Source organism: Lichenostomus cassidix, chromosome 4, assembly GCF_008360975.1.
Source record: "Lichenostomus cassidix isolate B80296 chromosome 4, HeHo_3.0, whole genome shotgun sequence".
NCBI classification, from domain to species: Eukaryota; Metazoa; Chordata; class Aves; order Passeriformes; family Meliphagidae; genus Lichenostomus; species Lichenostomus cassidix.
The window spans coordinates 13,064,002-13,640,717 of record NC_139484.1 but is presented as its reverse complement, the minus strand read 5'-3'; the positions used below and the strand labels follow the sequence as shown (position 1 = coordinate 13,640,717).

General features: G+C 38.3%; 3 protein-coding genes and 3 long non-coding RNA genes across 13 annotated transcripts; 2 read left to right on the top strand and 4 right to left on the bottom strand.

Moving 5' to 3' along the window:
- Window positions 1-118,641: 118,641 nt before the first annotated feature.
- LOC146437921 (uncharacterized) lies at window positions 118,642-140,400 on the bottom strand. Its single transcript, XR_014851994.1, has 3 exons — window positions 140,347-140,400; window positions 120,285-120,342; window positions 118,642-119,659 (listed from the first exon to the last, which is right to left on the bottom strand). It is a non-coding gene; the product is annotated as an uncharacterized LOC146437921 (long non-coding RNA).
- A 43,310-nt stretch (window positions 140,401-183,710) lies between these two features.
- LOC146437920 (uncharacterized) lies at window positions 183,711-369,614 on the bottom strand. The gene is made up of 4 exons (XR_014851993.1): window positions 369,407-369,614; window positions 277,181-277,237; window positions 222,210-222,461; window positions 183,711-184,508 (listed from the first exon to the last, which is right to left on the bottom strand). It is a non-coding gene; the product is annotated as an uncharacterized LOC146437920 (long non-coding RNA).
- A 4,422-nt stretch (window positions 369,615-374,036) lies between these two features.
- Window positions 374,037-462,359, top strand: RAP1GDS1 (Rap1 GTPase-GDP dissociation stimulator 1). Of its 6 annotated transcripts, none has more exons than XM_085057966.1 (15): window positions 374,037-374,192; window positions 404,701-404,808; window positions 418,990-419,112; window positions 424,100-424,225; window positions 436,107-436,253; window positions 444,195-444,323; window positions 446,616-446,741; window positions 449,305-449,448; window positions 449,710-449,841; window positions 450,248-450,382; window positions 451,944-452,069; window positions 453,085-453,224; window positions 456,087-456,213; window positions 457,492-457,620; window positions 461,693-462,359. In XM_085057966.1, exons 1-15 carry the CDS (start codon window positions 374,189-374,191, stop codon window positions 461,818-461,820), a joined length of 1,824 nt encoding a protein of 607 aa, XP_084914092.1. In that variant the 5' UTR covers window positions 374,037-374,188; the 3' UTR covers window positions 461,821-462,359. The 6 variants fall into 6 exon arrangements, with proteins under 6 accessions (XP_084914092.1, XP_084914091.1, XP_084914093.1 ...); XM_085057965.1 differs by having other exon boundaries at window positions 404,698-404,808; XM_085057967.1 differs by lacking the exon at window positions 436,107-436,253 and having other exon boundaries at window positions 374,039-374,192; window positions 404,698-404,808.
- Window positions 374,607-451,576, bottom strand: LOC146437919 (uncharacterized). Of its 2 annotated transcripts, XR_014851591.1 has the most exons (18): window positions 451,159-451,576; window positions 443,955-444,050; window positions 442,466-442,751; window positions 438,785-440,471; window positions 431,383-431,416; window positions 426,822-426,912; window positions 415,960-416,068; window positions 415,546-415,625; window positions 406,057-406,146; window positions 394,711-396,764; window positions 392,930-393,199; window positions 391,552-391,643; window positions 389,241-389,356; window positions 386,804-386,908; window positions 381,733-381,838; window positions 381,455-381,633; window positions 381,160-381,251; window positions 374,607-375,232 (listed from the first exon to the last, which is right to left on the bottom strand). It is a non-coding gene; the product is annotated as an uncharacterized LOC146437919 (long non-coding RNA). The 2 variants fall into 2 exon arrangements; XR_014851592.1 differs by lacking the exons at window positions 443,955-444,050; window positions 451,159-451,576 and having other exon boundaries at window positions 442,466-442,537; window positions 442,659-443,041.
- Window positions 462,360-465,521: 3,162 nt separating the features above from the next.
- On the bottom strand, window positions 465,522-550,638 carry TSPAN5 (tetraspanin 5). 2 transcript variants are annotated; one of them, XM_085057971.1, is made up of 8 exons: window positions 550,058-550,638; window positions 489,915-489,965; window positions 478,681-478,827; window positions 476,687-476,857; window positions 474,690-474,815; window positions 471,604-471,651; window positions 471,357-471,473; window positions 465,522-470,801 (listed from the first exon to the last, which is right to left on the bottom strand). In XM_085057971.1, exons 1-8 carry the CDS (start codon window positions 550,136-550,138, stop codon window positions 470,736-470,738), a joined length of 807 nt encoding a protein of 268 aa, XP_084914097.1. In that variant the 5' UTR covers window positions 550,139-550,638; the 3' UTR covers window positions 465,522-470,735. The 2 variants fall into 2 exon arrangements, with proteins under 2 accessions (XP_084914097.1, XP_084914098.1); XM_085057972.1 differs by lacking the exon at window positions 550,058-550,638 and adding an exon at window positions 495,147-495,215.
- Window positions 550,639-556,684: 6,046 nt separating this feature from the next.
- LOC146437916 (endogenous retroviral envelope protein HEMO-like) lies at window positions 556,685-559,830 on the top strand. Its single transcript, XM_085057964.1, has 2 exons — window positions 556,685-557,003; window positions 558,006-559,830. Exon 2 carries the CDS (start codon window positions 558,215-558,217, stop codon window positions 559,334-559,336), a length of 1,122 nt encoding a protein of 373 aa, XP_084914090.1. The 5' UTR covers window positions 556,685-557,003; window positions 558,006-558,214; the 3' UTR covers window positions 559,337-559,830.
- The last annotated feature ends 16,886 nt before the right edge of the window (window positions 559,831-576,716 follow it).

Genomic DNA, 576,716 nt, shown 5'->3' with positions numbered 1-576,716 from the left:
CCTGTCTGTTCTGCTTCCTACCCAAGAACCTGCTTCCCATTTCTTTACAAAGCTACAACATGTTGTTGTCAAAAATCATCATTTTCCTGTTATCCAAAATGTATAATATTTTAGGATCTGATACTTAATTTTGTCTATACTGGTGTTTCAAGCTGTTTTTTCTCTGTTTTATTTCTTGGCATCCATTGGTGTTTGTAATCCATGGTGGTTACAGATAGCTGTGTATTCCTTATGGTGCTGCTACTGATGCTGGAGAGGTGACCTAACATGCAGTTCTCCATCCTTATCCCAGCACGTGCTGAGTTTGTCTCCCATCCAGTGGCTGTCATTTGCCTCACAGTGCTTGGCATTTGCCTTGCAATCTCTAAATGAGCCAGTGAGGTCTTCTTTGGTCTCCTTTCTGATAAGCAAGTTTTTGACAGGTAAAATTGTTGTCTTTGTCCTGTGAGTGCTTCACTGACCCAAATGAGAGCCTTTCCATGCACACTTCTGGGTTGTGGTTGTTGAATGATGCAAGAACTGTCAGGACAAATGCTGGGCAGAAATGAGGCAGACATTTCTAGTGAGTCCAACAGTTTGAAAATTTCGCATTAGTTTTATACTTCAGTTTGTGTTGCCATGGTCACACACACACTCTGGATGTATTTAATGCTACCTTCATCTTAAACTGGTCCTTGCCAATGGCAGCATAGAAATACACATGGTTCAAATTTTGCATGGCTGGTGATCTTGGTATCCTAAACATTTACAAACACTTCAAAGGAATGTTTGGGCTTTAAGAAGGGCTGCCCACAACATTTTTCTGTACAGCTTTTGTATTGTTGACTGTTGTAGCACTGATTTTGTTGTAAGAGTATGATGTCACTCAAGATTATGCAATTTTTTAGAAACTATCCCATTTCCAGACAAACCAAGTCACTGTTCAGTGCAGCTGGACTGCTGCAGGTTGAGGAGTCTTTAAAACCCAGGTCAAATGTGCATCTCAAGCAAAGCAAAGTGGCTTTAGTTGCAGTTGAGGAGACCCAATACCAGCTTGCTAGTAGGGGGTTGGGCTATGATCTGAGACCTGCTAATGCAGTTCCACTGAGATACTTGAGAGGTAAATGAAGTGATACTCAGATATGTAAATGCAATTGAGATTATTTGTAAATGAGACTTTATGTATCATGGGGGGGTCAGGGGCTGAATACATGGGCTGGGTGATGGAATCGGGTGTTTGGGCACAGTCCTTCAAAGAAACAATCCTGGTGCATGCACTCTGTATATAGCATCCAGTTACTTGTGCCTAAATATTTGGAAGTGAATTGTCCTTGAGTGTCTGATTTGTGCCCAGCAGAAAGCCAGAAGTGACAGGGAAAACATTGCAATAGGAAGGGAAAGATGATGGAGCTGCTAAGCCAGTAGGCTCCTGGGCTCTTACATTCTTCCTGAAAGCTTTTTAGGATTTGTGAGTTACAGAGAAGGAGCTAATTAAAGGTCTTTTTAAAGTTTCCTGAAAGTCAAATAAGTCCTTTCAAAGTACAGCTAGTCTATCTTTAGGGCCAGTGATACACTTCTTCCCACATTTCTTTGCAGATGTATGAAACACTGAGGTGAAAAGCATATTTTGTAAAAGGCTGTCTATCCCACTTCTTTCATATACCTTGACTGGATTCTTGGCTGAGCCGGTGTGGAGTAATTTTCTAAATGACTTCTCAAAAATATATACAACGTGATTCAAAATGTGTGTAGAAGGGGAAAAAAATCTTATTTTGTTTCCTTTATCTGTCCACAGAACTCTGTTAAAAATATTAAATGAATGCAGTACAGACTTTTTACTGTCTGACAAGAAGTCAGCTGTGAATTCACTTCAGTAAAGTTTTAGTGATGAATTGCACTGTTTGAAAAAACAATATTTAAAATCAAAAAAACACGTGTGTATTATTTGAATGTGAAAACTACTTCTTTTGATGTGCAAGTTACTACCACCTGGAACTTCTGCCCAATTTTTTAAAATAAGACATATTATTAAAATTGCTAAATATCTTTAAAACCTGGTCACATGCTTAGAAATTGAATATGGGTTTAGCATTTTCTTCCAATAATTTAGATTTGTTAGTGCATAATATAAAGTTGTTGTTCTTCAGAGAGCAGTTTTTAACTTGTCTTGCTTGCGTGAAGAGAGAAACACTTTTCCCACCTAGTCTTCTGAAATCAATTTCACATTTCTAAAACAAACTGATGTGCTTTTTATTCCTTGAGCATACGCAGACACTAGAAATTCAACAATGTCTTTTCTGGCAAGACAGGAGCATATTAGTCAGAACAAGAGTTTAAAACCTTCAACCTTCAGCTTTCAACCTGCAACTTAACAGCTCTCTTTTGGTGCGAGACCAGGGTATTTGATTCCCTCCCAGTGACCACAAGAGTTGAAAGGTTGGCCCTGCTTCCTTTGTGTGATTTCAGATCCATGTCACACTTCAAATCAAGCTTCACAGCCAGTACAGCCAAAAAGGCTTTTCATCACGACACTGGAGGGAAAAATAGTGCTCCAATGAGATCAAAACTTTAAAAGGCCTCCCTGTGTGGTCTGGGCACAGCAGCCAAGCAATCCTGGCCAGATCTCCAGCATCACAGTCCATTATTCTCAGCAAATGGTTTCCTGCTGACAAGATGCCCCTTTGCTTCTCTGCGTGTTGTAAACAATTGCTAGTTAATATAGAGATTAATTACCTCCTCTTTATTTTTGGGCACCCATGAGCATAAAAGACCAACTGCATACTTGCAGAAGATACTCTCATTAGTGTCACCTTAGTATTGATCATTCTGCCTTCACTCTTCTGTAACCTTTGATCCCACATGTCTGGGCTATAACAGGTTGATAAACTTAAATCAAGAGCACCACCAGCACAGTCTTATTTTTCCAGATAGGATTTTAAAAAACTTGTGAGTGAAAAGTTCTTCATCCTCCCTAGCTTTCTGCGAGACTGGGTCCCAAGAGTCTTGCTTTACTTTCACAAATGCAGTAGATTCCCATATTCAGTCATAACCTGAGCATTGCTAAAGGTGACTAAGTATTGGAAATAATTAAAAATTTCTTATGCAGTACTGGCATCATTACCTTTTATTTCCATGGAAACTTTCTAATGGATAGTAATCGAGATTGGCTGGCTGACAGAGACAGCAAGCAGTCTGTTACTGCAATACATCAGCAGGCTCACTCTTGACACCTGCATGCATTATTTAAGTATTTACAGTAGAATTACTTTGCAAAACTGTAATCTGAGGCTGATGGGTATAGCACATTTGGGTGGCTGTGGACTACAATTTTTTCCAAGGTTAAGGGTGCTAAGCTTATAGTTCACCTGATTGCTTTCTGGTTATTCAGCATGGACTTTGTTTAAAAAAGAAGAAATATTAAAAAAAACCAGGTAGTCCAGTGGCCAGTCCCTGTTTGTTTGCAGAAAGATAGAAGGATCTGCAAGGAAAAAGAAACTGTGGCCTCATAAAAACAGCAGGTCCATTACATGAACCACATGTGTTCTCTGGCTTACATATTCTATGAAAACTCAACTGCTGCTAGTGGCACTAGAGGGACTCTAAGTTTCGTTTCTCTGAAAAAATTTAAATCCGAAATTTGGACTTGTGTCCCATAGTTTACATTAGACTTTTCTGTACTTTATTGCAGGGAGGTGATCCTGCCCCTCTACTCAGCCCTGGTGAGGCACATCTGGAGTGTTGTGTCAGTTCTGGGCTCCTCAGGACAAGAGGCACAGAGCCCCTGGAGCAGCTCCAGTGGAGAGTAACAACGATGATTAAGGGATGGAGCATTTTTCTGGTGAGGACAGGCTAAGGGAGCTCTTCAGCCTCAAGAAGAGATGACTCACAGGAGACCTTACCAATGTCTCTGTAAAATGAAATATAACAATGTAAGTGCATATTGTTGATAATGCATTAGTTTTATGACCTTGTAAACATTTCTTAAAAAGTCAAAGAACAAACTACCTATTGGGCAATTGTTTCTTCTGACTGAAAAACTTTCTAACATATAGACAACATTCTGCTGACACTTTGTAAGGACTGGGTTTAGGATTACTCTGCCCTGGACATGTGCTGTTGCACCTGGAAAGTGTCATCATCCCATTCTAAGGCTGTGTGAGATTCCCAGCAGGAGCAAAGCTCTTTGCTGTAGGGACTGCTCTTTTCTTCATCAGCATCTGACTTAATGAACAGCAGGTGGGGTTTTATGGAATTCCTAATTTGAAAGGCAAAAAACATTTTGAAAAGGCATCTAAACCACAGGCTGGATCATTTTTACCCTGGTTTCCTCAGAACTTTGAATCTCTGGATGACCCCACTCTGCTTTTGATCTGCTCCTCTGCCTCCCCAGTGCAGTGCCTCTGCTTCCTCAGAAGCAGATCCCTGGCTGAAAGCATCTACAAAATATGTGACAAAATAAACCAGGTGGAGAATTCCCCAGCAGTGAAATCTGCCTCAAACACCTCCTTCCTCCTGCATAGCTTTAGGGGACTCATGATGCCCCAGGTAGCTATGCAAGCATACAGATGGATTCTAGTTATGGAACCAATTAACAATTATATATATGTGGTGTTTCCCTTTTTATAGGCACTACCATTTGGATGACTGCCTGTTTATGTATTGTATCTTTGCAGTAAGCAGGAAAAAAACTAAATGAAGGGAAAGATGAATGAGGGACTCAAGGGTCCATTGTATTGAATATTGCACTACTAGTAAAGTAACATCACTGAGTGGTGTGTTCTCTGGCAGTTCCCCAATATCCACTGCAGTACAGATTTCATTGTTTGTAAGTTATTAATTAATTTCTTAGCATTTTCTAACTTGCAAATTCTTATTGGTGATTTTGAATTCAAAGTATTGTAATAGTCATTATCTAATCCTTTTTTCTTCATAGAGTTTATCTGCTTGAAGCAGGTTTTTATATTTTTCTAGTTACAATATCAATATAGGTATGGCAAAGCAAGCTGTATTCCTTTGTTTAGTGCATAATAGAGCTGGCTGAAGGACTACAGTCTGTTTTCAAAATAGTCTTTGAGATTTCAAAATTTGTTTTCTTTTTTTTTCTCATTTTTTAAACTAAGATTACTTCTGAAGTTTTAGAGAAAAAAAAAGTTACTTTAAAGGTCAGTTTGTATGCTTTCCTAACAGTTATGGAAGTTATATGAAAAAAAAAGAAAAAATTAGGAAAAAAGTCAACCCACAATTGATCTACCTCTGCAATATGTAGCCAGTAGTAAGCAGCTCCTCTTAGATTGTAGGCTATAGTTCATCCAGTATAATGTGTGACTCAAAGGTCTCAAATGACTCTGTAAGGATTCTAATAGATTTAATCTGTAAACCTATTCTACAACATGCCTTATTTTTCCTTCTTTGCACTTCCATTTGGTTTCTCTTCTTTAAATTATTGTATTCTCAAATATGTCAAGTGGTTCTCTTGAAGACCAAAGCATTTTGACATTTTAAAAATTTGTTTATAGACCTTCAAATAGATTTTTTTGCAAGGGAGAAAATAGTAACTCTATCCTATCACCTCTCACCTGAGCCATTGTGTGTCTCAGCAACTGTGATTTTCTGTATGAGTTTCTAAGTCACTTATTTGCAGTAGCTGCACAGTGACAGCAATACTGCCTGTTCCTGGACACAAGAAAAGAGCCCAATTGAGCTTCTGCTTCTCCTTGCCTTGTCACCTCCACCAGCACATATTATCGGAGGAAATGAAGGACACGAGTCTTGTATGTTTAATATTAGAGAAGAAAAGAGCCTCTCTGATTGCTACCTCAGCCTTCAGGCTTTATATGTGAGCTGTTGAATGCTGTACATTATTTGATCCCCTGAGCCTTTATCAGTCTGATGCTGTAGAACGCAGGGAGGAAATTTGGATTTCTTTGTAAAAATTATGTTCTTAATGCTCAATTGGAAGAGCACAGTATAAAGAAACATGTCTAAACACCTTACAGAACCACAGAATCATAGAATCAATTGGGTTGGAAGACACTTTAAAGACTCTCTGGTTTCAACCCCCCTGCCACAGGCAGGCACCCTTTTCACTGATTGCTGAAAGCTCATCCAACCTGGCCTTGAACACCTCCAGGGATGGGAAATCCACGGTGATTCTGGAAAACCTGAGTGTCTCACCACACTCACAGTAAAGAATTTCTTCCTAATAGCTAGCCTAAATCTACCCTCTTTCAGTTTGAAGCCATCACTTGTTATAGGATGTTTTGTCTCTTCTCAGAGGGAAAAGTATAGGCAGTGGAGTGTCTAGTCTACCGGAAGGCTTAAGGGCTTTTTTTTTTTTTAAATACTTTGTGGGAGCTATATGTATGTAATGTTATTATATATTGATTTTAGATAAAGATCAAGATATAATGACTCACGATTTTACAGCCTGCCATAAGCAGAAGAAAAGCTTGATGTGCTTGAAGTAGTTGTTTTGCTGAGATATATTGTATGGTTCTAATCCAGCTGAGTGATAATCAAGGAAGTAATAACCTGTTATTATCCATCAGATAGAAGTCCCTTGCCAACTAGAGATAGAAATCATAATTCAAAAAGGTTGCCATGTGAGAATTTAGTTTCTGGAATCTAAGTAGGCACAAACCAAAGTAATAAGTTGTTGGTGTTCACTGTCTATGAAGAGCCACCTTGAATGCAAATTCTTTGAATATTTTGCTATGCCCAGCAATAAGATCTTTCTCTTTGGGGCCAATTTTATGTGCTGTCCACCTTTCAACTGAGTTGAAATGATTATGGATTTGAAGATTTTAGTGGAAAATAATGGAAACTTGTGTTCTACAGCAAAAGCTAAAATTAAAGTAGTCAAATGAGAAACTAATTTATTTGAAGTGTAGAAAGCTTTATATGAGTGACTTCCATCCTTCTTGCTATTAGACACCAAAGCAGTACCCTAGCTGGGATTTGATTAGTTGGACTCTGATCAGGGGGTAGAGAGGGGAGAGAGAGGGGTGAGGGAGCTACCACCACAAAGTCCCTGAGAGCTTGGATATGGCAAATGGTCATTAAGGTCTCTCATAATACTGTGTGTTACTGTTTCTTAACAAAATGCCATGTTCTGCTTTCAGGTCAAATAAATCCTTTCATATTTTTTTCTACACTGCTGTCTGGTGACTTAGGATAAAGAGAGGAATCTGCTACTAGCTGTAGGTATGTCGTGGGTAAAGTTGTATTTGTAGGAGCTCCTGGAGTGCAAAGGCCAAAGGCTGAGGGAAGTAGAGTGGGCACAACTCAAAATGTCCAGGAAAATGAAATGGCAGAACATGCATATTGTAAGATTTGTCTTTTCTAACAAGCACGCTTATCTGTGTGGACTAAACAAGGTTAGTCTGGTAAGATTGTTTGGTGCTTTAAAGAAGCTAATCAGGTGAAGTTTATCCACAGACAAGTGATGAGTTTAGCTCATTTTGTGGTTTTAACTTGGTTGTCAGAATGCCAATAAGGAAGAAAACCACAAAACCCAAGCACTGTAAGGCAGTTCTGCATCACTGTAGGAGCACATCTTTGCAGCAGTCTAGTGTAGATATTGCACCAGGGTTACTTCCTGAGCACCTGCCATTCCTGCCAGCCTTGTGCTGGAGACAGCAAGAACACCTGGAGGACCAGGGATGTGTCCTCCTCCCCTCAAGCTGTTGTACTGATTCCTAAACCAGTTAAACCATCCTCTGCTGCTGGGTCTGATGCCTCATGGTTGTGTATATTTTGTATACCCTACTGTGACTGTTAGCTGTGAATGCCAACATTCCTATTTATTAGGTGGGTCTAAGGAACTTTTAAATAAGAAGCATCCTCTCTTTTAATCTTTGCTCAAGTACAGGGTCTCCTTTTCTCTTGAACTTTACCTTCTGTTGACCAGGACTAAGGAAAGATGTAGGGGTTTTGGTTGAAAGCCTCTACCTCACTTGCTCTAATGCTGTACCAAACATTCAGAGTGTCCCTGGGACAAGTTATGCTTTGTATTTACTATTTCTGTGACTTTACTGAATCCAAAGTGTATGTGGCATTGAAAAGCAGCTGCTTCTGTTTAGTTTAGTAATTCTCTCTCAAAGTGCAAACAGATTGTGGAGTTCTATTCTCCAGATCATCCCAAATACTGTATTGTTTCTTCTTGCCACTGTGGCTGTTTAGACAATGATAACCTGTAAGAGAGTTACAGAAGATCTCTATTTTAGACTGTGGGATTTTTCCCTATTCACCTGAATGAACTTGCCAAAGGTGGATAAGCCCCTTTTACTTGTGTGCGTCTATTATGGCACTAATGTTTTGAAGTAAGCAGCCTTCCATCGAGGATGGAAACCATCCTGCTGGTTTCCTTCCCTGTGTGAATGTGTCTGTGAGAGAGAGTATTTGTATATAATTATGCTTGTATCTGTAATGAAAACACTTGTTAAGATGAGGGGAAGGGGAATGAGTGACAGTAGGAGTTCATCCCACGGGGTGAGTGCCCAGACACAGGCGAGTGTGTCAGCAGCCCTGCTGAGCCAGCGCCTGCAGAGTGCTTGCTGCCAGCCAGGGCTGCCCGCGGCTGCTTGCTGCGGGCCACTGATCCATTGGATGAACAAGGCTCGAATCACAGACCAGGAGACAAGCCATGTCCTTTCCCTTTCCACTCCTCTGCTACCCATTAACCCCCCCACACTTTCCTCTAACAAAAATGCAGACATACACACATGCAACCATCTGTCCTTCTCGCTGTGTTTCATTTTCAAGATGACTGATGATGGAAAGAAACCTCTTCCGAGATGTCCGCTGATAATGTACCAGATCAGACACAAAAATAAGCTCACTGTATATATTTCAGGATTTGCTTTTTCTGTAATAGGTGGTCTTTCCTATCGTGAAACACACCAACAAAGAAAGAGGCAGGTACCTCTTTAGCTGCAATGCTAATTGCGAGTGACTTTCAGTGCAAGAACATTATGGAACTTGAAGCAGTAAATGTTTCTTCAGAGGAAGCTAACTCTGATGGATTATGGCATAACAGAGCTATATAACACTTTGAACACAGGTCTAAGTGAGTTTAGGCCCTTATATTGGCCTCTATTTGCTCAATGATAAAGAAAATGTACTGCTCATACTTAATGTTCTTTTCAGCCATGCATCTGAAAGTGTTAACAAAGAAAACCATTTCCTAAATGATCTAATGGCATCTCTGTTTAGGTTTTGAGCTGCATGGCACTGCTGGTGAGGGATATTAGCTTTAGTGCTGTGCACAAGAAAGAATGCCTAAATCAAATGCAGCTCCATTTTACCTCAAATTTTCAGAGATGTTTGAACCTGGAAGTGTCTTTTAAAATCAATTTTAAATGCTAAAAGTTTTTTCTGATCAATATATTCAAAACTGTGACAGATACATCACTAACATAAAACACAGGAGTGAGGATAAAGAACTTGATTTTGCTATAATCATGTCAATTGGAGTGGACTGTTCTACAGAGCTAGTATTCCTGTAGCCTCTATACCCATTTCAAAAAAAACCTAATGAAGTGGATTTTTAAAAAAATTTACTCATAAGGCAGAAATTCAGCACATCAAAGGGTGGGATAAGATTGCACTGGCTGCTTACATTGTGAAGGAAAACAATGAAAATTAGTACAGGCAAGCAGTTAAATTAGGGTTAATGATTACTCAGAATATGCTATGCTGGTTTTTGTTGCTTGAATTTCACATGACATGAATCTGGTGAAGGTTAGGTTTCAGGGTCAGAGGCAATAACTTTTCTCCAGAGAGTTTTGTCATATTCAGACAGTGACTCAAAGCCAGACTCCTCTTTACACAGACCTGATTTAGAAATCCCAGGCTGAAATTGTGAGCACGTGAAAGAGACTTGCATCTGCACTTCTGCTCTGCAGTGCTCAACCTTTCATGGAGAAAAAGGGGGGGAAACCTTAAGTTATCAGCAGAAATGTGAGTGCTGTGTAACATATGGTTCTGTGGGAGCCAGTCCCTTAGTAACAATCCAGATTTCAAAATTGATATTTGCTTCTGGCAAGAAGTTCAAAAACTGCACTCTAGTGTCTCTAGGTTACTTGTAACACTGGCTTTGGCCATGACTTTCAAGGGCTTTGAAGGACTTTCTAAGCTGTGTCAGGTTCCCAAAAAATGAAAAAAAATCGTTTATAAGTTTCAAACTAAGCCACTTCCCTACATTCCAAGATTTCTTTCAACTTGGAAGTGTGATCATGGGGAAGTTGCTATCTTTAGGTTTCTCAGGGATTTCCTAACTAGAGGAAAGGATCTTTGCCTTCCATGTTAAAGTGCTTTGAAGTAGTTGAATGAAAATAACAGGAAATTACTGTTTGGCTAAACATCTACAGTTTTCAGAAAATTTGAATCAGTGACTGAATTGATAGCAGGACATATCTTAAGAGAAATGCAAATTCTATTTCACTTGTAATATGATGCTTAATTGTAGTGCTTATCTTCCTTGAAACATTTTACAGCAATGTATAGCATGCAAGGTCCAGTAGAAAGGAAACTTGATCCAGGGCATACTGATTGTATCCACTTTAGTCAAATGTTGAATACTGCTGTAATGTACCACATCAAGGAGACACTCACTCAGTGTGTCTGATCCCAGCACAGACTGCTCCTAATTTTCTGGCATGACCTTGGAAACACTGGAAATGATTTGTCTTCTCATATTCCCATCATCACTAAGAACAGAAAGGTAATTGTACCTTGCTCTGCAAAGGGTTTGCATCCACCTCTAGCAGCACAGCTGGGGAGGAGCAAGTCACTTCTGGCTGGTTTCTGAAGTGACACTGGAGTAGCAGGATGCATTTTTATTTTTAAGACATTGTTACTAAAGTATTATTTGGATAACAAATTGACTTAATTGCCGTTAATGAGTTCCTGTGCATGTAAGTCATATGTGCATGGAAAAAAAAGAACATTAAACCAATTAGCTCTCTAGCTGTGAGAGCTGAAAAGGGATTGATTTCTTTGTGCAGTGGCCTTTGGCCTCTTACTTTTCTCTTCCTGGAGAACATTTCTTGGCTGGGGGAGCTGTGATGGAGCAGCCAATACAGCAGCCTGGGAGGGAAGGAGCACCTCCTCCTCTCTGAGGTTCAGCCCATGGTTAGCTGATGAGGCTGAACAAATCACATAACCTGCTGCAGCCCCACAACTTCTCCCTACAAATTAGAGGCAATAATGCTTTTCTACACTGACTGGGAAACAACAAATCCATATTTCATTACCAAGGAGTGCTTAAGGGCTTTGTTTTATGCAGTAAGGGAGGCGCATCTGCATGCAGAGGAGAGTATTCTCCTTTCATTTTCCTTCTCCATTCATGGCTGCTTCTCTGTCTCATTTTTTCCCCAGAACTGGGCAGACAATTATACAATGGTTTAGACTGAGAAAAATAAAATTTGTAGCAACTTTATGGTTCAGTTAAAGGTGCATCCTTGTACCTGTCTCAGAGAAGAGAGGCAGTCCTTTATGTCACTCATGTCTCTTTAATATGTCTACAAATTATGCTACAGATTTTACTTTTTCATTTCGTCCTTGTGCTTCAGAAGTGAGTTTGAAATGCTTTTCTCCTCTGAGAAAAACGTGAGCCCATTTCACTAGATGGCCATGCATATTGCTGACAGGTGTCAAAAGTGTAATTCACCTGTCAAATAGTCTCCTACGTATCTCTAGGGAAGACTTTTCCCTGTTCTCTGGCTTATATCGTTTTGTCCACTGCACTGGGACAAAGACAACCATAGATTTAGTGTGCAAAGCCTTGGTTTTCCACCTCTGGGATAATGGCTCACACCAAACTTGACCCTCTTAAGTGCAGTCACTGGAACAGATGGAGATGAGGTTTGGGTGGGCATAAATCTGACCAGTTATGGGGATGGTTTGTAGCAATTTGAACTCACCAGACAGAGAAGGCAAAATACACATGAGCAAAGGGAACCACGTTGAGCACATTCTTCTGAGGAACGCCAGTGCATGCACAAGGAAGAAGAAGGAATAAAAAGGTTTTCAGAAAACTCACTAATTGGGCTGGCACAGGTTTTCAGAGGAGCATGGAGTGGTGGGCAGGGAACAGGGCTCCTTGTTCTGCACTGCAGCATCTGAAGTCAAAGGGGGTTGTACTGAGCCTACATAATCTTCTCTGTGTGTCACTTCTGGGGATCACAGGGTGGAGTTCTGATTAGTTTAACTTAAAGGTGCTTGAAAAAGAGAAAAAGGAATTCAGAACTGAGATAAAGGGAGCAAAAAGGAGATATTTGGTATACTAGGGGTTCTGGAGACAGCTGCTGGTTTTCACCCTGAAAATTTGTAGGGAATATTCAAAGCTGGAACACTAATGGCTTTCATAACATGGTTCTCCTTGGATATGTAGAATTATTGCTATTTACTCCACAACTTATCTAGCAGTTCCTCATGACCTTTCACAGGTTTTAGTTGAAAGTATAGTTGTCCAATCTGAGTAGTTTAGGAGTTTTTCTAGGATTTTTGTATAGGCCTGGTAGAGACACCTCTGCAGTTTATCTTTAAAATTGCAAGTTCTTGTTCTGTGGTCTTTAAGAAGTGCAGCTGAGCTTATAAAGGGAGTGGGGGTAATTTTTTTTTTTAAATTTAAATACCTTCAAATTCATACTCCCTGCCTCAGGTAGCATTTTAGCTTTTGTTTGTGGGTGGGGGAGAGGTTTGTTTGTTTGTTTGTTTTTTGCCACAGAAAGTTTTTATTTCCCACCCCACCACCCTGAATTACCACAATTAACGTAATTGGGTTTGCAGCCTTTAATTGCTGGTGTTACCAATTCTATTTGTTTTTCTTTTTTCTTTTTTGATCGCACATCTGCACTTTTCTCCTAATCTTTAAATTGTGTTTCCAATGCTGGTGTATTTAGATCAGTAGCTACCAGGTGAGGAAAGCTGAAACAGCCATTTAGTCAAGCTGAAAAAATCCTAGCTTGGGGGAGTTATGTGGTGTGCTGGGTTTTTTCTTTCCCTTTTTTTTTTCCTCACAGATATTTTTTAGAGGGACCCTAAGGCCCTAAGGATAATATTTTGTTTTTTTAATGGTAGAAAAAAAAATTTATTCTCATTATTTGCATACAGACATATTTTTGTCTGTCGTTTTATAAAACTTTACATCTCTAGGCCCACTTTTAGAAATTTATATGCACTATCCCAAAGAGCACTTGTTGGATGATTAAAATTAATAATCTAAAATTTGAAGTCTTTTAAAATAGAGTTTGTTTCCCTCTGACCCCATTAAAATTAATTATCCACAATTTGAAGTCTTTTAAGATAGTGTTTGTTTCCTTCTTACCCCACTTGTATGTGCAAGGAAGTAAAGTTTTCTGAAAGTCGTTCTTAGTTAAGAGTAAACAAACAAATGAACACACTGCAGGCAATCTGTTGCAATTAATATGAGAGCTGTCAGGGGGGTATATTATAATAAGATGAACTGACAGTGCTGTTCAAAGGCTGAACCTAAAGTTTCTACTCCAAGGAGAAAATTGTATTTATGCTGATTATAACTTGCTTTTCAATGACAGGCTTCTTTAATGAAAGATAAATTTGTTTTGTTTCGTGGGTAGATGAGGAAAAAAACTGTTCCTTTCCTTGAAGGAACTGGCTTAGAACTTTAAATTACAGTGGCTGAAACATTAGGGAAAAATAGAAAGCTCAAAACAAACACCAAACAGCTGCTTCTGCTGTATATTTAATATGTACAGCTCTATTAGATTGGTTTATTAATCCATCTGCAGGTATCCTGCAACAGGGGCCAGATGGCTCAGGAGATGAATAACAGCATCAAAAGGGTTGCAAGTGGCAATCTAGTGCAGGTCAGGAGAAGCCAAACGATGTTGCCTTCTGACGTCTGCTCAGCCACCAGCAGGGATGGCTCTGGACAGAGGGTCTCACTCCTTCTCCTTCTCACCAAAACTGCTCCAAGTATTTCTCCAGAAACAGAAAAACAGAAACTCCCAGAAGCGGTGACAGGCAGTCAGGCAAGTGCTGTCTACACGTTAGTGATGCTGCTCCCTGGTGGGATGCTGCAGGATGTTTATTTTGGGATAAAGTCACCCAGCAGGTGACTCCGTAGGTGGCAGTGGATCTGTGTCCACAGCTGTCTCCTGGGCTCTGAAAGATGCACACAGCAGGCTTCCAAAAAGTGACATCAAGGTCTCTGCTGGAAACCTGCCAAGGGATTGCATGTTTTGTACACACCGTAATACATAGATTTGTAATATAATAGACTCCATTTTTAAACTCATGTGATCAAGTCTGGTCTTGAATTGTAAATTGAAGTGCATTCTGTTAGCTGGGTTTTCTGAAAACCTAGGCAACAAATATTAGGGAAAAAATGAGTGCCAGGCTTTGAGGCTGCTTCTTTGCATTTGTCTTCTAAAAGTTTAGAAGTAGTTTGCTGTTTTGAATTTCTGATTATGGAAACAGGTATTATTAGGTAACAGGCAAAAAAAAAAAAAGAGAATATATGGAACCACAGTAATAACAAAACTGCTATAAATGAGTTATACAGATGCAATACAAACATGGTCCTGCTTTCTGTATCTGATGGGACCATAAAGAATCATGGTAAGATTCAGCACATGACCAAACCTGCAAAACTCAATTTCATGGTCAGAGCATGCTGCAGGTGTATTTCTCCAGAAACCCTACCTGTGTGTGGATATTACCTTGTCACTCAGAGTAATATGAGAGAGTCATAATACAATATATGAATTGCATCAGACCCCTTGTGTCAGTTCTGGTTTCAGACACCAAAAGTAAAATGAACTGGTCCTGCCTCCTGGGCCCAAGGAAGGCAATCCTTTGCCTTTAATCCTTTGAACTGCTATTTTGAAACTTAAATTCCTCATCCCCAAATGCTAATGGATATGGCTGCCAAAAAAAAACAGGATCCCTTAAAATTAATTATTATTTTGGGATTTGTGTAATGCTGGTTCCTTGTCTGTTTATTGGTTGTTGGGTTTTTTTTTCCATTATTATTTATTTGTTAGTCTCTTCCTCATGCTTTGTTCATGCTAGTCCAGTAGATTATACCAAAGAAAATCCTGAGATTTTCAAACAGAAGCAGGGACAGGGATGGATTCAAAGCCACAGCTATGTGTTTAATTCTTGAGAACGATTCTGTTGAAGCACATCAGCCTTGTGTTTGTGTTTTCTCATGTGTTCCTCAGCTCATTAGTAAAGTCAAAGATGTTAAAATGCAGAAATAAAGGCCAGATAGTTAAGTGGTTTAAACAGATTCAATTTCATAGCTTCCCTGGACGCGTAGTATTTACATTTACTGAGGATTTGACTCGGTATAATATGTCCAAATATCTGTAAAAATAAAACCTGTAGAAACAATAAAAAATTAAGACCCATGTTACATAATTAATTGTACATCTTAATTCTTCAATGAAATGAGATAATCTGACATGAAAATACAATTTTAATACTATAGATGAAAAGGATGGTTATTAATATTATTGTTAATATGACCAGACGGTAAGAACTATTCAGTGAAACATGAGCTGAAGGACTTGGGGATGTAAAAGCAGTTTAGTTCAAGTCCAAAATTACATCCTGTATGAATTCAGGTGGAAGAATCAGATTTGAAGTGTTAATTCTGAACCCAACAAGAATTTGTTTCTACTGTCTAGTGACTTCTAACTTGATCTGCTCTAGCAGATAAGTAATTACCATATCTAAAACCAAACCCCTATATTTTATTTGTTTAGCATGCTTTCAGGCTGTCATCTACCTCAGATAAAATAAGAGAAAGGAGAGTAAGAAGGTTCTTGGCTAAAATTGAGTATATTTGCCTTTACAAGGCAAGAATCTAATCAAGTGCTTTGCTAGAAGCTTCATAAATGCAATATCATAAATCAATAATTAATCTTATAATTGCTGCTTCTATCCTTCATTCATCCTAGGTGTCCTACCTACAGGGAGTTCTGAAGCTGTTCCCTGGATGGCTGCAGATGGTCACTTTTCTCATCTGTTAGCTTCTTTTAGTTTCCAGTGAGTGGTTTTTTATGGAGACTTTACCATGTCCTTAAACTTTCCTCCTCTGTTCTCTCTTGGCACTACTTATCTTCATCACACATCTCTTTCAATTTGTCCCAAAATTCACTCTTGCTTTTTGCTGTATATCTCCTCACTGTTCACACATAGGCAATGCTTCATTCTTCCAATCATGTGTTACTCAGTCACTTTTAATGCATCGGGATAAAAAAGGCTTTTCACAGTGCCTGCTGTCAAGTGCATCCAAGGGACTGTATTCATGGCAGAGAGTAAAAACTATGTCTGGGGGCAATTAAATGCACTAGTGGAGCAGGGGAGTTTCCTGACTGCAGGGTCCACATGAGCATAATCCATCCAAGAGCTGAGAAAGTCTTATCCTTCACTGAGGCCATGGGGAGCTGAAAGGCCCTGAATGCTTTGCAGGATCAAGTAATGAAATTTATGGAGAAGCCAAGGAATATCTCATAAGGATGACTTTATGAAACGTTACTCTTGCCTTGTAGGGGCCTGCAGGTTTTATGGTGCTGCCTTGTTCAAGGCAACACCATTGTCAACATAGTAAGAGCCTTGGCAGCACATCAGTTCAGAGATGAAAATGGAAAATGCTCTAGTGACACCTAGATTTTGCTGGTTTCTCTGCTGCCTTGCTACAGCAATGGCACTGCTCTGCTCTTCAGTCATGAATAAAAGCAAATGCCACATAACCATGGCAGTAGGAGTGTTATAAATATACACAGCTGTGCTGATAATCCTGGCCCTTTTTTTGGTACATGGGCTGAGGTGATTAGTTGTTGTGCAAATAGCTGGAATAGCATCTCAAAGTATGATTCTCTAGTCTTTTAATAAGCTAATTGGTGTGCATATTAAAAAAGATTCTTCAGGTATTTACACATGTACAATACAAGGTTTTCAATCTTTTATCTACTTGGCTGCAATAAAGAAAATCAATTAAATGAAATAAAATGCCATCTACTAAGGATTAGCACTTGCAGAGATTTCATTGCAGTAAAGATTTTTCAAGAAGAAAAGCTTAAACTGGTAGACTTGGCAGATTTTGGGGTTTTTTTGTTGTTGTTGTTTTGTTTTATCTGGCTTAAATATTTTCAGATATGTTTCAGTTAAGTGTTCCACTTGTGTGTTCCTCTCCCCATCTACTTCTGTGTTCACCAAACAAAAACTTCTTGTGCTAACCCAGAAGAATGTTGTAATCCTTTAAATTACACTGAAATCTTGAAAATGTAGAGAAGCAAATATAAGAGGTTTATAACCTCAAGGATATGCAGCATGTGTCTAGTAAGTGTGGATCAAATGCAATAGAATTGTTTAAAATTAACTAGCTCCAAAATAGCAAATCCTGCTCTATCTTCCTTCCAAAAGCCTGCTTAGATTATGTCCTGTGAATCAAATGAAACTGAAACACCACCTCCATCCAAAAATTATGCTTTTCTGCTTTCTTCATCTCTCTCTATTTCCCTTGCTGACCAACACTGGGCAGATATAGTGTCCACTGTATTTCTGTGCTCAAAATGTTAAATCCCATGATACACTCAATATCCAAAGGCACTGCACCACTGGATTTTTTCTGGTGGTCAGAACAACGGTTTCTAACATAATTTCTAACATAATTGATTCCTCAATCCCCACTCACCTGGCCATCCCCACCAATGAGAAAGGTGCCCCACACTGGTATCCTCTCCTGCATACAGGGAGAGTTTGAACCTGTTGTGCACAGACACAGATTCTAGAGTTGCCTTCTGACTTAAACACACAAGAGTGAATTTGATCTCTGACTGCAAAAAGTGTTTGAACAAGATGGTCCTCAAAAAACAATTAATATGATACTTCAGAAGGATAAATATGCTGCTGTGATGATTTAACAAATGACTGCAAAATTTTGCTAAATGGAAAGGCAGCTGATATTCATACAGGAAGTGTTGGTACTTAAATTTGCTGCTGAATGTTCCCAGATGGCCTTATATACTGATTTAGTTCCCTAGTCCAGCCTACCTGACCCTTCAGTATTTCTGTTGCCTTTCCATAAGTGTGTATGTGTTTGTGTGCTTGGAGCTGCCATGGCCACACTCAGTGAATGTGATTTTTCCTTTAGAGAAATGGGGCAGGGCTTGATGGAATATTCAGGTGTAGATCCATGCTGGAGCAGCCTTCTCATTTGCCTCAACAGTTTCAAACTGCTTCACTGACTTGTCCTGCAAAATCTTGTCAGTGTTAAAATATTCCACCCAGGTAGGCTAAGAGCAATATTCAGCTCTCAAGAGTCAGCATCTTTCATTCTCATAAAATGTCTTGGGGGCATAAGAGCCAAAATCCACTGAAGGCAATAGGAGTTTTACTGCTGTTTTCTCCGGACTGGGGATTAAAATATGTTATTGGATTATATTAAATTATATTAAACCACACACACACACACATATATGTACATATACACACACATGATCTTCAAAATTAGGTTGGATTAACCATCCCAACTAAAGAGCTGCATTTCTAAGAAATGATTCTATGTCTGACGGATTCCTATTCAGTGCATCTTATAACATATATATATATATCATATATATATTATAAGTATGTAAGTATATAATATTATAATTCTATAATGTTCAGGCTAGAATTATACAGGGGAAAGAATATTGAAACATCAGGATTGTATTGAGATGGAACAATTATAATACAACTAACTACACTCCTTAAATATTAATTTTTATGATAGACATTCATTATGCTCTTCATCTGGTAAGTTGCTCTCACTTAAGGCTCATTCCAGTGTTCAATCTCTGATAGAACATTGGGAAAAATCATAAAATATTTAAATGCCCTCATTATGTTTTGGGCAGCTCATATTGACAGTGAATCCCACACTTCATTCGCAACCAAGCTTACAATTTTTGCCACTTAGGCATAGCTGCAGATCCTCTGAGTCTTTGCTACTAAGAGTTAAAATGAGAATTGCTATGAGACTGAAAACTAAAAGGCCCTTGACTAGCCCTTTTTTTCTGGGACCAGTTCTGAACCCTTCTCTTAATTGATAGGGCAGACAACAACAGCTAGATGCACTGCCTGGCATCCAGCATTACATACAAGACCATCCAGTATAACATGTAACACCAAATAAAAATGGCATGAAATGGGATCCTTGTGCATTACAACATTTTAATCTCTTCTCTTGTGCTTTGCTCTATCTTGTTCAGTGCAACTTCTGCCAATTCATAGTAAAAAAGCCATCAGTACATCTGTAATTTCATGCACTTATTAAACCACCTATTGTTGAATGTGTGCCTGCCTTAAGAGTGAATTGCAGTGCTAGCAGTGTTTTTGCCAGGTACCTGTCTTAGATGTCCACCTCCTGAGCAAAAAAAATCTTTCATTTGGCAGGGAGAGTCTCAGAGATACCTTGATCAATTTTGTCTTCATGCTGAAATCCTCTGTAAGAAGAACACACTCTTGGAAGACAAACTGAAAAAGATTTGTGTATATTACTGGATAGAGGCTAGCCACAGCAACTCTGAGGCTGCCTTTCAGACAACCTTTTCAAAACTGAATCCCTTTCTAAATATTTTGAGAAAGGCTGAGTTTTTCTAGCTACATCTGCCCCTGCATTCTCTGTAAAGTCTTCCAGGAATATTCTAAATGCAGAGGACAAATAACAGGAATACTCTGCTGTGAACTTCACTGTGAGGTGATTTTGACAAGCATTTCCCAGAAAAAGGTGTTGCAGATAATCTTGCATGGTGGAAGATAAGCAGAGTAAAATATGATGGAACCCTACTATCCGAAATACCTATAGCAGGATGAGTGAACAGATTAGGACCTCCAGGATGGCAGATGCCTTCACTGTGGAATCATGCTGTCCACTGAAACTGAAACATGGCAGGATTCTCTGGAAGGGATGAAGGAGGAAGGATCAGCACAGTTGTGATGGAACATTAGGAACATTTGCACTAGTGGTGAACAAATATAACTCATTAATTTGTCCTGAAACAGAGGGTTGCTTTTTCCCTTTCACAGATTTATTGTCATGTGTTTTTACAAGCTGCCATTGTGAATTTTCTTCTCCTCCACTATGGGTTTTTTCTTTCTTTATACTCATCATTTATAAATGGGAGTGCATTGCTTATTAAGAGTACGTTACATGCTAATTAGTTAACCCCCAAATTCTAGATTGATGAACCTCATATCATTTTAACAGAGAGTCTTAATAGTTTCTACCCAGCCTTTGTAACAGCAACTGCATCTAACGAAATGGTTATAATAATAAAGCATTCCCTGCTTGATGCTTTTGCAACTTTGAGTTATTCAGGAGCAATCATGAAGGATTATTCAAAGCACAGACCAATGGGCAGCATCAAGAACAATGCCTTCACAAATGCAGGATAATCAATGATGTCTATTTTCTGAACAAGAATATTTTCAGCGGTACTGCAGACAGAATTCCCTCTGGTTGAATAAGCTGCTGAAGTGGAAAATTTTATTTAACAGCATTTGGTAAGAGTCTTGCAAGTCTCTAGTGAGTCATTAGGAGTGCTACAAAGAGTCCACTTTAGCTGAGAGTTGATTTTTGAGTCTTTCCTGGGTGAATATTGTTGTGAGAGGTTGCAGTGACCCTGCTGTGTTCTCTAACACCCTTCCTGCCCATCCACACAGAGCAGCAATGTGAGTATCAGTCAAGGACTCCTGGGTAAAATTGCCCAGCTTTCTAAAATTCACCAACTGTATCTAGAAGTTAAATACCAGGATATTTAAATATGACGGAATTTGGGTTTATTCTGTTAAATCTGTGTTTACCAGAAGCCCCTAGCCTGCACTGATTTTCCGCAAGATCAAATGTTTCAGCCAGACGAAACACTGTTTGGTAAAAGGGCCATGTTGACCAGGGATCCAGGAAGCTGCCGAGGGCTAATGTCAATTTTTACCTATCATTTATATCTATCATTAATTTTTACCATCATTTATTTCTCCAGTACCATGAGCATTATATGTGTACTTCAGGAGCTTCACTAAGGTATGTCCAGACATGTCAGGTATCATCAGAAAATTCCAGCTGATCAAAGTTGACCTCACCCAGCCCAACCACATGCACAGGACAAGCATTTCCCTAGAAATGGGAAACAAATTTTCAAATTCTCCTACTTCTCAATTGAGCCTAAGTTTTCAAGACCAGATGCCTGTGAATGACTGTGAAGGCAGCAGGTCTCTCCTCTTGTGGATCTCCCACCCTGTATAAAGAAGCTGTTATTTGTCTGCCTTGGTGCAAAGTTTTGCTGATCCAAACCACTGGCTGAATGCACTGAAGTTCTAGACAGTCTGCCCTTCTCCCTGATTCTTCTTTCACTCATATTTGAGGGGGGGGGAGTGGAGGGAGAAAAAGATATAACTGTGAATATTTTGATTGTATCTTGATACTAGAAGTGAGAAAATAGAAAATAAAGTACAGGTGGGAAGGGAAAATAATTTCTGAGAAACTGTATTTCACTTGGGTGTCTGGGTGAATTAATATATACACTGTCTAGTCAAATTAGAAATCTGTGGCTAACCTGTTTCTAACACTTTTATAACATTTGTGGCGATACAAAATCACTGAAAAGATGAGCAAAAGCATCCTACAGCTTTTACATCAACTCGACTTGATGGCCCCTCTCTGGCTCCAGCTGTAGCCTGGCACAGGAAGAGAGAGCAGCAGGACAGCTCTGTCCTTTCTTCTCTCCCCTCAATGTCAGGCTCTGCATTAGCTGACACAGGCTGTGGCCAGAGCCCCCAGCCTGAGCCCCATGAGACACCACTGCACTCACACAGCCCCCAGGGCCAGAAGACAAATGAGAGCTCCTCAGGAGGCACCTGGGTGAGTAATAGCAGAGCCAGCTGGAAAGGTTAAAGGCCACCCACCATTTGCACTGCAGTATGTTAGCGTCCTTGGTCTCCCTTAGAGCACAGCCACCAAGAGAAGCAAAACTTGTGACTTTTAGCCTGTTACTTTGAGTTGCCAGAATGCTTTAACTGCAGCAGAGCAGGCAAAGTCAATTCAAAATGTTATAATCTGTTTGTCTGCACGGGAGACATGCGGACAGCAGGCTCTCCTCTCCTGAAGGGACACCCGAGCTAGCTCTCACAGCCAGTTCAGCTACTGCGAGTAATAGAACCAGACTAGCGTGGCACTCTGCCCAGACTAATTTATCTGTCTTTCTGAAGGCAGCAAGTCTGACAGGTCTGCTTTATTCAGTGCCTTAGTTGTCACTAATGAGCGCTGTGTAACCAGAGCCTCTGAACAGCGCAGTAATCAATTTAGAGCAGCTCTCACAAGAGCTCCTTGAAGCCGAGTTCTCAGCCCTGTTAATGATGCGAGATGGGAGTCCATCTATGCAGACTGGCTGTCTGGAGCAAGCTTGCCCGAAAGCTACAGAAGCACAACACGAGGTAGAGGCCAGGTCTCTGGCTGCAAGCAGGCACACCAGCTTCATGAAGGTCTGAAATACCAGGGTTGGCCCACCTGTGCACCTGCTAAAAACCAAAGCTAAAACATCAAGGACTTGACAGAGTGCTCAACTTGTGTTTGAAAAATCCCACCCGCTGCCTGTAATGACTCTGTTCCAGCTATTACTGCATTTTAAATTCCTCAGCGTGCTGTTAAGTCAAGTCATCAGTGAGAGGGCAGAAGAGATGTTAAGCCTCATGGTCTGGCCCTGGCTCTATGCTTTGACATTTTTATCAGTTTCTCACTTCTTTTGTCTGTTTAATCTATTTCATTTTCCAAAGCCATCATCTGTCTACCAACCTTATTTTCTTTCCAGGTGTTATTACTTTTTTTTTTTTTTGAGGTGTTATTGACAGGTATGATGCAGGCAAACTGATATCTAATACAATAATAAATCACCTACAGCTGAATCCCAGTTTCCTGATATAATCATGTTGGAAGAAAGTATTGTGTTATACACATGAGACCCTAATGAAGTCGACACAGCTCCTCATGTGTAAAACCAGCAGAATTTGATCCACTGAGTTCAGCTGGATCTGGCAGCTCTCCAGATTTTCTGAGCTGAACTATTCTAGTTTCAGACTTCACAGTTGCCTGTAGGAGCCAGTAACATTCAACATCAGAGCAGAACTTCCCAGAGATAATCCTCTCTAGAGGTGATTAAAATAACATAACCTCCAGACATATGATATCAACAACTGTATTTACATTTATTGCTTGAGGGGATATTAATTCACTATGCATTATATTGTAACATTCAGAATAATATTTATCGTAACTTGAAGCAATTCTTTGCTCAGAGCCATTTGTAAAAGTCAATGAAAGCATGAATTGATCTCCTAACTCTATTCTAATGGTTCAGAAACCTCTATCTCCTTTCTTGAGCAGTCTTTCCTCTAAACTGCTATTTTAGTTTGTGCTGCTGACCCTACTTTTTTCCACTTTTCATATAAAACTCAGAAAGAACAAATTGGATTATCTAATCTTCCTCTTCAAACTCTGCTAGGCCCTTTCCAGAAGATGGTGACTCATAACTCACTACTTCCTTTCATGCTTTTTTCCACTCTGGGATCATCTTGCATGGCATCCAGGCAATGTCTGCGTCAGAGAAGAGTTTAGGATTATTTTTTTTGTCCCTAAATCACAATAGCAACTCGAAGATAAGATGTTTTTAGCGTCTCTAAATGCCTAATGAGCTCATCTGCACTGATCACTTCCTATCTCAAGTGCTACAACATCATTTTCAGTGGTTTTGATAAAGGCTAAATCTTCCTGAAAATGACATTTCCCTTATCAATGGCTACTTCATTAAATTCTTTCACATCTATTCTCAGATTTGAAAATATACACTTAATTTTCCATGATGCCACAAAATTTAGTCTCTTAAAGTGATATGATTCTCATCATAATTTTGGCCATGCATTCTTTGCAGGTCCCTACCTGTTCATATTATTTATACAATGTATCTCAAAATTTATTTTGACTCAATTCAATAGGATAGCAAGATAGATCCACACAGTCCCTGGCCTGAAGGTTTTCTAACAACAAGGATTTACAAGCAGTCCACATGTATAAATTACAATGTCAACAGTATCTTTAATTTATACAGAAGGAATAGCAACTATCTTTTCAGTGGCTTTTTTACTGCATATGTATTCTCATGCTTGCCCCTGCTAAAATAGGTATTGAGAATGTGGAGCTTCTAAATAGTGTGAGATACTGGAAATACAGAAAGTTATTTTGAAATAAACAAGCAAATAAAACCAAAGCAAAGAATAATCAATATACTAAGACATAAGCAAAAGCAATGAGAAAGAAATTGCTAGTGATGTTAAATGCTTCCACTATTTTCTTCCCCATTTTCATACTACTTGAATGAATGAAACCAAAGAAAATTCCACTGAATTTAGATATTTTGTCTTGTAACATACCAGGGAATGTGGGAAAGTGGTTTGGTCCAAGGTTTGTATTGAGTTCTTGATTATACAGTAAATCCAACACTAGTAGGAGATGGAAAAGTGCATCAGCACTACTCCTACTTGCTGAAACACATGTGGGCTCAGTGCTTCAGAATGTGTAACCCAGCAGCTCTGAAGGACATGCCACCAGAGAGCTGCTTTTGGAACTAAAACCATCTAAAAGCCTCGCAGAAGAGCAGACTAACAGATACTTTATTTTGTAGGTCTTTCTCAGAATCCTTTTCCTGCCAATATGTAAATAAGATGCTAATCAAGAGGTGTGCAGGGAAAACATATTCTGACATGTTGGTGCACGGCATTTTCAAGCAATACACAGCACATTTATCATTATGTTAATGTGAGATCCCAAAGGCAGAATTGCCTTTAAGGCATACTTGAGCATGCCAAAGTTTTCCCTTTCGTAGGAGGCAAAGTAGAAGATAGATTTTTCATTCATGAGAATGTGAAGATTCCCCAAGTTATGCATAGGAGTCAGAAACCCTAAAATAAAAGAATATTTTGCATTTGTGCAGAGATGGTTTTTTTTTCCTTTTCAAAACATGAGCAGTTTACTATCCACATTATCTTCCCCCTTTTAGAGATGGCATAACTGAGGCAGAGTTTAATGAACCATTTTTTCAATAATGCTGCCCAGAGTCCCATGCATTTTGGCTGCTGGTGGTGTTACACACCAGTGGTTTCCTTGTCCTTTCCTTTTGTAACTTACACCTGAGAAGAAGATTGTCTAGATAAAGCAAAGAGTCAAGCAACACAAAATCAGAGAGAACTCCCAAAGTGTTTGCCCAAGCCACTTGCTCAAGGTCACACAGCAAGTCAGCACAAGGGCTGGGAAAATATTCATGACTCCTATTTCTCAGCTCATTCCAACCTCATGTCAGATAATACTCCAAAAGCTTAAAAGGTATTCCAAATGTCATGTGAATTTTCTTTGAGAAGAGATACAAATCTGAAGGATGTGGCTTATGGTAAGGAGCAGCTTTTTCCTGTGAGTTTTAGGTGGTGTTTAGTTATATTCCTGTATCAGTAAATGCCCTCAAACTTTCACGTCTCCCAAGTTTAATTTGAAAATATAATTGATAATGACTTAGGCTTAATCTTCTTATGCTTCTCCTATTTCTTAACAAAAAAGGCACAGAAATAACAATAAGAATATACAAATTTATGGTAAAGTAAACCATTTCAATTCAGAAACTCAGTGATTTGGTGGTTGAACCCATGTCCCTCCTGCCAAAATTAAATATACATAACATGCATAAATGCACCAAGAATCATGTTAACACCAGTTACATGTCTTAGCTTTCTTCTCTCTTTACTCAAACACTGCTCCAGAAAATTAGTTGTCGCTCATAAAACCTTCATCCCACATATCTGCAAATTATTAGCTATCCTCAAACCATACAGCAAAAGGCAAACAAATCCCCTCCAACAAAGAAAAAGTGCTTTGCTCCTTCACCGCAAGCGAGAAATTGCACATGACAGGTTCAGAGGACATACTAGGAAAAGTCTGTGTTCTGTTTCTAACCAAAGACCCTGAACCTCATCAAGATGCAGGTTGCTACTGTTTTGAGTCACTGCTCTGCCTTCTCTAAATGCTTTTTAGTGATACTGGGCTCAGATATCACAAATATGTTCTGGATTGTCATGGATGATTACTTATCCATCTGGACCTACTTACACATTTATGTCATTTTGCTGAGAATATAAATAGTGGCAAAGACATGCTCACTAAGGGTGTCAGGTGCCCTAAAAGACAATTAAATTCAGTCAATAAAAACATACAAACTATAGGAGAAGCCATACCTTTTTGGTTCTTGATTCCTTTAACACCTTAACCTCCATGTGAATGGTTTAGGTAGGCTTTATCATGGATCATTTATATGTACAGGGTTTGATTAGGCAGTTTTCCCCACAGGAGAGTAAAACTGCACAAAACCAAAATGCTTCTGGTCAGCAGTGAATTTTTAAATGTTCCTTATTTTCATATGATCATGAAAACTTTTTTGCCTCATCCTACTTTACTTTACTTTGTTTTAATCTTGTCTATGTGCATTCAAGTAGACAGCAGTGGCTTAGGATGGCAAACTTGTCACAGTTAACCAAACAAGCAAAATCTGCATCTAAGGAATGCAACATTCACCAACAACTTTGGCTTGGCTTTTTCTTAGTTGCCAGGAGCCTTCAATAAAATGGGATGCATTTACAAAACTGAGGAAAAGCTGAATTGACATTCAACTCTTCTAAAAGCAAACTGAAAAGGCCACTCTTTTTTAAGAGCTTTGTGAGGAATAATGTAAGTATTTCAGCATTGAGAGACTCTAAAACAGTACAAATATAGGAGTATCTATGAAAAAAAAAAAAGAAAGCACAATTTAACAAAGTAATTGAAAGAAGAAAATAAATGGAGAATTGTTACTTGGATAGAAAGGTCACTAACAAAACAACACAGCAACTGTGAATCACTTTCATTAGTTGTGTTCTTTACTAAAATGAGGTAATTTGTATCAGCACTGCTGCCCCAGATCAAGTTTTGATCCTTCACTAACTCTCGGCATTAATGGGCTCAAGCTGAAAACCCTGAGTTTGTATTCCAGGTGTTTCATAGTCTGCCTTCAATTTATTTACCTTCGTGGCAATCAGGTGAAAAAAGCTTTTTTTCCCCCATTTTCCATAATCCTCTTATTTGCCAGCCTTTAAGTCAGTGAATTTTGTAAAATTAATTTTAAAATAATATAAAATCTAACTATCATTTAATAAAGCAAAGCAAGGTTGCTGGGAAGGAAAAACACATGCTGTCCTAGACACTACTTTGTTTGTAAGCCCTGCAGCAGGCATTTTACAGGACTGAATGAGGCTCTGCCATCACACCAGCAGAGAAGGCTGAACATCTGCTGCTGGCTCTGATGGTACCCAGGTTGCTGTTGTGACAACAGAAAAACCTCACCTTGTTGTACCCAGACCTTGCCACAATGCTCAAACTGAACTTGAGTAGTTTAGAGTACATGTTGTCCTCCACCAATGTTTGATTGGAAATCCTTTAAATGCCTGCTTCCCGAGTTGTAAAACTCCCAAGCAGCCAGTTTTCCTGAATGGATGAACAATAAGCCTCTCCTTTGATACCTGTACAGGTAAGTGCCCAGATTCACCAGCACCTGCTGGAAGGTATCACCTGCCCAGCCCAAGGGAGCAAAGAACAATGGAGCTTCAGGCACCAATAAAAATTCACACTGCTTTCTTCTTTATTGCATTGTGTTGTAGATTTCCCCCTATTTATGGATGCATAACTAAATCTGAATAATTCAGAAAATGAAAGTTGAGCTCAGAAAAGGGTGTCATGAGTTCTCGCATTGCCAGCTGCAGGCCCTGGCAAGGGAGGAGGAGGGTGAGACAGCTGCTGGCACAGCAGCATGAGCATGCCTGTGAGCAAACCCTGCCCAAGGGGACAAGGGAGATGTGGGGGGAAAGGAGAGCCCAGCACAGGGAGCAGAGCTGCAGGTGACCAGCAGAGCCAGGATCCCAAGCCCTGCCTGCCAGGATGCTGGGGCTGGGGCACAGCACTGCCAAAGCCTTGGCACAAGCAGCTTGAGGGCTGCCGGTGGTGTCCCTGTCACCCGCTGTGACACTTTGTCTCAGGGCACAGGGGTTAGTTGCTGGGAATGCCAAATGAGAAGGGTTAATGATGAGCTGAAAGGAATTCCACTATTGCTACTGAACCCTCTGATTACTTGGGCAACACTGTGGGAGTGAAAAATGCTAATGCTATCGTCATTTCCTCCCAGGCGGTTAATTCTTTTATATATATTTATATATTTTTCTGTATAAATACATACACACAGATACATTTTCTCATTCCAACAATGCTGGGACATGAAATAAGAAGCCTAGTACTCCTTGTCAGTGCTAACCTGCCAAGATGCCACATAGCAGCACTAGGAGGAGTGAAGAGTACCCTGAATGTGTTTTACCTCTTTGTTAGGGCTGCCTCGATATTCAATCTCCCATCCTATTATCCAAAACATACACATTTATAACACGGCTGATACTTCTAGGTCATGTATGTCTAGAAGTTTTCTGAATGTTCAGCGCTTTTAAGGATTATTTTGTGACATGTTCGTATAAATAATAGTTTTTGTTCTTATTGCAGCTCCAGTGCCTCCTCTGCATCTGGAACTGTTATTTGGCTGCTAGTGAGATAACTGGGTGTATCAGCTATTCCTAGAGACATTTTTATGCAAGTAGTGATTCACTCTCAACATTATTGCTCTAAATGCAGCTGAAGAAATAAAACATATTTCAAGGAAATTTCTAGAACTATGAATAATATCACTGTGTCTTTCTGTGTCCAGCACAAATAGCCAAGTGTAGATACTAATAATCTACTTCAAAATCCATGTGTTTTTCTCTCACATTAAATACCACTAATTGTTTGCTAGAGTGCAAAAATCCCCTTTTGCTTTAGCTATTCTACTGCAATTAGAAAACTGTACTTTTTTTTTCATTTTAGCATTACTGCATTTCTCCTATTTCACTTATTGCTATGTAATTGCCCAACATTTAAAAATAGAATGTCATTCAATCCCAGAACATATCACAGAGGAGTCTTAGCCAGCAGCAGATATCTATTTAATCACTACTTTGCATTGTTACAGTGACAGCAGGAGAACTATAGAAAGAATTGCCTTAAAAATTAAACCATGGAGAATGTTAGGACTGCCAAAGAATGTATTTCTAAGGAAAAAAAGAAAGTTCTGACATTCACAAACAAATCTATTCTGTTTGTTTGTAATGATGATACTTTCCCATAATCACACAAAGGACATTTAGATATTTCATTAAAATCAGGATACCCTGATCATGGAAACTCAGATAATTTTCTAGCTCCTTAAGACAGGTGTTAAACTCACCTGCAGTGTCCTCAGGATGCAGCCCAGTGTTGTGACACCCTGAACACACACTGTCCTCACAGCCACCATCCACCTCACACCAGCCCTAATGTGGCATCCCCAGTCCAGCAGCAGTTCTAAATACAAGGCCAGAGAACAGGCTCACAGGAGAAAAACACCAGTATTTTAAAACAGAATTAATATTATTCACTAGCCTGCAGTGGCTACCCTGTCTTAAGTACTATGTATTCTTAAAGCTGCTCAAAGCATCTGCTCAAGGGGCCCCAATGACTCTGAAAAACGTGCAAATAATGTACTTGCTGCCAGACTTTATTTTCAGTGAATTTTACAAAGATTTTGCATCTGAAAGACCTTAGGTACAGCAGACTCTTCTGTGTTATAGCCATATTAGGACTATTGGCTTCTTTATCAGAGAAAGAGACCTGAAAGCCTAAGTAAGCTTGTCAGGATTTACCAGGAATGCTTTGTATTTTCTAAAGGATCCAGCAGAGCACACAGAATAAAGCTCATTTTTCTGGTGTAGGTAGGAAATACCTTCATGCTTCGCTCTGCATGCTAGTTTTGTTGGTTTTTTCTTTGTTAAAGTGGAATTAATTTTGTTACTAGAAAGACATCAAGTAACATATTTATCATTTGCACTATTTATTAGGAGATGAGTGTTATCCCTGGGTGAACCTCTGTGTGGCTGTAACAGCTACTACTCCATATCTTGGGAAAATTAGGCTTTTATTTTTCATGTGGGAAAACTCTATGTTTTATGATTTAGTCCTAAAACTGGTATTGCATTTCCTTCACACACACCCCCCCCACACACACACCTCCCATCCCCTTCACCTATAAGGAAACTTTGCCAGAAAAAGGTACTGTGGTTTGTAGTTAATGATCTTTTGCTCTGACAGTGTTATTTAAACAAAGGTTTTGTTGCTTTAGCTGTAATTCCACTGGTTAATTGGAGGACTTGTCCTTTTTTTTAATTATTTAAGCATTCACCTACTCTTTGAAGTGGCTGGCAACTTTTTGTTGAAACAATTTCTGTGTGAGAAATGCCACTGAACTAAAACCATTTTCCTAAATATATAATACCCTTTTTTACAGCATTGCTTTACGGAGAAAAAAAACTATTTTCAACACTTCCAGACATTCATTTGTTCAGCTTCTTTGGAGTATGGATTTTTACCAATTAGGAGTAGTGCTCCATTATGTAAATTGTAAGGATAGAGTGGAGGAAAAAGGTTTACCAGAAATGTTAGCACTGTCAGTAAATGGACTGTGGCTGTGACACTTCACTTCAGATGTTCTTGCCTTTATGAGGAAATAATAAATCCATGTGCTCCCTTTGTTTTTAGGAAATGTAATTTAAGGATTTATAAGAGGTGAAAAAGTACTCAACGATGCACAGATTTAATTCTTTTCTACTTGTATTCAGGAGAGTTTTCTGCAGCATGTGTTGCTTCTTTGAAACCTCCTGTAGCACATCCATGCATTCAAGTCACCAAAGGCTTGGATCTCGGTTTTGCTCTAAAATCCCCATTGTACACCACGACTTCTAAGGCTTTGAGGCTGTGCCTGCAAAACAGCTGGGCAGTCTTAAGGAGGTTTAAGGGCTTTAGATTTAATACTGGACTGTGTGCCCCAGTGGACTTGGGAATGACAAATGCTGAGCACAGGCAGTTCCACGGAGCATTCTGCTGGCCCCATTTACTCTGAAGCCCCACACTCCAGGATTTCTCTTATCTCCCGCCCTATGGCCAGTAAGGTGCTTGAGAGAGGGAATTTTTGGCATTGAAAAGAACTTGGAAATATCATTTTACCTCCTCTGATACCCTCTGAAAAAAAGGATAAGTCTTCCCTAAATTTGACACAAAGCCAAAGCCTTAGCCTTCTGGATGCTGTCAGTGAGTGGAGAGGCAGGGAGAAAGCTTCTATTGATTACAGAAGGTTAAACCCAAAGGGACTGTGAAAATGCAGGTTTTCACACAGCTTTAAGAAAAATTGTTGGTGCTTCAGAGATGCTAAAATGTTGGTTTGAAGTTGTAAGCCGTGTCTAATGGCTTTAGTAACATTGCTGTGTAAATTTGGAGCTGCAGAAGTTACTCAATGTGTACAATCTAGATGTGCACAGGAAAGTATATTCTCAGTGTATGAAGTGTGCCCTACCCTATCCATAAGACTCCCTCCTTTTTTCAGTTGATTAGATACAAGAGATAAAAGAAAAAATCCTCTTATAAAAGCCTGGACAGCCTTTCTCCTTGTGGAAATGGTTTGATATATTGTGTTTGTTTACAGACACACACCTTTTATCTATTATATTGCTGCAGTATATATTTTGCCACTCAAAGTTTGTGCACACAACTTTTTATCTAGTAGTGTCTGGAAAAACTACATTAAAAGTACTACAGGCTTCTGAAGTTCTTTTCCATGTTTTCCAGTAGCAGGTGTAAAAAATGTTCTTGTCTGATACTGGAAGTGATCCCTATCAGTTCTACTTCATAAAATTCCTAGAGCTTTCATTTTCATGCACCTTCACATTCTTCACAGCCAGCAGTATTGATATGCCATATAACAGCCTCTCTCTAGGATGACTGCCACAAATAAGTACTACTAAAAGTATCACAAAGATTGATCCTTTTTCTCCTGCCCAGTTATCAATGTTCAAATGATTAGATAGTCCCCCTGGGCATAAATATGAATAACAAAAAGAGGCTTTTGAGAAGCAGCATAGAACACTCGGGACAAGCATCAAATTTTGCAGAGTGTTGGACAAATCTTAACCAAAATTTATACATATTAAATCACTCTCTCCTATGTGAAAACAGTGCAAGATCATAACATCATGTGGTCATCTAGTGGTTTTCCCTGGCCAGTTTGTAATGAAATTGGTTTATTGCTACATGAGCAAACAAGAGGGGGATTCTGACACAGACTCCGCTGGCATCACTGCGAATGTGTTTGCAAGCTTATCCTTCAAGGCTACACAGTTTCATTACACTTTAGATGAGCTGGTCTAACCTGTAATAACAGATCAATAAGTCTATGTGCATTAGCCTTGACGTAGCAGTTTATGTGACCTGGTGTACCTACATGCACCAGTGTGCTCTGTGTGTCTCTGGCAACCTCTTCTCCCTGCACATGCATGCAAATAATTCCAAGAAGCACCTAGATTTTTTTTTAATTGCAGTTTACAAGCCTCCAGTGCCCAGAAAGCTAAGAAGAATACCTTCTGCAGCAATCCCATTACTCCTGTTGAGTATAGTCTGCTGTGTGGAAGAAAAAGAAACATTCGGTCTTGGTGTATAGATTTCAAGGGTCTGCATGAACATGTGACAGCACTTAGCAGACACACATATTTATGTTGTCATAGAATCACAGAATGGTTTGGATTGGAAGGGAAATAAAAGGTCATCTAGTTCCAGCTCCCTGCTCCCACAGGCAGGGACACCTTCCAGTAGACCAGGCTGCTCAGGCTCCCATCCAGTCAGGCCTTGAACACTTCCAGAGCTGGATTATTCACAGCTCTTCTCAGCAACAGTTTCCAGAATCTCACCACCTGCACATTAAGGAATTTCATCCCAATATCCAATCTAAACTTGCCCTCTTTCAGTTTAAAGCCATTCCACAGTTGTTCTATCACTGCACACCCTTGTGAGAAGTCCTTCTCCAGCTCTCTTGGAGCCCCCTTTAGGCACTGAAAGGCTGTGAGAAGGTCACCCCAGACTTTTCTTCTCCAGTCTGAATAACCTCAACTCTCTAAGACCTTCCTCACAGAAAACATGTTCTAATCCCCATAATTATCTTCAACTAAGAAATGTATTCCATCCTTATTAATCATCTTCCTCTACATTTATACATATAAACATAAGCAGGAACAGAAAACAGATAGAATACATGCAGCCCTGGTGGCTAATCTGATGACTTTTAAAGGTTTGGACTGAACCAAGAGAATTATGAGCATTTTTATTTCATCCTCTTGACTGGGCTTTTCAGATGTGTGGAGAAGTCAACTGAACTACATTATGTCTAAAAAATGGCAGAGAAGAAGAGAAAGAAGAGAAAAAAGCCTGGAGAGCAGCTCAGAGGTCAGTTACTTCAAACAATCCTTTGGCAATGTTAAATACCAGTTTTTTCTAACAGCAGTTTTACTCAACCCATGCACCAACAACAGATTCCACCTCCTCAAAACACCACACTGGGTACATGACTTCTACCCTCTGAGAAAAGGACTTGCCCTTTCCATTCAACCAAATGCCCCAAGGCCAAGGCAGCCTAATGCCTTTCTTCCTGTTGCAGAGGCAACAGATAGCTTGCCATGCCCTTCAAGAAGGGGACGAATTTCCACCAAAAACTTGAGTTGGAGGCACACTGGGTTTGGAGGATCTTCAGATCTAGAGGATCAGGGTGCAGAGGCTGGGAGAACAGAGTGGGGAGAAGCATCCCAGGGAGAAATGGGGCTTCTGGTTTCTATTCTCTGATGAGGGGGAATACAGCAGCAATGCTTTGAGGAAAGCAGAGTATAGGATTAGTGAATTTAGAGTAAACCAACAGAAGCAGAAGCCATGGAGATGTGCCTTTGCTAAAAATATTGGCAGGACCTTGCTTTGGCTTACACTTCCTTTATAAAGTTTGTCTTTTACAAAGGAGATGCAGCAGTTTGATAACTTTGGTTAGTGATAGGTCATAGAGCACCAATACAAAGGTAGTGGTAGGGGAAGCCCGTTCGTCCCAAATTCCTAGTAGCTAATGAAAACTCTGACAGGTCATTACCACCGTAGGGGCTCTGGTTACATCTGTTGATACAGGACTAATTTTTCTCAGCCTGCAGTCAAATGCCATCTCTGCAAACACACGTGGCAATACTGCCTGTGGGGGTTACTTTGGAGCTGCTGACTTAGGTGGCACTCTTTGGTTTACTGGTTTCTCATGAATGTTCCCAGACATTTTGGTGCCTGCCTAAGTACAGGGCTCGCCAAGAGCAGCCAGTACCGGTCATAAAACTCTGTAAATAGAGAATTTCCATTTCAGCTGTGCCTCTGTCCTGAATTCAGGACGGCTGCCTCTGAGGCATTATACTTAAGGGTGCTTATGATTCAGAAGAAGTTTCCAGCCCATACAGTAGTTGCAGCTTTTATCTCTTTGGCTTTGATCTCCTCTCTAGTCTCTTAAATATAATTAAACCTGTCACATCATTTCCTGTCTTCTGGCTTTCTCTCTGAAACAAAACATTTATGCGCAAATTAGGAATTTTAAACAAAGACGGTTCCAAAGAGTAATAAAATATATTTGGGACATTTCAGCTCCACCTCATATATCATTTACTGACAAATGTGGTGCATTCCATTCTGACTAACTCCTGAAGCAGAACATTTTATTTCATTTTTTCTAGCACAGTATATTTTACTGCAATTTTTCATCATGTCTGCCATTGCTAACCTGGAATCTTCTTGTGACATGAATTTGACAACGCTGGCATAAAACAAAGCACAAGTTTCACTGACAAACTGTATAAACTTCATCTTGTGGTTTGACACATTGATTTAACTAATGCAAAAGATTTGTAAGGAAACAAATTCTTTGAAACTTTCAACAAATCTGTGCATTGTTCAGAGTTTTAACACAGGCCAAAGCTGTGTTTACCCCCTTAAACAACTGCATCTAAGCTCAGGGTCTAAGCAGATATGAAAAGCACAATATTGCTATGGACCCTATTTTTAAATTCCTTGCTGTGTACCCAGTAGGGAAAGAGCAAAAAGCACAGTAGCAGAAAGAGACAAAAACCAATTTTTCAAAGCTGCTTTGCACTGTCCTGTTAAAATCTGAATTCAGTCCTCCAAACTGTTTTATCTTCAGCAAGAATTCTCCACTTTTTATTGGAAAGATCTCTGCTAGCATCTCTAATTGCAATATCCCTTTACATTCCAAGTAGTTAGGGGTTTATCCTCACAATGCTCCCTCCCATCCCACGGCAGCAAAATTATTACCATCTTACAGATGAAGACCTGAAGCACAAAGTGATTACATGATTACCCACTGTAGCAATAGAATTTTGAATCATAGCAAATTGTTATCTCATGTTGAAAGAATGCTTTAACACTGATACTAGAGTCCTTTTCAATAAGAAGAAAAATTAAAAATAGCATGTTGGGAGGGACACCTGATCTGATTAACTCAACTGAGCATAATGGATTACATGACAAACTGATGATTACATGAAAGACTAGAGAAACTACTGAATGAGTGCTGAGTTTCACTAAAAATAATTGCTGTCCTTGAGTGACAGCAAATGATGGTTCCCTGGGAAAGGCAGGAGCTTGTGGTTAACACCCATAGCAGATGAATCACAAAATGGGTTCTGCTTTATCTTGCCAGATCGTGCAAAGAGTTTCTCTAAACTCTGTCTAAACAGGGTGTTGGCAAGTCACCAGCCCTGTCCAGGTGACCTGAGCCAGGTGAGGCAGCCAGGATGAGGCAGAGTTGCTGTGCCCATGCCCTTTGGGTGTGATTGCAGCAGTTCTTGTGTTTCCCAGGACTGCTGGGGCAATCACACCCCTGCAAGAGCTTTGCACAGATTCTGAATGCAGCTATGGCTTAATACCAGCTAAGTGACAAGTCTAGAAACCAGAGATCCTGGATTTAGTTAGTTTATCCATAAGAAGATTTTAAAATTATCCATTTTAAGAATGATTAGAGGGGGAAAAGAATAAATAGCAGGTATTTCCTCAAAATAGAAATAACAAGACACTGCAAGGTGTTGCCAGTCAGAAACTACATAAATTTCAGTGGCTTTAATTGATGTGATTCTTTTCACCTGTAATGCAAGTCTCATGATATAGGGATTTTTCATAAAGCCTTCAACTACTGTAATTATTTCATTCCTAGTATCAATGTTTCCACTAAAAAAATATAAAATTGATTTCAATCCCTCAGTGGCTTCACGCAAAATAGATTAAAACTATGAACACTGAAGTCTAAAGTACAGAACCAGAATGAAAGAAAATCCACACATTTTTTATGTAGGATGTTGGCAGTGGGGATATTAAGCTGGGAATTAAATGCACAACAGTTTTATGTGAACATGAGAGCTACTTAGCAACAGAATGTACAGATGTGTTGCCCCATTACATGGAGTCTTTAATTTGCAAGAATATCTGGAATGAAAAAGAAGTTTATTCAGACTTTTTGATATGAAAATATTAAAGGTACTTTGGTTTGTGTTGTGCAAAAAGTGAAATTAGATGTCTGTCATGGTTCTTTCCCAACTTTAAAAGATGCCCACAGAATATGATTCCCAACCCTGTGTTCTGTTTACAGTGCATCCTGGAGAGATGCTCTGTCAGCCTCATGCTGCAAATACCCTGCAAGAGCTGTCTCATATCTTCTCAGAGGATTTGTCATCTTTCAGCCACAGATCTTTGATACTGCTACTTAATAAAAGCCTTAAAAAGAAAAAAGCAAAAAAAAAAAAGAGTAGGTGCTCAGAATGAAAGGACAAATAAACAAAACAGAAGCCCAGCACATTGAGAATGTGTGACTACTCTGAGTCTGTGTTTTACAGATAAATGAAGGCTAGACAAGTGAGCACACAGCAGTCTTGAAGACAGCACATTCTCTTTGGGGGGGGGGAAAAATAAATAGAAAAAAGACACATAATGCAGTTCTGTTAGCATATGTCGTATAAGGGGTTTTTGGTCATATCAGACACTATCTGATGTAACAAGTTTTGTCAGCAGCTTGATGTGACAGCACAACATGGCTCAAGAGAACCTCAAAGGAACTGATTGTTTCAGGTTTGTTTTGTTTAGAAACACAGTGTTTTCCCAGGTTCCAGTCTTCAAAATTGTACCAGGCTGGAGCAGACTCATATTGCTGGAAGACACAGGTACTTTTGCTGAGCTGACAAGAAGATATTCCTTCCAGACCTGCTCTGTAAAGCGTGTGGGGCTGTCACATATGTCTCATTAAATGAACTGAAATGCTGAGCCAGCAGCATAGGTTCTTATTTATAGACCCCTACTCTTTTAGATATATACAGAAGGTAGTGCCAAATATGTAGGACTATCCATACTTTTCAATTTGAGCACTGAACATATTCATTTTGGAGAGAGAACGGAAAAGGCAAAGTATAATGAATGGAGAAAAAAAAAGGAGCTGAACAAGTTGTGAATGCCAACTTAAGGCTCTAGTTTGAGAGCACTGTCCATTCATTACATCAATAAATTGTCTCATTTATCCCATCCAAACTGAAATTTCCTTTCCCTGTGTCCTTGTTCTGCAGTTGGCCCATTGCTGACACTTTGCACTATGCCAGCAAAACTAACACAGTAATTACCAAAAGAAAAAGCATGAGCAACACATCAGTCCTCAATCTCACAGAAAAGCCTTCAGGGCTGCTGCAGAAATAGAGAAGAAAGTTAAAAGGATACAGAGAAATATTATCAATGATTGCCTGTGGTTTATTTGGGTAAAAGATAATACTAATTCTTCAGTTGTCCTAAGTGGGCCACTGTATTTCTAATTATTGTACAAAAAAGGGGAGATATCACATAGGAGGGAGAATATGATTGTCAACTTGCCGTGATATAGTTAGGGAAGGTTTATTGTCATTTACTAGGGAAGTAAGAATTAAAACGATTGACATTTATCTCTTCAAACAAATAAGATCTACACATAGCCCTCTTTCTTCAGCAGCTCAGCATGACTAAGGGAGGGCAAGAGCTTTCTGCAGTGGCTGAGGTATGATGGGGACCTACACAGTGACAAAAATGTCAAAGAAACTTCACAACCTACTTCAGATCACACACACAAAAAAATGAGGTGAAATGCTATCTTCAGAGAAATAGGTTCAAAACTTTTATCGTTTGACCATCTTCTACTTGACTTATAGCTACAAAACACCTTGAAAAGATTGTGAGCAACATTGTCACAAATAAACAGTGAGAGACATACAGTAAGGGAAAGAAAAAATGGAATAAATGTTGCAAAATTGAGAACATAATATAATTGAATAATCATGGCAGTCAATAACATTTACAATTGTGGCATTCCCTGAGAGCTGTGCAGGCTTAAGGGACATAATTGAAAAAAAAAAAATTTAAAAGCCCTACAATTAGGAGAGCCAAATTTTGTTTAAAAACTTCCCCCATCTCTCTCTACCACCTCTAGAGCTGGCTGAAGAAGTCTGGTATTTTTATAGCAGGCCAAAAGTTGTCAGGAAAGCTTCATTCAATTCACTTGGATATTTTTAACTTTACGGCCTTTGGAAGAGTTTGTGGGACTTCTCCACTTCTAATGAATCAGCACAGTTGGGATAATAACAGTCAGTGTGTTCCACTGAAGTTCTAAAAATAAAACAACACAAAAATGGGTGTGACAAAAAGGGTCTTGGAAAGCCACAGAGACATGTACAATGTGACTGCTCAAAAATAGATAAGCAAGAAGAGCAGCCACCTAAACCAGTCCAAGTGCTACATGCTTCAGCTGGTTCTGCTAGCTTTGTATGCTTGTCTCTTGACTGGATCCAGGTATGACTCATTCTGTGTCCTTATTTCTAAATAAAGAAATATCAATCAAACAACTCTTCTGTTTCCTGTTGCCCTCAATACCTGAGCATCCACCCCCTGGAGATGAGAAGCCTTTCAAGAACCCCTCTGTGCACTGACATCACTTACATTGATAACACACAGAAAATACTCTTTGTGCAGCCAGCACCACCTCACATCCAGTGTAAAGGCAGCTGTGCCTAATTACATTAGATGTCTTTTTCTCAAAGGCCTTCAGAACAAACTGTGTGTCTTATTTGTCAGGAGAGCTCCAAAAGTTAGCAAGGCAGACCCATAATTTTTTATGGGCTTGTTATGTTGTTTCTGCTTTCACTGATTAATGAAATAGTGGCCTTTACAGCAGGTCACAAATCCAATTCTGTAAAAGAGGGCATTAGAGGTTTACAACTTTTTTGGGAAAAGAAAGAAAAAAAAAGCAAGCAAGTGCATGACACAATGGGCACTAAGAAGCTCTTTTGGAACTTTGCCATTACAGCACCAGGGAACAAATGGTCATTCCTCGAAGACTACTGATATTCTGATCTACAAGGCAGACACATTCAAGGTGTTTTCATCCTTGAGAATTTATTCTCACTGAATCTTGTGTGTAAACCTAGTAAGCTCTCGGTGAATATCGCACTCTATGTAATATCCTTGGGAAACATGAAGAGCTTCGCAGCAGCAGGCTGACTTCAGGTGCCCCTTCATCACTTCTGGGAAAGGACCACTTCAGTGCATTGGTAGCAGCAGAACAAGATTGAGAACCTCTTGAAACCACCTGCATTGCACAGTACATCACAGCCACTGACAAGGCACATTACCTGGGTGATATCCATCTGATCTCTCACGGCAGTGATGGCACTTTGGTGAGCTGTTAAGGTAGGAATTGCTCCTTTCAACTGCCATAGTCCAGCAGTTCTACAGAAATATTTGGTCTTAACTAAATTATATGATGGGCAAATATGCTTTATTTTTAATCACTGTTTGGATGATTTATTTTGTGTACATTCAATCTAATGGGCAAGTACTTCCAAGAGTAAACATATTAAGCAGCTCTTGAAAAACCTATACAAAACAAGATTCTAAATGTGCTTGCAGTGCATTAATCAAATGGCAGAGTAAGCAAATATTGATATGTAATTTAATCTTACAAACTGTCCACAAATAAAGACATATAGATCCAGACAGAGGGTTTCCATATCTGTCCCTTGGTCCATAAACAAGCATAAACCCCACTGTGTTATAAGGCAGGGAACATGAGCTTAGGAATGTGCTGCTTAATCATCCTAACTAGAGAGTGCAAAAATGTATCAATTATAGCTTTTAATTAAAAGTGGTATCACTGAGATGGAGCAAAGCAGACACTAATGCCAAGAGTAGCCTCTTGATCAGCACAATGGATTTGTGCATCATGGCTGAGCACATTTTTCGACAGGTTGGTAAGGTTTGCAGTGGGCTTTGGGGCACAACTGTTAATGGCAGGCTGTTGCCAATCTGCAAACAGGGCTCAGCAGTGTTCACAATAATAACTGCAATAAGTAACTGCAAGGAATGAGCTGTACTGTAGGCAGAGACACATCAGCCTCTACTGAGACAGGAAGAAAAAGCTGAAAGATATCCTTCTCTTGCCTAAAGTGAGCCATGGCTTTAGTGATACAGCCTGGCTCTGAGCAACCCTTGAATAGAGCTGTCCCTTCCACATCTGAGCTCCCACAGCTCTGCCATGCCAAACCCTGCAGAGGTACAAGAACTCCTCCATATGGATCATGTGAAACCCTGTTTGAAAGTGCAGCGCCTGACAACAGGAATCTCTGCAGCAGAGATTCCCCTGCAACCCCTGCAGAGACCACACTGGAGTGAATACCCACATTGCTGATCAAGCTGGAGCAGGTGAATATTCCCTGAGGAGAAAAGCCCCATGTTGGAGTAGGTTTATACTGAAGGACTGCTGATCATGGAGGACTCACACCAGAACAGGGGAACAGTGTGAGAAGGAAGGAGAAGGCAAAAAAGAGCTATCAGGGTGCTGATCACAACTGCCTATTCCCATGTGCTGTTGGGTAGGGGAAGGTAGAAGAGTGGTATCAGAGGAGTGAAACTGAGCCAAAAAGAAGCTATGATTTGTGAAGAATCCTACTTTTTGGTTTGCTTGAACTCATACCTTGAACTGGAACACAGAGGAGAGGCATGCTCTTCTCCTGCCTGGTCAGGGCATTTGTCTGATGCTTACATAGGTGAACCACTAATATATACAATTTACAAGCCTCTGAACTCCTGCCTTTTCTGGCTCACCATTGATAAATGGCACACAGTGACTTCTGATGTTTACTTAAAATAATTTGATTTAAATACCCATTAAACTATTGTGAAGGTCAAGACCAAGGTTCATAAATCTAGGGACAGAGAGTGTATGTGCAGAACAATAAAAAAGAAATGGAGCTATAGGAAATAAATTCACAATGCAATAATGAGAGATTAAACAGTTGATACCAGTATGATTGATGAGCTTTATCACAGAAAAATTGCAAAAGCTCTGTGATTTCTTCTAGAAAAGGATTATGGGTATCAAAACCTCAGAATTTATTATTCTGATAGATATCACATGTGAATTACTTCAAGCATCTTTTAGCATAGTGACAAGAGCCTTCCTATCAGGACAACATGCATTTCAAAGACTCTGTATGCATTTAGTTTCCTTCATTAGAAGAAAAGCATATAAACACAAATATAAAATATTGAAACAGCAGAACTGGATACAGGCTCAAATAAAACACATTCTTCATAGGCCACATCCAGATGAGGACAAAAATCTTTCAAACTGGTTTTGATATTTTTATACTAGGAAGTCCCAAACCTAATAATGTTCTTTTCATAGAACTCCTAGTTTCTGCAGGAAACACTAGATATGGTTGTCTAGCTAGAAAATGCATTTTCCATCAAGTGTGTCCACCAGGCCATAAGAGAATTGTCTCTGTAATCCATGTCACAAGAATGCTTTCTCTACCAGACTCCACTGCAAACTCACAGCTTCCTGTGTCAAACTTCTGAGCTGTTGCATTCCCTCACTGCTGTGAGTTTTGCTGGCCCATGCTCTGTCCCATGGAGCTGCTTTGCCAATTCTGTGCAGGTGTGAGGCCAAAGAGTCACCTTCCACACACAAAGACTTAAATCATTTCAGGAACTGTTGGTTTCTGAGTGTGTGGAAGGGGCACAAGAAGGCAAAGCTGGCTGCATAGACCCTTGAATAAATCAGAAGAGCCTTAGGGCACCCAGAGGCATTTCAAGCAGAAGGAGCTACCCACACTTTGCCCCTTGCACTGATGCCCTGTAAAAGTCAGAGCTTGGAATGCTGCACTCTTTGGGAAGCAAAGTCCTGAAGTGTCACTGCTCACAATGCAAGACACGTTTAAAACTCTTCTCTAGTTGCACCATGTCTGTCTCCTGTCTCCCTTCCTCACGCTTCCCAGTGCAGCAGTGATTTCCTGTGAAGAAGCAAGATTTCCTGTGCACCAGGCCTGCTTCATTAGAGGCTCAGCTCTGCGGGGTGCTCGGGCACTCACTGGCTCAGAGAGGGTGCATGGCCACCTGTGAGTGACACCCTGCGGTGCCACACTCTGCCCAAAGCTGGCAGTGTCACCACACATTGTGCAGAGCATGTGTCTGCTGTGATGCAACATGAACCAAGGCTCTGTGCTCAGAAATGGTAACTCATTTACCTGCAGATTGGAAACACAGGCTCTGCAAACTGTGAGCCACAGGTGAAGGCTTCCTAAGTCCTTCAGGGAAAACACAATTCCTTGTGCCTAAGATGACAGAAGATACAAAGCAGCTCTGGGCAAAAGGGAAATTGGGTTCCTGAGAATGTCAAAGCATCTTTCCCATCAGTTCTGAATTGATATGTTTTTACAGTGTTGCAATTCACAGAGAATAGCTAAATTTCCTGATTCTCCTTCATAGTGTAAGGCATTTTTATAAGGATTTCTGATCAGTTTGCCCTGTTGCTTTCACTCAAAATTAATAAAGTATGTGGTGTGGGAGCTGTACCTTTCCAATCTACCATGATTCTTTAGGCTGTGAGATAAACAAACACACTGAATTATTGCCCATTGAAAGGTTTCACCATGCAGTGGCAGAGGAAATGGCAAGGCAGCAGAAATCAAGGAAAGATTTAAAGTAGGTAGATCTGAAGGGTGAAAGGTTGCACCTGGCCTCTGGTGTTTCCAGACTGCTGTTTTAAAATGTGTGTAGTTTGCTCATAATTGGAAGTTTGAGATGTCAGTTTTGGTTCTTGCTTGTTTTGATGATTGCCAACTATACCGAACACGTTTTTTAGAAGGAAAACAAAAAAAAGAATGATCATTAGTGGCTCATGCACTGGCACTGGATGTCATTAAACAATCAGCATTTTCCAGTCTGCAGAGCTGCAGCATTGACATCTCTGTCATTCTAGGCACAGTAAGGGAATCTCAGTAATTTATGGATTGTATCATATGCAATGAGTTTGTAGCAAAGCATTTTCTAGAGTCACTCCACTGATAAAACACACCTGAGATGATATAACTGCATCAGTTCATTAACTGGCAGTACCTTCCACACACATCAAGTCTGCTTTTACAGATTGTTATGGTCTTTTGTGACAAAGGGTTATAAGCTCAAATGAAATAAAAATTGAGGTACATTTTTGTTCCAGGTCTTAATTGATGTTCTTCTTCGTTTTTAAAGAAAGATCTTAATGAAATTTCTAATTTCTGATATTACTTATCATTCAAGGATGATATAATAATATATTCATAATTTAGGCCCCTATTCTTCAAGAATTTCTGTCTAAAGTGGATTTAACCTGATTCCTAATGAACTTTGTTATTTTTACCAAGCAAGAAATGAAATGGAAGTTTCTAAAAGAAAATTAGCTCCAGTTAATTGGGATCCAGGCTATGTTAGTTTTTTTGGTAGGCCTTTTTTTATCTCACCATCTAGGATGTAAAGGTAAGGTTGTTAACTGCCTTAATTAGAAAATTGACATTACATTCTCTGACATTTGCCTCACACTTTTTCCACACTTAACTCTGTGGAAATTAATTTGGAAATGATGCAAGGTAAGGCGTCACTTTCCAGTTGCATCTGACTGTGACTCTTCCGTTTTTAAAGAAGGAAATATTAACTGCCTGTCTCTGAAGATGCACCTCTTATCCTGTCCTGTGCAGGGAACCCCACAGCAGCACTCACCAGCTGACAAACAGCATAAGCATTAATTGCTGCCTGCATCCATTTGTGTGCCAAATCTGGCTGCTTTCCGTCTCTGAAGAAAATTGCATACAAAATCAATAAGCTCAGGGAAAATGGCTATAAAAATACAATTCTTTAAGTGGAAGGAAAGTAAATTGCCTATACTGCTCAGGTAGTTTTGGATTTGTTGCCTGTTTCCATATGAGAGATTTCCTTCCCAATAACTTAAGTCTCAGAAATTATTGTTAGTCAGTGTAGGCTTAAAAGTCTGATGCATTAATCTTTATATATGTTCCTTTCTATTGCCTCTTGCTTTATTTATGGAAATCATTTTGCTGGAGTAATACCATAAGCTATACAACTTGTTTTCATGAGGAACTGAAGTTGTAAAAAATAACTCAAAATAAAACTAGACATGAAATATCATTTGAAAAGCACCACATAACAATTACAAATATTTATTACTTGCAGTAAATATTGCTCCAGTTTCTATGTAGGTGAAGCTTTTTAATACTGCTACAAGCCACTATTTATACCTCTTCTTTATCATCCAGGAGTTTAAAACCTCTCAAGTGCCTCCTCCTTACTTTGAGGATTCACAGGCCACCCAGTATCTTTTAACACACACCATCTAAACAATAGATTTACAACTCTGAAAATAAACTTGGACTACATGCAAGAGCTTTGCCCACAACATAGATAGCAACGTCGGTTTTGGATAGAAAAGAAAAACTCAGTTTGTTGCAAAAGTAAAGTAACTAAATCTTGCCTGAATGGCAGTAAAATAGAACATGAAAGATTATTATTTACCTTCAGTATCTCCTCAGCAGTTCTCAAACTGGTTTGATTCTTTTATACTCTCAGTGTGCTCCAAGCTCATATATATATCCAGGAGCCAGAGCCTCAGCTGGGAAGGAGCCACCTGAGGAGTAAGTACCGTAGATGTCATAGTGTTTGCAGAGCCTGGTCTGTGGACTAAAGGAGAATAATGAAATAAGTGAGATAATTGAACGTGTGCAAATAAACTGAGCTTGATTTGCATCTGTATCTCTGGAGCTGCGAATGCAAACAGCAATCTTTATGCACTAATGGTGCACCTGCAGGAATAATCAGATACACTGTTTCAGGTGTGCAAGACCTTTGCCTATGTATGAATGTGAAACTTTAATTAAAAAAAAATAAAATAATCAGCAACACCAAACTGAAACAGAACAAACTCATCTCTAAAACCTGTGAAGACCTTGATGCTGGAGTACTGATGAGATGGGAAGGGAGTAAAAAATTGTGACTTGGCGTCTGAAAACCTCCATCTAAATTTTTCTCATTATCTGTATTCTCATCCTGGGCAGTATCCAAAGCCTGTTATTCTGTTCCCACTGGTGCTGCTGCAATCCTACAAGGTAATTTACTGCAATTTATTGAAATACTCTCATAGTAAGAGAATACTTTGATCCATTAGATTTACAGATGTTGAAGGATTTGTACACCTGCTTGATTTAGGCACACTGACATCACCATCAGCCATCTTTCATGCTCACAGTAAGGACTGTATGTGAACTCTGTGGTATAAACAGAGTTCATCCCTCATCCCTGCCTATCCACACTAAAAGGGCAGATGCTATTCCCAGAATCTGTTCACAAGACTGATAATTAAAATACCATTTCCACCAGTGCAACTCTGCAAAACTGGTGTTTTCCAATTTTCTTTTGAAAATAATGCACAAAAATGCAGAATGAATAAGGTACATAAGTTGTTGTAAAAGTGACTCAAATCTGATCCTTACCCAGCATTTATGAATAGGATTATAAACAACTTCATTTTGTATTTTTCACAAACGTGTTTAAGCTTTGTTGTGATTGATCAGAGCCATGTTTCACTGGCCCAAATCCCTATCTAAACATGATTCTTTCAGTGGTAGAAAGCAGCATCAAAATTCAAATTAATTAGTTTACAAAACTCCATGTAAACAGCTCAGAATACTTCTCAACCTCTTTTCAAATTGGTTTATAATTTCAGTACTGATAAAATAATTGTGCTTTTTACTCTTCAGTAACCTTGCCAAATATTTTCCTAGAATCAGAGAATATCCTGAGTTGGAAAGGACTGACAAGGATCACCAAAGTCCAACTCCTGGCCTGGACAGGACACCACAAGAATCACCCCATGTGCCTGAGAGTGGTGTCCACATACTTGGTCTCTGCCAGGTTTGGTGCAGTGACCACTGCCCTGGGGAGCTGTTCTGTGCCTGGTGGTTGGGTTAGTCTTCAGGTAAAAGTTTAGCCTTTACATAAGCCTCAGCTTATATCATGAAATGGTAACTAAATACCTGGCATGTCCCGCAGAGAAGATGTGGAATGTACTTTATTTTGTAGGATTTTAAGAACAGGTTAAACAAAGATGAAGCAATGACAGCCAACGTGCTGCCCTTGCAGGAGTTGAACTGAACTTGGTATTGCTCCTTTCCTAGCTTGCAGTCTGGTAATGGCCTGTGATTATTAGAGGTTGTTTAAAAACTAATCAGAATACAAAAAGCACATAAAAAACAGAATATGCCTACTTCCACAAGCAACAAATACTTTAAATGAAGGAAAATGCCAGTAAGAAATGCATGCTCCCAGGCCAGTTATCTTTCCAAGTAAGCCTTTAGAAAATCTCCAGGTGAAAGTGTGGCAAGTCTGAGGTTAAAACAGCAGTTCCAATAGTCCCACATGAGATCTAGAAGCATTAAGCACACCAGTCCAGCTGGTCTGAAGAAACATCCTTCAAAGAATAATCCTGAAATATACACAGGAGCTGTAGGGGTAGGAGTCTGCATTTTAGTGAGTCATAAATGGAAAGAATACTAAGTATTTCCCAGTGCATGTGGCTGCTCACAGATCCTCACCTTGCCAGAGGCACCTGACAAAACTCAACAGAAAGAGCACTTGGGCTGGACAAATGGATATCTTCTAATGCAACACACTTGAGTGTAAAACTCCCAACAAGGAACACAATCCTGAAGCTGAGTTAATCCACTGCAAACTATGACACATTCTCTCTCCAGACCCACCACCTCTGCTCCCTTTCTCTGTGCCCAGTATTCAGCAGATGCTGTCTACAGCTTTGATGTCCAGTGAAGAAAACCAGCCTGTTTTCTCCAATGCTTTGTGCCCAGGCCCAGGAATACAATATACAACATTTTGGAAATAGCTGGCAGTCACTGAGTGCATTCATGTCTTCATATGATTCTGAACAGGCAGCATTTTAACACGATCCCATAAAAATACAAATAAGAGGATTTGATGTTTAAAATTCTCTACTGAATATCCATTTTGTTCATTACTCAGTATTGCCTGCTATCAAACTTGCAACAATTTTGGTCTGGTTTGTACAGCTTCTTGCATGACAGGGCTCTGTTGCCTTGTGAGGATCAATGCCTACATGTTCTATTCGTGTAAATGGTAATTAATGACTTGAAGAGTTTGTGCTCATCTTTGCAGTGCAGTTGGGCTACACAAACATTTTTACAAATGCTGGCAGCTGGCAAAATACTGGTAAATAATGAATAATACAACTTAGTAAATAAGAGAAAACCAAACACATTGATTTTATTACAAATCAGCGGTTGGTACTTGCAGAGAGCAGTATCTTTCTCCATACTGCTAATTACTTCAAAACATCAAAAGCTTTGAGCACTCTAAATTTCATAGCTTAATTACTCAAATGGAGAGAGATTTGCATTTCAGGTAGACAGACCCATTGGAATTAGACTGCTATTATCACTTTATTTTGACATCTAATTACAAATAAGTACTGCAGGTCAGATGACTGATTGCATCCAAGACCTGCTGACACAGCAGAAGGGCAGTAAAATAAGGAAAAAGTCAGCTTAAAGTAATCTTTAAGAGCTCCCACACCTCAGCATAATTTAAAGTTTTAGATATGTCTGCAATAGCCTTCAGAAAACAATTATTCTATGCAAAGACTTTGGCATTTCAGCACTTAAGCCACTACATCTTCTCAGCATGTACTTCTACACTCTGAATTAGGGCTTTTTACTTGGTTTGTGTGGCAGCACAAAACTACTGGTGGTAAGGGTGCTACAGGGCCAACCTCTCTGAGAAGCTGCCAGAAGCTTCTGCTTGTCCAGCAGAGCCAATGCCAGCTGATTCCAAGATGGATCTGCCACTGGCCAAGGCCAAGCCCATCAGTAATGGTGGCAGTGCCTTGGGGATAAGGTATTTAAGAAGAAATAAGAAAAGTTATTGCACAGGAGCAAGCTGCAGGTGGAGAAAGGAAGAGTGAGAATATGTGAGAGGAAAAACAATACAGACATCTAGGTCAGTGCAGACTGAGGGGGGAAGAGGTGCTCAATGTACTGGAGATGAGATTCCCCTGCAGCCTGGAGGACTCCATGCCAGAGCAGGGGCATGCCTGAGGGAAGCAGTGACCATGTGGGAAGCCCACACTGAAGCAGGTAGGACCCATGGACCCATGGAGAGAAGTTTGATGGAGCAGTTTGATGGCAGGATGTGCTGAACTGACTATAAACCCCATTCCCCATCTCCCTGCACCACTAGGGGAGAGGAGGTAGAGAATTGGGACCAAAGGTAGGCCCAGGATGGAGGGAGAAATGAGAGAAGACGTTTTTAAGGTTTGGATTTACTTCTCATTATCCTACCTGATTTGATTGACAATAAATTCATTTAATTTTCTACAAGTTGAGTTTGTTTTGCCCATGCTGATAACTGTTAAGTGATCTCTTTCTGTCCTTAGCTCAACCCGACGTCATCACACCACAGGCTTGTCCCACTGCCAAACTGCCCTGCACAGTGCAGGCATGCGATGTGATAAGAAAGAAGCATGTATGGGGCAAGAAATGCATCGTTTCTGGGGCAGTTATATCTGGTAACCACAGTACAACAGTGTTAAAGCATATATCCCACCTTATGTTTTTGTTTTCCACATGGGGAGTTGGCATAATGTCCTATGCAGCCAAATTGCATCTAAAAATCGAGCCCACCCATCGTGTTTAGAGGCACTGCCTTTTAAGGATTAGCTACAATTTCATTTGCATGCTGAAAATTTACAGCCACATCCACAGCATGCAAAGTTGCTTCATTGCTCTCTTTAGATGGCAATAACTAGAGCCAGTGGTTGAGCAATGGAAGTTCATTCAAAAGTAACATCTGTTTGTACTTCAGATTTCAAATCACATTGTTGCGTTTGCTTTTCATCAACACTTCAGCTAAGACAAGCAGTGGCATTTTGCATACTATTCAAGAATTTGCTTATGCAAAATACAGAATAATTACTTGTAAGATTTTGAAGAAAAATCTCACAAGAGCTCCCATTTTCTACATTCTTATCTAGATGTAAAATGTGTAAATCTAATATTCTTCCACTCCTTGTCTCTGTCTGAGCTTTTGTTAGATGACATGTGCTGCTTTGCACATGAAAAACATTATTTCTGCAAAACTAGCCTTCTTCAGTTCTTTTGGTTTGTTCTGCTCTGTGGCACACTGGTTTCATTGACTTTTACACAGTGCCATTGATCAAATCATCTGTTCTCGTGGGATAATTAGATCCTACAGACTGCTGACTGAAAGACAACTTTTGAGAGTTTGACTGGATAACTCACTCACAAGTCCTTATGGCCCAAACAACATAGGCTGATATAATGGCAGAGAGTTTAAAGGAGTTGTGAAAATTATATCAGCTGGGGGTCAGGATAGCTATTTCTCATATTCACCAAAATACTGAGATTAGAATAGTGGAGATGCCCAAAGTACAGTGCAGGTGAAGGTGGTTCAGAGGAAATTTATACCTGTAACCTGCCATGGTGACCTGCATGATCCCCCATGCATCTTTGTTCATGTGCTTTGGAATCATTCTTAAGGGAAATGCTAACACAAGGAAGGGCAAATCTATAAAGGTAGAAAATAAATTTTAAATTATAACAATTCTTAAAAGTTCTTCAGGCTTCAAGCAAGATTTCCAAAGGTGACCAGTGAATTTATGTTTCTCATCAGCAACACAGCACAAGGCCCTGATCTTCAGAAAAGTGCTGAACCACCTAGAATATTTAATATACTACTGAACAGCCTTGAAAAGCTGGGCTGCTCTTTGCACAAAGGTGAAAAACTTAAAATATTGACTTCATTTGAGTTATACACTCTTCTTTTCTAGTCGATATTTTTTGTTTCTTTGTTTTATGGAACAGTGAGAGGCTGAGGAGAAGGTGGGTGGTGTGGAGCTTTCCCTGTTCACAGCTGTGGGGACATTCCAGCTGTCTGCAGGACTATGGCATGGTGCAGACTGGGAATATGTGTTTTTTCTTATCCTTAGGTCAATGTCCCTGTAGAAAGCTGCAAGACGCTCTGGCTGAATGGTGGAGGAGGGTTAGGACAGGAACATGCCATGATTCAGGTAGAAAAATGCTTTTTGCATTGACTGAAAATAGTATTTCACATCTTTGGGGTGTGAGAAATGTCCTGTGCTGAACTCTGCATCCACAAGTGGCTGAGAGTGCTGAAGATGTTTGAGCACTGATGTTGGAGCACTGCTGGACTCACATCTGGTTTTCTCAGAACTGAACCAAAAATATTTCCAGGAGTGATCTTGTGCTACAGACTTCTGTTTGTCACTAAAACAAAAGAGATAAACTAGTTTTCCTTCTCCTTGGTTCATTGCAGACTATTACACCCCCTTGAATTGACAGGACAAGGGGCAATGGGCACAGGATGTTTCAATGTTTCCTGGGATGGAGCATCTACCTCTTTTCACAGGTTTGCTCTGAACAGGAGGAAACTTTGCTTTCAGGATGGCCTGACACAGGTGGAAACTCCACTTTTGGAGCTCTTCAAAGTCTGCATAGAAATGGCCCTGTAAAAGTTGTGTGTTTTGTTTTGCCCACGATTAGAGTGATCTACAGAGTGCACATATTCTCTTCCCTAATTTTTTTTTTCTTATACTGGGATGTGGTTTTGAGCTATTAGGGATTTTTTCATTTTCTTTACCAGACGGAATCATCAAGAACTGGCTAATGAGAGCTCAGGAACTGTGGAAAACATCTCTTCCCACTCAGAATTATGTAAGGTTCATGAAATTGTCCTATCAATTTGAAAATCTTGGGTCAAACCCTGCTCTGCTCAGAAGAATTTGGGGCACAAACTGGCTAGATAAACCACTGTGCCTTTTTCTCTTTTTATGTGGGAAAAAAAAGTATATATATTTTTTAAAAAAACTAAAAATCAATATTACATTCATATTTACTGAAATTTAAAACAAAACCCGAAGCAGTCTTTATGCTGTTGAGTGACAGCCTGCTAGGGAAACAAACAAAACCCAGAGAAGGGTCTGTGGACACACAAAAAAAATTCAAATAATTTGCTTATCATGTCCCCTTCTCTTCTGCCTGTCCCACAGTGCCTTTTCAGAGGAAGAGATCAGCACACTGGCGCTTAACCAGGTTTAATTTTTGCTTTGCTCTTTCAGCTCACCTTTAAAAGCTGAGAGCCATGGCTTTTCCTCAGGAATGCCAGCAGCTGCTGGAAGCAGCGCCCTGTGCAGTCTGTGGCAGATCCTTCCTCACAGTCAGCAACTGCACAGCTCTCTCCTCACTGCCACAGCCCCGGGGATTCCTCAAGGACAGGAGGTCTAGTCGTCTCTTCACGGTGTCCATATCCATCCTAATTAGTCTGAACCAGGCTGTAAGGATTAACGAGATCCCCTCAGTAAGAGGCTTTGCAGGAAGGGTGACCTCCCACCCTCCCAGGTTGTATGTGTGTGAGCTCAGTTGCAGATATTTGGAGCACTGTACGTAGAATTACATTCAGAAATGGCATGGGAGACTACTAGAGTATTTTTCCTTTAATCTCGAGAAACCAGACGCTGAATTTTTCCCTTACTCAATTTTATGCCAATATAAATGCCACCAAAGTTGACAAAAAAAAATTCTGATCTCTACAGGCCTGACAGGAGATAACAGGTCCCTGAATGTACCTTCTCTGGACTTCAAGTTGTTGATCTGCTGCTTCTAATTCTCAAATTATCTGGCCTTCTCATTTCCCTATCTAGGTTGCCATATTTCACATGGTGTTATTAATCATATAAACACTATTGACTTTTTTCTGTTGTAAGCATTGATTTTGACCTATCTTCTGGAACTTTTGACTGCTTTTATAAAATTGCTATGTTATGGGACAGAAACTAGATTTGTTTTAATAGCAGAACAAAGCATGAAGGCAGAGAACTTGGAAGCTGGTTGGTCTGCAAAGATTTCCAGTGACAACGTTTTGGGAAAATTGATAAAGCCAAACGTGAAGCAGTGTGGTTGGAAGCTGATAAGGATTAAATGCAAAGACAAAAAAAGCACAAAGTGGGTTTGTTAAACAGAACATAGGCAAAGTTCACAAAAAGGTGAGGTTAGAGAGGACATCAAAACCAGGCATGAAGTGACTTCAGATTTTTCTATCCCACCATGATTTCTCCTCAGTGCTAAGATCAATGGGATTTTACCTTGGCTGTTTTAGAAGTTTCCCATGACAAAACTGCTGAGTTCTCACTATGCAGGTGATATCCTGGCTATTCTGCAGAATAAATCTCCTGAGGACAGATTTTGCTTTCCATTATCAGTCAGGATAACTCAGCTTCAGCAAAATGAGCCTGGATTGACACCAGTGCCCATCAGAACATGGAATTCTGCCTGAAGGCAGCTGCCTTCAGGAAAAGTTCTTATGTTTGTAACAATTTCTATTTTGGATTGCCATTCTGTTCTACCAATTATTAAAGGAAACAAAAGTTATCCTTCTTATTCCTTTTATTGTTCTTGGAGCTTCTACCCCTAATTGTCACCATTATTAAACAAGTCCTCCTTGTGCTCTTTAGTAAAGGTACTTATGTTACAGGGAGATGCTTCCTACCTACTTTTGATTAAAGAATGCTCAAGTCGAAGCCCGTTGGAGACAGAAAATATCTCTCTGACAGTGTATAAAAGTTTAATTACTACAAAGTACTGCACATATTGTGCAAGTTTCCACTGCATTTCCCAACGCTCTTCTTTCACCCCAACACAGTGGGCTGTAACCACATTTGTCTCTAATACCAGACATAATTGCATGTTAGTTTATCTGCATTTTAGCTGTCCTCCCCTGAATCTCATCTAATCTTTTAATTTCAGTTCCGTGATGAGAAGCCCTAAACTGTGCACATTTGTGATTGCATTCTTACCACGGCTGCCAGAAAGTTGTTACTCAGAAAGAACCAGAGTTATTTATTTCAGTCACTCATTCTTATCCTTAGCAGGTCAGGCTAAGCTGCACTAGGGACATTTACTTCTGTAGAAGGCTTAGCTAAATGTGGAAACTCATATACCATATTACATCTGTATCACAGATATTAGAACCCAGTACACTAAGGATGGCAGAGCTAGAGAAATGTTATTTCTTTATAAGACAGCTCATTCTTTTTTTATATCTATCTTTGTGTTATTTTTGCAACATAGCTGTAGAGTCTTTTAACCCTTTCACTCAGTATATCTCCCACTAAATACACCACATTGCCATCATCCACTAGCATTCCTTCTAAACTCACAAACCTGAAGGAATGAGCGACACAGATAACTCAGTTTTTAATTCTCTAAACCCATTCTAAACCAGCCAGTCATCCCTGGTCACTTCTAAAAGGTTACACTAATCTAATGCTGTACTCTACTTGCAACCTCGCTCACAGCATTGTGCCAGCTTAAAAGTGATGAAGCTATATTTGTCTTATTTTACAGAGACAGTGTTAAGAAACACACTGTTTTTCCTTATTCAGAAATACCATCCATTTCAGAAGAACCCAGAAAAAAAAAAAAAGCCTTCTTGAAATAATGCTTAAGTCACAGAATGTCATAGGAACCATGTCTGGAGTGTAAAAGGGATGGTATTAAAGAATATATGCTCTTGTTTTCACATTATACAGACAAGCAAAACCCCCACTGAGGGCTCTGGCATAAGTGCAGGACAGCAGGAGAATTCTGCTACTTAAAACCATTGAGTTATGTCCTGGCAACCTCTTACATACAGTAAGAAACTTTTACATGTTGTAGCTTTCACATGCAGGAGGTTTGCACTTACATCTGTCCTGATATGATACTGCTTGTAATAATAATCATAGAGACAAGATAACAATGAAAGACTCTATGAAGGTCTGTCAAATTCTGGTGAAAATGGGCCATGCTGTCCCTGAGGAAAAGCCACCCTGGAGTTAATAACCCTGGATTTCACCTTCAGCTAAAAGAAAAAAAAAAATCATAACTCTACCTTTCATTCCCATTGCTTGATTTTATGGGTTTTTTTATTTTACATGTATGGTTATAATTTGTAGTTTAACTGTAAGCTGCCATATTGCATATATACTTATTTGTAATAGAGCTGTGGTGTGACACAGCTGATTGAAATCAAATGCACCATAAATTTAAAATGTCTGCATTTACTCTGACAGTTAAGGTGTCTGAATTATGCAGAAGAAATAACAGAAATCATAAGCTGCATTTTAAATGCCGTGATAGCCTTAACCACAGAAAGTGACTGATCCATAAATGAATAAAACTCCACTATTTAAATATGAATTTCAAATGGTTTTATTTCTCAAAAATCTAGTGCTGATTTCAGTGAAGTCAAATATCTGTTGGCTTTAATGTCTCTGATTAGAGACTTCCTTGGGTAGTTCAAAATTTAAAATATATATACACAAGCTCTTCCAAGGCTGAAAACCAGGCCAAGTCTCCACACTTATCTTCTGCTGTATGCCACATCCACATAATTTTTTCCATTAATATGAAAAAGCTTTCAAATATGTATGCAACAATTTTGAGATACACACATTTTGCAATGCAAACTGTATTCCTTCCTATGTCAGACTTAATGCTAAATTAATATCAGCCTATCAGTGAGTACATTATTGATCTGAGTTTGAGACCAGAGCCCTTACAGGTGAGAAATCACATGGGGGATCTTATTCTCACCGTTGAATGAAATAAATGAAGTATCAAATTTAGAAACTATTGTGTGTTTCCTATCTGAAAGCCTACCTCTCCTTCACCCATAAAACTGCACATTAACCAAAATACCATTCCAAACTCAAGTGAGAGAGACTCACATCCCAGTAGAAGTCTTCTCTATGTAACATGTCCAGAAATCAACCTTAATAGCACCAGGCATTTTCAGCTGAAAGACACATTAAATTGAAAGAATTAAACAAGATCAGCAGCCAACCACAGTCCAAATTGTTCATGCAGGCTTGTGAGAATTAGTGAAAAGTGAAGCCGTGGGAAGAAGCACCTATTCTTTTTTAATTAGATGAAAACAAAAGATGTAAAACAACCTACTGCATTTCCAGATCTTTGGGGGTTTGATTGGAAGGCCACCCACTCCTGCTCTAATTGCTCAAAAAAGGAGTTTCCTCCTTATTCATTTGCATCTCTTTCTTGTCCCATTTTTTTCAGTGAGATGATTTAGCACCAGTGTCCACTGGATAAAAAAAAAAGCCTGATTAATGTGCAGCAGCTGACATTATAGCGTATACATTCACGTTAGTGATGGAAGAGCCTCATGTAATTGGATCAGAAATTGGATAAAATAATGAAAAATTTAACACAGCCTTTGTCTTTATACATTACAGTGGGATGGCTGGGAGGTCAGGCAGTGGGAAACAACTAGGGGACTTTTATATGCTTTTCTGGTAAAAATTTGTTTAACGCATGCCCATGATTAAAAAGAATGTGGCATCCCACTGCGACACAGAGGTACAAGAGAGGGAATAATAAATTGGTGGCATTGACAAGGTGTCATTTGTTATCTGCTTTAAAATGTCAGGTCATGTCATTGCACTGAAATATTTTCTCTCTTGATGTATGTCTTACAAAGCAAGTTCAATGTTTGGCACTTTTCGATTTCAATAAAAGAAAACAGCTTTTATTCTGGAAAGCATAGTAACCATCAGGAAAATAAGGTCAATTCAAGGCTTCTATTTGAACACTTTTTCACAAACCTCTCAAAAAAGCCTGCACTAAGTGGCCTGGTTCATCATGGAGCCCTAGTCTTGCCCCCAGAGCCCTGGCTGGCTTTCTGCCCAATTTTTTTTTAGGTATGTTTCTGTGATTTCAGTACAAAAAAGTAAAAAAGACAGAAATTTTAATTTCTTTAGAATTTGAGTCTTGTGATAAATAGATAAACTTTTGGATCATGGAAACTATGAAAGAAATGTTTCCTAGGCTGACATTAACTACATGCTGGAAATACAGATGGGGAATTAAAATAAGTTATCACATAATCTTAATGACAAAATCCATGAAATAAACCAGACATCTTGTAGGAGAAAAAAGCAGTTATTATGTTTATATTCTTTTGCATTAATGGAGAATAAACCTTTTTCTTTTCCCATAAATCTATCAGAAACATGAAAAATGAAAAAGTGAGCGAATGGATTGATAATGATAGAACACAATGCAACTTCAAATTGAGTCACAAATTTAACTCACAGGATGCATTTGCTCTGGTGAAGGGTTATGGAAAAACCTGAAGCTTTCTTCTACAAAGTGTTCACGAGCACAATTCTTAATGAACCTGACCATTCATTACTTCTTGAACCTGCTCTAAAATATTTTTGACTTTTTTTGTCTCCATCTATGTGATACATTCAGCTCATCAGTTCTCAGGTGAATTCTAAAACCAGTTTCTTTCAAATGAAGCTATTTAATATCTCTGGCCCACTTTATCTTCATCAGTTATTTTGTATTAATCCAGAGGAAAATTTGGAAATACAGCACAAAGTGCCATAGAAATGAAGATCCTAGCATTGTGACTGAGCTTTATTCTGCCTCCTCTGTACATCAGTAGCAGCACAGCATTGCTCCACTGAAATCAGCAGCTGCTCTTTTTTTTTCCTGTCATACTAATGAAGATCAGATCCTGGTGCAGAACCTCTGTTTCTCCAGTTCAACCATATCCCAACATCAGTAATATTCAGACAATCAGTAATATTCAGGCAATATTGCCACAATTCCTCTGGATTTATCCCCAGAATTTCAGGAGGACTATTATACATAGTTGCAGGAGAGCTGAGGAGGACTGGCTGAAATTCCATGCTGAAAAAAAGAGCTGTACCAGGTGTGTATTAAAATGTAATATCGATCAATTTGGCCTTGATTTTTGGGCACTGATTTCTCCCAGTGTTAATGTCTCGTTTGCACAACTTGATACTGCAAGGTCAAACTTTGCTCAGCACCTCACAGAGCCCACAGCAAGTTCCCTGACATTTTTCCCATTTCTGCAGTCCACCTAGGAAGTTTTACCTCACCTTGAGCTGAATGCCTTGAAGACACTAGAAAAAGCAAGTTATGAGGCAATGTTTCAATCCAGCTATTACAGTGCAATTGTTTAGACTAGTGGAGTAATAAATGGCCCAATTGTCCACAGGGGACCAGGGATTGTCAGGCAGGGAGGATTATTGCTGCTGTCTGTGGTTTATTAGCTAGCATTTTGATTCAATGCCTGATACAGATTCATAATTAAAATTTCATTTGTGTGTGAGCTTGTAAGAGAGAGACAGAAAATATATTCATGCATTGCACAGGTGATAGGGAGAGATATGTTTTTCTCTGCAAACAGACTGATACCAGTGAGAGATTCAGGAAGTTTCTAGGGGGTTAGCACAGCAGAGAAACTTGAAACTGAAAAATACCCTGATCTCTAAGGTTAACAATCTATTCCAGTGCATGAAAAATCATTGAAAATATGTGCATAGTTACCTGGAACTAGATACTAGGAAACACTAAATTTACAGGTTCTTGAGAAATCTCTCTTCTCCAGCGCTTAGGAACCTCCCTTTCAGATGTCAGAGAAATGCCTTCATTCCCTTTAGGATACCAATCTGATAATCCATTCCTAAAAGTATTAATATAGTCTTTGAACAATTCTGCTCCTGGAGGAAAAGGAGTTTCTTCTGTCCCTCAGTTATTATTGTAATAACCTAGAAACTGAGGTACATAATTTTTGGCTTGGTTTTGTTTTGGGGTTTTTTTATGCATCATCATATTTATATCAAACCTCTGTCATTGAAGTGATGGCATGCTAACACTAAGTTTGGCTACAGGATGTATTTCAACAGTCTTATCCCACTTACTGAAATAAGTGCAAGTTTTACCATATGCAGTGTTAGCAAGCTCTTCTCCTAAACACAGCGCACCAGGAAACATCTTTTACACTGAGTAAACCAACATTAGGCTAGTTTATTTTATATTTCAGTCTGGGAACCTTTTACATTATTATCATTGAGAGACAATGTCACATCCTTACAGCCTGATCTCATTTTAGCAGCAGGAAATAAGTGTTTGGCTTCTACTGCCTGCAAGAAAGCTGTGGTGGATGGAGCTGCCTCCATGGATGTCCCACATGTACCACAACTTCCAAAACACACAGACAAGCTCAGACTGTCCTTTCCAATAAGCCCTTTGACATTAGAGGGTGTAAGGCACAGCTTCTCCACTGCTGTAATCATTTGTCACATGCCTATAAACTCTTTGCTTAGTAAGAGTCCACTTGTAAATTAGAGATCATTCAGACTTTCCTGGAGCGTTTTTCTGACACACGAAGCATAAAAACTAAACCAATTACAATTTACTGATGTGCAGCTATAGCAGTGGACATTATTACCTTCCTTCAGATTTATTAGGAGACAAATAGCAGGAATGCTGGGCTGCAGACTGAGCTGCCCAGGCTTCACAGCATACATGTTTATCTGTTTCCCCATCACTGACCAGATCATGTCCTAGGGCATCTCCTCAGTCCTTCTTCAGGCTCGCTAAAAGATACATGATTGATGGATAAACAGGCTTGGGTCTGGTTTTAAAGATTAGGGTGATACACAAAACTTTTTCCCCCTCAACTGATTTCAGCAGAATAATGTCATTTTGTAACATTTAAAACACCTTCCCCCGTTTTTTTTTTTTTCATTTTAACAATTTTTCTAGGACTGAAAATTAACAAGTGGTCTATGCATCTCTGGTGGTAGCCAATTACTATTTCCTAGATTTTTTTTTAATAATAAGAATGCAAATATCTATGAAAATTGGCAATAAGGAATAAAAATTATTTGGAAAGAGAATTTTTGAAAAGTGGCTGAAATAAAAAACTATCAGTTTTTTATTTTTCAAAGGAAACACTTTTTTTATACAGAATTCAATTAAATACTTTGTTGGGTCCAAACCCAAGTATTCAATTATATATTTGGGTCCTTAACACTCCTGAACTTATATTTTAGTACATAAAGAGGGATTTTGAAACATCTTAGACATTCCATTTGAATTTGGTCAAAATTAAGCACTTTGCCCTTTCCCAAATTTGTGTTTTCTGAAGAAGTCATTTGCAAATCTAGGTGAAATTCCCCACAAAATTCTAACTTCCTGGATTTCTAAACTAAACATATAAAACTGTGCCTGACAGGTTGCAAATAATTTTTTTCAGCTTTTCTTTAGTTGTAACAATAAGTTATTTAAATATTGGAAATATTAGATATATTTAGATATTGAAAAACTGGGAGGAAAACATGAATTTGAAAACAGATGCATCTAATGCCATGATCTTACTACCATAGTCCCCCAAAGTAATAGAAAAGAATTGTATTTGAACAAAAGTGAGATATGTTTTTTTAAAAATCCTACTGTAAAAAATCTGAAAAAATTAAATAATCTTACCTCAATATGCTATTAGAAACTGGCTCTAAAACAATAACACTGACAAGTGGAAGTGAACAGAGAATTTTTGTACTCTTTCTCTTTTATTCTGGATTTCACAGACAGTAGTCTATATTCTGGTCATTAAAACACAAATTCTTGTTCAAGAAGACACCAAAGATTTGATGATTATAATCACAGACACAGCATTCTAATTGCTCTAAGAAGCCTTTTTATGTAAATAGTTATTGACATTGATAGAAAAGCATCGAGCCACAACACACACAAGGGAAAAGTTTTGTAATAGACTTCTAGCATCATACATGAAAGTTTCAGTCTTGAAGTATACAAAAAGTAAATTATTTGTATTGACAATACTTAATTACCTTTGTATTTTGAAGCACCACTCCTTTGATAAAACAAATCCTCTTAATATACAGCAGTGTTTACCAAGACACTGAATTTGACACAGAAAAAAATCTGCACATTTTATTATTATTACTCTCTGTGTCCAGTATGTGGACACCACCCCCTGCCATTCCCATGTTTGCAGCTATTTCAAATTGAGAACTTGGATGTGGGGGGTGATGATCCTCTCTCCCCTAATTTCCCTCCTGACAGAGCTCACTGCAGAGGAGGTGACAGGCTGCTGACCCCTCTGGACCAAATTGCCACACGACAGTGACATGAGAGCACTCCAGGGAGCATTCACAGGCAAAGGGAGGCAACCCTCAGTGAGCAAAACTCACCATGTTGGGAGTGTGAGGTCTTAATAAAGAACAGAGATCTTGCCACAATGAAATGCCATAGAAAGAGGTCCTCTTTTTAGGAGACCAAAAAAAGGTCTTCTCTTATTAGTTCCAAAACAAGTACTCTTGAGCTGTACAGCATAGGAAATCTCTTCTTTGTTACATGTTAATTTTTAAAATTTTTTTGTAAATAAAACTTTTCCTTAAAGTAAACTATAGGCCTTGGGTTTAGGCTTTGTCTTTTTTTTTCTTATGCTATGAGAAATTACAGAGCTGCCTCCAACCAAGGCAGCATCTCACCAACTGCCTAAAGATCACAGCCTAAATTAAAAAGAAAAAGAAATCGCATTTTTGGAATGGATCCAGAAGTGAAGTGAATGCCTCTGACTTTCATTAGAGCCTGACTGAAGGGCACAGATTATACCTGTCCATAAATTCCCCAAACTTCTTATAAGAATGTGAAGGACTAACTTTTTTCTTAAAATAAATATTCCCAATTAATAGTACTAAATCAAGCAAAGAGTAACTTGGTCCCAGTGACACTCTTGGAAATCCAGAACTGCTCTATTAATTTCAATAACATTTTTGCAGTTGAACATTAACACCAAAAAGGTGAGAATAGGGACCACTGGAGCATATCTGCTTAAGAGGTGTCTCACAGGTGATTAAAGTTTCACAAACACTGGTTTTCCCCCAGAACAATTCCACAGGGAGATATTAGAAAGTCCTATTTTGCACCAGTCTTTGTATTAAAGTCTGATGGCAGCCAGCAGATCACAGCAGGGGGATGGTAATTTGTAGGGAAATGCAGAGACTGCCAGCAGAAGTGGTTGCACTTCAGAGGATCTCCAAGTGGCCATTGCTGCATAAATTGCACAAAAAGGCAACACAGAGCAAATTTGCTGGGGAGGAACACCCTCCAGACTCCAGAAACTTCAGAACAAAATGGGAGCAGGAACTTCTTCCCTACACAGCACACAGTCACCTGTAACCAAACATGCTGAGTTCCAGCAGAACCCTCAGCCCACGAGCTCAACAAAAGCTAGCAAAAAAAGCAAAGAAAAAGCAACAAAAACCCAAGCAACATTCACTTGTGCTGAACTGGGTAACAAATACAAGCAGCTGCTAAGGAGGGTGGATGAGATGGAAACCCATGCACCCAGAACTGGGGCAGGCTGCAAAGTGCCTATAAAGATCTGAAGCAGCAAACAGCCATCCCAAAAAGAACAACACAGGGCATGAAAGCCATTCCAGGTGGTATTGAAAGGCTGGAGAACAATATCCAAGGGTGATAATCATTAATGAATTTTTACAGGTGGAGAAGTCCAAGCAAAAGCTAACTGAATTAATGCTCCCTGCTGGCAGCAATATCCTGCATACCCCAACGTCATGATGAAAACTGGTAACCAAAAAAACCCAAACAAAAACAACACCCAACCCAAAAAAAACCAAACCAAACCACCCCAAACACTAGGGACCTTTTCATGCTGCTGAACTGGTGATACACCATGCAGGATCACCATTCATCTGGTTAGGAATATCCTTACTCCTTGCCTTTTAACGACATGGATAAAAACACACGTAAATGCCACAAAGTCAAACGACCTTACGACCCAGCACTTTACATAAAAGCTAACAAACATCCTGGGGCAAATTTGTACTTCTGGTGAACATAAATACAAAAGAATGGTACTTCAGAGGTCCACAGCTCCTCCAGACATCATTCCAAGACACACCAGTGGTCATGTTCATAGAGCTCAAATCCCAGGGTAAGAAGAAAGGAACTGAACTGATTCTTGTGCAAAGGGACAGATGCAACACCACTGTGTCCTATTGCCTTAGCACTTGTACTGGTCTGACATAGGCAGGTACAATTTAAGCTGAATGCTGATATCTACAGCCCATTCACATGGACACCACATGATTTCATTATCCAGATATTTGTAACATGAGAAATCCAGAAACTGGTTTGCACATACAGCACATGGCAGATGGCACATTGTATTGGTTTGAAAACAAACCAGTGGGAGATCACAAGTTAAGATTGAAATTAAAAATAAGTGAAATAATACAAGGAAAAGCACTGACAAAGTCAGATACAACCTAACACCCTGTTAGGGTGGTAGTAGCAGTCTAACTGAAGTAGTCTAGTTGAAGCGGTGATCCTGTGAAGGTCTAGTTTCCAGCTGAAGATCCAGTAGTAGCTCTGGTCCTCTGGAAACCCAGTAGACAGGGCTAGCTCAGGCAGTTCTAGGGCCAGGTTATATCCAGGTGGGAACACCTGGCTCCTCTCTCCTGGGCAGAGCATCTCACAATGGGATGAGATAAGTCCATGAGTCACACGGTGGGTCCCTGATAACCCATTGCCTGTCATGCGGGGTGGGTCGTTAGCAAGTGATAATAGCTAACGGATGGCCCATTGCCTGTCATCCGGAGTGGGTGATAGCAGCTAATGGCCCACAGCTGGTGGTAATAGAATACTTAACTACATCAATATTGCAACCTAGGACATTATCCACCCCTTATTCTATTACCATCTACACAGTTCTCACTTAAGATAAGGTCTCTTTGTGGGACACAACGGGTTTCCCCATCTGCCTGCATCACTCACCAAGTATAACCAGGTCCTTGGGCAAAAACCACTCCACGGATGGGTTTGCCTTTGCCTGAGGTGGGACTAATCTAAACAGTCTTTCCTAAAAAACCTCTTATGTGTACCACAGGGACTTTATTTCCATCCACTGTGTGCAAAGGTTTGGACTCGGCAGGACCGGCTCGATTGATAGAACTTCTTGTGTTAACCATCCAGGTGGCCTTTGCTAAGTTTAGTTTTTAATTTTTGAAGGTTCCCCCGCCAAGTGCCTTCAAAGTGGTTTTAAGTAGTCCGTTGCACTGTTCAATTTTCTCGGCAGCTGGTGCATGATAGGGGATGTGGTATATCTATTCAATTCCGTGTTCTCTAGCCTAGGTGCTTATGAGGTTATTCTTGAAATGGGTTTCATTGTCAGACTCGATTTTCTCAGGGGTACCATGTCTCCACAGGACTTGCTTTTCCAGACTTAAGATGGTGTTCTGGGCAGTAGCATGAGGCACAGGGTAGGTCTCTAACCATCCCGTGGTTGCTTCCACCATGGTCAACACGTAGCGCTTTCCTTGGCGGGTTTGGGGAAGTGTGATGTAGTCAACTTGCCATACTTCCCCATACCTGTACTTTGACCATCGTCTACCATACCACAGAGGCTTCACCCGCTTGGCCTGTTTGATTGCAGCACAAGTCTCACAGCTGTGGATGACCTGTGAGATGTTGTCCATGGTCAAGTCCACCCCTCGGTCACGAGCCCACCTGTATGTCGCATCTCTCCCTTGATGACCAGAGGCATCATGGGCCCAACGAGCTAGAAATAATTCTCCTTTGTGCTGCCAGTCCAGATCTACCTGTGACACTTCCACCTTGGCAGCTCGGTTCACCTGCTCGTTGTTACGATGCTCTTCATTAGCCCGACTCTTAGGTACATGTGCATCCACGTGTCGAACTTTCACGGTTAGCTTTTCTGCCCGGGCGGCGATGTCCTGCCAAATCTCAGCGGCCCAGATGGGCTTTCCTCTGCGCTGCCAGTTGGCCTTTCTCCAGCGATCTAACCATCCCCATAGCGCGTTGGCTACTATCCAGGAGTTAGTGTAGAGATAAAGCTTTGGCCATTTCTCTCGTTCGGCAATATCTAAAGCTAGTTGGATGGCTTTAAGCTCTGCGATCTGGCTCGATTTACTTTGTCCCTCGGTAGCCTGTACAGCTTGTTGTGTGGGGCTCTATACTGCAGCTTTTTATCTCCGATCTGCGCCTACAATTCGGCAGGAACCATCGGTGAAGAGGGCATAGCATCTTTTACTCTCTGGCAGTTTATTATATGGGGGTGCTTTCTCGGCATGTGCTACTTGCTCTTTTGCATCTTTTGAAGATAATTTAAAAGTTTCACCTTTAGGCTAGTTTGTTATAATTTCTAGAATCTCAGGGCGATTTGGGTTTCCAATACGGGCGCGCTGTGTGATGAGGGCAATCTATTTGCTCCACGTGGCATCAGTGGCATGGTGGGTAGAGGGAACCGTTCTTTTGAACATCCACCCCAGCACTGGCAGTCGGGGTGTAAGGAGAAGTTGTGTTTTTGTGCTCATCACCTCTGAGGCGGCTTGGACTCTTTCGTAAGCTGCTAAGATTTCTTTCTCGGTGGGAGTGTAGTTGACTTTAGACTTCTTGTAACTTCGATTCTAGAATCTCAGTGGTCGACTTCGGGTCTCACTAGGCACCTTCTGCCAAAGGCTCTAGGATAGACCATGGTTCTTAGCTGTAGAGTAAAGCACATTCTTTACTTCTGGTCTTGTCTTGACTGGGCTAAGGGCTACCGCATGAGCGATTTCTTGTTTGATCTGGGTGAAGGCTTGTTGCTGTTCAGGGCTCCAGTGGAAATCGTTCTTCTTGCGGGTTATGAGGTAGAGAGGACTCACGATCTGGTTGTACTCAGGGATGTGCATTTTCCAAAAGCCTATGGCGCTTAGGAAAGCTTGCGTTTCCTTTTTGTTGGTTGGTGGAGACATCGCGATGATCTTTTTGATGACTTCAGAAGGAATTTGACGCTGTCTGTCTTGCTACTTTACTCTCAGGAACTGGATCTCTCGGGCAGGTCTCTTGACTTTACTCTTTTTGATGGCGAAACTAGCTTCTAGGAGAATTCTGATGATTTTCTCTCCTTTCTCAAATACTTCCGTTGCTGTGTCCCCCCACACAATGATGTCATCAATATACTGCAGATGTTTTGGAGCTTCACCCTTTTCCAGTGCAGCCTGGATCAGTTCATGGCAGATGGTGGGACTGTGCTTTTACCCTTGGGGCAGTCGGTTCCACGTGTACTGCACACCTCTCTAGGTGAAAGCAAACTGAGGCCTGCACTCTGCTGCCAGAGGAATGGAGAAAAAGGCATTGGCAATGTCGATGGTCGCATATTACTTTGCTGCCTTGGATTCTAGCTCATACTGAAGTTCCAACATGTCCGGTACAGCAGCACTCAGTGGTGGTGTGACTTTATTCAGGCTACGGTAATCTACTGTCAGTCTCCATTCTTCACTGGACTTACGCACCGGCCATATAGGGCTGTTAAAGGGTGAGTGAGCTTTGCTGACTACCCCTTGGCTCTCCAGTTTTCGAATTATCTTATGGATGGGGGCTACAGAGTCTCTGTCAGTGCGGTATTGCCGGCGGTGCACTGTTGCTGTAGCAATTGGTACACGCTGTTCTTCAATTTTCAGTAGTCTTACAGCAGACGGGTTATTTGAGAGATCAGGCAGGCTATTCAGTTGTCTTATGTCTTCTGTCTCTACGGCTGCTATCCCAAAAGCCCAGCGATGTCCCTTCGGGTCCTTGAAATATCTACTCTTGAGATAATCTATGCCGAGGATGCATGGGGCGTCTGGACCAGTTACAATGGGGTGTTTCTGCCACTCATTCTCAGTTAAACTCACTTCAGCTTTTAGTACAGTTAGCTGCTGGGATTTTCTTGTTACCCTAGAAATAGAAATGGATTTGGTCTCCACATACTTGGATGGCATCAGGGTGCACTGAGCGCCGGTGTCAACCAAAGCCGTGTATCTTTGTGGGTCAGACGTGCCAGGCCATCGGATCTACACAGTCCAATAGATCCGATTATCCCTTTCTTCTACCTGGCTAGAGGCAGGGCTCCTCTAATCTTGTTTTTGGTGCACGATGTTCTTTTCCTGTAAATGTGTTCTTGAGGTCCCTTCAAGAGGATCAGTCATATTATCACTTCCATTCTGTCGGGGGTTCTGTCTACAAGAGACTGGGGCAGTGTTGTACTTAGATGAGCCTCCTGAAGTGGATGTTTCCTTTTTCAATTCACGTACCCGGGCTGCTAAGGAGGAGGTGGGTTTTCTATCCCACTTTCTCATGTCTTCCCCATGCTCTTGAAGGAAAAACCAGAGGTTACGTCGTGGAGTTTGTTTTCTTTCCCTGGCTGGAGTACGTCTGCTCTTGATGGCAGAGACTCTGGTTGGTTTCGGTGTGGCATGAAAAAATCCTTCTTTGAGCTCTTTCTTTAGTTTTTGGAGGCTCTCTTCAATTAAGCTCCGGACTTGCGCGGCCAGGTTTGTTTCTACCGATGAGACCTGAGTGCGTAGTGGAGCGGTGACAGTGTCTTCGTAAATTCTCAGTTTGTTTGTTAACACGCCCACCTGGTCTTCGCCTTCCCTCCACTGCAATGTTGCCAGGTAACGAGAGTATATCTCTGGTCCGAGCCGCGCGAATCTTAGCCACATTTGTGAAGTGCACCGGACATTATCTGGGCTCTTGGGGAATCTCTCGTTGTCCGAGAAAATGATCTCTAGCACGGCCAATTCCCTCAGGCATCGGATACCTTGTTCTATTGTGTTCCATTTTCTTTGGTGCATCTGGAGGTCTTCTTTGCAGAGGTATCTGTCCCGTACACTCGCCAGCAATCTCCGCCAGAGGCTGAGAGTTTCCTGGGTTTTCCCAATCCCCTGGTCAATGACCACATCCTGAGACAGGGATCCCAGTTGCCTGGCCTCACTTCCATCCAGAATGGTGTCATTAGCGGCGGCATCCCAGATGCGGAGCAGCCAGGTTAAGATGGACTCGTTTGCCTGCCGGGTGAATTCCCTCCGTAGGTCACGCAGCTCCCCCAGGGATAGAGAGCGAGTGATGATCTCTGGCTCTGTGTCTTCTGCTGGGTGAGACGGTCCTGCCGCATCCTCATCAGTCGCTGTGCGGACTGATTTGCTCTTTGATTTCTTTTTCTGGACGGGGGCAACCGCTACTGGCTTTGGCTGCTCTGATTCAGCAATGGTCTGTGTTGAGACATTGACTGCTTGTTTGGTTCCTTTCCTCTTGGTAGCAGTTTGCGTGGACGTGGTGCCTGCTGACTTGTTTCTTTTCTCCTCCTCTTCGAGAAGATGCTGTACAACACCAAGTATTGTTCTGTTTCTCAGCATGAGGTACACAGTGCTGGTCAAAGAAAACAGAACTGACAAAAACATTATGCCATCCCTAGCATCCAGAGAGAACTCAATGTTGTCAAAGATGGCTGTGCCTGGCCTGAAATGCTGGAAGAAACCACTCTCTCCTCCTAGCCCCAGAGGGTGGGTGCGATTGCTGAGGAGGTCCCAGACGAAGCAGCTCAGGTTAGGCCAGGCAGACAAAGTCGAGTATATATTCCGAATGGTATTCATCGCCTCACAGGTTACCATGCAATAGGCATAATAAACCAATACAGCAATTCTCATGCCATTCCCTGGTCGCAACAGGAGCAATGCAACGGGTAGATAGTTTCCCATTTGAGGGAAAATATAAAGGGTAAGATACATTACCCACATAGACAGGCTGAGCATGGTGATAGGATTTTCTGAGTTTCCCCAGGTCGAGCCCCACGTTGGGCGCCAAAATATGTATTGGTTTGAAAACAAACCAGTGGGAGATCACAAGTTAAGATTAAAATTAAAAATAAGTGAAATAATACAAGGAAAAGCACTGACAAAGTCAGATACAACCTAACACCCTGTTAGGGTGGTAGTAGCAGTCTAACTAAAGTAGTCTAGTTAAAGCGGTAATCCTGTGAAAGTCTAGTTTCCAGCTGAAAATCCAGTAGTAGCTCTAGTCCTCTGAAAACCCAGTAGACAGAGCTAGCTCAGGCAGTTCTAGGGCCAGGTTATATCCAGGTGGGAACACCTGGCTCCTCCCTCCTCGGCAGAGCATCTCACAATGGGATGAGATAAGTCCATGAGTCACACGGTGGGTCCCTGATGGCCCATTGCCTGTCATGCGGGGTGGGTCGTTAGCAAGTGATAATAGCTAACGGATGGCTCATTGCCTGTCATCCGGAATAAGTGATAGCAGCTAATGGCCCACAGCTAGTAGTAATAGAATACTTAACTACATCAATATTGCAACCTAAAACACACATCTATGAGTTTCCTGAGCAAGGCGTCATGAAAAATTACAAACTGAAAAACCTCAGGAGATGCTATCAATCAGATCACAGTACCCTGAAGTTTGGAATGACATCTTAAATTTGGCCCTAACATTACTGCAAGAAGTGTCACTCAAAAATACTTCTAAAATTCAAGTCAGTTGGCAAGCAAAGTGCCTATTTATTCAAGAAAGTTTTTTTCTTATATGGACACACGAAAACTCTTCTCAATTTTGCAAGCTTGTCTTGTAAGACTCCATGTTTCTGTTTATAAACGCCAAACTATCTTGGATTAGAAATAAAAGTGTGACAGGAAGAGGATCTCCATGAATGTTCCCTATTAGAGAAGTGTGCCCTCTGAAAAATGTAAGAAATTATTCAACTGCAATGTCAATCCTATATTTTCAGTTTGCTTCACAAAGGTACTCAGCAAGGCAAGCTGTAGCAGCTACAGCAGTATCTTCCTATTTTCTGACAACCATCTGTATATGTCTTTCCATTCCAGTACTATAATATTTTGATTTTAGATATCTGTACATAAAATCGTTTACTGACTATGTGAAATATCACTTTAGAATGGTTTGGGCAACACCAGCTTCCCACACACAGTCTCTCTTCAACAGTTTCTGAGTTTCTGATTTATTTTTTTTCGTTCCATATTGGAATGAAAACTAAACCTTTAAAATATTCAGAAATCAGAACCACAGTTTATCTTATCTGTTTCTAGTGAATGTCAGAGACCTTTGGTTCAGGGCTTCCCTCTCCCAGTTTTTGTCGTTTATATAAGTGACCAGAAGTCAGCAAAGAGAAAACTAAAGCGCACAGAGGCTAAAATATCTTCAGATATTACTGGGAAAGTCAAGTGTGCAGCCAGAAGAAAGAATGAATTTCTTAACTAACATTTTCTTCTCTTCAGTCACTAAGCAGTGATGTTCATCCCAAGATCCACACAAAGGAAAAATATGTGACAATGAAGTCAAGCTGAGATATTGCCCATATTTCCATGACAAAGCACTAAATAATGCCTGCAAAGTGCACAGGCAAACAAACTGCAACTGTTTTCATGCAGGGATATGCACTGTTTGATTTATCCTTACCTAACATCTGTTTCTGAGACAAAAGTTAGACTTCATGAGGTGTTTACTTTCGTAAGTAACTTAAAGCAAAACAAATGACAAAAGTAATGTTAATAGCAGTGCAGTCTTAACTGCTAGAACAAACTAAAGGGTACTAAAGGGAGAGAATGACAATGAAACTTTCATGCAATTTTACCAATGGATAACAACTATGGCAATTCCTACTTAAATATTTTCTTTTGGAAGAAAAATTGTGCAATCCAAGCCTAGCTTTTTCTGCCTATGTATCCTTAATTTCAACATCTGCCAAAGAAAATAGTTTTATTTAGACTGCAGCCTAGTTTTGCCAGTCTGTTCATGCTTTTCTCTACTGAAAATTTTATTAGGAAAATATTTAGCATTTACAGGTTGTGGCTATACATCAAATCCGTGGCTCCAACTAGGCAGGACATATCCTGGTAAACACCAGCAGTTCTGTATTATGCCAGACTTTTTTGTCATTTTGTCAAAAAAACCATTAAATCAGAGAGAAGCTCTAGTGCCTGCATATAGTGAAATTTGTCAGCTAGAGATTTATTTCATTTCAGTGGAAGGGGTGGGGCAGGAAAAATTTATTTGAAACTAGAATTCAGAGTAAAAATTGCAAATTAGCTCCTGGCTGTCAAAATGCTGCACCCTTTAAAGATGAAATAAGTAAACAGTTTCAGAGGAAAAAAAGAAAGATCACAAGAAAATCTGCCATTTTACTTTCTTATTTTTTCCCCTGTTCAGTCATTCATATACAGTTCTGCTTATAATCTTCCTTTTCAGCAAGGACAGATTGTCCTTTTAAAAAGAATACTTCCTCCTACACTACCACCAGGAAGATAATATTCTGTGGACTCATCCTGAAAAGGAAGGTTTTTTTAGGAGCTCAAAATAAACCAGAGCTGAAAAAGATTAGGTTTCATTCAGCTTTTCTTTGCTTTTTCTTTTTCAATTAATTTTCTAATTTTCATTTTATTTTTATTTTTCACTGTAAGCAGAAACTCAAAAATAAAGGAAAGCCAAGCAGATTTCTCTAACATCAAGAGAGGGTCAAATAAAGGACACAGTGCACCTTGTCAAAGGCACCTGTGCTCAGCAGCCTGAACAGAAAATGAGCCAATATCACTTGGCAAATGGTTCCTTTACAGGATTTAGCAAAAATCCTTTGGCTTTTGCTGCTGTCCTGGCTGTTGTGAATCAGCAATAATGCTGTACTTCTTTTTCCTGCAGGTTTCTGTTGTTTGTATTTTCTTCCTTCACTGTAAATGAGGAGGTTTTGAAGCAAAAGACAAAATCTCTCCCTGCTGCAGCACTATGGAAAAGGTTAACCAATTCCAAGCAAAATGGTTACCCTTTCAAAGGGTTTTTCAAACAGAGATTTTTTTTTTTTTTGTTAAATCTGAAAAACCTAAGGAAAACACAGGGAAAAAAAAGACCCCCACATTTGAACAGGGCAAACCCTAAAACTAGGAATTTGTTATCAACATCTCAATCTCACAATCACCTGAACCAAATCAAAGAATACCAGACGAGATTTGTTTTCCTTGGATGAACCCACCTGTGCACTTCTAAAAACACTTCAAATGGCAGAAAACAACAGTTCCACTACATCCTCGTGTTCACTGATGACTCTGCACACTTAGGCACAGTAGCACACATATCCTACAAACCCTTCCCTTGTTCCTCCTCGGTATAAACTAGTGAAATTTGAGCAGTGTCATCCAACAAGCTGCAGGCCAGCACAAGAGCTGGCTGCACTCACACAATTCCATTTGGCACCTCAGGCACACAGCAGGCTGTAGAGGCTCTCTGCATCAATAATGCAGCACTCTTGCAATGACTGGACTGGATTTTTTTCCTCCTCATTGTTTTTAGCCTCTCAAATTCTCCTGCTTGTTTCAGGTGTCTCTAGTGCTTATACTCGACCTTCACTCAAGTTTTTTCCTTGGGCACCATCAGAAGGTACCTCCAAAACAGCTGAAGCATAAAGCTTTCTTTAATATATACAAGGATGATTTCTTTCCCTCCAGAGAAAATTGACTTGTCCAACCTACAATTCCTTATATTGGTTCTGCAAAATGGGAAATATTTGTAAAACCAAACAAAAATAGTATTTTCCTTCTCTATCGACAACACCAGAAATCTGATGCCTTAAGTACTACCATTTGCTCAGGCTACTTTGTCACATCTTTTCAAGGTGCTTGGGAAGTTACTGCAATCAAAAAAGAGCAAATCAGAGCAGCTCCCACTCTGCTCAAGCATCCCAAGGTGCTCTCAGGTCCCATCTTGCAGAGATAATACAAAGAGAGAATACTTCTGCAGAGAGCAGAGGAAGCAGCCCTTGTCCAAGGTCCTAATGCCCATTAAGAAGCTTTAATTTGGGAGAGGAAATGGCAGAATCCATTAAATTCCCTCCATACATTCTCATATGACACAGTAATTCTCACTTCATCTACATAAACTCACCAGCACTGCAACTGAATTCTTATAAAACAAGGAGAAAGTGAGGTCTCCAGATATAAGAAAAGGATCAAATTCCTTCCCAGCTGGCAGGTGATTACTGGAAAAAGGAAATTTTTAAAGTAGCTGCAAACCTAAGCAGGATTTACCTGGTAATACCAATGTATCAGGGCTTATTCAGAAAACCAAAGGTAAGTACTGTCTGCTAAGAACATGATCACCTCCACAATGTGCCAGCACTATTTGCTATCCACAGAGCAGCTGTTTCTTTCCTCTTTTTTTCTCAGCACTCTTTTTTAAAAATCCCATACCAAGTAACACACACATTTTTTCATCCAAGTACGAGGATGAAGTTTACTAATAGCTGCACAACAAGCTCTTGAATTAGGATATGCTTCTCAGGGAGGAGAACTCCTGAAGATTATTTCATCATTTGTAGCAGGTGCAGCTATGCACCAGAGAAGAATTTTTTTTCTCTTTTTAAAACTTTTCATTAGCCTACTTTATAGCAAAACACTAACCATTGACACACCAAAGATCATCCTAGGCAGAGTTATTTCAACCAGGCCTGTAAGAAGGACTGTAAGAGTGGCAAAAGGCAGGCAGCCACCCACTGATCAAAAAATGCATCATGACCTAAAAGCAGAAAGGTCATTGTTTTTAGCTCTCCTCTCCCCATATAAAACTTCAATTCCCAGCTTCCCAGCTAGATGCCTGCTTTTCTACTCTGGTTAGGTTTCTTCTATTATAAAATTCAATTGAACTGAGTCAGCTTCCATCATTGTCAAGGCATAATTCAGACAGCCTCCTCCTGTTCTGACACTGAGACCCATAGAACTTCATTTCCAGTGTGCAGGCTTTTCTGACTGAGAACCCAAGAAACAAAGTTTTGTGACAGTTCAAAATATTTTTATTACTGTGGACTATGTCATAAGTGCTTGAAAGAAAACTTATGACATTTTCTATCACTTCATATTTACCACTACATTTTTTTCAGTCAAAATTATTAAATTCTGTACTGAAATACATAAAATTTCTTCACAGGCATTCCCCAGATAAAAATAATTTCATGAGGAAAATGCCATTGCTCACTTTTCCAACTTTATAGAAGATTCTGAAGGAGCAAGTCACCAAATATTTTCAGTAATACTTTTTCATTTAGACTGAGAAACATAGCAATACAGGGGAAAACCAGAAAAATAGAATACCAATATTTGCATTCAATGTTTTCTGCTCCAACTGAACAAATAATTTGGTGTTGTCTCTGATACTTTGTGCAGCATCCAAATTAGACAACTCTGTTTATTGACCACTTGACTATTTGAATGAAGCCAGAGAACAATCTGCATGCTATAATACTCCTCTTCCTGCATGTGTGGTTTAATCAGCACTGAAATATCTGAATTATTTTAGCATTATGTTTGCTTAGCAAATTTATCTACTGAAAAGATCATTTTCATCCATTATATATCTCATTCATTGCAAATCAGGAATACTCATGTGTTTTCTCCTGATGTCATTTCAATTTACACTGGTAAAACAGCAGAATTTAGCTAACTAATGGCTGAACAGGTCTGCTACTGCATTTGGTGTTACTGCAAGCTTGATAGTGAAGTGTCTCCCTAGAGAAATTGATATGAGCTGTGATTTGGAAGTGTCTTTCACACAGGAATGCTGACTCTTCCCCAGGACTACTTCCAGTGGGAATTGTCTGCTCTGTGTGCCTGTTGGACAACCACAGGTCATGAGCAGAGACCATTTACTGGACACAACCTTACTCAGCATAACAGATAGCTTGAAAGGTCTTCAGATATGCTCTGTGGGACAATTTCATTAGCTTCATGCATAAAGCCTTAGAAATTTAATTATTGCTCTGAAAAGATATAAATACAAATTGCAAAACTCAGGGGGTTTACACATTCAAGCAGGTAATTTAACTAACCATATACTAACATGGTTTCATTTTTAGAAACATTTTATCTCTTATTTCCCAGAACTTTCACTATTCCTTGTATTGAGAGGGCAGCTACTCACTGTTGTTATCTACTAATTAAGACTGAACGTCTGATATTATAAGGGTTCAACTGAAACAAGTTGAAATAAGCTCTCTGGGCTGCCAAACCCTCTTGAGACCACAAATTAGTGAGATGCACATTGCAAGAAGCTCTCCAGTAGGTCAGCTTTTAAGTAAATAAAAGCAAACACATTAGCTGTGGAAGAAATAATAATAAAAGAGACAAAGAGGTTTTCTCTTAAAGAGACTGCTATTTTCCTACTGACATAAAGTCTTGCATAATCTCTTCAGGACATCTCCATAATGTTTTTTAGGATTCTGCTTTTTAAAAGGTCACCAATGATAAATACATGTGCACACACACATATATATAAGTATTTAGATGCATAGTTTTAGATTATGTACGTCTGTAAAACCCACTTTTACAGTGTGGCATAAAACTTCCCAGTTTGCTAATGGGAATAAAAAACTAGCCAAAAAACCTCAATGTATTTCCTTCTCCTCTCCAGCAAACTGAAGGTAGGAAGAAATTCTATAAATTCAGATATTCTCAATCAGATTTTTTGTCTTTAATTTAGGAGAAAGCAAGTATCATAGGCACCCCCTGGAAACTTGAAGCATCCAGGTTAAATCATGATTCTTCTTGGTGTGCATTACAAGGAAGAACTGGCACAATTTTAACCAGCCCATCCATTTTGCAGGACTCTCCACCTACCACCTGTAATCTACATAATAGAGCACGTAATTTGAGATGTGCATTGCTCCTCCCCGCATTCATCATTTCCAGAGTGTCACAGTTCACCTGCTCAGGAATAGCCATTCATCACCCTCTGACAAACAGCACAATAAAACTGCTCGCTGTGTCTTGGGATGGCAGCCAAACCAAACCAAAAGGAAAAGTCCTGCTCTCCCATTTTGGACTAGGTACAGAGCCATGTAATACCATCACAAATTCAATTACTTTGCACTGTGATTATTAATGACTGAACAACGTAATGAGTCTGATTGAAGATAAAATTCCTGTGGTTAAGTGAGTCCTTGATGCTGAAATTTCTTTACCAAATTAAAGCACTTTTTCCCCAGGCATTTGGGAGTCTCATTAAAAGCCAATTTAAGCCAATGAGAATCTTCCCACTGACAGACAGAAGTTTGAATTAGGTCCTCACTGCATTAAAACTGAAACATGTAGGGGTCAATTTTTATAAAAAAACAATTTCCTAGTACAGGCTTGGTATTGTTCTGTATCTGCTCAAGGATCCAGCACAGATTTGTGAGTTCATATCAAATAACTATACACAAATGCATACAGGGAAATCTCACTGCACATATACATGTTACAATCCCATCGGAAGATATAATTTGTGACAGTAGATACTTTTAAAAAAGGCCACAGAGTTCTTTCAAAGCTTCTTAGCTCATAGATATACCATGAAGCATATTCCTTATTCCTTCCTCTCTTATTATTAAGAATCACAGGAATTTCACACCTAAATTCCCCACCCACAGCTGTGTATCCAGAGTCTACAGCTACATAAAGGACACGGTTGCCTAAATCCAACCTAATTCCCACTGTGATGTCCTAATAAGAACTCTGCTTTTCAAATTCCACTGTCAGGTATCATCTAGACCTGTATAATCCTAGACATCTTTGGCTTTGATATTGGAACTTTACAGGTACCAGAGTACTTGTGGCTTCCCAATGACTATTTCTCATTTCCTAGGAAGCTAGAGAGGATACAGCCAATCCTCTTCATGCAACCACTGAACCTTTCCTTAAAACCATACATGTGTATTTATGTATATATCATATGTATGTATATACTTACATATATATATATATATATATATATGTAAAATAAAATGGAATTTTTAGACAGTGTGCAAGACTGCATAGGAATATTTAGCCTAAATTAAACCCTAATTTGGAGGCTCCTTGATTCAAGACTCCCCTCTGTTGCTGCATATAAAAAAAATAAAAATCACTCCGACATCAAAATGGGAATAACAGTCTTTTTCTCACATGCCTCAATGGTTACAGATCAGGATTATCCAATAGATTGTAGATGTTGTCTTCCTTTGTCTTATTTACATTGAACTGAAGAGAGCAGATTCAAACCAAAATTGGAGTTATTCCCATTCCTACTCCCATCCCAATATCCTACTGGAAATTATGCAAAGGCTCGCAATGAGACAAGATCAAATAATGCAACAAATGACCTGAGGAAATGATGATAAAAGGATAAATTCAGATCAAGATCCAATATCTTTCTGTAAGACAATCTTCAGCAAAATATCCCAATATATTTTAGACAGACTCAAGTTAGCTGCATGAGAAACAACTGACTTCTTTCAAGAAGTCAAACTGACCTACACAGCTCCAGGAGTGCCTTTTGCTCCTAAGTTCTATGACCTTTAGCAGGTAGCACATGCACTTACCTAGATGCAGTCAAATCTGTGTTCTTTCTAAGATCACTTTCTATCTTCATTGCAAAACTCTTTCAAAAATCCTAATAACTAGATGTTTTTCTGGACTTCATCATGCAGATAGTCAAAGCAGATGATCTCATAGGTCCCCTTTGGTTTAAAATTTCATGCACTGGCTCTTACTTTTATCTGCCAAAGGCATCTTTATGCTCTGAGGATTTTTCTAAAGATAGATGAAAGCTGAGCATTTGTAATCTAGCTGTTTCCTTACAAATGGCATGGCCAACTTCTCGCTTCCATGCATGACATTACAAATGGAAATATCAACTGATCAGAGAAAGGCATCTGAAAAGAGTGACACATTTTCAATATTCTCAGATCATTTTCAGAAGTTCGTTTAAACTGGAGGTGCTTCTGGTTTAGCTATATATCTCCTCCTAATGGCAAGCAAAGAGCTCAAAGCTCTTCCCTCAAGCTGACAATATGCTCTTGCTTCCCCAGATATGAGATAACTGCTTGACTGAGGCCAGCAGACTGTAGTCTGCTATTGAAGTTGCAGTCAAAGACAGATCGACACCAGCTTTGTCTCATAAAAGAGGTTTTTACAGCTCCCTTGGAGCCAAGTCCATTACATATATTTCACATTTGCACTAGAATTCATAGCCCTTGGAAGAGTTTGGATTCACTCGTTGTCCTAAGCATTTGGATCTGACTTGGAATAGCTGAAAGAGGATATGCTGGCAATTTGGTGCTGCAAATAAAAATTCAAGAGTAAAAGAACCTCCTAATCTTTCCTTTCTTTCTAAAACTATTCTCTAACCTTACAGTAAAATGCACATCTGACTTGAAAATTGTTATATATTATAACTGAAACATTAAAAATGTTGGTAAATTCTATTCAAGGCATGTATAAATCTTTGGCAAAATTAGGGGGAAAACCCCATGGAAGTAACTACTTTATTTATTTTGTCTACCAGCTACAGAAAGTAGTGAATCTGGAGAAGCTTGCTAGAAACGTCAGTCTGCCAAATTACACTTGCTGGGTTACTTGAAAATAACATAATGCTCATAACACTCCCAATACAAAGTTTCTGACACTCCAGTCTTAAGATGAGAAATACAACAAATAGGCAAAAAACCAAAAAACAAACAAACAAAAAAAGCCCCACCAAACTCATTTCAACCAAGAACCAAGAGACTAAGGTGATCCAAAGTTCTGTTCCAAGGCTGATAACAGTTAGATTTTGCCTGCTAGAAGAGTTAGCAGCAAAAAGTGCTCTCTGACAGATCCTGCAAGCCCCAAAAGAGTGAAAAAGACATATCCACATTCTGAATATATTTTCATACTTCACCTTTTTCTCATTCCACTTGCATTGTGATTGAAAATCAAATGTAATCTAATAAATAACTGGTTAAAATCTTGCCCTAAACAAGATCCACTTGGATCAGAAATTTTTCCACAGATACCACATGGGTTCAACAATTTTCCTATCACCAGTGTTCAGTCAGTATTTCTGCATGAGTAAATGCACAACTTTCTGGTTTGGGTTAAGGCTACAGAAACACCATAAATCCAGAACCTTTTGCATCTAAATGCTACAGTTTAAAGCATAGCTTTGGAAGTCAAAGCTTTATTATTTTACCTCAGGGGTTGTTGCCACATTAGCTTTCTTTATCTGAACAGAAACAGAAAAGCTTCAGACTTATAAAAAGCTTCCAGCCTGTTCTATGAAGATTTCTAACCCAATTTTGCAGCTCTAACACATCAGAAGATTATACTCAACCCTGCATAGCAGCTAAGAGGAAACCTGTAGTCTCTTTAAGACCTTGAATGACTGGGAATGGAGAGGGGTGTCCTGATAACACTAAAATATATATTTTCTGGCTCCCAAAAGTATTTGAAAGGCTAGGAAAAGGCTCCTAAACCTAGCTAAATATTGGATAACTTCCCAAACACTTAAATACTTATCTAAAAACAAACTGGCATGATGGCCATTAAAAGCTATTTGTTTTCTTCTTGTGAGGATTTAGATACTAATGCAGTCTAGACTAATTAACCATTTAAGAATGAACAAGTTGAACTCCACACTGCAAGGCTGTGTTGCTTTAATTGTGATTTTTCAAACAAACAAGTTCTAAACCAGCAAATACATCACACATAGAAAAGTGGTTTGAGTCAGTTGCTGCTCACCCTCTATAATGTGCACCTATGCCAAAAAAACCCCAAAAATTTACTAGTAAAAGCAAAATGGCAGTGCTAGCAGGCAAATAAGTGTCAGAAGTGTGAGATGTACTTTACTGGCATTGATGAGACAGAGCAACACAGAAAGTGAGTGACCAGAACCAAACCCAAACCAGAGCCATCAGAGACAGGAGAGCTTTTTGTTTGCATTTCTGTTTATTTCTGTTTTCAACTGTCTGCCAGGTACCTCTCCTCTCCCAAAACTCCCTGGTTCAGTGTTGCCCTTCTCCTCTGGCCCTTGGACACCCCATGTGAAAATATTGTGATAGAACACTCTGAACATCTCTCCCTTTCAGTATTTCTCTGTCTGTTGGGACTCACAGTAAATTTAAAGGTTTGATTTCCAAACATCTTCTAAACCAAGAAATGCAGCCTGCCTTTAGCCAGGCAAGTAAACTAGAAAAAGCACCCACAGTGCTGTAAAAAAAAAGTGGACCTTTTCAAATTATTCCTTATTAAATAATTAACAAATATTTTAATATTTAATTGCACTTCTTTTTTTAAAAAAGAATTTAAGAGAAAGTTACAGAAATTATAATGGTCTACCTAGCAGCAAGAATGTGTTAATTTTCTTAGCAGGTATATACTACTAATGGAATATTTTCACAGCACTAGCATATCAGCATGTTAATACCATTTGCAGAATTCAATAAGAGTTAATGAGAACAATAATTATTTGAGAGTGAATGTTGCTTTGGGCTTTATTATTCCTTTCCTGTAATGTCGAGATCTTTGTTTTGGACTGTGTGTAATGGTAAACTGACTACCTCACCAAGTAATTGAATTTCTCTTATTACACACAAACACACACAACCCCCATAAAGCAGAACTTCAACAATGCTTTTCTCCTCCTTGCTGGATCATTCAAACTCTCTGTGGGAATAAGTCAGATCCTGCTTACAAGAGCATTATTGAATCTCGGTGCAATGTCCACAAATACTGGCAGATATTTTTCATTTTCAAGGGGGTTCTGTAATCAAGATTATTTGCCCCATTGACTGCATATTCAAGCAGACTAAAGGCTTACAGAATTAATTAGCAAAAATAATCACAGTAAGTCTTGAACTTAATAATAAACTGGTACAACATTAACATTTTGGTCATTAAATTTATTTAATTAAATTTAATCGAGCTCTCACATTATCATGGCTACAGCAAACTAACTACCCACACTGCCTTGTCTCTCCTTCCATCACCCACCAGGAGAAAAGATGAGAAAGAATAAAAGAGAATAAAGAAGGAAAAAAAAGAAAGAAAAGAGGGGGGAAAATCAGACTTTGTCAGAGGTAGACTGATTCAAAAAGTGGTTCAAAAGCACCTCATATCAGAGGGTGGGCTTCACAAAATCAGAGAATGAAATCTTTACAGACGAAAAGGAAAACATCTTAGGACAATTTCCCTAACCACCCAAACTCCCTGGGAGTGCTAGATCCTGGGAGTGCTAGATCCGAACTTCTGTTATATGCTGTTTTGTCACTAACATGGAATTATTTGTGTTTAGGACATCTTCACACTCCTAGTGACAAACAAACATTTTAACATTAAACTAGTAAAGAAACTAGTAAAGAAATGCTTTTTGAACAAATGTATAAAGTTTGAACCAGCTGCCTTTTTTTTAAGAGTTTCCTCTCTTTGTGTTTGAAATGCACCTAATTTCACCTTTTGGAAAATCTGCAACACACCAAGCTATAAATTAGAATTAAAAATGCAAATGTCTGTTCATTCTGAAATAAAATTTCATTATAAAGCATCACTAAGTCAGTGTTCACTTTTGCCAAAACTGTGCCTATTCCCTCACAAAACTACATTTTTTTTGTGAGGGAATATCACAAAGGGAGGGAGTTTATGTATCAGCGCTGAGTTATGACTTTCAATTTTAATTAAGTAGAAAGGGAAAAGTCTGTGTGTTTGCAGCTTCACCTCTACTCTGCCAGAAAGACAACCCATGCTTCATTTTCTTCCTGGGCTAATTCTTCACAAGCAAAAGATTATTTTCTAACACTAGTTATACAGTCTGAGCCTTGCCCATTCCAACCAGGAGTTTGGCAGGAATGTCGCCAGTAGCAACACCTATAAACTTTGCCATAAAAACAAGCTCCTTCCCAGGAAAGTGCCAGTTCAACTAAATTCAAGTGCCTACACATTTTCTACACATTTTCCATCAAAAAATATCTGAGAAATAAAAGTATTTTGATTTAGACATGTCACTGCAGTGTTTCACAGCAGTTACAGACAAATTACCCTGTGCCTTCAGTCTTCTAAGGAAAGACAGAGTTGTCTTCTGGAACATGTAAATTGGGGAGCATGAATGACACAGATAATTAGGGTCATGAGGCACTAAAATCAGAATCCTCTGAGATTCCATGACAGCAATACCAAATTCAAATACTAAAGATTAATGCCAAAACACTGGGGTTTGATTTTTCACCAGAAGTTCAGAGATTTCCAAGGAGAAGAGAAAAACCCATCTTTCAAAGAGTTCAAATCATCAAGATTTATTATGTTTAGAATGGATCTCACCAGGTCTTTGTAAAAGAAGCTCCACTTGAATTTTCACCTTGCCCAAGTGTCTTAAGGATCATTGGAGACGTCTGTCAAAGGCTTTGTAGTAAAATGTTCATTGAATCTTCAGATTTTTTTGTTATGATTCATTTGAAGCCCATAAATATCATAACTTCTGCTATATCAAACTTCAGAGTCACTTCAGTGTTTCTAAAGAAGTTTAAGATTTAGACTAAAAGTTTTCCAATAGTAAATTCTTAATATAAAATAAGGACATGGCTGCAATTTCTATCAGAAGCTTAATATTTTCTCTCAGTTTCAAGATATTATGCAATACCAGAGCCTAAATAGTAACATATACTTAGCAACTAAGAAAGATTTAAAATTGGGAGAATTAAAGCTTGAATTTCCCTATTAGACTGGAGAAGTTATCATAACATCTTGTTGGGTGCTAAGTATGGTTGTCAAAAATGTCAGAGAGGTGTGGATGCAAAGGCTGTCACCCTAATGAAAATAACTTGACTGAGTGAGTAAAAGCCTTGTCACATTCTAGTGAAAAGGCAAAGAAAGGCTACAATTTTTGCAATCAGTAAATCAAATTTATACAGAAAAGAGAAAAAAGACTTGTTGTTAATATACTTCACCCCTTGAAAAACCCAGAATCCTTAATAGTCAACAACTAATGCAAACATTTCAATTACCTGAAGAAAACTGCACCATCACAAAACAGTTTGGAATCTATACATACATGTCATCAGATTTAATGAAGCTCACTAATTCCTCTCATAACAGCAGCAGAAAACTTGCATTACAAGTAAAAAGTAAAAATACCCTGTTGTACTACAGAAGCAAGTGTAAGTCTTTTCCTAAGTGAAATCTAACTTCTATATTAGATATTTATGTGAATAACTTGTTTCCACTCTTCCGTTTTCTTTAGGGTACCAGTGTGACTAAGATGTGAAAAAATGGTGGAGAATCGCCAAAGTGCTGCTGGAAATCAACATATAGAGTGAATCAAAATGTCACACTTATAAATATTTATAAGATAGGATTTCACATTATATGTTCAGCATTGAATGGTGCATGTTATTCTTATTAATGTTTCATAAACATTTGTACAGAAAACAATATGCTTTACTTTTCTTCTAAGTATTAAGTAGAATTATAGCAGCATCTGCTTTCAACAGTTGAGTGCACAAGCTATTCATGCCCTGTCGTAAATTCCATGATGCATTAAGATGCCATTAAATGTACCTTCTGTGGTTGTCTGCTCATTTACATACCTTGTAAATCATCGTGTAAAAATCAAGTGAACTAGGGAGTAATCACCTGCACTCTTCCCTTCTGCCACGGAATCCAGTGCCATCCACATCTCCCTCCGTCAGGATCATCACCATCAAACATGAAGTCAATTATGTCAGTGATAAGACACTTAATTGCTAAAGGCAATTTGAGTTTTAACAAGTCTGTTTTCTATTAAAAAAAAAAATTGAAAGCCAGGCAGTATAGGCAAGCCAGAAGAGATAAGCATAGTGGGTGAGCCCTTTCTTCTGAAGGATCCTCAACTGGGAGTCTTACTTGAAATAAATAAACAACCAAATAAATAAATAAAGAACCCTTGAGGGATGAAAATAAATTAATACAAAATCCTGTCTCTTTGTGGTCTTTCCTCCTCACACACAGTCTTTAGCATGTTTCCTATACTGCCTCTGTACATGAGCAAAATAGCGAAGATGAATATCTCAGCTTTTGCAGAACTCAGAACTAGAACATACAGGAAGAGAACATCTCCTTTATTCTTAATAATTTTTATTTCATTAGTGTTCCATGTACTGTTTTTTCACTGTGCTTACTGATTTAGTTTCTCCAAGCCAGTGTTTAAGGAGATACCCAGAAAAGGTTTACTTTCATGACAACATCCCAGCAGTTTCCTGCATTGGCTGGCAGGATAGCTTTGTCAGTGTTGCAGCTGCAGCTCCACTGACTGCAGACTCTCCCTCTCCCCACTCTGGTGATTCAGCCTCTAATGGTCAGGAGCTTGGAAAGAGGCATCTGCACCTGGGTACCAGAGCTGACAAAGCAATGTGCTGCTGGCAGGATATCCACTAGCTTTCATTGTTTCCCCTCCAACATTTAAACATTCCAGTCCCTGTGAATTAGTCCAATCAGCTTTTTCTGAATTTGACAATTACTTCCACAGATTTCTTATGAGCTTTGCTCTTTCTAAGAAGCCAGACAAAAATGGTCACCCTACAGAAACATTTCCCAATATCTCTATTGTGTCAGAGTGCCCTTGAAAGGGAACAAGCCTGGTGAGCTGCAAGACCTGAAGTCAGCAACAAAGGAAGGCTGGAGAGGAGCTTTGGAGGGAGGGAGGCAGGGAAGGAGAGAGGGTGGCAAACACTACTGAGTGTACATATGCATCCAAGGTGAACTGCAAGACTGCCAGAGGTAACTCATTTATTTCGTTTTGAGTCTGTCGACTTACACTGGAAAAATATTTTTTAAACTTAAGAAAATGAAATAACCCTTGATTTTAGTGTCAGGCTTTCACCTAGCACACACAACTCCCTTGCTGTAAGAATGCAGCCCATGGGACTTCTTATTATCCTTTCAAAAGCAACAGCTTCTGAAAATAATCAGATCACAGTTTTTTCCCTCAGAAGGAGAATAAAAAAAGGGAGGAGGGAAGCTAATAAATAATATGAAGTTTCTTGCATTTAGTGACAAACGTTATGAAAAAAAGCACAGCCCTTTGTAACTGATGCTTTCTCCTTGCCTGTCATCTGTGTTTATGCCATATCTATCAGTCTCTGCAACCCTCAGTCCTTGAACTCCTTCTACAAGCAATAAAGAGAAGCATCTACCATGTGCTTCATTACCAAGCACCAAGACTCTTCTCTTTCTTTAGCCTTCAAGAAGCAATGGGGGAGGAGGAATTGTCTTTTGACAATTAGAGGAAACAGATGCTGAATTTGGTGAAGTTGGGTACGGAGATGAGACGTCACAGATGAAAGAGGAACAGTTCTGCAAACTGAGCACACCAATGTCTAACCATTTTTGATGGAGAGCCCCTCTCAAGCCAGCTCTTCCAACAGGAGGAGGTCAGGTTTGAGTGGATCAGGCACCCTGAAAAGCCCAGGCAGACAAAGGAAACCCCACTTTTACAGATATCTCTTGCCATATCAGTAATTCATAGATTACAATTTTTCAGTTCTACTAGTAAAATATGAATGATGTAAACTTTGTCAGCCTTGCCCTTAAACAATGGGATCACAGGTAGCAGTGACAAAGCCAACAGCCCTGGGTGCCACCTCAGTCCCAGCAGTAGCAATTGTTGTTCCCTCTGAGCTGCCACATGGCTCTAGGTGGACTAGCTGGGTGGAGAAGCTTATTCTCCCACAGATTATGGTGGGTCACTGTCTCTGTCAGGGAAAACCTTGACTTGGCCAGCTGGCTGCCTCTGCTGCTCTTCATGCTCATCCCCCATACACTTAGCACCCACAAACAGAGGCCATCATTGTGCTACTCAGAATGTAGCTTGGGAAAAGCTGTTGTCATTATAAATACTTAAACCCTTTTCACATCCTCTTATTCCATCTTTACCAGCCTCTCTAAACAGTTTATGGATCAGCCAGCACTGTCAGAGCTTTCTTGCTATTTTTTTTCAGTGATTGCTGCTACTGAATCACTTTATTTTCCCATTTAGGAAACCATTGAGGTTGCCTATTGACCCACTTGCTTTTTAACTCTAGAACCAGTGTTTGCATTGGGAGAAACTTCTTGTGATGCTGAGTGAAAGCAGAGAACAGAAGGCACTGAAAATTAGAGCATACATTCGTTATTTAGAGGCTGTGTGGTCAGTTCAGCCCCTCCTGCCATTAGAGCATCTCCATGCACTCAGCATTGCAGGCTCTTACTGCAGTCACACAGCTCAGAATGTTTAAAAATAGATTTGCATCCTAATCTAAAGTCCAGGAACTAGCCTATCTCCATTGAGAAAGTTTTTACCTTTCTATGAAGAAATTCTCTCTTTCTAGTGCTGTAAGCATCTCCAAATATTTGTTCATAAAAAGATTAATAATAATCTCAGCATCAGTCAGCCTAGTTGTGGTAAGTCCTAGCTGAAAAGCTACACCCTGCCATTGCTTACACCTGCCCAGTTCAGTCCTTTTCAGTCAAAGGCTACAAAGACAGAGAAATCTGCCCATGTGGCTTTGTTTCCAGCAAGCTGATCCCAGAAATTATCACATTACATTTCCAGCTCTCTACAAAAACCTGCTAATGTGCATAAATAATTTTAACATCTAAGAACAATGCTCAAGTCATCTTGTTTTTCCACCCACAATTCATCCAGCACAGTCTGATCATGGTCCATGACTGATGCTCCCGTGCACTACCACTGCATAAATAAGTGATGATTCCTCTAAGCAGTTGGAAAATGTAATTGAATGAAGAAGCACAGCCTAATATTTAACATCTAAAAATGTATGACTTCATAAATGCAAATTTTTATACATATCTACATATACACAACTCTGTCTCTCTTGGTCTTTCTAAGTTCAGAGATTCTTTTTGGTACTGCGTGGGTAATCTGGCCTGCGTACATGATTAAAAATATAATTGTTCCTTACTTTTGGTTTTTTCCCTCCAAGAACACTAATATATGTTTTGCAGCAGGCATACTATCTCAGTAAGAAAAAGCTTTGTGATCACCCTTTTTTTTTTCTAGATGAGGAAGCTGAAAAAAAATTACTCAAAGGAGGACTGAAACAAACAAATCTTAAACCAAACCAAAACTTTTTAACTAAACCAAAACTTAATTTCACTCATACCTTTTCCTAGGAGGATTTTGTGTAAACAAAGAAATTCTATTGCTTTTGTATTTTTAAAGATTTTTCCTACTCCCCGTCAGCTTGATTTTCAAATAGGAAAGGGAAAATACTCCCAGAAACAAGAGAGATTCTGTGTGCTTTTAAAGTTATATTCTTGAGGGAAATGGAACTTTCTCATGAACATTTTCACCTCTTCAAAAGGAATAATGTTTTGTCAAGAAAAAAAAGAGGCAGACAAGTGTTATAAAAGGTACTTTAAGCATATCTCAGTCATATTTATGACTCTGAAATGTGTGCTATTTCAGTACTTCCTGCTCTGTTACATTATTCAGCTGCCAACTGTCCTGCATTTCATATCCTTTACAGACATTTAACATAAAGTACACTTCATTCTGGCATTGAATATTCCTTTTTTACTTTTGGAGTCACATATCATCTCTATTTCTTCCCAATTCATCATGATATTTGACTAATGCAAGTTACTACAGTGTATAGGAGAGGAGCTTTATGTATCTACTAATTTACTTTGCCCATCCCTGGATTCACTCAATACCATGGCTTTGCTATGCATTTTCCATGGGAATTCCCCACTAAACATTATGAAAAATCAGTAGATATTCCATGTAATGCCTCTCTTCCGTTGTTTCATGTTCTTATTTTTTAAATTGTGATTCCTTTCTTTCCCTCTGTTCCATTCAAGGCTCTTCCTACCATTTCCAGCTCTCTCCTTCATCTACAGGCAGCCAAAACCAAGGAGGTTGCCTTAAAAGAAAGGAAAAAAAATTAAAATATCTCTCTCAGCATCCTAGAGTGGCTTCTTCTTCCTTTTTCCTTTCCTTTCATGCCATCAGTCTGTAACCAAAACCAGAATCTATCCTTGTTACTGGATATGCAGCAATATTCTGACCATAAGTTAAGGTACAGAGAAGCTGTCTTGGGTTTGACTAGACAAACACTATTTTTCATCTCAGACTTGCTTTGTTTATGACATAAACACAGAGGGTCAAATCTGTCATTTTAATGTGGAGAGCCATTTTGCACAGCACACAGACACACAAAGACTTATGGTACAAAATAGATGCCGTAGCCATACGCAGCTTCACCCTCAAAGCACACACATCTCTCCAGAGATTATATTCTCAATACTGCTGTGTTGTGATCTGAAATAAAACAGTGTACATCTTCTGTAAGACCAGCGTGGTAGCATTCACTTCAGAAGTAACTAATGTTGGAATAATAATAACAATAATTTGCAAAGTGCTGGCTGCCATTCAGAACTCTCCTGAAACCACTCAAACTGCTTGATTGAATAAACAAACTGCTTGTTTCTTCCCTCTGCTTCCCTCTCTCTGCCAAAAACACAAACCAGACAAACACATTTCTAATTGAAGTAATTCTGATTCAGCTATTTGAATTTTACCAATTCCAGAGATTATTTCAGAAAATCTAAATGTTCTATTAAAGAAATACTATTTATTCTGGTGTGGCTTATGCTAAACTCTTCCCCTACTAGAACCTGAGCCAAATATTAATATCAGATTCTTATTTTAGTCTGGATATGAGTGATATTTATTATTCCTCCAGAGAGTCAAAGTGGATAAAACCTCATTTCAAATTATACTTTTCATTGATTTCAAATATAATTTTTGAACCTGACAACTGTGTAACCTGCCTTTCTGCACCTGCTCCAGAATATTTTAGGAAAATTCTGTTGTTAAACTCTGTATTGCTGCCTTGTTACTGAGATGTAATGAAAATAAACCTTGAAAAGTGCAGGAGAGATAATTTGAAAATAATGAATGGACCAAAAGAAAGTTCATATATCATTCAATTAGAGTACAAACCTTGCATTGGTGGTTACTGAAATAGAAAGCAACCACAGCATAGTCTGGAATCTACCAGGAAAATGCCTTTCACTATACCTAGTCATAAATCCTGTAGGAAGAAAAAAAACATAGGAGAGATGAAAACCAGCTACAAAACCTACTGGGAATGAATGCATCTGCTACTTTGAAATACACATTTTTCTATTTTTCAAATTATGTCTTTAACACAGAGCAGGCTTCCGCCTCCTGTCAGCAAATGTTTTCTTTATTTTAAATGGAGAGGCAGTCTGTGTGAGAGAGAATGACATTTTACTGGAGAATCAAGTTTATACAGCTCTAATTAAATTTAGATCCTCTCTATTATTTTCAGTCCTAACTGGCCAGATAACCCAAAGAGAAAGCTGTTAGAATGCTGATGTCTTGGCCACCAAGTTCATTGTGGCTTTGTATACCCACACAGAAAGAAAGCTTCAGTATATTAGAAAATTCTATGTTAAATCCAATGTTTTCAGAAGTCCTCTTTAGGATAACTCACCTGGATTAAGATTCTGCTTTTTAACCAGTGGATTCTCAATTTACATCAACGTGCAATGATTTCCCAGAGTACTGATGTGCAATATGAACAGGTACAGCAGTGCCAGTTTGATGCATTCAGCACAAATATTCCTGGAAGCATTCACGTCTGGAGATGTGAACCACCAAGCCCCACTCAGCTGCCACCTGCTGTGAGTGACACTTGAGTCCATGAGATGTCTCCAACAATCTTACTCCCCTCTATGGCCCACACAGCTTCAAGAGATTCAAAGAGGTTTAAAAGTTCTTAAGAAGTTCTGAAGGGGACTTAAAAGTTCTGGTTTTATCTTCACAAACTTTTTAAAAATTATCTGTCATCTGGCTTTAGCAATAACAGAAATAGTCCATGGGTAAGGGAACAAAATGTTGGTGGCCTAGGGCTTATGTTTGTTTTGTGTGTAGATGTTCAGAGTTTTCCCAATTAACTGCCGGCTTTAATTATGCCATCCATCCTCAGCTGGCAGACACTAGTAATTTATCAAGATATTTCAATAGATGATGTATTCTGCAGGATATCATAGTCACCTCCATATCCAACAGGTGCAATTTGAAGACACTGATGGTTTCAAAAATAATTTTATGCACATTTAATATTTGAAAATCCCTATTTTTGAAAATGTAGAAACTAAGCTGCATCTTAGGTTTATTACATTAAACCATATTCTCCCCCTGTTTCAACTTGGAGGAATTTGAAAAGAAATCAAAATTCCTCACCTACATACTGGGGATTGAGGGGAATTCATTATTTTCCAATATTTGCCAAAAGTCCAGCAAAAGACCACATTGTTTAGAAGGAAAAAAGCAAAACATCCCAGTCACAATAAGAGTTTGTGAGTAATTATATAGGCTATCCTGTAAAGCAATCAGAACAAAGAAGGGTTTCTTTAAATGAGTATTCAGACAGAGCAATTAAGGATACAATTATATACCCCAAACAAAACAGAAATATTGCATTTTTTTTACAGATTCCTGCACTCCAGAGTCCTGACTGTCAATTATTCACATTCTGGTTGAAGTTTATAACAGCTCTGGAGATGGATTTCATTAGTGTGATCTTCATTACTTCACTTCTCCTTCTAAGTCCTCCCTGTTCATTAGGTCTGAGAGAGCCAGAGCTTATTAATGGTCCAGCAGTTATATGGTAGATCAATAACCTAATAGAGGCAAAACTTTATGTGCAGGGGGAGAGCAGAGAAAGAAGGAGAAAAACATGTCAAAATTTACATTTGTTCCTCCCCTGGTAACAGATGTGAATCAAATTCTACCAGTGTGAACTGTGAGTTCTGGATCAGGTCCTAAAGCCCATGCAAAAATCCAGTTGGATTAGATGGTTATTTCAGTTCTAAAACCTGATGTTCATTTTAACCCTGCTCAGCAGCTGGCAGCAATCCTGGTGGTTTCCAAGGTTGGATAAACTCTAGCTCCTGTAAAAATCTGGTTTAAGGCCATGATCAATCACAAAGTGTTGTATACTGCAAGACCCTTGTTTAGTAGCAACAGTTTTCACTGAGTCGCTTCTGCTGAGGAACTTGGATGAAAGGTCCTTTTTTTGTGATTTCAGTGGGAATTAGAGGTGCCAAATGATCTGACAGCCTGCATCCCAGTGTCTGCTAAGCTGCATGATGATAATACTACAGATATGATGATAATGGTCCACAACAGTGTGCATTAGCATATTTTTCTGATCTGATAGGTATCCAACATGCAGTTAGCAGCCAGGAAAACAGTGCAGGGTTAAATCCTTAAACATCTCCTAGGTCAAGAATCTCTGTCTTTCCTGCCACACAGAATACTTTGATTGCATGCAACTAGCCTCATGAAAATGAATGCAGCTGTGGCACATTTATGGTATCTTTCACCTCCCTGGGTTAGACAACCTATGTGTGATTTGGGCACATTTGTTATATTTGTTGTCCTGTTCAGCCACAAAAATCAGAAGCCATATCAGAAGAAACCCCGTGAGCCTCTAAGTAAATGCAGGGAACTCTCCTGCAGCAGCCAGCTTTAATGAGGTATTGCAACACCAGCCTGTGTATTTTAAAGGCAAAAATCCAGCAGCTTTCTGAAAAACAACACCCTCATCCCATTCTCTACAGTGTTACAGCCTGACATGTATCATCTGGCTTTTAAGTTTTTCTGGAAGGATACCGTTTGACCTAACCCACTGGAGGTAAATCATTATATGATTTAATAGGCACAAGTGCTTGTTAAAAGCTTTGCCCAAGCAGCCAGTTTTACATCCACAGCAAACACATCCTGTGCTATTCTAAATATTCATTTTTCCACATCTTGCTTACTGTAAGTTCCCTGTTGTTTTTGACTCAATTACCTTTCTGTGAGCATCATGCCATTTAGGGAAAAAAAAAATAAAAATACATTAGACTTATATCACCCTCCTGGTGTGAGCTTTTTCCCCATCATATGGTTTGCTCCAGCTTGCTGTATCCAGCACCCAGGGTGGTGTGTTGCTCATTGGCCCTGTGCACAGAGGCTGCTCCTGTCAAAGGGAACTTTTCTTCCTTAATCCACATAATTCTATCCTCTTCAGCTTCCTCCTCTGAACTTCTCTCTGAATGCTTATGGATTCACCTCAGGGCAGTAGCTTGTGCTCTGCTTAAGTGATTTATTTTGCTTCCAACAGATCTAGATTTTCAAGGGATTGTTAAAGCCAGCTTAATTTTAATCAGGACTAGTAACCTGCAAAAATTATTTTCCAAAAAACTCACTTACTGACTCTTTAGAACCATGTATAATTAGAAATATATCTGCTTTCAATATATGTAGGATTTTTTATTATTGTCTTATTTCTGGAGGAAATGTACATGAATTAATAAATCTTTTTTTTTTTTTTAATTGGGATTTCTCTGCTATAAAGAACTGCAAATAACTGTTGGGTCCTGGTTTATGAAATGTGGTTTTAGTATTAAAATTGTATTCATTTTCCTGGCTTGGTGGCAGCTGGATGCATGCAGATGATAAAAATGCATTCCATTTTTATTATCCACATAATTTTGTACTTTATTTTGAATTTATTACCCACTAATGAACCCAAGTATATAAAGTAAATAAAGCATTTCATAAAACAAGACAAAATCTAATTGCAAAAAATAGGAAGTGGTAATGTAAGACAATAAGAAATCATTCAAATTATAATAATTCTACCAATGATTTAAAAGAATTAATACCACAGGGCTATTCTACACTGTGTTTCCATTCAAAGAAATTACATGCCACAGAAGAGAGTAACATTTCAATGAATGAACACCTCTGTGTTTTGGGACAAAGAAACTGACTTTGTGCTTTGTTTTGAAGAGCCTTCAGAAATCTACTTGTTAAAATTCACATCCTCTGCAATTCCCAGTGAGAATGGTTAATCTCCCATATCGAGTTCAGGCTTGCAAAAAAAAAAAAAATTATACACAAAAGAACTTAATTTGCTTTGCTTTATTCCTCTAAATTCAAATCAGTGCTGAATAGTTGCACATTATGTGGATCAGACCATTTAAAGATAATGCTGGGCTTTTCCTTGGACTGATACAGAGTTTTCCAAGACTCATGTCTCATCAAGCCCATAACATCTTTCATCCATAAAACTGGAATGTTAAAAATTGAAAGACATCCTGAAATCTGGAATGAGCAAAGACTGTAAATTGGCAAGCAGAATTGTCATATGAAACAGAGAAGGTCATTTATTATCTCTCTGCCACAGATGACCTATCTGCGCAACGAGGACACCAAACCACCTCAGCACAGCTCAGCAAGGCTTTCCATTTATAAGCTTTTTCAAGGTCCCTAAGCATAAGCTGACAAAGAAAACCTCCTTACTAGGTCTTTAAGAGGCCAGCCTCTGAACAAACTAAGCAATAACAGAGCAGTTTTGAATATTGCTATGTTTCTTAATAAAGAAGGAAAGCTTTCTTCGAAGTATGACTGTTTATGATTTATCACTGATATTTAGAAGCTCCTTGCGTGTCCAGGAATTCAATTTACGAAGCAATACTTTAAAAGGTAGCCATGGGAGCACAAGGGGGCTTTAAACTGACAAAACATCTATTTTCTTGGAAGTCATTACAGTTAGATGTTTATCTACCTTTCACATGTCTATCCAAAGATTCCTTTCATTATTTTCCATCAAGCATTGTTCAGTTGTAGTGTTTTCAGGAGAACTGGGTTCTCCTGTGGGTGGGGAGTGGGTGGGGAATTGCAGGATGTGTCTGCCCTGTTGGCCCAGGAGAAAACTGCTTTGGGCTGCCTGGCACAGACTAGCTTTGAGGAAAGCAGTGGTTGAAGTAAAAGGGAATAAGATCAGGTTATGAAAGGCTCCTCTGTAGCTGTGCGCCTCTCAGAAAAGGAGGCCATTCAAAAGCTGGAGGATTCACAGCAGTGCCACAGTTGGCCAAATAAATTTAAAATTTTTCCAAAATTTTATGCAGATTTAAGGAGCTGTTAGTGCTCATCTTAAGTCACCTTTCACCCTTTAAATCTGACCCTTTGCTCAGGTTAAGCATATTTAAATTGCCACCTTCTGAGATCCATCCTCAAAAGTATTCTAATAACTCTCAGGATAACCTCTGCTGGTACACACTGTAGTAGACAGTGTACGATTCACCCATGAACTACAGGTAGGCACTTCTCTGTGCACTGCAAAACAGAAGGAGCAAGGGAAGACTTAAAAAAAAAAAAAAGTTCATTCTCTTCTCTCATCTGGTCTTACCAAATGAAAATTTGAAGAAAAGGGCTTCATCCTGATCTTCTATAAATACCTTTATCCCTCCAGAGAGGGCATCTGAAAGCTCTTTAATGACAGAGCTGTGTTATCCAAAATTACTGTCTCTTTACAAAAAAAACACCTAAATAGCAGTTGTTTGTGGTTTTTTTTTAAATACATTCTTCTTAGTGTAAAAAAAACCCTGAATGAAAACATCCAAACAAACAAAAATAAACAAGCGACTAAAACCTCAAACAAATACTCCACTAAATACATATAATTTGCTTAATTGTGGAGACAAAGGGGATGGTAACAGAAGATGAAATAAGAAGGGAAAGGAAAATATGAGAGATGAGTTAACTTTCAGAAACCAAGCTGATTAAAACCCTGGACAAAACACTGTATTTAGAATTTGCTATTTTTGCCCTTATTCAGGGGCAGCGGAGTTACGCCCGCACTTCAAGAAGCTTCAGAAGATCATTTTGTTTAATAAGCTCAAAGATCCGAGAAAAACATTTGCTGGGAAAAACACCAGAGGAGCTTGGCTTTCAAAGTGATTCAAACACAGCTTTTTACTACAAAGTGTCTTTTCAATTAGGATGCTGGGAATCAGAGGATAAGATGTAAGGTAATGAGGGCAGGCATGACACGGCAGCCTTAGGGCTCCGTGGGATTTTCCTTCAACATTTGATTCAGCCCCTTGGAGAAACCTGCAGTGAATCTGATAGCTTCCTTCTCTTTCCCCATGCCTCAGCTTTCAGGTCTTGCTTGCTCTGCCACGTCTTTGCATCTATTGTGCACACACCAGCACAATTATAAAGCTTTTGTTTCCAGGAGTTCCCCATTTTATTATTTTACAAAACAAAGTAACTTTACTAACTTGAGGCCAGGCCTGCTTCTAGTCGCTAGGAGACTAAATGAGGAAGGGAGAGATCATCTGAAAGTCTGTGTGTTGGAAACATCAAGTAATGACCTTTATTACTAATGACCTAGGCCCTCCAGCAATGAACCTAGACAACACTGATTAAGAGAGAAGCCTGCTGCTTTTTACAAGCATATAAAATAAAAGGAGTCTTTGTGTTAATAGAAAGGAGTATGACACAGAAGGAAATGTAAAAATGAATGAGCTATAAAAAGAAGGGATTTTTCCTCCTCTCTGGAAGACAATAAGAAATTAATCCAGAGATATAAAAGCTTGAATCATAGTTTCATAAACCATTGCAGAAGCAGATCTTTACAAGCTAATGTTAACTAAATCCTTTGCTGCAGAGCTGTAGAAAATAGACAGTAACTTCTTTCCAGGTGTAGTATAGAATAGCAACTTGCTCTTTAAAAAAATATCAACTCCCTCCCTTACAGTAAATAACTTATCCTAAGGGGGTTTTTGCATCATTTGCCCATTTAAAAAAAAAAAAAGTTATGGAAGTCTTGCCTATTTTTACTAACAATGTAGCTAAACTTCCAAAAGACTCATCTTGTTTAGTTATGTGAATACCAAGTCCTTAGACTGGAAGAAAGTTTTGAAGAGTGACAGGACATCACTGATTGTCACAAGACGACTGTTCTGGGAATATCACTTCAATGGAAAATGTCCTCATCTATGCCATTCCCAGCTCCACACCATAGGAGCACTAATAACACATAAAGCTTTTTATTATTAAACAGTTACAGCTCAATGCCGTCATTAAGAGCCTGAGCATTCATGTTCACCTTTCTGAGAGGCACTAGATGCAGCAAGGGAAGCTGGAAGATCACATTAGAAAAAAAAGAAAATGTGGGAAAAAGTAAAGAAGAAAATAAAAGCTGCAAAAGATAAAGTGGATAACAAGTGACAGCTAACATCAGAAGGCAAGAGTACTTGCTTGTCCAAGACAATCTGGGGTTTAGCAGCTGATAAGGAAGAACATAAATTCCCCAGTAGAATCTTCTGGCTACTTCTAAGGCTATGGCTCTGTGAAACCTGGTAAAGCCAAGGTGATGGTAAATTATGAAAACCATCTTTGTTTTATTTGCAATGCAATCAAAATATTTGCTGTTCTTGTTGGGCAAAGAGGGGATCCCCACTCCTACCACAAGCAAATGGATTTCAGCCTGGAAGTTCAGCTTAAATTATTTCAAACCAGTTTGGTTCTATAACTAGTCTGACATCTTCCACGAATAACTATTTTTCACTCTGAAATTGCTACTCATGAAAACTAAATGAGTTCATGAGTGTGGGATGACTTGCATTATATACTATGCTTGGCTTAAAAGGTTCATTTTAATTTTTTTTTTATTCAACACAACTTTTTATTTGGATATTTAAGCTATCTACTATCTACTATCTATTATCAGTCTATAAAAGGTTGATAACTCAAAAAAAAAAGATTTCACTTCAATTTCAAAATGATAATTTTACATGTATCTATCCCGAATAATTTATGTAGTCTGCTACTCCAAAACCTTCAGCACTTGTTAGCTTTCCTATCCATTATGCCACAGCCTTCAGGATAGAATGTAGAGCAGCCAAGTGTCAGCCTGAGTGCAGAGCTCTGATAAAAGGGGCCAGGAAATCTCAAGGAACTCACAGCTGCAGTGGCAGAAAACACCAAAGTGCCAAAGGGAGAAATGAATTCAAGCACAAAGTCGCTGCAAGTTTAAACTCCCAGGAGAGGATATAAAGTAATCAGAGCAGAGCAAGTTGTCTGCTGAAAGACTCAACCTTTCCTTGTCAGACTGCTACTCTGAACAAGCACCACCCAGGTTAGAAAACAGGGTTATCACTCAGCTCTTATCACCATCCCAAGCACAGCTGTGCCTCTGAATTTCCTGATTGGGATCATCTTTTTTCCAATACAGCAGTGCTACTTGACAGATGGGCAACACATCTGTATCCACACTGACTGGAAAACTTTGGGCATTTTTGTGGCTAGTTTGCTTTTCATCTGGGATAATTCTAACAAGCTGGAAAGTAACTTCTAAAGAAAAATATATAGATCTTAAACATTTCATTTCCATTGAAACCAATTATTTGGACTGATGGCCTATTGAAATCGATGTCTTTTGCTGATAATCACTAGTACTTACAGTTGTAAAAGTCTAATTATACAGTTATTTCAAATGATTGTTTTTCAAGCTATTAAGACAGATGGATCTACATGAACCACAAATTTGATTGTAAAAACCTTTATTTCAAGCAATGGCAACCAACACTGCATTAAAATGCAGAAATTCCTAGAGCAATAAAATATTATAACTCAATTTATATAAGGTTTCTACTCAGCTTTTGCTCATGCCCTAAAAAATGCTGGAACAGCACACATTTTGTTTCTCATTTTGCAGCTGCAAGTTCAATGTATGCCTGAGTTGTGTTAATATCTATCTCTCCAAAAGCATTAGGACTGGGAACAAATCTATTTTTTGTATACATTAAGAAACTAGAAGTATGCGTGGCTGGTTACACAGATGTATTTGTAAGAGAAAAACAGAGAAAAATGTAAACATATGCCAAGAATCAAAGAGATGAAACTCCTAAAAATCTCATCTTCCATCTTAGATGGTTTAATTGTACTGAAGAAATACCCTTGGACATGACAATTTCTAACAAAAATGCAAGAGTTCCAGTACAGGGCAGCATCTTGGCTGGGCTAATAAAATTAGTTTAGAAACACCTAATCTAATAGCATTATATTAGAAACTCTTAACATCTGCCTCACAAAACTGCCCCAAAAACAGAGGATGTGATTCGGTCTCCCTACACTTCTGTGCCATTTCACAGGCGTGTGTCTCTTTCAAGATATTTTGCTAATAAGAAAGAAAAAATACACAATTCCTTTCTTAAATTGACAAAGAATTTAAAAAGCACTATTGGAAAAGTCATATCATCGAGAAATTACTTCTGCTATTGTATCCTAATGAATATTTCTCATAAAACCAAAAGGGCCCTGTTAATCTCCCCTGGGGCAAATCATAAGATCCACATCCACTCTTTTGGCAAAATTCACCAATTTTTTCCTATCCTTACTGCAGCAATGCTATTGGATGCAGCTCCCAGTAATAATTTGAAATCTGCTGGTGTGTGATGTATGCAACTTTAAATGAACTACTACATATTCTTCTGTAGCTGTGTGCTGTATACTGTAAGACTATTACTGACTAGCAACCTGACTAGAAAACTTTTGTTAAGTTTTAAAATTCATTTTAACCTAGCTTTTACTACAGGTAGGAGTGAAACACGTTGCACAAAAGCTGTTGCTTTAGAAATGTCAAAACTCAGTAATACTAAGTATTGTTATGTAACTGTTCTAACAGTGGTAACACCACTCAAATTATAGATTATAACCAAAAGACTACAACACTGCACCAGGACCCCTGTCAGAAATGTCACAGGTGCACAGAAATTATGGTGCTTGTCCCAAGCAGTTGACAATGCAACTGCAAGAAATTAAACCCACACAGATAATAACAGGGAAGAGAGCATGAGAGAACAGCTCACAGCAACAGAGACCACAGAATAACACTTACCTAATCTCAGTTTAACTAAATTGCAATTCCTATTCAATGGGCAAAGCTCTTCAAATAAAAATAAAATGAAAAAATTAAATCATGTCCTAGGGACAGCTCTCATAAGGAATGTTTTGTTGATTCTCAGCATTGCAGTATCTAAGCATATTATTCATTTTGCTTTGTTTCTTGCAAACTGTAGCAATTTTTCATAACTTATCATAGCTGCACATATATCAGTATATAAGCACATAGAAAGAAAGTGTCCTTTTATAACTGAGAAAGTTATTTTCTCTTTGTTGTCTTTGTTACATTCCACAATCACTAACAAACCCCAAAATTAGTGATATGCAGCTAGTCTAGATGCTGGCAGGATTTTTCTTCCCCAGTCAAATGGAGGTTCATGTTTCCTCTTTATAAAAACACAAACTTCACTAGATGGGTGAAAACAGTAGTAACAGATTTGGCCATGTTTTGATAAGAAATCACAATTTCATTCCTTTTACACTAATCTGAGTAATCTCTTACTGACACCCATCAATGCCAATCAACCTTCTGAAGACAGTTTGGAAAATGCATTGAAATTGAGGTCAATAGCTGACTAAGTGAGCTCCTGCAAACCTGCTGCAAGCACAGGCATTTGGTCACACATCAGCTTCCCAGCTGTGCCACCAGCTTTCCAGGGAGGCTACAACCTTCCTCAACAGGTAACACAATATTTCACAACCCTCTCTCAGCTTCATCTAGGCACCAGTATGGCTTTGGGAAGGAAGATGTTTTGTTCGTTGTGGGGTCAGTGATGGTAATGATTTTCAAGGCAAATCCTCTGCCTGAGCTGGAGGAGCAGGCAGGAGACCCTGGCAGTTTCATAATTAATGTGAAAGCATGAACAGGCTTCCAGGAGAGCAGTCCAGGAGAAGCCTGGTAGCATTGAGAAAAGGTCATTTTGCAACAGAAAAATCTTCAGAGTTGAAAAATTCCCTTCTCCCACACACCATAACCTTATCCAAGGTGGGCAGTCTGCAAACCACACTAATCAAATCTGCTGTTTCTCTCCTGAGTGTAGATTAGCAAGGCTCTGCTCTGCCATATTATTCATTTATTTGGGAGATGTAACTGTGCCTAGGAAGCAAGAACTACTTGATTCTTTTTCTATAGACTGTACTGTATTCTGTATACAATACTGCATAAATCCTCCAAGGAAAACAATAAAACAATACAAAAATTCAGTTTCTTTCTCAGTAAAACCAAGATTAACCAAGAATATAGAGAAAGAAGCAAAAACTGAAAGTCCTGTAAGAATCAGAGCATGCAGGTAACAGTTTGTGAATTCTTACAGTGCAAATGATTCAGGGTTCAGACCTAGTGAAATTTATTCAAATACCACACTCCTTTAATTAAAGATCTTCAAGAATGCAAGTAGTTTTTATTTAAATTTATGGTTTTACATACCAGAACAGATGATTTCAGAATAAGTTCTTTTCTCTGTAGTAGAAATTCATATCCCCTTCACCAACTCAGAGGCTACACTTTAAGTTACACCCCTCCTCTCTTGTATGGGAACTTGACTCTGTGCCCTGCCTCACAGTAATGTCAGATTCTTAGTCAAGTCAATAAGAGCAGATGGAGGCAAAAGTACTGTTTATTGGGCAGAGGACTCAAAAATATTTGGGTTCTCTTCTCTCAGTTGAAAATGTTCCTCTCTCCCTCTCATATCCCCATCAGGCATCTCACCAGACATTAATTCCCTGCAAAGAATTTACCACTGCTTAGAGCTGCATACCTGGATAGGGTTGTAAGGCAAAGCAGCACATGCTGCTGTATTATTAACACCTCTGACTCAAATCCCAGTAGAAACCACAAGCATAACATCAACTACAAAATTTTGAGTCTGTTTTCAGTGGAGAGTCAGGAACAGCCTGTCCTTAGGACTTCCAGTTATTTTCAAGTTCCTCACACATTGTTATCCAGATGTCTTATTTGAGCTGCTTGGTAATTTTCTTCTGAAGCATTTATATTTTCATGAGATTGATAAGCCAAATGCTACCAGTAAAAGTCTGCTTTGCTTTTTTAGTTTGCTCATTAGAAAAATGAAACACAACACTTCCATTTTTTTAGACTTTTTTCACATTTTATGCAAATAGTTGGCTTTTCATTACCAAAAGTGCAAATATAACTTGACTTTCTCTTTTCTGATGCTTTGCCATAAGTATCTCAGAAAAATAAACAATGTTATTACTTTCTAGTACAGTTCATTTCTTGTTCTTCAGAAAGAACTGATCTATTTCCACAGACAATCTTGAATAACTGACAGAGATGCCTTGTCAGTCCACTTTTGTTATCAATTTTTTCAGGGAAAATAGACCTAGCACAACTATATCCTCAGTACATTTTACTAATAATATTCCCTCATAGACTTCATTTGTATTAAACACAAGTGCTGCTACAGGGACAGTTTCCATTTCTGCTCTGTTGAACAAATAAAGAAACAATGAATATTCCTGTTTCTTTCAGCTAATGAACAATCCAAACATGGACTGAATCTCTGTGCCAAGCTGAAACACAGAGAATCACTATGTGGTTGAAGAGTAGCAAGGAATGGGAATGGGCAAAGGATGTTGTATCTATTCCATGCCCTGGATTCAAGAGCATATATATCATAATACAGCCCATTAATAACAACACTATAGTTTTAGATTCAGGTTTTGCAGATTCCATGTCACAGATTCATATCAGTCTCACTTCCAAGTACTAATATTATTTTATGGAGATGAAACAATACAATGCCAAACTTGCATATGAGAGGTGGCCAAGATGTTTTAAAATGTTTCAAATTATGTAAAGAAAGAAACAGAAAAATTACATCTTAGAAGGACATGTAAGAAAGGCTGAACACTAGCAAAAAAATGCAGCCAAAAACAATTGAGCAGCTTCCTGTTAAGAGACTTTCAAGTGAAACAAGCTTACAGCTAAGAGTCTCACTAAAAGCTCTTTAAAAAAATGACCACGCAATGATACACCCAGAATATGCCTTCATGATGGAAGAGATGTTGGCACAACATACCAACTAAAGCACAAAGGCAGGTATCATTTACCAGGAGCACTGAATTTGAAGGTACTAAAAAGCCATGGACAAGGTGTTCTCAGGTACATGGAACAAGGATGCTGACTAATCTCCTCTTCACAGAAGTAAAGAAAATCTGATTACAGGAGAGCATTGCTTCCAAAGATGTCTATCCCTGAGTTCCACACCTTTGCTTTGTCCCATTGCCCCACTTGCAAAAAATTTTTCAGCTGTCCTACAACTCTTTTGCTCAAGTTAATTTTGCAGCATCTTCTCTATGAAAAGATTGCAGATAATTGACCAGCCTTCATAAATTGCCTTTTGTCTCCTCACCACATATGTCTTCTAATCCCAGCACAAGAATCTGAAATGGGGCTGAGTCAGCATTTCTAATCTCTCAAAGATATTTTGTCTTTTTATTTTTCTCTTCTCTGTAGTACTAATATCTGAAGTGATTTTATCCTGTAAGAGACTTTACCCAGTGTCATTCAGGCAGAGGAAACAGACTCAAGCCTTCTAATTCATGCTTCTGTACTCTGCCTTATCTCTTCACAGGTGGAATTTTGGCATCAGAAGTAAGCTGCCTTGCTGGATGCTTATGTAATATGTAGTCAAAGCCAGCAAAGTGCAACAAGGTTGAATTAACTTAAAGAAGAAAGAAACACTCACAAGTTTATCTTGCACCCTGCAACCTGAAACAAAAATATCAATGAAAATTTTGAGCTAGGAGATTATAATTTACATTTTGCCCATGTGTATAGCACTTCTGTCTAAATCCCCAAAACCCTATGACAGCAGACTCAAAATTTCACATGGAAAAACCAAGGGAAAAAAATATTCTAAAGTTCAACAGCCAAGGGTGTAGCTTTATTCTATTCTATATGTTCCATATCAGAGCATGCTTTAAATGAATAGCCATAAAGCAGCACTGTTTTCTGTGGAAGCATTTTAGTATTAGCAATAAATACAGTACATGGTACTTTAAATGCAGAAATACTGCCAATGTGCAAAGAATTTTTCTCTAATATAAACATGGCCACCTGTTTACTGTCTCTAAGTCTAAACTATGAGTCAGTTGGAAAAGTGGAATTAATTGGCAGGAATGTTCTGAGATGTCAAATATTTGGCTTGTATGAAGCCAGTGCTATCTAAGCTGGAGAGAATCCCCCTTTCTCCTCCTGTTGCAGTGGAAATAATCACATACATTTACTGTCTTGACACAGTTACTTATTGTAACAATTATCATAGAAGAAATTAGGCCACAAAATGCAGTAACTCATGTGAAACAAGACACTTCTTTAGAATCACAGAATGGTTTGTATTGGAAAAGATCTTAAAGATCATCTAGTTCTACCCCGTGTCTTGGGCAGGGACACTTCACTGGACCCATCCTCAGGGTCCCATCCAGCCTGGCCTTGAACAATTCCAGGGTGGGGTATCCACAAGTATCCTGAACAACCTCTTCCAGTGTCTCACCACCCTCAAAACCAAAAAAACCCCACACCCCACACCCCCCACACACACTCACCAAAACAAAAAATGTCAAGGTTTGACACTAGAATTAGATTTGCTGATTTCTCTGGGACTAGTCACAGCACAGGAGATTAAATTCTCATAAGCCTGTTTCACAGCTATCAGGAACACTGGAACACTGGAGAGTTCATAATAATTACCTTATAGTGTTCCATTAAACACATATTTGTAACACACAAATGCAAATAAGCATATCTGCCTGCAGAGTGACCAATCTGTTATGTTGATATTAGTCCCATCTTTCCCCCTTGTTTTGATAGACTGCATAAAAAGAGGATTTCCTGCACTTTGTAATTTTTAGACATTCTGCTCAGAACCTCGCAGGAGAAATGACCAAATTCGTGAGGCCTCATCAAGTACTGTAAACAAATTTTGCATTGTTGAATCTACATGAACCACAAAAGAAACAGGCAGTACAATGGCAAAGATTATGGTGGATTTAGATGCTACATCCTGAGGCTGCTTATTACAACACATGAGAGAAGGAGTGGGAAAAAGAAGAAATACCTGAGAGCAGGGTTCAAGTGTTTGGTGAGTTGTTTTAAACCAGCACTAGAAGGTACTAAGGAGAGGGATGATGCCTCATCTGGATTTGAGGTTGACTTCCATGAGGAATTTCCAGCTATGTGCTTCTTGCAGAGTTTGGCCCTTTGCATCAAAAAGTAATTTCCTGAAGTCAAAAAGTGTTAGTGAGTCTTCCTACACATCCTTGTAGGGAATACTTCCACATTCACTGGAAAGGAGGGCTCCTGTTTTCTTCCAGATGAGTTCTCTAAACAACAGCACTACGGGGTGATTCCCTCTCTTTCCCTCTGGCCTAATTAATACACAGTCAGCTGACCCTTACCATGGCATCTCCCTCCAGGTTATTGAGCAGGTGACGAAGGCAGAGAGGCTAGGCACAGCCCCACCACAACCAGCCCACATCTGAGATTTATCAGCTCCTGCAGGCTGAGCTGCTCACAGGCATTGACCCAAGCCAGTCAGAGCTCTGCACCTCACTCGAGGCACAGCATAAGCAGCTCCTCTACATTCACATTGCCTTCCAGAAAACAGATCATCATCATACACAGGATGAGGCAGAGAAATTGTACATAGAGCAAGGCCAGGTCTGGGTTGTTTGCCCTTCAAATGAAGCTAAAAATTCTTGCTGGACCTGTGCCAAACAATGCAGAGTCAGCTTGGCAGAATAAAGCACCAGCACCCTCAGGTGTGCCTGAATTACCTATGACTCTCTAGGCTATTTTCACCCTCCATTTTTCAGATAGTAACAATATTTGCCTTTTTCAGATCTCATATACAGAGAAAGAGCTTCTCCATCAGAAATATATAAACCCTTCCTAAAAATTCCTTTTCTTGTAGGAGCTAGGACTTTCTTATGGTTGGGAAAGCTTGGTTCAAACCACCTCTGTAAGACTGGGTGACCAATAATTTTATAGCCAGTCTTTCACACCCCAAATGAGTTCCCTAGCTGAGTCTCAGCAGGAGACAGCAGTTATCCCAGTGGTTAGATAGTCCATACTCCTCAACACAAAACTATGCCTCTTGACAGGCACAGCTGGAAAATGTCTCCCAGACTACACTATGGATGATGAAGTAAAAAGAAAAACTGGTTTTTGAGACCCTTCAGATATAAGCACACATCTGTTTGTCACCATGAGAACAGGAGCAAATGGCTAGGAAACTGCATGCCTTCAGGATCTACTGGCAACGTAGTAAATGCAAAAAATTCAAAGTATCAGAATTATGGGTACGACACCTCTGGCCCCTGTGGTTCTTTAGACATGAAATTCTACCATACAGTTAGGCTTTGGCAATTAAGACTGCTGTGAATATGTAACTAACTTTGAAGAGAAAGAAGTCTATAACTCTGGTCACAGCAGTAGGGTTACTGAATGGCCAAGCTCTTGCTCCAGCTCTGATTCACACTGCCTCTCCAGATACTCCTGATTTATCATTTATCTGCCTCCAGTTTCTTCATCTGTAAAGGGATGGTAGTACTTGTTTCATGAAGGTGCAGGGAAACCAGTACTCAGTTAGTACCTGCAAAGTTTTTGGTGCAAAGGAACCATTTGCTTTTTTCCCAAGGTATACATCGCTGTGGGTCTGATCTAAAGCTGTGCCAACAATGCATGCCCAAAAACTAAGGAGCTGTGAAGAGCTGGCATGGCTTTATTTACATGATGACCACCTGAGGTCAGATCTGCACAGCTAACCCAGGTCACTGCACACAGGAGAACATGTTGTGGACACCTTCACCAGATTTCCAGAAGACAGAGAACTAACAACTGGAGCAGAACTCCAGTGAGATGGTTCCAGGTGTGAGGAAAGGCTGAGGAAGGCAGACACATCCAGGATGGAGAAGCAAGGCCTTTGGCAGAATGTAACAGCAGCCTTCCAATACCTGAATTGCATTGTGACATCTTCCAACAGCCTTTCTAACCCTGTCAGCTGAGACTCACTGCTTACCTGATGCCCAGAGGCAACACTTCCCAGAGGAGCAGTGGGGCACTGGTCCCCATGAGCCTCCCCACTGCTTCACGAGAAAAGATACCACACCTTCAGGTGTGATGGGGCAGCTGCAGGTGCCTGTCTGGATCAGTGGCTTCACAATATCCAAGAGAAGATTCAGCAGAGAACAAAACAACGTTTCTGGCCAAACTTCAGGCTCATACCCATAACATCAAGCAGCAAAGACAGACCCTTCTTAAGGAGCTCCGAGTGTGTGTGTGTGCCTTGTCATATTCCTGCTTGTATCATACAGACATGAAAAGAAACAAATTCTTATGATTTCATACAGAGATTTCACTTCATAGGCTCCTGGCAAATGTCTCCAAAGTTGGAGGGGAAAAAAGGAAGAAGAAAAAATCTTCAAGTCATCAGCTTTGCACACATCTTATTATAGCAGCCTCTGCAGCGAAATTCATGCATGCTGATGACAACGCTGCTACACACACATGTCATCGGAGCTGTTTATAGCCATTCTTTCATTTAATGCAACTCATCTGCCAGCTTTTCTTGCAGGTTTTGTCTGCTTTACCATGTTACCATTTAAGCCTTTATCTATAAATCAAACTGAGCTATAAACCACTTTGTCATCTTTTGTTTTGCAACAGATGTACAGCAGCAGAGAGTGCTCCTGAATAGGAAAAAATGTGAACACAAACACAGGCTGGGATACACACAGGAACTCAAGAAAATCAGTGTGGGTTTTCTAGCTGATAGTCAGTGGTACAGAAGGATGCTTATTAAAATAATGAGAGGTAAAATAAACCAAGATGATAACACTCTTTAGATCGTCTCTATAAATAGGCCAAGGATAGCAATCTGAAGGAGTGAAATGGAGAAGATTTAGAGTGGAACTGTTTTCAGAAGGCTCCTAGAGTTTGGACACTGAAGTGTCAATTCAGCTGCATAAAAGGATAACCTGATATAGATTCCTGCTATGTCAGTAAGCTTTCATGGGCAAGCTCTGGTATTCAGCAACGTATTTTGACCATTCCAGCACCCTTTCATGACCCTTGTGACACCATTACAACCAAGAAGGTTGTAAACCATAGCTTTTATTTTCCAACCAGTAACAAAAAAATACACAATTTAACCACTGTCCAGTTCAAAAGGCTTCAGAACATCTGACTTAGTGCTGATGGAAAAGCTTTTCTCTACAGTACAGGAGGCCATTTTTTTAGGTTTTCTTGCATTCTTAACATTACTAATTGCATTTATTGCTAGCACTCCTCCTCTGAACGAGTTGAGTTGATCCAAAACACAAACCACAGATTTTTCCCAGCAAATGGGCAGATGCTAAGGTGCACTGCTGTAGACAAAGAGCAGTCTGGCTGGCTTTGGCACAGACAAAATTCAAACCAAAGGCATGGCACACAAGGTCAGATGTCTCAGCAGATGGCTTTAATGACCCAATGTATCCCATGCATAGGTAGGTAGGTAGGTAGGTAGGTAGTTAGGAAGGAAGGAAGGGAATAAAAGATATCTCTATTAAAAAATATATATTACAAAAGTGAATAGAAGCTGTACTTTGCAGTTTTCAGCAAAATCCCTGATGACAGGAATAATCATTAGGGATAGTATAGTCAGCAAAATTCAGAAGTGCTAATTAATTTATCATCTTTCTTTACTCAACAAATTACTTTAAATATAAATAGCAAATACATTTTTATTTGCACTTTCATGCCTCATCCAAGTTTTAGTCTTCTCAAAGACTATGTGCCAACCATTGGAAATTTCCAGCAGACTCAGAAAAAGTCATCCTGACAGAAGGCTTGGGCCAGACAAGAAAATCCTGACAAATACACAGGACATCCATACAGTCAGATTTCCATTACTCACAAAGCTATAAATTGTTATTCCCACATGCATAAATTTGTACTAAGACCATTAGATTTCAAGTAAAAATGCCTAATTTCTCATCTCCCATCTCCATTTGATATTTACCACTGTAACTGTTTAAACCTAACTTAGATACTTAATTCAGCTGCTGACATCTTTTCGTCCTCCAGACAGGAAACAACTTAGCTACAGATTTTTGAAAGAATGTAGGACACTTTGAAGTTTTCCAGAAAGCAAATCAAAACAAAAGCCCACACCTCCTTCTGTAGGCAAGGATCTGTAACCTCCTCCAGCTTCAGATGTAAGACACTTGACTTGCCTATGGGAAATATATCCACATTCATGTTTCCTTTCAGCCCAGGAGCTGTATATGTGCTATACATTTTACTCATAAAATAAAATCCAGTTATCAACTGTAAAAATTCAGAGAGGTGGGGGGAGGCATGTTTCCAACTGATGAAAATTAATCTTGGATCTAAAAATGCCATTCCCAAGTAAAATTTATTCAATTGAAATTGTTCCACCAGAAGTCTGAGCTTTGACAGTATTCCCCAGCAAAAACTTGTATTCTCTAAAAATCCTCACCATCATTGTCTTCTCCCAAGCTGCCCTGGAAATCTGATTGTACCCTTGGATTTTGATAGCAAACTGGTGCTGGAAAAACTTGGTTTAGAGATGCACTAATTCAAATGTTTTTTACTAAATATTTAAGAATCCAAAATCTAATCTAGATTAGATTACATCTAGATTAGATTAAATCTAATCTTATCTAGAATACAAAGCAGATTTAGAATTCAACCTTAAGATGGTTCACCAGCCAAATTTGCCTGTGCATTTCTTTCTTTCCCTTGAATTGGATTTCTTTCAGAGTCTAATGCAGTGTTCTGGTTATCTTCAAAACCCACAGTCTGAGCAGCCAAATCATTCTTGCCCTACGTGGGCAAGTGAAGAATTCATTCAATTATCTTAATTTCCTTGCTTTTACAAGCACAGTCTTATGACTGTGTGACTACAATTTGGTATACTTTTTCTCCAAAATTAGTTTAAATACCTTCATATTTCATTTAAATTAAGTAAATGTGGTTTTGATAGATAGAGCATTCCGAGATATTTCAGGTCTCACACTGTATCAGTCTAATCAGAAGCAGAAGCATTTATTTCAGGCATTTTGCCTCTTCTCTAATTAATTTTAACATTAATGTGCAAGGAGGAAAGAAAAATCTATATAAGATATTTTTAAAGATTAATACTTCTGAAGTTGTGTTTAGTTTTGCTTGCTTAGCACACCATACCAAAAGCAAAATATACTCCAGTGCTGAGCACTGAGAATTTTATTTTTTGATTTATTTAAATTTATTTGCAGACAATTATGACCACAGAAGAAAGAAGTTAATTTTGCTACAGGGTGCTACTATTGGGGATTTAAATCTGATTCTGGCATAAGCAATATTTCATACTGGTGAGTTTTAACATCAATAATATTATAGACAAAACAGTACTTATTGTAAATTAATTTCTCTGACCAAAGTATTATTTATGCTAAAATAACCATGAAAAATTCTATAGTCCAGCCAATGATTGTAATTTTACAGAACAAAAAGCTAACAATCCTAGCCTTACAGTCAGACCAATTTTTGAACAGTTTTCCACACTTTTGGGGTCTTGCATGTGTTAGTATGGCTACAACAATTCTAACATTTGGTGCTTGCCTCCTATAATCAAGCTCTTAGGCAATATTTACAGACAATCTAAACATGATTCAGATTTTGAATAAAAGCATCTCTGAGTGTCCAAGTGAACCAATGCTTATAATTTTACCCCAGGTATTCAACTGTGTGCTCCTGAGTGCTCTAAGCACGAAACTCTGCTTTCTAAAATGAAGGTCAAGTCAAATATTCAGGGCCTGGGACATGATTTAGGTCTTGCTAGGGAGCTAGCTGTGAGCACAAGGCAAGAAGGCACAGATGGGAGGAATAGCCAGCCTGGTAGGAAATCAGAGCTCCAGTGCCTGGAGCCATCCAAGCCAGGCGTGCAGCAGCAGCCATTGCCATACCAGCCACCAGCATTGAGCTGAACGAGACAATGGAGCATCAGGAACAAGGGGGGATTGAGAGAGAGACAACAACTAGTCTAATACTCACTTGATTACAGAATGGAAAAATATCACTTAAGAAAGAAGATATTTTCACTGAACTGAGAAAGAGAAGCTGCTGGTCTCTGTGGGATTCAATTAAAACACTTTGCTTTCAGGCGCTGTGAGATGCCTGCTGGTAACAGGCAGTTGGACTTCACTACATCTGGAAATTCTGCAACCAAGCCATGGCAAGACAGGATACTGCTTCTGAAGAGAATGTTTTATTTTATTTTCTCAAAGATCCAGAGCACAAGTAATTAAGACACAACAGAAGTTTCTCAAACTGAGAGGTCATCCTGAAGGGCAGCTTACACCACAGTAGAACAGATAATCATCTTAAGTACTTTGCAAAGCCTCAAAACAGGCTTCTCTGGCTATTCAAAGATCAATACTAATGTGCCAGCCCTCCAGCCAAACCAAGCACAATTCACTGGAATGTTATTACTGTGCAAAAAGGAAAAGAAAACTATTAGGCTGAAGAGTTTCATTTAGGAATGCAGCTTTCACAACAGTACAGAGTGCAGAAATACCACCCTGTTTCCTGGTTTCATCTGGGATAAATTTCATTTTCTTCCCAATAGTGGCTTAGATACTGTTGTGGTTTGGATTTGGGATGAGGGAGAATGATGTTTGTTACACACTGATGCTGTGGTTGTTGTTAAGCAGTGATTGAGGACTCTTCAGCTTCTCACTCTGTCCCACCAGAAAATAGCCTGGGAGAACACAAGAAACTGGGAGGAAACACAGCCTGTATAACTGGCCCAAACTTATATCAAAAGGATAATAAACAATATCATACCATGCTCAGTATCTAAACCAGGGAGAAAGCTGACTGGGAGGTGAGAGGAATGAGCAAAGAGCTGTGGTGTGCAGCTGCCTGAAGCATAAACTTGTATACACCTCATTCTATGCCGTTAACATTGTTGGAAGCTATATAATGTTGGTGGTTTTAGTAAAAGACTCACAGAAGAACATCAGCCTGAGGTTTCGAATTCCCACACCCCTCCAGTCTGTCTTACTTCTATAGGTTTTGTAGCCAGTTTTGCCCTTGATAACTTATGCATAACTATCACTGAAATCAGTCAACAGATTTTGCATCTATATATTTGGCCAAAGGCAAGAGGAAAGGCATTAGTGTTGAATTTTTACAAGTATACAGTACAGACTCCTTTTGCCCCATTGAAGCCAAAGCGAATTTTAGCATTGACTTTTGGCAAGGAGCACAGACAAATAAATCAATTGTGAATGCTTAGAAAAATCTCATCCCTAATTTGCATGTATTGCTGGTAGCATAATATCAATAGCACAACAAGGTAAACAGAGCAAATTTAGGCCTGTTGCCTGTCCAGGATACAACTTCTGCAGAATGAAGTATCAGCACCAGTAAAGAAAGCAAAGTAAAGAAAGCCAGCAGGTTGAACATTAGCATCCAGTGTGCAAAAAAACCTTGTTTCACACAGCTTTTCCAACGCTTCATAGCTGACAACACATGTAATCTTTTAGAGGAATACTACTCTGCACCATATTTTTCAATATCCTTTATTTTTCTCAAACAAGGGGTACAATGCTAACCCATGCAGACAGAAACACTTCATACCTTCCCAAGAGCACACAGCAGTGTCCAAAAACAAGTGTAATTGCTGTGCCTCCATGCACCCTAAGGGAATCTCAAAATAAAGCAATGACCCAGTTTCACACTTCATGTTTTTCGGTTATTCAGTGTATCCTGGAGCTCAGGAATCCGTATGTTGTGAAACCTTTTAAATCTGCTCTTAATATTTCAAGGTGCATAATCATTAACACCTATTGTGCATTGGGCCTGAAAACCTCTAATATTCCAGTGACTCTGTTATCTTCTTTCAACACAACTTTCAGATGTAGCATGACTTGTAGTTTGAAGTAATTTAAATAAAATTACTTTTATTTTTCCGTTCTTTTCTTTTTCAATATAAATTTCCATTAGGTTATATTTCAATATGTTAGCAAAGGAAACCACCTTTTAATTAACGTCTAATCTAGCCAGGTTCTTTTATCTCACTGATGAGAATTGTCTAAGCCGAGATTATTGCTTACTTCAAGTGTTAATGCTTCACTGTCTGCTCTGCCTACAGTTCTCCCTTGTGCTGAAATCTGCCCCAGTCTGGACACCTGTTCTGCAGAGGTTCATTCATCAGCTCTTGCTAACCATGAACAGCAGTTTGCTGCTCATTGTGACCCAAGCTCCAAGCCCTTTTCTATCCAATGACTAATTCCACCATCAATCCCATACAGGCTAATGAAATGTACTTGCCTTTTTGGTGGTGCTGTGTCACAAAGCCTTCCTGAAGCCGTAACATTTTATACCTTTTTCTTTACCCCTGTCAAGTCTCATTGACCATTTCTCCTTCTTGGAGAATTAATTGGATATGTGAAGCATGACCTTCCTTTCATTAACCTGCACTGACTCCCTGTATCTGTCCAGCTTTTCCCTAACTTTATTTTAATTAGTGGCTTGAATCTTTCCTAATTCAAAGGTTACATGTGTGCATATGCCATTTTCTCATTTATCCTGCAACTCTTTGCTAGAAATAAGCTTTACATCACGGTGAATTCACAACTGATAACTGATCAAGATGTGAGGAATCTCGCTTTTCCTATTCCTGTGCATAAACACACACTCTCTGAAAAAAATAAATAGGGGGGAAAGAAAGAGCCACTTTTCCTTTAAACTCTGATATCACCATTTAAGCTAAAAAAAAAATCTTATTTTTCTTGAATTAGGAGATAATCAATCTATTATTCTCAGCAGGTCAACATTGTGTTACAATGCTGGCAGTTAAATTACCTGCTTGGCCAATATCTCTCCAAGGTTTTCAAGAGTTCAGATTCTCTAGCAAATCAGCAGTGTGTCACAGAGGAGGGTCAAAGCTTCAGGGATTAAAGAGAAAACTGTTAGAACCAAGTGAGCATATTTTGATTAAACCACACTCTACAGAAGTCTGTTATTACATTTGCCTAGAAGTTGACTTCTGTATCTATATTAAGGTGCTTTAATAATGTAGCTTCATTTACTGGAATGCTATAAAACCAGCAAGTCTAATTAGCTTCTGGATATTGTACTTATGGAACATAAATCTGAAATTTAGTGGACTTCAGTGTTGAAATCACCAACTTAGATATTTAATTTTAAGTTTCTACCTTCATTTTCCTGTATGGAAATGTATGTAGGCTTGTATCATATATAAAACTCAACTCTTCAATTTCATCTATTTTCTACTGTCTTTTCATATCTTGAGATCCTGTTGACATTTTCACAATATTTACAAAGGTTTAATCTATCCTATAGAATCAATAGGAAGAATTCTGTAGTTCTGGGCTGCTATGGCTGTAGTTGAAACTTTGCAAGTACTGAAAGTTTTGGTCTAAGGACTGGATAAAATCTCTATTTTCAAAGCCAGTACTCCACAGATCCAGCATTCCTCAAGCCCAGCTCCAAAACGGTTACTAAAATAAAAATAAAAATAAAATTAAAAAAAAAAAAAACAACTTGTCCTAAATTTTGCATTTGAACTCAAATTATAATATCCTTACCCTGCTCTGTGCCGGGCTTCTAAATCCTCCTGAAGTAAAGAGGTTTCACAAAACAGAAGTTTTGCTCATTACTGTTTCTACTCAGAAGCAAGATGAAACCAAAAGTTTTTCAGTAGGTTTCATGATGTCCTCTGTTTTCACCAATTGATACCTGAAAGCCTAAGGCTGTTTGGAAGAAGTCATTTTCCCAACTACACAGCAAGTCACATAAAATATATTATAGAGTCGTAGAATAGTTTGGGTTGGAAAGGACCTTAAAGATCATGCAGTTCCAACCACACTGCCAAAAGCAGGGATGACTTTCACTAGACCAAGCTGCTCAGGGCTCCATCCAGCATGGCCTTGAGCACCTCCAGGGAGGAGATATATATCATGTTAAAACTAAAACCATATTTCTGATTCTAACCACCGAGCCTCCAAGTCTCCTTGCTAATCAGCCTAGTGAACACTGAGTTTAAGAAGTCATTGTTTCATAAAAATATTCTGTGATAAGTTTCCTTATGGCCTTATGGCCCTACAGTGCCTGCAGTCTCTCTCACCAACCTCTTGCTCCTTATAATTTGCATTTCTGTAGACATTTATTACTCATATTTACATCCTACATAATTTTCCTTTCCTTTTTTTGATCTCAGCTTTCTTGATCATTTCCTTATATTTTTTCTTTTGCTTCACATACCTTCTCTTTCAGAGCTAACACTTCTTACTTATCCTAAGGGATTTCTTGGAAATGAGATGTTAGCTCTCAGTGGGATTTTTTGGCAATTTTTTTAAAATTATAAACACCTTGACTGCATTTTTCCTGATCTTTGTTTCCATCCATATTGATAACTTCTGCCACTTCCTGAATATTTATGCCTTGACTAGATACATAATGCATTTGTTGAGCTCACAGTAATCTGCCTTTGGTACTTTGTGCTCGCTTTGCTCCCCACTGTGTTTTGCTCAGGGCTCTGCATGGCTACATTGCTGCAGGAAACGCATCACTGTGTTTGCCCACATAAGGAGAAGGACTACAGCTTATCTGTCACACAGCAAATGGAAGCACTAAATTTTGTGCCTGGAATGTCTCATTCCCTCGGACAAGATAGCAAGGGACCAAATTCTCTAATTCCTTGACACGGAACTGTGTCAAAATATCAAGTTTCCATTCGCCAGCCTGTTCTAGTAAGTGGTAGCAATGTGTATTGCAGTAGATAATGCACTTTGCACTCTCCCCCTCTGTGCAGTACCAAATTTTACCAACCTATATGGTGAGTTTTTACCATAGTCACACTATTTAAAGAATTATTTTCTCCAGAAAAAAAAGAGAGAACTAAAAAGAAAAAATCTCCCTAGTGTGCTTCATCTGACTACCACACAGTAGTTTTACATTACATATTTATATTCTTACTTTGTGGGAGAGCTATTATTTGACCTTCACCTCCTCAGAGGGAGGAAATGCCACTGTAATTTTACATTTCTCAATTCTTCCATGTATTAAACTGGTGTGAAGAACCTCTTTGGCATTTCAGGGGTGGAATATGATATCATTGCTATACAGGCTGAGCATTTCACTGTGTTACATTCAACTCTCTCATCTAGAAAAAGAGTATCAAGATCTCTTTTGAATTTAAGTTTTCTTCAATCTAAGAAAACAACACAGATTGTTAACCAGAGCTCCTCACCTACCACTCCCCCAGCTACAGCATTTGCATCAGGGCAGCAAGGAGTACTACAAACCCACATAACTTATCTTGACAGCTGAGAAGAAAACTTTGAAAATTAATGAAAAATTCATATACTCCGAGGTAGTACAGGGTATTGAAAGTGCTTCTGCTCTACATATGTTTTTTTTATACTTTTCTTATTAGCTGTGTGATGGGTTAAAGTAGAGCACAGAATGAACTGAATTATGTGTAAATGGGAGAGGTGGGTACACAGGAGCCATGTGTATGTGGATGGATGAATGTTGAGTCAGGAGGTGGGGAGAAACACTTGAGTTTGTAGAGAATGGAGACAAAATTGATGCTGGGGTTTTCTTCAATACTTTGAGCACTAAAAGAGTGAAACTAGCATTTTGACATTTCCCAGAGAGATAAAAAAGCTTCTGTATTGCACTCACTTGTATTATTTAGGTTCTCTTATTACTTCACTGCTTTGAAAGCCTGCCATTTGTTCTTTCTTTGGCTTCTGACCAACACAGGGGATTTCTTTACAGAGGGCAGACAGACAGCAGAGTCTGCAGCCTTGTCCCTGTCACATGAAGCCATCAAATTCTCATTTTAGACAGCAGCAAACATACCCACATTTGCTGCCTGATGCTGTAAAATTATGAGTACAGTGGAGAAGGCACTGCAGGTTTTGCAGGAAGTTGCCAGGGTTCAGTCTCACTTAAGCTTAGACTTTTTGGTCCTAGCGTGCATTTTGGCCACCCCTGGCTTTCTCCCAAATGACACAATCCAACCAACAGGAAGGGAAGTAAGTCACAGAACTTCAGGTTCCACAGTCTCAAGGACAAGTCAAGGATGGTTGACTCTGCAATTTGGGTTTGCAATTTTGGATCCTTTCAGCAGATCCTGGTGAAGCAGCCATTACAGACAACCAATATAACCACAGCCAGTTAAAATTTGAAGTGTGCTCATGCCCATTCCCAAAGTAGAATCACTGAAAAGGAATGCTGGACGTTGGGGGTGTTTTGTTTGGATTTTCCCCCTCTTTTTTTCCCCCACATTTGCAGTCACATTACCCAAAGGGGAGGTTTCTCTGCTCCTCATGGAAGTAAGCAGAGTAGCCAGTGGTTTCCACAGAAGTGATAACATCACATTATGAAACTCAGGGTATTCATAATGCAATAATATATCCTTCAGTTAAATTGCCAATTTTACATCAGAAATGTTCATCACTATCAAACCATGTAGTGTTTAACATCTCTTGAACTGGATAATTTGTAAAAATACAATGTGAATAACGTAACACTTATATGGATTTTCCTGTTTAAATACTGTAATGGCAACTAAACCAGAGCTCTCATTTTGACTCAGTGCTGTACTGTATCATCACCACTTCCAGTGAAATGTTTCACTGCGCAAATTACTTATTCAAAGCCTGCTCTGTAGTTAAGTTACCCAAACAGGACTTCAGCACACTATAACTGCATTTGGTCTTTTTGCCAAAAGAAGAATTTGTTTTCATATTCCTCCTTCCAAGGCTGTTCATTTTTACAGGTTGAGAGAAAAAACACCTCATTTGAAATGCAGTAAGTGGTAGTAGACAGAAAAAATATATTTACAAAGAAAGCAAGAATGTTTCAGGAGCACAAAGTGATTCAAATATACATTTATTTTTATCCTAATCAGGAATTACTTGTTTTTAATAACTGTGGCCATGTTGCAGTTCCACTAGGGTCAAGAGCTAAATTGGTGTTTTTAATTTTTTTTTAATGACTAGTAAGTGGCTTCTGTTTTCATGTTATAGAACATAAAAAAAAAATCTTTAAAAAAATGTATAGCAAAGGAAGTTGGATTTTCAGAAGTTTTCTCTTGGGGAATAGCCCATCATACTTTATCTCATGCAATTTCCGAACAAGAGTTTATGCTAAAAAATTATCATTCCTCTAACTGTACACTACATAAGTGAGAAATTGCAAGATCATTGAATAAAAAATCATTTTAAATGAACACTATAAATTCTGTCAAACATTAACTGAGTATTGAAGAATTGTCTCTTCATGGACATTTATTTTATGTCATTTTCCAGGTACTGAACTGCTTTTTAAAATGCTTCCAAAATGTTTTCCTTTGTAGGTATCAACCTAATAGGATGACAATCAAAGCTAAGAGTATTCTAAAATAAGGTAAAGACAATGAAATATGCACATTTGATAGGCAGATACTACAATGCTTAGTTTTACCAAAGCTGTTAATATTGACAAGTTATTGGCACAGATTAGACATCCTGAAATATAATCTAAGTCTCACTTTCCAGCTCTAGTAATAAATTGCAGTGTGCTCGTTTTTCCTTTCCAACAGTGACCACAGATACATTAATAAATCACCAAATATGAAAAAAAAAAAAAGCACAGCACATCTCTCTTTATTCATGGAAATGGCCCTGTTCTTTATGTTAAATTCATAAAGCAATGTTTTTTGTTTTGTTTTTACATTTTTGGGAGTTTTTGGTGTTTTTCTTGTTTGGATTGTTTTGAGGGTTTTGTTGTTTTTTGGGGGTTTTTTGGGTGTTTTTCAGTAGTTTTGAAAAAGAAAACTTTCCAAGCAAGATTTTCCTGAGCTTAAGCCAATGAATCTGCCATGTAACAGTAATAGATGTAGTGACACTCATGCCAGTCAACCTGATAGCTTGAGGTATAGCCAAAAATTTACATATTAACCCAATTTTCAGCTCTTTAAAGCTTAAGAAACTTCTTCTTATCAAAAACTCTGTGAAATCTAGCTATCAGTTTTTTCCTTTCTTTCACTCCTTATGAAAACTTTTAAAGAAATACTCATGTGTCGTCTATCGCTGTGAATTTCAGTTGGTTGACAAACTAATTTCTAAAATAACTGTCATGTTCACCCCATCTAAGACATCATAACTGCCCCTAAGCTGACATGATGCTAACCATTCACTTTCAAATTTTCTACCCCAAAAAATTAATTAAATTGATTAAAAAATTAATCAGAGGAGAGAGCTCAGCTCAGCAGTGCTAGACCAGTGTGTGTATCAGCAGGAGGCATTTTGGCTCATGTGGCCACTTTCTGAGATGAGTTTTGAATAAGAAGCATCTAATTGGCCAGGGCAAAAAAAAAAAGGGCAACAAAATTAAACAAACAGATCAAAGACAAGAAATTAGAAACAATAAACAGAAAAGTCGGATGTTTCATGCCCTGCATGTTCACAGGTACACCATCCCCAGCACGTGTTTTACTGCAGAAGAACCCCTTCCAGATGAGTCCTCAGGCTGCTGCCCTGCTCCTAAAGCCATGCCTGGCTGTGCAGCAGCACTGGGTGTCTGTCACACGCTGTGACCAGCAGCGTGGAAAATGACATCTGTGCGCCCATGGGAGCTCACCACCACCCCAGCCACACCCGGGCCTGACCCCCACGCTCTGGCCACCTGCCAGCCCCACCAGGGCCACCCCTGGCTGCCATCCGCCGCCCTGGCACAGAGATCACCCTGCTGAGGGATGGGCAATGGCCTGGGCCACCTGGCAGCAGGGCTGGGCCTGCTCTGCGCTGAGTGATGAGATCAGACAGGGCTCCGCAGGCCCCTCAGCGCCTCAGCTGCCTCCTGCTAATTCAGTGTGGCACCAAAGAGGGACCTGCACTTGTGCCGCAGTGTTTGGGCTGAGAGATACAATAATTTTACAATAATTGCTGTGGCAGAGGGCTTGTGGCCTCTGAGGGTACATTGCCATGTGCCATGTGAGAGGGAGGCAGGAAACACTTCACCCTCTGCACCTCTGGCACCAGCTTCACCAAGAGCAAACACTGCTGTGCAGCTCTAGCTTGCTTTTCCCGTTACATTGGATGATTCTAAGGATGATTTTTGCAGTGCTCTACATTTAGTGAGGCACCTTTTTTGTTCTAAAAGAGCTTTTGAAATTAAGCCCAGGTGGGTCATAATTAGATGAAGTACAAGTGTGAAACTCCGGGCTACATCCCCAGTGTTTGTCCACTGAAGTGGCTACAGGCGAGCGCAGGCACACCATAAAATTTTCCAGCTTCTCCAGACTTCCACCAGACTGCCGTATTTGCTTTCTCCTCCTGAACTTTTGAAAAGATCAGACCACACGGGACATCCTTGCCAGTGCCACAGAAAAGTCAACAGTGCTCGTGTCCAAGGAGTTGCTCCATCACAACAAGCTGCTTCCAAAAGCAAGGAACAAATGTGGCTCACAGCACAAAATGGACAAGATTGTCAGGAACTCAAAGATTAATGTTAGAGACTGGCAAGGAGTAATTAATACAAGGGGGAAAGAGTCCCTTCTGCAAGTTTGGAAAATTAAAATGGATACACAAGTATGTATGTGTATGCACATCTATATAATCCTACAGAGTTTGACTGTGAGACACAAGTCATCTGAGAGGTGGCACCCTTACTGAAGGAAGCTGATAAAGAGCCAAGAGAAGATGCTCCCAAGCAGTGGGATCTTGACGAGAAACACTGGATGCTCCCTTACAGGAAAGGATCCATCTTGCCAGAGTACAAGAGCATAGACTGCCACACCTCCTGCCTCCCCTCTCTCTGTGTGGTTCTGCATCCCCCCTGCCATGATCTGCAGGACTCCGAAACTGTGGTTCTAATTTTTTTGCCTTTTCTTTAGCACTGATTTTTTCTAAATAATGCATATAATGCATGCACTTTTAAAGGAGGAAGCTGACCCTGCAACAGACATGTTTTCAAGCCCTAGGGCCATTCTCTCAAATTTACTTCACATGTTTTTTTCAGAAAAGATATGGTGCTAATCAACACAGAAGTGTATCTGTATTTTTTTCATGAGTTCCCATCAATAAATTAAGTTTTATTATTGTTGCCGTTATTTGACTTTCCTTGTTTCAATTACTCTCCACTGTAGTATGTTTTAAGCAGCTCAAATTATTTTTGCCTAGTGCCAAGGCTCAAAGCAAAATAAGGGCATCACTTAAAAATATCGTAACTACCAAAATGACATATTTTATTTTGAAAAAGAGCTTAGTTGCTAGAAACTTTCTTTATACCATATTACATCCATTTCTTGGTGCACCAGAACATCTGATTTGGCCAGGTTTTTTTAAATTATTTTAGTTCAACAAGCTCCCAATAATGTAACTGTTCATGTACCTAACCTGGAACAGAACCAATTACCCTAACCAGAAACGACAGACAACACTCACCAGTAATTGATGAAGCAGAGCTCCTATTTAAGTAAGTTATGTTCATTTTACAGACACAAAACTTGATCCTGGGCCAACATAACAAACAATGAAGCACAAGCTTTTGAATCAACAGGCAAACACATTTCGGTGAACAGGATATGAGCTGCAGCACTTTGCAGTGCAGAGCATTTGATAAAGTGATTATATTCACACAGAGTACCCACAGACATAGCTCTTTGCTGAAGATATTAGTTTACACTGTGTGGAAGCAGAAGATGGCAAAATTGCTTTTCTTTGTTCTTGTGTGGTTTCTGACCAAGTGATGTGCATCAGGAGAGATGCAAACTCACACAAAACAGAACAGAAGAAAATCTGTTCTGAATTCAGGTTTGACTCACCAGTTGGATTTTGGGTCTCATCTGTTAGTCGGCTGAACAGACCAGAAAAGAGAAAGAAGGCAGAAGTCACAAGTCACTTGTTGGCTTAGGCATGGGAATAGAAACAATGGAAAAAAACTCTGAAAAATTTTCTCACAGCCTTCTGACAAGATCAGGTTGGGCTTAGCTCCCTAGTCCTTGCAGTGTGGGACTCATCCCCAGAGTTTTCTCTGTGCAGATTTGAAATAACATATGCAGTTGCTGCTTACATCCCAAAGCCCTGTCTGTGCACTAAAGACCATCAGAGCCCATAAGTGATTACACAGAGTGTTGTTTTGTGGGCTGATGGCTGTGATTTCACAAGGAGGTTTTAACTCAAGCCTTTGCATCAGTATTTTGTGTATCCCTTTGCACAGTTGCCCATGACATTCAAGTTTTAACAGGAGATTTCACAGAGAAATCCAACAGCAGCCCTTTTCTGCCTCCTCTTCAATGGGACCACTGCACTCATTCTCTGCCTTTCCCCAGCTCCTCATCAGAGGCCCCTGTACTGACCACAGAAAACACTGCAGTGCTGCAGTATCAAAAAAAAAAGAACATCTAGAACAAAAAACATTTTAAACTGATTTAAAACTGTCAGCTAGTCAGAAGGAAATAGGAAGATATACAAATAATTACCTTGCCTTCCTTTCATATTATTTTTTTCCTAGACCCTTTTCTTTGACATCTGGTCAGCCTGTCATGACACAGTGCAATTAAAATTATATATTATCACAGGTATCCTTTCACTAATGCCAATGTTCCCACTGGACAGAAGATTCTTCTGATAGCATTTTGATGCCCTCTATTCAATGTTTTAATTTCCTGACAAATTTATCACATGCAATTTATCATCGGGGTGTTCAGTCTCACTACAATAAAAGGCAGAGCTTGGTGTTTTCTACACCTTTTAATGTATAGACTCTTCTATTTTTATTTAAACTTGTAATAAAACTGCAGATTCCTCTAATATATTCCTTCTTTGAAATGCCATATTTTGGCATTTTGTGGTGTTCAGAAGATGTTATTGGTCTGTTTAACTAAACAAATCTAAGCAAATATTTCATTACCGTTTCTGTGCCAAAAATCCAACTTGCATCTATTCCACAAGGACCACATCAACAAATTGAAGGAAAATGCCCATTACAAAAGTTTGCACCTCAAAAGAGATGTGCAAGTGTCATAGAAGTAACATTTCCCCCATTTTACAATGTGATAACAGAAGCAAGCAGAGATTAATAAAGGAGGAAAATAATAGATTAAAGCCACTTATAAAGTTCCATTGGAAGTTCGTAGGAGAGCCTAAAACTTGATAACAGTTCTCTACTTTCTTGACAAAGCTCATTTGTCCTTTCATAAATGTTAAATAGTGTTAAAAAAAGCAGGTGACTTTCATAGCACTTTTATTTCCTCCTGATAATCATCTACAGCCCAAATCCTAAATTCTATCTCAATGAATATTTTAGACAATTTAAAGAATTTCCATTCTCCAGAACTCCTTCAGAACCATTACAGGAAGCTTAAAATACGTTTTCTTGAGGTCTGTCTTTTGGCAGCAATTCTTCTCTTTTAACCAAGAAGGATGCTTAGTATGTGGGATAATGTACATTTTGAAACTAGACAGAGGCAAAAGACAATAATGAATCCAAAAGAATCACTATGCACTGCTGGGATGGTGATTCACAAAGGAAGATGAGAGACAGCCACTACAATTCTGGGTATTATTCATTTCCCAGCATGCTTAATTTAAAGGCTCTTCAGCAGGAATTTTACAAACTTACACAAAGTACCTGTGGTCTAAGTGAATCTTCCCTTATGGCTTCTGAGCAGCAAACCCCATGTAAAACAAAAAGTCAATATGGCCAAGATCAACTCAAAAAAAGCCCTGAAGGTGGATTTTGCTTGTCTACACAGAAATATACTGAGACAGGCCTGTACAAACCCTTATATTAACAGCAAGAAACATCTGCATAATAAGTGTGTTCTAAGAAATTCAACTAAACATGTCAGCACATTATATTGGTGCATTTCATTCACCATTACAGATTTTACAGTCTGATTTGAGAACCACATTTGTTCCACAGTACTTGGTCTTCTACTATTTAAGAAGCTATTTAAAACTACAGTGTCCCTAACTGTGTGCAACTGCCCCCAATTTTTTTTTAATTAGAGCATAAATAATACATAAACCTTTTACCAAACTTTTCAGTCAGTATTCACTTCTCAATTATCCTGATCTGATCCTACAGATATATGAGAGATCTTCACGCCTACCAAAGCCCCACAGAACCATGTTTTCTCTCTTTTATGGAAAAAATTTGCAAACAAGGTGAAAAACAGTTCTAAGTAGTATTTTTACTGATTTTCCATTATAATTTTATGATGCTTATGAATTTATAATTCCATAAACAAGCTTATTAAGGTTGAAGGCCCATAGGAGATTCTTTTTACAAAGAACTATTTTTTTCCATGCCTTGACTGGAATGATTATGAAAGATCCCAAGATATCTAATTCCTACATGGTAGCAGCTGAGGCTATCAGCATATATCCTTGTTTGGACAGCATTCTAATGACGAAAACAGTATTTCTGGGGGCACCCATCACTGGGTGCTGACAAGAGAAATGTTCTTTTACACACATGTTAACAAAAATAGTAATTTCCAGACCTCACAGAAGATGCTGGAGATGTACTCAAAGTGAAGGCAGCTGTTAATCCCAGTTGGGAAGTGTTTTGAATAGGAAAAACCATAGTGGTCAAGAGATCTCCAAGACCTAGGGCAGAACAAGAACTGCTGATGGGGAAGGGGGGAAGTTGGAGAAAAATGATGGCACAAGTATTTAAAAACAAACAAACAAACAAAGACTTTTACAAGCTCGGAATTACTATTTCTTTTCCTTCCCACTATTAGCTCTTCCCCAAACACCTACTGAGACACTTTGATCCTTTTAATTTTGTTTACAAATACCTTGACAGTATGTAGATTTTCTTATCCACATTTTGTTTCTACCATTGCACACATCTCTTCTACTGTAATTCGTTCTTTCCAGTCAGTCATGAGAGAAATAAATGCAAATGAAAGCAGAGTAACAACATTCCTTTCCTAATTCATTACCTTCATCCAATTTGTTCTATTCCTCTCCCTTTCTCTCTTCTTTGTTCCCCATATAGATTAACATATTCTTTCCCTCCCTCTCTGTATTTTTCTTTATTAGCTACTACTTTAATTCTAATGCCTATTTCTTGCCACCTTCCTAGCCAGAGGCTGTCTCCTGATTTTTGTTCGCCCACCCCTGTTTCTCTCAGTTTGTGCAATACAAACACAAGCACACACTGCCTTCTCTCTTTCCCATATATTGCTGTCTCTCCACCAGATACAGGCACACTCTCCACTATCACTGCCTCATCTCATCCAGTTCTCCTTCTCATGCAAATTCAGGCATCCCTCCACTAAAGAGCCATGTCCCTTTTCTCTGGCTTGAGCATCTCCTCCAGTTGCCCTTAAGTTACACTGCCCAAAACAGACAAGTTGAGAGAGGAATCAGTAGTTGGAAACTCACTGGCCTCTCCTGTGTCTTGATCCCTTTCAAATATGGAATAAATGGAAGGAATAACAAATAACTGGCGATGGGGTTTGTGTTTTCAGAAAGCAAGAATAGCTAAATTGTAAACATGACTTTAGCTCAGAGGAAAAAATTGTTTTGATTTTGTTACAAGTAAGGGGAGAAGAAACAATGCAGCCTAGACTCACTCACATCATTATCAATCTAGATAAGTTGTAGTGTGTTCTCTTACTGCAAATGGAGCACAATTCCATCAGGTATCCAAAATATTCCTTTTTGTTAATGTACACAGCACTGTAGGGGCTGGGTGATACGTTAGGTGTACTGAAGACAACTACACATGCATTGAGATCCAAACTTTTGAATGTGCAAGCTGGCAACAGCTGGCAACAGCAACTTAATATTCACAGGCTGACTTTCGAAACACGGGAGAAAAAAGAGGCAATGAAAGAAACAGCACAATTTTCTCTTGACAGCATCCTGACAGACTTCTTCAGCTATGGACAGTCTCATTTATAGAAGAAAAATATGTAGCAATTAGCGTTTAACTTTGCTTCAGCATTGTGGGAAATTTAAATATACACAATATCAACATAATAACGAGAAGCAGCTAATTCCTCTATTACAGGTAATTTTCCAGAGACTCACACAAGTAATTTATTGCCTACTGTGAAAAATATATGGGTGGTGAAAGCTAGTTGCTTTCACACCTTCTTCTTCATCTGCACACAATTTTCCTTCTACTTGCAGTTTGCTGTTGCACATAATTCATGTGGCATTCACATCAGTCATGTACGAAAAAAGGGTGTAATAAGCCCAGCCAGCTAGACCTCCTGTGAGATTTCCCCAGTACTGCTCCAGTTCCCTCAAAACAGACACTCTCCCTCCCTTCCCACTGTGCCAGACCTTGCATCAGTGCCTGATTTGTAGCAGGAGTTACTGGCAGAGTAAAGATTTCATATTAATGGAGCTGGCTTGAACAGATTTTGTCTTCCTTTTCGACATAAGGTTTCAGCCCCTCTGAATTTCTAGCTGCTAAAATGTCATGTTATTAATTTATTCTTTCGCAATTTTGGAATACAAAATATTTAATGGGACAGAAAACAAATATGAGACCAGAGCCACGATGTCCTTACTCTACTATGACATATTGTTATATTTTCTTCTGCCCTGGCCCTTCTTAAAACTGCTTGCATTGGGCAGAATCTACTTGTGAGAGTAGGAAAGAAAATGACCCTTCTGCTTGGAGAAAGCTTTACTAAAATTCAGCCTGCATACCAGGTGGGAGGCACAGAGTGGAAAGATGGGGAGATTACTTAGGAATGAATTTATTTTCCTAAGAGAGTACTTATATTTTTAATGTCAACATTTAAAAATCTTACTTTTCCTCCTCTTTTTATCTTTCTAATATTTCTTCCAGTTATAATATACTGGTTGTGTTTAATTAAACAACATAATGCATTGAATTCCTGATTCTCACATGCTCCTTTTATGGGACCATGCTACTTCTTAGGTCATCTGCAAGCACACCCTATTAATCATATTGCATAGCACTAGAAACTATGAGATTGCCAAACAAATATGATTTACTTGTGCCAGTGTATGCCCAAGTCTTCTACAACATTCTGAAAATATCTGCAAACCATTCTAAAGCCCAGCTTTAACTTAAACATGTAAACTGCTACATATATTTATATATATTTAGATATATTTAGATATATGTAGATGTTTCTATTTACTTAGGTGGGATGTGAATCAAGCACTAAGCAAAGTAATGGAGCAGAATGGCTTGTAGCTCCATCAGGAGCTGCCCAGGAACAAGAAGCACTTAGGACTGGTGCTAGACAGAGACTAGATGAATTTTTTCTATTTAGCACCAGCATCCCTCACCTGGATCAGGCAGCAAAAATGTGCAAATAACAAAAGACATCAGAATAACAAATAACTGCAGACAGTCACTCTGGACCTATTCTGAAACAACAGAATACACTTTAAAAAGCAGTAAAACCAATAAAAATCCAGTCATCTTGAAAAAGGAGAGTCTTCGCTGCAATAAAGGCAGTCAATAAAGAAGCTCTCTCATTTAAACATCAAATGCACATTGTTTTGCAACACCTGTTATTCAGCCATAATAGCTTTCTTAACCTGTCAAAGTGTTTAAGCTGAGGAAAAGAAATGGGCCTCCGGCTGTGCACTTCGGTGGAGAAAGTCTGCGCGAAGTGATATTAGTTTAATGAAATGTGTACAGATTGTAATTGTGGTAATAAGAGGGCAATTCCCAGAGGGGCAGTAGGAAGGCAGTGAGTGCAGCCAAGCAGAAAACAGAAGCTGCAGACTGGAGAGAGACTGATATGCTGTATATGGGCCCTCACTCTCCAGCCTGCTCGCCTACTGCACAGCCCTACCAGATCTGCTGCCTGACGAGCCTCAGAACTGCTTCCCAGAGCAGAAAGCAGAGGCAATCCAGCTCTCAACGGTGGAGCCTGCCAGTATCTTTAACACAGGCTCATGAATATGTGAGGATATGGAAAAGCAGGGCAAAAAAAACAAAATTAGCACTGGAGAATGGTATGTCTTCCACTGTTCCATTCTGCAAGCCCTGAGATTCTGCAATGTCCAGGAAGCCACAAAGCATGTTTTCCCAGAAAAACAAACTGTCAAATCCTGGAAAAATGAGAAACAACATTTAGGGAGAAGACGAGGAAAGAGTAACATCAAAAACTTATGGACCTTTCCTTTCATTTTCTTAAAAGAAGGATAAACACCCTTGTTCCAGCTTGCTTGCCCATGCAAGTAGAGCAAACCCATTTATATCAGGTAGATTCTAACATGAAAGCTGCCAATGCCAAAGTGTATCCCAGGGTTAGTATAAGAGAAAACATCAAGACCAGCAACATTCATCACAGCAAGCACTGTTTAGAAGAGCTTCTGAAGCCTTTGTCAGCTGAGCCTGTTGTAGTAATTCAGCAGTGTAATTCAACAAATCCATCCTTGCAGTAGTTTAGCCACCCTAGTGGGTGTCACACAGATCTACCAGCTTCAGTGAGTGTTTCCATAAGGAAACCCCTCTCTCTGTCTCTCCAGACTGTGGATAGCCAGTAAGAGCTTAGGCAGAGAGGCAGAAGTGAAGACTAATTTTCTTTTCATAAATGGGAAGGTATTTGGAAAAAAAATGGGCAAGACAAAGACAGCTTGACTCTTCCCACAGTACAGAGACAAACTGCAACTAGTGAGGGTGGAAGAAAGGGGGTGGGGGGAGAGTTGAAGGAGCAGAATTTCAGACAGAAAAAGCCAGCAATGAATTTAAGGAAGGATACAATGGTCATAAGAGGAGAAGAACCTATTCCAAGATGGTTAAACAAAAAGGTAGGTGAAAAGTGGAAAAAAAATTTAAGACATTTTAGACTAAAAAAAACATAAGCCCGAAATCCAAAATCATGGTCTAAAAAAAAATCAAAACAAAGAAAGAGGAAGAAAAATGGGAAGTATTTTATTTTATAAGCATAAATGAATGAGCTGAAAAGAGAAGGAAAAATAGATGTCAAGCTGAAGCAAAGTCCAAGTTAAAAGCTGTGTTTGGAGTTGAGTGGTGAGAATTTTCAGCCAGGGTCCTGATTCAGGAATAGATAAATAATCATTCATCCAGTTTCTACTAGCAGTAACAAGCACTATGCTGCCTTCCCTTTCTCAAAATGGTCTTATTTACCAGTCACATACTAGGGAGAAAAAATCCACAGCTTTATTAGGTGATTTGCAGAATAATGTTTTTTACAACACATGCAGCTCACCAGTGAGCACTGTTCTGCTGTCAATCAGCAAAGCAGCTGAAAAACATAGTTTGAAAAGCCACTACTCACCAGAGAAAGAGAAACTCATCTAAGCAGAGAAACCCATCCTGCCCAGCCTTGTTTAGAGCCCTACTGACACTCTTATGGAAAATATCTGTGTGAGAGGAGGAGCATTTCCTACAACTGCTGCAGGTGAGCACAAAGAGACGTTGCAGACAGGGAGGGAAGCTCAGCTATTTGTTTGAGATATAATTGGAAGGTTAACGAGGGCTATCATTGTTTCAGACATTCACTTTTCCAGCTTTGCAACATATACTTCTGCTCCTTTTACACAGGAACAAGCCGGAGCTGCCTGTTGTTATTTAGCAACCTTAGTGAGCTGCAGATCTCCAACAGTGCCTGAGGGAAGCTTGTGAGCTTTTTAATTCATTTCCCTGATTGCAAGGAATAGCTCCCAACATGATGGCTGTGATCAGTCAGGACAGTACTGAGGACATGCTGACAAGGTTCATCACACACAGAGCAGCTACAGTTGCCCACGGATAAATTTATGCCACCAGTACAGATGTCATAGAGCTCCTTTCTACATGCCTTCAAAACTTCTTCAGTAAAAACAACTCTCGATCCAAGATAAACTTGGGGGACACAGCAAAACATGGAGTGTGAAAGGGACTGGAGAGTGGAGAAGGGATGTAAGGCAGAGCTGTTCTTCTCCATCCTATGCCCCTTTTAATGATGGATGAGAAAATTGCTCAGACTGCTCCAGCTGAGGCCTCAGTTGTGATGTGACACTATCACCTCTCATCAGTCACATCTCCTTCCAAGCCAGAATGTCACAGAAGACAACATGACTGATGCAACCTGACACAACATGTCACCATGCCAGGTCTGCCAGCTGGGAAACTGGGAGGAGGGAAAAAGGAGGGAGAGAGAGAGAACAGTCTTTGGAAAAGGCATTCCTCATCAGAGTTCCCATGTTGAAGGGGGCTGTTTTGTTTTTCAGAAAGGTCCTATTGTTGCAAAACCAAAACACCAAAGATACACGAAAAAAAACCCCAACAGACTGGAAACAAATCAGTGACTAAATTGTCCACTGAATGTCTACTAAAGGTTTAAGCAGACTTTCTACAGTGAAGGAAGGGACACAGCAAGGCCAATAGGTCTCTGTGGTGCTTTAGAAATCACCTCTCTTTTACCCCTACTGCAAAACAATGCAAGCAAACTGACCCTTTCCTCAAAGGGAAGATTCAGGTCCCTAAAGACTATTCCAAGACATTTGCATCAGATGTCTTCCCACTTTCCAAAGTGGGAAAGCACAGGAAGAGACATTTGTTTATCTTTTCCTTAAAACAATACAATAATTTTAGTTCAAGCCTGGGCATAATTAGGAAAATAAGTATACACTCATCCATTTCTGTATTACATTACATTAATACTGTCAGACTCTGTAACTACAGATCTTAGGAGTCACAGGAGATTCACTACATGGTATCTCAGCCACTGTCACTTCTGCCTAAACTGCATCACTTGCATCAGTCATGATTTAAATCTGAGATGTCCATATAGACAATTTAGCAAAGAAAAGGCACAAACAATTAGAGCTAACAGTGCCAAGTCAATTTAGAACAACTTACTGCTTTTATTTTCTTCTTCATATTTCCAGCTATCCCACAACCCTAAAAGTAACAACCGGCCACATATAAAATGTTGTGGCACCACACAACCACACAAATGAAAAGTCAAATAGCGGAACATTCACATCAATTTCTGCTCCAACTTTAGCTTCGCTATACTTTACATGTTGACACAGATTTTACTAAATTTAGTCGATGTTTTTTGAACAAGAAGCTTTTTGACACAGAAAATGCTGTCACTGAGATGCCAGGGTAATTGTCTGCAGACACAATGTGGTGCATATATTTACAATTTAAAAAGCATCTCACCTGCCAATAATACAAAAAGTTTTAGTTACATAATATCATCCTGAAGTTCTGGCATATTACATGTTGTAATATTTGCTGCTATTTTCATAGCTGAATGCAAATTTGAATTTGCAAATCTGAACTTGCAAGAAATACAATTTGTGTGTCATTATCCTTCAAATTCATAATATTTCAAGTACCAATCCTAACAATGGGAGTTTCCTGATCTTCTAATGCCTTAATTACTTTTTTTTTTTCATAAAAAATAGGTGAAATTTAAACATTAGTGTCAGCACATCCCTCTTCATTTTTCCTGCCTACACAGAGCTGAAACATGCAGTCAATCTGAATTGCCCTGACCAGGCAGCTCTGCACTGGCAGATGGACATTGCTATCTAGTCCTTCTCACTTATCAGTTGGCTTTGAGCAGTTTAGCTGCTAAAGTCAATCACTGAGTGAGAGGTTTTATAGTGACATCTGCCTGTCACTGAGTCTGACTGTTTGTGTCTACCTTCCAGGGCAATTTTTCTTCTCCTTGAATGTCAGTTTATTTAACCACTGTCCGGTCACAGCTGCCAACTATGCACTGTGGCAACATTTCTAGTGGAAAACAAGAAAAGAGAAAAATCTATTAAACATGAAAACACTTAATTCTGGCTTAGCCTCAGGCTGCACCATCCTCAGGGACTGACCCAAGCTCAGTGCTGACATCAACAAATTCTTTTTATTGCCTTGTTGCTCATTTGCTTTAATTGATTTTTTGTTAAAATCACACTGACCGTAGTTTGCAGATGACTCACAGCCAGCCAGGGTGGGCTACTTCAGTTATGGTGCAGTTCCTTTCTCCTCACTAATGCCCAGGAAACATTCACTAGCCTGCATCAAAAGCAAGGCCTTGATTCCATTTCATGGAAGTTACCCAGCTCTCTTTTTAGGTAGACTAAAAATCTATTTAATTTGTTTTACTTCCTACCACAGTTGGAGTACTTCAAAGTCCTTTCCCGGTGCACCAGAAGTCATCCCTGCCACGGAGAGCCGGGTGGCCACCCAGCTGTCCTCACTCCAAGGAGACATGCTCTGCCACCCTTAGTGACAGCACCATGTGTTGTGACACAGAGCAAAAGTCACTCGCAGGCACTGCTATGCTCGTGTCTCTGATGCAGGTGACTGAGGGATCACACGCAGCCACAGCTTTCCCTCAGAGGCTGAACAGCATGATGAAGACACAAACGCTCAGCAGGATTTTAAGGGAAGTACAAATGCAAGTTTGCATGCTCATTTTCAGATCTACACTTATTTAAAGCTATTTTTGAGCTAGAATTTTTGCAAATGAATTTATTAACAAGATCAATCGCCAAAACTCAGTCTGTAATGGCGATATTTTAAAAGATCTGACAAATCATATTTACAAGCCAATGGTAAAACACATTCACCATTTGGAGAGAAAATATAACCAATCAGGATAGAGCTCATTAAAAATACCAAATTTTCACAGTAATAACAAAAAGAGGGAAAACAGTTAAAATGCAGAGACTAAAGGAAAAATCTTGCTCATGTATATTTAGACTAAATATCACCAATTCCCTTGGTCCTATGCATGGGATAATGAGACATACCAGAAATACATGACAGAGACAAAATTTCTAAGCCATCTGCTTAAAAGAAGCTGAAATTCAGATCAGGTCCAAAAGTCCAGATATCAGGTCCATCAACACTCTCATCTTACTCCTTTATCTTTGCCACTGGCTTTGAAGGAGACTGAAGTCAGCAGCCTGGATATGAGATGCTGCCTCTACACAGTCACACTGATTTGTGCTTCAGATTCATTTTCTGCTCTTTCTTTTCTGTTTATGCTTCTCTTATTTTTAATTTCCTTCCTTGTAAAACCCTACACTTTATCTCAAGCTTCTAGCCAGTCAGATAATTTTTCTATTTTTCTGTATATTTGGCACTGGACTGAAATGAAAATTAATAATCCCTTCAGAAAATGTGCATGTATATCTATATACTACTGGGGCCAGGAGATCCTGAAGGCAGAGCAGTTTATTAATATTATGCATTACAAAACTATTTCCCTCAAGAAGCACTACTCCATTTTAGCCCAATTCTTTAGAAGACCCACCCTGTGCAAGCCACAGTCCTGAACTAGTACCTAGGACTGAATGAGAAGTGAAGCCCTAAAGGGAGAGCTGACTGCCAACAGACCTGACTCTTTACCTTCTCTCTCATTAATCTACCTTCTCTTCTTTCAATCCACTATTTTTGTCACTTCCCAGATTTACTTCACTTTTTTCTTCTGGGACTTGGCTGTCTCAGTCTTCCTTCCCTCATGCTCCACTTTTTTTTTTTTTTCCATTCCCTCTCTTATTCCAACAAATGCTCCACAGCAGACAGATTCATTCATCTCTAGCACCTTATCTGGTGGAGCATATGTTTCTTTTCTTTGAGGTCAGATTAACCATTCCTTATAAATGTTACAAAGAAAAAATATGTGTTGGCAGCAAGTTCTGCTACTCTTAGCCATCATTTTTGTCCACTGCATTAAGCCCATTTAACATGCTTAAACATGCCTTTTGTCAACAGCAACAAAAGCAAAAAGCAGCTGAACTCTAGTTAATAAATCATTTTCTGGAAGTAGAAACCGTCTGAGAAATATGATGCCAAGCAGTTAATGCATGTTATTCTTACAGGGAGGAAAATTGAGGAGAAAAAGTTTAACCAGCTTTTGTCATTATAAAAGGTGTTTTCTGTGTATATCTGTGTGTACACCCACTGTACTATCTTAAAACAAAGAGATCACACTGAAATGCAGTATGTTATTTTAGATACAGATTCACCCAGACCCTGTGGATCTTATTTCCTAATTAGAGAAATAAGTCACTGGTGTCTAAATTTGAAACATAATTCTCTATCCCATTAGGCCAGCTCCTATAACTTGTATATATATACACACGTTTGTGTGTATACCTTAAAACAATAAGCAAAACCATATACAGTATGAAACCCTGGAATCACATAACAGGGAACCAGAGCATTTTCCACTAGCTTATAGTTTTCCCTGTTCACAGGAAAGATCCAAGAACCACAACAATCAAGAAGCATTTAAAAACAAGTAAAGATGTTTAAGAAATTAGTATTTTAAACTTAGGCAAATTGTTATTTAAAGTACTGGGATGGACCAAATTTAAGTGTAAAACAAATGAAAATAATGAAAGCTGATTAAGCATTACATTATGGTCTGTCATTAATCTGCACTGTTTATCAAAAAAATCAGGAAGACTACACAGGGAGGATGAAAGACACATTTTTTCCTTTCTTCATCTTTTCTAGTTACTCTATCCTTGTTTCAGATGGTCATTTTTAAGCAATACTGTACAAAATGTAGATTTCATACCAGGACTACTGTGTAGTCTTTGTACACCTGTACAAGCAAATATTGTAGGAATAAATTAGCACCTTAGCAAGCCTGGCCAGACAGACTTTACAAACTCCTGCAAGCTAGGACCATAGAAAGGCCCTTAAACATAGCAAGCAAACAGAATTTTTGATCAGTTTGTCTGCCTTATCTACCTCCTGCCAAAAACACTTCCCAGCTCTCCTGCCTTCAGAGATGGCTCCTGTCTCTCCTTCTATCTCTAAAGTGCATCTCACACACTGAGGAAGAGTAAGCAGGTTGTTCCTGAACACACAAGACTCTGTTCCATTCCTCAAAACCAGCACCTCATCTCCTCACTGAAGAGACTGAAATAACTTGCAAATTTGTTATTGTATGTACTGAGCAAAGGACATGAGGAAATTAGCCCAAAACCCCAAGATACCATTAATTTAGTGACAAGTCTATGTCTGCTAGAGACTGGTATCACGAAGTGGATAATATTGGGAAAGAGAAGAAATCCCCAGTTGTTATGGTGCTGCTGAATTTCTAGCACAGGAAGCTTTGCTGGTTCCCAGGAAACTTTGACAGACTGGAATGTTCATACCCAAGGCTGTGACAGCATCATCTATACTACATGCAGCTACACCATTGAAATACTTTTATGTTACTATAGCTCTTCTGAGGAATTTTTTTCACTTATTTTCTTCCTGTGCTAAACTTTTTTTCCTTCTGATATTACAACGGACTTAATCTTCCAAAAGCAATTAGAAGGGAAATTGGAAGCTTGTGTATATCCACTGTTTGACTTCTATAAAAACACTGAAGTAGGGACCATCATGAAGTTTTTATAAGTACTGAATTGAATATATATTAAAAAAGGTAATAGCTTATGAAGTCACATGAGAAAGTCTATATAAGAACTTGTACTGGAAAATTGAGAAAAAAAAAAGTCATCAATGAAAAACAAGAATGTGGCTTTTTCCCTGTGCAAAGCAATTTGGTTTCAACTACATTTCCTTACATGCATTGTGGCTGGTCTCTTTAGAGTTTGAAACAAAGTTAATGCAAAAAAAGTAACCATCGATTTTTTTTAAAAAGGATATATTAGACTGTTAACAAATTTCAAGCACAAAGCTTTTTCATTAACCATGTCTCCTCTAATATCTCCAGCGCTCTTACCTGTTTTTACCAAGGGAGAAGAACAGGGAGAGTTACTCCCACAGTTTAACATGTCTTTTCTAAAACATGACACAGCTGCAACCAGGAGTGTGTTGCAGCTTCCAAGCAAAGCCATTATTTTTTGCCTGTCTTCTGAACCTGAAGGAATATCAATCCACTCCCAGGAAATAAAACCCATAAACAAACAAACAAACCTCTCGTATTTCCATAGGTTGAGAAAGTTCTGCCACCAAAGAATTTTGATCTATAGTGGGGATTTCCCTTGACATCTGAAAGAAGTTATGTTTGCATATACGAAAAATGAGAGTAACTAGATCTGGAAAAGACAGCTTGACCCAGATCACAAGAAGTGTTCAGTGTATTTGGTATAACTCTGAAATAAAAAGTGGTATGAAAGCAATCTCAGAATATCTGGCTACTTCTCCCACCTCTGAAATCCCTCAGCACCAGGCAGGTCAAGTTATGAATTAGAGAAGTACTTTCTTTGCAGAGGAAGACCTAATACAGAACTGTAAGGGTGACAGCATAAAGCTGTCCTCTCTTCCCTCTTCCATAGCCAGAAGCAGAAGATGGGGCTATATGTGCTGTTTCCGTCCTCCAAAACAAAGTTTAAAATATTTTGAGTCTCTGAAACACTAACTGTAAATATGATATAATCCCAGACACCTCAAGTTTGCACACACACCCTCACATCCCCATAAATTCATTATTAGGCTTACAAAGACAGTGAAGTTGAGTCTCTCTCCCTTCTTCCCCCACAGGACCTGAACACCTCCTTACACTGTTATGAAATTTGGGCTTTATTTTCTCTACTAACCTAAGCCTAAATCAAAAGAAAATGGCTATTTTATCCAGCACAACCTTCTCTGCACAATGAAAGAGAATAAACACTTTGCTGTTCTCATGTCCAAGTGCAGCATTTTTGTGCCCACTGTTAATAGGATCCCTCGAACCAGCAAGCCACCCTAGAATAAAGGTAATTTATTGGAATTGCAGGCTTCTGAGTTTTCCCACCTTTTCTCTACAGAGGAGACAGTTTTAGACCAGACACCACTAAATTTATTGACATTTTTCTTGCAGGTAGTTGTCTCAGTAATACAAAGCACTGACACAGCAGTTTCTCCTCTGATTTCCCTGTACCTCTGAGTGAATGAAGGCAAGAGTGAAACTGCCCCAAGCCTTTTCTTCTGCCAGCTGCAGCAACTGCAGGAAGAAGAAGGCAAGCCCAGCTCTATGTCACACCATTGACAGGGGAAAGCACTGAATGCAGTCACGACAGACTGGTTTGTTTGAAAATGGGGTTTCATTCAAAGAGCAGTTGTAAGTTTGGGGAGACCCATGGCACTTAATTCAAGGCTGATCCCTGCATGTGCTGTCAACAGGAGGGAAAGAGTGAGGAATGTCAAATACTCCCTCCCTCCATGCTGTCACACTTCCAGAAAGTTGAGCAAAGGTCACAGGAAGAAGTGCTTTCCCCTTGAGCCACAGGCAAGCAAGAAATGCAAGTTTATCAGCATCATGTCACAACCCCTGTGATTCAGACACTCTTCATGGAGCTCTGGGAGGCATCCACTGAAAACTGCTGTAAAGACTGATGGACTGCAATGAAGTTGCTGGTCTCCTCTGCTGAGGCAGACTTTTGTTTCTCATGGAGTGCACCCCAAAAGCACATTAACAACCCGCCGGAAGAAGCACAGGAAAATCCAACATCAAGCCACCTCAGAATGGGTTTTACAGTAGTATTGCCCCCAAATACATTTACTTTTTGAGTGACATCATTACCCTCATGATTGAAAATATCAGAAGACCAACAGGATGCTGTCTGGATCCACAGAGTGGTGACCTTATTTCTACTTAACCTGTCTCTCACTCTCTTTCTCCACACCCCCAGCCCCCCTCTTTTATATTCCTTTCTATGCCTCTCTACCTCACATTCAGCATTAAATAAAATCCTTACCATTGACTTTGGCATTTGGTCTCATTTGCACCTTAATTCAGGTAGAGGTATCTCCACATGTTGTAACAATTGGATCCTAACATTATTTGGACATAGTCTTCGCAGGATACTGTTCTCTGACCAGAAGTGCCTTTCACAATTTTTTGGGTCCTTCTGATACAGGACCCTCTGAGAGAAGCTTTGAAATTTTGCCTCAGCTTCCCTCTGAGGGAGACTATGTAGTTCCTTCTGTGGCAACTTTTGGAACCTTCGCCACTGGTGTTCTCTGTGGAAGCTCTTGGATAAAATGGCTGTCCAGGGTGGCCAGTGTAAAAAAATACTTTGTTGTCCTTCCTTGAAGGACTTGTTCATTTTCCCTCTACCCCAGGAATGGAGTTGACGCAAGAAAATTGCGACAATGAGCAATCAGTTACTCAAAAAATCTGAAGATTAAGTAACACTGTCTTTACAAGATTTGGTGAAGGAATTGTACTTTCAGTTAAATGAGGAAAAGAAGAGCTACACTGTTTGCTGCCAAGCTCACAAAGAAGTATTGCATTGTTTGCAGCTAAGCATAATTATGTCTAAAATCTTGAGGTGGAGTTTTGGGATGCACATGAGAGAGAGTCTTATGGGAATAATTGCAGAACAGAACATTCTCTGAAACAAGGTCTTGTAACTCAGACTCTTCATGTTCAGTGGAGGAGTTGAGAGATGGTGAATGAGTCTGTTCTAACAAAGAGCAAAATGTAACATTTGCAGTGACATGTGATGATGAGGAGGTAGCATGTTGACCCTTAATTAAAACTGAAACCACAAATGATTGCCAGGGTCAGCAACCTGCTGCTAAACCAGCTATCAAGATATCCCAGTCTGTCCATAAATCAGGTGAGATTGAAATCCAGTCAATATTCATGCAGTGGGATGCCAAGAAGCTTGGTGCACTTCCCGGACAGCAGAGTTAAAATCACTGGAGTAAGCAGAGCCAGTGTTATTTGCCAAGCTGATAAAGTTAATTCATGGCTCCTGGGTGAGGAGCAGAAGAATGGTAATCTTAGCACTAAAAGAAATCCAGTCCAAGCAGTTAAAGCACTCCCTAATTCACAAGCAAAGGTGTTTGTCAACTTTTCACAAGCAGCTTTGCTTCTTCCAGACATGAAATAATTGGAGGAGACCTCCCTGTAAAATGGGGGAAGCAACAGGGGCAGTGCAGCAAGCACTTAATGAGATAGAAATTAAAATTCCACCTGACTGATATGAAGTCGAAGCAGTTAAACAACTTGAATCACTAAGGGGTAATTTGCAGGGAAGTTTGTGTTTTCCTTCTCTAGGAACAGCAGCAACCCTCCACTGAAGATTAAAGGAACCAGTTCCAAGTGGGGGAACTCTAACAGCCAGTTTTTCATGGTTTATGGACTACCCAGCATGGCAGGAGCATTACCTATGAAATCCTTCCAACCATAAGAGGATGTGGTCATGAGAGAACCCTATTTTAAAGCCTTTGAAGTAGGTGAGCACACCTCCTCAACAAACCCATCCACACTTGTTCCAGTGTGCAAAGAATATCAGTTGTACTCCAGGACCTGAGGATCCCCTCAAGACTTGGAGCAGACACATTGATGTGTTTTAATTAGTGATGTGTTGGGATACCCCTCTGTGGGATTTAAAATCATGACCTGCTGTGTAATTCTAAGGCTAATTTCAAGACATGTTGGGCCCACATCCAACAGACGCAGTACTGAGGAATCCCTCACACCCACTGCTCTTTAAAGAACTCTCCAATCCTTGGGACTCAGGGAATGAGGGCAGTGGCTAACCAGAATTGGGCTGGTGATTGCAATTGGATTGGCAATTTGAAGACTGGGACTGTCATAGCTCACTGTAGGATTACTTGTGTTATTGCTTCTGCTCTTTCTGTCTTTTTGCCTACTATCTTCATCACCCCCATGGACAACTTGTGAACTGAGGAAATGTTCCTGGAAAACAGTGCTTGAGCCAAGTGGTCATGTAAGAAAACATTGTAGACTGCAATTTGCTTTTCATTTTTTCATGTTAATGTTTTCTTTTGTGGTTAGTTTGGGGTGGGGTTATCTAATGGAGCAGTCAATATTAATAATCTTACTCCCCTTGTACAAATCATAATCAACATGAAGCATCTTCCCAGGATAGCACTCTGATCTGAGCATAAATCAGCAAAGGCACCAAATATCAGAACAGCATTTTTTGATCACTTCCACTCACTAAAGGAGTATATTTATAAGTAATATTCATGCCAAGTAGCTCATTTTTGCAAATAACAAGCTTGCAAATACTCTATTTGCATTAATTCTCAAAATATAACTAAAGCAATAAGGCACATCTTGCCATATTTTTTCACATGCTGATCTGTGATATGTTACAGTCTGAGGATTATTTTCCTTGACATGTGCTCTGCTATGAAGGGACAATGCCAAATGCTGTACAAAACAAACTAGCACACAACCTTCCACACCAGGTTTACCAAACTGTTTAAAAAGATGAAATGCAGTTCTAAGCCCAAAACCAGAGTTCACAACAGGCAGTTTTGCCTCCCATTTTGAATAAAACTATTGACAGTGACTCTCAAAAGGAAGTCAGAGAGGCTTCAAGCACCAGGATGTGTGATTAGACTGTGTGAGTCGCCTTTTCATCTCAAATGTTTTCCTTTTTTTACAACAGCTCCAACATAATTTCCAATATCAGATTTGAAATTCTCTCTTTACCAGTCACACCAATGTGTCTGTAAACTCAGTCCCACTCTCTGCACAAGTATTGAAACAGATGGTCACACCTCATTTAATTTAGCACTTCTTGCTTTATCTTTCCTTCTGATGACCCTCTGTGAATCATAGCTGTTAAGCTAAATCACAGTATTTAAACTGCTTTTGCGCCATAAACAACACTCCCTTGAGCTTTCTCTGGCTCTGACCTTTACCAGACATCATAATTTTAATTTATATACCTGACCACAAACTCTGGTCTCATCTCTATGAAACCTAATTGGTAAAGGATTACTGCCTCTGGACAGACTCAGGACTACCAGCAAAGCAGAGCAGTTGACATGCAGCCAGTGTGCTTCCAAAAATGATGGGACATCGGAGTTCTATTCTCTACTGCTCCCCATTACTGTTGTGGAAATATTCAGCAGCCATAAAAGAGAAATACAGAGAATTCCATTGAATAAAAGTAAAATTTTGAAGGGAAAAACAAACAGAAAAACCCAACCACTCACTTAATTGATTGGTAGACAATACTTAGATGCTGAAAATGCCTTTGAAGTAACAGGCACTCAAATTCCTATAATGACATTCCACAGAAATTTTCCACGGGGATCTGGAGAAAGAAAACTTGGGTTTTGCAGTGGAGTCTAGAAAAGCTTTCTGCTGCAGAAGGAAGTGTTGCCAGCACACCAAAATGATTAGAGAAATCACTCCATTACTAAATGCTAGTGCAGCATACAGGATTGGAATGAACACAGCTATGTTTGGAGATGAAACATCACACTAAATCTCTGGACAGACCAGTTCATCAGAGCACGGGAAAAACAAACTTCTGAGAGTTTCAGCAAGGTTCCATAGATACTGCTTGCCTTCAAAACACCAGAAACTTTTCTAAGATATTTTCATGACATTTTCTTCCCTTTTTAGTATTAAAGGAAAATATCTGAAAAACCAGTTATAAATAAGATTGCTATCCCATACTGGACCAAGCCTTCTGTAGTTTTTCACATATGTAAACCATTCCATCCTGAACTTTTAATGTAGAGCTCTGTACAGCATTTGATTAAATGCAAGTATCAGATGTGAATATACAGGGATGAAAAAATATAATATAAAAATTTTCTGTGTGTGAAGTTTATTTTTTAATCAAGACGTAAAGAGTTCCTTAAAATATTTCTTACATAATTGCTAGATAATAATAAAAAAATCTATTGTAGACTCAACATATTTCCATTGACACCATGTACAGTGTTTCAAAGCCTACAACAAATAATTTCCCTCCAGAGCATTCAAGTACTTCTAAAACATTAGCAAGGGAAAAGTGAGTAAGGCAAATATAGAAATGCCATTAAAAAAACTAACTTCCATACAGATAGAAAAAATAACATAAATTTATCCAGACTGACAAAAAATTCAGAGCACACACTCACAGAGATATATACAGAGGTTTCTATACACATGCAAACAGTTGTAAAAGTCTCTATCCAAATGTATCCATGTATCTAGTTACCTGACCCTGGTAAAGTGTCATATTTCAGGACACAAATGACTCAATACAAGTTCAGAAATCCTACTTATATGGGTGGAAAATCATGGAATGATTTTCCCAGCTGTATCAACAAAGTTACAAGAATTATCCACAGACATATCAAAAAGTCAATTTTAAGACAATTAGTCTAATAAGCATACTTTAAAGTCACACTGTTTTAGCACATGTGATGCATTTGGACTTGCTCTTTAAATCTCATTTCTCTTGCTAGTGATGCATCTTCATAATCATGTTGAAATAAAACACATGTGGTGGTATTTATGTGACTAAATAGCTGTACAGCAGCAGAATTTCATAGCCACAAGCATAGTGCTAGCACTCACATCCTCAGAAAATCCTGACTAGGTTAGTTTAAATTCTACTATTTATAGCTACACGTGTTGCAAATGAAGTTCTCCCAACAAGCCAGAAATAAAAGCCATTAGACAAAGAGAGCATTTTATAAGCTAACACCACTCAGAGCAACTCTATTCTGACAGGACTTGCTGGAGCACAACATACATTTACATTCTTTAAAAATCCTACATAAACTTGAAACACTGCAAAAGAAATACCACTGGCTGCAGGATTCCTCATGCAACCCTTGCAGTCTTCTCAGAGTTCTGCAGGACATGTCCTGGCCAAGACCACTGTTCATGCCATGGTACTCACCCAGCCAGCCCCTCTGGTATGAAATCCTGCATTCTGTGGTGCTCAGCTCACATGGCCTCAATTCCTGCATCCTCCCAGGTATCTCTAGGGAAACATGTGCTCAGGTGATGCAGATCACCACTCCTCCAATCAAGGTCAGCAGTACTGCCTGCCATCAAGGCTTCTTTCTACAAATTTTGCTATGTAACTTAAGGTACCATTTAAGATTAGAAAATTTTAGCTGCTCTCAATTCAAACCAAGAAGCCAAAGGTGCACTTTCCCACACCACACTCCTGAGACCTTCAGGCTCTGTGATTTTGAAAACTCATCCACGGACCAGCATAAATAATTTTTCCTGGAACTTCATGTTCCCAAAAGGCTTCTAATACTAATGAGAAGCTGCTAATGTTTAATTTTGATTGTAAAGCACAGGTAAACAGGTGCACTTTAAAGCATAAAATGAAACATTAGAGGCAAAGTATTTTTTGTCTATTATCATAAAGTTTACCATACTTTAAAGATGTGAAAGAGTCCAGCTCAACGTGAATGGGAATCTTTGTCACTCTCCCTAAAGACCTGGTAACATTTAGCCAGGCTCTAGGAGTAACCTTTAAGATGCTTCTCACAAAGGTGCCACAAGGGATATTTAAGGTACACAGTCTGCAAATTTTCCTTACTAATGGGGGATGAAGGAGAGGGGAAAGGAGAACAGAGCATCCAAAAATACTGCTCTTCATTTGTGAAGTACTACATGCAAAAGACTTGTTAATCTAAACCAAGGCATACTGTAGATAAACATTTTAATTATGTCTCTTAGGTATGTTCAGGCTCTCAGAACACAATATTAAAAAAAAAAAAGCAAGCATCACCTTTTGAAATAATCATTAACTTCATTAACTGAAGTTAGACAGACAGGACAAAGATTTTCCTCGAAGAATTTACAGCCTAGCAAGAAACATGGGAGGTTATAGAGATGAACCATCTGTATCTCTACATCAGATGTGCACAGGAGGGAAAGATCCATCAATCAACTTTCACATGGGGTATAAATGTATTTGTTGTTGCATTTTAGTAGTGGAATCACTATTAGAAAATCCAGCCATTTTACACAGCTACACATGAAGAAAAATCTGCCCCTGCAAATGTAATTTTAAAGGCTAAGTTTCACCTAGAAATTGTATGCTTTCCCACGTGAAAAGGTTTGGTTGCTGATGAGGATGTGACACAATCATGTCAGAATTTACATGGTCAGCATTTTAAAATGGCCTGGAGCAGCCCATTTTAAAGGGAATAAAAAGTTAAGCCTCTAACTCCTACTGGGAAAAAAAAAACCAAACATGTTTACATGTTATTAATTGCCTGATAATCATTAGGCAATTGTTGATCTTGAGGTTTCAACAGTAAGGCATTTCCTCTCACCAAATGTCACTTATCAAGGAAAATTTAAAAAAAAAATCCAATACAAATAACATCCTGAAAGTCTTGTTTAAAAAAAAAAAATAGGACAGGGTTTAAGATACAATACTGCAGAAATGTTCTGAATAGCATAATCACAGGACAATATGAATCATAAGTTACAACTGATGGACCAAACTCAGTTGCGTGCCAATTTTTTTTTTTCAAGTCTACCTTAGGATGTCTGTACTTGGTATTAATGTGTTGCATTTAAAATGTCAAAATAAAATCTGGCTAATTTTGGATAAGCCAATTCACTTGCTATCTTTGCTGCCAATGCCTGCAGATCCTTCATGAAGATAAATTTGTCCTCTAAAAGTCTATAACAGTTTTATTGACACTGAAAACTGCAGAAAGAGCATTAAAATATTCAAACTATTCCACAAGTTCCAAAAATCACAGATGCTTTTTAAACTTTGAAACTGCACCAGAGTTCAGATATCTGGGTGAGAGGCAGAAAACAAATGAACAAGTTGGAAACCTTGGGAATGATGCAGATACAGCACAGCAAAGAGTAGCAGAACTGCTACAGGGATGCAAGTTGTTTTCTGTCACTTTGATGGCATTTATGAAACTCCTAAAATCAACAAATTTTATTTGAGAGTTAGGGCTAGAGTTGCTCAAAATGTCTGAGTGAACATCATGTCTTGGACATGAGCACCCATTGTAGTTACCATAAATGCAGTTATAGGCTTTCCTGGAGTATTCTCACAAAGTGTCTTTCCAGGAATAAGGGAATAAATGAGGGATCCTCTTCAGAACAAACCACAGATGTCCTTCTGCCCCAAATTCTTCCATGTAGCTCAGTTTTTCTGCAATTGATGTCACCTGCTTCAGACTGAGAAAAATTACATCTTACTTGTGCCATTTATTAGTGCTCTGTGATTATCACTCTGCATAGATCATCAAATGCCTTATTATTGACTTCTGGCAGAAGAGCACAGGTTGTAGTTAAAGGAAATATTTCCTAAAAGATCTTTACAAATAGATGTGGAAGAGATCAAATATGTAATCAGAAGAATTTATGCCTTACAGTAGTCCTTAGACAAACATTTGTTCATATGGCACTGTTGTCAAACGTCATCCTGCCTACAGATACTGCAGTATTCCAAGTACAAAGGAGTTACTTTCATAATCACTGTCCCTTTTTTAACAATGATTAGTGATCCTAATATTACACGTGTTTCTCCTGAACAGAGTTATCCACACCAATTTATAAAGTCCTCAAATATTTTCTATTGAGCTCCAGTACTGTTCTTTCCAAGACCCAGCCAGGTTTTATAAAAGCTGATGCTGTTGGAAGACCTTCATCAACCAGGCACTTAAAAAAAAAGAAAAAGAAAAGAAAACCAACATGCAGTGATGTGATATGTTAGTGGTGCAAGAGTTAGTTCCTGCTTAGAGCTACAGAAATGGTCTTACACTTCCCCCTTTCCTTGGCTCTTGGTAAAAGGGCAGGTCAGTCTCAGCATTCCTACTTAGTATCAGCGGGTGGCAGTTGTCCAAAAAGGCAGACTAGTGCATAAAAAGGAGCACACAGTCATAACTACAGACAAGCAGAGCAGAATCTGGGCACAAGTTATGGCAGCAGTCCTGTGCAGATAAGTCATTATTCAATGTCACTCTATTTTTTAAAAGCAAAGGAAACATCCAAGATAATTTGAGTACACAGAACAGAGCAAAATACGAAGACGATGACTATATATTATTCATGAAAAGATCAAATCTTAGAAAACAAACAGGGACAATGTCTGCACCCTTTCATTGTACTGGTGTCTAAAAATCTCACTATCATCCAGATTACTTCACAAAACCAGTTTGAAGCACCTGGGCTGTTCATGTGCAGCTTCTTAGTGTTGCTCCTTTTGTAAAACACTCTCACATGCTGCTGTGGCTGGTGTGACCCAGAGCCACTGACATGCCCACACCAGCTACTGCTGCAGCTGGAATGGAACAGAGCTGTCACACACTCTGCCTGTGTTTTTGCAACTGCATGGGTCAGCCTGTCTGATATTCCCCCATGATGCAGGCAAGATGTGCAGCATATCTGTCTCCTGGCAGTGAGACTCTAGCATGTTCTCCACTACACAGAGACAGCCTTTGTACTCTGTGTAAATCCAAACCCACCCCCTGGTGTGGGGAATTTGTTTCACACCAAGGTCAATCATGCCTGCTCTTCTCTGTAAAGGTTAATTTCTCAGGCTGCTTTCTTCTGAAGGATATAACCTTAATCCTCTAGATTTTTTCCTCTAAATGCAAAATTATTCTTAGTCCTTCCTGGTGAGGATTGCAGATAGCTTGCATCTGGGAATCGTTCCTTTTTTCCGTGGACTACTTGCTGGATGCTGTCTCAATAGGTATTATGAAATACACAATTGAAACACCAGTAGGGTGCCTTGAGCTACAGCAGCCACTGCAAGAGCCAGCAAAGGACAGGCTGGTGACATGGGAAGCAGCAGTTTTGGAAGGCCAGCCAAAGAGCTGCAAGCAGAGGTTCACACCATTTCCACATTGGGTCTTCTGGATCACGTAGGCTGAGAAAGCCCAGAGAAACAACATGGACCTCAACACCACATCCCAGCCACAGAAATCCTACCCTGAAGCAGATTAGGGTGTGGAAGTTGGCTGAGGACTCCAAACAGAGACTGGAGGGTGTTCAGTTTCTTACCACAGACCCTGTAAAGTGGCCCTGAGCAGTGTCAGTAATTTTGTGTGCCCCTTGCACAAGAATCTGTCAAGGCTCCACCTTATACTGATGCATGGTTTGCTCTGCAGTAATATCTAATCAATTTTCAAGTCACATTTGGAAAAAAAAAAAAGAGACAGGCAGTCCCATGCTTTCAGCCTCCACAGGGAATAGAAATTGTCTGAGTGCAGAAAAGAAAGCTGACAACACCATTTAGGAAATTAAGAGTTCTGAACGTGTTTCTCAAACTGCTTTTAAGCATCTTTAATGTTCAAGAAAGTCAATATAGACTAGACAGACAGAAAACAAAAAAAGCAAGCATAACCCTAGAGAATATAATAGAAAATAAATGGTCAAAAAACAGCAGGGAAGAAAACAAAAGATGTTTTCATGAAGGAACTTTGCCCACTCAGGGAACAATGGGGAAGAAGCCAGAACATATGGGAACAGGACACAGAACAGGGTAAGAGCACATTTATGTGGAAAGCTTTATGAAAAGATAAGTTGCCATGACTGGAGAAGCAATCAAATGGCTGCATGTTAATACAACAAAGCTCAAACACACTTGGTCTGAGCAGGACTTGGCACACACAGAACACGATGGACTGGATGTAAAATAGCCCATGGAGGTGAACAGTGAAATGGGTCCTAGTCCAAACTGGGATGAGCCACCGCTTCAGAGATGTGCTCCACACAGGAACAAGAGATAAATAATAAATAGGTATATTATTATCAGAACCATGCGATGCAGATCAGTTACTTGGCAGCAATGAAGAGAAACATGCAGCTTTTTTAAGGTAGGCAACGGGCATTCTTCCATTCTATAAGGTGTTGCACACCACCAGTGTGAAATTTAGCATAAAAGACAGCAGCACAGAAGATAATGAAAACCAAACATACTAAGTCCTATGCCCCAGTCTGTTTGACCTAAGGTACTAAACAAGGATTCCTGTCACTCTCTGTTTAATGCTTTCATACAATGAAATATCACAATGCATCTGTATATTTTAGATTAGACCCTCAGTTGGCATAAATAGCTGCAGCCTCGCTGAAACCTGCAATTTTTAAGTATTCCCCCTTCACCTCACTTCCTTGGGAAGGAGGCAGCTGAATTTCTGTTTGTTTGTTTGGCACCTCCTTCAAAACTTCATGGTCAGCTTGGCCTAGAGATATGCTCTCTTTTTCTTTTTCTTTTAGCATGCTAAGTGTCCTGTTTTACAGACAATTTACTTCATCTATAGCTGATTCCAAACCTGGTCAGCCAATTATATTCAAAATCTTGTCACTCCCCCCCACACATGCACTCTGTAATGACTGAATGTTATAAAATAGCAGCGGTTTTAAAAGTGATAAAGCAAACAAACTGACTTTATTATTAAGACAATTACGTGCTTGAGTCAAATTTCTTCATATTTTTCAAAGGCTTGAAGTGACAAGGTTTATCACCAAAACACTGCAGAATGATTAAGTGTTTATTATTGCTCCCTGAACCCAAATCAACTCTTCCACCACGTCTCCAACCCACTCTGCTATGATTCTTGCTGGGCTGAGGCTACACTATGCCTTTGCATCATAGCAACCACATTATCGCTTAGAGTTATCAGACAAGAGCGACACACAAAGGCACAGTGGCTTTAAAGCATCAACAAAGTATCAGCAAAGAAAAACTCCAAATTTTTTTCCATAAGCAGCTGACAGTAGCTTCTGCAAAACGAATGACAACTTTGTGTCTCTTCAACCAGTTAATTTTGGACTGAGCTGGAATAGCTTTTATTTTCCTTAGTTCAGTGGTTCATCACACCAGTTAGAAACAAAAATGAGCCACAGAAATGGGATAGAATCTTTACAGAAAGTTTTCAAGCTGGTTTGTACATGCATTGTGAATACTGAGGGCCTATGAAAAATGAAGGGGAAAAAATAAATGGAGTATTTCACCATGAAATACATCAATTCATTATCAAGCAATTAGCTTTGTAATAAATTCCTGTTTCTCATTTTGGGAAATTTCCATGAATATTGGTAATATAATTATGATAAAGGTTGAAGACATACTACAGTACTGAACTTTTAACAGTCCACAAACAATTTGTCTTCTCATGACAGACAGGAGAAGGTCTAATTACACTGAACATTTCAAGGAAAGATTGAATGTTTGCCAGACAACTCTCCATTGATTGCTTTTAAAGCATAGTACTGGACTGCTGAAGGGAAAATACAGATTCTTGGCTCCAGGTAATTAACTTTCACACTGTTCTCTTCTTAAACCCTAATAAAGCTCCCTTGAAGTCTTCATTACCAAAGGGTGTTTGTTAATAAAAAAGCAGAGAGCCAGACAAAGGTCCTATTTCCCTCTCCTTCTCTATAAATTTCTGACTATTATACATTTCTCAGGACTCACTAATGTCTTTGAAGTGAGTAATGATGGCCTGAAAAATGTAAAGGGTGAGGGATACCTAATGAGAGAAGGCAAAGAAGAAATATGGACAAAGCTGGGACCTGAAGGTAGTCTTAAAAGAGAAAATGAGGGTGCTGGACAGGGAAAAGAGCAGAAGGAGAAGGAAAAGGAAGGCAGAGCTATATCAGTATTTGGTGAAATGGCATGACCCTGAAGTTAAACTGATGAAGGTAAAAAGCAAAACTTTAGGAAATTCAACAACACAACAGCTTAATATCAGGGAGAAGAGTTTCTCAAAAAATGTAAATAAACTAAGTCTGGATTTCATAAGGTAAGAAATTTGCTTACTGACTCTGGTGGCAATGATTTCTTCCAGGAAGCATCTGCTCAGTTATTTAAAGTGCTTAGTGTATCTGGCAGGGCTCTCCACAACAAAGATTCCAGTCCAAGGACAGTGAATCCCCTTGCTCCAACCACAAATAAATACTGTTGAGCCAGCTGAGGTATATTGGCTACCAAAGGGAATGTGATCCCTTCTGTTGGCACTGCTGAAGATAAAGTCTGGTTTGCACAGGCTAGGTGGTGATATTTCAATGTGTCCTAATGTTGTCCAGCAAAGCACCAAAGTGCTTTAATGCAAGCTCACTGTGAAGTCACTGAAAAACATATTTTGGATTACTCTTAATTCCCAAAACAAACATAAAAGTATTTGCATAAATACTGTCCACAATATTACAGTCAGAGATTTTGTTGACTCAGTACCTGAGTGTTGGAGGAAAGTCAAGATGTGCAGTCTGTTTCCTCTTTCATTGTCCAGTGGCCTGATTCCAAGCCAGGACCCACTAGGAGAAAGGAATAAATGTTTTTTGTGATTTCATTTTCGTCTGTTTTGTATGTCAATATGTGTTTTCACTGTATTAATCCACATCCTTCCAAGTGTCTAAAACGTATATTAAAAACAGGAGCTAATCTTTATCCCTTCTTTATGCATTGGCAAGAGAATTTGGCATATGAAGAACCTCAGCACCATTTGTTAGATGTCTCTGCCTACACAGATGATTTTCCTGGACTTTACAAATTTACACAATACATTTTGGAGGAGCAGTTATCACATTACAAGCAGATCAGATAGATTGTAAATAGAACATACAAAAGCACGTCCTAGCAATTTATAAAAGGATTAAGACAATAATAACCACTAGTCACTATTTGCAGTTATTGAAATAACCTTTTTGGAACACTAAGCATCTGAAGATGGGATAATGGTTCCAAGTCCATGAATAATTTCAATCTCCCAAAACAGAAAGTGTTGCTGATAAAATATTTACGGGTTTTTTTTTAAATTAAAACAAACAAACAAACAAACAAGACTACAATAACAACATACAGAAACCCCTGCACTTTTGATGACCTAAAAATGGTTCTTACTCAAGCAATATATTCAGCTCTTGGAAGCATATCTGAGTTTTATAGAGCTAAGTGTCTTACACTTCCTGCAGTTCCACATACAACTTAGATATAGTAAAGAATGCTATTAGTGATTTCCTTTGTGAAGCTTATGGCTGTGGTTTCTATAGCTTGCCGTACTCGTTAAGACTCTCTAAAGCTAGGATTTATCTTTCTAATTTCAGGATTACTTTTATTCAGCTGAGGCTGTAACTGTCATTAATCAGTAGCTGCAAGAGGTGTTCATTTACAAGAAAGGGTATTTTGGAGCAGGTAGAGACTAGTATAATCTCCTGCTTTTAGAGGTACATATTAAAAATACAGTCAGAATGTTGCATTAAACAGCATAGAACCTAAAGCTGCATGAGGGATACCTTAGCTGAAATGTGATAACAGAAGTGCAAGTAAGTCCAAACAATTAATGTTGGCATACACATTAAAAACATTTCCCCAAAAATATCAAACATGAGTGAATACCTTATCAATGCAGGCAAAGAGCTTGCACTTAGATTTTTCAGTTCAGGAGTATTTTTAACAACTTATATAAATTATGAAATATCACAGAACTAGCCTTTGCATCCAAAGTCTGTTATTATTTTGCACCACTTCATTTGGCAGAGGAAACTGAGTTCTGTTTAGAACTGCCTAGCCACCAGTGATAAGCCAAAGTATCCATTCCAGGTCTTTGACATTACAGGTAAGGGAGAAGAAACCGACCTTCTGATTGTAGCCTAAGGAGCAAAATATTCTGTACTTCCCTGCTAAAATAAACAGGATTAAGTCACTGATTCAGGAGCAAACAAGTGATTTTGGATCAGCCAGAAACTACATTATTTAAAGCTTTTGCTTGGAGAAAAATTCTAGAAGTTCTACATTTTTATTCACTTGTTACGAGATCCAAGATAATGCTACACAGCAATGTCATGATAATGCTGATCACCCATGCCACAGGGCATCACAACTGCTTCTGTGTTCAATTGGTCTCTTTCTCCTCAATCTTTTACAACAAAGACACAAGACAGTGCTACTAGCAACTAATGAAAAATCCTCCCTAGCAGCAGAGACCTTTGCATTCCTGCATTTACAAGTCCCAGGCCTTAATACCCTTCCTCACATTGCAGTCTAAATGCAGGCTGTTATGGCCTTAGGGGATTCAGGTGTGAAAATGAACTAGCTTCACATGCATCCTGGTGGGGCACATCAACAAGATTATACAAGCTGATAGGAGACATGTTACCCTCATAATCACACTTCCCAGTGGATGCATCTACGCCAAAACTCATTGCAGCAGGGACAGTGACAAGCAAATGTTCAGTCCTAGAAAGAGAGTGGAAAAAGCTGTTTTGTTATGCTGTTGGAAGATGGTTTGTGCACTTCTTCAGGAGTGTACTATCATGGGTTATATATATTTTAGGTGCAGGAATAATGGGAATGGCTTTCAGTTTTCTATTCCATTCTCTTCCATTAAGGTATTATGTCCACTTCATCACTGGAGCAACTGAGTTCCTTCCAACAGTTTGTGAAGTGACATGACTAACATCAGTCATGTGTTCATGCACTCATCCCCTCCTCAGGCGTAGGAGTATGTGCAGTAGTGTTTTGGGGGTTTTTGCCCTTTCTTTTCTCTTTTTTTTTTTTTTAATTAGACATATACACAGAATGGTATGTGTTGTGTTAGGAAAAACAAGGTACAACATGCACTTTTAACTCAGCACAGAAATTGCTTCAGTTTGTACTGGTCCTTGTGGGAGCTCAATCCACTGTCTTAAACCATGTCCAAGAAATTCTTTATGGTGCTTCATGTCTTGCTGGTCACGGTAGCCACGTGCAGGTCTATCATCAAATCCTGTCTTTTCTTGTAGTGAAGGGACTACGGCTTCTGGTGTTATGTTACCATAGGAAAATATGGAGGGAAAACAGGCAAGAGAGAACTGGAATGAGAAAAGATCATGATCTTCCTACAAACTTCAGCAACTGGCCACACTAAGCCAAAACAAACCAGTCAAACTCTCCAGAATAGATCTTTAATTTTTAATATATCGGTGCAGGACTTGATCCTATCACACTTCATTACAAAACAAGGACAAAATCCAGCCTTTTCCTAAGGGTTTATTATCAACACCAAAAACACGGTGAGATTTAAAAACAAAGGCAAGTGAAGCTGACCCATTTTTAGATGTTAAAATAAAGCACCAGCACCCTCTATCAGGATATTTCAAACACTGGCAACAGAACAGTGATTTACCCTGCATAGAAAATATGCCTTTAGTAGATATTTGGTATGTACCGCACTCTTCGTAAGTGTGCTTTAATTAAAAGTTCTATTTCTGTTTTAAAATTGACATGAACTACTACCATCCAGAGCTCTGCTTTGCACAGATATTTTTCAGAGCTGTAGAGCAAATTGTTATGCAGTATCACTCAGATAAAGGCCTGCAATAAGAGAAGTGATAATGAAGACAGCAGCTGTTACTAAATTACAAAAACAAGACAGATTTGTTGGTAAACACTAACAATCTGGGAAACTTTTTTGCAAGTTCAACACTTCTGCAAACAGTCCCTTTTTGGGTTCCCTCAATTGAGTGTGATGACACCAGAAAAATTGCTTCACAGGAGACTTATGACCTTTCTAACACAACCTGCTGCTCCTCACACTGATCTCCTTCACAGGGAAGGTAATCACATTCGTCTTGAGCCCTTCAACCCCTTTTTTATGGAAAGGACTCTAGCATACAGAAGAGGTTCAGCAAGCAAACTTGGATGTTCAACATCCACCCTTTCCTAACAGGTTCCACAGAGTCAACAGCAGAACATACTTCCCTATCATCCTCACCAAAATCCTCAGCCACTAGAAACAAATCTTCTTCAGTGCAGTGTTTCACCATTCCTTGCATCTAAACAATTAAATAACATTAGCTTACAGTCACTACATAATGATGCCAGGTGTCAAGAGGAAATCTCAAGGACAAAGATTTTACAGCCATTCTTCCAGCTTGTGGCAACTGTGCAAATGCCACTGGCTTTCTTAGAGCATTGACAATCTAAACAACTGGACAGATTCATGAGTTTTCCAGCCCCCTCTGGAAAAGACTTTGCACAGCCAGAGAATTCCCACCTGAAAATTATTAACTCGTGTTTCTCCCGATGCACTAAATGAAAGGGCATAGTGTAGCACAACTCCTCACCCATGAGGATTACCAATCACTTCAGGCTTCTGTGTGTGTGCAGGTGTACAACATGGATTTTGGATATAATTTTATTTCCTTCTTCCCCCCTCTGGTCTCCCCGGTAGGTGGCCAAGTACATCCTTCTCTTCTGAAAGGAGCCTCAAGAGCGGCACAATTTTCTTTCATTTTTATCATGATTAAATTTCTCAAAACTCTATTTGGTATCATGCAAGTTCAAGAATCCTTGCTGGAAAAAAAATTACAGTTGCATCTTCAGTGAAACATTGGAGGCAAAGCTACCAGGGCTACTGAAAGCAAGAGTGCTGCAGCATGCTTTGAGTAAAGAGGCCAGAAAAAATTCACCCCAAAAATCTTATTACTGTTCTGTTTTGTCTCAGTTGAGACTCAGTAAAAAATTAAATAAAATAAAGAAGTTAAGGAGAACTTTGTCATGTGTGTTTTCAAATATGCAGATCGGTTAGGATGCAAACTCTGTAAAAAATGCATTCTGCACTGAAGCATGCAAGCTGGAGTTTTGTCCCGCACTTAAATAAAGCCATACTTCCTCTAAATTTCTAGCCCACGAGAGAGTGAAAAATTTGTGTATCTACAAAGGAGAACCAGTTTTTAATTAGGAAAAGTGGTCAATCACTTTGGAGAAGAATTAAACAATGATTTCAGAAGAAAAGTTTTAATCTGTTTTCAGTTCTAAAGATGTTTCATCGGGGAGGCTGCTCTAACAGCTGTCATAATTACCTATAAGTGTTCTTTGCCTTTTTGCAGTACTTTTGAAGGCTTTGATATGCAAAATAGCACTACATGGAAACAATTTGCTTTGCCTCAGTTGCTTTGTAAGGTAACTTCCCAAATGTATACTACCACCTCATGCCTCCTGTCAAAGGCAGTTTAGCCCTTTCTCATCAAGGGAACCCAAATCTTCCATGGCGCACTAAACAACACAAACACAATTTGTGCAAGGCGTGGTAACACTTTCCTCTCAAAATCTCTCACCTGTGTGACTGCCAAAGCAACTCAGGTCTTCTAATACTAGTGCACACACTGAACCTCAAAAGCAAAGTGCATGGTTCTCTAGCAACAGCATCAGTTTGAGAGACAACCACCTATCTTAAAACAAGAGGTTCAGTGGGAAGTCTTTGTGTATTCTTCTGCATAAAATCACAAGGGAAAAAATAAAAAGGAAAAGAGTAAACCAGGACAGGTCACAGATTCAACTGATGGTCACACTGATGAAGAAGATATGTTTGTTATTGGTTTCTTCACAGAGATTACAAAGAGCAGCTACTCAGGGGTAGAAAAGAGATTTTTGCATGTTACAGTTTACAGCCTAGTTACCCACCTCCATTGTAACCAAAAAAGGGGCTGTTGCTGAGGAAGGTGTTCTGTTCTATGTTACATTTTATATCAAGTGGCATTTCTTGAACAGGAAAGTAGTTTTTCAGAAACAAAAACTTTAGAAAAAATAGTTTTGTGACAAAAAAGAGAGAAGTACAGAGCAGGAAAGGACAGATAATACATTTAAGCACAGCAAGTATAAAAAATGTAGAAGATAAAGAAACTTTCCCAGCTGTTTTCAGGGTGGTAATAGGACTAAATTGATGAGACATATATGGATCAGTCAACACTGATAACATTTGATTTTTTCAAATATTAGCTTCAATACATTTTTTTAAATATACATCAACTCCAAACCAATCATACTCAATAAACAGATGATTACCTGAGGTCTGACAATATGGAAATGATCTCTGCCTCTGATAAAACTTTTGATATAAAACACACACTTATTTTCTTCCATGTCAACTTCATTTAGCAGTTGCTTCCTATCCAAAATGAAGTCAGACAAGTAAAAATTAGCACAGCATACACTGCAAGCTTCTCCACCAGACCTCTTTTAATCAATACAGGGCCCACACAATCTGGACCTGAACAGCTTCAATGGAAAGATTGTTTTCTGATGAGGATACAACACAAACTTGCCCAGCCATGTAATTTCCTGATGAACTTCTAATTTCTTGGGAAGGTAAGTTTTTTACTAATAGCCACAAAGAACCACTGTCTGCCATCACATACATTCATTCAGTCCTAACAAAGTGGAGAAGATCAAAGTTGTGCAGTCCAGTGAGAAGAATGGTGAAGAAGGTTCTGATCCTCCAAACATGGACAGTGTACAGATTAAGTAAATGCATGTTTTTCTAAATGCCTTACCCAAATAAAGCACAAAGGAGTTAATCAGCTGTAGCAACCATCTGAAGAGTAAAGGTGATAGATTCTGATCCTGGTACCTCTAGAGACCCTGTGTCAGTTGAGATTTGCTCCATGAACATTTAGAATTCAGTTTCCCCAAAAGCAACACCAAGTGTGATGAAATATTCAGCACTGGCTTCACAGGGGAGATGCACATATTTGGATATCAGGGTCCCTAAAACTGTAATCAGAGCTGACTCTTGTGATCATGTGACACTCAGTTAATTTCAGTGGAACTCTTGACTAGGATCTTCCCAAATAAATTCTATAGTTGCAATGAATACATATCAAATTAGTGGAAGTTTGCTAAGTGCTTAGATTTTCTGGGATGACAAGTGCTATATAAATATAAATACAAACAATTACTGCTACATAATCTCTATCCTGAGAGAACACAGTGATATTCCTGGAGCTATTCTGAGAGCTGAGGTGAATAATAGACTTTTCATATTTTACCATAAGATACTCATTTATCTTTGAAGAACAGTAAGAAGAAAATGCAATGCTGAAAGAAAAACAAAAAAGGAAATAAAAGAAAAGCACACTGTATTTTTCTGTGAATGGAGGAAACTGTTGGAAACCAAATTAGTCCCAACCAAATCAGCCATCAGTCATGAACAGCAGGATTTGATGAAGTAACCAATACTGATAATAGGGGAGTAGGCAGAACTAGCATTTAAAAGAAGAATTCAGGATAATCATACAAACATTGTTAAAGACAGGTACAGCTGCATATTGCAGGAATAAATAGCTTTCACTCAGTCCTTTGGGGATCCACAAGGTGGTTTGTGGTTTCTCAAAGCAAGCAGTAACCTCAGCAAACACTGCAGGGAGTCTGCCTTTGAGGAAGTCACAATCTCCTGCCTCTGAGTTTCCCCTGAGCTGGAATATCCTGGCACTTATATAAGCAAGAGCTTGTGTTTTGTGAGACTTCCAGTTCCAACCCTACAACCCTTCACCTGCCCAGGTCTTCCAGCACAGTCCTCCTGCTGAGGCAGCAGGATGGCTTAGTGTCTGAGGGGCAGGGAGCCCAACTCTCAGGTATTTGCTTTGTGAGAGAAAACTGGCAAATTTTCAGTTTTAAAAACTGAAAACAGCGCTAATTCTAGCACTGGCTAGAATTAAACTTCACAAACCCCAACCTCAGGGGATCTCTGACCAGCTGACAAGCTGCTTTGTCAATTTTTGTGAGATGCAGTTTCCTGGCTGTAGCTAAAAGAAGTGCTATCCTCCCTAAACCCTTTTCCCCTCACTGCAGACATTGAAATCAGCTATGCTAACTACCTATCTACCTGGTCACAGAGGCCTTTTCTTTCTGTGTGTTTGGCAGGGGCAGGGATTTATTCATTTACCTCAAACAGCTCCTAAAGGTCTGTAAGAATCATGCTCTGGAGAGGGCAGGTGAAAGACTTCTTTCTCACCCTTGGATGGTCTTTATGATTAACCAGCTTAGGTGTTCAGCCAGAGAAAAGTATTATTTCAGGCATTTCCAGCTGAAACAGAGCAATGGAGATGCTGCCAGGGGCTTTCATGGGCAGCATCTGCATCGGTTCTTGCTACAGTGCCCTTATGTGTTCCACCCAGAGCTGACTTGCTAACATTTTCTATTGCCCATGTGAGACTTCTCTGGTTTTTGATGTGTGTGAACATGTCACAGTCCTGCTCCAACCCCCCAAACACACACACATACAGCTCCCTGCATCAACCCATTTGGAAACAAGCCTTGATCCTATACATCACAAAAATGACCAGACCAGTCTCCTGAAGCTGCAGACTGAATTTTGCCCCACGAGCTGCCAGCAGAGCTGCTGCCCTCTGGGACAAGGCAGATGACAGTGCTGCAGTGGCAGCAGAGCAGGGAGCCAAGTGCTGCCAGCTGCAGGAATGCTTCAGCCCCAGCCCCAGAGGAGACTTGCTGCACATCAACTCTGCCTTCAGAAAACCCTGCAAAACCTCTTTCTGTCAAACTGCCTTCCCAGCATAACGAGGATGACATTCACCCTCTGCTATCCCAGTGGTATAAACCACAGGAAAAAACACTCACTGAAGTAAATGAATGCCTAGAAAAGTAAACTGATCTCCCGAAGTATTGTACTAGAGACCCAAACACTGCTGTAGCCCAAGGCCAGGATTTTTAACCTTTGCAAAGTCCAGGGGGTTTATGAAGTTCAATGGTGTTTTATGCTGGGTACTGAACTCATTATAAAACTTATTAATATACTGCAGTAACAAGTTTCTCGGATGCTGAAAGACACATTGCTTCAAATATTATGGTCTGAGAGAGCAAGCAACTGTGCTACCAGGTAGCAGAGTTTCTTCTCACTGTATGAAAAGTGTGCACACAACTACTCTGAAAACCAGAGGGATTACCTTTCCCTCCCACCCACCACAGTGTCAGTGAAAGGCTAAATCCTAAGGCTTTTCACTGAATATTCATTCTGTAAGAGTGCCTGACAATAGTAGGGGAATGCTGGCTCCTGTGGTTATGGACATAATACAGTGATGGGATTCTTGCTTTGGGAAAAGGGGGGGAAGTTGTCATTCCTTTCCAAGCTCCTTTTAAGACACCATTTTCCATCTGGGATCATTTTCATCAGCGTTTCTTTTCCCTCCATTTTCCCATTAGAAGGAACCGAGAACAAACAAGAAATTTGTTTAATCGTCTTCTGTGAGATCAGCTGAATTCTAATGCTGTTTGATTACAGCTAGTCACAAAAATGTCAAGTGCATTTCCATTTAGAGTGCTTGCTTAAACAGCCGTGCAAATGGGGACCACCCGAAAATCAGCATACATCATGAGAGATTTGATCTTCCTTATGGTGTATACTTGTTTCAATCCACTCTCTTGCTCTTTAAAATTATGCATTTCCACAGCACATCATTTCCCTAAATGAGGATGATACATCACTGCTGCAGATTGACTCATGAGGCCCATTAATAAAGGCCAGGGTTTGTCAGCAGCTTTTCTCATTGGGAAGGTGTTATCTTACCATCTAAATTTGTAATGAATATGATGCTCTTAGCCTATGCCCAGCCCTCAGTTCCAGCTCCCCTTGTCAATTTGGCTGGAGGTTTTCATTGCACAGGCAGTGGCATCGTGTTAGAGAATAAATAATGTATTGTTCCTTGCCCTAAGTAAGTAGCTATTCATTTCAAAAGCACCAAAAATGCTTTAAGTGAAATGGTTACCCTTGTCATATGGGATTCGCCTCTTATAAAACATCCCTGCCCTCAGTTTCAAATCTATTATACAATTTCTAGTACTTTGCTACTGCATGATGCACTATCAGTGTAAGACAAGAAGTACTAATATCCAGAAAGTCTTTGATTTTATGTTCATAGTTTTCCCACTTTGTTTTCCTTTACAAAATAAGTAGGGCTGATCAGAAAATTGGACTGGACACTACAATAAGATAAGGGGAAAAAAGAAACCTTTGATGAAATGTTGACTTGATGATAAAAAGGCTTTAGGGTATCATTTTCTCCATGAAAAAACAAATCTAAAATTTATAATGTTTTCTTTAAAAAGCTAGGGATTGTAGCATCTTTTAGAGGAACAAAATATTTCTGATGCAGTCTGGAAGAGTAATGTGTTAACTATTAATTATCTGATTGGGACTGAGAATTTCAGAAGTTCCTATAGGGATTAAAAACCCACACAGACATTCTCTGAGTACTGGACACCTGATTCCCTGATTGTTTAAACTGAATTATTGAATGCTAAGCATACTCACTTGAACTTATCAGGCTCTCACAACAAAAGATCTTGCAAAGGGCATCAAATTATTAGCTTTTGTGATCTCCTCCAATTATTAGTTTCTTCTCTTTTTCAGTTTGTGTCTCTGTATTAATGAAAATTATACATAATAAGTTATCCCTGCTTTGGAGCCTTGAAAAGCTCTCTACACAAAGCTTTGTTAAATTTTGGGGATGTAGAGTTGCACAGCAATCTGTATTGTACTCTCAGTCAGCTGAAAGCTGTTGTAGGAATGGTATTTCACATGATGGTACTTCCACTTCCTCTTCTGGTCAAAATTAGGAAGTGCACAGATATTTTCCCATCCTTTCAAGTTTAACATAGTGCTTTTCAATCCTCTAACAATTCAATGAGCTGGAGCTGTGTTCACTCACCACAGGCTCTTCAGCATGCAAACTAATTGTTGTTAGTACATGAAGTACATATCACCTGTTGGACCTGCACAGCACACCCCTTCCCATACAAAATAATAATCAGCCTCCAAGAAATTCACTGTCCAAATATAAACTGGAGAGATATTTGGGAACATCACTTCCCTATTTTTTTTTTATTCAGTATAGAGTGCTGCATGTCAAACCTAATCTGAACAGGCTTAGGCTCCTCTTAGGGTCTGCTGCATTTTTAGCAGTCTTAGCAGTTGTAAATACAGCTACTCTATTTATCACTGAGAGAAAGTAAATAGGGACAGTGCAGAGCTGCTCTTTTAAGAGCACATTTTTTGTGTGTTTGTTTGCTTTTAAAGAAAACTCTAAAAGAACAAGGTAATAAAAGCCAAACATACTATGAGACTCCTCACAGGTATACAACATTGCTACAACACGAGTAATAAAACAATATATTCTCTTTCCTGCACTGCATCCACAGAATCAATTAAAACAGGTAATTCAGAGTCAGGTTGCCCAGATATTTTGAAAAAAGTGCAAAACCTTAAGGTTTACCTACTTAATTGGACATACTCTAGGTCTACATAAGATTCTCTAGCCTTACTCTCACAATTCCCTGTAGTCTGCTAAAGTTTCGGATCCAGCCTTGCCTGATGAAGTTCAAATTAATAATAGTGTCTTGGAGACACGAGAGGTTTGGCCAACTTTGCAAAAGGCCAGTCTAATAACTGGAAGGTGCTAGGTCAGTCAGACTTGCTATCCACATTACTGTGCACACCTGCAGGCTATATTGGACCCAGGAGAGGAGGAACCACATAATTAGGTAGACTGACATTTTACTGCAGGTTGAAGTAATTAGAGAACTGGCAAAACAGGAGAATGACTTTCTAAAGCTTACATTGTTGCATATATTGCCTAAGGTTTAAAATTAATAGCATAAAGGAGAAAACTTGATACCCTCTGATGCAGGCAAAATTACCAGATACAGACAGGCCCAATATGTAGCATTTCAATGCAGCTCTGAAATGCTTTAAAGTTGTAAGGGCCTGAGTTGGTGTCCTGGTTTGAACTCGCATACAAAAGAGTGGCAAAAATGTTCACAATAACCAGCAAAAACCCCTGAATATATTGTATAGTATATATGCATTATGGCAGCTCTCAGTGTATCACCTGAGCTGTAAGACACACCTGGCAACAGCCACATGTTGCTTCAAAAGTCATTCTATGTGCTTTGTTCATGCAGGAAAAGGAAAACAGGACAAAAACCCAATTTGGTCTTTTATCAGTATGCCTCCTAGCCTTTCTCTATAATGTTTTATAACCATGCATCAACCACAAGTGGTGAGCATATTTCCCATCTGCTGGGGCTAAATGTGCTGCCATCAGTACCAGCAAGGAGAGACAGAGAGACACTGAGACTGTGTCCAGCTAGATTAAAATCTGGAAAGCTATGTTATCCAAGGGATGTATTGATTCTGACGATATCAGCAACATTTCATGTTGCAGTGCTGCAGTCATGAGCTGAACCATGACACATTGGTTCCAAACCTGAACCTTGTCTCTTTAACTTTAATCAAATATCCAGTTGGGAAAAAAAAAAAAAAAAGCAAATGCAATAAAATGGAGTAAAACAGACTCTATGAAAGATCATTAATTGTTTGCTAAGTACTGCCATCCATGGAAATGGTGTTTGCTAAACAGCATTCCACATATCTTCACATAAATCCCCTCTTGTAGAAATGGAATAAAATACAATTGCCCCAAAATACAGTATATTGTGATAAAGCCCCTCTCTTTGTTAGAAAGTACAGAAAACAACTCTTCTCCTGATTAAATTACTGCTGAGAATTGATCAAACTCAGCATGGATGGACAGATGTGGAGTTTTTGCTCTCTCAGAGGTTTTCTTTGCTTCATTTTCCTTTAAAATTCTTCAGGATAAGCTACTATCCTGTGCTCATAACCAAAATACTGAGCCAGACAGCATCACAGACACTTCAAATGGGCAGCTCATTTCCTATAACTTTTCTGTGCTTTTGGCTGTGGAAAGAGCCTGCAATCCCACCTTCACACGAAGGACACCTGCCTGGAAGGAGAAAGCGAGAGCAAGACCCCCTGTCATGTGATTGGTTACCCTCGATTTGTAATGCAAAGATCTGTAATAAGAGCCATCTGTCTTGCACAAAGCCTCCCTACACTGAACACTTCTACCAGGGCCCCCAAACCACAACCGAGACTTATCCTGAGGCACTTTGTAGATGAAAAGAAAAGACTTGGATTAAAGAGGCACTTCCCAGGGATGCCTGCTGAATGGTTTTAGGAAGCCAGCCAAGGCGCTGAAGCCATTACTCACCAAAAAGTCAACCCAGCTGACAAATTTTTAAAAGAACCAAAGCTCACTGGCCAAGATATGTCCATTTCTCCTCTGCATCAGTCATCCTCTCTTTACACTCACACCACCATTTTCTGCAATAACAGGAGGAATCCCTCTGTGGCAGTGTGCATTAAGCAATCCTGTTTTCCTGTATATATCTGTCATAACAAAATTTCACCTGAATTCCTGAGATTCTACACTTAAAACACAATAATTGCAAGGAATAAGAAGAGTGTTTTGTTTTTTAATAATATCCCTTTAAAGTGTCCTTACATGAAGAGGTCATTAACGAGTCTGGTCAGTGCTATGGGCTTTCCTCTAAAGAAAATACAGTGTCTTAAAGAGGTTTAGATCAGACACAGATAAGCAAAGTAGACTTCACTTCAGCTGAATGATCAAAGTTTATATTAGCTCAGGATTTCACCTGGAATTCTATAAAGTTAATTAAGTTTTTGTTAGTTAATCAATGGTATTACACAGATTTAATGGAAAACACAAGAAAAGGAAGGTGTACTTTAGCAAGATGGGGGTCAGCCTCTTTTCCCAGGTATCTAATGACAGGATGAGAAGACATAGTTGAAAGCTGCACCAGGGGAGGTTCACGCTGGACATCAGGAAGAATTTTTTCATAGAAATGGTGGTTAAACATTGGAAAAGCCTGCCCAGAGAGGTGGTGGAGTTACCATCCCTGGAAGTGTTTAAGAAATGATTGGATGTGTCACTTAGTGCCATGCTTTAGCTGGCATAGTGGTGTTCACTCAAAGGTTGCACTTGCTGACCTTGCAGGCCTTTTCCAACCTTGATGGTTGCATGTTTCTATCATTCTGTGATTAATACAGGACATGAGCAATGCTAGGTTACTTTTTGGTTGCAAATGAAGCAGGTTTACATAATCCCATGGGACATGCTGTTAAAGTTACATGTTCTACTGCACTTCATCTCTCCATCCATTTAGCCAGCACAACAAGTGATGCTGGACCAAGGGGATATACATAGGCAGCTCATTGGCAGCAATGTTTATGGAGCAGCCTTCTATGGTCAGCAACAGCTTTTATGAAACTTCAGAACCCCACCTACAGCAGCACAGGAACAGTATTTCTGTTTTGGTACCACAGGGATTGTCTGTCTCTCGTCTCCGTGTGCTCCTGTGTGTACCAACCTCCTGACTTGTGAGCAAACTGCACTAAACAGCAGCATAGGCTGGGGCCTGGCTGAGGTCCCACAAGTAAGAATGCAGCTGCATATTTTTCCTGAAGTGGAAAACTTGTTTCCTGTTTTTCCCAGAGCAGTGGGATATGCCTCCAAAAAGCAGGGAAGGAGCTATAGCTTTCTGCAGCTGGTGCTGTTGCTAGTTATCATCTGTAATGACAAAGATGTCAAGGTTTAGGGTCCTGCTGTGACAGCAGCAATGACTGGTGGCAGCAAGTCAAAGAGAGAGGAAATGCCTAGAGAGGGCAAATTTCAAGGGAGTGGGGATAGTGGCAGTGGTCACTTTGATAAACTGTTTGGTGAGGAAGATGATGGCTGTATCTCTACCACTGTGCCTTAAGAGGCCAGAAGATTCCATGTTCATGTGCCTGTGTATCCCTGGAAAGAAGGCAAACCTGTGACTGGGGGTGGCTGGCCCATCCTCCAGTGCTGGGGAACAAGAAAAGGGTAAAGAGAAAGGAGGCAGAGGGATGATTAGAGCAGAGGATCAGCGAAATGGTGGCCAACCACTCCAGCCCTTATGTACACACACCCACAAACCAAAAAAAAAAAAAACACCCAAACACACACCCCAACACCAAACCACACCAACACAAACCAAAAAAACAAAACAAAAAACACCCCCACAAACCCAACCCACCCAACACACATAGGACGGTGTGTTTCTGATTCACATCACGCCCTGTCAGTAAAAGCATTTCTTCAGAGTGGCCAAGTGAAGCCATGCCAAGGGTGCCCTGATGCCATCACTGCAGGAGACACACTCACAGCACAGGCAGGAAGAGCAATCTGTGCAAGTCTGGCCGGGAGGCCTGCCAAGCTGGTAGATGACAGAGGATTGCTATTTTTATCTGAGAGATACAGTTCAATATTTCAGGCCCTAATCCATAAGCTGAGGATCAGTGGTAGAGGATATCTTGGGACTGGAGTGGGGGGAAGAAAGGAGCGAGGGAATAACTGCCTGGATGTACTTTGTGACATTAATTCATTTCAAGATAAAAACTCACCAGCAGAAAATTGCTCAACATTTCTGAAGATGACACAATCATGTCCAACATGATCTGGTTTCCTCTCTGGCAGTTTGTCCAGAAAAGACCACTCAACCAAATTACAAATAATCTGAGCCCCCACAGAAGTCTTCCTTATGCGACAGCCCAGTTATTCTCTGCATTATGAGCATCCTCTTCAACACTGGCTGTAACCTGGGATTCATTCAGTTTTGTGCTCATTCCCCAGGGCCCAGTTCAGTTCAGACCCACTGCCTAGCCCACCTTTACTGTGAGAAGCTGTAGACCTGTTGTTCTTCCATCAACACGGGGGAAGATGTCTAGGCAACACACATTGGTTGCAAGAGTAACTAAAGAGAAAACTAGCATCATGAAAAAATATAAAACCCCGAGGAAAAAGAAGAGAAGTCAGAAGGCAGCAACTCAACACATGGGAGGATCAACCAGTACATTTCCCATGCTGCCATCTTATTAATCAGAGCTGTGATCAGAATCCATTATGCTTACTTGCTGTGGGAATTCATATGGGACAAAAATGTCACCTTCACTCCATGTTTTAAAACTCAGCTACCTTTTATGTAGAGGAAAAGAATTCCCAGCTACTACTGTATTTTGTGGAGTTTGCAAATAGTAATACAGATCTATCCCTTTATGACACCTAGGTATCCCCAGGAACTGAAACAAAATTGACACATAGGGATTCAGGGAAAAAAATCATAACTGATTGCACATTCTTGCAATTCCCAAAAAACAAGTGATCACTGACATTTGGCTTCAGGATATTCTGTTATTTTCACAAAATATTATTACACCATGTTTTATCAAATTCATGTGTTCATGATACCATAAACACAAACAAGTATAAATATAATATGACCTTTTATTTCCAAGGCACAAATGATAGTGATTAACTTTTGCCATAGTCTGTCTTTACATCACAGGTAATTATGTACTATATTTGTATGAAAACTAGTCCATGAATCTTTGAATATTTAAACACATTAACCAAGTTTCAGGAACGGACAACTGGATAGAATTCTAATGATATATAATGCAGGAGCATAAAAATTGAAGCCTTACACTTGCCTAGTAAATTTTTTCAATTTTATATTTATATTCTCATCTATAATTTTTCTTATATACATTACTTCCTTTGGCACTAAGTTTCTTTCTTTTTAAGTATACCTATATACAATAGGATATCGAGAGATACCTATATACAGAGGATATCAATATCCACAAGCATGGTAAGTCTCAATTGATTTGTAGACACAAAAGATGCTCATTTTCTTACACACTTTATAAAAAAGCAAAAGGAGCACTTTAGGGCACAGAATCTCAAGCTCTGGCACCTCACAGAGGTTAAGATCATGCAGACCCAATGGTCTTCTTTCAGCAGCAGCCTTAGGGGCTCAGCTAGGCTGGAGAATTTGTCCACCAGCCCAGCTCTCACTCCAGTCACCTGAGCATGACTCAATTATACTTCACAGAAGGCATTTGGGCAAAATTGATCTCAGCCAAATTCTGACACTCAGAGAGGCACATCTGAGACATGGTTTGTCTCATTCAAGGATAACCTGTCAGGTGAATCACTGCTGGAAGTGCCCGTTTCTGCCCATTGACTACAAAGGCAATTAACTAGAGGGAGGATGTTTGTTATTTAGACACATAAAGATATTTGAGACATATTGCACCCTGAGCCTTCACCTAAAAACCAAGGACAGGGAATGCCTTGTTTATGCAAACTGCCACTCTTGCTACAAGAGATAGGTGCTGCCTCTCAATCAGACTGGCTCACCTGCCAGTCTATTATGAATTATTTCCAATTTATTATGAATTTTCTCTAGCAAATGGAACACCAATAATTTTCACAATGAAAACACTTTTATATCTGTCAATCATATTGTCAGTCCATCTTCTTTCAATCTTTCACTCAATTTAAATGTTGATTTCATATTTACCTGTGCAGATGAAGTTCCCTTAGAAAACACACATCAACTATAGACTGATGTGCCCAGAAGTGTAGTTATCCCACTGAAAAGTTGGCAGCTGGGTTTCTTTGTCCTGCTGAAAGATATTGATAAAACTTACTAATTACAGGAAGGTCTTCTGCAGCAGAAGTGTATGAGTATGATGCAACAAGGAGAAAACTACATTACGAGCAAATTAATCAGATTTGAAATAGAAACAAAAATTCATCTTAGATGTCAAATGGTATTTATAAGTGTAATTGTAAAATTGTACAGTAATTTTTTTTCCAGTTTATTTATGTAAGTAAAAAAAATGAAAGATTTATTTCTGAAAAGCTAGATTTTGCAAGGAGATGTCCTATAACCCTCTGTAATTATGTTAGTGTGAAACATGTGAAACAGTTACTCATGTTTTCTGCTCTGAGCTTAACGGCATTGTTTTGGGCATAATGCACACTTTACTGAGGACAGCAAAGTGAAAAGAGATATCCTCTTCCCATTCTAATAACAAATATAAAATTTACTATGACAAGTGTCTTCCTTGCAGAAGTTTAATAACCAGGAGTAAGACAATAAGTATAGAGCATAGCATCAGAAAACTCCTTCTAAAAAATACAAAACTCATTCTAAAACACTTGTGGTTCTATCTGTTAAAATTTTTTGTTCAAAATTTATAAAAAGTCCTTTAAAAAAGGAATTTATTATTTCATCATTCACAAGAACCTCAGAACAAAACTCATTATCCTGAGAGGCAGGAATTCATAAATTTCAGTGGACTTTGGATTAGGCAGTGAAATAAGAAGGACCAAAACAGTGGAGAAGAAAATCTCTTAATGATATGCTCAATTTAACTATGAAATACAGTTACCAAAAATATTCTGAAAAAGCCTATTACCTGAGAGCATTTGACATTATTAAAAGATTGGGCTTATTTAGGAAAAGCTTATAAAATGTATTTAGGCTTTAATACCTGAACTAAGAGCAACATCCTAACTTTTTCGGAGGTCACTGATCATACAAATTGTACCATATAAAAATTTATGTTGAAAGGACTACTGATTATTATGCTTTTGTCTAATTTCAAATGGATCTCAAACCACTGTGTACAACACAAATAATTTATCATCTAGGTCTAGATGTTCACAACAAATATCTGTCTCTATATTGTACCAAACCATTTCACTAACTGTTACGACCAACGTCTTCAAATCAGTTCAGACTTGAACCGAAGTTTAAGTTAATTTCTCTCTGAACCTAATGACAAAGCAAATATTGCCAGTGAGAGTTTATGAGTATGAAAAATTTTGAATGTTATCTCTGATTTTGCAAAGCAGACCAGCATAACATATGTTACTAAATACACATAACATTTTTTCTTAAGTCTTACTAGAAATTTTCTTTGAAAAGGGAAAGATTTTGATAGATATTAAGTAGGTGGATTTTGATTCAAATTTGGTAACATTATTGAATTCATTTTTCATTCTCTTCCTGTGTAAAAGAAGTAATCCTGCAATTCTAGAAGTTGTGAGATTTTTTTTTAAAAAAACATAAGAGGCAAATTATCTTCATGCAGCTTCATCCTGGTTTCAGCTGGGATAGAGTTAATTTTATTCCTAGTAGCTGGTACCGTGTTGTGCTTTAGGTTTGGAAGGAGCATAATGATGATAACAGGCTGATATTTCAGCTGTTGCTTTAGTAGTGCTTATTCAAAATCAAGGACTTTTCACTTCCCCACACAATGGCAGTGAGGAGGTGCACAGGGAGCTGGGAGGGAGCACAGCCAGGACAGCAGATCCAAACTGGCCAAAGGGATATTCCATATCATAGCAAAGCACGTTCAGTACATAAACTGTGGGGAGCTGGCTGGGAGCTGCTGATCGCTGCTTGGGGATGAGCTAGGCATCAGTCACAGTGTGTGGTGAGTAATTACATTGTACATCACTTCTTTTTCTTGTGTTTTATTCATCTCTCTCCTTCTTTTTCAGTATTATTTTAATTTACTTCAGTTATTAAACTGTTCTTATCTCAAGCCACGGGTTTTACCTTTTTCTAATTCTCCTCCCCATCACATCAGAGGCAGGAGGGAGGTAGGGGAGTAATCAGTGAGTAACTGGTACTTAGTTGCCAGCTGGGGTTAAACCACAAGTTGTTTAGATCCAGGCTATGCACATGTACCTGCCTTTTATCTTGAGAAATGACAATTTCATGAAATGGGATTAATATTTCTTCTTAAGCAGACAGACACATCTATGACTCCAGGCAGGTACCATCTCATCCACAGATTCCATTCATGTTTTTGCAGCTGAGGGAAGGTTTTAAATAACACTGTTCCCTAATTCAGCAAAATTTGTTTTAGACATTCACTGACAAGGAAGACTTTTAACCAGATGAGATTGTTTTGCCTGGGAAAACAAGGATCTCATAATCTTGAATCCTTTGGAATTGAGTTTCCTTTTTTTCAGACCATAATGGAAAGCAAAGTACAAAACAATGAGCTGGGAGCATGTAGTAACCATAGGAAGAACTGGGGTGTGTAAAACAATGCAAAAATGTTCTTCTAATTTTTCATCCAGCTACCTGTGCATTATTGGGTTGATGATATGCCTTGTCAAAAAGAATTGCTCTTTCATACTTTTCTGAACACTTCTTTCTAAGCTCTCCACTCCAAGGGGACTGTCTGATGACAGCCCAGTCGAAGCTCTTTAAGCCCTCAGTCTCACTGACAAGTTGGAAATCCCTTCACATATTCACTTCCCCAAAAGATTTAGCACAGGTTCAGAAACTCACAAGAAAAAACTATTTTAAGTCCTTATATTATACATACAAGCTGTATAATGCTTTTTTACATTTGTTGCTCCTTCTTTCCAACCTTCCCAGTCGCACCATCCATCTCTTCTTTCCAAGAAATGTGCCCACAGTTTATTCCTAGTGGTTAAGGTTTTAATAAGTCCAATTAAGGTAGTAAACTTCTTGCTACAGTTATTCTTGAGAAAAAAAAATGTGACTTTATTAACATCTCATGTACACTTACATAAAAATTAGAAAAAATCTAACACAGATGTCTGTGTCTGAAACTAGTAATCCTTTCATTCTATTAATTTGAAGACCAAGAATACTGCCTGTTTTAATAAATTCACTTTAGGTCAGGAAACATCATTCCTTGAATTTGTATTTTGGCATTTAGATCAGAGATGCTTGCTGGAAGTAGCTGTATGTCTTTCTATAACTATTTTTGTTTTCGACATCTTTTAATGAACAATGACTGGGAAAAAGACACAAGAAAGGGAATAAAATGAAACAGATGGAAGAGTCTCTACTGGAATGACACCAGTATAGTCTTGCAGCAGGTAATTTAGTTTAGGCACACTTGCATGGTTTGCTTAGCTGAGCAGAACAAACAATCAGATAAGCTGGCTGGAGCATATTCACAGGCTTTCATTGGAACAATATAAAAAAGTGCCAGTTCCATTGAGTGTGCTGAACACTGACCCCCAGACATGGAACAAACAGAAACTATGATTTATTATAGCATTTATATTACAGAGAATAGTACATCAAGGAGCAGCAGTGGAAAAATGCTTTTTGATCATCTTGTAGTTCATCTTTTTCTCTCTTCCATCATTGGAAAAGAAATAAAACAGTGTCACTGACCTACAGGCTCCAGGTTTCCAGAAGCACAACATAAGCTGTAAAACATGCTCTAATCTGCTGGTTCTGTTTGTGTGCATACTCAAGTCAAGCAGTTTTTCACATTCACTGGGCTAAAGCACTGAAACAAGAGAACAAGAGAAAGCAGTGCCTGGCAGGCAATTGGTCCAAATGGATCACATACACTTTTACTGGATATGCTGATATAATAACACAGAAATATAAATTATGTATGAACAAAGTTCAGCAATATCTGGAGTGATGTCTGTTTCTCAGAAAGTACATAAACACTTTTTTTTACTGGCATGTATGTATATACCAAGTATCCAAAGGCAACTTAATATCATTTCCTATGGTGGAACAGGTGCAACACAGGGCTAGAGAATGAATTATTACCCCAAGTTATGCATCCTGCCTGACAGACACATGCATACAAGAAGCATGTGGATATCTATACCATGGAGTTTTTCAGTCATGAAAAGTTTTAGGACTTAGTTGTTGTAGAAGAGTTCAGCAGCTCTGGAAGTGATTTTTTTGTTTTGACAGGTCCCATAGCTATTCCTTCTCAGTACTGATGAGAAGATCCACCCACAGCATTTATAGCCAACATGAAACATTAGCCAATGAGAGATGCTACAAATTAGGCTAAAATACAACACTAATCAACAGTGCTTTCAATAACCCAAGACACTGTATCTGCAACAAAATTATTTCCTTATTAAAATCTATTTTTGGAATTTGTATGATAGATACCAAGCCCTTCTGAATATGAGACATGTGTCATATTCAGTATAACCACAGCCTAGCAGGTATCTCTAAAATCTCTACCTTTTCCTGTTTTTCCAAGTGTACTCAGCAATTGTCCTTTCATCTTCACCTTTCAAACAATGTTTCTTCCACAGTCAAAGTATTTTTGTACAACAGAACTGATATTTTTTCTCATGATTAAAGAAATACAGACTCCAACTAATTCATTTAATACAAATCATCTACTACAAATTTTCCTTTTATTTTCCAGTATTAGAGCAACCCTATACAAATCCCTCAGAAATGCAAGGGAACAGAGCTATCTCTAGGCAAAGTCTGCCCTCGAAAAACAAAATTTCATCCAGACTCCAGCTATCCTCCAAAGTCATCTATGGCTGACATTTATTTTAAGTGGTTTGTCTAAGATGGAAGGCCAATGATTGTTAAACACATTCCACACTGTATGATTAACCTTACAAAAATTATTCATGGGTGAATAGTTCTAACAGTTTCTAATAGCTAACAAAGGCCTAAAGAAAATCCAAATCCACTCTCTTAAATCTCAAGTTTTCCTTTGGTCTCCATGACATGGTGTAAAAAGTATAAAAGTATTGTTTTATCCATCCTAGTCCTGCCTCCTGTTTCCTCACCTTGATTCAGTTGTTGTCATTCTATGCCATTAAAAAAAAAGTTGATTGTAGAAAGGACCAGAGGGCTTCATAGAAGAACACTCACACATGGTGTGTGTGAAAGAGTCAGACACAGTACATGCTCACACATGCACATACATATGTGTATAAATATATATATCTTTATATACACACACACACTTGTATTGACAGTAGGTGCTGAAGACAGAAAATGTTGAGTTTAGCAGGTTCAATTCAATCAATGCATTCACTGGGCAAAACCATAGCTCAGGAAACTTTTCAGGGAAAATGCCAGGCCAGGTCAGATATGGTTCTGTTCAGTCTCTCCTGCCTTCATTACCTGCCAGACGCCAGACTTTTGATTAACTCCACTGTCAAAATTGTCTTCTTTTTCAACCTATCTGACCTTATCACTGGCCACGATGAGCTGCTCCTTCCTTGACTTCTTTTTGTCCAGTTTAGCAATTAATGCCTTTGCCATCACAGCCCCTGCTCCCAACTCCATTTCAATATACATTTCTCAATCTTTCATCACTCATCCCAATTACCATAAAAGTACCAGCATTCACATTCCCTTTTTTTCTTTTTGTCTTTCACCACTTACTGTATATTTGATGAGCAACACAAAGACTTTCCAAAGCATTCATTCACACTTACTTTACAGTGAAAGACAGTACTGAATCAACTTTATAAGGGAAATTAATGCTGAGTACACTGAAATACCTACAGCTAGTATTCTGTACAGTTCCTTTGGCATCTCTGATTTTTCATGGGTAAAAAAGTCATGTATGCCATTAAAGAAAATCCAAAAAGCATTTTTCTTCCACAGTTTTGTCCCTTTAAATACCCTAATAACTTTGCCTGATACCAATTATTTTAGAGCCCTTAACATTCATTTTCCATTTGTTCAAATAAATATTTTTATACCATCAAGTTTTTTTGTTTTGCATCACAGAGTACTGGTTTGCTACTCTTTCCCCTGTAACTTTAATTCTGGTCAATGCTGGCCTGCTCTGGAAAATCCCTTCATTCTCTCCCTCAGCAGACATGGGAGCACCACCTTTTACTGTTCTATTTAGTAGTGACAAGTGCTGCTTATGTTATATCCAGCAATACCATCAAAGGGCTTGTGCTAGGTACCACACAAGTGGACACCTGATACTCCTGTGGGAAGCAGTTGTACAGTTACTAAGCCAACTTGAATACCTCAGCAAAGTGCTGCTAGGTGGGAGGAATTCTTATTTATCAAGGGTAAATCTGAAGGACAGATCTGAACAGCTTTACAACAGGGAAGGCTTTCTAGGAATGTACATGGCAGCTGGTGGCATTTCTAGCACATGTCTAGGGCTGAGATCTCCTTTCTAGGAAAAAAATGCATCACTGCAGTTACTATCATTATGTCCTGACAAAAAGCTACAATAAATTTTCCTTCCAAGTTCTTATTTGGTGTGACATTGTTGACTACTGCTTAATTATATATGTAAATAAAGTAGTGGCCATCACCTTTCTATGATGATGTTGCTCTGACTTAATGATGAAGAGGGACATGGAGAGGCTATGGGACGTGTCAGTGTTAATGAAGATTTATTCAGTAGTGACATTTGATCAGATCTACTTGGCGAAGTCTTAGGTTTCATTAGTTAAAGACGGAAAGCAGTCTGTCTGATTAAAGGGAGGAAAAGCAGTGGGGAGCTCACATAAATTACTACAGCTCAATTAGGTGCAGACAGTTTAGTGAGTGTTTATTACCAGTAGAAAGGAAGATTTTCCAATTAGATTAAAAGGTTTTGAAAACAACTCTTATAGTGCACAGTGATTTAGACCCATTGCTGGAATAATACATTGTGAGAAGCTGCATTGATTAAAAGTAAGCTGGTAAGTTATCTGCATTGCTTCATTGTTTATCAAAGGATCCCCTGCTGCCTAGGTACAATTTACCTCACAAGATCAATGTCTGGACTTGGCTAATTTCCTCCTGGCTGAAGATTTATACGGATGTAAAGGGCATCTACATCATGTCTGAAAATACTGAGGAGATTTATTCAGGATGATCATCAAGGAAGTGGAGTTGTATCAATCACCAGAAGTGTACCCTGGCCATGCTGTGCCCTTCAGCCTGGCATCCCTGCTGCAAAGCTGGATTTCAAGACAAGACATTTTAATCAGAAAGGAACTTCATTCCAGTGAGGTTCCCCAGGCTCATTGTGAAAACTGAAAAGGCATTAAAACAAAAGTGGAAGTATATAGTGCTCAGACAGCGATCAGCCAATGTTTCTGACAAATGATTGAAGGTACTCGGTGTACAGTGCAAGCCTGTGATTCATGAATCCCAATGCCCAGCAGTGCAAAATGTGACTTCCAGCAGTGCTGAGCTAGCTGGAGTCCAGGTCTGCTTTGCCAAAGGATTTTTGGATATGAGCTGTGAAAGGTAGGGGGTCATTGTCCGTGGCTCTGAATGACTGATTGATTCCCATGCGGAATGGCATGGGGAAGGCGGAGGAAAAAGGAGCAAAGGAAAAGAAAATGAATGATATTTAAATTCTTTATACTCCTACTGTGCCCTTCAGATCACATGAAGGCCTGCAGCTGCTTCTAATCCCTGTCTCCCAGAATTGTCTATTGTGACGACTGGAGGAACCGAGACGAACAAATGGAGAAAGAAATAAAATAGTTCTAGTTTTACAAGTTTAATTCAATAATTACAGTGTTCCACACAGAAATCTTTCTTCTACCTTTTATGTAAATAGCACTCAAAAGAATCCAAAAGTTATAATACCAAACTTTCAAATCTTTCTTTTTTTTTCCCTGCACACTTGCACATGCAGCATTTCTCCTCTGTTAATGCAAGTCCACAAAGTTTAAATCAATGCCATCAGAGATGCTGACACTGTTCTGACCAACTGCCATGAAAACAGAGCTGAGCCTCTCCCTTTGGCTCTAACAGTAAGCTATTTGGGATTCAGAAAAGTGCCTAGGAATGGTGGTGAGGGGGAAGGAACTATGGCATAGTGTCTTCCACAGAAAAAATGAAAATGTGGTATGCAGGAGCCATTGCCCTTCATTGCACTAATATGCTACATGTTCTCCAAATACACAGAGAAGTTCATTCTCCCCTTAAAAGCTTCTTGATATTTACAGGCAGGACAGGCACTTCTGTATATTTTTTTGTGTACAAAACCCTAATTTAAATGCAGATGTGGGAGCACAAACTGTCACACAAACAGCCCACAGTGAAATATTCCTTTTTAAAATAGTGGTTCAATGAAGCTACAACAGTCTTAGTTCTTAACTCATAATGAGCAGAGTTCACGTTGTCCATACCCAAACAGCTTTACAGTTAAGCCACAAAGCTTTCTTTGGGGATTCTTCTCTACATTTCAGCAGATGTAGTTCACCACAACTGCACTTCACCAAAACAAGCAGCAAATCAGCAACCATATTTCAAAAAAATCTGCACATTCAAATCTCTCCAGGCACCCCAGACATTACCAAGTAGTAAATTTACCATATTAAACAACTGTTCATGAATAAAACACTGATATTCTTTGTAATGTAAACATTACATTGCTGTTGGTTAGCAAAACTGAGCTTTTGCTTCATTTTCTTTATAATTGGAAGGGCTTGTCATTTAAGGAAACAATTAACATTTTTTACAAGCAACAAGACTGTGAATGACACTTTCTATTACACTAAATACATTTAATTATGATTTATTGGCACATAGCAACCTCTTGTAACATTGCAGGCCAACATCCATTTTCGCTTAATTAAACTCATTATAACAACACTTTGCTACACAGAGGGGAAAAAACCCAAAATAAACAAACAAAAAAAGCCCATATTTCATAATTAACTGTTCAAAATTAAGGTCATAGGGTAATTACGAAGCAGATTTCCTAGTATTAAACTGCTGCTGTTACTAATAGGAAAAATATCTGGCAAATATGTAGATATCAGAAGGGGACTCAGGCTTTTGGTCTTAGCAAAAACTAAAAAAAAAAAAAAAAAAAAAAATAGAAAACCAAACAGAAGAAAATAATTCTTTTTTTTATTAGAGGTTAAATAACTTGCAATGGTAGAAACTGCATTTGCTCTCACATTGGTGACAGGGCATTTTACTACATTTTTTTACAAGTTCAGTGGTAAAGAAGGTTAAATATAGGAGAGAAGGATTTGAATTATTAATCCCCAATATACCTAGATCCTACTAAAATTATATCTAAGCAATTTCAAAGTAAAATAAAATCTCTGAACCCATTTTTTTTCTGAAATGTAGTGTGACACCTTATTTTGTTTTAAATTTACCAGCCTTGTGGTTTGACGTAATTCACACGCAGTATTTAATAGAGACATGGTCGAAATCACGTGTGAAACCCATGAGCTCAGATCCTCTTCTTTCTAATAGGATTTACTTAGTCAACTCCTGGGTGGAGATTAAAACTTCACCCTGCACACAAACCCTTTCCATTCTGCCGTTAATCACGAGGTCAGAGCTGAACTGCAGCCTGCCAGAGCTCCTAATGAATGTGGTTTACACATCGTAGCTGGTTGCTTGCTCAGCAGCAGCCTGTGCTATCTGGAGGCCAAAGATAAGTGCTCAGGGATTACCTTTAAAACAATCCACTCGGTTCTTTTGTCACTAAGAGCGGAAAGTCGGGGGGGAGCGGGGGGAATGGAACTGTAATCCTTGCTTTTGTGGACTGACCAATTTTTAGCAATTGAAGACTCAGAAAAAAGCCCTTGAAAATCAGTATCAAAGCTCAGCCAAAGTGCTGTGGCTGTTGCAAGCTCAGGATGTCTAGTTCACCTCTCCCTGTGCATTTTTGGCTATTTTACTCCTGTTCAGACTATAAGAGTTTCTACGGTGGGTGTAGGTTTTGTTTGTTTGTTAAAATAAAAAAAATCCCTAACACCTTCAGTCCTGACTTTTGCCATGATGTGCAGGTAGAATCATGGAATCAAAGAATCATTATGGTTGGAAAAGACGTCTAAGACCATTGAGTCCAATGATTAACCCAGCACTGCCAAATTCTGCACTAAACTATTCATAAGCACCGCATCTACACATCTTTCAAATACTCACAGGGACAGTGACTGTACCATTTCCCTGTACAGCCTGTTCCAATGCTTGGTCAGCCTTTCTGTGAAGGAGCTTTTTCCTACCGATCTAAGCCTCCCCTGGAGCAATCTGAGGTCATTTTGTCCAATTGCTTTCCAACTGGGAGAAGAGACCGACCCCCACCTGGCTACAGCCTCCTTTCAGGTAGCTGTAGAGAGAAATGAGGTCTCCCCAAACTTCCTGTTGTCCTGTACCTTCCATGGGGCAATGGACAGCAGAGAGCTGAGAATGGAAACTGCTCTGCATGACCCTCCAGACTCCCTGGTTATTCCTTCAGCCACATCCACAGAGGTGCACAGTGTTGAGCTTCAGACTCCTGAGCCCTTGTGACCCACAGCTCCTGTATCTGCCCCAAATTTAAGGATCATCACTGAACAAAAACTGCTTTAAAGGCAGTATTTTAGCTTCTCAAAGGCGAAGACTCTCAGAAATGGTCTGACTTGGTTTTACCCCTTCAAAAAATGGAGCATTGCCATTTGTAACTGTGAGCATTTGTTTTTTTAAAGGAATTAATAAGATACACAGGTGGATACAGTTATGACTGTAGATTCTGTAGAATCATCACATCCACTAGTCAGAGTTGTTTTCCATAAAACCTGATAATTTTTTCACAGTGTGCCAGTATCTCTCAAGGGCCATAAAATACAGTGCAGTTCTACACACTCTTCAGTGTTTTTAAAATACAGAAGCAGAGGAATATGTTTCTCTCCCCACTCAACAGACCAGGAATTTAGTTTCTCAAGCAGATTCTTATTTTACCCTGCAATTTCTTCCAAAGTATTAGCAAATATTAGCTGTAACTTGCACTCGCTTTCCATTTTAAGCCTTTGAAAAAGAAAAAAAAAATGCTTCTGCGTTAAGTCCAGATGAAAGAAATACAGAATTAATAAATTTTTTTCCTTCTGTTGGATTACCTGAAAAATCCTCAAACAAATTCACATTCATGCTAGAAACCCAGCCAGCTTCTCAAATCATCACAGAGGAAGTGAGAAGAACCAAAACAAACAAAAAACTAAACAAAAAACCCCAAACAACAAACAAACAAAAAACGCAACCACAGAGGAGTTAAAAGGATTGCATCCGGTCAAATACACACTATCTAGCATACCACCATGGAGTGAGAAACTCTTTGGGATCTTTTGATGACACAACGAGTTACACTTGCTTACAAACTTCACTGAAAAGAGCTGCATCTGCTGAGGCTGCAAGCAGCACACCCGGGCTGCAACTCTGAACCCACACATGCTAAATTCAAAGCTCTGCCTCCAGCATGCTTTGTATACTCTGGTGTCTCGTTCATATGTACAACTGTGCCTTGCACTTATTTCCCCTGCAGACTTAAAATTGCAGGGAGAAGGCACAGACCAACCACATACCAGCTCTGCAAAGAAAATCAAACCTCGATTTACCCTGTTGAAGGGCTGCAAGGTCTGCTGGATGCCCTGGTGTATTTCTCACCCTGGATGAACTCTCTAGGTTATTGAGCAAAGACCAGCCCAGCCTAAATATCACCTCCAAACCAGGAAGTGTTTAGTGCTTACTCAGTTCTGTCCCCAGGGAACAAGTTTGCTGTGGGCCAAGGCACACTGTGATCCTTGCAGGTGTCATGGCTGTATCTGCCGTGCATGGGTGAAAGTGTCACAGGCTGCTCTCTCCTGCCACTGCTGCACATCCACCATCAGCACTGATGGGGGTTTTAATGACTTTAGTCACAAAAGACAAATGTGCAAGCAAATGAGCAATTGCAAATGTAATCATTATATATTTTTTTTTTACCTGAGCTTGTGCAATGTGTGTCCTGAACAGCTCCATTCGCAAGTTTGAAACACAGTTACTGAAGAAAGAACAAGGACTGTCAGTGACAGCAAACACACCAGCAGCTTGTTTTGAGTATTACAAGTAAAGACGCTTTTCAGGAAGCAAAAACAGAAGAAATATCTCAGATATTTAAATTGTATAAGGAGTTATTAATTCCTTTTATTTTTTTGGGCTTAAAATAACAGAAGCCTTTACAATCGAGTCAGGTATGCTCAGAACTTCAAAGAAACATGTTCCAGATTAGTGAAGCAGGACAAACCCAAAATGAGCTATTCCAAACCAATGCCTGACTAGAATACTTTTCACCTAAGAGCTGTGCTGTGCTGGGTGTTATTTAATTAACTTATAAATACCTTAGAAATTACCTGCACTGATCTTCATACAGATTTGTTTTTTCTTTTAGAAACAAAAGATCAGTGGTTTTCATCAGTGTTCTGTTCTCAAAAATGTTTCAAAACATGTTTTCACGGCTGCAGATCTTTGTACCCAATTTGAGTGTGCTGATTAAATTGACTTTACAAATATTTTTGTGCTATGAATTTTGCAGAGCTGTGATTGTTGAGAATGATTTTGTAGTAGGAAGAGCCATAGTAGCTAAGCACTGACCTTATTAGGTTGCAATAAAAAGAAGTCACCAATGACTATAGTGAATTTAAGACATTTTATTGCTGAACAATGCAATGACACATTGCAGAATGCTTTTTAATTGGAAGTTAGCTTTCAGTGTATTGCTAAGACTTGTAGCTTACATCTATTCAGCACATACAGAAAATAAATTTTACATCTGCTCTCAAAATCAGTAGTCAGAATTGAAAAATATTTTTTCCATTTTCAAAAGTTCTTACTTATTAAAGGTTCCCTTTTTTTATCTTAGCTATATTCCACATCAAATATCAATATGAAAAGTTATGGAACAACAGCATTTTAGAGCTTACCATCTGTCTTGTGGGTGCCTCATTCCAGAAGACTCAGGGGCTTTTGTTTTCATGGTTAGGTGGTTAAGCTTTTTTCTTCTACTTTTCAATTGTTCATGCAAATATCTCGAGCACTTCTAAAGAGTGGCACCAGTGATGATAAAGATGGTGAAAAGCTACTCTAGCTACATTGCTGCAAGCTATATTATGTAGGTCGATATATTGACCTCAGCGTATTCCATGAAAAATATTCGCTATTATTTTTACTAGGTGTGGGATATAGTTTTCAGTGTAAATAGTTAGTATGACAAGAGTCAGAGATATGTGTAATGGAGCTTTGGCAATCTGAGAACTCTCTTATTACAGAAATACCATTTGGAAATTATGTGAGATAATACATCCTGAAAAGACACTGCTTGGATTTCCAAATTATTGTGGTTTGTTTGCTTATTTTTAATTATTTAAATTCCAATATTTGAACTGCCAGTATCCTGAGGATTGCATAAATGCAACCCATCTAAAGCCTGATGCATTTTTTTTCCTGGTACAGTAACATAATGCTGTATTTTGTAAAACACAAGGGAAACTCTGACGAAAGTAAAGAGGGGAGCAAAACCATGCCATTATTTGGCATTTTACAATAGCACAGGCTGTCCCTGTCGGTATCCACCAACAAAATCAATAATTTTTTTACTCTTTCTACTTTCTTTAGGAAACACAGTGAAAAAGATTATTAGTGGTAAGTAATGACTACACTATCCTCCCCTGTGTCTAGGTTTGCCGTTTGCCTGGTTCAGAAAGATGATGCCCATGGATCTCTTTGGAAATACCCTTCCTTCACCAGGGCTGTATTTGTCACCAGGGATAAACCTGTTTCTAATAGGAAGGAAGTCTCACCTTCCAACCATAGTGCTGTAGGCCCTGCTTCCCACAACAGCAGGAGCTCCCTCAGCTGGCTGGGGGCTCTTCTTGGTGGTGTGGGGGAACAGAACATGTGAGAGTTGCTGGATTCACCAGGGGGATGGGAGATGTCATTATTTAGCAGAGTAAAACCTACTTAAGAGTGTGGTTACCAACATCATTCCAATGAAAGGTGAACAGGGGGTGGCTGAATAAACTACAGAACCAGATATGGGAAACTCTGTACCTCATTCTGCTGTATTCATTATTCCCCATGCCTGGAGCTGTGCAAGTCCAGGTTAGAGGGAGCTCTGACCAACCTGATGCAGGGAATTGCATCCCTGCCCATGGCAGGGGGGTTGGAACTAGATGATGGTTAAGGTCCCTCCCAACCCAAACCATTCCACACTTCTGTGATTCTGCTCTCGAAGATGCAAGTACCTCCCAAAGGCTCTCAGGGTGCTGGAACACCCTCAGAAGGAAGGGACAAAGGAAGTGTTTCCTCTGCTTAAAATTTGCAGAGATTTCAACACGGAAAGGACAATAGAGGTGGTCCTTTATTTTTTCCATGTCTGTGACAGACCTTTCAGCTCTGTTGGGTCAGTCTGGTTGTAAATTGATTCCCCATACTGAAGAAAGAGAGCAAATGCTTCCACATGGTGCAGAATTCTAAAGTTATGCAATTTCTTGGTTACATGGAAAAGAATCACAAGAAAAATCCCATGCTTGTTCTTCTGTTTGTACTGTGAGAAGAGAGGAGTGTGGCACCCAGTAAGGAAGAACAGATGTCTGCTAGGAAGGAGAACGTTTCAGAGACAAATTCTTGCAAGAGCAGTCTTCCTTTATCAGGAAATTATAAGAAAAGCTATTTTGAACCACTGGGGAAGATCACCGTGAAAGGACTTTCTCCTTTGGAAGGAGCTTTAAGCTTGTCTATGCCAGTAATGTACTAATGCTGGATTAAATTCTGTGTGAAAAAAGAAAATTATTTGCTAAATATAACTTAACCTAAAGTGAAGAAATTATTTCAAATCCTCTCTAGTGCATTATAAAGAAAATTCTTTAATGTCAAATTGCATCCAAGAGATTTACCCAGCTACTCTAGGTAATTAGTGAACCATATCAAGATCTCTATATATCGGGCTTGGCTGTACATCTTCCTTTGCAATTACTAGCCACCCCAAAATTAGCAGAATGTACCTGGCAGACCACAAAATAGAGATGTTAATTTGAACATGTGTGTAGTCAGCAGTTTTGAGAAGAACTACTACTGCTGAAGCGACACTGAAAATTCAAAGAAGAAATTCAAAACAAAATCTCTATGGTGGTTTAAAAGGTTAAAGGTTAATTGGTTCATTTGCATGTTTTAACAACCTTTATATTCAGAACCTTAAATTCCAAGTCATCCTTTCCAGTTCACACCCCATTTAACATCCTTTAACAAATATTAAGTGCTCACTGTGTTTCCTTGTGGTTCCTCAACATGCAGAGTGGCATAAGTTTGGTGCCAGGAAAATAAGTGACATCAATCTGAGGTTCAGCTGACAGGCCAATGATGCTGAATGTATCTCATAACCACTGAAATTTGCAAACATTAGGTTAAAAACTACAGGAGCAACTCAAATCTTCTCTTAGTTAGAATGCAATAGGGATTTTTACCAATAATAAAGACAGGATGGCATAATCATGCTACCTTAAATAAGAAAAAAAGTTTGTAAATTGGTATGGAAATATTTTCAATTAATATGAGTGGAGAAGAGACATAACCAGTATCAATATATACAAACCTTTCACCAAAAAAAAAAAAAAAAGTGTACAAAACCTTCTAACAGGATTCTAATAGAACAGAAGTCTAAAACAGTTCAAGGAACTTAAGAGTATCCTGCATAACACAATTCTAAGAGAAATATTTATTGTTTTGGAAGCAAGTATTAAAGTCAACATGGAGATGCCTGTCTTCTCTATTTTATTTGTATATTACTTTTCAGCTCTAACATACATCCACAGAAAGAAAATACTTATCTGATATTAAATAGATGTTTTTACCCATCTCTGTAACAACTACGATTTTTTATGTAAAAGCCAAGAATTCTGATTTGAAAACAATTCTAAAATGTATTTAACCAAATATCATCCCTTCTGTGTGCAGATATGAAAACACAGGTGGAAAATTGTGAGAACATTACTTGCTTCTGCACCATGCAGAATAAAGGCATTCACTGCCTAGTCAGACAACTGAAATCAGAGTGACTATATTTCTATTTTTGGACAGCATGCCAGTGAACACAATAATCTATTTTGAAATTCTACAGTTTGTAGTAATATAGTAGTACTCACAGTAGAGACAGAGAGGATCATGACAGACTGCCTCATTCTTTTGAAAAAAAAACTTGCTCTTGCTCTGAGTGGCATCAAGATTCTGTAAATTAACATTACATGTTCTCTTGAGGCTGTTGTCATTGAACAATGAGCTGCCAATATACAAATGTAAAAGTCCATGTTATAAATACAGCAGATGGATTGGGATGTGGCACACACAATAGAAAACTCTACAATAATTTTGATTTTATCATTTCTTGGCAAACTGCTGTGCAGAAGGGAACATATATAACCATTTCATACACACATTCCCAATGCTTCTGTAAGGAGAAACATTAAAAATTTCTCACTATAGTTATTACTTACTTACTCTGATGCTCTGGATTTTAAATAGTCAGTTTTTAAACAGTGCTGGGAAATGCAGAAGCTTGGTATTTCTGAAATTCAAATACTATTTATTTATGTACCTAAATAAGTATTCACTACCCTATCACAGAGATCCTCTTTGAAAACCCTGAACCCTAGAGGTGATGCTTCAGGCATGACTTGGTGGACATGGGCTAGAGTGAATGATAAAGAGGCATCATAGTTTTCTCAAAGGAAAAGTCAAAAAGAGACAGAAAAAATAGCACTTTACCACAAACACTGTAACCTACCTTCCAGAAAGGTGCTAGCCTCAGGGTGATTTTCCCCCTGAATGCAAATATAGTCTGCTGGCAAAATTCTGGGGAATAGTAAAAAATCGTGTGTAATACTTTCCTACCCAGCAGAGAAAAGTCCACTGCTTTTGCAGCATGCTTAAAGCCTCCCACAGTCCTCCCATATCCAGCCTTGCCTGTGAAACTCAGACCTGAGTATTCCAGTGGTCCTTGCTGCGTCCATGCAGTTTCTCAGCTTTTCCCTACCCTGGCTGTTTCTCTATGAACATTGCTGTAATTGAACGTGGGAATATGAAATTCAGCTATAAATGGCTTCAGTAAATCACCCTAAAATTTTGCAGCTGGGAAGAGAAAGAGGAAGAAGAATAGGAAAGGGCTCCCACTAAAGAAGCTTTAGGAGAATACTCAAAATGGTAAATGTTTCTGAAGAAAATATGAGAAAACACGAAGAAAGTGAGAAGAAGATTTGTGTAGCCGTTGGAGGATTCCGAAGGAGTGCAAAGGATGTGGAAAATATGAAGTGGCAAAGTACTGCAGGATTAGGCCCTAAGCATCTTCCTACCTCCATAAGGAATTTCCTCCCTAAGGAATTAAAGGCTGTAAGTGCACATTCACATTTTTCTCTAATATTCAAGTAGCTGAGACAGTAATAGCACTGGGGTCAGACACGACACTGAAACACTAAATCCAGGGGTTTCTTTATTTGCTGTGAAATGGAAACACCTCCAGTATTAAGGAGAAACAAGGAACCTTTAGAGCATGCTAGGAACAAAGCCTCATCTCTCTGACAATGGAGTGCTTGGCCCCATAAAAGGGTTATCAATCAGGAGAGATGCCAGGTACGGTATTTCTTGTGATACAAACACCTTTCCAATAGGAAGCTGACTAAGAGCAGCAACTCATTTTACATAGGTCACTGACCAAGCTTTAGATAGCAATGAATTTTAGTCACTACCAACCTGAGACAGACACGACCCAGTGACCTGGGGGCAGAAAGACCTGGATTACATTACTAGTCCTCTGATCCACCCTGCCCTGTGAATATCTAGTTCCATTTCTACATTCACCTGCTGTGCAATTTGGTGTTCTACCTATATACAACTTGTTTAGCCTTAGTGTTAGCAGCTATGTTTGCTGAAGCCTTAGTCTGCAGGCTGGGAACCTTCACCTAGATCTGTTGAACCAAGTGAAGTAAAAGTTCCAGCCACAGAAACCACTCAGCAGCAGCTACACCCTGAGACTTAAGAAAAGAAACAGCCCACTTAGGGAAAATGAAAGAACTCAATGAGGAAGCACCCAAGCCTTATATTACTACTGGTCTGAACTCTTGAATGAGGGGTGGGAAATTCAGATTGCAAGGGTATAATTGCCCAGGGTTTTCTTTGTTCAAGGTCCCAGCTTGAGCTATGGGGCTATTAGTAAAAAGGACTTTCTAGAAGAATCTCTTTTTGGTTTATGGATTCAGCAGAAACCTACAGTCAGACCCTGCCACTGTGCCTGGCCTGCATAATTTTCATAACATAGAGAGGACCAACCACTACAGACACACAATATGAAACAGCATTCAATGGGAAATCACCATGTATTTGGGTCAGGTTTACTTAGCTCTTGCCATTGATTATATTAAATGCAATAATTCTCTGAAGAAATTGAACCCCCTTGTACACTAAAATATTGTTAGAATTCTTTATTTCCTGCTATAAAACAATTCGTCTGTGGGCAAAATGCTTATGACAAAAAGAATTTACAATAAAGAAAAATGTGTATATTAAATAAAAAATAGAGGAAAAAATAAAACAATCTTATGTCTTTGAATCTCGAAAGGTAAGAGCTGAAAATAACCTTCAGGAATATTTAGTTAATGTTTTGCTTCAGACTCCTGTTAAAAAAACATTCTTTTTCCTGGGCAAATGAAAACAGCATTTTTTCTTGTATTTCTCAGCCACAGATAGCTATAGCACTGTCTGAGAGTTTTTAATTTATTTGAATATATTTTCCTTAATAACACTCCCTTTAAAGATATTTCACTGCTTTGGCTGATACCATTTTGCCATATTCAAGCCTCATTTTTAGCAACCAGTTTTATAGATTAACTTCTTCACATTCAAGCATATGTCTTTAATCACACCTCCATTTTCCTGACTAGGGCTCTGGAAAAAAAAAAAAAAAACCACAAAAAAAACCCCAGGAAACAGCTTTTCCTCTACCTGTTACTGATAGAAAAATACAGTACCTGGTAGTATCAACAACCACCCATGGCACAGTCTACACAGATGTAACCCCAGGAAAAAGACAGTTTTCCAGAGAGTACATCCACTGAATTATCAATCTTTTAATACAAATGCATAATTCATGGCACATACCAACTTACTACACACTCACATCTTTATGGATAAGTAAATAGAGGCATATATAAATATAGTTACTAAACACACACAGCTCTCAGCCCTGTAAGCAGACACTCTCTGCATCACTCAAGATGTATTTGGTCTACAAAATACAGTACCTATGGGCTTTGAAAACATTGCTCACAATATAATTTATTTTAAATTTCTAAGCTGAGTGTAAATTCTCCCACTTTTATAAGTACATGTACTCTAATCAACTACATAACTAACATCTTCATCAGCTGCTGAGATTATTTCCTGAGTGGATACAATAAAAGGATTACACACATTACATTAATACAGAATTGACAATGGCTTTATATATGAAACCACTTAAGGGCTCAGTTCTTCAGAATTTACACCTAAGTATACCTTTCATTTCCACAAGTGCCTAAAGAAACAATGTGTAATGAATACTTATGCCAATACACATTTACATTAGGAGTTCTCACTTTTGTGAAGTTAAATTAAAATCTCTATCAATATTTCAAAGGTCTATCTCTACTATTAATGGGTTATTTATATTTTTTATCACAAAGGCATCACAATCTATAATAATAATTAACTACTTATCAGCATATGTAAGTGTCTGAAGGGAGGGTGCCAAGAGGATGGAGCCAGGCTCCTCTTGGTGATACCAAGCAATAGATGAGAGGCAGGAGAGAAACAAAGTTCTGTCTGAACACGAGGAAGAGCTTTACTGTGAGGGTAACAGAGCACTGGAACAGACTGACTGGAGAAGTTGGAGATTCTCCTTCTCTAGGGATATCCAGAAGTCATCTGGATGCAATCCTGTGCCATGTGCTCTAGGATGACCCTGCTTGGGCAGGGAGGTTGGACCAGATGGCCCACTGTGATCCCTTCCAACCTGATCCATTCTGTGATTCTGTGATTTCAGGGAAAGACTCCTAAAGAGTAAAACCACAGTTAAAATAGGTTCAGTAGGAGTTCTGAATTTGACATTGGGAATTACTGTCATGTTCTTTAAAAAAACTAGAGGAATTGTCTGAGTGAAAAAGGGGTTGGTTGTAGTGAGCTTGGGGAGGTACTGTAGGACATTCTGGAGGTCATTAGGGCAAATTTGTGCTTAAACAGTCAGTTCAATGGCCAGGTAAGAGGGGCACTAAAGAAGATAAATACATGACTACAGGTAAGTCAAATGGCACTATGTGTAAGATATCCAGAGGACAGAGAGGAGAAACCTTGGTTCTTTTTAACTCTTACATGCTTTAACTCTATATTTTACTTTTAAACCACTCAACATTACTTTGGCAGAAGAAAGTCCTTTGAAAACTCTCAAGAAAACAGACACAAATTCTAAACTGTGGCAGACACATCCTTACAGATTACTTACTATTTTTTAAGATTTGGAGAAAGATAAAATAGCTTGCAAACCACAAGCTGGAAAGGGAGTCTGGAGAATGTATTTTTGAATAATTCTTAACATTTTCAGGTCTTCTTTCTGTCAATAAATTGTCCACAATGTCACTCACTGTTATTTGTATTGACAATTTTCACAAATTAACCCATTTGTGAAAACACATTTCAGCATCAGTGTAATTTGCAAATGTTTCTTTATACTGATGATTTCAGACATTTGGTGTTCATTATACAATGACTGCATTCTTAAATGAGGTTTTAAGGAACTGTCCGTTTCCTATATGAATACTGAAGAAAGGGAGAGAGAGAAAACATGAGCACTGCAATGAAAGTAAATGAGGGACACAAGGTGCACCTCATCTTGGAGAAGCATCAGGAAATCATGGTACAGTCAGGGGCTGATAGTCTGTATTTTTGATTATGCCATTAAAAGATGGCTAGGAAGAGGCAAGAAGTGAGATGAGAAAGTGGAAAAAAGTGGAAAAAAGTAACAACAAAAAAAGGAAAAGAAAGTAAGTGGGAAAGAAGGAAACTTAAAAGCAGGAGAAGTTCTGCACTGATGGTCATTTTTCCCCAGGAAGGAATCTGGAAAGCTGTATGAAAAGCCATGGGACTTGGAATATAAGAGGAATAAGTGGAAAAGGAGAGCTCATCAGTGGTGATATCCAAAAAGACAGAACCAATGAAATATTAAAACATAAAGAACACATTAAAAAAACTGAAAAAAATCCAAACAAACCCTCAAGTATAATTAATTAAACATCTAGTGGGAAAGATTCCTTCACATAAAGTAGCCAGTAATTAATGCATTAATAACTTAGTGTTCATATGACCATCTCTGAATATTAATTGAACAGCAAGAGGGAATCAGAATTATACTATAATCTGCTGTATCATATTGTACTTACTGACTCTTCTGGAAACACCTGTGATATTTACACGTTCATTGGGGAGACTTTAAGCTTTCAACTCCTGTTACCTGTCTATCAACAGCACTTTACACCAAGTTTCATTCACAGCCACATTGCTAAATATGGGTTGAGCTGTGTAACTGCAAGTTGATCACTTCTCAACTACAATTGCATTGAATATCAGGATTTTTGGTGTTGATTTGCATTGGAATCATGTACAAAATGCACTGTTTGTGAATACAAAATCAAAAGAAATGGCAGTGCTTCTGTAGACAACCACAGCTAAGCAAACATTGCATTTTACTTAAAACTCCAGAGAAAAAACATAGCCCAATGAAAATTCATGGAGGTATTCTCATTTTGAGTATTTTCTAGAACTTTTAGTGAAAATAGAGGCTAACTGATTTTTATGTGCAAAAGAAATTCCACTTTACTGAAATGGCACTTATTATGCATTAAATATATCTTGAAAAAGATCTTGCTTGCTTCTTTATACTACTTTTTTATTATTTCCAATTGTTTTCAACCAGTACATAACTACTGTGTACAAATATGTGTTTTTATATCTTGAGATTTAAATGTGTCACTCCAGCCTCTGAAAGCTGTTCTTTGTTAACTCTCTTTTGTAGCTTCCTGCTTAAAATCAGTTTGGGGTATAATTAAACTGAAAGACAACAATTTTTATTAATTCAGAGTCTGGCTGAGAAATATGGGACAAACTCTGAGGAAAGTAGGAAAAGTTTATATGGAAAAGCAATTATAATTGTTCTCTAGGATCACAGCCTAATTTTGGAATTGGGTCAGAAATACTGATCCAATGTGGAAAAGAGCAAATAGCAACTTACAACAGAAAATTATTGATGCAAGTTTATTAAAGTGTTTTAATATTAATCAGAGGCAGGAGTTCAATGCATTATTTTTTTTTTTTACTATCTTAAGAGATTATATACAGGAAAGATTCATCTAACCTGAACTACCATAAGCTCAAGAAGTTAATATTACAGACTGACTGTCATTGAACTGTAAATCTACAAGATCATTCTTTGGTCCTCTAGGTTTTCTATGTTCTTGTTAAAACAAGCTCAATGAAAAATCACACCATGAAAATTCAGAAATATGTAACCAGTTACCTCTGTGAAATTAAGCCCTAAGGTCTGCAGCCTTTAAAGGGAGAAAAAAAAGTGCAATGCTTTGATATTTGACATTTTAACAGTGTAAAACATTCTCCTCTGTGAAATTCTTAACAATGCAAGCAAAACCTGCATTTTGTTAATATTTATTACCCCACTGCTTTGCAGTTAAAACCGTTCTGAATATGACCTTCAGGTAAAGGTGATTGTATTCCTCATCAGTCTCCATTCGTATAAATAGAAAGTTAAATTTGAGCCAGTGTGTTTTTAACTCAACATAGTAGGGTTTTTCCTAACTGCTTTCTTCCTTCTGTTCCATAAATTAGCACCTATAAATACCTCTAGATGACTTAGGTATTATGTTTTATCTTGAAAACAGACACATCTTTTCAAGAAAATTTTTACCTGAAGACAGAAATATCTAATCAACATTGAACACATATATTGCAGTTTTATTGCAAATATGTGGGATTTTTACTTACTTGAGGAAATATCACAACTTGGATCTGCATTATCAGATTCACTTTTCCCCCAATGACCACATACTGTTGCACTGCTGGAAGCCATGAATCTTTTCCAGGGTATGTAAATATGTTTCTCAGTTAAAACTTTCTGAAATTAAATGTAAAGCATCTTGTCTCTTAAATAGGAGATGGGAAGGATTGGAGGGATCCTCATAAAAATTCAAGGTATGAAGAGCCAGAACTCTGCAGATACAACACATTTACAAAACAAGAGCCAGAAAATAACCATATCTCTCCTTCAAGGTACAAGCTTAGAAGATTCTCTTGAGAAATCTAGCAAGATGCCAGGCTTCAAAAGGAGGAGCTGAAGAGCATTGCTTAAAAGAAACAGAAACTCTGCTCTCCTGAAATGACCATCTGGTCTGGATTTAGTACCGAGAGGATTATGGTCCTGAAAGAGTATAAATTGAAATCCCTTTCAGTCTTTCAAATTTCACAAGAAGGTGCCTTGAAAAGCTGTTGCCCACCCCCAGTCACAACTTGTCTTTTTTCCTCATGTACAATAGAACCAATGGTTTATAAGCAAATCCATTTCTCAACCCACTTCAGCCACCCATTCCTCTTCACACTAAGAGTACAACCTATCTTTTTCAATTCTTAGCATTATCATTTGGGAGAACACACATGCCAGCTTTGCTTTTCTGCAAAGATGCTGGCATCAGATGAGCTCACACCTGCCATTTTGCTCTATAGATAAGGCATAAGCAGATGCATTTCCCAATCTGCAATATTTCCAAGAGCCAAGCAGCTGTGCAGAAACACAACGAAAATGCAACACCTCAGCTGAAAAGTAAGAACAGCAGAATGACTTCTTTGGCAAGAATCACCTAGAACTAATTTGTACATAAGTAGATCAGGCTGGGTGTGGACAGTTGTGTGTTCACAGCAGCATCCTGCAGACCAAAACTTTGCTGTTCACTTTAAAAAAACATCCTGAGACACCAAGTATCTTGACAACACTACAGTTTTGGGGAGCCAGGAAATTCTAGTTTCTAACCAAGGGGGCAGGTAGAAACATTTGTGTTTATGAACTTTGAATAAAGAGACTTTGCTCTCTTCAGAACAAAAATCACCTCCTAGCAACAGTTCTGGAAAGACTGGGCCTTAAACTTTCAAGAACAGCTCACAAGTAACATGACATCTCTACAGATGAGGACAGTATTTTTTAGGACCCTTCAAAGGCCACAGCTTGTAATATATTCTTGGTTTTTAACTCTGAGACAGTCAGAGGCTGGGTTCTTCATATCAGAAATGCCACCTGAAATGACACAACTCTTAAGGCTCAGCATGTTATTTTCTCCAAAGCAAAAACCCTCTGGGGGAAATAAAAAAAAAAAACAGAAACAAAAAAAAGAGCACTCCTCTGTTCCAAAAATATGAAATAAAAGCTCTGCACATGAATGAAGAAGCATTGGAAAGCTCACTACTTCCTAACTGAAGACCTATCTGGGTATGCTTCTTGAAATTGTTTTCTCTAACATACACATGAAGAAAAATCACATTAAGTATTTAATTCTTGAGAGAAAAAAAGAGACTGGCATATGCAGTATTTGACATGCTGAGTGACCAACAAAACCCACTCTGTTCCAATGCTAATGTAGGATATTTCTAAACATGTTTCATCTGGCATTCCAGCTGTGCCAGTTTCACAAAACACATTGAGAACATTTACTTCATATATCCCCCTCCTAGAATAAGTTTAATGACATCCATGTTGCACATCTATAAAACTATCAGTTTTTTATTTTAAATATCCAGGATTACAAAACAATCATCATATTTGGTCAGGCGCTAATTTGGTTTCTTTCGGAACTCCAAAGTGACTATTGCAATAGAAATATTTTCACAACTGACTTTACTCAGTTCACAAGATAAGAAGGTAGAGAAGGTAAAGCTTAAATTTTTGTATCCTGGCAACAAGTGTGCAGACAAATTTTTGTTTCAATAGAGGATTGAGTTCTCTTATAAACTGGAACTAGAAATGCCTTTTAAGTAGCAAGGAAGGCAAAACCTTCAATATTGATTACAACAGGAAGGTGATTTCTTTTCACCAATAGCAGTTTAACCCCAAACACAGCAGGGTCTCAGGAAAAGCTGAGCAAAGTCAAAAGGAAGAAGGCTGGCAGCACAACCCCGGAGCAACCCCAAGCAATCAGTGCAAGAGCAATGACCCCCACTGCATGACTGGTTTCCCAGCAGCGTTCCCAAATAAGTTAACCATGTTATAGTGCAATTAAACCATGTTGGCCATATCTTTCATTTCTTTCCACATAAAAAAGAAAACAAACAAGATATTATTAAGTAGCAAAAGCAATTAAAGTTATAATACTTTTAAAGGATGCTGTTGTTTTCCAGGAAACACTTACTATGTATATGAAGGAAAACATTTTTAAAAATTCATTAGTGAAAACCTGGTGCTCTAAGGTAACAATCCACCCTAAGAATCTGCCTCAAGAAAAAAAGAACTGGAACTGTAGCAAATGATCCACTTCAAAAAAGTATTGTCTCTAATTTCTAGAAATACCAGCTCAAAATATTCTCCTCATATTTAATCTTAAAATACTTACATTCATGGAAAAAATATGCTAGCCTTGGAGACGTCTCACACTGGACTTAAACATACGGTGTTTTAGTATAAATAGGATGGAAAAAGTTAAAATGGAAATATTCTGTGGTCAAGGGTTTGGCTTGCAGATCATTGAAAATATTCATATAGTAATTGCTGACCATAACTGATAAGCAACACTACAATAAAAAGCTAGGAAGGGCATCCTTAGTAATATTTTCTCGTAAGCTCATAAAATTTATTTTGCCCCATAGAGCAACAGGCAGTTTTAGTAGTTAATTTCTGTACTTCCGTTATCTTTCAGAATCTTGCTTTGTTTTTTCCATCTGATAATAATATAATAACTTGGCAATAATTCTTTTAACAGTTATGCATATTGCATCCAAAGAAAGGGGGGAAGGAAAGGCCAAACATGAAACCCATCATTCTACTTGCTCATAAAGCTCACTTGACTGTAAACGTTCCCTGCAAATAGTCATTGCAAAAAGCATTTTTTCACTTTCCTTAGAGAAACAAGATCTTTGTTACCAACATCTCTCTAACATCTGTGAGTAAATCCAGCTGCAACACATTACTCCAATATAAAAAAACTCTTAAGACATGCAAAATCTAGAAAGCTACAGTCTCGAAGTTATGGCATTGCAAAATATTTATTCCCACAGAAATCATGACAGTGATGGATGCCCTCCTATTTTGCTGTAAAATATTTCAAAAGATCCTTGCTCTGAGCATTGTATATATATTGTTAACATTAATATACCCCTAATATATGAGCCAAGCATAGTTTTCCCATAGTTCAGGAAGGTATAACTGCTCATGTATAAATCAAGTCCAGTTGCAACTTTATCTTCTAAGACAGCAGTGAGCACAAGCAAGTTACTATCAGGCAGGCAAACTGTTATTATCAGTCAGACACACAAATATGATCAAAAATAAATTACTTGAAAACAACCAATTTAATTTATATGTAAGCTGGATCAAGGCCAAATGCATAGCAGAATGAAAGAATAAAATATGTTTTGAGGTCGTTTTCTCTTGCTGCATTTTAAATAAGAGATACTTCTGTGGAAGAGCAGCTGATGTGTGCACAGCTCTGTAATTCACAATACTGAAACAGTCCCAGTAAAGAAGAGTAATTGCCTCTTGTACACAAGAGTTTCTCTTGTATGGTCTTTCAGTGTTCTGGAATGAAGTAGCTGAAGCATTATAAAAAAAAACCCTCCATGATATTCTAAATGTTGAATAGGCAAAATGAATAGATGCAGAGTGCATAGACTAGCACAGCTCACAAGGGTTATCATGTCATCCCTTTACAAGTTTTACTGAATAGATTGTACCTGATGCATTCTGTACTACAGTCAATTAGGGCCTTGGTGAGCTGCAGAGATACGGATCTACAACCGTCAGGATGTGTTTTAAATATAAGGATAACCTTCCTCTTTCCCTCATTAATATCTTAATTTTCTATTTGTATTTCATGGTTTATAAAAGTTAAAAAAAATATTGAAGTAACATCATCTTTTTGGAGACAATGATGCAATCTTTTAAATCAACATGGGCTATCAGGAGAGCAATAGAAAAATTACTAGCTTTTTGTATTTGCTTTTCACTGTTAAGTTCTGTGTATTTCCTAAAGAATGAAGTTTAGCAGTTGAACAAAATGCCTGCTGTAACTCCAGGCAGCAGAAAATAACCTACCTCTGGGAAGAAATTTATTAAACTTGTCCATCCCCTTGGAGACCCACAGTGATCTCAGAATTACACAGCAGGCATCCCATCTCCAGAAGATCATGATTTGCCTTTCAGTCAGATGCTTCCTGCTGCTGGTGAAACTTAAGCTTCATTCCCTGAAAAGGTTCAGCCTGAGAATTATTGCACTGCCATGGCTACAAGGTGAAATATATGGTAAGCTCACAGGGGCTACCAAAGGAAATTGGTGATAGAAGAAGAAAAATTACCTCTCCATTTGGAATTTTATATATATTAGACCTTTTGCACTTATGCATGCTACATATCTCTAAATTTTAACTATCTCATAAACACCATAATAATGACTTCATTCACCTGCAGAGCACTGAATGGGGTCCAACAGTTTGTAACACATTAGTGTTATCTACCAAAGACATTATGAGATTCTTTTCCAGACATCAAATCATTAGTAAGGCAACTCCCTCTCTTAAAAAAAAAATTAAAAAAGAAGAAGAAGAAGAAGAAACTGTTTTTCTCAAGAGAAAATTGAATATCTAAAAGAAAACATTCATTCATTATAACTCCTGCAATTACATGCCATTAACCGCATCCTGAGGCATTGTCAGTTCCTCAACATAACAGAAGAGCTGGCAACTATTTGTAAAACTAGAACTGAATCAAGTCCCCACCTGGATTTTCTTCAAATGCAGGCACAGAAGGTTAGGAGGGTAACTCTTGAACAGAAACCAAGGTGTTCTTTCTAATGAGAGAACAGAAAGCTCTCTTCTGCAGTACTGTATAATACTGTACATGCTGTACATGGCAGAACCTGGTCCTTTGTGTCATTTTTAGGAATATGTTAAGGTTACTTAAGGAGGGAAAAACAGACAGGGCACAAAGTCATTAATGCAGACATCACCCATCCCTCCATGAATGGGTAAGTACAACTCTGGGATTACTATCAATCTGAAGTTTAGAGCCAGATCCTGTAACTATGGAGGAAAATACTCAGAATATCAAGCAATATCCTCAGCAATAAGAATTTATGTGATTGAGTATCCAAAAGAGCAAACAGACAGTCTTTATCCAATGCCTACAAATGTAACAGTCAGACAACAGCTATTAAAATGAAAAATAAGACAGAAAGCTATTCCTGGAGGAGATAATCCATAGCTCACTCATAGTCACTCTGGGAGTTTTCAGTTACACATAAGGTGATCTAACATTTCTAACAGAAATTAACAATTTTTTTTCAGGCTATCCCAATCAAAAATATATTTTTACATGGTACAGAACATCCAATATCTTTTTCCTATGTGTGTATACATATTTTCATAGAAAATTACTATCTTATATTCAATACATAACTTCCATTCAGTGCCCAGGTATTGTGCTGTAGAGAGCAGTGATAGCCACACTTTGCTTGTCTGTACCCTTTCTGAATGATCCTCCCAGATGACATCCATCTGTTGACATTCTGAACTTACACAATCTTCTCCTACACCAGATCTCAAAATTTTTATGCCCTTTCCCAGAACTGTCATGATCAGTCATTTACTGCTTTAGCCAAACCCTTTCTCTCTTGATTACATTTTTTTAATTATTTCTTTTTAAATCCCCTTATTTTTTTATTTAAAATACTGAGTGAGTATTCAAAAGATTGACACAATATATGAGCCAAGGCAAAATGCAGTAGAGCTGTTATTAACCCTACAGATAACTGAGAGACTCTTCTTGAAAGTTCTCTATTTTTTCTTACTGCACTCAGCCAGAATTTGTAGAGATAAGACAGAGAAATTCCAAACGGAACACAGAGTGAAGAGCATATAGACTCATATTTTTCTTTTCATTTTCTAAGATGTTTTCTAATATTTGGAGAAGAAGAGTTATAACACAACACAAATAGAACAGATTTTAACACACAGTCGTAACTTTCTTATTGATTTAGAAAGCAGACTAATGAAGTTATGATGTGTTATGCATGCTAAGAATTTTTTAAATGTTAAGAAATAATAATGAACTTTGAAATGTCTTTCAGAGTGCTTCTCTTCAATGGAAAGTTGAAAATCTGCCGCTATAATTGGAAAAACAATCATATTCTCCCTTGTTGATAAAAAATTTTGATGGATGCACCAGTTTCAGAGACAAATTCTATAAACTAATTAGACAATAGAGATTTTATCATTGCAATTTCTGAGACTCAAGAATACTATAGAAAGTTTCAGAGGTTCTTTATAGATAAATAAAATTTTATACACATTTATATACTGATTTATACAACAGATAAAGGTTTTATGCAGAGTAAAATTCTTGTACTCTTGACAATTGAAATAATTTAGCCATATGTGATCACATGGCTTCAAAGCAGGTTAGTACACAACCTGGAATTCAGTGTACAGTACCATTTCAAGATGTCTTCAATTAGCAAGCACATGGAAAGCTAAGATAAACTAGTTTCATATGCAGAAATTTGAATTGCCAAGCAATAGGACAAGAGGTAATGGGCAGAAACTGATGCACAGGAAGTTCCACCTGAGCATGAGGAAGAACTTCTTTATCATGCAGTGACCGAGCATGGAACAGATTGCCCAGAGAGTTTGGAGTTTTCCTCACTGGAAGAATCACAGAACTGTCTGGATGCAATCCTGTGCCATGTGCTCCAGGATGACCCTGCTTGAGCAGGGAGATCAGACCAGATGACCCACTGTGGTCCCTTCCAGCCTTATCGACTCTGTGATTTTTGCAGAAGGAAGGGAAGAAAAAGATGAAGTAACAAAAACCGTTGGTTAATCTCTACATTAGGCACATCAGATTATACATGTCCAGCACTTCTTATCTTTCAAAAAATTTCAGACAGCATTCATACAGAAAATGCAATTTTAAGAAGATATAATGGCATGCTGTCATCCTAGATGTTAAAAAGATTCTTACAAGTATGGAAGTATTTTGGGAGATGACTTAAAGCATTTTAATGCGTCACAGTAAAACTATTTTTTTATTATCTCAGATTGTACTTTAAAATCCTGAAGTACTTTAAAGTACTTGTTCCCTATGTATTACATCTATGGCACTGCAGTATTTCTACAATATTATGTCTCTTCTTTGAGTGATACACATTTTACACAAGGATGGAAGTTAGGCAAATGGAAGGATTTGTGTATTCCATGTAGTCTGTTGCTGGTGCCTTGCCTGCCTTTCTGAAATGGCAGGATTAAAGCAGTAAACTACAACTCATTTCATTCACAATAAAAACTGTGTAGAAGAAAACATTATGTCCCAAGTGATTACAAAAGCCTATTTAATGAAATGCATATTTTTGAAGACTCAGAGGTATAGTAATATTTGCACTATTATTTAAGAGCCATTAAGTACGACTATGACAGTAACGCTATTAAACATTTTATAGTCTGCTCAGTGCAGGTTTATTTTCCACATCAACTTTCGCTCTTTTACAATATTGTTCTAATAATTCAACATCTAAGCAATGCCTCACTTCAACAGATTAAGGTTAGCAGGACATTTTTCTGGAAAGGGATAAAAAACAGTTTTCTGGCAAAAAGCCCACCTCATCTACATGAATTATAAGCTGTTTAAAATAATTTGCTGTCTCTAGGTCTCTCTAACCTTGCAAGTAAAATTTTAAGTGTTTCAGAGGCAAATTTACATAAATGCAATAAAAGTTTCAAACCTTGGATTTGTACTTCCCAAAGTACCTTTTTGCCGTTAACATTTGGGTTTAATGGCAATAAGAAATGAAGCCTTTGTTCTAGCTATTGGAAGTAACAGCATCTCCTTACAGTTCTTTGGATGAAAATATTCATTAGCTAAATGAAGTCAGAATATGAAAGTGACTTAAAGGCAAGTAGAAGAAAGCCTAATCTTGATCAGCATGTGGAAAGCATCCCCCAGGTGGGCCCTGGTCAGGTGCTAATGCAGAATTCATAGCTAACCCCTATGAGGGCAACGTGCTACTGCTTGGAGCTGATGGGGATGCACTTTTGACCCCAGGCAAATGTATGGGTGACATGGGTTCAGAATCTACTTTGACAGCCAGAAGCATGAATTGTTATGAATTTTGGATAAACAAATCGCCCTGGTAATCTCTGTAAATCATACCACATTTCTGAGCCCACAGCTGGTCACAAAGTTTAGATCTAGATTTTTGACCTTTGATGTCCGTCTGTCTCAAACCTCTCTGATAGAAATGGTCTTCAGCTACAGCCAGGATCTAAACTGTACCTCAGTTTAGGGCTGTTCTGTTATGCCACTCAATAAGAATACTTTCTGTTTAAAACCAAAATCATTTTTAGGCTATATATTGTGTCATGACATTTGGCCAGAAACAGAAAAAAATGCCTAAATACCTTTACATCCTTGTCTACACTAGTTCTGGTGGCAGGAAGTATTGAACAAAATATATTTCCCACTGTGAAGGAATGTATTTCTGCACAAAATTAAATGTTTTTCATTTGACCTATATGCCTGTTATGATGGCAAACACTATCAAGTGTACCAAGAACAGAGTGGAAAAATAGGATCATTTAGTGAGAAAGGAAGTATGAAAAAAATAATCTCAATTATTAAGCAAGTAAAATATGATTTAAGGCAAGTGCAGTGCATTTATAAGAGCAATTACCTCTTTTGGGATGGCTACCACACAGCACTTTTCTATGTTAAGACTCCAGATGACAAAATATTCTTGATTCATATTATGAGCTTAATTCATGTTACATATTAAGTTCCTATACACTGATAATTCTGGCACTCATCTAAAACACAAGATTATCCATATTAATCAATTGACAATCATTAATACTCCACACATAATAAAAAAGAAAGTTATTTCTGTTAAGATACTTAGCATTAGTCAATAATCCTCCCAAAAGTTCGTTTCAGTCACTTTATCCTTGCAAATCCAAAAGATTATTTAAGGTTTCTTTCTGCCATTTTCAAATATATCCATTGTGCATTCCTGCTCTAGCATGGCACTCAGTGCATTTTTTACAATTAATCCTATAAAATAGCATTACCCTGTTTAAGAAGTTTTAAGACATGCAAAATACTTCAGAAAAAATATGAATCTTCAAAACCTGAAAAAGAAGTTTGTTAGATCTTAGATTGAAGATTTTCCCATGATGCTTATAAGGGTAACACAAATTATCTTCTTGGTTTTTTCCTCAGTCTCAAAAAATTTAAGACTTTAACTAAATCTACCCTGGGTTCAAAGACAAAATTTGTTGTTTTTTAGAGATATGTAATACTTAATGTTAGTATATTGTACAATTAATTGAAAATGCACAGCAAAATCAAAAAATCTACAGGGTGGGTGTAACACATAGAAGAGCCTAATCTTGAACTTATAAATTATGAACAGTAAAGTAATATGACAGAAATTTGCTAAACATAGCATGGATAACTGCCAAAGTCTGTTGTGCTTTGTAATACAACTTCTAATCAAGTTTACTTATATTTCAGTTTCTACAAACTTTTCATGGCTCAATCATACTTTAAAAGTGTATTTATTAGCAAAACACATGACAAACCTCCCATTATGGAGAGGCCTATCAAGCATCTTAAAAATAATAACAAATAAACTTCCTGAGCTTTAAAACACAGTTTGTGTAACTTTCTGGTAATTATTAGCCTTTGTTGAGAGGCAGATAAGTACTGGGACCAAAAAAATACCGTGAATAATTTCCCAGGTAAGAAATACAATATATCTGGACTTTTTTTTAATAACTTCTTTCCCCTCTAAATCTCCATGAAAAGCAAGTAATGGAAAGAGGACACCAAAATTCTAAACATGAGATGGACATATTTAAGACAAAAAAATTGGACAAGTTTTTGCGCACATAAGGATTTTTTTACCCCTAGGCTACCTCAAAAATTTCTCTCATTTCTCCCAAACACTAATCATTCTAATAAACAGTGCCTATAAAGTTTCCTACACCCTCAGGCCACCACAACTACAATAAAAATATTGAAGAGGAAAGAACTAAACACAAAGACTGAAAAATTTATTTTCCAACTTTCAGCAACTAGCTGTTTCCTCTTTTTACTAATTAAGAATGCTTATTACTGGTTTTTCACTTGGCAGCTGGTACTTCAGTGAAGTACTGGAAAATACTCCTGGCTCCCCAGTGGGATTTCACAGCTATTGACTGAAGAAAAAGAATATTTGACCATGTTGATCAAAAATCCTAAACATTTCAACTATTAGAAATATTAGGAAACTCTTTCACAGTTATGTTTTTCAATCTTTCTTCTCCTCTCAGCCTTCCTCTGCCTAATCTTATTTCTATTTTTTTCTTATTTCTTTGCCTCTTCATTTATAATAACCTGCTCTCTCATCACCTGCCTTTTTCTGCTTTTTGTTTATTTTTCATTTCTAGTAATTCATCTTCCTTCCTTCCAGCCCTCAGTTCTGCAGGGAGATAAGATATATATGAATATAGAGAGAAAAATTTTGGTTTCATTGAAGTTGATAACACAGCTCTCACTGACAGCAGCAGAGACAGGATTTTAGTTGTGTACTGATATTTGATATGAAACTTCCAAATAGTTTTCTCTCTTTTTTGCTTTGCACATGGATTTTTGATAGATAAATTACTTCAGAAAAGTTAAACTGCACCCCCTATTCATAATGCTAAACATTATCTGATATCCACACATAATACAACACATTTCTGAATGCACTATCCTTTAGAAATTACAGTCTTCAAACCTTTGGAGCTGTAACTGCTTTGTCCTTCTCTGAAAGGGACCTCCTGTCTCATGTGCTCTCTCCTTCCCCTGCACCCAGTTAGGAAAGCAAACTCTACCCCTAATTCCAGGCTGCTGAAGTTGATGCTACACAGAGAGGTCATAACCCAAGAGCCATTAGAAAACTATTTTCCTTGTGCCTGTGTCACCATCCCACAGCCCCAGGTATTTTTGTTGGGTTTTATTTGCCTTTTTGCAGTTACCTATCAGATATTTATCATTCTAATTACTAAATGCTTTCCTTTACAAGTGCATAACTACATTTCCCATTAGAGTCCAATCTCACTCATTAAAATTTAAATCAATACATACTTCCCTCATCATTTGAGCTGCTCTAGATTCCTTCTGGTAGAACAGTGCAGTTCTTTGGAATCTCCTTTGCAAACTGAATCCTTTTAACTATTCTGTCATTTCACCACCTTTTTTCTGGCAGTAAAACCCCAGCACGGATGGCACAAAACATTTGTCCTTACAGATTGTTGCTTTGCTCAAACAGCTGTTCCTCATGCACTAAATACGAGGTGGATGATACAAAAAGACCTCGTGAAGCCATATTTCAGGATGAAAGTTTTATGGCTTTAGCGTTGCTTACAAATCAATTCCTCTGAGCTGGGCTACCATTAGCAGCTTTTAAGATTGCCTAGAGCTGTGTCATTCACTGCTGTTCTGACACGTTAATGCATTAATGGTAAGTGCAGGCTGACATAACTTCTCTGAAGCACTATTACAGTAATTACTAGGAGCCTTCCATATGACATGCAAAGTTAAGAAAGGTGACAAAACAGTACGTAGATACTCATACACTCCTAAAGCATTCCTTCAACACTGACAGCTTGTAATTAAGAAACTATGAAAACATTGTGGCAAGGATTGTCTGCTATGTACAGTGTCAGAGAAAACAAGCGTGAATGAAAAAGGCAATTATGGGGAAATGATGGCTGGTGCTATCAAACAATTCCATTTCAGTAAAAAGAGGTTAAGATAATCAGGGTAAAAAGTACTCAGTTGGCTCACTTCAGTTCTTTCATAGAGAAAAATGTTAAAACCTCATTAGTGCTTTGTGAAATGATGCAAATTTGCAAAGACATTTAGGAGGCAGCAGATGGTAGCAATGAAACCTGAGTCTGTGTTTAGAACCTTTGAAACGTGGAACAAAATGCATTTCTGGATTTCTTCAATTACCACAGATGTGTCCTAAAGTAAATTAGTGAGATCATGGAACATTATCTGGAAAAGAGGTCTTTACCATTACAAATCATTTTCCTTTATTCTTTCTCAATCAGGTTTATTTTCCCTAAGATAAACATTACTCCGAAATACAAATTAAGAACTCTGAGTATTACTTCCTTCCATCTAAGAAAAACCACTCTTTCATCTCCCATATGTATTGTTTCATAAATCCACTGGTTCAGTGGATCAAGTACTGCAATAGCAAAAGTTCCAGCTGTCCTTCTTTCCCTTGGAATGAAGGGTTAAATATTCCCAATAACTGTCATTATTTGACAGTTCACTGCCTCACAGTCTGTTGTGAGGCACAGACTGGAGCGCTCTGTAGGAGCAATTCCTCGAAAACACCTTTGTGATGTTGTGTGACAGATGGGATTACCTTGAGCAAACAAGTGCTTCTGGCTCGAGGCTGCTCACAGCAATCCTTGGGATTCTGAAGGCTTTACTGAACATTTAAACATCAAGCCTACAATGATGAAATCACTCTTCTTATGAAAGCTTCATAAAATTTCTGTAGGTGACTCATTCTTGGTAGACATGTGAAAAGAAATATACAACCATGTGATATTAACCGAAAAAACTAAACCTTCTAAAGGCTGTTCAAATACATTTGAAGCTACTCAAGGGGACTGGAGTTTTTTACTTGCATATGAAGAGGTGGAGAACCTTTTCACGAGGTTTCAACAACATTTCCTGCCAAAAACCCAGCTGGAAAAGACTATTATTTCCTTAACATCCCAGTCTGCAAATGTCAGGTCAAGAAATAGCCATCCTTAGAGTCATTTTAGATATTTGCAGTATAACCACTTTCAGCGTGTAAATAGTTAACTCTTGTAGGAAAACATATTTTCAAATCACCTAAAGAAATTGGTGTTTTGCAAGAACAGGAGCTGATTACGGACATCAGCATTTGGATGCTAATTGTCTACAACCATAAACTATTTCTATATTTAGCCAAAGACACATTTTAAATCACTGCAGTTTATTTTATAATCTGAAATGAACAGCAAAAGTATGGGTGATATTTTAACTGATTCATAAATATTTAAAAGTCTGCTGATTTTCAATCATATCCTTCTGCAATCTGTTTTTCATAAATACTCAATTTAGTGACAGTCTATTTTCAGCAAAATAGCACAATTCTCATTCTACTAGAAAAAAAAATTAAAATAACAGAAAATCTTTAAGACTAGGAAGTTTCTTAGAATGATTTATTGCCTAAAAAGTACTAATGTATTTCACAAGAATGCTAAAGCTCTATTTCTGTTGCTCCTATTCAGAAATTCTAGTTTCCAACTTGCCAGTTTGATATATAGTTCTTTATATGTCTCAGATTTTCACTGTTGTCATAAGTATAAAGCTGATTTGACATCAATATTTATTTTTATTCATCCCAGACAAGAACATTTGAACTTAAATAATAAATATATAATACATAATATACTTCTTGAAAAAATCCCAGGAGGCTTTTTGGTGGGAAAAAAATTAAAAGAAAAGTTTTCTTTGCTCTTTCTACAGCATACAGAATTTTTAGGTTTAGATGTAAACTAATCCCATAGAAAATGTTTTTACCTGTTAAGAACCATCAGGCAGTTTAGGCAAATAAATGGTACACAGCAGCTCTCATATGTTGGAGCATTCAAATGCTACGTGTGAATATAGAAATACATACTTTTTTTTTTTTTTAGGTATTCCCTTCCCCCACCATAACTGGGTGTTTTTGAATAGCCAGATATTTGAAGTATAAGGTGACAACCAGTGGTGTTTCTCCACCAATAATATTCTTTGTGGCCACACTCAGTGCACTGAGCCCTCTGACAATCACAAGCTGACTCTAATGCAATGCACTAGAACAGTACAGCACTGACTATTGCCCTTCACTCCCTGCACATGCTGTCTTAACCCCTGTAGAATGAACAACTTCTAATCCCATCCCTAGGCCCATAAACAAAGCTGCTTTCAAGAAATTTAATAGCTGAATATGGTAAGCATATCCTTTTCACAGGCTTCCTTTTCCCCAGAACTAAATCAGCAAAAGTCAAAGCCTGCAAAGTGTTCTTTCCAACATCATTAAAAGTATTTAAGATAAAATCCTTCAGATGACTTCATGCTGTGATGACAAAGACTCATATAACACAGAGTTAGTAATTATATTTATGTATGTCAATAGCAACTCAATAGTTGTTCCTCAAAACAAATCAAAGTTCCCTTGGGAAGAAAATGTATTTTTAGGACAAGTGAAAAAAAGTACCCAAAACAAGACAATTGGTTACTCCAAACTAAGTTGCTTTCTTAAGAGACACAATTCAAGTTACTTAATTACACAAGGCTATTCAGAAATCTTAACAACTTCCTTCTGCATAAGAACTGAAGGACATAAAAGGAAAATTATGTATAGCTCAGTACAACACACAGAAGAATTAACTACTTTCTTAACACAGATCTCTTTAATACAAAGATTTAGGTTAAAGCAAATCCAATTGATGGTGGAATGATGGTGGAATGATAGCTGTGAAGTGTCTTGCTAATATGTTTTGATTTTATTTTTTTAATTGGGGAAGAAGACAAGAAAATTCATCAGAAATATAGAGGCTGTATCCAGGTTCAGTTGAATTACTTCAAGTTAGAAAATCCAAAATGAAACAAAAGCCTTTGTGTTATACAGAACTGGAATACATCAAAATGAACAGAAGCATTGCTCACCTAGAAACAGACACACATTTTGTTCAGTTAGAAGCACAGAAAGCAATTACAGCACATCAGATGAGAATAAACAAGTACAGAAACAGCTGTTAAAGATTTACACATGCATTTTATGCTGTAGGTTATGGTCAAAGAGTGTAATGTTAAGGAAGAGATGACCACAAATACTTTACTACTGTAGTGAGCTTTTCCAAGTATGTTTAAATGAAACAAACAACATTGCATAGAGATGGATAATATTCAAAACAACTTTAGAAAATCGAATGTAAAAAGAGTTCATAGATGATTTAGCCTGTTCTGCATGAATGAAAAACGGTTTCAACTCTGCACATTTAAGAAGGATTCAGATGTATCACTTCTGGAGTTAATACAAACACTTTTGTTGTGTTTTCTCTCTTTCAACAATAGCAATTTCTTTTTAATGCAATTTTAGGAACACCATTGTAATGTGCTGTTTTCTATAGCACATCATAAATCTTCATAGCAGCCAGAATGTATGTTGAGCTGTAGACTACTCACCCAGTGAAGGCTAAGATTTATGAACTGCAAACAGATAAACATGTTTTTTAATTTTCAAATTATGAATTCTGACATCACAGAACATAAACCTTTGACATAAAAATCCATCTATCAGGATCTAATCTAAAGCTGGACACAAGACACTAGAAGGAATGGTTCACTCCATTTCTAGAAATCCTTTATTTCACAAAAATAAATCTGAAATCAGTACAACCTATTGGGAAAAACCTAAACCCACTAGTAAAGAGTCCCCAGGAAAAAGGGAGGAAAGAATATACTGCAGAGTTTCTTTGTCTGTATAAAGTAAACACAAGAACCTTGAGCAATACATTGTCTCTCTGGAAAGCCTCTTTGCAGGAGCAAGACATTTATATAGTGCCTAATGTACTGCATTCCTCTTTCATAAAGATTTCATAAGTATGGAGTAAAATAAACAAAATGACTGAAGCAACGGCCTTGGGGAAACAAGCAAACAGAGCTACAGAGCTCATTTCATATGCAAAAACAATAATGAGGAAAGATCAGTTACTGCAGTTCTAATAACAAACAACAGATGGTTCATAACAGAAACTTAAATAACACTGTGTTTCAGGTGAGCAAGCCACACCAGGGACTGGAATATTTTCTGCCACTCCCCTAGATTTTCATTTTGCTCTGGAAGTACAAAGCAAATGCCACAGCATCCTGGTCATCCCCACAGTATTTTCCTGCTGCACATGGGCATTGCTGTGACACAAAATAACTGGAATTGTCCCCAAGGCTCCCCACTTTCTCAGAGAACACACATACAGAAAGGGTTCTTGGCACCAAAAGCTAATAAAATAACAAAAATAACTTTGAAAATGTCTGTGCTGGATACAGTCTCAAATTATAGTTAAGAAAATCCATGTAGATGCAGCTTTCTGCTTGATCATTGTACTGAAATACACCTCAGCAGGATCTGAGAATAGGTGAGTATTTGCTTCAGGTTTCTGGCAAGAGCAAAACAGTTTATCACTGTGGAAATCTAAGTTACATACACAGATTTTCTGCCACACTCTCTCCCCTGCCTAAATTTTACCCCATACCTACAAGGAAGACAATGGTATCTATCTCAAGCCTCATATTTGATTCATTGTTGATCCCATGTAAAATTAGTGTTCAGAACAATAGCTACAACAGATAATTTTTCATATTGGAAAATGAGGAAGAGGTTACAAACTTGAGTTTTGGATAATAGGGCTTTGCCTTGTTATCTCTAAAAGCAGTTGGACAGATTGGTTAGCTATATCTCAAGAAAAAACAATTCTATGTAAAAATTTAAAAAGTAGGTCTTTCAGGCTTCACATTCCACAGCCTTGATTCAACTTGGTGGCCAGAGAAACAAAGGACATCATTTGGACTAACTGACAAGTGTCATGCACTATTTGTTTCAAATACATTGGTGTTAAATCATGCTTAAAATCATAAATCATCGTATTATCTTTTCTTGTGGATATATGAAGCAAGTGCACGATTCATAATCTTAACACACACCTCGTGTAGCTGAAGTGACACAACAGGAACCAAGTAGTTCTGTCTGACCATGGTACAACTGCAGTAGAGGCAACACTGACAGAGCACAGCCTCAGCAATCTGCCTGTGTTTGTGGCCATCCACCTTTTTACCTTCACCCAAACCTGTCCCACAGGGTGCACACAGGAACCTAACCAACCTCTGAGAATCCTGAGTCTGAAGTAGAATTAGTGGTACCTTTTCCTGTGGTACTAAAATATCCCAAGGCATCAGTAGTTTTGCTTCTGTACTAACTTCAGTAGCTTATTCTTTAAAGTAAATAAAATGGGTCATTTTAGACACTCAAAATTCATCTGATTTTGCAAAGCAGCTTGCACAGCTACATTTACTGAACTGTGATAACAACTTTTATCATTATAGCCCAATAGATGAAATAAATTGGAACAAATATTCCTACACAAAGGTTCCAGAATACCAGGAGTATATTTCTACATTGAGTTTCAGACATTTAATAACATTTCCTTACTTATACCTTTGCACATTCTTGATTGCAAAGGCACCTTTTCCACCTCTGTGTGAAATCTCAGCATATATAAAAGCTGTAGTTGCTTAAGAATAGAAAATATATCCAAAATGAAGATAAATGCAAAGGTGCATAAACAGGCATGTAGAGAACTGCAAAATAGCTTCCTAGCTGTAGTTTGTAGTTCACCTGTATTAACAGGTGAAGAATCAACAGAAAAAACCTGTGCTCCAATCAACCTGTTTATGATTTCAAATATGAAATACCAGCATGTGAATCTAAGTTACAGATATGTGATACTACAAAGCAGAAAACAAGTGCTTGTTTTCTCATGCACCTGAATATATCTAATGGGACAGACACCAACTGATGTGTGTGTGCTGCTAATGGAAACCATGAAGCTCACTAAAATTCAACACAGATGCAAATTACTTTTTGTGACCAAAACATCACCCTGTCTGTTCAGAAAAAAACATGAATATGACTTCTCTAGGTCACAAAAAATGGTGTTATGTGACAACATAACTTGAGATCGCGTTTGAGATACAGGAAATTTTAAATATTTCCAGTAATTGCATTCCAAGAGATACTGAAAAACCCATGAGAACAATAAACACATAAATGAATAAGAGTATTACTGTAACGTGAATATGTGGAATTTTCACACAATTTTTGGAATAGAAAATTGAAGAAGCTTCACTTTCATTAAGTCCAGAGTAATTTTCTTGCACCTAGAATTTCTTAATTTCACATTTAGAAATCTCATTGATCATATAATGTACTTTTTTTATAAAGACATGTACTTTTTTATAAAGGACATAAATGATTGTCCTAATTTTTTTTGCTATTTACTATTTCTCGAAGACTGAAATGTTTTATTTCTTTTGGAGGAAAGCAACCTCCAAAAGCTGTAAATGAAATTAAAGCTCCCTGTCAGTTTATATGCCAAATGCATATGCTAATTGATACACAGACAAGCATTTTCAGCAGACCCCAAACATTTGAAAATTTCCAGATCTCCTTGCAATGCTGAAGCTGCATTAGATCACAGGTTGCATTTGCCCATACATGAGAATAGGACTCCTGCATAGCAGAGAGGATAATTCTGGAGAAGGCACAGAACTTGTGGAGAGCTGCCTCCCTCACAGAGAAGGAGCTCACCGTGAATTTGGGAATATTCAGAGTTAAGCAGTGACTCTGAGCAAAGGTTTTGCAGGACTGCAATTAGGACTTTAGTTGCTTTCATTTCAGACAGGCCACCTTTAAATACCTCCATCCTTCAGTAGCTCTTAGAGATGTATGTGAGGTCAGCTGTGGTTATCCTGCCTTTGATTAAAAGAAAGACACTAAGTAACTCAAGCACTAATTATTTTTTTAAGGCTTTTTTTTTTTTAGGAATCTTTTCAAAGATCATTAACACATTTTCTCGGTATTGGACATGACAATTAGACAGACTATTTCAATAGTTAATCAAGCAGTGTAAAATAGTAACGAATAAAATTCACATATAATTCCACATAGACTTTCATAACAGAGTTTAATTGAGCTCTAAGTGACTTGAAACACTTCAGTTGGTTCCTTTCATAAAAGTAAATGTCATCCATTCTGAATTCTTATATAAGAGTGCTTCTTAAAAATGTCATTTTAAAACATTATTTCTACTAGCAATTGTTTACAACTTTATATTAAATCAGAACAGTTTTAATTCTGTAGTATTTCAAGACGTCTATGTATTCTTATGGGTTTTTTGCTAAAAAATATTAATGGAAATGTAAGATGAAAGTTGTAGCTTAATCCCCTGAATATATGCAAAATAAAATGTCTCTTCTGGTATAGGAGTGTTATTGATCCTACTAGAAAGGTTTTCCTGTACGTTCATGAAAAAGAGAGATTTGAACTTTTTTTAAAAAGATACCTTATTTGGAGAAACCCAAAAGACTCAGATAAAAACACTAGGGTTTTGAGATTTCTTACTTCTACTTGGATAAAAATCTCTTTAGCATAATGGGAATTTCTGAGTAAACACTGTGGTTCTTTATAAAAAAAGTACATTATATGATCAATGAGATTTCTAAATTTGGAAATTAAGAAATTCTAGGTGCAAGAAAATTACTCTGGACTTAATGAAACTGAAGCTTCTTAAATTTTCTATTCCAAAAATTGTGTGAAAATTCCACATATTCACATTACAGTAATACTCTTATTAAAAGTGTGTTTTTAGTCAGTTCTGGGGAGCAAAAAAAAACCCAGCTTTTGATTCAAGGAGACAAGTATACATAGGCAAATGTTTTAACCACAGCGTTAGACTACAAACAAATAACAAATATTCAGGATAGAGTACTGATGCTGTATATAAAATCAAGTGACAGCCAAACACAGATGAAGAACACACACTTCTCTGCATGTGGATGTGTACAATGGCAGGGGATGCACAGAAGCTCAGCACAAATCTGGGAGATTCACATGTCACTCCCTATTTTCCATTTACATGAACCTAATTACCAATTCTGATATCGAAGAAAACATCAGGCATATGGTAAATTGAAGGCATGACAGCATTATTTTATAGAAGCTACAACTCTGCTAAAATCTATATGACTAGCTTTTAAGAAGCAAACCATTATTTATAATCCTGGGGAAAAAAACCATTAATATTTATGACATCATAAATCTCCATAGAAGCCAGTGCCTACTTACAGAGGTAAAAGAATTATAGGTTGTTAGGAAGTCTAATTGTTTTGCCAAAATCCCATGGAATGCATATTGCAGTGCCTAAGTCATCAGCCCCATCTTCATCAGTGCACCATAAATGCCACTATGTAATTTATGTATTCCAGTATGCCAAGTCCCATTAAGTTTTCTATGTCAGAGAAATATTTTGGGAGGAACTGTGAAAAGACTGAAATAGAGATTGCTTCATACTCACTTCAAAGGTTCTGCTAATTTTTAAGAACTTTAAAAGATGCCACTGCTCACAGCAATTTAGAAATTCAGTAGAGAAAATATCCTGTGAATAGAAAAGTGCATTTTCTCTGCCAGATTAAATGCCAGTCAAGCACAGCCAAGGGGAGGCTGTTATAAAACACCATCCTCTTCATTTATTTGGATTCTCCGGGTAAAATTTTGACCAGTCTGTCAAGCTGCCCCATGAACATAATAATTCTTATTAAGGATTCCTCTGAGCAACCAGTAGAAGTATCATAACACCTACAGACACTGCCTGAGAAAGCCAAACAAATTATGGTAACTAGACACAAAATCTGTGGAAGTTGAAGGACAGTTTAGAAAAACATGCAGAACTCTGAAAGAGAGAAATATGAATTCAGTTACTATGCTTCTGAAGCATATGCTTGAAAAGTATACATTTGAAACACACATCATTCTCCTAAAGCTGAGGATAAAAATTTTATAAACACAAAATACAGCAAAGGAAAAACCCTGAATCTACCCATATTATTTACTCTCATGAACTATATTTTTTAATAATAAGCTGGCTACCATTAAAAATGGTTCAGGTAACAACTCCACAAACATCAAGCTACCTGAAACATAAGAATGTCAAAAAGATTTTAAAAATACATATATTATGTCAGATTATAAAAATTATTATATGTTAGAGAAAATTAGAAGTATTCAAAGCATTCAAAAAAGTTATTCAAACCCATAAAACTAAGAATTAACAACAACTAGGAGTTGATATTTGCACAAATAACTATGAATTCAGAATGACATCCTGGTAAACAACACCAGATTTTGTCAGACTTGTCACCAAACTACCCAAATTTCATACTGAGAATCATCTATAGATAATAAGCACAGAATGTGAAGATGTTTAGAGATTTTCTTTTCAGAATTTAATCCTACTCTCTAGGAAAAATTTGCTCCGCTGTAACAAGGAGTAAAAGTTAGTAAACCAGTAAAGTAAAAGAACTAAACTTAATAGCTTGTATCAAATGGATAGGTATATTTGGTATAAATGGAAACTGTGTCTAAAAAGCGATATATAGGAAGGAAAATAGAGACTGTAATTGCCTTAATATAGCACATCATTGGTCTGTCTAGTTCAGCATTTTGTCTTCAGAAACATGCATAAAAAATGCTTAATGAAGCAAACTGGACATGCATAAATCATCAGCTGCCTTCAGCAAATGCTTCATGAACTCAGAGCTGGCTTTACAGCATTAGTATTTAAAAAGGGCAACCACAGACCAATCTCCAACTATTCTTAGAGGGGGAAAAAAGTGCGTTTGAATCTGCAGTTATCTTTTCTGCAAATTTTATTTTGTATTTTTGGTGGGAGTGGGCAGGGGTAGAAGTGCATTCCTTTCCACTCCTTGGTATTCAGGTTCTATCTATTGATGTAGAATAATTTATTTTGTCAGCCTATTTTTTAAAACCTTGTCTTGCGATAATTTAGAAACATAATGAATTACAGACGTAGGGCTACTGCAGGTTTGCATGAATTGCTTGCTCTTCAAGACTGTGATTACTTTCTCCTATCTTGTGAATATTTCTTATTTTGTACCAGTAATTCAACTACTCCTTGTTTGTTCCTTATGAATACACATATCGCTTCTTTATAAAACAGAGAGAATAATTTATGAATTGCCATGCAGTTAATGAATCACAATAAAAACCACATTGTAAGAAATGGCTAAATGCAAAGATAGCAAAAAGACATAAAATCCAATTAATTTACTGGTTTTCAGTACCATAAGAGCCAGAGGAAAGAAAAACTGCAGGAATACAGTGGTAGAAAGTTCGCTCTGAGTTTATAACTAGTCTATCAGGTCAAAGGGGCAAAAAGCAGCAGAACAGGATGTTTATTCATTAGAATCTCATTTCAAAATGGTGACCCTCAACAAATCTCTGCAAGACAGGGTATGATAAAGGGCACACACCCTGTCCTTCCTCATCCTCACATCCCCAGGGGCCTGGCACTGAAAGTAGCACTGAACCTTTCACAGTGGCCACCTTCTAAACACGATTTGATGTGCATTCACTGACTCACCTCTGATTTTGGGGATGTTCTTCACTTTGTGAATAATTATTCAATTATTTTACATTATCATTTTGAGTAGAGGTGTCTGCTTTGGATTCAGTGAGCAAAGAATAAGCGTGAGGGAGAAATCATTTTAATGATGGAAAGCTAAATGTTATGCCATGCACTTAATGATGGTCATCCTTCCACAGATACATTCCCTGACCCTTTAACAGTATCTCCTCTATTACCATTGTCACTCAGTTTATCTAGCATTGTGTTATTGTGGCCATTCAGCTGCACGACTAGCTCATAAAAGGAGGCTGTGGGCCTCTTCAGGTCTATTGTGAACTCTGTCTGGTGAATGGTTTGTCCCAGCTGGGGGTTCTGCCCTGCTGCATGGGAAGGCAGCATCCTTAACTCATGGTCAGCTGAATTCTGGTATGGCATTATGGACTGAATGAGCTCTTTGTTGGTATACCAGGAAGCCAGAAAGGAAAATCAATCTGTTTTTCAAACAGATCCTTCCCTCACTAGAAATTGCCTGCACAGCACCTTCTGTAGACAAAGTGGGATTCATTCTCAAAAGAAAAATTAGGGTTCTACAGCAAGTAGTATCCAGTTGGTCTCATATGCCTACTGGGTAAAAATATACAAAGAAATACAAGACCCACAGTCTTGTTAAAAAAAAAAGAATGAAATTTCCTTTTATTCAGACCTAACTTCAACTGCATAGTTTCATGGCATATGTCTGTGTTTGATGTTATAATGAAATACCACTGTTCATATGCTACTGAAGAATTCTCCTAGAAAAGACTTTTTGTATTACAGTGTTCCAGTCCAGCTCTGAAAAGGTCCTTTAATTTGTATCACTTGTGGATGTGTTATTTCTTTTATTTTTCCCTCTCCTCTGGATGTTCCACTTACAGAAAGATTTAAAAAAAAAGAAGAAACTTTCTGTTTGTTACTGTGGTTGCAATTTACACCACTTGTTACCAATTAACAAGTAGAGCTGGAATTCAAACACTTCCAAGTGCAGCAAATTATGTGATCTGCCTCGTTCTAATTCTCTATTTTTCCATTAAATTTCAGCAACCCTTTATTGCAGGGATCACACAAAAAGTACAACAGAATTTTCTGTAAATGAACCACTGCTTTGGTAACAGTAGGAATACCAAATTTCAAGTTCATTATTAAAGGAAACTCATTAAGAGTTCCTATGCATGTTCTCAGTGTGCTTGATGTTTACTGAATCCACCAAATTAAGGAATGAGAGAGGATGGTAAATTAAATGTTTTAAAAGCCCATTTCTTCCCCTTCTTTCTCTGCCTTCAGATGCTGTGAGCATTAGAACTGGTAACACCTGCACCCACTTCAGGCCAGAAATTATCTGTGGTTCCACTATTATTTGCTGTTCGAAAGGACTGGCAAAGAGTACTTTTTTTTTCTGACTCAAAGTGGGCAAAAGGTGGACATGATCTGGTTTTCAGACCAGATGACAAGCTTAGTGCCCAGGGCTAGTGATCAATAATGCAGAAGTTACATAGCCCATGTATGTTTTCCTTTATGGTCCTGCTCTCTGGGCTGTTATTTTTCAAAACTACAAAACATGCAAGACCATCATGATGCTCTGGGGAAAACCATCAGTGGGTAATGACAACAATTTGGTGAGGTTCAAGGAATAAACATGCTAGGTGATGCTTATATGACTGAGGAAATTTCCTTTAATGCATAGCTAATCAAAGCCAGTCTTATAAGGGATGGTGAAGTTACATGGCTTTAGTGCCACTAGCACAAAAAAATTAACCTTATTGAATGTGGTCTTGTTCATCATAATGAGCTTCATCTAATTCCATTCTTCACAAACCTTCATTTATCTAACTTACAAAGAATATGTTAAACAAAAGCACTTCACAATATTAGTGCAATTTACAGCAAATGCACTAGAGAAAATTACCTAATACAATTTTCTAAATCATTTACTATTATGAACTAGGAACTAAATGAGAAAATTGCATTTTATGATTTGTAGGCTATTGAAAAAAAACTCCCCACCTGAATTCACACAATCTGCATTACTTTGATTCTCTCTCAGTGGTGAAGCAGAGAACCAGAAATAATACTCTATGAATTAAACTGAAAAAATTAGTTAAATCCCTCTGAATCCCACTTCCCACCCCGGTTTGGTTTATTTCCAAAGCAAATAGAAGACAGGAGTGATGAAACAATGTCTCATTTTTTCAAAAGCAGAACATACATGTGGATCTACATTTGGAGATATCATTAGCATTTTTGTTATTTGTCTGATGTTTGTTCAAAATGCCACAAATGTGATTGAGTCAACTCCCCTCCACCCCAAAATATTAATATAAACTTTTCAGAAATTCAAGCAGATGCATAAAAAGAACTTTTTAACACCTTCAAAAAAAACTATTTTTTTTTTCCAGAAGGTAGTCTTCGGAGATCTACTAAAAAATCTTTTATAAATAGATTTTTTTATTCTGTAGAAATGTAATTTTTAATTTTAAAAGAACAATTATTAATATAAAACTCACAGTGAACATTTTTACGCTATCCAAGCAGTCTTTAAAATATTGCAACTACTGAAGAGTAAACTTTGTTTTGAGGTAAAGATATGAGAAATTCAGTCCACTTATAATTTACATTTTGACATAAGTCTGTAATCTGTAGTGTCTAATATACAGGTCTTCTATCTTAATATAATACTATTTTTTCTTAAGGCCAGGAAAGAGTTTCTGTTCAATAATCACAAAAGGGCAAAAGATATTTCCAGGAATTTAAGGATTACACAAAAAGCAAAATTAAAAGTTTTCTTCTCTCAAATGCTTTAGGAAAAAGTAAGTTTCTGTAAGTTGCATTCGAGATAATAATAAATTTTTTATCATCTTTTTTCTTCCCTTGTCTGTTTTTCTGCTTTTGCAGCATAAAATTTAGTAGGGTTTAATTTGTTAAATGAGATGATGGACAAATTTAGCTATAAAACGTCAAATAAGTGCTTAATTCAGAATCCACTCTATACACCAACAGGAACAAAGGTCACATCAACATAAGCTACTGTGTTAACAACAATCTCTTACAGTCATCACACTTTTTTTAATTTTGGAAGTTCCAGAAAGCAAATTTATGAAATTGTGTGGGCTTATTTTTTATCTGACAGTATTTGATCAAACAGAGTAGAGCCGAATTGCTAATTTTTATCTCAGACTATGAACCTGAAACATTTTATAGATAACTCTTATGACATTTACTTACACAGCACTGACTATTTTCCCTCTCTTAAAGACCCCTAAAGGTCTTTAAGAACTTTAGAGTGTCAGCAAAATTGAAAAACACTACAGTAGCTGTATCTCAGCTAAAGAAAACAGATATGCTAGTTTAGGAATTACAGAACTCTCTAGAAAGGTTGGTACTGAAAAGAACAAGGCAAAATGGTCTAATGGAATTCTATATATCAGTTCAAGAGAAAATAGAGGCCACTGAACTTCTTTTTTTCCTAAAATAAGCCCTATTGAGAAAAAAAACAGTTACTAAATCTCACTACTTTGGGCAACAAAGATAACAAAGAAATACTGCAGACTTCACCTTTTCCTGGATGGCAAGTTTAACAGTTCCACAGTTAGATTTCCAATCTTTTTTATAGGATCTGAATCCCATAGAAATGTTAAATCTCTCCAGGGATTTGGAAAACTTGTATATAAATTGTGGAATGAAAATGAAGTGCCCTAAGTATGCAGCTATAACAAACATTACTGATTACACATGGCAAGCATTGTAGCAGTCTGATCCAGCAGGAAACATACCCATCAAATTCACATGGGACTGCACGTGGGATTTATGTCAAAACACAGTGGAACTGCTGAAACCATGCTAGTCACTCTAAGCTTTCTCAAGTAGCATCTTCCTGGAAATATAGGACAATAATAAGAAAAAGTATGTGAGTAATACAACTTCCTGTTGCTATAGCAATTAGTAATATCAATAGCAATCCATTAAACATTTGCTAAAAAATCTTTACACAACAAAAATCAAATTGCTTCATTGTTCCTCCCTGTCCTAAACCCCTAAATACTGAAGGTGGAAATATAAAGTAGCCATCAGAAGAGGATCTCTCCAAGAAGTCTGATACAAGCAATATTAAATTTGAGATAAAATTAAAACTTAAAAACTCTAGAGCTTAAAAGAACAGTCAATGGTGAAAATAAATTATAATACTTCATATGTTTTACTGTCTATGAATAAGAGAAAAAAAATTTATGATAGCACTTTTAGTAAGGTAGTAACAGCATGGAAAGTGTGTAAAATTCTGAGATATACATTTAACAAAAAAAACAGAAAGGAAAGCAACATTGTGAAAATGAGTTGAACATTACAACTTATTTTTTTAAAACTCTAGGGGAAATTGGCATGCAATTGTACTGTTTATCTGCATACATTTTTTCCTGAACCATTTTACTTTTACTTTGGCCCTTAATTTTTATACCGATTTTTTTAAAACTCTTATAAAGTATGTATTTAAACACTTTCATTTTCATTTTAAACATATAGAAATTGCCACATTAATCACTCTAAGTTTTAAAAGGGAATTAACAAGGTAGCTAAAGCACTAATTATGGCTATTTCCCTCTAATAAAAAATAATATTTCCCACATGTGGAATATACTCCTTCCAAGAACCTCAATACTTTAAGTTCCCTGAGGGTCAAACTTTGCAGAGATGTTAAAGTTGGGCTACATTACATCATATAAAATATACATTAAAAAATCTGGCATCTACTGCATGCCCAAGTGTATACAGTATGGGCTGCAGTAAAGAGCAGCAAATAGGTCTCTAAAAGATGACAGATGTCTCCAATCTGCTGTGTCATAAATTCCTTTCCTCTGGTGTTCCCAGAAGGTTGCCCTGGTTCTACCTACAAACTTCCCAGGCCCCATACTGTAAAACCTCTGGCAAGGATATTTGCATTGAACTGGGGAATGCCTTGAACAGCTTGTGACCTGCAGGGACTGAATAGCTTTTGCTGAAGAAAGCTGGAGAGCAGAAGGAGGTTGTCAATATTTGCAACCTTCAACCTCTGCAACTGAAAGAGTTTTTTGTCAAAATACAGTGCAAAATCACATCACACAGAATTTTATAATCAAGAAATTTATGAACAAGAAATTTATAATCAGTATTCAAACCTCACTGATTTAAAAATGAATTACTGTGTGTTGGAGGGAAGCCTTTAGTCGAAATCCACCAGGGAAGAGATGCATTTTATTTTTGCAAAAACACTACCAACTGTTTGAATCACAGTCAGAGCTTCTGGGCTTCAAAAATGTAAGGACAAATTAGTTTGTTTTTTACCTCTCCTGAGGAACATATTATTACAAAATCTCTCCTAGACCAGTACAGCCAAACATGAGACCAAATGTTATAATTTGACTGTTATAATCTATTACAGTGTATTGGCAACAGCTGCCCTTTTTTATCTTTTCCATGAGACCAATGGTATACAAACACCAATGCCAATCAAAACACCAAATACCAGTTCTACATCAACTCTATAATGTCAAATTCAAAAGTAGTGTATCTCTCTTAATGCTAATGAAGTGGTTTAGCCTTCTAAAAATTTTTGAGATGTAGACTAATTGGTGTCTAAACTTCAAAACTGTATTAACATTAGTTGTTTCCCTTACTAGTAATTGAGTTTAAGCATAGACTTTAAACAATCTTATTCTTCTACTTGGTAAGTATAACTAATTTGAGCATATGGCCCTGTGATCTAGAAGTCATTGGGGAAAGTCTATTATCTCTTTTTCTGAATGTTAAAGCTATTTTTTTCCTCTGTGTTTCAGGCAAATTGTGCTAAAAAAGCAGCAGATCATCTTGAAGTTCAAGCCACATTGTTATAATTTCATTTTTAGCCAGTTCATTGTCATGCTCCATCTCTCTATAAAATTCTTTGACTACCCATATTCAACTATAATAATTTGAAACTGCTTTCATCTGCAGCATCAATATCAATGCAAGCAGCTTAAATATACATATGCTAAAAAGCTTTCAGTGCAATTCTGGAGGGAAAATTTTAAGGTGATTTGAAGGTCTCTAAAAGGAAAAATGCATGTAGAAACACACAGTTAATGATGAAAAATAAAGTTTCTATTCTTTCCTGTACATTTCCTCTTGAAATTTCCAGAAACTTTGTCATTTTACATTGTGCTGAAGTAAATATCACAGCTGAAATTCCCATTCAAAAATCTAAGTATCCAGAAGTTCAGTCTCCCTGAATGGTTCTTACTGCTGATTCAGATATCTGCAATTCCAAAGAAGTGTCTCATATACTCCATGCTAATGGAACAACAGTCACCTGTGTCTTAACTCTTAAAAAAATTTCTTTCAGTGTTCAACTTAATTCAAAATAATTCCTTACGATCAAATTCATGAAGTATTTTCACAGCCTAAAACAGCAATTTCTTGCATTTGGTTTTTCACTGGAATGCACACAAACCACATACTCAGATTTCAGAAAAAATTAAACAATTCTTGCTCCAGAAGCACAACAGTTTTTTTTTAACAAGGTGGTGCAAACCCTGCATGAATCAGTACTTTCTGGTTCAGCAGAGTTTGGTACTAACTCAGTTTCCCCGTGTTGATGCCTATTATATTTCCAATTCTGAGGGTTCATTTGCTTCTACATCAGCATGAGGAACTCAATTCTGTGGGATATTAACCCAGGCTAAATGCCGAGATTTCCATTACATGCGCAGAAAACATAAACCTGATTTCCAGTTTTGTGGTACTTCAGCAAGACCTGCAAATATTTCACTACACTTTTCACCAAAGCCTTAACATCAAAATGAAATGTTATTATGGGATAATATTATGACTTCATTGCTTTTCCAGAACATAAATACAATAACATTTATATACTGAAAAGACATTGTGATAAATTCTAAGCACATAAATGTATATTGGGTACATATATCAAGTGTCATATAATTTATATAAAACTATTTTAATTAAAACTTGTCAAATGCATGAGTAAAACATATTTTGTAATTAAGACTAGAGCATTTTCAAGAATTCAGCTTCTTTGTTTCTCAAAATCCAAATACAACAAAGTGCTACAAGGCAAGAATGGAGCCTAGCAGTGAAACTACTATTGATTTCCTCAGAACTACTCACATGTTTAAAGATAAGCATGTGCTTAAGTGTTTTGCTGGGTCACAGCCCAACTGGCCAAACGTGCCACCATTAATCATGTTATGAAAGCAATTACTACAGGTTTAGCTTCATTAACTTGGAATCGGAGAAAAGTCAAGATTGGATAGGAGACATTCAGTAGCCATGCCAAGGACATCCACACCATGCACTTCCTCCTCTGTGTACATCCCCCTAACCCAGCAAGAACACAGTTATTTTAAGTTTTAATGTACGTCCTAATTATCAGCAGGGAAACAAAACTGCAGGTCAGACTTGAAGTGGCAATATGTTACCTCAGTGGTTACCTTGCTTTTATGGACAATGTTGAAAGAGCCACATGATAAAGAATGATACAGTTCTGGATCACCTTAGTGGCTAGTTTTATGCCCAATCTAATAAAACCACCAAAATTTGTGAGGACTATTCCTTGGTCTTCATAGCCTACATATGTAAAAATCATTATTTGTATATATGACAATTGATTAAAATAAAATCAAGCTGTCTTGCTCTTAGTTAGATGATTTCACAATTTATTTCAGATCCTAAAAAATAGTTTTAGATAGTCTATATTTCTGAAGGAGACAATTTTTAGACTGTAAAATGACATCAACTCATTGAAGTCTGAATGGAATTTTATTTTCCTCTAAAAATAACCTCAAAACTTTTGAATACACTTCGAAAAATATCCAAATACACACATAAAAACACCAGAAAGGAGAAAATAATTCCTGTAGAGAAAAATTAGAGATTTGCATAGTTGTGCAAAGGATTCATATAGAACAGAAGCTTGTTCAACCCGTAACATAACTGCAAAATTTCATATATTTATGCCCACACTTCATTGCCTTGACAAATCATAGCTTTTGACATTGAGTCCACTCATTGAAATTATATTTTAGCACTGTTATAGAGAGGGGGAAGAAATGTTATTAGACAATCACTGTACTGCCTTCCTAAGGGAATAACTATGAACATTTTTTTTACCTCATATATATTCATCAGCTGTAAATTACAATAATTTTTCAGCATTGACAATGGAACATTTGATCATGATCAATAACAATAATGGTCTCTCAAGCAACATTAGAAAGACATGAACTTTGCTGATGTTAACGCTCCTATCACATTCAATTAACACTAAGTGCCACCACATCCAGATTCCCAGAGTGAGAAAAAGGTCTAGAATGAGATGTATAAATGCAGACTTGACAATTGTGCAGTCAGTGCAATAAATGAGGAAAGGTGCACACTTTAATCTGTGATTCAGCACAGGCCATTGGTGGGGAAGAAGGCATTAAGCCAGCTGATAGGGAGTTAAAGGCCACAAATTAGGCACATGCAGGAGGGCAACACTATTTCCAGCAATTTCAAACCTGAAGCATGCCCTTGCAGTAAAAAACCTTCATGGCTGAGAGAAAGAGCAAGAGGTGCTGACAAGCAGCAGTAAGTTTGTTCACAAATATATAAAAGCATTTAAATAAAGAAGTTGACTGGAAAGTGGTAACTCTGGATTCCTGTCCCTGTCCCCAGAGTGTTTAAGTTTTAGCAGCTGGGTTAAAAATGATCCAACAAACAAAAAAATACAAACAAAAATCCTACAAATATTTTTGAAGCAGAGACTAGAAACCCAGGATTTCCTTCCACCAGGCAGCATTTTTATGTCCCGACTCCTTATGACTCTAATCAAAAATCAGATTAAAATCAAAATATTTTCTTTCAACACCCAAAATAGACTGAAGAGTTTAAAATACTTTATAAAGGAGGGAAGTGAAGAAACTACTGAGAAATTAAGGTTAGTTTATTTACACTGAGATTGGGACTGGAAGTCTTGTTAGAAATATCTGCCTGTATTCATTTGTTTTGATCTTTTTTCTTCCCTTCACCCCCTTACTAAGAACACTATCTCCTGCATGTCCCACATCTCCAGTTGATACCACAGAGGCAACACTGATCTAATGAAGATTTCATTGTTAGAAAGTTTAGGGGGATTCTCTAGAAATCCCAACAAGTCTCAGTCTCCCTCGGCACAAACCCACTTAACCCAAACACATTCAGGAAAAGGTTCTGACCTTCCCACTCTCTCCCACTCTCCTCTGGATCTGCAGTAGTTACACCACGACCAGCTGGGATCTTCCATGCTTGGCTAATCTTTGCTCCTCAAGCCCCTCACCAACTGGCCAACACTTCCCCATGAACACCTCCATTCACCTCCACTCCACATGAATTTATATGTGCATACGTTAATAAACTAAATTTGTATAAATATCTACAAGAGATTTCTATTACTGTGCCATGATGGATGACTGGCTCGGTTGATTAAGATCAGACATGCTAGCAACATCAATCACTTCAGAAGGCAACTGGCCTGGGTAGATTGACCTGCAGAATATATTTCCAAGGGGTACTTTAAAATGGCACAGCACCAAACAGGGGAGCTCAAGTAGGTAGTTCCCCTGGCTTTCACAGAGCAGCACAATCCCTCTGCTTCTCACAGTAAGGTGAAGTGTAGAATAGCATAATGCTGAGCTTCTGCTGAAGAGCCCAATAATAATAAAAAATTGTTATTTGTGACATGATGACATAACAAAAGCTCAACTCTACAAACCAAGATAAAAACACATGGGAAATTTCCGTGAAGATTTATATTCTGAAATGGTAGATGTATGTTCAGCAGGAAAATGAGAAACCTAAGGGGGGAAAAAAGAGTTCTGTAATCAAATGACTTAGCATACGAACAATCAAACTCACCCATTCTGCAGGAAAAAAATTAAAAATACCCATGAAATTTCGTCTTATGTTGCCAAGAAAGATTAATATAAACTAAAATTCACTTCAGAAGTACTCCTTTTGCTCAGTTAGTTCCAAACTGACTGTTCATATGCTGGGACTACTATGCTAAAAAGGATTAAAGAACTTGAAGTACTTTGAAGGAGAAGTACATGTGATTTTTCTGAGTAGTCAGATATATGGGTTCTTTCCAGGAATAGACATGTTTATTCCATTTTCTTGGCTAAAATCCAGCTTTCAATAGTGACAATGTTCTCCTCCAGAGTTTTAAAATTCTTCTGTCATGCCTAGTCTGTCCTACCACTGAGTGAGAAATTTCTGCATTTTAATACCTGAAATCTCTTTCTTCTACCACATATATTAAGTAGAGAAATTAATCAGGTTCTGTAAAACTGTTACATGGAGCAATTATTCAGTGCAGCATTTCTGAAAGGACCATAGATCTACCTCACACCTACTGCCCTTCACTCCTTTTCCAAGATACTTTGCCCTACAAAATATGTTCCCATTGCAGAATAAATCCACAAAGACTGGAGCCAAGGGAAGAAACTGTGGTGACCTCAAGACATAGAAGGAAAAAAAAAAAAGCTAACAAAATCCACCAAGAAAACAAATTCCAAAGTCTGAGAAGGAATATATAATTCTGGAGAATGCTTCTGTTGTCAAGAAAGATACCAAGATATTTGATGCACTTCTCTTACCGACACGTTTTTGAAGAAAGCAGATGGAAATATAAAAAGCCATTGGCTTGTTTATGTGCCACTGGCCTGCCAGATAGCTGGGCATAGCCTCAGTCATACTGAATTAAATCTTAATTCAGTACCCTCTCTGCCATCAAACGCCTTCAAAATGCAAAGGTCAAAACCACCTAAAATGACAAAGAGGTTTTCATATTAAAGAAATCAGTAAATTGTTGCAATGATTCTTCAAATCTGTTAGAATTCCACCTGTCAGAGGTCAAGAGCACATGGCTGATGCACCCAGTCACATGGTTTAGTTTTAGGTTGTGCTGTGAGGAGCAGGAAGCTGGACTCAACAATCCTTATGGGTTCCTTCCAATTTGAGATATTCTGTGATTCTAGAAACACTCTGGATACATTTTTACCTTCATCATTTTAACCGTTTCCTAATAAACTGTTTTAGAATCAATTTGCTTCTGATGTTATTTTCAACATTATTATATATTGGCTCATGTCAGATACTGTTGAATCAACATCAGATTGAAAATCCATCATTGAAATGATCAATAATATTTAAACTATTTACTTGCCAGTGAAATTTGGATAGCAGTGTAGTTGAGCTCCTTCTGATTCTAAATTACAGGAGTGTACCTGGGGCTTCTTGATGCTGACAGAGCATAAATACTCACTCTGAAAGGAATCTAGTTGTTCAGTTTGACAGGTACTTGTAGGTGATGCCATTCAAACAGAAGGAAAAAATAATGTTCATGATATGATCTTGATAGATGGTGATGTGATTAGGATAAAAAAGGAAAAAAAGTATCTTGGAAGGAAAAAATATCCTTAAAGGCTACTAAAAAAAATGCTTTTATCACTGCATAAACTCATTCATTTAAACACTAATTTTATAGGGTGCTTTTATAAAAAGGTACTCTATTAATACTTCTGGTGAATTTGAATTTTACTCCAATTTTTCTTATATTAACTCTAGTTGGCAGGACTCCATAAACTACAAAATATTATCAAGTAATAGTTATTTTTATATTATAAAATAAAGATTTAAGTCATCAAAGAAGAAAATTTTAGAGCATGAGTTTCAGTTTATACAATATATCTTCATAAAAACTTCCAGTAAAAGACATAGATTATAAAGCCCCACTATTTGTAATAGATACTTTTATGTAAAATGCAAAACTCAGAGCCTATTTGATTTATTAACCTCTTGGAACTACTATTAATGCCGAAATAAAATAATTTTGTTTACTATCACCATACATCAATCTGTTACAATATTGTACCTGACGAAATTCAAGTCATTGTCATAAAACTTCCATTACGTTAGAAATTTATTAGCAATGATTGACTGAATAAAAAGTAACTCAATATTTAGCAAACAACATAATTTACTTTAAAGTACATTGAAAATGTGACATCACCTTAAAGACTAGTGTTACTTTCCTTTATCTCTCATAGCTGATTATAGGAAATAAACCCCAGACAAGCAAAGCTAGTGGTTTTATATATACTTACACATTTAGGGCTACTGGATACTTTTTAACTCTTCTCATCAGAAGATGGATTGGCAGACTGGGAAAGTAAGAAGCAAACATCTTCTGACTTCTGATGTACAATCTGCATTTCTTTTCGCCCCTGTTCTCAGATTGTCTTCAGTTCCCTCCAGTTTGGCAGATGAATCATGTATTTTTAAGATAACTGGTTTGATTTTCAAGTCCACAAGTAGTAGCATCTGATAATCTTTTCCAAAACTTCATTTGATGTAGGCTAGGGGGGAAAAAAAGCAGTTAAAATTGGTCAAATTAGACCCTGGATACTTCATGGCCTTTATCTGAAAGGCTGAGAAAGACACAGCAGTCTGTCTCTGGGTAAGGACAGCCAAAAGGACATTACCCAGCTCTCACACAGCACCAGCTCTCAACCAGCTTTTGCCAGGTTTGGTTTTGGGCTCTTTTTAAGCCACTGCACCTCTAGTTGTCTATCTGACCACACAGTGGACTCAGACTGTTCTTTCTTAAGAGTCACAAAGTCTCTTTTGCACAAGTTTGCTCTCATTCTTCTTGAAATGGGTCACCAAACTTATACCCAGTATCAAGCTCATTAGTATTTGAATCCAAGCTTTTTAATGCTGAGTGCATAGAGAGGATCAAATTTCCACATCAAATTTTAGATAAAACGACTTTTTAGTTAAAAAGTAACAAAAACAAAAACACCACCCCTCACCTCCATTAGTCTTTCTGTAGAAGTATTTCTACCTCCTAGTATTTCTGTGAAAGTTAAAAATGAACCTTAAGGAAGAGGTGTTTGTTGTCCAGTTGGTTGGGTTTTGGGGAGAGAAGGTTGAAGTTCTCTGTAGTGATTGCTGTGGTTACATTTTCCTCTGCAGTGAACTGTCTTTCTGAAAACAGAGTTCCTTACTTTCATTCTTCATCCTGGATGCTCAGATTAGCTAAGCTAAAATATGTATTTCACCTTATAAAACGCAAAGTATTTCCTGAAACTTTGTAATTACAAAGAAATGTCATTAGCTTTACCCTTTCTATGAAATAATACTGAAGCATTAGGAAATAGTGGAAAAAACAAAGAATAATTGTTGTAAACAAATGCTACGGGATTTTGAATTAAAAATTGATTGATTCCAAAGACTTTATACAGAACTTGGTCTGGGTATGTAAATATGAGAAGGAGAATATTTTTACAGTTGTCAAATTTTCAGCAATGTAGTCTTGGAATGATGATGTATTCTGCTTTTTTAAAAATATGGGGAGAAGCAAAAAGAAAAATAAAACCAGATATGCCTCTTCTAAGACGATTTCAGATATTTCAAAAAGGAAATACGTGTCATTTCGAATCTATAAATTAAGAATTTAATTTTTAATAAGGGAAAGGACTAGCCAAAACACAGAGGCATCCAGAACTCCTGCCCAGGCATACTCAAAAAACTGTGCTCTTTGAGCTGGACTAGATGATCATTGAAGGTCACTTCCTACTCAGATATTCCATACTGTTCTATTCTCCAAGGAATTCAGTAAAGTCATGCTGTGCCCGACCATAAAAAGTAAATATCCCTCTTTGTATCAAACACTCAATTTATCCAAACTAAGAGCATTTGAAACACCACCTGATTTCAATTGCTACTTCTTCTAAGTCTAGGGTAAAGTACCAACAATTTCTGCCATTCAAGTTAAAATGACATCTAAGTCTATGAAATTTAATTTAATCAAACATCTCTGAAATGTGACAAGTTCTTTGAGGGCTTTCAGTTTCTTTTCAAACACCCATTGTCTATACAATGATATACAAAAATAAATTTGACAACAGTCAAATTTAGCATGCTTAATGAAACAACTTTTATTTTTTCAACTGGGAATATTCAGATTTTAGTTAGCCCTGGCTTTATAAAATCACTTCGAAAAAAAAAAAAAATTATACATTTTGTATGTCATCAATAAGTAACCACTAGTTAGGACTCATATTTTTTTTAGGATAAAATTAAGTTGCCATCTACCACACGCTGGCCTTTTTTAGCTTCCATAAATAATTTAAAAAGTGTAATAGAAAGGTTGTAAAATTAAAAATACATACCATCATTTTTCACAAAATCCATTCCTATAATTTCAGATTTCTAAGGTGAGACTTTAATTTTCAACTGTGCCTTAATTATTCTATGGAACTAAATTAGCTGAAAATCCTCCACTGTAATTCCATACAATAAGATGCAACATATTACAACCACAGTGTAGAATTACTGTTAACCCTTTTAATAGGCCCATATGAAAAGAACAAAGGCTAAAAATGTCACTTACTTTAGGAGAGATGCCATTGCTAGATGTACGACGTTGGACAAGCTGTCAGAATAAGATAAATGGAGCTCAGTTGTACCATTAACCTGTGACATTTTTGACAGTGCAAGGCTGTGCACTGGGAGAAAAGCAGAATATGTATCTTTTGATTTTTTTCCTCTTGGTTAGTAATAGAACTAAGAAAAAAGATGTAAGGGTGTAATATAAGGAAAAAAAAAAAGACAGAGCACCACTTTTTTCCAGCTCTCAGAAATGGAAGAGTTTAAATAGAGAGCCATGTCTTCAGGATTTATGCAAATATATTCCAGATAACATATAGAAAAGGAAATTATACTAAGTAAATTAAGTAAGTCGTATTAAAATTTAGAACACCATAACTAATCTTTCATAAATTTTGACATCTTACGAACAACAAATTATAATTTCCATACTTCCTGATTGATTTGTAATTCTCTCAAACTAACTTTAAGTAACCAGGAGAAAAAGGAATACAGTATTATTAAATGATAATCAATATATATAAGGAAACAATCATTATGTTAGACTCTATTTTTAGCATTATAAATTCTAGCAGTTTTTCCTTAAGAATCTGCGGTCTTACTGAAAACCCAAAAATCACTTCTTCAAGTTTTTACAATTATTTTACAGTTAATACATGCTAAGAAACAGGGAGATACATTCTGAAAAAATATTTTAGACAGTTCATAGCATACAGAGAGTAATAGTGTATTTTATTCTCAAGTTCCTTGAAGAGTCTAATCCCATGGAGTAAAATAATTGTTGCTAGAAATGAAATAGCAAAAAATATGCACTGTCATAAATAGTACCTTGGGAAAGGAAAATCTAAGGATTGAGTGGCTGAGTTACCGTGAGCTGAGGTGCTGTGAGGAGAGGTAGTGAGCCAAGTCACCCCAACTCAGTGAGCAGAAAAAGCAGTCTTGGAAAGGAGAGTAGCAGCCACTCTGAACACTGAAAATCTTGATGGACTAACCAGAGTGTAAAGCAATAGGAGGGTGTGCAAACTCACTATTTGAGCTATCAGCCCTTTGAAAAACAAGCAAACAATGAAAATTCTCACAGCAAATCCCTTTCCTTAAGTGTACAAGCCTGCAACTACATTCTGTGCCTCCAAAATACTACTGAGTAAAAACATAAAGTGTTCTTAAGTACTTTACAGAAATCATTAATTCAATCTCACACATTCAAATCTGCCATAAGTCTTGTGGAATAAATCTGGAGGCTGTCTGGCACTAAAACCCATGTAATCAGACTTCTTTCATTTAATTTTAGTACTACATCACACAGTTTTGAAGCTGAAATACCTTTCACACCAGACTTAAAACTAAATCAAATTTTTATTCTATCCTTAAAAATAAGAATCCAGGCTAGGTCCAAAGAGATATGGAGAATTTTACAGATTTTGTCTGCATCTAAACCAGAATATCTTCCAAAACACTATCAGAGATTATTCTGGGAGTTAGGTATTGCCATTTAAAGGCTAATGCAGGCCTTACTAATTATCCTTAATTGTCTACATCACCAGAATATTCTTGGAGGAGTTAGCAAACAAAAGTAGCTTAGAAACAACAGTGAGGGGGGAAAAATTTGGAAAAATAAATTTGGAAACTTAATCCATTCTTTGAACACTGACATCTTCCCTATTTCTATATGGTATAGTGATAAAACAAATTGCCCAGGAAAAGGTACCACAACAGTGCCTAGGTATTCTTTCTTGTAAACAAAACATTCAACATCGGTCCATTTCTGAGTAATGCAAAAGTCCACAATATTGTATTTTAGGAATCACATATTGTCTGTATATTGATATAATGAATAACTTAATCTTATTTAAATACTGAAAAAAAAATATGGCTCCTTTTTCCAGATGATCATCTGACAAACAACTATGCAAATACAAATGATGAGCCTAATTTTTTTCAAGACTTATCCTGACAAACAGAACACTGATCTAGCCTTTTAGATAAGGCTGTCTACATGATCCTGTCTAGAAAGTGTAACTACCTCAAAAATTATCCAGTAATGATAGCTCAGATTGACTTTAATACTGTTCTTTTTCAATCCTAGAATTAAAAATAGTAGTTAAATGAAAATTATTGCAAAGAGAAATTACCAGACATGATTCAGAATGTCCCTGAGTTCTTTTTGCAAAATACAACATAGTTGACTTTTCCACAAGCAACCATCAAACACTAACACAAAAGAAGTTTCCTTTTTCATTGAGAAATTCATCAGGGAGCATTTTTACTGGCCTCAGGGTTTCTCTAAAGGCTGCATTTAATGTGCTTGTTTATCGCATTATACAACACTTATTTTTGATTTTGTCTCTATGAAAATGGGAGCTATTTTTTTCAAGAAATGTTCTTGGATTGACTGGCCACAAAAGAATCTTATATCCCTCTAATCCGCAGAAAAGTCACAAACCATCTAAAACAAAATCCACATTAGTCTTCCTTACTTCAGAAACACGATTTAGAGCACTACTATATTATCACACACCAAGTCATAAATTCTGGCAAGGACTTCATGGGCAATCACTTGCAGAATCATGGCTCTTAGGAGAAACAAATCACATGGGTTACGTGGAAGGAGCAGGACAAACCTATGACTTAAAATGATCTACACGTTTTATGAAAACAGAAAGCACAGTAACATAAATAAAAACTTACCACTGGAAGCTTGAGATCTAGAAGAGTCTTTTTTTTTTTTGAGTCAAATGGTGATTGTAAATTATTTTAGCTTCAAATCAGTGGCTTTCTGGTGGAAAATGGAGGAGATAGGAATTTGAAGGCCATTTTTGAGAAGAGAAGTAAGTGTGGAGAAATTTAACAGTACCTTCTTATGAATATATCTCTTCTGAGCATCCCTCAAATTAATCCAATATCCTTTCTTTCAAGGTTACAAATTATTGCTATGGAAATTAAAATAGTATCATTTTAGAACAACAATACAGTATTGTATCGGCAAAGATCTTCAGACAGGACTGAGTCGCAGGAGCTACAAAATACTTTCATGCAAATACGCTTTGCAACTAAAAAAAGAAAAAAAAAAAAAAGGCACCAACACAGATTAAAGTGAAAGAGCATCTACATCTCATGGATATTTTGAAAATGCTTTTTCTTCCATGAGGTGGAACTAGAGATAGCTGCAAACCCACTGTATTTTAAATCCCTCCATATGGTGCCATTTTTCTACAAACTGACACAGACATCCATGTTCTATCTGAATTTTATTGTTTCATATTCACCCATACAAACAGCAAATATAAAGGGAAAATACTACATCAATGCTTTCACACTGTTTTCCTCCTTATACAAGAGTTTTACCCAAGTGCTTTACATCTTCCTTCTGAAGAAATAGTTTAAAGCATTCTTATCTTTTTCCACTTCATTATCCATTTGACTACATGACCTTTTGTATTCTGGGAAGTAACTGATCATGGTAAAAGTCAGCAGATTAATATTGCAAACAAATGAAAGTCAGCTTTCAAAAGATTAAATATCATTCAACAAGGCATCCTAAAGCGAGGCACCAAAGCAAAGCATATTTTCCTGAATGCTTTGTACATAATGCTATGTTGTGTCAAAGAGGTAAAAATCTCTGAAGTCTTTCAATCTGAAAGCAATTGCCTTTTTTCTTCTACATTCTCCTCTACACTTTAATAGGGGTGGAAAAAATATTTGTCAAGAAACAAGTTACAAATATTGAATGCAGCTCTACTTTATCCTTTTGTGTCATGGTTTATTTTCATCAAAATGTGAAAGCTGGCATGGTACTGAGAAGTTGCAGACTCTTTCTTTAAAAGAAATTATTAAGTTCACCAGATGAGACAGCACTCCTTCCCTCATTGATATTTTTTCCTCACTTAAGTCAGATCTAAACAATGAAATACATCCACTTCTTCCATCCTCAAAAACTAAAAATAATAAACTATGAAAGTGACTTGGCTTTGTCTTCCAGTATAAAGCAGCAGGAACTCATACTGAAAGAAAACCATTTGTTTTCCACTTTACAACTTTCTTCTTTATTTACAAATTATTAGAATAAGTTTTTGAATTATTGTAGGGGGGGAAGTCTATTTTCTTATCCATTAACTTCTTTTAGACTCTAGAATTTTCAGCTATTTTCTAGTGACAAATTAAGGAGGTTAGGTTTAACATATGAAATTAAAATATTGTATCCACCTTTGGCATTTTAGTGCAGGGAAAACACATTTGTTAGAAAGAAAAGTTCAGCAGTACAGCAAACTATCCAAAATACCTGAAAATGATTCATGGAACAATCTGCCAGAAAAACCAGAAACATGTTGTTTAAATTATTCTCATTTGTCCTCCTTGCACATTAAACCAAACATGCTGGAGCTGTTAAAGAACAAGTTGTTGGAAGCCCCCAGGTCTAACTCTGTGTGAGGGTTCACCCCAAGGGGTACAGCCCTGAGCACCCAATAAAATCTTGTATATTGTGTATATATATCTATATATTGTTGCCACAATATCCAGCAGTGCTGTCGAAAGCCATGCAGCAATATTAGCACAACACTGCATCTGGACTGTTTATCTCCCAACTGTGGTTACACCATATCAGTATCCTGGGAAGTAAAAGTGCTACCAGCCCCAGCAGCTCTTTACATTTCATTGGTGAGGATAGACAGGGCTTCAGTAAGGCGTGAGTGTGTTCATTTGCAAAATACAACTCTGTATCAATGTAACATCCCAGCTAATCAATATGAGCTGTGCCAGGTGCTGCTGGCAGCACAGCTTAGCAGTTGCTCTTTACATTAAGCAGTCAAAGGGAGAAACTCATTAACAATCCTGAGCCAGGAAATTAATTGCAGGGCTCCTCTTTTCTAGGTAAGTGCTGTGATCACAGAATCTTGTTCCTCTTTCCACAATCTCCTTTCTGGCACAGGTCTTGAACTATTTCTTCACACCTCTAGCAGAATACATAAGGACACTTGAAGTCACCGCTAATTTGGAGATTGCTCAGAGAGAATCTGGTCAGATCTTTCACTTTATGGGCAAAGACTGCAATTGTTCAACCATTAGAGAAAATATGGGCAGCATGTTAATGTCCCCTTACAAAATCCTCTAGAATATATTACTGGATTTAGATAAAAGGTTGTTATTTAAAGGTTAAGTCTCAGTAAAGAGTCCTATGTTCACATGGGCCAACCTGGGGAAAGACAAGTTTTCTGTCCCTACCATGCCAACAACTTGATTTTACAAGCATGAATGTAGAAAGGACCTCTCAGTAAGAACCAAGTCTGTATCACACAGCTACCATAGCAGGCATTAGCACGAATTGAACAATGACAAAAACAACAAATTATTATTTCCACTTTTAGCAGGCTTGGTCTACTATTTTTTTGTTAAAAATAACATGACTGTCTCTTATGAGGAAAAAATAATTGATGCAAATAATCTGCAGCACTACATTCCATTTTTCTTTACTTAGCAAAGTACTCTAAAAAACAAGGACACACTACCTGCTATAGACCTGGTACTTTTCTATATAAGTGCTTAAATTCTGCTTGCTTGAGGACATGGGGTTGATGCAATCCATTTTATTCACAAGGCCAATGGCACATAAATCCAAGTGCTTGAGTCAGTCCTGCTGTATTTATTCCACCCTCTAAAGACACTAGCTGAACCTGAGCAAACCCTTCACAGAGGTCCTGAGTGATACAGCTCTGCATCATCCTTATCTCTACAGCATCACAAATGTTAAGTAAATTGACAACTTGGTGCTACAGAAAGTGTCTAGTTTTGCTCAACAAAACTTCATCCACTTCAAATTCTCTGTAATTCACACCCTACATACCAGGAGAGTGGTTGGTTTCTCTAGGGCACACTGTTTTCACTAAAAACTTTTAATACAAACACAGGCATTAAGAGAAAATTATTGTGCATTGTCCCAGGTGACTTGTATAGTGATTTATTTCAATTCCTAGTAATTCCATGCTAGAAGATCCAACAGTTAATAGCAGTCACAGAAGGCCCCACCAACTATAAACAAGAAGCAAAGTTAAAACATAAGTCATTTACTTCACCAAATTGATTAAATAAGTGTCTGCAGATGGAAAGTCTGCATATTACTTGAGCTGTAATTTTAACAGTCAAGAATCTCTTGTCCTAGTTAATGTGAACTTTCTAGTAAAAACAGATGGAAAATTCAGACCACTTATCTAGTGTAAAATATCATCTCAGCTTATTTTAGATTTCATTTTTGAAAAATTTGCTGCAGTCTTTCATATTGGCATAGACCAGGACAGTGTAAATGACAGCTGGGAGCATTTGCCTGTGAAAGGAAGACTTTGAGAAGTGTGCTTCAGTTGTGCAAACTCAGTGATAATCCTTTCATAAAGGATTGGCCATACTGCATTGGCCATAGCTGTAATCTACTCATTTGGATAAAAACACTTTTCATCTTCTGGGAGTACATCCTATCCAAAGTGAGATATGATCAGACACCTGCTGAAGCTCCATGAATAATTTTTAACTACAGATACAAGCTGATCCAACAGCTTCACGATATTGCTTCAGGACAAACACAGTTAAGTTAAAATGGTGCTTGTGAAGTTATCTAAATATCAGAACAGGACTACTCATCTTCAGGGATAAGATTGGCTGCTGGTGAGAAAACAAATATAACCAGGATAGACTCTTGGGAAATTCATATTTTAATATATGAATAGACTGGACTATTAAATCTTTAGTTCCCTTTAGGGAAACTTAAACCCATGGCTTGCTTGGTGAATTCAAAAACAACATCATTAGGTTAATGACTAAAGTCCAATAAAAATAAACAGTGAAGTAGAGCTGATGAACTTCTCCTCCTTAAATTCTCATCTAAGTATAGGTCATTTATTCACTCTGATCAAATCTCTTTGGCAAGCCAGATATAGAGTTTTGTCTTTCCATACTTAGAACATGAAGGTTTCTGGAATCAGTCAAGGTCTGAGACACAAATGGATATTGACTACTGCAGAGCATTATGCTCAAAATCTTGTTTATAGGGATAGGAAAAAAGCCAAGAATAAAACATTAGTATAATAACCTAATTCATCATTATTATTGAAATCTTGAGCCTAGCCCAAGATTCATTATGAGTACACATGTAGATATTACCAGAAAAAGAGAAAAAATTCTTCAATTCAAGACATTTTTAACAATAATACAGTTAGAATTATTACAAATTGAATTCTTAGTTTCTAGTTAAGCTCATATTTCCTATGGATCTAAAGGCAAGTGGTATCATTGTGATTTTGGCACTGGAGAATGCTACAGTTACTTATCAGCTGTCAATGGCTTCTTCTGTCTAAAACTCACTTGAGGTAATTTTATACATTTGGTATGGGTTTTTTTACACCTTGCTTTCTCTTCACTGGCCTGAAGCAACACAGGACATTGAACTTTCATAGCTGGTGGGTTTTATGTAGGTCAGACATATTTTATTTGTTCTATTTGTTACCCCTAAACTCAGTTTTGTCCAGTTCCAGGTGTTCATTTCTCTAGCTGACCATAATTAATTAATTTCTGAGGGGTCTGCAGCCCCTGTCCATGCCCAATCTCTCAATCATCCCACAGCAGTGCTCCTCTGCAATTCACTCTGTACCCTTCTAGAGTTTATCCTTCCCCAGACGTCTGCCACCATTCCAGGACTGTACTTCTCTACACTACATCATTCTCTTAGATAAGAAATATCTTGTTTCACATAAAATACTTTCTTTTTCCAGATATCTATAAGACACTATTGCCATACTGTACAAAAAAACCCCCAAATTTTAAAGTAAACAAATTAGCCTCAGACACCTGGTCAATTAGAGAAATAGCTGCCACAGTTAAATTAAGAGCAACAAAGTACAAGGAGATCAGGAGGAGATCAGACAAAGCAAGTCTGACATGCCTCAGTCCTGAAGCCTTCAAACTCAGTGCAAAGTTTGTGGCCAGTTGCAGTGGAGAAATTGCAGTAGAGCATGACAGGGCTGCACAGTGGCAAGAGATTTCTGGCATCCAAAAATGGCAGAAGATTCTGATGATGACTACATTAGCCAAGGTACAAGTTGAGCTAGAGAGCTCATTGGAGACTCTCTGTGTATGTTTGTGACAGAAAGGCATTGAAACAACTGCTGCATAATTATAAGTACAAATTCTTTTAATTTTTAATTAAACAGTAATTTTTGCTTAAATGAAGAATTTTATAAAAGTTGTTATCCTGTGCTCGGTTTTGAGCCCCTCACTACAAGAAGGACATTGAGGGTCTGGAGCATGTCCAGAGAAGGACAATGGAGCTGGGGAAGAGTCTGGACAACAAATCTTATGAGGAGCAGCTGAGGGAGCTGGGATTGCTCAGCCTAGAGGAAAGGAGGCTCAGGGATGACCCTGTCACTCTTTACAAGAGTTTTTAGCCAGGTGGGGGTTGGTCTCTTCCTGCAGGTAACAAATGATAGAACAAGAGGAAATGTCTTAACTTGCACCAGGGTGGTTTTAGATTGGATTTAGGACAAACTTCTTCACCTAAAGGGTTATCAAGCTGGAACAGACTGCCCTGGGAAGCAGTTGAGTCACCAACCCCAGAGGTATTTAAAAGACTTGAAGAGGTGCTGCTTAGGGACAATGTTCAGCAGTGGACTTGGCAGTGTTAGGTTAACAATTGGAGTGAATGATCTCAGTGGTCTTTTCTAATTCACACTACTCCATTATTCTCTCTGTTTCTTCTATTGACAAAAATAAGTTGCTCTTACTTTTTAATTGTTGTTACTATTACCCTCACTGTTTAATAGTTTAATAGCAGTGCCATGCTAGTCCTACATAACATCAAAATCAAGAACCGGCAAAACTGTAGTCTGCTTCATTTTGTACATCAGCAAACTTGCACAGTGTTGCTATCAGGAATGAAAACCTTGCAAACCTTACTTTGTATGTTTTAAAGAATCAACACATATATTAACTCTCAGTAGGAGCTGCGAGTTTCTCTGGATTCAGTTTACTCTCATATTTGATATGATGGGAACATATTTGAACAGAAACCTTTTCTCAGGTGCATTTTCCTCAATGGAACAGCAACTGCCTCAATGTTAGTGGAGAAGGTTAAGGTCTTAAGAAAATAATCTGCTATTTCCTGTGGCTAGCACGGGTCTTTCTCGTGAGAACATTCCGCTGTGTTTTATAAACAAAGATAAAGTTTGGATGTTTTTCAAACAGTGTCTCGAGATTTGGACAGTTCAGGCCTGGCCAATTAGGCCTAGGGGGAGGTTTCTGACTGACCAATGTGGGCGACCTCTGAAAAGTCTATATATATATGGAAATCAAAATAATAAACGCCTTTTCTTGCTACACTGAGAACTTGGGTCCTTTTCTCTGCTAGCAGCTCAACAGCGACAATTTCCTCTTCAAAACACCTAGGTATGATATGGCCTACTGAATTATTCAACCAGAATTATGAGTAGGCTGTTTCTCACCTTCTATTTTCTCCTTTTCATGCATCACTTATTTGCATTTCTTAACATATTAACGTTTGAAGGTGAGATTTTTGAGGCTGAAATCATAGTTCTTTGGTTCAGTAGCTTCTAGCATATACAGATGACACATAAATGAAATGCATTACATTGAAACATGTGTATTAAGAAATAGCTTTTGTCTTTGGAAATGAAATTTTGCTAGATGTTATTTGCATGAACTGTGCTTTGAAGACAGATCAAAGAGGTCATGACAGAGAATAGCAGAGGCTTTTTTACTTATATGAGAAATAAAAGCATTACACATAAACATGTACAGAGTATTACCTACTCCATTAAATACAAAACAGTAGGAGCAGAGTCCTGATACATAAATTCAAACCAATCCTGCATATGCACAGCTATTTCAGTAGCACATCTGTGGGCATGAAAAATAGCTACACAGCTATTTTTAAAATTTGAATTATTTGAAGCATTAGGAGATATCTGCAAAAATACCCCATTGTTTTCTTAAGATCTAAGAGACATTCCTTTGCCTTTTTTATTCAATAAAATGAATAGCAAGAGTAAAACAGGTTGTTTTGGTAAAATTAAGCCAATTTTATTTAGCCATATTTGACCTCTCAAAGAGTCCTACTTCAGAGAATGATTTCAAATGAAATTTTTATTTACTGAACTCATGGAGAAAGTAATCTCTTTTTCCTGGGACACAAATAAAATTTTAAGGCTCAATATGCCTGATCAGAGCTTTATCATATGATATATCAAATTTTCCAGGCACTAAGAGGTGGATTTATTCAATGCTTAAAATTACAATCAAAATCCTTCTCCTTGAAGAAAGAAACATTACTAACTCGAAAACAAAAGCCAATACAAATTAGTGTTGGATCTGTCTTTTAACTGACTTTAAGAGCTCAGAAAAACAGCTGTTGTAGGAAGAGTCAGAAACATATTAATGTTGATGACTAAAGTACTTTGCAGTCCCTATCAGAAGTGCAATGTTATCGTCTGTTTAGTTTTATCAAACCATAATTTAAAAAAAAATTAAAATCCATAGGGTATATATATCTCTCAATGGCAAACAGCAATTTCCATTGCAATCATCAAAGAAGAGACTTAGAGGTGATTTGGTCAGCATGTGAAAGTACTTAATTTAGTAGGGACGAAATTTCTGATTCAAGTAGGTGAAGACATGATAAGGTCTAAAGGTCAGAAATAAACTAAACAAATTAGACTGAAAATGAATTAACAGTGATGATAATGAACAACGAGAACAGTTTATCTAAAGATGTACTTGAACTGTTCATCATCACAGTCTTCAAACTGAGAGGCTCGTTTTCCTTGGCCAGAAGTTAAGAGCAGGATATGAGAATTATTGCAAATCTCTGTGGCCTGCATTGTAGAAGAGGTCAACGAGCATCATTATATTGGTTTCTCCTGAAAACAATCTCTTTACACTTTAATTAAAGCTAAAAAAATATGCCTTCCAGGAACATGCCTTGATGGCTTTGCTACTGAAACATTTTAAGTGTCCTCATTCCTCAAAAAGCATGAAAATTATAACTCTCCTTAAAGATCAGTGTGAGGAGAAGAAAAGAGTTCAAAAGGAGCAAGTTCCAGATGCACATGGGAATTTTTAACCCCCACAGGATGTTCATACAAGTGTCTTCTTACAAAAACAGTTGTCATTACTTCCTAATATAGGAAATCACAAGATCCCCCCCCAAAGCAGAAAACCACAAATGTCAGAAATGGCTGCCATTTTCTAAGATCTGCGGGAAATAAAAAGGAGTGCACAGTACATACCAATACACTTTTAAAGATGTACAAACCGAGAAAATTTCTGGCACTGTGGGACCAAGATTTGCAACTGTTTCACTGCAGGCTGAACAAAACAGCTAAAAAATGTGGAGAAAAATCTCCTCTTGAAAATGAAAACTTATAACTAACCTGGTTCTCTTTCTAACTTGAGAGACACGTCTGCTTAGACATTAAAATTTTTCAACATTTTCAAAACTCAAATTCTCTTAAATTGTAAATTCTTTCGTTTCTGCGCATGACTTTTATTTAAATCTTTTTTCTGTGATTGTACAATGGCAACATGATGGCAATATTTTTTCCATCAGGTAAAAGGTTTTAATGGATAACATTTCAAGAACATGTAGAGAGGCACTACTTAAATATTGGATTTTTGAGCTATTTATGTTATCGCAAATTTCAATACCGAATACAAAATAAATCTCACTTAATCTCAGTTAATGCAGTAAGTGTGTATGGAAAAGTATTTACTAAAATCCTCTTTATGTAACTGTCTTTTCCATCAACTGAATAGCTTTGGTAATGCATCAGCAACATCATCTTGAAAAGTAGCTGGGGGATTTTAATGACCAATATTGATTTTATTTCTAATCTATCACACTGCAAAAGCACAAGCTCATTGTTCAAGAGTCTTCTCTTACCGTCCCAAAAGGAGAGTCGCACATCAGTACACACAGTGTTTGAACTTGCTCTTCTCCATGGTGAGAATGCCACGTTTGTACCTGCTTGAAATGCCAGGCGCAGCTTTGGCTGAAGTCAAAAGGAACTCATTTACAAGAATGAATAAAACACATGCTGTATTGTTGCTTAGTGAAACACAGAGGAATGGAATGGAATAGAATAGAGCTGAGCTATTGTAGGTGGAAGGGACCTACAGTGATCAACTAGTCCTACTGCCTGATCTCTTCAGGAATGACCAAAAGTGAAAGGTGATTATTAAGGGCGCTATCCAAACTCTGCTTAAACACAGAGAGAGCTGTGGGGCATCAACCACCTCCCTAGGAAGCCTGTAGCAGCGTTTGACCACCCTCTCCTAAGAAATGCTTCCTAATGTCCAGTCTAAACTCCTGCTGGTGAAATTTTGAGTCATGCCCACACGTCCTGGCACTGGGCACCAGGGAGAGCAGTTCAGCACCTCCCACTGAAGTCCCCTCCTCAGGAAGCTGCACAGAGCAATGAGGTCACCCCTCAGACTCCTCTTCTGGACGAACCCAGAGTCCTCAGCTGCTCCTCACAGGGCTTCCAGCCCTCACCAGCTCACCTGCCCTCCTCTAGATGCACTAAAGAACCTTCATGCTCTTCCTAAGCTGTGGGGCTCAGAATTCCATGCAGCACTCACCAACACTGAATCCAGCAGGATAATCACCACTTTGGAGCACTGCTGAGGCTGTGATTTGTGGTTATGTATGTAAAAAGATTGCAGCTTTTAAACTGTGGCATGGGAATTGTCTTTATCAATGCCATCAGCACCAACAGAAAATATGTTTGGTCTTAGCCCATTCTAGACAGATTTTGATATGGCTGTTTACACTCCAGGCATCATGTAAATACTGTAAGCATGCCACCGATTTTTATCAATAATACTCTCAGCCAAATTACACACATTGGTAAGCAGCTTTGCTGGAAAAACCAATAAAAATATTTGTATTTTAAAGGAATTTCAAATATTAATCTGAGGCTGTAAATACTTGTTCATAAATAAGTTATAAATAATTAAAGAACATTCTAAAAAATCACAGATATGCAGTATGATGAATCCAGTGTCCTTCATTAAGAATATATTTTTGCTGACTTAATCCTTATGCTAAATACAAATTAATTTTTCACTAATTCATCCAATTACACAATCAGTTTAATATTTATCATTTAAATTGGGTTTACTTTCCACACCCAAACAGATCTAAGGTACACATTAAAAAATCCAGATTCATTTATAATATTCTTCTACCGCAGTACCAATAAAATGGTACCTATTTAAATTTGTTTTAGTAATGACAGGTATCTGAATATTATTTTGAAATTTTAGACAAGTATAATAGTAAGGTTGTGATATTAAGATGTAATATCAAGGTTTTCAAAACCAATTCTCTGTTTACCTCTCACTGAATATAAGAAATAAACAAATAAAGTCAAGTCACTTTAGCTAGCATGTTTGATTGCTAAGAAAAAGAGTCACTCAGAGTCTGAAACAAAATGTAATTATTACTTTTGAACAGTGATTATAACATCCAAAAATAAGAATTATAACTGCAAAACTCACAACTGGCCTTTTGATGTGGGAAAGCAGGCAAGTGACACCCGTTTGTGCCTTACAGCACATTTTTACTGCTCATAATAATAGTACTCCATTGGGCTAAACACCGTGGCACTCAGCTCAGATTCAACAAGTAATTACACACAGTTTTAGTTTTCAGATGATGATATCAAACACATATCAAACACATAATACATGTTTTCCCAAGTGAAATTCTTAGTAGCTAACACATTTGGGGTTTTCCCATTTATTTTTTAGTGACTAAATAGCTTAATTCTGTTTGGAGCAAAAACACAAGAAAATAAAAAGGAGACTCTATAAAAGTCTTCTGTGTGGCTCATGAGTTCAAAGCAAATTTTCCAGCTGAGTTATAAAGTCCTGGAATGAATTTCCAATGGAAATGCTAACAGGCCTTCAGCTACAGTTGTGCTAGCGGGTGTTGCTAAAACAAATAGAAAACCCTGTCAGTGCCAGAAAAGCAGCCCATCATTAGAGGCACTTTCCTAGAAGATTTTTATTATATCTGGGTGATGATAATCTTCCCACCAGTGGGCATGCTGAGTTTTGGCACATATCAAGCTTGTCAGAATCATTTTACACATTCCAAACAGCAGGCAGAATAGACAATAACAAAAGAGAAAAGAAACTTTCTCAACATGGTGTGTATCTTTGTTCTCAGGAGTTGCTATTGCCTTTTGATGGAGCAAACAAAGCAACCATTTAACCAAACCACTAAGCATATTAGAGCCATTGGCTGGAGTTCCAGGGGGGATAACCAAGGTTTCTGGTCCACCCTGAGCTATGACAGAAGAGGGCAGAAGTAGATCTCTGTGTGAAAGTGGAAAGCACCTTTAAAACACTTTTCTTCCCAACCACACACCCAGCAGGGTCTTGGTGCTTTCCAGACTCGAAACCAGCCAGCTCTTTGTGCCCCCAGAAAGCTGTTAGCAAAAACCAGGTTCATCATAACATTTGGATGGAAATAGATATAAATTCAGTGTTGCAGAAGAAGACAGCACAGGACACGGTGACCCTGAGTCACCCACACAAATCATCCTTGTCAGCAAAATCATCATTGTGCTGTTTTCAGTGTCCAAACAAGGAGCATTGCTACCCAATTTTCCGCAGAGCAGCCAAAACATTATGTTTTAAAACACTTAAACACTGTATCGCAGCTGAGAGAGACAAGGAAGTAACACAAGGCACTCATGAGAACTGTGACCTAATCCAGCAAAAACCAGAAAAGGCTGTTCACAGTAAAATGTACAAGCCTCCAAAGAGGTATTGGAAGGTGTGGATCACGCTGGGAGCAAAATCAGGAATGACATTGGAATTTGCTGACCATATTTCCCACCCTAGTTGATGCACACCTCTGTAACACCTGAATTTTTGGGTGCCATTAAGGACACAATGTTAGACTGGAAGCCATTATAAGATTGTTCCACCACAGAACGGGAGGAGATAAAGACAAGGTGAAACCTGGCCTGCTTGCATCACCTGCTCTTGAACTAAGTTTAGCACATTCAGTCTGGAAATAACTGAGAAATTACGAACACAGGCACTCACAATGCTACTGTCAATCACTTTCAATTTTTCAAAACTTAGCAAATCAACAGATAGGTGGAACAAAATAACACAGAAACCAAGAAAAAAAAAGAATGTGTGTCATGGGTGTTGCATCCATGGAAAGAGTATTTTCCATCTGGAAACTAAGCAGAGTTCTCCATTTTGCAAAGTGATCCCCACTTACTGACTGAAAAATGTACTAAAATGTTTATTATTCATAAATGGCTAATTGATGCAAAAGACACTATGACATGTGAATCTGATTTCAATAATTGCACATATGATTTCACAAAATTACACATATATGTGAAATATGTGTATTCATTCACCATGTTTCCTGAACTAATATCCTGAAGTATGTAACATGCTTCAGTCATAAGATTTAACTAAAAAAGTTGCAACAATTGATAGAATTGGGTATTTACTCTTTTCTTTATCATACAAAACTAAGTATGGATTATTTCTTTCAAATGTGGCTTCCCATTACAGTTTGTGTGCTGTTCTTTATTCATGCACATTTCTTCCCACACTTTTCATTAACAATGTCTGCCCAGACACTGAACTTTTTAAATGCCAACATAGCTTCATGCCTTCAGATTCAGTTTTTCAGATGGCAGTACAAGGAGGAAGCTTGAATTCCACAACCCTGAGTTTGCCCTTCTTTGATGACCCTCTTTTAACAACCAGAATGAAACGTACAACTTAAGCATTTACATTAAGATAATATTCCCTCCTTTCAAAGGAGAAAAACATTTTCTCATTTCCATCAGTACAAGCACACTTTTGTTGGCACTTTTCTTCCAGGCTTTCTGACCACCTTTCAGAAATAATAGGAAGGGAGTGTTGGGGGGGAAGAAACAAAGAAAGAGGAAATAAAAAAAAAGGAAAAACAAAGAAGAAAAAGCAGCTAGCTTAGGTCTTCTGAAATTTTTCCAAACTGTATACATTCCTTCTCCTTTATATAGGAAGATTTAGCTTGGAGCAAGTTTCTAGTGATAATTTATAAATCCTTGAAATACAGAGTTTAGAACAGAATGCTAATATAACTAACTATAGATATGCTTGCAGGCACTGCTATAATGAAAGAAATAATTACATCAATAAAATTATATTAGTTTGACATTAACAATTTGCCCAAGCAAACAATTCTGAATGACTAACAAGCACTATAAATATGACTGCTGTCATAAATCAAAGCTATCCATGACCAGAGTTCATGCAGCTCCTTGGCAAAATATAAAAAGAAAGTATCATTACCAATATTAGGAATTTCATTAAGCACACAATTATAAACTTTCTCTTCCTCTGAAAATTTAATCAACCATCATGCTTCTGAGAGTAAAAGCAGAAAAAAACAAAAAAGAAAACCAGAAAACAAGTCTAACATCTCTTTGGTCATAGTTATTTCTGCATATAGGAAATGAAAATAGCTTCATTAGCTTTGTGGTAAAATTTCATCTATACATTACATCATCCAGTTCCTCAGATCAACAAATATAGTTTTTTGTGATAGCAGTTTTCTGTTTCCTGAAGATATTTTTCTCTTCATATTCTTTGAGGGATAGCAAAAATAGTTGGAAAACCTTGAGTAATTTTAGCATATGAACATTTTCAAAAAATCAGAAATACAGGTTCAGAAGAGGAGAGTCCACAGATTCTTCTGTCCACACCCATTTAAAAGGCTGCCTTCTGCTTTGATGCAGGATTTTCTTTTGTTCATCTGGTGTACCCTAGAAACAAAACTCTTAGAGCTAAATCCACACTATTCATCTGTAAGTTTGCTGGAGCATGTCCCAGGAATAGGAATACAGAAAATCCTGTATACCTTTAGAAACTGATTTGCTGAACATAAGCTCGTGAACAAGTCTCAGCATGGGTTAAAGGGCCACCTTTTCCCAAAAAAGAAATAGGCTACCAATGAGCTAGTGAGCTAAGAGAGTATTTCTTGTGCAGCTTGACTTAAGAAAGCAAGCACCAACACATTAAAAAAAAAGTAGTAAATATAATAAATCTCAAATCAAAAGCCAAATACATTTTCATAAATATTTGTAACTGCCAAGGTAGGAGAATACCTTATTGAGTGAAGAGGACAGGTTCTGTTGGAAATATGGCAACATTTCGTGGACAGTACCAAACAATTTACAATATTTGTCTTGATGAATTCCCAAATGTGTTGTATTGATGAGATGATGAGCTGCTATAAAGCAAAGCCTAAAAACATAATTAAATTTAGAAATATTTCCCAGTAGTTTCTGAGGCATTCAATATTTTTCAAGCAGTTATTAGGATGGAAGCACAATGAGTTTTTCATAATCTGGCCATTCTGTTATGGATTGCTCTCAATTCCAGTGCACTTAATTTGTATAATGCATGATGATGATCTATGATTTGCAGCATCATCTCAAGCAGAACTTGTGAACTCTTTATTTTTTTCATTTTGAATAGTGCATCCAGAGGGAAACATAAGCAAAATAAAGAGCTTTAGCATGCAAAGTATGTTGCTACAGTAAATTGATGTGTTAAATTATATTGACAATTCTCCTCACCCTGATAAACATCTTCCTGACCTGCACCTCTATTACATAACAGACCATTGCCATCCACAGCCATTAACTCAAATTATCAAACCTAAATATTACCTTCTTCTGTTACAAGTACATAAAATTTTCTGCCACTACAAGGATAGCAGAGCTTGAACTAGAAAGACCAATGTAGTGAGGCAGTAGACAGCTATACACTGTTGAAAAGCTCAAAGGACAACTTCAAGAAAGAGAAAAATTTCAGAAGAGGTGTTATGTCAGGTAATCATTTACAGCACTGTCATACTAATGGCCACAGAAAAGCAGGGGAGCAGTGACAATAGCTGCATTCATCTTGCTACAATGCTGGAAAAGCTCCACCTGCATCCCTGGGCACTCAGTCTCCTGCTGTCCCCTGACAAGTGCATCCCATGACAGTGGCTCTGACAGTGGGGACATCACCTATCTGTCATCCCTTCTTCCTGGAAAGGCACCTTGGCTACAACTAATGACTAAAGGAGAGCCAGCAACTACCTCTGGCCTCCAGCCACATACAGGTTTCTTTGTTACGACACTGAATTCACAGTCACTCACTGGATGGCTCTAAAGAAAAGATAAAGCATCTTAAAACACATTTTGCCAGCTGTGTAAATACATATGTATATATGTGTATCAAATCCATTTGCACTTCTGCAATAGTTTTATAAATATTTGCAATCTTAAACTCTTGTGGTAATTCTCAGTAGCAGGACTATTAGCTCTTGTTGCTAATGACCTTCACAATTAATATAGCCAAAAATTACTGTGGCAAAAGGGAAGTTCCCCACATCCTTTTACATTTCATGGTATTTCATGGGCTACTACAGTTAAAAGGAATTCAGACCTGTTTTCTGTCAAAGACTGTCCACAGATTTTCAGGATCATGTCATTTCACTCTGTCTGTATCTAAAATGAAGCAGAATCATAAAAGCATTCCATTCTCGTATGGAATCACAGTCCAAAAATACTGAAGCAAAACAGCAACCAGATCTACCTTGGGCTGAAAACACTGAAAAGAGTCACAATAAGCTAAAATATGTGTGTCTTAATCCTTTTTTCTTTGATAAGAAAGAAAGCAATACCACCACATCTATGCTGTCTCTAAAAAGGCCATTGTGAAGTTTTCCTGTTATTTTGAGATTTCTTTGCAGCAATAATTACAACATGAGTATATCATAATTTTTTACAAGATTTGGAAATTTTACTCCTCTTATTTTTGTGATTTTTTTTTAACAATAGATCTTTTGTTGTGCTTTTGCAATCCCATAAAATTTTACTGACAAGTTATTTATTTCAGCAAAGTTTAGCTTGGGGATTTCTATTGGTATGAGATTTACAAATGGAGATGAGATGAGGGAGAATGTTCATTGTCATGATAGTGTCTTTTCCCCATAATGATAATAATAATTTGTCCCATCTGTCTAAATCTAATCTAATAGTGTTTATGAGTGGTTGAAGGCGTATTTTAATTAAGTCTTGTAGTTGCACTGGTATATATTTTAGTCCCTTCAGGGACCATTTAAATTTCCAATTTTCAGTATAGGCTATGTAACCACTACATCATGTGGGGAGCAACCTGGGCCTGAAGCAGTTAATTCTGCATCAGGATGTGGATCTATATGCCAATTAAAACAAACATTTCTGGAAGAACAGAGGTTCACTGTTCATACCCCAGAAGATGTTTTAATCTGCCAAGAATCAAATATCCAAGGTAAAATGTGAACAAGTAGTACATTTTTATGCTGTTTCCACTTAAACAGGGAAATTATTTCATAGAGCCATTTTTTGAAAAAATGGATTTTTAAGAAGATACTTTTCTTCTCTAAAGCCACTGAAGCTCTTCACCTAAACAATACTGTCATAATATTTCTCACAGTCCTTTCAAACTTCATCTGTAATCCTAACAGGATAGGCTGTATTCTAGCAATACAGATCAAATCTACTAGATTAGACTACATGAAAACAAGGCAATGACCTTAAAAATAAGGCTGTCAAGGCAGTGTATAGATAAAAACTCACCATTTCTGAGGGCACCCTCAAAACTGATATGACATTTCTCGTGTCCAACCTGCTCACTCAAGCTTACAATGAATCTTTACATTTACACCTCCATCACCGACAACAATTTAAAAACTGCTGACTCTTTTGGTCACAAGTTACCTCCACAAGGACAAATGTACCAGATGTTCAACTTTCATTTTAAAAAGGACAGTGATTACAGAGGTAGAGAACTCTGGTTTAGATCTTGAATTTGTACTCAGGGAAATCTCTGCTGAAGTGACTTGAGCTTTATTCACATGCAGGCACTCCACATATTCCATACAAAATCATAAACCTATTATTTTAGCCATTCATTTTTGTCAATGCCAACATTTAGGTGGGTATGTGTATAGATGTACACACAAGTCTAATAAATGTATGTGTATCATTTAATTTTAATAATATTGAAGTTCCCACAATCTATGGAGATAGGATGACCTTACAATTTCATATTAAAAATAATATTCCACTGAAATTACTCAGGAACAGAGTGTGATTATCTAATCCAGCTCTACCTGTGCAATTATAAATTGGATGTCTAGTCCAAGCCAATCACTAGAGACACTTGTGCCACTGCAGAGTGTCTCATGCCAGCTGAAATAAATGCACATATGGGATAGACTGGCCTCTTAGATACTTCTACATCTCTGCTGACTTTTTAGAAAGTTTCTGAAGTCAAATGGGGAAGTCAAGTTGGATGGAACAGTCAAGGGCTTTTTTCAAGACTGCCTTTGGAAGGAATGATGGATGTATGGAAATGGTAATACATTACTCCTTATGAAATCCATAGTCACTTTCCTATGGACCTGAGCAAGAGTCATATCTCCCTTCCACTCTTACTCTATTCCCTAATGTCCTTTCATATGCCTGTTTACCTATGCATGCTTTTACACCCTGTAACATTCAAAACATGGAAAATTTGTGGTATGCATTTAGTACTCAAAGTACTAAAGCACAGATTTACTGACAGCTAAATGCTTTCTTTCAATTTTTTTCCATTTGCTTATTTTGCTGCACTCACTTTAATGCGTAGGAAATGCTGTCATAAAACAACATGTCTAATTAGTGTGCAAGTGCAAAAATTATTCAAAATTAAAGCTTTTGTTTCTAGTCCCTAGTTCTACCAGATGAATAGGTGGATCTCTTTCTTTCATGCTTTCCTGTTCTGTTTTGGGGTTTTTTTGAGATATTAAAAGTAAGCTGAGAATTGGAGACTGTAAATGCTGCTACTACAGCATTAGGTATAATGGGTCAGCAAGGCTAAAACAATCTGAAAATTCACAGAGAAAAATGATAAAACAGGGACAAAGTAACATAAGTTCTCTAATTTTACAGTTTGCTGATTTTACCACTGGAATATTTTAAGGATGCCAAACAAATCATGGACTTAGGAGAACCAGTGGACACCTTTTATCTAGGTCTTTCAAAAGCTTTTAACAGTATACATTTTACAAGATTATTAGGAAAACCAGTACACACATGTAAGGGTTAGCATCAATGGACTGGATATAACCCCCTGATGCTGCCAAAAAATATTCAGAATGATTAACAGTCTTTATTAATTTCTGAGGGCCCTCAAAACTGCCATAACAAGGATTCTTATTAATGCTTGTGTTTGGTAGTGTGCAGACACAAGACCAGACAAAATAAACCAGTGGATCATTGCAGCAATTCTGACAACACAAAATGTCAGAAAGTCAAAGACCATAGCAATTGCAAAAGAGTATTATGGTATCTGGTAATTTTATATGCAGCAGACTGATCATTTCCTTTTAGAACTCTATATGCAAAGATTTACTACAACAGAAGAGAAAAAAATGTTCAATAATTAATGATAAAGGCAGCATATTTATTATTTTACTATATAACCACCCCACTATGGATCTGGGGGGGAGGGGAGTCTGCCTATTTTCCAAAGGAATGCTTTTCATTTTGACTAGGGATATTGTCTAAATAACTAGTCACTGGAGGTTGCTTTAAAAAAAAATATATCTGAAGGATAGGATTTCCTACCAAGATAGTTTAAAACATAAATAGTTAAAGGTGCTAAATTATTGGACAAAGTGACAAGGCTTTTATTGCTTTTTAATAACTCTACTGTTCTCTTAGGAGATGATGCAGAACCAGTTATAATTATGAGACCAATTTAATTACAGAAAGCAACAAATGATGATTTGAGTATAATAGAACTGTAGTTGATTTTGTCCCATTTATAAGCTACAGTATCATTTCAACAGTGTAATTCTCCAGTACTTGTTATATGCAGTGCTGTTTCCACAAAAAGATAGTGGGGGAGATGTGATTATTAAGTATCCCAAAACAAAAAAAAAAAAAAAAAAAAAAAAACAAACCCCCTCAGCTGTACTCTGTAAACATTTCCCCAGAACCCTGATAACACTGTTTCTCTTGTTTATTTTAATATTCTGGATTAGAAATTACGTTAATTTTGTATAAAGGTTTCCATATCACATCAACACCAGCAACAGTTCCATGCCCCAATCGAACACATGGAAAGAGTACAAATTTGCAAAGCAGTCCTTCCCCTGCTTTTGCAGTAGTAGATCTATGAAAGTCTTGCTATGAGAGTCTCAACCCTGAAAATTACACACAATTGTCTGAGGCTAGTGCTGAAACAGGCTACTACTGCAGGGACAGATGTCCAGAGAAAATGCCAAGCACAACTTGCCAACAGCAACATCATGTGGCCTAAAACACTAGATAAAATTTATGACCGCATTCTGAAGAAGGAGAAATTTTGGACTGTTTTTATTTCCCATTGTTGTTCAGTACTACTAACACACAAGGCTAGAAGAATTTCAGAGAAAGGCAGCAAGGGTAACCAAAGGCATGTTAGAACCAGCACTAAATGTTCTAGGACTCTCCTTAATAAAGAGAGGAGGAAAAGGAGGGAGAAGAGAGGAGGGAGAAGAGAGGAGGGAGAAGAGAGGAGGGAGAAGAGAGGAGGGAGAAGAGAGGAGGGAGAAGAGAGGAGGGAGAAGAGAGGAGGGAGAAGAGAGGAGGGAGAAGAGAGGAGGGAGAAATAATCAACTGGGGCCACTACTATGGTAGAGTTCTGTAAAGTCATGAGAGGCATGCAGAGATTGGGTAAGGAGCAGAAGCTGATTGCTTCTTACAATAAAGGGCCTGAGGAGCAGCAACTGGAGCTAAGGAATTTCAAAGCTATTAAAGAAGGGAATTGTTCATATAACATCATCATGCTGCAGAAGTTGCTTCTGCCGGATTGTTGTAGCTGCAAGAAGTTCACTCAGGTTCCCAAGCAAGGAGCCTAATGAAGGAGAAACTCCTTTCTCATAGAAAATACACACAAATATGTGTTGAATCTCCTTGAGATGTAAATTATTGGAGAGATTAGGAGATTCATACAAGTACTGCTCTATACTTGTCCTAGTTTTACATGCTTCCTTAGATCACCTGCTTTTAACTACTGCTGGAAAAGGAAATCTCAGCTCCAAACCTTTGGTCTAATCCAGTACCACTACTCTTACAGGGCATATAAAAGTGCAGATATTAGCAAAACTTCATTGTAGTTTCATTTGCACAAATAATACCAAGCAGCACCACTCTGCATACACGAATTACAATCCTCCACAACATATCCAGTGTAACAGTAAATCATATTACATATTAGTCCCTTGCTCAACACGAGGACTCTCAGGTGATTTGGATGATCTATCAGTTGTATTATTTTTCTGACTCTAAGCAAGTCTTAGAGTCAGGAAAATAATGATACAACTTACAACAAACCCCACTTACTCATATTTAAAGCCTGGATACAGACTTTATCACTCATATTTGAAGTCTGGATACAGAGCAATATCATCAGTTATATTGTTACAATCCTTATTGAAACTAATTTGAAGCCAAAATCAATGGTCCACAGTAGCATGATTATATAATCTCTATAAAAAGAGAAAAAACCAAAAATGACAGCCCTTCACTGTAGCAACCTAATTTTGCAGCAGTAGCAAAAATATAAAATGATCAGTTCAACAATCAGTTGAAAAAAACAAAAGCCAAAATGACCAGTTTATGTGTTGTGGAAAAAAAAGTTTTCAAAATATCCTGTCTGATAGCTGCAGATAACTTTGCAATGCCATTGTTCAGGAATTCAAACTTGACCTGAAACCTGTCAGCCAAGTGCTGCAGAAAAAAATATTTCAGATCAATTTTCTGTTTTCTGTCCTGTTCTGATTCAGCCTGAAGTAGAACTATAGCAAGGTACTGAGAGACAAACCACATAGTTTATGGTTCTAATGAGATGAACAATAATGCACTGGCATGCAATTTACTATGCCTTACTATTTAATCAAATTGCATGAACTTGGAAAGAAAACTATTGCTTTCCAGAAGTATTTTTTTGACCTAGTACCAAAGGCTTTCCCTTTGAATGGTAATCATCACTAGAATAATTAAGATCAGGCTTGTCAAGCAAATTCAATTGTATTGTTTACAAATATTATGTAAAATAGTTAATAATGAGAAAAGAGTGCATGCAATATAGTTTTGTTATTTTGTCGGGAGTATTTCTGCTTGCTCTCTTTAAATAAAGCATGATCAATCTAAATGCCTATATTTTCTTCCATAAGTGATGTATAAACACAAACTTATTAATTAAGGACACCACACAAACCCATATGTTTCTTAGAACTGGGTAAAAGTCTTGTGTACTCCATCAAATCAAGGGGAAATTCTAACTTTGGGACTTTCATTAAAGCAAACTCCCAACCTCCTGTAAGCTTACTGAATACTATTCTTCCCTTAAAGGAGGGAAGACTCACACTAACCTTTTATTTTCCCCCACTTAAATACAAGGAAACCACTCTTTGTTCTCAAAACACAAACAAGTGTTAAGTGATTGAATTAGTTGCTGGTTGGCTCCCAAAATGTCATGAATGCTGCTGTAAAAGTTTAGGAGTCCTCTAATTTGTAGAAAGAGCATTAATGATTTCTATGGTGCATAATTAGGCTAAATATCCTCTTCCCTCAGGTCAAAAAAAGTAAATGCCAAAGTTCAAGAGGAATTGCCCCTTGTTCCTTCTTTTAAAAATAGATACTTCTACTTTATTTGCTTACTTTGTCAATTAGTATCATCTTCTTGAGACAAGACCGCTGTTATATTTACAGAAAAGAAAATCCTCCTTTTCCAATAGTACTTAATATGCTCCTCTGCCTCAAATTGTTGACTTTCAAGATTACAAGGGGAAAGAATAGGAAACTCCAGTCAAATTTCAGGGCGTAACTAAAATTCTGCTTCACTCTTTATGTTCTTTTACACCTTAGCCATAAGCATGATATTCACAAGTAATAAAAATATAGACTTATACTGAACTCTCTCTATGTACTTATGATAAGCTCCATTTGCAGTCTTCAGCCTCAGAACTCAGAACCTGCTTCCATGAGATGTCTCTCAGCCTTCAATGCTTTTTCTTCCAACAGTTCTCACAAAGAATCAAAGCACAAATTAATCTTTTAGAATATATTAAATTCCAGCACAAAATATTGAATAAGCAGCCTCTCTTACTAAAGAGCAATGGCTCTTAAAACTGAGCAATGGCTAGCAATTCCACAATAACAATACAGACAGTTTGGCTTTGCTGTTATATGCTAAGGATATTTAATTCTGTATTGCAATTACTACAGCTATCACTTCAATAATTGTCTATAATATCTGAAACAAATGATGACCAGAAAATAAAAGATGACTACTTTTGGTTTATACAACAGCACACCATTACATTTCATCCAAGTCAGTGATGCAAACCAATCAATGCAGAAGAATCAATCAGAACATCTTGATGAACTTCACTAGACTGGTAATTAACGTGAACACACTAAGACAAATCACTGGGTAACTTAGAGGAAAGAACTGTTTCATTTTAATTGTCATTAAAAGTTATGAATGCTATTTGTAATGAAAAACAAAATGCTTACAAATTGTGGTAAAAAAAAGTTGAAATTTGTGTTTATTCTGTAACCTCCTTTTTTTACATGGCAATTAATTTAGATTAAAAAGTAATATCAGATGCAAATAATTTTTTGTTATCTTCAGAAAAGTTTAAAACAGAAACAACATCAGGCACCCAGTTAAAATAACAGATAGCTTTGCTGAAGTCAGCAGCACTACAGGATAGATTTGAGTTTAAAAGTCACTCATTAAATTCTGTTCAGCATTCTTCAAAGTAAACAAAAATTTGTGTTTTCCTGATTATGTTTTTCTCCATCAGCAGAAAACCTTTGAGTATCTGAAAAATAACATTTATCCATTGTGAACTAGGAAAACCCTAGAACACACAAAATGCTTGTCCTGCCCAGAATCCAGCATGATCAAAGGCATTAAATAGAACACCACATTCAGCATGGAAACTCATCCAGCCTGCAGTTCATCCCCTCCAGGCTTATTGCTGCGCCATGTAAACAAATGAATTTCTGTTCCTTAATTAAACTGAAACATTCTGCTTCTCTGAGCAGGTTACACACCTTTTCCCTCTTAAATGTCCTCAGTTAAGGAGCTTTTACACTGTCTGTCCCAGCTGTCAGTTTGTCTTAACTCTTGTGCAAAAACAGAGCAAGAAACTCAGTCTGTGGGTACACAGGACAAGGCAATGTCCTGCAGGGAGAAAGTATAAGCTGGGAAAGGAAAAGGGCACCAAGGTAAGTGTGACTTTCAAGACCAAGCACTGGTGAACATATACAAAAAATATGTGGGAGCACACACCAGAAAGCAACTCTGTCTGTTGGAATCACAAATCTTCTGCTTATTTAACCCACAGCAAAGGAGCAGCTATAGCATACCTGAATTGCAAATACGTCAATGGGGTTAAAAACATATCATGACTTTTCCTTATCTGGTAGCTTAACAACAGGAGCTTTCCACAGGGTCTTTTTCTCTTCAGATTTAGTTTCTTGCACAATTTCTGCTTCCTTTCAACTTCTGAGAAATATTAAATATGTTTATGGCTACACCTGGATAGATTGTGAGTCATACCATTCTTTCTTATTCAAATACTATATTACCTGGCATGATTGCAAACCACTTCTTGCTGTGTTACCAAGCAACTGTTTCTACCTCTAAAGTGAATTGGTGTTTTCCTTACAGTGAGTAGTTACTGAAGGACAGAAGCTTCATGATTAATTTAATTTTAACCATAAAAGTAGGAGATGACTACACAAGGATCACTAGATAGGAAATCGTCCTTTTATCATTTCCAATTTGTCAGTATCAGTCTGGAATTTCTCTGACAATTTGTTTTTTATTTTAATCTCTGATCCCTTCCCAAGCCCAGGCATGTAAGACTTGTTTACTCAGTGATCTTTACCTTGTGTATTTGTACAGCAACTTGCACAACAGAGCCTTGATCAGAGCTCCCAGGCACTGCTGTGATAAAAAACAAGTGACTGTTTTTCCTGAACAGTGTCCAGGAAATGACTGCATGGAGGATTCCATTAAACAATGTAGTCTATTAGAAAAGGATCAGAATGGTGCTTTTTAGGAACTGTGTGACAGGACCATGGTTAATCTAAATAGAAAGGAAAATATAGACCATCTTATGATCAGGATCTGATTAGGTTCATAGAATGGGAGCACACATTTTCCAGTGAATTATTTTTGAAAATTATTCACCTGTGGTTTGATACCTGACAAGTATTCTGCTCTTGTCATTTGCCATGACCTTACTTTAAAAACCCCAAACAAACAAACAAACCCACAAAAACCAAGAACAAACCACTTTTTCTAAAGCCTGCATATGTTTTAATACTATAAAATAATTTTAAGTGTCTACTCTATTCATTAAATTTATTATTTTTAAACCACTCTCACTGATTGATTAAAAAAGACAGAATTGGATACGCTGCTTGATGGAATCTTTTTTCTATTTCTATATTATACCTGTTTAAAAACATTAACAATTTGCTGTACTACACAGTTTTTATCAAAAAATATATTCCAAATAATGTTGTGACTCACATGACACAGGTCAAAGACCTGCATAGCTTATCAAGCATAGCTTCTGAGCTGAATTATGTCAAAAGTATCTTCCCTTTATTTATTAAAATGCCACACTTTAATCACAGGTCAATGAAGAATAAAAACTTCTCATTAGAAATTAAATACCTATGAAAAGTATGTCTGCTTTCTTATTGGTATATAATGGAAAAAATCAGAAAAGTGGGTGATCCTTGTAATTATATAATTTCCAGCCCTATGGTAGCTGACTCTCTATGAAATGTCAACCAATGCTATGGGGCAAAAAAAAAAAAAAAGCAGAGAACCTGAGGAATGGATAATTTAAAATGAAAATCTATGTTTCTCGTTTCACACTCCGAGCATTCTACTATATTAGAAGAGGTCTGGAGAATTATTACTTTTGCAAATAAGAGATTTAAAATCCAAACTAGCTCAGAGGAATGAATTTGTCTTTTCAATGATGAAAGAATTTGTTACCCACATATTATGCACTTGTTCAAGTACATTACTGGTAGCTACTTTTACAGCATTTTATACAAGCTACAAAAATCTGCTGTGAATGAATTTGGAGGCATAAAAAGGTGTATTAGAGGACATACAATAAAGTGCAATTTCATAGACAAGCTTTGAAAAGTTGTGTTTCTGATATATTCTGATCTTTCTTTCCCCAAACTCTGATGCAGCAGCCAGAAATGGGAAAATAAATGTATAATGAAGTTAATATATTCCCATCTAAGAGGCAGGAGGTTTATTCTTCTAATACTTCTGTCAGTGATGTATTGGATAAAAACAAGATACAAAATAACAAAGAGTTATTACTAACTAATCTCTATTTTAATAAAACATGAAGAAGTAAAACCTTGCATAAGAACATATACCTTACTGAACCAGACCTTACTGAACTTGTGAGATCTGATTTTTGTTTATGATAAGAAAAGTACAATAATATTTTCAGGACTATAAAAGAAGATTACAGGAAAAACTGCTGAATATTTTAAGTAAAATGAATATCAAACCGCTCCAAAATCAATACAAGAAAATAAAAAGCTATCTCAACATTTTCTTACAAGAAAAACTTAGAAGAAAATGGATTTTCTACCATTGAGAAGCTGAAGGCGGTAAATGAACTGTTGTGTTTCACAAGAGATAATTCTGTAATTTGTTATTATACCAGTAATCTTCCTCACCTCAAGGTTAAAGCTTTATATGCTGATCTAAGATCCTTCTGTGGCTCATGAGATAATATCCTGGGTTAGGAATATCTGAGGCATACAACAAGAACAAGATGCAGAAGAACAGTCTTTGACTAGAGCCTTGACTCATCAATCCTCCAAAATTGCTGCAAAGCACATCTTTTACAGTTCTCTGTTTAGGTTGTGAAAGCAAATGTGTATACATGGGCTCTGGTTACTCCAATTATGCTGTCATTATAAGTGCATGGGAGAGGCATGCTTAAACTCTAGATGAATGCAGACAAAAATATGGGGAAAGGCAGAACTAAAAATATTTTTATGGTATAGGTTTCCAAACAGCAGTAGGCAAGGGGTTTCACACCCTCTTTTCTAGAAACATAGTAGCAAGGCCATTTTTCCCCTCACAGTAAAGTTCTGCAAGCAGTGGAAGAAAGATTCCAGAAGCTGAAAAGCAATATCCACTAATATATCCACTAATCCACAATACTATTTCTGTAAACCAGTTAAGCTCACTGACTACGTAAACACTGAAAGAGTTAGGGTTGTCATCAGAGTCTCTCTGTATCCAGAGTGTGAAAGGGGAGAGAAATAAAAAACATTTATAAATCTAAGAGGCTCTTGAATCCCTGGTGGAAAACATTTAAAGAAAATTAAATACTTCATTGTTTTAACTTTAGGGTCTGGAGCATGTAAAAGCATTGTATAGAGTTACTTCTCTCAGTGTGTAGAAGTTTAGCTGGATACAATTAGACATGAAGATCAAACAAAATAATTTCACGGGCCTAGTCTGACTGAAAATCTTACTATTTTGCATGTTTAATGAAAATTATTTGCATGTTCCAGGTTCTTATTATTAGGTCACCAAGAACAAAAGAACTGCAGAAAGGATCCAATACTCATATATAAAAGAAAAGGAAGAAGTTATACCATCCCACTGGAAGTTTATATAGTAAAAAAATAGAAAAAGGCATACTATCATCTACTTGAAAATGAAAAAACTCAGTTTTACCAGTAACAGCAGAATTATATTTCTGAATAAAACCCTAACCCATAAAGTTTTTAACTTTCAAATCTTTTAAAATCCCTTTATTTTAACTCTTCTCTAGAGTGCCTAAACTGTTGCTGATACATACATGTATTTGTATTTATCTAGTCTGAAATAGGAATCAAATCCAATATTTCCTACTGAACTCCTTGAGAACACCAATTCTGTTTCTTTGATTACCAAATACATTCACCAGATACAGAGGAGTACAAAGATCTACTGTTTTGATTCTTAACATTTCATCCTTAAAAATTCATCAAGTTGTAATCAATTGTAAACACTATAACCAAGACATTCGAGCAAAAAAAGGCAATAAGCCAAAAAAGGGGAAAAAAGTTCTCTCACCTGTAGCAAGCTCTTTCACAGACCTCTTATGGCTTTTCCTTAAAGTTTAATGAAGTAGAAAGTAAGTCTTAATGCCAGATGCTTCTTTTGACATTCAGAAGTTGTTTGCATTGGGTAAAGATACTAGTTATAGAACAACAGGACATACCTAGATAAAAGCTTATTAGTTTTATTCCTTACCTCCTTCATTTTTCACCTCAGTTGTGTATGAGCTTGAAAATCTGTGGACTCCTGTGAATGTCCCAAAGGAATCACATAGACTTTAGCCTCCAAACTTATGGATTTAAAGAAAAGAGATGACAAAAAGTAGCATTACTAACACTCTAATAATTTCTTGTATATTTCACCTAGAGACCATACAATATTTTGATGTCAAATGGTTTGACAAACCCCTTCAGAGAAACCTAAACAATTGCCTAAACATTCATACTTCTATATTAAAAATCCTACATATCTTCTTCAGACAGGTGATAACTGGGCTTTTGTGGGTGGACTAAGAACTGGACACATTTTCTATGAGGTGTTCAGGGAAGATATGACATATTTCAAACATACATGACAACTGCAATATATTATTATTACTCTGATTCTTCTTTTTTTATTTTGATGATTGCTTTAAAGGAAATTCTGTTTAGAAAAGTGAGTGCAACAGCAATATCAGTTTTACTTTTATCACCTTTCAACTACTTCTGTTCAGTTCAAAAATATCTGAGTCCCTGAGCTCTGACAGCATGACAGGCATTCTCTGCTTGCTCATCATTATCAAATAAAAAAAGATCCTGCCATGTACCCTTTTGTCACAGCAAGCCACATTATATTCTTAGTCTCATTGCACAACTTACTATATTCATATTACATGAGGAATAGATCCTCCTTCTCAAAAAGCTGCCTTAAAATAAGTGACAGGAATGAAATCTATTTTAAAATATATTTTGTAACTGGAAGTGCTAGATATCATTAAATATATATAACAAGAAAATTTGTTGAGAACAGTATTTACAAGTCGCCAGGCAGGGGGGCGAGGGAAGCTACACAATATGATAAATTCCAGGTAACAATTACTACCTACTGGCCATTAACAAAACTGTTAATTCATGGTGATTGATCAGACTTTGCTCAAAAAACTAGGACAACACATAGAAAGCTACCTCTTTGTGGTAAAGTAATACATGAAATAAAGTGTACACATTCATTGTGTTGGTTTATAAAGCTTAGTAAAAAATCACTACCCATATACAGCGCAATATTTTAATGGTTATATTCTGGGATGCATCACTGTAAGCCTACAAGTTTTTGATGTGCTTGATGTTTAATTCCAAATATAGGGAGCAACAAAGATTTGAAGGAAAGGAACAGCACATGTCGATTGCCTGGGTGCTTTTGAAGACGTGTGCTTTTCAACATGCATCTCAGGGTTCATAATGAAGCTCCTGTCTTCCTTGAAACATGAAGCAATTGTTCACTTTACCCTGAGTGACCTCTGCTGGCAAAATAACTTACAGGCACACAGGTTAAAACCACTAAAAGCACCTTGGCGGTTACGTCATGAACATCACACACGAACAGAACTCATTCATTTTTCATGGCACCAGGCAGGTGACACAGCAAACTAAAATGTTTGCTTGCTCAGGAAGTTAGTGTCCAGGAAGCATTGACTAGTTTTGTTGAGTCGCTCAGTTTATCTTTCTCTCAGTCTTTTAAAGAACTGCTCAGCTAGAACTTCATTTAGAGGCTGCATATTTAAGAAGCACCTACTGAAAAAGTAGTGATGTATGAAGTATAAACCTGGAATTTACTCTTACATAAAGGTCTGGGGTAATAGTGGGGTACAGAATAGTTTCTTCTGCTCTATTTTTCTGGAAGACACAACTGAATCGGTAATGCAGCCTTGTATATTCTGAAAGGGCTTTTTAGAGGTCATGAACTGATTCAATCAAGTCTTACTTGACCATTATTTTTAGTAAATAAAAGTCAATCTTTTGAGAGTCATCTCTGGTTTCACACATCCTTAATGGAGTATAAATAAAATTTATTTATTTTGAGGTATCTATGAATGATATTGTGAAAAGTTTCTATTCAATGCAACACTCTAATTTAAACAAAACTGGTTAAAACCATGAGATCACTATAATCCAGAAAAACAAGTGACAACTACGTTATATTCATCTGCAGTGTGATGTTTGCACTATAAAAATATTCACACACTACTAAATTAGAAATGGCAAAAAAACAAATCAAGGTACTAATAAAGAACAGGTATCCAAAGAGCCACCAGTTTTGGCATCTGTCAGTAAATATTTCTGAGACATCATGAAAAACACCTTTATAGAAGCAACAGATGTATCATGGTTTAGGTAGTGTAAGGCTCATCTAAACTCTGAGGTCTTCACAAAAGTGAAACACTCCAAGGAGTTTTGACCAAAAAAATTATTACAATTCATTACTGCTGATCACTGCAATATTCTACCATATTTAACAATGTCCATGGAAAGAAAAGGGAAAAGTATTAGGTCTCTGCTTCAGCAAATAGTGAAATCTATTTATATGCAAATAAGCTAGCCATTATTAGTTTGAGGAGAGACATAGGCATAAAGGAAAAAATAAATTATCACTAGAAACCCTTAATGAAATCTATTTCAAAACATAAAATTTTACAGGAGCACTCATTGATGTAATATTTGTTCAAGCCTAGAATGGAATTGGTGTGTTCTGAACTTAGATTAGAACTGATACATTACTTCCCATGCCAATTTACTATATAAAATGCATTTATTTCCTTGCTTAGAAACAAGTTGATAATTGTAAATCTACTGCTTCCTTGTAAGTGTATTCTCATGCTACAAAGTAATTTTACGCTCATTTGACTACTGACAATTTTAAATTATTTCCTTTTATTTTTAAATCATGAACACAAGAAGATCGGAAAATATCAAGATCATACATTTTTATTCTAGGATTATAAATTTTCAAAGAATAAGGCCACCTTTGAGAAAACTTGATTTCATGGCTGAAAATCCCAACTTTAACCCAGTGCTTGATTTTTATGTTAAGAAACAACAACAAAGCAAACAAAACACAAAAAACCAAACCCTTGCCTGCCTATAAGATAGATGCCAATAATCTAAAATCTGTTTCACTGAAATAAAAAGTGTTTGATAACTCAACTTAAGCATTCAGTGAATACAGCAAATAAAAGCAGGTCATTGTTTAATGCCAACCCTTTCAGAGGCTTGAAGAGTGGAAAGCAAGTCCACATGTCAAAACTCTAAATACCATCTCTTCTTACACCTCTGAGTTCACAATTATTTTTCTTCCCAGAATTTGAGAAATTGAGAAGTGGAGAGAGGCATGGAAAGTTTGACACCGCACTGTGATATCTTAGGAAAGACGAATAAAAATATCTTTTTCATTATTCCACATTTTCAGCCAACCAGCCCAAAACCCATTCATTCTCCGAATATGTAATTTCAAATAAATCCTATTTCTGTGGAATTCTGTTGAGTACCTTCTGAACCTCACGGAGCAGACATGGAAAACTCTCTCCTCTACAACTCTTAGCCCCATCAGCTGAGGCCAGAGGGGCTTTAAAGACCTGCACAGCTCACATGGGATGAGATTGATCATTAAGGACCATCTGCTGGAATACTTAGGGATAATGATTGATAATGAGCAAGAGCTAACCATTAGCACAAATTGTATCACTAATGAACAACGGCCAAGCAAAGGGCTTCTCTGGAATTTGAAACTGGCCTGATTTATCCACCTTCCAAAGGTGCCCAACACAGTGACTTTGTGCTCCTCGGCTTGTATGCAGATATTCAGTTGCAACAGTGCACTCAAATACAGGGGATGATACCTAAAATGTGAAATTATTGGAAATTACCAGTCACACTGAAACTAGAAGATCTGAATGTCAATCTCGTTTCTTGTGAAACTATAAAAAACTGTGAGGTTTTAGAGCAAGCTACACAAAGACTCTTCAATTTCATGATGTTATTTAAGCATATATTTTTCTCTATTTCAATCCTTCATTTCCTAAGTGAAATTTAATATTTTACACACATTGTCACAGAGATTCTTGTAGGTCTTCCTGAATTTATTATTCCAGACATAATTTTATCCCAAATTATAGTTTGGTTCTAGCAAAGGACTGGAAACTCACTAGCTACTGTATTTTAAGAATGACTATAAGAAACATGGTTTCACTTTCAAGTCTTAGAATTCATTAATTCATAGAGACGCCTTAAAAATGGGGCATTTGCCAATAATGCTTTCACTCAAATTTTGAGCCAGCTCTACCTCTGGTTCCAGTATCAGTGGTACAAAAAGGATATAAAGAACAGAAGAACAAGAATATTTCCTTAATGGGTATAATAAATCAAAATTACACCAGTAAGAAGCAATTACAGCATATTTAACTTCATAGCACTCCTACCACTCAAGTCAATCTCTAAAATTATGTGTTAATTTTCATTCAAGGGACACTAAAAAAAAAAAAGCCTAAAATTTTCCCGCAATGCACCTCTTCTTTGACCTTTTCATTGATCAAATTGTCTCATATTCCCTTAAAACCTTTTGGCTACAGTGACACTATTAGAAAGGCCATAGCTATCTAACTTGCTGCTGTCGGAATCTGCCAACAATAGCATTCATAACATTACTAAAAGGATGCATTTTTCAAAGACTGTGGTCTCTTTATGCCTCAAACTAACGTCACACCTCTCACTTCCTTACAACCTACAAGCTGCTCAATACCAATTACTTTTTCAACACTAGTTTTAAGCTTTGAGCATAAGATGAAGAGGAGGGTAAAAACAAAGCCTTTCTGGCTATTTCAGTACTTCTTGAAAGGAAATATGACTCTTAAAATTCACATTGATATATGTCAGGACTACTGTTTTATATCTTAGCATCTAATATAAACAGGCATTTTAAAACAATGCATATTTTAAGTTTTCTCAACATAGAAAAAAATTACTGGATGACCCAGAACTACTGCTATTAATACAATAGAATCCATTAAGGTTTTCAACTATCTAGGCAAAACAACACACTTCATAAGTTCAGTTTCTAGAGAAATTTATGATCTGGAACTAAAAATAAACAAAATACATGTGTATGAGTATTATTTTATAAGACTTTCATGAAATCAAAATAATATACAAGTATGCTACAACATTTATGGGCCTTCTTTTTGAAAACAGAGCATATAAAAATAAAGATTCATCCTGGAAATAAACCACTACAACCAATTTTCTGTCCACTTCAACTAACATAGGTTAGAAATTGATACCAATATTTTGTGACTTTTTATTTAATTGATTAATTTAAAAGTCAGCTTAAATTAGATAAGTTTTTGATATACTAATTTTTTTATTAAATCATTCTATCATCAAGTAAGCAGAACTGTCCATCATGATAACCCCCTCCACAAAAAACAGCCGACATATAATACACAAATTAATCGTATCTGGGTCCTTTGTATTAGGAAATCAACAGAAAAGTTAACATGAGTAAGGCTGTCATGCTACTCTCTGAAAGTTCCTACAATTAACTTAACTCAAAGAAGACCTAAGTAATTATTTGACTTCAGAATCACAGTTAAATCACTTCTCCATAAACTCCAGGGGAAAAAAAATTAAGAAAAAATAATTATTCTTCTCTTCTTCCCGCCTCATAAACTTGGTATTATACTTCTGTCAGGCTGAAATATGCCTACACCATTATAACTTTCATAAACACTGTGATGACCATCTATGGTGTTAAATTCAAAATTGTCATATACAGAAAATCCACAAACACAACTTATCCCATTCAACCAGTCTCCATCCAATGTCAGTCTCAAACAAACTTCAGCACACAGCTAGGTGCTCTTATATCACAATATTTGCTCCAGAAAGAACACATATGAGACCCACCTAAACAGCCCTTTATTCAAAAAACTTTATTACTCTAAGAAATACTTTTTCTAAACAATAAATTACAATTAATTTTATTTAATACAAAACTAAAATAGAAACCATGTAAAACCAGTTGTAACACACTATGTTACCAAGATATTTATACAGTAAATAATCAATCATTTTGATCTATACTGGCAGAAAGAAATTGTATCAGAATGATGCCTCCTAGCCTTCAAATTCTACCCAGCTTAACCAGACTCATCATTAGATGCAAATTCCCCAAAGTCTGGAAAATAAATCTAAATGTGATATGTGAAAAATGTAGATCTGCTAATATGCTTCCAAAATCTCATGATAAATGTGGCTAGCACAGGCCTTTCCCATGAGAATTCCTTTTGTGTTTTATAAATAAAGATAAAGTTTGGATGTTATTAAAAACAGTGTCCCAAGACTTGGATGGTGCAGACCTGGCCAATCAGGCCTAGGGGGATGTTTCTGGGTGACCTTTGAAAACTCTTATATATATGATGAAATCAAAACAATAAAGGCTTTTTTCCTTCTTGCCACTGAGAACTGGATTCTTCTCTCTGCTAGCGGCTCAACAGCGACAGATAAATACTTGCAAAACTGACATTTTACTCTTGCATTTCCTGGGAAGTATTTGAGTTAATGCGGTACTAACCTATAGCTAAGCAAACAAAAATCAAATTCCACAAAACAAATTCAAACAATCCATAAAACTTAAAAAACATCCAGTAACACATAAGGGTATCTTTATACATCAACTACCTTCCAAAAACGAAGCTAGAAACAAAAATTGATAGCTTTATTCTATAACAAAAACCAAATACTCCACAGAGGAACTTCTGTTGGCCATAACTTCCACTCTCCTCCATTAACTTCTTATAATCTTCTTTTTCCCTAGTAAATAACACCCATAACCCTGCTCTCTGTCTCTCCCTCTTGTCACCTCTTCATTCCATAGGTGACAAATAGCTTTCCTTTGGGATGACCTGATGCACAGCCAATTACATCCAAAGCAATGCTTCACACATCGTATTTTGCGTTTAAATTTGGCACTTCTCTCAGACCTGAAAACAACTGCTGGACACTGGTCCTTTGCCTTACATTTGAATGTCAGAACCACAGAACAGTCAACAATTTAAAATACAGTGTATTCCTTTTCTGATTCAAGACTTGAGTCCTCACGGCAGGGGGGAAAAGACTAAAAAGAAAGACAAGGGAGAAAGGAAGAAGTGAAACAGAACAACTGGGAGAGGCTGAAGAGGTTTGCTACAAGCACTGCTTCAGCCACCTGTCCTTTCACACAGATTAGGAACCACTGGAACTGTCTGAACACCATAACAAGTAGAAAGTTGAACAATTTGTACTCAGAGATTAGGGGAAACAGAAACTTCACTTCAGCAAGTCCTGCTTCTCTCCTGCCAGTTATTCCTAGGCAATATGTCAAGATCAAAAGTAAGCTGTGTTATTCTCAGTAGAGGTGAAGATTTGAGACAGGAGTTTTTGCATGTAGTTCTCTAATTTGAATACTTATTTTATACATGTGAATGAGCCTGTTATACCCAGTGAGAAAAGGCATATAATTTATTCTTGTGAAGTAAGTGAAAAACACTTGGTATGGCAAAGAGACCATCACCTTTAGCTTTAAATTATTTTTAAAACATTTTCCATTCTATTAATGCACTGAGATGATTATTAGGTTTGCAAAGTCTTCCATCATATAAACTCCTTTATCACAATAATCTTGAGTAACTTCCTGACATACTCTGCTTTTGTCAAATGTGGTGTTTGAATACTCTCAGACAATTTGAGAAATCGTGAAGTGGATTTTCTCAAACTGACCCCAAATTAGAAACACTATTGTCAAAGTTGACAGTACCTTCCAGGTCTTCTTTCTTGCTTGTTTCTGTGAGGGCTGTTTTATTTTCAAGCTCGGTAATATTTTTCAAAGTGAGAAAAAGAAGAGATAAAGCTATATCTACCTTAGGGCAAAGTATCTGGTCACACTTCTATGATTTTAATGGGACTGCTATATGAAAGTAGAAGAAAATTAAAAATTGTGAACGATAACTCTGATTTATATGGAAGAAAATTAACAGCTTAAATTTCACTTTGGTGTATAATGAGTGGATAATTGACACTCTAGGGATCTTTACTATCTGTGAAAACACACTTCTTAACAGATAGAAAATTAAACACTATACCCTTTTAAGTGGTCCCAAAATATTAGCAATCCTCATAAAACTAAAAATCTGGGAGGGGGGGAAAAGGAGATTCACAGAAGACCCAGAAAAGTAAAAATTATATTTTGTGTACATAACCTGTACTTCAGAAAACCTGCATGCCTCTGAAATTACAAAATGTCCTTGAATACGTTTGCTTGAGTTTCCTGCAGCATAAGACAAACAGTTTAAAAATGAATAAAACAAAATATTTCCTGTGTGATTATCTCATAGAACTGGTATTACAGAATAGATTCTTTTTAAATTATAGAATCATTTTACATAGAATTCAAGATCATCTGCAGTCACTGCATCACACACAGCACTGACAAATGTACCAATAACAAGGGCTGAATTGTTTTCATCATGTGCCTTGAATTTGTAGGTATAGCTGTAGATGGAGACAGAATTCTGCCTATTTCCTTTCCTGAAAGCAGTCTGTCAGAGCTGGACTTTGACATGTGCAAAGGTAAATTCATTTCATAAAATGTTGTGGATGCACTGCTCAAACATTTCAGAAAAACTTCTGTATTTCCTCTGTTCATGGCATGTAAAATACTCAGTGCTTTATGCTAAACATTATTCTTCTTGAGCTTCCTTTTTAAATTATAGTAATCCTACCAGTTCTCCTGAAAAATCATAGAATCATGGAATGTTTAGAGGTTGGAATGGACTTTAAAGGTCATCCAGTCCCAGTGCCCTGCCGTGGGCACAGACACCTCCCATAGACTGGGGTGCTCAGAGCCACATCCTGCCTGGCCCGGAGCACTGCCAGGCTGGGGTATCCACACCTGCCTGGGTAACCTCTGCCCGTGTCTCACTGCCCTCACAGTAAAGAATTTCTTCATGAAATCGAACCTAAATTTCCCGGATTTCAATTTGTACCTGTTACTCCTGGTCCTGTCACTGCAGTTCCCGATGGAGAGTACTTCTCCAGCTTCCCCAAAAACCCGCTTCAGATGCCGGAAGGGAGCAGTGGGGTGATGCTGGCTCCCAGCAATCATGTGTGCAATGTTTGCTCTCATTGCTGTTTCCACTAAATTGTTCTTGTCTCAACCCATGATTTTCACCTTCTGTGCCTCCAGCTCTCCTTTCCAGCTCACCACAGGAGGAGGGGAAGGAGCAAGCAAGAGGCAGCATGGTTTGGAGAGTCTCAGTGGAAGCACTGAATTGAGAGTTACCATTCCTTAATCACAATGTGGGTGAAGGAATAATGTACCCCCTTTTCCCATATCACATAGCATATCCATTTCATTGATATTTCTTTCCATTGTTTTGGTCAAAAACAATCAATATTTCACAAACTACTTGTTATTTCATAAATTATTCTCTTATAAAAAGGGAGGTTTTTTAAACAATTAACTATTTGCAGATTAAGGTTCTACAAATACAGAAAATGCCTTTATATCTATTTAGGACCAACCTGGATCATTTCTTCTGGGTTCTTTCCATTCCACATCTTCATCTAAATCACTGCTACTAGCAAGGCTCAGCTGACTTGCTTTCAGCTTTTAGGCAACACTGTTTAAGACTATCTTTTAAGAAGGATGTCTCTTAAATACTGCTGGCTGAAACCATTTACCTGTTATCATTAAGGAACGTTTATAACTATCTAAATGCAGATATCTAGAAGTATGTAAGAGGTAAGCTTGCAAGTGAAGAGGAAGGGCATAGCTGCGAGAACAGTTGAGATAAAATAGTCCAAATCCACTTAAATATTAAAACAGTAATTCTTCAGACAGGTAGAATTGTTTTGTCTATGTGAAAAAATGTTGCTATATTTATATAGGAAATACAGACGGTTAAATATTTATAATTCATAATAGCTAGATATTTATAATTCATAGTATGAAATTTGAGCCTATTTAAGGCACTGTGATAGAGCTTTTATTACAGCACAATTGTTTGCATGCATGCTGATTTAAGAACTGTACTTCAGAAAGGTAGTAAACGTTACTGCGCAAAGAATGAAACCATAATATTCCCTCTACTACCAACTAGGGCTAAATTCATTCCAGGAAATATAACAAGTATTACCAGGAGAAATAAATGTCTTCAAAAGGGAGGATCTTCAATAGTTTATCCTTAAACATATCTGTTTATCTCTTTAGCACTAATTAGATGTCTGTATCTATTTTCAAGGCAAATTATGTCATTCGTGCTTTAGCAGGCCATTTTAAGCATTTTCTTTATATTTTCCTAGTAAATAATTCTTTCCTCATTGCAAAACAGTTGAATGTTCTTACTTCAACAATCATAGTACTTTCTTGTAATTTTTTGCACTTTCATAGAACAAGCGTACTTTCTCTGTTTTTTGGTCTGTAAAATACAGCAGATTTAGGAAATAGCAATATCATCTTATTGCTCTCACAGTGCTTTGTGTACATCTAGTTTCTAAGAATGGAATGACAATTAATCACTTCCAGAAACACTTAAAAACAAACAAATAACAAAACTCAGACTAAACTGAATTTTACACTTTCAGAGTCAGGTTAATGAATTTTGTGTTGCCATCCTCAAATCAGAAGAATATACAAACAGGAGAATTATGTATATTAATCCCAAACTCATGCAAAAAAGTAAGATACTTCAGCATCCAACAGCTGACAAACTAAATTCTGGCCCATTATCCTCACACAGCACATCTTTTCCCTGTTGAAAGCAATGAGCCTCAGGAGATTTTGATAAGGCTAACACACCAAGAACATTATCCCATACATGTAATAATGTATGGGAATACATTATTACCTCTAACAAAGTACTAAGGAATAGTTAGAGCAATCTTTAAAGTAGGAAAAAAAATATATTTCTGTGCTACAAGTTTTTCCATAGGAGTCTACTGAGGTTGTCATTCTTGTCTCTTTTTAGCCTCAGGGATTACCTATTAATGCAAACTCAGTTTCTATGTCTAACCAATGAATAAAAACCTGCCAGATACAGATCCTCATAAGAAAATCTGATTTTGTCTCTACCTAAAATATCCCTGCTGATAACTTTTGTCATCTAGTGAAGGTGACAGCTTTTAGTCAAACCTAGCTTTTAGTCTTTGGAACAATTTTCAACAACACAATCAATGTTCATCTTACTTGGTTCTTCAACCCTTTATTGAACCCTTTTGATTCTCATGTCAGAACTGTAAGTCTTGTAGATTCCTTCTTCATCATTTAACTAAGTTGTGGTCTATCCACAAAATAGCTTTCCCAGCCTGTCAAATGTCTTCATTACTGCAATTTTGACAAGGATATTAATACATCTTAGCAAACAAACAGCCTAAAAGGAACAAAATCTTAGAAGCTGAAAAAAAAGAACACCAGCCTAAAATATCATTTACCTGGGCAGTGTTTCAAGTGGTCTCATAAGCAGTTAAATGAAAATTAATCAATGAAAAAGTAATAATGCCAACTTTTAGCTGCCTGTGGATGAGCTCAGATGAGTAGAATAACTTGAGAGCAGATTGTCAGGGAGGAGAGCAACATGGAGAACATACAGAGACACAGTAGAGGCTAATAGGACTATGAAAAACTGAATTTTTGAGGTGGAATCCAATGAGGTTTAAATTAAACATAAGAAAGAGTAAGCACTTGCAAGGAGCCTGAGTGACACCATGTGAATTACTCCAACACTAACTACTCCAACAATAATCAGCAGCTGAATTGACATAATCTCAGTCAAAACCCACTCAAAATAACCTTTCTGCAAGCTCTAAATCTGACTGTCCACACAGAGATGTTGAAAGAAAGAACAGGAAGAACCAGTAAAGTCAATACAGTTTTCTTTTGTTATGTGAAAATATCAGACTTTTCTTTGCTTAAAACTTCCAGAATATTTACAAATTAAGCAATATTTAACTTGTATCTGCACACTTCTATAATAAGAATTCAAAGTATCTTAATCGCAAAAAACCCTGCAGTAATAAGGAATGAAAAAAAAATTAAATCCTCTTTTTTGGTTTGTGAAGAAATTTAAAATCCCACAACTATTCAGAAAACCTAAAGAATATTAGGACAATATAAAATTGCCTCAATAACAGCTCCTACATCATCAGCAGTTTACTTATTATGTAAATTTGACCTGGAGCTTTAACTATGAAACCAAATGCAAATTACTTTGCATGTAGACAAGACAGAGTGGATATTAACCTAGATGGTAAGACTCAATATATTTGCATACATATATTTGAAATAAATGATATACAAGATAACAATTATGATCAAAATAATTCTTCTAGAGCATGGAAGCAAAGTATTTACAGATAAGGAATATTTCCCTCTTTTCAGGAAGAGTCACTGTGAGATTAAGAAGCCAAAAGACTTTTGTATCACTTTTGATCAAATATTACACTGCATGTTTTTAAAAATTCCCCAGTGCTCTTGCTTTACAGAAAATTAGCTGGTGAGGGGAAAGCAAAGCCCCCACAAAAGTAATAGTTTTGATTTTCTGCTTCTTTAGGAAGTTTTGAGTAGATCAACCACCCTCATACTCTCAGTGGTTGTTATACAGGTAACTTTCTTCAGCCTACTCTTTCATACAGGTGGTTGTCCTCCTCTATTAATAAAGCAAAGGAAAATAGCAGAAGGAAACAAAACAGGTTCTTGGAGGTTTCCAAGAAAATAATCTTCTATCAGTAAGAGATAACCAAACTATTCATTGCCCAGAAAAGTTTTCTTCTTCTATGGACATTAAAGAGGATGTTTATTTCATGTTTGCCATGACATGACTCTCAGACAAAAAAAAAGTAGCATTTTCCTATTTGCTATTCTGTTACTAAACCAGAATCTTTTTTCCCCTCGCTACCATCAGTCTCAGTCTCAGGTTTGCATGTTATATAATTTTCATACATACATACAAACACTCACACTCCCCACACAGAAAAAATTCCTAGGTAGCATCAGATTTTCACATTCCCTTCATGGCTGCTGCTGTTAAAGAATCATTAGTGGAGCAAAACATACATCCACTTACAGTTGGGTTCTTTCAGCAGCAAAATTAGAAGTAGACCTTATCTGTTAAAAAACGTTAACAGCATGTTCTTGCTCATTATTTTAAAAGTGAAGACTAGAATTTAAATTTGAGGTGTTTAGGACACTGTCATCTTCATTCCACAACTTCGACCTTGATAACAGTTTAATTCCATTCAAAGTAAAAGTGTTTCTTGTCAAGGAAAGATTCCCTAAAAAAAGAAATGTTTAAACTTCCAACACTGTTTGTCAAATTAAATCAGAATCAGTGTTCACATTTTCTTGACACTTTTACTGCTCTCTGACAATACTTGGAAATGATTCCCTCCCTTCTTTCTATTTTACCTGCCAACACCTCAGATGTATGATTCTCACTATTAATTAATGGAGCTTGGACTTCCTTTGCAGATTTTAAACAGTGTAAGTCTGTGCTCTACAGCTGTGCATATTTGATAACCTGACAATTCTATTGAAGACCCACAGATATGTCTAGCAGACAAAAGTGAAGCAGGAGCACAGAAATCCTGTTACATTCATATTAGACATGGGAATTCTCCCTAGCTAGATTCTGTCACATGCTGGACTCTGGAATTCAACACATGTTGATAGCAGCTTGGAGGAGGGTCAGGGGACAGCTTGGAGAATAGTTGAAGGGCTAAAAAACAAATATTATGCCAAAATCTAAAGGACTGAAAGAGAGAAAGAGAGAGTTAAATTATGACATGATCACAGACTATGAACTTTGCTGGGTAAGTAAGTAGATGTTACTGTACCTTATCAGACAAAGATATAGGCATGGAAAGGGGCAGGGACAGGACCAAAAAAACCCAAAAGATGTGGGGAAAACAAGCAGTAAAACAAGGGCTTTAGTGGACTAAATAGATGAGATTATTGTGACAAATATAAAGAATCCCTGAATAACTTACTGATATCAAGATAAATCATTTGTAATTTTTCATCAGCATAGTGGAGTTTTTCCTAAGAACAGGACCTACATTAACACAGATACTGGAATCAGAAAGAGAAAAACAATTCCAGGAAACACTGCTGTCTGTGACATTGTCACATGAACTATTCTAGTCCTGAAATCAATTGCAATTGAGAAAAAAATGATGGTAATGATTTTCTGAAGTTGGTAAAAACCATTCTTCTATTGATCTTACTGTACTTCACATGAATGACATAATATGACTTTCACAGTGATACTATGTCCTTTGCAATAGTGACAGACATTTTCTATTGCATATTTATTTAGTAATTTTGGAATCAAATCACAAAAGGCCCATCTAATCCTGTTAAACAAGCAAAATTTCCTGCTAGATTCTAAACATACCTTAACAATTAGAAGTAGTATATATGTATATAATTTATTTTTCTGGCTAGTGAAATGACAAACTGTCTGATATGGATCATGTAAGGAAAATAAGCTTTAAAATATGGGGGGAAATCTTTAAGAGTAAAGCTTCTCAGACTTCTAATGCCACATGAGGAGCATCTTTCTGATCTTAAATGATGTTAACATTTCTCTCTGTTCAGTAAGTCTCAGTATCCTTTCAATACAATATGGAAACATATGTTGGTAACTCTTACTTTTCCTTTTAATGTACTAAATGACCCTGGTGTTATTTTTATCTAAAGAAAGTAAAAATCACTTACATGTATTCTTTGTTTCTTAGCTTTGATCTCACATTTAAATTCATCTCAAAGAGTGTCATCTTGCTTTTCTCAGACCACAGAGAGCATCGAGTCTGGCTGCAGCAGCAATTTGATTACAGGCAGAAAGGCTGCACATTTAATGAACTCCTTATTTGATCTGCCAATGCAAAAGGATTTTGATGTTATTTCTAACATTGACTTCTAAACACTTTCACCATTAGTCTAAGGATGGAAAACAGAATGGGAAAGCTAAATACCCACAAACATCATCTTATCTACATGTAGCACTACAGAATTTTCAAGGCAAAGACTTCTAGGCTAACTATGTTGATTAGCATAAGACACATAAATATAGTATTTTCTTTGGCACAGCATTTTTAACTCAAAATAACTCTGACAAGCTTTTCTAAGTGACACAAAGTTAAATAAGTAACAGAGAAATAAAATAAGGTGAAAGCAGTGCATTTTAGCTGCTCATAAAATTTATGAGGAGTTAAAATTCAGATGGTGAAAAAGCTTATTCTATAAGATAGAAAGTTCAGAGATGAACAATCTAGAAACCACTGACAGAGTGTGGACACAACAGGGCAAAACCAAACCAGACCTTGAAAGAGGGCTAATACCAGGAAAGGTCTAACTTCCAATCCATGCCAGTATAAACCCCTAAAATCTGTATGTTTAAAGGAAAAAAAAAAAGAAAAAAGAAAAAAAAAAGTTAAAAGCTAGGAGTTGAAAAAACTGTGGGGCAAAACCACAATTTCTTAATTATGTATGCTTCTGGATTCTGACACAAGTGGATTGGAGATATAAATAAGTCTCATATGTGGGAACAATTCCAGAACAAGTGAATAACAGGGAACGTCAATAGATCCAGAAAGTTATGAGAGTTTTTTCTACTGTGATTTCCTGGTCAGGAGCTGATTATAGAAAATAATTAATTACCCACAATATCAATTTATTTGTTTAATTGCTCAATAATTTTCTCTGTTGCAGGGGAAACTTAGGAGACTGTGTATTACATGACAGAAAAACGAAAAATGCATAGAAATGCTGAAAAATAAATTTTGTGTTCATATGAAAATATTAAATGGTACCATATCCATTGGAGCTTTGAAACAAATGTTTTCAGACTTATTCCTAAGCATTTACTCAAAGACAATTTTAAAAAAGGCTTCTAAAACCTTCTTTTATTCCCAAACCTACCCTTCCCCAAGTTTTACACACTTAATAAACATCTTTATGCAAATGAAAATACAATTTTCTACAATTTAATGGGTTTTTTACTTCACTCTGACATAGGTAGAAGTAACAATCTTTTGTAGGAAATCAGTAGCTCCACTATAAAGATATATTAGGTAGAGTATCTAAAAAGCAGAGACTTAATACTTCATGAACAAAATTCTTGTAGAATATAGTGCTGTACATAATAACATACAGTATATATAATATAGTACTGATGACAGAAACATGTATGCTACTCTCTTAAAAACTTAACCAGTCATATTTCACATTAATTAGAAATTACACCTATATTAAGCATCCATTTTCTCCTACTTAATGAGCCTAATTTAGTGAAAAAAATCAGTAAAAACATACTCTCAGAAAAAGTATGTCAACAACTTAATTCTGTTAAGGTACTTTATCTCCAGTTTATTGGAAGCTGTTCACTGATGTAACTTTTTTCCAAATTAAATATGGAATTATCTTTCTTACATGCTCATAGTTTTGTTTGCTTCTACACCCTTCTGAAAGAATCTTTATTTGCTTAGCTGATAGTGTATCTGTCATTAATCATGTTAAAAAACAATAAGAGCTCCTTAAGGGGCAGGAAATTGCTCTCTTTATTCTGTCATTTCATGCAATCAGCTATGAGTACACCAGTAAAGAAGCACAAATAACCTTTCTGATTCTTTCTGTTCTTATCGTTGTAAATAGCATCACTAACCAACAAAAAGGAAAATGCATCGAAGTCTTCCATGCATAACATTTGCAGTTTTGGAGAATGTATCTTCCTAATTCATTTTTCCTTTTGTTCTCTTGATAAAGAAAAAGGTTTCTGCAAATTGTGCTCTTGTAAACATACAGTCATGCTTTTCAACAGCTCAGAGGCTGCTCTGAGTTTTTTGCTGATGTTAGATTAAAAGATGTTTTTCAAAGAAGAAAGAGATGAGCATTACAAAGTTACATCAATGTGTAAGAAACTTTTCTCTAAGGAAAAACAAAACCCTTCTTTCCACTGGAATAAAAAAATGTGTATCATTGTTTAAAGTGAATAATCATCACATATTTCTGCTTAATTATATAGAATTAGGAAAAATAAATGACCATGGGATTAAGAATGCTTTGCATTTAAATGCTAAATTCATGCAAGAAACTAAAACTAATGTTCTGCACTATTATAAAGTAACATTGGATTGTCATGGGATTGGTGTTAGGAGAGTTATTCAATATTGTAAACATCTGAATAACTACATAGGATAAATACTGATGTTTTATTCTGATGTAATAGATTTTGTGATTTATCTTACTAAATACTAATACAAGAAATTCCAATTACAAATACAGAATCTGGATGCATAGCAAAGGTTGATAAAATTGACCTTTGGAAACATGCAATAATAGTTAGGAAAAAACATTCAAAGTTTCTCATATAGACTCAGAATTCCAAAAGAGTTCTGATCTCATCATGGACTTTAAAGTGTCTTTTATTTTACAGCAGCTGGAATTTATCACTCTCCAGCAACTCCTGTGGATTAAAATTAGAGTCAAAGGAACTACAAAATTTGTTAAGTGATAGTCTAGACCATTAAGACGACTGAGATCTCCAGAAAAATTACAAGAGAAAGCATTATTTACAGCCACGACTGAATGCAAAAGGAGACCAAGGAAGTCTTCTGTGCTGTGAAAAGAAGTCATCAATGCTGGGCTGCAATGGCAAAGGAATTTGAAGGAATGGTCTGATCTGGAACTGAAGTTGCTGTATGGTTTCCAGCCCTTCTGTAGCCAGAGCAGCCAGAAAAGCTGAAGCCGCAGTTGCACGTAGTTTTCGACAAGGTTTTACACAGATCACTATATATGATAAGCTATATCTCCCAGAAGAATCAGTGATCACCTAGAAGAATGAGATCAGTTCACTTTGGTGGGAACCTTCTAAGCCAACTTAAACATTGTTTTCTATAAGAGGAAAAAAGAGGTCAATTCTGAAACCAGAATGTTCCAAAGACATTCTCAAGGGCAATTGCATCCATGTGTATCTAATTTAGGGCAACAGATACATGCAAGAAAAACAGATCAAGAAAAACATTGTAGACCTCACAGATCACTTATTTGAAAGTAACTGATGTTCAACATTATACAACCAGGCATTTTCTACAATTGGGAATTTTTACTTCTAATTTTTTTATATATATTTACAGGCAAAGAGGGCAAAGGAAAAGAGGAAAAGATGAGGAAGAAAGCTCAATTGTCCCAACACTACCAACACACCCCTCAAACCAGGTGACAAATGCTATTAAAAAAAATAGTGTACACACTGGAGTTTAAAGGTTCAGTGCTCTCCCCAGATTCTATAGTAGGACCTGGGAGATGTTAGGTTTGCACACCAAACAACATGAAATCTCTTTTAAAAAGAAACAAAAAAAAACTCTGCTAAAACCCAGGTAATACTACTTCTGCTTCTTACACTTTTATACATTGTAGGAAAAGGAAAAGTTATATAATAAGTTTGCCAGAAATTATTTGCCCGATGAAAGTCAATCTTCAGAGGAGCATTAAAACCCACAGAGAATCAAAGATGAAGAAAGCCTGTGATCATCCAGCCACTTCAACTCCCCTTTCCAAAAATCTAGGTAACCTTTAGCTGAACCTGAAGAGAATTAAATGACCACATCAATCTTTAGGAAACTATTCTGAGGGGTGAAGAATTGCCTCACACTCAAGAAGGATAGACCTCAAAATTTAAAAAGCATATCAGATAGTATATTAATTCTGTATAGAATTAATATACTATTATATTAATAATAGTATATTAATTCCAGGAATAAATCACATGGAAAAGTAAAATGAAGTAAACATTACATTTAAGATACATGCACTCAAGAAATTCCAGTCTAAAGTGCAAGTTTCTGTGGGATCTGCAAAAGATAGGACTTATTTCTGACAAAAAAAAAAAGGTTCTGAGAAGCAAAAACTTTTGCTCTAATCTTTTCCTATTGGAAGTTACATTTCAAACTAAAAATATGCACATACATTTGCACAACCTTTGATTTTGAACAAAATTATGATTGCAAAAGTATTCACAGCATGGATCTTTTGTCTTTTCTTCCAAAATACTGTTTAGGTAGCTTAATAAAAGCACTGTAAACGGGTTTTTGGTGGGTTTTTTTTATTTTAATAGTGCACATTACTTTTAGGAACGAAGAGTAAAGTGTTTTACAGTCAGTTTGAGTATCTTTTCAAACACTTTCCTGAGCTCTGCTCTGTATTTTCAGATAGGAATGACTGATGATTCATTCTGATATTCCTTCCATTCTAGACAGGACCAGATGGCTTCAAAATGCTGGGAAAATTTCCTGCAGACATCTTGAGTCCTGTGCCTTCAACCAACCAGTTAGCACAATATTGGCATTCTACGCTGTTTAGAATGGGAGATAGCTCCTGAATGAAAAGACTGAATGGAAATTCAGTTTAAAAGGTCCTATTACTCTCTGAAGTATGTTATATAAGGGAAGGAAACAGTGACCGACCACATCAGTATCCTTAGATGGCCTACAAGAGTATTTATATTTATTTTCACTTCTCTTAGTGATGACACAAAGTAAATATGTTCATTTGGTCATCTCTAGGAATAGAGAGATGGGGATTTGCACCTTCCCAAAGCTTCCCATTTTTCCTGTGAAAGGTCAGACAGATTGTCACAATTGAGTCTGCTACTTCAGACACAAGTAAAACTCATACACTGGAACAGATTTTTGTAGAAGAAGCCCTGTACATCCATATTACTTTAAAGACAGCTATTACTCAAATCTCACAAGCCTTCTGGCTGAGCTCTCAGTAATCACAGTGGTAACAACATTTGTCCCTCCTTGCAAAGAGCAAAGCACAGCACCGCTCTATGATTTTGCTATTTCCATTCTGACATAGGTTCACTTCAATTTGTATTCAATAAAATCCTGCACTTGAAGTATGAGTACTTCTATGAAAAGAAGCAATGAGGTGGAAAACTGTCTTTCGAACTTTTTCTTTCAGTGTTAAGAAATTCATGGTATATTTCAAACAACCAGCAACTGTTACAACCTCGGAAAGCATGTACCCTGGAATGAATCTAATTTAATCCTTACAAAATAACTTGAGTGGAAAACACAGTTCAGAAAGAGATAGTGTACTGTGAATTTCATTTACAAAGAAATAAAATTATTTACTGTACAACTATAATCTCTCCTCATACTCTACTGTGATGTTAACATTTTATATAGTGTCATTTTCTCTCCTTGTAGTGAATACAATTTTTGAGTCATCAAAAATTATTTAGATTAACTTGAAATACATATAAACCCTTGACAAATATTCTGCCTGCTGTGACATAAGCCCAGGTTTTTAGTTTGCCTGGTGTCTTTAAAGAGAAAATATTCATCTTATCATGAAAGATTCCAGAATAATGGTCAACAGCAACTAATACACACTTCTTGAATAACATATGATGCAATGAAAGATTAACAATTCTCTTCTCCCAAAAACTCATTTCCCTAATTGTTTAGAGAATCCCATTAAAGATTACCTGAAACTTCATTACTGTACTCAAAAGTACCTCCAAAATTTGCTCCTTAGCTAAAGGTTGCAAGGCAGGGCAGCCCAGTGAAATTCATGTGCAGCTCTATGCAAGAGGATAACTACTGAGGCCCACTGAATACAGCTTTCCAGAATCTCCATTTGTTTTTAAACTACATTGTGTTGAAAACCTTGCTCATCACTTAAGAAAATTCAAGGGTTTTTACAAAACAAATTATGTAATAAAACCCTCCTTTGTGATTCCTTTCTTAAAAAACAAACACACAAACGACTATTAGTCCCCACTGGAAGCCCCCAACAAGTAACTGGTCAAACTGAGAAATGGAAAATGGAGAAGACAAAATGAGGAAAGCTATTTCTGAAAATAGTAAAACAGTCTTATTTATAAGCTTTAAACATACTCCATGAGCCAAATATTGTGGCTCAAATAATTCAGAAATAATTCTCCACTTTAAGAGCTCTAACAGATTCTATTTTTGGAGTGTTAGAAAGACAAGTAGCACTAGAATCTAGATAAGTGCAACTCAGAACGCCTCTGCAAACAAACTCCATATTACACACGTGTGCCCTGGGCATCATGCTGCCAGTGGAAAACACTACAGCAACCTGCTCTGCTCACACCAACAATAAACCACACAAATAAATCCACAAAAACACAAACAAAACCTCACAAACACACACCACCAGATCTTGGTGGTCCACACTAGATCTCAATTATGTACACCTTCACCTAAATAGAGACTCAGTGTCAAAAATGTACCATTGTGTTTCTCAGAGACACATGGAAGGACAATGTTAAAATTGTGTGGGATTTTTTATATACACACACATAAAGAAGCATACTAGGGAGTTACCATTTGTTTTAAAAGATAATGCTAATGTGGACATGAAGACCAGCAAGGATACAGGAGTGCCTCCTGACTTACTGCTGATAGCTTCAGATGACTTGTACAGTGACTTAGGAGCCAAATAAAAGCAAAAATAAAAGGGAATTAATGATAGATGCTACAGCTGGGAAGAGATGTGGATTTGTCTTCTCTTTATGCCGGTCAATGGGAATGCACAGCCCAACAGGGCACAAATATGAGGTTAGCTCAAACCAATCTGAAATGATCCTTTGCTAACCTCATGTGCAAACCTTTCAAGAAAGAACCTGATAATGTCAGGTAAGTCCATCCTTACATTATTTCAGTGATGAAAATTTAGCATGGATCCACACTTTCTTCTGCACCTAAGTCAGAAAAACCACAATGTAAACATTTACAGAGTTCCAAGCCGCCAGTCTACCCACTTATCAATGGAAATGGATTTCAACACAGGAGTATTTGATAACCCATGTAACAAAGATTTGGAAACCTCCAAGTCCCAGAAGCTTGGAGAAAAATGAAATGTTGGCATTGAGAGCTTCTGTAAAAACATCAAATGTGCTGCAGAGATCCCCACAGAGCAATCCTGCGCTCACAAATAACATATGATGGAGAAATACAGGGATTTGTCCGCCACAAATGCAGACATAAGAGAATTATTGTCTCACATAAATTCAGTAATAAGGCCTCCTTAAGGGATTAAAAAAGTAAAGAATTTGCTTTTGAGTAACTGAATGCAGTATAGCTTCAAATGTACATTCAGATATTGAATAACAGATGATTAAAACCAAGGACCTGGAAATACAATTACAAAAAAAGATTATGCAGGGTCACAAGCTTCCAGCTATAATCATAATTTGGAACAAATTTCACCATGAATAGCTCCAATTGCACTACTTACAGGAATTACTGCAGATGACAGGGCATCACTAGAAGCATCAGGACAAAACATTTCCAATCTTAACATTTACAACACCCATACTTACCTAAATTTCCATTTGAAATGCAGCTACTCATCTACTGCAGATGGTCTTTTCCTGAGTCTAAAATGAGAAAGAATTAAAGAATTATCACCATTCATGCTTTCATTTTCCCATGAACTTCAGAACATAGAATTAGGCCTTTTCATCAGCCTGAATGTATCCTAAAAGAGATGGAAACAAATTGCAGGCACTGTCAAGACACAAGGAGGTAATGAGTCCAGTGAAGATCATATCGAAGTCACATCGTTCTATCACTAAGAGTGTAAGCAAAACAGTTTTTCAAAAGAACATATGGAACCAATGATTCTTTCAAAGTTACACAGAAAAATATTTTAGCACAGAGTTAACACAAGTACATTAATAACCAGATGAAAGTTTTACAAGGAATACTAATTCTTTACTTGGCAGAAGAAAACTGGTTCCACTATACATTAAAATGAAGGTAAATTAAATTTTAATTCAGCAGAAACATAAAAACCTATAAAACATAATTTGCAATAATATACCAGAATTTCTCAGAAGAGTATAGAAAAAGATGTTTTCATCATATACAAACACAGCTACTCAAGTAGACGATGATCTAAAGAAATTTGAAGGACCCCTATTAATCTGAGGAAACTATTGGGTAGACTCAGAATGGAAAATGTGGGAAGTAGTCTACTGTGGTGAAGTAATATCGGAAAGAAGAAGAAACAAAGTGTATGCATAAGAGGCAGAACACAGAAGTATTTTTCAGCTTCTGTGTTACACTGGAAATGTCTTAACAACACTGGGACATGTTTTAGAATGAAATACTATAATCCACTGGTTTTCAAGGAGCATTAAGCCAATGGTGCGAAGTGGAAGGAAGTGGAAACCCTCCCTAGGCAGCTTTCTGATCTGAATAATCAAAATCTCAGACCCTTGCAGCCAGAATAAAGTAGACCAAGACACTCAGGACAGATTTACTTCATTATGAAACATTCATGAAGTTTCATCATAGCTCAAACAGTACAAGGAAATAAGAAAATAAACAAATACATTTATTAATGAGTACCAGGATGAACTAACAAAGGTTACCTCCCAAGCCAGAGGACACCAACTATACAGTGCTGTAAACAACAGATTAATTTCCTCTGAAATCCCTTAAAGCTCTGTGAAAACATATCTGTGGTTGAATTCAAACAGCTACTTTTCTGCCTTTAAGAAGTATATCCAGTCATAATACTCATGACCAGAGCTTTTCCATATTCAGCTTTGTCACTCATCTTAGCATCAACATATGCCTGCTCTCCTAGAAGTTAAACTTCCCCAAAAGGAGGAACCATAACCCAGAAAACAATTTCTGGTTTGCATAAGTAGTTAGAAAGTTTCATATTCAGATGGTATTTTAAAATAACTAAGAAAGAGGAAGAATGCAGGTGTCCAGCTAGGGAAGCTGTCATGTGCACTTCAGGACATCTCGCTGAACTGGTTTCTCTCATTTCGCAGACTCTATACAGTTAAGTAATAATAGAAGTATAGGAATAATCAAAAATAAATGTGTAATTTCCTTTAAGGTGTTCGCAGTATCTCCCTACAACAAAGGAAGAAGAGAAAGAAGAAAGCTCACAAAAGTTACAACCTGAGGATCCACTCCAAAGTTCACTTGTCAATGACAACCATTTACTTCATTCACCAGATAACAGATGCTACCTATTAGAAATCTGGATCAAATTCTAAAGGCCCATTAAGTATCATTTTATAATCCTGTATCCACTTAGAATGACATCAGAAGCAACTGTAGGTCACCATTTACATGGAGTTCCCAGGAAGTAAAAATAATGCTGCTTACATAATATGTTTTACGCCTCCTATTTGTTATGTCTCTTTGGGATATTTACAGCTGGAAGTATCTAACAATGCAAACTAATAAAAGGTTATTCCATGGTACATGTGACACTAATTTTACATGTATTTTATTATTTTGTACCTATTTGCTCCTGAATTTTGGGGAAAAAAAGCAAGGGTGGGGCATTACATGTTGCTATTACCTTGTCTGACATTATTTCATCTGATTAGAAGCTTCATTTTGCATAAAATGCATCTAAATATTTCTAGAAGCTTTTATTCTGAAACAATACAAAATACAGCAAGCAATCATAACACAGAATATTGAGAGTTTATGTTGTCCTTTATCAGTGTAAACCTTCAAACATCCCATTTAGAAATTAGTTTGCCTTCCTGTGAACAAGCTGATGCAATGTGATTTTGAGATCTGATCTCACACCAGTTCAATAGTTATGAGAACAGAAAAAATTAGATTCTTTTGTACCAGTTTTATCAGGTTTTATTTCCTTGAGCTGATTATTAACATTTGCTTTCATCAAAGGTGAATAGCGTTTTATGAAAAAAGTGCATCAGTTATAATTTCAAATCTGCTGACCATCAGTGTTGATGATGTTGCACAGAGAAAATTATTTATCATGATAAATATCTTAACATAGTGACATATCTTGCAAATTTAAGGTTACTAAAGGAAAAGCTTTCTAATACCTTTAAAAACAGTTCACAATAGACTAACTTTCAGTAATGTTTATTACACTTCCAACATCTACCAGCTTTTGAATGCAAATTGGGAGGAATTAGAATAAAAATTTAATCCCTGCAGTACCAACAGTCACAAAATACCTTCTAACAATGGAAATCCTTGTTAAGACGGAGAGGGAAAAAATTACTAAAAAAAAATACAGTTTTCATTATAAAATAATGGTAATTATACATAATGATAACTTACTAACAGAAAGATGTTAATGATTATCCTAATCACTTTACTTGTGTATTCCATCTGATTCCTTAGCCTGTCCTCCCAGTATTCATACTTTTAGGTTGCATGGTCTATCAATCAAGATGACATGTTCAAAAATTCTGGGTCATTTATTCAAAACCATTCATTCCCATTCAGGAGTTTGTCAAATAGCTCCATTTGCAGAATAGACTCTTATTGTTATGCAACTGGAGTTGCCATTGTCCACCAAGACAAAAACTCATCGAGGGTTGAATATTCTCAGAACTCACTGAAATTAGAAAGGTTTTGGGTGGCAGTTAGAACTGCAGCACTGCATTTTTAAAAATGGATAAGTAATACTTGTGAAGTTTATGCTCCAAATGAATAAGCTGTTCTCAGTTCTCTTCCACAGCAATTTAAAAATTTGGTTTGAATGCCCAATATTAGAGAAAAAAATAGAAGTTAAGACCATTCACTTAATAGGACAGCTCTAATACAGGTGCCAGTGTTTGGAAATGGTAGAGTAAGTAGTTGTGAGACGTAAACTTGAGAAAACAACCAATAATCACTGCATCAAGACAAGATTTCTGTGGTCTTTTAGCATGAACAAATTCTGCTTAGCTTAACTGCAAAGCCCTGTAAGGACACTGATTGGCAAGCTGTTAATGATGCACATATAGAATTTTCTCCTTTCATAAAGAATGTGCTGAAATAGAAAAACAAATTAAGATTAAGGACATGCATACATCCATTACTAATACCTGCATACCTATATTTCACAATTGCTTTGTAATATGTTGGAGAAAAACTAATTTTTTAAGCCACTGGAGCTGGATAATGTCTTTTCATATCTGTTTTGCTCCATTACTTTTAATTTGAGTAAAAAAATAAAATGGCAGCCTTATGTTAAAATTGTATCACAAATAAGACACAGTGCAATTAAATAGCTAACCTTCAGTATGCTAACCAATCCTCGGAAAATGTAGGAAAAGCATTGGATGTGTCTCTGGCTGTGGATCAGAGAAGGAGGTAAGGGCAGGATCATTACCTGCAACCCCAGTAGCACAGTTTGACTTTGAAAATTTTTGATGAAAATTCAGAAAGTCTTACTTTTTTCCCCTCTCGATTGTTTTAGATGCTTTCTTTGGAAAAACCTTGATAAGAAATATTGTAACAAAGGTCTGTTGGCTTTCCCACTACATACACAATAAATGGAGCCATGAGGAGAAAGGTAATGCACATGAGAAAATGGCATAAGGATTTGTACAACACTTGTGACTTCCAATTTCTTCCCCCTTAGTTTTTGTATCTTTGTAACACATTTATAAAACATCAATAACCGACAGTTGACCAGCACTGGATTTATTGTTTAAGCTTCCAGATATCACTTGTACAGAATTAACCATATATATTGAGACGTGCTTAAAATATTTGGTATGAAGCACAAGCTCTTCAGCCAAAAAGTGGAATGATATTTAAAATTTCTTAATGCAGCCAAGGTGTTCGGAAAACTTTGAAGTCGGTGGAAGAGTAGCCAGTCATCAAACTTCCTAAAAATTTCTGATATCAGAATAAACCTAAGGAACATCCTATGGAAATACAAATGCCAAAATCAGAGCATTTTTTAGTTTGCCGTAACTATTATGAAAAGAATAACACTGGCCAGATATTTCAGGGTGAAGAACTTTGTGCTAACAGCTAATACTGAACAGTTTAAATTGAATTCTCAGCAGCTGAAAACTACAAGAGGCAACCTTTGAACTGTTTTCATCCCCATCCTGCCAGAAGGAAAATGAAAGCACTTTTGGAGTAGAAAATATTGAAAGAAAAATATCTGAGGAAAAGAAAAACAGGGGAAAACCTGAGCTGTAAATTTTAGCAGATAATTCCAAAAGTAATCCAAATCTTTCAGATTCAGAAAAAAAAAAAAAAAACCAGCAATACTATTTGTCTATTTTAGCAATTTGTATTTCTAATTTGTATCATGCACATTTTATATATATTTCTGCAGTGCCTCTCTGGGAATATCAGTAGAACTATTTTAACATCTTACTAAGGTCAGGATAAACCAGGGAAATCTTTTCCAGTTCTCACATTTTAAAAATGAAGTGAAAACACAAAGTAGAGCACCAAATATTGATCTTTGCCATATACAAGAAACTAACACTGCTGCTCAGACCCTGCTGCTGAATATGAGGAGAGCCATAAGTACTGCAGCAACACTAATTGCAGGTAAATGTCAGCATTTTAATGTCAGGCACAGTAACTTGGAACAATTTCCTCTTGTTTAACCCTCATTATTAATGCATTAGCAAACATTTTTATGTTCTGAAGAATGACTGCCCTATTACTTTAGGAATATTTGAGAAGGTATTAAAATTAGATTTACTGATAAGTAGCAACAATCTGAAGATCCTCATTGGAAAAACAGGTACTACACATTCACACCATGCTGGTATTCTATGATCTGTCCCATTCTGATTCTGGTTTTTAAAGTCTCTTCAACAGTTTTGGAAACTATCCCACGGATCATTTTAATTTGGTTAAATCAAATTAGTTGAGCCTCCCAAACCCATTCTTTAATATCTATTATTTGGCTTGGGTTCGGTGAAATGTAGGGTCTTCATTTCCTTTCCCAGACTCCTTAATTATCCCCTCCTCTGCTCCTTTTAATTTAAAAAATAAATTGTTTAACTGACATGTTCAAAGCCTTAAGGAAAAAGACATTTACAACTTTAGTATAGCATAAAAGCTGTTATAGATGAAATCTAATCTTTAGGCTTTATGGTGTCTTTTTAATACACTTAATGACAACTGTTATGATCATTATTATCCACCAATATTAAAAAAAACCTAAACAAGAATACCTCTCAAGCACTGCTGCACTTCTGTTCCTATATTTCAAACAAATGTCAGGGTTTTAATTTCCTTTCATATGAATTATTTTTGATAAGAATTACTTTTGAAAGAAATTCAGAAATATGGAAAGAGCTAACTGATTTGATAGAAAAATGAATCTCACATTATACATTATATGAATACAACTTTTGTTCCTTATTTGGGTCTTTGCTGTTTGACTACATTTCAAAATTCTGTTTTCACAAGTAATTACTACCTTTATTACTGGAAAACAATCTTTGCATCCCACATGGACTTCTTGCAAATATCATAGGTGCTGACTGAAATTTCTCAAGAATGAATAATTAGCACTCCCTCATCAATGAGATTTTTCATAAGCAATGGCCCAGCCTTCTTTTTAGTGGTACTCAGAATAACTCTCACTCAGATTTTAGAAACTCAATGTATGTAATATCCATTCCCATTATTGTATTATATACTCAAAACCTGAAATTAGTCTTTCACTTTAACCAGACCAACATCCTTAAAGCCATGAATTATATTCCGCTGGGGAACATGGAGGGAATTCATTGCCAACAAATGTGCTTAGTTATCATTACTACAGGCAGCAGATTGGAAGAGTACTTTGGCAGGGGCCACAGCAGAGCTGTACAAACCAGTAGTATCTGTCAGTTCAAATTTTGCAATTTACTTTGCTTAGTAATACCTCTCTGCAGAAAATTATGAACATAAAACAAAAATACCTCCTTAAAACTAATATGGCTAAAATAAATATCTAGATCTCAGTACAGGTACAGATCAATACCAGTCTTAAAGCTGTTCAGACAATTTGAGAATGTCTCCCATGACATTTTGGAGCATTCCAACACAGAAACAGCAAAAGCAACTAGAGCTTTGCTTGTTGGTGGCTGCAGTGGCAAAGACAGCAGGAGCAGTAACGCTAAGCAACAGCCTCAAAAAAAAAAAAAAAAACCACTCTAGGCACAAAAGAACTACCCTGAATTAGTGGAAGCAGCAGCTATCTTTTGATATATTGCTCTTTTCCATTTCTTTGTCTTTCAAGTACTCTCAGAGTACATTTTCCCAGAAAACAGTGGTGGCATTTGACTTTTAGGGATGATAAACTCAAGACCAGCCTAAAAGAAGAACAGCAAGGCATAATTATTCAGCATAAGGTTGCTGCAGAGCATGTAAAAGGAGAGGGGGGGGAAAAGACTCATATATAAACAAAGAAAAGGAAGATAAGAAAAAAAGAGAGAAAAACAACATAAGCACGTAATAACCATGCTGAGGAAATTGTTAGTGCCTTATGTAAAAAGGGGCAAAAGCAAGCCAGACCAAAATATTTTGCTGAGAGTGTGTTAACTTTTTTCTTGTATGAAAAATATTGGCATTTATGATGCTATTCTTTTTATTTCTCTTATCACAGACTTAAATAGGATTAGATCACCTTGTGCCAGACATAAAATGTAGAACTTCCAGCAGTTAAATTCAGATTTCCCATCCCTGTTATTTCTGTAGAATACTTCCAAAGAAATATGCTACAGAGATACACATAATGCATGTTGAAAATCTACATGACATGGCACAGTACATTCATTTTAAAAACAAAAAAGTGAACACATGTGGTCGCTATACAACGTCAGTACCATGTTAATGGCTCTAAAACTATCTCACTAAGCTGAAAACCAGGAAGCAGCAACATGCTTTACATAAAATAAAAACTCATGGGATACAGAATATTTGCACAATACAACCTTCAAATAAAAAGTATCCATATATCTATATATGGCTAATGATTTGTTTAAAATATTCATCTGATTGTGTCTAAAATGCCTCTGTAATATGCATTCACCTGGTCATCATATTTGACTTTATCTGTATTTTTTTCACTTACACAAATAAATAGCGTATGGTTTAGATGTTATACCATAATCTAATTTTAAAGTGATATTGTATTTTAATAGACACCTTAACAGCTACTGCTCTCTGAAGAATGGGATATTACGGTAAAGCTTACTAAAAACACAGTATTTCATTGCAAAAATTATCCCTGTGGTGTTATTCCACTCACTTTAATAAAATCCTCACAGTTTTGATTTTGTTTCCCCTTAGAGAATTTCCCCCAATTATACCCACAAACCCTTGTGCATTTCTTAACACCTCTCTGCCTAATTGGAGCCCTCCCATTCTTATTTCCTAAACACTTCACTCCTCTCTACAATGACATCTTTCTTAGAGTCAGAATCACAGCATCTGCGTAAATTACTAAAATCAGGGACTCCTACCCTAGCAGGGGATTTGGCAAGGTGGTTGGAAAATAAAGCACTTTTTATCAAGTGTACCCTTACAGCAATGAAGGTTAACTGTATGTTCATCTGCACCAGGAAAAGGACTGTGCAACTGTCTTTTTGCTCTCTGCTTGGAGTCAGGCATGGGAATAGGAGGCTCCCTCCAACTTGAATTTTTCTATGATATTATTTGTAGAAGGCCTTTACTCCTTCTTTGCATATTTTCTCCTACATGCCTCAGAAAAACCTTAAAACTCTTCTCAGAATGATATGATGCAAAAGGAAGAAGATGGAAGCTGACACCTTTGGAGCTCTGTGGGAGAAGATCTGCTCCCTTACATTTCTGCCAGCACCAGTGGTCAAGAGTAACCTTTTCTCAGCACTGCTTAGTTTCACACAAAGGGAGCAGTCAGCCCCATTTTTAGGTCCTTCAAGCTGATACTAAGTGAAAGCAGTTGACAGCAGCTTTTAAGACTCAATACACCAGCTTATGATCTGAAAATTGTGGTGATTTCTGTAATACCATGGAGACAAAACACAATCCTTTTACAGCCTAAAATGTGCTCAGTACATGTACTAAGTAAATAACACTGCCTTGCCATTTCCATAATATTAGGAAAATTCAAGATTTTTAAGCAGATTGTTGACATTGCAGCTATTTTAGAAGTTCTAATGCACTTCGAAGAGCTTAAGTAAGCGCTGAATTACCTTCATAAATATTAGACAATAGACTACAATAATCTTGTTATGTATCACCAGCTTTATTTGTCCTGTTGGAATGGTGCATTTTACAATACGTTGCTGGCACTTTGCTCTAACAGCCAGAGACTCTTAGAATTGCTGATTAGATTACTACACTCAAAAGCCTCATTATTTCAAAATGTTTTATCATCAACTGATCACTTTTATATTACTTTGGGGACAATTCCATAAGCCTGTTCTTACAAGATTAGCATTACACTTCTTAACTATATTTTGTTTACTTAACTCCACAGGCTCCAAAAATCTAGACATTTAGGAGAGGTAGATAAAAGCTTCCTCTTCTGAAAGAAACAGGTAAATTGCTCATTTTCATTCATCTGGTAAAGTATGTTGCCAAATATAAAGGTTTATTTTCCTTTTCATTCTTAATGTGCTACTTAACTGAGGTTTAAACAATGTACAAACAAAGAACAGGGTACACTACAGCTGTATCAGTCCATGCTGTGTTCTAATTACACTTTTTCAAGTAAATAGAAAAGGACTGAGTCAATATTTGACTGAAGGATTTCCAATGAGCAAGAGCATCTGCAGTGGCAGTTCTGTCATGTTTTACATGCAAATCTGCCTTCTGAGCCACTGTCAACAATCTGACCTAGTGTTAATGGTACAGGAATACTTCTGTACTCTTCAGTTATTGGTAATTCAGTAGCCTTATCTTCCCAGTCAACAGCTAGGAGACACAGCTGAGTTTATAAGCCCTTCTTCCTTCACTGCAGTTTTCTGCAGCAGCAGAATTTCATATGTAGATCCTATCCATTAAAATGCAGATGTGGCCTGGGATTCAGCAGAGAAAACTTAGCTTGACCCATGCAGCACAGCTGGTGAGCTGAGCCTGAGAGCTAGGTCCTCCTTCAGCTGTACTGACAATTCCCTGTCTCTTTCTCATCCCTCTCCTCTCACAGCTTACAGACAACAGTTGCCTGACACAGACCCCCAAGATTCAACAGCCCCATTTCTCTTCAGGTAACTTCACAGTAATCCACTGCCTTTCCTAAGCCCACATCCATCCTATCCTTGACCAACTTATCCTACACCCTCAGTTACTTCAAACCAGCCACCAACACCTCCTCTATGCAGCCAAGTCTCTCTGTATCAGCCTAGAGCCCCACACAGGAAGGTCATGACTTCCTATAGTACCCTCAACCCAAGGAACCTCCAAAGTCATGTATCTGCGTTGAGTTCATACAACTTTAACTGAGCAGACTCCTACAGATATGACAAAAAAGCCACTGTTTCTGTAAATAGCAGTAAGACATGGATCCTGTCCACATGTTCACGGAGAAAACCTATAACACTCTTTCAAGATGCACTAAACACTGTTCACTTATTTCTCTCTCTATTTTCAATCCACTGCTGGTAAAAATGTCAAAGCATCCTTTTTCTATCTATCATTTATTGAATGATGAAAGAACAAAATATTTTCTGCTGTTTTTTCAGCCTCAGAATAAAAAGCTCTATAAAACTTTTCTTATACAACTGTCCCATGACAGGAAAAATTATAGACCCACCTTGATGCTTCCTTAAGAACACAGAAATGTTTCAGAGACCTTTCTAACAGGAAAAGAAATGGCTGAACTGCCACAAACAAGGGCCTTCTTTCTGAGACTTAGCACAATTATATAACTTGCTCTAACCCAAGACTGTGAACAGATAATTCATTGCTAGCTGGAGAATATTTGCAGTTCAGGGTTTCTTTCAGAAAGCATGCAAAATATTCCAGCACTCTGAGCCAAAGTGAAGAAACTAGGGATGATTAGCAGATTCACCTCAAAATTTTGTGCTTTCCAAGTATTTCCACATTGCAGTGCAACAGTGAGTGCTGAGCATATTCATTAGATGCGATGCTACTGGAAATGGGAGCAGATCATAGTTATCTATCAAAAGGAAATGTTGAGACTGCTTAAATACACCAAACTTAAAATGCAATATTTATGGACTTCCTGCTCTTGGAGAACAGGCCCGTAACCTGAGATTCATTTTCATTACAGTATTTTTATACTGAAAGATAGAAACAACTAATAATTCAAAAACAAATAAAACTTTTTGAAAGTAAGCATAATTCTTACATATATGTTCCATTTGCACATGATTTTGACTAATTTTCCTTCTCTTCCGTTTTCACTTCCCCTAATTTATATTCTTCAATTTCATATTTTAGTACTCCATGGACAAATTATTTCAATATATTGTAAAGACAAATTGTTCCATAAACAACAAAACTAATGATACTCTGTTTCCTATAGCTTCACGTTTCATGGTTGACTTATTTGATGTCTAATAAGGACTACAACAGAAGTTATTTCTGTACCTAGGAATTCATAAAACCTCTCTGCATTGTTGATCTTGACTCCAGAAAGAAGTGAATTTGTATCCTGTACTACAGCAAGGAACCAGGAGCCTTTGTCTACCTGGCTGCCAATATTCTTGCTCACAGCAGCAATGTGTTTTGAGAGTAACACTTTTTTCTTGTGTTGAAGTTGAACAAAACACGTGAAGTAGAGGGAGCACGTTGACACAGAACACGTAAAAACTTAACCAAAGCCCTTAAGCTGTGCTAAAAGAAGAAATATTTTATCAGAAAGGTGTTATTTCTAGCAATTTTAGTGCAGCATTTTAGAGTAAGCTCAAGTTACAGATGCAAAGCTTTTCTGTCAATACCCCAACCTCTCTTTTTTTGCAACTGGCAGCACAGATTTTTCCAGAGTTTCATTCCATGTCAAAAATATCTCAATCTGAATCATGCAATAATGCAATCTTTCTGGCTTCTTTTTGTATGATTCATTCTCCCTTAAAATTTGCACTGAAAACCACTTTTTAAAGAGTAAATAAGTTTTTTTTATATTTGAATACTGCTTAGTTTCACATTAGTTTCTCTCTCTTAGCATGGACCCTACAAAAATATCAAATCAACAGCCGTTACAAGTGGGTTTGTAGCTATAGGGAACATCACAGTTGCTGTATACAGAAATATCCTAAGGCTGCAAGGGATATTCTGTACCATAGAATGACAAGGTCAGCATATAAAGAGGGAGGAAGAAGAAAGAAGAGAGCATATTCAGAGAAATAGCATTTGTCTTCCCAAGTAAGTGTCACACATGATGGAGCCCTGCTTTCCTGGGAATGGGTGAACACCTGCCTGCCCATGAAAAGTGGGGAATTAATTCCTTGCTTTGTTTGCTTGTGCATGTGGCTTTGCTTCATCTATCAAACTATCTATATTTCAACCCATGACTTTATCCACTTTTACCCTTTCCAATTTTTTCCAGGGGAGTGAGAGAGCAGCTGTGTGGTACTTAGTCACTGGTTGGGGTTAAAAACATCCCTATTTATTGGGTGGTTTTTTTCTTTCCAGTACTGTAAATACAGAATACGAGAAAAAGGAAACCAATGTGATTTAAAATAAGACTACATTTGAGTACAAAAGGAATTTTCCCTAACAAAAGGCCAATTCTGATTAGCTCACCGAAAATCCTAGTAAAACCTTCTGGATGCACACAATGTAATAATAGAAGAACTGAACTGTTTTAAAAACTTTTCAATGTTTCTGGGTGAACACTATTGCAATCCAACCAGCAACAAGAAAAAATAATTAGTTTTCACAGAATACTGACTTTTATATCAAAGCTGCTGCTTGTAGTCATTGGAAAAAAAGTGGACAAAACCACCTCCGTGTGATATGTTCAATTAATTTTAAAGATAAATTCTTTTACCCAAAGTAATTTATTCTAGGACTGCCTCAAACATATTTTGCTGAAGATTCAATCTTTTTTTCTATGTAACAAAGAGAGACTTTCTTATGGTGCAGTACTTTTTTGTCTGCTCCACTCTGTATCTGCCTCAAATCCTGAGCTGTACAAGACACATACAGAACAAAAGATAAAATACTTCTCATAATAGATTATTAATGCAATGATTTTCAAATCATTCCTATAAAATCATTTACAAAGCTATGACGGAAAATTCACTAGGCTTACTTGATACCACTTCTCATGATGAAATCTGCTAAGCACACAATCCCATTTCCCTAAACAATCCCTGGAACAAGCATAAAAAGGAAGATCTTCCAAGAGAAGCAGACAAATATAAAATGCTCATGATCCCAGACTAAACTAAACTTGGCCTAACTAATAAACTGACAGAAGAGGAGCTCCCATTAAAGCATAAGAGCAGTTTCAAGTTCTTCTTTTGTGATACCAGGAAAGGCGAGATGAAAACTAACACTCTAGACCAATCTTTGGTTCTTACCATCTATTTCCAGGCTGCAAGTCTTATAAAACAAACATTTGGTTCATTCAAGCTTGTCAAAACATTTTTCAAATATTAACTGGCAGTATGGAAGGAAAAGCATGGAGGACCATTTCCAAGGATGACCCTAGAGAGCTACTGACTTCCATTAAAGGGAGGATCTCAGGCGAGTGATATGACTGAATAATGGAGAAAAGCCAAATGCTTTTTAAAGGCAGCTCTCTGGTCTCATTTTATTTTAGAAGTGTGGTGAGGCAGACTTCAACCCTGAGATGAGGCAATTTGGTACATTTCTCCCTTGAGACTGAGTTCAAAGTAATTAATTACAGGCAAAAGGAAATTCCTAGGAACAGAACAGAACTACATCTTCAACCATGGTGAAGGACAAGCCCATGACAGAAAATATATTTTGCAGTGGCCTGTAAGACAATAAGGTTTGACAGATGAGACAAAGAGCCATAGACCTGACCAGTAAGTGTGTCTCTTTTGCCCTTATGCCTAATAAAGCACCTAACCTGGGACCCAGAATGAGATAACAGCAAGATCTGCACATATACACTAGTAATAGATAGTTTATGTCTTGATATACACTGTTGAACTAAAGAAAGCAGGAAAACAAGCTTGATCATTCTGACATGCTTCTACCTGGTGTCAGAATGACCTTGTAATACTGGGAGGCAGCAAGAGCTTCCTACTATACATGCAGTGTCTATTAAAAACAATGCCAGATTTTAGTGCTCTTGCTGGCAAGGTTTTAAGGGGAGACACATTGATTCTTCATGCTAATCATCCAGCAAGAAGCAGCAACTCACAAGCTTCCTGAAACACACCTGTGTATAGGGGCAGGAAGAGGAACACACACATCCCATTTGTAAAGAGGAATCTTCAAAGGATGTCTGGACAAGCCACAGTGGCCCAATGCTCTTTCTCCTGGCACAGCCAGCACAGGCATGCTGGGAAAGACTGGCATCAGGATCATCCTCAGTTTCCTAAGTCAGATGTTTTAAAAAGCTGTAAATCTTACATATAGTTAGGAAGTAAACATCCTTTCTCTGCTGATTCCATAGCATTTAACCAGTTAATTTCACTCTTGTTTGGGAGCTGTATTTATTTTACAAGATGACCCTGCCCTCCTTTAAAATTGTATTGACTCTTACTCTACACAAAGGCATAATTCCTTGCTCCTTACATCACAGCTTCCACGGTAACCACTGCTATGATCTTGAAGACAACAATTTTGCCTGACAAAAAAGGGAAGAAACAAACACATTAAATAAGTTTAATCTAGACTCTTCAGCTGCAGAACCTCTTTACAGCTTCAAGGGAAAAAAGCTATCCCTCTTTCTCCACCCTGCATGTCACAGGAGCTGTAACACAGTTATCAGCCTAATGTACTCTCACAAAGGAAACCATGTATTTTTACTAAATTTATAAGTTAGAAATTTCCTGTGTGTACAATAATTCTCTGTATATATATCTCCTTTCTGAGAGCAGATGTTCTCTGAAATGACATAATCCTTCTCTGACTAGATGACAGTTGTCTCACAGTTCAGATATTTCAGCATCTGAGCACTTAATGACAGACATCAATCAGAGAAATAATAAAAGAATGCAAAACCTAAAGGGCACACCAACTGCACAACTCCTCAACAAACCTGCAAGGCAAAAGAATTTCCCATCAATATTTTCACATGCACAGTGCAATGTTCATATCAGTAAGTGGATCCCAGTGAGGCTCTTGCCAAATGATCTTGGCACACCTGTACACTGCCAGGCTTCCTTTTTTACATTAAGACAGTACACAGTGCTTTCACACCTGTAAATACATTGATCATCGAAGACTGAAAACTGGCTGAACTGCCAGGCTCAAAGGGCTGTGATCAGCAGCCCAAAGAATGACCTGAGGACAGCCACCAGTGGGGTTCCTCAGGATAAATACAGAGCCAAGCGTGTTTGATATCGGTCTTTAACAACATGGAGCATGAGACAGAGTGCACCTTCAGTCAGCCTGCACAAAACACACAATCAGGGAGGAGCTGGCAAATAAGCAGATAAATTAATAAATTAATAAACAGATTTATGCTGCTTATCCTGCTTGAAGCAAAACATAATGGACTTGCCAGCTTTTACAAGGTCGGTATACACATACACCGACTACAACTATCTAGCTACAACTAGCTACAACTATCAGTTGCTTCTTAGAGAGGGAAATGGCCATTTCCTAGATCAATTCCAAGATTAGAATTTTAGAGAAGAGGTAATTTCCTGCCTGGTCTGGCAGGTCACATTAAGGGTGGCTCTTAATGGCACTCCTAATTCCCGTGTGCCAACTGCTCCACCCAATTTCACTCTCCACAAGGCACAGCCTCCTTTCCTGCAAAGCAGTGCAATATGCACCAAGCAGAGGAGGACAGCAGATTCCCAGTTGGATGCCACATAATATAACCAAGGCCTTCAACCCAAAGCACAGATCCTTAGCAAAGCAACAGGCACAGAACCTCTGGTTTAGGAAATATTATTTCCCTGCAAACAAACATCTGCTGCAGCAGGCTGGCAAAAATAAGGAAATCATTATTTATATACTTATTATTCTGTAAATGGATAAACAAAATATTTTCACCATCTACTTTAAAATTACATTAAAAATGCTAACCTCCATGTATGAGAACTCAAAATTTCTTAGTTCAGAATACACCAGTCAACAACATAACTCAAAACAAAAAGCCCATTATTTGCTGTACTCCAGCATGATATTTCACCATTATTACCCTAAATAAAATTGTAGGGGGATTTCTAATTTGGTTTTTTTTGCTACCATTTACAAATTCAATGCAGAGACTTAAAAATATTAATCCATACCACATTTTGAAAAAATGTTTGAGAGCACTGGTAAATTACATATATTCCACATATTGCAAAACTAAGTTTGCTTTTCATGGAGTGCAATTTTTACGTTTTGCAATTTGGGCGCAGCAACTGGCAAAGCATATTACATTTGAAATTTATCCAGACAGTTTGCCTTTTTAAGAATGTAGTTTTGCTGCTACACATTTATGTGCTTTCAGTTTATAATAGATCTAATCAAACCTTCTCCATGAGCTTTTCCTTAAATATTAGCATCATAGTGAAATAGGATATGTAAAAGAATGAAGCACAGCTTTGGGCATTTCAAAACATAATTTTTTCTGTGTTTTTTATTTCCCAGGCATTTTTTTTTGTTTGCTTCCTTGTTTGTTTTCTGGGAGGCTTTTTGAGTTGGTTTGCTCATTTTCAGAGACACTACTTTCAGAAGTCTCTTTCCTAAATTTCACAAAGTTGTAAATCAGAAGAAATTAAGAGAAAAGAGTGAACTATGCAGTCTCATCTCTTTCAACCTTCTCAACTTCTCCCCTCATTTGCTATATAAATAATTCTTTATACGTCCAACTTGTTTCCAAGCAGATGAGATCTCAAGTCACAATCTCATCTGTGTTCAATGAAAATGCCTATTATACAAAGCAAAGAAATTCTCATTATCTTACTGGTATATTGGAAAGTCAATGTCTTTAAACCCTTAGTCATTTGCCTCTTTCATGTTTCACTAAGTGAAAAGTTACAGATATGGGAGAAAATCATCACAAAGAAGCTCAAACCACATGTCTATCAGGATGATGTCATACTGGGTGTACAACAGCCTAATCACAAAAGCTGCTAGACTTGTGATTGGTTTTTCACTTCTGCAGGGAACAAGAATCAGAAAAAAAAGTAATATTCTGTTGTATATCAGACACTTAATAAATTACATCCTTTCTTCTAAGTTTGCTTTTCTTCACCTGTCACTTGAAAATTGTCTTTAAACCAATTATAAATATTGTGCTGGACTAGACTGAATGAAATTGTTATTAAAATACAACTAGTAGTGGAATTAAGCTTTATTCTCCATCTTATTTTCAAAGTCATAGCTATTAAAAAAATCTTCACTTCTCTGACTTCCATTCAGAGTTAGAAGCTCTATCATACATGGAGTATTTAGTTTACTTTAAAGGGAAAAAAGCAAAACAAAAAAAAAGTAGCTCGCTTCTAACTTGAAATTTTTGAATTTTGGATAAGCATGATGTTTTCTTCCTCTATTAAAAGCAAGAATTTTAATATTTGAAAGACTGGTTTTAATATTTTTAATAATAATTTTAATATTTGATCTGGTTTTGATCTGTGGGGGTTTTTTTCCTGCTTAGGAATGTTTCTCATAGGGAATATGAGGTTTTTCAAGGCTAAGAAAAAAAAAAAATAAAAACAGAAATACCAAAAGAAAAGCTTGGAAATTCCCTTATCTTGAAGTTACTTTTTTTTTCCATTGTTATTCCAAATCTTGTATTGTTTGGAGGAAATAAAGTGAAGGAAAATACAAGAGCAGAAATTGACTGAACAATGCTTCTTTCTGAACAAACTTAGCTAACAATGAAACAAAAACAATCACTTGAGTGAAAGACATTCTCAACTACAACTGACTTACCATAATTTTTTCTTCACTAACTCTCTCCATCTTACAGGAGAGATGAACTGAAAATTCCTTCTCTGAGGAGAAGTGGAACGAAAGGACTTTGTTAAACCAGGTATTTCACTTGGCCAGCCAGCAATCTTATCTCGTGGAAATATTCAAACACTTCTACAAAACCTAATACAGAAATGTCTGCTATGTACATCCTGTAATTGTTTGTTAGTCTTTTTCAGTCTTTGAAATTCTATTTATGTGCTAATTACAGAGGTGCAACAAAAGGTGCATAACAACAGCAAGCAGGCCAGTCTTTTTTACTTCAAGTCAAAGTACTTCTGCCCACTCAAACTAATGGCACCTAATGCTTTGTACTAGAAGATCTACTGAGCTTTGGCAGAACTGATTTTTCTCTCTTCAAGCAAGTATAAATGCTTTTGTCCCAGAAAAACCTCTAAAGTTACTGGATAAAAGGATATATGTGAATGTGCCATCTGGATGCTCTGCTAATATAAAAGCACACAACTTAGAATGAACAGAGCTAGAAGCACTTAGATCTCTTCCTGTATGATGCTGCCAATGTAATTGTAGTTTGAATTCATACTACCTATGCTCTCTCTTCACAGGCTGTGGAAGAAAATGATGGCCTGAAAAGATCCTGAGGAGCAAAAGAAAGGCAGCTGGTGCAAACTGGGTATCCATTCTTCATTAGAATTTCAGACATTGGTTCAGGCTTCCTTCCAGAGGGAAAAAGAAAAGGATAAAAAAAATTTTAAAAGCATCTCCCAAAGTCATGACAAGTACCTCATAATTCTCAGATAACATTTAGAAAACATATTTTCAACTAATTTTGCCAGTTTCAGAATTGTGGGCTGGGTTTTCCCATCACATACAAATCATTCTTGGACCCAAATATAGTATTCAGACATGCATTCCTGTGTTCCAAAAGAAGCAACCAAGAAATTCCTTCTCTCCTGAGCTCATATACATCAAGTTTGGAAGAGTCAGCACCAGAGCAATGATTCTAGGAAGGTTTTATCTTACTTGATGAGTTCGGTTTTGTCTTTAAAAAGTTTTAACAAAACCCAAGGAAATCAAGAGATAAACTCGTACAACCCTCACTGTCTGCCTCCTTTCCGTTTTACTCAACATTCTGTGTTTAGAACATTACTGGTTGCCACAGAAGAATCTGATGTTGTATTTCCCTGCAAGTCATTTAGCTATAAATTATTCTGGTAAGGAGCTGATCTCAACTTGCCTCTCAACACTGTTGTGCAGTGTTCAAAATACAGATTTTAATGACCACTCACATACAAGGCACAGCTGATTTGGGTTTTTTGCTAAGCACCTTCTCCTTACCTACACGAGTCCCAGGTGATCTGCTGGCTGAGTGGACCTTGGGGATTAGAGACTTTTTAAGGCAGAGTCTATAAACTTCAGCTCATACAAATTGCAATATTGGGCCCACATGCTGCCATTTTATAGTTTTGGGGAGGAAATGCTGAGCTTTTGTTGGGACTTTCTGAGTCACAGATTTCTGCTTTTCATAACTACACAGCCAGCTTTGGGTGTCTCACACTCATTCCCCCTGACCCATGCAGAGGAGCTGCAAAGTTTATTTCAGTTCAATTGATGGATACACATTAAGCCTGGCAGTTAGAGCACCAGCTTTGGACACTGGGACACAGACTCCAATCTCCACTCCAATAAACAGATTTGCTCACTTTCCATAAAAAGTAAACAAGGCAATGTCTTGGGGAAAGAGCTAAAATGGTTGTAAATATTTGAAATGACATACAGAATGTGACATCAAAACCAATGTAAATAACATTGACACCATAAATAAATAAATGGGTGATAAATAAATACAAGTGAAATCTGACCTCATACCAAGCAGTTAATTTGCTTCACTGTAGTGGAATTGGGACTAAGATTACGTAAACTAAAACAACTTTAATGCTTTTATACAGGAAAGCTTCAGAGGTACACATTTAAAATTACTTTATATGGCCAAAGCATGCCTCGTAAAATGAGGCTAAATGCTGCTGTATTTCAAGTATTCGAGTATTTCAAGTCCTAAGACTTCAACTCAGGAACACACAGCCCTCAGATGCTGCCATTTTTGCAACCTTCAAAGTCCTTAAATAAAGGTTACACACTAGCACAACACTCCCCATTTCCCTAGAGCTTGAGAAGCAAGATGACTAACAGTTTTTGACAATGGAAATGGATTGAGTCCCACTGAGGACTCTGTGCACAGACCTTAGAGAGGATGTGATGAGCTTCTAAGTGACTACATTACAATAAAAAATGAGGCATCCTTACTCCCCCTGCCCTGCCTTTTGGTGTACTGGTTTTGAACCATCTGTAAGCACACCACATGCCAGGAGGGCCAAGGCAAGAAAGCATCAAAGCACATAAGTTAAATAGCTCTTTTTTCTCAGACCCATATGTTTCTACATTTTATTCTCATATTTTTGCTTCATACACAGCAGAAGTAGAAGTTGACAAATCCAATAGATGCTATCATTTTTACTCATCTCAACAGCAAGCACCTCATAGTTCATTATTTTTATAACAAAAAAGATTTTTCTCTTCATGTCATAGGTGACTGATGGTTCCTAGTTACCTTCCATATCTTGGTTTTGTTGTCAATTTCCACTGGGCATCAGACACAATAGGCTAACTGGAATATTCATGATGTGCAGTACTTATTAAGGGACAGAAATCCTTCAGTGAAAGATCCTTTAGAAATATAATTATATTCCCATGTAGTTTTCAAATCAATTTCAAATATCTAAATGCATAAGGACTGTCATGTAATAGTAATTCAATTTGATTCAGAATATAATGCAATTTTACTAATGTCTATATAAGACATAAAAAGATGAGGTATCTTACACAGGAGTGTATCATTCATTAATATTATTGAGGAACTGTCTTACTAAAAACTTACTTCTGACTTTTACCATGTCTTTTGGGGCATGAAACTAAATTGTTATTTGCATTATTTATTGCATAATTTTTGAATGTCTCTATCACACTCGTGAAACTATAGCTTCATACATCAAACAGAAAGAGGGAAAAAACTGAGTATAACATTTAGGACATGTAAGTAAAAAGTACAAATATTGTCAATTCTATCAGCCATTCAGAGTCCATCAAAGAATGGCTACTTGATTTCAAAATCTATAAAAGTAATATTTTAATATTTCAAAGGTGCAAGAAAATGTTATATCTCAGTGGCTCAATTCCTACATAAATTATGGAACCATAACATAGTTTAATAGAACTCTGAATGTCATTATACAGATTAAAGTACTGGTACACACGGGCAGGCAGCTGATATATGCACTTTTAAAAAATGTGAAAGTTCTCAGTACAGTTTGGGTTCTTTAATTTAATAAATAGCATACACTGGTCTTTGAAAATCCTTTAGGTAAGCCATATATCATCAAAATACACATCTAGCCTTATTCTTCTTAGAGGTGTTCCGCTAAAAATCCTCAAATATCCTATCACAAAGATGCATTTACACTTTGTCATTAATGTACTTTATCTACTACTTTATAAGGCTCAAGAACATTTCTGAAAGGAAAGAATCATTTTCTTTAGCTTGACAAAATGTTATTTATTGTTATTTATTTCATCTAGGCCATTAGATAGATATTGGGCATCTCTATTTTCAGAAGGGATCAGCACCAATACCTGGGAATGGGGCTGGGAACAGGCAGATGTGCTGCAATTGTCACAGTCTTTGTAAATTTTACTGCTCAAAATGCATTGAGTAGAGACAAAGAAATGAAAGCTTAATTAATTACATTTTCCTGCTGTAAGAAATGCCAGCTATGGAAAGTAATTGTGAAAAATACACTCAAAAAGAAGCTACTTTAGACCACTTTGAGTCATAACACAGTGCAAATGCTAAAGGCCAAAAGTAAACATATTAGAAGGACTTGATCTTTTTCAAGTGAGAAAATGTTTTTTTAAAAATAATCATTTGCCTTTGCATGGTCTTATGAAAGCATTTCTATGGTGTTTTTACAACTCAGTATGCACTTTTATTCAAATGTTATCACTTCATTGAAAAACTGACACTGCTGATTCAAATACATAACATTATTTTAAAGATAACTATCTCAAATCTTTTTTTAAACCTACTTTATCTTTTTTGTTTTAGTTAACTAAGTGCAAAGATTTTATTTTTCTTCTATTGATAATACACAGTGTTAACTCTTAACTTATTCCTTTCTTTTGCAACAAACCAAATTATAAAACTAAAACACCTTTTCACTTGCACTGAGAACTACTAAAGTGAAGAGTATATCATAGCATTTTACCCTTTTCCCCCTGTTTCTTAGACAAGACGTATTACAAAGTGATTTAGTAATCATTCAGAGATCAAGATTTAGATGCAGGTTAAGCAGATTTGAGATACTTAAAAACCTTGGTTTCTAATTGCAGTTTCCAATAAAAAACATTAATTTCTGAAAAATGTAAATGGCTATAAGGAAATTTTGTTGGTCAAAGTAATTATTTTTAATAACAACTGTATTATTTATTAATAGTGAATAATTACTGAGAAATAATAATTGTGAATACACTAACAACTACAAATTGTTAACCAAAAATCTTTTATAAACTTATTACAAACTTATAGTAATTATTTAAGGAATCATAGCAAATATTTTTCTTTTTAAAAAGAACTTATGGAAGTTTCTTAAGCAACACCAAGTAAATATCTCAGACCCTGAGATAAATCTGTTTCAAATCAATGCAATGACTTCCATTGATTTCAATGGGTTTTGAAACATAATTTTAAGCCATACATGATCAGAACAATTCAAAATTCAGAATTTTGACATTCAAAAAATGCTAACATATAGAGTCTGCAGCAACTAGTTAGCAGGGTTTTCAGGTACTATAAAAAGGTTCTGAAAAAAGTGAGAATACAACATTTTAAGGTCTGATTATTTGATGAGCTACAAGTCATCTTAAGTTTAGAGACAACAGAATGATCTCTGCAGAAAAGCACTGTTTTCAGTGATAACTTCATGTGGATGTCATTTGCCAACTACTGTCACAATAAAAGTAGACTTGACATGTGGAAAATTAATTTAATTTATTGCTAATTAGAATAGACCTTGGTGGTGAGAAACAAAGACCGAATTACAATTATTTCCCTTGACTCCCTTTTTTTTCCCAGGCTCAACTTCACTCCTTCACTCCCATGTCCTCCACAGTCTCCCCTCCCCAAGCAGTGAAAGGTGATGTGGGCTGAGGGGCTGCAGGGAGTCCTTGGCAGCTTCCCTCTGAAATTGTGTTATATGAACATCTACTTCAGAGTAAATCTGCATCTGCAGTGTTTCGAAGATATTTATGTGATGAAATAAATATACTCAGATTAGAAAGAAATGTAAAATACTCAGAAAGGCTGATGGTTTTGTTAAAAAAAAAAATAAAATCCTTACTACCTACTGAAGCCAGTAGAAGTTTCAACATTACCCTCATACAAAAGATAATTGATAATTATAGCTGACAATAAAATTTGTTGTCAGCATCATCATCTTTGCCTTTTTGTTTTGTTCTGCTTTTACTTGGCAACCATTAAATCACATCAGTTGCTTAACACATGGTGACTGTTCACTGAAAAAACAGCCATTCCACCCTGATGCTATCAAACTCCTTACTTGAACTAAAAACTGCATTTGATTTCAACAACAGACATGGAAACTTATTAAGAAAAAAAAAAAACAAACCAAGCAAACAAAAAAAAAATTTTAAAAAACCCCAAAACTATATTTGAAATAAAACCATCTGCATAACCTGAAGAAAGCAAAGACAGCCCTGGTATGTTGCATTTACTTTTAAATGGCTTTTTCAAAATCTTTTTATCTCCCAATCGTTCTTCTTACCCTTTACAATTCTTGGGGAGGAGCATAAGGCTGGTTTATTTTGTTCACAAGCTCAAAAATTTTTTTTTTCCATAAAATCATGATTCAGCTTCATAAAATATTTTTCAGTTTATGATTTTTTGCCTAGTTCAATACACTTTCACATTCATTTCAAAAGAACTAATCAAGACAGTATTTCTCAAATATGCAACAACTGGCATATCTGAACAGGAAATGTCATAAGGAAGTATTAACAATTTTCTCCAGTCTCTAAGGAGCAAAGAAATTAAAAGCAATGTTTTCCATAAACAAAGCTTTGATTTTGATGGGATACTAAGGAAAATCATATAGAAGCAGTGGCCATTAATGGACTGTTAATTTGCACATCCTGCACAGTAGCACCCACTTACAGGAATTTATAGCCCGGAATTTGTGACTGAAAAAATTTATCTGTCTTTTACAAAGCAGCATCAGCCCCCAAAATCCATGGTTTATGGAAGTTAACGGGAATTAATGAGCTGATTAAAAAAAAAAGTTAAATACCCAGCCTTTCCCACAATCTTTACCACGGCCCTTCAATGCTTGCAGAAATTAATAATAACTAAACCACAGATGAGAAAGTGACAGTGCTGGGCTGGGACAGAGGAGAAGAGAAAGGAAGTGGAGACTGATACAATGTAGAAAATTAAAGGAAATACAGTTAATTAATGTTATTTAATGTACATATTATGGTAAGAAAAACCTCTAGCTGGATTAATTTTACAGTTGAAGATTCTGTAATGACCAATTGGTTGCAAGAGATTACCATGGAACATCTGTTCCAGTTTAGTCCCATAAACTCAGCAAAATTAACAGACCAATTCAATCAGATGCCTGCAGGACTTGAGACCATTCTGGAGACCTGCTTGAAAATGCAGGACAGTATTTTAGAGAAATCAGAGTCTCAGTATAGGAAACCAGAAGACCAGGAAAACTTTGAGACCTGGTAGAAAATATGACCAAATGACTGCTGAGCTGGAATCATGAACTGAAATGTAAAAAACATAAATCAATAAATCGGACTTCCTGTGCCTAAGTAAACAGTACTGGATTATTTTTTTTAATTGTCTATATTGCTGCTGGAAAGCAGCAAGTCTATGTTCCTTCCAGACATCTCTGGTCAAATCTGAGGCATAGAAGTTTCAGATTAGTTTAAAACTTCCATTATTTGCTAGACAAGGAATATCTAATTTAAAAATATATTGTCTATGTATTTCATATACAGACTGTTTAAATATTCAACTAAATCACCTTCCACTACAGCCAATACTTTTTCATTTCCCAATCTTAAAATAACTGAGAACATGAGAGCACTATATTGATGCTGTGCCTTGGGTCCAAGAATTAAAGTCTCTCCCAGTGGCCCAACAGTATACTGAGACTTCAAAAGAAACCACAAACACTACCTCTAAATAGTTTCAAAAAATGCAGCCACCGTTCTTTGTGCTTTGTTCTATTATATTCTGCAAGCCTACTGGAAACCACAAAGTGTAAAAATAATTAAGTTTTAGAAAGTCCCCAGCAGCTGAACCTCTATTGAACTCCCTTGAAACTGCATAACTCCTCAAGCACTGCAATAAACTCATAGTTTGATTCTTGATCCTAAATGCAAAGACACAAAAAAAAAAAAAACCCACACAACTTTTAAGTGATTCATATTCGGATAAGAATGTTTTCTAAGCCTAAAATATTGCTTTTTCTTATGTCCATGGAAACCAATAGACAACAACATTGACACAGGCATTTATTATTCTTATCCTCATCGAGTAGAATTTCAGAAAGGTCCATTCAAATCAATAAATTTTCACAGTAGGCTGCAAATCAAATCATTACTTCCTGCTCAGAATGCCTCAGAGTAGCTCCACACTGACAATAATAATGAATAGGGAATAAAGCCACAAAATTGCTATTTAGCAATTCTTCGTTCCTAGGCATAGTGACAATGAACTGAAACACAGGGGCACCCTCCAGAGGAGGAGGAATTGTATGCAATTCTGCCTCAGATGAGGAATGTGGAACTGCTAATGTGGTTTATTAGATGCTATTTTAATCTCTCACACCATGAAACACAAGGAGATGGTAAAAGAATCCAATAGGAACTGCCACAACATCATGCTGGTTTTCATTAAATTTGTTGAAAGGGGACTCAGCATGGAATTATTAAACTGCTTTCAATGGCAAACGACTAAAATGGCTCATCTATTTATAGCCATCCTTCTCAATCACTATTTTTTTATAGTCACACCTGCTAGCTCCTGCTATAGTTAAGGCTCTGTCAGGCTTTCCTCAAAACCACAATTTTTTCAGTCTTCTACTGTGGTGATAAAATAAACAATCTTCCTTTAACATTGACAATCAAACTCCTTAAGAATGGTAAAAAAAATAAAGAAAGAAACCCACTAAGACTTGTCTTCTGATTATATCTAAAGATCTAAAACTATCATCATGAGCTTTAAGTTTCAAAACAATCTTTGCCTTTTAGTGACTCAGATACAAAATTGTTTTTTCAACAGCAAATTTATAGAACTGCAGCTTATATATAAACTAAATACATCCTTAATATGTACATACACACATATAACAATAACAATAGTTACTTTTATATATACAATATATAGTTGTATATATCTACATATAATAGTTACTTTTAATATACAAAACTCAGATAAACCACCAGTATTTTATTCCCTTTTCTTTGATCATGCACACACCAAAATATGGCCTTGCCTCATTAAAAAATTCCAACTTGAGATGCTTAAAATTTGGTCTGTGCTTATAAAGAAAAACTGACTTATCAGCTGGCACTGCAGATCCATCTGAGCTACTTCAGATCTCGAGATACATCACATTATAAAGAAAAATAGCCCTTGCAAAAGGAAAAAAAATATTCAGGAGAGACCCTGCTTTTATGGGAAGGGTGTTGAAGGTCCAAGAGCCCCAAGATCATTAAAAAACTGGCAGAGGATGGCAGAGGCTGGAAGCGTCTAAAGAACAGAGAACTACAAATAATTTTCAGAGCATGAAAGCATCCAAATAATTATTCTAAAAGAAACCACCTCTTTTTTAATTTCATGGCAGAAACATACCTGGATACTCAGCATTGTTCATCTAACCTGCTGAAATGCATTTTAGTAATTAAAAAAAAAAAAAACCTACAAATTTGTGTGATGAAACTCTCATTGGATTTGAATTGTGACTAGGCAGAAGCAGCCATTGTGACCTTCCAGTCCTAACAGTCTGCTCAGGCAACAGAACCCAGCCTAACTAAAGCTCTGCTTGGTTTGCTTAGTGCATGCAGTATCAAGCAAATACCTTTTGCCACTGACAGTCATCCCTCCTTTTTGCTTAATTCAACTTCTTAAAGCCATTTGAACATGAATGCAACTTCATTTGAGAAATGGTTGTCTTTTGATGTTTAGACATCAAAATTGGATGGGATTTCTGAGGCTTCGAGTAACAAACAAATTACCAAAATTTAATTTTAAAGAAGTAACAGCAGCTATTAAAAAAAACAGTTGAAGCCTTTGCAAATCCTTGTTGCAAAGCAGTTGATAAATAGAAACTCTCCAAATCCAAATCAAAAATACACTTTACAGTAAGTTTTAGGAGACACATCATTTAGAAGCTTTTGAAAATAATTCAGGATTTGGCCTACTTGTATAATTCATTGCAGCATGTAGTAACAAGGAAGGACTAATAAGTAACAGATTTCCCTCAAAATGCAACTTGCAAACAGCAAAAAAAATACAGGAGGCTCGCAAAGATAATAATTATGTTTGCATCTACAGAAGATAATAGAAATACATAAATTTACCCTCACTGTGGGCCTTGCCTATCCAACAATAAATAAATAAATAATGATAATAAGTTAATTAAATTGGAAAGTTATATGCAACCACCTGGAATATATATTGTACCTCAGGTTTTGGATTCTTCTAAATTAACAGGATTTCCCCACCCAGGGGCAGAACCTTGCATTTGGCTTTGTGGAACCTCAAGAGATTCACACAGACTCATTTCTTGAGCTTCAGCCCAGCACTGAACTAAGTACTTACCTGGGTGTTCACATGTTCTTACATAGGCTGAGGAGAAAGGCAGCAGAGACAAAAAAAAAAAAAACCTGAAAAATTCTACTTACTGAAAGTGAGGTAACTAAAGCATAATCCTAGTTGATACCATGAATTTATTCTGAATGCTAGTTCTATACTGATCCACTGTTGAGTGGCAAGAAATGTCTATATATGAATTCCAGACAGATTACAGAGTCCAGGTGCTAGAATTTTGCTTTTTGCTTCTTGGATCAAATTAATGTATCTGAGTTCACCCAGAATTGCACTTTTCACTACAATTGGTCCAAGGATAAGGTAACATCTTCCCTCAGACTGTCTTGTCTGCAAAGGCTTTATCCTTACATTACAATGCTTTTACCTTGGCAACATTCCTGATTGTTAACTATTTGTATGGGATCATACATATATATAAATATATTTGTATAGGTAATGTCTTCCCTTCATAACAAGCAATTAATGAGTTGGGGCTTTCTATTTATCATGTTTTCTGAAATCCTGTCTTTGTGCCAATAAAATGGATAAGTATTCCATAAACTAATTTCAGAATAGGTGTTAACTACAGAGATACATGAGTATGTCTCAGTGACATCTCCAAATGTGAGATTATGCAGGTAGGGACTGAAAGGATCTTCTGTGGATGGTAGAAGCACAAAGCAAGAACTGTAAAAGCTACAAAATCTATCATTATTATTATCAGCTAATGTTATTGAAGGAAACATAAGTGAAAACACATTAAAGATTATGTTTTGGTCAAATTACCTAATTTTATTGCACCTTATTGCTCATATTTTGTATTAAATATACACACTATCTGCAAATCCAGAAATATCTTCTCAGTCAGATTTCAAAGACACAATAATGAGCCTGTGTTGAGGGGAAATCTTTAAAGGACTGTAAGATGCCTACCTGAGCAGGAATGCAAATTCTTATTGCCACATACAGAGTTCAAAACTTTTCTCCATATTAAAAATATCTTTAACATTTTATGAATCGGCGCTATCATGAGCTTTGCATTTAAATGTGTGTAAATGGCAATTAATAGCAGGCAACTGCTGAGTTTAAATTGATTACTATGTCTAATTTCATGATAGTCTCAAATTTATCTGTGCAACATAAGTTCTGTAAAATATAAATTGACTTCCTAAACAGCAAGATGTGAGGAACTTAAGCAGCTGGATGCTAGAGGCACATGCCAAAGTCACAGTGCTATAATGTTGAAGCAGATTTTTTTTTTCAGAAAGACTAGCATGTGTTTAACTACAGAAATAGATCATTGTTTTTCACTTCCACTTCATGTACTGATGTTCAGATCAAAAGGTCCTTTATAAAAACATAGAAAGCAAAATCAGATCTCAGAGCAATTATTGTCCAAAAATAAAAGTATGATGCCTGAACATTTTTAAAAAGCTGAAAAAGAGCTATATTGATTTTTTAATCACAGTCTATTTGTAAAGAATTATCCCAGTTTTCACAGCTACCATTTTTAGAGTCATATGTTTCTTCTCACCCTACTTACCTCATTAATGATGAAAGTTGAAAATAACAGCCAAAAACTAAGATAAGCAGTACCTTTCACTGCAGCTTTCATTTGGTTCCCTCACAACTAATTACTGTGCCTCAAAATGATCAGTGCTTACCAGAAAAAACATCTTTAGACCAGCAGCAGAGAAAAGTTCCATAACGAAAAAAGTTTATTTCTTGTTTCATGATAAGAAGTCCAGAGGTCTTGTAGCTATTGGGAACTAGCAGTGTGAACCACTTACTGTTTTGATCAAGGCTGAGCACACAAGAGCAGAGCCAGAAAGGAACATTTCTTCCTTACAGCCCTCAGTGAGTCAATACTGCCAGGACCTGGCTACTCAGCTTGACATGAAAAAAGATGGTTTAAACCTAACAGTTGACACATCCACACTCGTTGATATGAGCACAAAGCATCTGCTGGGGGTTTTAGTGTTATTATTGCTATAATGAAGATTGTATTATCTTCTCATACACCTAACTAGATTGCAGCCACTAAGTAAATTCTAATTTTATCCAAAAAAAATCCATCCAATTTTATGTACACAAAAGAATAACTGGCCACTAGAAAACTGCTGTATCACACTATTTCTCAAGAATTTGTGGTCAAGCAATACTAAAAAAGTGTGGAATTTCTGCCCTCAGTGCAGTGACTTCAAAAGTTGCTATCTTTCAATTAATCAGCATGACACAAAACATTTTATGCTACTAAACTTAACCTTTAAACAGCAGGTATATATGAGAATCATAAAGCTGGCATTCATGGCTGGCCATCGAGACAGTAGGTTAATTTTCTGGGGGCTGCCCTGTAAAGACAGCAAGGGGCTTTTGGGACACTGTTGATGGAATGTGGCACTTACAATAAAGTACATTTGTTACTAAAATAATATAGAAGGTGAAAAAAAAACCCACTTTTCAATAATAATTATCCCTTCAAGTAAAAAAAAAACAAAAACAAAAACCACACATTCCAAATCTGACAAGTTAACATCTACATCTCTTAAGTCAACTTGGTAAACCAAAATTGGTCTTAAATACAAATTTAAACTAAAAAGGACCTCGGGCATGAATTTGAGTAATTCAAAGAAATACTCAAATCCAGAGTTTGCCTTTTTCAATCCTCAATGTGTATAAAAACTGCGTTTTTACAGAAGACCATCACCAAAGATGCTACTGTAAGAAGGAAGACAAAAAAATAAAAAGCAACTATCTTTTGTATCATAAAGCTAGCATATATAAAAAATTAAGCCTCCAATAGCCCTGACTAAGGACATTCCTTGCTCATGAAACACTGGCTGTCCAAGAGAACAGATACTATTTTTGCACAGCAGGGTGAGCACACACAATTTCCCAAACACAATCTGAGCACAGATTTTTCAAAAACCAAGTTTGGAAAATAATGGAGATATCTAAATACCATAGTAGTATGGTATAGTAGTGCATAAAAAACACTCCTTTCCAGAAATACAATTTACTGCAAAATGACAAAAATCAGTGTAAAGCATTTAGAGGCTCACAGATCCCCATTGCCATATGGTATCACAGCATTAGATGAGCATAAAATAATAGTTACCTATTGTAAAGTTAATGGAGTAATTTATCTCATAAAATGAATTTTAAAATCCCACATGAAATCATGCAAAAATTTCCAGGAGCTAAATACCTTAGTAAGCAGAAAGCCTGCATTGCACTTGGCTTCAGTATTGTTTTCGTTTTCATACACCATGTGTTTTCAAAGCACCACAGTCTCAAGAAACTACTGGTCTCATAAATGCCAGACAATGGAAACTTTTACTAACCCTACCTAACAAAACTTTAAACCTCAAACAGCAGATTAAATGTCATTTTAATGGGACTGCCTCTCTTGAAGGGGCAGGAATGTAGCTCTAACACAAAACAACGGGGCTAGAGTTGATAAAGAAGTTGAACTGTGAACTCTGTAACTGAAGAGCACAAGGCTGTGAACCCAGAACATTCCCCAAGGCATAGCACACCAGCCTGGTGGAGAACTTGAGAGCAAGTGGAAAGCAATAGTTAAGAAGAACAGAAGAAAGAAAAAATTAACCTACATGCATAATTCAGCCTGAAACTTAGATGTTTCTTTCCTGGAAACTTGTCTTTTTTCCACAGAAACACAGGGAAGGAAAACCAAGCAAAATGCCTGGAAGGAATTGCCTGCCTTTCTTTTCACAAAGATGTTGCTTTTCAGTCCCTGCTCCATGTTTTGGTGATAAATACTTACACCACGTTTAGCACATCCGTGATGTAATTCATTTTTAGTTCTGTAGTTATACTGAACACTTTGCCCTTTACAGTCCCAGGGTAATACCTCAGTTCAGGGGGCTCTATTCCATTCTAGCTCTACCTGCAGCTGTTTCACATGGAGACATTTGTATTAATATTTTCTGAGTGAACTGATATTTCCAACCAAGTTTTCTCATCTGTCAGCTCTAAACTCCTGTCCATCTTCAACTTTGTTTTCTTTAAATAACATGGATTTAATTCAGGGTCTCTAGTTTCTCTTCACATGGGATCTTCAGAGGAAATCAGAGAGCTCTTTCTTAGCTCTTCTCTGAATTCCCTAATTTACTACAACAAATTTCCTACAGATTTCTCTGGACCAGAGAGAAAAAGCATTCCTCCTTTGCATATTCCAGAAACAAGTCCAACAGCAGCATGTCATGCCACATATAGGGTATGACATCTCAGCCATTCATTATGTTATATCCATTTCAGCTGCCAAAAAGCTAGTTGCCTAAATCTTTTTCTTTAGCAAGTCTGCCACCTTTTCTCTTAATAATCACCTTTGAAATTTCAATCCTTTCTACTAAACTGGTAGAAAGTGTACATATATTAACTAAAATGGTTACCAAAAAATGAGCAAATATTTACTCTGTATATTGATTTTGAAACATGCATTATAATTGCTGCTTTTCAAATCAGTACTTTAATAATTATAAATTCATTGGGTTTGTTTTCTTATCTATTAGGCCAAAGTGTTGTGTCTTTTTCAATTTAAAAACTGTTCTGTAGAAACAGGAAACAGACTGCACATTCAATACACACTAAGAAAATTCCTGAACAGAAGCAGAAGATGGGAAACTTGTTACTGCTAACTATAACAAACTTTTTACTTGTCACAGGCTGCTTTAAGCAATGAAAACATCCATATTTCAAGACAGAGGTGCCATTAAAAAAAAAAAAAAAAGTAATCTGGGTCTCTGTATGGAAGATCTACAATCTAAATGACCAATTTTGGTCAGCAACCCAGAATTACACACAATAACTCACCAAGTCTTGGCTCTTCCATTAACTGGGGCATGAGGTGTGCACTGGTTTTAGTGTGGCTCCAGAGTGGTTCTATTAGTGACTCAGTAGGAAAGCTATAATTCTGACAAAATGTTAAAAATGTTTTAGCTTTTAAAAGGCAGCCAGTTAACAACTTATGCAAGATATGTATACAGAGAGAACAGAGCTAGAAGCAATGCAGTTACTAAATCACTCAAAATGTTATATATGTTCTGCTCTCTCTGGATAAAGTACTTCAGCTTTTCCCTTGCATTCGCAACTTGGTAATGAAATAAAGTTCAAGTTACAAAACTGTTATTTTTAATAAAATGAGAATTTTACTAATTTGGAAAAAAATTATAACACTAAAAAGACTTAATCTTTTCAGAACTGTACTTAGCTCCATTTTGCATGTTTCACACACTGAATGGTTAAAGTCTTCCCATATAGCCACAAAAAACCCTAAACCAGAGTTTGGTATTCTATTTCTCTATTAGTAACAAACCTGAAGTTCCAAATAGCCAAAAAAGTGAACAATATTTTCGATGCCACCTAATGATAGGGAATGTCATTATGAGCACATTCCTACATTTGCCATCTTTCACATGGATGATTAAATATAAAACTGCTGCTTAAATCACATAACTTTTTGTTTGGCTTTTTTCATCCCTTATTTTCTTCCTGTTTTTCGACAAACCAATTTTTTTTTCTGACTTCTTTTTGTGTCTTTTCCTCCAAACTCATTTTATCACTGTCACCCTACCTTTGTTTTCTCCCCTCTGTCGAAGACTGAGACTCCTATAAAGCTAGTCTGACATGTCCAGAATATTTTCTCACTGGAGAAACTTCTCTCCTTGTCCTTTAAAAACCTTAGTCAGCTTTTGCTTCCTTTCTGATAATTTATTTTGACTTTTTTTAGTCCCTTATTTATTTGCAAAAGAGTTTAGAGTGCCTGATTAAATCAAGAAGCATGCTAAAATCAGAGTCCTCAAAACTGTTTTACATTTTCATAGACTTTAACTATGCTAGTAATTGAAAGAGTATTCTCTAGAGCACTTCTGTTTCTACTGCTATCTAATTAAATAGCTTTGCTAGCTTCATAAAGTGCTATCTAGAAAGTTACTTTTCCCCTGCATTAAAAGAAATGTGTTGACAGTACTTTTAAGTCGTAATTAAATTTTTTGTTACATCATTCACTTTCATAACTAAAGTTATCTTGTTAGGGTTCCTAACTACAGTAATTCTAAGATAAAGTTATCAGAAATCTTACAAGAGAATTTCTCAAAAAGAGAAAACAAAACTTCAAGGCATTTCTGAGCAGCTGCTATCCCAATTCAATTACCTGGACTTATAGTTGGCTCTCTCTGGAAAAGATCTTAGCATTAAAAAAATCTGGTTTAGGACTGATTTGTACATTTGTACATTAGGACTGATTAGTTCACCTTTGATTGTGATCAATCTAACCATCCCCTTTACATTCACATAATTCAGGTGTTTATTTCACAGTTCCATGAAGGCAGATTTCCAGCACTGAGATGCAGCACTTGAATACAATAAGGTGAAGCTTTCAGTGTTGATGAAAATTTAAAATTGTGTGCTATTCAAGTATTAGTATCATGCAAAGTATTTATTTTTAGGAGACACTACACAAGGCAGATTTTATCGTTCATTTTACAGGGCCTTCAAAAACAAAGAAATATGAAAACAATTTTTAGCTTGGTATAACAGCTTGTAAATGATTTTCATGCTTACTAATGTTACTACATAAAACATATAAAAAGTCACTATTAATTCTTTTACTTTTTCTTCCATTTCCTGTAAGTTCTAGACTATCAGTATAGAGAAGATGGATTCAAGTTTGAATTTTAGGCTGTTTTCAAAGAAAAGAAATCATGGAGAACACTGTAAAAGTGAGAGGCATGTTTCCAACCTCCTGGCAATATGAATATATCCTAAAGCATCAGCTACTTATAAAACAAAAAAATGTGACTATATCTTCAGACTACTAATGCATCTTCATACCGTGTTACATAGACTTGACTGACATTTAGATATATAACAAATAAGACATATCCATGCCATTGAAACAAAAAAAACTTTCTGGAAATAAATCTGAACACTTTCTAAAGAATTTATCTTACTTATTTTCTAATTCAAGCAAATGATGTTAACCAGTCTCAGTACATTTCAGGTGCATGGAAATGGCAAGATCAGGTAAAGGACAGAATCAGCAGCACACTATACTGGTGCAGTAGTGGCCATAAAAGACTGTATTTAATTAAGTACTCTCTAGGAGTACTGCAGACTATGAATAGCTTAATGGCAGCCAACCAGCAGTTTGCAAGATTACAGCTTCATAGGGGATTAAACCTGCCAACTCCTTTTCATAGTTCTTACAGAGACTTTCTTCTTATCCATGGTAGATTTCAATAACTGGATTAATTTCCAGTTTGCTGAAAGAATTGTGTAGAGAACTGTCCTCTCCAAACAGCTCCAAAGTGGACACAGTGAGAATCAGTATGTACGTTGCCATGGACACAGGTGGTGTGCACTGAATGGTCCCAAATCCATTCTCTTCCTACAGCTTCTCCCCAGTTCTAAGCTAGACCAGAAGTATCTACCTTGTCCTGTTTGCTAGTGGATGCAAGTATAGCCCTGACAGAACCAGGATGGGATTCAGTGTCACAAGGCAACACAATCCACAAAAACAATTGCACTTGGTACAAGTTAAAAGTAGAGGACTGGAAAACACTAACCAGCAGATTCTGAAGTCCCAGCCCAAGGATGTCTTTGTTGTGTTTTGCTTTATGACTGATCCTGTTCATTTCAATGGCCCATGTGCTCAAGTGGCTCAGCATCCTGTTGGGGTCACAAAATTCACTCTAAGTAGCCCTTTACAGGAGAAATGAGGGGAGTTTACAGGGACAGAAGTCCTTCCTAATCTGGTCATCCTGGAAAAAGATTACTTTAATCACCTGAAGATACACTTAAGCTCCCAGAAGCACTTGTCCCCTGTCTCTTACCTCCTCACACAAGTACCTACTTTATATTCACTGTTCTAACAAAAATTACTTTCCCCTTCCAACAAGCATGGTCTCATGGGCAATCCCAGATGAGCATAACTACTATAATGCAGATGCTATTTACTGAGCAAGGCCCTGCAACACAAATCCTAAAACTTGCACACTCATCCCTGCAAGTTAACGATATTTGGATGAAAATGAGAAATAACACAACCACGTGTCATCCTCAAAGGCTATCAGCATATAGAGGATTAAATATTTTCATAATATATAAGAATATGTAATGCAGAAGATAGCCTAATTTTAGGAGGTTTTTTAACAAAACACAAGTATCATGACTGAAGCAGATATGCTGAATTAAAAAGAAGATTTAAGGAGTATTTTGATATATCACAAAGCAATTTTGCATATTATTCCAAGCACATTTGGCAGTATTTGCTCCACTGACAATTCAAAAGAACAACAATAATCTTTTATTAATTTCTTCTTGTATATGCATACTGATAATGACAGAATGAACTAGCATTCTGAAATACTATCGCTCATTCAGAAATATTATTGCTCATATCCATCCCTCCACAAAATGATGTAATAAAGAATAACTTGTCACAGAGAAGCGCTGACACATCCTTATTTTAAACTGTTGTTATTATTGCAGTGGCTTATTTCTTTATTGACATTAGATTTTAGACCTTATTTTATCTTAAAAATGTTATTGTTGCAACAGTGAACTTCATTACATAGAGTCACAGAATCAGGAAATGTTTTAGGTGGAAAAGGACCTTAAAGACTTTCTACCTTCAACCCCCTATATAGATCAGATATTCTATAAAGTGGTTGCAACTAATAAAATTGTCCACTGCACATATCCAGATGTGGTCGGTTTAATCTTGTCTGGATACCAGGTGCCCAACTTCTTCATAAAACAATCAGTTTGCAAGAGTGGTAAAAAAAAAAAAGAAAAAGAAAACCACCCAAAAAAAAAAAAAAGTATTTTGAAAAGAATTTTGCAGTCTCATGCATTTTGCAAGACATTCTCATATACATCACTGTATAGATAACATAGAAAATATACGCTGGACTTTCCTCAAGAATAATTGCTTTGTCCAGATGAGATAAGATGAATGAGAATTTGTCTGCACAAACCCTTTCTCATTCAATAACTTAAAAATAGTAAGGTCAAGTGAAAAGTTTTCATACCATAGCAACTGATTTCTTTCTGTTATTGGCAAGACAAACATTGATTTCTCTAGTTTTTCAGCATTTTCTTTGACCTGAAAATTCTAGAGCACAGGTAAACACTAGTCTTTTTTAAAGTAACTCACTTAAAATTGTCTTCTATAGTTTGCATTCATATGAACCCTGTTAATATTAGAACTAATGATCTGAAGTGAATTCATACTGCTGGTTTCACTCTCTACATATCAGGCAAGTTTTACATTATTCCAAAACAAAGAGCACAATTCATATTAGTAAAACATTAAATAATAGAATTCTTGAAGATTGAAAAGACGTCATTACAAAAACAGCAGTTTTGCACTATTTATCAACTTATTTTATATATTTATAATTATATCATTATCTAAGTAATGTTATGTAGTTATAGTCACTATTACATAATAAGAACCTTGTAATGTTTATATTATTACATTTACGTAATAGATGCAAAAGTAAACACCTACTACAGGAATCAAAAAATATCAAAAACATTGAAGAAAAAACCCTCCAAATTTCATTTTGACATTTGTAGATTCATTTTTAAAATTATTTCATGCTATACTTACAATACAAGAACAATTTATTTGAATTCCTGTAAAAGAATACATACTACACTTCTTGTAGGTTATATCATGCATGCATCATACTTTGTAGCAACACACAATAGGAGCATTTTAAGTCATGAACCCAGTCATTTCCACTGGGTCTAACATGAAATTATTTCAGTCCAGTTTCCTGCATTCAATTCAAGGAAACACATAATAACATGCATAATCTCAGGGACCTAAACTATTTGGGTTATTATAATGTGAGGCTCAGATTCTAAAAGGAAAAAGGGCCAAGATCCATGCCCTGAAGTGCCAAAATATCACCATTATTGAGAAGAAGAAGGAGGCAGACACTCAGTTGTTGAACTGAATGAATCCCTGAATGAAGCACTTTTACCTGTCTGCCTTTAGATCTATGTGACAACAGTAATTCTGCAGGGCTTCCCATCTCCAGCGCCACACACAGAGGATTTGTCACAAGAATTGGGTATGGCTTAAGAGGTTGCTCCTAAAAACAACAACAACAAAACCAAAAGGAAAAGCAAAATTACAAAAAGAAGCCCCAGGATCAGGAGAAACAAGTCTAAGCAATTGTTTAGAAACTTCTACAAACTCAGAAGATCTTTCCAAAAAAATTAGAATCCATGATGTTAGCAGAGAAAAGAGGAAGTACTACCGTGGGTGGTGAACACACCACAGATATACAAAAGCTGGAGGGAAGTGTGGACCTTATTTATTAACATGTGTCTTTCCTTATTTATATTCTTCTGCTACTCACAACTTTTATGCAACTTTTTTCTTCCTTACAAGAGGTCTATATAAAAAAATGTTAAAGAAGGAAAAAAAGAGAGCAATCCTGAGATAACTGGATCTTCTTGTGAAAAATACTTAAAAGTTTTGAAATACTTTTATAATATTGGATAGTATTTCTAAATATTGACATTTCAAAATGAAGACCTGTTACCCTTTTTCATTTGTTAGGTATATTTTTGGCTTAAAGTTACATTAACACTAGGGCTCAGACTTCCTTACAGGTCTACTTCAATCGGTAGAATACAATATTTATGTGTATCTGTGTGTGTGCATGCTTTGCTGTCCTGAAAGGCTAAATAAAACCATTTCAAAATGAAGACAGGTATGCCCAATCTTTGCTACCACCTGGTTTTATTACACAGTCTTACAAACACAAATTATCTTCAGTGTACTGTCTGCTCCCGATTAGTGTCATGTCTAAATGTATCTGCAATTTTTTGCCACAACAATCCAAAGAATAACTCACTGCAGAAATGTCTATGCTGTGGGATTCATGTGAGTCTACACTTTGGGGTCAAAGCACACTGCTCCCCTCTACAGTCATTCCTCATCCTGATGAGGCTGGGCACAAACCATCATCCCAATTCCTATGGATGGGAAAACTAGGCATGAAAAGGAATGATGGTCCTATTTTTAACAATCAGAACATGAGAATCCTCTCAGACATCAGCAATGGAGCACAAATTTAGCCTCCAAACCATAAAACATTTACTGATTAAGTGTGGAAAATGTGAAGGGACAAAATACACTCTGACTATAGATCTATTCTTACAGTAGCTTAATCTCTACAGGAAATAGATATGTTTGATATTTGCAAAACAATTATGCTAGTTTTAAGGCCCTTGTTACTGCTAAAGAGGATAAAGGGGGTTAATGTAAATATATATGATGCTCTATCTTTTTTTAAATATTTAATTATCCAGTTACTGTAATCTTCACTTTACCTTCCTAACTCATCCACTTTCTAATCATTTTTATCACATTTTGGCCTGTTAAACCGCATCTTTGTATTCCATATATGAATCTAATTAGATTTAAATGTTAAAATAGAAACAATGGCGAATGAGCACAATTCTCTCAGGGCAGCAGCAGAACTACCAATTTGAGTGTATATATCTAAAAAACAATAGGCTATTCATCTGTGAATATAGACGGAAGATAATTTGTTTTCAGCAACATAAACATGGCAATGGAACATCACATTGTTTAGAATTAATCATGATCTTAAATGCTTCCCTTCAGTAGATGGTGATTTATACAGTGCCAGGTTGCAATATGTTATAAAATTCTATGGCACTTGTGCAAGTAGGGAAGAATATATTTTAAAAGTACTATCATTTTGAAGTAGAAGGGAAGTTGTGACAAAGAAGAGAAAGAGTATGCAACAGAAACATAAAAGGAGGAAAGCTGAAGAGTCCAAGAACATATTATTTCAAAAAAAACAAGTAACGTCTGATTCATCACCATACTTTTGTTATTTCTTCTCAAACAGTACATAACTTCATAATTATAAGTTGTCCTTTAAACTTCACAGACAAGCCTAGATTTCACACCATTGTGAGTAAAATACATTTTGCTTTAAATGACAAGTGTCAAAACTGATTGGTTTTGCCTTTAAACATGTCACTTCCACAAAAAATATACATTCATGAACAAAAAGTGTAACACGTTTGCTGAGCACAGTCAGTGTCTGTCCTGTACACTGGCAAAATATTGGCACATGCAGACATTCCTAAATCATTGCTGCTATCACTATTTTTTGAGTTTCCTAAGTGACACAATAAGCTTTCCTTCTCAGAGGTGTTTCCTCTCATAAGAAAAGTACAACGAATTTTCTTTGAGTACATTTTTAGGAAAATGTTGGCTGTTTAAATTATTTCTGGTATGAATCTCATACCAACTCAGCATTTTCCTAAATTACTGGAGTATTATATGTTTAATAATAGGAAAGATTTCTATTAGAACACAACACTCTAATGGGTTTTTGTGACCTGTAACTGATGATTGATTGCCTAATTTATAGTACATTCTTTTCAAATTACACAACTGCAGGGATTTTACATCTGCAGAACTTCTTCGTGCAATTGCAACATAAATTACATTAACCTGAGTTACCATGGATTTTCTTTTTCAGAAAAAAATCTTTCCTACATGGTCAAAACACAGCCTAATTTAAAAATCTAACAGCTTTAGATCAAGCAAGTCAAGTATAAAGAGATCATGTGGCTTAAGACGACAGAAAAACAACTGTGGAATTGACCTGAGATAGTGAAATGAAAGATGTTGTCCTTAAAATTATGAACTTGAAATAAGAGTTAAAAAAACATCATCAGTGCAAAACTAAATCACAACTGTTCTATAAATTGCAAAACTACATGGCAAAATTCTTTTATATCTAGGAAAAGACAACCTTCAACCAAATGTTGTGAATTAGTAAAAGCTTCTTTTGTTGCTGGTCAAAGTTTTTACTAAGTTTTTACTCCATCTAGTAAGACCTATTTATATTACAATAGGCTTTTTCACACAGAATACAGAAAAACTGCTGTATACAAGTTAATCATTACAGCGAGAAAGAATTAATTTTGTTCTGAGCAACTCTGCTATAAAAAGATATTAGAATTAATTTTCATTATTAAAATCAGTCAGTCATTCTCATGTTTACCCTTTCATTAAACTGCTATCACTCCAATACAATATGTCCTATTGAATCAATTATGATGAAATAGAATACTTCTAGTAGCATCAGATTATTTTGGAGTCTAGAAGGAGTGGGAACACATATCAGACAAACAAATTTAAGACTATTAAGCACACAATTACACTTGATATCAGCTACAGACTTTGTGAGAGTTCAGAAACTACTTCTGTAAAAGACAAGCAAAATATGAGAAACTGCAAATTTTACTTGTGATTCACATATAACCTATGAACAAAATTACATTCAATGGTGGAAAAACAAATCAGTCATATCAGTGCTTTTACTTCAAGGATCTTTTTTCCCCCCTTACAAAAATGGTCACTGTATATTTTCGAAGTATGAGAACACTGAACTACTCCAACCACAAATTAAAAGACATTTATTTTTTATAGCAGAAAAATATATACTTACTTAAAATACTTACACTATCTTGAATATAACAATACAGAATGCTGCACATAAATTATTAAATCATATTCTTAATAACTTCACTTATATTTGCAAATATTTTCATTCCTATTTTACTGAGGAAACGGGAACCCTAAGAGATTTTAATCCTAAATTTGAGAAAAACAGTTGATAAGACCTTCAACAAAACACCAACCCAGTACACTAAAGACAACTGTAATACACAAATGCCTACAGCCTGTATGACATAAATAGTGCCAGTGACTAACCCAGAGCTTCCAGGACTGCAAGTCTGGTGGGGCCAGAGGAAGCCTTGCTGCAGGTCTCTCCAGGAGGAGCCCACCAGGCAGAGATGGTCTGGGATAAACTACTTTCTGTCTGGTAAGGAATGCCCAGCACAGCCTCACCTTGCCTGGGAGGCTGAGACAGGAATGAGAGCTCTGCTGACAGCTTGCAAGCTCCAAGCCCAGAGCTCAGGGAAGCTATGAAGAGGTCTGGCAGGAACAGAGCCACCGACTGCTGTGTAGGGTCAGCAGTGACTGACAAGGGACACGGATCATACAGCAACATCCTAAGCAAGGCAACAGAGGGACCATTTTTAGCTTCTTTTACCTGCAATACCCTGAACCTCAGTCTATTTGTCAGTAAACATGGACAGGGAGCATAGGCAAAGTCCCACTGCGGATCTGCACAGAACAAAGACCCTTGGGCACAAAACAGCACAGAATGAAATGGAGGATCACCATTCTTTTCCTCAACTCAATTTTCTGGTTCAGCATTCTCTATACAGATAAGTTTAAACTAAACTTAGAAAACTATTAATCTGCATATGCTGAGCCTTTATTTCTATTTAAAGGGCTGAGAGGAGGAAATAGAAAGAAAAAGCTTGTAGGTCAAGATAAAAAGAGGGAGATTACTTAGCAATTACCACTATGGGCAAAGCAGGCTCAGCTCAGGGCAAGTTAACTCCACTTTCAAGAAACAAAAAGGCAAATATTAAAACACCACCTTTCCTCACCTCATTTCCCAGGCTCAACTTCACTCTTTCATTCCAGACTCCTCTACCTCTGTTGAAGCATATACTTCAATAGGGTAAATAATTGAGATTAAAAATCAGAATGCAACAGAGGATATCAGGTGTGAGCTGGGAGCCTGCAATCATTTATGAGATTTCTTAGTGAAACTCATTGTTTCAGTCAAACCTTTTCCATTGTCACATAGTTCAGAAAGTTGCTGCCAAAGAAATTACTCCTGACCACCAACTCTTGGACTTAGCAATGTTTACAAAGGCATGCTGTGGTCCAAGAAGATGTTGATGGATGCCTCAGATACAAATACTTGCAGTGGGGATAATCCAACATGCAGTGCTCCTACACACAGTTTGGAGCGTCCCCAGAGTTCCTCACTGAAAAGTTTAGTAAATCAGACCTAGTCCTGTGTCTCATCTCCTGTGCTCCCTTATTCATTTTAGACAGCTTCTGGTTAACAAAAATTCAGCAACAATTGGAATATCCAAATAGAGCTTGTCAGGCAACAAGTGGAGTTACATTTAACCAGCCCATTTTAAAGAGCTAAGATTCACGTATTTTTAAAGTTAGGACTGTGTCAAAGAGTATCCTAATTTATTTAAAATTATGCCACCAATGTACTTCACTTAGACACGTGCACAAAAAACCCTACAAAAAAACAGCAAAAAAATCCACACAAAACCAAAGCCACACAAAGAACCATGACAGTTTTTTCAAATTGCTCAAGAACATTCTTTCAGCTGTGGGGAGGAACTAAGAACGCAAAATTTCAGCCAAGAAATTAGTTTAAAAAAATATCAATTTATATAAAAACTGCAGTCAGAGTTCACAATTTATTTATAATCACAATATATTTCCTTTAAAAGTTAAGCTGAAAAATACGGAAAGTGAAACAATGAAGTCACTTTGTAATGCTAATGCATCACATCAGATATAACTGGCAATTTTCAGGATAATAACTCATTTATCAATATAAACAGATTCACTCTTTATAGGTCAAGCAGAACATAGAGTCTTACAGCAGGAAGCTATGTAGTCAACTAGATATTACTTCCGAAAATGCTTGTTATATGGTACATGGAACAACAGTTTCATAAAAACTAGATGAAAAAAGAAAGTGTTGAAAGTAAAGATGGAATGATGCCTTTCAAAGCTGTAAAAGCACATGTTGGGATTCATGGGGAAAAAACCCCAGCAGCCATGGAGATTTTAATACATTATTTCTAATTTTAAGACACAGAAATCACATTTTAAAAAGAACATCAAGATGTAAGTTATTACAAATTTCACACTATATTGTGAAAATTACTTTCTTCTAATGTGTAAATACTGCCTACTGTAAAAATCAAGTTCCACAGTATGATTATGGGATTTTTTTTTTTTTTTTTAACATCAGTATCATTTTGTTGTCCTACAACTTTTTCAAGTTTTCTCTCCAAAGTGATAGTTCCCAAAATACACAGACAGAACCGGAAATAGAAATTTTGCTGTAAGACCCATCAGATGTCAGTTTTGGAATTAATGGATAATAAAGTACTCTTTGAGCCTTTAATATTTTCTATACTAAGAAACGTAAATCAGCTCAAGACAATGTCACTGCCACATACAGCTGCAGCATTGCTGAGAAAGGTATAAATGCCAATGTAGACAAAGGCAAACTACCTTAAGCTTACTTCAAAAAGCCTGTTGGAGCTCTGCTGACTGGAAAACTCTTTTTAAAGGCTCAAAGTACTATTGAATTAATCGTCTTTAAGTGTTAGGAAATATGCTAAGACAAAATCCTGGTCCAAATACCCCTTTAGGTGTGTAAACTACCATAGATAAACACCACAGCCATTGGTGTGGCTAAAAGGAGACTCACTGTGCACAGCATAAAGTGAACCTGCACAGCAGCTGTGAGCATACAAGTCACACACACATTGAGCAGCCTAGATCACAGGCTATCTTTTCTGTTTTTCATTTACTGCCTGATAAAACAAAGCACAGAACCTGAAAGTGACAGCATTTTTATGTTGAAAAGTCCCAGCACTTTCTGGCTCCTGGATACTTCACTGCACACAACACACACAAACAATGAGCTTTTTGCAAATCCTTATCCCCTTACATTTATTTTATGCACTGAATAGAGAAAAGCTCAAGTTTAAAGTGTCTTTATTCAATGCATTTGCCAAAACTGAAAATAAGGGATTCTCCCAGAGCTTCCTCCTGTTCAATCTATATTTCTCATTGAACAAGACAGATTATTTATAATTTTTTTCAGATAGTATACTAATTTCTATAAACCATATGCTTACAAATGCACTTTGCAAGTCTTATGCTATTAGAATATTCAAATTATTTGTTTGGTTTGTAGTTAAGACATGCATTATTACCAAATAAAGATGAAGTAGTCTAAATTCCATTAAATAATTAGTTTTCTCCTACTGAGTCAATAAGGATTGAATAAAGTGTTTGGATTGCCAGTATGAGTTCCAAGTTCTAAACATCTGAGCAGTTTCTTGGGACCTTAAGACACACAAGTTAAACTGTGAAACATTACTTTCTTGAGAACTTCCCATGCTTTTGCCATATTAATCTAAATGCAACCATTGCAACACTGAAATACTTTTAGAGCTAAAAGTGTAATACCTCTCAGCCATCTGCCCTGCCCAAGAACAGCAGAAGTTGTGCCTGTGTTCTTTGGAGTGTCACTCCAGCAGCTGGCAAGCAGTAAAAGACATAATGCTTAAAGACAAATTGGTCAAAACCTCACTGCCTCTCAAATCAGACTAAAAGTTGAGAAGTGACAAAAATTTGCTATGGAAGCATTACACAGCACAGATTTTTCTTGGCATCTCATATTTCATTTTTTTGAGAAGCTTTGACACAAATTACAACATAGCAGTAGATATCAAAAGCCACTTCTACTAAGATTTCTCCACACAAAACCAATCTTTTCTTGAGAAATAACATCAAATAATATTATACAAATATTACCTTGTATCAATACTGTCTCCATTAAATTAATTTAATCTCCAGAAAGCTCAACTAACTTGCATATTCTAATTAATATCATGCTGAAAATAGTTAATGATGTTAAATTACAGCAATCTTTTTAAAAGGGTCAAATTTGTCAATCCGCATTTAAGCTATAAACATCAGGCATGAAAATGAATTGGTTTTGAAGTAACACTAATTCTGAAAGGTCCCGCTTAAGAAAATTATTTCCTTCCACAATTTTTGTAATGTTTAATCAAGCCACCCAGCAGAGGATTATAGGTGAATTGCAGTGTTGTACCTCTCTCCCTACCACTCTGAATGGGATTATTATAAAACTCCCATTTTATTCCCTGGAGTTTCAGAGAAGTTCCTGAGTCTCCACCAGGATCTGTGCAGGCACCCAGCAGAGTACAGCTTCAACACTAACTCCAGGTTGCTTCCTCACATCTTAGGGATATTTTTATTAATGTTTATTTTATGCCATTGTACATATGTTCCCACAACATAACAATTTCACACTGCACAGATCAGCACCAGCAATTGCCAAGTACTAATTCTCATAATGAACTATTATGCTTTAAAATTTCTGAGTGCTAGTTCATGTCTCCACTTCCAATAAATAGCTGTCTTAAAAAGTCACTCCACTACCTGTTGAAATTCAAAAAGACAACCCAGTGAAAAAAGAATGAAGCAGCTATAATGAATGATCTGTAAAGTAGCATTATTTAAAATCAGTGTTATATTTGTCAAATACAGATAGCTATACAGAATATGTAATTCTTCAATTTCCTAAACACTGAAAGGTAACTCTGCTTTTGCACATGCAATTATGAAGGCTCTGAAACGTGTTTATCATTCCAGTATTCCTTAACTATGAATTACCATGCTAAATGTAAAAGTGTTCATGTTGTCAACACAGTAGTAAAACACTGCAATTCTTTCCAGGAACAATAACACATCATAACAGAGTCAGTGGTTTTGATAAAAAAAAAATTCAAGAGACTATATCCCTTTTCACATATTCAAAATTAAAGAGCAGAACGAAAATTATTCATGCAATTGTCATCTGTGTCAGGAAAGCTGGCAGTTAGAGAAGTTAAAAAAACAGTTTTTAATGGCAGAACAGAGAATCAGAGATGCACAAAGGATGGGTATAAGAATGAAAGATCTGATGCTAGTTACCAAAAAAGAACAGAGGACAGAAGCAATGAAAATTAACATGACTAGGAGTCGTTGAAAGATAGCACATTTTATGCTTGCAAAGGAGGTTTAAAAACCTCTACAACAAGCAGCAAAGGAATACTAGAAAGGAAATTAATCACCTGCATTTCAGAGCATGGTAAAGAGGACGTGCCATACATAGCATGGTGTTCACACAGATCAAGGAAGATAAAACAGAAATAAAGCAAAAGCACTTCACTCAGTGAACACTATCTATTCTGTATACCCTAAGGCAAGATTCTCCAGAAAACATAGTGTCATCATGTAATTAAAGATAGTATCTCAAACTACACACACAACACTGCTGTATAGAGGTTACCTGCATCACCTCAAATCAGAGCCTCTCAGATCATTTTAATGGCTTTTGCAAACGGTGTAAACACATGCAAATATTCCAGATAGATGCTGAATGTCATCTTTACTGCTGGGTAATCAAAGATCATAAATACATAGAACATGCTAACAGAGGATGCTATTTCTCAAAACCTGAAAGGATGAATAAATTTTGGTATTTTCCTTAAGTTACAGCAACAAGCTTCTGCCACCTTTTTGTCATGCAAAACATACACATGAGAAAAATTTTGTAGAATACAGCTACAAGATATTGCACTTCTCACAAGAAACTATTATTGCTCCCTTCCACACACCAAGAAGGATTAATCATCTCTTCTCCAAGTAGAAAGCATGTCTTTCTTTGGTGTCCAATTCATCTGTTATACACAAGATTTCAAATATTATAGCATTTTCATTCAAGTGTATCACTTATGAAAACCCCACTAATGGTATTTTTCACTAAACATATAGCATCTATTTTATTTTAAAATCCATTCAACAAAAATGGTTTATAATTTTTAACCAAGGAAAGTGACCACATGATTTTTTTTTTTTTAATATAAACAAAATAGTCTATTCTTACTCTTACATGAAGTTTCACTGTAGGACAATGTCACATCTTCCTAAAGGGAAAGATCCCTGTTACAACAGGCACAAGCTCCAAAAATACTTTTGCCTTTAAATTCTAATTTGCCACAAAAAGGAAGCAGATATCCACACACACCAACATGGAATGAACATTTTCTTGCGGAAACAATTTTTCACAGAAGTTTAGTATGAGATACATTATTTTTAAAAGAATATTATTTTAATACTAGGAACAGAACTGGATGAAATTAGTATCTATCCTAAGCTATGAAGAGAGAAACAATATACTTATTCAAATGCAGCAAACAACTGCCCACTAGATAATTTATTACAAAAAGCAAGAGAAACAAAAATCCTGTGATAACAATTAAAGTCCCTTTATAGTAAGTGTGATTAAGTGAAGGATAAGGTTTGCCCAGTAAAGGAGCAAAGGACACCTTAGGTATTTTTTTAATACAGCAACACTTTCTTACAGTGGGAAGGGGAGCCTTTCTTCACTAGTAAAGGTAGTTCTTGTTTCATGTGGGAGATAATTCCAGGGGAAAAGTTCGTGGCATAATCAGGCTTTCTAGCTGTAATCAGTTTGTCTCACATTTAAGAGTGTTTTACTTAAACACAATGAAGTTAGGAATTTTCTCCAAAAGACACTGAAGCAGAATGTCAATTACAATGCTGCTAACACTGAAAATACATGTTTAGCTGCTCCAAAATTTTGAAAGAAGGCAACCCAAAGTAAATCACTGACACACAGAGTGGGGATTTTTTTCAAAAATGTCTTTAACCATGGTATGAGAACAGGATTTAAGCTCATGCAGTGTAAACAGCATGAAGCAATAAGGAAACAAGGCTTTTACTTTCCTTTCCTGGCAACAGAGTTATGAATGCATTTTATCTTCAGCCTTAGCTCATAGAATTCTTTCCAGAAAAACTAATCTGTACAGAAAATATTACAGTTCTAGAAAAAGAAAATGAGATGCTGAAATCACACCTGGAGTTCAAATGAAAATACTGATTAACAGTTCAGCATCACTATACACTATACTCCACAATATTTTTTAAGAAATGGTAATGAACAATTCAAGTCTCTGTTTTAGTCCTTTCATGTTCTCAAAGCTGGTATTAGACAGAATAAATAATAATACAAATAAATCCACTAAGTGTATGCAACTTGACTAAAGTAAAAGCCTGATGTTATTAGACTTATCATAAATATCTTGCCTCTCTTCTATGAAGAAAATAGGCATCTGTGTCCTGTACTGGACGACTTTGTCTGTCCTCCAGGTATGCCCAGAGGGCAATGTAGGCTATAATGACCCATCTGTTCACTACTGGCAAGTGGCAAACTTCTAATGAAGACAGATGTGGGTCACCCTGTACAAGAAGGCTGCAGGGTGCTAATGAATCCACCTAATGGTCACTACCTGCCTCTGCTGACTGATTGATGAGCAAAAGGGTTAAGCTTCAAAGGCCCAGACAAGTATCTCAGGTAATCATTAGTCTTACTAGGATATCTCTGTCACACTCCCTAATACACATACACACTTACTTTAATGTTGACTTCTCCCATTTAAAAAAAAAAAAAAAGCTGCAATTATTTTACTTTAGACAACATGAAATAACCTGAAAAGCTCAAAAAGTGATCTCATCAAAGATTCACTGCTGTTATTAACCAGAGAAATAAAAGTTTCCAATATTCCTAGGAATTTATGAACACATGACCTTTGGCACTAACAGTAAAACCAAAAATCTTAAAAGGAAACAGCTTCTAGTTGCAAAACCCTACAGCCATTCATCCTTTCTAAATACTACAATCTGACAGCAGTACATGAAAACTTTTTACAGTGAACTCCATTCACACAGACCTCAAGTTAATGGATTTTTGTTTTTTTTAAATAACAGTTCCAACAGAAGCAAGTGAGGATTTGACTCATTCTGCCAATTTCTACATGCAGGTGATGGCACCACAAAAGCCAGACACTTGTGACAAAATATTGCTGTAGATCCAACCATTCATCAATTCAAGTAGTGAGCAAGTGTCAGGAAGAGTTACAATGGAGAAACTCCAGAGAGTGAAGTTCTCTAGAGAAAATGGAAAGTGGGAGTGGGAAGGAAAAAAAAAAACACCACAACCAAAACAAACAAAAACACACACACACACCACACCAAAACCAGCCTAGAGTGAAAAATGTCGTGACTTTGAGCTAGTGTGGGGTGAAACCTGTAGAGAACATTGCCATCTGCCTGGATTCACCAGGATTTTGTTGATAGTCAGCTGCAACAAAGCAAAGTCACAGAGTACAGAGTAGCTAAAAGTACAGAGAAGCTAAAAAGAAGGAAGCATTTTTGTACAAGAGCTTATGAGGACAAGTATCCCTCTTGCTGTCAGAATCAATTAATTTCTTTTCAAAACACCACAAAAGAATCTACCCATTTAATTTCTGATGTAATTCTACTAACGATAGATAGGAAACAGATTTACCAAGTGCTTCAAATCCTTCACTGGGAAAGATTTCTTATCAGCCATATCAGGTGATTGTATATTAAAAAACAATCCTGAATTAACATTAAACCAAAGGTACATTGTATCAATAGCTGTCTTATAAATGTCTTATAAAAAGGCAGAAGACATCCTTACTAGAAAACAAAATTTTATTCTTTGCACTGCTCATCTGTTGAATAATCTTTAATATACCCAGTAACCTCATTAGACTCCCACATTCTTAACTGCAAATTGAACATCAAGATCCCAGCAGATTCATTTTACAAAGCTCAATACATTCTTAAGGGTAGGGGAGAATGTATTGTATGTATTTCCCCGGCATTTTAGGAAAAAAATGTATTTGAAAAGTAAAGAGTATTGTTATATCCTTATCCTAGGCTAAAAATAGAAGCGAAGTTTTGGCTTGGTAGAAGACACGTTTATCTAGATCATAACTCAGCAAAAATTCTCAAAGTTTTGACAAAGAAAAGCTAACACTGCATAACATTTAACTCCCAGTATTAAGACAAAAACCAGCCTTTTGATTTTTTTAAACAGAATTGGACATAGCTATAAATCTGGTCTATATGTTGAACTTGCTTGTCATCCATATAAAACTAATGAGTTGGTGACACTCAAAAACTTAACTTGCATATAAGCAATGATTTCTAGTAAACATAAGGAAATTTATGCCTACTCTGTGAGGGTATAAATTACAGTTTTGCCTAATATATGCCAAGAGAGACTCCAGTGTAAGCTACCTTTTCAAACAGATTTAAATTCACAGGTGATTTACTGTTGTTCCCAGAAGAGAAATGATTAAGCAACCTCAGAATTTTGCCCGAGGCAACAGAAACTCTTCAAGATCCAGTAACTCCAATATACACCAACCTGAGAATTCTATTTTGCAAGAAGCTAATGTTACATACAAGATGAAACTAACTATATATAGTCAATTCATTTATGACTGGTGATTTCACTGATTTATCCTATGAAAGCAAACTAAAAGTAGTCAATTAAGAGGGGGAAAAAAAACCCACCAAAACGAGAAACCTATGGGAGTGGTTGGTATCAAACATAGGTGAAGTGTTGCAAAAGCATAGCATTTGCATATTCATGGACTTATTCACAATTTCATTGACAAATAAAAGCTATCACAGTCCAGAAGAATGCCCTTTAACATTTAAAAAGAAACCCAAGTGTTAATATCCTCATGATAGCACGTGTGCAGAATACTCTGAAGAGGACTGCTATGTTTTTCACTCAGCTCACTTGCCATATGAGGACCTGCAATTTATTAATGAGAAAAACCTACAATTCCAGTAAAATCTGGCTGTTAGGCACACATTAACCTGTGCTCTATTTTTCTCCATTATATCCACTTTCCTTTAAATGCATAATTACAATTGACAAAGTATAGAATACCTTTAAAAACTTACAGTCCACAGAGAGAAGACATTCTTACAGGGTTAAAAATCAAAGATGACAGCACATGGAAACCAAATAGTGCCTACCAATAAGGTCATCCCATCACCACATTTTTTTTTAAAGTCCTCTGGCCAGAATCTCATTCCTCTACATACATATCACTCACTCATGTATCATTCTGTTTGCAAAAAAAAAAAAAAAAAAAGCTGCTGTGTACTTAAATAGTGCAGCATGGCCATCAAATAAGCACTGAAGGTTAGGACCTCTTGGGGAACTCTGAATACACTAGTAATTCATAGCTCCACCTGCAAACTGATTTAAAGATAAAATTCTGAGGTAAAATGTGTTGATATTATAGCAAGTAAAACTGATAAGAAGTACCGTGAACAAAACTTCTGAAACATGTCATCACACATCATCTGAAAGCAAGCAATGGCTCAAAGGAGGCAGCTGGTGATCAGCCAGCTACACATATGATGGGGGAGGAGAAAATGCTCCTTCCAAATCTGATTCATTTCCTTACATTCTATCTTCAACTCATATGGAAGAAACTGTTACACCTTTCCTACCCTCCTTTCTAAAGGGACCCTTATTCACAGATCCATAGGAATACAGCAGATCAGTAACAGAAAGAGTAACAGAGCAGTACATCCACAAGTTCTACCTTTTTTCCAGCTATTTTAATTTAAGGAAATGAATCGGACAATTTACCAAACTGGCAAAAGAAACCTCTCCAACAAAGAGTCAACAGTGTTGGAAGGAAGGAAAGTTGGAAAAGTCTTGTTTTACTTAGTATGGCAAGTGAATACATTTCATGGGACCATTACTTGGGACTCTGTGTGTTGAAAGTTCAATACATACATATGCATAAACACAGTAAGTGAAATGGGAACTAAACTGACAAGTTTTACACTTTTATTAGATCCCTGCTCACCTGAAGAGTTATTTTTCTCAAAAAATAAAGGAATCTATTCTAAAACCTTTAAGAAAGCTGAAAAAATCCAGTCAAAACCTGCATGGAGAAAGGAAGTTAATCAAATTATGTCTTTGGTAAGAACTCTTTCAAAAGGTGCACAAATCTCTGCTAGGCCAAAGCTTTTCTCTTCTAATCTTGATTATAGATGGATTTAAAAGTCACACTATTTTCTGCTTCTTATCTGAAAATTTTTGTATAATTGATGATTACTAGTAGTAACATTATTACTAGTAAGTCCCCCTTTATTCTTCCCAATAACTGATACAGGTCATTCATTTCCTCTATCTAGGAACATGCTCTGAGTCTCATTACTCTCACAATTTTCCTCTAAACTGGCTCTGATTAGCCTCCACATTTTGTACTTGAAACATGCTGAATATGACACCATACTGCAGATAAAGTTTGTTCTGTGTAGCACAGCTCACAAGAATTATTCCACATTCATGACAGGCCAAACTTCCATGTGCACATGCTAATCCAGCACCTGACTGTATTCCCTCTTTCACAGCGATGCCACGATTTTGACACACATACAGCCCCAAGACTGTCATTCTTCAGCATTCTTCAAGGTATTTAGAACAAAGTTACCTATACAGTCATCTGTAATTAAGAAGAAATTAGAAACTGGCAGCACTTCAAGCTGTACACATTTTTCTTTTTACTGTATCAGTAGCACTACCAACTGAAATCTGGATCTCCAGCCCTTTCTCTGAAATTATTCAAGAAAGTATTATTTTGCATTTGCTCAGTGAAAGTTATTAAAATAATTACCTTTAAAAGCTTAATTTTCTTAAGATAAAGTATCATAGTGGTACTACTATAAATGAAGAAAAAAAAAAAAACCGGTTCTATGAACTTTTCACTGCAAAATGGGAAGGTAGCAAATTTTTTAAAGCATCCAGGCAAGGGTTTCACATTTTTAGTCCAACTCCTTGCCTTTTTTCTGAGTTGGTATAAGTCCCTTGCTTTCTTTCCTACTTCCCAGTAGCAAAACAGCCAGCACATGGTTCTCAATTTATAAACCATTTCATTAATTCCAAGGTGATAGTATTTTATATTAAGCACATATTAAACATTACCAAAAAATGGCTATAAATACATTAGGATCAACAAACTATTTACAGGCTGATTTAAGTCCTCCCAATAAACATGCATATAACTTTCTCATTGCATAATGATTACTTTCTTGTCAGGCAAAGGATTCAATTACACCTCATCAAATGCCACCATGAGTTATCTATTGCAGCTTGATATACATTCTATATGTGTGTGTATATATATATATATATATATTAACATTTATTTTGCCATATTCTACATGGAAATCTGGCATGGCCAGTTTGGGTGCCTCTGCTCTCTCAACCCTTCACATGGTTTTAGTGTATATATTCTTAGAACTGCAAAATATATTCAAGTACATTCATAAATCAGTCTTTAAAAATTCAAATTTTTTTTTAAAGTTTTAATTGTATTTGTATTAAAGAAAATATCTCATCTGCTCTTCTTTTCAGGATGTTATTGTGAGCCCAGAGAGCTAGACAAAGTAAGAAAATAAATGGACAGAAGCCACTGTAAAGTGTTCTTTAGTTTGTGTTTGCCTGATTTTATTATCCTTTCACTTTAAATATCAACAAAATTAATTTGCAAGTCCATCCATACTTTGAGAGATTTTTTTTTCATCACTTTCAGCAAGACTGTTGTACGTCCCCCAACTGTACTACTCTTTTTCATCTGCCTTACCCAAAAGATACAGTTCCTTATGAAATTTTTTTTTTTCCCTTAAGAAAGCTTCAGGAGGAGGAGAGCATGGGGAGAGAAGCAGTTCATGATGAAACAAGGTTATCATACAAAGTTACAGCTGGCAGAAATCACATTCTAAAATCAGGGCAATCTTGTAAACTTCACTGCCTCCTTTTTGTATAAGTATCTAAATAAGTAAAGAAAAATTTATTCACAAAAAAAGAAAAACTGCTCATTATACAGACATTACAGCAAAACCAAACATTGTAACCTCTGGAAATCCTAATTCAAGCACAGGAGAAAAAAAATCCCAAATACAAGTATTTTAAGACATCAAAACCCCAATAAGGTAATTTGGGAAATCCTTGTCTTTTCCAGAAGGACACTATGACCAACCGACAGTTTCAGCTGCACATTTTAACATTAGTGAAAATAAATTAGGATGAAGTGATGATCAAAAACACTGCAATTTGCAGCCTGGTCTTTAGAGAAAGAAAAATATATACTTTCAGGTTTAGGAGTCAATTCATCCTTTCTTGGTAATTTTTAACCTACTAGTCAGTCTTAATCAAATTTGACACAACCTGCAGACCTGTTGACATTAAATTAAAGTTCTGAGAAAAAGAGGACTGTGGAAAGAAATTTCTCCGATTAATGTGCTGCACTGTAAGCTCAAGTCTTAGCACAAATCTGGAGATCTGCAGCAAAGTGCTATGAATGCCTTCAGAATACAAAAAGCATACATTAGCATGTAATCTTGCCTGGGCACCAGCAAATCCAGTCCCAAAGCTCAGGGTTAAGTTTGGTTCCAAGAATGAGGTTTCCAGGAGGTTTCCAGTTCCTGCATTCAATCCCAAAGCACATGGCTGAGCTCAGCTAAGTGTTCCCATGGCTATTTCCCACACACTCAATTGAGCTGTAGGTATCATTCCAGCTAAGGAAAAAAAGCTGGTTTTTACCTGGTCAGTTGTGCTTTCCATACCATGAAGAACTGAGATGTCTTTAAGGTAATTACACCACACTGTTCATCAACTTCAATTACTGGGATGTATTCTTGGCTTGAATTCTCACTTAACATGTCTTTTCCCTGGTAGTTTTTTTTTTTTAGAATAGATTTGTATGCATTAGCACGTAACAGAAACCTAAAGAGAATATTGTAATCAGACATTTTGTGTAATCTGTAAAAATGAAGCAACATTTTATTCATCCATTCTTCATTGAACTTTAAAGCTAGATAGGAGGGGGGGGGGAAAACTCCACATTCTCTGCCTCTTCTAACATGCAGTAAAAGACATCTCCTTTTTTATCACTTCCTGCCTACAAAGACCAGTTTTCCTCTTCTTCCTGAATTTATCTAGTTTTCTGCATTGCTTCTTCCTTGGTAAAAGGAGTGCTAGGCTTTCTCAACTCATCTCCTTGTGTACCCTTTAAATCATTGCTTCTTTCCCTCTCATGTGACAGGCAGATTTACACACCCAAGGAAGACTGAACTACTTTACCAGGAGTTAGAGAATGCAGCATAAAAGAGCCAAGAAGGTAAATCCTTACACTTAAACTCCTTAGCACAGCACACATCTGATCACATCCCAAGGAGCAGAACTAGTGCAGTTCCCCCCATTTATGTCACTGCTCAGTCCTTCAGTCTTCTTTTTTTTTTTTAAGTGACACAAGGTAGTAACTTCCTCATTAATTATCACCTGGGAATACTCCCAACAAAAAACTGTGGTTCATAGTGTATATTTGAAAGACATCAGTATAGAGAAGTTCAGCAGTTGCCTGTACTTTAAGTCTTCTCCCTGCCTGAATGCCTGAAGACTCCAAAATTCTGTCTTGTGAGGTAAATCCTCTGAAATATTTCATTTGTTCAATTTAAAACAAAGCAAAACAGCAGCACAGGTAATTTATTCTGAATATATTTTTAACTACATTTATCAAATATTGATAAATTCAGAGAGGAGTCATGAGTCATTTGATTAGAATTTTGACACATTCCAAAAGTGTGTGAAAATACAGAATCACACAGTGAGTAAGGTTGGAAGGGACCACACAGTGGGTGGGTGACATTGGGTGACCTGGTCCAACCTCCCTGCTCAAGCTGGGTCATCCCAGAGCTCATTGCACAGGAGTGCATCCAGACAGTTCTGGAATATCTTGGAGACTTCACCACCTCTCTGGACAATCTGTTTCAGCTTCACGATTTCTAAGTATAAAAAAAGCTTAAATTATTTCACAGGATTTACATTGAAGTAGGTGAGCAGGGGAAAAAAAAAAAAAACCTCATGAACCTTCCTTCTTAAATAGTTGGGATTTTTTTCCATTTTCAATATAAATTGCAGTGGTTTTTTCATCTTCTCATAAAAGTCTTACACCTGGAATCTGGGTATAAATTAGTTTTCAAATAGTAGGAAAAAGCTGAAGTGCCATTACCTCCTTTTCTTCCTGTAATTCTATTACTGTGGGATGAAGAGGTCATATTTTTTCCTACCTCATTTTTTCTCACTGTTGACTTTTTCATAATGCAGTGTAGCTTCCCTTTAGAAAGTTAAAGGAAAGATTTATGGGTCTTCATTTTTAAATGCTTATCTAAATACATTTAGTGGAAGCCTATTCTATTACAAACAGCTGCTGTTTGCAATAACTAATGAAAGCCAGGATTACTTGCTGAGGGGAGGGGAGAAGCCCCCAGTGTTGTACAACTATGCAGTAAACCCAAAGAAGCAACACAGGTCATGTTTCAAAAATGGCAAAATCACCTAGTCATTATGGCTGGATGATTCTAACAACCACTCAATGGAGAAAAAGAAAAAGCTTCAAGAAAAGCAAGCATACAATTTTTCAGATGTTACCCTAACACACATCAAACAAAGATTTCAGTGAGTTTTGATTTTCTAGTTATGAGACTTAACACTGTAATTAGCTAAAACAGGTCTAGCTACATCACAAATTTTTAAAATCCTCCTGGTAGAAGTAATTTTCTAGAGACCCCTTCTATTACTAATTTTAGAAAAAAATCTTCAAAGGAAATCATTTTAAATATTCAAGTAGTTTTTATGACCACTTCAAATGACATTCAAACAAATCTGGCCAAGACACTGGAAAGGATTTAAACCATGACAGATGCTTGCACAGCAAATTAAAACCAAACAGCCTACAGATAATGCAAACTGAAGTTTATGTTAAAAATTTCTCTTTCCAACTTCTAATGAATTTACAGCCACAGTCAAAAACTTAGGCTTGGTTAAATATACAGCAATAAGTAATCTTTATTTTTAATTTTATTCAAAAGTTCCATAGACCTAGGCCTCTGAAATAGGTGTAGAAACTGCTCAGGCATGAACATCCACACTTAATTAATATTACATTTTTTAAAAGCACCAACAAGGCTTAAGACCCTATAAGAGGAATAGAAGATTTAGGCATTGAAGGTCAGAATTACAAAGATGAAATCTGGCAATGCTTAGGATTTATGCCAAAGTGCCATTTATAACAAACACGTGAGCACTGCTTACCAACGAACACAACCAACATCAGGTAGCACATTGATCATTTTGCTGCTTAAACCAACCAGCAGAGTTACTGAATGAGATTGTAAAGTCTTGTTTGTCCCAAACTTTCCACACGAACTTCCTTTTTCACTTTTAGTTTAAGAAAAGTCAAGTCTTTTTGGCCATTGTTGCTTTTAAAAGAAATTAGAGCTGGTCATTTGTACTTGTAAGACACACAGAGGAGGAAACAATGGCCATATACACATTTTTTAGTTTCTTAATGACCACTCATACAGCAGCAGAAATATATAGTCTGGAGTACCTTAATGAGCACCTCTACAGGAAGTTACAGACATAAATGAGATGCCTTCCTCTTAACAGAAGGCTCAGCTAGGAAAAATACTTCCTTATATCCTTTTTAACAATGAACCATTTGGCAGTCAAGAGAAGGGGCTAAACTAAGGATTAGTTAAATGAGGATTAATTTTACTATTTGCCTCCAAGATTTCTCTCAGGGTCTTAAATTCCACCATCACTTTGACCTTCACATCCCTAAAGAATCTGTCCTTTTTCACCAGTAACAAGCCCAGCAGGGCTGCCCTCCTAGCTCTGACTCACTCAGGGATCTGTTTGACTCTATCCCATAGGGCTGGATAGACAAGGGGCTCAGCAGCTGGGCTGATTGATATTCAGGAGCACTCTCCTCAAAGCACATTCTAAAATGCAAAAAGGCTATCAAGTGTGGCAGAACACCAGCCTGGATAAGTCAAAACTCAACTAAGTCACTGAAAGTAGATCATATTTTTTGCAAGCCGTCAAGTATAAAGTAAATTGGCTTTCAGTAAAGGAAACCTTTAAAAATGTGTTCACTGCTCTGAAACCACAGCAAAATTAATAACTGTAAGGTTAAATTTCTAGTGAAACAAGGAGAAATGTCTGCACACATGAAAAGCAAGTCTTCATGAACTATAAGAGCTCAAGAACAGCAAATGAGCTTGACTTCTGCCACAAAGCAGAAGACAATCAATATATATTAGCACAATGCAAATAAAACCAAAACTATGAAAAATGAATTCTAAAGAATAATACCAAAATTTTTGAATAAACAGGTGAAAAAAAATAAAATATCCTGGCTTATTGTTATTTACTAATTTATGTCATATTGCCCAGACCTGGCTCACCTTGAAGTTCAAACTCACACATTTTTCCAGTTAAATGATTGAAATGCATCCTTTATATTTCAGGGCAGAATAAGTAACAGACAGAAACAGGAAGGAAAAAATAGATTTGTCAAAGAATTTTGCAGTTTCTTGGCCATGTTTGCACCCTACCTAAAAAGCACAGCTAAAATATATAATAGCTGCAAGCCAAAGTTATTGTATAAGCACAACCTAGATGCTTGTAGCAAGTCCAATTCTATGGGATGTTTGTTTGGGGAGTTTTGCTAGTTCTACCCTAATTACAATAAAACCACACTGCAGTTTAATATTATTACCTTGCAAAGGTCTTCAAGGAGGTTTTCCCCCAATTTTCTCACTCACATCTCCACCCTCAACTTCCTCAGTCCCACTGCTCTCTGCAAACCAATAGCAGTTGTGAAGCCAATAATTCTCTATCAGTTTGTTTCACTAACAGCATTGTGATGGGTGATGCTGAAACCACAGAGAATAGTAACTCCACTTATTAGCTAAAACTTATTATTTTTGAGGATTTAACAACAGTGGCTGTCCAGCAGGGAAGCAGCTTGTGATTCCAGCCAGCATATTTCATTTTAGAAACAAAACTTTTTTTTTTCAATGTTTTCTTATTTAATCAAGTTAGACTTTTCATTTTATTTCTTATTCAGAGCTGCTTTTCAAGTCATACACAACATATCAAGGAGAGCACAGATATCTCTCCCAGAGATGCAGTAATGATTGTCATAGAAAAGACTACTGATTAAGAATTTAGCTTCAAACTATATAGATCAGAATGCATAAAGAGTAACAAAATTCAGGTTATTGTCCACATCAGGCAGCCAGACCTCTGCACTGCAAACCTGCTCAGTGTACCACTCATCTGCCCAATTACACTTTCTGCACACATCTGCATAGTGCTCTTTCCAGCTGTCACACACACATCCAGCTGTGGTCCCTTCAGCTGATCTTATGGAAGTTGGAGCAGCAGAAACAGTTCCTTTTGGTGTGAGGAATATAAAAAATTTACAAATTTTATGTTCATATAGTGCCATTTTTCTCTCCTATGTGCTTGTGTCATTCTTTCCCCTGCCCAAGTTGGAGCCTAAATTGCTGGTTTCTAACATGAATACATTTAATAGTAGTCATGGGTTGGAAATGGCTGAATAAAATGCACTAAAGCTGGATATAACACATCTACCTGACTCACAAAGATCTGTATCAATATTTCCCACCCCTTCATTACCAGCTTTTCAGCTCCATGTTCAACTCTACATGTGTGTGTATATATATGTATATATATATATGTATGAAATTCAGGGGGCTGTAGACAGAATGTGTCCTTAAACATCAGAAAACAATTAGCTCAGCAAATATGTGTCTAAAATGTCACTAATTCTAAATCCATCAAAATGATTCACAGCAAGTTTTACATGATTGGTAACAAATCCGATACATTGACCACAGAGAGAACATCCTCAGATACATGCTGGGAATAAGACTGGCTATCAAAGAGTATCATCTTTCTAGTATTTTGGGAAAAAAAACCAAAACACTTTGCTGCCAGTAACAGAATGTGCACCTAGGATCAGCATGTATATTTCTATAATTCAATAATTTTAGCATTAAAGTCCGGCCCATTTCAGAAAAACAACTCAGAGATATTTTTCCTTCATTATGCATAAATGACTTCAGGATCCTGAAAATATCAGTTAGCATCTTCCTCAGATTAGATCCCTTTTTTATAGATATGTAGCATCTCCATTTACAGTATATGCATTCTCACTATCTCACACACACACACCAAAAAAAAAAAAAAAGGGCCACAGGCTTACATATTTTTTCTTAACCTGTTACCTTTTCCTTGTAAGACAGAAAACCAAAAATAATTTCCTTGCTTATACAATTCCTCCTCCTTCACCATTTAAAGAAATTTAAGATGATCATTCTTATAAAGGAAACATGAGAGTTAAACTGAATTTTCAGAGTAAAAGGGTGACAGCACCATCAAGTGGTTCTGTAAGGCACTATTTACTACTGGTTTCATGCATGGTGAAATAAAAAATATTGTTCAAACATGCACAGAGTGTTCTATTTAAAACTAGTTTTAATTGTGACAGATTAAACCCTGTAGAAATCTAATTTATTTTGAAGTCTATAATAAGGATAAGCACACTGAATTTTTTATATGGTTAATTCTGTGGAATTACTTACATTTGATTACAATCCTAATAAAGGAATAACACAGTACTATTATTGATGGAACAGAACCTTTCTCATGGCAGGAAAAAAAAGTCTCATATATTCTAACCACACTGGCAAGGATCTCCAAGAGTTGGATGGTCCTGATCTCCAGCATATCCTCTACAACCAGGGAAAATGTAGCCTTACATCAGTTAGACCTAATTTCTCTGGCAGCTAAAATCCTGAAGTGAACACCAACCTGAATCCCAGCCAGAGAAGCATCAGCTCTGACAAAAGAGAAGTCACTTGTGTGTCTAATGAATGACACAAAATTACTAACAATAAACTGTAAAAATATAAAGTCTTGCCATGGACATTAAGACGTATAAATTGCCATCTAACTGTGAGGTTATTGGTCTATACACCCATTATATCTGTATTTTCTGCTTCTCTTTTCTTGGGGCAGCATGTGGTAAGTAAATGAACTTTACATAGAACAAGACTAGTACATTTAGAAACATATCTTAAATATATTAAACATTTCTAATGCCATACTATTAGTTTCCATAATAATGAAAAGCATACGTTTCCACAAGATATAAAGCCTTCTGTGTCTTACAAATCTAAATTAAAAAAAAGAGAGAAAAAGTAGTCATTCATTTTATGCAGAGGCTGCTTTTTGTGTATGTAGCCTTTTACAGAGCAGTAAGCCTTACATGACTGAAAAAAATTTGAAGTTATGAGCAATTTCAAATATCCTAGCTGACTGCACTGAAGAAAAGGATTCTCTGATTAAAAACTGAAAAGCTAAACTAAAAATTAGAAGTCATCTCTGTTTTTAAAACACTAGTTACAGTATGTATTCTTAAGGGAATTTACTTATTTGAATCCCTTGTTAATTCAAATGAGTATCTGTTTCCAAATAAAAATAATGTGAAAGAAAACCTTACTATATAAATGTCATCCAATCAGATGACAAGCATTTCTAGCCATACTCTAACATCTACAGAAGAATGATCAGCACATCCTTACTCTATTCTTACTCTACTTACTGTATAATTGAAAATTACATTTTAAAAGGCATTTTGAACAGAAAGAGATAGTAATTTGTATACTTAAGTTTGTGTATGTAATTGAGTAACTTAGACTCAAATCTGTGCTTGTTACTCCCTAGGAAGTCATGTATATATATATACATATTATTTAACATTTGAGTATTCAAAAGATCCTAGATACCTCACAATCTCTAAATTGAACAGTCCAAAAACTCTATGATGTTTTATTAGTCATGATGCAGAAACTGAGAACAGAGATTTAGAGGTAAGAAAGAAACAGGCTACAGTAACTAGATCATGTGATTTCTCAGATACAGTTTTGCACATAATGAGACTCCATTAAAGTAAAATTTTATGGCATAGTAACACAATTCTTGAAGTAAAACAAAAGGAATATATTCTTAAAAGATCTGCTTGAGAAAAGATGGCTTTTTTTAAATGGCACACAGTAAATCATATTTTTGCACAAGTAAAAATGTTCTTAGCAAATAAAATATAATACACTTTAAATGCATCAAATCAGAACATGAAATTTATAATACAATATTTTTTAAAGTAATGACATCAACTTCTCAAAGTCATTAAGCTCCCCCCCTTGAAGACAGGCATGATGTAATAAGAACATGTGAAGAACAAGAACTGGTGGTAGTTCCCAACTAATAACGTGCATGAATTGCTAGTGTGATTTTGTATGCATCTGGATCAAGAGAACATGCAACCTCAGCTTCTAAAGGGACAAACATGACAAGAAAACCAGGAAATCGGTACATTCAGTGATACTTTTAGTGACAAAACAGTTAATTACTGCATTAATTTCTGCAAAATGTTGTGTTTGATCTAAAATGTTCAAACTAGTCCACTGTAAATCACATCTAAAGGCACACATTACTTAACTGTAACTATTAGGTTCTGAGCATTTCTAAACTATATAAATGTAATTTTACTATTTGCCATTAATTTTCAATTGCCAAGAATCATTCATAAAGAGTTGATCTTCTGTTCAATGACACTAGCATTGAAATACTAGTGATGATACTGCAGTGATACAGTGTTAGCAACGTTGCTAACAATACAATGATACCACAGTGAAATAAATGTAACCACAATAAAGTGTAACTTCTGAAACACTGAAATTCAGTACCTAAATATTTATAAATTTAATGACATAAGTGACTTATATCCAGCAGAAATGTGACAGTAAGAAATTGCATTTCTAGTTATTAAAGCCACTCAATTTTAAAGACAGTTCAGTTCAGTACACTTTTGTAAACTCAGACAATGGAAGTGTTGCTTTATATATACACCTCTTTAAAATCTTCCATAAAAACAATATAAATTGACTGTTACTTAACTTTCTAACCTGTACATTACTCAGGTAAAGTATCCTATCTGTAATGGAATTAAAAATCTTTTAAAAAATACTGACAAAGACTGAAGAATATATTGATGCACTCTTAATAACTCTAAATCATCCAGCTCTTTATGCCAAGAAGTGTTGACAATACCAACTTCAAGGTCATTGTCAACTTGGTAAGTCATTAGCAAATAAAATATGGTTTAATTGGAGCAAACTCAGCAAGGAGCTGCATTATTTTAAGTGAACACTGCAATATAACTTGAAGAAGAATTACTAATCGCCACTCCCGTTGACAATGAAATGGATGAAGAAGGTGCTTTGTAACTTTTTTCTCTGACTTTCCCGTAATTAAATATGGAAATGGATTCTGTGAGGAATTAAAAGTCCCTGAGTGCATTAATTCAGGCACTAATGGACTGCCTTCCAGTGTTACAGCACACAGGTAGTTCCCAGCATGTTGCCAGCATTAGCCAATGTATCAGTGTCAGACTCCAGCAGAACCTTTTAGTTTCAATATCCAACCTTGTAAAGCAGATTTAGGCTGATTACACAGGCTGCTTTAAAAGGATGTAGTTTTCATATTCTCAAATACTACCTGAAACTTTAGGTTTATTGATGAAACAGCTGGATTAAGACCTGAGATGCCATTGCCTGAAGCTGTAGGCAGATGTATTACCTACATACAGTGATTATGTAGCTTTTATAGCCACCTCAATAACCTCTACCATAACAATTGTCACTGGTTTGGGTTTTAATACTTTTTTTAATAAAACACCATTCAAAAATAGCCTCATTTGCATGCTCTTCGTCTTTCCCACCTTAATATACCACAAACCCCCTAACACAATCATGCCATTGAGGGTTTAAACATTCACAGACCTTTTAATGCTGCTGCTTTGTTCACACACTCTCTTTTCTCACATTATGCCACGGAATTATTCACTCGCTCCAGCTCTCCTTCCAAACCATATTTTATGGGCAAGCAGCCCCAAATCTGCAGAGTTCCCTGGTCCCAGCCTCATACTTCAGTCCTTTCACATTTTTAGAGCAACTGCCAATCTTATCAAAGCACAGCAATATTCCCATAAGAGCAAGTGGAAATGAACAGCTGTTTTGTTGCATTTTTTAAAACTAATTCTGTGATATTTATAGAGTGTACATGTTATAATGCAAATATTTCAGCTATTTAAAAATGGGATTTTAATCTTTTTTCTAAGAGAAGGCTTTGCAGATATTTCTCTGTACCAGAAGGCCTACCTCAGCAACATAATGCAAATTTTTTGCTCTTCCTTGGCATTGCATGTGGGCACCAATCCACTAAAGCACTTCTGCATGTCCATAGCTTAAAATATGTAAGCAGTCCTACTGCAGTCAAATGCAACAGCTAACTATGTATTTAACTATTAACATCTAAGTGCTTTGCTGGACTTAGGCCTACAGTTGTTTGACAGTAAAAACCTGCTTTGGGAATTCATGGCATATCAAAAAATATGTACTCATAGGAAGAAAAAAGCAGCAACCTGGGGACACTTAGATGAGTGGATTAGACTTTGAAGGCACAATGAAGGAACTCTGGCCTAAAAATAGCGGTTATGTAAAATAAAAGTAAGGATTCAAACCAGCATTATGTACTGTCACTTCTCCAGGGAGAAGATGAGGCCAAAACAGCTGTTGTAAGTCCTATAAAAAAACACCTCAAAATAGTTTATTATCCACTTAAGAGCTTATTTATTGCACCTGCTTTGCATGTTGCTTCTTTATGTCCTACTATATTTTAACTGTGAAAAATTCTTAAATTATTTAAGTTTATGTGCTGCTTTTATTTAAGCAAACTTATAGTAAACAAAAATATACAATAGGGTATGTTTTGCTTACAAGAAAGCACTGTCAAAACCTCTAGAAAACAGAACTGGTTTCAGAGTATTTGAACGCTCTTTCTCTCCTGAGGATCATAACATTTTAGTTTTGTATGTTCTGATATGCTTGATGGCTATTATTGCTCATAAATATTTTCACAAAAAGTATTAAGTGAGCCCATTGATTCTGTAATAATTTTTAAGAAAAACATGCGTCTGCAGCAGGTTTTCTGCTGAGAAGTATAACCCTGCAAACAAGTCCTTGGAAACAATGAAAAATTGTCTAATCCTAAGAGAAACAGGAAGATGACAAGACATAGGTGTGATTATCTCCACCCAGAGTAGAATCAGAAACATAATCAAGAAAAATAAAATATTTTATTAAAACCAACAGCTGCAGAACAAAATGCTCAACATAGGAATACACTCCAATTAATCATTTACATGTTTTCCCTTCTCCCCTTAGTTATGCTTCTTTAAAGAAAAATCTTAGACTAGACCAGCATTTCTATCTGAAACATGACTAAAACAGGGCAATGAATCTGAAATGCTAAAACTATAAACTTCACAAACAGAAAGAGGAACCGAACAAGAAACACAGGCAAATCAAGACTGTGCTGCAACATTTCTATAACCTATTCATAAGAAAGAGCAGTTAGAGAAAAGGCAACAACTGCTGAGATAATCTACATTAAGGACTTGACTAAGAAACGTAGTGAGCCACTTAAACATTTCAGTCTGGTTATGAGTCAGTTCCATAAATAGAAACCAATAATTAGAGTCTTGAAAGATGACCACCTTTTCCCATGAGGTGTTCATTATTTCCCTTGAGAGACAGAAACAGAACTCCTCTTTGACCTCAAAAGTATCATTTAAAAAAAAAAAAAATCAAATCAATAAATATTATAGGCAAATTAAAATCCTCTAAAAGCTTTATTTTTTTTATGCTTTTATGTAGGATAACTACTTCAGAAGTAGCCAAACTTCTTTAAATACCACCATTCTAGAAAATAAACCAACTGGAAGCTGCCATGGTGAAAGATCAAGATACCTTCCAGTCTCTAGGACCACAGATCCAACAGAAGTTTCCTTCTCTTCTTACAGGTTTTTAAACTCCATTGTACCAGTATTGGGCAACATTTCTTCTATAACAATAATATTTACAAATAAATTTGCATTCTTACAGAACTCTACACCAAAGAGTTCTGCTGTGAGTGCACAATAATTTCAGAATACAGAAGAAAACACTTCAGTTCTCACATTCTTAACAGTGATTAAATGGACAACATCCATATTTTAATTCTCACAAGAACTCACCAGTTAAATGTAGATTTCAAAACTTGTTTCTGAATATATTATGCAAAATAAACACAAATTTGCAATAAAAAATTCAGTTGCACAGTCTATGAGTTCCCTTTACATTTTGTATCTCCTTTCCTAGAAGGTGAAGCATACAGGTAGCTAAAATACTACCTCAAATTGTCCTAATCTAGAGATAGAAACTTGCTGCAGATTGAAATTCTCACATTCCCAACCACATTTTCAGTGTTCCACTGTTTTAACCCCAGGGATCAACTAAGTACCACAGAGCCACCCACTGACTCCCCCACCAGCAGGATCAGGGAGAGAATTGGAAAAGTGAGAATGCTCGTGGGGTCGAGATGAAGACAGCTTAGTAGGGAAAGCAAAATTCATGCACGTGAACAAAGCAAGACATGAAATTCAGTCGCTGCTTCCCTTGGGCGCACAGGTGCTCAGCCATCCCTGGGAGAGCAGGGTCCCAACCCATGGAACAGGGACTAGGGAACACAAACCCCATCGGCCCAAATGCCCCCAAGCTGCATATGCTGATGCCATATGGAATGGAATATCCCTCTGCTCAGTCGGGTCAGCTGTCAGAGCTGTGCTCCTTCCCAGCTCCTTGTGCTCCCCCAGCCTCCCCCCTGGCAGGGCGATAGGAGCAGCAGCAAAGGCATTCACGCTGTGCAAGCAAGCTCTGCTCAGCAGCAATGAGAATATCCCCGATTACAGACTTGAATACTCAAAGACTATTCGTTTCGCTTATTCAGTGCTGAGAAAACATGATGCCTTGTATTTGGGCAGCAGCATTCACAACAAACACAATTCCCAACAAAAAAATGCAGAATACTGAACGCTGGCATGAGATCCCAAAAATCACTCGATATCTGGGTCTCTGTGCGGCTCTGCTGCCCCCTAATGCACTTCCTGGAAAAATAATTACAGGGGGAAAGAGTGACCAAAAAGAAAGAATTCATTATTCTCTTATTTTGCTTAATTATGAACTATAATTCACTGCATGCAATAATTATTACTCAAGTATTCCCTTAGCATTTATGACAATCTACAGCTGATGTTGCTGCTTCAGAATAATCCGTAACAAGGAACAGCGAACAGTAGCTGTCAAGACCCATCAAAGGCAAGTCACCCTTGATCTGCAATTTGAGAAGATGTGGCAGAAACACTGGAGAACGTTTTTGCTAGTGAATTACGGTATTGTTTAAAAAAAAATAAATCTATCTTGCACCAGAACTTGAGAGTTATAATCCAGAGTTGACAGAATTTGAATGTGTCATGTCTCAAATGGTTTTAAAGTAAAACTGCTAATCTGTAAAAGTTCTTAATATGAGAACATCATTTTTTCCAGTGTAGATTTGACAGCAGATTTACAGCACACCAGCTCTAAAAGTGATTTAATAATCAAAAATTTTTAAAACATAATAAATTCTTTGAGCAAGCAGTAAATTGAGCTAGAACTAAGAAAATACAGACAATACAAACAGACTTCAGAGTAAAACTAATATGACACTCTACAGACTTTGAAAATTAGCCCTTTTTGCAACAGACTGATATAGACCTGCTAAGTGCTCTATTAGCAGGAGTCACACAATTAAGCCCCCAATACCTTTTTTAAAAGATACTAATATATCACTATCCTGACCTACAGTAATACACTTTAGTTACAGATGAAAATGTCAAGATAAAGTTTTTAAACAGGAAAAAAAATCACGGATAGGTTTTTGGTTGTGGTTTGGTTGACAACTCTGCAGGCAGATTGCTCTGCAAGATGCTTTACATTTGGAACTTGTATTTTTAATTTTTAAGTTTTCACGTATTACTGTAATGTCTGACACTTTTGAGAATAATTACAAATACTACAATATATTAAGATCCTGAAAACACAACAGAAACACCAAAGCTCATTACAAGTCATCACTTTCCTAAAATTACAAAATAATGATAAAATTTATTTCAATAATTCAAGAATTCATGTGATTCAACAGGCCTCACATACTGAAAACTCACATTGAATGCTAGAACTTTAAGAGTTTTCTGCAACAGCCCTCCTGTAGCTTAGAAGCAATATCAAGAGTCTAAATACTGCATGACTTTATTACAGACGTGAAACATGACATCTCTTTTACACACATATTTTTTAATCTATTACTATCTTTCTTCTGAAGGGATTGAAGGGGGGAAACATTAATTAATTAGGTATTTATTCTTTTTCCATTATAATTAAAGGCTGAGGGAGATTCAGGAAAAAAGATAAAATATCTTCATTGCTCATCATTGTTTATGATGCATTATGACTGATTTTATCATTCTAGTACACAATTTAATGCAAACAGCCTTATCACTTTTTCCCACTTGGGAATGTGTATAGCAATCAGCTTGTCTGAAATGATTGCACAGTAAGGAAATACATGACAAACACAACTATAACATGGATTTTTTCATTTCCACTTACCTCCATGTTTTAGACAGTCTAATTCTTTCTGTAGTTGCATTGTTTTATGCATTTTGTAGCTGTAGGCAGAGATACTACTTCAGAGTCATACTATGCTATTGTTCTATAACGTTTACTCTACACATTAAAGATCCAAAAGCTGAATTTACAATTTTCTTCTCGTCAGAAGGACTTAATTATACATCTAAAATGGTTTCCATTTCAAGTTATAAGCATCACTCTTCTTTCAGAGTAATAAGAAGTACTGCCTGAGGCAAACAGCATCCCTGCTCAGCTTCCAGTAGTAAGAGACACTATTCCCATACATTTATCTTTGCTAGCAGCTAGGGGAAAAGAGGACCTGAAAAATCTCCATACAATGCTTAGATGTACTCAAGAAAGCATGAAGAAGATCAGACTTGTGCACCATTGCTGGAGGTATGTAAAAGACATGTAGATGTGGCTCTTAAGGACATGGTTTAGTGGTAGACTTGGCACAGTTGGGTTAGGGGCTGGACACAGTGGCCTTAAAGGTCTTTTCCAACCTAAGTGATTCTATTTTTCCAAGAGCAGTACTGCAACTGCTGCACTTTGTGATGATAGGATGAAGGAGTGAGAGTTTAAAAAGCACCTCTTTCCACAGATTACACGAGAGTTACATCCAGTTCTGTTTTTTTTCCTGATCCCCACTTCACACTTCCCAGCCAAAATATCCATAGTCCATGTGGCACCAGCCTGGAACCACAGACACCCTTCAGCCTTGATATCTCACAGAACTCACAGAGGTCAGGCTCCAAGGCAGGAGAGGGGAAAACACCGTGCAGCAGCCAGAATTTCTGCTTTCACCAGTGTGTTTGGTCTTTGATCACATAACAGTGTGAGTACCCTTTTGTTTTGAACATTTCACTGCATACTTTCACATGATAGCCCTCATTGTTTTGCACTGGGTAGAAAAAATAAATCATGAACAGTGATTTTGATTTATCTGCTCTATGGAACTCAACACCAACCAGACTCCCATCTCGGTTGCAACATTTCCAAGGTGAGTAACCCCAACCTATCTAATGACTCCTTAAAAAATGTCCTTTCAGACCTGTGATCATCCTTGCTGTCCTTCTCTGCACATATTTAAATTTTAAAATACACTTTCAGAATACAGGTAACCAGAACTTCAAGCAACAGTGAATCTGTAGGAAAAATATGGCATTCATACAAGGGCATAAGGTTTTATGGTTTGTTTTCCCTCCCTTTTCTAATATTTCTTAATAGTCTAGTTGCCTTTTTTTTTCTTCTTTGACTGCTACTGTGCTTTGAGCTAGCATTTGCTTAGAACAAAGAGTTAAACAGAGAGTTAGAATAAAACTAATTTCTTTTTAAGGATTGTTCTCTTGTTTCTTCATTAGGCTACGAGGACATTTTTTGCTACAGCACCATCTATAACTTCACATAAGCAGCAAAAAAAACATTTAGGAAATAAGACAGCCATCAAAAAAGACAAATTCAAAACTGATTTTTAAACATCAGCTATTCAGCTTCAGGGGCTACATTATAAGAATCTTACGTGAGAAAAATAAAAGAAGAAACTAGGAGAAACACATAAAATACATGAGATTAACAATGATTGTAACAAATGGTTTCTTCCTAGCTTTTTTCCATTGTTGGCCACCTTACTTGAAACGAGAAGATATCCTAATCAAGTGTGTTTTAAGAATACTGCTGACTGTTGTCATCCTAAGCACAAGGTTTCAAACTTCAGATCTCCAGCTCCACCCTATTGCTTACCCCTGAAGTTGCAAAGGAACTGAGACGTGTTGAACTGGGATCACTATGAACACATACACTGTGGAAGTGGAAAGCATTGGATCAATAAAAGGACATTGAAGAGAATTTTAAGATGGAGTCTGTTTCTCTGTGAATAAAGCAATGCTTAACTGCAAATTTATTTTCAGCTGAGATTTTGTTGCTGATGTTACTGTCTGCAGCAGCAGTGAAATCTACTCCAGTGGGTTCAATTTACTTGTCACTTTATTTCTAAATAGCAGTAAAGGTAAAAGATCAAGAAAAGAAAATATTATAATAATTATCCTTATCCAACTAGGCTCAAAAGAGTCTAAACTATCCCCTGGAGTGACTGTTGCTAATCTTTATAAATTATTATTACACATTCTGCTGTTTTCATTTTTGTTTCTCTAAAAAATCTGCAGTGACAAATGCTGCCCACATAACATTTTTTGCTCCCACCCCACAGTGGCTGAGCTACAAGGAGCATTCTAACCCTATACAGCATTGATTTCCAGGCTGCTGACCGCTGGCCTCAGTGTTTGCTCCCAAAATGCAGAGCTCTATACCAACATGCCGTCTTTCTGCTTCAACCCCAGAGCAGCCACATAAGTTGTTCCTTTGCAGAGGGTCTATCATTAAAGAGTACACATTATTTCCTAAAGACACTTGATTCCACATCCTGGCAGATCTTTTCAAACCATGGAGAAATATGGGAAAACAGAGATAAAGATTAAAAAAGTAGCACATTTTCTCCTTTGACATTAAATTTTAACTCATAGGGATTTAATTCTCAATAGAATTCTTCTTCCTTACCATTGGGCTGGCATTAAAAAAAAAATACCAAGGTTACAAATATTCACTCCCCTTCAGGGGTACTAAGAGATAGAATTTCTTGCAAAGGTTTTCAACAACAGATTTGAAGAAAGGACTCAAAAAGCAGCACACAACCCCAGGAAAATAAGTACTGCAGCGGTGGCTATAGATGGCGTATTTCCCCAAATTTTCTCAGCTACGTGGGTAAACCGAACTCTGCCCACTTCACCATTGCAAACATGATGCAGCAGAAAGCTTTAGCCTTTGCAGTGCTTTCAGGAAATAAAAGAAAAAAGGATTTATAGATAGTATCTTCAGGCTACTGCAGCTCCAAGAATAAACATATCAATACCATACTATGCACTCACATGAAGAAATCATGCTCCATCCACATCTGTTCTAGAATTACACGCAGTAAGGATCACTTTTAAAAGCTGCTACAAGTAGAAATCAATAACAACACTTCTGTCATAAGTGATATTCTTCCCATTTAGGCGAAGTATTCAGGATTTTTATTTGGGTTAGTTATGTGAAATGCTACTGGAGCTCTCACATGAAAAATATCTTAAATATGGATCAGAGTTCACCCAATCTGGGTCTCTGATCCAGGACAGCCAGTGTCCCCTGAGCCAGTAACTGCATCCAGGGTGTGGAACGCCCTTAAAATTGCTTCTCTAACCATTTCTGGAGAAGGCTTTGTGCAACAGAAACTGCAGAATTCTGCTCCTCTCTTTTTCTGCAATCATCCTTAATTGAATTTGATGTATCCATGCATATATATTTGATGTAGCCATATATATATATACACATATACACATGTATGTATCTGAAGCTGGAAAGAAACTGCTGTGATATAAAAATCTCATTAAGGAGAGTAAGCCAATAAAAATAGATGCAGCTTCTGTCTCCAGTGAAAATTTACAAGATTCACACAGACATCTCCATAGAAAACTGATTTCACAGCATGAAACTAAAGAAAGTTTGCCAAAATAACAGAATAAAGAAATGAAAAATAGTTGTATTTTGGCTGGTTTACATGAGAAGTCTCAGTCTTCAAATCCAGTGTCTGAGACAGAGGCATTAGACATGAGGGAAACTTTCCTAGTGAAGAGTGTTCCATGAAACTTGTAGAAATAAAATCATGTAAATAGATATTCTTAAAATAAAAATTTAAAATATAACTCATTAAATATATTTAAAATAGGTGCCCAAGCAATGTGAAAAGGTGCTTTAATAATGCTCTATCACTATTTCTGATCCACCTAAGATCATTTAGACTCTGAATTTAATCTAGTCTGAATTGCACCATACAAAGATGCTGGTTAAAGACAACATAGTGAGAGATGAGTTCATTTAAAATTTAAAAAAAAAAAAAAGAGGCAGGGGAGGAGGGAGACAGGAAATATGGCTTATTACAAAAGAAGCAGTGATCAGGGAAGCTGAAGATCATCAAATCACCAACAGAGTAAATTATAAATGTTTTAAGATCATGCAGATGAAATAGTCCAGATTTCTAATCCTGGGCCAGATGTTTTTTTGTTGGGAACATTCCCAAGAGATGATTCTCCTTACCCTAGCATTTCTTTCTACATCCTGCTGCAAATTCTGCATCTGTTTCATTTTTCAAGCCTGTCATATGAAAATATCCAGCCATAGCTTTCCAGCAGAATTCATTCTGCAGCTCAGACCTCACTCTGTTCACGTTATCTCACAGCAGATTGGAAGAAGATATTTTGATTCATTTTCTCTTCCCATTGCGGCTGAAACCGCAGTAACCAGTTGGCTTACTGAATGGATAAATTGCATGTATAATGTTGGCGTGGAGAAAAGGAGATGCTGGTCTGGTTGAGGACAGGTCTGGTATAAAGACATACTTGTTCCAATTGTTTTCCCTAGTTCCAATACCATCTTCTATTTTTTCATGTGTGTTTTCTCTTTATCATTATTTATATACATTTCAGTTGCATCCAAAACATCAAACTCAGGATTAAATTCTCCATGCATTTAAGTACAGCTCAAAGCCTTCTGCAGATGGAGAAATTCCAATGCCATCACCAAAATAATTTTTAAAATAAGCAAGTCCAGATTTGCACTTCATATTGCCACAGTATGTTAATAACAGTTGCACAACATCTAAGACATGCAGTAGAGGTTGATAAAGGTAGCATGTTCTTGTTAAAGCTGAATATTAAATTTCTAGAGTGGGGGAAAAAAGCTAAAGAAGTGGGGTTTGGGTTTTCATTGTTTGCTTGTTTTAAAAGTTGTTTTCCCAATCATAATGATTCTATGAAAGAAAAAGGTGTTATAAACACAAGCGTTATATTACAGCTGTGGGTCAGGAGATGTTCTCAGCTTTCACACTAGGTAATATAAACACATTATATATTGTAATTCTCTCCAAAGGGGTGATTACTACATACAGAATGCTTTGGAGGTTGCCTTTGACCACTTAGTACTCTGCATTCACACACACTGTGTGTGCATCTATGTACCTTTGCTATCAGCAGAAATGTCCCTTGAGAGGAGCTGGTTAGGTGGCTTTGTGAAGAGCAGTCATCTTCTGCTACAGAACATCATTATAGCAGGCTTGGTCCTTTGGAAACAAACTCCAACAGCTATCTCAAGAATCAGAACAGCAAACACTACCAGCCATGGATATATTTTTATTAGTTCAAAGTTCCTAATTACACCCTTTGTATTCAACCATGCACATCAAAAGGAATTGCAGGGGTTTTTGCTATTCTTTTCTCACATGAACATTACTAAAAGTATCAATCTGAGACTACAAACCATGGAGTGGCTCATAAGGAGTACTGAAAATGGATTCATATTTAGTAAGAAGAGAAGTATGCTAATTGGCATCCAAGACTGTCACAAGCCCACCCTTCTCAAATGAAACTGCTAAAGCAGCATGATCTACACAGTTAGCTGAGTTAGGATGTTCTATCTGTTGTTTTCATTAGGAACCAGAAAAGCAAACACAGACCATATAAATGTGTCACCAGAGTAGTCTCATCTCACCTATAACACACTTTCCTTTGTTAATAAACTTGTGGCACTTTTTTCAGCTCACAGCTGAGAAGCTTCTCTTTCAAGTTAAGTTTCATGACCTTACAAAACAGATAAAATACATTAAAATTGTGGGTTTTAAAAGTCACTGTATTCAGGATGCTTGGATTTTTCTTTATTATGTTAAAACCATAGTAATTACAAAAGAAAAATTTATCTATTCTGGAAAATACAACTATTACTGGGTTTTATTAGGTTAAATAAGACCCACAGAAGTATACTGCGGAGTCTACATAAATGTAATATTAAAGACTTAAGTAAGTTTGAATAGTATAGAGAGGAGGAGGAAGTCAGTCTTGTCTCACTCATGATGCCATTAGGTGAAAAGCAAGTGTGATGGAATCAGTGCACAATTCCATATTTGTAACGATGAATGAGATCAGGATCTACAAGGACCAGCAGTTACAAAGAACAGGTCATGGGATCCAAAGCCATTCCTGATTCAAATGCAGCCAGAAGTCTTAATAGAAGTCAGCTTCCCCTTGACAACTGTTCAGCAGCATGTGGGAACTGAGAGCACGGTGTTCTTGCTCCAGTTGCCAGTGAACAGCTGCCTGGCTTGGAAAAAAAGCAGCATCACAAACTGTCAGCAAGACAAATCAGCAGACTCAGCTAATGTATCCTTATTTTGCAGTGGCCAGAGCCATGTGGCTGCAGTAAGCCTCACAACAGCCCTGAACGCACAAACCCTCCTGGAATTTCAGCATCAGCCTTGGCTGAGGACCACAGTGGTACAGTCACATAATTTCTGGTTGGGTTTAAGATCCAGTTGGGCTTGCCTGTGTCTGCCTTTAACACACCTGGTGGTGTTTATGGGGGATTGTGTGGGTGCACAGGCCATTCTTGCCCTTTATCACCTTCCATCAAAAAATCAGTGAAGTAAGCGGAGCATTTTGTTCATTAAACCTTCTGCTAAATGAGCATCCACAAAATCCTTGCTTAAATAAGTAAAATAACTTAATAACTAAATCTGTCTCCTGCTAAATGTTGAAGTCAGCAAACCGAGCCTTTGGTAAATCCAAAGCGGGCCTTTTCCTAGTTACTTCTTACCATTGGAGAAACACAACCCGAGAGCAAGACAGAAGGAAAATGACTCAAGCTTCCAGCTCCTCAGTGTTCTGGGCACACAGAGGTATCGCTTCAGTGCCACCCAAGATCCCACCCACGTTCAGAAGCAGCACAGATTGCTGAGCCTGAGCTTGGATGTCTGAGTTGCTGCCACATTCACCAGCTGCAGGTTTGCCAGGCTGCAGCTTTCTCAGGCTGTATCTTCAGCTCACGCGTTATGTGATCATTCACACCACCTCTATAAATTGCCACCAGTGCAGAATACCTGTGCTCAACTTTCACATCACCCAGCTGAAAACAATCACCAGACCCTAAAGCTGAAGAATACTGAGGATCACCTGCTTTCAAAGGAAAAATTGGATTTTGTCTCAGAACAGAAGCAAGCTGAATTCAATCTTGTTCACCAAGCCAAAAACACCCTTGCACAAGCCTGCCCAAATGAAAACTACACCAAGATTTCCCCTTTTGAAATACCACCAAATTCCACCTTACAGAAGCACCAGAATTCATACTTGGCTGTGTGTGTGTCCTGGACAATCAGAGTGAGGTTTGTTCTCAGTCCTCCACTTACTATTCTATTTTAGGAAGTAAAAGGCTTATCCCTTCTTTCTTGTCTCATCGGTGGCTTTATGCAGCCCGTGGCTGGTTTCCCTGGTAACCATAAAGCCAGGTGGAATGTACAGATGCCATGTGGAACTGCACTTCCAGCAGCAGGCAGCGAGGGGTCAAGGTGAAAGGACTTCATGGATATACATTTCTCCAAGCTTTTAGAAGTTAGTGGCCATGTCAGGCCATGTGAAGCAAAAAGGGAGGGTCCAAAGCCAAGCAAAAGTGATTAGAAGAGGGAAAAAAGACAAAAAAATTGGAAAACTAAGACCATGAAAGTGAAAAATTATTGGCGTATAAGGTGGAAAGATGTGACCCATCTCTAGAAACACCATTTGCATCAGCAAAACCCAGTATTTGTTCTTTGCTCTGCAAAGACATGTACATACTGAAACAGGACTTGCACATTTGGGGTTTTGGTGGGTTCTTGCCCTCTAGCGTTGGACACATTTTTGTTTTTAAAAAAGCACTACAGAGAGGCTTTTACTAAAATCCCACTGCTAATCCCTTTTGGGATACTTGATAGCATGCCAGCTGTATTGTGAGCTCAGAGGCAAGCAATGTAGGCATTTTACACAGCAGACACTATAGGCTCTACAGCTGCATTCCATAACCTCCCCCTAATACACAAAGAGCACTTTTGGGGACTCCTTTTCCTGTGCATGAGCCCCCCTCCACCTCATTTGTAAATGAGCTTCTCATTCCCATCTGTGAATGTATAGCACCATTTGGTAATTCAGCCCTTAAGTCCAGGCAAAAGTTACATTAGAAATGACTTTCCTGGGAAAATAACAGGAATGAAACAGCAAGTCAGCACAACTTGCCTGATCACTGTGGAGGAGGGCTTGTGAGGCTCAAAAATCTTTCAGTATGTTCCAGCTAGCAGCCACATGCACATCTAATGGCAAATAAGTCTGTTAGAGCTGGTGGGAAAGTGGAAACAGCATGAGGGTGAATCCAGTGGATTGGCAAAAGGCTAACATTGTCCTTCAGAGCTCCTAGGTTTTGCCCTGCCCATACTTACTTCCATCCCTTTCCTTCCTCTGGAAAATAAAGTGTAAATCCTCCTTTTGTCTTTCAGTTTAAGTTGGATCTCTCCCAAGCAAATCTCACTTCAGTATTAATACATACAGAAATAAAACTGTAATGCGTTGTGGATCTAACAGAACACTTGCCAAATAATATACTGTGTTATTCCACTGATATATGTACAAAAAATATGTGGAAATGAGGACACACCATATTAACACCTCTAGAAATGTAAATTTTTCAGGGAATGAAAGACCTTAGCTAAGGTCTATATATGCTGCTAAAATACCTGCTTTGTAAACAAGGATAAAGACAGAGCAGTGGCACAGAATTTATGATCCAGCCTACATGCCTGAAGGTTACTGATGAAATGGGAAAGGAATACTTCTTTTGTTTTAAACACACTGCTATAAAGACAGTTCAAGTGTAAAATCTGAGTAGTGACTGATAAGTCCAATCAACACTTTACAGAACCAAAGATTGCTCCCAAAATGCTAAGCAACACTGTGCACTTCTACTGTTATTCTCAGAAAAATATATTACATAAATGTTTCCTCTGACATGAGATCGAACTTTTACAAATCTTTTCTGAACTATTGATGTTTTTTACAAAGTACAAATGTTTTGCCACATGGATGATTTCGTATAATAAAAGCTTTTCTGGATACTTCCAATTTTGATCTCAAATAATACCTTCAGCTGCTGGATTTCTTTCAGTTATTTAGTTTTCAACAACATGTATGGATTTCTCAAGCATCTTCAGAAACATATCCAACTTAGTTCCACTACTTCATATATTTTAAAAAAACCCTACAAAAACTTTTCAAATTCAAGCATAAAAAGAGAAGAATTTTAAACATGGGAAGGAGATTAATGTCCCAGTGATTAAATATGCATTGATGTTCAGTTCTTTTGTACTTTTTGTGACTTCTGGTTACCTTCTCTGTCTAACTTACCATGGACAACTATAGCTGCAACAAGCCTGTCCTGGAGTCAGTTTTCTTCTCAAACTAACTTTCCCTTCCTCCCACATACACATTCATGACAGAGGATCCCAGGCAAAGACTTCTGAGTTTTTAGCCATCTTTTTCAATAATGTAATCTGACAGTCTCTTCCACTTAGCTTTTAGGAAAGATGTCCATGCACTTGAATTCATCTTGAATGAAGTCCACAATTGCTTCCTAGTGCCTGCTCCCACATAATGCAGTTTCACATCCTGCTTTGCAATTCTAGCTCACAACTAACTCAGTTAGCAAAGGACATACTGCTTAGATTCCCTGGGCCTTTTGCAAGACCTCTGGAAATGGAAAGGTTAGTGTATAAACCACACATATTGTGTCACAGTTCATCAAATGTTACTGCTTGCCCCAAAGCCACAGAAGCTGACAGGCATCCTATCAGCAGTGTAATATGTCTGTGTTCATGATCTCAACACAGAACTTTCATGGGCAGCTTTAGCTGCTGAATTATCTCAAGTACCCAAAGGCTATTTCAGCTTTGACATCACACACAATGAATCAGGGAGTCCTCATACTCTGCAACACCTTCCATCTTCCTCCCCCATATGGCTCCTTCCTTCTCCAAATCACCAGAACACACCAAGCTTCCAGCACTTCCCTGTGCAACCTAACGCTGCCATCTCATCAGAGCACTGACAGCAGTCTTCAGCCTGCTCCCAAATGGAAACGAACTCTAGAGAAGGTGTTTTGCTGGGTTGGCATGCATTCAGCAGAACAATTACAGAATGAAAGCTCGTACGTCTGGCTCCTTCCAAGCTAATTTCGTGCCATGTGCCTAAGTGGCATGTTCCTTGGGGCTCTCTGCTGCATCAAAGGCTTTAGACATCAGGTGCAATGCAGTGCAAAAGCCTGCAGTTATCTTAGACCCATCACTGCAACCAAGCTAATCAGGTCTTTTTAAAAATCTGATTAATAGGGAAGTCATATTCGTGCACCTGAGCTGCCTGGTGAGAGACCAGAAGAAACCTGGGCAAGGGTTCAAGCTTTTGCTCTTTGCCAACTCTGCATCATTCTTCAGTCTGAATGTTTCAACTTTCAATACCTGAATTAGCCAGGGCTTTTTTCTTTGCAAAGTTACACTATTTCTTTGCTACTCTCAGAAGCTGAGAGCAGACTATGTGAGAGATTACAGCCTGGCACACTGTTGACATTTTACTCTTTGTATTGAGATGACATGCTCAACAGATTCACATCCTCTTATTTCTCTGCTGACTTGAGAAAAGGGCTACAATGGCTGATATTTTAATCCCTTTTTTACCTACTTTGAATTAAATATTTGTAAATCAGAATCCCAAGTGCGATGAAGAATTTAAACAATAGAACACCTTAGGTACTGTTACAATATTTTTGACTCCTCATGGCAGAATTTCCAACTGTTTTGTAAAATACTCTACTAGCTCAGGTATCAGAGAACACTGACTTTCAGACTCTCTCAAGCAAGGCCACATCACATCAATATTCATACAGACAAAATACTCTTCTTTAGTATTCTCACTAGCAGTGGCTTTGTCTTATGCTGGGGCTTTTCATCTTTAGCCTCAAATTCCAATGAACAAGAAACTGGCATTCTACCAATTTACTCTAGAATGCCTCATGGGGTTTTGGCTAGGTGAAAAACAAATAACATCTCATACTTTTAACAGCTCAAATGAAATTTCTTTTTTCTTTCTTTCTAGTTCTCAAGTGTCTCTTGGCCAGCTGAGATAGATGAGTAGTTCTAAGGCACATATTACAGACTTGTTTGAGCTTTGGATAATGAGATTTCTTTTCCTGCAGGTAAACTCTGCAGCATCCTCAGAGCTGGGTCACTTAAGCTGTCTACCAAAATTCCTCTTTTTGTCCATTACAGTAAAATAATCATCACAAGTTCCCCCTTGAAAGATAACATCATTTAAACTGAGGCAATCCAATTTCTTGGCTCTGCCTTCTGCACATAGGATATTTTCCCAGCCTGCTCTTATTTTACACCCTTGCTTACCTAAGCCCTTTGGGTGTTCAGCACATCTTGTGCAGAAAGCAGTCCAAAACCTTTTTCTTCGTTTGCAAACTAATTATTTAGCTCCTGCACCACTTACAGCATCTTATCTCAGCATTTTCCAAGTTCACCAGCAGCTTCCATGTCTCCTTCACTTCCTGGAAAACTTTTTGGGTCATGACAGCCAGGTCACTGAGCACCTCATCAATCTCTCTTGCTCTCACAGACAGAGAGCTCTGTGATTTGGCTTCCACATTCACTCAGGCACTTTAAATTGCAGGGCCAATGGAGTTTCTATCTCCCCTGACAAAGCATTGGAAGTTTCCCAGAAAAGACTGGGAAAAAATATTTTTCAAGATCTCTAGCTCTTCTGTCTTATTTCTTGGACTTCTTTCTTTTTGCCCTTTTTTTTTTTTTTTTTTTGGCCTTTCAGTGCTTTCAGCATTTCTGTAACTGTTCAGGGCATTAGCACACAAAGCCAGCAGCCCAAAGTTACTGAGATTCATCCCCACCTTCTTCACCTGCTAGTTGCCTCTCTGCTGGTAGCTGGAGAACATAGAAGTCATTCCACAAGCTCCAGACTGTGATGCTACTGCTAAGGCACCTGTAGGGCTGCCTCCTGTCTGGCACAAAGCAGAGGCTGCTCACCTGCAGGGCAGCATTTCTGTTTGGTGTCAGATAAATCTTAAACCAAACAATAAAACCCCTCACACCACTGAACTAAGCATGCCCAGACAGAAATAAAAATTGCACAGTCTAAGGACTAGCTCTTGTCTGGATCAGTGCCACAAGATATTAGACACTGGAAGGAACTAATTGAATTCTAGTTGCTTATGATTCCTTTAACACTACAAATTCCAAAGCACTCAAAAACTGAGTGCCTCACCTTTCTGATGTTGATAAATTAAGAGATGTGTTGGCCAATTGCCATCTATTTGCAACAGCACAGGTTACACTCCACTTTTAATATAGAGACCCCATTTTCCTGTTAAGCAAATTTGAATTTGTCTTTCCTGAACATGGGCAGTCGTAGTTATGTAGAGATACAAAATAAGATTAACCACTAAGAGACACCTTACAGCTTGAATTTTCATGCTGGAAGCAGATCAAGACATCAGTGAGATGCTAAAGAGGAGGTATTATTAAGGATCTGTATATTTGACAACCTAAGAGGAGATAAAGCCCTAGATTAATGCACATGTCCCTCTTAACTGAAGTCTCTTAAGCCCCATGTAATCCATTGCAAAAGAAAAAAAGAAGATCCTTGATTAGAGGCAAGACTGCAAGAAGTGCAAAACTCAGCCCACATTTATTCCCTTGTTTCACTAAAGTAGAGACTGAAAAGACTAAAATGGTTGGGGTTTGTCACTTTCTCCTTGTTTAACCCTTTGCTGCTAATGATCAGGTTAATGCAAATAGGCTCAGGAAGCAAACCAAGCTACATTCTGAATTTTTTTATGTCTACTTACACTTATTTTTGATCTCCAGCTTGTCCACATGGATTTTTGTGTTGCTTTAACTAAGGACCAGGTACAGCAAGAGAGATACAAAAACACACCTACAGAAGGATTCTAATTATTCCAGGGCAACATCCAGTTCTAATGCCTGTAATCAAAATAATTGTTGGCAGAAAATTTACATTGAACTAGTAAATATTACACTGTACTTAGAACTGACACAATTGAACTGTTACACAACTCTTTAACTTACAAAGAGCTTATTGCTCTTATTGCTCCTACCAAAACAAATACTCAATTTCAGCAATTACTGTCCCAGCATTATGAAAATTGTCTTCATCAGTACCAGAGTGCTTGATATCCTTTAGACCCCTTTCCTCCCCAGTCCTAGATGCAGTAGTCAAAGCATTTCCTCAGTGCTGTCTGAGGGCTGTAATTGTGCTCTGCCTGTGCTGAAAACCTCATGCCCAGTCCATTTAATTTCTCTGACAATGTCTCATGAAGCACAAGTCTGTTTCCCTCACCGAGCTCATTAGTATCTATTCCCACTCCAGCAGGTAGATCTCAGACTTCCAGGGTCTTTTACTTGAAAGACTATTTTATTGGCAACTGTATACAAAGAAAAGGATTATTATGAATAAAAGATTAAAGGAAATCAGTAGCTATCGACCATTCAATAAAAGTAACAACAACTCTGCCAGCAAAACTTTGTAGTGCAAATCTGACCTAAATGACTACTTGGAGCAAATTTGAGAAAGAAAAGTGTGTTTACATACTAACATACAATTGATATAGTTAAACAATAGACATTTCACTGACACACTGATGCCTGCATAAAGGTGACAGCTACTGCTAGTTATATATGTGTAAAGTATCTCTTCCTCATCAAATTGCTTCCATACTCAGGATTTTATCAGTATGCCAGTGTTATATTTAAAGGAAAAAATCTTATCTGTATTTACGAAACTCATAGCACTACACAATATTAGTATCTGCTCTTTAAAGGTTTGGGTAACATATAATTGAAATGAAGCAACTAGAAAGACCAGAACAAACACCCTTTCCCTCAGCTACAGAACACTTAACATTTTCCAAGGTTTAGTCATGCTTTGATAGTTATTCTGCCTCTGCCCAGAAAAATAACAGAATTTCTTCCAATAGATATATTTGCATCTCAATATATGTCCTTGGTAAGACTTTAGTGGTTTTTCTAAACAAAAAAAATTCTCTGCATGTCTCAAAAATATGGCATACTCTTGCTTTTAAGTGTTTGTCAGGTAGTATAATATGTACAGCTCTGTCTCTGAATTGTAAATCATTAGAAAAAAAACATCTCACAGAGGAATGGTAAATTCAGTTGCTGGAAGTGGTACTAATTCATATAGGAAGAGGAATGACTAATCTTTTGTGAAAAATTATCTCAACGTGTTCAGCCAACACCAGCCTCATATCTGTCAGGCTTAGAGAATTTCTGGGAATCTAAAGAGCCTGACATTCCTGTCAGCTCCAACAACGTGTACCCTTAATCAAGAGATGCACATGTACATTGATGAGACATCATTCCTGTCAACTGATCTGAGGGTTTGTCTGCAAAGACAAGCTATGCCAGAACTCACAAGGGTGTGAATGTAACCTGTCCACACCAGCAGCCTGCATTGAACTGGTATCCTGTGGTAGCTCTTTTATCCTTTTTCCCCTTTAACCAAGGACAAATATGAAAGCAATTGGTATTTTGCTGGGTTTTATCAACTTTAAGTTATATTTGATGTCTTATTTATGTCCACCTTTAGATTTTATTGGATACTTTATGCAGTACATTGGGGGAAAATACACCACTTACATAAAAAGAAAAAGAAATTAAAATAATATATTCAAATTAAGATTCAATAGACTTAGAACACTAAGAAGTGGGAACATGAACAGATATGTTTAACTGAAGCATATTACCTATCGTGTTAAAGATGCTTGCAGCAGTATAGAAATCACTTCTTGAAAGATTGAGAAGTTTGACTGGGGATTACATGCAAAAGGTTTGCTGGATATATAAGCTAGCTCATAGGCTGTAAGTATTTTCAAGGAGGCCATCCTTGAAACAATGAACATCCTATATTTCTTTTGAAACCATTTATTATTTTAGCTCATTCCAAATATAAATCATATACAGAAAAAACAGCAAAAACACATCAATTCTTCTGCTTGTTTTCTGGAGTATTTCTTATTCATTAAACTCTGAGAACTGGAACATGCAAGATAGTAATTTAATAACCTGAATCTATAGGCCTGGGTTTTCTTCCTCCAAAGAAAATGAAAAGGAGACAGTGCATTGCATACATCCTTCCCAGTCTGGATGCTTCTCTCTGTGGTGCACGTTCACCCTAAAATAGAGGCAGACAGCATAAAATGCCTGGAACGCAGTCTGTCTGCTCTTTTTCCTTCGTAATTATTTTCTTGCACTATCTGTGATGAGATGCAAGTGACAGTCTCGGTTTCAATCTGGAATTTCACTTTAGAAAGCCCAAGCATGACAAGTTAATTCTGTTACACAGAATGTCTGCTGAACGCTTTGCAAAGCCCTCAAAAATACCATCTTTGATGTGTGCCTTGGCAGGGCAGCCAGGCAGCAACCACACTTTGCAAGGGGAATATAGTCAAGATCACCAAGAGCCCTACAACTGACCAAACACATAAAACTTAGATGAGTTTTAGAAGGCAAAAATTAGAATAATAAACATTGGCCATCCCTCTTATCTTAATTTAGCTCTACACTACACTGTGAAATAGCATAAGTTCCCAACACATTTCAGGACTTAAGAACAATTTTTTTCTTCAGACTTGTTCATCACCATTTTGCTCATTTAACATACCATACAGAAATTTAAGTCTACATAATGAAAAATTATCACAGTTCTTACCCAACAAAATGAAACTACTATAATTCAGCAACTGCAATGAAGGGTAGGAAGTATGATTAACTATCATTTTCAACAACAAAACACAACCTCAGCAAGATAGCAGGCATACCACAATGCATTGAACCACCTGTGTCATTATAAGGTTCCTCTCACTTAGCAATTACAAGTTTCAATCTGCAGTAACTCGGTTTAAAGAACTGCTACAACAGCAAATCTATGCATTCACCCTTCCCTGAGCACATTGGTTAAATCACTTAGGATCATACAGACCAGCTATACCTGAAGATCATTAAATATATATATTTATATATATATTTAATATCAAGCTTATTTCTTGTACATGTTTTAAGTTAGGAGTGGAGAAAAAGTAGGAAGAAAAAGAAAAGCAGGAGCTAATGATTCTGAACAGCATGGAAGCCAAGTAAATTGCCATGTTTTCCTCACAATCTCAAGATAACACCCTCTCCCTACAAGGCAAAACATAGGAAACATACAAGTGCCAATAAAGTTGATAGAAGAAACAGTCTACAGTTCAATGTATTCATAATTTCAGCATAAAATGTCAAGTTTCATTTATATGCTTCCAATCTCTTCCAAACATTCTAAAAATCAACAAGCAATTTTAAGACATCATGAACGCTGATAAAAATGAGTTAATAAAAGCTTCTTTTTTAAGACCAGTCATGCAGATTTCGCACACTTAGGTTAGATTCTTGCATTCAGACTTAGCGAAAAATAAAAAGGTATATTTTTTCTTCTTGTTCAAAAGCGCCCCATAACATATAGCCTCCGTGTAAATAAAAGGTAACCTCTTCAAAACTACAATATAAATCATCATGAAAGCAAACTTAAAAAACAAACTCCATTTTATTCTTAGGCACATCATATCTGCTCAGATTATCTCCTTCGATTTAGTTGGAATTGTATCTTTTCCACTGAAATAAGAACACTGGGAAGCATGGCTAAATTATCTTTTAATTTTTCTATACTTCTATTGTGATGTCTTGTAAACCCAAAAATCATGGCTGCAAACATGGAAAAGATTAGAAAAGTCCATTCTCCCTCCAGACAAAACAAATCTGAGTCAGTAAAAATGCATGGAAAGTTACAGTAGGTTACAAGGACTCCACAAAGGGTTTATTTTGAGCTCATTTTCAATATAGAAAATGATCATTTTTCACATCACTGGCCAATTAAATGAGTTCAAACAAACCTCTCATATCCTGGGGCAATGCAAATTTGCAAGTAAAAAAAATAGCACTCAGTCTTAGAAATCCAAAGTAGGGGATCAAAAGAAAACACATAACAGTTCCACAATGCAAATGAGTTTTTGCCTGGGAAATAAAAAGCTCTGCAAAAAAGTCCACGACAGCAGAATTCCTAGAGCTCAGAGTTCTATAAAGCCAGTTAGCAGGGTTTGACTCATCTTCTTTGAGAACAAAAGCCTGACCCTGAGGGAAAGAGCTGTGCTGTTGGAGAGGCAGTTTCAGCTCCCCAAAGTCTGAAGCTTCGGAAATGCTTAACTTCCGCTAAAATATAACGTATGAATTTTTTTATTGTTGTTCTTTTTGAAGTGATTATATCCTATCTGCCCTGCACAATAACAACAGCAACGAAACCAAAAAAATCCATTAAAATAAGCAGCCTAAGGAACAGTAGAATGTTTCAGTCAGAATAAAGACCTAGGGGTCCAAAAGCCTACAGGGAGCCACAGTACAGTATTGCCTTATTTTAGACTCTCTCTCCCACAACCATCTTAATAAATAATGCTTCTAATTTGGTAGAGTAAGATATCAGGGGAAAGTGGATGAAATATTCCATTGAAACTCTGAGGAAGAAGTTACAGTTATTGAAGGCTCCAGTTATTTGTTTGTTCCCTCCTGTAAAATCACCCAAGGACTTTTTACTTGCAAGCCTTCCAATTTATCAGGGTAATAAGCTATCACTGGGCTGTTCACTGGTCATTGTCTGCTCTCACCTCCAGGTACTTTATGTAGATAAGCCCTTTGCAATGCTGAATTTTGATAGCCTTGGATCCCCCAGGAGTCTGTATATGAGCCCATATGGGTTCTGGGAGGCTCAGCTCAGACCTAGGTGAGCAGTGATGCTGTCAGAACACACAGCTGCTTCGATTACAGCCACGGGTCTCATTGCTAGCCCTAGAGGAGACACAGAGGTCACTTGGAGTCAGACTAGCACAAAGAGGAGAAGAGGCTTCCCTACAAAACACACAGCCCTACAGAGTCTCTGCAGAGGAGGCAAACCAGGAAAATTACAGTGTATACAAGGGGCAGGGGGAGGAGAAGAAAAGGGAATAAAAGGATGGAGTTTTCTCTCTACACAATGAGCTAGACAGCTCTCCAACTATGCAATTTTAAGCAAGCATTTTGCAACAGAGGAGTTTTCAGTTTTTTCAGACCTACATCTCCATGTAATTTGCAGGTGAGACTTCCAAATTTTATTTGCACATACTTCACAGTCCTTGTGAATTACACTTCCAAGTCCACTCTTTTCACAACATCAGCACGAATACGCAGGTGTACCCACAGGTCCAGCTCCAGCTAATCCCTGAACTATTCCTGGCACATCACCAGGCAGCAGGGACTATAATGAACGACAACAGCAAAGACATGATAGCCTTATCTTTCTGGCAAGAGCTCTGAAAGCTCCAGAAACTCATCATCACTAAAGCAAACCCGAGAAAGGAGGGAAATGTGCTTTCACTAAGCAGCAGTCTCACTGGGGCCTCCACTTAAGATAACATTCACAGGAGCTTAGAAAACTTCCTCTAATGAAACAGTCAGTAAAGACTCATACAAGACAAATGCATCAAAGCAAGCAGAGAAGCAAATAGCCATTTTAACTACACTGGTTCATGTTTTTTTATTATTTTTTAATTTTTTCCTGGTAATTTTTCATTAATTAATTAGGTTTGTGGGGGGGAAAAGTAGTTTGGGGGCTGTAAATTAAAAGACCTTAAGCTGATTTAAAATTTAAAGCTCGGATAGTTGCCAGTTTCATACACAAAGAAAAAGGACATAACCTTAAACATACCATCAAAAAACTCAGAATTCAGCAATACAAAGCAGCAATGAGATGACTTGAAACCCTTTCTTTGACTTAAACATTCCTGCAGTGCATGCCAGGAAGAAGTGCAGCTGTAGTCAGCCCAGCAGCAAGAAGTTTAAGACTTCAAAGCTAATTTTTCAAAGGCCTCTCAGTTTGTTGTTGACATCAGTGTTTTTGTTTCAACTCCAGAGGTCCTTAGTAAAAATACTAAGAAATGGGTACATATGTGGGTGTCCCTGAATGCAGACTAACATCAAACAAGAGACTTTTTTATACAGTGACTATCAACAGGCAAACCACAGTACCATTTGAGATAATGGGGAGCTCAGGGCTGTAACACAGTGCTAGGAAAGGCAATAGCAAATAGCACTGGAAAACTGCCATTTAAACAGAAATGGTCCTTGCAAGGCTAAAATATAACATACCTCTCATAAAACTGCCCTTTTAAAATCTTCTTTGTATGCTCTCCCTCCCATCACCTTCCCTGCAGCTTCAGTGTGTGTCCCCTCACTGCTGATGGGCTGCATTTCCTCTTACAGATTGCAGGTCCTGTGCTGCTGCAGCTCTCCTCACCATGCCAGAAACCATTCAGAGTGCACCGAGTCAGCACTGCTGATGCCTACCTCCCCCTTCTCCCCCAAGGGAAATCACTCCTAACCACAATCTCCATTGCCTGAAGAGCAAGATATGTGGCAATTACCTTTGTTGCGACTTCCACCCCCACTTGCAGTGTTGGGGATAAAGTTTTCAGACATGACAAGTACCTGCACGGTCTTGCAGTGTGTCACAATGCCTGACAGGCTAAATTAACAGCGGTGGTGGGAAAAATGTGCTATCAGAGATACACAGCACTGAAATAGGGCAGCTTCCAATCAGCTCCAAGCTTTAAAATTAGAAAGCCTGATGAGTAAAACCAGTACATTAATATCTGTTATTAGAAAAAGCATATATCTGGCAGTTTTTAGAAATAAAGCTGTGACTGTGAAGACAAGCATTCCTGTACAATACATAGCCTACAGCTACACTGTTAAATGGTCATGCTCAGCATGCCTAGGAGTGGTCTCAAATATTGGGAGCACATCTGTACAGTTCCTGGAAAACAGAGTTCAAGTTCCTTCACATGGAGTCAGTCTCACATCTGTCCCACAATATTCTTCTCAGTAAGGACAAGAACAGCAAAACTTTCTATTCTTACACATTATGTTATCCCAGTTTTAAGGCTTCCATATGAGTAACCCAGACTCTGGCCTACAATACTGATGAAAATAATCATTAAATGAGTCAACAGTATGGATTTGAATTATTTTAAATTTTTTTTTCCCTATTTTGTTTTGGTAGTTTGTTCAGGAGATAATGAAGGCATGAAAATATTAAGGGTCTCTGCACTTCTAATTGCACTGGCATTCAATTCTGCCTATGATCTGATCCTCTCTTAATGCTGCTATAGCCTGGATATATTCCAGATTAGCAGCTTCCCCTACATGTCAGAACACTACTGCTGACCACAAATCCTTTTCCATCATGCTTTGTAAATGTCAGACTCTTTTAGTCTCTCTATTGCATTCTTTTCTCCTGATGCATCAGATCAGCCTTCTCCCAGAACTTGGAGTATAATAGATCATAATCATTTTTCCTGATCTCGAGTGCAATTTTGCACTACAATTGCAAACCCTTCATGGGCTGTCTTACTCCTCAGTCCCTTCCTAGTCCAACTGCTGCACCAGCTATCAAGCCATTGTCATATCCTTGGAATCTTCACCCATCAAATCAAATAAGTCCTCCTTTCCAATACCATCCTAAAGATTCTAGACTAAGAAACACCTCTTGCACTTTCATCAAGAAGACCAATGTCCCATATTATTCTTTTACTTGTTGTATTGAAATTTCCATATTTCCTAAGGAAGACACAAGTCCTATGTACAACCTGAGGAACTTAGAGGCAACTGAATCTGTTCCCATAGGCATGATTTTTAACAATTCTGTTTTTGTATTTCTAGTCCCACTGGTGAAAGCAATAATATTTTCTGAGCCTAGAATATCCTTATGTTTAGCTCTTGACATGGACTGAACCTTAGAAAGGCAAACAATAAGAAGTGATAAACCTGGCTCAGTGAAGTTGTATTAGCACATTTAACAACTTTTGAGATGTCCTGCTACAGTATGTAGATTAATGCCCTTTTTGAGGAAAAGCAAATGGCATTAAGGAAGGAGAAACTGATACCAACATTTTGAGATATAAAGTTCTCTGTGGATGCAAATCCCAAAAAATCTGGAGAATTAAATATCTAGATTTAACTTTTCCAGCAGTGAGAGACAGAGTGAAGTGCTTCAACATCTTGAGAGTAGCTGTGGTGGGCATTTGAATGTCTCAGAACTGCCTTTCTGAAATTCTCAGCCTCAGTGAGCAGGCATACTTGCTCAACACTTGCTAAAATATTCAGAGGAGATAATGGCCTCACTGTTGGTGCCTGGGTGCAGATTTTCCCTGATTCTAGTTTTGGAAGACACTGTCTTCTATAGAATTGCTACAGTTTATTCTTAAAGCTACAATGGTTGTGGGTTTTACTGGTAACAGCATTGTTGGTACCTAGATTTCAACGTTAAGAAATAAATAAATTCAAAACTCACAACCTGAGACACCTTCATGAACACCAGCATCTTAATCACATAAAGCAGCACTTAGTTATTGCTTCACCATGCACATTTTACACACACAGACATGTGCCCTGCCTTTGCTGGTGCACATTAATCACTTTCACAGCATAAGGTGCTTTTCCACCCCAACTTCTTCAGCTGTGCGGTCTAAGGAGATTTTTAAAACAGAAACTTGAGAGTGAGCAGCTCAGACCAGAACTCAACATCTATCTGAAAATTCAGTCTTCTCAGATTTGGCCAACTGCATGATTTCAACTATAGAAATGACAGATGTTATTGCAGGCTAAGTTTCTTGCAGTACCTCAAATACATTATGAATTTTGAGAACTTGCCTGGGAAAAATGACAACTCAAAGTTATTTCAATCACCACACTGTACCCAGAGTTGCCTGTTTGTAGAGGGAGCTCTACCTCCAAGACCCAGAGCAAACAAGATGCAACTAATTACTTACATTCTGGAATTCAGTCAGAGAAATATGACTTGCAGTAGGCTCAAGGCATACAAAAAAAAAAAAAAAAAAAAAAAAAATCACACGAAAAACAGAAAGAAGGCATGCAGCTGCAGCAAAATGCTGCCTTCAACAGGAATGTGAAGAGCGTAACTTATTTGGGAAAATGACTAATCCTGTAGCATAGAAAAATGTAAGCCTAAGGATTTTGTCTAGGGTATTCAAAGTTATTATTTCAAGCTCCCATAAATGCAAAAAAAACCTTTTTTTCAGTCCATATACAATTCATACTTTTAAGATATCCCAGAAATAGGTATGCATATTTGTGTGCATGTATATAGACATATACATTAAATATATGTGAAGACAGACAGATATATTGAGTGAAAGTTATTTTTATGAAATTCAATTAAATCTGTAGCCAGTTTTATGGTTAAAGAACTACAAAACCTACAGGGATCTTCATATTTAAGATATTAAACAATTTTTGATACCATAGGATATAGCCCAAATTTCTATACAAAGGAACCAAAAGTGAAACTACAGAGTTCATATTTTATCTGCCTCAACTGAAGACAGGCTTTAAAAGGACACAGTCCATCAGGTGGATATTCCTTTCTCCAGATTAATACTAGCATGTTGTGGGCAATAATGAGGCAAGTCGCTGCCTCAGAGTTGCAAATTCCTCTGAAGAGAGTCATCTGGCAAATACATTATTCATTTCCTAACTTCAATCAGAATTAGTTCAGTTGTCATGTGTGGCAAAATTATTTCCTGACAGGGACAAAGCAAATGAAGACAAAATAAAGAAAGAGGACCAGGGAAGCCCAAGCTCCCCGAATTGCAGTGCTGAAAATGGCAGAAAGATTTAAATAAGATAGGTTGGCATATAAATCTCTGTAACATCTTATTTAAATTCTGAAAGCTTAGCGATGTTATAAAAGCACTGCAGCATTTTGTCTGATACTGAGGCATAGTAGGATTTCTCTTGGACTTTTGGGTTTTTTGGCTATTTGATTCTAGCGGAATACAGACAGTAACCAACAGATCACTTGTTACCCATGAACTGTTGAATAGCCATAGAATCACAGAGAAAAGTAACTTGCCTATACCACCTAGGAAGTATAAAGGTGGGTTTTGAAGACATATCTTTTTTTGTAACACTACCCTAAACTGTGCTTTTCCTTGTATTGCAATCTTGTGGTTTAGGAATCACTAATGGTTGAACACAGTGCCATTGCTTAGCTACAGCTTTGCTATTTCAATATTATTGCTCAGGTAGAATTCAAATTGTTTCCATTGGTATTATCAAGCCAAAAGTAGCTTTCATAACTTAAAATTGTAACTTACTTTTAATTGCCTTAAATTAGAGCAATTGATGGGAGCAGAGAAATAAACAGGGCATAATTATCCTAATGGAAAATAACATTATTTATGCAGTACTAAATAATGTTTAAGTATAAAATGCTTCATAATACTAAAATAAAACCCACAATAGCAAACTCTGCTGCAGATGTGTTCCCTTCACTAGGTTAAGTCCAAAAACATATGATTTACACATATGAAGAACTCCTGAAGACATGCAATTAAAAACAAAGATCATATAATTGCTTCGTATACCTAACAACCATCAAAAAGCCTTTACACAAGAACATGATTCTGTATTAGCACTTACTTAGAAACAGTAATATGAATCAATAAAAGGAGTTTTTTCTAATTTATCTTGCACGTCGCTAGTTTAAGGAGGAGAATTATTAAAATTAGGAGATTATAGTCAGTCAACATGGAAAAAAATATACTTACAGAGAAGCTGGAGACATCTGCAAACAAATCTCCTTTTTTGGTGAACATTTTAACTGCTTTCATTTCACAGTATTTAAATTTGCTGAGGGAAGTTGAGTTCTCACCCACCTGGAAGGGGAATATAAACCAGAAATCTCTCCATCCTTTTCAACATTTTTTTGTGTCACAGCTGACTTGAATTACTGATTTAAGCACAACACCAGCAGAGGCCCTTAGACCAACAAATTTAACCTAGGTGTTTCATAATTAGTCTGACTTTACTCACCTGAACCCTATTGGGATTTGGTCAAATTCAGCTGTGTGGCATCACTGAGGAGCAGCAACCACCAGGTTTTCCTAGCCAAGACAGCTGCATAACTGGATGCTGGTTAGGTGACATTTACAGACAAGAGTCCAGCTGCCAAACCACCTCTATAGTGAAGGGAAAGGCAAATATATAGGCAAGGCTCCTACCAATCTCACCTGGAAGCAAAGTCCTTCCCAAACCCAGATCTATCATCCAAACAGATTTCAAACAGACAAAATAATCTTGGAATAATTTTCCCCTCCAGATGCTCTCCTATCTCTTCTTGAGGTTTGTAGGAAAAGTCAGAACAAATACAAAACCCTAGCAAGCAAACAAAAACCAATACAAATGTCCAGTTACATTTGAGGGCAAGGAGGAAGAAATTTCTTCTTGACTATGCAGGAAATCTCTTCCACCTCCAAAGTGTGAGGCAAACCTACAGCTACTGTCTTCATGTGTTATGAATGTACCAAACATCATATGCCATTTTTACTGTCCCCAATATACACAGAGACTGGTCATTGAAAAGCCTCACATTTTTAGGCCAGAAAAGCCTGCAATCTCGTAGCATAACACACAATACATACAAATTCACACACAGATTTTTCTTTCTTCAGACAGATTAAAGCCTTGTTTTTTGAAATCTTGAGATTAAAAGATACAAAAAACCAATTAGTTTCGCAGATTTCACTTTCCCAGCTCAGCCATTCTTGTATTTAAATTGCACTCACAGATACCTAAGGGTACCTTAGACTGGCTTTTTTAAATTTCAACTTACCAGAAAGGCTTTATCATGAATACTTACAAAGCAAATATGGGAACATGAACGAGTTGTCATAAGAAAAGGCAAGGTATTCACTTCTGAATCAATAACTGCTCTTACCCCATGGAAAATGTGAGACTGCTTACCTTCAGAGAGAAGGTTGCCAGTCATCCCTAGGCAACACTCTTCCCTCTGCACAATTTTATTGTCTTCCCATTCACATACCACAGGAAGGTCCCAAGAAGTAGCTTGTCCTATTTCCCACGTGCAAGTTCACAGATATTTCCACCTCTAGATTTACAAGAACTGAGATTTCTCAAGGTGTCAGGACTCGAAAGGTTGTCTGTGCCTTCAACAGGGGTAAAGCGCTACTCACAGTTCTACTTTCTTCATCCTTGATTACTGGCAGAACAAGCTGTGACAGCCCATTCCCATCAGATAATGTGAATTCTACTAAATTTAAGTACCATATAATATTTCCTTACATATTTGAGTATCCCAGCATGCTCCTGTTGTTCACGTAGATTTCTAGCACCAGCACAGAGGCAATTTAAAATATATTCCTTGCATGAGCTTTTGTGCCAAATTAAATGATAAAATATATGTGAGAGGATTTTCAAGAGATGTGCTTAGAATTTTAAATTGCTGCAAGATCTGAGAAAGAAAATTCATGAAGTAGTAAGCACTGGAAGGTCACTTGGTCAAAGAAAATTTTCCATTTCCTTGCAGGACATCAGACACAGTCAATATTTGGGAGTGCAGAGAAAGCACTTATTAATAACTTCCTAAATTCTGTAGTCTACAAGTCAATTTTCACAGCTGCATTAGAAGTGCAGTAAAAAAAGCAGTGATAAGCTCTTCTAAAGGATATTTTTATGAACGAATCTTTGAGTCTTTCCCGTACTGCCAAAATTAAACATCTTCTGAAATCCACAGAATACGCTTGTACAGGTTTCTTCCCGATTTCTACTGCAAACCTCACCAGTAACTCATATACGTTGCTTCTAGTTGCCAGTTTTTCTAAAAAACTTGGTTTTAAAATAATTTTTTCCTTCATGAATACATCTGGAAGATCCTAATTTCATTGTTTCTAATGAGATATTCTCACAGTTATCACTGCCTCAGAGTTGCAAATTCCTCTGAAGAATTTTTTAAAGTGATAAGCACACTTTGCAGGTGCTTATCACTTTAAAAAAAATCAGCACACTGATTTTATGTATTATCTGCTGTACATATGTTATACAAGCCCAAGGGCCCAAAACCCTTCTGTATAGTCTCTTGGACTCTATGGACATTCCTCTCATGAAGACCCTTCACCCTTTTGAACTGCTCCATGTGTAATCATACACACAGGATCTTGCATTCAACTGTAAGAATGAAAGGACTTGATTTGGATGTTTTTTTAACAACATCCCCTTGCTCGGTTGAAAACTTGTACCTAATTAAGGGATTGACAAAAATCAAGTCCTCAGCTTGTTTGCAGCTTTCTGTTCTAGAATTAGTAAGTATTCAGTCAGAAGAACAAAAGGTCTCCCTAGTTTTGCATGGTTCTTTTCGATCCACTGAAACTCATTATAATCAAAGACTTTCTGTAGTCTCTTTCTGGCAGTGTTTTTGAAAGCAGAACCCTTTAGAAGTCACTGTCCTCAATATTGTTTCTTGGAGCAGGTAACAGTCCTATCTTTCTGGGTCTTGCAAAGGTATACATGTGCATTTCAGTAAGGACATGTAAATAAACTTGAGAAACCTGAGCACTTTACGGGTTTCTCTGATTTACGCTAAGTGGGATTTATCCAATATGCAATAATATGTGGAATATCTCTTCCATGATCTCTCAAAGACAGATCAGCAAGAAGAGTATTTCACTGCCTTTTTCCCCAGACAGGTAGAAAAAATATTTGGGGGACAGTTATAAAGACAAAGCAAAATTTATTGCTGAGTGAAAGAAATAAGGAGGCAAAAACATAGGACGAAGATGAATTTCAGACAAGATTTGAAAACAGATGAAAGCAGAAAAAAATACAGCTTTTCACCACTTAGACTCAGTTAAGAAACCCTGTGTTTTTTAAAGTACTGAATTAGAGAAACCCAGCAGTTAAAAAACCAACAGGTCGTGGTTTGAATTTTCTGCAGTCTCAGTGCAACGAAAACAGTAACAAGACTGGTTGAGCTGTCTAGCCATTACAAAAACATACTAATTTTCTGTATCAGTTGATCATAAAATTACATCTCTTCAGTGTCAAGTTCTGCATACTGGGACAGTGGTTAACCCTGCTGAATTCAACTACAAAATTCTGCTACGTCCAAAGGAAAAAGGTAGTGAATCATAGGGCTACAGCAAAGTAAATGGATAAACCCCAGCATGTTCAGTCTCTACTCTGCAGAAAGACTGATGAATTATTCTTTGCTTGTCACATCACACTGCCCTTTTACAGGCATGAAAGCTCCTGGGACCTGTTCCAGAGAGGAAATCCCTGGCAGCTGCTGACTGCTGGTGAGAGGGACTACTGGTGTCACTTGTGAAGCCACCGTGGGGGATGATTCAACTGAAACTTCTTTTTGCATTACATATCAGAATTGTCCCTGGACTATCCATTTCTATAGAACAAGCAAACCCCTCTTATCACACTCTGTGGCCCTACTCTATTTAACCACACTTCAGGTTTTACTCAGGTAAAACCATGAATATACAACCATGGGAAGGTTTGGAAAATGTCAAAATGACAAAAGCTACTCAGTTCAACATCTCCTTCCTCCTCAAATGTTTCCCATTGAAAGTGTTATGAGAACTGTAACAGCAAACAGTTCCTTAATGTTGCTTACTGTACAGGTACTGAACACCCGAGGGCAGAGAGGAATCGGGACCACTGAACACAGACATTGGTTTTCGTGTTAGAAATGCCTTCCACACGGAGCTACCTTGCGCCTCTCAGTTTCGGGCGTAAAACCGGTCATGTTGGTTCAGCAAAACGTGCAGCACTTGGACATCACCTGCCGCTTCCTCCACTTAGCACCCAGACCACCTAAAGAACCCCACGTATCCACCCAGCATAATCCCCTCCTTCTTGCAAAACGCTCCTCCTTTGAGTCCTATTCATTAAATACGAACTTAAACGCCGCGCTCGCCGTGTTTAAACCGCGCCACGTTCCCTGCGGACCGAGGAACGGCGCAGAGCGACGGTGGCGCGGGGATGTGCCGGGACGTGCGGGGATGTGCCGGGATGCGCGGGGATGTGCCGGGATGCCCGGGGATGCGCAAAGATGTGCGGGAATGCGCGGGGATGTGCGAAACGCACCACGCCGCACCCGCTCCCGCCGCATCGCCGGCAGCCGCCCCCAGGAGCCGGCAGCAGCCCCACCCCAGCCGCGGTAACAAAGGAGGCCCGAGGGGCGGCAGCCGCCGCTCCCAGCAGGTCTCGCCCCGCCCCGCCGCCTCCTCCCAGCCGGGGGCGCTGCCGCCAGCCCCGCGCCGCCTCCTCCCTGCGCGGCTCCCGCCCTTCCCCGGCGGCGGCGGCTCGGTGCTGCCGGGCGGGCGGGCTGGCGGGCGGGGTGTCTCCCGGCCGTGCCCGGATGTGCCGCCCTGACTCATAGCCCGCCGCACGCAGGCTCCGCTCCGCGCCGCGCCCCGCTCCGCGCACACGCCTCCCGCGCCTCCCTCCGCGCCGGCGGAGAGGCGGCGGCTGCAGGAGCGGCAGCAGCAGGAGGAAGAGGAGGAGGAGGCCGCGGCGGCACCATGGGTAAGTCGCCCCAGCGCCGCGCCGTGCAGCCCCTGCCGCCGCCCCTCTGCCCCCGGAGGCCGCCGGCCGCTCGTCTCCGGCGGGCGGGAAGAGGCGGCTGGTGCAACTTTGCCGTCGGCCGCCTCCCTCTAGCTGCCGGGAGGAGGCTCGGGGCTCTGCCGACCCCCCCGGCGCTGACGCGGCCGCTGCCCAGCCCCTGCGGCGCAAAGTTTCCGCGGCTGCCGCTGCGCTGCCGCCGCCCGCCGGCTGCGCCCAGCCCGGGCTGCTCCGCACGGCACTCGCGGAGCCGCGGCTGCGAGCGGGGCTGGGGCAGCCATCGACCCCCAGGTGCCGGGGGGCTCCGAGCGCCCAGTTATGTAAGGCACCCCCAGGACGCTTTCCCGGTTGCTGTTTGCATAATGGAGACAAGTTGGGGTAGTACGTTTAGATTGTTTTATAATCTCTGCTCATTGTTTGAGGAAGACGAGGGTCGTTGTAGTTCACCGTGTTTTAGAGCATTAATCGTGCCTAGAAATGCAGCCATGTTACCTCTGCCTTTTTTGTCTGAAGATTGTAAATTAAGTAGTTTCACGCTGATTGACACTTGTGTGGAGTGCCCAACAAATGCCACACGAGAGCAGGAAGCATCGGGTTTTCTTAACGGAGCTGGTGGTCAGTTTCTCTCGCCTTCTCCACCCCATCCTCTTGCACAAAGCTACAGCTTTCCCGGTATGAAACAGCCACGATAAAACAGATTTGCCAGAAATCTGGCTGCAATGTCGATCCTAGGGATGGGTAGGAGGTGCCCACGTTGAGCTGCCCAAGCCCCAGCCAGTGTGCCAAACGGGATGGTTGGGATCAAGGTTGCAGGTCCGGAGGGCAAGGAGCTGTGCTTCCCAGCCAGCCTAAGGAGGTGGCAGCTCCTCACTTCGGCTCGGGGATTTGACATCAGCACTTCTGTGGCCTTAGGTGTAGCAGTAGTTTCTTTGCAAATCACATGAATCTTTCACTTTTAACTAGAAGTTTCCATGGAAGGAAGCAGTTGCCGTGCCTCAGTTTTTCTGCGTGTGAAATAAGGTTAAATATTTATTTAACTCCTTTAAAACAGGGGAAAACCTTTGGAGAAAGGTTCAAACTAGAAGCTAGCTGCCAGGGTCAGACATGAGGAATAATGGTCAGATTTCATCAGAATTAGGTGAAACTCGAACAATGTAGTGAAGATCCATTTTTCATGAGGGTTGAAAAGACAAAATACCAAAATTTAGTTTGTCTATGCTTCCTGTGTCCATTCACAAAGTAAGACTATTAATCTCATCATTCTGGTCAAAGTCTAGTTGTAGCTAGTTTAACTTCCAAAAATACTGACTTCAGGGCATCAGCTAAAACCTCCTCAGAAAAGCTGGTGCAGAATGAGCGCATCACTCCTTTTTAGATTAAACTACACTTCAGTTGCAGGCAAGTTTGTAAACAGCTTGAGAATCTGCTACATCTTGCTGCAAGAGTAGTTATAATTATTTTCAGGAACACTGAAATAATTTTCCTGTAGAATATGTCAGCACCTACCCATAATTGCTCAGAGAGATTGCTTGTGAAAATACTGAGGAAGGGATTTTTTGGGCTTCTTTAAATTCTTCACATACCAGGATCTGATTCCACTGTCTCTGAAATCAAAGCAAACTCTAAGTAGCCTCTGCAGCAACTCTTGTGAGTGGCAAAGATTGCAATCAGTTTCACCTTGGCTGACAGCTGTAGTGACTTTTCATGTCTAAGATCTATGTTTAAGCATATACAGTTGATGCAGTAGATTCCCTCATTCAGGGTATAGCTTTCTTTTTGGTAACACATGGCATAAAAGCTGCAAATCCTTAGCATTAAATCAAGGATGAAATTGTTCTTCCAATGCCTTTTATTATCTTTTCCAGAAATCATGCTCAACAAACAAGTGTTTGTGGCAGAGAATGCAGTAATATCTTATGGTTAAACATATGGTCTCTTCTGTAGTTATGAAGGTTGGTGTAGTATTAACTGGTTTGTATACTAAAGATAGAATATACTTGCTTGGGCTTCCACGTTAAGAGTCCAATCAAAAGATTTCTGTAGTTCAAAATACTAGTTGTGTATACGTGGGTCTGCATTACCTTTACCCTATAGAGATATCTCTTCTGCTACACTGTTTCCGTGTGCATGTTCCTCTGAAGACATTATCATGGTAGTTGTTTCCTCCTGAAGGATGGCTATTTCCTCTCACTAGTACAGGTTCTTTCCAAAACTGTAACTTCTGTTGCTTGCATTTATAGTTTGGAAAGCTGTGTCTGAGTAGTTTAAACACTTTTCAGCTTCTGGCATTGAGAGGTAGATTGCCTTAAGTACAGCTGGCAGTAGAGAACTTTCAGTACTTTAGGTGGCATGTGTACCACCACTACTTTATTTCTGCTTTTATAGAAACACTTACAAACTTTTACTTTTCAGTTACTAATGTAATGTAGTGCTTCAGTTTCACAATTAATTGTCCCTTTCCTCAGTCAATTCTTGTTTTTCCCTCGAAAATCACAACTGGTAAACTCATGCAGTCACAGTGTATCCAAAAAAATCTTTCTATTTTAAAGCAGTAGCCTATGGAGGTTATTGTAAGCAGGCTGCAATTACTCCTCAATGTAAATTAATAAAATTAAAATTAGGAACATGTTACAATTTAACCACTCAGCAGTGATCCATTGAGCCCAAAAGATAGAAAAGCACCACGTATGAGAGTTTGTGTGCAGAATACAATTACAGGATACGATTGTTTTCACGGCACTTACCACTTTGAAGTGTCTGTTACAGTATGTAATAGTGAAAGCTTGTAAAAATATTCTTCCATTTTGAGAGTCCTGGTTTTGTTAGCAGGAAATGGAAGGCAGCTTCTGCTCTAACTTAGGTGTTTAGTTGGGCAACAAGCTGCAAAAGCAGCCTGCTAGGCTCTCTTTAGAATACCTAGCACTAAAGGCTCTATGACAAAATATGTAAAATTCCCAGTCGAAAATAAAAATGGATTTATTTTAGTGCTGTCCACTTAGCTACACTGTTGTCAGAACAAAGATTTACATTACTGCTCTCCTCCCAGATATACTTTATTTTCTCTCCCACTTTCCATGAAGAATTAGCATGTGCAACTAGCCTGATGGTTGTGAAACACTGAATTCAAACTGAACCACAGAGCAGGGTGTAACAAACCTGAAGTGCCTGTCTTCAGGATGATGGTTCATGAAATAGAGGAGGCAGGAGGATGTGAAGCTTCAGGCATGGCTGTGTGCAATATTGCTTTTGGGAAGATAGAGAAGACCAACCTGCTTTTGATAAAAAAAAATGTAAGCAGTAGCCTTTGATGAGAGAGATGAAAATTAATGGAAAAAAGTCTTCCATCTTGAGCTCTTTTGCTAGTTTTCTTACATGAAATGCAAGTCGGACAAACTGCTTCGAGACGAATTATATCAATTGCACAAGATAATTTGCAATTCTTTTAAAGTTTTTGCTAAAACAATGAGACTTCTAACACCACCAGCATAATAGTTCTAGCCAGCCAGAATACACCAGTCTAAGCCAGTATAAAAGGTTGTGTTAGCATTTTTGAAAAAATGAGGCTGCTTTTGGTAAAAGTCTTCTCTTTAAAACATAAACAGAGAGGAAACTGCTTTTAGACTGCATCTCTTGCTTCAGTAATGTTCCTTGAAGTGTGCTTCTAAAGCAGCCAGAAAGGTTAGGTTACTTCTGACTGACCTTCCTCAATGAATAACTGTTCCTGTGATCAGGCTAATATTTGTGATCTTCTGTTACTGTGTGAGGCTGAAACCAACCAATTTTGTCTTTAGCTTTAGGTTAAAGGCTTCATTCAAAAGTATGTTTCCTGAGAACAGAAGATTCAGAGTTAGTTTCAGAAGTCTGTGAGGAACATCTGGCTTTCTGTCACATCAAACTAAAAGTGGAAAGAGGAAAGGGCAGAAGAGCAGCTGAAACCTGAAGGAAACAAAAACAGTAATAATGGAAATGAGAAAGCTACAAAGACAAGAATAGAAGGGAACAAAAATCCCTTAAGGGAAATGCATGAAGGGAGAGAAATACTAGAACTAAAGATGGATGAATAAAACAACAGAGGACAGAAATAGGAGGAAGAAAGGAGGAGTGCAACTCTATGTCCATCCCCAAAATATAAAGAAAGTAGCTGGGGTAATGTAAATAAAATCAGATAATTGTTACTTTTTTTTTTTAATGGTACCAATTGTATGCTGCTGACATTCCTTGAGAAGAGTCATTATAATTTTCCATCTTTCTCAAGTAAAGCTGAATTATTTCTGGAAGTTCTCAGAACTTAATTATTTATAAATATTTAGAACAAAAATAAGAGATTAGCATCAACAAGTATTTGTTCAACAAAAGGGAAAATAATGTCATTACTGTTTGACAGGAGAGAAGACTATAGAGATTCTTCTGTGACACCAGTCAAAGAGATTGGTTGTTATCCCTTCTTAACTCTGTCACAGGATGAAGTTCATGTTTTAGGATAACAATGGGACATTAGGCAGTGACCTAGTTACTTATGTAAGAAAAAACCCACTTTTCACTGTTGACTAGTCCACCTAGGTCTGTTCACATGCTGTGCTCAAGAAAATGAGTGTTCATGCTGTCTTGCTATTGTTGAAGACATTCCGTTTCAGATTCTAGCTTGTTTCCAGATTAAAATAGATTAGGAACTACATCTAATCTTGTGGAAATTAGATGTCTTAAAATGTTAATATGTGTTCTCCAGCTAATGGAGAACTTCTTTTAATGGCAGTTTGAATTTTAATTAGACAAGGAGCTTTTCCTACTAAGGAATTTTATAAGTAGCAGCTTTCACTGCATGGACAATCTCCCAGGGCCTCTTTTTGTTAAATGTGGTATAGAAAATAGTTTCTATTTACAGATTTTATTACAGTGGCAACTAAATGAAACTTGTTTTGGTAGAGTAAAATGGTAGTTAAAAGCCATGCACTTCTGAATGTTGAAGTTCCTTTTAGTGCAAAAACACAGCTGATATGTATTAGAATTTGTGTGCTCCAGATATGCCTGATAGAATTTGTAAACCCTCTGGAACAAATGGCTGTGGTTCAAGGAGCCTCAAAGCTGTGCACAGAGCCTGTTCAGCCTGACGTTTGTTCAGCCTGAGAACTGCACTGCTCTGGCTTAAGGAGCTTTGAAGTTGTGCAGAAGCCCTGGTGATCTCAGACAGTTCTTAAGCTATACTTCAAGTAGATTACAGAGTTGGCAGTTACCCAGAAGAATTTGTCAAATCTATAAACCAGATAACTGCTGTTCATTTTATCTCCAGGTAGAGGACAGAATTTAGTGGATGATGCTTTGGGGCTTGCAAATAAATACAGCGTGCCTTAACTGTAAAAGTGTGAGTGTGCATGGGCAAGGCATGTGTTTTAGAAATATCCCTGACTTGAAGCACTTTCAGATACATCTTCACAAATTATGATAAGAAATGTCAGGGAATAAATGTGTGTATGTCTGAAGTTGTTGAAATTAACAATATGCGTAAATCGACAGCGTGGATGCATGTGTAAAGTTGTGTTAAACTTCACAATTTAAAATGAATGTTTTCATGATTTCTATTTCTAGGTCAGAAACCTATTATAAAAATCACATTTACGCATTTAAAAATCAGTTTAAATAATTTTTTTTTAAAATTACAGTCTTGCACAGAAAATTTTTTTAGTGATCCATTTCAACAGTAGGTCCCATTTCCTTCATATTTAACAGCTCTTACAAACTTACTGTCTCCTAGTTGTGTATTATAGAAATATCTGAGGCATTTGTCCATTCTGAGCTTTTATCAAAACATTGAGCTATTCATTGTCAGTGATAACTCAGGGAAGTTCATGAAAGTTAATCTGTGTTTAAATTAATCAGTTGGTTCCATCCACTGATCCTCACCTGCCTGATGGACACAGTGATTTTGAAGACATGCAAAGCTTGTGTATAATTTAAATTTTTTGTTGATCCTTCCTATCAGTTGACGCAGGTTTGACAAGTCTTTTCAGTTTCTGATTAAATCCAGTTAATCAGGTATTTAAACTCACATGGTGAATAGCAGCCTTTCTTTCAGGCTTACTGCCTATGCTCTGCAAATGTATTTGGGAGACTGGACAGGGCGACGGAGACTAAGACTGGGACTGATGGAGGAGAGCAGCTAAGCATTATAGGTTGGATGATGTGATGAGGATTGAACAAAACCTTTCAGAAATTTGTCAGGGCTGTCAATGAGCCTGTGGGGAGCAGGCTTTTGTTTGGGAGACCTGGGGAGGTGACAGTTCAGCATCTCGCGGCAATCTTGAGTTCTCATTTCCACTGTCAGCTGCCTGTTCATTTATGTCCTTCATGATGTACTAACATGGAGCCTCAGGGTGCAAAACCTGAAGGTGAAAACCCTGTCCTTATTGCCTCCTTAACCTTTCAATAATTGTCTTTACCTCTACAATGCGTCAGTCCAGAAAGAATACCATGTACGACGGAGTGCTCATCTTTCTCTCATCCTGTCTTCTGTACATTAGAGGTCTACAGTTGGAAGAGAGCTATTATGCTCAGCACTTTACAAACTCTCTTTCTACCCTTTTTGCCCTGAATTATACCCAGGCTGTACCATGTGGATTAATTCTGTGAACGGAAACTCAAAATGCTGATAGCCTAGACCTTTTACATAAATATCTAAATCAGACAATGTAAACATCTGCAAGCCTTGCTAATATCTAGGGTGAGTGGATTGTTTGGCTGGGAAGCTCTGCCTGTTGCTGAGGGTGTCTTGCTCTCTGGCAGCTGAGAACTTCTCTTAGGGGCATATTTAGAAATACTTCCTGTCTTTGATCTTGGATATGACAGTCCAGTGACTTTAATTAGGCCTTTTAAACTTTTCTAGCCTTAAATGCAACCTTACAAATACATGCCACTATTTATAGGACCAGTAGCATACCTTCTCTTTTCTGTAGCCTTGCTATGTTCATTCCTGTGTCCTTTTTCTATGGAGAAATCCCATCGTGTTCACTGTCAGCACCACCCAGTACCCTGCAGGCGTAGCTTGAGTTTAGTACTGCCAAATAGCTACTTTTGCTACATGAAGGCTTTGGAATGATTCCTTAAATCAGAATGCTGTTTTATCTTGACAGCAGGAACAAAGCATGGGAAGAGAAACGGGTTTTAAGACCAAAGCAGGATTGTACACATCTTTCTTATCTAAATCTTCCCTGTCCACAGAATATTTAACTTACCCCTCCTGGGCCTTTGGAGGAACTGACTGAAGTCAGTCTTCTGAGTCTGCTGTACTTGGTGATAGCATTTTCTGTATCTGACCACTTCCTTCAGCAGTCCTTCTGTGTGCACACTGGACATCGCTGGATCGCTGGTCATGGTAGATTCCTGTTTAAATGTCTAAGATACCCTGCCTGAACTTCAGTGAGCAAGTTGAGAGGAAATGCAGTGAGTGAATGCGACTATCAAGAGAAGTGGCAGCAGCAGTGTAACAGTTATGAAGCATTTTCATACTTACTGTTCCCACTTTTTTCCTTCTCCATTAAGTGACTGGTAGCCACTATTTTCCCTCCTTCCTATTCATTGCTTATCTGTTGAACTGATTTTAGGATCAGGTTGTTGTTCTACGGGGAAAAAAAGAACAAGCAGAACGGAAAATTGGTCTGCGAACACATTTGTTGTAAAAATGTCTAGTACAATCAAATGAATTTAGAAATCCATTAATACACTTCATACAAATACAAATTTGCTCTCATCCTGCAAAGCCTGTCAGGCTTTCTCATCCATTTCTCTGCAAAGCTCAGGGAGAATGTATAGACATGCTGGCTCCTGCCATATGGAATTACAGGAAAAGCAGGGAAGCATTGGTGAGAGAAAGAGGAGGAAAGAGGAGCATGTAAGGGATTGCTGGAAGTAACCAAGCAGTTCAGGGGGCAGGAGAGTTGTTTGTTTGGGTTTTTTTTAAGCTTTTGCAACAAAAATCCCATCACCCATTTACAGCAAGTTAGTGCTTCAGTTGAGTCAAAGATACTAATCAATACATTTGTGTGCAGTAGTGCCCAAAATACAGTGTGCACTTTCCAGGCAAAGCCCTCGTCTCTATCTGATGTTACAATGTATTTACTTAATTATTTTCTGTTTTGCCTAATACTCCTTTTTCACTCTCTGTACTCTCTTTTCGCAGCTTTCCTATTCCTTCTGACTTCTTTATTTCATTGCCCAGTTTTCTACATGATCTTCTTCCTGTTGCCTGTTCTTTTCCATCTTCCCTCCCATCTCACATTCTCTCCTCACTGGGTTCTGTCTTTATTAGTTAAATACATGACAGATTCTTTTATCGTCTACTCTTTTAACCATCTTTGTTAGGGAGAGAATTGAAAAACTGATCAACTTTGTAATTTCAAGAGCTGAAGTGTTTTGGGTTTTTTTATGTCGTTCTCTTCAGTTAAATATCAAGTTATTTACAACCAGCTTAAAATCATGCTTCAGTTTTGCCTACTGCACAATAAGTGACAGTATATGAAAGAATGTATCTTGTAGGAAAGAGATTGTACAGAATTGAGCCCTATTTGTGTAAATGCCATTTTTACGGCATTCTTGTACCCCCACAAAGCCCACACTGAGTACCACTGAAGTCGTTGGTTTCCTGCTTTTTTTACTTGGCTGTAGTACAGCTTAAACTGTCCAGTTTTGGTGAAAGCATGCAAAATGGCATGTGTCACTCCATGCATTCAAGGCACAGTAATACTGGCTCCCCAGTTTAACAGCTGGGGGAGGAATGCAGACATTGGACCAATTTTGACCAAATTGGTCAAGTAGAAACACTTTTTACATGTCTTGCATTCCTAGATATGGTGCTATACTAATATATAGCCTCTGAAGGAACTTGCTAAATGAAGAAAGAGCTATATTTGATGACAGAGAAAATTATTTGGTAAACCTGATTTTTCTTTCAAATTGATGGAATTGTGTAGTTGATATAATTTGTTATATCAAAGAAGAAACCAATTTAATGTGGAGATGATCATGTTAGAACATCCTCCTGTAAAAGGAACAGCAAGCATGGTGCCATAAGCTGTTAATATACATACAGTGACCTTTGTTCTTTCTTGTAGCAGCATAGGGAAAAAGGAAATGCTGTATTTTCAAAATGAAACTTACTTGGTAGACATCAGGCAATGGCTTTTGGATGCTTTCTGGTATTCCCAGAAAATGTTGGGAATTTCTCTTTGCAGCACTTTTTACACATTATGCTTCTAATCACACATATATTAGTGTGGACACTTATTCTCTGAAGGCAAGAAACAAACAAAAAGCAATTCAATAGATTTCTTCAGAATGCAGCTTCATCCCAGACATGATCTGAAGTGCTTGCTTACTTTTATGGAGGCCATAACTTTGCCCTTTACAAGGTATCATGCTTTTTTTTTTTTTCTGCTGCAGAACAAGGTAGAATTTAAGACTTCTCATGCAGTCTCTGGAAGAAAGTGGTGGAGTGCTCTTGTGAACATAAAATTTGAGTTCAATGCATGTACCCAGCTCAAAACAGATGGCTGGAGAGAGAAATGCCCTAGATAATGCAGCACTTCAGTTTAGCAAGGGGTGGCCTGGTTCACGTTTTCTTTTTTTTCTTTAAATTGATATTAAATAGGCTTTCTGATAAAAAGCAACAGCTGGGGACTACTGGATTGGTTTTAGCCTACTTTTAGCTGTTCCACGTCTGAACAGTTTTCTGTATGTCAGTGACCATAACAGTGAGGTATCTCTTGGAAGTGAGCATACCTAGCAACTATTTAGACTGCTTTATTTCTAAAATCAGGTGTTGTCATCAACAAAACAGCATCTTTGGCTGTACAATCCACCAGTTCTTTAACTTGCTGGATTTTTGAAAGCTGGTCAATAGGCACATTTTAAAAATTACTTAATTTTGGCAGGTTTTTTGAAACATGAGGCTCTTCTGTTTGACCCTTTTTATTTCTTAAAAAATTAATAGATGAGCCTATTATTTTTTTTCCCATCACCTGAAGTTTATTTCTCACAATCAGAAACAGGCTGAGGAGCCTGCTTGCAGATTAAGATTAGACCCTCTTTTGGCAGAAATGTAAATCTGAGATCAGGGAGTAGATATCAAACTTGAAAACTCAGAAATTCTTGCAAGCCCCTGATTTTTTTTCTTTCCTTTAGCTCCCTGACTTCTTGCAAAAGCAGCTTTAGAACAAAAAGGCCTCTTCTGAGTTTGGTCACAATTGGGAATGAAAACGTTTGTGTTATAACAATATTTGTTTTAACACTTGTCAACATCTCACAGAACAACCAGAATGGGGCTTTGATGTCCCCAGTGGTGTTGTGTTTATGTAACAGATTCTGTTCCACTGGGGCTTTGATCACGTAGCAGGAGTTGGTGTTGGGTGTTGGTGTTATGTTCTAACTTTCCAAGGCTCTGTTCAAGTTTAGAAGCCCAGTTCTGCTTGTTTAGGTGAGCATGCATTCTGCTGTGTATTGGAGGAACTAATTTGTTCCCAGAATTCAGCATATCACGTGAATGTTTTCATTCTAGGTGTTTCTGCTGCTCCATCTTATGCTCAAACAGGCTTACTTGAAACAGAGCCTAGGCAAAGTTAAGAGAATAAAAAGCAGTTAAATTTATTGAAGGCTTTCAAGGTGCATGTAGGGCATTCAGAACCTACTCAAGAGGTTACACCCAGAATGGTCAAGGAGTCACAAGTTTTTTTATACTTTATAAGTTTTGCCCATTAGCATATCGAGTCTTAATTCTCCAATTGCACCTTCAGGTGATTATGTCAATTACTCAGAGTTTGCTATTTCTGATTCAATGTTTACATATCTTGGGACTCTGAGACACCAAGGTATTTGCCGAATTGTTTTGTCTGAAAACGCTAGGAACAGAAGTTCTAGCACTTTATATGGAGTCCAGAGTCACACACTAAAACTACAGATGAACAAAAAATATAGAAATCCTAGGCATCACATCTAATATATTCTAAGAGTAGTGTAAAACCATCAGACAAAAGAGTGTGGTTGCTTTGACATGAAAGATCTGCATGCTCAGCACAGCTTATAAAGAGGCATTGAGGAACTAATTTAATGAAAGTAAAACTTGCATTCAGTGCTGAGACACAACTTCTTTAAATTGAATACAGCAAATTTTATCAAATGACAGGTTTAAGTGTGTGTTGTAGGCTTAAATGACGCTCTGTTGCAATGCCTTAAGTGACCTGGTTGCAGAGCATTTAGAAAAGGTAATCTGTTGAAACCAGCTTTGCTGATGAACCTCTGTGTAGTCAGATTATAGCCTCAGTTCCCCATGGCCCTGTATTATGCATAAAGAGACTGCAGATTTGATTTAAGATGGTATTTGGGCCGAAATTGTAGCTTTTATATTCTGCCTGAGCATAAATGACCGTAGGATAATGGGCAATAAAGTGATGCATAATAAAATGATGCCCATGGTGCCTTCATATGAGATGACTTGATGAAGTTTCATGTTTAAATACCCATCATGGTTTAGTAGAATTAATGGCTTTGCCATCTACATGCAGAGGGGTTTTTTTTTGCAGTGTCTCACATCTGTGGAAGCCAGAAAAAGTTGGAGATACTTAGTATACTGGAGAATTTGTGGCACAAGGGAATTATTTGTGTTCTCAAATGACAAGTCAGTTCAGTGTATCATGTTGTCAGATAAAGATGAGAAAATCTGATTTCTCTTGTGTTAGAGAGAAAAGGTAGACATGACAGCAATGGGTGACAAACACTCGCTGAAAAGACAAGAGCACTCAGGGCTGTCATTAAAAAAAATTCCTCTGAAGAGGTATCTATAAACATTAATTCACTTAAATAGCCTTTTAATTGCAAGAGTGAAGATATTGTTTAACTGAATGAAGAGTGAAGCAGGTAAATAAAATCAAGCTTAAATTTAGCCCCCTCCCATCTGTTTCTTTAAAAAAGGGGAAACAAGACCAAGATAGTGGATTGTCTTCCTTTCTACTCCCATTCTCATGCAGGATTTAAAGTTAACACATTGCCAAAGGTTGCACTTGGCCCAGATGGGGAAATAGAAATTAAGTGAAAAACAGGTTTTTACCTTGAACTCTGAAATGTGAAAGTAAACAAGTAACATAACAAATGAAAAGCATGAAAGGCCATGCAAAATGGCTTTGCGTAGCTGCTACTTGAAGCCTGTAGTTTCTGTAATATCCCTTCAGGTAGTTTCAGGCTTCCCCCTTAGCCTCCTCTTTGCCATATTAAAGAAGTCCCCAGCCTCTTGCACATCATGAGTTGTGGGAACATGACCACCCTCATAGCTCTGCCCAGTTTTTCAGCATCCTTGCTCTGGGACACACAGAATTGTGGGAGACAAATCCATGCAGGCATCAAGCAGAGCCCCGATCTGCTGGTCGCGCTCCTAATGTAATGAGCATACAGTTTGCTTTATTTACTTTGGGAACATGCTGCTGCCTCATGTTTTACTTGGCATCCCCTGTAACCCCCGGGGTTTTTATACCAGTCTGTTCCCAGCCTGCACTGGTGCTTGGGGTTATTGTGCTGTAGCTGCAGAACCTGACACTTACCCCTGTTGAACTTCAGGACACTTCTGTTGATCCAGTCCCCAGGTTTCTGGACAGTGCCTCTGGACTTCTTTGGTATGCCAGCTGTTCTCCCAAATTCTGTGTTGTCTGCAGAGATTACAAATGCATATCTGCCTTCAGGCAATACTGGTTTCAAGCACAAACTGCATACTCAAAATCTGCTGTTCAGTCAGTCTGAATAGGGCTGGTAGATTTCTGTTTGATTTCTTGATAATATGTAAAGCAGTGATGAACCCTTCATAACTGTGATTCCAGGAAAATTAAAGTTTATTTGTTTATTATATATAAAATGCAAAACCAATTTATTTATAAAGGAAAGTTAAAGTCTGTATGCCTGAAAAATTGCCTAGGAGTGTTGGTTAGTTACTACAGGTAACTGTGCCTTGTAGTGACCACAGTTGTAAATAAATATAAGTTAATGCCAGTGGACAGAGGCTGGCAGACCTTAGTTTGTACACACCCAACAGACTTAATTCTGCAGAATCACACTGGGGATGAAAGATGGATTATCAGGTGTAGCCTAAATAGGATTTCAGCTCTTTCTGTGCTACATTACTTACTTAGCTGATGAGAAATGCCTTGAGATTGACTTGCAGCAGCAATTACTGGGAAACCAGTGGGTCCAGATCTCCAAGTCATTCCCATGAAAGCCCTACTGAGCTCCTGCCCTGTCTACATGTTGTTCATATAATCTTTTTGGATTGAAGTACAGCTTTCGATGCTGTTTGTGATTCCATGAGATGACCATATTCCTCTCCAGCTAAGCAGGGGAGAGTGCATACCTTGAGTTTTCTCTCATCTGAAATATGATGAGCCAGAATGTGTACTTAGAAGCTCTGCTGAGTCTCACAGTTTGGTCGTACCCACAGTCTGTCTGTCATGGGCCATATCTGTATTAACTAGAGAGGTAAAAGCTTCTTCCTAAATTAGGTTCATTTATCCCAACACACTGTAGTTTTACTAGTGTACTATTAATAATTTTTTTTTTTTGCTTCGGTGATAAAGTTTTATCAACCTGGACCAAAAGGAAGCTTTTTCAAGATAGATGATGAATCTATCTTTGCAAAGTTACTTGGTAGCATCATCCAGTTTTTATCCTTCTAGAGCACCTATGATGTAGACCTGTAGGACAATCAAAAGTTCTGCTCAGCTAGATCAGAGAATAATTCCTTTTGACAGAGGCATTTATTACTTCTCTAGTAGGACATAACTGCACTGTTTTTCAAGAGATTATCACAGTGGATGCTATTGACCGGGAAGACAAACTTCAGTATAAAAGGGTGGTGTTGACCAGATGTGTTTCCTGGGATATTTTAGATTTTTCAGCACTAATAATTTTCAGTTGTATCTCTCTGGGCCTTCCTGTACCCTTTCTTGTAGAGGAGTCTGGCTGTGGTTACACATGAAAGTGCTGATGTAGAGTGGGGGAGTGCTTAGTCTGAGAAGGTCTGATACCTAGATGAGATACAGAATGAGCTAAGCATGTCCTGTCAGCTGGATTTACAGCAGATTTGAAATTATCATCAGTAACCAAGCTACTATTCATTGTGCCTAGCTGCTTATTTCAAAGGGACATGAGGAAGGAGAAAGGCTTCTTTTTATGGTTTTTTTTTTTAATAGCTGAATTATCAATTTTTCTGATAAATATTGCTTTAAGGATCAGTTGCTTACTGTATTAATTAATATTACCTCAATAACATTCCATATGATGCATTTATGTGTTAATAAAATGGAGAGGAAGAATAGTGCACCTGATAATGCTCTTTCAAAATTTTATTCTTACTTGCAGCTTCTAGGAGTAAATAGGATACGGCCAGCAGCAAAGCTGCTTTGCTCTATGCCTGCTGATACAGAAGCATCCTTTTCTTTCATTCATTTCACTAAAATATCAGCATATCTACAGTAGTTAAAATTGACAACAGCTTCTGGCTTGTGCATAATCCACACATTTACTCCATGAAGCTTTACCCCTGTAAAGTGGGACAACTTCTGAACTATTGTTTTCTCCACTTCCCCTTTCTTCCACTTTCAAAAGACCAATTATAATGGCGAACATAAAGTTTCAGGAAAAAGAAAACAACCACAAAACTTAATAGGAGAGAGATTCTTTCCTCAACTGTGGTCCCTTTGTGGCTGCCATCTGTGGGAGCTATATGTGCTGAACGAGAGGAATTTCCTTGGTGTAAACACTATAAACAGATATAGACAGGACTGTGTTGTTCCTTAATGTTGGTGCAAGATGCCAAGTGGAGCACAGGCTAGGGCACATTGTTGAAGTTTTTCAGACTATTGACAGAGCATTGCAAAGATTCTTAGTGCCTCTTCACTCTTTAGCAGTCTGTAAGTAACTCCCAAGTGCACTCAGTTATGCCAAAGGCTGCACCATCCTTGTTACATGCAGGAGTTGGTCAGGAATTACCTCCAAAATCATGCTGGGTTTTGACTTCTGTTCTCTGTGTCTTCCTTCTGAAGTATCACTGCTTCTTTCATTCCTATTGGCAGAAGGACTGGCAGCTGATCAGTAGCTCAGTCCTCCTAAGAGTCAGTATAAAATAAATACCATGAATATCCTGAAATACTGCAGTGGCAGTTTCTCTATGGATGCCTGGTTAGGAGCAGACTGCATTACACATATGCTCTGGATTTTAGGTACTGGCTTCCAGTGTGGCATTCAGAAACCTGAGCCAAGAGTTCTGGCTGTCTGAATAAAAAGTGCTTGGAGAGTTCAGAATAGGATGAACTACCAAGCTCAGCAGGAAATTACCCGTAATTAATATGCATACCATTTTCTGATCAGCATGATTTCTGCCTTAAGCCCGTGGCTTGAAATTACTTCTTAGAGCTGGATGCTTGCATGTTTTCTAAGAAAGTTTGAACCCTTTTTCTTTTCAAATGCAAATGGAGGAAAAGGCATATCTGGGTTACCACCTTTGCCTTGCTTGGGACAGGCACATGTTTATGCAGGAAAGAGCTCCAAAAGTCCAAGCTTTTTCTCTGCCTGAAATTCAAGCTGTACCCTCAAATGAACCAGGATGTAAGACCTAACAGTGGTATGTGTTCAAAGGCTAGTAGTTAATGTGTATTTTTTAAAAGATGAAGGGTTTTAGTTCCAGCGCTTTTTCCTGTGACTACTCATTTGTTTTCTGAAGACTGTTTAATATAGAGTTGGTTGGATTGGAAGGGACATCAATGGTCATCTAGTTCCAAGCCCTCTGCCATGGGCAGGGACAGTTTTCACTAGAACAGGTTGTTCAGAGCCCTATCCAATATAAAATATATCTCAACAGAATTAAGAGGTGTTTCAGTCCTCACATAACAAGTACAAAAATCTGATTTGAGTATGTTTTGGAGAAATTTTGTTTAAATCCTTTCAAGTAGAGGATAGCATTTGGTTTGTTTTTCATGTTCACAGTAACACGTAAGTGTGCATAAGGCACTTTTGCACTTTTGCCACATGCTTTGTGTTGGATGCTAGTGCCTTTCTCCAAAAATTCCTTTGTTGCCTGTGTGTACAGGGCACATTCAAAGCAGGACCTAGAAGAGCCACACCCTCGGAGATACCAATAAGACTAACATATGAATTTGGTTATTAAGCTGCCTGAGAGATTAAGCCTGGATTTGGGCTTAAGCTAAATGCACGCGGAACTTAAAAAAAGGTTTTATTTCTCCAGAATCAGGTGCCTGGTGAATGAGTCCATGGGAGGTAGGCTTCTTACAGTCATCTCTGCATATAAACCTGATTTTTTTCCTCTCCTGTGATTAAGGGTCAGTCAAGATCTTTGTGGCCATCAGAGGGATAAATGTCTTTGAGGGTAGAATGGGCATTCTAGATTTGGGGACATAGCATTTACAACTGTATCCAGTTGTTGCAGATCCTTGCATCCCTTGTGAAATGTATCCCAAGGACGTGTTTGTACTTCCCATCTGCCCTTCATCCTTCAGACCTGCAGATTGTGTGCAGAGCCTGACCCCTTTCAGTTTCTGTCAATATGACTCTTTACCTAGTCTGAGAGATGATTATTAAGCAGTAAAAGCAAAGCACTCCTCCACTTTGCCCACACTCAGATCCTGCTTGTGCGGGAAGCAAATGACTTGCAGTTTAATGTAGCAAGTGGCATTTTGCAGAAATCTTTTGTCTCTAGAAGATATATCTCTTTTTGAAGAAAGTCTTGCTTGCCTTTTTTATTGAGCGTCCTGTAAATATGTGTCTCTTGGGAGCATTTCACTTGTTTTTGGGATGTTGCCCAAACACAGTTGATTGAATGGGGGATTAATAGTTTAATTAAGAGTCCTGAGATTTAAGACATAGGAAGTAGCCTTTTCTTTTGGAGATTTCCCCTTCTGATTTGTGCTGTCAGATTTTCTCTTCAGAACCATATTTTCAGTGGACACATATTTCATCATGTTACTCATTCAAATGTTCATCATAGTGATCTGAAATAATACTTGAGGACTGTAACATTTGCATTGTGAGTTACCCAGCTGTGCCTGTGTACTGTAATGTGTTCCCTCAGAACATCACTATCATGTTTACTGCATTGCCACTCTTGTATGAATTTTACTAAACAAAGCTCTTAAAGGCTGTGCAGAGGTTGTTGATCATTTGTAACTACAGCAGTCATGCAGAATACTAGTGGGTTTTGTGGAAATCTTTATTTGAAATAGGGTTATATTGAGCAGTTTGTGCACCAGTTTTGCTATCTGATTCTGCAGTTTTATGTTAGTCTTACCTGAACTCAGCTGAATCCTTTTTCTTTAGAGAGGATCTGAGCTGATCCTGTCACTGCAGTGTTTCTATTGATGCTTTACATCCTGTGTATTCCTAGGTGAAAATAAACAACTGCATTAATAAGTAACTATTTATCACTGGAGGGATTAACCACAGATGTCTGCTAATCTTAGTAACACCAGGTTTAAAGCCATACAGGATACCTATAAATGCAAACTAAAAACTCTAGAGTACAACTTGGCCCTAAAAGCTTACAGAGGAAGGATGCTGACAATTGTAGCCTTCAGTTTGTGGCACATGGGCACCACAATCTGCCTACAAAGTGCATATTGTTGATTTGGATAGCAAATTTGCTAAACTGCAAAATTGAAGGATTGGTGGCATCAGGCAATTTCACCAGCCAAGAAGCAGGGCTTTCCAAAACTGACTTTAATTTCCTTTGTATCCTTCATTGACATTAGAGAATACTGCAAGCCTTTTTCTCCAAGGCATGAGGAGACTGTCACATGTCTGTTGGCCCTTCTGTGGTCAAAGGGAATTTTTCCTTTGTTGTGTGTTCAGGTGGAAAAGGTGCATTTTTATGGGATAGTCTTTCCCTCTCTTTCCTCCTTGGGACAAAAATGCTTCAACAAAAGTAATGTTGAGTAGGATAATACAGGCAAAAAAGTACTTTAAAAAATTTAATTTAGACATTTGTAAATAAAAGGATTTAGAGGCACTTATTAGATTTGCAACCACCTTATTTTGTAAGAAACTTTCCCTGAAAACCTAACAATAACACAAAAGACAGGTCACTTCCATTATAAGTTAGTTGTACACACTCACAAGATTCAGTGTGTTTTCAGAGCTAAAAGCTTTCATGCATGGTTTGTAATTATCAGGCAGCTTGTAATTAAAAGTAGGAACTTTTTTTGTCATTTTGGGGAAAAATAAATAAAACCAAATTAAATGCAAATTCTAAAGTCCTCTGAGAATGGCATAAACCACCATTAAGACTTCATATCTAAGGAATATGTATCCTTTGGAACATCATTGTGAAGTCCCCCAGTCTGACAAGATGCAGAGGCTGCAATTCAGCCTTCTCCTGGGATAGAGAACTGGGGGAAAACTGTATGTTTCCATAAAAAGATAGCTGCAGGGATGAGTGTAGTAGATCAGCTGGTTGAGGATATGTATCTTGTCAAGAAAAAAAAATGGAACTGGCATGAGTGTTGTTGCATAACAGAATGCCTTATGTCTTTTTAATTAGGAGCCTCTAAGCTAATTTAATTGCTACCTTTTTTATTTGTTTTATTTCATATTTCTATTTCCATGTTAAATAGAAACAAAAATGTAAAAATAGAGCACAAAATGACATTTGTATCAGGGTAAATACTTACTTTCCTTGCTGAGGTTTCATTGAAGTGTGTTGTGTGAGCCCTCAAGCTTTTCATTATCTGGTACCTGTTCTTTGTCAGATGTCAGAGAGGTTTCCCTCAGAGCTGACATGCGAAGGGAACTCTTGGCACAGGACACTGTGGTAGCAGCTGCCACAGAGAAACTCAAGTTGTTAGCTGGACCAGGAGAAAATGGGTTGCTAGAGTGTTCTGATCAACTTTGAATTTAAAATGAGCTGCTTGAAGATCCAACAAACAAAACAATTTCTTTGCCTGGAAAAGGACCGGGAAATTCAAGTTATTAACTGATGAAAATGTAAGATTTCAGACCAGGAGTACGAAAGCAGATTCCATCAGTTATTTATTTCAATTACATCTCCATTCAAGGTGCCAAGATACCTTTAAAAATACAGCACTAAACGAAACAAAAATATAGCACACAGAGTATGTGTAGAAACATTATGTTCTGTTATTAGATCTATAATAGTCTTTCCTTAAATCTTCACAGCTTTTCCTAGATAAGTGTCTGTTTTCCACTGCTCAGACCCATTTTAGTTTCTGTAGTAATTGTGCTTTGGGTTCTAATCACATATGTAACAGCTTTGAAGATTGGAGTAGTTACTTTTAATTAAGTCCAGAGTAAAGAACTGAAAGAGAATGTCAAAGCTAAGGTCTTTTACTCAGATCCTTTCCAAAACTTAATTTGTTTGAATTGCTCACAAGTTAAGTCATACAATAGTAAAAACACTGTGTTGTTTTACCTATTGATCCCTATTGGCTCAGGATAATGCAGAAGTGGATGACCAACATTATTCCTGCGAGTCTTGCAGCATTTTGAGTCCTCTCTGATAATTTGGCTGCTGCAATGATTGTTGAAGGTAACAGACCGAGCAAATTCAGTGTTACATGTCTATGATTTACACAACCTCATCACATGGACTAATGGCTTCACTCAAAAAATGAAATCATTGTGGATATCACCTAATGCAGCCTCCTGTGCCAAGCTGGGTAACTTTGAAGCTGGATCAGGTCAATCGGAAGGTTCTTTTTAAATGGAGGGTAGGGTTTTTTTAGCAAACCAGTTTTGGTTTTACAATACATATTTGAATATAAATTACAGTGTGAAATTTATTTTCCTATATTAAATACACATATTTTATCACAATGTTGAGAGAATAACTCTAGAACTGATTTTGGCACTGAAAGATATAATATACACTGAGAATAGTCTCCATCTGCTGCTGAAGTCTCTCTCATTGCCCAGAGTGGTTCTTGGGATTTCTTTCCCTGTGAACATTTTTCAGTGAACATTTAACTTGCTGTCTACTGAGACTTCAGCTCCTGTCCCCTGTTCCCATTCTGTTGGCTCTGAGCAGATTCTGACTATGTTTGCAGTTTTAGAAAAACCAGACACCAAGTTTTCACTTTTGCTTTGTATTTACCTAATAAGGAACTTGGAGCAGCAGTAGACTGAACAATCCTAAATGTTAGAAAAAATGTATAACCCAAGCAACACCCCAAAGGAAAACCTCAGCAGTTTACTTTCAAGGTTAGTTGCAAGATTGCATACAAGTAAACTTGTTAGAACCTAGCCATCTGTATACTATTAGGTGCATATTTGACAAAAAAAAAAGGTAAATAAAAAAAGCTGTTAAATGACTCTTGAACATTCAAACAGCTTAAAAGCTCTTTGTGTGGTAATGTTGGCACAGCTCCTAAGTGACCAGATGGAATTTTATTAACAGCCAACAGGACAAGGGCTGAGATTTTGTTTCTTAACTTACTATTTTTGAAACGCTTGTAGAGGATGTGTCAGAAAGCTTGATGTACTTTCCCACTATGCAAAATTACACATATACCTTCCCTCAATGCAAAGACCAAGACTGCTTCAGAGGTTGTCATTTCTGTGAGGTGGATAGGAAAAGAATTTTGAGTTGTGTAGTAATTTAGGTATCACAACTTTTTAGTGAATTTCAAGAAGGTGTTTTTATATACACAATTTGTGGTCATATTAAAAGCAGAACTTAGAAACAAGCTTTCTAAGAAATAGACTTAAAGAATGTGTTTTATAAAAAAAGAACAAAAAATACCAAAGTATTAAAAGAGACTTGGTTTCTGATATCACTAACCACTGATAGTAATGATGTCAGATATCCATTTAAGGATTCTGGTAAACGTATTAAGACCACGTGACTCCTGCTTTTCTGGCATTATCATGGATTTATCTATTGTCATTAAGAAATACCTGAAAACTGAGAATCTCCATTGTCTTTGGTGAGTTGCAGGATGACGATTAGTCCTACAGGGAGCTGAGGAACCCAAGGTTGTTCAGTCTGGAGAAAAGAATGGTGATATTGTTCTCCACAACTCCCTGAGAGGAGGTTGTAGCAAGGTGGGGGTTGGCCTCTTCTCCAGGTCACTGGGACAAGAGGAAATGGTCTCAAGTTGTGCCAGGGAGGCTCTGGTTGGATATTAGAAAAAATTTCTTCACTGAAAGCAGGAATAGGCTCCCCAGAGTAGTGGTAAAGTCACCATCCCTGGAAGTGTTCAGAAAATGAGTGGATGGGGCACTTTTCAGTATGTTTTACTGGGCATTGTACTGTTCAGTCAAAGGGTGGACTTGATGCTCTTGGAGGTCTTTTCCAGCCATAATGAGTCTGTGATTCTATGACCTTCAAGCCAGTCAGTTTAAAAGGAAAGAAACAAAATCTGTAACGCTCTGTGGACTCATGGTTCACCCTGTTCCTTTCAGGTGCTTCCTTTCCGTATCTAAGGTGTTCCAGGAGCTCAGGATAGCTAGAAAAGGGCTGTAGTAAGAGGTTACTATTTCATCTGACAGAAGAACACTGATATGACATACAATTAGAGCTAGCAGTACCAATTTTGAGCCTGGATATCTTACCCAGACAAAATTCTCACTGTTGGTGGTGAAAGATGTGCCTGAGGGCTTTGTACACAATCAAGTCCTGTATTTGTTCAGTAACTCAAGCTGGTATCATAAGTCTAGTTATGACAGATATTGAGCTGTGTACTTATATTGTACAGTTGATATGCACTTACTTGCAGAGTGTAGGCCAAAGACCAGAACCAGAGCTTGGTGAAGTCAAAGAGAGTTTTTCCTCAGTCCTGGAACTTTGTATTCTCAGCTCTGTGTTGCCTGATTTTGATTTATTTATTTATGTATTTGTTTTGTTTTTAGGCTCAGTAAGAAGAAAAAGGAATTTTAACTTGTTTATCAAAAAAGCTAACAGTAGAGTAAGCTTGTTAGATTGATTAGGAATGTATATTTCAAGTCTAAATTGTTGTCCTGCATTATAGCATCCTACAAATGTCCACTCATACTAACTTCTAGCATTACATATATCTTATTTTGTTGCTTAATAAGTGATACTTTGTACAAACTTAGAAACAGTACAGAGAATTGGCAACATCATTAAATTATGCTCAAAAAAATCAGTGTTTGTTCTAGTATAGTAAGGGAAATAATTTAATGAAAAATTAAAACATGCTGTAGGAAAGTGTTTTCCTCTTATTTGTTTGTGTAATGTCTAGATTGGCATTTGTAATCAACTAACTGGAGTCACATTAGTATCAGGATTTTTAGAGTAGGTACAGTCAGAAAAGGTTAGATGCACTAGTGTAGGCAAAAATCTTCTCAAAGGAAAGATAAAGCTGAAAAAGCTTGATACGTGTAGTTTTGAATGTGCTGTTTCTAGACTGTACTGTTTCTGTAGTTTAATTTTCTTCTGTTTGTTTTCTAGCACCTGTTCTCTGTTCTTGCTGTCTTGACAAAGTGACTCTTGCTGGCTAGATTAAAAGTGCTTCAGGCAGAAATCATCTGGAGGAGCAGAAAAGGGAAAGAAAGAAGACAACAGAACATAATAAACCACCTAAAATGAATGAAAAGAAAATGCAGTAGAGAGATGCAAGCCCTGCTAGCTGCACGTGTGTGTGTGCATAGACATTGTCTCTTCCATACTGCTCCATATGGTTATATGTAATACAGCATTGTAGGGAATCATAGATTTGATTAGTATTAAGGTTACTCCTTTGTTTCCAAGATCCTGTTTCAGTCATTTACTGACTCTTCAGGAAGAGCTATGTTCTATGCCAAGTGTCTGCTTTAGGCTGTGCATTTTAATTCGTTTGATGAGCTTTTGTTCTAGCACGAGCAAGAAACAAGTTTGGACTATTGTCTGAAGTAACAGTAGTCATTTGAGATACTATTTTAGTCCTATTGTTTTTCCCCCCCCCCACTAAATCTTTTTCATTCTGTGCATAGGGTGGGCAGTAATCTGGAATAATCTGGTGGAGGAGACCTCTTGCCTTTTTTTGTTGCAGTACTTTGAAGCCATATCATAAATTAAGGAGGGGTGGGCATGTATATAGAAGCACTGGTCTGACAATTTACGGTTGAATGTTCCCACAAAGAACTGTGATACCCATGTGATACCTGATGCTTTCATGATACCTACCCACAATGTGTTGTGGTCTGCTTTATAGAAGTGCTGACTGTGTGTAATCTGCATCTGAACACTCCTAAAGAATCCAGGATGTACAGTAATTCTGGAACCTGAAAGTCTCATGACATAATGTAATGATGCTAACTTTATAATTGCCACTGAGAAAGGAAGTGATGCTTCATTTTTTAGTAGTATCTGGTAAATGAAAGAACCACTTGCCAAGGAAGAGAATATGAGAAGACATTCAGCTGTTCTTTGACAGAACATTTGTCCTGAAAGAGAGGGGTGTCCCTTGGATAAAACAGTATTCTTCAGAATGTGTACATCTTGGCATGCACTGCATTGTATGGGAAATATTTTACATGGTGAAATATGTGTAGGTTGATTTAATTCTGGAACTTTGTGTGTTTAAAACCATTTTGATAATGTGACTCAGTGAAGATAAGACACCTGGAGGAAAAAAAGCTATACGAAAATAGAATGTGCAAATACAAATGCAATCTTGTCACTTAAATCATAATTCTTTACAAATTGGTAGCCATCTTGTCTAACTACTCCTAGTAACAGAGTACGAGAAAGGATCTTTCTATGAACTGAGAACCAGATGTCTTCTTCCTTGAAATAATTACTTTTCCTATCATTAGCTGATTTTTAAATGAAATTTATCCACTACAGATTCCCTTTGTCAAGCAATTTTCTATTAAATGAAAAAAGATCTATTTCATTCTTCTTCTAGGACTGGTTTTAAGCAAAATCTAGGGCTTTATGTAAACCAGTAAAGTTTTGTTGGTTTCACTGAATTTTGATCACTTTCTTTAGACCTTAAGATAATTCCAGATCTGCCGTGTTTAATTATGAAATATAAATATACCTAAATCTGTACCATGTTTTCCTAGGAATGAGAAAAAAAAATCTTCCAGGTTTCTGCAAAATGTTCTGAAATGCAATTCTTACAGTCTAGACTTAATTACTAATGAATTAAATAGTAGAGGATCATTAGTGTGCAGAAACCAATTACAGCAGCTAAAGATCCTCATACCTTGCCATAGTGTAAATATTTTTGTATTGGAATCTACTGTTTATCTGCAAGTACAGTGAAAAATAATACACCAAATTATTTTCAAGGATATCAAATGTCCTCCAAGGGGGGTGTGGGTGTGGTGTGTGTGAAAAGCAAAACAGAACATTCTGTATTGGCAAGAGATTCTGAGTGAACCGACTACTGGCTGATGCCACTTTGTTTAGGTTTCTATCCTGGTTTTGAATACAGATTGACTAAGTAGCTGTTAGTATATGTAGGCTGACCTGATAATTACAAAAACTAATTAGGTAGCTTAGTGCTCAGGTGGCAGTGAGTCATTGCATGTCAGTATTTTCAGGTAATGAAAATGAAGCTCCATGTCAGAAGAACAGATGCAGAAGCAAGCAGATAAATGAAAGAGTAACAAGTCTCTAAGACCAGATGGTACATATCTAAGATTCAGAAAGTGTTTAAGAATGAAGCAGCTGAACTGCTGTCAAAAATAGACACTCTCATTAAAATTAGTTACTATGCTAGAAAAGTAGAGCAAATGTACCTAAGTAAAAAAAAGGTTTCAGAAGGAGCCCTGCAGTTAATGATCCATCATTATATCCCTAGAACTAGAAAATTTGTTGGGAAAAAAGCATTAACCCACCTCAATGAACATGATAGGATAGAAACAAACAGTTTCTGTTTTTAAAAAAAGGAGCTTTTTCCTGGTTAAGATGCTGGTCTTCTCTGTCTTTACCAGGTCTTCTGGCATTACTAATCAAAAACTCATTCTTCACTGCTGCCCTCTGACAGCATGTAGGTACCTCCTGATTAGGTGCCAGGTTTTAAAATTTCCTGAATGGGCCTGGAGCAAAGTGTTATCTCTAATGATGGGTTTGGGTGGTTTGGCAGGAAACACTGTACACTTGGGAGCACTTGAGGGCAGCTACTACAAGAAAAGGAAGGGATGGAGTAATTTTTGGCAATGGGCTAAACATGAGAACAAGATTCTTCCGTCCTCAAACTCTGTATTTGAAGTATTTTGCATGTCGAGGTGAACATTTGTATGGGACTAGGTATCTTCTAAAAATTCTCCAGAAGGAGGTGTCTCAATTTATATAGGTTCAAAAAGGACCCATGCTGTATATTTCTGTTGTATATTCAATGTCCTGCAAACTAAAGGCCTCTCATAATTTTGGGCCAGTCTTCTCTTTGCTTTGGGGAAGTGGCATCTGTGGTCATTAAAGACCAGAGTTGTGCTACAGATCTCACCAGCTGCTAGTCTTTCTGCTGCAAAAAGTAATTCAGGCCAAATACATAAATCTTGCCCAAATGGATTGTGTGTCTGATCTTTGTGTCAGGCTCTCAAATAATAGCACCTCAGAATACACTTTTCATCAAAAACAGCTGTGGTGAGCCTGTGGTGGATTGCCCCATGAGTTAGTTTAGACTGAAATTCTAGTAAGTTCAAGTCTGTACAAGAAAATGAAGTAGTTTCTGAAGTCTAGCCCATGTCCATGTACTCACATTTTTAAGAGATTTATGCCATTACAACACAAGGAGACCCACAAAATGACACCATTCCTTCTGCTCAGATTGGTGTCTCATTGCTTTCTAAGAAGCAGTGGAACAGACTCAAAAGGCTCTGATGTTAATACAGCCACCATCCCTGTAATAGCAGAAATGCTTGAACTTCTTATCTGACCACCAGGTTTCACTATGTCCCATTTCAATATCAACTTATTTTGAATTCCTTATCTGTTAAGTTGCATGTGTAATGTAATAGTCTCTAATAACAACAGTCTGCAAAGTGTCAGTCAAGATGTAGTCAATGTTAATGATATGTTCAAAGACTTAATTTATTAGAGAAAATATACTGGAAAAAATGTTATGAGACATATGAAAAACAAACAGTCCAGACAAAAGCTGACCATCTAAGTACTTATCTAAGATACTCTAAATATTTTATTAATGTGAGTCTTGAAATAGGGCTTTTTCTGCAATTTGGGTGAAGATGCTGTGAGCTCACAGCCAAATTGGCAAGTTCATTCTTAGCCTCAGAAGCTGCCTCACTAGAAAGACTATTGGGTACCTTGTCAAACTTTTTGCATTCTAACCAGTACTTCTGTAGCCCTGACACTAAACAAAGTTGATCAACTACCACATTTTTAGATGAAAGAATAGCTCTTTTGTATAAAACAAGTTAGTGACTGCAAATAGGAATGAGTCACAGAAAAGCTCTCAGGGAAAAAGAGTACAATGGAATGAAATGGAATATTAAAACATTCACTGATGTTAGTTTCTGACTAATTTTCTTCATAAAAATGCCTGCACAAGAGACAGCAAAAGGTTGCAAGGGTTAGCAGTAATAGTGTGCTACCAAAAAACAATGTGAGCAATCAAAGTATTTAAACCACGTCATTTTTTATGAGTGTTTATGCAGGAGTAGTTATTGGGGAAAACAAAATGCAACAGTAGGTGGAATGGGCCAGACAGGTCTGACAGCTCTTGGCAGACTCCACTTCCTAACTTAACAGTTTGTAACATTAGGATAAATAGGATTAAGGTCTGTGGGATTCAGAGCGTTTTGGCCAGGTAAGATAACTAATTCTTCTGAAAGCAATACAGTAAGCCAGATGTAGGTATGAGAGACTCCCTGTGCTTGGGGTCATCAACAAAATAGTTGATACTTTCGTTAAACTTCAGACTTGATGGCTCACAAAGTCACACCATGATACCACACTGTTGACCAGCTGTACCACAGGCAACATTACTAGCCAATTTTTACCCTTACCATCCTAATCTTGCCCCCTTAGATCTTCCTAACTAACGTGACCTTTCACGTGGCTTGCATGTTGACAAAATGTACCTATTCACATTTCTCTGATACTCAGCCAAAAAGATTCCTTATATTGCTTTTATTTGATGGGGTTTTATTGCTGGGAATCTGAACAGCCTGTGCAGCAACAATCCTATTGGAAACATCTTCTATAGAAGGAGAGGAAGAGACACAAAAGTAAGCAGGAGATGATCACAAGAAAGCAACAGGGGTTTTGTTAGAAGACAAGCATTTGCAGCTTCATTCCTAAACAACCGGTTTAGGGCAACTGTGAAACAGCAGGCATCAGGAAGTCTTGTGTGATTATATGGTGAGGGCCCTCTGGAACACTACAGCACTTTCTCATTTCTGAATGTCAGTGTCATCTCAGACTGTAAGGGTTTGTTCTTTTCAGGACAACAAAAGAAAAGAAATTTAAAAGATAACAAAACCTCTGAATCTGTTGAAGATGTATTTGCACATGTCCACGATTCTTGGGTTTCAAAAGTAACTGTCTCTGTCAAGGTACTAACTCTGTTTAGAAAGGAGACAGGCTAGGACAGAAAGAACCAAAATGAGCAAATAATGAATGGTCTCTTCCCTCTGTGCTTGGAGGGAGGTGTCAGGAGACACCAGTGTGTCAGGAGATCTGTTGTTTCTACAGTATTGCTATTATATTTTCTTCCTTAACACAGAGGGATAAAGTATTAAGGTGCAAGAAGTTCAGAGTTGTAGGCTTATTAAAAATCAAGGATTGTAATTTATTTTAAAGACACACTTAATGCGTATGGTTTCTATATTAATCTCTACTGTTATTTTAAAAATACAGCATCCAAATATACCTAGTGGCATGGCAGTTTGGCATGTAGTGCAACACAGTTTTATAAGATATTTTAAAAGTAATATGGCCACAAGTACCATTGCCCCAAGTTGCACTTGAAGTGTGTCTAAAGTTGCAATTAAATGTTCATGTTTGGCAGTGGGATGTGCACATGTATGGTGCCATGAAAAATTGAGTTGTTTGTCCTAAGGCATTAAATATTTGGATAACCACATTTGACAATTTTGCCCAAAATGCATAATTTTGCATATCATCTATAATTGTGTAGTATTAGAATAGTGGACTTTCCCCAGAAAAACTTTACATGGCACTGAGCAGAAAGGGTAGGTAGGAAAGTAAGACTGGGGAGACTTTTCCTAACTCTGCAGGTTCTGATGGGGCATGGAGTAAAGAAATAACAAGTATTTGATATAAAGCACTCATCTTTGCACAGAAAAATGAAATAATAAGTGGAATCTTGTGATTTATTGAACACAAGTGAAAAAGAGGCTGTAAGAGAGAAATAAAGTCTGTGTGTGCTCTCTGTCAATAGCCTTTGTTCACAGTCTGCAAAATCTGGTGTGACAGTGAATTTATTATCTTTGCATTTTCTTCTTCCCCAGGTTATAGGAACCCTTGCTTCTCATACATATATAGAGAGAGTATCTTTAGTCTTCTTACTATAAATGTTGCTGTAACTTCAAAGTGTGTGAATATACAGGGAGATGAGATGCCTGTAAGGAGGGAAGAGAATTAGTGCTGTATTAGCAGAAAACTGAAGAGAAGAATATGAGAAGGAGGCAGGTGAAGAAGGTATAAGAGGATGTGGAGTGCACAATGTAAAATTGTAGTACTGGGGCTGGTCATTGAGTACCCTGCACCTGTGTCTTTTGACAAATTCCAGTGGTATTTCCTGAATAATATATTTAAGCAATGAGACATTGCAGTAGACATTCAACTTTACTGTTGGTTAAATGTCATTCAAGAAAAGTGCTGCAGTAAGCCTGCTAGAGAGTAACGTGAGTATGAGGGGAAATAAAATTTAGGGGTTTTTTCCCCTAATAGCTTGTCCTAATGCTTGCCACCTAATGCTTGAAGGTGGCAGTTCGGCAAAGTAAGGAGGTAGTAGGGAAGAAAGTTTTTAAGATCTCAAGGAGCCACAACCAAGCGTGGTTGCCCAAAAGGCTTTTACAGAGTTGCCAGCATGCTGCTGGCTCTCTGCATTTAACAGTACTAAGACTCCTGGCTATAGTGTTGCTAAGAACATGTTCGTTACTGAATAGATAAAATAACTGCCTGATCATGGAAACATAAGCAATTTCCTGTGTAAATACCAAGCACTTCAAAATTAAGTGTTGTCTTTATCTGTATGGGATGTTGAACTGCAAAAGCCTGTGCTAATAAAAATTGGAGGTGAAACAAAAGCCACGGCTTTGGCTGAGAAGCAAAGCAGCTCCAGGAGTGAGATTCTACCCTCTTCATGGGATGCCTGCTGTGTCTCCATTCCTTTCCTTTGCACCATTCCAAACATAGGCAAGTAAAGAGGAGGCAAAGCACATCAGGTGCCAGCTCACCTATGAAGGAGGCTTCCTACACTGGTGTGAAGCCAGTCAGGCTTGGAAGATACTGCAGAGAATACACTCCAAAGAAACTGCCCCTATGGCTGTGTCAGGCTTGGGTCAAGGCTCTTTGATCAGCCACTGGGAACAAGAGAGAGTGAAGACACTATTTAGCATTATTTGTTTTGAGTAACACTTTCTGCTTACTGTCAGAGTTGGCATGGAAACTGAATCAGCACCCATTTTTTAAAAAAATAGTCCATTCAGAGTGAGGTTAGTCATCGGTGGGCTTACCAGAGGCTGAGGCTGCAGCTGCCCATCCTTAAACCTTTTTTGTGAATAGATAGAATCCTCAAAATGGTAACAGTCATGCTACCCCAACCTTTGCTGAGAAAATGGGCATCTTTTGAAAACTGTTATGTCATTTGCATTTGGGTGTAGGTGGATTTTTTTAAAGAGGGTAGAGTTAATTTTCTGAAATCCACAACAGAACTTTCTTGTTTCAAGCTGATGTTTTTATGGATCAGTTAAATTTAAAGAGTTAACACATATAAACAGTGATGCTTGTGGTTGAACATTGTGGTGGAAAAGGACATAATTCTTCAAAGGCTCTAAGCTTAGCACTAGGCATCTGTGAATAGTCAAGATGGAAGCCTACACAGTGCGCAGAAATTGGCATTTTCAATTACTTTCCCTTTACTGATGAAAAAAAATAATCAAGATATGCTTATTTCCATTCTATTTTATTCCCACACACAAGGGGGGAAGCAAAGAAATGGCTGATGGTTTTCTGTACCAGCAAGGCTGAGAAAATACTGATGGATAAATTGCTGTTCAGTGGCATTTCTTAAAGCACCTGCTGTGACATCCTGTTCTCAGATGCAAAATGATAAATGTATATATAAATTTGAAAAGTTTAATTTCATCTATAACCTTTGACTCCTGGCTTTTTGTATCATCAGAACACAGACCATAAGTGTCTTCTTCAGTACTGATTACTGATACAGTAATTGTTTACTTTACACTATTTACATTCAAGACTATAGTGGTTACCAAATTGATGAGGACACTGATTTCTTTTTCTTTTGTGTTTACCAAGCAGATAATTTAAGTGAAGCCCTGAAAAAGCTGAAGATAACATCCAGTGACAGCACAGCAGATAGCTTGGAGGGATGCTTGGACTGTCTGCTTCAAGCTCTGGCACAAAACAGTAAGTTGTATGGACCTTTGAAATTTTAAATCATATGAGATCAGTGAATTAAAATGTGGTAGCAAGACTGACTTGAGCAGTAGGCTGCTGGATTGGCTCTGTTGCGTTTGGGGGTTTTCAGCCCATATGTCTGCAACATTCCAGTAGCAACAAAGACAGTGACAGGTAAATACTTGAATATTTGGAACAGCTGTAGTCCTTTTCTTTTTCCAAGATGAAGTAGAACAATTACTTTTCTAATTGATCATTCAGGAAAGAAAGAGCAGATGGAGAAATAACCCTGATAAGATGGGGAGAAGGATAAGGAAACTGCTTGCTAATTCTGGTTGAAAGAGCATAGTTTCCCATTTGTAATGTATTTCTCCTCACTCTCGAGATCACAGATTTCTTACTTCAGAAGTTTCAATTAGCAGAACTAGTCTGGGTAGCCAAAGATTGTCCAAATTTGATACATAGTATAGTAACAAAATAACACCAGAATGAAACAAGATGTCATTTTCACCAAAAACTTTAGAACGCTGTTCCTCACTTCCAGTAGCCAGAAAGGTAAGGTTAATGAAGATGACAGTTTATAAGGCTTTTCTGAGTTTAAATTTCTTAGTGCTTCAGATTGTGGCAGAAGAAAAAAATGTGTACAATTTCAGGTTGAAAAACTTCTCAGGATAGGTAAAAGCCATGATTAAAAATTATTTTTTTTAACAAAGAGTTAGTCCTTTGTAAATATCAATATATCAAAAGTACATACTGCTAATAAGTCTTGGGTTTTTTCACATGATGGTATTCTACAAATCAAAGGCTTTTGGATTAGTTGGTGAAAATACTTCATGAGGTTTTTCACAACTGAATACAAGCAGCATCTAGATCAAGTCGAAAATGGATTGTAACAGCGTCTGCATTTAATAGTAGTCTGGTTTTAATTCTCATTTATTTAGAAGGATATATCAGACAGAAAGTAATAAAATCTTTAGGGTTTAGATCAACTGTTTTTGAAGATGCTGAATCATTTTTATTATGGAATTATATATAAGGTATATCCAGTACTTTAATCCAGCCTCCAGTTGGATTTATTTCCACTACTTTTAAGTCTAATACTTGTTGTTTAAGTAATAAAAAGGAGATCATATGCAAAGTGACAACCTACTTGTGCAAATAACAGAGTTTGCTGTTTGGCCTATGAAGGTCACATAGCTGTGTCACAGAAAAGTCTGGCAGATGCAAAATAATTTTACTGATGTACAGCAAACTTACTGATGGTTCCTTGCAACCAGATGACTCTGTTCTGTCTCAGTCTAGGGCTCTGCTCTTCCTTCCAAAATCTTTTCTCTTCTAGATTTGTAGCTGCCAGATCAGATAAAGAGATTGTTAGGATTTTGACCTCTATTTTGGGTAGTTTTAGAAAATTTAATCTCTCCACAATTTCCCATGCTCTTTGTGTGTAAGTCAGTAACATGAATATGACCCTGCCGAGCTGCCATATGATACATATCTCCACATATTCACATTTGCTCAAGATTGAGGGCAACTGAAATAATGCACTGAAAATTAGATGGGTCAGATAGGACAGGTTTTTTAAACAGCTTGCTGGTAATTTAGGAATCAGTATATCAATTTCCATTCAAGGGAACTGGACATTTCCATACCTAAGTTTTGCCAAGTCTCTTTGGAGGCCTTAGTTCTCAATGTAGTGTGATGATTTGGGGGACAGACTTCTGGCTTGAGATAACTTTATGAGGACAGCAGTACATCCAAAATACTTCAGAGATTGAGGTAATAGGTTGATTTAACACATGGATGCCAAATCAACTTTCTAAACACTTTCTCATCCGTCCAGTTAACGTCTAAATATGGATTTGATGGATTAATTTTTAGTTTTAGTGTATATTACTATGTATATGATACATAGTTATGAGATAAACTGTATCTTTGTGTCTGTGTATAAATTATTGTACAATAATTAGAAATGGAGATTTTCAGCAAAGGCCAGCTTCAGCTTTGCATACTGCATGTAAACATGAATGTTTCAGTGACCGTTACACTGCTTTTAATTGCCATCTGCATGCAGCATAGGCTTGTGGCTGCTGCAGAAATAGTAGTTAAATTCCCTAGTCTCTAAGAATACTGTGAAAATTTTAGTTCCATTTACTTTGCATACAATCTTTTACATTTTCATTATGTTAATACATTACTTTCTTCTCATGTTTTCTACTTTATAGAAAGAAATTACAAAGCTATTATGAATAGTGTAACTTTTCATTCTTTTTATGCAATCTGCTGTGTATCCTTTTGTTTTTCACTCTCCTTCTCAAAGCTGATGTGTTGATAATCCTAGACAGGTGTAATGACCTGGAACATGATATCTCCTATCTGACCTTAGGAGCTATTCTGCCATTTGTCACACCAGTCAAATTAAGGTGCATGCACACACACATGCTACACTAGAGAAGGGTGAGTCAAATACTCAGCTGAATTTGATAACTGCTGGTAAATATTTGGCAAGCCAAATTCAAATTGTTTTAACTACAGTTTGTCTAGGAGAAAGTTGCATAGCTCTTCACATCTGAGACCTGGGTGTGAAAATCCTGCACAGATGGTTTCCCTCGGAGACATTGTTTGGAAATATGTAGATTCCTATTTATGCAGATATTTTAGTTCTTGTCTGTCACCAGCACTTCCGTCTGAGGCCAGTCATATGTGGTCTAGCTTGCAGCAATAGAGAAAACTGAGGCATTTAAGATCAAAGAGGCAACAATGACAGAAGAATAAGACATCAACATGCATTAGAAATGCTTTAGACTAATGACAGACCTCCTTTTGTGTGGAGTTTCTTCAGCATTCCCAGTGAAGTTAACTGGCATATCTGGGGACTTTGCAGCCGTAAGGTTGCAGTAGCATTAGCTGAGATTCACAGGTAATATAAGAGCTCCTTTCACCTCTGTGGATCTACCTCATGCACATAAGCTGAGCTTCTCTACACCTTGCTTCTGAAAGAAAACTGCAAATACTTGATCTCTCTCCACCTGCAAATGCTCACCAATCTGCTAAACTTCCTATAATTCATATTTTTAAGGAAAGGCTGGGGTACATGATCTATAAGCATTATAAGCAGAAAAAAAATAGAGCCAGCCATGCTCTAAATGAATTACTGGCTTATATTCAATTAAGAGGTGAAAGTCATATCTTACATGTGTTTTAACAACTATACATTAAAACAAGTTACTCCACTGTCTGCTCCATAGAATCTGGATTAATTCTATACAGACATGGATTGATGGGTTATTGTCAAGAAAGAATTTTGCTGATCTGGAAGCAGACTGTTTACATGGAGTGTAGAATGATCATAACAATCAGAAAAGGCAAAAACCTCATCAAAAGAATGAGTAAGACATACTGAAGTAATTTGAAAGATCATATGCTTACATTTCCGGAATGAAGTAAGTGAAGTATAATTGCTTTATTTTGTATCTCACACCTAAAGAAAAATATGGATATGTGCTACTATTGGATATTGGGAACAATTGGTTAATTGCCATGTATAAGGAATTACAGGAGAAAATAATATTGACCATCATTTTCAATCAACATACACAAATTTATACCTGTTAAGAGCCATTTCATAAATATTATACCTATCAAAAAAGTGCTTTTATCCTAAGATCCCCCATGGAAGGTCCTCAAGAAAGGACTGCCTGAGAGAAAGAAAGCAAAAAGGAAATAGAAGCTTTCTTTTAAACAGCAGGCTCCCAGAGACACAATTATTGCTGTAAGAACAAAAAAATAGTTACTGCTAGTCCAGACCTGCTGTGTTTTAGATACAAGAAGTTATATCAGACATAAATAACCCAGTTTTGATAAACGAGAAATCTGAAAAATCTGCTGAGAATGTTATTTTTGGCTCTGCTGTACTCAGTGAGAGGCTGAAAATGCCCACTAATCCCAGCTTGCAGCACCTGGCTCTGAAAATGTCTGACATGTAGATGAAGTGGAAAGGCTGGCACATGCATTTGGAATTTTTTTTTTTTTCAACATACACTTTTTAGGAGACTATGAGTTTCCATGTTTGTGTGTAAAAATGGTTAAGCAAAATCACAGCAATAAAGATAAGCTTAAGTGAGAGGGCAGGGCCCCAGGTTTGAAAAGGATTTAGAACTGTTGGAAAGATTTGAAATAATGCACTTTACCTTAAAGATGTGGTTGGTTAAGATGCACTATTTTCTATTTGTTGAGCTATGCTGATATCTGGTAACTCAAGGAACCATCACATGACACGTGAAAATTTTAAAATTATGCTTGAAACTGGAAATCTCAGCATTATTCAAAGGCTACTTTAGTATGTCATTTTTCTTCCAATAATGAACACGCTTCCTTAATAGTATTTTGCTTTGCCTCAAAATGTATTTTGGCTGTACGCCGGAGCCATGATTTGTTTAGAGTACACTCACTGTGTTGAATCAGAGAAAATAACATTGTTACAAATTCTCTGAGCCACTTCTAGTAAGCCTTTGCCATCACTTCCCACTGTTCCAGCAGTATGGTGTAGGTACCATGGGCTCATCCCTCCTACCTAAAGCTGCTTGTTCAGGTTTTCTCTTGGAAGTCACCAGTGGGTTTTCTGAAACGTGTTGGTTCCTATATGATGGCATCACAGTGGAGGCTGTCTTAGCATCTGGAGTGCTTAAGAAAATCTTGGATATCTGCAGAGACAGCAGATTTTTCACATTCCTTCGTCAGTGGTGAAACTTCATCGAATGCCCCCAATCTCCTGTAGGCACCTGCTTTCACAGGCATCTAGTTTTCTCTCTTTAATTATTTTGGTGGATTTCCAGTTCTCACAACCATATGTTTACACAGAGGTTTTATTTGAATTGGAAATAAATTTTATTCCGTTCTTCATAGCTGTGACTTCCAAATGTTGTTGAATTTAGTTAGTACTCATGCTTCCTATACTTGATGTTCCTTTTTCTGATCTTCACTGGCCATAGAAGATGGAAGAATTCCTCTACTGGAGTGGAACAATCATGGAGAATTTAGAGTTTTATAATTCTGTAATTCAGGGCTCAACTGAAAAAAAAAATCTGGAATTTTAAAATGTATTATTGTTATTAATGCCTTTGGTTTGTAAAAGAAAAAGGCGAGCTTTACGTATTTTTGTATTTTTTTTTTTTTGTACATTCTTGGTTGTTTGGTGTACATACTCTTATTCATTGCAGAGTCAGGTAGGCACTTATCTGCTTAACTTGTAACACTAGAGTGCCATCTGATTTCAGTGAAGCTGTGGACCTCTTTAGTACACAGAGGATTTCATCTTTTGTTTCCACAGCCCTCTCACATTAGCATGAAAATATCTATCCTCCTGCCCCAAACATAGGAAAAATTAAGTTGTAGAACCTTTTGTCATAGCAGTTATTCTAAAGCACAAAGATTAGGGAAATCACTTTCTTTTCTTTCCGTTGGCTAGACCTCTTAAGCTTTCTCCATTCCCTTTCATGGAACAGCCCATGGAGAAAAAGCCCCACATTTCAGAGCTTGCTCAAGCAAACATATTCTTAAACATCAGCACACTAACCCTTCTCCATTTTGAAGAAACTGTTTGAGCAGAATAAGAGTAAAATCATATGACTGTCATTTCATGCAGATTGTGGCCAACTTACAATACTTCCTTGATTGTCAATGCTTGAATAGCATTAAAGCTTAAAGCAGTAACTGTCTGTAGGTGTTATTCTGACCCTCTACCTTCCAGCCACAGTTGTTTCATCTAAACAAAAAAAGAGCTTTCAGCTTTAACACATTATACAAACACGTAAGCTGTGACAACACAAGGCAGTGCATAAGTACATCAAGAGAGCTTAGCACAACCATGGGGTTAGGCAATGCTACTAATTGGATTAGTGGCCTATTAAAACAGCTGGTAACTAGTAGAATTAAGTTCACTGACAAATAGCATTTCCCTGCTTTCTTATTCCTCTTTGATCTTTAGCATCTCCCTTTCTTCTTAGCAGCAGCCTCTCTTCCAGGAGGATTTTTGATACTCCTCAGCTGTGCCCTCCAGTGATCCCTGTCTCCCACCTGAGATCTTGCAAGGAGAAGGAGGCCACCCCTGGCTGTATACTCAGACACAGCAGACACAGGCCTGCATGTTAGTCCTGACATGTAAATGTCTCAGCTTGAGCATTCAAACAAGCAAGAGACATTTATGGTGTTGTCCATGAAGAGGAAATAGGCAGATGAAAGCTAGAACATGCTCCTCCAGTAAGATAAAAACTAAACAGTAGCATTGCTAACTGTCTGCTGAAATTTATAGTTATCTGCTGAGATTAAAATATTTATTAGGAAGATGGTGTCCTTAGCCTATGACAAAGATTTTTTTACTTTATTATTATTCCTGGTTTGTCTCGGAAATGACAAAAATATTACGAGTAGCACTAAGCTACTCATAGTATTTGTACAGCTTGTTTTCTTTGTGTATTGGAGACATGAACTAGTGTCTCCACTACTACTACTGTAGTGGCTGTTGAGCTACTACTAAATCTTGATTCAGCATCTTTGGACTTCGGTGGAGCAAGGATAATGCATTTAATGTCTGTTCAAACCAAGAGAGGGAGAGGGAATAGAAAAGAAAAAGGAAAAAATAAAACTAAGTAGATGAGTAATAAGGAACAAAGGGGAACGTAAGTTGTTTTTGTTTGTTTGTTTGTTTGTTTTAGAGGAAGGAGAATAATGGCAGAAGGGAGAAACAGATACAAAATTTTGGAAAGAAAATAAGCAAGCTAAATGCAGGTACCTAAGTGGCTGGTAGGAAGCAGTCAAACCAAAACTCCACATCTTAGACCAGGAAGAATTTCTAGTCTGCCTCTGATGTAGATCATCTCCTGTAACAGAGCCAGGAGTTCAAATGGAATTGGACCAGCTCAGTCAGTCAAGCCCATCACAGGCCATTAAGCTTACCTGCAAAGTTTTGTAGTCAAGTACCCTGCTAAAAGTTTGGCATCCTGTTGAATATTTTTTAAGAGGGTGTTTTGGCTCAAATGCTGTGTTATACAGTGTTCCTTCTTTTTGCTGAAGGAGGATGTTTGTTGCATCTTAGCTCATGGAGCTGTTGCCTTGTGATGATATTGTATACACATAATCCAGAAATGTTTCCTCACTGAGTGCTGTATATAATATATTATTACAGTATAACTATACTAAATGAAGGTGACTGCTTTTTATTGGACTGTCTCCCAGCAAACTGGCTTACTCTAATGATACTGAATGGTAATCGCTGCTGCTTAGTGGGATTCTATTTTACATAAATTCCCCTTAATAGTGATGTATTTAGTTAGTGCCAGATAGTTAAATGTTTATCCAAGTGTTAAATTCCAAGTGCTATTCATTGAATACACAATGTGCCAAATAAAGATTAACTATTATATTTTTTTCTTTGCAGAAGGCATCAATGAATAGCAGTTCTAGATAATAGAATTGACACATCTCTTTTTTAGATTGCCTCTGTATTGCATTTGCAAAAGGCAGGCCTTTTCTTTTGCTTCTGTATTGCATTTCAAAAATGCAAGGGAAAACGCCTCCTTTTTACCCAAAAAATTATATTTAGAGATCATGTAATTCACAATTTCAGGCCTTTCAGGCAATTTCATTCTTAGCTTTATGCCCGTCTCTTGTAACTTAAAAATGGGATCTTTTTGAGATTAGGTTTTCTTTAAGCTACTCTGATACCACAACTTACTAAAAATACTGGTAGATAAAAAATGCCTTTATATGAAGACATACTCTTTCAATAAGCAAAGGGTGGAATTTCACAGCAGGCATTTCAGCTCACTTAGGAGCACTCTTACGAGATTGCTTAAAAAGAACATGAAACATTTCTTGCATATAAAATGAACAGCTTTCAAATTTGATTTGATGTTAATAAACTGAATCAAATTTGGAAAAAGGATTTTACACCATAGGACTAACATTTCTGTTATACATTCTGAAAAACTAAAACACAGGAATACCCTTTACCCTGGACCTGTAATAAGTTCAGTCAGTACAACTAACAGAGGAGGCAGGGGAAAATGTCCACACAGGCTGAATACAAAACATGAAGGTGTGAGTGTATGACATTTGTACTAAGATAGCAGACAACAAACTTGGCAGCTGAGACACTGACATCAAACTCTTTCAGCAACCTTGCTACTGAAGTGGTTACATCCTGGAGAGGGTGAGTCAGAAAGCAGGAGTGGGGAAACAGCTCAGATGAATCCACCAGCTATGTGCCAGGGCTCTAAACTGGATCCAGTTCAGGAACTCAGGGGTTCCAAGCTGCCTAACTTCAATATTCTGCCTTGTGCTGTGACCTATTCGTGGAAATATCAGATGTGCATTTCTCATCATTGGAGACAAAGATGTCACATATTTTTTACTTCACTGGTACCTGCAACAGGCTATTCAATGGGTAGAATCTCATCCTGGAATTCACTTCTATACTTTGGATGTAGCTTTTGGAGAATTTAATCATCGGAACTCCTGCAGCTAGTTGATTGATAAATCTGTCTCTCCATCTGTCCTTCCTTCCTTGTTAGAGCTGAGATTTTAATTACAAACATCTGTGTACTGTCTCCTTCTTCATTAAAAATAGGAATTGAAGTTGCCCTGTAGCTGATGACCGAGACAAAACAGAGCAAACACCATGATGGAAACATTTGTACAGCTAAGGGAGAATCCTGCCTCCTTGCCTCATAGGTGTCTAATTTGAAGGATAAGTGAGCAAGCAGATTTTAGGAGTGAGAAGGAGTGTGCAAAAAAAAAAAAAAGTCAAATTTATACAGTTATTTTTATACATAAATTATCATTATTAAAAGACTTTTTTTTTCCCCTGTAAAAATAACTCTTGATAATTGGAACAGACTCTTTGGTTAAGGTTTGTTAAGCAAAACCTCCTTATCAGTGGTGTATTCTTTGTTTCATGAGAGCATGTAATTTGTTTTTCTGAGGTTCTTTACAACTCACTTTTTGGGCTTTTGCAGGCAGACTAAAATCTTCATTTTGTGGTTTGAAAAATACAGTAGGAGGCTGTGGAGAGAGGGATAGTGTTTCTTGAGGGAGGCTGTGTATGGAGAAAGCATTATATGAGCCTTTTGACTGTGGTGGTTAGGAGCATGTGCCAGTTCAAAAGATATCCCTTGTTCCCTTCATTCTCCTCCCTTCTGCCTCCTGAAAGAGCAGATGGAAGGTTCCTTTCATGATATACGTGGTTCATCATTATTTATTCATGTGTTCATCTTTCTCTTTCTGATAAGAGTACATGTAGGAGGAACATTATAAAGCCAAGGTAATTTTCTGCAGTAGTTTCAGTAGGTTTATAAAACACTTTTGCAGCTAGAAAGATGTGCATTTCTTAAAAGAGGACATGGCAAACATGGTTTGCTTAATAAAGAGGACCCTCACGAAGCTGGTTATTTCTAATTGTGTTGTGTGCCTCATTTGGGTGTGAAGCTCCTCAACATGGGAGTTATTGCAGTGCTGGCCACCACTACTCTTGGGTTACTAATAATAGTTTAACTTGAACTCATTGTTCATAGGGAATAGCAATGGTGAGCCTGTAGCTTTCTTCTGCTAGCAATGCACTGCTGATAGATATGACTTGCCTTTCCCTTCCCCCTTTCTGCCTTTTCTTTCACTTGAAGGTGTACAAAATAATACAGAGAGGAGAAAAGAGTGAATAGAGGGAAGTGAAATTTCAGAGGAAATAGAGCTTAGAGGGAAGAGAGTGTAGAATTTAATGTGAAACACATTAGATTTTTTTCCTATGATTTCTGCTACTTACTTAACCAGTTTGATAGCAACAGTTCTCAGCTCTCCAGCTCTGATCTGTGGCATTAAAGATTTTCCTGCCCACACCCTTTACTATTCTGACTACAGGCACTGCAAAAACCACAAAAAGCAAGCATATTGACATTTTAATCACTCAGCTATGACATTAATAAGATTTTGACACTAAGTGATGTAACATACCCTTTGTCTTAGTATCTAGTGATACAAGGAGATGTCTAAAGCAGCAGGTTTAACCTTAGAGGATTTTTCCCTCCAATTATGCTGTATTATACTGTGTGCAAAAGGGCTGTTTTTAATGCAGCATTATTACAGTCCTACAGTTCCTTTGCTTTAAGACAGGGGACAGCTCTAGGGGTGGGCTGGTGTAAGCAGACTGAAAATCAGGCTTTAAAAGAAAGCATTTGAAATCACAGATATATCACAGACAGCAAAAGGATTATGAGCTGTGGCACTCTAATGCCAGGCTACCTAGATTGCTATGTTTCTTTCAGACACAAATTTAATAGATTTTAAAGGGGATGAAATTCTGCTAAAGCAATGTTGGCTGTGATTTCCTCTTTTTTGGACAGTATAGAAAGCACAGGAGGAGAATATGTGGTAGAGATTTTGCCTAGGTCTTTCTTGCTTCTGGAGAAATTTTTTGGGTTTACATGCTCCAACTACAATTGAAATAGTAATTTGAAAGATGACAACTGAAATAAATTTTCAAAATAATTTAACCTCTAATAATTTACTAGGAAGCCCAGAATGAAACTAGCATGCAGAAGATTGATATCCTTAATAAATAATACCTCTTTAGTGCATAGACACACAGAGACAGGAAGCCAGGTAGGCTTTCTCCAGCCTCTAAAGAGAACAAATAAAGGAAGAGTTGATGGTTGCCTATGCCAAAGCCTCTAGCAGTTTCTAATTCTCAGCAAACCCCACCTTATTACTCCAAGAGCCAGGCAGTGGTGGGGGTTCCAACCCTCTGGCAGCCTTGATGTGTGGTCTCCCAGTCTCAGGTTCTGCAGAATCAAAAGCAGATGATGGGTTTTACAATTACAGTGAAAATACTGCTACATAAACATGACAATCCATTGTCCCCTCCAAAGAATAACACCACATACACTTCCCTTCATTTCTGTTCCTGTCCCTGTGTGTTTTATGTATTTATACAGGACACATGTTACGTGAAACTGAGCAAACCATGGGACTGTTCATTCATGTTTTGCAAGTGAAGCAATTGTCCCATTTGGGCACTATAACAAATGCTTGTGTACCTACAGCTATGCTGAAATCATCTTCAAGACCTCCAACTAGGTATTCTCTTCTACAGATATGCATTTTAACACTTAGTACCTGAACTGAGTGTAGAGTTGACTCTGCAGACAGCTGAAGGGTGGTTGAAGATTTTTTTCTGGACATTGCAGGGCAGCCTTGTGCATCGTTTGCTTGTTAGGTCTTCCTGCTTTAAAAGAATAGAAAAAATATTGAGCAAAAATGCTATATTTAACAAGACAATTTTAGGTTTATATATAAGACATTTTGTTCCAATTAAAGTACCTTTCCTTGTGTAAGCATTTCAAAACTCCAGAAAGATTGGTTTCCTATAACGAAAATATCTGCTAATTACATGTGACTTAAAAAATTAATTTGTCTATTACAGCACATTCTTTTTTTTCCCACCTTCTTTATTGTAACTTTAATATGATGAACACAGAATCCCTGGAAAAAAAGTATTTATTTTGCAGATACAAAACAGAGTAATGTGCATGAGGATGGAAGAGTAGTTTTCCTGGCACATTCTCTTAGAATGCCTTATATGGAGGATCTACTATAAACTACTTGCAAAGATTTAGTGTCATACTGTCATCTCTCTATTTTGAAACTGAATTAATTTGTATATTACACCAAGTGTAAATTGTATGTGCTCTGCAGAGGAAGAGCAATGCTAAGACTTGGAGTAGACAAGCTGAAGCACCCTGTGGCATTTTTTACACCTAAGGCAAATCCTAGCAAAAATGCCTTGGAGAGCACTGTGGGCTGATAGTAGCAATTCTGCCTAATGCCAGAATAATGTGCTTTTCCCCAAAATAATGATGCTTGAGCAGTCACCCAGGGAGGAGTAGAGGCAGGGGTGTTCTGCACCCACTGCCAGTCAAATTAGTCAGTCCTTTTATTGGTCCGTGGACCTTTTATGACTACAAAAAGCTTGACATTCATGCCCAGCTGGCTAAAAAGAAACATTAGGATGTTGGTTTGAAGGGATGAGTACATGCAGGTGTGCTTCTACTGCTTCAGAGTAAGAACAAGTCACTGGTCAGTTTTCATCTGTGCGATCCCAGGTAGGTAACTTCCCAATTTCTGAGAGGTCTGTTAGGGCCTACGCTTTAATTGGCACTCACTTGCTTTTCTTAATAAAATAAGTCAGGGTGTATCTGCTACACACAACTTGCCTGGAGAAGCATTTAATTTTATTTTCCTACTTCTTGCAGGATATATTTAGTTCTACTTATGTAATTTATGCTTTGCACAGTAATGAGTCCATCAAACTACAGACCAACAAAATAAGACTGGATACTGTATATCTCAGCAGCATGACAGGAGAAAATGTATTAATGTCTCCTGCCTAGTAATATGGGTTCACACATATCCATTTTTTGCATTTTGAATTCTGCACTTTGAGTTTTTATTTAAGAGAGAGAGAAGCTCTTCCTTAACAGACATCTGAGATGTCTGGACCAGTCTTTAGTCCTGATACGATTTTCTTTTAATCCAAATTTTCATTTTGTGTGTCCATATCCATTGGAAAATATTGCTACTAAGTATATGCTACTTGTCAAAGTTTATAAAAGCTTCCAAATAAGCCATAAGCTCCTTTACATTATATCTTTTGAAATGTTTTTTCAGTACATTTAAAAATTGCAGTTAACTAGATTGCAAACAGGTTTAACAATAATTAGCATTTATATTTTGCATTAGATGTTGAGAATAAAGTTTATTGATGCCTAATCTGTTTATGCAATCAGATGTCATCACCAACATATTGTAGATGAGTGGTCCTAGCCAAACACCAACATCCCAAGTTGGAATTGTATATAGAAATGGGAGGCATAACTGCAATTCAAACTTCAAGTTCTCACTTTTTAGTCTGTTTTCTGTCACGTAGACATAACCAGCTCCCAGACACTGAAGCATGTACATACTGTGTGTGAGCCACAAAACCCATGTGAGTCACCTCTGCCAGGCTTGTGCTGGCTTCTGTTCAGGGGCAGCTTGAGTGGATTTCAGAGGCAGCATGGGTGTCCTGGGGCTGCCACAAATCAAATTCAGTTGCAGTGCTGAGAATGGCAAAAGGGAGGAGAAAGAGCAGAGAACAGGTGGTATGTTGTTATCAATTCACAGGTGAGGCACAGCCAAACAGTGATTGCAGACTGCATTCAGATGGATTTGCTTTGCTTTGCAAAAGTCATCAATGGGAGCATCTCACAGTAAACTTGGAAGAATGCAAATAACTTCCCTTATAAATGGCTTAAGGAGTCATGCTGCTTTCTAAAATGATAACTGCCATCTAGTCATACTGTATGTCACACTAATATTCATCTCAAATATGCCATTTTTTTAAGCATTAGAAGAATATGTCATAGCATCTAGTACCTTGTCTTTAACTGCAGTTGAATCAATTGTGGTTTTCAGTTTGCTACAGAGCTGTTGGCCAGCAGTGTTAGGTAGGGCCCTGTCAGGGAGCAGCTGCACAATTCCTCTTGCTACATACAGAAAGAGGAGAGCTTTTGTCCCAAATCTTTGGTATTACAGGAAACTCAGTGGTTTTCCCTTTCCTTTCTACTGAGGCTATCCTGCTGCTACTGAGTACCAGAGTAACACAGAAGATATTTAAGTGAGTGTGAGAGGAGTCTAGAACCAGGATCATCTTAGCTCTCCTCCAGTTTCTGATTCCTGTACTACATTAAGCTGTACCCTAAACTGTAAGGACTTCCCCCATCATTCCTTGAATATTTCCAATCATTCATTTCTTCAGAGTGTCATTCCTTTACTTTTACTTAATACCTTCATCTGCTGCATATCACTTTATGACCTTTAGTCTTTCTGCCAATCTATCCAGTATTTTCCCCATGTAAGCGAGAGTATCAGTGTATACTTGGATAGCAATCACCTTACAAAGATCAATTGATTAAAAATGGCAAAGTATTGCATTTTATGAGTACATCAGATAAAATAAATATGGTTACTGAAATAACAGTTGGCTTCTTATATGGGAAAATAATGACTTTCATAGTTACTTTTGAGAAAACCTCGCTTCTGCTTTTCTTTCTGTTCTTCCCCAAAGCAATTTGATGCACAAGTCATTTTTTGTGATGTGTTTTTCAGATATGGAGACAAGTGAAAAAATCCAGAAAAGTGGAGTTCTTCAGGTGTTCGCGAGTCTGTTGACGCCACAATCTTCCTGCACAGCAAAAGTAGCTAACATCATAGCAGAAGTAGCCAGAAATGGTGAGGTTTTCTACAAGAACTTTTCTGCTGGAACATCTTCAGTTTTTCACCTCACTTGTCAGTATGTTTTACTTCATTTATGTTTTCATTTTGTAGATTAGACACCTTTCATGTCCCTCCCTTTCACTCTTTTTGTTTTGTCTAATTTTTTTGCTCTGCTTTTTAATACAATCAGAACAGCATTTGGCTGCTGGAATTTTTCTTGCTCTTACTTTCATGCTGTTCAGTTTTTAAGACAGTAATGTAATTTTTTGGGCAGAAATAGCCCACCACTGATGAAATGCTTTTTTATATGAAAAGCACAATGTGTGAAGCCAGTTATGCATAGTGCCCATAGTTGCAGCAGTAGCATCTATACAGTAGTTAAGGGATAGTAGATAATTTATTTGGTGTGAGATTTGTCATGAGATTATTACCATTATGAGGCCTTTGATACCACACCAAAACCAAACAGTCCTATCTAAAGAGCATTATATGTTAGCGTAGGATCCCAAAATCCCAAATAAGAATCACATCCATTTTGGTATGTATTATGTACATACAGTATATAATAACAAAGGAGATAATCAAAAAACTATTTAAATTTTTCTTTAGACAGGATTATCTTAAAGCTCACCCAATACCTGCCTATCTTGAGCTCAGAAGAATGGCCTCATACCTGCAGGCAGACACTATGGGCAGTCCCTGTGAGGAGGGTAGAAGACATTTGTGGTTGGCTTTTCTCACTCCTGGACTTGCTGCTGTCCCAGCCAAAGAGGCACAGATTCCATTTTGGGCTTTCTTTCCCCACAGGCCAGACAGAGGAAAGTAGCATGTCTCTTAGCTGCTGTCTTAGCAGCCTTATCCCCCTCGCTTTGTAAACTGTCCTGCTGATGCCTCTTCGGGGAAAGGGCTACATTCTTGCTGACTACTTTCACGTTCCATTTCCACTTTTTCTGTGGAATCACAAAACTACAGCTTCTTACTGATGTCCCCATGGTGACCTCCACCCAGTTTACTGGTTTTGAGACAGAGCTATGTATAGTTATTCAGAAACAACATTAACAAGAAAAGAAGATATATATGTTTTGCTTTGAAGTGTTAAAACTAAATAAAACTTTAACTATTATTTATATAAAAAGCCAGTAAAAGATGTAAACAATTAAATTTAAGTTTAGAGATGTTTCAGAATGATAGAGATTTAGGCAAAAGTATCGCATGCTTTTTCTGTACTTAATGAATTCATAATGAGTATATTTAGAACATCACTGTCAACTGTTTGTCCTCACAGTTTGTCCTTTTAGCTCCTACCTGAGGAGGGAAAAGTTAAGAATAAAATCAATGTTCACAATAGCTAAACTGATTACTATGTACTGTTTACTCAAAGATTCTCTTACAGAACATTTTAGCTGGTATCTTTCAAATCTGAAATAACACATGTCTAAATTGTGTCTAATCTGTCCTTTTTCCTGACAGCTTTTAAATTGATGTTTTATGTAAACTCTCCAAAAAGCTGGCATTTTACCTGGTTCACCATACAAAATAGCTTTTGTCTTTTTCTTGGAGTCATTAGTAGGTGTAACTGGGACCTCTGTCAGCCAAGGTTAAAGTGAGGGTCTTCATAAATTATTTAAGGTGCCCAGTGCTTTCAAGACTGAGAACATCTAGGTATTTCTCATTGGTTTGTAACTCTGTTGAAATAGTTGCTTAAGCAGCATAGCAGGGAATACCTCATTTGAATTCTGCTGTTTTCATTGTTTTATTGCATAAAAATACAAGAGTTTAATGCCTATATTGTAGCTGTTTTCAACAAACTTCAGGGCACACTGAGGGATTTCTGTTACCAGTATTCTACAGCTAGTTGACATTAAACCCATTCTCTGAGGGTCATGTCATGCACCACTGCCAGAGCTGGGAGCAGAGTCTCTGATTTTGGGTGTTACAGATAAAAGAACATCTTTTCCTTCCCCACTTCTTGTTTTCCTCTCCCATTCCCCTCATCTGATCTTACACACACATCTGATTGCATCAAAGCTCTCTACTTAGTGGTTTTGTCATGTTTTGTCTCTTCGTTTTCAACTCTTCGTGCTCTTGCTGTTTCACCTCTTCTGTTCACACAACTCTTCCTCCTCCCAGCTTGAGCTCATATTTGTCTCTCCTTATTTTAAGCATCCAAACATACAAAACTCCCTTTAGTCACATATGTCTCTCCAGCTACAGCCACTTGCCTTTCAAATGTGAGCATCATGAGGGCACAAATGCACTTATTACATGGAGTTTCTCTCTCCACTGGACCTTTTAAACCCTCTTCCTAGGTTTTTGGTCTTGTCTTCTTTGCCAGGTGCAGGAATGAGAACATCATCTTCACAGTCTGTAATACTACAACACAATTACATTTCTCTTTCAAAATCTTGTCCTTCTTTTGGTTTATGTTACTCTGTCCTCAATGATTCTCCTAACTTCTAAAGTGATTCTTTGCCGTTTCCCTCAAAGGATCTGCTTCATTTCTCTCTCAGGTTAGTGGAAACCTTCTGCATGACTCTGTTCTCAATTAGTTTCTCATTCTTCTATTACTTCTGTGTAGTATCAACTGCAAATCTAATTGCAGTTACCACTTTTTTGTTGCTGTTTCACAGATCTATTTTGATACATATGGTGGCACCATTTCTTTTGCTTCTTGCTCTTACATGACCTTGATAAATACAAATTTGCTCAGCATATTGCCCAATTATTTTGTTGCTGAAAAAGCTTGTGCTCACTCCAAATGCAGGGAAGGTGAAGAGTTTCTTTCTCCTTCTCACCACATGAAGAAGAACCTAAACATCAGAACAGACAGACCTCTCAGTCTTCTAGGAGAGAGCAAGTTTGATTTCCTGATACAGACTAGGAGAAAAAAAATCTGATTTTGATGATGTAGAGACTATGCTAAGTTAGTGGGTGTAAAGGAAAGTGATGCAGGGATAGCTGAGAAATGGAAAGAGTTTTTACAGGCAATTGAGAGGAAGAGGCTGAGGTGACAGAGAAGACAGAGGAAGAAACTTGATATATCTAGTAAATAAACATTGCAATGAAGTGGAAAGTGGATGATAAAGAAATAGATTGAACATTACAAGGGCATGGCAAGACCAATTTTAAAGACCAGATGTATCTGATATTTGTTATGTTCATTACAATGGATACCATCACCGTATATCACACTGTAGCATCTGGCCACAGTTATAAAATGTTACAGTACCTTAGGAAGGTGGGTTAATTGTGCTCACAGCTATCTTCTGTTGGACCTGAGCAAGTGTAGAGATATTGCTGATTCTTCTTAATCTACTTATTGATATATCAAGGTTTGTCATCACCTGAGAATTGCTTACCTCTGGCAATTCTTTAGCTAAAACAACACTGCAGGATTAAGCACAAAAGACACTAGATTTTGTAGCTACTGAAACATCAAAGAACATTGTAAGAGGTGCAACAAAGGGAGTATTTAAGAAGATGTATTAGTACTTCAAGCATTGTATTAAATCTTTGAGTTATTGGCATGAGGAGTTCTGTTGATCCAGAATCAGAAAGATTTTCTCATCTGTTTTTAGGGGGATTGTACATCCTAGTTCATTCTGTCTCATAAATGACTAAGTAACACGAAGGTAGACTGACTTTGAAAGATCCAATGTTGTTTAGGATCAGGAAGAGACATAATTTGACCCTCTACTCAGCCCTGGCGAGGCTATATCCTGATTACTGTGTCCAGTTCTGCACTCCTCCATACAGGAGAGACATGGAGTTCCTGGAGCAGGTCCAGCAGAGGCCACAGGGCTGATGAGGGGACTGGAGCATTTCTCTTCCAAGGAGAGGCTGAGGAAGCTGGGCCTGTTCAGCCTCGAGAAGAGATGACAGAGAGGGAACCTTACCAGTGTGTGAGCAATGACTTCTTTATTGTACGGGTGACCGAGCACTGCAACAGATTGCCTAGAGGGGTTGTGGAGTCTCTTTCACTGCAGATATGCAAGAACCATCTGGATGCAATCCTATGCTATGTGCTCTAGGATGACCCTGCTTAAGCAGGAAGGTTGGACCAGAGAATCCCCTGCAGTCCCTTCCAATCTTACCCACTCTGATTCTGTGATAATTTGTAGTTCGGAACAAATCAAAAACATTGACCATTTGCCTTACAATACTACATCTCTAAAGGGTGCTCTTTAGTAACTTGTGAAGTTACACTGGTGTATTAGATGGTTCCTTCTATAAAGTTCCTTTTTAAAATGTGCATCACAGTGCCTGCCTAGCTATATCTCCTGGAGAACAGCCCTTTGTCTCTGACACCAGGATAGTTCTCTATCACCTGTACAGATGTGAAATAATTCTTTGGTTCTCTGTGGCATAGCAGGAAGGAAGGGCAGAGAGCTTCCCAGTGGATGGGTCCTCTACCTTTCCTCCCATGGTAGGCATCAGCTGGATTGTGGAAAGCTATAGGCCTTTGGCACACAAACTCTTGTATTTCACATTCTCTCTTTTTCTGTTCCTTTCTTCACCTTCCAAACAAAAGCCTTTTACTGAGCTTTGATTTTTTTTTTTTTAATTCTTTTAAAGCAAAAGCTTTTCCAGAATTCTAATTAAGGGAATAGAGACTAAAAAAGGCCTCTCTATAATACTAGTTTTAAGCGATCTTTTGTGTTATTTAGCAATTGTGGTTTATGTTGAATTTGTTGTGAATTCACTGTTCTTTTCAGCACTTCTTTGTGATGCTAAAAACATGCTTCATCTGAACTCTGTTAAATTAGTTTCCATGGAAGTCAATTAAATACCCTTAATTCCTTCTAAATTAGCAACTAATGGAAAGAATTAAGCCCAAATCCTGACTTGTGCTTATTCTCTACAAACTTGCATGAGAACTTACACTGCTTGTCTCTGCACGTGTTCAGTCCCACAAAAGGCCCAGTTGCCAGGCCAGTGTAACTGGAATTGATGAAACTGGAAGTAGCTGGCCTTGCACCAACAGGCTTTGCTTCATTTGCAGAGTTCATGCGGAACCCCTGTGTGGATGCTGGCTTGATCCCTCCCTTGGTGCAGCTGTTAAACTGCAAAGATCAGGAAGTATTGCTTCAAACAGGACGTGCCCTGGGCAATATATGCTACGATAGCCGTGAGTGTTGAAATCTGCTGTATTTTGTACGTGCTCTTGTGGAAGGGATGGGAGTGTTTTGGTGTTTTGTACATTATGTGCTGGGGGGTCATTTTCCTCTTTTCTTGATTTTTATTTACCCCATGATTCTTTGGATTGTATGGGAAAATTGAACATCACACTTGCATAATGCTTTTGTGACAGAAAGATTACAACACCTTTTCAATGTTGTGATAGAACTGGATATAAGATTAGAAAGGTTTCCTGATCCTTGGTTTGGTTTTTTGGTTGTTTTTTTTTTCAATCATAAGCAACTAGGTTTTCAAGGAGCAGATGTTACATACGCAGAGGCATTGAATAGTTAATTTTCCCTCAAACAGGATGTGTTGGAAGGGAACAGAGTCAGAAGGGAATATTCTAACCAGTCTCAATGCTGTGCAGAGCTGCATATGTGGCTTAAATGCCTGAGTTATGTTGCTGATTCTGAAAATTCCTGTGTGGTCAATCAATTGCTCCAGGATTACATATTTATATTTTTGGTGGTCAAGGGTGGTGGCGGGGGAGGCTGGTGAGGTTTTTTAGTTTTTTATGGGCACAATAAATTTTTGCACTGAGATGCAATTGAGTTTTGAAATGCAGTTGTGACTCCATGTGCTGGTTACGTGCATGGATGTGCAAAACCAAACCAGTGTTTGCAGTGTTTTGAAAATGCAGCCTCATTATCCCTTACTTTAAATATTTTGAAAAAAGCCTGTACACAATAAATATTGTGCAGAAGCAGAGACACTGGGAACATATTTTTATGCACATGAAGGAGTTAGAAGACTATGGATGTCTGTGGATGGGAAGTGAGATGAAATTGTAAAATCATGTTGCTATCCTGAGAGTTATTGCCTTATTTTATATGGCAAGATTTTTTCTGCATACTGTGTTGCATTTACCGAAAGTTATGCTGTATGAATACTGACTGCAGCCTTTCTCATTGCTACTTTTTTTTCATCCAAGTTTGAAAATTTACATTTTATGTTGTTTTAAACTACCTTGCCTTTGACCTCAGGGAAGTTAATCATAGAGTGGCATTTCCAGTTACAGACAACTACTGCTTGAGGATGTTAATGTATAATTCTTTCATTTAGGATTTTCTTTAAGGTGACCAATCAACGAGACAGCTGCTTCCCCATGGAAACTTCAAGTAGAAGCTGTTAACCTTCCTATAATATAATTCATTTACTATATTTTGTTTCAGGATTATGTGTGATGCCAAGGTCATTCTCAGGTGCACTGGTTTATTTCATATAAGTAAAATCTATGTAACTGTTCATGTTGTTGTTCATCCCACATTTTTTTCATGAAATACTATAAGGACACACAGAAATGGTTTTGCAGCATGAGGTTTTGTGGACTATTGCTGGCTATTACAGTGCAGGATTTATCCTGTATAGAAAACTGTATTGTGTTGCCCTTCTGTGGAGCAAAGCTGGCACTGATAAAATCTTCAGTAGGCAGTGATGTGTTCTGTGTGCCATGTGTTGTCGTGCTCTTGTGGGAGGACAGTCACTACCTTCCCTGTGTATTTGAGTAAAATTATTGAGTAAAGTGTAATAAATGTGACAAAAGACAAGGTTAGCATATTGGGTTTGAGTGGAAGAGGCTATTTACAGTGCTTAGTTGTCACATCCACCCTGACATTTTCTATGTTAACATAATGTGTAATTGTTAGATAGTTACGCACTCTATCCTAAGTTCTTAGTTAGGACAAATACTTTCACGATGCTTATTACTAGAAAATTTAATATATTTCAATTTTTTACTGTTGGTTTTCCCTAGCAAGAAGATAGAAAGTATAACAAAGGCAAGATATGAAGGCCAGTAGTTCTAATTTAAAATATTACATATTGATAGTATTCTTTTCAGTTGAAGCAAAAGCAGCTGTTACCCTTCTGGTAATTGTGCTTTGTATGAGAACTTGAAATACATCAGTAACTATATATATATATATATATATATGCTTTTTTTCCACTTCTACTGCCCATGTAACTATAACATGCAGTAGTGAGGAATGGCTTTAAGTCCTAAATCAGTGTTAGGCTGACACTGAAACAAAGCCCATATTGGATGGTTCATAGCAGTATTTCTTTTTATTGAAAGCCCCAGTTGTCCTGTATTTCATCCCAGCAAGCGTGCATCACTTTGTTTAGTGACAGCTTGTGCCAAAATGAGTTAATCAGGTCTCTGTTTCTGAGAGAAGTTGGCATGGTGCAGGATGAAATTTGTGGGACAAATGGTTGCTTCTGCAGGGAAAGCCCCTTAAAACTGGCCTTGAAGAGGAGAAGAATTGCCTGAATTGTTTTTCCTAATTAAAGGAAAATGGCAGTCTTATCTCAGTGTTCACAGATCCCAGGGTTGCTGCATGAAGGCAAGACCATTTCCACATAATTTCAGGAGTGGCTACTCCTGAACACAGCTGCTATGGAAAGGTAATTTGTGATGAAGTGCCAGTGCTGAAAGAGGTTTAGTACCTTTCACAAGGTAAAAGCAGAACTACACCTGGCCAAAGACCTCACTGAACTGATTGATTTCCTCACAGAAAACATGAAATGAAAACCTGTTGACTTACTGACAGATTTTCTTCTCCATTGAGTTTGAGGTAGACATATTATTGTCTGGGTGCCTATCAGTGTTAGCCCTCTCAAACACTACTGAATCACCTGTTTGAGCATGGAAGAAAATACAGATAATTAAATACATTACATAAACAGTTAAAGAGGAAAAAAATAGGTCAAACTTACACCAAGCAGCCTTGAGAACATCCTTTTTAAAGTATTTGTTTTGAAGAAATCTGTGTTATATGAATCTCTGAGCATCAAGAATAAAGGCAAATATAATTGCAAAGCAGAGTAGAAGGAAGTTTTGTTAGTACTGATGAGGTGTCTAGTCTCCCAGCTTCTGGTCTCTCTGTCTTGTATGCAGAGATGAAAGAAACAATTGAGGCAGATAAAAAGATTTTAAGTCAGAAGTAATGAATTGCAGACTGTCAGAAGCAACTGTATGCAGACTGTTCAGTACAGCCCTACAGTTTAAGAACAGATACATTACTGCATGTTCCTGTACAGCATGTAATTGTTCTACATGCTTTATCTAGTAAATGCCACATACATCTCAGCCCCCAAATTTTCATCAAAGCAGAAAGTGCAAAGAAATGGAGACATCTCTTCTCCCTCCTGCTTTCTACTCCACTGTATCTACAGCATGGATCAAGTACAGCTGCTTGTACTTCCAAATCCCCAGAAAACAGAGTCCTCAGCCCCACTCATGGGCAGAATTTTATCTGAACTATATAATTAGATGCAAAGCTCCTAGCCCATTCCTTCCTTTTAACCACCAGTTACATGGTTTTGCTTATAATCAAAGCTGAATTCTTAGGCACTGTCCAGTCAGAGCATAACAGCTATCCTAGCAGCTTCACCACTCTTTATCCATGAGTCAAACTATAGGTACCTCTCTGTCCATACCCTCCTGCCGTTCTCCCTGGTGTTGTTTCTTTAGTAAGTTTGTTCATTAAGGGAAGGGATATGGCAGAGGTGCAGATGCTACAAGTAAGGGATACCTCCCAAACTCTTCTGAGTTCTCCTTGCACCTTGGCTCCATATGCAACATAAAGATCTCATCTCCACTGTTTGGAAAAGGTTATGTTTAATATGGTTCTTGCTACAAAAACCAATGTCTTAAGTCAGTGCAGAATGGCTAATTCTGCGGTAGATAAAGCCTAAGAATTATTTCCTACCATCACCTCTGGCCATTGGAGTATTAAGTTAAAGAAAAGCATTATCCAAATTGTACCTCATGATCACGTAATGAACAACCTGGTGATTAGTGCACCCCTTGGCACTCTGTGTCAGCTTTTTTCACGGTAGACTGGGAGGACTCAGGTGACTTGACTCCTGTGGCTGATCAAATGCAAGGGGAGCAGGGAAACTGAGACTGCAATTTTCAACTTAGACCTACTTTCTTGCAAGACCAGCAAGACAATGTGGGAGGAAGACATAACCTGTCTGTAGCCAGGCATCTGTCCTACTCGGACACCCCCCACACCAGTGCAGTTTGTACAGATGAAAGATCAGGCCAACCAAATAAATTTTATCAAGAATTTTAATGGGAGATGATGCTATATTAAATTAGTATTATTTTCTTAGCTAATAACAGCCTCACAATATTTTTTTATCATTAATTTGATGATGCACATGCTATTTTAATCTCAGTGATCTTTCCACAGGTAATTCAGGACACTTCAGTTCTGAACTGATTGACAGAGCACTTCCCTGTGGTTTTGTGAAGCATTGTGCACATGATAGAGGCTGCCATAGTTATGCTATAAAAGTGATAATTCTAAGAGGAAGTGGAAGGCTGGGATATTTAGAGCCTGATTCAGTAGCAGTTCAAACTAGAGGGAGTCATTCTGATTGACTTTGGTTGAGATTGGACTCTTACTGATTAGAAAATAGTTCCTTGCTGTTTAGAACATTCACATACTCTGAAAGCTAGCGAAGGGAAGTAAGCTCTACGTATATCTTGTAATGGAAGTGAAAAATTTCACATTCTGCGCTTCCATAATATATATATTAATGGTAGTGCTTAGAGACCTCTTTGGGGAATCCAAACGTTACTTCTTTTTGTACCACAACCTTGTTTCTTCATGAAATTGCCAGCTTGGATACATGTTCTTAGCAACCATACTTGGTATATAAACATCTATAGAGTTGGAAAGAAGCTAGAAATGCCAGCTCATTCTATAACGGTTCTCCTCTGAGAGCTGCTTATCTACCTTTCTCAGCAGGAAATTTATTGTGTTCTTTTCTCATTTCCCAAGCTGTACATTTCTTTGTTATCTATGCAGTCTTACTTGTATTGATGGCAAGACTCCTAGCTGAATTTCAGCTATGTGGCCTTTCACATAAAACCAGATCCCTCTTCATCTCAGCCTTAACACCAGAACATTTTATCACTTTTTGTTAAAAAGATCTTATACGTGCTATAAATTCTGTAAACTCAGCTGCCTATCTTATAAGAATTTACAGATCTCTTGCAGGGATCTGCTAAGAAAGGCTAAGTACAAAATTAACTGCTCCATTGTACAGTTATATTCTCTCAGGAGACAGGATTAATTTCAGGATCTACAGGAGAAAATCAGACACTTAAAAATAAAACATACTGGAAAGAAGTCAAATTCAGGGTTTTTTTTTTTTTCAAAAAATGGCATAACCTTTTTCATTACCATATGGAAAACCAGCAGAATCCTAGAACACAACTGATGTTGATAATGGCATACTACTGGCTAATCATTTTTATGAAGGTCACCCTGATTCATGCAGCTAGGCAGCATCTTACCACAATTTTTCACTTACTATTGTACTAGATCCTACCAAATGCAAATGCCACCTACTGAGCTGTTTCCCAAGAAATATCATGAAATTGAGACCAGAGTCCTTAAATTGTCGCTTGAAAACTGAGCTTCTTGCTTGCAGAGAATTCAGATTCAAGGGTTTCATTGTACTATAATAGTTTTACCTTTAGATCTGTCCTCTCCGCAGCATGTCACAGTCTAAGAAAACTACAGCATTTTTAGGTTAGAAGTCCTTGATAGTGCAGGTTTTTCTCCAAGGATCTGCACACAAGTATTGCATCAGCTAGAAACAGAGCATATGCATGCCAACATATACTTCCTCAGTAATACTGAATTCTTATCAGCAATTAATCATAAATGTTCTTAGAAAGGTGTTAAACAATGTTATTATAACTTCTTATTTTACAGCTGGCCTAAATGGAGTCAGAATGATGGGGAAATCTTTCTAGAGCATCAGAAAAAAGCCATTTGAGAGGTGATAAAAACCCCATGAGTTCTCATTCTCAGGCTGGGCTCCTCCTAGGCTTCATGATTTGGAACAAGTAGCACTGGCCCCAAACCTAGTACTTGTCTCAGCTGTTCCTAGATCCCAGGTCCACTTACTACTTTTTCAATTCTTGCAATAATTTTCTTTCTTTTTCTAGTAGGGGAAGAAAAGCACCCTACTGGAATCCACTAATATACTTTATGGTGGATTCTTTTGGTTTTGTTTTACTTTTTTCTTCTTGGGCTCTTCCCAACCTACTCCAAATCCCCATGGGTTACACACTTTCTGAGACTGCTACTCTGGCTGCTTTGGTGGAGACCCACAGCTCATTCTGGCTTATTTATATGGCAGCATTACCATCACACAGTACCAGGCTAAAGCCTCTTGCCAGGCTCCTTTCAGCAGCAGCCAGCAGCACACCCCTGTTCTGCCCCTGACTTTGACCATGCCACACTCACTTCACACTCTTCTTCTTGGAGAGTTTGAAGCTGAGAGACAACATTGCACTGCAGGCCCGGGAGAAGGAATTCTAAATTAATTGCAGTGTGCAGGTCTATTCTGTTAGTAGCATGAGATGCTATAAGTGCCTATTTACCAGTGTAGAAAAACTGCCTGCTGCTTTACTGTATAATTGGGTTCCATGATTTATTTCATGCTGTATGAAATACTAAGCTGGCTTCAGCTCTGACTTGCATTCTCATTAACCTGGAGTAATTTGTTTGACTGCAATGGAATTACTAAGGAGTTCCATAGAGTTTTAAAATCAACTGAAGAGTCTACTGTAAGCATATTGCAATGTAAAAAGGAAGGCAAAGGGAAGTGCTACATTCACCTTTGAGGACCTTTACCTGACTTTAGTATATCTAAGCAGAACGTTCTATTTCTACTTGGCTTCTTTAATTTCAAATAGAATTCAGTAGCAGTAATTAGTACATTTTAATTACACACTGAAGTATCCTTGGAATCCAGAACAAATGACTTGCCAATACTGAGTTTAGTAGTACTGTATGTCACATTGCTGGTAAAAACATTTCTGCTGCTATATTGGAATCTCAGATCCACTGGTAGCATTTGACTGGAAGTGAAGTATTGAAGTCTTGAGCAGTAAATTCATCACTGTTCTTTTGTCTGAAATCAGAAGCACATGAATTTTCTTGTATTTATCTGACATAAGAGGAATATGACAAATAAGCAAATTTTATTGAAATTAAATTGTGGACTTGGATCTGGTTTGCATTTGACTGCTGCCTCAGCATAGCATTAGAGAGATTGCAATACTGTAACTCTTACCTTTCCCTTCAAATGTTCTGCCAAGCTCCTGACTCTGTAGACAAAAGAAATCATGAAAGAGATTAGTGCTTGTTGGCATTGATATTCTGTGGTCCATGCATTGAACATATTATGGAGAGTCTACCATAAACATCCCTAGATCTCTGTTTGGATACAACATTTAAAAATTGTATGTGTTCATTAGAATAAACTAGTTGCATAAGAGGGCAAGTGCACAGCTGCATCAGTTGTCATTAGCCAAACTGCTGGCAAGTTTTATCCAAAAAGGTCAACTCTACCTACTTTCCATGTTTTGAAGGGGCTGTGTTAAAAGACCATGTTCTGCTAGTGTTTCTAGTTTACTGTTTGCATATTTATTATTTTAGCAATTATTCTAAAGGAATACTTTATGAAACTGTACCCTCAATGCTTACCCTTAGGGCTAAGGATAGGTGCCAGCATTTTAAGATTAAGTGACTACAGGACAATTCTGTTTATCTCTGAAGCAAGGGTAACTAAACTCAGGATTGTTTTCTTCTTCATAAAGCAGAACTTTTAAGGTTATATTGATTGATTTTAATCAGTAAGCAAATAAAACAACACTGTACTTATGGTAATCAGTCTTATAATTCCTGAAGGAATTAGTAAAGGAAAGGGAAGTTTCAGTACAAGACAGAGCAATCCCAAAAATTATCTTCCAAATTATTAAAACACAAATCCCAAAATACAGTATTGCTGTGTAATGTCCCTTTTAGACAAGTGCACAGAAGACATGGGAAAAGCAGCAAACAATAATAGTGCAGTATAATCACATGAAGCTTGATTTATGCAAATCAGGAAGCTTGACCATGTAGATCATCCTTTCCCTCCCTGACTTGCACAATTTATACCAATGCAACTATTTACACCAATAAACTCTTGCCGCACATGAATTGGAGAAAGGATAGTTCAGGCTTCCAGTTGCAAGACAAAACCAGAACATTTCAAAGGATAAACCTACTTAAAGCCCAAAAGATCATTTTTAAGAGATGCCATGAAATAGTTTTCTAGCTGATTATCTGAGAAATGGGTATATTTTTTAAGCCTAAATATTTTCTGATATTTGCTTCTTCTGTGGCATAGCCCTTTTTTCCTGATTTAGGTTTTTCTTATGAACATTTTGTGACATAGTGATTTGTTTCAGGGCTTGGTGAATTAGGGACAAAAACTCAAGGGAAAATGATGTGAACACATCTTGGGAAAAGCAAACTGAAACTACTCTAAGTGCTAAATTGTAAAGATCTAATAATCATGCACACTAAAAATGTTCAGTTGCTGACTTTGGGCAACGGGATGCATGGCTGAGCAATAGGACAATTTGACAAGCCTGTTCATAGAGGGAATGTGAACAGTCACAGTAATTTGATAATCCACTTTAAACCCTTTTTTTGCATAAATCTCCTTTAAGCAACTCAGGATAGAAAAAGGGACTGTACTAACTCTTAGAGACAGTTGTGTTGAATTGGACTAAAAAACATTGTGGAAGTAATAACTCATTCTGTAATAAATCTTGCTGTATGTTTTACAGGGAAAAATCCCTCTGGTTTCTTGGGTTGTCATTCTGGCATCTTTAGACTGTATTACATGTACTTAAAAAAAGCTATGCAACAGCGTTGCCCTTTGTGAGCTGCAGTGAAGCATTTTTAAGCAGAAATGTGAATGCTCTCATTAAACTGGTCAATCACTGTTCTCTTAGGAATAGCAAATGTTTATTTTAAAAGGTCACAGGAAAAAAAAATTCAACACAGCTTCTGGGAGGCTTTGGAAGCACGCTGAGTGTGGGAGTTCATAGAGCTGTTGAACTGCAGGGCAATAGTTGGATTGAGAACAAGACGCAGCAACATGCTGTGGGCTTGTTTTGACTGTAAATGATTTGGAGTTTGAGGAGTATTCTTGTGTGCAAAATCTGTTCCTTAGCGACAGGGGAGTAGTGAGAAGCGAGTTGGTGAAATGCACATGAAGCGTTCTGAGTCAGGTCTAAGCTTTCTGCTTGGGGATGCAGTGGAGTGTCACAGCAGTGCTGGCAGTGGGTAGTCAGGACCTTAAGGATTTTCCTCCTACATCTGGCTCGGGATTCTTTGTGGCCCTGCACTAATGAGCTGAGTTAATCCTCTTGGGCAAAGAAGGCAGCACCAGGAGATCCTAATTATAGAGCTTGCCCAAGTCTGTTCTTCACTCAGCTGCCTAGGGCAGAGCAGCAGCCACGCAGGGTAACCTCCAGCATGGGAAAGAGGGAGAGCAACAAACTCAATTATGGCATTTCCTTTGCAAGTCTACAAGCCTATGTAGGTAGTCCTGTCAAAGTCTGGCACTTACAGCCTGCCACCTTCTTGGGAGGGACCCTGAGGTTCATTTGTACCTAACTTTTTTAGTGTACCGTAAAGACAGACATTTTTTGGAGTGAGATTTGTTTCTGAATCTTCATGCTTTACTTTTGCTGTCAGCACAGTGGAAGCTGATTGTCTATTTACCTAACAAAAACATTGGGATAACACTTTTGTCATGTATTTGAAGTGAAAGACTATACAGCAGTTTTTAATACATAACTTCTTTGACAAACCAGAGATAATGGAATTTAAATGATATGACTTAGATTTGTTGTAAAAATATTATCACACGGTAATTTTTAGTAGAGTTCTGCCAAGTTCTGTCCAGGTAAGGATCTTGGTTTGTAACTTTTTTTTTGTGTGTGTTTTAACCGTTGATTCCAAACCCTCACCCAACTCTACCTTTATATTTTTCTTTGCTTACATATTTTACATGAAGTTCATTAACATCAAGACACATGGTTGAGCTTGTCATGTGATTCTTATCTGAATTTATCATCCTAGTTTGTTGATTTCAATTGCATTGTAGTAATTTGATGACCACATTCAGCCCATCTGATTCAGAATCAGTCATTCAGTTTCATTTTGCACACCTGTTTTGACTCACAGGACAGGTGAGTCAAATACAAAATCATGTATTTGCATAAATTTTCTAGTAAAAAATACCAGAAGAGGATACATAAAGCAGAATGCTTGGATATTCCAACCAGATTAGTTTTTATTCTCTGCTGATTTGGTAGACATAAGCATTGAGTCTAAACACCTGACTATATTGTTTCACTATATTTTGATGTAGGACTTCCTTCCATTTCAGCATTATAGCTACATTTGTAATGACATCAAGGATATGAGAAATTTCTTTGTTATTTATCCTTTTTTTATAGTTGTTCCTTGACACAGAATCCTGCCTTTAATTTGTTTGACTGCAAATAAATTACAATTTCTCCTTTTTCAAAATTACATATACATGCCTGCAGCAAAACACAGTCTTCTGATATCCTGAACCTGTCCAGGGTGGAAACTGTCATGGCAGTGAAGTTTTTCCTCTGTTGCATATATCTCAGTTATTCTGCAAAACTGCTACTACTTTGGTAACAATTTTAAGTTAAGATCCACCAAGAATTATTCTTCCTTCAGCTCCATTCAGCAAATCTTCTGAAGTCCCTGTACGCAATACTTAGAATACTGTTTTTTATATATAGTGTGAGGAGTATATATGCCTCATAAATTAACAGGAATTGGAAGATTTAGAAGCTTCTTTTTGCAGAGCTCTGGAACACAGAAGTGGAAGATCATATTATAAATCTGTACAGCCTTGGGTTTCATGCTGAATACGTTGCAGAATGACAAAAACTTGGTAGCTTGTCCTCCACATATGATGGGGAGAGAGAGGAGTAATGGTAGAGTGGTGAATAACAAGGAAAAGAGGAGATTTGTTTTGGAGCCATTAAGAAATTGAGGAGATACATATTTTCTTATATTGCAAAACTTTAGTGATTCCCTCTTCCTTTCCCTCCCAAGGTTTTTTTTTCATCCAGATTTTCCAGTTGATTCCAATGGTAGCTGACATGGCAATCTCTCCTTTTGGAAGCCCTGGAATTTAGTTTATTGACTGTTGACTATTGTTTACTGCCTGCTGGGGAAGGAAGCAGTATTGATGATTACTGTAGTAGAAGGCATATTTTTCCTTTATTTCTACACTGTTGCATCAAATCTGATATGTTATAGAGGAAGAGTTCCATACAAGTATTATGATGTGTTATTTACAACCCCTCAGAACATTGTAGTCTTGTATAGATGCAGAGCAAATTTTTCTTCTAGCCATACAAAAAGTATCTGATAGTGGTATTAAATTTTAGATATAGAAATACAGAGACCATGCTGTGTGGCAGAGTGAGTTCATGAATGGTTGCCACTGGAACTAGTACTTCTGTCTGCTTTGTCCATTTTATTCCCCGTTTTAAGTAACCCAAGCAATTTATTTTCTGTATTTCAATTTCTCAATCTGCATAAAAGCAAGAGTAACTTACCTTTATGTGGACTAGGCTGTGTCAAGTGCTCAGAACCTCCCTCTGGCAAAACTGAGTGTATCTTCAGAATATTATTTATCAGCTCCAGCAGCTCTGCCTCAACACTGCATTTCTTTACAAAGGTATTAGTGCCAGGTGGTTAATCCTTTTTTGTTGTAGGTGTTTTCACTTTCCTAGCTCTGTTGCATTAAAAGCTGGCCCTCAAGCATCTCCCTAGATGAATTTGACAACACTGGAGGAATGACTTCACTCTGTTTAAAAGCTTCATTTTGTGTGATTACTGTTACGTTTGGGATTCGGCGGTGGGTTTTGATTTCATTTTTTTTTAATGTAACTCTTTGTTTTACAGATGAGGGCAGGAACGCAGTTGACCATGCAGGTGGTGCACATATTGTAGTAGACCATTTAAGGTCACTGTGCAGTAAAACTGATCCAGCCAGTGAGAAGCTCTTGACTGTCTTTTGTGGCATGCTGATGAACTATAGCAATGAGAATGGTAAACAACACCAAAAATTTGCTTTATGTCTACCAGGAGAGCAATCCCAACAAAAAAAAAAGATAAAAAGTCATTTCTAGGTTTACATTGTGGATACTTAACACTAAGTTATTCTGAAGAGAGATCAGGGACCTCAATTCACATACACAATTTTCTGTTTCAGTAAAATTATGTTCCCAAAAATACTAGATATATTCCTGACACAATTCCATATAACATAAATTGTATAAAGTTTTAAGATCAGCACCTGGAATTTACTTGTTTGTCTAAAAGCAAAGCGGATAGATATACATATACAGATATATACAGATATATATATAGATATATATATGTATACATATATACAGATATATACATATATACAGATATATATATATACAGATTTACAGAAGTTAATTGGAAGGCTATGTTAAGGCTTTTTGGAAGGCTTTTTCATTTAGTATCAAACAACATCATAAGACTAATTTGTTGCAGACATGCAGTGTTGTTAATTACTTAAGTGTATGTATGCTAAACCGTTAATAATTTTTCTCCATATGAAATGTATATAAAACCATGTGTTACGTTGTTCTAAGATAAATGGGGAATCATTTGTGGGTATGTTCAACACTGTTCTGTGTCTACAAATTATACGTTTATGTTCATTATCCTATTAATTTGAGCTAATTAGGGACTAGGACAAAAACACAAGAGAGTATGTTAAATGAGAAACCCTTGGCCACTGAGAGGAACACAATAGCACTCTACATTAGTTATACAAACTAGTACCTCACTTGCTTACACACACAAGTGGTTTAATGTGCCAAAGCATATTTACAGCATTCACACATTTTCAAGTTTTCAAAATGTGGAGAAAATTGGAATAAATCAGGAAGGCTACACAGAGGCTGTTCTCCTGACCTGCAATGACACAGATTACAAATACAGTTAGTAATTATATTGTTTTCTTCAATCATGCCTGTTTTCTGAACTGCAGTGTTTTGTCTTAGGAAGAAATATCTTCTTTATTAGTTACACCATTTCCTGAAAGATATCACTTGCTGAAACTCACTTTCCAATCCTGTATCCCCAGAACTTTTCTACATTTCAGGATGGTCTGTAGGCTTTATTGTGTACATTTTTAATCTGCTTTATCATCTCTTCTAGCATAGTTTCCATGTGTGTTTTCTGTGCCATCTCTCTGGAGATCTCAGCTCTTAGTGTTACTCATCCAGCTCCAAATATAACTGTTCTATGTGTCTCATCTCTTTCTCTTGTTCTTACATTGTATCTTTTTCTCCTCTTTTCTTTGGATTATGTAAGAATTCTTGTTTACAGTATTTTTTGCATCTCCTCTAAATACCAACTTTCTAGTTCCTTTGTTTCTTAGAGTTTCCAGGAACTTATTTTCTTGATCACATTGCATGAATGTCACATTTATTACATTTCATAGTGTTAACTCAGTACTTTCTTTGTTACAATATTTGGAGCAAATAGATAGTCTCACCTCTAAGCTACCAGAATCCTCTGTATTAATTAAGACTAATGAGCATACAGTATACTTGGTAGCTCAAGACAGACAAGTCCAAAAGCAATGTGTAGAGATACTGTTATCAGTTTTGCTTCAGTGACCAAGCTCCCAGCAGATCTTCTCTAGGAAAACTAATTATGAGATAAATCTCCCAAACAAGCAGCTTGTGAACAGCTTAACTGTTAGGAACATTGAATAAATGACTCATTCCATCTAGTAAGATAGCTTATTCTGATGCAATCAATAAAGCAGTTGTGTGGCTCAGTGACAGCCAGGAGGATTCACTAGCTGCTCTCCTCTCTGCTAAAGGACATCTTTCATCTCACACACACACTGTTCACAGGGGCCACTGAAGCAGTATCAGAAGTGAGAAATGCAGCAGTATTCCCAGCTATTGGATCTGGGTGCTCACCAGCCCCATGTTCTACTGTCACATCAGGGAGGAGTGCTGGGGGTTTACCAAAACTCTACCTTACCCCACATGCCTGGTGTTCTCCATGAGGAAGGATCCCTTTTGTAGGAAGCCAGCTCATGTTTGGCCCAGCATCCATGTGTATGGGTGTAAGATTTGTGTCCTCTAGTTCTCTTGTGAATTTGCTTCCTGTCTGGGGCAACCATTGAATTAAACCCCAAATAATATGCCAAATCAATATTTTTTAAAAAGTGATTTGGAGGACTAAATTTTTAGAAGAAAATTCAGTGAAAATACCTGTAGCATGTGAATGGAGAAACAGGTCATTGACCTGTCTTGCCAGTTTTGTTTTAAGAATCGTGAGTACAACTGAACCATAGTTGTGAGCTGATCTAAAAATATCACCTGTGGACCATGGTAAATTTTCAGGACAGCAGTCAATGTCAACTAGGAGCCTGAGACAACCACTTAATTCTGTGCATTGCAGCAGCGGGTGAATAATATTCTGACTAAGGTTCTTCTCTGACCTGTTAAACATCAAAACTGAGATTGCCCTGACAGTTAATTGTGCTCACAACTTAGTGAATACCATTTTTGGGATTTACTTACAAAGGTTTGATCCCAGTTACTTATGAAGAAGATAAAACACTGCATTGGTTTTGTTGAAGGATGAGCAGTATAGGATTGTAGCCAAGAGTCACAGATTTCTTTGTCCGTCGTTATGGAAACCAGTTGGACAAAAATAAAAGAAAAAATATTAGGTAAGGAGGAAGTGTTTCAGTCTTTGAAATAGCACTTCTGCCTTCTCATTTCATGTTTCTATAATCTTTTCCAGCTTGGCATGCTATATTAAAAAGTTACAGGTGGGGACTTGAAAGATTTCTTTAACTGCTCTTAATGACTTGCACTCTTTTAATTTGCACTAGCTAGCCAGATAAGGACCATTACATCACAGTTGGTTCTTAGTTGCATCTAATTATCTGTAAACACCCTAATATTTTCCAATCTTTAGCATTTTATGAGCAAAGGAGTATATAAATTGTTTTATTTGATTCTAAAGTTTATCATTCCCAGTCACCTAATTGCCCTCTTTTTACAATAGCTACTGCTTCATTATTAGTAACTATCAACTGCCTTATTTTTTTAACATGAGAGACTCATTTTTGAGTACTTCAAGGGATTTGTCACACATAAGTTTCACAAAAAAGGCAACTAAAGAGCAGCTACAAGTAAGATTTTCTTTTCCTAAACAGAGCAAATTAATGGAGCATTCTGGTATCTCATCCTGATTCTGGACACTCAGCTTGCAATTGTAACTCCAGTCATAACACTGTTGTCTAAGCTTTAAAACTAGGATTTCTTTTACAAGATTCTCGTGCCATCTGCTTGTGTTCAGGAATTATTTTTGCTTACTGTCTCTCAATTCTTTCTTTGCTTCTTTGGTATCTTATCATTTCATAAGTAACTACAATTGTTAAGGCAACAAACTCAAACTTTGGCATTTCTTGCAGTTCTTTTAAGCTTTAAAAATAAGTGTTGATATTTAATTGCATTGCTAGCAGTGAGAGGGCTTTTTTCTGATGGAAAACATCCCTTTGCCTTCAACCCAGGTTATCTTGACCCTCTTGTCATAATTGTATTTTACTACCCAAATTCAATCAGACACAAATAGCTCATCCCTGCTTTCAGTTATTAGCTTCTGTGTAGCCATTAATCTGCTTAAGAGCAAGAAGCAAAGCAGGCTTGGATAAAGAGGGGAAAACTAATAATGAATCTAATAAAACTAACAATCATATGCAAACACTCATGTAAAAGAGTTAGAAATATGAGTGGTTATTCTGCAGATCTCATAATCCTGTGAGCCAAGACTATTTGCAAGTTAATGGCATCAGTCTATAACATAACGAATTGTCTCTTGAGATCTCTAAAGCAAACCATGAAGGCTTTTTAAAGAAATGCAGAAGTTATGGAAGAACTAGGCCAATTGGCTTATCAGGTAGTCAAACTGGAGATCAGAAGTTAACTGGATACACTATGCATGGGTGAAAGTATACATACATTTATATATATGAGCATATATAAATTGATAAAAATAATTACGTTTATAGATTGCTACCTCATTTCATTTCATAGTAAACTTCAGTCTGTCAAGATTGTCTTTTCTTCAGTACCTTTGTAAAATGTGACATCCTGATGTTAAATCTTACAACTGCTGAGCCTCTCTTATTCTCACAAAACTCTTAGCAGCTGGAATGAATGTTGGGGTCTGACGTGCACTGTTGATCATCTGCAGAAGCTATGTAAATACACAAGAAATGAAAGGGAGATTTATGGCACCATTATTATGGTCTGACAGTAATATTTTAGTAATGCTTCCTCCTAAGACTTACCTTTGCTAATTTTCATGCTTGCCATGGTTTTTGTTTCATTTACATCACAGCTAGAGATGCCTAGCATGCTTTCAAGACCTAAATATACTTAAATGCAAAGTAACCTAATGTAAAAGCAGATAAAAAGTATGTTCCTTACCATAGTGAGATAATCAATACAATCACTTTTATGTTATGTCATGATTTAACATAACTGTGGGGATTGCAAGCAGGTTTCTCTAGGGTATGAAATTATGCCATCAATTTGTACAAAACTGCTTTTCCTTCAGCATTATAATCATAGTTACTGATGGGACACAAATGAGTTGTTTTCTGAAATTCGTTTCAAAATCATGAATTAGCCTAAATCAGCGTTCTTAACTAAAATGCCCCCAGTAAAGTTCTCAATTTGGGATATTCTCCTCAGATCTTACTCTTTGGAGTTTCCATGTGTGTCACCGAAGGACATGGAGCCATTGAAATTCAAGTTTTAGGTAGGTAATTCTTTGTGCTGGCGCATGTATTGATTGCCTTTTATCTACCTGTATATGCATCTGTACAGCATCACTGTCAGTGCTTTTCACCCCAAAAGAACATACAGGCATAGTGCAACATGTGATAGCAGTGTAAAATGTGGCTATAAGTCATAAATCCAGACGAGGCATTCAGTTTTTCATGCTTCCTGCTCGCTGTGCATAAAGTTCTGCTTAGGAAGTGGGTAGAAGTGCTGTTTCATCCTGAAACATGACGTTGCCTGGCATCATGGTTCTCTTTGTCCTGTGTCAGGCAACTGATTGTAGGATGGATGCATGTGTCCCCCAGATTTGTCTCCTGCTCTAGTAGGGCATTAGCACTTCCTGCAGTGAAAGGCTGAGATTCGCAGTTACTTCAAGTTACCCAGTCTGAAGTCTTTCCTAGGGCAGAGAGGGAGCTGCTGGCAATCCCTTCGGCTGAGACTGAAGCACTTAGATGTTTTGAATTTCTCTGAACTAAAAAGTGCTACATGTCTCCCTACCAGTGAGATGCCTAATAGTTTTCTCTTAAAATGCTTAATAGATTTTGCTAGAGAAAGAGCCTCCTGTTGGTGATAATGACAGATGTAAATGTCGGGTCCAGAATTTGTATGGCAAGCCCAGGCTTAAGTATAAACATAGCAAATAGCTGCTGGCAGCCTTTTATTTTCAAAGGTCTTGCTTCCTCTGCAGCTTTGTGACTCACAGGGTTCACCTGTCTTTGTCAAAGGAGAAAATTTATAAATTTTAAATTAACACTTACTGCTGTTAAGGCAATGTTTACCTTATTGACAATTCTTGTAATGCCATTCTTACCACTGTAGATAATTCCTGTACTCAGGTGCCATCCTTCTACACTGAGAAAATGAGACTGGTATGGAGTCTGGTATAATACCTGACTTTCGACCCCATGGAATTGTTCTTTCTTAATAATGGGGTTTTTTCCTTTTTTCTCACTTGGAAATTCTAGAGGTCCTTTAGTCAGTGCACTCTGTGCTCCCTGGAGCAACAATATATCTTTCTATTTGGCTCTTAAGGTTCCTGTTTCCTTTGAAAGATTATATGGTTTCCCTTTTTCAACTCATCTCCTCCTCCATGCTTTTTATATATTTTGTATTAAGAAAGAGACAGCAGAAAAACAACCCTGCTCAAAATGGGGAATTTATGCTCCTGATGTTGGAATGAAGTTCATAGATTATCTCTTTATCCATTACAGTCGGATAAAGTGATTTTTAGAGTGACTAAAGGTATAGTCCAGTAACAAAGCAATTTCTTTCCACATAATTTTCTATGGCATTTGTGGTTTGTGTCTTTGTTCTCCCACTCTCTATGACAATCAGTTTTCCTTCAGAATTTCTAAGTGTTTGCAGGGGACAATCACAAACCAAGGACAAAAACAGATTATTTACCAGTAACTTGAGTTCTCCTACGCAATAATTTTCTCCATAGAACCATTCCATCTCCCCCTCTCTCCAGTTTTCCTATTGAGAAACAGATTTTTACAGTCAGTTTGGAATGAAGTAGGAGGGTGTAGTAGTGACTCACACATCTGCCAGAGGTAAAATGGCATTCAATGCATGCGCTAGTACAATTTGTACTTACCTGAAATTTGACAACTTCAACAGCTCTTTGGTGTCTGACATGGCGTTCTCATAAATTTCACTAAAGACCACGAATCTGTGGAAGAGGTAATCCCTCCCCCCAAAAAAGGAAATTCAGTTACTGGTAAGTAATACAGTTTTATTAAAGATGTCAAGCCATAAGGATTCCTGCTCATCCCCAATAACTGTAATAACCATGCCATTATACTTAGTATACCAAATACATAATTATTATCCAAGTATTTTATACTGAATACAAACGAGCTAAACATTCTGGAATCTTATCATAATTTTCATTGTATGAAAATTTCAAACACGCTTGGCAGAATTTTGAGGGCAAAGAGTTTTTCAAGAGCATGAGATTATACTGAATTTGCTAAACTTCAGATGCAATATATTTCTATCTCCCTGTAAAAATCTGCAAGTTTTTATGGCTCTGATGCCACAGATATAAGATCTCCAATTGATTTCAGTTGCCTGGAATGAATTCCTTAATAAGAAAACCACACCAAAAAAAAAAAAAAAAACTAAAAAAAAAAACCCACAAAAACCCCCCAGAATTCCCCTGTAGGCTTGACCCAAAGCTAAATTAAATAATTTAATTCTCTTGACTTCACTGGGCTTTGGATCCTTGTCTTTTGAGTCTGTAACATTTAAACATTGTTGAACTGCTTTAGAAACAGAGGAAAAAAGATGCTTAGGAAAATTACTAAAAAACATCTGGGTGTTTATGTCTGCTTCATTCTATTCAACTGTGAAACAATGTTTTTCTTCTTTGCTATGTTATAGGTAAAATGTGTAAGAGGAAATACTGTTATTTATAATCTTTTAAACCAATCATGTTTCTGCCTAACCATCAAAGCATCTTTCTATTTGCAGACACCTAGGAGCAATACTTTTCTTACTTGTAAATACTATAAACTTTCATCCTATGCAAGAAATTATCAGAATGACTTCTAAGGACTTTTCTTAAACCTTCCATTTTTTGTCTTTATTAAACTTCCTTTTTTCTCAAGCTCCTCATAATCTGCATTGTGACTTCCTGTGTTTATAAAACTTTACATGTTTATTTCAGTGCCAGTTTATATTCATACTAATTTTAATTTTCCAGTTTTGATCTTAAATTTAAAAAAAAAGAATATACAGAAAAAGCTCTTAGATAAATCATTATTTCACTGTCATGGTTCAGGCTGATTTCAGTCAGCTAGTATCAGTGAGATAGTATCAGACTCAAACCTGACATGTAGTAGGAACTTGATAACCACAAAATTGTCAGTAGCTGCATAATTCACTGTACCTTATGACCAGATCAGGAGGGAATATTTCTGGGAATACACTCCATTGCCAGGGACAAGGAGAATTATGAGTCCATATCTCAAATCTGGACCAAATCCTAATGTTGAAGAGTAGAGGAGACAAGACATTTTAATGCTGCTTAGCCTAGAAGTTGCTTTGTGTGAAAAATGCTTTTTTGGTTAAAAAGAACAGTACTATGAAGAGAAATGCTAACTCACTGTTGTACTTTCTTTTTATGTAGATACGTTGCAGTCACAGCTCATCAATATGGGTGTTATCCCTACGTTAGTGAAATTGTTGGGTATTCATTGCCAAAATGCAGCTCTGACAGAAATGTGCCTTGTTGCATTTGGCAATTTAGCAGAACTCGGTAAGTCCACAATACTAATCTCAAATTTACATCCACTTTTCATAACATTAAGTCTTAGTTAAATACTAACAAAAGCTCATTTGAGTCTTTTTGGTACATTCAACAATAATAGACAAGAAAGTTTTGCTTATTTTCTCTAGAATAATTAGTTGTCTCTTTTTTTCCCCCCTTCAGTAACTGAAATTTATTTGGGTACTTAATACAGCCTTATGTTTTATGTTAATGTGCTTCAGTGCAACTAAGCACATTTTAAATCATCTAAACAGTATTTCCATAGTGCTGCTACTTACTGTGAATTATTTATTATTAATATAAATATTGTATTCTGGTGTAGCTCCACAAAATTTTATCAGGATTAAATTTGGCTCATGAAAATCTCTGAATGAAACTGAGACAGGCACAGTTCATTAATCTGCATATACAGTATTATTTTAGGTGTAGAATTTTAACATTCTTGTCTAAATATCTCCATGTATAAATCATGAGTAGATGTTAATTTTAGTTACAACTTCATTTTAGTTACAACTTCATTTAAATTGAGGTTTGTGGCCCTGCTTTGATCAGTGTCTTTGCAAGGGGATCAGTTTTCATTGGAATTGGACCAACTGTAAATCAACAGGTTGTTATGGACTGTGTTTTAATAACATTTGTGGTTTATGTTGCTGTTCTTTTGCTGACCTGTTTGATGAAATCCCAGTCCTATGAGTTGGGGTTTTTTTGCACTAGAGTAAATAATACATAGCACTTACGATATCATCTTGTATTTTTAAGAACATTCAGCTGTTCAAAATAGGAAAAATATATCTCAGAGTCTGTAGTATTTGGTGACCTGCATTCCTAGATTTCAAGGCCAGAGAAAGTATCATGTTATCTAGTTTAGTCTGATCATACACATAATACATTTATTTACAGCAGACAAGTCTTCTTAACAAATCAACAGCAGAAAGAACTATCAAGGTAGCACTAAAAAAATTAACAGAGCAGAGGTCTTCAAGATGGGCACTGTGTATTGTCTACCCAGCAGAAAGTATGTCATACACTGAAAGTTCTAGTGCCTAAATGCAACCAAAACCATAATGATATTAAATCTAATAAATGGTAGCCTCACTGAGAATTTCCTTTCCCTCCTTGGAAAGATCCAGGTCTGTCTTGTTGAGTAATGAGAACTGTGGGAAAGAAACTTAATAGCAGCTGCTTCCCTTCCAGTTTGTATACACTGGAAAGGTGCTTGTTCTTTAAGACTGGCACAAAATTAATTTCCTTTCTAATACTTCAATCTCCCTTAAGCAATAGCTTGGTCAATCACATTGTAACTGTATTTTTTTTTTTTGCCTTGTAATTTTAGGGAATTTTTTTGTGAGGTTGTCATTTTTCATTACTTAGGAGACAACAGCATTGCACAGATCCCTTGAAAAGCATTACATGACTCTTATTCTGTGTCAAAGCAGGGCACAAACCAGTGATGGATCTGCTAAAATACTGGAAAGGTCAAAAATCCACATAGAATATGCTATGCAACCATGCATAGGGAGAGAAAACAAAAATTATATGGGCCCAACAGTGTCTAGGACTGCAGTTCATGCTTTTCCCGAGTCCCTGGGGTCAATTCTACAGTACAGTAATCCCTAACCATCCGTCAGAGCAATAGCAAAGGTGCTGGAAGGTTTTCTAACTACAGATGGCCCTCAGGAGGTGGCAACTGGAGAACCAGAACACCAGCCCTACCACCTGCATCCCTGTAATACTGCCAGTGAGGAGGAATATCATACAGGCAATGGAATAAGAGATGCTTTTGTTGAATGTACATTTGAAGATCTGCTGGCTAATCTGGTAGGAATCTCGCCCATCTGTAAAGCTGCTTTATGCTATGTATGTGCAGTATGAGATGGCCCAGCAACAGCCACACACAGATTTCAAAAGAAACATCACCATCATGAAATCATGTCAATATTAAAGCATTCAGTGCAAATCTTCATCTCTCCCATAGAAAATGCAGTATATAACCTGCTCTTCTTTCTGTTAAGATGAGGGCAATACCATACCCAACAGCCTTGATCATATATTTGTATGTTTTTAACAGCCTTAACTATAATTAATTGAGGTCAGCGTATTTGAAGTGTTAGACATTTATCTTTTCATTTTGTGACAAGCATGAGTGTATTGCTCTTGTCTGTGAAGAGCAGTTAGTCATCTTACTGAATAAGCCTGGTAACAAAGGCTTGTTAACTAAAAAGTTCTACCTTTTGATGTAGTTTGTTTACTTTATACTGAATTTTTCCTTTTGCTTCACAGAGTCAAGTAAGGAGCAGTTTGCCTACACAAACGTTGCTGAAGAGCTTGTGAAACTGTTCAAGAAGCAAATAGAGCATGATAAAAAAGAGATGATTTTTGAAGTTTTGGCCCCCCTGGCAGAAAATGGTGAGATTTTTTTTCTTACTCTGTCTTTTATTCATTCTCTTATGTGTATTCTGTATTTCAGTATATCGATGTCTTTTTCAGGGACTAAATGCAGAGTAAAGCATTGTATCATTCACAAGCCACCATAGCTGATCCTTGCGATTGTAGTTTCATGCAAAGTGAATGGGTCTTAATTGTTGAGTATGTGACAGGAGCCAGCAAATTGGAGATGCTAATTCCATCACTGATTCACTCTGTGTACGGTTATGTTATATTTTATTGCGCCATGCCCACAGTGGGAGTATCAAAAGCTGTTTTTTAGAGGGCTTCCCAACATTTGTCTGCAAACACTGGCTCAAGTCTTCATAGACCATTGGAGCAGCAGGACATCGTTTCCTGGAATCGTGGAGCCACTGGCAGTTCCATTTCCTATGGACATCATTTTTGCTAGGAGCCTGTCAATTGCAGAGCTAAGGGCTGGACACTCTCCCCTTCCTGTTCATTTAGAGATCATATAAATTTAATTTGGGTGTTTGGTGGCATATCTTACGGGAGCCCCAGGCAGCGCCTTGCAGTTTGACTCACTGCTCAAGCCAGAGCAGGAAATGATGTGCACCTGATCACCCCTGCAGGATGTTCCTCCCAAAGGAACAAAGGATCAGACCAAGGTGGCTTGTACAATCTATCATGCCCTTAATGGAAATAAAGAAGTATCAAGGTGGAGCTGGACTGATGTGGGAAGCAATTCTGTGTATGGAAGACATCACAGTATTTGATGGCTCTCTAACCTTGTTTTAACCACCTCAGCATTAAAGCTTGTTTTAATTGAATAAATTGTTAAATAGAGCTGCAAACTCACATTTATGTTTCATTCTATTCTGTTGTGCATAAACACTCTTGTGTGTCTGTTTTACATAGTATAAGTCAGGATAAACTTTCACTTCAATTTAAAAAGTCATTTTGACTTTATTTTAAGTGGCATGGAAAATCAATTCCTTTTTTCAGTTCTAAAAACGCACATTTTTTCCAAAAGATATTAATTTATTGTATAATAACTAGCAAGTTGCTCTAAGATAGCTCCATCCTCAGAAACTGACATGGAATAGGGTAGAACTTTCTGTCTATTTGACATATGTCAGTTCAAATGTGTAATTTTTCTTAGGGTATGTTTTTTAGTAGCAATAAGGTTTGAGAAATTCACTGCTGTTGACCCTAATTCAGGTGCTTCCATGTTGAGAGCTAATCAGAAGAACATTTCCACTGTAGATTCAAGACATATTAAATGAATTCACTTTGCTAGTACTGTTTAGGTGCTTTTGATTGTAGATAATTAGCAATAGGTCAGAAGGGAAAAACATCTAAATGAAGTATTTGCAGAGCCTGGATTTTGGTGATTAGGATGTTTTAAGCTTTTTTTGTAATTTATTTGTTGATTAGCATGCTGGTGTAGCAATTTCAATTTCAAATCACAGAACATCTGCAACCTAGTATTCTGTAGCTAAGGGAATTCTCTGTTTTTTAAAGCACCTCAGCGCAAAAATGCCTATTTAAAAAAAAATCCCAACTGGAGATTTTGCGTTTCCTTACAAAGTTCATGAGAAGGTCAGCCGCTCTTAGTGGAACAATGAATTTCACTCAGGCAAAAAGCCTAGTGACACCAGGAAACTGGGAGTCAGACACATCCTTCACCAGAGGTAGAACACACTTCCTCTCCCAACTCTGGCTTGTAAACTATATGAAAAAAATGTTTCCAAAGCTCTGGCCTTTACAAATATTTTAACTTGGGTTAAACATCTTTTAATTAAAATACCATGTCAGGTAGAAAACGGAGAGAAATCAGTTTCTTCTGCACAGTCCTGCAGAGATCTGTGACTGTTTTTCAAAACCAGCATGCAAAACCTCCCAGGATCACTTTCATGTATGAAAAGACATAACACAGTATCATAAGGCCTGCCATTCCCTCTTAACAGAAAGGGAGTTTAGGCATGTAAAGGAGACTCCTAGGGAAATACCTGTTAAATACTTCATTATTTTAGAAACAAGAGAAAAAAAATATTGTTCCCAGATTCTATGTCACCTGAAATAAATATTACCTTCTTGAGCCTTGTTCCAAGTAAAAACTAAGAAATTAGTTTGCCTCATCAGTTTCCAGAACAAAGTTCTCTGCCAACCCAGCCTTTGGATTTGGCCTTTCTTCACTCCTCCTGCAGCCCTTTCAACTAATGGCAGATATATTGTTTGTCTTTGGAAAGCATGAACACAGCACAGTCCATATGAGTCTGCCATGCCACCACTGAGGTGTCAGAAGTGTGCTGTAGAGAAATATCCTCATTTTTAAGAAGTGAAGACCTCCATGCACCTCCAGCTTATGACTATGCTCCAAAGGCAGTCCAGAGCCAGGGACAGCTTGTTAGATTAATAACAGAAGTTGGCTCTAAGAATTTCAAATAAAGATGTTGCAGTTTTATGTACACAAGTTGTCTGTGAAACCAGTGACATCACTATTTCTCACAGTCTGTCCTGCATGTATGATAGATGTATTTATAATCCAGATTCTGACTCTATTATCCATGCTGTTTTCCAGATGTCATTAAACTGCAGCTGGTTGAAGCAGGCTTGGTGGAGTGCTTACTTGAGATCGTCCAGAAGACTGTGGACAGTGACAAAGAGGATGATATTGCAGAGCTTAAAACAGCTTCTGATCTTATGGTTTTGTTACTGCTTGGAGGTGAGTATGGGCTGTCACCATGCTCTGCAAAGCAGCAGCAGGTACTTGTAATGCTGTTTGGCTGCTGAATTTCACTACTTATTAATTTTCTAAATAACCTAGAGGACTTGCTACCCACCAGGCAAACATTTAACAGGTCAGATTTTTTCCCTTATTGCAGGACTGGATTAATTGTGGTGGAACCAGCAGAGCTTCACAAATATAAAGAGAAGTTTCCCTAACAAACACTTTGGCTTGCTAACTCTGTTCTTTTTACCCCAGATGAATCCATGCAAAAGTTATTTGAAGGAGGAAAAGGCAGTGTGTTCCAAAGAGTACTTTCATGGATTCCTTCCAACAGTCATCAGCTACAGCTTGCAGGAGCACTGGCTATTGCAAATTTTGCCAGAAATGGTAAGAACATGCCATAATAGCTTATGTAAATTTATGTGTTTCCCTCTGTTATGCTCTGTCTGTACAGCTACAAACAAGAACTGTGTGGCAGTAAAGCTGCTGTTGAGTTACACAGCAACATTAGTAGTTTCAAACTTTACAATCCTCAAAAGTATTAAGACTACTTTAAAAATACTGTTTTGCATTTGTAGAGAGGTACAGGGGATGTCTGTCTTCCTCAGTATTTCTTCTGTCACTCTTTTACGTTTGTCATGAGCACTGCAACTTCCACAGGTGATGGTGGTCAAATTCTCAACAATGAAATCTAGAAAGAAGCAAGGAAATAACTCTTCTATTCATAAGAAGCTATTGTAAAAATCTTAGTAATAATCTTCCCTTAACAAGTGACTTGTTACATCTTGCACAGATGGAAACTGCATCCATATGGTGGATAATGGCATAGTTCAAAAGCTGATGGATCTGCTAGACAGACATGTGGAGGATGGAAATGTAACTGTGCAGCATGCTGCACTGAGTGCTCTAAGAAACCTGGCTATTCCTGGTAAGCCTCTCTTTGCATTGCTAACTACCCAAAGGTGAAATTCTGTTCTCCCACTGTACCCCCCAGGAAATGTGGGTGGGAGAACTGACTGACAGTCCTAGAGGCAGGTCAGACTGCTGCTTATCGTTCTGGCCCATCACTGCTTTTGTGTCTGTTGCACAGCAGTTGTGACAAGCAGTTCTGAATACATCACAGGTCTAGTGACTATCACTTGCCACTTTGATCCCACAGTATCCCCCCAAGGAAAGGGCAGCTTTGTAATTGGCAAGGAGCTGAGGAGGCCTTGAACATGATTTCTTAACCTTTTTTATCCCAAGCACCGCATATTTATTTTTCTTTTTGTTTGCTTCATTTGCGATCTGCCTCACAGCTGAAGGTCCCCACCACAGAACACTGCCCACTTTGTTGAAACGCTGCATCTTAGTTAAGACTTTGAAAATTGCCAAATTAGAGCTGGGGGTAGACTGTCAGAATAGCCAGCCTATTGCAATTAGTTACTGTTTGTCAGCAGTAAACTGAATGCTAATTTTGTCATTTGTAATAACTTAATTTGTATGAGTTTTGATTACCCAAGCATAGAGGTAGAGCACACACACAAAACAACAAAGCAAATCTGTAACCCTTGTGTATGCTTTCTTGTGCCAAGGCAAAAATAAGTCTTTCTTATTTTACTTTCTTATTTTACTATTTTCAGTTTTGACAAATCATAACTTTTAGAAATGCTCATGTATATGTAACTAAACTCACTCAGCTTTAGCTGCATTCCATTTGCTTACCTTTCTCAGATGAGTCATTCTTTGCACTTCCATCAGTCAGCTTCCCTGTAGCCTGTGCTGAAGGGTGTCTGCCAGAGACCCACACAACCTTCCCTGTACACTGTTAGAAAGAAATGGGCAGGTAATAACTGACCTCAGTGATGAGCAGTGTGTCAAAAAACTGTTTCAAATACCTAATAAGGCCTTTTTTCCAAATACACTATTGGGCAAGGTTTGCACCTTAAATGCATTTCAGAGAGCTCTCTGGAAGTGGAGAACAGGGACTAGTGGAAGGGATGAAAAAGAGTTTGGAGGGGGGGAGAAGGCAAGGAAAGACTGCAGACTCCAGCCATGTCAGGCCACAGTGTTGTCTGTATGAAGTACTGGAACTGGGTAAGAGGTTATTCTGCTAATTAGATGCTTTAGGTCCTCTGCCTGTGAGAAAAGCAGAGGGACTCAGAGAAGTTTCCTCATATTTCGGGGTGCAAGTATTAGCCTGGGCTTCTTCCTGATGCATTTTGTGGAAAATGCCTTTCCTAGACCATGGGAAGGACTCTAGCCCTGAGCTGGTGCTCATGCTGAACACTGAAAATTAGATGTGCATGCTAGGAAAAAGCACTTAATTCCACAGGAACCGTGATATTTTTCCACAACACCGTTATCACCAGCGCACACTGTTCCTGAAGTCTGTGCTCACAACCTATTTTTCAAACCGTGTCTGAAAATTTGCTTCAAGACCATCTCAGAAATAAACTGCATCTTCCAGAAATGTTCTTGAGATCAATCCCTGTTCTTTATTCACACAGTTGTAAATAAGGCTAAGATGCTATCAGCTGGCGTTGCAGAAGCTGTATTGAAATTTCTCAGATCGGAGATGCCCCCTGTTCAGTTCAAGCTGCTGGGAACATTAAGAATGTTAATAGATGCACAAGGTAAAAATAAACTGTTTTCTATGTTAAGTGATTCTCTTTGGTTCAGTCTGTGATATGCTGCCAAGATTCTTAAAAGAGAGAAGCAGTTTTTTTAGATTTCATTCCTGAAGTCATGGAATAAATCTAATACATATGCAAAAGGAGAGGAATTTCTGATTTTTTTTTTTCAGAACTCCTAAACTGACTACCAGGGACCCTTCAAACAGGTGTCAAATGCTTATTTACTTTGAACTTCTTTATACTGTCTTATACTTTTGAACTTCTTCATACTGTCACATTACAAGTATGTAATGTCACATTACAAGGCGTGAGTGTTTTAAGCTACCACTCCTGTTTTGCTGTTCACTTACTGTATTCCCTGGCTGTACCTTGGTCCTTGGAACAGGATAATACTCTATTAATCGGTAGACTGCAATTTCAAAGAGAAAAAGCACCTTTTAGTTAACTGCTTGTTCCAGGATGAGGATTCATAAAATCACAAGTCTGCTAAAAACCAGAAGTAGTTCATGAGGTAAATTAGCTGTGTATTTATTTTTGACTCAGTCCTACAGAATTTTTTAAAAGATCTATTCTAGTTCTAGCAAAATATTAGATGTGAAATAGAAAGTTATTCAAGAAACTTACGTGACTTACAGTCTATCAAACCTAATCTAACTGACCACAGTGCTCCCTTCTGGCAGCAGTCCCTCCTGATTTTACATTTTTGAGCTAACTCATAGCTCAGCTGGGGATATGATATTACCTGTATTTTCCCTGCTCTTAATCAATGCACAAGCTTCATTAACTGGGCTGATAAGCTGTTTTAAAAACTGGATTATGAATGTTTTTCTGGATTTTTTTCCTTTTTGACTGGCTTTACTTGCTTTAATTGAACCTAGACTTCTGCCACTGGTAGTGTGAGCTAGCGAAGTTCTTCTAACTCCTCCTAGTTAGTAACTTCCAGCTTGTTTTTCTAGCACTTTCTTAAAAAAAGTGACAGCTTTTTTGTTGTGTTGTTGGCTCTGGCATCATGTAGCAGAAGCAGCTGAGCAGCTGGGCAAAAATGTAAAACTGGTGGAACGATTGGTGGAGTGGTGTGAAGCCAAGGATCACGCAGGTGTGATGGGAGAGTCCAACAGACTACTTTCTGCACTTATACGACACAGCAAATCAAAAGTAAGTTAGTGGAAAAAAAGGTCAGCTTGTCAAAACTAAGTGTACTACCTGTGTACTTGCTGCTGGTAGCCAACCCTCCAGCTTGCAATCCTAGAGAGCCAGCTTGGGTATTCATGTGTCACATCTCCTCTGCCCAAGGCTTGACTCATTTTTATTTTTAATGTATCCTGCAGAAGTTCAGCATGCTGTATTCTCTGTGTTTTAATGATGCTATATATGAAGAATCAGTGAACTCAGTTGTTAGGATCTTGCCATATATTTATATAAAATTGAGATCCAGAAATAGTCTGTCTCCCTACTGTTCTTACAGCATATTTCAGTTTTAAGATTCTGATGGATCATTAGAAATGATAATTTATTCCAATTTTTAACAAAAGCGTGCTTGTATATGGCAAAAGGTATACCATTAAGAAAATTTCTTCTGCCCCTCCCACCACCTTCACATCAAATACCTTTACCTAAGCAGTCCAAGTCTACCATTCTTGTTCAGCAGAGTATTAGACAAAACAGCCTTACAAAGGACAAACACATCTCCTCTGGAGACAAGCTATTTCAGGCGCAAGCTTCCTTTAGCATGTTCACTGATATGAGCACAGGCTGCATTACTGAGCTTAAATAGCAAGTGTGATTTGGAGAACTTGGACTGTAACAGTGAGCTCTTCATTAATCCATGGCATTTATGAAGTGAAAAACATAGTGGGGGCCTGATCTATACTGAGCCTCTCCAAAAACAAATCAACAGGCCTTACAGGGATTTAAACCTTTGCTGATTTCTAATATCACTGTCTCTGTCTAATACACATTCTCCATTTTATGTTCAGTCTCTAAAACTCATCAGGGTTCATTTTTCTGAGTTCTCACTTTTTCTGCCCCCTCTCCCCACAGTCCCCAACATGCACGCATGGATGGCAAACACCACCACAGATGTGAGATTTAATAAATGCTCTCTGTAGGAAAACAGAATTCAGTTCTAAATATGGAGACACTACCGATGACATCAAATAGATATTAATGCAGAAATTAACCGCATTTTCACAGGTGAATTAATTTTTGTGTGCTTTATGTACTCATAGAGGAAATTTGATGGGAATAGGAAAACAGAGCAGAGGGTGGGATTTTTTTAAGCTTTTGCTGCCCTCTAGGTTTAAATATGAGTACAACTGTATGGCTCTTAAAATCAGGTTTGAATTTGGCTTTTAATTTTAGATGCTTTGGAGTAATATTTACAAAGGCAATGGTCTGGTTTAGTCATTCTAAAAAATGGGAGTAGGTACCTGTGATTTCAGCCACACTAGCACCAAACCTGATGGCTGTCATCTGTTTGGTACTGCCTTTTAAAGTATGTTCACCTACAAAATAAAAAATTTTGATATCAAAGATGCAAATTGGTTCTTAAGACTTATACAGTCAAAATTCCACACCAATTTAAATAGAACTTAGCAGTTCCCAGATTGTCTCAGTCTCAAAACTACTTTGGAGTTCCATCAGAAAATAAAAAATCATAAAATACATCATTGCAAGTACAGAAAAACATAAAAATACTTAAATGCTTGCATAATTATGTCATTTAGGAAGAAGAAAAGGTTTTAAATGTAATGTTCCTGGGTCATTAGGCTGTAATTTGGGCCGCTAGTATCTTCAGTATAATTATCTAAAAATATTTCAGTTTTCAAGGATTATGATTATATTGTGTCTGTTTCCTTGCATAAACAACGCCACTGCAAAGCCTGTGCAAGGACTGAAAAAACAATTAATTCTCAACACATATGTTAGTTAATCAGTTTTGGCTTGTGGCTGGTGTTAGAAAGGGGGGTGTGTTTTAAATAGAAATGTAACTATGGATTAAAAATTTAAATCAGATTCTTGTTTCAAGAAATAGATGCTATTTCAAACCTTTGTGCACTCACAGGACAAACAAAAAATAATAAAACCCAAACTGCTTTTCCTCAAACAGCTTCCTTTCAGCATGCCAAGTTAGCTCATTTTTCAGGCAAACATTCTGCAAGTATTTTTGGGACATAAGACAGTGGAAACATCAGGTGCACAACCATTTTTGAAATTGTAACTAACAAATAGCTGTAGAGACTAGAAATCTTTATCCCTTGTCACTTAAGTTGGATCAAATTTTGGACTTGAAAGCAGAATCTCAGCTGTGTATTTCGGACCTTCTTTAGAGACATTTAACCCAGTTGGTATTTTACTTTCCTAGGTACTGGGCAGCAGTACTGCACAACAGTTCAGTTCAACAGATGGCTTTAGAACAGAAACCAACACATTGGTATCCCATACTTACCCTTTCCTTATGTGCTTTGTATTTGAAGAAAAATTCCATAATAAGAGACCACTGTTCATTTTCCTGTCCATTTCTAAACTTTTTACACACACCATTTCTGTTACGTAGTAAGGTGTAATATTTGTGCTCTCACCTCTCTGAACATTTTGATGAAACTCTGAAAATTCATTGAGAGAGATGAAGGATATAATAACTTTATTGCAACTATGTTCTTGTGTTTCATTACCATAAGTACATAGTTTGTTGGATACTTTGAATCACTAATTATTTAATGATAGATGGCACAGCATGAGAGTTACACTGTATAACCTGGAAGAGTTCATCATGTGTGTCTTAACTTAGTCATGGCTTACCTGGCTTGGTTTAACACATTTGTACCTTACAACAGCAGAGCAGTAGCAGATCATGTAGGCCTACATGTGTGGATGTTGATGGATAAAGTGATTCTATGTGCATAAAGCCAGGGGGTACCCCTACCCAAAGATAATACAGCATCCCTGACAGTCCCCTTACTTCATACAGTTTGTATGCAATGCAGAAGTTTTTAATCTCTGCGTTATTTATTTTAGGATGTAATTAGGACCATTGTACAGAGCGGCGGCATCAAGCATTTAGTAACCATGGCGACCAGCGAACACGTAATAATGCAAAACGAAGCTCTCGTTGCACTGGCATTGATAGCAGCTCTAGAGTTAGGTGAGTATCCCAGCAGTTCAATCCACTTGTTTCTTTTCCAGTCTATGCCCAAGAGAAGCCATAGAGAGAGAATGCAATGTGCAAAAGCCTCCTCCTTCCACCTGCCTTTCAGTAGTATGAAAATTTGTGGTGGTTCATGCAGACACAGACAGGCCATCCATCATGTTATGCAGGAAACGAGTGCTGGTTATACAGGATCTGCTCCATCACTCTGCTAGGTGGTGGTGTGATCTAGAAAGGCCCTCCAGCTTAACTTTCAGATTTGGGGTAAAACTCAGAAGGCGAATTACCGGAGACTGTATGACCTGAATACATTCCTACACTGGGATGTTAATCCCCTTTTGAGAGAGTTTATCAAAGTAAAGGATCCACTTACCTAATAAGAACTGGAGAACACACAGAGGTGGACTATTCCCCCAGCACATCTTCATTAAATTCCACAGAAATAAGTGCAAGCATTTCCATGTGAAGGCAGACAAAATTACATGTTTTGACCTGCGTTTGTAGTACCTCAGCTTTTCAAACAGAAAGGTAAAGGATCAACAGAGGTTTTGTTTATCCTATTTGCTTGCATATTAACTAAGATAAGGAACTAAACAAACAACATTACCTATTTTTGTTCTTGATTTCATCTCTTGGTATTGTGTACTGCAGGAATGCTCTGTTCAACTTTTGAATTACTGCCAGCACATAAAGGAATTGTTTAAATAAAATTAAGGATATTCCTGTTCACATGAATCATTTCTTTGTCTTGTCTTCAGGCATTTAAAGGTTGAATCCAAATTAAATATATGTATCTTAGAAAGCTACAGAGGCAGTAACTCAACTGCTGTGAAAAGTTTTCCACAGCCTTTATAGTGGACCCAGAGCTCCCTCTACCATGGAATCAAGAACTACATCATCTATATTTACTCAGAATTTCCAAAAGCAAATTCAGGCAATGGAAGTCTTAAAACATGAAATATTCCAGGTGTTGGCCTAAATGGCTAGAAAGCTTCATGGCTTTTCCATCAGCTTACTGCACATTAACACTGGATTTCATCATTAAACTCTGTGACTGTCCTTTCAGGGAGTTAGACAACTTCACATTTTTATATCAAGAGCTGTGATTCCTGTCCTCATACCATCAAATACGTGCTCGAGTTTTATACCAATGAGTTCTGTACCACAGCCCTGCTTTCACTCTGGTGAGAGATCATGTTTCAATAAAGGGATAACACATGGAAGCATCAAAGCAAGCAGCACTTCCAGACTTACAAATTTTCACTTGTATTTCAGTCACTGCTGAAAAGGATCTTGAAAATGCTCAGCTTGTTCAGATTCTACACAGACTGCTCTCAGATGACAGAAGTGCGCCAGAAATAAAATATAACTCCATGGTGCTGATCTGTGCTCTTATAGGATCTGGTGAGTATTCAGGAGAGGCTGCTTCCCAAGATTTATGTATGCAAACATAGTTCTTTCTCTCCTACAGCTGAACACAGAGCATGTGCAAACACACTGCAACTGGTTCTGTGTTTACAGTGGCTGTACACAGAAAGGTTCCATTTACTATGGCTCTTTGTAGCGTTCATTTATAATGTCAAGGATGAGGCTGTTGACTCAGTTTTGGATATTAACTGCAGAAACTTGACCCTGGCTTTTACAGGATGCAGCTAGCTCAAACTTTGACAGGAAAGAAATGAAAAGCATTTAAAACTGTACCATATCAAATTGTGCTTGCAAATATGCAGATAACAAGAACTTGATTTTCATTTCTAGCTGCAAGTTCCCTGTAAGCGATGTGTGATGGTGCTTTAGGAAGGATCCTTACATTTAATCTCTCTAGGAAGACTCCTTCCCTCAACAGCCCTCACACACTCAGCCCATCAGGCACAACGTGCACTAGCACACATCAGTGCTGGACACTTAAACTCTCATCTCTCTGAGCTCACCATCTGCAAAAGGTCAGGCTGTTTACAGGCTGTTGGAGCAGGCTGTGGTTTGATGTTGCACCTTCCCACCTGTGTGTGGGCAAACAAACAAAAACCACAAAACAAAAAAGAGCAAGGTGGCATGGGGAAATTTGATTCAAGGTTTCGAGAGGCTGCTACATTTCTTTCATTCAGTTCTTTAAGAAAGATTTAATCTGTGGAAGAATTAATTTCCTTCCATAAAGGTTTCAGGCATTTACAGACAACTAAGATGACAAAGCATTGGAATAATTACAGAAAGGTGGAAACTCAGAGCCTGTCTGCACAACTTGCCAAGTGTGAAACACATGAGATTAGTTTGCTGCAATTCAGTTAATAGATTAAATGCTACCATAGTTAAATATGTGCTGTCTCTGTGAACAAAGATGCTTTTTTCCTTAAACAGTTCACCATGCCTACTGTATATTTCTGGAGTGTAATTCTGGAGACCTGTACATCCATGCAAGTGGATATTGTATTCCTGCCATCTTACAGGAATACTTGGTTTTAGAAAGTATACACATCTCAGTGTGCAAAGATTGTGCTCAGAGTTTGCTAACAAGCCTCAGCTCCCAGTAAGCAGTCACTTTAATGTTAAGACATGTAAACTTAGTTGTTACTCACCACCTACTTGAGCCATTTCGTGCCATTTCATGGAACTATCCATGCATTTTAGAGCAAAGCCTTTTGCCAACAGTTCACAGTCAGCCTTACTGTCTTGATCTTTGTTTCCACTGCTTCCAACTAAAATAATCATCTTCAGAAATTCTGCCTGATGGTTGCATTTTCTCTTCCTTGATCTTGTCACCTGCAAGGCTGACAAGAGTTACTTAAAGTCAAAGAGCTGTCTCTCTAGTCCAGCAGAGTACAGAGCAGTCTTACCTTAGGGGGGTATTTCAGGGTTATCCGAGTGGCAGAGTTCAGTCTGCCACCACACTGGAAGCTTTGCCTAGGCATAAGGCTCCTTACCCTGTTCCCAGAGAATGGACAGCAGCATGTTACTGCGTTATGCAGCTGGGAAGTTAGGGCCCAGCATTTGACTGACCTCATGTTCTGCCCTGCTTCCTGATGAACAGACCTGTGTTTTTACACAGATGTGTAAAATCATAAGGACACAAGAATAACTGAGCAACCCTGATTTTTAAGGTTGGGGGTGGGGGGTGGTTTACTATTTTAACCAAAGAGAGGAGGATCAAGGAGCCAGTTGCTCTTTAAATGGGAAAATACTAAAGTACAGCTCTCCCAGTTCTGTTGCCTCTAAACTGTTCTCATTACCGTCTCCACACCATGAGCATTTACATGTTTCCTTATTCTACTATAAACAGACCTATGTAGTTATTTTTAAAGTAACTGACCCCAGTATAGTTTGATAAAGACTAGAAGCAGTTCCACTGGTTTAATTATTGGTTTGGTTTAATTCTCCAGTGACTGCTATTGTTACTGTGCTTTGTTATGGGGTATCTGGCATCACATTTAACTTGATGTTGCCAACACCTGTGTGTTCACAGAATGAGCCGGGTTGGAAGGGACCACAGTGGTCCAACTTCCCTGCTTAGGGAGAGTCATCCCTGAGCATATGGCACAGGATTGCATCCAGAAAGTTCCAGTGAGGGAGACTCCAGAACCTCTGGGCAACCTGTTCCAGTGCTCGGTCACTGCACAGTAATGAAGTTCTTCCTCATGTTCAGGTGGAACTTTCCGTGCATTGGTTTCTGCTCTTTGCCTTGTGTTCTAGTGGTTGGCACCACCAACCAGAGCCTGGTTCTGTCCTCTTCTCACCCTCCCTTCATAGACATCAATGAGTTCCTTTCTCAGCTGTCTCTTCTCCAGGCTGAACAGGCCCAGCTCCCTCAGCCTGTCTTTGTGAGAGATGTTCCAGTCCCGTAATCATCTTTGCTATCCTCCGCTGGACCCACTCCAGGAGCTCCATGTGCCTCTTGTACTGAGGAGCCCAGAACCTCAATAAAGAACTTCAGATGTCACTTCTTCAGGGCTGAGTAAAAGGTCCCTTGACCTGCAGTCCATGTTCTCCCTAATGCACCCCACAATACCAATGCTCTTTTTGGCTACAAGGGCACAGCTGGCTCATAGACAGCTTGTCCACCAGGGCTCTCAGGTCCTTCTCCCCAGAGCTGCTTTCCCCAGATCAGCCCTGGGGTTGTTCTTCCCTAGGTGCAGAACTCTGTGTTTGCCTTTGCTGAACTTCAGATGGTGTTAAGCAGTTAATAGATACCTTTTTTTATGTAATTCTTTCCATCTGGAAGTTCCTCTTGCAACTGAGTGAATGGATAAAGAAAAGTGAGGACAACGGAAAATGAAGAATCATCCAAAGCAGAGCATTCAAAGCTAGCACAGTCTTCTGTAGGCAAACATCTCCATGAAATTGGATGTTACCAGCCACTGTAAAGCACAGTGAAATGCCTGTTTAAACATGTCGGTATCTCAGGAGAAAGCAAGAAGTGCTTGCATAGCACAACCACCCCAAGAGCTTCGCTGTCATCAGTCTGTACATACAGGTTCTCAGGTTCACAGCAGCATGAGAGGTTCCACCTCTTACATGGTAGGGGTTAAACTGCATGAAAACGAAAAACATGCAAACAAGAAAGTAGGTACGGATGGGAACTAATGTCAAAGTTTGCTATTAAAAAAAAGTAAGTAGCACAGCATAAAGCATAGATATCTGAAACAGGTAACCACCTGTTTTCTCCAGGGAAATTCAGAGATTAGGCCCCCAGCAGCATGTGGAAAGCAAAATCATATGTAAGTATTTGTTGCTGAGTGGGATTTCACTGGAGTGGCATGAAACAAAAACAACTGTTTTGGATCAAAATTTTGAGGTTTCAGAGTAAAAAGAGAAAGCTTTGAGAAAAATCATCAGAGTTCTTACAAAATTGCTCAATTTTATGAGTTGCTCCCATCCTCTCTTTACTAATAAAAAGTACCATGCAATCCAGGATCAGAATCATCAGACAGTGGCTCCTAGTTTTGAATAAAACATAAATGCTGCATCCATATGCACAGCCCTGGACAACGGTCCACGTTGTTCTGCATTCACTTCAGAGCTGAGTTTAAAGGGATAGCACACAGTGACCAGGTGGTGCCACATCCATTAAGGACCCATCTCACACCACCCCCACAATCAGTAAGAGCTGACACAAAAATGATGCAGTGAGCCTATCAAGGCCAGCTCACTTGGTCAGGCTAGTTTAAAAAATAAAGCAAAAAAAATTATTTCACTAAAAATACTTCCTAAGCATCTGTTTTGGAAGGCAATCCAGGTGGATGTTCTTAACTGCTATGCAGCAACTTCATCATTCATCATTACCTGAAATCCATGGAGTTTATGTGTGCTGGAGGCGCTGAAGTTTTCTCTATCCTCAAACGCAATTCAAAAAAGTAAATAAACAGATTATGTGTACACACACAGCTGTGTGCTTGTGTGTACAGGTTTTACGAGAAGTTTCTCACAGTTTTTTGTTCTTCTGCCTAATACAAAGCACTGTTTCTTTTAATATTTCCTTTTCCAGAACCTCTTCAAAAGGAAGTGCAGAGCATGGCATTTCTAGAAGTCATATCAAAACTCCGCAGCCATGAGAACAAAACTGTTGCCCAGCAGGCCTCGCTAACAGAGCAGAGACTTGCTGTAGAAAGCTGAGGAAGGTCTTGTTTCCAGTGCATCCCATCACAGATTTCACCTTTGTCCTCCGTCCTGCTGCCGCTCCTGCTATGTTTTCCACTGTATCACTTGTGCATGCGTGTATCGTTCCCACACAAATTGATGAACTGCTGTAGGTACCCATCCAAAAAGGTTTCTACAAATTCATAGGTGGTGTTAACATGAACCTGTCTCCACCCGTAACTGTTCTACTTGTATTCTTGTTGCTTGGGCCACATAGTAGAATGTGCATGTTGTAGTCCTATGATGAGTAGAAGTGGTACTACACAACTGACTCTTTCCTCATGCCCCCTAACTGCATAACAATGTACTACTAAATTAGGGACAATACGAGATGCAGCAAGTCCAGACTAGTGTGCTGACAATAGGATTAAGAAGTAAATCTAGCTCAATTTTTGGTGCTTTGGAGATTCAGGTTTGAATGCAATGTACTGCTGCTCATTCACTGGTCTTGCCTATTAATGTCAAACTCGTGGTACCTAGAGGTAACAAATAAAAATTTCAGTGCTCTCACTTTACCCTGTGGTTTGTCCTTTTTTCTAATCCCACGCAAAAGCTGTGACTGCACCACTGTGCACTGGTGAGGAGTTGGTTTTGTTCCTGGCTCTGTCCTGATGCAATCACTGCCTTTCGGCTGAGCAGATAAAAAGGAAACTATTCCAGCCACTTTCACGGTGTGTGCTCACACAGAGGCACTGTGTGGCATAACAATCGTGCATTTTAGCAGCAATGCATGATACAGTCCTTATCCTATAAAGCCATGTATGTATGACTGCTCCTGGGCTTGCTTGGGATTGCTTCTTTGTTTACTGGGGGAGGGTTTGTAGATGGATTTTTAAAGGCATTATCTTGTAGCAGCTGTTTGACCATCGAGTGAGAAATAGAAGATGCAACAGACTTCCTTCTTCTCCTTTTCTAGGTAAGGGAGATGGAAAACTGCCAATTTGAGCATCTTATCTCACAGCTGCTCTTTTTTAGGTCTATAACATGCCAGTGAGCAAACAAGCAGACAACACTTTGGCAAAACAAGGAGCAGTTGGGATGGCAGTTTTGTACAAGCCAGCAGATGTTATTTTGGACTGTGTGATATCATTGCCTAGCTTGATCAAGCCCACCATGCATGAAGGTCTATAACATTTTAAAGTGAATTCAGCATTACCAGTGTGAAGTGCCAGCCTCAGAAGTTTCAAGTTCCTTTTCTTACCAGCAGAGGCAGCAAACCCAAAGTCCAAGCCCCCATGAGATCCCCATGCCAGGTAATTGCAAACCACTGCTTTTGACCTTCACAAATGCAATCCCCAGCTCCATGAAACCACTGCCTATCCCTCGGATACTGTGATAGGAAGATGCCAGTCATGAGAGGAAAGGGATTATTTACACAAGCTGGTCATGAAAAGAAACTTGCCTTCAATAGTCAGCTTAAGCTCTCAGATTGTACCAAAACACAGTAGATGCTACAGGAGTTTTCCCACTGCAGAGATTCCACATCCATTTAATCCAGTGCCAGAAACATGCAGAAAAGGCCTCTAATACCAAACTGCACAACAGCAAAAAAAAACAAAACAACAAAACACGCATTCAAAAAGGCATTTGCTAGTACTAGTGCAGTAAAGGCACTGACAGTGCAGAGCTGTCAACACAGACCAGGGCCTCGTGACATCAGGCTCCAAATAACATAGAACCTCTGCACTACTGCTGAACATAACCAGCATGTTTACAATCACAGCTCACAGGCCCTCACAAGGCCAAGTTTTCTCAGGCACAGAAATTGTATTGACTTCAACAGAATCCAAAACATATTTGAAAGGCCAGTTAGCAACAACCTGCCTGGTTCCAGAAAGAGACTATTCCTTTTGATATTGGTATAAACTGCAAGTGCTCACACAAACTGGTTGTGACATTGATGGAATTCCCATTTGGTTGTCTAACTGGAGCTGTGGTTAAGCATTAGCTGTATTCTTATCACCAAATGTTTATCAGGGATACCACTGTCAAAGCATAAACACAGGCCAATGCTGATACCCTACTTTCAGATGGTTTCCATGGATGGCATATCAAATTACTTACATTCCTAGATAAAATCTGTGCTGAGTCTAGGAAGGAAAGCCCACATAAGGGCAAAGATGGGTGTATGTTGCAGTAGAAGGAGGCAATTGAAGAGACTGTATCTAGCCACACAAATGCTGTGCTGTCTTGAGGTGTGCTGCAGCCTGCAGGTCACTTCCATGTAGCTGGTAAATCATTTATCCTCTGAGCACCTTTAAAAACAAATGGGATCTAAGGACGTTACTATCCACATGCATTTCACAACTCACTGGACTGATGTCAAGTTAAGTGAAGCTGCTGACAGTAATTCCAATTAGATGTTTACTAGCTAGATTACATCTAAAGAAAACTTGACATCTGCTGCTCAGACTGTTTCTATGACAGCAATGCTGAACATGGGGCCTTGTCTTAGTGCCACTGCAAGCTGGGCCAGAATGATCCCTATGGCCACAGCACAGAGCAGGTAGCACCTCCCTCAAGTGTCACACTTGTTGGTATCTGTACAAATTTTGCAAGGCCTAGCATCTCACCAGTCAGGAAAGTGAAAAGCATCCATGTTTTTACATTTCACAGTGTCCTTATTACAAGGAGCAGTTTCACTGTGGGTAAGGCACAAATCCCAACAATATTGGTCTTGCATCCAAAGCACCCATTGGTCAAATGAAACAATGAGACCCACAAAAGGTCATTTGTTTTAAAACTCCTACAAATGGTAACTAGCCTCAACTTCAAAAATCAGTGTGCAAGTCTGTTGAGAGTTTGACAGATGGCAGGCAGCCACTCCTAGTCTCCCTCTCCATCATGAAAATCACTTATCCAAGTCTGTCACATCTATCAGGCAATGCCCTTGGCCTTTCTTCTTTTTTGTCAACTTTTTTTCATTCCTGTGTTTGTTGGTCATCTGTCCCCAGTTTACATACTTATTTTGCCAAATTATTTCCATACATACAGATAAATGTCATATGCCTGAAATACGCAAAAAGCATTAGACTTCAATCTGGATATAGACATGCTTTTAAATTGACCACTGAGCCATTTTATGTACAAAACCTAGAAGTTTTGAAATAAAAAAAAGGTCTGCTTCCTCCTCTATCCAAAATAGCCCAAGATATCATTACCCATTTTTTACCTGCACAATAATGTAAGCCAGTTCTCACTACTTCTGTTTAAAGACATATTGCACTTATTTAAATTTTTGAAAAGGAACATGGGAATTTCATTTTTGTCATGGAAAGCAACAACTTTTGAACATTTCAGGGTCACCAGAATAATTCTGGGGAGAGCACAGCCACTGCAGCCTGAGGAACATCAGCAACCTGTTGGAAAGAAGCAGAGCATGTTCATTAGCCAGACACTTCAACAACTAACAGCAAATAAGGGATCTCTTAATCTGGGGACATGCCTTTCATGTATTAGCTTATTATTCACTTAAGAGCATCCACTGGTGGCACGAGCATGTTTTGTGACTTAATTAGAACACAGTATTCTACAACACATATGAGAGATGGGGATTTATTTCCCCTGTCAGTTTGAAGGAAAGTAAGTAGGATTCTTTTCCTAGAGGAACTTTCCATCCATTAATGTATCTTTCTATTGTTAAGTGCTACATCAAGAGTACATACACATTCACAACATCATATTTCACACAATTTTATTTATAAAATTGTAATTATCTAACAAATTGCATATAAAATGATTTACTTCAAGTAAATACAGAATACTGCACGACTATTAAAACTATTGTATTGTCCATCATAAGTGTATTAAAACATTCCTAAAAAATGCCTCTATTAAAAAACAAAAACCCAAGAACACAAGTAGCATGACCAAGACCATTTTCAATAGCTTAAAATGAATTACCAGGAAGTTGCATTAACTTCCTAAGTAGACTCCAGTTACATCCATTGAGATCAGCATGTGATACAATACCACAGTCTAATGCTAAAGATGACAAGTAATACATTATGCACCTGATCTATGCTTTTCTCCTAGACTGAAGGGAACCAGTCCAAAATCAGAAAACTAAAGCTCAAGTCAAACTCTACTGGGCATGCAGTTCTGTTATAGCAATACTTTCAATTGGTAAGTGTAGTTGGCTTTTACAATCAATTTTACAACTGATAAAAAAGGAACACAAGAGAATACATTCGTATAAAAAGGAATGATACACAAAGGGTAAATATTGACACCTTGCTGTACACCTTCAGATGAACCAGAGAGAAAGATTCAGCTGGAACTAATCTGGAATATACGCATCAGAAATGGGTCTGAGTCACAAACTCAAATCCCAATCTCCCCAGCACTCAAGGTAGTATTCAGGTCCATCTCTACTATGTACACAGCATGAACATGAACACACATACAGATGGAACTTTTTATTAACACACTTATATTGCCAAACACAAAAGACAGCTAGCAGTGCTGCCTCGTGCACACTAGTAGTCACAACACTTCTTATATTGCATGTTAAGGGAGACAGATTTTTTATTTCTTTTTTTCAAGTGGCAAAATTTGGTAGCTAATGGATCAGGGTAGTATTATTTCATTTATTTTTTATTGTTTAATCGCCTGTTATGGGTATCTGAAAAAGATTCAGAGAAAAAACAAAAATGGGACGAACTGGAACATTCAGCAGTGCTTGACACCTTTTGAGGTCTAATCTCTTTCCTAGGTATTTGCAGGACTGCTATTTCAATGCACCCAAAAGGCATGCACAGCAAGAAACAGAATCAAAAATTCGGACAATAGTTTCTCTCGTAACCAACCATATTAATCAAGACCAATTTTACTAAGGGCAGCTCTAAAGTAGTAAATACACAGACTGATGTCCAGGACAGTTCTTATAGCACCATGTTTAGCCCTGCCACAAGTCATGACAACCTCCCAAAACTGGTAGGAGGTGCTGCAACCAACCCTCCACTTACAGTCTAACGCTGTTCTAACGCCAAGCAGCAAAGGGAAAAGGCAAAGGAGGCCCTGCCACTAACCAGAGCCCAAAGGGCTGGCCAGGGCTTCACGTTCCTCGGGTGTAGCCACCCACCCACTGGGCACACCCACAAGCACAGGCAGCTGAGGTGCTCCTGCTGCTCCACCAGGGCGAGGGACGGCCCGGACAACCACTCAGGACTCACCAGCTAACTCTCCCGGTGGACACCCTTCCTATCCACAAGAAACACTTTCAGGGTGAAAAGCAGTCATGTGCAAGAATCATTAAATCTGCATGCTACTATTTACATTTCAAACACTATTTACACACCAGAACTACAATGAGCATCTCTCTCAAAGGGGAGAGAAGAAGGCTTTCGGGACAGAGTACACTTGAGCAAGCACCCCCACAGCTCCAAACTCTAAGGGGCACAATCAAAATTATGGATTTTAAGCAAAGAGATCCTACTGCTACCAAAACAGACACAAAGAGATTAATCAAACATTTGTCCCTTAGGCTATTAATAAAAAAAAAAAAAAAACAACCCAAACCCCAAACAAGAGAAAGGCCTGTGAATACAGAGGGTATTTAGAAAGCAGAGGAGCAAGGATTGTGATGCCTTTTGGCAGGGCTCAATGGGATATATGGAAATAGCTTTAAAGCCAGTGCTGCTGCTGAGCTACCAAACTCCTCGTTAGCAATACCACCACCCCACAGGAATCACCCAGCAAACAGAGCCGTTTCACACTTCGGAAGGGCCATAAGCCTGACAACAAATTTCTGAACAACCACTGCACATTAAAGATAATTAGACTCATCTCTGAACTCACATCTACCCCACCACCACACCAGACAGGCTAGAAATTGCCATGGAGTCCTAGCGCCTACTGTATCTTATTGCTTTAGACACTGAGCCTACGTAGCCAGCAGTTGTGCTTTAGTTGCAGCTCACCTGAACTTTTCAAAGTTTTCTGGAAGAAGTTTGCTTGTATTTGACAGGCTCTGACAATAATATATTGATTTCCAAGGCCTCCCACAAGCTTTCCAAACTGGATACCTAAGCTGCTGAGTAACTGCTGATGGGACATTTCTAGGACATCTTACCTGATCTGTAGACAAAAAAATGTGAGATTTAAATGTATAACATAGACAGCTAATACTAAACAGTCAGTGCACATCCATCAAACAATTGCAAAAATGAGTAAATAAGTATCTGTTGGGAATGAGGGAGGGAAAAGGATCAACATCCGCAGCAATATTGACGAGCTCTAGAAAAATAAGTTATTTAGTGGTTTTTGTAAGAAGAGTCAGTCATTCTGGGATTCAGCGGAAGTGTCGCACATTTGTGTGTAGACATGCAAGTTGTGAGAACAAGATTTGCTCAGCTCAGAGCATTTACCCTCCTATCAGTCTGACACTGCCAACAGCACAGCCAGCAGACTGGAACTCAGAGAACAGCATGACAAGACAGAAGGCCAATACAGTACAACTGCAGAGATTCAAGTAGAAGAATGAAGCTATCTTCAGAAGCTCAGAGCAGCAACAGCAATATTCAAGATCAGTGGCAACAAGGAATGTTTCTGTAATCAGGCTTTTAGTCTTCCCTCCAAACCAAAGCCCAGGATCACAATCAAGGATCTTTGGTGGAGGGGCTATTTCCTCAACCCCGCTTCCTGATTCCTCCCTGCACCATTTAGTCTCAGTGCAGCAACACTGGTGCTGATGATCTCTCTGTCCTGCCACTACTAGGCAAAATGGTATGTCCCTCTGGGGGAAAACAAACACCAGTAACTCCTCAAGTTGAGGAGTGGCTAAGAAAAACATAACACTGTGCTGAGGTGGAACCAACTTTATTAAGGACAGTGGATTATAATTGCTTTGAAAGGCTTTAAAAAATACTCTGAGTCATGGCTGGCCTTTAACAGCAGATAGCAAGGAATATGGAGGCTGCCTGATTCAGAGCCAGTCAGTGGGAGTTAACCAGGAGAGGATGAGGTAATGCTCAAAGACTGGAGGACAACGGGTCTGTCTGAGGCATCTGTGAAGTGCAAGCATGCCCATCACTGGCCTTCAGAGGGGAGGAAACCTACGGCCATCTAAAGCACAGAAAGGCAAAATGTGCAAGGGTACATAGATTCATTTGTTTAAGAGTCACAGGACCAGAAAGGGCCTTAACAGGTCATCAGATCAGCCTTCTATCTGTCCCCCAGAACAGGGAAGCTTTGAAAGCAATGTGTTCATCTCTTCTACTCCACGGACCTCCTATTTTAGGAAACTCAACTCAGAAAGGTGTCCTGTTCTTACAAAGAGGTGCTATACACCCTTTGCCACTGTCTGACCAAAGCAGGAGCTGAGAGAGAACTCACAGTTTTCAGGACTGGTATTGACAGATACTGAGAAGGGTCATAAAACAAGCTAAATTTATACAAAGTGCAATAAACTACCCAAGCCATGGTCAGGTCTGTACGTTCACTATTATTAGTGAAGAAGAACAAATTAAAAGAGCTCAGCTGGATGGAGCCTGACGTAAGTCTTCTTCCACTATTTGTGCTTTTTTCCATATTATGCTTTCTTGTGTCCAATTCAAAAGGGTCTGTCTTAGCTGATCCTAAGAAATGCTTCTATTTTAAGACTTTTATTCTGTTGCTTCAAGAAAGTTCTTTGTTGCCTTTAGAGCAAGAAAGGGAGATACATGTCTATAGCATCGATTCTTTCACTGGAGGTAAGCATTTACTCCGGCAAAAACTGTTCTCTCCAACTTCCAACAGAATGGGATATGATCTTTCCATAATCACATGCATTTATCAATAAATAAGTTTGGATTAGACTGTATTAAAACATATGCACATATTTAAAGCACTGGAGTGTCACAGATTCTTATTCCACAGCTCATGCAAGTAAAAAGAATTAAAGAAAAGAAAAAGAAAAAAAGGAAGACCAAAGCCTCAACTAGGAACAGACTGAAGAAACAAGCTTCGCATGAGTATGTCAAAGCATTAATATTAGTGAGATCCCTAAATACATTACGTTATACTAAATTTCAGAGAAATGAAAGATTTTGCCATATCAGATACATAAGTTTTGATTTAAGTTAATATATATTTCATTCTTTGAATACTATTCTTCACTTGGACCCAACATCCACATTGCTTTCATACATTTATACAGTTATATCCCATCCTTGCCTTTAGAGACTCATATCCAAAGGTATGGCAGCAACCCTTGTTTGTCAAATATAAAACTCCTTTCCCTTCATACAAGGGTAGAGAAGGAAGAAAGATCTTGACAAAATTAGGCAATTCTCCCTGTAGCTGATTCCAACCTCAAAGTACTACAGGGAGATGTTTGGAAGCTTGCATAAAAAAAAATTCCCTTGTTTTAAAAACAATTTCTTTTACTGTACAATAAATGCATAGAAAGTTGCTTCCTGCTTCATGGGTTTAGGCCTGTAGCTGTTTAGCTGTGAAAACAAGAAGATTGTTCCTTTACAGAGTGGTGAGGAGATAGACCATCTCAGGTATATTTGGCAGCTATCAAAGAGCTCATGACATGAAGAATAAACAGCATATCCACAGACTACAACGATGCAACTCTGTCTCACTGAATACACCAATTTAAAAAAGTGTCCACTTGTTACTCAAAATCAAGAATACAGTAGAGATTCACGGCTCAACAGCTTTCAAAGTGGTGGTTTAAAAGAAAAAAAATTGTCAGTGAGCAGCAGATTTTCAACAGCCCACTTCTCTCCCCCACTCCAGAGAAACACACGTTCACTGCAACATCAGGAACTTAGACTTGAGATTACTTGGGAGAGAAGGCTTCCCTGTCACCCATGTCCATACAGCTTGGTGTCGGAGTGACACACTGGAGGTTTCAGAGGGTTTCGGTTGTCCAGTGTCTTGTTGTGGTTACTTCAGCAGTTTTACCAGCTGGCTCTGACAGCCTCAATGTCACTAACCAAATTCTGGGCTAAGCATATCCCAAATATCTGGAAGAGACAACAGTTTATTCATTTGGAGCACTGGACAACTCTTTTCACACAGGCAAACTCCTTAGGTTATAGAGAACTTAGATGTGAAAGAAACAACAGAGGTAGAAATTAAATTAACGGTAAATGTTGGAAGAAGTAAGAATACCTGCAGAACTCCTGTAACCCCAGTATTTTTATAGTGGCACCAGGTTCAAGTTAATTAACAGTTCTAGTCTTGTTTCAAAGCAACCCTAAAGGCTCTCTGCTGCTCATTTAAGCACCATTGGAAACAGTAGGTCTGTACAGGCTTAAAAATCTCTACATAAGCTTTATATGAAAGAGTGTTAGTTTCAACTTGCCGAGAGCTGAAAAGAAAAAAATGCATCCCTGTTGATAAAAATTAAATATTCCTTGACACAAAGAAAGCCTCATACATCTAGTATCCCCCACTAAGACCTACAAGCAGGCAACTGATATTGTATTTACAGTTCTCATATACAGTTTGCCCCCCTCACATATTCACTTTATGTAGGATTCCTCTGTGCAAATCGTTACATGGAACATGATATTTACCTGCAGTAATGCTATCCCAATGAATATACCAGCAACTATGGTAAGGTTGTCCTGCAACCATTTCTCAAACTGAGGGACACAGCCTTTAGTGTAGATAACAATCTGCTGATCAACTTCCTGCCAAGGAGAAGAGGGAAGAAAACAGAGATAATTACATTTAACTAAACCATCAGTAGAATAATCTCCTCTTGCAACAGTGATTCAGATCCTTAACATACCACATTAAGGAAAAAATAAAAAACCTTACTGGTTTTTGCCTTGCATCGTAGCCACACTGAGTATTAATAACATCTTCCTAGAAGGGAGAGACAGAGAGAGAAGAGAGGCAATCAGTAAAATATCTCCCAAGCACCTTCTCCCAGCTCCCTGGAGTTGGTCCTGTATGTAATAAGACTATCACCCAAACTTTGGTTAGCATATTGCTTTGATTAAAAAAACCTTCCTCTTCCACTCTGTGTTATTAATTATTTGCAGCAAATAAGAGCACACGGTCAAAAAAACAATTTTATCTCTCCAGTCAGCAAGCTGGGAAAACCAGCTCTCCACCTGGGTGAACTCCATGTTCCAGATACAAGCATTTAGTAGTCAAAGTAAAGGGACTAGGGAACATCTATGTTAAGTGAAAGAACCTTCTGCTGAAAAGGTTTTGTCGATACTAAAAAATATGCCAAGAGTACAGTTACCATTTTCAGGATTCAGTCTGTGCAGAATGAAGAGGTGACATGGGGCAGTTTTGTTGCAGAAGCTGCAAGTTCTTTCTGAAAATGTCCCTAGAAATACACACAGTATCTAGTTCCTTTCCAAAAACCTCAAAGAATAAAAGAATAGATGGGGTAGTGTGTTCTTAATGCCTGTTCTTTCTTATAAGAGCTTGATACCAATGGGAAAGGAGGGTTTTTTCCTACTGCCTTTCCTTTAGTACTCCCAAAGCACAGGTAACAAAATAGGCTCTGGCAGACTTTCCCTAGCGAATAACTGCTACCCATAGGCTGCTAAAGCTGTATTTTTACTTTGTACACAGTTATTTCATGGTAATAAAATGAAGCAAGAATTTTGGCATCAGCCTCAATGGCAGCAAAATATTGTTACTCGCTTATCATGTAAGGCCAGTGAGCAGAAGAAGGACTACTCAAGAAAGTGAGACAATCAGCCAATCTTAGCTAGGTGTACCAGACACCACAATTTAATCAAATTGTGGGAAGTGAGAAAGGCAGGCAGTGAATAAATGGATTTTAAAAAGCAGCCATATGTAAAAAAGTATCTCCTATCATCACAGAAAGTTCCTCTGTTTCCTCATTATGCAGGAATTACAACAGGTCGCATTCTGTCAGCTGCCTAAACTGGATTCCCTTAATGGAACTTCAAAATTTGAGCAACTTGTATCTCTTCATGAGATGAATGCTTCTGTTCCAGGATCTAAGTGCCACAGCCTTCAAGGATGTAAAAGCACCTAAGATTCTGACTGACGGATTTTAAGTTTTCTTCCTTGTACTGAATGCCTACTCACTTCAATTTGTTAACCAAAAGAAGGTATGAAAAATGTAATGAAAATAAAAGTTTTCTAGACTTGCCTGTACAGGAATTTGGAACACTTCAACCTCCTTAACTACATCAAAGTGAACTACAGTAGTCAAAATTTAAGAGACTTATTTTCGCCTACCTTAAACTTACCACTTCCTGAGTCAAGATAAACTAAAAACAGTAAGGCATCCATGTAAACTGCTTTCATCAGTCCAACACTGAAACCTGATTGTAAAAGGAACAAATTTGCTTTCCCACAGAATAAACCTGTGTTTATCTCTGCAATTGAACCAATCACAGCTTGGTTACAATTATTTTAATTGTATGCATGACTATTAATATTTTCAGTCTTTAAAGGTCATTAAGGATGTTGTGCCGCTTCCAGTGAATGAGATTTATCTTTGAATTTCTGGTTGCTGCATCACACCCTAATAAACTGCATAGCCATTTACACAATGGAGAGAGAAAGAGACAACTTTAGGATGGATTATGTATTTATAGGATTACCTTGTACTGCTGTCACTGGTTTGGTTTTATAACTACTATATTTTTAAAACTGGGTTGTGATGACTTCTGTGTGGGTGAGTGGGCAGATAGGCAAACAGTGAAGGGAATCCTAAGCATAATGTAATGCTTGAGCCTAGCCTATATTTTGTTTTAATATCACATTAAAACATTTTCAGCTACATTTGTGAGAAAGATTCAAATTACTGTGAAGACGTTCACTGCAGAGGAACCAAAACCAGCTTGTGCAAGTGGCAGTGCCTTATCAGGAGGCAGGGAAAGAAGTAACTGGATGCCAGGAGCAACTGCATTGCATTATTAGCAAAGCAGGAAGCACCTGAGGTGCCTTTTGGCAACTTGCCTAACTTCAGTCTGTGCTCAACTAATACATTCAAGGAACTATAAGTCATTCCAGGTGGAGAAAAAGCCACAGCTGAATTGCTAGATAATATAAGCACTCTAAGCCAGCTTCTTTCAAGCTGTATGAAAGTCAAATATATACAGTGCTAGGCATATAACAGTTTTCCATGCACACACCCATCCCTGTTCCAAGCCTTTCACTATTAGTGAATCGATTCCCAATACTTTATTTTTACTTTATGCTTTACCCTTCTTGATCATGTCCACACTAGCAATGCATAGCTCCGACATTTTCCACTTGATGATCCAAAACTATAAATATTTTTAAAGACATGAAAATTTACCAAAAAGAAGCTCCCACAAATGATTTCTGACCTTTCAAGTCTGATTTCAGGTGACTGTAGGACAGGCAGTAATTTTAAAGGTAAAAAAAGAGTGTGTAAAGACACCCATACCCAACTCAAGATTCTAATGCAAAAATGTCAGTTCCTCAGGGCACAGACTGTCATTCATTACTGTACCTGGCACAAACTGGGTCAAACTGGCTGCAGCCTCAGGACACTGCATTAAATAATGAATAATACCTCCTTTAAAGTGTCTGATCTTAAGGATTCCTGTCCTGATGAATTTCAATTGAAAGCTCACATCCTTCAACTCAATAAGAGCTTCTCCTTTTCATACTTGCTAAAATTAGTACGTATGTTCAGCCCAGCCCATGGTTCTCTCTTTTTAATAAACGCAACTAACAATGAAGATTTAAGCTAGCTTATGATTTTTGCTGACTGCAGAAAAGTTAGTGGTTAAGCTGAGCTGCAAGAATAAAAAGAATACAGGTTGGTGGGAAGTTAATAATTACAAACAATTTCCATACAAAAAAAAAGTAAAATCTCGAAGAGTTATTTACAATTGGAACAGCAGACCCATCCTACCCTCTTGACTGTCACTTACAGCAGGGTCTTTAGTACAGCAAGAGAATGGCACACCACAGCGTTCTCGACTCGCGTTGGAATCTGTGCAATTGAAGTAAATATTAAGGTTCCAGTCATCAGCTCCAAAAGCCCCACAGCACTGCCACTAGAACAAAAAAAGGAGAGCTTCTTAAATTTCAGAACAGAAATCTCAGCATTAGTAACATGCACCATTGCTGCCAGCTTCCCTCTAGCTTTCAAAACAAAATCTGAGACTCCCACTGCTTTCATTGAAACTGGCTTTTTTTGTTTGGTTGGGGGTTTCGCCATTTTTTAAAAATACCATTCCAGACCTGCAAGGTGTTCCAAAGTTATCATGTGAATAAAGTTACGTTTACACATTGCTATGCTGCTCTCCGGAGAGAAACCAGTGGGTGAGCTGCTAACCACAGAGTTGCACAGGCCTACAAGCTCAGGTCCAAGGGACAGCAGAGCCAAGAATGCAGTATTTTGTCCAGTCTAATGGGCCCTGGATTTTCAAAAAAACCAAGCTCCAAGGGCTACACTGGTACAGCTATTCCTTTTGCCAGTCTGGGGGAACTTTGCCTGGCTGTACGTTGGACAGTATGAACACATTGTTCCCTGAGCATCACACATTGCACAATTAACACCTTTACTGAATCCTTCAAAGAGTGAACTGCTGGAAGGCAGGCTTAGTCTGTGGCAAAACATGTTGAACACACAAGGAATTGGTGTGTATCGCTGAACATACAAAGAATGGACTGGACACCAGTGAAGCACTGATGGTTTACAGCATTTAAGGAGCTAGACCAATGAAGCCATTTATGTGAACTTTAAAAAAAATGTAAAATTTAAAACTCCACAAACAAACCACATTTTTAGAAGCACTGGAATAGCAATTCTCTCTTTCTAGATGTAGCACAGTTCTCTTTGCAATACCTGAACGTGCTGCCATCATGCACTATCTCTACTGGTTGAAGTAGCTCACTCTCACTACACGGGCTGCCCCTGGCTTATCTGAGTGCTAATCCAGTTAGGGGAGAAAGCTCTATGTAGTGACTGCAAAATTGGACTGTAGCCTTTGGCTGCATACAAGTGGACCACTGCTTTCAGACTGTAGTGACCTTTGACCTTCTCTCAAAAGATTCAAAACAGAGTGAGAATCCACATCCTGTTACTTACCATTTTTCCCCCAGGATCAGAGAAGCAAATCAAGCATTGAAATTATTTTAATTGCAGAATGTACAAAAATTAATAAACATTTATTCAACCAACATGTAGCCATGTTAGCCACACAGTGCCAAATTCAAAGAGGACTTGATCAACAAAGGCCAGAACTGAGTACTGGAGAGGGAATGTACTGGCAGACCTTGTGTGCAAAAGTCAGGACAAGACTTCTCTACACACACTGATAAATTACAGAGCTTAACCTGCACAAGTGGGTGCACCACTGGCTTCACCCTTCCCTCCCAAGTGCAGATGTGGCATCACTTAGAGATGTCCTACAAGAACTCTGCAAGTGGCCTACTTTATTAGGCTAATTCCATTAAGTCTAATTCAGAAGAAATAACATTGTAGTTTCATTTGGACCAACTAAATACCTCTGCCATTCTGCAGTGTGGTGTAGCACTTCTAATGTTGCTAAAACTACACCAACATTCATCTTAGGACCAAATTAAGCTTAGAATAGGAACAATTTCTTAAACAGATGTGATAGCTTCTACAACAAAATATTTTAACTTGGTGCATTTGACACGCTATCTCTTAAGTCTTCAAGAAAAGTCACCCCAACTCTCCACCTTGTTTTATTCAGTCATACATCAATAAAGCCACTTTCCATGGGTGCTGTATGTTTGCAGAAGTTCTGTAAAGACAAATATACATATATTCAAAAGTATTATATGCTAGAATATTTCTGTTGCTCCTTGAAGAAGTAAAACAGATGGAAAGTAAAAACTAGGAGTAGGTATTTCACAAAAGCAAGCTTTACAAAAAAGTAAACACAGTCCAACTTACATATTCCTGTGTGAAGTCTATGAGGTTTTGTAAATCAATGTCATCTCGGTATGCTCTGATGTTGTTGTTTATAAAGAAATACAGTTGGTCCTTTATCCAGTCTTTGAACACAAATGCTAGAACACCAGCAGTGAGCTCCAAGAAGAAGATAATTCCAAGAAATACAGAAAACTATGAAGAAAATTTTAAAAGCCAAAATTATTTTCCTTTATGACCAAAAACACTTGCAAAGTTCACGATTATATCCAGTGATAAAGCTTTGTCTGTTTCAGTGCAAGTTCAAGCCATTTTGGCCCATAGGAAATTTTAAATGAAAAATACACCATTTTTACTGGAACTGTAGTACAAAAATCTTAATTCTATTCTAAAAAATAATAAAAATGCTAACAACAAATGTCCAAACCTTGGACATTGCACTGGGATTTTCAAAGTGATCCAAGAGAATTCACTGAAAATTTCAAGAGATGGTTAGTCACCACCACATGTAGGGCCCTTGAAAACCCATCTTAAATTTCTACATAGGCACTTACATTTTAGAAGCCATAAACAGCCACTAGTGCCAGTAAAATGCTTTCTACGTGACTTTTGCTTTAGATCCTCTTACTGGCAAAGCTTTGCCTAAGCAGACAAAGCAGAAATTGGTAACAGCAGAAATTAATTAATGACTAAGTCAGAGCGGAATGCCTATGAATGACTCACATCTACATTAAAACTAAATAAGGCTGCTATGATTAATGCAAATGCAATGGATGCCAAAGGCATTACTAATGATCTGCCACTTTCTCTAAGCATTTCCACTGAGTCTACACTGTTTTAAACCACTCAGGGGTTCTGGCATACTGGAAGTCCATCTCCTTTGCAACTGTGCCTTTGAGTTTCATTTTAATATGCTCTCTGTGTGTTCAGATGCATTTTTAATTTCTCCTGCAGCTGCTGTATGGGAAGCTATTTCTGGTACAGCAGATGGGTTCATTTTAGGCAAGCTAAGAGAAGCAAGGAAGAAGAGGAAAAAAAAAGTGTTACAAGCTGCTTTATAAATGCCTCAAGAACTGTGACTCTCAGTTGCCTCCTCCCCTTATACAACATGTCTGTGGGAGCCAAATGTGTCACTTGGAGGCAGTTATTTCACTGGAAGCTTTTTCATGTATATGTTAGCAGTTAATGGTTATGAAGACACAACTATCACCCAGGCTGTGCCAACCTCTGGGAGTGGTGGAGGAAAGAATCTTTTTTGTTATACATCTTCAATTTATCTAAAAGGGAACATGATACTGTTATCCTCATCTTCAAGAGTCACAGGACAAAGGCTTTCAAAATATAGAATCAGGCTACTTAGCTAAAGAAGTTCTGCATAGTGAGGTACGTTTGTGCATCAGCAGCCCCTTCCCTAACCAACAGTCCAGCCCATAGATCAAAAAAACTTCATTTTCTTTACACATCCTGGGCACATTCTCCTCCCTTTCTCTTTCTCAGGCCCCAGCATTGAAAGCAATGAAGCCTTTTCCAATCAGCTGAATGGCACAGACTGAGGGTATCAGCCAGGAACCCCTTCTAACAGTCCTATCTCCTCTGTATCATAAGGGGCCCTTGCACAGCAGAAGCCATGTGGGTCCCATTCAGTGGTGTATCTACATCCCTCATATTTCATAGGCAGCTTGTTACGGACTCTGAGTTCAACATGCAGATTCTCACAAGAAATTTCTCTCTTTTTGTGACAGGGAAGCAAAATGTTAGGCTATATCCATATGAAAAGCAGTAGTTCCATGTTATGATTCTTACCACCAATCGTTTTGAATCTTAAAAAAACACAGTCAGTAAGCATCAGAGACTGAAGAGCTGTAAAGTGTTATAAGCTAAGTGCTTTCATGGCACTCTGACACTGGATAACAGCTTCCCCTCCAAAACACCTTTTAAAAGCTTAACACAGTTAAACAGAACAGAGAGCATGGCATGCTGTGTAAATGATGAATGTCACAGTCGCAAAGGCTACTTACGAATTTGAGAAGAAAAGTGTTTTCTCGTAAAGCTCCAATGCATCCTGCAAATCCCAGAATGAACATAACTCCTCCTACCACTAGGAAGAGCCAAACAGGATCAAAGCCTCCCAGATCAGTGATGGAGGAGATATTGGACAGCACTCCCTGAGAAAGAGACAATGCCAAGGAATAAAAAGGATGTTCAGCTATCCATTGTACAAATCTTGCCTGCATTTTTCTTCTTAAAAAGGAAGAAGACTACAGCAAAATAAATGTTCTGCAGTACAGCAAGAAAACACAATTAAGAAAATCTTTGTATCCCAAAAGAGATAAAAAGTGCAATTATGTGCAGTATTTCTTAATCAACATGACAATGAGTAACAAAATGTTCATGAAGAATCCTCTGTAAGAGACCCACAGGGCATTTTCTTCTTCTGTAGCTACAAGAAGTAGTCTATCAGAAACTCAGACTAAATATTTGAACAAAGCTCAATCTTATTACCCACGCTGAGATGCATTTCACATATCATATACATCATTTATGTAAACACACAGTTACATGTTATGATAGAAAAAACAGTTAAAAGCAAGAAAACCTGAATTTAGCATTTATGCTCAGTAATTACAGCAATCGTCAGAAATTAGAAGTGAGCTCCTAGGTTGCAGCATCTTACAACAAAAAAATTTTCAACAAATTTTGGCAAATAACATTTATGGCCAATTCAACTTCAGCCATCTATGGTACCAAAACCTCATTCTAGAAATAAAGTATGGCTACTGACTAATTAGATAGCAGGAAAAAATTGAAAATAAGAAAGTCTCTTAGTAGGACGAGAGACAGTTATGAACTTGTCTTGGGACATGGTTAACACTAACTTAGGGTAGACCAATAATATGTTAAACAACATATGCTGTGTTTTAGATATGACAGGCAGCACAGTCTGCTTGTAATGCCATTTTTGCCTTAGAAGCAGAGCTTGGGTTGCCACACCAGTAATCCTGAGGAACTAGTTTAATTTTTGAACACATTTTAGCCAGAGTTTGGATGATGTTGAACAGATGGATCATATCAAGAAGCAAGTACAAAGTTTCCCCTACTCCAGCAAGTTTGCACAGGAACAATTACAGTTTGCTCATGGTTTTTGGCAGGAAAAAAATGCTAAAGTGTCACTATTTCTTCATTCACCTACCCAGTGCTGTAGGTCAATGCAAAGCACACTGCTGTGTTTCCTCAAAGAAGCCTGAACCCAGGCTGTGTGCTTTGGACTACTGCTTCCTCTAACTCTTAAATGATGCTGTCACCTGAGAAGCATCAATAGAGATCTCTACATCTACAGCTCCTTATTTGCAAAACTCTAAGGTTCATCCTTTTCCTTCTTCCTGTTCCTATTCCCTTTGTCTCTTTGAAATAGTCCCAAAAGAGTACCAATTTCGAGGGAAGTTATCATAATCCCATTTCCAGAGGTTGACAGTAACATTGTTAATGATGACTGTTCACAACTGTGGCTTTAGACCTGTGATTATTTTATATATATATATATATATATATATATAAAAATAAATAAATATGTATACATGCTCATTTTGGACCACTCAAAACATATCAATTGTCATGTAACCAATATCTCTAACACATTACTTCATGTAGTCTGCAACCACTTTCCTAGAGCTTCCCAAGCAAAACCTGAGTAAGTAGTAAATGAAGACAGTACTCAAAGCTTTTTAATTCTGCAAACAAGGACAGATAAAATATACATGTGAATTTCACCAATGGACACATCGAGGAGCCTTAGAAAAGGCAGAAACCCAAAGAAAAATCTGACTAGAACACAATCCTAAAGTATGAACAATAATCCAACAGCATGAATGACATTCTCAAAGCATATTCTTCTCCCTCCTACTACAGGAGGCTATTGCCTAAAAGGGATGAAAAAAAAATTTAAAAAACCAAATCACATTCATCACTTTCCTCCTACATTACATACAGTACTAGCCTTACTGTCATTCATTAAAAAAGCAAAAATAGATGTAAGGAACAATATAACACAAAGCCAGCACTGCTATCAAAGCAGAGCAGTTGGCCTGTCCCTTTTTCTGGTACCATCTCAGTGAAGAGATAATACACACCAAGATGAAATGAACACTTACCTCTCATTAACACGTCTACTCGTGCAAAAGTTTTTCTACTACTTTTGTTTCATTACATTTGTCAGAGAAAAGAAATCCAAACCAACTTTCTGGCTAAGAATAACAAGCAATATAAACAGGATAATCCAACAACACACAAACCTTTGAAAAAACAAGGCCTTGGCCCTACACAAGTCAAGACACATGAGCTCTGCCTCAAGGGGGAGAAACAATTACTTATTTCTTCACAAAGTGTTAAAGTCTCTTCCTCTGTGCTCATATAGTTACCATAAGATGAGAATAAATTCTGCCCTAAAGCAAGCACTATTGCTCTTTTCTTTTAACATTAGCTGATTTTGGAATTAATGGACTGTAGCATAGTAGAGAGAAGAAAAACCAGTCACTGGAGAAATAGTGTTGCCTTTATATTACTTGTATTTACTTTTTAAAAAATCTAAAAAATATTAAGAGTTCTTTGAGTCTCTCTTCATAAGACACTTTGTCTTTCTTTAAAAACAAACAAAACAGAACCAAATAAATCAACAAAAAACTCAAAGCAAATTACCATGATGAATTAACTTCTTTCCATATGAAAGTAGTAAAATTCAAATTCAAAGAAATCCAAGTAAAATTCAGCTGGCCTTTGTGGACAATACTGTTAGAGAAGACAGTCATAATACAAAAGTGGTAGTAAGAAACATGCCCCTTTGCATTTTGTCACACTCACACTCATTAATAATTCAATGGCAGCAAAATGTATTGAGCCAGTTTTATACTGTTTTTCCAATCCTGCCCTTTCTCCCTTCACTTGATTTTTCTAGAACTGCCAGGCTCTTAGCAGTCCATCATGCCAAACATTGGCCAGTCGCTCAGCAGCTATGATCCAATACATACTGAATAGAACAACACAGGCTTTATCTGCCATTGTTTGCTGTCCTTGGAAAGCACCTTTATGTGCATCTGTTGCTAGTCCACATATGGCAATCATAAGCCTAGCTTGGATAAATCCCAAATAACACATCCTGACAATGCAAAGCACATACTGCTGAATTCTCATTTGTACTCCGTATGCTCTCTACATATGAACCCCAAGTTATCAGTATTCTGGAGAGATATCTCAGGATACACAATCTTCAGAGAGGCTTTGTTAATAAAACAATAGCTAGCAGTGGGAATGAGAAACAGAGGCAATGCTCTGATTGCAGCTCAAGACACACCGAGGTAGTCTGATAGAAGATTACTGTTTACTACTTGAATACTATTTTCCAGTCTTGTACTCTGGACACTTACAAATAAGCTCTCTGAAGATGCAGCAGTGCAATGCCCCGAAGAAAAGCATATTTTGCTTCGAGCAGCAGGGCAACAACCATGGAATAATATCTCATTTTACATTGTTAAGAAGATCTAAATGTAGAGTCCTCTAGGCACATACTCTTCCTATCTACTACAAGTTTCTATAATGCCTACTACACCTACTGCCACAGCATCAAGTATTTTTTGGCTGCAACAAAAAGTTTGGGAAAAGTTTGACAGAGATGTACAAACACGTGGTAGTGACCAATTCTGTCTTCATCCCATCTTTAGCCAAAAGCAAAAGGGAACATTTCCAGAGGTGTTTGAGCAGATGATCAGCAATCTCGTATTCTAACACTGCATCCTCTGTGACACATTCTGAATCCTCAGGCTGAGCAGTCATGGAATATATGGTGACTGTCAATCCCTCTCTTACATCAATGCAAGATCTAAACAAACCACCTGTAAATACTTTAAAGTCAGGCTTTCAACAAATGCAAGGTATTTTCCCTCAGCAACACTACTGCAGTTGCCCACTACAACCACATTGCAATGTACTCTAACACTTTAACACTGAAAAGGAGGAACAATTTTTTTCTCGAAACGCATTCTCATTTTGAAGAATGGTTATTTTTGAGGTACATGCACATCACTTTCTCGGTAGTTTAGGCATGTGAGTGATCTGTATTTGGCAGGAAATGCTTTGTACAAAGCTACATACTTGAGTAATTTACTTCTCACTATGGTGTCAACCCAAGGCTCTGCTGCAGTCCCACAAGGAAAGGAGAACCAGCAGGACATATTCCCTGGCTGATCTCCAACTCATCTGTTTGCTCTGTTCCTCCACCCACCATAGCCTGTTGTACATTACAGTCCACGAGTTGCCATTTAAAATTTTAATCCAACAGCAATCAAAATTTATTTGGTGCAGTGAAACAACAAAAGCATCATCCATAAGTGAAATAAAATAAGTAACAGTGAAGTGACGAACATTCCCTTTTTTGTGAAATGTACTTCAATCACTAGGATACAGTGATGCATGGATGGAACTGGAAAGTCTGACCCCATATTTCTACCCCACCTCAAATTCAGGAGAAGTCAAATTAAATAGAAAGACCTACTCTTTTCTTCAACACAAGGATGCTTTCCACCCCACCAAGAAATGTGAGACAACCAAGCCAGGCCCAACAAAAATTCCTGCAGAACTGGAGTCTTCTCCTCACGGTATGCGAGCACAGGTAGAAAATAGCTTGAGAGATGCCTGACAGGTCCTCTGTTGTCATACCACGTTTCCCCCGTGGCCAGAGCCCTCCACACCACATGTAGGACCTCATGTATAATTCAGGGAAGAACAAGGCAAAGGAAAAATGTTTGTCTGGAACACAGGAGCTCATTAATGTCCATCCTGATATAATAGCTGCACAATAGTTTGCCTTTATCCCATCAGTTAAGAACAAGGAAGCAATGGTCACATAAAAAGCAGTGAGGTGCACACCTCACCCTTTCTCCACCTTACTCTTTAAGATCATCAGAACAGCTTGTATTACTTTCCAGACAGACCCCTGACTCCAGCTCCTGCCTTTGGTGCACATCTACATTAGTATTTCAGGTCAGATGCAGCAGTCCTTTTGAAGTGATCACACACAAGTTGTGCTTCAGTTCACTCCAGGGAATAGTCTCAGAGCCCACAGACTGGATTACCTACAAATGAAGATGTGCCCCTGGAACAGAACTCATGCTTCAAGACATTCAGTCCGTGAGATCACACTAGAAATAGGTTGAAAAGAACTCAAACCTTTCCTAACCTGCAGAGCATGCAAGCTGGATCTTCAGCACCACTTCATCTCCTACTCATCCATCCCCTCTGCCTGCATTTAGCAGACACAGCCCTTGCAAGCTGAGCCCAAAGCCAGACACACATTTTGGCTGGAGAAGTGACCCAGTGTTGTCACACCTACATAACCTGATGTGTCCCTGAGCTCCTTAATGGGGCCAAAGAGAAGGGAGTCACAAGTGCATTAAACCAGTGACATTTCCAGATCATCTGTTGCTGAACAGCTGCTGTTTTAACAGGCACAGTAGCAAACTGCAGGACGATAGAGAATGACTCTGACTGAAAACACTTCAGGCAGCAGCAATTTTGAAAAGCTGACCCAGTAATGAAAATTCAAGGCACAGTGAGTCAGAGACAACTTAGAATCATCAACCTAAGGAACAAAGAGGTGATACACTTGAGAGTATATGGAATTTGGCCCACAGGAGTGCACGTAAAAGAGGAGGACTCAACACAACAGTAGTATGGGAGAAATCAGCTATTTTTCATTTTTCATTTCCACCAAGACGGGGAAAAAAAAACTTCTCTGTTGCAATGTCCCATTACTAAGAGGACAAAAAAAAAAACAAACCTAAAACAAAAAACAACCACCCAACCAAAAACCACCACACCACACACCCAAAAAATCGTAAGATCAGAAAAAGATACATCAATACAAGATCTTCTAAAGCATTTATATTTGCTAACAAAGGTTTAGCCTTTTCACAGCCTTGCCTGCAGGATTTAGTATCACTGGCAAACAGTAACATCTGGGGGATGATGGTAAAAAAAAATATTTTCAAATGTATGATTTTAAAATGGAATAAATGTCTCTCTGCCTTGTTAGTCATAAAATCCATGTGGTTTCTCCATGCTGTGCATCTGAATGAACATAGAGCACAGAACAATAACTCATTGAAACATGCCAAATTAATTCTACTCCAGAATTTTGTCTCTGCAAGCAAGAAACTAGGTGGGGGATGTTTACAAATATTTCCTTGATTTTTGTTGGTTTTGCATTTCCCACAGCAAACAGTAACAGCAGCAGAATTTTATCTTTCAAGTGTCTAATGGAAAAGAACTACTCTAGCTTTCTTGTCCTGACAATGAAGAGTTCAATAGGGGAATAGTTGGCATAAATACATATAAAATAGAGATTTTTACACTTTTCAGGATTAATGATTATGAAGTGTGGGAACACTAGTAAACAATTTAAAAGCCTGCCTGTTTAGATTATGTATCTTTATGTACTGCAATTTAAATTAAGTGTAACAGTGTATCCCCTCCTCTCTTCTCCAGTCCTATAAAGACCACACACATCCTCATTTTAGAGACAAGATATCCTTGTCTTGTATCCTGTCTTTAGGTATCCTTCAGCCTATAAGGAACATAGGATATGTGCACAGTTTCCTTGTTGGCAATAATTTTTAGAAGAACACTGTGATAGACATGTATGCACAACAATTGTGGAGTAACTAGTGCATCACTCCTTCCTGATGTCTGCCACTCACTGGGACAATAAGAGAAGTGAGTACATTTTCTTGAAAACAACTTTAGTTTTCACTTCAGGGTAAGGAAACACAGATTTGATCTGACAAATTGTGATTGTTTCCATGTAGGGAGTTTTTCTTGTCCAAGAACACAATGCAGACCTAAATCACCTTTTACAAGTAGAAGTCTGTCTCAAAAGTTGAGACCCAGATTTAGAGCTCCTGCTGACTAAAAACACTGTGCTGGCACCCAGAGGTACCATACTGGTACTCCAAACTGCACACAACTTGGCTTCTGAGCTGAAGTCTCATCTTGTTATATTAATTTAACAGGAAAAGCTGAGAAGCCAAACTCATGCACATTGTCAGCTTCTTCCACTTCTCCCTCTTCATTTCTTGTAACTTTATACACAAGCTAATTTAATCAACAAAATTTGCATGCAGTCTTCCCTGTTTCAGTATCTCTTACTTTTGCTATCTCCTACTTAGAGTTTACCCCAAAACCACAGTGCTTTCCTTCTAAAAAGTCCCTCTCCATGGACAGCATCATAAGGTCTCAGAAGACATAACAACAACTCATCACTTAGGCTCACTACTCTTGAATATAAATCTCCTACAGGTAGCCAGGAAGCTTATTTTCCCAAGCACCTACTGGTATCACACCATGAACAGCCTTAAGACCATAGTATCTAATATATACAAACAAGGAGGGAAAGACACACTTTGTACAAGTCTAGGTTATTTTTAAGAGTCAACAGAAGACATGACTTGAAGTGGTTAATAAAACAATGAAATACAAGTATTTCCCCTGCTGCTGAGCAAAAGCGTTGTAAGTTGTTGAGGCTTAGTACAGACTCTTTGTATGTTAACAATGTTCATGTCACTGTTGTGGGGAGGAGGGTGGAAATCAGCTGCCATGGATGAACTATTTCATGGTACAAGCCCGAGCCTAGCGTGCCTGAAAACACTGTGAGACTGTGAGCTATACAGTACATCCATGTATAGATTGCTTTATTCAACCCCACAGTTTATTGCCTCCACCCCACCCCCAGCTCTCTTTCAGGTTCATGGCTCAGAATGCTAATTGCCCAGCTTTTGTTTAGGGCTGGCTGACTGGCTGTCAAGCCAATTCTATTGCCTACTTGACAAATGAGCTCTTTTGCCTCCCTGCAAAGGCCGTAAGGAAGGTCGCAAGGCTGCCTATTGTGCTTTTCTTCCTCACAAGAAAGTTTAAAGGGGAGAATTCAAGCCAACTTAGCAAGAAAAGAGAAACTAGGCACCAAACCCACAAATCCATCCAGAACTGGTTTTAACCAGCAGCCAATGGGACTCCTGTGAAGTGCAGATTATTTCTTTACATCCTACAGTTTTAATGTGGCCTGGAACACTATCTTTTTACCTTGAAAAGATTCTGTGAAGCAACGTAAGTATATAAAAGTTGATGGCCAGGCTATAAAATCACACAGCTGAATACAAAGCCACACAATTCAAAACAGAAGTTAAGCAAAATCTTTCCCACCACGAAATCAAGTTTACAGCAGGAGTCCTGAAGAACTACTCCTGCAAAAAAACCCTTACAAATTTACACATTCTACAACAGCAGTGTCAAGTTCAACTTTGATAAACAGTTAGTTCACTAAGGCAGCAACAAGTCTTCACAGAATGGCTGAGGTCATCTGGCCACCTAGCTCGCGCTGCCCATGACCATATCCTGATTGCTTTGGAAAAAGCCATGAAGACAGAGACTTCAAAGCATCTCTGGACAAACTGTGCCAGCGCACAGTCACCTTCACATTATTAAAAGGTGTTTCCTTAAGTTTAGGGGAAACACCACCTGTGTTTCATTTTGTACCCATTTCCTTTGTCACTGAGCACCACTGACAACAGCCTGGCTCCATCCTCTTTGCACTCTTCCTTCAGGTATTTCCATACTGTAAGATTCCCTAAGCCTACTCTTCTCTGGACTAAACAGCTCTAGTTCTCTCAGTCCTTCCATGCAGGAGAGATGTCCCAGTCCCTTAATCATCTATGCTGCCCTTTGCTGGATTCTCCAGTATGTCAGCATCCCTCTTGGGCTGGGGAGCCCAGGACTGGCCTAGGTCTGGCTTCACCAGTGCTGAATAGAGAGGAAGAATTCCCTGCCTCAACTTGTTGGCAACACTCCTAGTACTGCCCAAGCTACACGAGCCTTCTCTGTCACAAGGACACAGTGGTGGCTCATGGTTTGACTTTGTGTACACCAGGACCCCCAGATCCTTCTCTGACAAGGCACTTTGTTATCTTACAGTGTCCCATTACAACAGCCCATAGTGCCTAAGGGAGACCCATCCTAGCCTTAGGCAAGCAGCAGTCTAGCCAGAGATGTGCTTTTCAGTTATGTTACAGATCTCTCAGGCCCGGGGCTTCATCTACTTGGCTTTCGTCTTCAACTCCTCATCAGCAGTAAAAACAGCTCTGTGTGGAATCTCACTGATCTGCTCCCCACTAAATAACACAGGGCCTGTGAGCACCTGGAACTTGGTCCTGCTGACTGCAGGCTTTGGCCAGTGCCTGTCCTCTAACGAGCTGAATGAAATACAGGACTCAAATTGGCTTGACACAAGTCAATTTTTCCATAATTCTTCTACAAAACTCGAATCTGTCTGTGCTCAAGAGCTCTGCAGTTCGGCTATACCTATATAGCATTTTGATTGTTACAGCCATGAATTGAAACAGTCCATACTAAGCACTGCCAAACACAACAGTTAAAGAAGCTGAGGAAAATGCTCATTTTCAAGGGAAAACCTGTACTTTAAACCAACAAACAGTATTTTACTTCTTAATTTAAAAAAAAAAAAAATCAGAAAAACCTACTACATAAGGAGCCTGGGTTAATGCATATTAAACTGCAGTGGTTTTATTTCCTTGTCTTAAAACAACATGGCTTTTTCTCCCACTTTCAGAATCTGATTAAAAACAGTTTAAGATGACTTGATAACAGATGTCCAAACCTCAAGTAAAAACACAAGCTCTGGCTTCTGTCTATGAGCAATTATGAATTGAATGCATTTTCCCTAGAAAAGGATATGTGCTTGGCCATACAGAAAATATGTAAACCCTAACAAACCAGGATTCCGCCAGAACATCTTCTAGCGGTAAGACTGGCATAATTTAGACTTCAAACAGTAGACTACAGCTGTTTTCCCTTTACCTGCTCATTGACTCTAAAGAGGAATCATTTGTGTTACCTATTGTAATGATACAAAAATATTCAAATCTCTTCTGTAAAGCCACTCCTAAACAATGCAGTTTTCTAGAGCTTACACATAGGTACAAGCTCTGAGACTATGTTCAGAGTACTAAATAAAACATGTTTTCACATCTTCGACAAATAAGAAAAGTCAGAGCACCTCTTTCTAAGCCTCTTTGAACTATCCAGCATCAGTATCATATGGTATGTAAACATACATATACATCTATACAGGTGTATACAGCGTGCATTGATTAATATCCCATTACTGTTTGTAATGATCTACATCCAAGGCAAAAGCACAGAGCAATTAGACTATAACTTAACTCAATATTTGTCCTGAATTTTTTAGAGGTGGAACTCCAGAGGTTCCAAATGTGTTGCTTGTTCTGCTGCAAGCACCAGTTATTACATCTTAAGTGAAGATCAATTTATAACTTAGTGTTTTCCATTAAAAGAAGAAAAAACTATTATGTAACTGAATATTGTTAACAGCCAGGTTTTATTATTTTCAATCTTTGGAACAAAGAAGAAAAGGAAATTCTGGCTTTAATTTTAGCTGTTGTCTTTTAGCGAGCCAAACACTTCATCCAGTAACCCAAGACATACCGACCTATGTATATTATGCCTTGATATTTTATCTTCTTCCCAACTTCTGCAGCAAGCAAACTAAAAATTAGGCTCTGGTTCAGGAATGCTTTCTTTCCCTGCCTGCTCAACTCACACACATGTACGTCCTATTTTGAAGCTGCTTTTACAGTCTTGCAACAGAGAGTGTTCCAGCGGCCAGTTTCACTTGCACAAGTGAAAACAATGATTATTCTGCCTCAGGTTTGCATTGGTTTTCAGCATTCATCTTGGCTTTCAGTGTTCTGGCTTTGTTTTTTAAGAGGAACAGCAACTAACATGCTATGTTAAGGCAATGCCTAGTAGGGTGTTTTTCAGAAAGCTGCTGCCTTCTAAGACACATAGGCTCCCTCTCCATTCCTGGGGACACACTGCCCATACTGCCTCAGCATGTTCTGGTATCAGAGCTGCAGTCTGACTGTGCAAGTATTGAAATGGTTATTTTACGGGCAAGTGTCTGCCACCATTTCTTGCCAAGGTATTTGTGGGAAAGATGCCAACAGTGTTACTTTAGGTGACCCAAGCGAAGGTTTTATTTGACAAAGAGGCTTGATTTTGTTTCAGTAGAAACTGTGTGTTAACACAAAATATGCAGCATACTAGTGCTTCAATATTCCACCAGAAGAAGAGAGATAAAGAGGAAAAACAAACTTTGATGCTATACTCAACTTACCTTTTCATTCCATGCCCACAATCCAATCCCAAGAAATGCTATGCCAAGGAACTAAAAGGGAAAAAAAAAAAACAGGAATTAGAAATTTGTGGTGGCTTTAGTCTGGTTTTTTTTTTAATATATATACATATTGGCTCATCCTCTGTTGGATAATCAATTTTATCAGGACTGAGGGCATTTAGTGAGAGTTTTACAATCTGTATCTAGTTATTTATTTTACAATTCAACTATTGTAAACTGAAGAATTTAGAAGTTGCACAACTCAGGGATGTTCCACATAGGAACAGGAGGTGCCCTAAGTGCCACTTTATCAGCACCAAGCACATAAGGTTCTTTTGGAGTTCGTAGGACTCAAAGCAAACTCCACAGTCAAGGAATGTATTTTACTATTGCATTGCCACTGCCTGCACAAAGCAGCTGTCCTCACAGCGCTCTCCCAGTGAAAAAGTTATTTAAAAAATCCTAAATATATGTTTATTATCCATTTTAGCAATATTGTCCACAGAAAATAACCCATAATTTCTCAGGGGAAAAGTAATAAAAATAATATTGGTCAGAAAGACCAAGAATTTTTAAAAGCCCTGAAGCCAACAATTTTTTACTTTTCTGATACTGACTGTTTCATAAAGGATGTTACATTCCCTTTCTCCTCCAAGGGATCCAAACTCAATAGAATCTTTCTCCCATTATGGAAAATGGAATACCATCTTTGATTCTGTTATATCCCTGTGTTCTCCATTCCACTGAATAATTTAAAGTGCATCATTTCCCTCCAAATCCACATTGTTTCCATACAAAAGCTACACTAATGATCAGTGAAACAAGCAAAACAGGCAGAATAAGCACTCCATCTCCCAACATCATCACTGCATATTTGGCACGATACAATATCAGTCATATAACATGTTTAAAAAACATTTAGTAAATGTCTGAGCACATCTCCAAATGTCCATCTGTCCAACTTGCATATCTGATTTTAAAAGTGCTGACTAAAAACAAAACTATTTTCACTGTAATTTCAGAGCATGTTATAGAATGTGGCTCAAACATAAAACTGGTTTTCTTTGTCATTTCTCCACACTGCAGTGTACAGACATTTTGGCACATAAATATACTTTCTCTTCAGATCTTCGTAAACAGTTAAGTATCCTAATGATTCCTCTTTTGCAAGCAGGACAAAAGTGCTTTGCTGTTGAATAATGGGAGGAGGCAGGAATAAACTTTAAGACCTTTCCCAGAAGTGATTTCAACAGTTTCAAAGAACGAGTCGTTCCTGCTTACATGCAGTTTCTTTGAAGGGGCAATTTTAGCTTTGTATTCCAAGGACATCTGTAAAGAATAACCCAGTATCAAGTGGAATATGTTCACTACAATGCCCTGAATTTCCCTAACATGCCTTGCATTTCTGTAACTTTCTCTTCCAAGTGTGCCGTGCTAGCTACCCAGAGGACCATGCACACTGGGAATGAAACTTTTCCTTTTTGACTTGAAGACTCACGACTGTAAATTTAAACAATGCTACAAGTCATCATTCTTCAAAGGAAGCTATTGCAGGCTTGGCTGCATTTTAACAAAAGAGAAATGGAAATTTTTCCTAGATGGAAAGCAAGACTGCTGGTCAAGAAAGCCTTATTTCAACAGCCTTAATTATTTATAAAGTACAACATGGATTTGAGAAAGTCAGTGCAGCCTGTCGTGATACACCACAAAAAAAAAAAACAAAAAAAAGGTCATCTTACCTTTATCAAAACTGCTTTTTTTTATGGTTATTAAGCTTGCCAAAAGATTGTGTGTAATCTTCCTGACTGAACTGATTATTTGAAACTTGAGATAAAGCTGTTCAAGTTTCCAAATATCTCTCAGACAAATGCAGCTCTTTTTTGCAGTAACAGGCTCCTTTCTTACACAGTCAAAAGCACCAGGCTGAAGGAACAGGAGTGGAGCGGGAGAAAGCAATATATTATAAAAATCCATAGGCTGCATTTGGAAGTGACAAACTGTTATTCGTAAAGGGGCACAAAACATTATGTTTTGTGAACAGGTTAATATGGTTTTGAACAGAACAAGCATGGAAAACTCAAATGGAAGTATTTGATCAATACATGTGAATGTAACTTTACAGCTACACACATCAGCTGCAGGTCTGGCCCAGCTTCACTAACTTTATATAAATTTAATCCAGTCAAGTGTCCTGATCCTTCACCAGGACTTGAGACTTAAAGATGATCTTACCCCATGGGTTGCAAAAGGTGACTTAGGAGTAAACTAGACAGGTCTCAAGCCAGGCCAAACACATCTCTGTTTACAGACTGGGTGATCAGACTGTACTGTGCTAAACTGAAGCACCTAAAAAGACAAGGTAGTCTAGCTTCTATCACAAAAAACCAGAAAACTCAGTTCTCAGAGTTTTCATGAGGATAAGAGAATTACATGCTGCTCAGTCCTCTCCATACCCTAAGCCAGAAATGTTTTTTTGAGCAGATGAAGAAGAGCAGATAATGAACTACAAGCAAGACCCATTAGGAGAAAAAGATTTGGAATGGAATCCTGAACTCCATCACAGGATACTGTGGAAATCAAAAGATTAGATAATTAACAGACAGCCCATAGCTATTGAAATGTGATTCTGATGCAACTTCTGCCTCAGAAAGTTTTCACACTGTCGCTCATTGGGAGATTACAGTCAGGAGACGATTCCTGTATGCATGCTTTGTTGTTTAAATGCCTTTTGCCTTGGAGAAACTTTACTTGCTTTACTCGAGACAAAATACAGAGGTAGGCAGACCACTGACCTAAGCCCCTACAGTCATGCTCCAGAAAGGCCCACCTTTGCACAAACACAGCCTGCTCTGGGGATAAAACACACAGGAATGCTCTCGGTAATCCCCACTGGCAGAAAACAGATGTTCATAAGAAGACTTACACCTCTCACCAGGATTAACTTTGGATTTTCTTGACAATTATGAAAAACTCCTGCATAGCCCAAAAATATTTGGAAGCAATTCCAATGAGCATTAAAAAGGTGGAAGTTTACCTCATTATGAACTAAACACTTTACAGAGAAAAAGTCTCAATTCTCCATAGACATCTTGTGAGACCATCTGGTCTAACTATAAATGGTCACTGGTACAGAGCATGCAAAATCTTGATTTCCTTTTTTTCTTTCCTTTTTTATACAATAATTTGCAGAATATTTAAACATTTCTCTGGAGCATTAGCCTTACCAAAAAAAAAAAAACAAAAAAAAACTTACATTACAATACTTTCTCAGCCATAAGTTTTCTATTCACAAACAAAACCCAAATGTTTTCCTATTTCTCTTCTATAAAGAATATATGCCTTTAAAAGTGGAAGATGTAGCAGTAATTGTCCTGTTGCTTTGCCTGCAAAATTCATATGCAGTTTTCCAAAGTGAATTGATCAGTGTTTCAAGGTGCACATATTTTATTCTCAGGCTTGACTGCATGGAGGAAAATTATTCTTTGTTCATAGGGATGCAGCATCACACAGCACAGCATTGCATTTGAAGGCTGTTAGGGAAAATACAGACACAAAGGCTAGAAAACCTTTGCGAGACGCTTAATCATAAGAGTGGTCAGCAATTACTTCATATACTGAATTTTTCATCTCAGCTGACATTCTTAACTTGGCACCAGTTTTCAACCAAAAGGATGACAGCAGTAAAAGGCTAGTTAATGTGCTACATGCATAAACCAGTGTACATTCAAGTGTGGTTACATTAAAGACTTGGGAGTGGTGGAAGTCTAGTGTAGCACCTAATTTCACCTTCCTTGTGACAACAGAAACACACCAGCTGAAGCCTGCCAAAACTGTCAGTTCAGAACCAGAGCTTTCTTGCTAGAGCTTTTTTTGGGTTGGGGGGGTTGGGGGGTAGATTGAGCCCTGTATTTTGGCAGCATGAAAAACTCCCACCTGCCACTTTGAGGTGCCACAAGAACTTTGTGCATGCTGTTAGCAAGGAGACTGTCAGGATTCCTATGGGCACTTTGACGTTTCTTCCACACCAGTGCGCTGTAGATTATTCACTGAGCAAGACTTCCTGCTGTGAGATTCAAGGCAGCACAGCACAGAACACAAGGTACAGTATTTTACCAACAGCACAGAGGTGATCAGGACAACATGAAGTATAGTATTTCACATCCTGAAATACAATCAGGAAAACACATGACTTCTGAGCTTTGTACATATATAAAGCAGCACTGACAAGTTCCTAACTGAACTCCAAAACCCCAAATGGACAATTTTTCCCAAAGAACTTCCTCTGCAGCAGTCTGCACTCAGACTCACTGAAAAGTTATTTCAGCTGCAATACTCAATGCTTTCTTTAAAGTATTTTATGCCAAATCAGTCCTTTTGCTTTTTAAGACAGGGCAAAAAAGGAGTTTAATGTCTGTGTCAGTTTTTGTCTGTGTCAGAAAAGGATTTCGTTGTTTGTTTTGTCGCTTCTTTGTTTTTAAGTAGCTCTGACAGAAAAAGAGCACCAAACCAGAAATCAAATTGAAGTTTCACATGGTTTTTTTCTCTCCTTTACGCCACCGATGTGCACTCTGCTTAAAGTATGTCACTTAGCATTCTTTCAAGCAGAACAGAGGACATCCTCTCAACTCTATAGCTTTCATCTGGACCAGTATCATATGGAAGGAAAGTACCAGAACTCTGCTCTTATTTCTTTTTCCATATGCCCCAATTTCAATGACTTTTCCATTCTCAACACAAACTGTTGAAGCATTTCATTTTCACATGACTAAAGAAGCGTGCTGATGAAAGGAGAGGCAAACTGCTCAAAGCATACCCACACATTTACACATCTATGCTAATTCCTACAAAGAATGCTTCCCCCTAAAGCCCATGTCTTGTTTGCCTTGAGACATTAGCAGCAAGAAAATTCCATGTACTACAGTCAGTGAATGAAGATGCTGATGATGATGCTGCGTAGGTGACTAATTACCATTTTAGTTCATGGCGACACTCAGATATAGAATATAAGATGTCAAACCTATTTCCATTTTATGTGCAGCCGCTAAAAAACATTTAAATATATTTCACAGATAACTGTCTTGGTAAAATCTTTTCCCTCCTGGTACAAAACCCACACACACAGAATTTAAAAAAAAAAAAATTAAATATGTATCCCAGTTTCCACACATTTTTCTCAGCTAAATCAGACACTTGACAGATTTTTATAGAATTATCCAAAGCAGAAAAACAGACCTGAGAACACAATGAGAACCAGCTGCCTGCTCCATCTTGCAGGATCCTTTGCATGAAGTTTTCTCATGAAAAATTAAGCACACATGACCCCAATTTTCAGAGCAAGACACAATGGCTGTTAATGTATGTTTTGTTTTCACCAGTATGGGGTTTTCCATTCTGTCTGACAAGTAAGCAAGATATATATACTGCCCCCAATGCAGAGTCAATTGCCATCAGTTTCTTATTGTCTTTTCCAGTTCTTTAATTGCAAAAGCAAGACATGTGCTTTCTGTTACTGTAGCTCTATGTATTTATTTTATTGCTTTCTGGTGGTGCAATTATATGTACTGCCAATCAGCATGGAGGAAGAGTCCCTTAAGACTGAAGTCCCTCTCCTCTTGTCCATAGAAATTGATATTCTGGAAAACAGAAAAAGGAGAATGAATTATGCCCTACTTCCCCTGCTCCAACTTTTGAACAACTCCCCTCAAGCCTAGACAAAATGAATTTAACTCTTTTCAAATGCACACTGAGACTCTTAGGTCCTGATGTCTAAAGAAAATACTTTATTTGGAGCAGATTTATTTTAAAGCACAAAAAACTTTAATATATCAGTCACTTTGTAGAATTCTTCAAAAAAAGCTTTTGGGAGTTTAACATTTGTGTTTATATGAGATCTAGCTCATTTCCTAGAACCAGCACAGTTTTTCCCCATACAAAAATCAAAGGCCATTAAGGTAAATACACCACCACTACCACAAAGAAACATTTACAAAGCCTGCAGAGCTGAAGTAACAAGACATCTTCATTCACAGTCACTTTGGTACACTCATCTCATATAAATCACATTCTTTCCCTTCTTTCCACTCTCTATCAGAATTCTTTTCACCACTTTCTTTGCTCTCCGTGAGCCCAAAAGACTTTGCAGAAAGACTGAGAAATTCTGCTGTACACACCTCTCCAAGGAGCTCTTCCCTGTCTTTGCTTCTGAACTACTGTAAGTGCTACATGTCCTTCTGCTTTTCCTACCCAGCCTTGCTCTCACCAACACTGTCCCACCTCTGGCTCAGTCCTCTCCACTGCAGCATCTATGACTGAAGTCAGTTTCTATTTGCAAAACCCTCCAAAAATTATTTAAGTGGTGCTGTAACAGCATATATAATCAGTTAAAATACAAACACAAGCAGTAGAAAAGTGTAAAATAAAAACAAGATAATTGGGGAAAAACCCTAAACCTGAATTTGACATCCTCTATCAATATACTCATCATTTCTCTTAGGCCGTTTGACAATGCAAAGACATAGTCTTCTCGTTCTGGCATGCAAGTCAAGAAAATGTATAAGGGCAAAGAAGGTATGTTTTGTTTCAAGCCAGGGCAAAGGAAAAAGGTCTGGAAGCAGAATTGCAAATGGGTCGTTTTCCAGGTCTGTTTTGCTTCCCAGGGTTAGCAGCTTCCAGCCCCCAAGGACAGCTAGACCTCCTCTAACTGTCTTCTTCTTGCTGCTGTGTCAATCTTTTTCATTCCAAATCACCCTATCTGAGCTGCAGACTATTTACGTGCATCCCCACCATAAGGTCTTCATGTTCTTTTTCTGGACCTGCTGTTCCACTAAAATTTTGAAAAAACACCACCTCTGCAAAAATCCAGAGTAATATATTAAAGTCTCATTAGGAAACTGATACACAAGTGCTCACTTATTTCAGTTACAAGCAATAATGCTCTAACAACGAATGGAGGCATTTGATACAGCAAACAGAAACAACCTGAGCAAGTCTTTTTCCCTAGTAACAAATGGGCAGTTACATTGCCTACACAATTGATTGAACAGCTGACAACATCAAGAGTGCAGAGCCAGGAAACACAAACAGGTTGGCTTGTCAATGCAGCAGGATACTCTGAATGCTCAGCATTTCCTTTTGGGAAAGCAGTGTCAGCTCCTAGCTGTGCTTGTAGACTACAGAGAGGGAGTCCCAGAACCTTCTAGCCTAGCTACACAAGCTGCCACATCCCAGGCTGTTTCACAGAAGATTCGTTCTCAGAGATTTCATAGGAGCTTCAAATCTCAGAGACTCGCTTCACTGTGCAGAGAAGCAAACACGTAGAGAATGAGGGAGGAATGAGAAGAATGAAGCAGTCTGGACAGAGAGGCAAGTGAAGACCACCAGCTACACAGACAAACTAGAGCCAAACAATTTAACCTTGCTGTCTTTCTACTTATAACAAGAAAAAAACCCAGCAGCACAGAAAGGAATGAGCATCGAGCAAATGGTGAATACACCCCCAAAAGGCACACAGAACTTTTCCTAGCAAATTCCTCAATAGCTTTATTGACTCTTCCCTCCACCAAATACCTGATTCTCTTTCTAGGGTCCCCCACAGTAAGATGTTCAAAACCATTTACAAAGAAATTGGTATCACATATATGAAGATTTATTATATTATCAAGCTATGATTATATCTTGCTATGATTATAGCTTGAAAAGGTAGGAAGTGAGTCAATGCAATTTAATAACATGCCAGAAGCCAAGTTCAGGAGTCCAAAATCCTGGTGCTGATATGTGAGTGTATAGCTTATCACACTTCTCCCCTGATCAAATCTGACTCAGAGCTATAAATTCTGTAACAGCAAATGCACATATGTACAGCACATGTTAATAAATTAAATCAATTTCCAATGGCTACAACCCCGAGTGTGGAGCAGGAGATACCATAAGGGCAGACACCAGTAGGGCTGTGGTAGGTTTATTAAGAGTAGACAGCCTAGTAACACTTCACTTTACAAAGCTGCAGCCAAGATGTACAGAGGCCAGCAATACTTTGTCAACACAATCAAAAACCTCAGAAGTCATATCAGCTGTGTGCACACCTGTGAGTAGCTTGGTTTTTCAGAGAGATGCATGACAAAAAATAAAGCCGAAAACTAAATAGGCAGGTATCAAAATTATTTTCTAATACTCTGCACAATTACTATCAGCAATCCAAATGCACAAAGCTAAATTACAAGACACGTTGCGTAAATACTGTCCAAAATTTGTCATCACTTTGCAGTCATTGCAACAGAGGGAAATATCTCTGAAGAGAATAGCATTTTTAGTCAATGCCAACATTGCCTGCGTGTTACGCTAACTGCCCAGAACTGAAATATTCAGATTATGTATTAGAAATGGTTCTGTGGTCCTCTGAATGCAGCTTCCAGAGGCACCAGAGGTCTGTTAACCAGAGCTGTAAAAGATTCTTTTCCAGCAATAAGGTAATTCAGCTCTACATTTTGTCTCACAGTGTGTTGCTTCTTACTAATTCCAGAGGTTACTGTATGTAGATTACACGAGACTATTCACCAAATTAAGCCATGTTTTTACTTATATCAACATTAACCCATGCTTTATTATTTATATTTATACTACAAGCTATCTTTTTTAATTTCTAATAGAAGTAAAATATGCAGGAATTCACATCAATTTGTCCTTTCTGCAATAGCACACTCTGCAGGGGCAAAGTAAACAAAACTGTGATTTGAATTTCTTTTCAAACACAAGTGACATTGGAACAAATCAGAAGCAACAAATGGTCAAAGTGCTGTTTACCTGAAGGCTTTTTTCTGAGGCAAAAGTTCCACAGTTTGGCAGTAGGAAAAAAAAAAGAGCTGCTTGTCTAAATGAAACAGACTGCTGACCCTTTGGTGACAGCACCAAAAGCACATCTATTATTTGTCATTCTCAAAAGAGGTGTCAGGGGCTTGACTAAACATGTAGACAAAATCATCTTCACTTCTGTTAAATTCCCCTTTAGATCACAATTGCTTAATGTGACGCAGCAGCCTGGAGTGGCTTTGCTGTTGACGCCTTTGCTGGACTTGTGCTGAAGGTATAAATACAAAGCTATCACCGCAATTTAATTTGAGGGTTAAACTTGCTTTAAGAATAAATGCATTGAAGAAACAGAACTACACTGGAAGATTTCCAGCTCACTATGACAGAGCCTAATCTTCTCATTGAATTTCAGCTTAGCCAACACTATGAGCAGTATCATCTACATCACACAAAATGCTCATTTGCAACTATAAACTTTTATTCCCAATTTTATTGCCAATTTGAACTACACTATTTTCATAAACTACAGCTCCTGATGAGTTCGCCAGCTTACTTACTGTTTGCACAAACCTTTTCTGCTTTGCACAAACACTAACAGCTGATTCCTCTGCCGACACCTAGCAGAAAAACAAGGACCAGAAAACATCTTTGAGGGATCTGGAAACATAATTGTAGTACATGCAGATGGCTCCCTAAGAGAAAAAGCTATAAAAAGCAAGTGACTAAGACCCTTGTGCTGCATAGCTGTGCCCTTGCATTCAGTCAGTCTCTGCCTACCACTCTTTCAAAACGACAACCCAACAAGAAATCCCACCCAAAAAAAACCCCCAACAATCATGCACAGAGGACTGGATTTAACTTCATGAACTCACCCATCACTTCAACTTGGTCCAGCAACTGCTACTCTTCGCTACATAGGAAAAGTATTTCCTTTCTGCCCAGTCTCAGAAGGGTTTCTAGGCACCAGGTATATGAGCAGCACAAAACAGCCATTTAATCATAAAAATATGAATACTGTGTAAGTTTCCATGCCCAGCTGGGCATTGTTATAAAAGAGAATAAAAGAAAGCATTTGTTTTTTACTACTGAGCGCCAGCAGTAAAACTCATCTAAAAACTTTAGCTGTTTCCCATGGAACAGTCACCCTTCACAGAATCTCAAAAGGGACATCTGCAATCCAGACTCTCAACTCCAACCTTCCAGGCAAAACCCACTACACTTGGCTTAATCAAATGTAAGGTAACATGACTTTCTAGAACTCTGCCTTTCAGAATCCCACAGAATCTTGTTGGAATAGTGATGCTTTGGGCACATTACACCAATGTGTTAGGGCAAGCACGCCTCTGTCAGACTGAGGGGCTCCGAAAGCCTCCTGACCACCCCGATAGAAGATTTCTCAGCACCAGTACTAAAGTCAAGGATAGAAAAAGATCAAGAAATGCATGTTCTAACAAACCTGTGATAGAAACAAGGGCAAAAGCACCAGCCAGGACATTTCCTCAACTTCACTTAAAAGGCTTCGTGTTCTAAAGAAGTGCAACTCCACACTACAGATAATTTTATACATCAGTTAACAGATAATTCTAATGACGCATTTGTAGAGCAAAGAAGGTGTATCTCAGCTGCTAACTGGAGACAATTATTTCCTGTTAAAAACACCTATGTCAAGAAGGTCCCCTGGTAGAGCAAGGTTGAGCATAAAGGAGAACATGCACAGCACCAAACTGCTAAATCAATTTTGACACCTCTCTGTCTACACTGCAACTTCAATCTATGCTAGAAGAGAAAATAAACATTTTGCAACACAAAAGTGCCAGCACAACACTACGTAGAAAAACAACTTATTTGATTTAGCCTGGAGAAAAGGAGACTCAGAGGCAACCTTATCACTCTCTACAACTTCTTGAAAGGTGGTTGTAGTGAGGTGAGGGTTGGTCTCTTTTTCAAGGCAACAACTGGCAAAACAAGAGCACACAGTCTTAAGTTGCACCAAGGAAAATATAGGTTGGATATTAGGAAAAAGTTTTTTACAGGAGTGATAAAATATTGTAATGGTCTACCCAGGGAGGTGATGGAATCACCATCCTTGGACGTGTTTAAAAAGAGATTGGATGTGGCACTCAGTGCCATGGTTTAGTTTAGTTGAGGTGTTGGGACACAGGTTGGACTCGATGATCCTGAAGGTCTCTTCCAACCTGGTGATTCTGTGATTCTGTTTTTTCCCTTATTTGAAAAACAATGCTTAAGTTTTACCCAAAGTTAATCGTGTCGGAGTTTCACTTTTCAGCCACTAACTGACAAACAGGCAACAGGAAAGGATTCAACTTGAAAGGCATGCTCTCCCAGAGAAGCATTTGGAAAGGAAACCTCTCTTAAGACAGCTTCTCCTGCTTTTCAGCCCTGCTTTTGTTTAAGAGGAAGTGTATTTGGAAGCCCATCCTAAAATTAAGAACTAAATGCAAACAGAACAAAGTAAAATTTAACTGAGCAAGGAAAAGCAATATCAAACACATTTTTCCTGTTTTTCAATGATTTCATGTACTGAACCTCTTTGAAACAACTGAAAGTATTTGTATATTCACAAACATGAAAGTTGAGAATGCTCTGCTTGCCTTCTCTTCCATTTCAAAACACTTAAGCCTAGGAAGTTTCCACATTAACCTGTGCTGTTCTTCATCCAATACAAGGACATTAGAAACCTTTTAGAGTGTAAATTATTTTTCATTAATTGTATTTGCATACTTTTAGGTATTTCTTTATTTGAGCTGAAACACCCAAGAGACAGAAATAGACCTTTAAATCTCATCCTCCCCTGCTGCACAAACACTGCAGTTAACCCTGAGCTGGGCTACCCAGAGACAGAGCAAGAGAAGAGGTCTCCAACAACACGCAGTTGTACCAGCTGTTATCACAATTGTGGAGCTATCAGCAAAAATCCTGCCCTAGTACTCAAGTCCTTTCCTTCACATAGTGAAGAAAGATGACCACAAACAAACTGGAACAGGAGGAGGGCTGAACATATGGGACATACAGATGGAATAAAATTTAAGAATCCAAACACAGTGTCATTTAAGAAAGATGGAATAAAATTTAGGAATCCAAACACAGTTTCTTAAAAACTAAGAAAGTATCTGCTATAAGCTGAAAATTTATTCACTGGAAACACAACAGAAGACAGTCTTGAAAGTGCATGCATCAATCTGTGAGCTGGCAAGTTGACGGAATACAGAAAGGCAAAATACCTGACATTTAATAAAACATTCTCAGAAAGAATGTAACTGCTTTCCCTGACTCCCATTATCTCGGCCAAGTTCTAAAATGGCCAGGACCGCCAGTACAGCTGTAGCCTGCTAAACAATTGTGGGCTCTTCTTTCAAGTGTCATATTGCCACTGGCAGTGGCCAACTGCAGGAGTTACAGCATATGGATTACAACTCCCACAGGAGACCCCACTGCCCCCATCAACACTAACCAGTGAAACTGGGTTGTCAGGACTTTTGTACATGGACCTGTAACACTTCGTAAGTGGCTGGGCATGTCGGCATAAAACTGCACCTTCATTTACTACACTTCAACCTAAACACTGATAGGGAGATAAGACATCCCAGAGTGCAGACTTAAAATGCAAACACACAGACAGGCACATACAAGATTACAGCCCCTAACTCTTTAGAGTGATAGGGTTTCTTTTATTATGGAACATGTCTTCAACAGCTACTTCCAGTCTCCCTGGTAAATCATCAAGCTTGTGTCACACAACCAGCAGGTAAGAGGGTTTTCTAGGATCAGGCCTGTAATTGCTTTGCTCCGAAGTTACTTTCATTCCACCACACATAGTTAGCCCTTCCCACCTGCCCTGAAAGCACAATGCACTGTTTCCAGTGTGGGGTGGGGTCCCCCAATGAGTCCCATTTAGACGTGCCTGCACAAAATCACCGCTTAATTCCATGACATTTGGTACAGCCGTGACCCCTATTCACACAGAAGGCATGAAAGGAGCCCAGTGTAGTGGAACTGTGCTCCCGGCACAGCCGCGCTCACATGATCTTTGCTTGGTTTGTGTCACTGCCAAATGGGCAGAGCACAAACAAGTGCAGGGTGGCGTGTCACATCCTCTCTCTCTCGATGCACCAAATCAAGCAATTAGACTCTACAGCAGGCACCCTCGGGGCATTAGAAAGAGAGAGCAAGGGGAACAGAGTGTGTGAAGACAGAGACACCACCGATTGCTTTTTTGTCTCTCCTTCAGTTAATCCGGTAATTAGCACTACCAGGCGGTCTTTCCTTCCGGCGGAGCAGGAGGAAAAACCGTTTATGAGTTGAAATTATATGTCCCAAATTAAGGCATGGAGTTGCTGCCCTGCCATGACAGTCAATATATATGATTTTTATGTGACAATGCAGGACAACAAATCCATCCCATAGTTTTCTACATTGTCAGTGTGGTCTATCACCAACTTGGCTCGATGCTCCTACTCCTACCTCTCCTACACAATTCCTACAAGACACGGATATAGAGGCTGTGCTACAGGAACTTACAAGCCCCAATTTGTAATATGTACAAGCCCCTGCACTCTCAACCAACATAATCACATTTCTGCACAAACAAAGAGCTTCTGATCAGCCATGAGGCCATGTGGAGGCTGGAGCTGTGAAAGAAGCAGCAGAAGGAGAAAGCCCACACTCCACAGCATTCCAGTGACTAAGAGAGATTAGATTTGGCTGCTGGCTGAGATGGCTGTCTGTCCCCATAAGACACTGCATCTATTATCTATCTAAAGGCATGAAACACAACTAATTTTTTTTTAATGTTTGAAAAAATGACACAGTTTTAATTCTCCAGGCAAAAGACGCACAACAATCAGGATATACAAACAGCAAATTGTGGCACAATTTCCCTTTTGACTTTAACAGTAGCCAAGAACTACTAGAAGCTTTTAAAAATTTTCTCCATAATTATTGCTAATGTCCATAGTGCGTAACTTAAGAGAAACAATTTATTACCATACTTGTGGTTAAAACTGAGAAGTGGATCAAAAAAGCATAATGAGAAACCAGTAAACTCTCCTTAATTCTATTGCCATTAATCCATATCACAGAATCAGGCTAAAAATAGTACCACTGTCTTTAAAGCCACCTGCTCCGTCTCCTCTTTAAAAATATTTTTATTTAAGAATGAAAAAGTTTAATGAGTATCCACCAGCCTTACTAGATCTTCTGTTCCTTAAAACTGCATGCAATCAGTTTTACAATTGAAATTTTAGCCCTTCATTTGAGAATAGCTATCTGTATTTTCGTATTCTCTCACAGTTCATTTTTTTAAACTGTTATCCCTGTGCAAAATTAAGGCATCTTATAGATCACAGATTCCCTCGAAGGCGGCAGGGGGGGAAAGATGTACCATGAATACAGAGTCCCTTCTTTTCATCAGCTGAAGGATTCCCTCAGTTCTTGGTTCTCAGTTAATATGAAATAATTTCATCCAGTTTGAGTCCTAAGATACTCATATATGCTTACTAAATACATCCATTTCTTTTTCAACAAATCTCATTGGTCAACATAACACAAAGAGATCCTGGTGCTCTTCCTATTTCTGCCACACGAATCAGCAGTATATGTGGGAGCAAAACCAAAGTCCCTAAGCTGCCTGATACTGTGTTCTATTCACCAGAGCAAACAACAGAGTTGTTATTGGCAACTTCACTATATTTCTATGCAGCCTTCCCATAAGCCAGGGCTGAAAAGACTGGAGGTTTGCACCAAAGTAAGGAGACAGCTTACTTGACAGCTGTGGGTCAATCTCCACTGACAGAAGCAGTGCAATTAAGAGCTCAGATTAAGCCCTGACATACACTTTCTACTTAATTCACTCTTCCAAATCTCGTCACCAAGGGCTTTCTGAGTAATCCAGCCATCCCAGTACTCCAGGTACCTACAAGGGAGGCAGTAATACAGCTGATAAAATCACCCCAAATACACATATGCGTACACTGCCCACAAGCAAGCATTTAGAACTTCTGTACAAAGTTCTTTTCCACAATCCACAGTCTTCTAGCGTAATGAGAGATATTAGTAAATGCAAAATCAGAACTTTGATACATTTTTGTAAGAATAAATTTTTCATATTGACCAGAACATTTGCCTGGCTTTAAAAGACAAAATATGATCGCACACTAACAAAAATACTACCTGGATGTCAGACTCTTCTACCTTTCCATTTTTCTTTTCTTTAGAGTGTGTAGCTCTGAGTCCTTCCTAATAATTGCTCTGCAGTTCATCTTCAAAACTGAAATTTTTATTCCCGAGTTCAGTGATGCTGAAAATTGCCCATGTGAAGAAATCCCCTTGGAATTAAACCAAAACTCCTGCTATTCTTAGAATATACAATGCACGGTATGGTAACATGCATGGTAAGCATCCAGGTAAGTCTTCATTAGCAAATACCTCATTTCATAGTGAAAATTAACATACCACCCTGCCATAACCTGCAAAAGAAAACTGAAAATTTAATAAAGAAACCCTGAAAAATACAGTATCTGTTTGTGTAAGCTGAGGAGGTAAGCTGTGCACAATGATGTGCCCCAAGTCCTTCATGACATCTCCAAGTCCCAAAGCAGTATCTTGGATGTGCTTCATTTTCAGAGATGGTGCACTTCAGCAGTCTGAGTAAGTAATCAATGAAGCCCAGTTCACCTCATGATTCAGAAATATTTATTTTTAAAAATGCATCCTTGCATGAAAATTTCCACTTTAGATTTTTTAAACTGAATGTGCATCTTAGAAACATCTTTGATTCACTGTTAAAAGACATCCAGTAACATTGACATGTTATCAAAGGTGATATAGTTTAACCAGTAGTCCCTCATCTATCCCTTATGCCTTCAGGAAAAGGCACTGAGGAACACCTTCTAATCAAACTGCATCATTTTTAAAAGTCAAACTGTAGACAGACACCTATTTTTAATACTTTTGCATAAGGCCATTGCTACTGATTTTGCACAGGAAAAAAGCTCCCTATGGCATTTTCCCTATGGAAAAATTTCTTTCATGCCAAGAGTTGTCATCACCTGTATTCTTCTACTGCAAAAGAGCTGCCAAAAAAATGTTGATACAGAAACAAACTCATGTCTCCATCACCACTCCATTTACACAAAAGCAAGAGCTTTGCTAGAAGCATGTGTATGAACTCAAAGTCAGCAGTTTTCACATAAGTCATCTGATCTCAGTGTGTCCTCTGTGACTTCAGTCAGTCCTCTTTAAACAAGCTGCGTGTCCTGCAGCACAGATAAACACAAGTCCATTGATCTTTCCTATCAATTGTTCAATTCCATTCCACAAAAACAAAGCTGCAACTTGAACAATAAGAAGGATCAAGAAGTGTTTATTCAATTAGGAAGGGGAATTCTCCACTGAATTCACTGAGTGAATATTGTATATTCTTACCACAAATTACAAAAAAATAGGACACACTTCAGTGAAATTGTATAGTAGGTTTTCTTAATCCCACAGATTTTTCACAAAGAGGGACTGAGTGCAATATATTGATGCCATTATAGCAGAGAAAAAGAAAAAAAGAAACCAAACCCGATTTAGAGCAATCAGCTCTTTTTATTTTAGATGTCACAGAAAAACACCTAACAAGTGTAATATTTTTCCTGAGCAGTCTAACACCTAATATTTAACATATATATCATTATATATCATTGTTTTTATTCTATCACTGAAATTGGTAAGCATTTTTACAAAGTTTCAGTTAAGGTTCTGGTAAAACTTACACTAAAGGCAAAACCACTAAGACAAGGAGTACAGCATCTAATTGATATGTCTGGCTGAATGAAGAACTAAAAGCAAGCCTTTTTTTGTATTCCCATGTTCAATTTAACATTTAGAATGCTTTATGCAATACCCAAAAGTTTTATCTATTTGTTTTAATTTGTAATCCTTTTCATTATTAAAATTTGATCTGTCTACCAAATTGAGCTAACTGGGGATTAGGCCAATTAAATGTAAACATATTTCCCTTCAAAATAAGAGTAACACAGGCAGTAGAACTGCAGCAAGTCTAAACAATACGAGAAAACTGAACTTCCAGCTATTACTAATTTCTTATGTAAATCCCCAGTAAGAGAATTAATTTAATGCAAAGAAGCATGGTCAGTTCTGTTGGGTTTATTCACTTTCTGTGGTCAGTTACAGACACCCAGGACTAAGGCTGTAGCTTGTTTTTGAGAGCTTCTGTTTTCAAACATTAGTTTTAATTTTCAGTGTGGTATGAAACACAGAGGATGGGAACTGTAGAAGGACAAGAAATTGCAGTGGAAATTCCAGGGGAGCCAAAGTAACTGTGGCCATCTGTACTTGCATTCTGCACCAAAGCTACTGCACTTCACGCAGAACCCAGGAGCTCCTTCCAGGCCTGCTGTGCTTATCACAACCTGCCCTGGTCCCACAGCACAGAGCTTGGGGCAGGGGCAACACAGCTGTTTTTAGGGAAGGGCTGCAAAATTTCTCTAGATGCTGTCACACTTTCACTGGGAGAGGGCTGACAAGCAAAATGCATTTTGTCTTGATGTATAGAGGAAGATTCTCTGTTTTCTGTTTAAGACCATCTAACACATTACAAAGTGAGAGCTAATCAGTTTTACATGTGCAAAGACACATGGAGTTAAACTGTACATGGAGTTATACTGTATATAAAAAAGCATGAGAGTTTACTATCATAAAACAAACAAATGCCTGAAACTACACTCATGCTGTTTAAATCCTTATTATGTCAAAGGAACTGGAAGTAACTTTGGAAGGCAAAATCACCAAAAAGAGGATTACAACACAACATATGGAAACTGTTGCATGCTTAGCAAAATTGAACATTAGCAGCAATGTTACAGTTGTTGATAAAAAGCCTTGGGCCTGAACTACAAGGCACTACTCTCTTTCACTAACCCTACAATAACAACAACTTCAAAACCATATATACACTTTTCTTCTTTTTTAGCAGCAGTAACCTGAATGGGGACCTTTTATTAGCAATTCCTAAGGTCATGAACTTGTATTTACATACCAGACTGTTTGCCATGTAGTGTCAATAATCTGCTGATTAAAGGTCTCTCAAGTCCCACAGACACGATAGACCATGACAGCTTAATGACCTGCTTATTACAATCTGGTGTAAGATACTTCTACAAATTAACATGTTCTCATTTTAAACTTGTCCTCGAATTTATGAAGAAGTTTAGAAACAAGAGTGAGAGACCTGGAGCTGTGTATTAGGCAATGAACTGAAAGAACAGATGACAGCAGCACCACCAGAGAGTTAATGAGAAGCTTGACCTTCAGTACACGTTACAAGTTGATTATCAGGAGTGCCTGGGAAGCTGCCGCCCACAGTGGGCACGGGCTGACCCAGCAATGAGACAGCAGCTACAGCACCCGAGTTCTCACCATGGTTTTGCCACTGACCTGCAGCAAGACCCTGCACAGGTCACGTCCCTTCTGTGCCTCAGTTTTCCCTATCATCTTTTGTCTTGCCCAAACTGAATTCTTCAGGACAAGGCCTGTCTCAAAGCTGATGGTTGAGTACAATACTATCCCTGTTGTATAAGTAAAAAACACCAGTAGTTTCTCAGGCTCAGGAAAGGTGAAGTGTTAATGAAACACTGGTTTCTTGTTGTTCAATTAAACGAGACTGAACTTGGGGGTTCATGACATTATTGCTGGTTCAGTTCCACTTTAACGTACTGAACATACAAGAAAGAACACAGTAAGTGAAGAAGCATTTAGCAAAGGTTTCATTTTAGTAATACTGCTAATATTCACTAGCTTTGGCAATACACAATTACACTGGGTTACAAATCCACTATTTGATAGATAATCAGAGAGAAATCTGAGAGAAAGGGAAGGGAGGGGAAAGGGAGATAAATGTAGGCATAAAGGAGTGGCTCTATTGACATTTGATAAAAATATCTAGGAAAATCCCAGAGGAGACATGCAGAGACCATGTTTTCTAGTGGCCTGTCCTAAAAGCCACTAGAAAATAAATCTAAGAGCAGCTTTATCAACCATTCACACCTGACAAATTTTCATCAGCACCAGGATATTAAAGGCTGTTTTGGTACCTTTTAGGCACAGCAGGCAGCTATACTTTAAAAGATGCAATTACCTTGTGTGACAAAGCCAAACGCTTTTTTTTTTTTCCAATAAAAGCCTGAGAGTCAAAGAAGGAAGAAAAATAACATAAAGAACATAAAATGCAGAATAGAGGGGGTTCATGTGACTTGTGCTGTCTAGTTCATTTTCTCCTTGCCTGTCCTAATTAAAGTGCATTTGGGATCAACATAATTAAGTCTAATAATGCCACAGAGGATCCTAAGAGAGCAAGGGCACTAAGCTTGTTTGCTACAAGCTGCATGTCCTTGCCCTTGCCAGAATAATCTGAAGTGCTGACCAGATTGAAACCTGCCTCTCATGCTATTTTTTGCCACTCCTGGACATCACAAATACAATTCAGGAAACACCAAGATGGTAGTGGCCAAGATCACAGATGGAACCCAGGCAAGTCAATGAAAAGATACTAACAACAACATGAAAACAAAAGCAAAAGAAACCTCAAAATTGTGATAACATTGCTCTCCGTGGCAGTACTAGCTACCTGCTATTTTGTCTGTTCCAAAATTCCTCATCTGTTTTGCATGTCCACCCAGTTCTCAGAAGAGGAGAAACTCCCCTATGATACGAGGCTTGGAACAAAATCCTTGTTTTGGGACAGCAGATTGCTTCTATTTCATTTGCACTGCAGATTGCATTCATTGCATTAGATTATTTTGAAAACAAACAGAAACCCTAAGAAACAAGAACAGAAACTTGTTCCAACATGCCTTTAGGCAACAACCAGCTTCAATCAGCTCCTCCAGAGAAACAAAAAGAAAAAAACCCACGTAATAACTGTCCCATGCGCTGAAACGTGACATAAGTTTACTGTTCAGAGACAAAATGTTCATTCTTTAATGTTCTCTGACAGTGTTATTAGCAATGAAGACTGCAAAACAGATCTATCTAGAGTTTTGCATATGAATTATCAACTTTAAGTAACTACTACTAATTTAAAGTAATTTCAACTGAATACTTGCTGTGCAGTCCCAAAGGTGTTGAAAAGATAATTTCAAATTAGAATGTTCTTGGACTCTTTATGTTGAAGGCTGGATTGGTTTCGGTTGTTTTTTGTTTTGTTGGGATAGGGTTTTTCGTTTGATTTAATAAGAAAAAAGTAAGTTACACTTACAAATGGAAGGATTTCTAAGAGATTCATGTTGTCATCCAAAATGTTGACTCTGCTCATTCAAATACTTTTATTTCTTCCCACAGACTGTCAGTAATGACAAGACAAAGTAAACTTCACATCAAAATTGGCAGAATAGTCAAAGCGAGTGAGCGGCTGTGTGGCGCTCAGTTGGCGGCTGAGGTTAAACCACAACAGCGTATCAGAGACATGAAAAACACGGAATTTTTTAAAGCTTGAAAGCTTTAGAAGGTAGCATCGCCTTAAATCATAGAACCAGTTCCAGTGTTTTACCATACTCTTGCAAAAAACTTCTTCCTTATATCTAGTTAAAATCGATCCTCCTCAGTCTGAAAATGTTAACCCTTGTTCTACCACAACAGGACGTCCTAAAACATTTGTCCCATCTTTCCTGTAGGCCCCTTTAGGTAACTGGAAAGCACTGTAAGGTCTCCCCAGACCCTCCCCTTCTCCAGGCTGAGCAGCCCCAGCTCCCAGCCTGCCTGCAGAGGTGTTCTGTTCCCCTGATTCACTTTCATGGCCTCCTCTGGACTCCTTCCAACAGCTCTATGTCCTTCCTGTGCTGAGGATCACAGAGCTGGGTGCAGCACTCCAGGTGGGGTCTCATTAGAGCATCCTTTAAAAAAAATTCAGGAATCAGCGGGAAAAGGATTTTAAGCTGCTATTGCTGCTTTACAGTTCACAGAATGAAAGCACAGGCTCCTGATGACCAGCTTTGCCACGTTTGCCATGTACCAAGGCAAACCTCTGCCAAGCCCAGCTCCACTTGAAAAAGCAACTGAATAACCATTAATGCAGATATTTATCAATTTCCAAAATTAATAATGGCTCTTAAGCAAATTAAATAATGATTGGAAGTTTCTTTTCCTCCATTCAGAAAAGGACAAACAACTACCAAAAAAAAATAGGCTAGCAACTGTCTCTGTATTCTTTAGAAAATAAAACCTGACAGATGGTGTCCCTGCCCATGGCAGGGGGGTGGACCTAGATGATCTTTAAGGTCCCTTCCAACACAAACCATTCTGTGATTCTAAGTTGGGAGGACTATTATTATTTCATGCCACAAGACTGCGCTTCCCCCTGTGTACTTCAAATGCTTCTAATGACACCCACTGCATTTAGATCAAAAAGAGTTCCCAGGGGACACTGACACTGCAGCTGTGCATTGTGCTGTTGAAATGATTCTGATTAATGTCAACATGCAAAGTAAAACCTTATTTTAACAGCAATATCCACCCACAAGTTCCCTTGTGCCTGTTCTGGGCCCCATTACCTCCAACAAGACTAACTAGTCTTGAGCATTTTGAAGGAATTTGAATTAAGAGGCTCTTATTATCAAGGCTGGGTAAGTAGCCTTAGTGAATCTACTAGGACGTAACAGTGAGAATGCAGAAAATAATCTAAGTAAGCAAGTAATTACCAGTATCTCCCCACCAAAATGGAAGGACATGATAAGTCATTTCCAGCTGCCTGCCCTGTATCATTCAGTATTTTTCTTAACAACAAAATAAAACAGCACATTTAACAGGTCTTCCTATAGCAGTCATGAGACCTCATGTTTATTTGAACAGAGCCCAGAGATCTAGACAGAATGAAATCATCCATTCAGCAGAGGCAATACACAAGGAGCAACTCAAAAGCTGACGCAGCCAAGTGCAGAAGTGTGGTGCAGAGAACAGTGTGTGGCAGCTCCTCACAGAAAAGGATCTAATACAGGATTATTCAAATGGCTGATGCTTGTTAAGACGCTCAGTGCAAGTAAATTCTGCCCAGACTTCAAGGTCCCAGCTATACATACATATATAGCATGTCGATTTCTCAGGACGATCCCCCACTTCCTATCCTTTTCCTCCCTCCAACAGCAACACCAAAGCAATGCTGTCATTTTAGCCACAGTAACTATGTGCTTCTCTAGCAAATCCAGTCACACACTACTTCCTTACTGAGTAGGCATAATCTAAAAAATTAAAGATTAAAAATAAGTGTTTTAAACACCTAAGGTAAATTTTAAGTTGAGTCAGCAATAAAAAGCCACTACACAAAAACCCTACCCCATACAGCAGCTTAAAATTGAAGCTATTTGAATCCTGCAAAATACAGACAGTAATCCTTATGTTCTATTTAGTCCCTGTAAAGCTTAGCTGGGTGTTACATCTAGTTTTAGGCACTTAACTTTTACAAAGACATGGATTGCTTAGAGTATATAGGAAAGCAAAGAAATAACTGTTGGCCTAAAAAACCCAACAGGCTTAGAATCTTTATTTACAACACAAAGGACAGCAAGCTGGCAACAGACTTTAACCACTGCATAAGGAAGAAGGAATAACCTGTACTCTGTATTCACAACAGAAACAGCAATATCTTTGATATTTAATCAAAGGTGATTCAGATGAGATCTCAAGCTCTAACAAGAGGACAGCAGAACACATCAAATTCTCTGCTAAGTCCCCATTCAATCGCTTTCCCCACCCAAAAGCATTGTGTACTTGAGCCTTCCCTGTATGACCATTATTGTCTCCCTAGTCAACAACACACCTGTGTTTTCAAAGAACTTTTTTTTGCTACTGGTACACTTGTAAAAGCCCTTCTTAGCAATTTTTAATGCCCCAAGCTAGTTTGAACTGCAAGGAGGCTTTGGCCTGCTGGGTGGCATCCCTGGTGCCCAAAGGATGCTTGCATACACCCTCTGCCTTGCCTGTCCTTGAATGTATTTCTTGTACACTCTTTTTTTCACATTTGAGTTCATTAAAACTCCTTGCTTAGCTCAACATCCCTTCTTCTGACATTCTTAGTACTCTGCACGCTAGGATGATTTGTTCTCAACCTCTCAATAGCCTTCCTTAAAGACTTCAATTAAATTATTAGCAGTTTTCTGTTGCCAAGTATCAGTAAGAGAAGTTTCTTAGGCTTCAAAATCTTTTTTTCATCTTTCTGAGATTCAAGTAACAGGTTACAACGTGGTGTTAAAATTTCCAGAAAGGCAAATACTGAAAAAAAAAAAAACCCTTGTAAAAGTAAGATGTAACTAAAGCTAGTACAGACCAACTTACAAGCTATCATTGTAATTAATTTGCCATGTCTCACCCCATCTCCCATGCCTTCAATGAGTACATATTCTTTGCTTTTGAGCTGAAAGCTTTTTCTTCTTGTACAAGAACAAGCTGAATGTATTGAAAGGTTTTGTGAGTGAAACAAAAAATTGCAGACTAATGTAGACCTCCAGATAAGGCAGTATACACTAAGGATAATAATCCTTTACACCTCAACACTCGCAGTGTTATTAAGGTCGTATATTATAGGCCACCATAAAAGACTTCATACATGCTGCAAATAATCACTTTGAGAAATCTGACAATCCTACCTTTCTTTCTCCCCAGGTTGGAAAGGGATCTAATTGACTCCTCCAAACTAGCATCTTCCTGAGGATGTAAGTGCCTCTGTCCTCCAGCTGGGACAGACAATAGATCCACTTAAAAATCATGGGCACAAAAGGCCTAAAATAGTTGAATGAATTTTCATGGTATGTAAATCACATACCAACTAACGGCTGCTTGTAACTTTTTCTCATGAACCTTGTATCTTCCACACCATACCATGGTCTAGAAAAAAATAAAATATCAGTGCAGTTTGCCTTGTAATAGCACAGATTTTTTTTTTTTTTTAAGATCTGACTCCTACTGCTAAAAAGAGGCAAAGAAGTTGCACCAATGGAGCGATCTGAGAGAATATTCTATTGCAAAATGCTGCCAACTGTCACACTCATCACCATAATACCAACATCAAACTCTAACTCTCTCTAGCCATTCCCCCCAAAAGAATGAACTGAACATAGTCATTTTTAAGGACCACATAAGAAACACCAATAGCAATAAACTTTATTTGCAACATTTCACTGCTTTATCCCCTAACCCCTTTCTTTTGCATGCAGTCCCCATTTCCATCAGCATGTTGGTTTTGGCTGGGATAGAGTTAATTGTCTTCACGGTAGTTAGTATGCACTATATTTTGGATTTGTGCTGGAAACAGTGTTGATAACACAGGGATGTTTTCATTCCTGCTGAGCAGCACTTGCACAGTCAAGGCCTTTTCTATTCCTCATCCCACCCCACCAGGGAGGAGGCTGGGGGTGCACTGGGAGGTAGGAGAGGAAACAGCTGGGACAGCTGACCCTGACTGACCCAAGGGATATCCCGACACCAAATGACATCAGGTTTAGTATATAAAGAGGGAGTGAAGGACATTCAGTGGTAACATTTTCCTTCCCAAGTACCTGTTACACATCAGGGAACCCTGCTTTCTTGGCAAAGGCTGAACATCTGCCTGACCATGGGACGTGCCAAATGAATTCCCTGATTTGTTTTGCTTGTTTACACAGTTTTTGCTTTACCTGTTAATCTGTTTTTAGCTCAACCCAGAAGTTTTCTCACTTTTGCTCTTTAATTCTCTCCCCCATCCCAACACAGGGGCATTGACTGAGCAGGTCTGTGGGCTTTGTTGCCAGCTGGAGTTAAAAGCACAACAATTACAAAAGTTACATTACAAAAAAAAAATCACATTTAAATTACCAGAAAATAATATGCAAACATGGCAGATATCTGCTACAGTTACATTTATAACAGAATTGTCAGGATTTTACCCTTACTTAAATGAAAAAGGCAATTTTTAAATGAAAATTACATTACATGGTCTGGTTGAAAGACAAAGCAAATCAGGCTGAAGAAAAATGCAAGATTGAGAAGTGTTAAACAATTTCTGTGACATAAAGCAATTTTAAACATCTGTGTGCACATGCATGTGTATATAAATACACATATGCACACATATATTAATCTAGCATAGCTCGAGTTATTCTAACATTCATCAATGAGAATTTGCAACAGTCTCTAAATAAAGGGAATAATAACTTCGCCTTTCTAGGTAGGATTTAATGCTCAAGAACCTTTTAAGAGGAAGAGGAATGACAGCTTCCCAGAATATTCCAGAAAGCCAAACAAACTTCTGCTTCTGTTTGCTAACAAAATCAGTTTACACTTTATCTGACTCTAACTCCTCATGCAAGAAACCAATACCTATCCATCTGAGGTTTCCTACTTATTGAGAATGACACTGGTGTTCCACTCCTTCAGGTCACCACCACACAACTCCTTTGATTAACAAGGAGCAATACTACTTGAAGCCTTAAAGCATTTCTTCAATTCTCAATACTAAAAAATTAAAATCCTCAAAACAGAGAGGCATCAACTCTTGAAGGTGTTTTATGGACCTTGTAATAATTATGTTTTCCCACAAAACTCTGACTACTTGTTACTGTTAGCTCTAGTTAACAGTCTAGTTATTCATTACTTGAGATCTTCCTTCTCTTGGCTCGTTAGTTTTCATGGGCAATTAAAAATATAAAAATGAGTAGTCCAAAATTCTCACTTAATTAAATATTTTATAAACTCTGTGTCTTTTCAACTTATATACAAACAGAAACCAAGCAAGTTCCAGAATGACCAACAGATTAATCACAGAACGAAATACACCTAATTCTTAAATGGATTTCAAATAAGATGCACACAAAAATAAAAGGACTGAGATTTTGATAAAATATTTCTTTACTCATTTGTCCAAGCACCAACCTGATCTCCATATACAAAAGGACAAGATTGAGGACGCTGGAGTTATTTTAACAGGTTGAAATGAAGTAGGACATGGAAAAATATGAGAAGCTGTCCATGATAAATGCAGACAGCTGTACCACTTGTTTAGAAATACTGATTTTGATCATCTTGGAACACCATTAAAAAATGTTCAGTAAAAACCGATCAGTTCTGACAATAAATTAGGGAGGGGGAAAAGAGTGAAAAAAGAGCCATACAAAATAATTTAGGTCAGAGAGAGAAATCTCACTGCTTTTCCAGAGAATACAGGTTTTAATCCTTGAGCATGCATATTAGATACCCACTCTAAGTCATATTGCTTTTAGCAGATGCAAATAAAAAAAAGACAACAAACCCCACTGAGCACTGTGAGCAAGGAAAGTACAGGGTTGATGAACAGAGAAGCTGAGACCCACCACAGGAAACTGCAATTTACAACCAGGAGCAAGAAGGAACTCCACGACAGCTAACATTTTGAGGGTCATCAACTGGTCATTAAAAGCTGCATTAAAAGCAGGTATCCTGTCTTAGCCAGGTGACCACAGACAGCATCCTACCTCACAAGTAGGATGACAAGCTGACATTGCTGATTCACAGTGACTCTACAATTAACACTCAGGTCATGCACTGGAAGAGAAAGACTCTTTAGAGATAAGCTAAAAATTCAAATACAAAATGTGAAAAAAGCATTTTAAAAGTTTTAAAGCAAAAACCGTGTTAGACCTGTAAAATAAGACATGTACCTGTCCTGCAAGGGTCCTAACAACATCCACACTAAGAAATCACCAAATTTCTTGGATGGATAATCATGCAAGTTATCACCAGAGATTAATCAAGAGTCTAGCTGCTTCGAAACTTGCTTAGGATGCTAAAAACACTGTCCTGTTTAATTCCTCAGTCTGTCTGAGCCAGGGGCTGAATCTGACCTGAGTATCTTCTGAAGACAGAGAGATGAAATTAACCACGTTACCAGCCAAACAAACAATTCTATATTGAAACAAGGAGCTTAGAGGAATGCTTCCCCTAAAAATAAGTAAAAAGTAAAAATTAGACACTTCCTTGGTTATATTGTAACAGATTTACATTTCTTTATTAATAGATTCTCAGGAAGTTGGTTGACCTTAGAAAGGTCCCTAATTTATTATTATTGGAAATGGTTTTATTGGTAACATACAAAGGTTAGCAAAGAGCCTCTTCCCCCACACCCCAAAACTCCTGAATATTTTCCCCATCTGTGCTTTCATAGGTGAATGCCCAGTTTCCAGGATCCTTACCTGGACAGATACAGCTCCAGCAAGCAGAAGCCTCTGATCAGCTTCCAGCTCACTGCTGGAGGATATTTGTTTAGGGCTGACGCTGCTGTAAAACAGCACGAAAGTAAGCAGTGCTGTGCAGAGGGGCACATAAGGCACACTCACTTTCAGAGTAATGACCTGGCTAACACAAGCAGCCTCTACTGCTTTGCAGTCCCGCACTGCTCTCGCTGTGAGGATCTTTCTGTAACTTGCTCAAGCAGAATTGTCAAGGGCCAGACTCATATTACCACTGAGAATGAAGAGTGGTATCCCAAAGGAAATCACTATTAGTACTTCTCCAGCTGAGAAACTGTAGTGGCATTTACTCAAGTACTTCTGCTGCTGTATTTACTATAATTACTTCTTCAAACCCTCATCTGTTTTGATTGGTAAAGGTCCATGGCTAGCAAGGAAGCTAGGGATACAGCTTCACACAAAGAGGCCTTTAAATAAGAAGCACACTTTACAGACAAACTGGCCAGTGCTCAATATATCATTCTACTTTTGGTTGGCATTACTTAAAAAATTGTGATAGCAGAATTCCATCCCTCCCAAGTTTAACATCTCCCTAACCCTAGCCAGCCTATTCAACATGCCCTGTATCTGAATCCCTGCCCTGCATACTACCTTCACCAGAAAAAGGTACAAATCAGCACCAACATGATACAGGCAACAAGCTAGGGAAAAAAGCTTTTCTCTATCCCTTCTCCCTAGGATGATGCCAGTCAAGGAGCAACCTGTGGCTTGTACGGAGCTGGAAAGTTGCCCTTTTTATAAAGAAAGCAGATGGGTTATGAGCTACAGGATATACTGAAAGGCTTAGACTTAGAGAGGTAAGAAAGGACATTGTTTGTTAAATCCATTCGTTAAAATCCTCATCAAAAGGCAACTGTCCTTTGCTAGCAGGCAGTTCATCTTGATGTCAGATCAACCAGGGCCACTGATGCTTCAAGGGTTGTTATAGTCATGCCTCAGAAGTAGCTGCCCAGCTCATACCCATTTCTAAAAACTCCTTTCCAGCAATCTGCACAATTTCCCAGTCCACTCAAGAGTCATGCAAGAAACATCCAATATAACAGCTGAAGAAATGGGTATAAAAATCTTTGATGAATGCCAGCAGTTCCCAGAAAACAGATCTTAATTCTATACTCCATTCCTCTAAGGCAGACTACAGGGTAACATGCAGTAACCAATTTCTTACAGGAACTTTAATCTCTTTGGACAGAGACTGGGAGGAGTAAAACACAGGCAGTCCATGAAGGCAAAGAAAATAGCCCTAAAAGAGGCAGATGTAAGGGAGAGGTGACATTTTCAGCTTTACTTCACTTGATTGGACAGAAGCACACATCACTTGGGCCTTTTGTCAAAAACAAGGGAAGACTAGAAATGACAAGTGAAAAAAAAAATCCCAGACTGAAGAACAAATTCACCCAAGAGTTTAAGTGGGGCTTAACTGGATCCCTGTACTATTTATGTAACAGAAAAATACTGAAATCACTGGATATTTATGAGTAATTATCACAGTTATTATAAAAAGATTTGTTAAGGGAATTTTGACTGTTATATAATTATTCTATGGGACACCATCTGTCTTTAAGTCTTCATAAAATTAAACATATGTTGTTTTCACCAACTGCTGTAGTAGACTCACATTCTCATCCTGCTTACGTGCTGCAACATAAGAAGACTATTCATATCACTGGGAATATGTCAGAGCCAAATATCAAGTAGTGCTCTGCTAGCAGTTCCTTTTCAAAGCTAGGCCACGTCCTCCCATGCTCAACTTATAACTCAAGGGTAACTCAAGAGTTGCACTAACTCATCATACATAGCTTAGCCTCTTGCTTTGCTGCAGCTTCCTTGACTGCAGCTTCTGTGTGACTGGCACCATGGGGCACAGGCCCACAGTGCTCACCTCACACCTGCTCAGGCCAGCCAGTCCTGCTGTCTCAAATACAGAGCTGGGTGGCAAACAGACCTGCAGAGTAGTGCTTTTACCCTTGCCTGACTCCATGCTGTGGAGATGTGTTCCCCTATGGCAATCCCCTGACCTCAGCCCACTTGAATCAGCCTGGCCTCAGCACTGGGACACTTGGCACCAAGACACCATTTACTTCATGGCATTGGGCAGCAAGGAAGAGACCTACTGACCAGTTTCCCATCAGAAAATCTACTCTGTTAAAAGATGCTTCTGGCAAATCTCCATCAATTCTTTCTGTCCTTCCAGATTCAAATAGGCTTGTAATTGTTTGGTTTTACCACAAAAATAGCGAGAAAAAAGAAAGGCAAAGTTGTGAAGAAGTTTTTGAAATCCCCCTCAACCTTCAGCATTCTCTGGTTAGAGCTGTTTATAATATCCAATGGCAAATTCACCAGGCAGGGTTTCATCACCTAAACTGATTATATACTAAGTGTTTATGATCTGATCAATAGTATTGGAGCTAGGGGGCGAACAGTGGGAATAACTGCACATCCAGCACTGCTCCACAGTGTTACATCTTGAGAACAGTACTAAGCAAATATTTCAAACACTTTACACTTCTGCAGCCCAAGGGCTAAAATAATTCCACTTGCCATGATCTGCCTACTTTCAAGGCAAAAAGCCTCCACAAACAAAAACCCAGAAAGTGGTTACCTGCACTTTTTTTAAACACCTTTGCTAAGTTTCCCCATGTTAATCCTTTTCTGGAAATGCATAATTTCAAAAGTATTTTAAATTAACCTCCCACTGCCTGCTGCCTCTCTGCAGCCACACTGTTGGCACAATATAGCAAAGCAGCTGCAAGTCTGAGGACTGCCAGCTTGGGACAGCTCCACTCAAGACAATAAGGAAATAGATGTTGTGATGATGACTTTTGCATTAAAAGCTCCATCTCAGAGCTGATACAGACACTCCAACTTTATCAATAAAAACAGGACTGGAGCACAGCAGTATTTCTAGTATATGAACAAAATCAGCTCAAGTAACTGAATACTAGAAAACAGTACTTCAATTCAGCAACAAAACCATTGTTAGAAAAAGATTATTTATCTCTAGCTGTTATAGATGCAGTTTGATGAGCTCCTGTTTGTTGCTCTTTAAATTGGTTTGTTTCCCGACAGATTATTCAAAGAAGGTAGAAAATAATTTCTTTGAAACACAACCCAAGAAAAAATTATAGTGTTGAATCTCGGCTCTTATGAAAGGTTTTAAAAGCATTCACCTAAATTTACTATTATGCTGTCATGTAAAATAGGCTTTCAATAGAATCAGTGCCAATACGTCTCACACAATAAAGCAACTTCTAGCAAATTCAGCAGTACAGCTTCTGGGAGAAAATATTAAGATAAAGTCTCACTCCAGCTGATTAGAAAAACCCATTCACTCTAAAAGCCTTTTCATATGCAGGTAGCTCTGCTGCTCCTGAAGATGAAAGACAGGTTCCATCACATCACTCTTCCGAGCAGTGTTGCTTCTTTCCTTCAGCTCTGCTGAAAGCATGAGCAGCTAGGAGTGGTTAGTGAGGGCAACAGGATACTCTAACCCCAACCATATCTGAAAAGAAACTCAAATTCATCGATCAGCTAACAACAAAAGAATCTGTGGAACAAAAAGTTTTCCATCTGCAGCTTCAGGAGCACAGGGTTGTATTTCATCTCAACTCCTTACAGGAAAAGCATATCCCTAAGAAAAGTGCAGGAATGCAGTGTTCTAAGCTAATTAAGGAAGCACTGGAAGAGAATGACTCATGAGTGAACACAGACGAACACCAACCACTCCAGGTTCAAAGTGCAGGTAGAACACAAAGATCATCTGTCCACACCAGTAGGCTGGGGTGCCCCCGTCCCACGCAAAGAGCCAATAAAACTGAAAGGGCAGCACAGCAGCTACACAGTGTTTCTCTTGGCATTCAATTCATGATCATGGCTACGTGTCAGTAAAGTCATCTACACTGCAGCAAATTCAAAACACCAATTCCCTCTGCCCCGCAATTCTGCTAAGGAGAATATGGTCTAAAAGTAAATCAGCCTTCATGTCCTATCCCATGCAGTATGCATGCACTAGTCACTGAGCAAGCAAAAGAAAACAAAACAAAAAAAAAAAAGTCACACACTAATGTAATCCTGAAGAAAGATACCCCAGAAATTTCAGGTCACAATAACCCAAGTCACACTAGCTATTCTGCAGGTTAATCACTCAACTCTGTTTCTAAGGTATAAGTTAGAAATGCTGGTCACATCCAAAAAAAGATCAAAGCAGGTTGCAAAACATTGCTGAAATGCAGGGGTTTACATGGCACGAGAACTGATGATACACTGGAATTAAGCAAGGAATAAAATAAAGCTACTGTATAACTACTAATATACAGCAATTTTCTTGAGAGTAAAAATGATTATGTAGTCCTGCAGCAAGCAACCTGCATTAAATAGACAAGAAAAAAAAAAAAAAAAACCAGAACTGAAGACAAGCCAGAACCACAGGCAGCTACAAAGCAACCAAGGCGTAACAGATTTTATACTCCCATTAAAAACCACAATCCTCAATAAACTTGTGATAATTGCTTGATGTTTGACATCTGCATGCAAAAGAAATCTTTTTCAGTTCCAAATTCACTGCACCATTGCATTTAGCCTGCAAGCACAAAACTGACAACATCACACAGAAGCTCTACTACATTCTCTTATAGTTGATCACAATTTCCTTTCCAGGGTCATATGTGTGCACAGTGATGTGCTTTGCAGCAGGGTTTAGTCTGTGCCTATGCAAATAACTTTTTATCAACAACATTTCTTAAGCCTCAGAGCTTCCCTCCAATGCTCATTCCTACTTCACCCTGGCACAGAGGTTGCTTCCTCCTCGACACACTACTTTCTTTAGCTGTTCTCTAAACTGGAACTATGAATTATGTCATTTTCAAAGGAAACAAAATAAGACATAAAAACAATACATTTGCAACCTATATAATTTCACCATTCAGTTGAGAGAGCTGTCAAACCAACAGTGACACCAGTACAATTAACAGTGTTGCCTGCCAGCAGATGGAGAATCTGCCACCAACACAGTCACTTCATATAACACAGAGCTAAAACTCACCAAAATTTTTCTGAAAGGATGCTTCTCAAAATAAACTAAGCATCATGAAAGGGGACAGTGTTCTATTTTGTTCTGCAAGGAATTACAGAATGTAACTGGAAGCATCAGGAAAAAACAGTATTATTACTATACAAAGATGTGGAATTTAAGAGTCCTCATAATCAAGCACTTTGAATTAAAACAGCAGATGTGTCATTTGCACCTTGCTACTCTCTTGCTGTTCTATTCTGCAGCCACTAGAACACACTTGACAATGATCTAGATATAACACTTAAGCATTTATTTTGCACACACAGCACTTAGCAGAACTAAAGTTTTGATCAACATATCAGCCACCAGTGCTGAAAAAAAATGAAGAGAACAAGCACACTTGAGCAGAGTCCTTATCTTTTGCTTCTCCTATCACCACTGTGTCCTTCAAGACCCTAGAAGGAACCCCAAAAAGGAAAGTGATCTTTCCCAGGAGGCACTGCCACATGCAATTCACTCCACACCCAGGGACCCCACTAACATTACAGCCGTTGTGAGAATACATTCCCAAATCACCAGTGCCAGCTGACATCAGCATGAGACAGCTGTAACACTGCTCAACACTGCTCTTTTTGATGGTCACCAGTTTCATTTCATCAGAGCACCTGGTTTCCAAAACCTTAGGTAAAAGCTAATTTTAGCAGTGGTGAGTAATCTTAACAGATTTAAGAAACTCGGTGTGATTATGTTCCAATATCCTTTCCCACATTTTTAAGTGTCCAACTGGCTTCTTCACGGTCCCTGTGGTTGCAGGCTACAAATACAGCTCATGGAAGGAGCCTGCAGAAGTCCATTTTGGCTCTCCTTATCAAGCTACTGTAGGTAACAAAGAAGGGAAAGCCAAGGGAAATCATCCTGAAATATAACCAACAAGGTAGAATATTTGGAGTGACTGCTTCTTTATGTACATATCCATCCCAGATTTTCAAAGCTGAACTTCTTTACTAAAAGGAAAAAAAAAAGAAAAGTTCCTATACTCATGTCATTAAATATGATGAAAAGCACAGTGAAACTTAATGAAATAATAACTTTCCTGTGAGAGTGAAGCACCCTAATGCTGCATCAGCATTGCTTTGAGATTCACATTGCACTGTGGAACAGCTGGGATGACACTAACATAGAAGGACAACTCCTCTGAAGTTTCTGGCATGTATTATGAGAAGAGATTTGAATAACAATAATCAGATGCCCTAGTTATGAACTCTTAAAATATTTCCATATGTATTTTCTACAGCAGTTGAGATCCTGTCCTAAATGACACATTTAGTTGTTCCACAGCAGGGTGTGCCTTTACTTTGCATTTGTGTACACAATCAAATACTGCTTTACACAAGCACCTCAAACACACCACACTTCAGAGTTTTTACACCTGGCATACAAATGCTCTAAGAGCAGCAATAAATGTGCATTACATGTACTATCCAGAAAAACGACACCAAGCGAAACAAGAGAAGTATCAAAGATCCAACAGACGGGAACACAACGCAGAGACAGAAGTTACAGCCCTATTTGCAATTGCCACTTCATCCACCAGAACCTCCTTCCCCCTTCTCTCAAAAAGTGACCAGGAAAAAGGCAGGAAAGGTAAGCATTGGCTTTGGGGCAGGAAGGGCCATTCAGCATTTTCAAAGAAAATAACTTGTAACAGTGTTAACTAATGTACTCATAGAACAAGCACTCTCATGTTTAAATTAACATGGCGTGCTGCAAAATTTGCCACGGTCACTGCTCACAGGCTTTAATCCCAGCTGAAATTACAAGAAAGATCCTTCCTCCTAGATGGAGGCCCCTCCATTTTTTGCAGTTTTAGTTGCTGCATCCATGGGTGTTAATAACTGAACAGCCAGGCACAGATTTCTCCCCAGAACTCTCCCACCATCACTGGGGGAACAGAAGAAGCTAACCAGCAACCTCTCATACATTCGCATACTAAGTATTTATCATGCAAACGGACAGTTACTACTTCAGGAGATCTATGACACCTAGATCTGTTTCTTCCCTCTCCCTCTCTCCAGACCTTAGAAGTGAAAATCTACTTTAGAAGTCTTAACTGCGTGAGAATTAATGTTCTTTTTATGTTTTGTGTTGAAACGTGAAATTGTTTGCCTACCACTGAGTCTGTCTGCTGAGAAAGTCTTATTTTATGCACACGAAGTCAGGTAAGAAGATCAGCAGTTCCACTGGCACACAGCTCTTGCCTGAGGTCCAGATCACATCATGTACAGCTGCTTCTACAAGAATTTGAATCAGTTACTCGGAGAGATTGTTAAATAAAGCTTGTGTCTCCAAATTTGGGTTTACTTTGGTCAAGTTTACAGGTAACCAGTACAGAGGTTCAGTGCCATAATGGACTCTCAAATCAGAAAAGCTGGCATGTGTACAGTACAAAGACTTTAAAATCTATCATTACTAGCAGTCAGGCATCTTTTTGACCAAGCACAAATAGGAACAGGTACTCATGAACAGCAGTTCACCTTGGTACTGAACATCCAGAGCAACGTCCGTTACCTCCTTTCTGTCCACTAGGCAAGACCACTGGATAAGCTACATGAAGACCACCTGGGGAGGTCACAATCTGATCCATTTGGAGAACTCACCACACAGAATCTGAACTTCCCCCTAACCCCCAAAAGAGTTTTTTTCATAAGAAAAACCCTAAATTCTTTCCCTTCTCAAAAAGTGCTCTATTGTAGGAACCCATCACAACATATAGGGTAGATGTGGCACTTAGGGACATGGTTTAGAGGTGGACTTGGCAGCAATTAAGTTTACAGTTAGACTTGATGATCTGAAAGGTCTTTTTCAACTCTAAATGATTCTATGATAACCTTGGATACTTTCACTTTGCAAGGCAGTATGAAGATGACTGTATTGCCACTTTCCAATCGCTGATCAGGTAAACAGGTGATTCAAACTTAGGAATGTATAGAAGTGTCCCAAATGACATATAGTAGCACTCTGAACTTAACCAGGTCACACATGAACACTGACACACATCATATGTCCTTGCAACACTGAACCTTCACAGAGCCATGACCACCAAAAGCTCTGCAGCTCACCACGTTCACATTCCACACAACTAAAAATAGCTGAGGCAGCAGTCACAAAAGAGCAACTCCCCTCCTCGGCAAAGCCCAGAAGAGCTCTCCCCAGCCTCCAGCAGCAGCCAAGCACCACAGATTTAAGGCTTAATGATCTAGACAGCCTTGCTACTGCCATATGGATGAGATTCTAGACTGTTGAAGATGTACTTGGTTAGCTCTTCACTCTGCTTCATTCTCATCCCCAGTTCTCACATTGAAGGCATGGCCTTACTTTGAAAACTTCAAATTTTTAATTACAAAACAAAAACATGACATTTAAGCAGGAGCCTTCACTGTAATTCATTATCAAAATATATTTAGTTCTTTTAAGTTCTAACCCTTAGAGAATGCAAAAAGTATGCATGTTATCCCTTCTACTGGCAAATAGGGACAAAATTACCTGTTGAATCTCAAACCCCCAAGCATTTACAAACAAATAAGCTCCACTCCCCAGCACATCCCCCTATTTTGCTCCCGTTCCTAGGCAGCTCATGATCATACACTGCTACTGTCAGCTACCTTTCCTTCCCTCAGCAAGGCACTGAACAAAGGGGCACAAAGTAAAGCCCTGGTAAGGAATTGTGGAGCTGTGAGGCTTTCTCTCATCCTGCCACTATTCCCTTCTCAACAGGCTGTGGACTACAAGAAAATTATCAGAATAACAAGCACCAAGCCCTGGCAGCACACAACTCAGGCACCAGTGCTGTGTATTGAGAGACTGGCACTGCATGTGAAGCAGCAGAATAAATCACAGATTACCAGAGATGCAGCTGTAAATTACGCACCATTGAGCATCGGTCCGTACCCGAGTTTTTGAAGTCACTGTAGAAAGACCAAAGGGGAACTGTACAGCACTTTCAAAGCTAAGAACTCATCTCGATTTGTCACACACTACCAAAAGCTCACAGATTCCCCCTTATTCTTTCTCCTCCAATGTACTCAGCACTCTCAAAACTCAACAACACTCCCCCAACTACCCGTTTGTTCACCAGACAGTTCAACCAGGGAGCTAGTCTGGTTTTGCTCACCACTTAGTAAGATTCAGCATTACTAATCCTAATACCATTCCACCATCACAGCTTCAAATTTAATATTGCAGCCAACCTATTTTTTAATGTTTTAACAATAAACTTTGGGCTAAAAAAATAAACTCAACAGCAAAACAAACTTGAGACAATTTTTACATTTAAAAGGTCTCCCACCCCTCTCTTACCTACTCCACTAAAAAAAATACTACTTCCTGAAGTCTACTCTAATGTCAAATTCTACACTATTCTTTCCATTTCAGACAATTCAAAATAAAACACTTTTAGAAATATGCATCTACATGGTACTCAGCAAGGACGACAAGAACAACCATTTATTAGTTACTCATTCAGTTTCTTTTGGTATGCCTTCAATGGGAACAATATACAGCAGTTTTACTAGATAAGCCATTACAACACAGATAGCCCTAGTCAGGAAAATACAAATACATTGAGGAGCTACACAGCAGTGTGACACACATCCTTGTGCTCTTTCGGTTAATAAAGATGTTTTTCAAAAACTCCAGCTCTTTCCCTTTTAAAGCCTTCCACCTACAAAAGAACAATGCTCAGACAGGCAGCAGTCTCCATACAATAGCCTTCCTCTAGTATACAAGGGCATTTGTTTCCTAGGAAACAAGCAAAAAAAAAAAACCCAACACAAAGTATCCAGTATGTTAAATACGCAAATAAAGTAGGTCACACCAGTCATATTTCACTTAATGGAGCAAAGAATCCACAACTTTCTAGAGTACAGGATTAGTTTTTCAGTAAGTGCTCAAAACCAAATTAGCTCTATTTTTCCACAGTCACCTCTGAAGTACAGTGCTTTTTAGGAACAAATGCAAGATCAGCAGAAAAAGGACTTTACTTACAGCATGAACATATATGTTGTTTTAATGCCAAAACAAATATTCTAAATGCAAGTGTATTCTAACTAGCAAGCTATGCATAGCCTACCCAATTCTGACCAAAGCACTGACAATGGCCAGGCCCACCAAACCAAGGCCTATTATTTCAGTCCAAAACCTTACCAAACTCTGAGGAAGTTTTCACTGTCTATAGCCTATAAGATAGACCCAGTCAGAGTAATTGGCTTCTTAACAGAGAAACCAGGCCAAGCCTCACTGCTGCAGGAAGTAGAGGAAACAGAACAGAACAAACTACCCTTTTGAACAATACTTTTCAATGTTCTCAACGCAATGCATCAGCAGTTGTTTCCCAAACCTCCATGAAAAAATGGAAGGTCCTGGGAAGATTAAGCAGGTCAGTGTCAAAGAAGAAAACAACCCAACAGCTGCATGCCTCATTCTTTCTTGCTAGTATGTTTTTCACTATTAAAGTTGAAATGACATTTCAAGAACATACATGGTCAGAACGAGAAGCGCAGTTATTTATATTATTACAGCACCCACAGAAGTACATAGGCTGGTGCAGTCAACCCCACCAAGTGTCAAAAAAACTCAATCTCATGATCAGCCTGTTTGAAAGCATGGCAATCACCTAGCACAATACTAACAAATGAACAAAGTATCTTATGTTGTGAAAGGGCTGCGCTAGCAAGTGTAAAAACTGTCAGCTGAATCATACCAGTGTCAGGCCAGAGAATAATGAATTCTACACTGTAGCTACACCCTCCCTCTCTGACACAGAGCCTCTTCAGCTCATATTAGACAGGGAGCTGTAATTCAAGTGCACTGGTTATAACTGAGGGTGGTAAGAACATTGCCTGAAAAAAAGAAACCACTGCCAATGCTACTTATATTGCTCCTACAGTCTTTGCAAATCACAGTGTGATAGTAGGAAATTACAGTCTACCAAGTATTTCAGCTACTGCTCCCATTTGCTTATTTTCCTGCCTGCAGAAGAGAGCAGCACAAACATCAGAACTGTCCTTGTGAACTCTTGTCTGTTTTTTAGTTATGGTATTAAATAAGAAGATTTTGTAGATATGCTACTAGGTTCTCTTCCTCCCTTTTAAAGGATAACTCAAACTCAAAAGATATGCCAAAAATTCAGAAAAATGTTATTTATTTAATCAGCCAGGAAAGGACTGAGAGGAGCTTTACACAAAAATCAATCTTCTGAACCCACAAGCAAGTCAAGTGACAGTGATTCACAAAAAAGTATTCAAGGATGATACCATTACAGAACCTAAAAAAGAGGTGAGTACCATCAGCTGACAGGAATGGTAAAATCCCTGCAATTAACTTTATGTGTCCTTAGCAAACTTCTTGGGTAATCTCACCACACCCTGGACTCTTTGTACCAAAATATTCTTGAACTGATCAGAATTAAGCAGAAATTCATAGTCCTTTACATCACCACAACCAGCAAATCAATGCACAGAATACTTCTCATTCTGTCCATGGAGAAAGCTTGCAGTTTAAGATAAAAAGGAGGGAAAAAAAAAAAAAAGGAAGAGTCAACACGCTGTTACAACAGCTCTCCAGAAGAGCAGCTAACAAAGACCAGTTCACTCAGTGCAAGCCCTGGCTGGCAAGTTCACATCACAGACCCAGTATTGTTTGTACCAGCTGGGATGGAGCTATGGGGGAAGAGTTACCAACAGCTACACAAGTACCCTGCCACTGCACCTCAGCATGGATGGTGCACAGTCACTTGCTTTCCCACTCATCCTGATGTATGTGATGTGGAAATACAGGATGCCAGCCATTCATCTGCACCTGCTACTAGCAAGAAACTTACTAGAAAAAAAGCACACAGACATTTTTCATCACATGCACATTTTGCTTTCATGTAACAGTTCACTTGCACAATGTTGTCCTCTTGCTCCACCACCAAGGTAACTTTCACTTGCCTAATCAGCAGGATAAAACAAATAGCATGAGCAAGTCCTGATACTTCCATTCTTCCAAATCCATAAAGTCAATTATAGAAATCAAGACATTTTAAAGGTAACAACTGTGGATCAAAAGGTTCTGAGCTTAGGCATGTTTTGCTTTTAGGCTTCCACAATGCAGTATATTCTTAAGTATGACAAAATGGTACTCAGCATGTATTCATTCACTACTGCAGAGCCTTGCATTTAAAGCCAAAATATATCTACATTAAAGAGAAACAATTGAGTCATTGTACAAATCATGGAGAACCTCCATATCCATAATCTAGAGAGTAGTGGATAAAATGAGTAGAGGACCAGAACAAACCTGTATTGAGGACTAGCTCACAATTATACAAACAGAAATTAAAAAGAGCAGGTTCTCATGTCTTACATGATTTTCAGGGACTAAAAATGAACCATTTACTGAAATGCTTTTCCTTAGGGCTGCTTTCTTAATCCTGGCAATGCCCTGAAGACAAATCCAACATGACAAAAGCTCCAACACAAGAGGATGCAAGTTTAACATTGCATTCCATGGGGAAAAAAAAAAAAAATTTAAAAAGATATTTCCAGAAGCATTTAAAGAAGTAACAAACAAACAAAAACACTCAAAACACTAGTCCGTTTAGCTTTTTTGCCCAAAGGTGCTGGAATTCAGACTCTGACTGAAAGACGCAAGACAGATACAAGGACTAGCAAAAATGTGAGCACTCTTACAAAAGAATATTCAATGCCATTGGCACGAACCAAATGCCCAATATGCCAAACCAGCCTGTGGGGTCTAAAGGAGGAAAAAGCAAAGGAAGCAGACATAGTTACTTGCACCAAACAATTAAAAATAATCATCATCCTCACCACTTACCACCTACAAGGAAGGGTCCTCACATTTAAGCACGCTGAGCCAAAGAACATCTGCTATGTCAGACAAACACACACAGGGCAAAAACAAAACAATACCTTCACAAAAAACCCCATAGTTGGGTCCAGAAATCTACATAGCCAATTTTGTGGCACAGCATTCCATTCCACCACTAAGTAGCTCCCTCTCCACCCTCTGGGGTTAAGACCCCAGATATGAACATTGTTACGACACCAGGCTGCAAAACAATAAAAGCCCATTGGAGAAAACACACTCACTGCTGGGCCCTTAGTCACACACACAAAATGCCAACACAATGGTTCTGCTCTTTCTAACACTCCTACTGACTTCATGGGGAGATGAGAATAGGAATTGGCCCTGTATCTTCAGCTGCCATGGAAAGCACACAAACAGTCCATCTTCCCCAGGCAGTATGAAAAGCAGAAAGACTTGAGCTTTTGGCAAAACCCACATTGCTGATCCTTTTCTCTGCAAACTGCTCCAGTGACACAAGTACATAAAACATTTAGAGTTACTGGATTGCTGCTTCTATTCAGCCCAGTGGTAAAAGACTGTGACTGATACAAATGCAGAGGAAATTCTTGAGAAAAAGAAGAAAGTCAAGTGAAGATGATGTAGGAAGGTCTGATCTGCCATTGCACTGCCAGCCAAGAGCGGCCACAGGAGACCTTTGTATTTTAATTTATGCTCTCTCAGTCAGGCTGAGGAGCAGCAGCTGCTGCAGTCAGAGCAGAGAAGGCACGGCTGTCAGCAGAGCAGACGGGAGGGCAGTCCTTATGCCTGCTACCCTGCGGAGAGAAGAAAGAGCAGGAAAAGAAAGGCTTCCCCAGCAGGGACCCCTCACTGCAAAAACAGATTCTGGCTGGCAAGAGCAAAAGCAAAAGCAAAAGCTGTCCTCTTACACAAGCTTCAGCACTATTGGTACATACTGGTTTTTCCAGAAGTGGAAAAACAGAACCAGGAAAAGAAGTTAAAACATATAATAACACACTCAAACATACCCGGATATTTATATAAAGGCAAACACGCTAACATACACTGCTCATATTGGATTTTATTAATGTTACTAGGATCCACAGTTTCCTAGCAATTACACCTTTGGAAGTATATCTAGACTACGGCATTAAATTCAGTTTGCAGGATGGGTTTATTTCTCATTCAGTACAATCTACCAATATCAAAGATCAAGGCATGATGCAGAACACAGTTATACAGTGAACAACCAGGATGGAACAGAGAGGGAAAAACTCTTTGTTGCTGCCAAGAAAACAGGAATTAATCCAAGTACTTCACATACACATATATTAAAATAAAAAAATAAAACCACCACAACAACACAAACACGTACCCCAAAAAACACCCCCCACCCCAAAACTTAAGAAAACTAAAACAATCAACCAAAGTAATACACATTTAAATGCTAAGCCTTAAAGTGTTTTGTTCCATTGTCCAAGTTTTCATTGAAGTACTTCCAAAATAGATCCCCATGCAGCAAATAAAACAGATTTCAAGATGAATAGCTACCAAACTGTTTTCTCAGGCCTTTTTTTTTTTTTTTAAACTTTCCTACAGCAACAAGACTAAGTTCTTCACCTGGAAATCCAATTGGAAATCCAATTCCCAAGGGGATCAGATTATGGACCTAAGTCCTGGGAATAAGAACTTACAAAAGCATTCAGAAGCACTCATTTATTATTTCTTATTAAAACAAAAAGTCTTAGAACTCCGTAAGCTTTTTTTTTTATTCTCAAGCCTAGTAAACTAGCTTAAATCTGAAGCCAGTCTCTGTATGGTCAGCTAGCTTCAAAGCATCTGATATTTTTTGGCCAGAATCATGCCAACAGGTTATGTTGCTCTCTTGCCTCTCTCTTCTTTGTCAGACAGTAAATACTAGTAGTCATCCACGACACACTCCTCTTTCTTTCCCATGACTACTATGCAAATAAACAAGAAAAGTCTCGCGTTTCATTTATCAGATGCCCAGTGCTGTGGTATAAATTAAGATGACCTTTATAAACTTGCCTTGATTAACAAATTTGCTTGGGCTACAACACAACCTTACAGATGTCATCCTTATGAAGCACCAATGACTCCACTGTACTGCCTGGCCACCACTTCACCTTTTGCAACTCCTCAGGGTTGTACTCTCAGCACAACACTGGTCTCTGCTTCACAGACAGCCTAGGCAGCACTGCCCAAAAGCCACACATTTGCTTAGGAGCTTTCTCAAGGCCCAGACCAGAAAGGAACTTTCCATTTTTCCTTCCAGAATAACGGGTAAGTGCTACATTTGACCTTTTATGTTAAAGCAAATTACTCGAATTTTCCAAAGTAGGAATCAAAGGAAGGAATAGTCTGGTGTCTGCCTGAGAATATCCTTCAGATTCACCTGCCCATCACGGAATTCTCATCTCTGGTATACTATTTTGTTACTCAATAAGGATGCACTGTAATGAATGGCAAAATTAAATAGGGATTCTGGGAGTTTAGGCTTGCTTGTTTCTTCCTTTCAGGAAGCACAGGAAAGAGAGAATGAAAAAGGACAAAACTTCAAGGACTTGCAATCCTATCTAAAAACTGTCAACTATATGTCTTACTGTTAAACATGGCCTGGGCTGAAAATGGTTATTTCACTGTAACTGGAGAAGCTGTGTAAAGATCCAACTAGGTCACCATCTGGAAACTTAAAGCTCCTCTTCCCAGCAGCAAGCTTTTTCATCTGTGACATCCAGCTGTAGTTGCCTTGGACTGGTACACTTATTTGACTTTACACGCCTCCTACATTTGTAATTCAACCATCTGAACCACTGAAAAGGAAGGCGTCCAAAATTTGTTTCTTAATGGTATTGTGTGGAAAAGCCAGGGGCAGGGTACAGCAGGGAGCGGATAAAAGGTGTTTCAAACTACATTCTTCAGATGCAGGATTTTCATTGTGGTTTCACAGAAGCTAAGCAGATGAACATGAAAGTTAATTGACTCCAAGCTGCAGAATGCTTTATTAGATGCCTGTTGGAACTCCACCTCTCCCAAAGTAAGCCAACACTAATAGGAAAAAGGTACAGCTAACAACTGGATGTCACTCACTTCAGAAAATTAAGAGATTCAACGATCAACCAGATAAATTCACAAAGAAAAAATCATATAGAGACACCAAGTATAAAGATACTAATTCTGGATCTGAAAGGCTGGGGATTCAGAGCATATTCCCTAAGATTTATCACTATGTACCTACCTTGTTTCTTACAATTCTCACCAGCTGTCTACTACTGGCCACTTTCTGAGGATATTTACCTTAAACAGACCTATTGCCTGGTCCAGCATGATCACAGATATGGCCTCTTAGCTGCACTTCTAAAATGGTTGAGACCTGCCTTGGCAGTGACACGTTATTTTCTGTATGAGGAAATGCTTCAATCCAAACATAATACTAGATGTCAGAGAGAAAAGACTAGAACACTTCACAGCACATCACCCATGAAAGCTCCAAAACAACTTTCTGTCCTGCCCTGTGCAAGTTGTAATTTCATTTTTCATTTCACTTTCTTGCGTCCTATGTAAATCTAAGAACATACGCTTTTATTTTAAATGCAAAACACCCACATTAAGGGAACTGATTAATAGTGTAATGTATCTGAATTTAAAACAATGGTTTAATGCTATATATTTTCATTAAAGTAACAATGCCTTGAAAATTTCAGGGCTAACTTTAATAAGCTCACAAAATTACTTCCAATACTACCTCTGAAACTTAGGAGTATTTCCTCCTTTTCCTTCCAGTTACTTTGCTGATGATTATAGTTTGTTAGGAACATTTCACAAGAAACAAATACATAAACCTCACCCTACTCTCATTATGACACTAAGAATCCATTTTGAAATTTTGTAACAGTTTACAGACCTTGAAGTACAAACTGCTGACATTATCTCAGGTTAAGCCAGAAAGAAGAATTTTCACTAGACACATATTCATCCCAAAGCTCAAGGGAGAAAGAAAAAATAATGCCTTTATCACCCTTCAGCAAAGTCCAGCAGAAATACCATTCCAGACAAACTCCTACTAGATCATACCACACCAGCATTAATGGTTTCATTTCCATAACTTCTGTAGTAACTGGAGCTCTGCAGATTTCAACATTCCTTTCATAACTTAGGCTTTCCTAACTCAGTCTGGGGTCGATCAAAGGTATCAGACTTTGAAAACAATATGGAAATGACAGTGTGTCCACAGACTTGAGCTAATTGACATTAAATATTCCCAAGGGACATCAGTCAGTGTACAGTAGGGGATTTTTTCAGATTGGGTCTGTCCATAGAAATTACTAATTATGCCAAATACTAATTGTAGGGTTGGTATTTGACATGGACATCACTCACAAAAACAAAACCTGCATGGCTTTAAGTCAAGGCAGTTAAACCAGTTTGGTGTTGCAGCAGAAAAATGTTCCCCCGGTCACATCCTCCCCTGAGGGAAGCTGTTCTCATCCCATGTCACTCTTCACCAGCCTCCTAGTTGGTTCATGAAGCCGTAGCTTACACAGGCAGACCAACTGCTTCAATCCACACAAAGGTAACAGAAACCCTAATTACAGCATCTTCAAAGAACCACTTTTTGCACTTCTTTACCACTGAAATGTTAACTTGTTTATTAACAGCTGTAGATGCATTGATGCACTGTTTCTTCACACACTAGAGGGAAAAATAAGAATAAGATTCTTTCCTGTAAGGAACTCCCTTGCTTTGAATCTACTCAAAAGGCAAGGCTCAGCACATCTCCTCCAAAACCTCGGAGCAATTTTTGGCTCTGGAGGTCAATGTCTTTCTTGAAGGCACACAACAATCTAGCAGATCAAGGATTCAGTGCAATAGCTCAAAGTTCTTCATCTCACTTGATGCTACGACGAATCTAAAACCAGGGATTGTTAACCTTGACCATTTTTTTTTTCCTAAGCCATCAATAAGAATCAGTTTCACATTTTTTTAAAGCCTTTCTTAAGGGCAAAAAGAAAGGTAGCTCTTGTTGTTTACTTTTAGCAGTATTGAAATCACTGGTACTAGCACAAACTATAACTACCTACTCATATTGCTTTACCACAAAGTGCTGAAAAATCCAATAGTAGGAAATAAATGCAATATTCATCAAGTTCTGCACTTAGAGAAAAGTAAAAACAGTCTCTCTATCAATTACCAAAGCAAAAACAAAACCAGATCGAGATGTTCAGTCCCCATTCAGCTGTAAATTCATTTTCAGGCTTGATTTATATACACAGCTTCTTTTATGCTTTGTTTACAGAAATTCTTTTATATGACACACTAGCTGACTTGATAAGACACCATTAGCAGTAACAGAACATATTTCATGCAGAAGCCATAATCTTTAGTCTAAGCTCTTGTTAAAGTTCAGATGCCATTAATAAAATGTGGAGATTCCTTATGTGGCTGCTGGTAGAGCATGTAAGTAGTGTTACTTTAGAGCTGGGCATTAGCAGCTGCCTCAGACACAGAATTATCATGAAGTTGCTGGTTTTATGTACGTGCCTGGCAAAAGCAGGACTCAGTACTCAATGAAGCGCTATGAATCACTACTTATAAAAAATGACAGCAATGACCAGCTTGCTGCCCAGACTGGTAGCAAGGCACATAGCCTGCAGAAACCACTGCTTTCTGCACATATTTCAGCACATATAAAGCTATTTCATACAAGCACACCACTACTCTACAATTAGAGAGAATAAGTCACAATTACTTGCTGAGCATGAACTGTGCCCTTCATCAGCTAAGTTCTCTCAGTGTTGCCAGTATCAGAGTCTCATAGAGCCCCTGCTTATGCAGGGAAGTCATCATCTAATGGATGGCCAAGCAAGACGCTTACTCTGAAACACAAATGAGCAAGAACACTCCCTGGGGTAGGCTGTGTTCTGTGTTAGAGTTTTTTGGTTAGACATCTCTATTACTCTTTTTGCCAGGTCCTAGCTACTTAGGCAACTGAAGTAGTTGCTCCAGCTCTTTTGAACAACTTTTCAGTGTTTTGTTTGGGGGATCTCTTTGGGCTTTCTCACACATCCTCCCTTTTTTTTTCTTTTAATTTGTTGTTTTGGTTTTTTTTTTAACTACATCGTTTGAAAAACAATGCAGCTGCCAACAAGCGATTCCCACTGAAGTCAACAGGATCTGCTCTTATGCAGAGAGTCGTAGTAAGTGCCCAATCATTTACAGTGCTGAAAGCCTTTGCGCTCTATACTCTTAAGTGCATGAAGGGCTAAGCAGGGGGCTCATGCAAAATTAATAACACATCAGAAAGTGGATGAGGGAGAGTGAAGGTACTTAATAATTGATCCACAGTTTGTTTTCTGTGAATTCCGAAACAATTTCATGGATATTTGTCTAGGTTTGCCTTCGTGTTTGTTTTTTTCAACATGGAAAGTTTTAAACCAAAGACCAACGAAAGAACTAACAAAACAGAGTGAAACAATGACAAGAGTGGCACTTTGATAGCAATAACTGCAGAAAAGTATCCTCCCAGAAAGCAAGATGGAGATGGAATAAAAAACAAGGCAGGTCTTTTTCTCAGAGAAGATATGACTACCCTCTCACTTTTGTAAGATTACATTCTTAAACACCTTCTGCTTTATGAACAAATGTGTGTATTCCAATCCTGCTCATTCTGTGAAAAATTACAGGTTTCTCTTCTCACCATCATTTATGCAGAAAGCCAATCACATCCCACAATGAAGATACCATCTTTCCATCTTATAAAGTCCTTGAAACTCCTCAAGCTAGGAGTCTAATACTGCTCACTTGAACAATTTTGATAACATAGCTACACCAAAAGTGTTCTACCTTGCTCTATAAATATCATCTGCAGTCATTTTAAGGACATATTACAGTGGCACACAGGAACAAGGTAGCCTTTTAGCGTAAATGAAAATCTGATCTTAGTACACTAAGGAGATTTAAACAGTAATCCTCACTGGAGTTCTGATACATCTCCAAAGATACAAAGAAGGAGTCCCACCAACTCTGAACAAAAAGTACTTAGGACTTCACAGTATGTTTCTAACTCATACAGCAGCAACAATCACCAGCCTATTTAAATTTCAGCCCTGTACTCCAGCCTCAAGTGACATCACTGAGATCCTGTGCTTCAACAGCAACAGGCCTTCCATGTGGTGGAAATGGGAGACACAGCATATTCCTCAAATCTCTGATCATGCCCATCTCTCAAACAGCCTCATCCATTCTACCTCACTTGATTCTACACAGCTCAGTCCTGCAGCAATTTTTTATGAATTGCTATGAAATGTGAAATTCTTCACATCAGAGCCAGAGCTGCGTGCATAGCTTTGATATTCATCAAAGATAAAGACATTCATCAAAGACTTACAGCTTGACACAATAACTAAAGAAGGATTATCTCCCACAGGTGTTACTGAGGAAGTCTTGCACCAACATGAGGCTTGCTGTTTGAAAAGGAGATGCTTGCACGCAATGTTGAAAGGTGCACACGTGTTTATGGAACAAAGCTGTTTGTCAAATAGGAACAAGTACCTTATAAAATGGTACAAAAGCTACCCAGTGTCAAGTTTTTACTTCTCCTTCCTACTTTCCTGTGGACATATGGCCGGACTCCAGTAACAGAGTCCACAAAGTGACTCTCTCACAGCGTGACAGTGACCATGTAGAGGCTCCTGTGAGCTTTCTACTCCAGGTGACAGGTGTAAGAACACACACAGATACATGTAGGGACACAGAAAGGACTTCCTTGGAGAATGGAACAGAGACAACAGCCCCTGCAAGCTGGAGTAGAGCACAAACTGAAAGGAGGGCAAAACCAACATGAATAGGGTACTTACAAGAGGCATGGTAATTTCTCTAGGCAGTAGTGAGCTGCTATTGACATGAAACCCACAAGTAAGTGGAGTACTTCATCACTGTCATTTAATAAGCATGATATTTCAAACAATATATGAAATACCAGATGATAGAAAGTTCACTAGAAATCCTACACACATATGTTTCTGGGATGGGGAAGTTGAAGACAAAAGCTACTGTTGCCCACAGCTGTCCTTTTGCCTCCGTCAAATGTCAGCCCCACTGCAGAACAGCCGACAAGATCACAAATCTATGGGGCAGAGAAGACTATTCAAAACAACAAAAATGGCTAGATGGCAGCCACAATTCATTCACCTGCCACAGTGGCACAAACCCTTGAGTGTCAGTCTCATCAGGATTGGCATTAGTTTTCTTTAAAATGCAAAGTTATTCGCTGCATCCGTTCAGGAGCTACTTCTCCTCCCACAGGTATGGGAGTGGTTTAGGAAAAATTGTAGCAGTGAGGTTAGCCCAGCTGAGCTTGGAGGCTGAACTACCTGACAAAGCCCCCTGGGCCTGAAGAAACCTTCAGGTCAGGGTGACAGAAAAGTGTTCCCCCAAGACACCTTGAGACTAGCCTCCTAAATATGCATCAGGGAACCAAAGTATTGGGCTTTGGAGTTCTCCTCCTCTTTATCCTTTTAGAGTTAATAGCTAGAATGTTCCTTTACCCGCGGTTTGTTACTGGTTTTTAAAGTTCTGTACCTGCCCACCTTGTACCTCTATTCCCCAGCTCCCCTGCCAATCCTGTACCCACCGCGTCCCGCTTGGCCCTCCCCTCCAAACTCCTCCCATCCTTTGGTCCCTCTTAAACCCATGTTCGCTTCCGTTCTGGGTTCTGCGCTGCCGGATCCAGACCCGTTCCGGTCCCCTTCGACCCTTCCCGACACCCACGCACCCCACGCCGTCCTGCTGCACCCTATTAAACCCTGGATTTCTCAGGCACAGAGTCTGCATCTTCCTACCGCCGTGTCTCCTGTTATGCTCTGTCGGGGAAACAACCGGGGCTCGAGTGCCGCGGCGTCCCGGCTCCGCCCGGCCGAACCAGCGTGGGGCTTCACTGCAGAGACCCCCTTTTCGTGAGGTTTCAGGGGTTCTGCCGCCTTCCCCGGAGCGGGAAACCTCAAAAAGTGTAGGAAAGCAGAGGCCAACAAGGATATAAACCTTGTAAAAATGTAATTGGCTTATGTTCTTGTGTCAGACACACGCTTATTTGCATGAAAAAGTTCCTGCAGAATAAAACATTGATTCAAATATCACCACAATATTAGACTTTAGATTACCCAGGCAGTGGTTTTGCCTATCTTCAAAACAAAGAGAACAAAAAGAAAGCAATGTTTTCAAATCACACCCGTCCCTACACCGCTGAAGTAGGAACACTACTTGTGACCATGCCAGAGCTCCCAGGAGGAGCAGAGCAGTAGAATACAGTCGGAGGAAGCAGAAAGTCCTTCCCTGCATGCGACAGCAGTTGATGAGTTTCCAGTCCCTTCAAGTCTTGCTTTTAGGTACGTAAATTAATAAACTGCTTTAGCAAATCAGAATTAATTTTAAATGCTGCATCATATATATATATATATATATATATATATATATATATATATATCTCCAGCGTTAAATGCATACTAACCTTTTGTGTGAAACAAGGCAGCAGAAAGGATACTACTTGGGAATGGATAATTATGACAAACTCTCTTCAAAGAGGCCATTTGCCACCCCACCTAGCAGGCCACTCCAATGGAGGATTAGCATTATTACAGGGAGTGGCACAGTATTTGGAATAATGGGAAGGAGAAGAAACCAGAAAGGTAAATGATGTAGCTGATCACTTAAGTTCAAATTAAGTTCACATTACAATAACCTTGGAAGACAATCACTGTTTTTTGTTTCTCCAACATCACTGAGCAAGCAGGAGAAAACAGATAACCACCGTAACTCTTCCAAGAACAGTGAAGATCAGAGTGCACCACTTATGTCTACCTAACAGTCCTCAGTGGAGCGAGCTAACTATTGACAGCATCACATCCTATATCTCTGTGTACTCCATAGTCCAAAACCAGTTTACCTAGAGCTGAAATAGGCCACACTTGTACAATCACTTTAAGTTGATCTATGCAGCGAAAGGAGGAGCTGATCCTACCATCTTCCCACACTTCATTCTTGGAGCCAAACAGCAAATCAATAGAAATTGACCCAGATGAGAGACTTCTCAGCCAGATCTGGTAACTGACTGCTGTCAGTCCACTGAAGCTGCATTAACACATTTGGCTCTGCAGCCTTGAGCCAGCCTCAGCCATTTGCAGCTTCCTGCTCTCATTCTGACACCAGAATTCACAAGGCTGCACACCAAAACCAATCCTGAAAGCGCTGGCAACCAAGGTGGGAAGGGGCCCTGCAACAGAAACAGATCCTCCAAGGCATTCAGAGATGAAAAAAACTTGAGTTAGGCAACAGTTCACATCTCCCCTTAACGGCCATAGAAAGAAAAAGAAACAAGAGAATGGTTGTGGTATCAAGCAATATTGATTAAAAACTGGATCTTAGCTGTTTTTTAACTGCAATCGTACATATTTTATATTTAACTATCCATTTTATAGTCTTCACAAGCCAGATAGAGGAATTTTCATCTAGTAATTAACTGGATAACTTCTTGAAAAAGAGGTTAATTTTACAGGTCTTACCTCTTCTTTTTAAATTACTTTAATTATATATTTATAATTGTTGGACTGGCTGAATTCACACATATTCCTTTAGACATATACCCACGTGAGCTGGCAGTCAGGAGGACAACTTCTACTAAATGCTATCTTTTACCCACATGGAATAGGGAATCTTTCTGGGTTTATATTTAAATGGCAAAAATTAAAATTAAAAAATCTGAAACCCTTGCTCTGTGCATAGTAGAACACCCCAGTATACTCCCAGCTGAGAGATGCCCAGGATACTTGGCAACCCTCCTTCTCATTACCTGGTAGAACCCGCTGTTTTGACATGTCACCATTTCCAAATTCTGTGCTCCAGTCTGAAACACTCCAATCACATGGCATTGCAGATACATCTTCCACAAGGTGACATAGTTAATTGAAGCACAGCACAAAGGAAGAAAACCCTTGCCACACATCATCTGTGAACATTTTTCCTCAGTGTCTAAGCTCCTAAACTATTTACAGCACATAGAGGGAACTCTCTTCAAGCTCTTTTTAAATCACAGCCCATAGGAAAACAGAATGTAGAAGAGGTGTAGTTCAGTGAGAGGGAAGCACAGAGAACCCAGCCTCACAAGGGTAAATATATGCCCTACTCGTGGGTACATAAAGCAAAGGCATCCAACAGGGAAAACCTGTGGTGCAGGCTCTGACAAAATGACAGGCACCAGGTGGATCTGCTCGGGGTGACATCCCACACAGTGCCGCCGCACCTTTGCTTGGGGCACGAGACCTCAGTTGAGAGTCTGCCCTCTTGACACAGAGAAAATCATGACACAAAATAATGTTCTGTGTCATGGAAGATTTGCCCCTAAATCACCATAAATTAAGCTGGACTCTCATCAAATGTAATCCACTAACACCCATAGGAAACACCCATAGGCTGAGTTAAGGCAAGCATCCGTGCAGTATCATTTATTTCATACTCAGTGCCCTGTCACAGTAGCTTACTAAAGCAGTGACAGTAAACATACTCAGGTTTTAACTCATCAACACTATGTTGATGAAGAGAACAAAAAGTCTCCATGAACCCAAAATATTGCACATATCTAAAGGCATCTAGTCTTCTTTTAATGCGTTCTTTGAATCCAATACCACAAAGAAGGACCAAGCACATCTAGAAATAATGTCAGTTGCTTATTGAGGAGAAAGAGAATCTATTTAAGCAAAAATTCCTGTAATTCTTTGACTGTTTTTCCCCTGTGAGAAGTTGAGCTGTTGGGAAAACCAGGAGGCAACAGGTACAGAATAGGCATACAAAGTGTTTTCATAATATTTATTCGCTTTGCTGCAAAAGGAAAAAAGCTCTTCCATCACCACACATCAGGAACTTTGCTTGAAATGGTTTTCAATATTATTTGATGTAACAGAGTCTTCACTAGGAGCAGAGGGATTTTCAAGGCCTGGAAGAGGCAGATATTGATTTTTCCCAGTTCTGTGGGAAATTGACAGTTCATTCATAAGATCCTCTGTGTGTGTGATGAAATACTTATTCTAAATGCTGTCCAGAGGAAAGCGACTGGAAAGCTGAACCATTAGCTGAAGAATCTGATGCAGAGACTGATGTGCATTAAAATAAATACTGCTACAGCCTCATTTAGTTTATAATGCTAAAGGAGTACGATCTGACTGCTTTTAGCATCTCTGCAAGTCAGGCCATCTGGAGGTTATATGAGATCACACTGAGTCAGAGTTTGATACCAAATCAAGCACCCCTGACTGCAAGCCTCAGTGTGTTAGTGACATTTTTAAATGCCAGCATACGGAGAAGGCTGAACTGCTCTAGATCTCTGTGTGTGTTACAGAAGCAGCTACACTGAGCACTGTGCCAACAGTGACATCCACCCACACCAGCCCTTATACCTGTACAAAATACTGCTGAAATCAGGGAAAATCTGTATCCACGAAGAACCACATGTGAGAGACTGGAAGGATTGCTGGCTCAAAATATTTTGGGTGGGGGAAGAGGCAGGTCAGCCCTTCCTCTGAGGAGGCGATGCCCTGCTCTGCACACGCAGATCCCAGCCACACAGTGGTCACCAATCCCTGCCACACTGGAGGCAATGCTCCACCCCTGAAGCCCCAGTCCAGCCCCAGAGTGGCCAGCTGACCAACCTGGCAGAAGAGCCCACAAAAGCCAAAAGGTAGTAAACCAAAGCATGAGGCGAGCACAGATCTTGACCCTACCTCCTTTTGGAATTTCTATCAGCTCAACGCCACTGGAACCAGGAGTAGTAGCTATATTTGTTCTTTTCTATATCTTTCTGTCTTTCTTCCTCTTTTTCTTCTAGCTCCCTCTTCTCAGAGTTTTGAGTAACCTAAAATCAGACAGGCTTGGACTTTGCTAAGTCGAATGGGCTAAGTTAATACTTTGTGAAGTATTTTATGTTGAGTGAATGCTGCTCTAAATTTTTGACAAACTTCTCTGATTTTCTGAAGTTGCCAGTGAAGTATTTCGTTGTTTTGACCTCTCGAGAACATCTTGTCAGTATTTCTCCTGTGCATCTAACTCAAAGCACATGAAAAACCATAAACCCTTCCAGGAATCAAATGAGTGTTTTTTAGAGCCTTACATCACCAGATAGGAATATTTTGTGGCAGAAGCAGGAGCACAATCACAAAAATTCACAGGATAGTACAACAAAAAAGAAACAGATTATTCATTACTGATTTAAGGCCTAATGTATTGCTGGATTTTGCACTGTAAAGCTGTCATGAAATGCATTTCAGTACATCCATCAAAAATTGGATTAGCTTTTTTTGGTTTAATTCTTAATTGCATTGTAATAGTATTTGCTAATTTTTAATGTGAAACAGACAAACTACACGAGTACACAGTCACTATGAAATTCTAGCTAATGGAAAAGTCACATATTAAGAAGTTTAAAATATTACCATACTGGAAGGCACTTTTATGGCTAATGCTGACAGCGACTCCTGGGTCATCTCTAACAGAGCTGGGTTACTTCATGGGCTGTTCAGCTCCTTGCTCCCCTGCCTACATCAATAAAACAATTACAGTCATGTTGACAGACTACTAGCCATGCGTTTGAGAAGTGCACTGCATATTTTGGGCAAAACAAAGTATGAAGATTGATTCTCTCCTACAGCATTGTAGTTAAAGACTCAAATTTCCTAACTGGTAGAATTAGGTCAAGTGATTTTTTTGGGTCAAAAATATTTTCTCTCACCTCCAGTTTTAAATGAAAGCAAAACATTATGTTCTAAATGCCCATAGCAAATCTTCACAGATTACTGCTTTTAGTTAATGGAGTATGAACTGTTGAAGTATCTAGGCTGAGCACTTAACAGCACATCAGCTTCTTGTTCCAAATTTATAACTTGTAGCAGCCCTGGTGCCAAAAACAGTTTATAATTCTTTTTTCAATGTAGACTTCAAAACATTTATTTGGAGGAATGGGACTCAATAGAAAATGAGGTGATGTTTCACTAACTGTAAACTCAAGTTTCTCATCTTCTAATCATTAACTTGCATCTTACAGAGTTTGAGGAATAAAGAATAAATTAAAGTTCTGTAAGAAGTTCATCAGGATTACTGTAATCTATAGAACTAGGTTTTAGAGAGCATTCTTAAATAACAGATAACATGCATACTTTCAAACTCCTGTCCACTAGAGAGGATAGAGAAGTTCCTTACATTTTTCTTCTTACTATTCTCCACACAGAAACAACAAAAAAATTCTGAATGTCGCTGTTGAGCAGCTAGCAGAGTAATGAAGGCACCAGTTCTCAGTGGCAAGAAGGAATGACCTTTATTGTTTTGATTTCATCATATATATAGAGTATTCAAAAGTCACCCAGATTGGTCAGTCAGAAGCCTTCCCCCAGGCCTGATTGGCCAAGCTTGCACCGTCCAAGTTCTGGGACACTGTTCCAATAACATCCAAACTTTATTTATAAAACACAAGAAAAATTCTCATGGGAAAAACCTGTGCTAGCCACATCTGAACCCCTCCTCTCTTCCTCCAAAAAATGCTTTCTCTCCCACATTTTCCATCTGAAAATTATCCTACATCTACTGCACCTTGTATGTAATTTTTTTGTTTGTTTACAAGAACATTTTTTCTGGTTTCCCATCTGGGAAAAGAAAGCCTTTTTTCCCCAGAACAGCTCATGCTTGCTTTCCCTACTACACGCCTATTACATCATACACTGCAGTTGAACATGCACATACCTAATACACACACCAAAAAGTTCACAGTGCAAAGACCACCTTATTAGAATGAAGGTAACATATCCACCTTCAAATTCAATGTCGCAGAACAGATTTGTTGCCTTTATCATGGAAATATTACCAACACACAACAAGGACAATGGGATTAGGACCAATGATAGCTTCTTTTCACACACACAAATATCCATAAGATGTTTCACTTGCACAAGTATTCTGCTGGGGCTGCCTGTGCTCTGGGTGCCATTCACATGGATCAGCTTTTCTCTGACTGGGACACTAAAGATTCAAAATTGACTCTTCATACTTTGAGATAGGTGTGCCACCAGGAAAAACGTACTGTGACAATTCAATCAAGGTGGAAGACTGGTAAATATATTTAAGAAATTCATCTTTAACACAGAAGGAACGTACATAAGCTGCACATGACAGTTCCCATAATACTCTGTTGAAGCACATTGACATCAAACAGAAGTCACACAATTAATCACAATGGGTTTTCTCTAGTTCTAGTTCCCTTATGCTTCTCCAATCTTTTAAAACTAGAAACATCAAATAACTTAAACGGTAACATATTTACAAACACCCAATTTTGGCAAAAGAAATACTTATGAGAAAGGAAATAGTTTCATCCATGTTCCTCACCTATTTCTTTTTATATTACCAATGATACAGCCTACCACAAAGTTATGAAGGAACACAAGGCAAGGAAAATTTTTATTCTAAGAATGACCTCTACAAATCTGAGTAAAGTTCCCCAGAGCTACTAAATTTTTATATGCATTTTAAAGACTGAGGCTACATCTGCTGAAAGAGACACTGAGGAATTCAAGAATTCCAGCCTCACAATAATGCATCTATTTCATCAATATACACACCCCCACCTTTCACTGTTACAAAACAGTGGAGTACTTGCCCAAAACAAGCATTGTTCTGTTTCTGCCAAGACCACTGGTGGAATGCTTAGCTATGCTTCATCTGTGCTATGAAGAAACGTAAAACAAAAAATAAAAGTCATTTGATCACAAAAAGGGGAGGGGAGGGAAATTAACAGAGTGCTTCCACTTCCACTACAAGGAGATCTTCCCAAAACAAATTTTTAAAGATCAAATGCTACAGAATGTGTTTGAAAATGGCATGGAACAAGCTTCACATTGATTTGTTTGGATTTTTTTTTAACCACTGTGGCAAGGGAAAAATTGCATAATCAAAACTTCCTTGTGGATATCTGAAAACCAGCTGACATGAGAGAATTACCTTCTCCCCCTTTGAAAACATACTATCAACAATGTACAAAATTTAATAAGTGATCTATCAGTTGTCCTTTAAAGGTCAGTGCACTTGTCCAACACTCTTCCTGTAACACACTTACATAACCTTATTTTCTTTCCGCTACCTCTCTGTAATTCAGAAGACTATCTAGATTCCCATATGGTTGCCATCAAAGACAGCAGATGCCAAGCAAATTAAAACACAAGTTATGACTCGTAATATGCTCATGTATCATGATTGCACCATAGCTCATAACTTCGAGTGAATCACCAGATAAAGCGAAAGTTTCTGAGGCTTTTTATACATCTTTCTGATTAGACCAGGTTCAGCGGAATTAAGTGTGGATTGAAATTTAGACCTTAACAATAGTATACATCCACCATTTCCATCAAGTATAAAAAAGCACAGAGAACAATTTAAAACAGCTCTTGGAACGACAAGTCAACCCAAAACTGTCTTACCAAAGTAAGGGGAAAAGAGGGGGAAATAGTTCTTGCCTCTTGTGAAGCAGGGCAGCCCACTGTGACCTTTTGCACCGTACCTTTGACATTATTCTACATGGAAACCGAAGGGGGAAGCAGGCATTGTTTGTTTGCTTGCTTTAAGTACAGAAAAATGTTCTCTGTTACCTCATATTACAGCTTTATGCTTTACTGAGACAAGACCAGAAAGGCTTATGAAAAAGCACTGTCTATTGCAGCAGGAGCACACAGACCATGAAGTGCTTTAGCACAGCAGTATGGCAGAGGGGCTAAAGCACAGGTGAGCCCTCATGCACAACCAGCAGGACAGCAGCTGAGCAGTCCAAAGGGAAACAACACTGAATTCCAAATCTAGATTTACATGCTTTTGTGCCTATTAGTTATCCGGTCCTAAATATTACTTCAGTGACTGCTCAATGAGATTTCCTTTTCCACAACAGCATAGTAGTCTCATAAAGTAAGTTTTTCTCAACAAATATTTCCACAGTATTTACCAACTTTAACACTGAATTTCCAGAAGAAATTAAGCCTGCAAATATATCTAGAATATTAATTATGCATAGACTCAGCAGATAATATTATCCTCTACACAGTATCAAACACATATTTAGGCAAGAATAACATTACCTGGGGTGGGGCAGGCCTGAGAACTATCTCCTAAAAAGCATACTGGCACCTTTAGTCACAACTGTATACACAGCATTGGAGTGCAACTTTCCCATATTCATTATCCTAATAATTCTGCTGTGGTTTTTAAGGCATGAAATACCTGACCAGCGCAAAACAAAAAAGACAAAAAGATCTGGTAATTTTTTGCCCCAATTCGGTGGCATTTAAAGCCTCAGATTTTTTGTAATAACTTTATTTTAAGTAGCAAGTACAATCATGCTCCACATAATTTCAGCAGATCTATAACATTCCTCTATTCAAGGCACTGACAATTTTCTTGTCAAAATCATTACTCTTCCAACTCAGTTCTCTTTATTTTTAGTCCATTGTTTTATGATGCAGAACAGAGAGTATTTTCTTTGTTTACATTAACATTTTAAAATGCTGTGTTAAAACCATTATATGCTCAGACAGAAGGCCTAACAAGGTGTGCCACATACCCCCCTGTTTGCAAGATCCTGGAAAGTGTCATAAGGTTACTATGATGACCTCTTCATCATTTCAATCTATTTACAATGACTACATTAGTGGCTATTTTTGATTATTAATTTCTGTAAACAAGCAACTGAATTTGCAATTTTCATTTACAGCTTTTCTGGCCCAGTTTTTGAAAGATTTGCTATTACTTCAATAAAAACAACATTAAAATGTATTCTACGAGAGTGTCTGCCTGTGTTTTCACCCCAAATCATGAGAGACATGGTAATAAATGCAGGCTTTCTCATAAAGAGATTACAATATTCTAAAGAAATTACTAAACTCTCAAAGTGCTTGGTCTTTGTGAATTTCAAGATTAGCCAGGAACACCAATAAGACAATTAGCATTTTGCAAAAGAGGAAATTTGCAAGCAAGGGCCACACATCAAGCATGTGGCAGAGTGGGTGATATACAATTACATTTTTTCCAGCCTTTCAGATTAGCCTTCCAGCAGTATAAAACCTCTGGCCTACTCGGTTACAACAGAGGCACACCTGCCATCATGCAAGGCTGTGCAGCATCAGCCTCGGGAACACAGGAATAAGAAAAAGAGTACTTACAGAAAACCAAAACCATAACCACTTCCCCACTTGCACCATTCACATATTTATTTTCAGAGAATAAAATGAAGGAAATTACAGGATACAGAGCTTCTGACAGACCGACAGTGCCTGAAAGATCAAGTTAACATGGTTCTGTACATTCCACCATAATCTCCCTCTCTCAGTCCAAGGACACAGCACACAAGTGTTCCTCACACTACTTGCTCCCTGCTGAAAAATATCCACGTTCACAGCAACACATACCCAGCAGAAGCAAAACAAAGAAACAAACAAGGGAAAAGAGCCACGGCAAACTCAACCACCGAAAACTGAGCCCAGAGTACAACTGCACCAGCTCTGTAGGGTCAGAATACTACAAAGCTTGCTACCACTCATCTGCAGGGGTCGGTCTGGGGCCAAGTAAACACTGACATAAAGCCACAATCAGCTTCACTCTCGCTGTATATCTTCTTGTTTAACGAAAGGTATTACAGGATAAAAGCGGACTTAATCAAAATGCCCATCCTTTCAAAATATCTTCCTCAGGTATCTTTATTTTCCAGGAACACAGACCTGAGGTTAGCTATGGATACCTGCCATCCACATAAACACCATCCCCTGTTCTCACCAAGGGCACAATCAGAAGCTCAGCACTGCTTAGAAGGTTTCTCTCCCCTATTCTTCCCTGCCTTCATCCATAACCTTCAATGTGGTGTTGGGACTTTTTTCCCCAGTTCTCCTTTCTAGCCCAAACAACCCACTGTACCAGCAATGTATTCAACTTGCTTCCAAAGCCCCTCAAAAACACATCCACACTACCCAAGTTCAGTTCTTGTATGGGCCATTCACTTAAGAGCCAGACTTGGTGATCCTTGTGGGTCCTTCCAACTCAGAATATTCTGTCCATCTGTGAAGCCGGGTTTGGGCATGTTTCTCACTGCTGTGTGGAATACCTCATGTAAAGAGGGGACCTGTACATGTAAGAGCCTTCACCTGACTTTAACGTTCTGTGCAGTGAGACGACCCCATCCCTCACACGTGTGTGAGAATGCTCACCCCCCCCCTTCCTCTCTGTGGTTATGAAATTTGGCATGAACATCCAAAAACAACTGCTCCTCTTTCAAATCCAACGCATAGAGAAGATGCTGGAAGTAACGTTACACGCAGGTTACATTTCACTATACAATTCTGCCTACTCTACAGCCGGTGGGGAATGGTGCAACAAGATACCGTGCAAGCAGATCAAGCAGCAGAGCCAAGAATCCAAACAAATGCCCAAACAGGCCTCCTACAGGCTTGCACTTTAGGGATGGGTGGAAATACTGCTTCCCCCCTCCTCCATCCTATTAGTGTTACTACTGCTATGTGTTAATAGCTAATCATAATGAACAGTGTGCCATACACAACTTCATAATTGTGAAATCGTTAAACAGCACTGTGCAAAGAACCTGAGCTGTGGTTTCTCTTTATTATTTGCATCTAACAGGGATGTCAGAGTGAAAACATGCAGATCAATTCGTTCTCCAGGCCTGGGTTGCTCCCTTCCTCTCCCACCACAAAGCAGAGGTAGGGGAAGGAAGGTGGCAACAAGAAAAAAAAGGAAAAGACGGGGGAAGGCTGGTGGGGTGCTCTAAAGAAGGCACGACACCCGGTTCGTACTTACAACAAAAGCAATTAGGAGTGCCGGGAGGGAAGAGAAACCGGCACCCTCGGGAGGTGGAGGAATGCAGCACCACAACTTGCCCGGGGAAGCGCTGACGGGGCGGGGGGTCGGAGGCGGCGGCACCCCTGCCCTCGCACCCGCACCCATCCGAAATGCCCCTCGCAGCCCAGCCAAAGTGCCCCGCGGCCTCCCGCCGGGCTGTCCCACGTCCCTGTCCCAGGCCGTACCCAGCCTGGGAGCGGCGGCCGAGGAGGAGGAGGAGAAGCAGAGGAAGACACGAAACCGGCCCCACTTACCCAGAAAATGACATTGAAGCCGAAGATGAAATATTTGATGCAACAACTGACTTCAGGCCCCTTGTAGTGCTTTCCGGACATCCTCTGAGCTCATGAAGACGCTTGCTCGCAGCCAGGGTGAGAACCAAAGGGCCGGGGGAAAAGGGGGGGCGGAATAAAAAAGAAATTAAAAATAAAAAAAAAAATTGAGAAAACACAAACAGGAGGGAGGAAGACTAGGAGGAGGGGGCTAGGAAGCCTGGAAGGAGGGTGGGGGCACGCCTGTGAGGAAGGGTCCGGGGGCGGCGCGGCTGGCAGAGCTCAGGGCCGGCTCCCCGCCGCGGCGCGATGCAGCGGGAGCGGCGCGGCGGCGGCTCGGCTCCGGCTTGCCGGGCGCCGGGGATGACCGGCGAGCAGCTCCCACCTCCTCCTCCTCCTCCTCTTCTCCCGCATGGAGGAGGCCCCGGCTGCTCGCGGCGGGAGGCAGGCGAGAGCGGCAAGGAGCGGGGCGGCCGCGGGGAAAGCGCCGCCGGGGCAGGATCGGCCCGGGCAGAGGCCGGAGCCGCGCGCCCCCTCAGCGCCAAGGGCCGCCGCGCGCGCCCCGCCCCGCCCGCCCCGCGGCGTGATGGACAGCGCTGCCGGCCAATCCGACCGCGAGAAGCCGCCGGCTCCGTGCGCGGGGCGGGGCGGGCCAGGGCGTGCCGGGCTGGGGGGCTGCGTGCCGCCATCCCTCCAGGCTGCTGAGGGGCTGCGTGCCGCCATCCCTCCAGGCTGCTGAGGGGCTGTTGCCGCCATCCTTCCAGCCTGCTAGGGGCTGCGTGCCGCCATCCCTCCAGCCTGCTGAGGGGCTGCGTGCCGCCATCCCTCCAGGCTGCTGAGGGGCTGTTGCCGCCATCCCTCCAGCCTGCTAGGGGCTGCGTGCCGCCATCCCTCCAGCCTGCTGGGGGGCTGCGTGCCGCCATCCCTCCAGCCTGCTGGGGGGCTGCGTGCCGCCATCCCTCCAGGCTGCTGCGCTCCGTCCGTCCGTGCCTCTCCGCCAGCGGCCCGGGGTGACACAGGCTGGGGATGCCGAGGCGGCGAGAGCCCCGCCTGGCACGGAGTACAGCGCTCCGCAGCGGGAGAGCTGCCGGCAGGGCAGCGCCGGTTCGAAGCTGGCTGCGGTATTGAGGAGGAGCGAGACCGTAATCGCGCCGTGGTTGTTCTGAATGGGCGCCGGCAGATCGCCTCCCACATGATCTCGTATGCGCCACACGCGCAGGAACGCATGAAGAACCATTTTACAGTGGTTGCTAGAGTTCGTATTTTAACATCCCCTGAGTTTATACTGAGCCTGACAGCTGCAAAGTTATCTGGCTTAGTTGTATTCGTATGCTCTTCGGGATTCAGAGTCCACATGGTCTGGCATTACCAGCATAATTAACAGGTTTTCTTTGCTGAAGAATGGCACCATTTCAATGGATCAAGCCTTCAAAGTTTCCTGGTTCAGCTCTGAGGGAGAGGCTGGGGAAGGGAAGGCTCAGGGGAACCTTATCACTCTCTACAGCTCCCTGACAGGAGGCTGTGCCAGGCTGGCCTCCCAGGCAGCTGAGACAGGACGAGAGGACATGGCCTCAAGCTGGGCCAGGGCAGGTTCAGGTTGGACATCAGGAGGAATTCCTTCACAAGGAGTGTGTTAAACATTAGAATGGACTGCCAGGGAGGTGGTGCAGTCACTGTCCCTGGAGGCACTTAAGGAAAGACTGGACGTGGCACTCAGTGCTGTGGTCTGGTTGACAAGGTTGTGATCAGTTAAAGTTGGACTCGATCTTTCCAACCTAATTGATGCTGTGATTGTGTGATTCTGCAAGTACAGCTCTTAATTCGGTAAATGGAAGACTTCTTTATAATAAATTACATTTCCCATCTCTACAGGATTGCAAGATAACACGGTTTGAAAGCATAATACTCTTAGAACTACAGAAGACAGTCTGGATCAAGATCACATCATGTCGGTATATGAGGCCTTGTGAGTCTTTTTTGAGAGCAAAGAGAAATATTTGTCTGTCACGTCTGGTAGATGTTGAGAAGAAACGGCATCTGCTGAAGTGGATCCATGACAATAAACAATGTTTTTGGCAAATGAGAAATTAATGCCACACATCTGTACACTTAAACTGTGACTGTCTAGTTTATCACATGAATGTTATCCCTGTGTCTAGTGTTAACACTGTCTTTGCAAGACTATCCATGGGAAGAGGGTAGAGAAGGGTGAATAATTAGTAATGCACATGTTCTGTACCAGTGGATAAAGGTACATCACCACTTACAGTAGGGTATGGTAATAATATATTGTATTATATTAAGGTGAGGTGTTTTTTTTACAAGGGGTTTCAAATATTGGTGACAACCTGTACAAGCATTTACAGTGTTACTGTCAAAACACACTCCTAATATCATGTGTTGGCACCCTTTAGCATTTTAATGCTTCACAGGCAGGAGAAAAATATTGCAGAGTAATATTTATTATGATAAATTCAGTAACAATATCAGATGTTTTACCTATTAATCCATTCATTCCAAATAACTCAAAAAGAAATGCAACTTACATCATTTATACCATTATATTACATGAGTTCACTTTCTTTCTCAATTGAGCACAGTATTATCGTTGCCAAGTGTCTTTTTAAAGCTAAAAGCATTTCACATTGTCCTATCATCTGATCAGCTTAAGGATGTCTGGTTTTAAGGGTGAGGTTGCTCACTTGAAGAGGGTATTGAACACAGAACCCTGCTCTTTTCAATTCACTTTGTGTGTAATAAGCAAGCAGATAGCAAAGGCAGCAGAACAGCTTTGATGTAAGTAATTGATCTTTCAGAATGCCAGCTGTAGCACAGCCTTCTGCACCTGCAGCAGCCGTTCTGCTTTGCAAATACATTTTGCCTTCTGTCCTAAACAAACAGGGATAAAAAAATCCCAGTCCTTCAGCTTTGTGCCACCTCTCGTGGATTGCTTCTTACCTGCTTTGGCCACCCAGGCCTGGAAGCTGAGCAAGATGACTGTGACAGCACTTTAAATTAACTGTTAGTTACCAGTCAACACTGAATTCTACTGTGATGTTTTGGCACAAAAGCCTGAGGCAATACTAAGCAGGAGCAATATTACCTTTTCTTGCAGAAGGGCAAGACAGTTATTCAAATTCCACCAGTTCATAATTCATCTGACAAGGCACAGGAGTACTAATGGGAGGTATTTCAATGACAAAGCTGCTTCTAGCAGCACAGTGCTTCATAACACCAGAAATGCTTTGATTTGCTACTGACATTGAGAAAAAGTCCCATCTGAATGACTAAATCTACTTCCCATCTCTAAGATGTAGATATCAATGGACTTCTTCTGACTAAAGACTGGCCAACTCCAATGCTAATAAGCGTAGCAAGTTTGAGAAGTTCATATCTTTAAAGAGGTGTAGTTGCGGACTCTGAAATTCTTACTTCCCACCAAGTAGAGAGTGTTCATCCCAATTCCTCAAATCAATCATTCCTTAGATCCAGTACTTCTGTCTTTGTGTCAGCTCCTGTTTTTTGATCTATGACTTCTTTGACATTTTCCAGGGAAAAAGAAATGCAAGCACAAGTGACTCGAGAAGAGAAATGGCAGAGCAGCACAGTGAAGGCTGGAGTTCCATGAGTTATGGCATTGCCAATCTCTGTGCCACATGCACTGAGATAAAGAGCTGTGGCCTAAGAACAGTTCAGTGTCTGTGTCTGTAAGTCTAGTTTTTTCCTAGACACTTCATTTTACTGGGAATTCATAGGATAGCAATCTTTTTCCATGGGGAAACCCTAGAGCTTTCTGACAGGTAAGATTTATAGAGTCAGAGGTATTATCTACCGCCAAATATTTTCCAATCTAAATAACATACTAGCTCATATTGCTGTTTGTGTTCATTTTCTAGTTTTGCAACCATGAAAACACTTTGTTTTCTGCTTAGCAAAAGTGTGAGCACTGATGAGGGGACTTTTTAGGTTTAGAAGAACTCTGAGATAAGAAATTCACAGGACTAAACTCAAGTAGTGATACAAGTTGTATTGGCCTTGGTGGAAGTACATGCTGTTGCCCAGATGTGAACACGACTTCAGCTTCCCTCAAGAATAACAAGTGCAAGTACTGACTAATTACAATTATGGGTAACACTGGTAAGTATTGAGCTGCTTTTTCATATGAAACTTAGCTCTCAATACTGCATAATAATATCATCTTGCAGGACCAACCCAACATTATTATACTGTGATAACAACAACATTGTTGTTTGGATGACTCACAAAGCATGAAGCATGTCTATACATCTACAGGGTCACAGGCCTGAATCTGAAGCTAAGGCATACCAAATAACAACCAATAACCCATTGCACTGTGCCTGATTTTACTTTTGCAAGAGAATGTATATTGGAGCCTTTATGCTCTTTCTCAAAATGCTGTAATTCTTGTGGCAGGCACCTCGAGCTGCTGCCTCGGCTGCTTGTGAGAGGAAGGGGTGGGAGTGGTGGCACACTTCCTGCCCACACTGTGCAGGCAGGGGCAAAGGAGTGGCTGGGGCTGCGGCTGCACCACGGTGCTGCTTGGGGCAAACATCCTGACATGCAGCTCTGTTTCTGCAGTGGGTGCTGTGCCTCAGCAAGCCCCTGTTATGGAGTTTTTTACAGAGCTCTTTCACATCAGGACTTATCCCATGACAAGTCTATACAACAGTGAAGCAGGAATAGTATGACATACCTGGTCAATAGCTCAGTTTGCTCAGGAGTTCAGCCCCCAGACCCCTGTGCAGGCAGGGACTCAAATTGTCTTTCTGAGAACAGAGTGGAAAAAGCTGACTGAGCAAAAAGCTCTCACTTCAAATCCAAGCAACATTTTTTTTATTGCTTTTTGATTCAAATGGCTATAGAGATGCTGTGATCTGAAGGGACTTTTATGTCCTTGCCTTCACAGCAGGAAGCTGATCCAAAACCCTGTGGAGAGAGCAGTGAGGTGCACAAGGGAGTCAGCACCTGCTGGAGGAAGGCCCAGATATGCAGGAAGCCACCTCCTACCCTCTGTCTGGAACATGCTTGCTCATCTGAGCTGTGGCAAGGGCAGTGACAAAAATGCTGTCATCTCTGCTGTGACATTAGTGTCTCCTGTCTGTCAGACTAGACAACAGGGTGCATCCAGGGCCTCTAACAGTTTATTAGGACTGTGTAAATGAGCTGATAAACCCAAAGGAAGGTGGTTGGTATGTTTAAGCTGATTTCCTCACAATTTTGTGTCTGGTTTTTCATACCCACCTTCTCTATTCACATCCAATGACAGCTACCACATAGCTGGATCAAAGATAGCAGTTTCCTTTACCTTTGGTATTGACACTTCTGAATCCTCAGATGTTATGCAGAGCTGCACAGCAAACACAGCACTTGTGATAGCACCACTGAACAGGTATTTTACAGCAGTAATTTGTATAGTGGACCTTATAGTGGACCTGCTTAGGAACAAGGTAAATAAAATAAGTTTATTTAAACATTCCCAAAAGGCATAAAATAGCAGTCCTAGAGTGATTACAAACCATGGCTTTTTGCTTCCCACAGTGTCATAGTAGGAATACACAATGCATGTGATAACAATACATCTTATTCTGTGCTCAGCAACAACATTCTGTTTGTGACAGGATCAAGTAGGACTTAGTTTCTGGACTACTCCCAAACATGAGATTGCACTTCAAAAATAATCTGCATATGTTACCCTTCAGGCCCCTGTAAAAACAAAATGCTTCAAAAATTTACAATTCACTTGTTTGCAAGTCCACTAAATGGAAATTACTCGCTCCTGTTACCTTAACGAAAGCACAAACCTTCCTGCTGATAAGAACAGAGTGGCCACTAATGTTCTTGTTGGGTTGAATAGTTACTTTTGAAGACTTTATTTAGAGGCTCATCATTTGCTATATGCTTTTCTATCTGTGTTTTTCCATCAGTCTTGATGTGTGTTCATTTTCATTTCATCCTCTGCTTCTACCACACTAGTTATACCATTGGCTTTTTTTTTCCTTTTCCTGTTCCTAGTGCTTTAAGAAAATTGAACTGAGAGAGACTGCTACTTAAGAAAAGAAAACCCACCCCAGACCTATTTCTAGATTCATCTCCATCTTACTGTTTCATGTATCATCATCTTTAGGCACCTCTTCAGGCTGCCACAAAGCTGTTAAAGTGCCCTAAGATTTCCAGGTTTGATATTTTAGATTGGAAGCAGGGACAATGACACCTCCTTATTCCTGCATGTGGCAAGCATAAAACACCAGTGCTGTGACAGCAAAACAGCTAAAATAATTTAATTTAAAAACATACCTCTCTCTTGTTTTGGACTCGGGGTGCAAATACATCTATAGACACACCATGTGAATCCAGTAAATACAGGAAACAAATCTGAAACGTGAAGGGACTAGATAAGAAACATGATAATAGAAAAGTAGTCTGTGCTTCAGTCCAGTGGAGTTGAGACGATTTTGCATGACCTTATTGCGCAATCGTTGTAAGGTGCCTTGCCAGATTTCAACTCAGAAAACTATGATTTGTCATACTTTGATGAAGTCAATGCCCCTTTTTCAGGGGCTTTGACATCATCATGGCACTGTATATAACAGGTCCCCTGCACCTGTGTGCCGGCGTATTCCACTTTGAAGAGCTGTTCACCTAGGATCCTATTAAAATATCGAGGTATCAAACCCTTTTATCCCTTAACCATATCTGTCTCATAATTCTAGGACCAGGGAAAAGGCAACAGCTTTCTGGCAAACCCCAGACGGGGCAGGAAAGACCCCCGAAAGCTACAGGTCTCGGATCGAGAGAAACATCCCGCTTCACCCCTTGCTGGCATTGCGGGGAGGTGCTGCTGAGCGGCAGTCCAGGGCTGCGAGACGGGGGAGCTCCACAGCACCTAACGCAGAAGCACGGAGGGGACGTGAGAGAAAAGTGATACGGTATTATTGCTAGCATTTAGGGGAGATCTCCAGGGGATAGGGCGGGTGCATGGCCAGGGTGGCCCGTAAAAGGGGAGGCTGTGGAGAGAGAACCCCCGTTCCCACAAGGAAGCTGTGGAGAGGGAACCCCTGTTTCCACAAGGAAGCTGTGGAGAGAGGGGGAATGCCTCTTGTACTCCAAGGAGCCTGAAGGCTACAACGGCATGACTCCAGCATAGCCTGTGGCTTTAGAGGTTTGAGGCACTGCATAAAGTGCCTGAGAGGTTGGTGGTTTTGCACCTGGTGAGGGCAGATTTTTCAAGCACACGCATTTCTGCTTTTAGTCACATTTTGGAGGGGAAGTTCAGTCTATGGCTTGTAGTGTAAGGACTTTGCCTGCAAAGTGGGAATTGCAGATTTGATTCCCACATCGGACTCTGGGCTAGGAGCTCTTTTTCCAGCTGTTTTTTCCTCTTTATAAATAGAACATGGGGTACGTGTCTTCCACTGAGAGCACACAGATACCCTGCGATGCCCCGTTAGATTTAATATTAAAACACTGGTGGTTTCTAATGGGGAGAAGAACCCCTCTGGGCACGAGAGAGTTAAGGAGGCTTTCAACATGAGTCTGGTCAGTTTTAGAATTAAGAGAGGGAGGTTAGTGGCTACGCTTTGGTAGCCTAGAAAGTTTATGACTCACAGAATTAGTACTAGAGCTTCTGTTCCAGGGCAGATTTGAAGAGCTGATACACAGAACTTATAAACTTATAAACTTATAAATAAAGAAGAAGTGTAAAAACAATCGAGAAAAAGTTGGTTAAAGATTATTTTACAAAGGAGGAAAAAGGAGGGAGATAAACAGCCATTGGCTAATCAGGCCAGGACAGAGGAGACAGTCATGACGGAAATGGATATATGAAGGCTAAAAGTGATTTACAGAAGCTTTACTTTAAGTTCCACTCTGTAGAAGCTCCAGAGATTCATTGTATTATCGAAACCCATAGGATTGGACCCGTTTTCTCCATTCCAGCCTGCAGACTGGGTCTCTATCAAGTGGTAGAATAGTGACCCCTTCAAGCTAAGTGGAAGGGACTATTCCAAGTTTTGCTGACTATCCTTACTGCGCTCAAGGTTGCTGGGAAAAGACCGTGGATCCACTGCTCCAGAGTTAAGAAGGCTTCTGCTCCTGAGACCATTGAGAAAGCAGAGACTGATGCAAATGAGGGTGATGTGGTTTAAACGGTTCCTTACATGTCTGTTGTTTGCCCAGTTGGTAACCATGGCTCAGGGTTTGCTCCATGACTTACATAAGACGGTAGTCAAAAATGTATCCAAAGCTCTTAATAAGAGCAACTGCTGGATCTGTACCCAAACACCACCTCTAGATGGGCACGGTAACTGGCCATTGATTGGTGTTTTAATGGAAGAGAATGGTACTGAGAGGTGGGAACGGATCAATAGTACCCTTCTGCCTCCTATACCCCTGAGCGGCCTGATGGAACGCGGGAACCATACAGTTCGCTGTGTGCTCATGAATGCCACAGGAAATGCCATTCTTCCTTCATATTGCCATAAGACCAGCTTCAGGGAAATAATAAACCCAAGAGCTGTGGCAAAGATGAGATTGACAGGATGGAGACTAGCTCTACCACTTGGGACAGGGCTGTTTTGGATATGTGATGATAAGGCCTGGAAAATCCTGCCCATAGATAAAGATCAGGCTTGTGGCCTTGGGGCTATAGTTCCAAATATAACAATATTTGATCATGTTAAAAAACTAAATGGGAGGAAGAAAAGATCTCTTAATCCCCTCATGGAACATCCCACACTTTTCCATAGTATAGTGAGAGCTCTCCCTCCCTCTTACGGAATAGCTGAACTGGAAAGAGCAATTGTAAACATCTCAAGCATTATTGAAGGTATTGAACAGCATACAGATACAATTGCAGATACAATTCCAGCCTTACAGGAGGAAGGCCTGTCTCCTGTGGTCATGCAGAACAGGATAACTCTCAATTTCCAACGTGCTGCACAAAAAGGTGTCTGTACTATTGTTAATACTACCTGTTGTTCTTATGTGGACCAGAGTGGAAGAATTAAGAAGGATTTGGATGAAGTTTGGAAGGGGACTCAAATTTTACATGAAGTACCTTCCAGAAATACCACCTTAAAATTCGACCATATCTTCCACAGCCTCACTTCATGGTTACCAAAGTGGGCCTGGATAAACGATGCACTTACAATAGCTCGAGCTGTAGTTATCATCTGTGGGATAGTCAGTGGGATAGCCAGTTGTGTAAAATGGTGCTTGCGGAAAATACGGAGTAGAGATTAAATGAGGTAGAGTCTTGTTAGTCTCTAAAACAGGAGGGAATGATGCCTCATGTTTTTGTGCCTTTTTCTTTTATATACCTTTTATATATTCTCTATATGCTTAGCCTACATGCTTGCAATTTTTGTAATCTGATATTCTAGCTTAGTTCCAGGGTCTGCTAGGCAGGGAGACCAAACATGCTCAGTAGGATGCCAGAAAGCCCTATGTTATCTTAAGAAACCCAGGCTTCAACCTTGATTTAAACCTTCTCTATGGAACAGATTTTGTAAACTGGGTTCAAGCCTTATCTGGGGGGGAATTCTTTAGAGTAGGGGGTATCATGCCATTTTGTTAAGCTTCTCATTGGGGGATCCTTATCAGATATGCTAATTTGCAAGGTCTGTAAAAATTGTATACATGTCATACAAGAGTGCATTTCGGTGTGTTCCACCTTGAAAAGCTGTGCACCTAGGATCCCATTAAAATACCAAGGTATGAAACCTTGTATCCTTTAACCATGTCTGCCTCATAATTCCGGGACCAGGGAAAAGGCAATATTGCCACAGCTCAAAATGTATGTCTCAAAAGTATGTCAGTATGTCTCAAAAGTTTGAGCTATTCATCATGAAGGTAAATCTGCTAAAAGTGTCAGCTGTTCAAAAATGTTAAGCCATAAAGTGGGTGGGCAGAGAGCTTACAAGGAGTTCCTTGTTCTGGGCTAAGCATGGTCACTGAGCTGGAAACAAAAGTGAGAGCTGGACAAACAGGAGGTCCAGCCATCTAGTGGTAAATTACCCCGCTGTGCAGCTGGTGTCTGCCTTCCAGCCAATGCTCACAGGGCCTCTGTGAGCTCAGGAGAGGGAGAAAGGGACGTTGCCCAGATTTTGACAGGTTCAGGACTCAGCAGCAGTGAGACATTTAGGGAGCAAGCCAAGGTGCATAGGACCCTGCAGCCAAACTGGGAGAAAGGGTGGCAGGAGCAGTGACCATATCAAACACAGGGGCAGCTTTGGCTTGGTGGACAAGGAGGAGCCTGGAGTCAGTCAGTTCTACACCACAAAGCACACTTGTTCACAGGTGCCTGCTCACAGTGCTTATTCTCTTTCAGAATACATCTCTGTCCTAATGAGCTTATACCTGCTACCCTGCCTGCATCTGTACAGCAGCATTCAGGGAAAAATGTGGGCAGTTTTCCATAATCCCATAGCAGACAACAGCATGTTCAGTGGATATGCACAACCAAATGGTGCAATGCACTCGGGTCCCACTTCACACAGGGAAAAGAAAGGTTTAAACCAAATTGTCACATCTGAAACAAGGATGACACAATCAAACAGCTACACAAAGAAAGCCACGTGCTGAGTCCAAGCTGGAATGAAACACCCATGAACTTAATGAGAGTGAACTGTTTTATATCTTGTATGTGGTTACAAAGTAGTAAAAAAAGCCTCACCTTGGCCTAGCCAGAAGAAACCATCAAAATAGTAAACCATTAAATACTTCAAGGAAAGTTTAAAACCCAAACAATTTGAATGCCTGAATACCTCTCAGAATTCAGCCCAATATGCCAAAGCTCACACTCCAAAAGTGATCTTGATGCTTAGAAGCCCAAGTCTCCTTGAAAGCAGTCAGATGCAAGTCCTACAGGGCCTAGTTTGCAACATGCTTGGGCACTGAGAAGATGTATGCAGTGGGATAGCATAAGCAGCCTAGACATTAAGTGACCCTTGGGAAACTCATTTCTTGGCTAATTTGACTGTTACTCAACTGCTTTAAAATACCAAATTTTGTGCAAAGCACAATACTTTCTTGGTTTACAGACACATGAAGCTACTTTGCAGGTTCCACTCAGCTACCAAACACCAGTCACAGGGCAGCCATGGTTATACCAGGCATAACCAGATGAATATGGAATAATTCTGTAGAACTCCAAATAGTTAAATTTGTGCTGTGAGAACTTTTATAACCAAAAGCAAAGCTTTGTTCCAATTAGTTACTGCAGCATGAGCTGATATTAGCAGAAACATTTGTTCTTTATTAGAAAACACTACTGGAGGGAGCACAGAGGATAATGCTTCCCTTGAGGTAGGGGATAGCCAAAGTCAGCTCAGTGTTACTTGCTGACAGCCACTAGTGTAGAAAAGAAATAGAGCTGTGTCCTCTTAGAGTGGTATCAGCTACTACACATCAAACTCTCACTTCTATTTGTGAAATGTTGCTGTTACTCACAGTGGATAGCTAAAAAAAGCAGCAGGGAAACATCTGGTTGCTACTTTGAAGTGGTATTCACCATTGATTTTCTAAAGTAACACTAGAAAATAGAGATGCAAATTCACCATGCATGTTTTGTCAAAGTTCTTTTCTAAGGAGTATTTGGCCATGGAAAGGGTGAATCTCCCACGAAGAAATTATGCTCAGTTTTCATTTGGTCTTTACCAAATGTGCTCTCTTACCTGGCTAACATGGGAAATTAACTGCCTGATGCCTGAGATATTGTGCACCCCAGTGGGACGCCTCATGCCATCTGGCTTTACCCCTCTCATTTCACTAATGGATCACACCTGATATTTGCATTGAATCCTACACCACAACACTTTCAGAGCTGTCTGAAACCACAGACTCTAGAAAGAAAACAAGGATAAAAATTGTGCTTTTCACTTCTCAGCTTTACCCACTGGGAAGCTGAAGCAACAAGTGGGGTGTAATGGACTTTAATAAAGCATCTCAGTAAATCAGTGGCCAAGTTTGCTGCCTGTTCATGTACTCAGTTGTAAATAAGCTAGGACAGAACACTGGGTATGAGCACCCTGCTGCAAAATCTGTCAGTCTGCTTCTCCTTTCTCTTCCTTGTTAATAAGACCTCGTCTCTGGGATGGAGTAGTACCCAAATCTGCATTCCTTTGCCATATGTTTTGGAGATTCATTGAAACAGGGTTATTTTTTAAAGACTTGAAAGTGGAATTTAAAAGCTGCTGACTTAAGGAAAAGGGGTCAAGAAGGAGAGCAACAGAAAAGGGATCAATGCTTTTGGGCAGAAAACATGGAAACAGCACCTCCTTCAATTTGTAAAACACCCACAGGGGTCAGGGAGGGGTGGTTTGGCAATGAGTACAAATATACACAATCCTGTAGACATTTGGGGCTTTCTGCACTCAGGGCACCACTGCTGTCTCACTTTCCACTACTCTGCAGGTCGCTGCACTCTGCAAACACACTCCTCTCCTCTGCTTATTTTTGAAGCAGCTCCTTAAAACAGATGTCCTCATGTGTCTCTTCCCTGCTACACAAATAACACTTTGCCTCATGCTCCTGCCATCCTTTTGAACTAAATTTAAAAAGGAAAAAGCAATGGGGGAAAGAAGAATATCCTTTTCCATTGGTGATTTCTGTTGTAACTTTCATGGCACTGTCACTCTAGGGCATAAGTGTTGCCTTTGGGCCCTTCATAGAGCGACCTACAAAGGCTTTTTCTTTCTGGCTTTCTTCCTTATCATTCCAAGGATTCTTCCCTCTTTAGGCCCTTCCCAACTCTCTCCCTCTTCTCCTTCTCTGACTTCTGGATGCACTGCAAACACCACAGGTCTCATAAAAACTTCCTCTTGAGTAATATTACCAAGGAAGCATCCACATGAGCCAGTTAAGCTTTGTCCTCCTTGCATAGTCTTCCTGCAGCTAGCAGTACCATTTTTTGGCACCCAGGCATGCCTGCTTTGCACATCCCAAACTTTTCCTTTGGAAGGAACCACTCTTCTTAAATACTTTGTCCCTGACTTCTTTAGGTGATACTAACATTGTTATGTTCCTAAAGAAGCAAATGGAATGTGTGCAGAATAGACTAGCTTGAGACGCAATGATTAAAGGAGGTGCTAAGTTGTGGAAAAGTTTATGAAGTATAATATCCTTGATAGAATATTTGGCCTAAATGTCATTGTCTGGTACATTTTGTGCACACAGGGACTGATTCCGCCAGCCTTGCTCGCTGAGTAGGCAGGAATCCTTAGGGATTTAAAGGGAACTGATCAATAAGGTACTTGGCATGAATGGGGGAAGCAAGCACAAGCCAGTACAGTAGAGGTAGAAGCAGAGGAATTACATAAGTCTGTGAACTTTGAGCCCACAAGTGAAATCACAGCTCTGAGAAAATCAGTAAGAGTTTGGGGATTTTGGCTGGGGGTGGAGAGGTTTTACCACACAGTTTATTGGGCAATGTTTCTACCAAAGTGCAAAACTAAACTAATTTGCAGAGCCAAGAACTTAGATCACGAGAAGAATATTTTCCCCTGTATCCAAGGCCCTGTGTACAATCAGCAGTGATACCCCTGGAAGCTAAACCAAGAAATTATAATTTAGAAAATGTAACTTCTCAGAGACAGCCCTGGTGGAATAATAGCATTCGTGAATAGCTGTTGTAACAATGTTGTCAGCAAGGCCTCTGGAATGGCAAACAAGGTTTCAACAATTGTTAATAGTGCCCACTTTCATTTGCTTCTTCCTAGGGGACTGCAAAATTATCAGGCTGTCCATTTCTGCTCCTCCTCTTTGCCTGATGCCTGAGAGCAAGGTCCAACAACCTTCAGTGCCTGCAGAAGCTTTGTTACTGGTGGCACTGAGATTATAAACAGGTCATTGTGTAGGGACAGGGTTTAAATTGGACTCATAAGGTTCAGAACTAGTGTTTTCAGTTTGTGACTTTATTTTTTTTTCCAATCATGTAATTTCTCTCTTAACAGCTATGCTCCCCCTAATGCTAGAAAAGGAAAATAGCCTTCTCCAATTCAGTGCTGCCTAAGAGGAGATGTAAAGATGCTTGACACACAGATAGGCCTTCCACAGCCTGTGGAGGATTTTTAGCCTTAAGTTACATCTCCCAGCATGACTTGGCCAACAGAAGAAACCGAAAATGGGAAGTGTAGCACAGCTCTGTGCTATGCTGTGAACTATTACACCTTTCCTGCTTTAGCACAGAAAATGGAGCACAATTGTGATTTCAGGAGGAGGTCATTGCCCCAGTTGCTCAATAGTGGAAGACAGAAAACTTTAGCTGCTGTTCTGCCAAAATAAAAAAAAAAAAAAGATAAAAAGAAAACAAAACCCAGCATGATGTAAGTCTGAAGATACACACTGAAGTTACATACACTATGCAGTTCCAGGCAAGTGGGCTTGTTAAAAAAAACCACACCCAAACACAAATTCAAAATAAAACCACTTAATTAGAGAAGATAAAGTAAAATCAAACATCCTCAGTGCACAAAGCAGCAATGCTGGGAACATGGAGCCCATTGGCAGGGGTACAAACAGGGCTACACAGAGCTAGAAGGACACAATGACAAAGGGTCAGGTCATATACAAGAACATGGACAGAGAATGATAGGAGATGGGGCAACAGTTTTAAACTAAAGGAAAAGAGATTTAAATTAGATATTAGGAAGAAGTTCTTTACTGAGAGGGTGCTGAGGCACTGGGACAGGCTGCCCAGAGCAGCCTGGATGCCCTGTTCCTGGGAGGCCCCATTCAAGGCCAGGCTGGATGGGCCCTGTGCACTCTGGTGTGGTGGGTGACATCCCTGCCCATGGACCAAGGAACACTCAGTGCAGCTGCAGTGCAGCATCCTCTATCATACAGAGTGAAGCTCTAAGCATGAGAGTGAGAGAGCAAAGAAAGAGAAGGTAGCAAAGGCCACTTGGTGTCCTTACCTGCAGCAAGAGGCAGGAGTTTAAAATCCCCCACATGCCTTTTTCAGTTACAACTCAGAATAAATATTTCACTGCCAGCACAAAATAGGAAAGGGAAGGACATTCTTGACAGGGGAACAGGTTGAGGGTAGTGGATAATAGGACACCTGCTGTTGCTGGTTCTCTACCAGCCATGGTGGAGACATGCATTCCCATCACCACCAGGTAACACCTATGCCTCCCTCCCCACACAGTGCAGACTTCACCTCTCTCACACAGCCATCCTGGCAGGTGGGAAGACAGGCCAGGAAAATGCATCCAGGGTGGACATGGCACCATGCCTCTGGCAATAGAAAGGGCTTGCTGCAGGTGACACCTCTCTTCAGAGTGCCACAAAAGCCTGAACCACCTCTTCCAGACACCTTCTGTCCCCTACTGTCACCAGCTGAGAGAGAAAAAGACTAGTTCTGTTTTAGTTAATTTTAAACCAGTGAAAGCTGATTACTGCTTAGTAAGTCTAATCCATGCCTGCTTCCTAAATACAAAGGGAAAAATATATGTTTTCCTTTATATAGCAAAGAAGAGTAGACTAAGACAAGAATCCCTTCAGAAACTACAAATCAGAGGACTTGATGAGAGCTGTCCAATTTGATCCTCTTTCATCCTAACTGTAATTGCAACCAGGAGCTGAAATTCTGCTGGACTAAACTCTCAGCACAGCGTGGTCACCTCTGTGCTATCAACACCCTCATCCTGCAGGCTCAGTCACACTTTGAAAGAAATATTCCTGCATGTCAGAAGCAGTAAATTTCAAAAGCAGCAGCCAATAAAAAAATCATGGAAACTTAGGTGCCTATGACAGCTGGAACAAAGGTTTAGCAATACATGTCATGCTGTCTGCATCAAACCACAGGCAACAGATGTACTTTGACACCAAATCCTCTTTCTTCACATTTAGGTGTATTAACTGTTTGAGTAAGGGCTTCCTCCCACATACCTATTTTCCATTGCCCTTAATTCATGGCATTCTGGCTCCCAGAGAGTAAAATGCAGTCACCTTTTTCTTCAGGTCACAGAACAACTCCAGCCATGCTTGAAGCTAAGCAGTCTCCCAGCTGCCACCACTTGAGTCTCATAGCACTTGAAGCTGATTTAAAGGCAGCAGACAGCAAAGTCACATCAAGCAAAACTGGCCCATTTCTCCTGCAAAATTTACACATGGAAAGGCCAGGGCAGGCAATAACAGTCCACAGATCTTCTAAAAGAATTTGGTGCAAGGTGCTGAGCTGCACCAAAATGAAAGCAATGCAAGAGGACTGCTAGGTTGCCCACATGCCCTGGAGACAGGGGAAGGTAGCAGCTTCAGCTGCAGCCATTACCTCTTCTGGCCCTCTGGCAACTGAGCCAGAGGAAAAGAAAGCAATATCTGCACTTTCGTTCCCTTCTCTCTTTCTGCAGATGCAAATACTCAAATTTTCAGAATGCTTTTATGCCTTCCCATGCTTTGCCACAGCAAATATTTGCAGGAGACAGTGCTTCTGTCTGAGCCATCTCTTCCTTACACCCAGATTCTCCCTTCAGCCTCTTTGTAGTCTTTGCTTTTCTATTTGTATGGTTTGCTGGAAGCATGAAGGTGTTGCTCTCCTTACCCTCCCTGCAGGGGTGAAATCTGATAGGTTTAACCTAAAGCCATCACTTCTCTATTGCTGTCATCATAAGAAAACCACTCTTCTTTCTCAGAGTTTTCAGCACAGATGCATACCAGATAAATTTGGCCTACCTGTGCAGGGTTGAATGGCACTCTTAAAATACCTGAGTCACGTAGAATCTAATCTTCAATACAATTTTTAACTAGCAAAATTGCACCTGCATGTCCACATAGGTCTATAATCCCTAACTGAAAAAGCTTATACTAATCCTGCAAGGCTTAAAATCAATTTCAGATACAGACTGAACAGAGTTAACCAGCAGTTCCATGAATCCTGCTATCTCATTCCAGGGGTAGACACCTTTTCTCATACAGGCAAGATCTATATCAGTAACACTTTGATAAGCATCACCCAGACCGGTCTGGAAGGGGTTTGTAATGGTTTGGTTTGTTGCAAAGAGCCACAGAGAGTTTCATGTGGGCCTGTGAACCAATGCAGGGAGTTTTATGACAAAAAAACAATGAGCATCTGGGGCTTGATGACATACACTGACAGCAGGAAAACTTAGGATGGGTGCCATCATCAGCAACAAGAATTAGAAATGTTCATAAGTTTAAAAGTTCTCTTCTTGAAGAGTAGTCATATGCTGGAGCAGTACTAGCCTGCTCCCCTGCAGATACCAGCATCTTCCAATCATCTCCAGTGCAGTTGCTTTATCAGCATCAGCAGAGCCCACAAAATTGTTTATAGAGGAGCAGGCTGGTCAGGTTATCTGGCAGCCTTAAAGCTGTCTCTTTCTGACAAATACCCCACATTCTGCTCTAGGAAGGGGCCAGCCCTTACTTGGAACAGTAAAACAAGCCTAGTGGTAAATAAAACTAAAGTCAGATCCAATTAATATATCCAAAGGGAAGCCTCACAGTGTCAGACAGACAGGTGAGTTTGAAACCTCAGCTTTGACAAAATAATAACTGACAGCAACTGCAAACCAGAGCTGGAAGAGCTGGCAGGATTCACGTGCACTTTAAAAGTGGGTTTCATCCTTGATTGTGAGAAAAGGAGTGATCTTAGTTCATACCATCTAAGGCAAGATAACTAATGCAAGGTAGGTGAGAGAGAAAGCCAGCTTTATTTTGAACAGGAGCTAACAGGAATAAACAACTGAGTGGCATCATGCATTGCTTAGACCAGTGTGACTCATACTGCAAGGACAAACAGCTCTGTCCCTGACAGGATATGAACTACCACATACAAATAACACATTCTTTTTCCCCAAACAAATGTATGTCCATAAAGCCAGAGAACAGGAAGGACATCCTTCCCCCTGAGGTAAACCGACCTCATGATGAAGAACATCTATCATTATGCAACTTTTCCAAGGAGCCATTTCCTATGGCAGACATACACTAGCAAAAGGACATCCTGTGGCAGACACCACAAGTGATTGATTGGGGGAGAAAAGACTTTTGTCTTATTATTTCATGTCTTATGTCTTATGATTTCCCCTTTTCCATTGGCTTTCCATATGCATGATTGAGTTTTAACCCAGCTGGTTACAAGAAGGAAGTTCATCCATTCAGTTAACTCACATGTAAATAGTATTTCATATATGTTCCCACAGTCCCTTGGCAGCCTCCACTGCAAGAGTGCCTAATCACATCTGAGGAAAGGGATAAAGTCACACTTTGAGACCCATGCTTGAAGCCAAAATTTGGTTACACCATTAGTGACATCTGACAGCAAAGGAACTGTTCAGATTGCTTTACGATGCTCTGCACTGAGTCAAAGAGCCAAAGCCCTAATTACAGTAGCAGAAACCTGAAGATCAGCAGCCAAGCTCTTCCCCTTGCTGTCAGCTGAGAGGCTCAGCAGGTTCAGCAAGGAGCAGACTGAGCACCAGCAGTGCCTGCAGGACTTGCTGTCTCACCCCAGTGCTCAGAGAGATGTCCTGTTCCACTCTGCACCTTCATTAAAGCTGCCCAGGCTGCTGTGTCAGCACCACTCAGCAGCACCACCAATACCCAGTTTTCACACTGAGCTTCTCAACCTTGTGCACAGAGCTCACAGCTGCATTACAGCTCTCTCCAGAAACTTTATCTAAGGTAAAGGCACCAAACACAGCCTGTGCATTACATCAAGATAATCTGTAACAAATACAGTTGCCTCAGTTAAATCTGAGGACTAAAATAAAATGCAAACTTGATGTATGTGTAGATCTTACCATCTTCTCCCCCTCCATATTTTTTCAAAGCAAAGTAGGTTATGGCTGGAATTCTGTATTATTTGAGCTTATTTTCTATCAGTTCTTGAAAGATTTGTATCCCCTTACTCTCAGACAGTAGAAAATTTATCTTCTAGAAGTTATTATGTGGACTGTCTGGTACTTTTGTGAGCTTAAGAAAATTTTTATCAATAAATTACAGTAGATATGCATGAAAGTTAATTTTATGGAGGTAAGATGAGGGATATTCATTTAGCTCCCTTTACTGCTAAAACTTGTTTACACATAATGCACAATTGGTTTTAGAACCATTTTTATCTTCAACTAAATTTGTCTAGAAAGGAGTTAAGTTTTTCAGGAGGCAACGTGATACATCAAATCTGGTAAGACATTTCTTTGGCAGAGAAAAATTAACAGTTCTACACAGAACAGTTGTAGCAATTACATCAAGGTCAGGCTTTTACTCCTTTGCAGACACAGACTCTCTCAACATGGAAACTCTGAAATTCAGAAACCTGAAATTCAGGTTCCACTAACAGGTCAAATTCCCTAAAAAGCAAAGTTAATACCTATGAGAGTGAGGGTTTTATACGTATTGGTATTTATCAGTAAGGGTAGTTCCTTCCTTTTTGCAAGCTTCATCATGAATTAATTATTCTTGAATTACCAAAGGAAAAAATAAAAAACCAAAACCACAAAACCCTTCCTCTCAAGCAGATCCAAGTTTTGCTCTTGTCAGTTCATACTTCAGCTACATTTCCAAGTCAGCCATTCTGTCATCCAGGATAGACAGGATCTTAATCAGGTCATAAAGAACCAGCAGAATAGAAAATAAAGAAAAAAATAATCAGGACCTTCTCAAAACATTGCTCTCACTTCAGCCTTTCTTCAAACAGCACAAAGTAGATGTGGCTGACAGCATTTATTCCCTCGAAGGTCAGCTTTAAACCAAAGAGCTACTGTAGCTAGCTCAAAAGACTGTAAAGCTTTTATTTCAGTGGAGGAGGGACCCTGGAAGGCAACATGAAGAGACAGGGCTGTGCTCACCCAGGGATGTGCTCCCATGGGAATGCTGCAGTGGGTCCTGATCTGCAGAGCCCAGAGGGAGGGCAATGCACAAAGCTCCCTCAGCACGACAGAGAACGATGAGTTTAGGTGACAATGAGTCATCTCTCCCTCAGTGCCTCTCCTGTGTGACAGTGTTGAGCCACAGAACGCTGACTTTCCGTGGCAAAATGCCTGAGTGAGGAGATTAGGCTGTTTTTTGTTTGTGGCTGTTTCATTTGTTAGGTCTCGAGATTCCTGAAGTCATCAGGAACCCATGGGGCTGTTTGAAAACAGCAACACACGAGGCCAGAGTGTGGCAGAGAAGGTTCTTTTGCAAAAATACACCTTGGCATTTGATTACTTTTAACTGCAAGAGGACTCAGAGCATCAGCGAAGTGAAAATCACACAGGACCTACAGACAGCTCTGCCAAGTGACAGCTGGGCTTAGAGATTTAACTATTATCAGGGTGCTTGCATTTGAAACAACCCTGGTCCTCATGATAAGGTGAGGCAGCCTTAGAGAGGGGTGGATAGTACTATTTTGGAAAAGTTGTACTAATTATCAGAAGCTGCTCTTTTTTAAAAAATTTGAAATCAGATTTTCTGCTTCTGTAATTCCATTATTTTTACGGCATTTTTGGCTAAACTACAAGACTTTTATTTATATAACATAACTGTATGGTTTGCGTGGCCCTAGGTGGAAGATATTAAATTGATAACAAGGTTTCCAGTACTCAACACCTGAAACCCCCCAAAAATATGCAAACTAAATTGCAAACAGGACTTGCAGAGCGCACAGTTAAAAAAAAAAAAAATCTAAAGCAAAGGTATCCCCCCTCCTGTTTTGTTAAGTGGTAGTTCTGACATGTCTTGCCACCAGACTGAATCAAAAGGGGAGGCTCCATCTGAATTTTTTGTGGGAAGCTACAATGACACACATGGAAGTGCCTTCTTGCAATGCATTGCTATGCTGGAAATTCAGCTGCTGTGTCAACTTCAGAAAACAGTATTATAAATTCTTTCAGAAAGGGACTTGCCATATTGATGGAGACAGATCAGTCAGGAACTATGAAATGTGGCAGTCTAGGTGCACAGTCTTTAGCCAAAAGTGGACAAGGTGTCCCAAAGGAAAAAATCACACTGTGGATCTTTCATTCTTTAAGCTGTTTCCTAATCATCTGTCACTGGCCACTGTTGGAAAAAGGACACAAAGTCCAGAAAATATTTTAACCAAGTCAGTGGGACACACTGGCTGTCAGCCCCAAGTTTAAAGTTAGCATGGTTGAGAGCACAGTATGTGCCAAAGGAAGGCAAACAGCAGAGCTCCTGGCTCTCAAGTGAGCCAGAAAAGCAATTTTCTGCATGGAAAGCTCCAAGTAATAAAGTATCTTTAAAGCTTTATTAGCAATAATGAAACTCCTGCATTCGGGGGAAAATTTTGGTTTTTAAACTGCCTCCAGAGAATAAACAAGTCCTGGATTTTACCACATGGAGAAAAGTAGAGCATATCCACTTTTAGTGACATTTTAGTCCACAGAACACAAGTTCCTGTCAGCCCAGTTCCGTGTTACAGTTACACATAAGTAATTTTTCCTACTTGTACCACAACTCATAGTAATAGCTAAGAATCAATGTCACATTTTTGTCCTTCTACAGCAAAGGGAGAACAACAGTCACATCAAAGTGCATGCTGAAAACAGCTATCAACCTTTTCAAAAACATACACCATGATTTATGAGTTACCTTTCTAATCTAGGCAGCGACAGAGCTGGGAAATTCCCCAGAGCTGGGAAACAGCAAGGCACTGCTGGTTTGTGTCTCTTTTTACTGCAGTTCCATTCGGGATATGCTGCCTACTGCTGCACTGCAAAATGTCTCCTTCCACATGTTCACCGCTTGGAGTTTTTTACACAACCATCTCATTACTGCTTGAGGGCAGATGGCTGCTGGAGGCAGCACCTGGAAAACGTGCCCTTGCAAGTATGTGAGTTAGCAGCCGATCGTTTCGGCCTGGAAGGAGGTGGGAACAGGCCCAGCTGTTCAACCTTTCCAGAGCTGGAAACAACACACACACCTGGTGAAGCTCCCAAACTCTGCTGTGTGTGTGATCCGCAGCCTGCTGCAGGGAGATGTGTGGCCACATTCCCTCAGCACAGCAGCCTCGCACAAAACAGAGCAAGGAGGGTGCCTAAAAGCCAGGGATGGCACTGCAGTCAGAGAGGAAGTTTGCAGCACAGCTGGACTGGAGCTGTTCTTCCCTGTGCCTCTGGCATGTCATCTCCCTATGGGAGCACGTTATCCAGCTAGATCTTTCCAGTATCTGCCAGTTCTGTGTCACTGAAGAGTTCCTTTTTCCAGGGTAAAGTTCTTAATCCACACAGTCCTATCCCTGTCTCTTTTTAGAGCCTCTGCAGTAAAATCTAGACCACAATAGATTGTCCCCATGTTACTTAATGACAAAGCAAAAAAAAAAAAAAACCAACCCAAAACAAAACCCAAAACTTTGCAGAAAGGGGAAAAAAACCAAACAAACCAACAAACCAAGTTTTCTAAGCTGTCAATGACTATTGTCTCCATGGGTAACAATGTGGCAAGAACACAATGGACTAAATGCCACAGGGCTGAAGTTACTGGAAAACAAGAACTCAGTCCTCAGTGTTCACTAAAATTTGTAAAAAAACCCCAAATTGCTAGGTCTCACTAGATGACAGAAACAGAAGATGTAAGTAGCAGCTTATCTGGATTGTTTCCCTTTCTACAAGGGCCAAACTCAACTGAATTCTTTTTCTGTAAAATATCACAGAGATAGAAGACAGGTAGGGAAGCCCAAGGTTGTATTTCCTACCCAGCACTCCCCACACAAACATGACGACCAGGATGGACTTTGGCAGACAATCAGGAAGTGACAGAAACTTTTCTCTGCCTTTCTTACTTTCATGTCACCCCTGAGCCTTCTGCTAACACCTGAGCTGAACATTGGATTGATGCTATGGCAAACCCCATCCAGAGAGCAAAAGTCTCTCTTTTCTTGTCTGGTTGAGCACTGATATTTACACAGGGACTTTGCTGCACAGAACTGCAAGCTTGTGTTCTTCCCCACTTAGTCTTCTGCAGTTAAAAGGCCTTTACTGTCAATTTTCTCAAGGGAGAGCTCAGACTACAAACTGGAAAGTATGAGCTCCCCTGTCCAACAAAACCATTTCAGAAACTCCAATTTCTGTCTGCTGTAGTAAGGGAGCAGCATGGGGTGAACTGGAAAAACCTAAAACATTGTGTTAAGATAAGCAACCAATAAAACTGATACGTGCACAGCAGTAACCTCACAGAGCAGCTGGAAAGGAGCAACTATAACATTTAGGATAAAACCTACAGATTTTAACAGCATTTTAGCTTGACTGTCTCAGATCCAGGAGAAGCTGTTTCACTGTCCCAGCAGTTCAGTTGCTTTTGAGTAACAGTTTCACTGTGCTCTGGCACATTCCTGTGAGGATGCTCCTCCCTCTGCTGCTGGTCACCCCCTCTCCATGGAAACACTGATGGACACTACTGAAAGGCTACCATTACTATATGCAATCTCCATTTTAAGGTTACAGCTCAGCTTTGGAAATAAAACCCCTCAAACCAACCCTACATAAATGCACCAGGCAGCTAGGAATATCTTCTACTCCAAGTAAACCAAGCCCAGCTGCAGCCAGCATGCAGGTACATTAACCAACACGGTGCTCCAGAACTGTTGCACAATGTTAGCATTCTAACAGCACCAATAATAATTACCACTGAGCACAGCTCAGCAATGCTAGGGAAGTCCACAGAAACTGCTATAAAATGGCAAAAGTAAAGCCTCTCAAAACTGACACAACACAGGAAAGAAAGCAGGATTTTAAGGCAGAAGTATTCCCAAACATAGTTAAGACCTGTACAATCCTCTTTACAAACTCTAGACCCAGCACTGCAAGGCACAGTATTTGGCAACAACAGCACAGCCAGCAAATGATACTGCAAACATCTCATGCTTCCAAGGCATTTTATTCCCTTCCTGACACATGCCAATTCTGCTGCAAATTCCAGTCAGTGCTTCCTTTAGGGGGCAGGAAGGCACACCGAGGCCATAGGTCAAGCTTTGTTACTTTATAACCAAGGTGTATCTATACTCCAGCATTTCCAAAGAGCTGAGTCTCTCTTGTTCAAACCTAGAAAAACTCTAAAGGCAAGGAGTAGGATGGAGTTTCCTCAAGGTAATTTATGTAGAGATGACCCTAAACCATACAACTCCTACTGCAATTAAATGGTAGCCTTAAGAGCACAGAAGAGGAAATGTTGGTTGGGTTGTGTTCAATCCAGAACTAATCCTCTTCTGACAGAACACCTAGAATTTCACATGAATACCCATACTAGGGGCAGGGTTAGTGCAACATCAAATGCACAGAACCAGGAGCACTGTATGAGTACAGCTGGAGGAGATTATGTCAGAGGGCAGAAATGAAAACCTCATCTCCCAGTCCTGGAGCTTACTGGAGAGAACTGATAGCACCCCCAGCTAAAGCTCAGAGAAGAGAACCAGCTCCCAGCTGCCAAGAGCTGCCTCAGCCCACGTGTCCCTTCAGACAGCTGCACGCAGCTGGGCAGGGACAGTTGGACAGCACCACATCTACCAAGAAACAGCATCAAATCTGTTAAAAAATAGAATTCTTCCCTTTGCATCATTTTCACATTTCATGTGTGAGTCATCTATTGCTTAAAAAGTCATCCATACCCAAACAATTTTCCTGCAGTACATTGCCCAAACAGTTACTAATGTTACAGCTTATGACTACTTTGCACCACTGTTACAACCCCCACAAAACATTGGTAAATCACCAGTTTAATGAAGACAAAATCAGACATTCATGTGGCCTAGTCACATGCACAAACTTTGAGTAACACTGAAGATTTAGGGCTACTTGAGCAATAATTAAAGGAATACTTGAACCTTGGATGAGGAATTTACCTTAAAATTCCATTAAACTGTCAGTGCTTGAATCTAGCCATCACTTGTTATTTCTCCCCAAATGACCTTTGAAAAACCCTCATGGCCTGAGGGGGAAAAAATAATCAACCCTCTCCCTGCCCACCCTAGCTGGTGTGTACAGGGAAGGACACTTCCATTGATGAAGTAAGAAACACTTAAGACACCTTGCTTTTTCTTTTTCAACCTGGAATGCATCTGTCCCCAGATGTCAACCTGAAAATTTCTCCCTCACTTTTAGGGAATGAATTCAAGGATGAATTTTCCAGGTCCAGAGAAAATCTGCAGCAGCATGTCTACCTCTTGACACTGGTAGTCACCACTTCCTCACTATGCAGGAGCATTCCCACTTCAAACACCCAGTATGAACTGAGGGCACGTAGTAAAATCAATTTACAGCCAAGTCAAACATCTACTCTTGTATCTGAAAACCCCTCTGGCACTGAAGTGCAGAGCTGTGCAATGATACATCTACAGCTTCTTTCTGGTGCTGACAGCACAGGCAGACCAAAGTCCTCCTGCAAGTTCCCAGTGCTGTCTCCCCCTTTTTAACGTCACTGCAGTGGCACAACAGGAGCTTCCATGAGGAGTTCACATGCAATTCCCAGCTGGCTGATGCCACTACACAGTGTTTGGACTACTCCTTCTGACTGGGGAAGCTGGCAAACACCATAGCAGAGCAGTCAGCAGTGATTTTGTAATCGTGTTACAGCAGTTCTGTTTGGAAGGAGGCTGATGTGTGAGGGAGCTGCAGGAGCCCCAGCTACACACAAGCTCCCAACTGCAGAGCGAGTGCACATTTCAGAGGAGTTCATACTCGTTCATCTTTGATCTGCGTTTATCTACATCCCATACAGAGTCAAGAAACTCAGACATTAGTTCCTCAGAAACTTTATTTTCATTCAAACTACAGAAATAAAGTAGTACCTTCCAATTTCCCGTTATAGTTTCTGCGTATTTGTACGGCTCAGGGTGAGATGCACTAGGATAAACTACCCTGTACATACGGAGGAAGATAAGGCTCAAAAACTAGCTTTACTTCAAAGAATGCCAAACCTTACCTATGAGGTTGGCTCCAACTCTCTGATAACATTAATAGGCACAACATAGGAAAAAAGATTGATCTAAACTACCTATTTTATGCAAAATCCAATTATTCATTACAGAAAGTCAAAGACCTTTTAGAAATAACAAAACAGTTTTCTACTTTGAAAAAATAGATGAGTCATTTTTGCTTTATATACGATATATTCACACACACTTTCAAGTATCATTTTCACTGTTATCATACTTACATGGCTAGAGATAAAAAAAAAGAAATCCCATAAGCAGATTATTATGCCAAAGTCACATACGGTCTTTATCTGGGTTTAGCAACACCTGGAATTCTCCATGGTATCACAGTGACTAAAAAAGCAGTGACTAGACTCAGTGTAATTTTTCCCTTTATTAAACATGTTTTAGTAAGGCTTGAAAAGCATCTGGATTTAGAAAAATGGAGACAAGAAAAGCATAGGCAGTCATAAACCCCACGCAGTCATAAACCCCACAAATTCACAGCTAAGCTTGTCACACGCTCAGTACTAGCAGGGAATAAAAAATAAAAAAAAAAAAAGAGTTACATTTGGTTAGCAGGCAGACTGATACCAACAGGCTAGGATGTTTTTACATTTAAGGCATCACACAAAATAACAAGTTAATGCTGGGGAGCATAACGATCATCATGTGCACAGCCATAATTCACATTTAGCTCTGGACATCAGAACCTGCTTTATTTCAAAACAGAAAAGCTAGGAGAAATTTCCA

What these genes read in the sequence shown, in the direction of transcription:
- LOC146437916 (XM_085057964.1), top strand. Translation starts at nt 558,215, where the DNA reads ATGCAAATGAGGGTGATGTGGTTTAAACGGTTCCTTACATGTCTGTTG.
- RAP1GDS1 (XM_085057965.1), top strand. An exon ending in GAACTATAGCAATGAGAATG is followed by an intron (nt 436,254 to 444,194) that starts GTAAACAACACC and finishes CTTTTTATGTAG; the next exon opens with ATACGTTGCAGTCACAGCTC. An exon ending in TGGCAATTTAGCAGAACTCG is followed by an intron (nt 444,324 to 446,615) that starts GTAAGTCCACAA and finishes TTTGCTTCACAG; the next exon opens with AGTCAAGTAAGGAGCAGTTT.
- TSPAN5 (XM_085057971.1), bottom strand. Translation starts at nt 550,138, where the DNA reads ATGTCCGGAAAGCACTACAAGGGGCCTGAAGTCAGTTGTTGCATCAAA. An exon ending in TAGACTTCACACAGGAATAT is followed by an intron (nt 474,816 to 476,686) that starts GTAAGTTGGACT and finishes TTTTTGTTCTAG; the next exon opens with TGGCAGTGCTGTGGGGCTTT. An exon ending in TTGGGATAGCATTACTGCAG is followed by an intron (nt 470,802 to 471,356) that starts GTAAATATCATG and finishes TGTCTCTTCCAG; the next exon opens with ATATTTGGGATATGCTTAGC.